Source organism: Bombina bombina, chromosome 6, assembly GCF_027579735.1.
Source record: "Bombina bombina isolate aBomBom1 chromosome 6, aBomBom1.pri, whole genome shotgun sequence".
NCBI lineage: Eukaryota > Metazoa > Chordata > Amphibia > Anura > Bombinatoridae > Bombina > Bombina bombina.
The window spans coordinates 890,733,534-891,310,249 of NC_069504.1; the positions used below are offsets into that span (position 1 = coordinate 890,733,534).

Consider the following 576,716-nt stretch of genomic DNA (forward strand, 5'->3'; position numbering starts at 1 on the left):
TTTCTCAGCAGGCTGAATCTGATGTGATTACATTTAAATTTAAATTGGAACATCTCCGCATTTTGCTTAAGGAGGTATTATCCACTCTGGATGATTGTGAAAATTTAGTCATCCCAGAGAAACTATGTAAAATGGACAAGTTCTTAGAGGTGCCGGGGCTCCCAGAAGCTTTTCCTATACCCAAGCGGGTGGCGGACATTGTTAATAAAGAATGGGAAAGGCCCGGTATTCCTTTCGTCCCTCCCCCCATATTTAAAAAATTGTTTCCTATGGTCGACCCTAGAAAGGACTTATGGCAGTCAGTCCCCAAGGTCGAGGGAGCGGTTTCTACTTTAAACAAACGCACCACTATTCCCATAGAGGATAGTTGTGCTTTCAAAGATCCTATGGATAAAAAATTAGAAGGTTTGCTTAAAAAGATGTTTGTTCAGCAGGGTTACCTTCTACAACCCATTTCATGCATTGTCCCTGTCACTACTGCCGCATATTTCTGGTTTGATGAACTGCTTAAGGTGCTCGATAGTGACTCTCCTCCTTATGAGGAGATTATGGACAGAATCAATGCTCTCAAATTGGCTAATTCTTTCACTCTAGACGCCTCTTTGCAATTGGCTAAGTTAGCGGCTAAGAACTCTGGGTTTGCTATTGTGGCGCGCAGAGCGCTTTGGTTGAAATCTTGGTCGGCTGATGCGTCTTCCAAGAACAAGCTACTAAACATTCCTTTCAAGGGGAAAACGTTGTTTGGTCCTGACTTGAAAGAGATTATCTCTGATATCACTGGGGGTAAGGGCCACGCCCTTCCTCAGGATCGGCCTTTCAAGGCAAAAAATAGACCTAATTTTCGTCCCTTTCGTAAAAACGGACCAGCCCAAGGTGCTACGTCCTCTAAGCAAGAGGGTAATTCTTCTCAGGCCAAGCCAGCTTGGAGACCAATGCAAGGCTGGAACAAGGGAAAGCAGGCCAAGAAACCTGCCACTGCTACCAAGACAGCATGAAATATTGGCCCCCGATCCGGGACCGGATCTGGTGGGGGGCAGACTCTCTCTCTTCGCTCAGGCTTGGGCAAGAGATGTTCTGGATCCTTGGGCGCTAGAAATAGTCTCCCAGGGTTATCTTCTGGAATTCAAGGGACTTCCCCCAAGGGGGAGGTTCCACAGGTCGCAGTTGTCTTCAGACCACATAAAAAGACAGGCGTTCTTACATTGTGTAGAAGACCTGTTAAAAATGGGAGTGATTCATCCTGTTCCATTAAGAGAACAAGGGATGGGGTTCTACTCCAATCTGTTCATAGTTCCCAAAAAAGAGGGAACGTTCAGACCAATCCTAGATCTCAAGATCTTAAACAAATTTCTCAAGGTCCCATCGTTCAAGATGGAAACCATTCGAACTATCCTTCCTTCCATCCAGGAAGGTCAATTCATGACCACGGTGGATTTAAAGGATGCGTATCTACATATTCCTATCCACAAGGAACATCATCGGTTCCTAAGGTTTGCATTCCTGGACAAACATTACCAGTTCGTGGCGCTTCCTTTCGGATTAGCCACTGCTCCAAGGATTTTCACAAAGGTACTAGGGTCCCTTCTAGCGGTGCTAAGACCAAGGGGCATTGCAGTAGTACCTTACCTGGACGACATTCTGATTCAAGCGTCGTCCCTTCCTCAAGCAAAGGCTCACACGGACATTGTCCTGGCCTTTCTCAGATCTCACGGCTGGAAAGTGAACGTGGAAAAGAGTTCTCTATCCCCGTCAACAAGGGTTCCCTTCTTGGGAACAATTATAGACTCCTTAGAAATGAGGATCTTTCTAACAGAGGCCAGAAAAACAAAGCTTCTGGACTCTTGTCGGATACTTCATTCCGTTCCTCTTCCTTCCATAGCTCAGTGCATGGAAGTGATCGGGTTGATGGTGGCGGCGATGGACATAGTTCCTTTTGCGCGCATTCATCTAAGACCATTACAACTGTGCATGCTCAGTCAGTGGAATGGGGACTATACAGACTTGTCTCCGAAGATACAAGTAAATCAGAGGACCAGAGACTCACTCCGTTGGTGGCTGTCCCTGGACAATCTGTCTCAAGGGATGATGTTCCACAGACCAGAGTGGGTCATTGTCACGACCGACGCCAGTCTGATAGGCTGGGGCGCGGTCTGGGGATCCCTGAAAGCTCAGGGTCTTTGGTCTCGGGAAGAATCTCTTCTACCGATAAATATTCTGGAACTGAGAGCGATATTCAATGCGCTCCAGGCCTGGCCCCAGCTTGCGAGGACCAGGTTCATTCGGTTTCAATCAGACAACATGACGACTGTTGCGTACATCAACCATCAGGGGGGAACAAGGAGTTCCCTAGCGATGGAAGAAGTAACCAAAATTATTCTTTGGGCGGAGTCTCACTCCTGCCACCTGTCTGCTATCCACATCCCAGGAGTGGAAAATTGGGAAGCGGATTTTCTGAGTCGTCAGACATTGCATCCGGGGGAGTGGGAACTCCATCCGGAAATCTTTGCCCAAGTCACTCACCTGTGGGGCATTCCAGACATGGATCTGATGGCCTCTCGTCAGAACTTCAAAGTTCCTTGCTACGGGGCCAGATCCAGGGATCCCAAGGCGGCTCTAGTGGATGCACTAGTAGCACCTTGGACCTTCAAACTAGCTTATGTGTTCCCGCCATTTCCTCTCATCCCCAGGCTGATAGCCAGGATCAAGCAGGAGAGGGCGTCGGTGATTTTGATAGCTCCTGCGTGGCCACGCAGGACTTGGTATGCAGATCTGGTGAATATGTCATCGGCTCCACCTTGGAAGCTACCTTTGAGACGAGACCTTCTTGTTCAGGGTCCGTTCGAACATCCGAATCTGGTTTCACTCCAGCTGACTGCGTGGAGATTGAACGCTTGATTTTATCGAAGCGAGGGTTCTCAGATTCTGTGATCGATACTCTTGTTCAGGCCAGAAAGCCTGTGACTAGAAAGATTTACCACAAAATTTGGAAAAAATATATCTGTTGGTGTGAATCTAAAGGATTCCCTTGGGACAAGGTTAAGATTCCTAGGATTCTATCCTTCCTTCAAGAAGGATTGGAAAAAGGATTATCGGCAAGTTCCCTGAAGGGACAGATTTCTGCCTTGTCGGTATTACTTCACAAAAAGCTGGCAGCTGTGCCAGATGTTCAAGCCTTTGTTCAGGCTCTGGTTAGAATCAAGCCTGTTTACAAACCTTTGACTCCTCCTTGGAGTCTCAATTTAGTTCTTTCAGTTCTTCAGGGGGTTCCGTTTGAACCCTTACATTCCGTTGATATTAAGTTATTATCTTGGAAAGTTTTGTTTTTAGTTGCGATTTCTTCTGCTAGAAGAGTCTCAGAATTATCTGCTCTGCAGTGTTCTCCTCCTTATCTGGTGTTCCATGCAGATAAGGTGGTTTTACGTACTAAACCTGGTTTTCTTCCAAAAGTTGTTTCTAACAAAAACATTAACCAGGAGATTATCGTACCTTCTCTGTGTCCAAAACCAGTTTCAAAGAAGGAACGTTTGTTGCACAATTTGGATGTTGTTCGCGCTCTAAAATTCTATTTAGATGCTACAAAGGATTTTAGACAAACATCTTCCTTGTTTGTTGTTTATTCAGGTAAAAGGAGAGGTCAAAAAGCAACTTCTACCTCTCTCTCTTTTTGGATTAAAAGCATCATCAGATTGGCTTACGAGACTGCCGGACGGCAGCCTCCCGAAAGAATCACAGCTCATTCCACTAGGGCTGTGGCTTCCACATGGGCCTTCAAGAACGAGGCTTCTGTTGATCAGATATGTAGGGCAGCGACTTGGTCTTCACTGCACACTTTTACCAAATTTTACAAGTTTGATACTTTTGCTTCTTCTGAGGCTATTTTTGGGAGAAAGGTTTTGCAAGCCGTGGTGCCTTCCATTTAGGTGACCTGATTTGCTCCCTCCCTTCATCCGTGTCCTAAAGCTTTGGTATTGGTTCCCACAAGTAAGGATGACGCCGTGGACCGGACACACCTATGTTGGAGAAAACAGAATTTATGTTTACCTGATAAATTTCTTTCTCCAACGGTGTGTCCGGTCCACGGCCCGCCCTGGTTTTTTTAATCAGGTCTGATATTTTATTTTCTTTAACTACAGTCACCACGGTACCATATGGTTTCTCCTATGCAAATATTCCTCCTTAACGTCGGTCGAATGACTGGGGTAGGCGGAGCCTAGGAGGGATCATGTGACCAGCTTTGCTGGGCTCTTTGCCATTTCCTGTTGGGGAAGAGAATATCCCGCAAGTAAGGATGACGCCGTGGACCGGACACACCGTTGGAGAAAGAAATTTATCAGGTAAACATAAATTCTGTTTTTGTGTCTCCGCCAGAGTGATTTATTGTATGGGGTATTTTCTCCAACATAGGTGTGTCCGGTCCACGGCGTCATCCTTACTTGTGGGATATTCTCTTCCCCAACAGGAAATGGCAAAGAGCCCAGCAAAGCTGGTCACATGATCCCTCCTAGGCTCCGCCTACCCCAGTCATTCTCTTTGCCGTTGTACAGGCAACATCTCCACGGAGATGGCTTAGAGTTTTTTAGTGTTTAACTGTAGTTTTTATTATTCAATCAAGAGTTTGTTATTTTAAAATAGTGCTGGTATGTACTATTTACTCTGAAACAGAAAAGAGATGAAGATTTCTGTTTGTATGAGGAAAATGATTTTAGCAACCGTTACTAAAATCCATGGCTGTTCCACACAGGACTGTTGAGAGGAATTAACTTCAGTTGGGGGAACAGTGTGCAGTCTTTTGCTGCTTGAGGTATGACACATTCTAACAAGACGATGTAATGCTGGAAGCTGTCATTTTCCCTATGGGATCCGGTAAGCCATTTTTATTCACACAGTAAATAAGGGCTTCACAAGGGCTTATTAAGACTGTAGACATTTTCTGGGCTAAATCGATCATATTTACACATATTTAGCCTTGAGGAATCATTTAATCTGGGTCTTTTTTGTAAAATAATATCGGCAGGCACTGTTTTAGACACTTTATTCTATTGGGGCTTTCCCTAATCATAGTCAGAGCCTCATTTTCGCGCCGGTATGGCGCACTTGTTTTTGAGAACAGCATGACATGCAGCTGCATGTGTGTGGAGCTCTGATACATAGAAAAGTCTTTCTGAAGGCATTATTTGGTATCGTATTCCCCTTTGGGCTTGGTTGGGTCTCAGCAAAGCAGATTCCAGGGACTGTAAAGGGGTTAAATATAAAAACGGCTCCGGTTCCGTTATTTTAAGGGTTAAAGCTTCCAAATTTGGTGTGCAATAATTTTAAGGCTTTAAGACACTGTGGTGAAATTTTGGTGAATTTTGAACAATTCCTTCATACTTTTTCGCAATTGCAGTAATAAAGTGTGTTCAGTTTAAAATTTAAAGTGACAGTAACGGTTTTATTTTAAAACGTTTTTTGTGCTTTGTTATCAAGTTTATGCCTGTTTAACATGTCTGAACTACCAGATAGATTGTGTTCTGACTGTGGGGAAGCCAAGGTTCCTTTTCATTTAAATAGATGTGATTTATGTCATAATAAATTTAGTAAAAATGATGCCCAAGATGATTCCTCAAGTGAGGGGAGTAAGCATGGTACTGCATCATCCCCTCCTTCGTCTACACCAGTTTTGCCCATACAGGAGGCCCCTAGTACATCTAGCGTGCCAATACTCCTTACTATGCAACAATTAACGGCTGTAATGGATAATTCTATCAAAAACATTTTAGCCAATATGCCCACTTGTCAGCGAAAGCGCGACTGCTCTGTTTTAGAAAATACTGAAGAGCATGAGGCCACTGATGATATTGTTTCTGAAGGGCCCCTACACCAGTCTGAGGGGGCCAGGGAGGTTTTGTCTGAGGGAGAAATTTCAGATTCAGGAAAAATTTCTCAACAAGCTGAACCTGATGTGATTACTTTTAAATTTAAGTTGGAACATCTCCGCGCTCTGCTTAAGGAGGTGTTATCCAATTTGGATGATTGTGATTATCTGGTCATTCCAGAAACACTATGTAAAATGGACAAGTTCCTAGAGGCCCCGGGGCCCCCCGAAGCTTTTCCTATACTCAAGCGGGTGGCGTACATTGTTAATAAAGAATGGGACAGGCCCGGTGTACCTTTCGTACCTCCCCCCATATTTAAAAAATTGTTTCCTATCGTCGACCCTAGAAAGGACTTATGGCAGACAGTCCCCAAGGTCGAGGGGGCGGTTTCTACTCTAAACAAGCGCACCACTATACCCATAGAAGATAGTTGTGCTTTCCAAGATCCTATGGATAAAAAATTAGAAGGTTTGCTAAAAAAGATGTTTGTTCAGCAAGGTTACCTTCTACAACCAATTGCATGCATTGTCCCTGTCACTACAGCCGCGTGTTTCTGGTGCGATGAGCTAGAAAAGGCGATTATTAGTAATTCTTCTTCTTATGAGGAGATTATGGACAGAATTCGTGCTCTTAATTTGGCTAATTCTTTCACCCTAGACGCCACCTTGCAATTGGCTAGATTAGCGGCGAAAAATTCTGGGTTTGCTATTGTGGCGCGCAGAGCGCTTTGGTTAAAATCTTGGTCAGCGGATGCGTCTTCCAAGAACAAATTGTTTGACATTCCTTTCAAGGGGAAAACACTGTTTGGCCCTGACTTGAAAGAGTTTATCTCTGATATCACTGGGGGCAAGGGCCACGCCCTTCCTCAGAATAGGTCTTTCAAGGCCAAAAATAAACCTAATTTTCGTCCCTTTCGCAGAAACGGACCAGCCCCAAGTGCTACGTCCTCTAAGCAGGAGGGTAATACTTCTCAAGCCAATCCAGCCTGGAGACCAAGGCAAGGCTGGAACAAAGGAAAGCAGGCCAAGAAAACTGCCACTGCTCCCAAGACAGCATGAGATGCGGGCCCCCGATCCGGGACCGGATTTGGTGGGGGGCAGACTCTCTCTCTTCACTCAGGCTTGGGCAAGAGATGTTCTGGATCCTTGGGCGCTAGAAATAGTCTTCCAAGGTTATCTTCTGGAAGTGATTCATCCTGTTCCATTAAAAGAACGAGGGATGGGGTTCTACTCCAATCTGTTCGTAGTTCCCAAAAAAGAGGGAACGTTCAGACCAATCTTAGATCTCAAGATCCTAAACAAGTTTCTCAAGGTTCCATCGTCCAAAATGGAAACCATTCGAACAATCCTTCCATCCAGGAAGGTCAATTCTTGACCACGGTGGATTTAAAGGATGCGTATCTACATATTCCTGTCCACAAGGAACATCATCGGTTCCTAAGGTTCGCATTCCTGGACAAGCATTACCAGTTCGTGGCGCTTCCTTTCGGATTAGCCACTGTTCCAAGGATTTTCACAAAGGTACTAGGGTCCCTTCTGGCGGTGCTAAGACCAAGGGGCATTGCTGTAGTACCTTACTTGGACGACATTCTGATTCAAGCGTCGTCCCTTCCTCAAGCAAAGGCTCACACGGACATAGTTCTGGCCTTTCTCAGATCTCACGGATGGTAAGTGAACGTGGAAAAGAGTTCTCTATCTCCGTCGACAAGAGTTCCCTTCTTGGGAACAATAATAGACTCCTTAGAAATGAGGATTTTTCTGACAGAGACCAGAAAAACAAAACTTCTAAACTCTTGTCGGATACTTCCTTCCGTTCCTCTTCCTTCCATAGCACAGTGCATGGAAGTGATAGGTTTGATGGTAGCGGCAATGGACATAGTTCCTTTTGCGCGCATTCATCTAAGACCATTTCAATTGTGTATGCTCAGTCAGTGGAATGGGGACTATACAGACTTGTCTCCGAAGATACAAGTAAATCAGAGGACCAGAGACTCACTCCGTTGGTGGCTGTCCCTGGACAACCTGTCGCAAGGGGTGACCTCCCGCAGACCAGAGTGGGTCATTGTCACGACCGACGCCAGTCTGATGGGCTGGGGCGCGGTCTGGGGATCCCTGAAAGCTCAGGGTCTTTGGTCTCGGGAAGAATCTCTTCTACCGATAAATATTCTGGAACTGAGAGCGATATTCAATGCTCTCAAGGCTTGGCCTCAGCTAGCGAGGGCCAAGTTCATACGGTTTCAATCAGACAACATGACGACTGTTGCGTACATCAACCATCAGGGGGGAACAAGGAGTTCCCTGGCGATGGAAGAAGTGACCAAAATCATTCAATGGGCGGAGACTCGCTCCTGCCACCTGTCTGCAATCCACATCCCAGGAGTGGAAACTTGGGAAGCGGATTTTCTGATTCGTCAGACATTGCATCCGGGGGTGTGGGAACTCCATCCGGAAATCTTTGCCCAAATCACTCAACTGTGGGGCATTCCAGACATGGATCTGATGGCCTCTCGTTAGAACTTCAAGGTTCCTTGCTACGGGTCCAGATCCTGGGATCCCAAGGCGACTCTAGTAGATGCACTAGTAGCACCTTGGACCTTCAACCTAGCTTATGTATTCCCGCCGTTTCCTCTCATCCCCAGGCTGGTAGCCAGGATCAATCAGGAGAGGGCGTAGGTGATCTTGATAGCTCCTGCGTAACCACGCAGGACTTGGTAGGCAGATCTGGTGAATATGTCATCGGCTTCACCATGGAAGCTACCTTTGAGACGAGACCTTTTTGTTCAAGGTCCGTTCGAACATCCAAATCTGGTCCTACTCCAGCTGACTGCTTGGAGATTGAACGCTTGATCTTATCAAAGCGAGGGTTCTCAGATTCTGTTATTGATACTCTTGTTCAGGCCAGAAAGCCTGTAACTAGAAAAATTTACCACAAAATATGGAAAAAATATATCTGTTGGTGTGAATCTAAAGGATTCCCTTGGGACAAGGTAAAGATTCCTAGGATTCTATCCTTTCTTCAAGAAGGATTGGAGAAAGGATTATCTGCAAGTTCCTTGAAGGGACAGATTTCTGCCTTGTCTGTGTTACTTCACAAAGAGCTGGCAGCTGTGCCAGATGTTCAAGCCTTTGTTCAGGCTCTGGTTAGAATCAAGCCTGTTTACAAACCTTTGACTCCTCCTTGGAGTCTCAACTTAGTTCTTTCAGTTCTTCAGGGGGTTCCGTTTGAACCCTTACATTCCGTTGATATTAAGTTATTATCTTGGAAAGTTTTGTTTTTGGCTGCAATTTCTTCCGCTAGAAGAGTTTCAGAATTATCTGCTCTGCAGTGTTCTCCTCCTTATCTGGTGTTCCATGCAGATAAGGTGGTTTTACGTACTAAACCTGGTTTTCTTCCAAAAGTTGTTTCTAACAAAAACATTAACCAGGAGATAGTCGTGCCTTCTTTGTGTCCGAAACCAGTTTCGAAGAAGGAACGTTTGTTGCACAATTTGGATGTTGTTCGCGCTCTAAAATTCTATTTAGATGCTACAAAGGATTTTAGACAAACATCTTCCTTGTTTGTTGTTTATTCTGGTAACAGGAGAGGTCAAAAAGCAACTTCTACCTCTCTCTCTTTTTGGATTAAAAGCATCATCAGATTGGCTTACGAGACTGCCGGACGGCAGCCTCCTGAAAGAATCACAGCTCATTCCACTAGGGCTGTGGCTTCCACATGGGCCTTCAAGAACGAGGCTTCTGTTGATCAGATATGTAGGGCAGCGACTTGGTCTTCACTGCACACTTTTACCAAATTTTACAAGTTTGATACTTTTGCTTCTTCTGAGGCTATTTTTTGGGAGAAAGGTTTTGCAAGCCGTGGTGCCTTCCATTTAGGTGACCTGATTTGCTCCCTCCCTTCATCCGTGTCCTAAAGCTTTGGTATTGGTTCCCACAAGTAAGGATGACGCCGTGGACCGGACACACCTATGTTGGAGAAAACAGAATTTATGTTTACCTGATAAATTACTTTCTCCAACGGTGTGTCCGGTCCACGGCCCGCCCTGGTTTTTTAATCAGGTCTGATGATTTATTTTCTTTAACTACAGTCACCACGGTATCATATGGTTTCTCCTATGCAAATATTCCTCCTTAACGTCGGTCGAATGACTGGGGTAGGCGGAGCCTAGGAGGGATCATGTGACCAGCTTTGCTGGGCTCTTTGCCATTTCCTGTTGGGGAAGAGAATATCCCACAAGTAAGGATGACGCCGTGGACCGGACACACCGTTGGAGAAAGTAATTTATCAGGTAAACATAAATTCTGTTTTTGTTTACCCCAATTTCCATCTTTTCAAAGAAAACTGTAGCCCTTGAAAAGATGTTACTTATTTATAAGATAAACTCTTCAGTATTTTGACTAGATGTTATAGAGTCCACAATGCTAATGTAACAGCAAACCTAATTATGGAGTCAGGGATTATATCAGCCATAGATTTTATATTGATTTGTAGGAGAGACAATCTCATACCATATGTTTGTACTATGCTAAAAAAACATTTGATCTACTCTGTGTATTTGAGATTGAAACCATTACACCCAAACTATTAAGTGAAGTTACTCATCAAATATTTAAAATGATAGTCAAGCTTTGAAATATCAGACTAGTTTCAATGGTTTTGTACAGATAACTCTAAACTTATTTATTTCATGTAATTGGCAAGAGTCCATGAGCTAGTGACGTATGGTATATACAATCCTACCAGGAGGGGCAAAGTTTCCCAAACCTCAAAATGCCTATAAATACACCTCCCACCACACCCACAACTCAGTTTTACAAACGTTGGCTCCTATGGAGGTGGGGAAGTAAGTTTGTGCTTAATTTTTTAGTTTTCTTCTATGATAAGCGCTTCTAAGCATTCTGAAGCCCAATTCCTCTCAGAGTACAGTGTTTGTCAGAGGGATGTGAAGAGAGTATCGCCTACTGATTTTTATGGTTTCTCTCACGGGAAATCTTTTCAAGGGTTCTCTGTTATGGGTCGTAGGGATTCATCTCCTACCTCCCTTTTCAGATCAACGATATACTCTTATACCATTACCTCTGCTGATAGTTTTCAGTACTGGTTTGGCTATCTGCTATATGTGGATGGGTGTCTTTCGATAAGTATGTATCATTATTTAAGACACTCTCAGCTATGGTTGGCGCTTTATGTATTTATATAAAGTTCTAAATATATGTATTTACTTATATTTGCCATGAGTCAGGTCTATGTATATTTCCCTTTGCAGTGTAGCAGTTTCAGTATGGGAATCATGTTTTAGGAAGTTTTTTTTTTTACCTGGGGTATAGTCTTCTCTTTTTCCAATTTGACTTGTTTTTCTTTTAATTTTGTGGGCAATTTATTACATCATTCTTGGTGCGTCTATGATGATGCAAGTTTGTCATTTCCTGCGTCTTATTTGACGTCAGATTGTTTGACGCAAAGTTGTGTCTGTTATGACCCGAGTTGTGTCATTTCCGGATGTTTGTTGGCGCCAACATTTTTTTTAGACTTTTTTGCGTTGTGTTTTGCGATGAAAGAAGTATCTCAAATACTTTCTTGGGCAGAATCCAACTCCTGTCTAATTTCTGCGATATATATCCCAGGTGCAGACAATTGGGAAGCGGATTATCTCAGCCGTCAGACTTTACATCCAGGGGAGTGGTCTCTCCATCCAAATGTATTTTCTCAGATTGTACAGATGTGGGGTCTTCCCAAAATAGATCTGATGGCTTCCCAGGTACCTTTCCAGGTCCAGGGATCCCCAGGCAGAGATGCTGGATGCATTAGCAGTTCCTTGGTTTTACCAACTTGTTTACATATTTCTGCCTCTAGTTCTTCTTCCAAGGGTGATCTCCAAGATCATAATGGAACAATCACATGTGTTTCTGATAGCACCAGCATGGCCTCACAGATTTTGGTTTGTGGATCTTGTCCGGATGTCAAGTTGCCAACCTTGGCCACTTTCGTTAAGACCAGACCTTCTGTCTCAAGGGCCATTTTTCCATCAGGATCTCAAATCGCTAAATTTGAAGGTATGGAAATTAAACGCTTAGTGCTTAGTCATAGAGGTTTCTCTGACTCAGTGATTAATACTTTGCTACAGGCTCGTAAGTCTGTTTCAAGGAAGATTTATTAACTGGTTTGGAAAACCTATATTTCATGGTGTTCTTCTCATAAATTCTCTTGGCATTCTTTTAGAATTCGTAGAATTTTTACAGTTTCTTCAGGATGGGTTGGATAAAGGTTTGTCTGCAAGTACTTTGAAGGGACACAACTCTGCTCTTTCTGTATTATTTCATAGAAAGATTGCTAATCTTCCTGACATTCACTGTTTTGTTCAGGCTTTAGTTCGTATCAAGCCTGCTATTGAATCAATCTCTGCTCCTTGGAGTCTTAATTTGTTTTTAAAGACTTTGCAGGCTCCTCCGTTTGAGCCTATGCATTTTTTGGATATTAAACTAAACTAAAGTATTGTTCCTTTTGGCTCAGCTAGAAGAGTTTCCGAATTGTCTGCTCTCTCTTGTGAGTCTCCTTTTCTGATTTTCCATCAGGATAAAGCTGTTTTACGGACTTCGTTTAAATTTCTTCCTAAGGTTGTGAATTCTAACAACATTAGTAGGGAAATTGTTGTTCCTTCTTTGTGTACTAATCCTAAGAATACTCTTGAAAGATCTTTACACTCTTTGGAAGTTGTAAGGGCTTTAAAATACTATGTAGAAGCTACTAAAGATTTCAGAAAGACTTCTAATCTATTTGTTGTTTTTTCTGGTCATAGGAAAGGTCAGAAAGCCTCTGCCATTTCGTTGGCATCTTGGATAAAGCTTTTGATTCACAAGGCTTATTTGGAGGCGGGACAGTCTTCACCTCAGAGAATTACAGCTCATTTTACTAGATCAGTCGCTACTTCTTGGGCTTTTAAGACTGAAGCTTCGGTTGATCAGATTTGCAAAGCAGCAACTTGGTCTTCTTTGCATACATTTACTACATTTTACCATTTTGATGTATTTGCTTCTTCTGAATTTTTCAACGGAAATAGCTGTTTTTATTTTATCCCTCCCTCTCTAGTAACTCTTGTGTGGACTTCCACATCTTGGGTATTTCTATCCCATACGTCACTAGCTCATGGACTCTTGCCAATTACATGAAAGAAAACATAATTTATGTAAGAACTTACCTGATTAATTAATTTCTTTCATATTGGCAAGAGAGTCCATGAGACCCACCCTTTTTATGGTGGTTATGTTTTTTTGTATAAAAGCACAATTATATTTCCAGTTCCTCTTTTTGTATGCTTTTTTACTCATTTTATCGCCTCACTACTTGGCTATTTGTTAAACTGAGTTGTAGGTGTGGTGGGAGGTGTATTTATAGGCATTTTGAGGTTTGGGAAACTTTGCCCCTCCTGGTAGGATTGTATATACCATACGTCACTAGCTCATGGACTCTTGCCAATATGAAAGAAATGAATTTATCAGGTCAGTTCTTACATAAATTATGTTTTTTCTTTTACAATAAGTTGTTATAAATTTGTCTTATTCCTGTTCACCAAAGTTTGTCAATTCACATTTTTAATACTGGCCAGATCATCATCCCTACAGTCTTTTGTGTATCTAGGCTATTTTCCTTGTTAGTATTCCTACCGAGAACCTGCTGAAGGATGGCTTGGAACAAATAAATAGCCAGTATAGTTCTCTTTGTAAAGCCCAGAGTCACTGGAAATTAAAGGGACAGTGTACACCAATTTTAAAATAACTGCATGTAATATACATTACTATAAAGGAGAATATATACAGATCTAAAAATCCAGTATAAATCCTTTTAAAAACATACTTAGAAGGGAGGGCAGAGCTAACTACTGAAGCAGACAGTCGCATCTCTGCAGAGCTCCCGGCTCCAGTTGTATTAATAAGGGGTTTTCTACCTTAATTTCTAGTTTTTATACTTTGAGGGGTGATTCCCTGTTATACACCCTATCCCTAGAACGAGTTTGGGAGCCTACAAAAGAGTTGCACTATTAGATCAAATGCTGCGACAGAAACAACCATACAGTGACTCAGCTATCCGCTATCTTCTTCTAAGTCAATGAAATAGTAGAGATAACAGCACAACAATTGAAGAGGGGTGCACATAGGATCTGAGGACACTGCCAAGGCCCCAAGCAATGTATAGAAACGGACAAAGAAATCCTCAGCACTCCAAAATTATTTTATGGCAATTTGATACAAAGTCGCGACGTTTCGGGGTCACAGCCCCTTATTCATGCTTAATACTTCAATTTTTACACAGTTACCTTTAAACCTTTTTCTTTGGCGCCAATGCGCCTAGAGTGGAGCTTTAGCTCCATCTGCTGGCAGCCTATCAATATTACACTCAATAGAAAACTATATTACATATATATATATATATATATATATATATATATATATATACACATATATTAAAAACCTTTAATCTAATGAAAAACCTAAAAATAGATGCTGATAGTTTTACTATATGGATCATTACATTTTATGTGACATGTCAGAACAGAAGAGACAGGTATTTAGAAATAGCAAGGCAGGTCATAATCTCTATTGAGGCCCCTAGGGGCCAGAGTCTCCAGTTTGTGGATCCACCACATTTCCTTTTGTTTAATTAAACGTTCCCTGTCTAGACCACTCCTATTGGGCTTAATGTGGTCTATGACCTGCCATCTGAGTTGGCTAATATTGTGCCCTTTTTTAAGGAAGTGTCTAGAGAGGGGAGCCTCTAGATTCTTACATCTGATGATAGAGCGATGTTGGCTCATTCTATCCCTGACCTTCCGGGTTGTCCCTAGGGGGCTTCGGATGAGCACTTGCCCTACCCTGCTAAATAACAAAAAAGTATATTGCGATAAGTTAGAGGCAATAGTAAATAAATGTTCATATGATCTCATAGTATGGACAGTTTAATCACTACAGAGGGAAATGGAAACCCAGGATGACAGCATTAAAAAGTACAGAGAAGAACTCCTTACCTCTTTGTCTATGGAGGATTTCGAAGCAATGGAGAAAAGGATTGAAACAAAAATCCAAGGGGAACAAAAGACCATCAAGGAGATCAAGAGGTTGAAATTCCAAAGAGACGAGGAGGATTACCGTCAAGGCAGGGTCTATCAATGGCGTTTCGGTAACTATGGCAACTGACAAGCACAGGGACCCAGAGGTAGACGCAGGTTCTATCCACGTAAAGAGAAACAGCAACGTCAGGGAGGTGCGATGAATGGATCCAGTGCTCCAGATACGTCATCGGAAGGATCCTCCCCTTTGGAGTTGAGCAGCGGCGAGGAGAATGCCGCCACCATAGGGGGGGCAGCAAACACCCCAGGAACAACAAGCGATGTGCGGAGTTCAGACCGCAAGATGAAGAAGAACTTGAAAGGGTAATAGGACATAATACTGACTGTAATCATAATGGTCAAGAGGGACATGACACTGTTATTAATGCTTGAAGTTATTCCCTCACCACTAAAGAATTAAATCTACTGAACAAAGGACTTTCATTTTATTGAGTGTAATATTGATAGGCTGCCAGCAGGTGGAGATAAAGCGCCACTCTAGGTGCATTGGCGCCAAAGAAAAAGGTTTAAAAGGTAACTGTATAATAATTGAAGTATTAAGCATGAATAAGGGGCTGTGACCCTGAAACGTTGCTACTTTGTATCAATAAATTGCCATAAAATAATTTTGGAGTGCTGAGGATTTCTTTACCTGTTTCTTCTAAGTCAAGACTGAGCTATTACTGTAAGCTTCGATAACACTGCTACCCAGAGCTCATCCTGTGTGCCTAGGGGGGAAACCCTGACATCGGGTACTATATACATACCAGTATTAGTCTGAGAGGCGTGAAACGCCATCTTGAATTACAAGCCTTCTTCTACAAGTGCATCTGTGTCAACTCCCTAGGTATGGAAGTTTGGGCAGCCGAACATCCCCCTCAGGGCAGCCCGGTTACTAAGCAGAGTAATATACCTGCTACTCTGGAACTAGTCTTCTTTCACACTTTGGAGTTCCATAGTATAATGGAGACAACCCAATCAACATTAGAGGCAATGCTACATAGAATTTTTGATGAACACTTCCGGAACCTCAATATGTTAAATGTAAGCTGTTTTGGAGCTAACCTAACCTCTACATCTACCAGTGAAAGTGAGACACCTCTCCTGCCACCCCAAGAGACTTACCCAAGTGACCAGGGAGGCAATCTGGATGTCACATTAGATGTGAGCGACTCAAGAGATGACCGTGAAGAGTCAACCATCCTCACACTCCCAAAGCACTCTGCCTATACGCTACAGAAGAGCAGCCAGCAAAATGAACCCCTCTTCAAGCACCCCTTAAAAAGCAGAACATCTATGAGATACAGAAGCTGGAGCTAACCACACTGCTGGGCTGGAGTGAGGTCAGAAACTGGCTATATCGATGTCTAACACGCTACTTTCTGAGATAGGTGAGCGTGAGAGACATAACAGTGGGACTGAACATGACTGGAAAATTCAATCCCAATATATTTCGGTCCCTAAAGACTTTGCTTTCTTCCAAAACATTTGGACAGTCTTGGAATCCAGGAGGGCCCCCATGTAACTGTCTAGCACGGTAGGGCAGCTAGCAAAGCAAGGCTACAGTGACTTTTTTATAAAAGGTGCTGTCTTCTGAGGGATCTTCACTTATGTGACTCAAGGCTTGTCCAGGTGTAGTTAACACTTGTGACTCTAGTCACGGACAACATGGGATCTAAAATTAAAGGGACAGTCTAGTCCAAAATAAACTTTCATGATTCAGATAGGGCATGTAATTTTAAACAATTTACTTTTATCACCAATTTTGCTTTGTTCTCTTGGTATTCTTAGTTGAAAGCTAAACCTAGGAGGTTCATATGCTAATTTCTAAGCCCTTGAAGGCCGCCTCTTCTCTCAGGGCATTTTGACAGTTTTTCACCACTAGAGGGTGTTAGTTTATGTGTGTCATATAGATAACACTGTGCTCATGCACGTGAAGTTCCCGGGAGCCAGCACTAATTGGCTAAAATGCATGTCTGTCAAAAGAACTGAAATAAGGGGGCAGTTTGCAGAGGCTTAGATACAAGATAATCACATAGATAAAAAGTGTATTTATATAACTGTGTTGGTTATGCAAAACTAGGGAATGGGTAATTATGGGATTATCTTTTAAAACAATAAAAATTCTGGTGTAGGCTGTCCCTTTAAGGTATCTGCATGTATATCCCAATATTGGTACTTAGTACATATGCTTTTAAGTTATTCATGTACTTTATCAACTCCTTAGGAGCTAGTTTTGAACAGTTTATCAATGTGTAGCTTACTATTCACCTATACTCCTCAAGCCTACAAGTTGCAGTTTTTAGAGCTTTTAATCTGATATAGCTGAATAAGCAGAGAGGTGTAGAGCCAACCCTACATATTTTTAAAGTCTTAATTCTCGGGCCACTTATTTGACACCTATCTTTAAAAGTGTAATTTTCAATCATGGCAGCAAGTTTACTCCCTATATATCCAGTTGCTTTATCTATTTTAGTTGGTGTGGGTCAATGGTTTATTCATACAACAAGACCCTGTTTTGATAACTTTGTATATAATAGATAAAAACTCTTTGTATGACATTATAAGAGAACTCCATTCATATTATTTGTATGGGCCCAAGAGAGGCCCTTTTGTTTTTTTATTAGAAGTTTCCCACCACTACTTAAGTTCTATTCTTGGTGGTCCATGAGAGTCCACTGTCCATCATAGTGGGTTTCACTTTCAATATTAGCATAATATCCTCCTAATTAATGAAGGTTTTTGAGTGTTAGGAGGAAGAAACATATATAAAAATTATAATTTTTCCACACAATACTATTAAAACACGCTGCTGAGTCAAACAAAATTGTACAAGCTTGTAATTACTGCTCTATACCTGAGATTGTCTTCTTTGAGAGAATGTTGCTTTTGTTAATATCATTGTCTGCATATGTAGTTTTACATTCCCTGCATATGAAAAGACAGATATTACAGACTCCTGCTTGCTTCTGTTTATGTAAACGCATGTATACATCTGATACTTTGGGGCTTGGTTAAGAGTCTGAATATCAGCACAATGTTATTAAAAAAATAAGCAAAATTATTGTTATAAAAACACTCCTAGATGGTCTTTATAAATGTATCATCTACAAAACATTTATGCAAAGAAAAATCTAGTGTACAATGTCCCTAAAAAAACTACTACATAAATAATTACCACCCGAACATTCATTTTTAGTGAGGCTCCCCAAATAGATACCAACAGATTTTAAATGGCAAGCCTGTGCCATCCTCATAGCCGAATCATCTTCCTGTAGTCCCAGTCTCCACTCAAAACTGGACTCCCAGTAACTAGTAACCCACATAAATAAATAATTCTGATGATCTCTAGAAAAAAATACCAGTATGATTGTGTTTCAAAAGTGGCAAATAACTGTGATACAGCTTAGTGAAGGTTTATGATTTAAAAAATGTTATAAATTAATGATTTTTTTTGTTATCTTTTAAAACTTAATTGATGATATAAAGTTGTTTCTTTTGTTCATACATTTTAACCAAATTAGGAAGTAAGCAGTAGATAACGAGTTCCAATTTATGTTTACTTTATTTAAACATTTTCACCAAACCAAACAAGGTAAGGAATAGAATGAGAGCTCAACTGAAAAATCCAGAGAGACATTATATATTAATTGCATTTTTTTTTATAGAAAACCAAGGTAATACCCATAGTGCTTGTTTATTGTCATAAAATTGAGGGTACTATTTGGACGAAACTGCCTGTAAACTCAGTTATTTCACTTAGTCTGACTTTGACCAAGCTATTAAATTACCCAAATCCTCATTTCCCCTGGTTCTTCACTTCAAACACCAGTATATTTATTCTTTGTACGTTCATTACTTTCCCTAAGTCACAAGATATTCACTCCAAAACACATTTCTCATCTCTGCACATTCAATACTCATTCACAACATGGACTGTCCAGATTGTTTGAAATACCATCACGTCTCTGATGTCTACACACAACCAGATTTTGCTCGAAGACCTCAGCTCTTTAGAGTCTGAAACTTGCAAATCATTGCTACGCAGACCTCACTTACCTCCCCAAAAAACTCAGCTAGTCATCTATGTACATCTCTCATTAAACAAGCATAATAACAACCATCTGATAAATAGAACATCACATCATATAAATACAGTATTGCCATTTTAAATGTATAACTGATTACAATCCAGTTTAGGCACTGGTACTCTACTAAATCTCTGATATTCCTCCAAATAGAAAAAAAAAAGGACATATAGTAGAATACTGTTAGGCAACATAATTCCCATTTTTCCCTTGGAAGCTCCTCATATGAGTTATCCAACCAAAACAATAGTTACTCTCTGGATATACTTATACTGCATACAATGATAACATCACATAACATCCATCTTCCCTAGAGGTTTGCATGAATACTACAGCCAGTTATGCACATGCAGAATATATGTACACTTACCAACTGAAACACAGTCTAGTTATGTGCTGCATCTTTTACTGCAGCTCTGTCGGGCTCTATCTAGACAGCCACACAACTGAATTTGTCAGAGGTTAATTTTTTTCAACTAGTGTCATATGTAAAGGGATGTTCTCAGTCCTATTGGTCCAGCAAAACTATAATTTTCTTCCAAACTACTTATGCTCAATTATTCAGTCATCCCATACATTTTCTAGAACTCTTCCAACACCAACACTCAAACATCACAAACAGACCAAAATTTGTATATATCTGTTTGAATCTAAGATGAGTTGATCTGACGGAACCTTCAAAGAAAGTTATCTATAACTCTATGCCAGTGTGTTTCCCCTGTTAATGGATTTGGCTTCTTGATCTTTATTTACCTTACAGTTTGCTCTTAGGGCGTCTAGACTCCAGTCATACTTTCATTCTCTTTACTTTAGGGACAGGGACTGATGTACGTAATCTGCACCCTGGTGCTCTCCTGTACCGTGCAGTGGAGCACCGTTACCTCCCAACTATGGCAGATGCCCTTGCACATGGAGCAGATGTGAACTGGGTGCGGACAGAAGAGGATGATCGTACGCCTTTGATTCGTGCTGTTCTTTCTGTGAGTGACACTTGCATATGTTGAAACCCAGGTGATCTGAGCAATGCTGTTTAATGTCTCAGTTTTCTATGTCCCCTCTCTTTAGGATTCTCTTGTTGCTTGTGAGTTCCTGTTGCAGAATGGGGCAAATGTTAACCTGACAGATAAAGAGGGAAGAGGACCTCTGCACCACGCAACGCTGCAGGGATACACTGGGTAGCCTTCCTACTGTCCTACTCATTCCATTGTAATCCTTCATCTTCATTTAGATTTGGAGATAATTCCATTTTGACACATTTGTTTTGTATATTTTGTTTAATGATACATTCTCAACTTTAACATATTTTGCCCCTTCTCTACACAGATTGGCCTGTCTCTTCTTAAAGAGAGGGGCAGATATTAATGCCTTGGATATCTATGGGAAAGATGTTCTCTCCATTGCTATAGAAACAGCCAATGCTGACATTGTAACCCTGTAAGTCAAATTATACAGATATAATGTTGCACCTGTCTATAACCTCAGTAACATTTAGCAAATCTGACAGGCCTTCTTACTGAAAACGGTGTTGTCTATAGGCTGCACAACTAATTTAAAAATGTACATAGGAACTCACAATCATTCTACAATTTACAGGATCATCTTGAATTGGGGGTCTGTCCTGTCCCTTCTTCCTTTATTTCTCTCTGTTATGTCATGGTTTCTCTTAAAGTACTCTGGAACCGCCTAAAATTTGCCTAGGAGTGCTCAAACCACCCAGAATTGAAAATCCCTGCCCCACACCACCCACATGGTGCCCCATGAAAGCTTGGTTCTGCCCTAAGATCACTCTGATCTATCCATGGATTGCATACATTTCTCTCATGGATAGTATAATCTTTGTCCACTTACATTTGGTCCTGGGTTATAATATTTGAATGTGGGTTAATGTTTTCCCTCATATAAGTTAATGGAACAAAAAAAGTGGAAAAAGAAAACCCTACTCGTGCATTTTTCTCCAGTGCGCTAACCCTAATGTTCTTCACATAGAAGAATATGTTCTATTTATTTATATATATATATATATATATGATGTTTTTTTGCACAAATATATATTTATACCTATATATACACATGGTTATATAAATATACAGTATAACACTTTATTAATAATGAATATTGCATAAATATGATTTTACATGTTTTCATCCACTTTACTATAAAGGGCCCCAATGCACACGCGCGCGCACACACACACATATATATATACATATGTATTTATGTGTTTAACCCTTTAATGACAGGGTTAACTTATCTACATCAGAACAATTGTTAAATGTTCTTTTGATTAGTTACAGAAGGTGCACTGATCAACTACATTATCTCATAATCGACTCTGTTTTTTCTTACTTTTTCCTTTCTTTCCAGGCTACGGTTAGTCAAGATGAGAGAGGCTGACATTGCCCTTGGCCAGTCAGGTGAGAGTGTGTTTCTTTGTATATTATTATAATAGATTACTGTGTGTAGCCATTTTGCTTTTATACAGATACATTCATGTCCACCACAAAACGTGGGTTTTCCTTGTACTAGAATTTTTTTAATTTCATTCTGATTTGCAACAATTCCTACATGTGCCAAGGGAAAGACTTCTGTTCTGTTTCCTTGTCAGCACTGTAAGATATATTTTACACTGCAATGGCTGCAAATGTTTATTCTCGATGACTATTCCAAAACCCTAGGGAATGCCCTAAACAAGCTTATGATTTTTCAGTGAGGTTTTATTCTTTATCAGTTCTGCAAAAGATCTCAGACGTGGTGAGTCAGAGTCTTTATGAATCTGGGCCCGTATCTCGCATATGTATTAATTAACTTTTATACAGTCCATTTCTCAACTCATACTGCTAACAGGCCAGGGTAGATTATTGACTTAATCATTTACTTACATATACAGGTAGCCCTCGGTTTACAACGGTTCAATTTACACCGTTTCAGAATAACAACCTTTTCTTTCATGTAATTAGCAAGAGTCCATGAGCTAGTGACGTATGGGATATACATTCCTACCAGGAGGTGCAAAGTTTCCCAAACCTCAAAATGCCTATAAATACACCCCTAACCACACCCACAATTCAGTTTCTTCTGTTAAGTGTGATCAGTCCACGGGTCATCATTACTTCTGGGATATTAACTGCTCCCCTACAGGAAGTGCAAGAGGATTCACCCAGCAGAGCTGCATATAGCTCCTCCCCTCTACGTCACTCCCAGTCATTCTCTTGCACCCAGCAACTAGATAGGTCGTGTGAGAGGACTATGGTGATTATACTTAGTTTTATATCTTCAATCAAAAGTTTGTTATTTTAAAATAGCACCGGAGTGTGTTATTACCTCTCTGGCAGAGTTTGAGGAAGAATCTACCAGAGTTTTGCTATGATTTTAGCCGGAGTAGTTAAGATCATATTGCTGTTCTCGGCCATCTGAGGAGTGAGGTAAACTTCAGATCAGGGGACAGCGGGCAGATGAATCTGCATAGAGGTATGTAGCAGTTTTTATTTTCTGACAATGGAATTGATGAGAAAATCCTGCCATACCGATATAATGTCATGTATGTATACTTTACACTTCAGTATTCTGGGAGAATGGTACTTCACTAGAATTACACTGTAAGAAAGACATAAAGCTGTTTAATAACTAGAGATTATGTTTAACGTTTTTGCTGGAATGTAAAATCGTTTTCATTTGCTGAGGTACTGAGTGAATAAATGTTTGGGCACCATTTTTCCACTTGGCAGTTGCTTAAATCTGTTTTTTCTGTCAGTTTCTGTTCTCCCTCACTGCTGTGTGTGTGGGGGAGGGGCGCTTTTACTATGCATCAAATATTTCAGTCAGCAACTCATTGTATTCCCTGCATGATCTGGTTCATCTCTACAGAGCTCAGGGGTCTTCAAAACTTATTTTGAGGGAGGTAATTTCTCTCAGCAGAGCTGTGAGAATTATAGTTTGACTGAAATAAAAACTTTTATTCTGTAATTTGTTTCCTGCTTTCAGAAATTGTTATCTTTGCTAATGGGATTAAACCTTTGCTAAAGTTGTGTTGTTTACAAGGATTGAGGCTATAACTGTTTCAATTTATTAATTTTTAACTGTCATAGATCTTCTGTGCTTCTTAAAGGCACAGTACGTTTTAATATTATTCTATTTGAATTGTATTTCCAAGTTGCAAGTTTATTTGCTAGTGTGTTAAACATGTCTGATTCAGAAGATGATACCTGTGTCATTTGTTGCAATGCCAAAGTGGAGCCCAATAGAAAATTATGTACTAACTGTATTGATGCTACTTTAAATAAAAATCAATCTGTACAAATTGAACAAATTTCACCAAACAACGAGGGGAGAGTTATGCCGACTAACTCGCCTCACGTGTCAGTACCTACATCTCCCGCTCAGAGGGAGGTGCGTGATATTGTAGCGCCGAGTACAGCTGGGCGGCCATTACAAATCACATTACAGGATATGGCTACTGTTATGACTGAAGTTTTGGCTAAATTACCAGAACTAAAAGGTAAGCGTGATCACTCTGGGGTGAGAACAGAGTGCGCTGATAATATTAGGGCCATGTCAGACACTGCGTCACAGGTGGCAGAACATGAGGACGGAGAACTTCATTCTGTGGGTGACGGTTCTGATCCAAACAGACTGGATTCAGATATTTCAAATTTTAAATTTAAACTGGAAAACCTCCGTGTATTACTAGGGGAGGTGTTAGCGGCTCTGAATGATTGTAACACAGTTGCAATACCAGAGAAAATGTGTAGGTTGGATAAATATTTTGCGGTACCGACGAGTACTGAGGTTTTTCCTATACCTAAGAGACTTACTGAAATTGTTACTAAGGAGTGGGATAGACCCGGTGTGCCGTTCTCACCCCCTCCGATATTTAGAAAAATGTTTCCAATAGACGCCACCACAAGGGACTTATGGCAAACGGTCCCTAAGGTGGAGGGAGCAGTTTCTACTTTAGCTAAGCGTACCACTATCCCGGTGGAGGATAGCTGTGCTTTTTCAGATCCAATGGATAAAAAGTTAGAGGGTTACCTTAAGAAAATGTTTGTTCAACAAGGTTTTATATTGCAACCCCTTGCATGCATTGCGCCGATCACGGCTGCAGCGGCATTCTGGATTGAGTCTCTGGAAGAGAACATTGGTTCAGCTACTCTGGACGACATTACGGACAGGCTTAGAGTCCTTAAACTAGCTAATTCATTCATTTCGGAGGCCGTAGTACATCTTACTAAACTTACGGCGAAGAATTCAGGATTCGCCATTCAGGCACGCAGGGCGCTGTGGCTAAAATCCTGGTCAGCTGATGTTACTTCTAAGTCTAAATTGCTTAATATACCTTTCAAAGGGCAGACCTTATTCGGGCCCGGGTTGAAAGAGATTATCGCTGACATTACAGGAGGTAAAGGCCATGCCCTGCCTCAGGACAAAGCCAAAGCCAAGACTAGACAGTCTAGTTTTCGTTCCTTTCGTAATTTCAAAGCAGGAGCAGCATCAACTTCCTCTGCACCAAAACAGGAAGGAGCTGTTGCTCGCTACAGACAAGGCTGGAAACCTAACCAGTCCTGGAACAAGGGCAAGCAGACTAGGAAACCTGCTGCTGCCCCTAAAACAGCATGAATTGAGGGCCCCCGATCCGGGATCGGATCTAGTGGGGGGCAGACTTTCTCTTTTCGCCCAGGCTTGGGCAAGAGATGTTCAGGATCCCTGGGCGCTAGAGATAATATCTCAGGGATACCTTCTGGACTTCAAATACTCTCCTCCAAGAGAGAGATTTCATCTGTCAAGATTGTCAACAATCCAGACAAAGAAAGAGGCTTTTCTACGCTGCGTACAAGAGCTCTTGTTAATGGGAGTAATCCATCCAGTTCCACGATCGGAACAGGGACAGGGGTTTTACTCAAATCTGTTTGTGGTTCCCAAAAAAGAGGGAACTTTCAGACCAATCCTGGACTTAAAGATCCTAAACAAATTCCTAAGAGTTCCATCGTTCAAGATGGAGACTATTCGGACAATTTTACCTATGATCCAAGAGGGTCAGTACATGACCACTGTAGATTTAAAAGATTCTTACCTGCACATACCGATTCACAAAGATCATTACCGGTACCTAAGGTTTGCCTTCCTAGACAGGCATTACCAGTTTGTGGCTCTTCCATTCGGATTGGCTACAGCGCCAAGAATCTTCACAAAGGTTCTGGGTGCTCTTCTGGCGGTACTAAGACCGCGGGGAATCTCGGTAGCTCCATACCTAGACGACATTCTGATACAAGCTTCAAGCTTTCAAACTGCCAAATCTCATACAGAGTTAGTGCTGGCATTTCTAAGGTCACATGGATGGAAGGTGAACGAAAAGAAAAGTTCACTCGTTCCACTCACAAGAGTTCCCTTCCTGGGGACTCTTATAGATTCTGTAGAAATGAAGATTTACCTGACAGAGGACAGGCTATCAAGACTTCAAAGTGCTTGCCGCACTCTTCATTCCATTCAACACCCGTCAGTGGCTCAATGTATGGAGGTAATCGGCTTAATAGTAGCGGCAATGGACATAGTACCCTTTGCACGCTTACACCTCAGACCACTGCAACTGTGCATGCTAGGTCAGTGGAATGGGGATTACTCAGACTTATCCCCTTCTCTGAATCTGGATCAAGAGACCAGAAATTCTCTTCTATGGTGGCTTTCTCGGCCACACCTGTCCAGGGGGATGCCATTCAGCAGACCAGACTGGACAATTGTAACAACAGACGCCAGCCTTCTAGGTTGGGGTGCCGTCTGGAATTCCCTGAAGGCTCAGGGACTATGGAGTCAGGAGGAGAGTCTCCTGCCAATAAACATTCTGGAATTGAGAGCAGTTCTCAATGCCCTCCTGGCTTGGCCCCAGTTGACAACTCGGGGGTTCATCAGGTTTCAGTCGGACAACATCACGACTGTAGCTTACATCAACCATCAGGGAGGGACAAGAAGCTCCCTAGCTATGATGGAAGTATCAAAGATAATTCGCTGGGCAGAGTCTCACTCTTGCCACCTGTCAGCAATCCACATCCCGGGAGTGGAGAACTGGGAGGCGGATTTCTTAAGTCGTCAGACTTTTCTTCCGGGGGAGTGGGAACTTCATCCGGAGGTCTTTGCCCAAATACTTCGACGTTGGGGCAAACCAGAGATAGATCTCATGGCGTCTCGACAGAACGCCAAGCTTCCTCGTTACGGGTCCAGATCCAGGGATCCAGGAGCAGTCCTGATAGATGCTCTGACAGCACCTTGGGACTTCAGGATGGCTTACGTGTTTCCACCCTTCCCGTTGCTTCCTCGATTGATAGCCAGAATCAAACAAGAGAGAGCATCAGTGATTCTAATAGCACCTGCGTGGCCACGCAGGACTTGGTATGCAGACCTGGTGGACATGTCATCCTGTCCGCCTTGGTCTCTACCTCTGAAACAGGACCTTCTGATACAGGGTCCCTTCAAACATCAAAATCTAACTTCTCTGAAGCTGACTGCTTGGAAATTGAACGCTTAATTTTATCAAGACGTGGGTTTTCTGAGTCAGTTATTAGTACCTTAATACAGACTAGGAAACCTGTTACCAGAAAGATTTACCATAAGATATGGCGTAAATACCTACATTGGTGTGAATCCAAAGGTTACTCTTGGAGTAAGGTTAGGATTCCTAGGATATTGTCTTTTCTACAAGAAGGTTTAGAAAAGGGTTTATCTGCTAGTTCATTAAAGGGACAGATCTCAGCTCTGTCCATTCTGTTACACAAACGTCTGTCAGAAGTTCCTGACGTCCAGGCTTTTTGTCAGGCTTTGGCCAGGATTAAGCCTGTGTTTAAAACTGTTGCTCCACCATGGAGTTTAAACCTTGTTCTTAATGTTTTACAGGGCGTTCCGTTTGAACCCCTTCATTCCATTGATATAAAGTTGTTATCTTGGAAAGTTCTATTTTTAATGGCTATTTCCTCGGCTCGAAGAGTCTCTGAATTATCAGCCTTACATTGTGATTCTCCTTATTTGATTTTTCATTCGGATAAGGTAGTCCTGCGTACTAAACCTGGGTTCTTACCTAAGGTAGTTACTAACAGGAATATCAATCAAGAGATTGTTGTTCCTTCTTTATGCCCAAATCCTTCTTCAAAGAAGGAACGTCTACTGCACAACCTGGATGTAGTCCGGGCTCTAAAATTTTACTTGCAGGCAACTAAGGAATTCCGACAAACGTCTTCTCTGTTTGTCATTTACTCTGGGCAGAGGAGAGGTCAAAAAGCTTCCGCTACCTCTCTTTCTTTTTGGCTTCGTAGCATAATTCGTTTAGCTTATGAGACTGCTGGACAGCAGCCCCCTGAAAGAATTACAGCTCATTCTACTAGAGCTGTGGCTTCCACTTGGGCCTTCAAGAATGAGGCCTCTGTTGAACAGATTTGCAAGGCTGCAACTTGGTCTTCGCTTCATACTTTTTCCAAATTTTACAAATTTGACACCTTTGCTTCATCGGAGGCTATTTTTGGGAGAAAGGTTCTTCAGGCAGTGGTTCCTTCTGTATAAAGAGTCTGCCTATCCCTCCCGTCATCCGTGTACTTTTGCTTTGGTATTGGTATCCCAGAAGTAATGATGACCCGTGGACTGATCACACTTAACAGAAGAAAACATAATTTATGCTTACCTGATAAATTCCTTTCTTCTGTAGTGTGATCAGTCCACGGCCCGCCCTGTTTTTAAGGCAGGTAAATATTTTTTAATTTATACTCCAGTCACCACTTCACCCTTGGCTTTTCCTTTCTCGTTGGTCCTTGGTCGAATGACTGGGAGTGACGTAGAGGGGAGGAGCTATATGCAGCTCTGCTGGGTGAATCCTCTTGCACTTCCTGTAGGGGAGCAGTTAATATCCCAGAAGTAATGATGACCCGTGGACTGATCACACTACAGAAGAAAGGAATTTATCAGGTAAGCATAAATTATGTTTTTACAAACTTTGCCTCCCATGGAGGTGGTGAAGTAAGTTTGTGCTAGATTCTACGTTGATATGCGCTTTGCAGCAGGCTGGAGCCCGGTTTTCCTCTCAGCGTGCAGTGAATGTCAGAGGGATGTGAAGAGAGCATTGCCTATTTGAATACAATGGTCTTCCTCTAGGGGATTTATTTCATAGGTTCTCTGTTATCGGTCGTAGAGATTTCTTCTCCTACCTCCCTTTTCAGATCGACGATATACTCTTATATATACCATTACCTCTACTGATTCTCGTTTCAGTACTGGTTTGGCTATCTACTATATGTAGATGAGTGTCTTAGGGTAAGTAAGTCTTATTTCTCCAACATTGGTGTGTCCGGTCCACGGCGTCATCCTTACTTGTGGGATATTCTCTTCCCCAACAGGAAATGGCAAAGAGTCCCAGCAAAGCTGGTCACATGATCCCTTCTAGGCTCCGCCCACCCCAGTCATTCTCTTTGCCGTTGCACAGGCAACATCTCCACGGATGATGGTTTTTGGTGTTTAAATGTAGTTTTTATTCTTCTATCAAGTGTTTGTTATTTTAAAATAGTGCTGGTATGTACTATTTACTCTGAAACAGAAAAGGATGAAGATTTCTGTTTGTAAGAGGAAGATGATTTTAGCAGACAGTAACTAAAATCGATTGCTGTTTCCACATAGGACTGTTGAGATGAAGTAACTTCAGTTGGGGGAAGCAGTTAGCAGACTCTTCTGCTTAAGGTATGACTAGCCATATTTCTAACAAGACTGTGTAATGCTGGAAGGCTGTCATTTCCCCTCATGGGGACCGGTAAGCCATTTTCTTAGTCAAAAACAAACAGAATAAAGGGCTTATTATGGGCTAAAAAACTGGTAGACATTTTTATGGGCTAAATCGATTGCTTTATTTGTGCATATTATTCAAATTTAGGCTAACAATTGACATTTATAATCTTGGGGAACGTTTATAAAACGGCAGGCACTGTATTGGACACCTTTTTCAGTCAGGGGGCCTTTCTAGTCATAGACTGAGCCTCATTTTCGCGCCATTAATGCGCAGTTTTTTGAGAGCAGGGCATGCAGATGCATGTGTGAGGATCTAAGAATCTCTGAAAAAGCTTTTAGAAGGCGTCATTTGGTATCGTATTCCCCTCAGGGCTTGGTTGGGTCTTAGCAAAGACTGTATCTGGGACTGTATAGGGGTTAAATTGAAAAACGGCTCCGGTTCCGTTATTTTAAGGGTTAAAGCTCGTTTTTTGTGCATTGTTGACAAGTTTAAGCCTGTTTAAAATGTCTGTACCTTCAGATAAGCTATGTTCTATATGTATGTAAGCAAATGTGTCTCCCCATTTAAATTTATGTGATAATTGTGCCATAGCGTCCAAACAAAGTAAGGACAGTACTGCCACAAATAATGATATTGCCCAAGATGATTCCTCAAATGAGGGGAGTAAACATGATACTACATCATCTCCTACTGTGTCTACACCAGTTTTGCCCATGCAGGAGGCCCCTAGTACATCTAGTGCGCCAATACTTATTACCATGCAACAATTAACGGCTGTAATGGATAACTCCATAGCAAATCTTTTATCCAAAATGCCTACTTATCAGAGAAAGCGCGATTGCTCTGTTTTAAACACTGAAGAGCAAGAGGACGCTGATGATAATTGTTCTGTCCCTGTACCCTCTCACCAATCTGAAGGGGCCATGAGGGAGGTTTTGTCTGAGGGAGAAATTTCAGATTCAGGAAAAATTTCTCATCAAGCTGAACCTGATGTTGTGACATTTAAATTTAAATTAGAACATCTCCGCGCACTGCTTAAGGAGGTGTTATCTACTCTGGATGATTGTGACAATTTGGTCATTCCAGAGAAATTATGCAAGATGGACAGGTTCCTAGAGGTTCCGGTGCCCCCCGACGCTTTTCCTATACCCAAGCGGGTGGCGGACATAGTAAATAAAGAGTGGGAAAAGCCCGGCATACCTTTTTGTTCCTCCCCCTATATTTAAGAAATTATTTCCTATGGTCGACCCCAGAAAGGACTTATGGCAGACAGTCCCCAAGGTCGAGGGGGCAATTTCTAATCTAAACAAACGCACTACTATTCCTATCGAAGATAGTTGTGCTTTCAAAGATCCTATGGATAAAAAATTGGAAGGTTTGCTTAAAAAGATTTTTGTACAGCAAGGCTACCTTCTACAACCAATTTCATGCATTGTTCCTGTCACTATGGCAGCGTGGTTCTGGTTCGAGGAACTAGAAAAGTCGCTCAGTAGAGAAACTCCATATGAGGAGGTTATGGACAGAGTTCACGCACTTAAATTGGCTAACTCTTTTATTTTAGATGCCGCTTTGCAATTGGCAAAATTAGCGGCGAAAAATTCAGGGTTTGCTATTGTGGCGCGCAGAGCGCTTTGGCTAAAGTCTTGGTCAGCGGATGTGTCATCCAAGACAAAATTACTTAACATTCCTTTCAAAGGTAAAACTTTATTTGGACCTGATTTGAAAGAGATTATTTCAGACATCACTGGGGGAAAGGGCCACGCCCTTCCACAGGATAGGTCTTTTAAGGCTAAAAATAAGCCTAATTTTCGTCCCTTTCGCAGAAATGGACCAGCCTCTAATTCTGCATCCTCTAAGCAAGAGGGTAATGCCTCACAACCCAAACCAGCCTGGAAACCAATGCAAGGCTGGGACAAGGGTAAGCAGGCCAAGAAGCCTGCCACTGCTAACAAGACAGCATGAAGGAGTAGCCCCCGATCCGGGACCGGATCTGGTGGGGGGCAGACTCTCTCTCTTTGCTCAGGCTTGGGCAAGAGATGTTCAGGATCCTTGGGCGCTAGAAATAGTTTCTCAAGGTTATCTCCTGGAATTCAAGGAACTACCCCCAAGGGGAAGGTTCCACAAGTCTCACTTATCCTCAAACCAAATAAAGAGACAGGCATTCTTACATTGTGTAGAAGACCTGTTAAAGATGGGAGTGATACACCCAGTTCCAATAAAGGAACAAGGAATGGGATTTTATTCCAATCTGTTCGTAGTTCCCAAAAAAGAGGGAATGTTCAGACCAATTTTGGATTTGAAGATCCTAAACAAATTTCTCAGGGTACCATCGTTCAAAATGGAAACTATTCGAACGATTCTACCCACCATCCAGGAAAGTCAATTTATGACTACCGTGGATCTAAAGGATGCATACCTACATATCCCTATCCACAAGGAACATCATCAGTTCCTAAGGTTCGCTTTTCTGGACAAACATTACCAGTTTGTGGCTCTTCCATTCGGATTAGCCACTGCTCCAAGGATTTTCACAAAGGTGCTAGGGTCCCTTCTAGCGGTTCTAAGACCAAGGGGCATTGCAGTAGTACCTTACTTGGACGACATTCTAATACAAGCGTCGTCCCTGTCAAAGGCAAAGGCTCATACGGACATCGTTTTAGCCTTTCTCACATCTCACGGATGGAAGGTGAACAAAGAAAAGAGTTCTCTGTCCCCGTCAACAAGAGTTCCCTTCTTGGGAACAATAATAGATTCCTTAGAAATGAGGATTTTTCTGACAGAGGTCAGAAAATCAAAACTTCTAAGCTCTTGTCAAGTGCTTCATTCTGTTCCTCGTCCTTCCATAGCGCAGTGCATGGAAGTAATAGGATTGATGGTTGCAACAATGGACATAGTTCCTTTTGCACGAATTCATCTAAGACCATTACAACTGTGCATGCTCAAACAGTGGAATGGGGATTATACAGACTTGTCTCCAATGATTCAAGTAGATCAAAAGACTAGAGATTCACTCCGTTGGTGGCTGACCCTGGACCATCTGTCCCAGGGAATGAGCTTCCGCAGGCCAGAGTGGGTCATTGTCACGACCGACGCCAGTCTAGTGGGCTGGGGTGCGGTCTGGGAATCCCTGAAAGCTCAGGGTCTATGGTCTCGGGAAGAGTCTCTTCTCCCGATAAACATTCTGGAACTGAGAGCGATATTCAATGCTCTCAGAGCTTGGCCTCAACTAGCAAAGGCCAAATTCATAAGGTTCCAATCAGACAACATGACGACTGTTGCGTATATCAATCATCAAGGGGGAACAAAGAGTTCCCTGGCGATGAAAGAAGTGACCAAAATAATTAAATGGGCGGAGGATCACTCCTGCCACTTGTCTGCGATCCACATCCCAGGAGTGGAAAATTGGGAAGCGGATTTTCTGAGTCGTCAGACATTTCATCCGGGGGAGTGGGAACTCCATCCGGAAATCTTTGCCCAAATAACTCAATTATGGGGCATTCCAGACATGGATCTGATGGCGTCTCGTCAGAACTTCAAGGTTCCTTGCTACGGGTCCAGATCCAGGGATCCCAAGGCGACTCTAGTAGATGCACTAGTAGTTCCTTGGACTTTCAACCTAGCTTACGTATTCCCACCGTTTCCTCTCATTCCCAGGCTGGTAGCCAGGATCAATCAGGAGAGTGCCTCGGTGATCTTGATAGCTCCTGCGTGGCCACGCAGGACTTGGTATGCAGACCTGGTGAATATGTCATCGGCTCCACCATGGAAGCTACCTTTGAGACAGGACCTTCTTGTTCAAGGTCCATTCGAACACCCAAATCTGGTATCCCTCCAACTGACGGCTTGGAGATTGAACGCTTGATTCTATCAAAGCGTGGGTTTTCAGATTCGGTGATAGATACTCTGGTTCAGGCCAGAAAACCTGTAACTAGAAAAATTTACCATAAAATATGGAAAAAATATATCTGTTGGTGTGAATCCAAAGGATTCCCATGGAATAAGATCAAAATTCCTAAGATTCTCTCCTTTCTTCAAGAAGGTTTGGAGAAAGGATTATCTGCAAGTTCTCTAAAGGGACAGATCTCTGCTTTATCTGTCTTACTACACAAGACTGGCAGCTGTGCCAGATGTTCAAGCATTTGTTCAGGCTCTGGTTAGGATCAAGCCTGTTTACAGACCTTTGACTCCTCCCTGGAGTCTAAATTTAGTTCTTTCAGTTCTTCAAGGGGTTCCGTTTGAACCCTTACATTCCATAGATATTAAGTTACTATCTTGGAAAGTTTTGTTTTTGGTTGCAATTTCTTCTGCTAGAAGAGTTTCAGAATTATCTGCTCTGCAGTGTTCTCCTCCTTATCTGGTGTTCCATGCAGATAAGGTGGTTTTGCGTACTAAGCCTGGTTTTCTTCCTAAAGTTGTTTCTAACAAAAATATTAACCAGGAGATAGTTGTACCTTCTTTGTGTCCGAATCCAGTTTCAAAGAAGGAACGTTTGTTACACAATTTAGACGTTGTCCGTGCTCTAAAGTTCTATTTAGAGGCTACTAAAGATTTCAGACAAACATCTTCCTTGTTTGTTGTTTATTCTGGTAAAAGGAGAGGTCAAAAGGCGACTTCTACCTCTCTTTCCTTTTGGCTTAAAAGCATCATCCGATTGGCTTATGAGACTGCCAGACGGCAGCCTCCTGAAAGAATCACAGCTCACTCCACTAGGGCTGTGGCTTCCACATGGGCCTTCAAGAACGAGGCTTCTGTTGACCAGATATGTAAGGCAGCGACTTGGTCTTCACTGCACACTTTTGCCAAATTTTACAAATTTGATACTTTTGCTTCTTCGGAGGCTATTTTTGGGAGAAAGGTTTTGCAAGCTGTGGTTCCTTCCGTTTAGGTGACCTGATTTGCTCCCTCCCTTCATCCGTGTCCTAAAGCTTTGGTATTGGTTCCCACAAGTAAGGATGACGCCGTGGACCGGACACACCAATGTTGGAGAAAACAGAATTTATGCTTACCTGATAAATTACTTTCTCCAACGGTGTGTCCGGTCCACGGCCCGCCCTGTTTTTTTAATCAGGTCTGATGAATTATTTTCTCTAACTACAGTCACCACGGTATCATATGGTTTCTCCTATATATATATTTCCTCCTGTCCGTCGGTCGAATGACTGGGGTGGGCGGAGCCTAGGAGGGATCATGTGACCAGCTTTGCTGGGACTCTTTGCCATTTCCTGTTGGGGAAGAGAATATCCCACAAGTAAGGATGACGCCGTGGACCGGACACACCGTTGGAGAAAGTAATTTATCAGGTAAGCATAAATTCTGTTTTTATTTATGACACTCTAAGCTATGGTTGGGCGCTTTATATGTAAAGTTCTAAATATATGTGTTTAAACTTATATTTGCCATGATTCAGGATAATCAGTATTCCTTCATTCAGACTGTCAGTTTCATTATTTGGGATAATGCATATGAATAAATATTTTTTCTTACCTTAAAATTTTTTTCAATTTACTTTTTTTTTTTTTCCCCTGCGGGCTGTTAGGCTCGCGGAGGGCTGAAATGCTTCAATTTATTGCGTCATTCTTGGCGCAAACTTTTTTGGCGCAAAATTTTGTCATTTCCGGCGCCCTAATTGACGCCGGAAGTTTGTTTGTGGTTGCGTCATTTTTGACGTATTTGTGTTCAGACGTTCTTTTGCGCCAAAAAATGTGGGCGTCGTTTTTTTCGGCGTCAGAGGATGTGGTGTCATACTTGGCGCCCAAAAATATGGGCGTTGTACTTGGCGCCAATAATGTGGGCGTCATACTTGGCGCCAAAAATGTGGGCGTCATTCTTGTCTCCACCTTTTTTCACATTATTTAAGTCTCACTTTTTCATTGCTTCTGGTTGCTAGAGGCTTGTTTATTTGGCATTTTTTCCCATTCCTGAAACTGTCATTTAAGGAATTTGATAATTTTGCTTTATATGTTGTTTTCTCTATTACATATTGCAAGATGTCTCAAGCTGACCCTGGATCAGAATCTACTTCTGGAAAGACGCTGCCTGATGCTGGTTCTACCAAAGTTAAGTGCATTTGTTGTAAACTTTTGGTATCTGTTCCTTCGGCTGTAGTTTGTGTTAGCTGTCATGATAAACTTTCTAACGCAGATAGTGTCTCCATTAGTAATAATCCTTTACCCGTTGTTTTTCCTTCAACATCTAATGTTCAGGATGTCCCTGTTAATGTAAAAGAATTTGTTTCTAATTCTATTAGGAAGGCTCTGTTTGTTATTCCTCCTTCCAGTAAACATAAAAGGTCTTTTAAAACTTCTCATATTTCAGATGAATTTTTAAGTGACCGCCATCATTCTGACTTATCTGTTTCTGATGAGGATCTATCTGGTTCAGAAGATTCTGCCTCAGATATTGACACTGATAAATCTTCATATTTATTTAAGATGGAATTTATTCGTTCTTTACTTAAAGAAGTGTTGATTGCATTAGATATGGAGGAGTCTAGTCCTCTTCATACTAAATCTACTAAGCGTTTAAATTCGGTTTTTAAACCTTATGTAGTTATTCCAGAAGTTTTTCCAGTTCCTGATGCTATTTCAGAAGTAATTTCTAGGGAATGGAATAGTCTGGGTACCTCATTTACTCCTTCTCCAAGGTTTAAGAAATTGTACCCTATGCCATCTGATAGATTAGAGTTTTGGGACAAAATCCCTAAAGTTGATGGGGCTATCTCTACTCTTGCTAAACGTACTACTATTCCTACGGCGGATAGTACTTCCTTTAAGGATCCTTTAGATAGGAAGCTTGAATCCTTTCTAAGGAGAGCTTATTTATGTTCAGGTAATCTTCTTAGACCTGCTATTTCTTTGGCTGATGTTGCTGCAGCTTCCACTTTTTGGTTGGAGGCTTTAGCGCAACAAGTGTCAGACCATAATGCTTATAGCATTGTTAAACTTCTTCAACATGCTAATAACTTTATTTGTGATGCCATTTTTGATATCATTAGAATTGATGTCAGGTATATGTCTTTAGCTATTTTAGCTAGAAGAGCTTTATGGCTTAAATGTTTGAATGCAGATATGACTTCTAAGTCAACTTTGCTTTCTCTTTGTTTCCAAGGTAATAAATTATTTGGTTCACAGTTGGATTCAATTATTTCAACTATTACTGGGGGGAAAGGAACCTTTTTGCCTCAGGACAAAAAATCTAAAGGTAAATACAGGGATGCTAATCGTTTTTGTTCCTTTCGTCAGAATAAGGAACAGAAGCCTGACCCTTCCCCTAAAGGAACGGTTTCCGTTTGGAAACCCTCTCCAGTCTGGAATAAATCCAAGCCTTTTAGAAAGTCAAAACCAGCTCCCAAGTCCACATGAAGGTGCGGCCCTCATTCCAGCACAGCTGGTAGGGGGCAGGTTATGATTTTTCAAAGATATTTGGATCAATTCGATTCACAGTCTTTGGATTCAGAACATTGTTTCACAAGGGTACAGAATAGGTTTCAAGGTAAGGCCACCTGTGAGAATATTTTTTTTCTCTCTCGCATTCCAGTAAACCCAGTGAAGGCTCAGGCATTTCTGAAATGTGTTTCAGACCTAGAGTTGGCTGGGGTAATTGTCCCAGTTCCAGTTCTGGAACAGGGTCTGGGGTTTTATTCAAATCTATTCATTGTACCAAAGAAGGAGAATTCCTTCAGACCAGTTCTGGATCTAAAAATATTGAATCGTTATGCAAGGATACCAACGTTCAAAATGGTGACTATAAGGACTATTCTGCCTTTTGTTCAGCAAGGGCATTATATTTCTACAATAGACTTACAGGATGCATATCTTCATATTCCAATTCATCCAGATCACTATCAGTTCCTGAGATTCTCTTTTCTAGACAAGCATTACCAGTTTGTTGCCCTTCCGTTTGGCCTAGCAACAGCTCCAAGGATCTTTTCAAAGGTTCTCGGTGCCCTTCTCTCTGTAATCAGAGAACAGGGTATTGCAGTATTTCCCTATTTGGACGATATCTTGGTACTTGCTCAGTCTTTACATTCTGCAGAATCTCATACGAATCAACTTGTGTTGTTTCTTCAAAGACATGGTTGGAGAATCAATTTACTAAAGAGTTCATTGATTCCTCAGACAAAGGTAACCTTTTTGGGCTTTCAAATAGATTCAGTGTCCATGACTTTGTCTCTAACAGAAAAGAGACGTCTGAAGTTGGTTTCAGCTTGTCGAAACCTTCAGTCTCAATCGTTCCCTTCGGTAGCTTTGTGCATGGAAATTCTAGGTCTCATGACTGCTGCATCGGACGCGATCCCCTTTGCTCGCTTTCACATGAGACCTCTTCAGCTTTGTATGCTGAACCAGTGGTGCAGGGATTATACAAAGATATCACAATTAATATCCTTAAATCCCAATGTTCGATCTTTTCTGACTTGGTGGTTGAATCGCCATTGTTTAATTCAAGGGGCCTCTTTTGTTCGTCCAACCTGGACTGTAATCTCAACAGATGCGAGTCTCTCAGGTTGGGGAGCTGTATGGGGATCTCTGACAGCGCAGGGGGTTTGGGAATTTCAGGAGGCGAAATTACCAATCAACATTTTGGAACTCCGTGCGATTTTCAGAGCTCTTCAGTTCTGGCCTCTTCTGAAGAGAGAATCGTTTATTTGTTTTCAGACAGACAATGTCACAACCATGGCGTATGTCAATCATCAAGGAGGGACTCACAGTCCTCAGGCTATTTTGTATGGGCGGAATCCAGCTCCTGTCTAATCTCTGCGGTTCATATCCCAGGTGTAGACAATTGGGAAGCGGATTATCTCAGTCGCCAGACGTTACATCCGGGCGAATGGTCTCTTCACCCAGAGGTATTTCTTCAGATTGTTCAAATCTGGGGACTTCCAGAAATAGATCTGATGGCCTCTCATCTAAACAAGAAACTTCCCAGGTATCTGTCCAGATCCAGGGATCCTCAGGCGGAAGCAGTGGACGCGCTGTCGCTTCCTTGGAATTATCAACCTGCTTATATCTTTCCGCCTCTGGTTCTTCTTCCAAAAGTGATTTCCAAAATTCTAATGGAACGTTCGTTTGTATTGCTGGTGGCTCCAGCATGGCCTCACAGGTTTTGGTATGCGGATCTCGTTCGGATGGCAAGTTGCCAACCTTGGACACTTCCGTTAAGGCCAGACCTTCTATCTCAAGGCCCTTTTTTCCATCAGGATCTCAAATCATTAAATTTGAAGGTATGGAGATTGAATGCTTGATTCTTAGTCATAGAGGTTTCTCTGACTCAGTGATTAATACTATGATACAGGCTCGTAAATCTGTGTCTAGAAAGATTTATTATCGAGTCTGGAAGACTTACATTTCTTGGTGTTCTTTTCATAAATTCTCTTGGCATTCTTTTAGAATTCCTAGAATTTTACAGTTTCTTCAGGATGGTTTGGATAAGGGTTTGTCTGCAAGCTCTTTGAAAGGTCAAATCTCTGCTCTTTCTGTTCTTTTTCACAGAAAGATTGCTAATCATCCTGATATTCATTGTTTTGTACAGGCTTTGTTCGTTTCAAGCCTGTCATTAAGTCAATCTCTCCTCCTTGGAGTCTTAATTTGGTTCTGAGGGCTTTACAGGCTCCTCCGTTTGAACCTATGCATTCTCTGGATATTAAATTACTTTCTTGGAAAGTGTTGTTCCTTTTAGCCATCTCTTCTGCTAGAAGAGTTTCTGAGTTATCTGCTCTTTCTTGTGAATCTCCTTTCCTGATATTTCATCAGGATAAGGCAGTGTTGCGGACTTCATTTAAATTTTTACCTAAGGTTGTGAATTCTAACAACATTAGTAGAGAGATTGTTGTCCCTTCATTGTGTCCTAATCCTAAGAATTCTCTGGAGAAATCTTTACATTCTTTGGATGTAGTTAGAGCTTTGAAATATTATGTTGAAGCTACTAAAGGTTTTAGAAAGACTTCTAGTCTATTTGTCATCTTTTCTGGTTCCAGGAAAGGTCAGAAGGTTTCTGCCATTTCTTTGGCATCTTGGTTAAAATCTTTGATTCATCATGCTTATGTAGAGTCGGGTAAGTCCCTGCCTCAAAGGATTACAGCTCATTCTACTAGGTCAGTTTCTACTTCCTGGGCTTTTAGGAATGAAGCTTCTGTTGATCAAATTTGCAAAGCAGCAACTTGGTCTTCTTTGCATACTTTTACTAAATTCTACCATTTTGATGTTTTCTCTTCTTCAGAAGCAGTTTTTGGTAGAAAAGTACTTCAGGCAGCTGTTTCAGTTTGATTCTGCTGCTTATTATTTCATTTTTTTTATTTGGGTTGTGGATTATTTTTTCAGCGGAATTGGCTGTCTTTATTTTATCCCTCCCTCTCTAGTGACTCTTGTGTGGAAGTTCCACATCTTGGGTATCTGCTATCCCATACGTCACTAGCTCATGGACTCTTGCTAATTACATGAAAGAAAACATAATTTATGTAAGACCTTACCTGATAAATTCATTTCTTTCATATTAGCAAGAGTCCATGAGGCCCACCCTTTTTGTGGTGGTTATGATTTTTTTGTATAAAGCACAATTATTCCAATTCCTTATTTTTGATGCTTTCGCTCCTTTCTTATCACCCCACTTCTTGGCTATTCGTTAAACTGAATTGTGGGTGTGGTGAGGGGTGTATTTATAGGCATTTTGAGGTTTGGGAAACTTTGCCCCTCCTGGTAGGAATGTATATCCCATACGTCACTAGCTCATGGACTCTTGCTAATATGAAAGAAATGAATTTATCAGGTAAGTTCTTACATAAATTATGTTTTTTTCCAGTCATGTGACTGCTGTCCGCTTGTGTTGCAGAAAAGCCAAACAAGCTGAAATTAATGACCTGAGCTATCGAGCAGAGTTCAAAGGAACAAGATCTTCCTGTCTATAAATCAGTCCAGATTGGAATGCATAGAATGAACTGTTTGCAGAAAAATGCAAGAGAAGTCTGTGTTGTGTGATTATTTTATTAGGTTTATAATGCTGTTTAGCAAATGTTTTTGTTCATTTAACTTAGTTTAATTATATATTCTGTGTTGTGTGATTATTTTATTAGGTTTATAATGCTGTTTAGCATTAAAGTCTTCATTTCAAAGCTTTAAAAATAATGTATGAGGTGTTACTTCTGACAATTTTGAGAGGGGCTTGGAACTTTCCATTGACTTACATTATAAACTGGGTTTCAATTTACAACGGTTTCGATTTACAACCATTCCTTCTGGAACCTAACCCCGGCGTAAACTGAGGGCTACCTGTACTCAGTTTTTGAGACACTTAAAATCTTGCCTATTAGGGGAAGAAGCAAGGTTGAGATGTCTACCTCTAATCAAGTCATTAAAGGGTCACTGAACCCAATTTTTTTATTTTGTGATTCAGATAGAGCATGCAATTTTAGGCAACTTTCTAATTTACTCATATTATCAAATGTTCTTCATTCTCTTGATATTTTTATTTGAAAAGCAAGAATGTAAGTTTAGATGCCGGCCCATTTGTGATGAACAACCTGGGTTGTTCTTGCTGATTGGTGGATAAATTCATGCTGTCCAGGGTTCTAGACTTTTGTTTTCAAATAAAGATAGCAAGAAAACGAAGAAAAATTGATAATAAGAGTAAATAAGAAAGTTTATTAAAATTGCATGCTCTATCTGAATCACAAAAGAAAAAATTTGGGTTCAGTGTCCCTTTAACAATCTGTCTCTCTTCACTGAAATAAGCCACTGTTAATCTGTCAGATCTCTATTTATATTACTCCCAGACCATCATTCCAAGACCACAGTTAAAGTGAATGTACATTTTCATGAATGAGTGCCTGGTTTTTAAAACCACTTTTAATACTGCATCAAATATATACAAGATACATTACAGGCATGTTAGACAAATCACCTTCTTACTGGCCTGTATATTACTATATATATCATTTTGTATTACCTTGTGTGCACTTTTTTCAACATATTTCTCTTCTGCAGGTGATGAAACATATTTGGATATATTCCGTGATTTCTCTCTCATGGCATCTGATGCTCCTGAAAAATTATCCAGGAAAAGTGACTTTAGACTGAACACCCTGTGAAAGTATTTGCTGCGGCACTGAGTTATACCAACTACCAGAAACTTCTTCTGGCAACTTATCCTGTACCTGATCCAAGACACACCATAAGAAACTGGTCATTTTCACCACAAAAAGATCCCATACTATTTAAAGACACTGCACAGCAATTAAGAGGAACTGCATCTTAGCACAGCCAATAAAAAAATGTATTCTGATGTTTCTTCTTAGTTTTTTTTATCATTCAGACCTAATTATAGAAAAGAGACAAAATAGCAAGATTCTCAAAAACGCACCATCCTGAAGAGGAAACCAACTTATTTTACTGAACATTATATTGTAAAGTAAGTGTCTCTCCTTAACATAAAGCATAAAGATACCATGTAATATTTGGCTTTAAAACAATCCCTGAGGTCTCTTAATACTGACGAGGCACTTTATAGAATCTTGGCAAACCAGAGGGCTTTAGAGAATCGACCCCTGCTGATAAATCATAGATTATAAAACCAGCCTCCAACCATTGTAGTTTTGTGCTTAGATAGTTTAGGTGACTTTTAGATTTTGAAGAAATTTGTTAAAACTTAATCTTACCAATAAAAGAACACCCAAAAACAAACAGACCATAAATTTAGGAGCCAGAAACTTTTGGCCTTCACTTTGATATAAATATATATATATTATATTCATAGACCCATATGTATCTGTATGTATACATTTTATATATATGCGTCTGGTGCTGGTCAGTGGGGGCACCCATGGGTGTCTTGGGGGCTCTAAGCCATGGCCTAATTTTAAGGTGCTAGTGCCTCCCTAGCTCCTGGGATTGTGGACCCTTGGATTAGATGATAATACTTGTAATATGTTCTGTAATCTTACATTCTGTGCTCTACTGGGCTGCCTAGTAGAGCTGATCTGAAGCTATAAAGGTTATGTATAGGCTTTTAACAGATATATCTTTAGGATATTAAGGGAACATTTAAAGGGACATTAAACCCAAAATTTTTCTTTCACAATTCAGATAGATAATGCAATTTTAAACAACATTCCAATTTACAATACTTCTATGATCTAATTTGCATCATTCTTTAGATATCCTTTGTTGAAGAAATAGCAATGCACAAAGGTGAGTCAATCACACGAGGCATCTATCTGAAGCCACCAATCAGCAGCGACTGAGCCTATCTAGATATGCTTTTCAGCAAAGGATATCAAGAGAATGAAGCAAATTAGATAATAGACGTAAATTAGAAAGTTGTTTAAAATTGCCTGCTCTTTCTAAATCATGAAAGGAAAAAAATTGGGTTTCATGTCCCTTTAAGTCATTTTTGAATATGCATATTATATATCCGTAATTAAGGAGACAAAACATTTACATTGTAATATAAAATGTTTTAATTATGTGTACTAAAAATATTGCAATATGCTTTTGTTATTTCTCCTGCATTTCCTTTTTTTTTTCTTCACCTTTTGAAATTCCGACTAAAAAAACCCAGTACTGATTGGAACAGAAACAAAACTAGGAGATAAATAACATGATTTGCAAAGTATAAATCCTTGCGATACATATAGAGAATCACAAAGTACTGATCAATCAGGTCTAGAAATAGCACTGGATGGTTTTGTCAAAGGGTAAGGCATGAGGATGAGGAATTTCCAGTAACTGCCCAAGTTAGTCCCAAGCTGTGTGTATCTGCCTGTCCTGTTTACTGTAGCAGTACAAAGGGGAAACTTTTATAACAAGTTTATATTAACATCAAAGAGACCATAAAGTGAAAAGGAGAAAATATCAGGCAGTTACATCATGTGTTCTAAAAGTTGTAACTACATTCATGGGTTTCTGCAGCTGGGGGGTGGCAATTAGATCTGTGGTAATGTGCAACAATAGTAGCACATGGTTTGCTTGTTTGTTATACTGTAGATAAAAACCCAGGATTTTCAATCAGATTTAGAAAGAAAAGGAGTGTTTGGGGCCATCAAAAAAAGTTTTTTGCGTATCCCCATTTCTCTTGTTAAGTGTATCCAGTCCACGGATCATTCATTACTTATGGGATATTCTCCTTCCCAACAGGAAGTTGCAAGAGATCACCCACAGCAGAGTTGCCACATAGCTCCTCCCCTAACTGCCATATCCAGTCATTCTCTTGCAACTCTCAACATAGAAGGAGGTCCGCAAGAGGAGTGGTGTTTTATACTTAATTTATTTCTTCAATCAAAAGTTTGTTATTTTTAAATGGCACCGGAGTGTGCTGTTTTTCTCTCAGGCAGTATTTGGAAGAAGAATCTGCCTGCGTTTTTCTATGATCTTAGCAGAAGTAACTAAGATCCACTGGCTGTTTTCTCACACATTCTGAGGAGTGAGGTAAACTTCAGATGGGGGACAGCGTGCGGGTTTTCCTGCAAATGAGGTATGTGCAGTAAAATATTTTTCTAAGGAATGGAATTGACTAAGAAAATGCTGCTGTTACCAAATTAATGTAAGTAAAGCCTTAATGCAGTGAAAGCGACTGTTAGCAGGCTTATTAATGTATGTGCAGTAAAACAATTTTCTAAGGAATGGAATTGACTAAGAAAATGCTGCTGTTATCAAATTAATATAAGTAAAGCCTTAATGCAGTGAAAGCGACTGTTAGCAGGCTTATTAATGTATGTGCAGTAAAGTAATTTTCTAAGGAATGGAATTGACTATGAAAATGCTGCTGATACTGAAATAATCTAATTTAAGCCTTAATGCAGGGAAAGCAATACAGGCTTATTAATAGAAATACATACTCTTTAAAAGAAGGTTGTTTTAAAAACGTTTGCTGGCATGTTTAATCGTTTTTTTTTTTTGAGGTACATTGGTGATAAGGTTTATTGGGGCATAATTTTTCAACATGGCTGGCTTAATTTCTGCATAGCAACAGTTAACTGAGGTTTCCCTCTGTTGTAATATGAGTGGGAGGGATCTAATTTAGAGCTTTTTTGCACAGTTAAATTTACAAAATGAATCATCCAGATTCCCTCAGCAGTCCTTTGAATACTACAGGACATCTCTAAAGGGCTAAAAAGACTTCCAAAATCGTTTATAGGGAAGGTAATCCACAGCTCAGCTGTGGCAGTTTTGTTGTACCTGTTAAAAAAGTCTATGTCGTTTTTTTTATCTGTTTTTTGCATTAAGGGGTTAATCATCCATTTGCAAGTGGGTGCAATGCTCTGTGAACTTATTACATATACTGTAAAAATTTCGTTTGATTTACTGCCTTTTTACAAAGGCACAGTAACGTTTTTTATATTTGCTTGTTCACTTGATTTAAAGTGTTTTCCAAGCTTACTAGTCTCATTATTAGTCTGTTGTAACATGTCTGACATAGAGGAAGCTCTGTGTTCATTATGTTTAAAAGCCATTTCATGTTAAACAATAAAGATCATTTTTTGTCTTTAAAAACATTATCACCAGAGGATTCTGTCGAGGGGGAAGTTATGCCGACTAACTCTCCCCACGTGTCAGACCCTTTGACTCCCGCTTTAGGGACTCACGCTCAAATGGCGCCAAGTGGTTCAAGGGCGCCCATAGCGTTTATTTTATCAGAGGTTTCTGTCGAGGGGGAAGTTATGCCGTCTAACTCTCCCCACGTGTCAGACTCTTCGACTCCCGCTCCAGGGATTCACGCTCAAATGGCGCCTAGTACATCAGGGGCTCTTATAGTGTTTATTTTACAAGACATGGCGAAAGTTATGAATAATACTCTGGAAGCGGTATTAGTCAGACTACCTGAAATTAAAGGAAAGCGAGATAGCTCTGGGGATAGATACAGAGCATACAGATGTGTCAAGAACCATGTCTGTTACTGCCTCACTATATGCAGTGGGTCATATTTGTGATTCAGGGGAGATGATTTAACCTGATTCCGATATTTCTATATTTAAAATTTATGCTTAAGATCCTCCACTTGTTGCTCAGGGAGGTTTTAGCAGCTCTGAATGACTGGTTTACAATTACAGTGCTAGAAATTGTGTAGACTGAATAGATACTATACAATGCCGGTGTGTACTGATGTTTCTTTCAATACCTAAAGAGGTTTACGGAAATTATTAATAAGGAATGGGATAGACCAGGTGTGCCGTTCTCTTCCCCTCCTATTTTTAGAAAACTGTTTCTAACAGATGCCACCACACGGGAACTTATGGCAGACGGTCCCTAAGGTGGAGAGAAGAGTTTCTACTCTAGCTAAGAGTATCACTAGCCCTGTCGAGGACAGTTGTGCTTTTTTAGAAAATGTTATTCAACAAGGTTTTATCCTGTAGCCCCTTGCATGCATTGCTTTTGTCACTGCTGCTGCGGCGTTCTGGTTTGAGTCTCTGGTTGAGGCTTTACAGGTAGCGACTCCATTGAATGAATACTTGACAAGCTTAGAGCACTTAAGCTAGCCAATTCCTTTTTTTCTGATGCCTTGTTTTCTTTTGACTAAACTAACGGCTAAGAATTCTGTTTTTACTATGCTGGCGCGCACAGCGCTAGAGCTTATATTATGGTCAGCTGTCGTGACTTTAATAAATAAGCTACTTAACTCCCTTTCAAGGGGCAGACCCTATTCGGGCCTGGTTTGAAGGAGATTATTACTAATATCACTGGAGGAAAAGGTAATGCCCTTCCTCAGGAACAAAAAAGTCTAATTTTCGAAACTCCAAGACGGTCTGGTGACAACCAGACCTGGAACAAAGATAAGCAGGCCAAGGAGCCTGCTGCTGCCTCTAAGACAGCGGGTAGAACGGCTCCCTATCCGGTAACGGACCCTGTAGGGGGCAGACTTTCATCTTTCGCCCAGGCGTGGACGTGAGAGAGAGGCCCAGGATCCCTGGGCATTGGAAATTATATTCCAGAGATATCTTCTGGATTTCAAAGCTTCCCCCAAAGAAGGGGAGATTTCACCTTTCACAATTATCTGCAAACCAGATAAAGAAAGAGGCATTCTTACACTGTGTACGAGACCCATCCAGTTCCAGGGGAGGAACAGGGATAGAGTTTTTACTCAAATCTGTTTGTGGTTCCCAAGGAGAGGGAAACTTTAAGATCTTTAAATCCAAAATAGATTTGAACAAATTCCTCAGAATTCCATCATTTAAGTTGGAAACTATTCGTACCATCTTAACTATGATCCAGGAGAGTCACTAGAGGGCTACAATGGATTTGAAGGATGCTTATCCTAACATTACGATGCAGAAAGATTACCATCGGTTTTTCAGGTTGCCTTTTTAAACAGGCATTACCAGTTTTGTAGTTCTTTCCTTTAGGGTTAACTACAGCCCCAAGAATCTTTATAGAGGTTCTGGGGTCGCTTTGGCGGTCTTTAGGCCGCGGGGCATAGAAGTGGCCCCTTATTTAGACGACATCCTGATACAGGCGTCAAACATCCAAGTTGCCAAGTCTCATACGGACGTAGTACTGGCATTTCTGAGATCGCATGGGTGGAAAAGTGAACAAGAAGAGTTCTCTATCCCCAATCTCAAGGGTTTCCCTCCTAGGGATTCTGATAGATTTTGTAGAAATGAAAATTTACCTGACGGAGTCCAGGTTGTCAAAGTTTCTAAATTTCTGTTGTGTTCTTCATTCCATCCGCTTCATTCCCTTTGGTGGCTCAGTATATGAATGTAATTGGCTTAATGGTAGCGGCAAGGGACATAGTACCGTTTGCACGCCTTCATTTCAGACTGCTGCAACTATGCAGACTCAGTCAGAGGAACGGGGATTACACAGATTTGTTCTCCTGTTAAATCTGGACCAAGAGACCAGAGATTTTCTTCTCTGGGGACTATCTCGGGTCCATCTGTCCAAGGGTATGACTTTCCGCAGGTCAGATGGGACAATTGTTACAACAGATGCCAGCCTTTTAGGTTGGGATACAGTCTGGAACTCCCTGAAGGCTCAGGGATAGTGGACTCAGGAGGAGACCCTCCTTCTAAGGTATATTCTGGAACTGGGAGCGGTATTCCATGCTCTTCAGACTTGGCCTCAGTTAGCAACTCTGAGGTACATCATTTTTCAGTCGGACAATATCACGACTGTGGCTTACATCATCCATCAAGGGGGAACATAGTTTCCTAGCGATGTTAGCAGTCTTAAAATAATTCACTGGACAGAGTCTCTCTCTTGTCTGTCAGCTATCCATATCCCAGGTGTTGAGAACTGGGAGGCGGATTTTCTAAGTCGTCAGACTTTTCATCTGGAGGAGTGGGATTCCCTCCGGAGGTGTTTACACAAGATCAAGCAGGAGAGTGCTTTGGTGTTTTTGGCAGCGCCTGCGTGGCCACGCAGGACTTGGTATACAGATCTGGTGGACATGTCATCCTTCCACCACGGTCTCTGTTTCTGAGACAGGACCCTCTGCCTCAGGGTCTTTTCAACCATCTAAATATAACTAATCTGAGATGGACTGTCTGGAGACTGAACGCTTGATGTTATCAAAGCATGACTTCTCCGAGTCAGTCATTGATACCTTAATACAGGCATGAAATCCTGTCTCTAGGAAAATTAACATAGATATGGTGTAAATATCTTATTGTTATGAATCCAAGGGTTACTCATGGAGTAAATTTGGGATTCCAAGGATATTATCTTTTCTCCACAATGATTTTGAGAAAAGGGTTGTCAGCTAGTTCCTTAAAAGGACAGATTTCTACTCTGTCTATTCTTTTGCACAAGCGTCTGGCAGGTATTCTAGATGTTCAGGCATTTGGTTAGGCTTTGGTTAGAACCAAGCCTGTGTTTAAAACTGTTGCTCCGCCATGGAGCTTAAACCTGGTTCTTAAGGTTCTTCAAGGAGTTCCGTTTGAACCTTTTTCATTCCATAGATATCAAACTTTTATCTTGGAAAGTTCCTTTTTGGTAGCTATTTCCTCGGCTCGTAGAGTCTCCGAGTTATCTGCGTTACAATGTAATTCTCCTTATCTGGTCCTCCGTACGGATAAGGTGGTCCTGTGTACCAACCTGGGTTTTTACCTAAGGTGGTATCTAACAAGAATATCACTCAAGAAATTGTTGTTCCATTCTTGTTCCCTTATCCTTCTTCAAAGAAGGAACGTCTATTACACAATTTGGACGTGGTTCGTCCTTTAAAGTTTTACTTACAAGCTACTACAGATCTTCATCAAACATTCACCTTGTTTGTTGTCTATTCTGGTCAGAGGAGAGGTCAAAGACTTCAGCAACCTCTCTGTCTTTTAGTTTAAAAAAAAAAAAAGCACAATTAATTTAGCTTAGGAGACTGCTGGACAGCAGCCTTCCTGAAGGGATTACAGCTCATTCTACTAGAGCTATGGTTTTCACTTGGGTCTTTTTAAAAATGAGGCTTCTGTTGAACAGATTTACAAGATGGAGTCTTGGTCTGCGTTTTATACTTTTTCAAATTTAACAAATTTGATTCTTTGCTTCTTCGGAGGCTATTTTTGGGAGAAAGGGTTTTTATAGGCAGTGGTAACTTCCGTTTAAGTACCTGCCTTGTCCCTCCCATCATCCGTGTACTTTAGCTTTGGTATTGGTATCCCATAAGTAATGGATGATCCGTGGACTGGATACACTTAACAAGAGAAAACATAATTTATACTTACCTGATAAATTTATTTCTCTTGTAGTGTATCCAGTCCACGGCCCGCCCTGTCCTTTTAAGGCAGGTAATTTTTTCATTTAAACTACAGTCACCACTGCACCCTATGGTTTTTCCTTTCTCTGCATGTTTTCGGTCGAATGACTGGATATGGCAGTTAGGGGAGGAGCTATGTGGCAACTCTGCTGTGGGTGATCTCTTGCAACTTCCTGTTGGGAAGGAGAATATCCCATAAGTAATGGATGATCCATGGACTGGATACACTACAAGAGAAATAAATTTATCAGGTAAGTATAAATTATGTTTTTTCTTTAAATCCTTGTTTTTGTACCTTCTGCTGGTTGATTATTCCATGTATCAACCACCATTTCTATAAAGAGATGATTGCAATTACTGTTAAAACTGATGTCTCAAAATTACAAATTAAAGCTGTATTGCCAAGAGAGATATTAGGCCAAATGCATGGTGCCTCCAGCCCACCCATACCAGTTACACAGACCACCTAGCTGTCCCACAGTCCCTGATACTGAGCTCTGTCCCTCTGAGACAACCATATGTCCCTCTTTACAGAATTTCCCTCAGCCCCACCCATGGAAAACCCACAATTACGCACCACTAACTATGATACCTCCCCTCCCAACATGGCTCCTGTGTCCCTCATTCTTAGTCACCAATGTTGGGAGGTATGCAAATTATATGCTCAAGTAAGACATTAAATCAGACACTTGGGCCCTGCATCTATCGCTTACACTCCTCCCTGACCTAATGGTTAGGCCTAGGGGGCACTGAGCTGAGGTGTAAATGTCTGATCATTCTTGATGTGCATTTATTTCGAAGGACAGCTTTCGAAATTCACACACACGTTTCGAGAAATATGTAAAGCGTGTGGTGCATTTATTTTTGCAGGGATAAACACAAAAGAGAACATTTTATTTCTACATTTGTCCCCTCAAAGCTTTAAATTCCCAGGAATAAAAAAAAAATAACATATTTTACCAAAGCAAACTAGGAATAGTTCCACCAAATGATTAAGCTAACAATTCTGTGCTGAGCAATCTGGCTTTTTTTTGTGCCCCCTACCACAAGGAGAATTGCCCACTCTTGCACCCCCGCCAGAGACCCATGAGTACATCATATTCAGTTAATTTGCTCTTACCCGTACATCACAGATGCCTCTCTGGGGTTTCCCTTGCTGTGCTACACATTTTGAGGCGTTATATTGTCTTGCTGTGCATGGAGGAAGAGGCAGCAATTGGTGGCGGTATGTTTTGTAGGTTTCCAATTCACATTTTTGAAATGTGTAAATGTATATTTGCGTTATGTTTGAGCAAACCGGTAAGCCTTCAAGGGCTTAAAGCTCTGACACCTTCAACCTCCACAGTGTTATAGAGGGTGCAACCTGACACATCCAATTTTTAGCAGTTTAAATGGTTAGACAAAATTAAACCGAATTTAATTCGGTTAGACAACATTTTAAATAAGACAAATGCAATGGATGTAGTATAAAAGTTTTATTATTTAGAAGCCATGCCACATGATCTCTGTTGATTTTAGGCTGAAATATTATTTCTGTTACCTAAATGACTGATTTCCAAAAAATTATAGATGCATGATCACCACATATGATACATAGTTCTCTCTGCTGATTTACATCTCCAACATTGATTACTTCTTTTCGGGTATAATTTATGAAGTTTCTGGAGTGTATAGTACCAGCAAAAGATGATCTTGCAGTTTATTTCTAGCAATTGGGAGGAAGACTTAATTGTATTGAAGTATATGTGTGGCCAGCGGTGGTGTGATTATATTTCCTGTTTACACCAATCAGGTAAGCATACATTTTGTTTTCTTTCATAAGGTTGTGAGAGTCCATCACTTATTACACAAATTAACTAATACACAAGCAATTCCAGACCCTGCTGCCTGGAGGAATTTCATACCAAAGGCCACTTTAGAAAAATCATCAAAGTGGTAGAATTAAGAAAAAGGATGACCATGTTGCTTCATTGCAAATTTGTTCAACAGAAGTCTCATTTAAGAAAGGCCAGGAAGTGGAAACTGATCTGTTAGAATGGGCTGCAAAGCGATTTGGGGGAGACTGTCCTGCTTCCAAGTAAGCCTTGAGAATCAAGAGTCTTAGCCAAGAAACTAAAGTAAGTGTTATGGCCTTTTCCTGGGCCCAAGAAAATAACAAATTAGAGGATTGTCTAAAATCCTTATTAGCTTGTAAATAGAATTTTAAAGCTCTCACTACGTCTAAATTATGTATAAGCTTTTCTATAGAATTATGAGAAATGGAGCAAACAGAAGGAACAACAATTTGCGATTGATGTTATCAGAAAAGAGACCTGGTGAAAAACACAGATAAGGAGGCTCACAAGACAAGAGCAGGCAAGTCAGAAAACTGCTGGCAGAAGATATTGCTAAAAGAAATAATAGCTTCTTGGACAGAAGCTGGAAGTCTCAACTATAAAGTATATCCTCAAAAACAGGGACCTGCAAAACTATGAGAACCAAATTTAGGTTCCAAGGAGGAGAAAATGGGTTTAAACACGTGTCTAATCCTGACTAAAGCTTGAACAAAGCTCGAAAAGTCAGGAAGATAGCAATTTTCTTTTGGTATAACACAGACAGAGCTGAAATTTGACCCTTTAAAGAGTTAGCAGATCAAACTTATATCTAGGCCCTCTTGTAAAGTTGAAGAATTCTAGGAATTCTGAAAGAATGCCAGCTAAAACCAGGAAAGAAAAAGTTCCAAATCTTGTAACAGGCTTTCAGGCCTGAAATAAAGTAAAAACTACAGCATCCTCCTTGCTTCAAAATTAAGCGTTCAATCTCCAAGCCTTCAATTTGAGAGGTTCAAGATCTTAATGAAATATGATAGAAATATGTGTAATGTGCGGGTTCGCAATTTAGGACTAATGCGGTCAGATCAGGGCATATGAAAAAGCCTCCATCTAGCAATGTTAACACGCAAGCGGGAGTGTTAATAGCTCTCCACAGATAATCTAGGCCTAAATGGGAATATGAAGTACACATATTCTGTGGTGTTTAAGAAGTGCCAGAGATAAACTGAAGCTTTCTCTCACAATATTCTAGTAGTTAAGTTATAAAGTGGGATATCAGCCAACACTCATCTCTGTTGGGTCTTTCATAAGTATCCCAAATATGCATTCACATTCAACTACTCTTCCATATGTCTGACTAGCAAAATGTAGGATTCACACAGTATAATTTTGAATATAAAACTTCAAAAATTTAAAGAAAGAGACTTGCGTACAAAAGAAGAAAAAGGCAGAAAAGTACAGGGTCACTTTGGAGAAAAAGGATCACACATCTGGTCAAGTGCTCTATCATTTAGAGGATTGCTGCATTCTGAGACATTTTGGTGGCCATGGATTGACTAGCAGGATATAGGGTTTCATTTGATCCTTTGGTGCTGGTGTTTGAGAATTTAGTTTCAGGTGTCTTTATGTAGGAAATGATGTCCTTTGTTGTGATTGGCAGATAAAAGAAACGTCCCGTTGCAACCTTGTAATTTACCTCTAGTAAGGCAGTCATATAATTGTTGTAACTCTCATAGAAACACAACCTTTCCATAGAGGCTTGAGGTCTCTGTTCAGTATTTATAAATGTTTCATGCTTATCAGATGTCTTACAAACACAAACTGTCAATCATGATACATCCATAACTATAAATTTTGAAGTTTTTAATTTTAATCTTTCCTGTGTATATTTAACCCTATCGCTGCTGAGCCATTTCCACACCCCTTTGCTAGATATGTTTTTAGTTGTCAAAGCATTTACACATAAATTTTAACTTTATTCTGCGTAAGTACCAACACAAACTTTTTAGCAGACCAAGCATTTTGGAAAATAACTTTAGTTTGCCGAAAAATCATATGAGAAACCTGCACAATATGAAAAGCCAAAAAATAAATAAAAATGTGTGTTTGTGTAATTTCTTAACAATGGCATGGAGAGTCCACAAATCCATTCAAATTACTAGTGGAAATTCAACTACTGGCCACCAGGAGGAGGCAAAGAACACTCCAGCAAAATCCCACTGAGGATTTTTTAAATCCTCAGTGGGGGCAGGCACTATTGGAAACTACTTAGAGGTATTTTGATTATGAAGCATTTAATGTTTAGCTTCCTGAATGCCGTCTCACTTACCACAGCTTACACATACATAAGTAGTAGGAGGTCACTGCTTGCTGTTCTGTGCACTCCTATATGGAGTTTTTTTCTTTTTAGAAAGCACCTCTGAGTAATGATGACAGAAGTATTTGCCACGGATACATATCTAAGGCGCCAGACTCAAGGATAGGAATGAAATCCTACTCACTCTGGGCATTATATAGTTTTTGTTAATATAGCCCTGATTCAGCCTTAGATTGTTTTTATACAGTGGTACTGACTGCTTATATATCGAGTTGCTTAGAGCGATCAATATGCGTACTTTTATTTCTAAGTCAGTGATGGCAGCGCCATTTTAGTCTCCGATGCACTGCGACTCTTCCCGCCACTGGCAGTGTCTTCGGCGAGCTTAACTGGATACCGTGGTGAGACTTTTTTTTTAGCATAAGTACTTATGCTTTGTAATCTTGGTTCCTACACGGTTTAGCTGGATCTGAAGACCCAAAGGTGCGTGAGTTTTCTAGATCTGACAGCGGAAGCGAGTTGACCGCAATCTAGCGATATGCTTTATTTATAGACATAGAGTATATGTTCTTTATTAATACAAGCATGTGCGGGGCACCAATTCTATTTGTGTGGTGCTCAGTTTCATAGTGGTGTTGACCGTTGTTTTTTATTTAAAGGGACAGTCTACACCAGAATTGTTATTGTTTAAAAAGATTGATAATCCCTTTATTACCCATTCCCCAATTTTGCATAACCAACACAGCTATATTAATATAGGTTTTACATCTGTGATTACCTTGTATCTAAGCCTCTGCAGACTGCCTCCTTATCTCTGTGCTTTTGACAGACATGTAGTTTAGCCTATCAGTGCAGACTCCTAAATAACTCCATGGGAGGGAGCACAATGTTATCTATATGACACACATGAACTAGTACTGTCTAACTGTGAAAAACTTTCAAAATGCTCTGAGCTAAGAGGCGGGTTTTAACGGTTTAGAAATCAGTTTAAGCCTAGCTAGGTTTAGCTTTTTTTTTCCCAAAGATTTTTTTATTGAGACAATTGTAAGCATTACAAGTGATGACCACATTAACAAGATACAGAATGAGATACATATGTAGCTTGACTAAGTACATTGTTAGTACATATAAACAGTTCATACATTGATATCAATACACTTACATCCTGCAGAGTTTAAACGTGTGGTTCTAAGGGGTAACCTTTGGTGTCTTTTTCCATAATATGAGGTAAGTATAGAAAATCAGTGAATAGCTATATCTGTTATGGGTATTGGTTAAGGGAGTCTTGTAATAAGACCGGTATTGTTCAGAAGTATAGTATTAAGTTCATCATATAAGGCGCGACCTAGGAGAGGGGAGAGAATAAAGCAGAAGAGTAGGGAAGGGGGAGACAAAAAAAAAGAGGGGGAAAAGTAAAGGAGCGTTCTAATTCTTGGGGGCAGATCTACGAGGTACATCCCAGCCCGGGAAATCAGTAAGCCAAGGGTCCAGGTCTCGTAGAAAAACTCCACCTTATCCAGAACCTTGTGAGAGTACTGTTCCATTTGACCTATATATTGGGTGAGAGAGGACCTGAGAGAAGGGCGGAGGTCTCTCATTTTTCCAGAATCTTGCAATGGCTAACTTAGTAGCGATAAAGAGGTAGATCGCAAGGGCTTCATTGGCTGGGTTAAGGTTTGACATCTTCATGTGAAGGAGGGAGAGCTCTGGGAGGAATGGGGGGGGGTGTGACATTGAGTTTATGTAGGGTAGCATAAACTTTCTTCCAAAGCGGTTGTATAGCCGGGCAAGACCACCAAATATGCAGAGCTGTGCCCGTACCCCTACATTTCCTCCAGTACTCGGGACAGTGTGTATTGTATATCTTATGTAATGTGATTGGCACCAAGTGCCATCTAACCAGTATTTGTTCCCATAGGGTGGCGCAGTGTAGCTAGGTTTAGCTTTTAAAAAATACCACCAAGGGAACAAAGCAATGTATTGATAAAAGTCAATTGGAAAGTTGTTTAAAATGACATGCCCTATCTGAATCATGAAAGTATAATTTTGACTGTCCCTTTAAAGTCCAAAAAAAACTTTCATGTTTCAAATAGGGCATGTCATTTTAAACAACTTTCCAATATACTTTTATCACCAATTTTGCTTTGTTCTCTTTGTATTCTTAGTTGAAAGCTAAACCTAGGAGGTTCATATGCTAATTTCTTAGACCTTGAAGGCCGCCTCTAATCTAAATTCATTTTGATAGTTTTTCACCACTAGAGGGCATTAGTTCACAGGTTTCATATAGATAACATTGAGCTCATGCACGTGAATTTATGCTCCAATTGGCTAAAATGCAAGTCTGTCAATAGAACTGAAATAAGGGAGCAGTCTGCTGAGGCTTAGATACAAGGTAATTACAGAGGTAAAATGTGTATAATTATAACTGTGTTGGTTATGCAAAACTGGGGTATTGGTAATTAAGGGATTATCTATCTTTTAAAACAACAAAAATTCTTGTGCTGACTGTCCCTTTAAGTAAAAGAACTGGGCCTCGATCCGATATGCAGCGTCGCCCGCTAGAAGTTACGCTCGTATATTTCTGCCTTTGGCCGTAGTTTTTTGGCCCATAGACAGGTATACCAAACCAGCGCAGTTTGGTATCCAATATACAGCGTAAGGACTTACGTGGCGAAAATGGAGAAATCTTACTCCATTTTTACCTCGCCACAAATTGCAGGCGTAGTAAGCCTTACGCTGTGTATTGGAGGCCCATAACTCCCTAAACTGCCTGCAAAATAAAACCTAACGCATGCGCAATGTCTATCTACCTGTCAACCGCGATCCCCCGCCGCGATCCCTAATAAAGTATTTAACCCCTAAACCACCGCTCCCGGACCCCGCTGCCAACTACATTAAATGTATAACCCCCTAATGTGAGCCTTTACCCCACCGCCATCTACATTACCTACCCCCTGTGAGCCCCTTACACCGCCGCCACCTACATTACCTACCCCCTAATGTGAGCCCCTTACACCACCGCCGGCACCTACATTACCTACCCCCTAATGTGAACTCCTACCCCGCCGACAGCTATATTAAAATTATTAACCCCTAATCTAATCCCCCTACCCCGCCGCCAGCTATATTAAAATTATTAACCCCTAATTTAATCCCCCTACACCGCCGCCAGCTATATTAAATACATTAACCCCTAATCTAATCCCCCTAAAGTAATCAGCTCTATTACCAGCCCTTAAAAGGGCCTTTTGTGTGGCATTGCCCCAAAGTAACAGCTCTATTGCCAGCCCTTAAAAGGGCTTTTTGCCGGGCATTGCCCCAAAGTAATCAGCTCTTTTACCAGCCCTTAAAAGGGCTTTTTGCGGGGCATTGTCACAAAGTAATCAGCTCTTTTGCCTCTAATCTAAATCCCCCTACACCGCCACCACCTATAATAAATGTATTACTCCCTAATCTAATCCCTCTATACTGCCGCCACCTATATTAAAGGGACAATCTAGGCCAAAATAAACTTTCATGATTCAGATAGAGCATGTAATTTTAAACAATTTTCCAATTTACTTTTATCACCAATTTTGCTTTGTTCTCTTGGTATTCTTAGTTGAAAGCTTAACCTAGGAGGTTCATATGCTAATTTCTTAGACCTTGAAGCCCACCTCTTTCAGATTGCATTTTAACAGTGTTTCACCTCTAGAGGGTGTTAGTTCACATATTTCATATAGATAACACTGTGCTTGTGCACGTGAAGTAATCTGGGAGCTGGCACTGATTGTCTAGACTGCAAGTCTGTCAAAAGAACTGAAAAAAGGGGCAGTTTGCAGAGGTTTAGATACAAGATAATCACAGAGGTTAAAAGTATATTATTATAACTGTGTTGGTTATGCAAAACTGGGAAATGGGTAATAAAGGGATTATCTATCTTTTAAAACAATAAAAATTCTGGTGTAGACTGTCCCTTTAACTATATTTGACCCTAATTATATTAGGGTTAATATAGTTAATATAGTTGTTATATTATATATATTAACTATATTAACCCTAATTATATTAGGGTTAATATAGTTATTATATTATATATATTAACTATATTAACCCTAATTATATTAGGGTTAATATAGTTAATATAGTTATTATATTATATATATTAAGCATAATAACCCTATCTAACTCTAACACCCCTAACTTAATTATTATTAAAATAAATCTAAATAATATTAATAATATTAACTAAATTATTCCTATTTAAATCTAAATACTTACCTATAAAATAAACCCTAAGATAGCTACAATATAATTAATAATTACATTGTAGCTATTTTAGGGTTTATATTTATTTTACAGGTAACTTGGTATTTATTTTAACTAGGTACAATAGCTATTAAATAGTTAACTATTTAATAGCTACCTTGTTAAAATAATTACCAATTTACCTGTAAAATAAATCCTAACCTAAGTTACAAATACACCTACACTATCAATAAATTAAATAAACTACAAATATCTAAACTAAAATACAATTAAATAGACTAAACTAAATTACAAAAAAAACAAACACTAAATTACAAAAAATAAAAAAATATTACAAGAATTTTAAGCTAATTACAACTATTCTAAGCCCCCTAATAAGATAACAAAGCCCCCCAAAATAAAAAATGTCCCTACCCTAATCTAAATTACAAAAGTTAACAGCTCTTTTACCAGCCCTTAAAAGGGCTTTTTGCGGGGCATGCCCCAAAGTTATCAGCTCTTTTGCCTGTAAAAAAACAACACAATACCACCCCCCAACATTACAACCCACATACCCCTACTCTAAACCCACCCAAACCCCCCTTAAAAAAAACTAACACTAAGCCGCAGAAGATCTCCCTACCTTGAGTCGTCTTCACCCAGCCAGGCCGAACTCTTCATCCAGATGTGGTCCTCCATCCCGGCGATGTCTTCATCCAAGCGGCAAAGAAGAGGTCCTCCATCCCGGCGATGTCTTCATCCAAGCGGCAAAGAAGAGGTCTTCCATCCCGGCGATGTCTTCAAGCGGCAAAGAAGAGGTCCTCCATCGGGGCGACCTCCGACGCGGAACATCCAGCTGGCCCGACGACTGAACAACGAATGAAGTTTCCGTTTGGAGGAAGACTTCGCCCCGATGGAGGACCTCTTCTTTGCCGCTTGGATGAAGACATCGCCGGGATGGAAGACCTCTTCTTTGCCGCTTGGATGAAGACATCGCCGGGATGGAGGACCTCTTCTTTGCCGCTTGGATGAAGACATCGCCGGGATGGAGGACCACACCTGGATGAAGAGTTCGGCCCGGCTGGGTGAAGACGACTCAAGGTAGGGAGATCTTCTGGGGCTTAGTGTTAGGTTTTTTTAAGGGGTTTGGGTGGGTTTAGAGTAGGGGTATGTGGGTGGTGGGTTGTAATGTTGGGGGGTGGTATTGTGTTTTTTTTACAGGCAAAAGAGCTGATTACTTTGGGGCATGCCGCAAAAAGCCCTTTTAAGGGCTGGTAAAAGAGCTGTTAACTTTTGTAATTTAGATTAGGGTAGGGAAATTTTTTTATTTTGGGGGGCTTTGTTATTTTATTAGGGGGCTTAGAATAGGTGTAATTAGCTTAAAATTCTTGTAATCTTTTTTTATTTTTTGTAATTTAGTGTTGTTTTTTTTTTGTAATTTAGTTTAGTGTATTTAATTGTATTTTAGTTTAGATATTTGTAGTTTATTTAATTTATTGATAGTGTAGGTGTATTTGTAACTTAGGTTAGGATTTATTTTACAGGAAAATTGGTAATTATTTTAACAAGGTAGCTATTAAATAGTTATTAACTATTTAATAGCTATTGTACCTATTTAAAATAAATACCAAGTTACCTGTAAAATAAATATAAACCCTAAAATAGCTACAATGTAATTATTAATTATATTGTAGCTATCTTAGGGTTTATTTTATAGGTAAGTATTTAGATTTAAATAGGAATAATTTAGTTAATATTATTTAGATTTATTTTAATAATAATTAAGTTAGGGGTGTTAGGGTTATTATACTTAATATATATATATAATATAATAACTATATTAACCCTAATATAATTAGGGTTAATATAGTTAATATAAGTGGCAGCGGTGTAGGGGGATTAGATTAGGGGGTAATACATTTATTTAACAATGCCCCGCAAAAAGCCCTTTTAAGGGCTGGCAATAGAGCTGTTACTTTGGGGCAATGCCACGCAAAAAGCCCTTTTAATGGCTGGTAATAGAGCTGATTACTTTAGGGGGATTAGATTAGGGGTTAATGTATTTAATATAGCTGTCGGCGGTGTAGGGGGATTAAATTAGGGGTTAATAATTTTAATATAGCTGGCGGCGGGGTAGGAGCTCAAATTAGGGGGTAGGTAATGTAGGTGGTGGCGGTGTAAGGGGCTCACATTAGGGGGTAGTTAATGTAGGTGGCGGCGGTGTAAGGGGCTCACATTAGGGGGTAGTTAATGTAGGTGGCGGCGGGGTCCAGGAGCGGCGGTTTAGGGGTTAATACATTTATTATTAGGAGAGTGAGGGGATAGCGGATAGAGGGGTATACGTGTCGGGCTATGTTTGGGAGGCGTGTTAGACAGTATGGGAGATTTAATAACTTAGTCAGGTTTTGTAGGCTCCGGCAGTTTCTAAAGTGCCGTAAGTCTCTGGCGACTCCAGAAATTTGTACTTACACAGATTTTTATCCGACTTACGGCACGTTAGCAATTGCCGGCGGGGTATATTGGATAGCTCGAGTTGCAAGCTGAAACTATGGGCGGTGGGGGTTCCCTCGCTTGCGCCGCAAACTACGATGTATATCGGATCGCGCCCCTGGTCTCTCAGTTTCACAGCTTTTCACTGATGTCTGCTGCCATCTAGTGGCTGTTTATTGGTACTACACCCTGTGAGGGATATTTATGTCATGAATGACAGATATCATGTTCTTGACTGTGTCCGGTGATTTTTAACATCTGAAATATTTTAATTTGTTTCTGATTGATAGATTAGCGTATATATAGTAGTCATATACTCTGTGCCTGTTATTCAAATTAGTGTTATTGCCTTTTAATTCGGGGCATTACTTTTTGTAAGGGTGTTTTTGTGCTGTACTGAGTTATTATTATTATTATTATTATTATTATTATCGGTTATTTGTAGAGCGCCAACAGATTCCGCAGCGCTGACTTAGAACGTTTTTCTTTTGTTTATTGAAAGAATTATCCCTTCTCTAGGGCTTTACATGTTTTTCTGTTGCAGCTTGTTTGAAGACATACTTATTTTTCTTTGTACCCTATGGGATTATCTTCATTTTTAGTTTTCTTTTAATGAGATTCACTCTGTCCAGGGTTTTATTATCTTTCAGTTGCAACATATATTGATAACTCATTGCGAATTGTTCTATTCAGCATGTATTGTCTAATGTATCTGATGTTTTTTGTATAGTACCACCGTAGCTTGGTTAGCCTTTATGCTTTGCATGCAGGAGGTCATGGGATTGAATCCACCTGGACCTGGAGGGTTGGATTTTCATGTTACAATATCTGCGAAACTGTGTACTATATATATGTTATTTTAATTTGTCTGTGACATGTATTCTCCTATATAATCTATAGGAGCTACTTATATTAATCTCTCTCATATTGAGGTGATTTTCCTAATGTCTATGACATGTATTTCCTATGTTTTCCGTAGGGGATCTATTTATTAATGTCTCTCATATTGAGGTGATTTTTTCTAAATGTCCTTGTCAGGTATTTCCCTATATTATCTATAGGGGTTCTATATATTAATCTCTCTTATTGAGATGATTTATCTAATGTCTGTGACATGTATTCTTCTTTATTATTTATAGAAGTTCTTAATTTTATTCTCTTTCATTTGGAGGTGATTTTTCTCTAAATGTCTGTGACATGTATTCTCCTATGTTATCTATAGGGGCTCTATATATTTATCTCTCTCATATTGAGATGATTTATTCTATTGTCGGTGACATGTATTGTGTTGTTTTTCTTTATCTAAGTGATCTTCAGACACTAATGAATTTTCTATATCTCTCGCATGTTGAGGTGCTATTACAAATGTAGGGAGTTGCTTGTGACCCTATTTTGACTATTTGAGTTTATAACTCAAATTTATAATCTCTTCATTAAAGTGCTTTTCCGTAATGTCTTGGACATTTAACATTTTTGACCATTGTTTTAAATATATCTTATATATTTCTTGGTGGTTTGGGGATCTTGAATATTTTCTCCTTTCTCTTGTTGGTGAGATTTTATTTTTATTCCTGTATTTCCTTGTATGGTCTGAATCATAATGTTTTCCTGGTGTTCTGAGATTTATCTTTTATTATCCTTAATGGGTAGTTTTCCTGCTCACAAGGATAGTGATACTGAGGTGTCCTAGTACTCCTCTTATGTAAAAGTTATGGGATTGGAGTCAGCAAGGTTGTCCTGGTTTCTCCTCTAACTTTTTATGCTTTTCCTTTTTATAATCTCCAGAGTTGCTTACTCTGCCTGTCTTTTTCTCAGGTCCCTGCCAGAGGGTGTTTGGATCTGGCAGACCTGTGATGCTGTGCCTGTTCCACAGCGGAGGCTTCAAAAGTTAGTGTTGGTTTCCTTCTAGGTAGAAGGGTATGCATGTCTGGTTTTATCCCCTCTTATCCTTTTAGGAAAGGAACCTAGAAAACTTAAAATAATTCTCTGTATTTTTTAGTTTTTCATATGAACAGTAGACTTAGGGCTCTGATGTGCATCAGATGTTTCTTTCCTTAAAATTTCCTTTTGTAGCCCTGCCTTTTGGACTACCTCAGTTTCCAGGATGATCCTTTGGAAGTTGCCAAACCGTAAGAAGTTGTGGTGTTTACTTTTCTGGACGCAGAGTATAGAAGTCATTGGTTCAGGGTGGAATTCGTGGATATTATTTCTTTTGCTCAATCTCATTTGAGATCATAACAGTTAGGCATGTTCTGACAGTGGAGTGGAGATCTTTAGGTTTTGTTTTCACTGGACAGTCCTAGTCCTCCTGACAAGTAATCTTCTGTCTTACTGACTCTTTAGCCCTCGGGTACAAAGGTACATGCTTCTTGAGACTAACTTGGTCAACATTTCCGACTGGGAAGCAGTTGCTGTTCCTCGAGAAATGGGTATCCAGATTTAGAAGGAGTCTGTCCTTCTTTTATCTTATAGTTGGGAGATATCTTCAGGTCTTTTTGATAGCCTGGACCATCAGATTTCGGTCCGATTTATCTCATTCCAATCGAGCTACTCCCTCTGGTGGTTTCTAGCAACCTTCAGGGAAGGTTATAGTAGCTCCTTGTCGATAAGGAAGTGTCTCGAATCCTTTGATAGGAGTCTCTCTTTTGTCTCTTGTTGCCTTTCACATCCTCAGGTATGGATGTCTGGGAGGTGAATTTTTGAGCAGGCAGACTTTTCTCCCAGGGGACTGGGTTTTTCTTCTGGGGATACTCCTCAGGGGGAAAGTTTTCGGAATTGGATGATGATTTCTCGTCTATTCTCCAAGCTTCCCAGATACAGTTAGAGATCAAGGGATCTGCAGTCAGCTCTGGGTAGTATTTGGGAATAGTAGCCCTCAGAAAATGAGTTTCCTGAAGATAAATAATATTGGCCCTCAACCGTCTGTAGTTTGACATGGCTGTCCTTCTCTTTATGTCGGTGTTTAAACCTCTCGCATTATGCGAGATTAAAACAATCTTAGGTAGTGTCATTGCAGTAAATATACCTACAGTGCATTCGAATCCTACCTTTGGCAGCAGGGACCCCTGATGGATGAGTTATTCCCAGGCAGGGTGACCATTTGTCGTCTCCTATAAGCATTAGTATGCCGTTCTCCTCCCCCTGCTCTAATAACCCTGATTTCATTCTCAGATTCCAGTATCTCTGTAACACAACTTTTTTTGATGAGCATAAAATTTTTGTACAGTGTTTCGTGCATCTATATAGTAAAAACATAAACAATAACAAAAACAACAACAATTGACAGTGACTTAACTTTTGAGTACACATGTATCAGAACCAACACAAGATACATTTAATATGCAATCCTAACATGAATTGCCAACATAATATAACTCCCAATGAGTGAAGAACTCAAATCGGACCCTTAGGCCCATTACCTGGTTAACCCCTTGGTCATCTTTTGGAGCCATCAGGGTTATGGAAATCACAGATTTTGCACTAGAGAGTGAAGATACTCTCACAAATGACAATTATCTACTGTCTGGGTGATCCAGGTCTTGGTTTTCTTCTTAGTTACTTTCTTCCATTTTGATCTTTGGGGTTTCGCCCTAGGTAGAGATAGCTCAGATGAGTGAGACGGTGTCTCTGCAGCCAAGACGTCAGGTGGTTCTAAATCCAGAAATTTACAGATGTCCGAAATCTCCTCGATGGTCTTGATAGTAGCCGTTCTGCCATTTCGCATCACATGAAGTGCAAAAGGAAAGCCCCATCTGTAGGCTATATTATTCTTCCTTAAGAGGAGAGTGAGAGGTCTCAGCGCATACCTTCTTTGTAATGTTTTAACGCAGAGGTCTTGGAAAAATTGGATTATATTTCCTTGGAATTTGAATTTGGGATTTTGTCGCGCAGCTAATAGTATATTTTCTCTGTCAGGGAACCGTAAAAGCTTGATAATGACGTCTCTCGGGGGTTGATCTGGTTTAGGTTTAACTCTGAGGGCTCTGTGAGCTCTTTCAATTGGATACTCAGAGTCTGTTGATCCTCCTAGAATGGCATGAAATAGCTGCTGAAGGTAGTTATGAAGATCTTCTGCTCCTATTGTCTCAGGAATTCCTTTAAGTCTAATATTAGACCGCCTGCTCCTATTCTCCAAATCTTCGATTTTCTCCTCTAATTCCATTATTGTTTGGTATTGGGAAGCTAGGGACTGCGAGACTGTCGTAACCTCTTCTCCTATTTCCTCTGTGGCTGTTTCCAGTGAGTCTACACGGTTCCCCAACTCCAAGATCTCGGTTTTAATTTCAGTAAGACTGCTATCCATTTTCTCCCACAATTTTTCATAATTGGAAGTTATATCTTGTTTAGACACTAGGGCTTGTAGATCTGCTTTAGTTGCAGGGGTTAAGTCTTCAGAGCTTTCTTCATTTTCAGATTCCATATCCTCCTCAGCTTCCGCCAAGATATGATCTTGAGATTTAGGGATTCTGGATGATTTGAAAAAGGTATCTACTGACAAGGACTTCAGCCCCTTGTCCCCCTTGGACACCTTCCTTGTGGCCATAATGACTGATGTGGCAGCGTAACAGCACTATATTAGTCCTGGATTAATAATTGTTCTGCTTAACAATATAGTTCCAATCTCCCCCACCTTTCACTCCAAAGGACCTGTAGCTGTCAAGACCTCTGCTAGGTAGTCAGGTATGTCTCACCACATCTAATGACCCGCTATCTCTCTTCACTCATTTGGAGTTTTCACTTTTTCTCAATACATTGCCCTTTTCAACTTCTGGGACATATTTGCAGGGTTATAGTTAGAGATGGAATTGAATAAAAGGTTTCTGTGTTGTGGCTAGTAAAGTAGTGGTTTGCGAGCTATATCAGGGCATCCATGTCAGGCTGCTTAGGCAAACATCTCTAGGCAGTTACTCCATTTTATAGGTCTGCACCTTTCTTCCCGCTGAATACACAAAGATAAATCTCATATAACTGTTATTGGATAGTTAGGCTGTATAAGCACTCTCTTCTCCCCAGGGCAGATGTCCCCACTGGACGAAGTCGGGTAGGGAAATTGGGGTATGACCTGCTGACACTTTGTTCAGCAGGAAATGAAGGGGAGAGAGAGCAGTTCAGCAATGGTTAAATGTCCCAATAATGTTTTTTGTTCAGCTGCCACCACCACAGTACCCTTTGTGCATCTACTTTAAATGTCCCTTGTGATTTCTAAGTGATTAAATCACTGCACGGCTAATATCTCACTATGTTTTGAGGATCAGTTTATCTTAGGTGTGTTAGTGCTTGTTGCGCACTTACATGACCCACGTGGTGGTTGTTAGGGAAGATGTCGGAGGATTCCTATAGTCGGCTCCACTGCCGCCGCTCTAGCAGACCTTTGCAGCTTCCTCCAGGGTATCCGGCAGCGGTCACAGCAGTCTCCCCAACTTTCTCCTGGATCTTAGCCGACTGAAGGTACTTTAGTGCTGTTAGGTTTTTGCCTCCGCCATTTATGACATCGCTTGCGGCGATTTCTGCTTCAGCTCCTCTGTCCTCTCGTTGTTAGCGTGTGAGCAAAGCGATATAGGTTCCCACTCCGGAGCGGAGCCCCGACCCTCCAGAGCGTCTGTCTGAGGTGCTTGCTCTAGACCGGTAACGACCCGGCCTCCACTCCAAGCCGTGCTTATGTCTTGCTATATTGAACTCTGACTTCAGTGACAGTCGTCAAATAAAAGTTGTATCGTCACTACTGGGTAACACTCGTTTTTCTGCAGTTTAATAATCAATTAAGGCTTTCTAATTAGATTATATTAATATCAGGCCTGGGAGCTATACAGAAACACGACTGTTCCTTATGGCTGCTAGCTCCGCCCCCCCTTATGTCATTTTTAGATGGCGAAGTTTGATTTATTTAATTTCTAAACTTCATTCACCTCTATACCCTTTGTGTCATCTTCTCTTCGATGTTCCTTCGGCTGAATGACTAGGGGATTGTGGGAAGTTAGGATACTTAAAGCTTTGCTGAGGTGTTTTTTGCCTCCTCCTGGTGGCCAGGAGTTGAATTCCCGTCTAGTAATTAGAATGGATTTGTGGACTCTCCATGCCAGGAAAGAAAATAATTTATCAGGTAAGCATACATTTTTTTTTCTATGGTGTACATAATAAATACCAGCATTATTTTCTAAATATTTTAAACACACATTTTGTTGTCCCACATATAGCATCAATTTACCTTCCCAAAAGGTAGGATTTTAATCTTCAATAAATCAGAAAAGAACATTTTTTTATTTTTGTCACTATGCCCCTTCCTTCAACTTATGCAGGAAATAAGTAGGTATAAGATATCTAGACCTTACATTGTAATAAAGGAGTCTCTTCTTCACATAAAAAACCCTGCATGGAGAGAGAAACATCTCTAAAGGTAATATTTGTGTTTCTAAATTGTTTCAAGGACCTCGTCATACTGACATTCTTAGATCATCTCATTTAAACAGAGAGCTTTAGATAAGCAGGCCCTACGTATTGGCCTTTGAGTAAACAGTAATAAAGAAGATAAGAAAGACGTTGTGTAAGTAATTAGATAGCTCAACACTTGTAATCTAGCTCTATATTGTCTTACTGTTGCATACGAGTGATATCCTTTTTTATGCGCAACGAAAATAGCGAAATAGCATGCATATGACAAGTTGAAAGTAAATGAGATTGTGAGAGCGCAATCAGATTTTATGCTCGTTAGCGCAGCTGAAACCCTGGTGTTATGGGTTAATGCGATTAAGAAATGTGGATAAATCCCAACATAAAAAAATACATTCAAAATTATAGTTACTCGTATAAACACTATCTGATAAGAATGATTCATATAAATATTCGTATGTGGTATATGACAATGTGCTTGACTGCTGCAAAGGGCTATATTGTGTGTGTGTGTATATATATATATATATATATAACATAATTTATGTAAGAACTTACCTGATAAATTCATTTCTTTCATATTAACAAGAGTCCATGAGCTAGTGACGTATGGGATATACATTCCTACCAGGAGGGGCAAAGTTTCCCAAACCTTAAAATGCCTATAAATACACCCCTCACCACACCCACAAATCAGTTTAACGAATAGCCAAGAAGTGGGGTGATAAGAAAAAAAGTGCGAAGCATATAAAATAAGGAATTGGAATAATTGTGCTTTATACAAAAAAATCATAACCACCACAAAAAAGGGTGGGCCTCATGGACTCTTGTTAATATGAAAGAAATGAATTTATCAGGTAAGTTCTTACATAAATTATGTTTTCTTTCATGTAATTAACAAGAGTCCATGAGCTAGTGACGTATGGGATAATGACTACCCAAGATGTGGATCTTTCCACACAAGAGTCACTAGAGAGGGAGGGATAAAATAAAGACAGCCAATTCCTGCTGAAAATAATCCACACCCAAAATAAAGTTTAACAAAAAACATAAGCAGAAGATTCAAACTGAAACCGCTGCCTGAAGAACTTTTCTACCAAAAACTGCTTCAGAAGAAGAAAATACATCAAAATGGTAGAATTTAGTAAAAGTATGCAAAGAGGACCAAGTTGCTGCTTTGCAGATCTGGTCAACCGAAGCTTCATTCCTAAACGCCCAGGAAGTAGAAACTGACCTAGTAGAATGAGCTGTAATTCTTTGAGGCGGAATTTTACCCGACTCAACATAGGCAAGATGAATTAAAGATTTCAACCAAGATGCCAAAGAAATGGCAGAAGCTTTCTGGCCTTTCCTAGAACCGGAAAAGATAACAAATAGACTAGAAGTCTTACGGAAAGATTTCGTAGCTTCAACATAATATTTCAAAGCTCTAACAACATCCAAAGAATGCAATGATTTCTCCTTAGAATTCTTAGGATTAGGACATAATGAAGGAACCACAATTTCTCTACTAATGTTGTTGGAATTCACAACTTTAGGTAAAAATTCAAAAGAAGTTCGCAACACCGCCTTATCCTGATGAAAAATCAGAAAAGGAGACTCACACGAAAGAGCAGATAATTCAGAAACTCTTCTAGCAGAAGAGATGGCCAAAAGGAACAAAACTTTCCAAGAAAGTAATTTAATGTCCAATGAATGCATAGGTTCAAACGGAGGAGCTTGAAGAGCTCCCAAAACCAAATTCAAACTCCATGGAGGAGAAATTGACTTAATGACAGGTTTTATACGAACCAAAGCTTGTACAAAACAATGAATATCAGGAAGAATAGCAATCTTTCTGTGAAAAAGAACAGAAAGAGCGGAGATTTGTCCTTTCAAAGAACTCGCGGACAAACCCTTATCTAAACCATCCTGAAGAAACTGTAAAATTCTCGGTATTCTAAAAGAATGCCAAGAAAAATGATGAGAAAGACACCAAGAAATATAAGTCTTCCAGACTCTATAATATATCTCTCGAGATACAGATTTACGAGCCTGTAACATAGTATTAATCACGGAGTCAGAGAAACCTCTATGACCAAGAATCAAGCGTTCAATCTCCATACCTTTAAATTTAAGGATTTCAGATCCGGATGGAAAAAAGGACCTTGAGACAGAAGGTCTGGTCTTAACGGAAGAGTCCATGGTTGGCAAGATGCCATCCGGACAAGATCCGCATACCAAAACCTGTGAGGCCATGCCGGAGCTATTAGCAGAACAAACGAGCATTCCCTCAGAATCTTGGAGATTACTCTTGGAAGAAGAACTAGAGGCGGAAAGATATAGGCAGGATGATACTTCCAAGGAAGTGATAATGCATCCACTGCCTCCGCCTGAGGATCCCGGGATCTGGACAGATACCTGGGAAGTTTCTTGTTTAGATGAGAGGCCATCAGATCTATCTCTGGGAGCCCCCACATTTGAACAATCTGAAGAAATACCTCTGGGTGAAGAGACCATTCGCCCGGATGCAACGTTTGGCGACTGAGATAATCCGCTTCCCAATTGTCTACACCTGGGATATGAACCGCAGAGATTAGACAGGAGCTGGATTCCGCCCAAACCAAAATTCGAGATACTTCTTTCATAGCCAGAGGACTGTGAGTCCCTCCTTGATGATTGATGTATGCCACAGTTGTGACATTGTCTGTCTGAAAACAAAAGAACGATTCTCTCTTCAGAAGAGGCCAAAACTGAAGAGCTCTGAAAACTGCACGGAGTTCCAAGATATTGATCGGTAATCTCACCTCCTGAGATTCCCAAACTCCTTGTGCCGTCAGAGATCCCCACACAGCTCCCCAACCTGTGAGACTTGCATCTGTTGAAATTACAGTCCAGGTCGGAAGAACAAAAGAAGCCCCCTGAATTAAACGATGGTGATCTGTCCACCACGTTAGAGAGTGCCGAACAATCGGTTTTAAAGATATTAATTGATATATCTTCGTGTAATCCCTGCACCATTGGTTCAGCATACAGAGCTGAAGAGGTCGCATGTGAAAACGAGCAAAGGGGATCGCGTCCGATGCAGCAGTCATAAGACCTAGAATTTCCATGCATAAGGCTACCGAAGGGAATGATTGAGACTGAAGGTTTCGACAGGCTGTAATCAATTTTAGACATCTCTTGTCTGTTAAAGACAAAGTCATGGACACTGAATCTATCTGGAAACCCAGAAAGGTTACCCTTGTTTGAGGAATCAAAGAACTTTTTGGTAAATTGATCCTCCAACCATGATCTTGAAGAAACAACACAAGTCGATTCGTATGAGACTCTGCTAAATGTAAAGACGGAGCAAGTACCAAGATATCGTCCAAATAAGGAAATACCACAATACCCTGTTCTCTGATTACAGACAGAAGGGCACCGAGAATCTTTGTGAAAATTCTTGGAGCTGTAGCAAGGCCAAACGGTAGAGCCACAAATTGGTAATGCTTGTCTAGAAAAGAGAATCTCAGGAACTGATAATGATCTGGATGAATCGGAATATGCAGATATGCATCCTGTAAATCTATTGTGGACATATAATTCCCTTGCTGAACAAAAGGCAATATAGTCCTTACAGTTACCATCTTGAACGTTGGTATCCTTACATAACGATTCAATAATTTTAGATCCAGAACTGGTCTGAAGGAATTCTCCTTCTTTGGTACAATGAAGAGATTTGAATAAAACCCCATCCCCTGTTCCGGAACTGGAACTGGCATAATTACTCCAGCCAACTCTAGATCTGAAACACAATTCAGAAATGCTTGAGCTTTCACTGGATTTACTGGGACATGGGAAAGAAAAAATCTCTTTGCAGGAGGTCTCATCTTGAAACCAATCCTGTACCCTTCTGAAACAATGTTCTGAATCCAAAGATTGTGAACAGAACTGATCCAAATTTCTTTGAAAAAACGTAACCTGCCCCCTACCAGCTGAACTGGAATGAGGGCCGTACCTTCATGTGAACTTAGAAGCAGGCTTTGCCTTTCTAGCAGGCTTGGATTTATTCCAGACTGGAGATGGTTTCCAAACTGAAACTGCTCCTGAGGACGAAGGATCAGGCTTTTGTTCTTTGTTGAAACGAAAGGAACGAAAACGATTGTTAGCCCTGTTTTTACCTTTAGACTTTTTATCCTGTGGTAAAAAAGTTCCTTTCCCACCAGTAACAGTTGAAATAATAGAATCCAACTGAGAACCAAATAATTTGTTTCCCTGGAAAGAAATGGAAAGTAGAGTTGATTTAGAAGCCATATCAGCATTCCAAGTCTTAAGCCATAAAGCTCTTCTGGCTAAGATAGCCAGAGACATAAATCTAACATCAACTCTAAAAAATGGCATCACAGATGAAATTATTAGCATGCTGGAGAAGAATAATAATATCATGAGAATCACGATTTGTTACTTGTTGCGCTAGAGTTTCCAACCAAAAAGTTGAAGCTGCAGCAACATCAGCCAATGATATAGCAGGTCTAAGAAGATTACCTGAACATAGATAAGCTTTTCTTAGAAAAGATTCAATTTTTCTATCTAAAGGATCCTTAAACGAGGTACCATCTGATGTAGGAATGGTAGTACGTTTAGCAAGGGTAGAAATAGCCCCATCAACTTTAGGGATTTTGTCCCAAAATTCTAATCTGTCAGGCGGAACAGGATATAATTGCTTAAAACGTTTAGAAGGAGTAAATGAATTACCCAATCTATCCCATTCCTTAGCAATTACTGCAGAAATAGCATTAGGAACAGGAAAGACTTCTGGAATAACCGCAGGAACTTTAAAAACCTTATCCAAACGTATAGAATTAGTATCAAGAGGACTAGAATCCTCTATTTCTAAAGCAATTAGTACTTCTTTAAGTAAAGAGCGAATAAATTCCATCTTAAATAAATATGAAGATTTATCAGCATCAATCTCTGAGACAGAATCCTCTGAACCAGAAGAGTCCAAAGAATCAGAATGATGGTGTTCATTTAAAAATTCATCTGTAGAGAGAGAAGATTTAAAAGACTTTTTACGTTTACTAGAAGGAGAAATAACAGACAAAGCCTTCTTTATGGATTCAGAAACAAAATCTCTTATGTTATCAGGAACATTCTGCACCTTAGATGTTGAGGGAACTGCAACAGGCAATGGTACATCACTAAAGGAAATATTATCTGCATTAACAAGTTTGTCATGACATTTAATACAAACAACAGCTGGAGGAATAGCTACCAAAAGTTTACAGCAGATACACTTAGCTTTGGTAGATCCAGCAGGCAGAGGTTTTCCTGTAGTATCTTCTGGCTCAGATGCAACGTGAGACATCTTGCAATATGTAAGAGAAAAAACAACATATAAAGCAAAATAGATCAAATTCCTTATAAGACAGTTTCAGGAATGGGAAAAAAATGCCAAACATCAAGCTTCTAGCAACCAGAAGCAAATGAAAAATGAGACTGAAATAATGTGGAGACAAAAACGACGCCCATATTTTTTGGCGCCAAATAAGACGCCCACATTATTTGGCGCCTAAATGCTTTTGGCGCCAAAAATGACGCCACATCCGGAACGCCGACATTTTTGGCGCAAAATAACGTCAAAAAAATGACGCAACTTCCGGCGACACGTATGACGCCGGAAACGAAATGAATTTTTGCGCCAAAAAAGTCCGCGCCAAGAATGACGCAATAAAATGAAGCATTTTCAGCCCCCGCGAGCCTAACAGCCCACAGGGAAAAAGTCAAATTTTTGAGGTAAGAAAAATATGATAATTAAAGCATAATCCCAAATATGAAACTGACTGTCTGGAAATAAGGAAAGTTGAACATTCTGAGTCAAGGCAAATAAATGTTTGAATACATATATTTAGAACTTTATAAATAAAGTGCCCAACCATAGCTTAGAGTGTCACAGAAAATAAGACTTACTTACCCCAGGACACTCATCTACATGTTTGTAGAAAGCCAAACCAGTACTGAAACGAGAATCAGTAGAGGAAATGGTAAATATAAGAGTATATCGTCGATCTGAAAAGGGAGGTAAGAGATGAATCTCTACGACCGATAACAGAGAACCTTATGAAATAGACCCCGTAGAAGGAGATCACTGCATTCAATAGGCAATACTCTCCTCACATCCCTCTGACATTCACTGCACGCTGAGAGGAAAACCGGGCTCCAACTTGCTGCGGAGCGCATATCAACGTAGAATCTAGCACAAACTTACTTCACCACCTCCCTTGGAGGCAAAGTTTGTAAAACTGATTTGTGGGTGTGGTGAGGGGTGTATTTATAGGCATTTTAAGGTTTGGGAAACTTTGCCCCTCCTGGTAGGAATGTATATCCCATACGTCACTAGCTCATGGACTCTTGTTAATTACATGAAAGAAATATATATATATATATTTATTAGGGCTGGGCGATATGGGCAAAAAAAATCGCAATTTTCTTATAAATGACTATAACACCTTTATTTTGCATTATAAAGTTTATTTAACACTACAGAATCTTAATGTACATGTTTCTCAATGTCCAATACACTCTTGGACCATAAAAATACAAACCACAAAATAGTTGAAATAAAATTTGCTGCCTGTGATGTGATTAAATAGTAGCCACTAGCCAGTTATTAGGTCTTATGACACACAACATTGTCATGTTTTTTTGGACAGTCATTATATATATATATATATATATATATATATATATGTGTGTGTGTGTGTATATATATATATTTGTACAATATACAAAGAAAATGTGCTTCAGGTATCAAACACTACACAGATCCCTAACTCCTTCTCTATTAGGGAAAAAGATAATATATAGAAGAGTATATAGTGAGTGCGCTCAAGGCTGAAGATACTAAACAAATGGTTTATTTCTGCCCGTGTGGGAGTATGTTAATAAATCACAGTAAAACACACAATTGTTAATAACATTAAAAATGGGACGTCTCCTGATGCATAAATATAAAGATAAAATAAAATATAGTAAAATATCCTAATGTTATCAGAGCATTTATAATAAAAGCAGTAACAGATAATAGCAACCCAAAGATATTGTATAAATAAAAGGCTTGAAGAGTCCAGGATGGAGTTAGGTATAGAACCAACAGCCGTTTTGCAAAAAACAGCTCAATAGAATCTAAAGTGCAAGTCCATGCTGATTATATTGATGCAATCTCAGCTTAGGACAAGACGGTCTATTAGACACACAACTGTTTATTGATCAATAAGGAGATCTTAGTCAATCCAAAAAGTTAGTGTTGTATGGGACGTAAAGTTTCTTGTTGGTTACCTCCATATGTCAGATTTTTTCTGGCGGGTCGGATCAGGGTTTGCCACAGCGTTTGGCCACTCTATGTGCGCTGTTCTCAAAAACTACCAGACGTCCTGGATCACAAATTTCAATCACATGTTCAGGTCTTGTTACCAGTGTTTGCGTGGCGTGATGGAGTAGCGTCTTGTGCTGTGTTCGAGGATGGCCAGCCCTTTGCGATGATTGGGCCAAAGTGCCCAGCCTCCTAGCTCTTCTTGATGTTGATTCTTTTTTTTTTTTTTAGCAACTTTTTTTTATATTTATTTGTCTTTATTGAAATTTCGTAAGATATAGAGACAATACAGATAAGGAGAAATAATAACAATATTACACTTCTTATAAATTCAGCTCTTGTTAAGTAAGAGTCCTTTTGGCAAAGATGTTGATTCTTTTTATGGTTTAATAAGTGTATTTTACACTTTCCTTATTACCGTTAAGTCCTCACATGGAATATGTGGGAGTGGAAGGTACCTGCTTTTAGTGTAAAATTGCACGCAGGAATGATGATGAAATCCAAAAGGGTACAAAAGAATGATAATAGTTTCCAAAAGTCCTTTCAAACTCAAGTATACTCAGGTAGTGGTGTTTAAGTTGAAAACTGTTATATTTCACAAAAAGCTATCCTCTCTTATCGACGCGTTTCACCCTTACAGGGCTTTTTCAAAATGAGTGATAGCAGTTATAAAAACCCTTATTTAAAGGTGTTGGAATAATTTAATTGGTTAGAAAGGTCTTTTGCCAATCTAATGATGTCAAACAACTGTTATTTCATTTGTCAGACTTCTTTTAAGGTCGTATTCTTTACCTTTCTCTTTTGGGAGTTTCTCTAATAGAAATACTTTTAGCACACACACACACACACATATATATATATATATATATATATATATATATATATATATATATATATATATATATATATATATATATATATATATATATATATATCTTTATACACAGACCTTCACCCTTCTATATAAAGAGCTACTTGTTTGTTATGCAGCATAATAGAAAATCAAAAACAGTAATTATTCATCTAAAATAATGTATATTAGTATAGGCTTAAGTCTTTACTTTATGCAGGATTAGAACGTTTAACTCATATCAGCATGTGTGAAAAGATGAATGAAGAATTTGAATGAAAAGGTGCCAGATCTAGTTCAGAATTCAGGCCTTCAGGGTACAGTGTATTAAATTTGTAAATTAGTTCAGCCTCTTTCATTAGAAGTTTATTATTCAGATTAACTCCTCTCCAATCCCCTTTTACTCTGCAAATACCCCAGTATTGCATATCTTTAGTTCTCCCTCTATAAACTTCCTTAAAATGTCTGCATAGGTGTGTGTTCTCATTTTCAAGCTCTATGCATAATAGATGCTCTCTTATGCGATCTCTAAGGCTCCTTTTTGTTTCCCCCAAGTAAATCAAATTGCAACTACATTTAAGGGAATATATTACCCCTTTAGTTGTAAATCCTATTAGATCTTTTATTTTAAATTCTTCCCCCGTATTTGGGATTAGGATATTTTTCTTCTTGACACTATAGCCTCCAGTTATCAAAGTCTGGCGGACCTGATCCGACAGTGCGGATCAGGTCCGCCAGACTTTACTGAATGCGGCGAGCAATACGCTCGCCGTATTCAGCATTGCACCAGCAGCTCACAAGAGCTGCTGGTGCAACGCCGCCCCCTGCTGACTCGCGGCCAATCGACCGCCAGCAGGGGGGTGTCAATCAACCCGATCGTACTAGATCGGGTTGTATTGTGGCGATGTCTGTCCGCCTGCTTTGCGACCGCTTCTTCATAACTGCTGTTTCTGGCGAGCCTGCAGGCACACGGGGCATCAAGCTCCATACGGAGCTTGATACATATGCCCCTATGTTGGCAAGCCTTGCAAGTGTAGCAGGGGAAAAAAAGCCAGAAACCCTTTTTCCCATTAGGTCTCTTACTTGACTGTGCTTGGTCTTTTTTTAAAAATTCACTTGGTTCCAGTATTACTTTAAAGTGTTTGGCCTTTCTAAACACAAATCTGGGGTCAGGCTATCTCCAATTATGGGGTCTGCTTTCAAAAGATGCCAGTGTTTCTTTATAATCTTTCTTATGACACCATGATCTGCACTATAATCAGTTATAAAAGGGACATTTAGGATTTGATTTTGTTCAGGTATTTTACATTTATAAGTTAGCAGTGACTTTCTATCAGTATTTCTTGATCTAGTAACTGCTGTTTCAAAGCTTTCAGACTCATAACCCCTTTCTTTGAATTTGTCTAGTAGGGTAGTTGCCTGTTCCTCAAAATCAGCAATTCTAAAAAAGTTTTTTCTGATACGTAGAGTGTGTCCTAAGGGAATATTCGTCTTCCAGCGTGTGAGGTGACAAATGTCAGTGTAGATATAGTTATTGGAAAACACTGGTTTAAAGTGTGTTTTAGTCTCTATCTTGTTTTCAATGGCCATGATCTCTAAATCTAAGAATATTATTTTATCTTTACTATAGTTATAGGTAAAGTTAAAACCTTTAGAGTTGTCATTCATGCTGTCAAATAAATTCCAGTTCTGTCCCCTTCCATACAATCAGTATGTCATCTATGTATCTTTTGTAGTGCACAACATTTGCACCATAGCTATTACTGCCAAAGAACTGGTCCTCCTAGTCTCCCATGAAAAGATTGGCATAGCTAGGTGCAAACCTCGTGCCCATGGCCGTCCCTTCTATTTGCAGAAAATATTTTCCATCAAAAGAAGAATAATTGTATTCCAGTATAAATTCAATGCTTTTAAGGATAAAATATTTTTGTTCTTGTTTTAGACATAAGTGCATAATGAGGCAACGTCACATGTGACAAGGAATAGATCCTCATGCAAGTCTAAGTTGTCAAGAATATTTAATACTTAAGTAGAATCTAAAAGTAGGAGTTCAGATTTCTGACATAATTTTTGTACAAAGGAGTCTACGTATTGGGAGAGGTTCGAACTAAGAGAATCTATACCCAATATTATGGATCAATCTGGTGGGTTAGTTAGATCTTTATGTATTTTCAGTAGAAAATAGAAGATTGGGATCTTAGGAAACTTGCAAGAAAGATATTCAAATTCTTTATCATTGACGACCCCAATCTCCTTTCCTTTATTCAGGATGTCATGTAGTTTCTTTCTGAAATTGTCAGTGGGGTTTAGCTCAAGTTTTTTTTATATGTCCTCTGATCAGAAAACAGTCTATATGCTTTTTTCATATACTTTTCTGTTTCCATGACAACTATCCCTTTGTTTGCTGGTTTAATCGTGACTTTTTGTTTTTTTAAGATTTTCAAGGGTTTGTTTGTCCTTTCTGATTAAATTATGTTTCGCATATTTAGTTGTGTTACTCATTGGTTAATCTACTTTCATTGGCATGTGTATTTCTTAATGGTGTGTATCTATTCTCCAAGGGGATCTGCCAGTTGTTTCTTTAATCCCTAGCATCATCCCACATTTTGTTTTTATGGGTTCTATCCATGTAATGATAATCGTTTCTTGATCTCCAATATGGTCTTTGGTATTCTCTAAATTGATTATTTTCAGGATTATATCACTGATTATTCCTGTAATTATCTTATCTAGGTCTAAAATTCATGGGTTTATGATTTGTTTCTTAAAAACTATAATAGTTGTGCCTGTTCTGATATTGATTATAGTTTCTATTGGTTTTTTTTGGGCGAGCTGCTGTCCAAGTGTCTTTTCTCTCCCCTTTATCTGTGTTACTGATCTGCAGATTAACTTTACTCCCTCTTTAGACTCTTTTTCGTCTGACATATCTCTTACCATGCTAAAAATGTGGACCTATAGCTCCTGTCTGGAGTGGGTCCCCAAATACCCACAATTGGAAAGATATACAGAATGTTAGTCAGAAAAGAGCGCCAATAAAGGCGAGGTCCGATAAGGTTGAGTGTGGATAATGTAACTAACGTTATAGTACTGAGATTCAGCTACAATTATGGTAATTGTGCTGTATCAATATATATACATAGATTGAAACATATGTGTGGCACAAGATTCTAAGGGTACATAAAAATATTTAATATTGAACATTAAAACATGAGCATCATTAAAACAAATGTATTATTGACCTGAACGGCAGGAAATATTATATAAAACCATATAAAACAGAAACACACGTGTGTAGCTTATTCACTAAGGGTTGATAGTGGTATATCATAAAATGGGTTGTCAAAGTGTGAACCTCATGCTAAGATAAGCACTATATGTTGGTGGTGCTAAGTGATATTGATGCTAAAACACCAGCAGTATTATATATAGAGTTGTGGCACATATATATACTGTCTCATGAACAATTAAAATACATAGACAAAAAAATAATAATAACAATTAACATAAAGGTGGTGATATCCAAGTATCACTTGCAAAAAGTGAGAAATAAAAAATTGTGACTGAGAATTCTCTTAATAAGTCCAAAAAAATGATAAAAATATATGTTAAACAATCCAATTTGTTGTGATGATACAAACAAAACCAAAAGGTTCAAGAAATTCGAAAATTCAAAAATTAATTAGTCCAAGTGTTCAAAAGTTTGAAAGTTCAAACCAAAGTGGTGATACACATAAGTCCAAAAAATAAAATCCACAAGTTAAATCCAAAAGTTAAATCAACTAGTGTGTACACAAACTAGTGAGAGTGATCACAGAAAAGTCATTGGTTAGCATCTGAAATGATTCTGGATGTGAAAAAAAAGGGGTATACGCAATTGTATATAAAAGTTGTAGTCCCAAGTGAAAAGATGAAAAACTGAAAAACATATATATATGAAAAATAAAATAGTAATAAAAAGAAGAATAAAAATAGCCAAAAATAGAAATAAAAATAATTCTGGGAAATCTTCAATACCTGTAAATGAAAAATAACAACATAGTATAATACTGTATTGTAATTCAATAATCAAGGAAAATAGCTCACCATAACTTTGTCAACGCGTTTCGGCCCACAGTAGAGGCCTTTATCAAGACTATGGTATGGTGAGGGTGAGCTAAGAACTTTATACCCTTCTCTAACCAATCGTATTAGACTTTGATGGCGCCAAATTTTTTGCGCCAACATCGTAATGCCGGAAATGGTAAACCGGAAGTGTTTGTCTGCAAATTTTGCGCCAAAATCGTAATACCGGAAATGGTAAACCGGATGTGTTTGTCCGTATGTTGAGAAATGGTACAGTTATATCTTAATATTACTCCTCTTTGTAAGTATGAAAAAAGAAACTCATGTAGGAACATTATTTTAGATGTTCTTTGTAAGTTACTTCTGGTGCCCTCTGTATTTGCGATATCAATTTCTAAGTCTAACATATTGGTTCTGTTTCCGGTTGGCAATTACGCTTTACCGGATGTTGCTAAACCGGATGTTGCTAGACCGGAAGTTGTGAGATACGTAAACATCCGGTGAAGCTTTACCCAATGTTGCGCTTTACTGGATGTTATTAGACCGGAAGTAGTGAAGAGGGTAAAAAGGTAAACATCCGGTGATTCATAGAGCAAATTCAATATCTATAGAATTTGATTCCATTTTTGAAATTTGGAAAATTAACAAATTGATTGGTTAGAGTTTCTGTCAGGTGTATAAAGTATATAAAGAATATAGAGAATATGCTTGCATCCATCTATATTAAGTGTGTAACATAAGTGAATGGGGTTGAATTATGTGAATCTAGTTTCAGTTTGTCAAATAGTTGCATTGTCCGCGATATAGTAAATTTATATGGGAATGAAATGTGAAATAGAGAGGAAACTTATCTTATATCTGAGTGTTTAGGTAATTGTTCTGAGGAAAATAGAGACTGTTGGAGAGAGAGTATAGGGATCTGTTTTTTATTCGTGAGTTTTACGGTTTATGTCAGGGCATACTATTAGTTTCAATATCCACATATATAGGTATACAGTCTAAATGCTCTATATCTTAACCTATGTATGTGTGTTAGATTGTCTATTAGCCTAGTTGACATATACTGAAAATCAGTTATAGGTTATACAGTCTGTCTGTTGCCTCCAGTGCTTCCTGGTTTTTCTTAATGTTGTAGGCTTTTGTAACTACTGTATTGGTATGGGAATATGTTTATATAGCGCCACACTACAGGTGGTATCTAGATTTATATCTAAATTTATATCTTTTTATAGAGGGTCAGCCTTTGGTTATCTTTAACCTGCTAGGTTAGATTTCCTAAATAACCAGGCTCCTGAAATATATGTCAGACTAATCTGGCTGATTATCTCTCCTATATTCAATACATTCTTGGTGTATTAGGGAATTATGTCTATCTATATTTTAGCATCTGAAAGGTCCCTTAGTTCAATTATAGGGTTATTTCTTCTATGCAGTGGGACTGGGTGAGACAAGGTTTGTCTGAAGTTACCTAATAGATCCTTATATAGATCTATATGGATCATTTCCATTGAGTATATTTTTGAAGGTATATACATCTTATTGTATCTCATGTTCATCACAGTGTATTTCCTTAAATAAATTCCCTCTGTATGGGGGCAATGATGTTTCAGATACGAGTTTGAGGCTTAGGATTATGTTTGCTTCAGACTTAGTAAGTGTGAGAGGTCCTCTTTGTTGTTCAGACCCTTCGGGTAAAGGCAGTCCATTTCAAAAATCCATCTGGACTCCGCAATCAGAAGCTTCTTTTCATAATTGCCTCCCCTCCAGTTGGGCTTTATTATCTGGATTCCGTAGAAGCTCAGATCCTTGATGTTACCTTTGTGTTCAATGGAAAAATGTCTGTACAGAGCGGTGTCGGTGCTGCCATGTTCAATCTGTAAGAGATGTTCCCGTATTCTATCCTTCAGACATCTTGAGGTCTGTCCGATGTATTGAAGTCCACAACTGCATTGTACTATGTAGATTACCCCCTTGCTACTACATCTTATCAAGTTCTTAATTTCATGTTTGATATTGGAGTTATGTGGGGAGAAGTTTCTTATCTTCAAGCCTCTCTTACACGCCTTGCAGCTCGGGCATGGAAAGAATCCTTTGATGGATTTCCCTGATATGTCTTTCACCTGTGTTGTTGTTGGGCGTGGAATACTGGGAGATATAATGCTCTTAAGGTTGTCTGACTTTCTATAGATGAATTTTGGTCTGTCGATGAGTGTTTCGCCAATTATATCATCATCCTTCAGTAAGTACCAATGCTTTTCTATTATTATTTCTATAGTACGCCTATTTTCGCTGTACTGCGTAATAAAAGCAACATCTATAGAGTTGGTGTTGTTGTCTCTCCCGATCTTCTTGTCTTTGTACTTAAGAAGTTCTTTACGATCCCTTTTTCTGACCTCTTCTATGTCCTTATTGAGTTTTTCCTCTTCATATCCTCTCTCTAGGAAGCGTGTTTTCAGTTCTTCCGCCTGGGTCTCCCATAGATTATGGTCCGAACAGTTCTTTTTCAATCTTAGTAGCTGTCCCTTAGGTATGTTCTCCTTCCATTTGGAGTGATGGCAACTTTCCATGTGGACATAGTTGTTGCAGTCCACAGGTTTGAAATATGTCGAGGTCTTGAGTTTCCCATTTTCAATAGTTATTTTTAGATCAAGGAATGTGATCTCACTGTGGCTAATCTCATAAGTGAATCTTAGGTTGTTGGTGTTGTTGTTCATGACACTTATAGTGTATTCTAAATCTTCTCTGGAGCCTTTCCATATCAGAAGGATGTCATCAATATATCTGTGGTAGGAGACCAGGTCCGCGCCGGCTGGGTAGGACTCCCAAAATATGTGTTCCAATTTGCCCATGTAGAGGTTCGCATAGCTCGGCGCGAACCTGGTCCCCATGGCGGTACCGCACAGCTGTCTAAAGAATTTTCCATCATGATGGAAATAATTGAATTTTCCATCATGATGGAAATAATTGTGCGTTAGAATGTAGCCGATCCCCTCTAAGATAAAAGTCTTTTGAAGTTCCGGCACTGTATGGTCCTTCTTTAGAAAGTACTCTACAGCTTCTTGACCTCCCTTGTGCGGTATGCTGGTATAAAGGGAGGTGACGTCACAGGTGGCAAGTAAATAGTTGTCTTTCCATTCTGTATTTTCCAGAATATTCAGAACTTGGGTTGAGTCTCTCACATACGATGGTAATTGTGTCACATACTTCTGCAAATTCTTGTCTAAATACTCAGACAAATTGCTGGTTAGGGACCCTATGCCGGATATAATAGGTCTTCCCGGAGGGTTGTGGAGAGTCTTGTGGATTTATGGGAGGTAGTAAAACACAGGAGTGATGGGATACTCCACGCTTATATATCTAAATTCTTTATGATTTAGTATATTTTTACTATGTGCCTCTCCTAGAATCCTATCTAGTTCTTTCTTGTAGCCACCTACGGGGTTGTTCCTCATAACCTCGTAGGTCTTTGTGTCCGACAGAATTCTCCTGCATTCTGTATGGTAGTCTTCTTTGTTTAAGACTACTATGCCGCCCCCTTTGTCGGCAGGTTTTATTACTAGGTCTCTGTTCTTTTCCAGTGTTTTGATGGTTTGCATTTGACTCTTAGATAGGTTGTGCTTATGTTTCGACAGCTGGTTCTGACTGATTTTTCTCAAGTCATTACATACCATCGTCTTGAAAGTTTCGATGGCGTTGCCCTTGCTGGATGTAGGGTAAAACGATGAACTAGGCTTCAAGTCGGTGTGTTGATATGAGTCCGTAAGTCTGTTGTCATATTCAAGAGGTGACTTCATAAAATGCCGTTTCAATGTCAACTTTCTTGTAAACTGTTTAATGTTGACAAATGTGTCAAATTTGTTAAGGCCCTTAGAGGGAGCAAAAGAGAGGCCATAGTTTAGGATTGAGTTTTCTTTGTCTGTTAGGGTAATAGAACTGAGGTTATATATCCCCTTAGCAGTGACGTTATTCTCTGGGCTATTTCTATGTACTTTCTCAGTCTTGCCATTTATTCTTCTTCCGCCCCTCTTTCCTCTGTGCTTATTCTTTTTTCCATGGGATGTTGGAATTCGTCTGTGTTGGAATTCTTCCTCTTTATGGAAGTTCTCTCTAGTTCTTTGGTCGTCAACTGGTGTTTCACTAAAAAACACTGTCCAGAGTTGGAGGCTGTAGAGATGTTGTTGGAGTTATCGTTAGAGGTTGCATTTGCAGATATAGAGTTCGACTGTCTCTGGTCATTTTGTCTGTTTACCCGGTTCTCTTTATTGTCACTGGGTCTCATCTTGTTGATGTTGGGTGTATTTCTATATCCCTGATGTTCCATTCTATTATTATGTTCCATCCTATTTTTGTAGGAATTATAAGAATGGTTGGCATGATTAGGCTCAAATTGGTGTTTATTGAAGTGGTTCGGTGTGTGTGAATCTTCTTCATACCCAAAGTAACGTTGCCTCCTATAATTGTGTTGAGCATAGTCCCTTCCATAGTATGGTCTATCATAGTTTCTCCATCTTGGGTACTGGTTTCTTCTATATGTGAATCTTTCATTGAAGTTCCACCTTGGAGAGTTGAAACCTTCCTTATACTGATGTTGTCTTTGGGAGTTGTGGTAATTCAACTCTTTGTTGAAATAGAGATCCTCCTTTCGGTTGTTCCTGTGGTTCATTGCTCCACTTGGACGATGATGGTATCCCCACTGTCCTTCATTATTATATGTTTGATTGTGTCTTTCCATGTTCCACCTCGGATAGTTGGTATGTTGTCTGTATTCGTATTCATTGTTTCTTTCTTTTGGGGTATTAGGTTCATGTTCATAAGTTTGTTCCCCTCTATTGTTGAATCTTGGTTTAGATCTGTTCTTTTTATAGGATACTGTTGTCCATTCTTCTTCGTCATCGGGTGATCTTCTAGTTGGATTTTCAGGGCATGGGGTTTCCATCTTGTTGTCCTCGGCGGTGTTATTTTCGTTGGTGTCATGTTCATAAGTTTGTTCATAAGTTTGTTTGGTGTCACATAATTCAACCCCATTCACTTATGTTACACACTTAATATAGATGGATGCAAGCATATTCTCTATATTCTTTATATACTTTATACACCTGACAGAAACTCTAACCAATCAATTTGTTAATTTTCCAAATTTCAAAAATGGAATCAAATTCTATAGATATTGAATTTGCTCTATGAATCACCGGATGTTTACCTTTTTACCCTCTTCACTACTTCCGGTCTAATAACATCCGGTAAAGCGCAACATTGGGTAAAGCTTCACCGGATGTTTACGTATCTCACAACTTCCGGTCTAGCAACATCCGGTTTAGCAACATCCGGTAAAGCGTAATTGCCAACCGGAAACAGAACCAATATGTTAGACTTAGAAATTGATATCGCAAATACAGAGGGCACCAGAAGTAACTTACAAAGAACATCTAAAATAATGTTCCTACATGAGTTTCTTTTTTCATACTTACAAAGAGGAGTAATATTAAGATATAACTGTACCATTTCTCAACATACGGACAAACACATCCGGTTTACCATTTCCGGTATTACGATTTTGGCGCAAAATTTGCGGACAAACACTTCCGGTTTACCATTTCCGGCATTACGATTTTGGCGCAAAAAATTTGGCGCCATCAAAGTCTAATACGATTGGTTAGAGAAGGGTATAAAGATCTTAGCTCACCCACACCATACCATAGTCTTGATAAAGGCCTCTACTGTGGGCCGAAACGCGTTGACAAAGTTATGGTGAGCTATTTTCCTTGATTATTGAATTACAATACAGTATTATACTATGTTGTTATTTTTCATTTACAGGTATTGAAGATTTCCCAGAATTATTTTTATTTCTATTTTTGGCTATTTTTATTCTTCTTTTTATTACTATTTTATTTTTCATATATATATGTTTTTCAGTTTTTCATCTTTTCACTTGGGACTACAACTTTTATATACAACTTTTATATACAATTGCGTATACCCCTTTTTTTCACATCCAGAATCGTTTCAGATGCTAACCAATGACTTTTCTGTGATCACTCTCACTAGTTTGTGTACACACTAGTTGATTTAACTTTTGGATTTAACTTGTGGATTTTATTTTTTGGACTTATGTGTATCACCACTTTGGTTTGAACTTTCGAACTTTTGAACACTTGGACTAATTAATTTTTGAATTTTCGAATTTCTTGAACCTTTTGGTTTTGTTTGTATCATCACAACAAATTGGATTGTTTAACATATATTTTTATCATTTTTTTGGACTTATTAAGAGAATTCTCAGTCACAATTTTTTATTTCTCACTTTTTGCAAGTGATACTTGGATATCACCACCTTTATGTTAATTGTTATTATTATTTTTTTGTCTATGTATTTTAATTGTTCATGAGACAGTATATATATGTGCCACAACTCTATATATAATACTGCTGGCGTTTTAGCATCAATATCACTTAGCACCACCAACATATAGTGCTTATCTTAGCATGAGGTTCACACTTTGACAACCCATTTTATGATATACCACTATCAACCCTTAGTGAATAAGCTACACACGTGTGTTTCTGTTTTATATGGTTTTATATAATATTTCCTGCCGTTCAGGTCAATAATACATTTGTTTTAATGATGCTCATGTTTTAATGTTCAATATTAAATATTTTTATGTACCCTTAGAATCTTGTGCCACACATATGTTTCAATCTATGTATATATATTGATACAGCACAATTACCATAATTGTAGCTGAATCTCAGTACTATAACGTTAGTTACATTATCCACACTCAACCTTATCGGACCTCGCCTTTATTGGCGCTCTTTTCTGACTAACATTCTGTATATCTCTTACCATCTTTTTCCATTTTGGTCTTAAGAAATCTTTATTTAGGACCTCTAATCTACCTATCATTACTTTTTGTTTTTCTTTATATTCATTTTCAGATTTTCTATCTCTAAGTTTTTCTTTTAATTCTAAAATTTCATCCACTAGTGTCTTAAGAGTCTCCTCTCTCGATTTTTTCAGGATGTTAATTAGACTATTGGAGGATTTTTTAAAAACTTCTTCCCATTCTAGTTGTAATATACTACTGAGGGGGAATGTACATTTTTTTGTGAATTTTAAACCTCTTGAGATTAGATCTTTGGTGGTATATCTATTTAGAAATACTACCTCAATTTTCTGCAAGATTATCTGAGTGTGACTCTAGATCAGGGTTCTGATATGTGTGTTCTTGGGAGAGTTCCCTAAAAATCTTGTCCCTAAAGTCAAAGATGTCTTCCATGATAAATATAAGGGAGCTAAAAGTAATTAGTAAGAAGCCAGCAGCAATATTCCTGAAGGATAGGGAGGTGTTTACAATATACAAAGAAAATGTGCTTAACTACTGGTATCAAACACTACACAGATCCCTAACTCCTTCTCTATTAGGGAAAAACAAAATTTATGCTTACCTGATAAATTATTTTCTTTCCGGACATGGAGAGTCCACAACATCATTCCAATTACTAGTGGGATATTCACTCCTGGCCAGCAGGAGGAGGCAAAGAGCACCACAGCAAAGTTGTTAAATGCCACTCCCCTACCCATAATCCCCAGTCATTCGACCGAAGGTTTAGTAAAAAATACTGTCTAATCTTAAGGGTGGGGTCGTGGAAAGAAAATAATTTATAAGGTAAGCATAAATTTTGTTTTCTTTCCTAAGATATGGAGAGTCCACAGCGTCATTCCAATTACTAATGGGAACCAATAACCAAGCTAGAGGACACAGAATGAATAGGGAGGGAGAACAAGACCTAAACAGAAGGCACCATCGCTTGAAGAACCTTTCTCCCAAAAGAAGACTCAGCCGAGGCAAAAGTATCACATTTGGAAAAAGTATGCAGAGAGGACCAAGTTACAGCCTTGCAAATCTGTTCCACAGAAGCTTCATTTTTGAAAGCCCAAAAAGACGAGACAGCCCTTGTGGAATGAGCTGTAATTCTCTTAGGAGGCTGCTGACCAGCAGTCTCATAGGCAAAATGAATCACACTTCTCAACCAGAGGGAAAGAGACGTAGAAGTAGCCTTCTGACCTTTACGCTTTCCTGAGAAACAAACAGGGCAGAAGACTAGCGAAAATCCTTAGTAGCCTGTAGGTAGAATTTTAGAGCGCGCACAACATCCAAGTTGTGCAACAGACTTCCTTATGAGAATGATTAGGACAGAGAGAAGGAACAACAATTTCCTGATTAATATTTTTATCTGAAACCATCTTAGGGAGAAACCCCAATTTAGTACGAAGGACCTCTTTATCCACGTGAAAAATAAGGTAAGGCAAATCACACTGCAAAGCCAAGAGTTCAGAAACTCTGAGCAGAATTAATAGCAACAAGAAACAAAACATTCCAAGATAACAGCTTAATATCTATGGAATGCATAGGCTCAAACGGAGCCTGCTGCAAAACTCTAAGAACTAAGCTAAGGCTCCAAGGCGGAGCAACAGGTTTAAACACAGGCCTGATTCTAACCAGGGCCTGAAAAAAAGATTTAACCCCTTAATGACGCATGTCGTACAGGGTACGTCACACACAAACTGGTCTTTAAAGACCAGCGACGTATCCCATATGTCGTTAAGGGTTTCAAGCGTCTGGAAGCGATCCTGATCACTTCCAGGCGCTTTCAAGGTATTGCCATGATGCCTCGATATTGAGGCATCACTGCAATACCTTTTCTGGCATACCGATGCAGAGAGGGCCACTCTGTGGCCCTCTCTGCATTGGCCAGCGATGGTGCCGATCGTTGGTGGATGGGAGCCATTTCAGGGAGGCGGGTAGGCGGCCCATCGCTGGGGAACTTCCTTCCTTGGTGTCGGGTACGCACGGGAGGTGAGGGGCGTGTGCGCGCACACCAGCAATCTAGCAGGCGCAACATAAAAAAATCAAAGTGCTGGGCAGTGGGAGAGAGTGCTGGGAGAGGGTGGTGGGTGGCAGAGGAGGAGGGGGTACTTTAAAAAAAGCGATCTGGGAGGGGGAGGGTATGGAGAGGGGCAACTACACTACAGAAAAAGTTAGTTTTTTTTTAAATAAAAAAAGATCTAAAAAAAAATGTATTACAAAGTGGGTACTGGCAGACAGCTGCCAGTACCAAAAATGGTGGGGAATAGTTAGTGGGGGGAGGGTTAGAGAGCTCTTGGGGGGGGGTCAGGGAGGTTGGGGGCTAAGGGGGATGCTACACAGCAGAATATGATTTTAAAAAAATAAAATAATAAATAAAATAAAAAACTTTTATTTTAGTACTGGAAGACTTTCTGCCAGTACTTAAAGTGAAGGTAAACTAAAACGGTATATAATGAATAAGTTCATTTATTACCCCAAAATAATATAACTTTCATTCATCAATTGTTCGAAATTGAATTATTAACTTACATATCTTATATCTGCAAATCAACCCGTTTTTTTTTTTTTTTTCTTATCCACGATCACGTTCTTTACTCAGCCAATTGATTCTCTGGCCGTTAGGCGGCCGTCAATTGACGTAATGATTTTGTGGCTCAATATGCGCATGCGTAACTTTTTGTAGTTCGTGCGTCCACGTTTTGCGCATGCGCATTATCAATTTGGAATTAGAAACTAACTGGGCAACAATAGTGCCATAAGGATGCGCATGCGCGGTTTGTAGATGAGGACGAGCTTGGTAGATACGTATAGAGCGTGTGGGACCGCTCTATACGTCACTGTATCCTAAAGCCGGAAATAAGGAATGGGAGGAGAATCGGAAGGCAAGGGTAATAAAAATCAATGTTTAAAAGGATAGAAATAACTAATCTTTATTAAAAAAAATATAGCGACAGTATTTAACAGGGTAACAGGATTGTAAATATGAATTATGAAGGCTAAAACTTTACCTTCACTTTAAGATGGCGGGGACAATTGTGGGGTGGGGGAGGGAATAGAGCTGTTTGGGAGGGATCAGGGGGTGTGATGTGTCAGGTGGGAGGCTGGTCTCTACACTAAAGCTAAAATTAACCCTTCAAGCTCCCTACAAGCTACCTAATTAACCCCGTCACTGCTGGGCATAATACAAGTGTGGTGCGCAGCGGCATTTAGCAGCCTTCTAATTACCAAAAAGCAACGCCACAGCCATATATATGTCTGCTATTTCTGAACAAAGGGGATCCCAGAGAAGCATTTACAATCATGTGTGCCATAATTGCACAAGCTGTTTGTAAATAATTTCAGTGAGAAATCCAAAGTTAGTGAAAAAGTTAAATATTTTTTATTTGATTGCATTTGGCGGTGAAATGGTGGCATGAAATATACCAAAATAGGGCTAGATCAAACTTTCGGTTGTCTACTAAAAAAAAAATATATACATGTCAAGGGATATTCAGGGATTCCTGACAGATATCAGTGATCAAATGTAACTATTGCTAATTTTGAAAAAAAAAAATGGTTTGGAAATAGCAAAGTGCTACTTGTATTTATTGCCCTATAACTTGCAAAAAATGCAAAAAACATGTAAATATTGGGTATTTCTAAACTCAGGACAAAAATTAAGAAACTATTTATTTTGGTTGTTTTTTGGTGGTTGTAGATGTGTAACAGATTTTGGGGGTCAAAGTTAGAAAAAGTGTGTTTTTTCCATTGTTTCCTCATATTTTATAATTTTGTTTATAGTAAATTGTTTATAGTAAATTATAAGATATGATGAAAATAATAGTATCTTTAGAAAGTCAATTTAATTGCGAGAAAAATGGTATATAATATGTGTGGATACAGTAAATGAGTAAGAGGAAAATTACAGCTAAACACAAACACCGCAGAAATGTAAAAAAAGGAAAGAAATTGAAAAATGGCCTTGTCCTTAAGGAGTTAACGTCTGGTACATCCGCCAGACGCTTATGTAAAAGAATAGATAATCTGACCTTTCAGAGAACTGACTGATAACCCTTTCTCCAGACCTTCCTGGAGAAAATACAAAATTCTAGGAATCCTAACCCTACTCCAAGAGTAGCCCTTTGATTCACACCAATAAAAGTATTTACGCCATAGCTTTTGGTAAATTTTACGAGTGACAGGCTTGCGAGCCTGGAGCATGGTCTCAATGACCCACATTTAGCTAGATCTAAGCATTCAATCTCCAAGCAGTCAGCTTCAGAGAAACAAGATTTTTTCATGCCATGTAGGCGCTATTAGAATTACAGATGCTCTCTCCTGTTTGATATGAGCAATGAGTCGTGGAAGGAGCACAAACGGAGGAAACAGGTATGCTAGACCGAAATCCCAAGGAACCACCAGAGAATCTATCAAGGTGGCCTGAGGATCTCTTGACCATGAACTGTACCTTGGAAGCTTGGCGTTCTGACGAGATGCCATCTGATCTAACTCTGTTACCTCCCACTTGAAGGTTAACTTGGAAAAGACTTCCGGATCAAGAGCCCACTCCCCGGGATGAAATGTCTGCTCAGGAAATCCGCCTCCCAGTTGTCCACTCCTGGAATGTGGATGGCAGATAGACAACAATTGTGAGCTTCCACCCACTGAATAATCCGAGCCACATCCTTCATGGATAAGGAACTCCGAGTTCCTCCCTGGTGGTTGATGTAAGTCACTGAGGTGATTTTGTCCGATTGGAACCTGATAAACAGGCCTAAGGACAATTGAGGCCACGCCATCAGCACATTGTAGATAACTCTCAACTCCAAGATGTTTATGGGGAGAGCAGACTCCTCCCGAGTCCATAGTCCCTGCGCCTTTAACAAGTCCCAGACTGCTCCCCAGCCTAGTAGGCTGGCGTCCGTGGTCACGATCACCCATGAGGGTCTCTGGAAGCATGTGCCTTGAGACAGATGGTTCTGAGACAGCCACCATGAGAGAGAGTATCTTGTCAACTGGTCTAGATCTATCTTCTGAGACAGATCTGAATGGTCTCTATTCCATTGTCTGAGCATGCATAATTGCAGAGTTCTCAAATGGAATCGAGCAAAGGGAATGATGTCCATGGAAGTGACCATCAGACCAATTACCTCCATATATTGAGCCAATGATGGCCAAACAGTAGACTGAAGAGAGAGGCAAGAGGAGAGAATTTTGGATTTTCTAACCTCTGTCAGAAAAGTTTTCATAGATAGATAAGAAAGTCACCCTTGTAGCTGGAACAAGGTAAATCTTTTCCAGATTCACTTTCCATCCGTGGGAACATAGAAAAGACAACAAGATCTCTGTATGAATCAAGATGTCATCCAGGTATGGCGCTACTGCAATTCCCTGAGACCTGACCACTGCCAAGAGAGCCCCCAGAACCGTTGAGAAAATTCTGGTAACTGTGGCAAGGCCAAACAGAAGAGCCACAAACTGAAAGTGTCCAGAAAGGCGAATCTCAGGAACTGGTGATGATCCCTGTGGATGGGAACATGAAGATACACGTCCTTCAGGTCTATAGTCATCATGAACTGACCCTCTTGGACCAAAGAAAGAATGGATCAAATGGTTTCCATTTTGAAGGTTGGTACACTGAGAAACTTGTTGAGACACTTTAGGTCTAAAATGGGTCGAAAAGTTTCCTCCTTTTTGGGAACCGCAAACAGATTTGAATAGAATCCTAGATCCAGGCTGTTCCCTTACTGGAACGAGAACAATCACTCCCAGGGAGGAAAGGTCCTGAACGCAGTTCAAGAATGCCTCTCTTTTTACCTGATCTGCAGATAATCTTGAGATGTGGAATCTCCCCCTGGGAGGGAAATATTTGAATTATATTTTGTAACCCTGAGATACTATGTCCACAGCCCAAGGATCTGGGACATCTCGTATCCATGCTTGACAAAACAGGGAAAGTCTGCCCCCCACTTGATCCGTTCCCGGACTGGGGGCAGACCCTTCATGCTGACTTAGACTCAGCTGCGGGTTTCTTTAATTGCTTCCCCTTGTTCCAAGACTGATTGGGTTTCTAAGAAGTCTTGGACTGTTCCTGATTGGAAGAGGGAGAGGAAGTCTTTCCTTTGAAGTTCTGAATGGAACGAAAATTACTCTGACGCCCTTTAGGTCTGTTCTCCTTGTCTTGAGGTAGAAAAGACCCTTTTCCACCCGGAATATCAGAAATCATTTTTGCCAGACTAGGTCCAAACAAGGTTTTACCCTTGTAAGGAAGCACCAGAAGTTTGGACTTGACGGTAACATCAGCTGTCCAAGATTTTAGCCACAAAGCCCTGCGGGCTAAGACAGTGAAGCCAGACATCTTGGCTCCCAGTCTAATAATTTGTATGTTAGCATCAGAAATAAAGGAATTGGCTAGTTTGAGAGCCGTAATCCTATTTTGAATCTCCTCCAACGGAGACTCTTCTAAAATTGATTTAGACAAGGCATTGCACCAATAAGATGTAGAACTTGTTACTGTGGCAATACAAACTGCAGGTTGCCATTGAAGACCCTGATGAACATACATCTTTTTCAAATAAGCCTCCAGCTTCTTGTCCATGGGATCCTTAAAGGAGCAGCTATCCTCTATAGGGATCATAGTTCTCTTAGACAGAGTAGAAATAGCCCCTTTTACTTTAGGCACCGTGCGCATGAATCATTAATGGAGTCAGCGACAGGAAACATCTTTTTTAAAGATGGGTAGAAGGGTATCCCTGGCTTCTCCCATTCCTGTGAAATAATCTCCGTCACACGGTCTGGAACAGGAAACACTTCCACAGGGGAAGGAACATCATAGTATCTATAAGGCTTACTAGATTTCTTAGGGTTGACAATGACAGAAGTATTGGAGTCTTCCAAAGCATCCAATACCTCCTTTAGCAGTACACGGAGGTGTTCAATCTTAAATCTGAAGTTTACTTCTTCCGCATCAGACAAAGGAATTATACTGTCCGAATTTGAGATTTCACCCTCAGAGGCTACCGAGGTACCCTCCTCATCAGACTTATGAGAAAGTGCAACTTGCATAGCTGCAGACGGAACAGACACATTGCTATCTGACAACTTTTTAAATTTCCTCTTGCGCTTCCTCAACATAGAAAAACAGATAAAGCCGCTGATACCACAGAGGATACTTGAGCAGCAAAATCTGAAGGCAAATAAACTCCTCCATGAGGCTGAGAGGAACTGCAGGGCACTGTATGTGACACCATTGAGGCTTGGGACGTTTGAGGAGAAAGCTGCAGCATAACCTGAACAGCATTATCATGGGAGACATTAGGCTCAGAGGGCAATAATTTATCTTTACACTCTATAGTTCTCGCTAAACATGCAGCACAGAATTGCATAGGTGAAACAATTTGTGCCTCCAGACATAGTAAACATCTGTCAAAAGCAACAGCTTCCTGATCCATGTCTTAACTGAAAAGTAAAAATTCCCAAAATAAAAGGAATGACAAAAAAATATAAAATGACTACTGTCACTCTAACAAAACATTTTTTATTCCCACAGAGCATTATACATGCTAAATTAAACTCTGAAATAAAATAAAAATGTTTTGAACCTCTACACTTCAGCTCTGAGGTGCCCTTCTGTACTTTGTAAAGAAACCAATGTTACATTGATAAAAAATCTCCTTCAGCGATCGTTCCGACATAGGAGAATCGGAGATTAAGTGATGCTGCTCTGCTCTGATATTTCAACAGAGAGCGGGAAGTCACATGACCAGCAGAGAAGGGAAACTGCATAGTAACTTAAAGCGCACATTCGCTAGCTCTGCCAGAAGACCAGAGTTTAAATTACAAACCGGATAATGAAACTAACTGAACAAACTAACACACGTTAGCGCAAAAAAGCCCAATCATAAGTCCCATCACATAACTAAGCCCCAATAAAGTTTTATGCTGACTTAGTCCACATTAAACATTTCAGAGCCACAGAGGAAAAAGATCTCATACGTAAAGGGAGGATTAATCCCTAGTCTCCCAAAATCAGTGCCTGCAACCTGCACAAGTAAATCCTGTATAATGGATTATCTTTAAAATGTCCCAATAATACTACAGCTATAATAACTTCTGAAGTGCAAGTCTCCAAACCTAGAAGATAAAAGCACTTACATGCAGTCTAGCTGTCTGGCAGGAAGACAGCTTACAAGGCGTGACAGGACACTCCTATCAGAGACCTGTATAAAAAAGAAAGAACAGAGTAACCAACTCTGGCTTTCTATAACAAGGGCAGCAAACATGTTAGAAAATCAAGGAAGGACTACCTCACAACTTTCTAACTGCTTAAAAGCCACCACTACTCTACTGAAGAGATTGACGTGGACACAGCTAAACCCCAAATCTTGCTGGAAGCGAAAGAATTCAAACTTCACCTCCTCCATTGACAGAGGTAAAGAGAATGACTGGGGATTATGGGTAGGGGAGTGACACTCTTTGCCTCCAGCTGCTGGCCAGGAGTGAATATCCCACTAGTAATTGGAATGATGTTGTGGACTCTCCATGTCTTAGTAAAGAAAAGATAATAAATATATAGAAGAGTAAGTGCAATTAGTTCGATAGCGCCATACTCAACATTAAAACTTTTACCTTGAGTTGCGGTTGCGCTCTGTGTGTTTTTTCTGTTTGCAATATAGAAGAGTATATAGTGAGTGCGCTCAAGGCTGAAGATACTAAAAAAGTGATTTATTTATGCCCATGTGGGAGTATGTTAATAAATCACAGTAAAAAACACAATTGTTAATAACATTAAAAATGGGACATCTCCCAATGCATAAATATAAAGATAAAATATGGTAAAGTATCCTAACGTTATCAGAGCATTTATAATAAAAGCATTAACAGATAATAGCCACCCAAAGATATTGTATAAACAAAAGGCTTAAAGAGTCCAGGATGGAGTTAGGTATAGAACAACCAGCTGTTTTGCAACAAACAGTTCAATAGAATCTAAAGTGCAAGTCCGTGCTGATTATATTGATGCGATCTTAACTTACGTCAAGACGGTCTATTAGACACACAACCGTTTATTGATCTATAGGGAGAGCTTAGTCAATCCAAAAAATTTGTGTTGTATGGGACTTACAGTTTCTCGTTGGTTACCTCCATATGCGAGAATTTTCCTGGTGGGTCGGATCAGTATTTGCCACAGCGTTTAGCCGCTCTGTGTGTGCCGTTCTCAAAAACTACCAGACGTCCTGGATCACAAGTTTCTTGTCACATGTGACGTTACCTTATTATACACAATAATAGATCACAAAAAAGGAATTGAGGCAGTTAATACATTGTTAACAAAGGACACAAGTCTAAAACAAGAACAAAAAGATTTTATCCTTAAAATTTATACTGGAATACAATTATTTTTCGTATGATGGAAAATATTTTCTGCAAATAGAAGGGACGTCCACGACACGAGGTTTGCACCTAGCTATGCCAATCTTTTCATGGGAGACTGGGAGGACCAGTTCTTTGGCAGAAAAAGCTATGGTGCAAATCTCGTGCTCTACAAAAGATACATAGATGATATACTGATAGTATGAAAGGGGACAGAACTGGAATTGACTAATTTATTTGACAGTATGAATGACAACTCTAAAGGTCTTAACTTTACCTATAACTATAGTAAAGATAAAATAATATTCTTAGATTTAGAGATCATGGCCATCGAAAACGAGATAGAGACTAAAACACACTTTAAACCAGTGGATTCCAACAACTATACCCGCGCTGATAGTTGTCACCTCACACGCTGGACGACGAATATTCCCTTAGGACTGACTCTACGTGTCAGAAAAAACTTTTCTAGAATTGCTGATTTTGAGGAACAGGCAACTACCCTACTAGACAAATTCAAAGAAAGGGGTTATAAGTCTGAAAGCCTTGAAACAGCAGTTACTAGAGCAAGAAATACTGATAGAAAGTCACTGCTAACTTATAAATGTAAAATACCTGAACAAAATCAAATCGTAAATGTCCTTTTTACAACTGATTATAGTGGAGATCATGGTGTCATAAAAAAGATTATTATTATTATTAACACTGGCATCTTTTGAAAGCAGACCCCATAATTGGAGATAGTCTGACCCCATATTTGTGTTTAGAAAGGCCAAAAAATTTTATTAAAGTAATACTGGCACCAAGTGAATTTTAAAAAAAGACCAAGCACAGTCAAGTAAGAGACCTAATAGGAAAAAGGTTTTCTGGCTTTTTTTCCCTGCTACACTTGCAAGGCTTGCCAACATAGTGTAAAAAAAGAATTTGAAATAAAAGATGTAATAAGATGCACAACTAAAGGGGTAATATATGGGGCGTGTCTCTGGGCAGCATCTTGAATGGATGCAATATTGGAAGCTGCGTGCAGGCTGCTGTTAAAATTCGCTATTTATCAGCAGTATTTCTTTACCATTATCCCTAAAACCTTAAGTTTGTTCCTCAGGAGACTGAGCACAACTGAGTGATATCAAGTTTATTGTGAAACTGCATCATCTTGCCGATCCGGAGGGTTGAGGCCTATAGCGGCCCTTTCTAGGAGAGGTCTTAACACCCCCCCCCCCGGTAAACGAGGTATAGCAGTGTTACACCACTGTCATTCTGCATGAATCAGTAAGAGGGAAACTACAGAGAAAAACATAAATAGGATGGAGTCTGAATATGCCATTCTCGAGCGGGACCTAATCCGCTTGCTCAATGAACACTTTTTGCTCCTTATCAGGAGTATCGATGCTGCTTGGAACGATACCAATGTCTGCTGCTCTGACACTATTGCTAAAGAAAACGAAGCAGCAAACTACAAGGAGGCTCAGTTTAAGCAGGAATTAAATTTAAACAGGAGCGCTGTAGCTAAAGGTGTCAACTAAGGTGAAGCAAGTGTAGCAAACTTTTAAAAATCAGTAGTAATGGGACACATAAATTTGTGTCAAATTATTATAATGTGCTAAAATATATCAATGGGGTGAAATACTTAGTGGTAAAGTGATTCGTGCATATTATGATTAACCAAAAATATTTTTTCTTAAGTATATATAATCAAATACAATAAACAGTGACAAGTTTGTGCTATTTAGCAGGCTCTGCCTAAAATTTAATGCAGCAAAAATGAATAACAATAAGAAAAACACAAAAAAATATATTGGTAATAAAAACGGAAGTTTCCGTATATAAAAAGGAATTTGCCAGTCCACCAAAAGTGTTGGAATGTTTATCCTTATGGCCAAATGGATTTGAACAGTCCAGGTATATAATATTTTGTGGATAAATGAAACAGGCTTACCCCCAAACACTGCGTCTCTTGATGAAAGGTAAAAAAAGAATTACCGCCGTAGCGGAAGTGACGTCACCTATATGGGCGCTGGCCAGACTGAGCCCTCCGATTGGTCCTTGTGCGATCGCTTCTCAGGTTTCAGCTGTTAGGTTCCACAGCCACAGAATATCCGCTCTTTATGTTCCCAAAGCACGCAGGATACTGTTGAAAAGTGCTGTATGTTAAGTGCAGCTGTTCGAGTAGGTATAAAGTTCAGCTTTTGTACCTTTAATGCAGCTTGTAGTTTCGGTGCATAAGTAAGCACCAGAATAGTACAAAGTTCAAGGTTTCAGAGTTTCACAGACGGCAAACAGGCATCAATCTGTGACAGCAACTTGTAGCTGTAAAATACTCTTTGAAGTTAAATAATGGCAACAAACATCAACGCGTTTCTCCCTCTACAGGGCTTTCTCAAGATGAGGAGTTGCAACAGGTGCACCTTTTTTTTTATCTGTTTTTACCTTTCATCAAGAGACGCAGTGTTTGGGGGTAAGCCTCTTTCATTTATCCACAAAATATTATATACCTGGACTGTTCAAATCCATTTGGCCATAAGGATAAACATTCCAACACTTTTGGTGGACTGGCAAATTCCTTTTTATATACGGAGACTTCCGTTTTTATTACCAATATATTTTTTTGTGTTTTTCTTATTGTTATTAATTTTTGCTGCATTAAATTTTAGGCAGAGCCTGCTAAATAGGACAAACTTGTCACTGTTTATTGTATTTGATTATATATACTTAAGAAAATGTTTTTTTGGTTAATCATAATATGCACGAATCACTTTACCACTAAGTATTTCACCCCATTGATATATTTTAGCACATTATAATAATTTGACACAAATTTATGTGTCCCATTACTACTGATTTTTAAAAGTTTGCTACACTTGCTTCACCTTAGTTGACACCTTTAGCTACAGCGCTCCTGTTTAAATTTAATTCCTGTCTATTCTATTTACCTATATTAGGGACTTTTTAGGTATACCAGGAGTTTGGTGTTTTTACCATGCACTTTTTAAACCACACTTCAGGCTCAGTTTAAGGCTCTGGCTACAGAGGTCCAGGGAAAAGCTCTCACTTGTGTGGAGAATGCTGCCCCTCAGGGACTTACTGAGAGTGTTACATGGGAACAAGCGGGCGCACTTGTGACACTGACAGGAGCGGCGCCGGCAATGGAGATTCTGGAGCAGGAGTCAGGTGCAAAGAAACAGCAGAATGCAAACCTGCCTGCAAAAATCAAACAAAGAGCTCTACAACTGCCTTGGCTACACAAGCTCGTGGGAGCAGAGAAATATCTGTCTCACACGTTGGTCGACTGGATGCTCATGAAGGTTCAGATTCCCCTTCACACAACGGTTTCAAGATGGCGACCGGAGATTGCCGCTGCTGGGTGCCTTTAGACCTACCACAAAGACTTACATTGCTGTTATCAGCCAGATCCTTCGGCAGAGCAGGAGTGGGCTAAACATATAGCTTCTAACCTACAGGTGTCGGGTGGCAGTTATGTCGACGCTGCGCTTGAACTGGAATCTCTGACGCCCCTGGCTCGACAAGGCGATTTATGCTTATGCTTAAACACTCATCCTGGGTTAACATATGGATGCTTCAGGTGACATGAAAATAGAACTCCCTTTTGTTTATTTAGACGTGCTATCACTTCCTAATATCTCAGACTATCACTGCACACAAAGAGATAGAGCTGATGCGGTTCTGACTATCTTAACTTGGTGGAGTACAATACTTCTCTGCTAATTACTTGTGGCAGGTTTCAACTGCTGGTGAAACTCTTAATATACTGTATGATCCTAGCTGTTAACCACTGATCTAGGCTCTAAATTTATGGAACTGTTTATGTGGACTGAATACCCTAATATACCTAGTTTTTGGATATGTACACTCTCATGCAATTATGTTTTGGTCAGTTTATGTAAACATTTGTACTTTTTCTTTTTAGTATCCCACTATCATGTGCCAGCTTACTTCACTTACATTGCAAGTGTAAATAGTTAAACTATCAAACATGGATTGATTTTCCAGGATACTGATCTGTTCACAATTCCTAATAACTTTAGCCTAGTTTAGTTAGATTTGTAATTCAGTCTCAAATATTATTGCATCAATTGTTACCAGGGCTCACTGAGACTTTTCTACACCTTTTGGGGAACACCACATCAGAGCTGTCTATGCGGATCAATTATTTTAAACAGTCTAATCTTGGGATAAGTATATAGACAAGCCAGTGCGTTCACATCTGCTTATGGCTATATTTTACTTTTTGGTTCACATGCAATGTGTCAGCTTTCCACACATATCCTATTGGTGACAATACCCGTGTCACTTATGCTGGCCTCACTTCTCCAGACATGAACCTGTACCCTAATAACATCCCACAAGCGACAACTATCTCACCTTGATATTTTGTAGATGGAGGGGTCAGTTTTTTTTTTTAACTTCAAAATAATTATTACGTATCCTCATGTCATACTGTGTCATTTCATATGAGCGGAGGGTGATATGAGCTGCTGATTTGTGTTTTCCATCCTTATTTTTTTTATTGTTCTAGTTTGGTCTATTGTATATGTCATTGATAAGTCTAGGTTAATTGTTTAAGTAGAGCTACACCCTCATAAGATTAAGCTGCCCTAGGGCATATACTCTACGTTGAAGCACATGGGTAATTAGTCTTAATACACATAGGCATTTTGCAGAAGTTTGTCTCAGAAGGTAATTAAGAATCGGACCATAGATGGTAATTCACCACATGCCCCCACACAGCTTACTATAGGTCTTGGTCCCTGCCACTTAGTCCAAGCTTTATATTTCTTAAGGTTTAGTTAGATTGAGAGAAGACACCTTTGTTTCCTATCTATGTTGATTTATTCCTTAGCTTTAATTCTCCTCCATTAGTACAATCCAATTCCCAACTGCCTAAAAATCCTAATTATTGGTTATGTGTACAAATGTTTAATCTTTACATTGAGGACACTGACCAATAGCCTTTGGGCTTGTATTTAAGTAGGCTTAGTTGGAAGCAAGTTGGTATTAGCAGTTTAGTTTGACTCCAATCTCCACAGTTCCTTAGTTCCCTTTTTCCTATCATTAATGTTATAAACTCACAAATTTCTTTCCTAGAGGGTCCAAAAGTGGCCATATACCATCAGATACCCACCTCCATTATTTATCACATAATAAGTTGAAAGTCCAAGAGTGACTTAGTGTGCCAAAGGAGGTGTAAGAACTAAATATATTTAATTAGAGGTTTGCATCCTTATGGGTCACTAATATTTATTTCATTTAGTTGTATATGTTTCAGATAAAGTCTAATCAAATTCTGGCTTATAGGAGCACTTTGTTATAGCTTAATGTATGTTACACAGCAGTTCGTGTTTCTAATATGTCTGTTTTACCATTAGTTTGTCCACATGCGATATGCAAGATTTATGTGATTTGGTCATTTATGTATCCTAACCCTGTTTATCATTTCACTGTAATGTTTGCTGAAACCTCAATAAAAACTATTATAAAAAAAAAGGGGTAATATATGCCCTTAAATGTAGTTGCAATTTGATGTATTTATGGGAAACAAAAAAGGAGCCTTAGAGATGGCATATGAGAGCATATATTATGCATAGAGCATGAAAATGAGAACACACACCTTTACAGATATTTTAAGGAAGTTCATGGAGGGAGAACTAAAGATGTGCAATACTGGGGTATTTGCAGAGTAAAAGGGAATTGGAGAGGAGGCAATCTGGATAATAAACTTCTAATGAAAGAGGCTGAACCAATTTACACTGTACCTTAAATGCCTGAATTCTGAACTAGATCTGGCACCTTTTCTTTCAAATTCAAAAATATAAAAAATATAGTATTGATGCTGGGACAAGTGTCTTTTTACACATGCTGATATGAGTTAAACATTCTAATCCTGCATAAAGTAAGGACTTAAACCTATACTAATATACATTATTTTAGATTACTAATTACTGTTTTTGATTTTCTATTATGCTGCATAACAAACAAGTAGCTCTTTATATAGAAGTGTGAAGATCTGTGTATAAAGTTGTATATATATGTATGCTAAAAGTATTTCTATTAGAGCAACTCCCAAAAGAGAAAGGTAAAGAATACCACCTTAAAAGAAGTCTGACAAATGAAATAACAGTTTGTTTGACATCATTAGATTGGTAAAAGACCTTTCTAACCAATTAAATTATTCCAACACCCTTAAATAAGGGACTTCTAACTGCTATCACTCATCTTGAAAAAGCCCTGTAAGGGTGAAACACATCGATAAGAGAGGATAGCTTTTTGTGAAATATAACAGTTTTCAACTTAAACACCACTACCCGGGTATATTTGAGTTTGAAAGGACTTTTGGAAACTATTATCATTCCTTTGTACACTTTTGTATTTCATCATCATTCCTGCGTGCAATTTTGCACTAAGAGCAGGTACCTTCCACTCCCACGTATTTCATGTGAGGACTTAACGGTAATAAGGAAAGTGTAAATTACACTTATTAAACCATAAAAAGAATTAACATGAATACGAGTTAGGAGGCTTGGCAATTTGGCCCAATCATCGCAACGGCCCGGCCATCCTCGAACACTCACAGCACAAGGCGCTACTCCATTACGCCACGCTAACGCTGGTAACAAGACCGGAACACGTGATTGAAACTTGTGATCCAGGACGTCTGGTAGTTTTTGAGAATGGCGCACACACAGTGGCAAAACGGCTGGTGGGTCTATACCTAACTCCATCCTGGACTCTAAGCCTTTTGTTTATACAATATCTTTGTGTTGCTATTATCTGTTAATGCTCTTATTATAAAAGCTCTGATAATGTTAGGATATTTTACCATATTTTATTTTATCTTTATGCATTGGGGGACGTCCCATTTTTAATGTTATTAACAATTGTGTTTTTTACTTTGATTTATTAACATATTCCCACACGGGCAGAAATAAACCACTTTTTTAGTATCTTCAGCCTTGAGCGCACTCACTATATACTGTATATATATATATATATATATATATATATTTATATATACATATACAGTATATGCACATATGTATTAATTTGTTTTACTGTATACATACTGTACATATTTCACATTCCAATGTTCTTCACATACATATTCTTATATATATATATATCTGTATATACCTATATATCTTTTCCTATAGATATATAGGTATAGATTTATATTTTAAATTAACATTATCACACATATATAGAATTATATACAGTTGTATGCAAAAGTTTAGGCACCACTGACAATTTCAATGATTTTCATTTATAAATAATTGGATGTTTGGATCAGCAATTTCATTTTGAGCTATCAAATAACTGAAGGAAACAGTAATATTTCAGTAGTGAAATTAGGTTTATTGGATTAACAGAAAATGTGCAATATGCATCAAAACGAAATTAGACTGGTGCATAAATTTGGGCACCCCAACAGAAATATTGCATCAATATTTAGTAGAGCCTCCTTTAGCAGAAATAACAGCCTCTAGACGCTTCCTATAGCCTGTAATGAGTGTTTGGATTCTGGATGAAGGTATTTTGGACCATTCCTCCTTGCAAAACATCTCCAGTTCAGTTAGGTTTGATGGTTGCCGAGCATGGACAGCCCGCTTCAAATCACCCCACAGATTTTCAATGATATTCAGGTCTGGGGACTGAGATGGCCATTCCAGAACATTGTACTTGTTCCTCTGCATAAATGCCAGAGTAGATTTTGAGCAGTGTTTTGGGTCGTTGTCTTGTTGAAATATCCAGCCCCGGCGTAACTTCAACTTTGTGACTGATTCCTCAACATTATTCTCAGGTATCTGCTATTGAGTGGAATCCATGCGACCCTCAACTTTAACAAGATTCCCAGTACCAACACTAGCCACACAGCATTATGGAACATCCACCAAATTTACTGTGGGTAGCAAGTGTTTGTGTTGGAATGCTGTGTTCTTTTGCCGCCATGCATAACGCCCCTTGTTATGACCAAATAACTCAATCTTTGTTTCATCAGACCACAGCACATTCTTCCAAAATGATTCTTCCAAGAGTCCTGAGTTAATCTATACATCAGTAGTCACTTTGCTATATTTTCACATTTAAACAGGTATATAAGCTGTCACTTAGTAACAGCAATAAATCTTATAATGTCTTTCTAATAGCTTATCGCAAGTTCCAGATGTTTTGCTGGTATCCTAGGCAACATAATGAGACAAGTGCATTAGAAGAAAGTAATGAGTCTCAGGCAGCTTGTGATGGCTGCAGTAATCTGTACCACAATACCTTTACTAAAACCTTGATTTGTGCTTCCACATTTCTGTGCTGTAGGATTATGGCTCCACTGTGGATTTTACTTATTCATACAAGTGTCCAACAGGGTTTTGCTATTCATGGTAGAATCTTGTATTATTACAGAAGGTGTGTCTCTTCTGGACAGCAGCTAGAGAATTGTGTAAAAACATAATTTATGCTTACCTGATAAATTTATTTCTCTTGTAGTGTATCCAGTCCACGGATCATCCATTACTTATGGGATATTCTCCTTCCCAACAGGAAGTTGCAAGAGGATCACCCACAGCAGAGCTGCTATATAGCTCCTCCCCTCACTGCCATATCCAGTCATTCGACCGAAACAAGACGAGAAAGGAGAAACCATAGGGTGCAGTGGTGACTGTAGTTTAATTAAAATTTAGACCTGCCTTAAAAGGACAGGGCGGGCCGTGGACTGGATACACTACAAGAGAAATAAATTTATCAGGTAAGCATAAATTATGTTTTCTCTTGTTAAGTGTATCCAGTCCACGGATCATCCATTACTTATGGGATACCAATACCAAAGCTAAAGTACATGGATGATGGGAGGGACAAGGCAGGATTAAACGGAAGGAACCACTGCCTGAAGAACCTTTCTCCAAAAAACAGCCTCCGAAGAAGCAAAAGTATCAAATTTGTAAAATTTTGAAAAGGTGTGAAGCGATGACCAAGTCACAGCCTTGCAAATCAGTTCAACAGAGGCCTCATTTTTAAAGGCCCAGGTGGAAGCCACAGCTCTAGTAGAATGAGCTGTAATCCTTTCAGGGGGCTGCTGTCCAGCAGTCTCATAGGCTAAGCGAATTATGCTCCGAAGCTAAAAGGAAAGAGAGGTTGCCGAAGCTTTTTGACCTCTCCTCTGTCCAGAGTAAACGACAAACAGGGAAGATGTTTGGCGAAAATCTTTAGTAGCTTGTAAGTAAAACTTCAAGGCACGGACTACGTCCAGATTATGTAAGAGACGTTCCTTCTTTGAAGAAGGATTAGGACACAATGATGGAACAACAATCTCTTGATTGATATTCTTGTTAGAAACCACCTTAGGTAAAAACCCAGGTTTGGTACACAGAACTACCTTGTCTGAATGAAAAATCAGATAAGGAGAATCACAATGTAAGGCAGATAACTCAGAGACTCTTCGAGCCGAGGAAATAGCCATCAAAAACAGAACTTTCCAAGATAAAAGTTTAATATCAATGGAATGAAGGGGTTCAAATGGAACTCCTTGAAGAACCAAGTATAAGCTCCACGGGGGAGCAACAGTTTTAAACACAGGCTTAATTTTAACCAAAGCCTGACAAAATGCCTGGACGTCTGGAACCTCTGCCAGACGCTTGTGCAAAAGAATAGACAGAGCAGAAATCTGTCCTTTTAAAGAACTAGCTGATAATCCTTTGTCCAAACCCTCTTGGAGAAAGGACAATATCCTAGGAATCCTAACCTTACTCCATGAGTAATTCTTGGATTCACACCAATAAAGATATTTATGCCATATCTTATGGTAGATTTTCCTGGTGACAGGCTTTCGTGCCTGTATTAAGGTATCAATGACTGACTCGGAGAAGCCACGCCTTGATAGAATCAAGCGTTCAATCTCCATGCAGTCAGTCTCAGAGAAATTAGATTTGGATGACTGAAAGGACCTTGTATTAGAAGGTCCTGCCTCAGAGGCAGAGTCCATGGTGGAAAGGATGACATGTCCACTAGGTCTGCATACCAGGTCCTGCATGGCCACGCAGGCGCTATCAGAATCACTGATGCTCTCTCCTGCTTGATTTTGGCAATCAGTCGAGGTAGAAGAGTAAACGGTGGAAACACATAAGCCAGGTTGAAGAACCAAGGAGCTGCTAGAGCATCTATCAGTGTCGCTCCCGGGTCCCTGGACCTGGATCCGTAACAAGGAAGCTTGGCGTTCTGGCGAGATGCCATGAGATCCAGTTCTGGTTTGCCCCAACGATGGATCAGTTGAGCAAACACCTCCAGATGGAGTTCCCACTCCCCTGGATGAAAAGTCTTACGACTTAGAAAATCCGCCTCCCAGTTCTCTACGCCTGGGATGTGGATCACTGACAGATGGCAAGAGTGAGACTCTGCCCAGCAAATTATCTTGGAGACTTCTAACATCGCTAGGGAACTCCTGGTTTCCCCTTGATGGTTGATGTAAGCCACAGTCGTGATGTTGTCCGACTGAAATCTGATGAACCTCAGGGTTGCTAACTGAGGCCAAGCTAGAAGAGCATTGAATATTGCTCTTAACTCCAGAATATTTATTGGGAGGAGTTTCACCTCCTGAATCCACGATCCCTGAGCCTTCAGGGAGTTCCAGACTGCGCCCCAACCTAGAAGGCTGGCATCTGTTGTTACAATCGTCCAATCTGGCCTGCGAAAAGTCATACCCTTGGACAGATGGACCCGAGATAGCCACCAGAGAAGAGAATCTCTGGTCTCTTGATCCAGATTTAGTAGAGGGGACAAATCTGAGTAATCCCCATTCCACTGACTTAGCATGCATAATTTCAGAGGTCTGAGATGCAGGCGCGCAAATGGCACTATGTCCATTGCCGCTACCATTAAGCCGATTACTTCCATGCACTGAGCCACTGACGGGCGTGGAATGGAATGAAGGACACGGCAAGCATTTAGAAGTTTTGATAACCTGGACTCCGTCAGGTAAATTTTCATCTCTACAGAATCTATAAGAGTCCCTAGGAAGGAGACTCTTGTGAGTGGTGATATAGAACTCCACGTTCACTTTCCACCCATGCGACCTCAGAAATGCCAGAACTATCTCTGTATGAGACTTGGCAATTTGAAAGCTTGACGCCTGTATCAGGATGTCGTCTAGATACGGAGCCACCGCTATGCCTCGCAGTCTTAGAACCGCCAGAAGTGAGCCCAGAACCTTTGTAAAAATTCTCGAGGCAGTGGCCAACCCGAAGGGAAGAGCTACAAATTGGTAATGCCTGTCTAGAAAGGCAAACCTTAGGAACCGATGATGATCTTTGTGAATCGGTATGTGAAGGTAGGCATCCTTTAAGTCCACTGTGGTCATGTATTGACCCTCTTGGATCATGGGTAGGATGGCCTGAATAGTTTCCATTTTGAATGATGGAACTCTGAGGAATTTGTTTAAGATCTTTAGATCCAAGATTGGTCTGAAGGTTACCTCTTTCTTGGGAACCACAAACAGATTTGAATAAAATCCCTGTCCTTGTTCCGTCCGCGGAACTGGATGGATCACTCCCATTACTAGGAGGTCTTGCACACAGCTTAGGAATGCCTCTTTCTTTATCTGGTTTGCTGATAACCTTGAAAGATGAAATCTCCCTTGTGGAGGAGAAGCTTTGAAGTCCAGAAGATATCCCTGAGATATGATCTCCAGCGCCCAGGGATCCTGAACATCTCTTGCCCATGCCTGGGCGAAGAGAGAAAGTCTGCCCCCCACTAGATCCGTTTCCGGATAGGGGCCGTTCCTTCATGCTGTCTTGGGGGCAGCAGCAGGCTTTCTGGCCTGCTTGCCCTTGTTCCAGGACTGGTTAGGTTTCCAGGCCTGTCTGGAATGAGCAACAGTTCCCTCTTTTTTTGAAGCGGAGGAAGTTGATGCTGCTCCTGCCTTGAAATTTCGAAAGGCACGAAAATTAGACTGTTTGGCCTTTGATTTGGCCCTGTCCTGAGGAAGGGTATGACCCTTTCCAGTAATGTCAGCAATAATTTCCTTCAAGCCAGGCCCGAATAAGGTCTGCCCCTTGAAAGGAATGTTGAGTAATTTAGACTTTGAAGTCACGTTAGCTGACCAGGATTTAAGCCATAGCGCCCTACGCGCTTGGATGGCGAATCCGGAATTCTTAGCCGTTAGTTTAGTCAAATGAACAATGGCATCAGAAACAAATGAGTTAGCTAGCTTAAGCGTTCTAAGCTTGTCAATAATTTCATTCAATGGAGCTGTCTGGATGGCCTCTTCCAGGGCCTCAAACCAGAATGCCACCGCAGCAGTGACAGGCGCAATGCATGCAAGGGGCTGTAAAATAAAACCTTGTTGAATAAACATTTTCTTAAGGTAACCCTCCAATTTTTTATCCATTGGATCTGAAAAAGCACAACTGTCCTCAACGGGATAGTGGTACGCTTTGCTAAAGTAGAAACTGCTCCCTCCACCTTAGGGACCGTCTGCCATAAGTCCCGTGTAGTGGCGTCTATTGGAAACATTTTTCTAAATATAGGAGGTGGGGAAAAGAGCACACCGGGTCTATCCCACTCCTTGCTAATAATTTCTGTAAGCCTTTTAGGTATAGGAAACGTCAGTACACACCGGCACCGCATAGTATCTATCCAGCCTACACAATTTCTCTGGAATTGCAACTGTGTTACAGTCATTCAGAGCAGCTAATACCTCCCCAAGCAATACACGGAGGTTCTCAAGCTTAAATTTAAAATGAGAAATCTCTGAATCAGGTTTCCCCGAGTCAGAGATGTCACCCACAGACTGAAGCTCTCCGTCCTCATGTTCTGCATACTGTGACGCAGTATTAGACATGGCTCTAACAGCATTTGCGCGCTCTGTATCTCTCCTAACCCCAGAGCTATCGCGCTTGCCTCTTAATTCAGACAATCTAGATAATACCTCTGACAGGGTATTATTCATGATTGCAGCCATGTCCTGCAAGGTAATCGCTATGGGCGTCCCTGATGTAATTGGCGCCATATTAGCGTGCGTCCCCTGAGCGGGAGGCGAAGGGTCTGACACGTGGGGAGAGTTAGTCGGCATAACTTCCCCCTCGACAGAACCCTCTGGTGATAATTCTTTTATAGATAAAGACTGATCTTAACTGTTTAAGGTGAAATCAATACATTTAGTACACATTCTCCTATGGGGCTCCACCATGGCTTTCAAACATAATGAACAAGTAGGTTCCTCTGTGTCAGACATGTTTAAATAAACTAGCAATGAGACTAGCAAGCTTGGAAAATACTTTAAAACAAGTTTACAAGCAATATAAAAAAACGTTACTGCGCCTTTAAGAAACACAAATTTTCTCAAATTTTGAAATAACAGTGAAAAAATGCAGTTACACTAACGAAATTTTTACAGTGTATGTAATAAGTTAGCAGAGCATTGCACTCACTTGCAAATGGATGATTAACCCCTTAATACCAAAAACGGAATAACAAATGACAAAAACGTTTTTTAAACAGTCTCTACTGTGGCTTTTTACCTCCCTCAATATGACTTTTGAAGCCTTTTGAGCCCTTCAGAGAAGTCCTGGATCATGCAGGAAGAAGCTGGATGTCTGTGTCTGTAATTTTTGCTGTGCAAAAAAACGCCAAAATAGGCCCCTCCCACTCATATTACAACAGTGGGAAGCCTCAGGGAACTGTTTCTAGGCAAAATTCAAGCCAGCCATGTGGAAAAAACTAGGCCCCAATAAGTTTTATCACCAAACATATGTAAAAAAACGATTAAACATGCCAGCAAATGTTTTAAAATACACTTTTATAAGAGTATGTATCTCTATTAATAAGCCTGATACCAGTCGCTATCACTGCATTTAAGGCTTTACTTACATTACTTCGGTATCAGCAGCATTTTCTAGCAAATTCCATCCCTAGAAAAATATTTTAACTGCACGCTATTCCCCCTCTGAAGTTACCTCACTCCTCAGAATATGTGAGAACAGCAAAGGATCTTAGTTACTTCTGCTAAGATCATAGAAAACGCAGGCAGATTCTTCTTCTAAATACTGCCTGAGATAAACAGTACACTCCGGTACCATTTAAAAATAACAAACTTTTGATTAAAGAAATAAACTAAGTATAAAACACCACAGTCCTCTTACGACCTCCATCTTAGTTGAGAGTTGCAAGAGAATGACTGGATATGGCAGTGAGGGGAGGAGCTATATAACAGCTCTGCTGTGGGTGATCCTCTTGCAACTTCCTGTTGGGAAGGAGAATATTCCATAAGTAATGGATGATCCGTGGACTGGATACACTTAACAAGAGAAATTAAACTTATTGACATATAACAAGGTTGCCCTGGGCTTAAATATCTGCTGCATTTGGGCTAGATTACAAGTGGCGTGCTATAGTAAGTGCGAGTTGAGATAAGCAATATCACGAACGCCCTAACTTGTGCACGTATTACAAGCTGAAAGTAAATGTGTAACTAAAGACCTCGCGGAAAGGCTAAGGTTAAAAAAAAAAAAACATCTGCACCGAGCACAACATAAAAACCTTAAAATAAAGTGTTACACTAATATATATATAAACAGTCTGATATAAATATTTTTTTTTCAAAGGTATATGGCATATGACAAGGTATTTGAATGAAAAGGTCTACGTTTTGTGTGTATGTATATATATTATATATATGTCTAAATATGTGTATGTGTCTATATATATATATGTGTGTGTGTGTGTAGACATGTATATACAGTACATACATATATACACATATAAACACACACGCACATATATATATATACATACACATACTCACACAAATATACCTTAAAACATAAAAAAAATAATTTGTATTCAATTTTAATATTTTAAAATGTGCTTTACTGTAAATATTTTACATTCCAATGTTCTTTACATAGTAGAAAATGTTCTTTGTATTTTTAAATAGATATATATATCTATACCTGTATATATTCATATAGATAAGAAAATTTTCTTCTACATGAAGAACACTGGAATGTAAAATATGCATAACTACCTTTTGGGTGCTGTAGGTCTAATGCGGTGTGGGGTTTGCGCGCAATATCAGTTTTTTTTTAAAGTGTGCTCCATTGAAGTCTATGGGGTGACTAGATATCCAAAGTCCTGAAGTTAGTGTCACTTTCAACTTGTAATATTTCCAGCGATGTTTGTGCAAGTGAAGTCACTAAATAAAATCACTAAATAGTGTGACACTTGTAATTTTGCTGTTTATCGTTAAACAGAATTCCTCGTTTCAAGTTTGTTTTAGTGCTACGAAACTTTGTGGCGCTATACAATATTATTATTATTATCAGGTATTTGTAGAGCGCCAACAGATTCTGCAGCACTGTAAACATAGTGGGTGTACAGGATAGCTTTTGTAGGGGTCAAGTGGGTAGAGGGCCTTGCCGAGAGTTTCACTGTTGTAGTCGGCTCTTATGAAGCGATATGTAAACAGCTGGGCCCATAGGCTTACATTCTAAGGGGTTCAAGGGGAAAGCAATGGAGTTAGGAAAGGTTAGTGTTGGTTGTATGCATCCCTGAATAGTAGAGTTTTTAGGGAGTGCTTGAAGCTGTTAAGACTAGGGGAGAGTCTTATGGAGCGAGGCAGGTAATTCCACAAGATGGGGGCCAGTCTGGAGAAGTCCTGTAAACTGGAATGTGAGGAAGTAACAAGAGAGTAGGAGATCCTGAGCTGATCGAAGGGGACGGGAGGGAGAGTATCTAGAGACAAGTTCTGAGATGTAGTGGGGAGCAGTGCAGTTCAGAGCTTTATATGTCAGAGTGAGAATTTTATGTTCAATCCTAGAGGCAAGAGGAAGCCAGTGAAGGGATTGGCAGAGAGGTCCAGCAGATGAAGAGCGACGAGTAAGGAAGATGAGCCTGGCAGAGGCATTCATAATGGACTGTAAAAGAGCTATGCAGCAGCTAGGTATACCAGAGAGGACGGAGTTGCGGTAGTCGAGGCGGGAAAGGATGAGAAAGTGGATTAAAATCTTGGTTGTATCTTGTGTAAGCAAATGTCTAATTTGAGCGATGTTTTTAAGGTGGAAGCGGCAGGCTTTAGCCAAGGACTGAATGTGAGGAGTGAAGGAAAGATCTGAGTCAAGTGTGACCCCAAGACATCGGGCGTGCGGGGTAGGGGTAATGATGGAATTATAAACAGTTATAGAAATTTTGGGGGTGGAGACATTGGAAGGGGGAAAAATAAGGAGTTCAGTTTTGGAGAGATTTAGCTTAAGGTAGTAAGAGGACATCCAAGATGAGATGTGAGAAAGACAGTTAGTGACACTGGTTAGTAAGGAAGGAGGTAGGTCTGGTGCAGAGAGGTAGATTTAGGTATCATCGGCATACAAATGGTATTGAAACCCATGGGACTTTATTAAGGAACCTAGTGATGACGTGTAGATTGAAAAGAGAAGGGGACCAAGGACAGAGTCTTGAGGTACCCCAACAAAACGGGGAAGAGGATGCTCCAGAGAAGGCTACACTAAATGTACGGTTAGTCAAGTAGGAAGAGAACCACAAGAGAGCTGTGTCACAGATGCCGAAGGATTGGAGGGTTTGGAGCAGAAGAGGGTGGTCAACAGTGTCAAAGGCTGCAGACAGGTCAAGGAGGATAAGCAGAGAGAAGTGGCCTTTGGATTTAGCTGTAAGTAGGTCATTGGTAACTTTGACAATTGCTGTCTCTGTAGAGTGATGGGAACGAAATCCAGATTGCAGCGGGTCAAGAAGAGAGTTTAGTGTAAGGAAATGGGATAGACGTCCATAAACTAGCTTTTCGAGGAGCTTTGAGGCAAGAGGGAGTAGGGAAATAGGGCGGTAGTTTGAAGGGGAGGTTGGATCGAGGGAAGGTTTTTTGAGGATAGGTGTGACCACAGCATGTTTTAGAGATGAGGGAAATATATCAGTGCAGAGGGAGAAGTTGAAAATGTGTGTGAGTATGGGGGTGAAGGTAGAAGAGAGGGAGGGAAGTAGCTGTGAGGGGATGGGGTCAAGGGGACAGGTAGTGAGGTGGGAGGACAGTATAAGGGCAGAAACTTCATCCTCGTTAACAGGGGCAAAAGAGCTGCATTTTTGGATATTTGGGTTATCGTGAGCTTTTGAGGGGGTGGGAGATTGGAAGTATGTTGAGAGCTGATTTCACTTCTGATGGAGTCAATTTTGTTTTGCTGGCAAAAATCTTGAGCTGAGAGAGAGGTTGTGTTAGGAGGTGGGGGTGGGCGGAGAAGAGTGTTGAACGTGGAGAACAGACGTTTAGGGTTAGAGGAAAGAGTAGAGATGAGATTGGAAAAAACAGAATTTATGCTTACCTGATAAATTACTTTCTCCAACGGTGTGTCCAGTCCACGGCGTCATCCATAACTTGGCAATATTCTCCTCCCCAACAGGAAATGGCAAAGAGCACAGCAAAAGCTGTCCATATAGTCCCTCCCAGGCTCCGCCCCCCAGTCATTCTACCGACGGACAGGAGAAAAAAAGGAGAAACTATAGGGTGCCGTGGTGACTGTAGTTAAAGAAAGAAATTTATCAAACCTGATTAAAAAACCAGGGCGGGCCGTGGACCGGACACACCGTTGGAGAAAGTAATTTATCAGGTAAGCATAAATTCTGTTTTCTCCAACATTGGTGTGTCCGGTCCACGGCGTCATCCATAACTTTTGGGAACCAATACCAAAGCTTTAGGACACGGATGAAGGGAGGGAGCCAATCAGGTTACCTAAACAGAAGGCACCACGGCTTGCAAAACCTTTCTCCCAAAAATAGCCTCCGAAGAAGCAAAAGTATCAAATTTGTAGAATTTGGCAAAAGTGTGCAGAGAAGACCAAGTCGCTGCCTTACATATCTGATCAACAGAAGCCTCGTTCTTGAAGGCCCATGAGGAAGCCACAGCCCTAGTAGAGTGAGCTGTGATACGTTCAGGAGGCTGCCGTCCGGCAGTCTCGTAAGCCAATCGGATGATGCTTTTCAGCCAAAAGGAAAGAGAGGTAGCAGTAGCTTTTTGACCTCTCCTCTTGCCAGAATAAACGACAAACAGAGAAGATGTTTGTCTGAAATCCTTTGTTGCTTCTAAATAGAACTTTAAAGCACAGACTACATCTAAATTGTGTAACAAACGTTCCTTCTTTGAAACTGGATTCGGGCACAAAGAAGGCACAACTATTTCCTGGTTAATATTCTTGTTGGAAACAACCTTTGGAAGGAAACCAGGTTTAGTACGTAAAACAACCTTATCTGAATGAAACACCAGATAGGGCGGATTACACTGCAGAGCAGATAATTCAGAAACTCTTCTCGCAGAAGAAATAGCAACCAAAAACAGAACTTTCCAAGATAACAACTTGATATCTATGGCGTGTAAGGGTTCAAACGGAACCCCTTGAAGAACTGAAAGAACTAAAATTAGACTCCAGGGAGGAGTCAAAGGTCTGTAAACAGGCTTGATCCTGACCAAAAGCTTGAACATCTGGCACAGCTGCCAGTCGTTTGTGTAACAAGACAGATAAAGCAGAAATCTGTCCTTTTAGAGAACTCGCTGATAATCCCTTATCCAAACCTTCTTGGAGAAAGGAAAGGATCCTAGGAATTTTAGTCTTACTCCATGAGAATCCCTTGTATTCACACCAACAGATATACGTTTTCCATATTTTATGGTAAATCTTTCTAGTCACAGGTTTTCTGGCTTGTACCAGAGTATCTATCACAGAATCCGAAAACCCACGCTTAGATAACTTCAAGCGTTCAATTTCCAAGCCGTCAGCTGGAGAGAAACTAGATTTGGATGTTCGAATGGACCTTGCACTAGAAGATCCTGTCTCAAAGGTAGCTTCCATGGTGGAGCCGATGACATATTCACCAGGTCTGCATACCAAGTCCTGCGTGGCAGGACTTATCAAAATCACAGAGGCCTTCTCCTGTTTGATCCTGGCTACCAGCCTGGGAATGAGAGGGAACGGTGGAAACGCATAAGCTAGGTTGAAGGTCCAAGGCGCCACTAATGCATCCACTAGAGTCGCCTTGGGATCCCTGGATCTGGACCCGTAGCAAGGAACCTTGAAGTTCTGACGAGACGCCATCAGATCCATGTCTGGAATGCCCCATAATTGGGTCAATACCTCCGGGTGGAGTTCCCACTCCCCCGGATGGAAGGTCTGACGACTCAGATAATCCGCCTCCCAGTTTTCCACTCCTGGGATGTGGATCACAGATAGGTGGCAGGAGTGATCCTCCGCCCATTTGATGATTTTGGTCACCTCTCTCATCGCCAGAGAACTCCTTGTTCCCCCCTGATGATTGATGTAAGCAACAGTCGTCATGTTGCCTGATTGGAATCTTAGGAATCTGGCCTTTGCTAGTTGAGGCCAAGCCCTGAGAGCATTGAATATCGCTCTCAGTTCCAGAATGTTTATCGGGAGAAGAGACTCTTCCCTGGACCATAGACCCTGAGCTTTCAGGGAATCCCAGACCGCGCCCCAGCCTAATAGACTGGCGTCGGTCGTGACGATGACCCACTCTGGTCTGCGGAAGCCCATTCCCTGGGACAGGTGATCCTGGGTCAGCCACCAACGGAGTGAGTCTCTGGTCTTCTGATCTACTTGAATCACTGGAGACAAGTCTGTATAGTCCCCATTCCACAGTTTGAGCATGCACAGTTGTAATGGTCTTAGATGAATTTGCGCAAAAGGAACTATGTCCATTGCTGCAACCATCAACCCTACTACTTCCATGCACTGAGCTATGGAAGGCCGTAGAACAGAGAGAAGAACTTGACAAGCGTTTAGAAGCTTTGACTTTCTGACATCTGTCAGGAAAATCTTCATTTCTAAAGAATCTATTATTGTCCCCAAGAAGGGAACTCTTGTTGACGGAGACAGGGAACTTTTTTCTATGTTCACCTTCCACCCGTGAGATCTGAGAAAGGCCAGAACGATGTCTGTGTGAGCCTTTGCCTTTGAAAGAGACAACGCTTGTATTAGAATGTCGTCCAAGTAAGGTGCCACTGCAATGCCCCTTGGTCTTAGAACCGCTAGAAGGGACCCGAGTGCCTTTGTGAAAATCCTTGGAGCAGTGGCTAGCCCGAATGGGAGAGCTACAAACTGGTAATGTTTGTCCAGAAAGGCGAACCTTAGGAACTGATGATGATCTTTGTGGATAGGAATATGTAGATACGCATCCTTTAGATCCACGGTAGTCATAAATTGACCCTCCTGGATTGTAGGTAGAATCGTTCAAATAGTTTCCATTTTGAACGATGGAACTCTGAGAAATTTGTTTAGAATCTTTAAATCCAGAATTGGTCTGAAGGTTCCCTCTTTTTTGGGAACTACAAACAGATTTGAGTAAAACCCCAGTCCTTGTTCCACAGTTGGAACTGGGTGTATCACTCCCATTTTTAACAGGTCCTCTACACAATGTAAGAATGCCTGTCTCTTTATTTGGTTTGAAGATAAACGAGAGATGTGGAACCTTCCCCTTGGGGGTAGTTCCTTGAATTCTAGAAGATAACCCTGAGAGACTATTTCTAGTGCCCAGGGATCTTGAACATCTCTTGCCCAGGCCTGAGCAAAGAGAGAGAGTCTGCTCCCTACTAGATCCGGTCCCGGATCGGGGGCTACCCCTTCATGCTGTCTTGGTAGCAGCAGCAGGTTTCTTGGCCTGTTTACCCTTGTTCCAGCCTTGCATCGGTTTCCAAGCTGGTTTGGTCTGGGAAGCATTACCCTCTTGTCTAGAGGCTGCAGAGTTGGAGGCCGGTCCGTTCCTGAAATTGCAAAAGGAACGAAAATTGGACCTATTCTTAGCCTTGAAAGGCCTATCTTGTGGGAGGGCATGGCCCTTACCCCCAGTGATATCTGAAATAATCTCTTTCAATTCTGGCCCAAAGAGGGTCTTACCTTTGAAAGGGATATTAAGCAATTTTGTCTTGGAAGATACATCCGCTGACCAAGACTTTAGCCAGAGCGCTCTGGGCGCCACAATTGCAAACCCTGAATTTTTCGCCGCTAATCTAGCTAACTGCAAAGCGGCATCTAAAATAAAGGAATTAGCTAACTTAAGTGTGTGAATTCTGTCCATAACCTCCTCATACGGAGTCTCTCTACTGAGCGACTTTTCTAGTTCTACACGCTGCTGTAGTGACAGGAATAATACACGAAATAGGTTGAAGGAGGTAACCTTGCTGTACAAAAATCTTTTTAAGCAAACCCTCCAATTTTTTATCCATAGGATCTTTGAAAGCACAATTGTCCTCAATAGGAATGGTCGTGCGTTTGGCTAGTGTAGAAACTGCCCCCTCGACCTTAGGGACTGTTTGCCATAAGTCCTTTCTGGGGTCGACCATAGGAAATAATTTCTTAAATATAGGAGGAGGGACAAAAGGTATGCCAGGCTTCTCCCACTCCTTATTCACTATGTCCGCCACCCGCTTGGGTATTGGAAAAGCGTCGGGGTGCACCGGGACCTCTAGGAACTTGTCCATCTTGCACAATTTTTCTGGGATGACCAAGTTGTCACAATCATCCAGAGTAGATAGCACCTCCTTAAGCAGTGCGCGGAGATGCTCTAATTTAAATTTAAATGTCACAACATCAGGCTCTGCCTGCTGAGAAATTCTTCCTGAATCAGAAATTTCCCCATCTGACAAAACCTCCCTCATAGCCACTTCAGATTGGTGTGAGGGTATGACAGAGCAATTATCATCAGCGCCCTCCTGCTCTACAGTGTTTAAAACAGAGCAATCGCGCTTTCTCTGAAATGCAGGCATTTTGGATAAAATATTTTCTATGGAGTTATCCATTACTGCTGTCAATTGTTGCATAGTAACAAGCATTGGCGCGCTAGAAGTACTAGGGGTCTCCTGCGTGGGCAAAACTGGTGTAGACACAGGAGATGATGTAGAACTATGTCTACTCCCTTCATCTGATGAATCATCTTGGGCAACTTTACTATCTGTGGCAGCACTGTCCTTACTTTGTTTGGACGCTATGGCACAATTATCACACATATTTGAAGGGGGAGACACTTTGGCTTCCATACACACAGAACATAGTCTATCTGAAGGCACAGACATGTTAAACAGGCTTAAACTTGTCAATAAAGTACAAAAACCGTTTTAAAACAAAACCGTTACTGTCTCTTTAAATTTTAAACAGGGCACACTTTATTACTGAATATGTGAAAAACTATGAAGGAATTGTTCAATTTTAACCAAATTTTCACCACAGTGTCTTAAAGCATTCAAAGCATTCAAATTTCAGGCTGTTAACCCTTAAAATGTGGAAACCGGAGCCTTTTACAGTTTTAACCCCCTTACAGTCCCAGCCCCAGCTGCGACTTCACCAAACCCAGGGGAGTATACGATACCAAATGAAGCCTTCTAGGAACCTTTTCAACTAATTCCAGACCCACACACATCTGCATGTATTGCTCTCAAAAGTAACTGCGCAGTAATGGCGCGAAAATGAGGCTCTGCCTACTACAGAGAACGCCCTTCCTGACTGAGGTGTCTAAACCAGTGCCTGACATAAAAAAACGTTCCCCAAAGTTATAAAGTGTGAATTTCAACATCAAACTGTATAAAATGCCTAAATAAAGCAATCGATCTAGCCCATAAAAGTGTCTACCAGTTTTATAGCCCATATTAAGCCCTTTATTCTGTTTGAGACTAAGAAAATGGCTTACCGATCCCCATGAGGGGAAAAATGACAGCCTTCCAGCATTACACAGTCTTGTTAAAAATATGTCTAGTCATACCTTAAGCAGAAAAGTCTGCCAACTGCTCCCCCCAACTGAAGTTATCTCATCTCAACAGTCCTGTGTGGAAACAGCAATCGATTTTAGTTACTGCTGCTAAAATCATACTCCTCTCACAAACAGAACTCTTTATCTTTTTCTGTTTCAGAGCAAATAGTACATACCAGCACTATTTTAAAATAACAAACTCTTGATAGTAGAATAAAAACTACAACTAAACACCACATACTCTTCACCATCTCCGTGGAGATGCTACTTGTTCAGAGCGGCAAAGAGAATGACTGGGGGGGGCGGAGCCTGGGAGGGACTATATGGACAGCTTTTGCTGTGCTCTTTGCCATTTCCTGTTGGGGAGGAGAATATTCCCACAAGTTATGGATGACGCCGTGGACCGGACACACCAATGTTGGAGAAATATTGTTGCTTATAAAGATTAAGGGCAGAATAGTAGGAGTTCAGAATGAACTTGTAGTGAAGAAAGTCAACTGAACTCCGAGATTTCCTCCAGTGTCGCTCAGCAATATGGGAGCATCTGCGTAGGTATCGTGTCAGAGGAGTATGCCAGGGCTGAGGATGAGAGTGTGGTTTCTGAGCTAAGGGTGGAGGGGCCAGAGTGTCAATGACCGATGTAAGGGTGGAATTATACTGGCAGATAGATTGGTCAGGGCAGGAAAAGGAGGTGACGGATGAGAGGAGAGGTTTGAGAGAGCTAGCGAGCTGATGCAGATCTAGTTACTTAGTGCTTCTGTGAAGTTTGGTGTGAGGGGTAGAGGGAGGGGGAGTTGTAGGTAGGGAAGTGATGTTGCAAGTTAGGAGATGATGGTCAGAGAGAGGAAAAGGAGAGTTTGTAAAATTTGAAAGAGTGCATCGATAGGTGAAAGTCAGATCAAGGGAATGACCATCATTGTGAGTGGGAGAGTCAGTTCATTGTGACAGGCCAAAAGAGGAAGTGAGTTGAAGAAGTTGTTTTGCAGAGGAGGCAGTGGGATTGTCGAGAGGGATGTTAAAGTTGCCAAGAATGAGGGCAGGGGTGTCTGAGGAAAGGAAATAAGGAAGCCAGGCAGCAAAGTGATCTAAAAATTTAGTTGGGGAGCGGTATATGACTGCAACACGTATAGAGAGGGGAGAGAATAACCGAATCATGTGTGCTTCAAATGAAGAAAATGTGAGTGAAGAGAAGGTGCAACGAGAGGAAAGTAAAATACCGACACCACCTCCTTGTCTATTGCCAGACCTAGGAGTGTGGCTGAAATGGAGACCCCCATGTGACAGTGCAGCAGTGGATGCTGTGTCTGAAGCAGAGAGCCAGGTTTCTGTAAGAGCCAGAAGGTTAAGAGAGTGGGAGATAAAGAGATCATGGATAGAAGTGAGCTTGTTGCAAACAGAGCGAGAGTTCCAGAGTGCACAAGTGAAAAGAGAGGTGGTTTTAGATGTAAGAGGAATGTGATTAAGGTTACCAGAGTTTAGTTTATGAAGTCTATTGAAAGGCACACAAGGATGTGAAAGGCTAGGAGGTTGTGAGGGACCAGGATTAGGGGAGATGTCGTCAGCAGCTAGTATGAGCAAGAGGAAGAGTAACATGAGATGAGAAGCAGATTTGCAGTAATAAGACTGTTGTTTAACTGAAGTGCAGGGGGGAGAGAGAGTATTTATGAATAAGTAGAGTTCATGAGTACAAAAGTAAGGTGAGTATAAGAGAGATGGGCTAATGAACAGTGCAGGTGGAGAGGGAGAAGGAATAATTGAGTAATGTAGTTTGTTATAGAGACAAGAGGTAGCAAAAAGGAATATGAAGATATTGAGCATTATTATGAAAGTGGGAACCAAGTAAACACATAAGACACAGTGTTACAGCAGCACTTGCAAAAGGATACAATGAGATACATAAAACACAGTATTACAAGAGAACTTGCCTTGTGTCTTGCCCCTTGCCCAATCCTTGTTTAATTCTTAAAAATTAGTGCTTCACTTCTAAAATGTTCACTTTGAAAGGGTGAACATATGCTATTGTTAAAAAGTACACTGCCCTGTAGGCATTGCACCCACCCCTGTGCAATGCACCTCCCAGACTAGTGTGGAATATATACAGGCAGGGCGTCAGCTGAGTCCACTAAATTTAGTTGATTGCTAATCAAAGACAGTTGGTAAGGCCAATTTGAATGTTAGATTCTGGTCAGAGTGAGATGAGTTAAGTAAACAGAAAATAAAATTTGGAGGGGGTTAAAACTGTGACATAAGACAACTATACATTTTAGAGTTATAGCAAGTATTGATAATGATTGAGCATCACATGGTAATTAACTGGACATTAGAATTGAGACATTGGGAAAAACCATTACAATAAATGCAGGACTTAATTTTAACAGCCTAAATTCATGTGCTCAATATACATATACACAGAGAGACTTGAAGTAAAATGACAGAAAAGCAGGGAAGAGCAGGATTTCAATGCAGGGCCTTAATTCACATACCAAAAAAAAAAGACTTGGAGTAAAATATATATATAAATTTCTACTATATGTACAATCTGTTCAAGTGAAAAAAAAAAATAGGGCCCCTAATTCAAAATAACATGCCACTTTATTAGTTATTATTTTTCTTTAAATGGAATTAAAAAAAAAATCCTACATTATTTTCTTCTTACAATGTAAGAATTTGTTCTATTTATTATTAAATACATACAAAATATAAAGGCTTTGCATAAATATATATTTATACCTATATATATATATATATATATATATACACATACATGATTATGATTATATATAGGTATAGATATATACATATATATAGCAATATCTATTTAGAAATAATTAGAACATATTCCCCTATGTGCAGAATACTGGCATGTGAAATATTTACAATAAATAATTAAAACCTTTATTAAATATGAATATTGTGCTGTGGAATCTGTTAGCGCTCTACAAATAACCGATAATAATAATAATAATGTTTTCATCTACTGCAAAGGGCTTCAAATGTCTGTAAATACATATATACCCACATATAGTCAATATATATATATATATATATATATATATATACATAGACACATATATATATATATACATATTTACACAGTATATATCTCAATGTTAAAGCCCTTTACTTGCTTTTTTTTTTCTTTAACACCTGAGACCTCAAATCTTTGAGACCTTATAACTTTTTTGTACAATGTTTTTTTTAATAATGTTTATTAGATAGTGTTGCTATGAGTGTAACTGTACTTTGTAATGTATTTTTGATGCGTTTTGTGACTTTTTTGTGAAAAGTTAACCAGAGCTCTGAGGTTGCGCTAACTTGACATGAGTTAAATTCAATTGCGCTCAAGTGATCGTGTTTACTTTCAACTTGTTATACAAGCGAAAAAACGTCAAGTGCAAACAGCCACAATAAACTGTGAAAGATAAATAGGAGCGCCTATGGCTTAGGTACATTCAGGGATTAAATAAGATACCCATCTAGACCGATTCCTAATAGATATCCCAATATAACAAATTCCCCTAAATACCATCATTATTATATTATAAAGAAACCCCCCATTATACATAGTTTGGGCAACAGCTACATAAATTATTAGGATGTCTGATGAATCCCCACGTTTGCTGTATAAACAAAACCGAATCCACAACTGTATTTAATAGGATGCGATATAATCGTAGTAATGATTCTCCAGCGATTCCATGAATTATTTAGTATTCATAATAGAATAGCAAGGGGTCATCCTGGTGTTAAGGACTCCGTGAATATGAAAATCTGTATTGTAATTCAATTGTCTATGGTCTTATCTTACGTTGACATCAACCATTCCCCTTATATTATAACAACCAAGATTGTATAGAATCAAGTGGATGTTAGGAATTAGAGGGAACCCCCAATGTTCCTAATTATATTGTTTTAGATGTTGCTTCAGATGCTGCTATATTGATCATTTAATTTTATGTATAAGTCCAAGTATACCAGTTGCGAATATGTTTATCCTGGTACTTATGAGCCTAAAATCTAATCCCACCGTCTATTTATTTCCCCTTTTGTATATTTTATATTTTTGTATTTTTATATATTTTTTTATATATATATTTTATATATATATTTTTTACAGCTTTTTATACAGTTACCAATAATCTCCCTTTTCCCTTAGCCGGCAAACTCATAATTATAACGCCAGCAAAATAAGAACAACTTCTCAACCACCGAAAATGCCCCCCATAACTTGCCCATATTTGCCCATAACAAAGATGGCATAGCGTCCGCCGGAAATATAAAAAACGGAAATTGACCGGGACAACCGGAAGTGACGCAACCGGAAGTATGGGGCGTAGCGGATATCCGGTTTAGTAGAATGATCACGAGGACAACTTTTTGGCGGTAAATTTTCCCGCCGGCAGCAATATTTGGCGCAATTTGACCAAGCCACTCCCCCATATTAGCTATATAAGTTCAGTTTATTTTAGCCTCATATTATCTTGAAAAAGGCCCCGCTGCAGGGCCGAAACGCGTAGAGGTTTGCGAGGCTACACCAGTACCAGGAATCTTGGCTTTGGGGGTAAGTTTGATACCATTTGGACTTCACCCTAAAGGCCCTTTATGTGAGGTATTTTTTCTGTTTTTGATTTCAGATACATCCAGCAAGTATTAGGACTCTGGATCAGGACACAATTCAAAGTTAATTGGGTTTTTTTTCTCCCTCCAGTCCCCCACCAGTGTGGACCAACAATATTGGACTATCAACTGGACAATATTTTAGGATTTTTAGGAATTGTCATTTGTTTCTTACATATGTTTTTATGATTATATTTTTATGTTTTTATGTATTAATATTGCATAAGCCAAATTGATAGGTCAACATTGGATTTGTCTATTGTTAGTAATCTATTTGAATCAGACACCATTGTTTATTAGGAGTCAAGCACAGGAGCACCTTTTTGCATAACATTATCACCTCAATGCACACTTTGATCATTTTATTTTTACATATCACCTTGTTACCTTATTAACATTTTTTGACAAACCGGTTTTGTCTCACTTTATTTTTGAATTTTTTTCAGAGTTTCTGATCTTTTTTAATGTGATTCATTTTTTAAACACCGTTTTTTACACGTTTTTTTTCACCACCTTTACATATTAGATCACCGCTTTTAATACTCTGACATATTAGATTATTGTATCTTAATATTCTGAATTATAGACTGTCATTGTCTCTTGTTCACGCACATATATAATATATGGTGTGAATTCGTATTGACACATACGGTGCTTATTAGCATCGACCAGTCGTTGTGACTAGTTGTTGTGAAGGTCTATAGTTTGGTATAATAACCTTGTTGCAATATAGGAAACAAACCCTGCCTTAGAATTTTGTATATTTTTGTATATAATTAACTCATAATAAGGAACTGACGTAACTAAGTAGTATCCTTTGTATTAGGCTATATGTTTTTATGAGGTTTTAATTCCATATCTCTGTTTTATGTTTATTGTTTGGATATTATAATAAATAATCTATTTTAGTACACTACCCACCCAGAGTGCGATCCCTGAATGTACCTAAGCCATAGGCGCTCCTATTTATCTTTCACAGTTATCTTCATCAGACCTAATAGGGGGTCTTCCTAATAGTGTAGCCGGTACATAGTCACAGGCGCTGTTCGCCCTCCAACTGTTTTACAGCCACAATAAACCCCTTTTTCGCTCGTGCACAACTGTTAGCGCGCCACTCGTAATCTATCCCTAAACACATTTCATGCACCTCCCTCTTATTATGGGTGCCACCATTTTGGAACCTTAATTACACTGCAGCTATCTGAAGTAGAGTTACAACATGTCAGCATTGGAATGCAGTGAAGGCTAATTTCAAAATGGCGGCCCCCATGACTAGGGTGAGGCGGAAAATAACCTCAATACTATACTTATAATATGTATTTAGTATCCTTTAATATAGATCGAATTATGCATGGGGGGGGGGGGGGGGCGCCAAAGAGTCCTCCAATCAAAGAGTCTATAGGCTGAAGAGTGGGATCAGAAGGTTAAAGAGGGAGTACTAGGCGGGGTATTAATTAAAATAGGAGATCAATGTGACCCTCATAAATCTCATAGAACCCTAAAAAATCCAATATAAATGTCTAATACAAAAAAGGGTATGTGGAATTAGAAATGTAAAAATACTTATACTTTAAAAGAATGTTCAAAAAAATAATAAATAATAGGTTATCCACATGTGTATAAAAGTACAGTATATAAGGCACTGGTAAAATTGGAATCAATAAAATAACTAAGAACCTTAAAAGTATACCTAATTTAATAAACACAAGTATATAAAAACAAATATATAAACAAATTAGACGGATGTCTAAAAAATGTCCCGGATAAAGTCTTTGAATTATAAATTAAGTCCAGATAGTTCCCATGTAATCCAGTATATCCTAATATATCCAATAGGGATAACTCCAAGGTGCGGTAGGGTGATAGAATAGGCGATGAAAAAAATAATGAGAAAAAATATATAAAAATATAAAAAATTTAAAATATAAAAAATATAAAAATATGAAAAATAATGTATTAGAAGTGAAAAAAGGTGGTGTGTGTTCGTGTGAAAAATTGTGTAATAAAATTGTGTAATAAAAAATTATGTGAAGAAAGTGTTAAAAAATATATGTGAAAAGTGTATAAAAAATGTGTAAAAATGTGAACGATGTGAAAAAAGAAAGAAAAAATGAAAAAAAAAAATGGCCAAAAAACAGGTGTACACCTGGTGTATAATGTGTTAAGGTTGCTCGGTAATTCGGTAATAACACCCCTGTAGTGGAGTTATTCACTAATAGTTGCTGAAAGTTATAGTCTATTTCCTATAAGAATGTATATCCAGAAATAAATAGATAATCCCTTTAGTGTTTATCCAAAGGATTGGAAAAGAGAGAGGTCCTAAGTCTTATTTCCAACTTGATAATCAGATGAAAACCTCTTCTTAGGGAGATTCTCAAGTGCAATCCGCAAATGTGTCCAAAGCCCTAAAATAGGATAAAAAATATATGGTGCAATAAAGCTAAAAACAAGTGAATAGATAGGTAATAGGCTTACCAATATGATCTGAGCCGTGATATCAGAAATTGTCTACGCGTTTCGGTCCTCTCCTCTGACCTTTTTCAAGACTGATATCGGCTTGTTGTGTTCACATACCTTTTATAGTAATAGCCAGCCAATGTTATTTGCTGGAATTTCGCGCCAAACATTTTACCTTTGGAGCCGTGTAGTGTCATGTGTAGCCCGGAAGTAGTAGTAGGAGATATTGTAATGGCGTTATTTGCTTCCGCCTTCAGAGACTTATCCTGGTTGGCAATACGTAAGCGGAAGTGACCGGGTTTCGTATCACATCCTTTACCGTCACTTCCGGATTTCCACCATACCAGAGCCCCTTCGGAAGATTATCAGTTTTATAGCCGGAAGTCTTGCAATGCTATATGTATTAACTTCCGGAATTGGGTAAACCTTTATTCCTAATAGCGTTACCATGGTTACTTCCGGTAAACGGGTAAAGAATGTTATAATCTTAACGATCATTTTGGTAATGTGTAAACTAAATCTCAATGTATTTGAGGATAAGAATAAAATACAAATAGAGGATACCAAGGCTCAGATCTTAGAAATCGAATTTTGAAAAACGAATTTTAAAAAACAAATTTAAAAAAAAAAAAAAACGAATCAAGTTCTAACTTCAACCTATTTTAAAACAGTCGACTGTAGCAACTATATTCACCAAACGAGTTGCCATCACCATAGATGGAAGTCAAATATACCAAAAGGACAACTCATGAGAATAAGGAAAAACTGTTCCGACCCTAGTAAATGGAAGGAGCAGTCACAAATTCTCAAAGAGAGGTTTATAGAAAGGGGCTACGAAGCAAACACTATTGATAAAACAATTTTGGAGGTTGAAAATATGGATAGAGAGTCCATGCTGATATATAAAGAGAAAAAACAAGATGGAGGTAACATGTTAACTGTACCTTTCATTACAGAATATAGTGAAAACAGATTTTTAATAGAAAAAATAATAAAAAAGCACTGGCACTTTCTTAAAGAGGATAGTATTATTGGGAAGGATTTAAGTGAAACACCCAAATTCATCTATCGAAAAACTAAGAACCTTAAAACAATTATCGCCCAGAGTGTACCCAATTTACCCAAAAACAAAACAAGAGATATCTTTGGTAAACAGTTGAAAGGTTTTTTCCCATGCCATTTATGCAAGGCTTGCAAGCATGGCAAAAAAACTAATACATTTAAATCTATGGTCACGAAGGAAAACTTTGTTATGAAAGATACCATTAGATGTCAGGATACAGGTGTAATATACCTAATCGAGTGTGGATGTGGACTCCAGTACATCGGCCAGACATCTAGGAAACTAAAAGATATTATACAGGAACATCTCCTCCAGATTAAATGGAAGAAAGATGATTTCCCTATATACAAACACTTTAAGGAAACCCATAATGGTAGCAGTACAAGTTTTAAATACATGGGTATATGTAAACCCATGAAGAATTGGAGAGGAGGGGACTTTGAAAAACAACTTTTAAAAATGGAATCCAAATGGATTTTTAATTTAGATTGTATATTCCCCAAGGGCCTTAATAGCAGTGTGGAAATTTTTCACTTATTATGATACTTCTCGCACGAAGTGTATAGAATCGAAAGATACAGAACACTTCACTACTAATAATAGGCCCACTTTTTGATCTGGAAGTCATCTACCCACTCACTTATCCTACAGTCACAGTCAACATAGAGGTACCTGGAATACCTCGAACACTCCTTACCTATACCACGTTTGGTTTCTTCTTTTTTAGATTATCATGGGAGATTCTTGAAATGAGTCTGTATTTTATCCCAAGTTGATTGTAGACTGGTTTATCTACCTTTATCATCTAAGGTGAACTTAAACGCTTAAAGTTTTTATATGCATTACGTAATTGTAGATATTTTTATAGTTATCCCCTAGATTTTTAATCTTTAGACTTTAGCAAAGCCTCATTGAAATCTTTTAACAAAACTATTCTTTTATGTACAATATTCGTAATAATGATCTGCATAATTATAATAGATGGTTGTAATCATACCATCTTTCACATCCTATTCCCTAACGGAGTTTTTATCAAGTTATAACATTTTATATATATATATCGATTTTATATCCATTATATGTTTATTTATTAATTCTTGACATCCATTTTCGTCTCTTGGCGATATAGCCATATGTAGGCTGCTGCTATTTAAAGATTCGTTTTTTTTTTAAAAAAATTTGTTTTTTAAAATTCGTTTTTCAAAATTCGATTTCTAAGATCTGAGCCTTGGTATCCACTATTTGTATTTTATTCTTATCCTCAAATATTTTATTCTTATTCTCAAATACATTGAGATTTATTTTACACATTACCAAAATGATCGTTAAGATTATAACATTCTTTACCCGTTTACCGGAAGTTAATACATATAGCATTGCAAGACTTCCGGCTATAAAACTGATAATCTTCCGAAGGGGCTCTGGTATGGTGGAAATCCGGAAGTGACGGTAAAGGATGTGATACGAAACCCGGTCACTTCCACTTACGTATTGCCAACTAGGATAAGTCTCTGAAGGCGGAAGCAAATAACGCCATTACAATATCTCCTACTACTACTTCCGGGCTACACATGACACTACACGGCTCCAAAGGTAAAATGTTTGGCGCGAAATTCCAGCAAATAACATTGGCTGGCTATTACTATAAAAGGTATGCGAACACAACAAGCCGATATCAGTCTTGAAAAAGGTCCGAGGAGAGGACCGAAACGCGTAGACAATTTCTGATATCACGGCTCAGATCATATTGGTAAGCCTATTAACTATCTATTCACTTGTTTTTAGCTTTATTGCACCATATATTTTTTATCCTATTTTAGGGCTTTGGACACATTTGCGGATTGCACTTGAGAATCTCCCTAAGAAGAGGTTTTCATCTGATTATCAAGTTGGAAATAAGACTTAGGACCTCTCTCTTTTCCAATCTTTTGGATAAACACTAAAGGGATTATCTATTTATTTCTGGATATACATTCTTATAGGAAATAGACTATAACTTTCAGCAACTATTAGTGAATAACTCCACTACAGGGGTGTAATTACCGAATTACCGAGCAACCTTATCACATTATTGTAAGGGTTACAAGTTGTTATGTTCACTTTAACTGTGCCTTTAAGGTGCTCCCTATAAAAGAGCACCTCCTACTACCACACCTTGCTGGTTAATTGAAGTTGATTCCTATCCATTTGACTTCATACTACTTGCTCCTCTCTGAAGTGGTGTTACAATTGAGCTTCTTCAGCTTGTTCCAGCCTTGCCTCTTCAGTGATTTTACTATTTTGGCACAAGTCACCGTTTATCAAACTAACCTTGCTATTCCCATCAGAATCCTGTGAGCAGCTATATCATCTAATCTGCCTTGGACGCACTCTCTAGCCGCAACCCAGCTGATCCCTGCACAAGTTCCTGAGCGCTTCTGCTTACTCGCTCTCAGAGTGTATATTGCGCTGACGTCATCAGCTACAGCCAGTCAGCTCTCCCTCACAGAGACGCAGCAGGTAGCAGCGTGTGTATGAGAAACGCTCCTCCAAACACAGGATTCAGGTCTGATTCACAGTTACTCTTAGCAAAGTACTTATTTACTCAATGCTTATATTATTATGCATATACAATACCGTTAGCTTTGTATTCTACTACTAAAGTAATAACTTACATCTGTTGATACTACAATTACCTACTTGGCTCCTTATGCATAATAACTGACTTGAAATTGCCTTTTAAGTGAATAGTAACTTAAGCCTCGTTATTTATTATTCACTAGGATTTGGCAGAGATTAACTTTACATCTGAGGAACTATCTGATATTCCTCCTTACTGTTCCTTAGATGTAACATTCATAACTTTTTATGTCATATCATTGCTGAACTATTACATAATTAACCAGCCACAAAGGAAGGATTTTGTGTTTGTGCACACAGTATAATCCTACATATATATATTATGGAACCTGATCAATTGTGTGATAAAGTTCAGGTTCTGTCAGACAGACTGGAAGCACTTTCAGGATCATTCCATGAACTCCAGGTAGAGAATCAGGCATTGAAAGCCTGTTTAAGGGAAACTCTCACTCCCAAGCCTCCTTCTGCAGAAACCACACCAGAACCCATGGTCTCTCCCCCTGAGAAATTCTTTGGAGACAGATCAAAATTCAGAGAGTTTAGGAATTCTTGTCTGTTATTATTTGAAATGAAGCCTCGCACCTATCCGACTGAAAGGTCTAGAGTGCTCACAGTCATATCCTACCTGAGGGGGGAGCCAAGGGCCTGGGCAGACACTTTTTTTGAGAATGAAGATTCCATATTGGGGTCATTAGCAGCTTTTCTCAACCAAATGTCCGTACTTTATGATGATCCGTTCAAGCAGGTCTCAGCAGAGAACACCCTCAGGTCCCTCAAACAGAGAAAAAATCCTGTGGAGACCTATATTACACAATTTAAGATTTCAGCTAGAGATTCAGAATGGAATGAGGTCTCCCTTAAGACCCAATACCGATTAGGGTTATCAGAGGAAATTAAAGACGAACTCTCTCGCACTGGTATACCTGATTCTTTAGAGGACTTATTCACCCTCACTATTAATATTGACAGACGTCTCAGGGAACGTCGTTCTGAGAAGGCTAGTAGTAGTAGGAGCTTACCCTCTGCAGTAACCTACTCTACTAAGGAAACACCCCAACCAATGGATATTGGGTTTATGAAGGGACCCCTAACCATGCAGGAAAAATCTAGAAGGAAACTGCACAGTCTATGTATGTACTGTGCCAGTCCCACGCATGAAGTGAGGGATTGCCCTGTTCTTGCAAAAAATAAGAAGGGTAGGTTATATGATTCTACTAAAGCTTTTCTGATGAAAGTTGTAAAACCCTCATACCTAACCATTCCTATTACTTTACAGTGGGATCAAGTACGGATAACCACTGAAGCCATTATCGATTCAGGATCCAGCAGGAATTTTGTTGATCAAGATTTTGTTAAACAAAATAAAATACCCCTTGTGTGTAAGCATCTACCGGTCTCTGTAAAGGTTATTGATGGCAGTATGCTTAAATCAGGTCCTGTTACACATCAGACAATTTCCCTACAGGTGACATCTTGCACTCACAACACAGAGGTTCTTACATTTGATGTTATTTCATCCCCTATGTTTGATATTATATTAGGTATAGACTGGTTAAGAAAACATAAACCATCTGTGAATTGGGGAGATCTCAGTTTAACATTTCCTCTTTCCACTGATGGTGAAACAAAATTTTCTGATTCAGTTATGTTGCAGGTAAGTGAAAATCAACTCCCCCAACAATATGCTAACTTTGCTGATGTATTTAATAAAAAGGATGCCAAAAAACTACCCCCCCCCCCATAGGGACTACGACTGTCCCATTGATTTACTCCCAGGGGTCTCAATTCCTTACGGACACATATACCCCCTTTCTAAACCTGAGTTAGAACACCTTAAAGTTTACATTGATGAGAACCTTAAGAAAGGCTTTATAAGACCTAGCACATCACCAGCAGGTGCAGGCATATTTTTCGTTACCAACAAAGATGGTACATTGAGACCCATTATTGACTACCGGGAGTTAAATAAGCGTACAAGGAAAAATCGGTATCCACTTCCACTAATACCTGAGTTAATAGAAAGATTAAGGGGGGCCTCGATTTTCACAAAATTGGATCTTCGAGGAGCCTACAATCTAATACGAATGAGAGCTGGCGACGAATGGCTCACTGCTTTTCGAACTAGATACGGGCTATTCGAATATACAGTGATGCCATTCGGTCTTTGCAATGCCCCAGCAACATTTCAATGTTTGATTAATGACCTTTTCAGGGATATATTAGATGTTTTCGTAGTTGTTTATCTTGACGATATCTTGATATATTCTCAGAATCTTGATCAACATAGAATTCATGTAAAGGAAGTACTAACCAGATTACGTAAAAACAACTTATATGCTAAGTTGGAGAAATGTATCTTTGATTTTTTTTTTTTTTTTTTAAATCTTTATTTAAGCTTAGCCATTTAAAACACAAAGGGAATTACCAAATTCTGAACATGGTTACTGACACACAGGACAGCCAAGATTTCAACAAATGACAAAATATTTCAAATGAAATGTAAATAATTCACTTATAATACTGAGTAAGACAAAGTTTTCGACCTATAATTTGGCCATATCCAGAACTCCACATCAGCTAACATCATAATGGCTAATATTTTATAAGCATGTGAACAACAATTAAGACACCATGAAACAGAAATAACCCTATAACACAAAAAACAATAAGAGAGAAAAAGAGAAAATAAAAAAAAAAAAGGAAAAAAAGGGGAGCCCCCCCCCCACTAAATCAAATACACTAGGATATATTGGTATCTTATAAAGTATCTATAAACCTCACTTAATCTATATCACGAGCATTCTTAAGCCACGTCTCAGGAAATACCTGCAGTATAACCAGCTCTGCAAAACTCACCGAGGACAGAAATGGCAATAAGATCTGCTTCTGGAGACTAGGAGTGTAGGTTTTAATTACCGGCGCCCAGCCTACCAAAAATTCTCTAATTCTTTTTTCAGATACCTGCTGCAAATGAAAGGATTCGAAAATGATATGAGCTTGGATATCTCTCAACACTGAAGGGAGAGAGGGGGGAGACTTTGACATCCATTTTTTGAAGATATTATATCTCACCGTCATTACAATAGTGTTTACGACCCGCCGAGTAAGACTAGTTCCCTCCTCTATAAATAGTAACACTACATCTTTAAAGGACAGGGAAATAGTACTTTCGAATACTCTGTTATACCAATATTGGACCTTCTGCCATAGTTGGAAAATTTTAGGACAGGTCCATAACATATGACAGATATCCGCCCGGACATACGAACAGTGTTCACATATAAATAGTTTTTGTATCTTTGAATCCAACAATATAACCTTTTTAGGTTATGATATAACCCCTGAGGGTATTAAGATGCAGGGTGATAAGGTCCAAGCAATTCTCGACTGGCCTGTGCCCACTTCTAAGAAGGATGTACAGCGGTTTTTGGGTTTTTCAAATTATTATAGGAAGTTCATTCCAGGGTTTGCATCCATCACCAAACCACTCACTGAAGTCACTAAGTTGCACGTAGCTTTTAAATGGACAAAGGAAACGCAAACGGTATTCGAATCTCTGAAACGTAGATTCACCTCGGCACCTATCCTGCAGTACCCAGATTTAGAGAAACAGTTCATTCTGGAAGTTGACACATCGGATTTCGCCATAGGCGCAGTTCTCTCCCAAAGGAAATCGTTTCAGGAACCTTTGCACCCAGTTGCTTTTTTCTCCAGACTTATGCAACCAGCGGAATTAAATTATCCTGTTGGTGAAAAGGAATTGTTAGCAGTAAAGTGTTCTTTCGACCATTGGAGACATCTGCTAGAGGGGGCTGCACAACCAACTGTCATATATACAGACCATAAGAACTTGCAATATCTGCAAACCAACCGGACTCTATCCTCCAGACAGTTACGCTGGAGTCTGTATTTCTCCTGTTTCCACTACATTATCACCTACAGACCTGGCTCAAGGAATGGCAAGGCTGACGCTCTCTCCAGGCGAGATACGAAACCGGAGACCCCCAATACTCCTGCGACTGTCATTCCAAGGCAATGCATTTTAGGAGTTATATCGGATTTCTCCTCTGAGTTGAAGGATGCTATCGCCATGGATTCCTCAGTACCACATTTAGATCTCATCCAAGATTCTAACGGATTCCCTTGCAAAAATGGGAAATTATACAGGGAGTGCAGAATTATTAGGCAAGTTGTATTTTTGAGGATTAATTTTATTATTGAACAACAACCATGTTCTCAATGAACCCAAAAAACTCATTAATATCAAAGCTGAATAGTTTTGGAAGTAGTTTTTAGTTTGTTTTTAGTTATAGCTATTTTAGGGGGATATCTGTGTGTGCAGGTGACTATTACTGTGCATAATTATTAGGCAACTTAACAAAAAACAAATATATACCCATTTCAATTATTTATTTTTACCAGTGAAACCAATATAACATCTCAACATTCACAAATATATATTTCTGACATTCAAAAATAAATCAGTGACCAATATAGCCACCTTTCTTTGCAAGGACACTCAAAAGCCTGCCATCCATGGATTCTGTCAGTGTTTTGATCTGTTCACCATCAACATTGCGTGCAGCAGCAACCACAGCCTCCCAGACACTGTTCAGAGAGGTGTACTGTTTTCCCTCCTTGTAAATCTCACATTTGATGATGGACCACAGGTTCTCAATGGGGTTCAGATCAGGTGAACAAGGAGGCCATGTCATTAGATTTTCTTCTTTTATACCCTTTCTTGCCAGCCACGCTGTGGAGTACTTGGACGCGTGTGATGGAGCATTGTCCTGCATGAAAATCATGTTTTTCTTGAAGGATGCAGACTTCTTCCTGTACCACTGCTTGAAGAAGGTGTCTTCCAGAAACTGGCAGTATGACTGGGAGTTGAGCTTGACTCCATCCTCAACCCGAAAAGGCCCAACAAGCTCATCTTTGATGATACCAGCCCAAACCAGTACTCCACCTCCACCTTGCTGGCGTCTGAGTCGGACTGGAGCTCTCTGCCCTTTACCAATCCAGCCACGGGCCCATCCATCTGGCCCATCAAGCCTCACTCTCATTTCATCAGTCCATAAAACCTTAGAAAAATCAGTCTTGAGATATTTCTTGGCCCAGTCTTGACGTTTCAGCTTGTGTGTCTTGTTCAGTGGTGGTCGTCTTAGAGCCTTTCTTACCTTGGCCATGTCTCTGAGTATTGCACACCTTGTGCTTTTGGGCACTCCAGTGATGTTGCAGCTCTGAAATATGGCCAAACTGGTGGCAAGTGGCATCTTTGCAGCTGCACGCTTGACTTTTCTCAGTTCATGGGCAGTTATTTTGCGACTTGGTTTTTCCACACGCTTCTTGCAACCCTGTTGACTATTTTGAATGAAACGCTTGATTGTTCGATGATCACGCTTCAGAAGCTTTGCAATTTTAAGAGTGCTGCATCCCTCTGCAAGATATCTCACTATTTTTGACTTTTCTGAGCCTGTCAAGTCCTTCTTTTGACCCATTTTGCCAAAGGAAAGGAAGTTGCTTAATATTATGCACACCTGATATAGGGTGTTGATGTCATTAGACCACACCCCTTCTCATTACAGAGATGCACATCACCTAATATGCTTAATTGGTAGTAGGCTTTCGAGCCTATACAGCTTGGAGTAAGACAACATGCATAAAGAGGATGATGTGGTCAAAATACTAATTTGCCTAATAATTCTGCACACAGTGTATATTCCTCCTTCCTTAAGACATTCAGTTCTTAAAACGGTCCATGAGTCTCCTCTTGCTGGACATATGGGTAGGCGTGGGGGTTACCAAAGCGCCAACAAAAGGCTGGGTCTGAGCCAGTAATAGTTAAAATCACAATTTACATAAAAAGTTCATTTATTCATACAAATTCACAGATAAAATACAACTAACAAACATTAAAAGAAATAAAACAGCACAAAGAGTCCAATTAAAAATACTAGCCTTGATTAGTGGCTAGTAAAAACACTAAAAATGCCCGGTTTCCCAGTACACAATATTCCAAATAATGTTGGAATAAATAAACACTAGGATTGTGGACTAGTGGAGGTGGGACATGTCAGTGTCCTAAGGTACGTCTATAGTGTATAGCAACCTATATGTGGAATTAATTCGGACTTAAGTAAGATAGATGAGTGAATCTGCTAGTTACCGCAGCATGTGTGAAATACAATGTGTGTCGTTAGAGATAGTGTAACAACCTGTGTGTGCAAATACTTGAAGGTTGAGTGAGTTAAACAACCTTTTTTGGGCAAGTACTTAAAGATTGAATAAGATAGATGATTTGGGTGCAAGTAAATTGAATCTGCTAGTTACAGCAGCGTGTATAAATTATAATGTGTGTCGTGTGAGATAGGTCCTCACAGTTTATCTAGCTTCTGTGTAGGTTAAACCTAAACTTAGTGCTGTTCAAATTGTGGGTAAATTTTATCCAAGGTGGTATTGCTGGATGATATTCGTGAGTGTGAAAACTAGTGCGTGACAGGTAAAAACTTCAAATGCAAATAATAATAATAATAACACACTGAATTGTTAGAAATAGCGTGAAATATCAAAGCAAAATTCTAAAACATCCAAATAAACACTGTGAGCAACGCTGATAAACCTTGATGTGATAGCGTGAAATATCAGAGCAAAAAAACACAAATGAGCACTGTGAGCACTGTAATACACCTTAACAGTGTTCAAAATTCAAAATCAATTCAAAAAGTCGTGGTTCATAAATTCAAAGCAAACCAATAGATTCAAAAAACAGTGGCCACTGTGAAAAAAAGAAACATGTAAGTGAACAGTCAATCCAACGAACAGAATAGTAATTCCTAAAACCCTCTGCTAATGTTAGCATTCCTGCAATGATCCTGCAGCCGAAGCAGGAATGAGGTTAAAAACCGGAAGTCCTAGTCTTCTCTCGTTTCGACGATACCTAAAAAAGTAAAAGACACAATAGTGCAGATAGTTTTCTTAATCATATAACAATTGGAATAGAACTCACCAGTTGACGCGTTTCGGTCTGTGCTAGACCTTTATCAAGACTGGTATTATGTATTTTCAGATAGCCTTTTATACCTGTATGTGGAATGTGAACCGGAAGTGATTGTTTAATACTTCCGTTTTTTTCGAGTTTATTTACATTCAATAAAATATTTACTTTTAATATAAGAGTATTCTCCTTTAGTTATCAAAGTGATTCCAATTGACTTCATACTGACTCATGATACCGATTGTTATGGCAAAAATTCTTATAACTGAAATCGGAGTGTCCGTGTCTAGATCACTTCCGGATTCTCAGTTCAGCCACTTCCGGTCTAGTTTATTCAGATGGAGGGACAATGTTAAATATATTCAGTACAAGTATACTATTCAGACCCCACCTTTTGTGCTATTTGCTTGGCCTTTTATAAACATCGTTCAAATTATATACTTTCATAAATCTGTTTAGTCATTACGATCTCAGTTCGCCCAATTCCTTAACGTGTATCAAATACTTTCAGTGTATACAGAGAGGAGTATGCTTTCAGTGTGTGAAGATAGGAATTTGTCTAATATTCTCGCTGTTTTGCGTGTCCAATGTCCTCATTGTATGTCCAGTATTCTCCTAATAAATGCAATATCATGCGTATATTAATTCATATTAACGTAGAGATAGTATAATATTATTTGTGCGGTTTTTGTTCAGACCATAGTGAAAAAAATGATATCATCTTTAATAACCACTAAGTTTTGTAACCACTGTTAATCTTTTCATTAATAAGCATATATCTTAATCGTCTATATTTATACCACTGTTAGTCCTTTTATTAATAAGCAAATATCTTAATCGTCTATATTTGTATAGCGGATATAAGGGAGAGAGGTATGCAGTGGAGTCTTTTCCTTATTAGTTTAAATTCTTTTAGTCAGGAGCTCGTGAGCATATATTTTAATAGCCCAACCGGTATAATGAATGAAGGGGTTTGTGTGAAAGTGTTCTTCTTATTGGTTCAGAGTCTTTTATTCAAAGGTTAGGGGTGTGTAGGGAGATATTCTTCTTATTGGTTCAGAGTCTTTTATTGAGAGGCTAGTTTTGATTGGAGGCTAGTTTTAATTAGCACAGAGAGGTAGATTTGCTTAAGAGCTGTCTGGTCGTCTTTGAAAAATGTTTAAAAATTACATCTATATTTGCAACCATATATATTGTTTTCATCTCTATTAATACTCAGTCGTCAGCCGGTAATAGTTACATTCTTTTAAAATTATATTTCTAGAATAGCTCAAAAAGATGATTTCTAAGGATATATTCCTATTAAGGAGTCTCTAAATACTACCATTAGCTTATGAGGAGGTCGGGACTAATTGATATTTACTTTCCTTAATGGTAAACATAATACTGTAAACTTGCTGATATATTCAGCCATTACTTAAATCAACATGTACATGCATAGAGATACTTGTTTAGATATTTATTAATCTTAATCGGCAGATTGGAAAAGGTTAAAAATTGCTTCATGTTGACTGTGTACAGACTATAATTATATGCAGTCTTTCAATAGTCCCTAATAGATTAAAGTTAGCTACTTGGGTATATGATATCTATAGAGTACAGAAAGAATGTATATTCTGTGTGTTCCTAGTATAAATTCAGAGGGTTTTTAATGGCTAAAAATGGAATAGGGGTACTGTATGGAAGGTCTAGATTAGCCTGGCTTAGGAGTCATAATTGTATGCAGTCTTTCAATAGTCCCTAATAGATTAAAGTTAGCTACTTGAGTATATGATATCTATAGAGTACAGAAAGATTGTGTATTCTGTGTGTTCCTAGTATAAATTCAGAGGGTTTTTAGTGGCTAAAAATGGAATAGGGGTAATGTATGGAAGGTCTTTATTAGCCTAGCTTGGGAGTCATAGGGAACAATTCTGTCAACTGGCTTTAACCAGAACTTTACTTGTCCCAACATGGCCATATATTCAGACATAATTTCCATTATGTTAAAACATCTTTCTGCATTGATTAGGGAGATTTAGCTAGCAAGGGATAGAATATAGGAAGTCGTATTTGACCTATCATAGGAGTCGTGGGGGACAACTTTTTAACTGACTTTACCAGGAGCTTTCCTGCCCTGACATAGTTATATGTTGGGACTCAATAAATAAAATATCATATAAAACTATATTCCACTAACTGGTTACAATAATCAAAGGGATTTTATACTATATCTAATTTTCTTGAGAGAATAGAGAGAGTTATTTTCTAGCTTTTAATATATAAACTAAATCTTAGATGTTTTTAGAGATTATTCTCGCTGGCTTTTAGTATATAGGGAGGATTTAGTTTTGGAAATTCAGAGATTACGACAGGGGGCAAAGCAAATAGTCTATATGTCTTTTATAGCATAAATTAATATAAGGTAACCGCAACACTTTAGGGTTTTTATACATAGGCCTCTGTTCTATTTAAACTATTCATCTTCTTGCCTAGGGATTCAGTAAGTGTGAGAGGTCTTTCAAGAGTTCTATATATATATATTACGTATAATTTTGAACACATTATTTGATTGTTACCATCATGGAAGGCTTACGCAATATAAGGGAAGATATTAACTTAAGAATAGTAAAAAATAAAACAAATCTTAATATTAGCACAGAAGAGGAGGATATCATTGACGTTCAGCTGATTTTTAGAGAATTGGAGAAATTACTAATCACGGAAGTGAAATACAAGGCAGAAATATCTTTTCTGCAGAAATGTCTAGAATTGGACATTATACCCAAAGGATTATTGGTGCACAAAGAATGCGCGTTCCCTCTTTCAGATAGTATTGCTGAAAAATGGAGACAGGTGCTAATTGAAACTTCCAAAAAACTAATAGAATTAATCATTGAATACAGATTATTGTTAACATCAAATATAGATCTAGAAATAAAGGAAGATGAAGAAATTATTCTCAACCTAGAGAATTCAGGGCCGGAATGTAAGGATATAATAGAAAGGAAGGAAAATTTAATTAAGAAAGTTAGCAAAATTAAGGAGGATGTGATACAAAAGAAAACTAAAAAATTAATGAAAGAGCTTAACAATAAAGAAGAAGAGAGTAATCAAATAATAGAGGATAAAAGTATAGTAATAGGGAGTATAAATCAAGAAGAAACTGACATTGAACAGACCACTGACCCCATTACAAATAGGAGCATTATAATTGATGAAGGCTCAGGCCAGAGAGAAGTTACCTTTGAAAGGTTTCAAAATAAAAGATATTTGAACAGAAATCCACATACAGATAATAGACATAGAGAATATGACTCACGGTACCCATACAAATACCATCCCCATACAAATGGATACAACACGTACGGGGACAAAGGGGGCTTCTATGGAAGGCAACATTTCAATCAGAGATGGGATAGGGGACAGCAATATTATGGGAGAAATAGAGATAAGTATTACAATAATTGGCATTCAGAAAGTAGAAATAGAGGAGACTACTCCAACTATTGGAACAGAGAGAGGAGATATGAAGATCACAGAGGAAGATCCGACTATCATGGGCCAGCTTATGACACAAGAAGAAGGCATGATGACTTCGGATATGGAGGTTATCGACAACAGCCAGAAAGAGGATATTACCAAGAAGAAAATAGACATCATTATGAATTGATTCCTAATAAAGGGAGAAACTTTCAGGATTCATCGAGGAATCAGAACAGAGTCTATGAAAACAACGGAGAAGGTATGAATCCATATGAAACTTCAGGAGAGTATAGGAGAAATACTAAACAAAAGGGTGGAAGGGAAGAAAGGAAGGAGAAAGAACCAAGAAAGATTGAAGAAGGAAAAGACTGTAAGAAAGGAAGAGAGATGGACATAAGAATGCCAAGCCCAGCTACACCAACGACAATGCAGTCAAGCACCTCTAGGGCTACGTCTGGACCTTTTTTAGAGTTGGGTCATCACCATCAGAAAGGAAGAGAGAAAATCCAACATGTATTAAAAACAAAAGGAAAACACATAGAGGTTGCAGAGGAGGTGTAAAGACAAAAAAAGCCAAAAAAATCGAGACGCATGCCGAGGAAAAAGAAATGACAAATGGCATATTCAACTTAAGTTCATATGAACTGAATAAGGATGAAAAAACAATTCTGAATTTTGGACTCTCATTTGCTCCATCTAGGAGTTTAGATAAATTTGATACTTTTGTGAATACGAAAGAATTTATTAGGAAGTTAACTCTGAAGAGATTCTTCCTTAAAGCGGACTTAGAGAATACTGGAGAGAATCCAAGAAGGAATGTAAATCCAGATCCAATAGAAGAGTACATACACACCGAACTAAAACCAAGATCACGCTTCTATCCTATAAGCAGTAAAGGAACAGCTATAGAAGCCTTTGAGACTGTGGTGTGTAAGGAGATTAAGGAGATACAATCGAATAAATTAAAAAATAAGAAACAAAACCTATCAAGAAATCAACGTGAGACCATCAAAAAGCTCGAAAATAATGCGAGCTTAACAATCAAGCCCGCGGACAAAGGAGGCGGGATCGTTGTGATGAACAGGGATAATTACGAGGCTGAAAACAAACGGATTCTGAGCGACATAAGTACATATGAAGAACTGAAAGAAAACCCAACGGATGCATACGCCAAAGAACTCATAGAGTTGTTGAAAGAAGCAAATAAAGAAGGCATACTCAATGACAAAGAATTCAACTACCTAAATGTAAAGTATCCAGTTATACCGATACTATATCACTTACCAAAGATCCATAAATCGTTGACCAAACCCCCCGGAAGACCAATCATCTCCGGAATAGGATCTCTGAGTAGCAATTTATCAGAGTACGTGGACAAACATCTACAAAAACTAGTCAGAGAACTACCCTCGTACCTGAGGGACTCGACACAGATTCTGAATCTTATAGAAGATCTACCCTGGAAGGAGGGCTATATACTGGCATCATGTGACGTGGTATCATTGTACACAAGTATCCCACATGAGGAGGGTATTGATGCAGTTAAGTTCTTTTTAGATAAGGAACCTGATATACGACCAAAACAAAGCGAGTTCATATTGGACAGTATCCAGTATATTCTGACGCATAATTTTTTTAACAATGGGGGAAAATTCTATTGTCAAACTTGTGGAACAGCCATGGGGACCAGGTTCGCGCCTAGTTACGCGAATCTCTATATGGGAAAATGGGAGAAAATATTCTGGGACTCCTGTCCAGCTAGCGCGGACCTGGTCCTCTATCGGCGTTATATAGATGATATAATCATAATATGGAAGGGTACTTTGGAAGATCTGATGTTCACGATTGACGTCATGAATCAGAATATAATGAATCTCAAGTTTACATTCGAATGGAGTTATACCGCGCTGACATTCTTAGATTTAAGAATCGAAGTGAAAAAAGGGAGATTGGAAACATCTACGCATTTTAAAAGCGTAGATAGTAACAATTACGTCCACAGAGAAAGCTGTCATCACATCAAATGGAAGAACAACATTCCAAAAGGACAATTGTTACGAATGAGAAAGAACTGTTCCAACCCCTCAAAATGGGAAGAGCAAGCCTCAATAATCAAAGGAAAATTTATAGAGAGAGGATATGACAAGGAAATGCTGGACCAGAAGCTAAATGAAGTCAGAAGAACAGAAAGAAAAGAATTGACCAAATATAAAGATAAAGTCAAAAAGAACTTTATGGAGGACAGCTATAACATAGCAATGATAACCGAATATAGTGACAATAAACAAATTATAGAAAACATCTTTCGGAAACATTGGTCACTGCTAAGGGATGATGACATAATAGGAGACAAACTGCCAGAATACCCAAGATTCATATACAAAAAAACTAAAAATCTGAAAACCAGACTGGCACCCAGCCTCCAAAAGAAAAAGAAGGGAGGAATACAGGATATACATGGGGAGATGGTGAAAGGGTTTTTTCCCTGCCACACATGCAAAGCGTGTAAATGCGGTACTAAAACAACTAAATTTATTTCCTACAATACTAAAGAGGAATTCAGAATAAAAGATATGATACGCTGTCAAGACAAGGGGGTAATCTACCTGCTACAATGTCCGTGCGGACTCCAGTACGTTGGACAAACGTCAAGGGTTCTCAGAGACAGAATTCGAGAACATCTGTTGATGATAGAAAAACTGAACATGGACACACCGCTTTATCAACACTTTACAACTAAACATCATGGAAACACCAAAGCATTGAAATACATAGGAATACAAAAAGTTATCAAAAACTGGAGGGGTGGTAACTTTGAGAAAATGCTCCTGACTAATGAATCCAAATGGATATTCCAAATCGACTGCTTATATCCAAGAGGGCTTAATAATAAAGAAGACCTCTCACACTTACTGAATCCCTAGGCAAGAAGATGAATAGTTTAAATAGAACAGAGGCCTATGTATAAAAACCCTAAAGTGTTGCGGTTACCTTATATTAATTTATGCTATAAAAGACATATAGACTATTTGCTTTGCCCCCTGTCGTAATCTCTGAATTTCCAAAACTAAATCCTCCCTATATACTAAAAGCCAGCGAGAATAATCTCTAAAAACATCTAAGATCTAGTTTATATATTAAAAGCTAGAAAATACCTCTCTCTATTCTCCCAAGAAAATTAGATATAGTATAAAATCCCTTTGATTATTGTAACCAGTTAGTGGAATATAGTTTTATATGATATTTTATTTATTAAGTCCCAACATATAACTATGTCAGGGCTGGAAAGCTCCTGGTAAAGTCAGTTAAAAAGTTGTCCCCCACGACTCCTATGATAGGTCAAATACGACTTCCTATATTCTATCCCTTGCTAGCTAAATCTCCCTAATCAATGCAGAAAGATGTTTTAACATAATGGAAATTATGTCTGAATATATGGCCATGTTGGGACAAGTAAAGTTCTGGTTAAAGCCAGTTGACAGAATTGTTCCCTATGACTCCCAAGCTAGGCTAATAAAGACCTTCCATACATTACCCCTATTCCATTTTTAGCCACTAAAAACCCTCTGAATTTATACTAGGAACACACAGAATACACAATCTTTTTGTACTCTATAGATATCATATACTCAAGTAGCTAACTTTAATCTATTAGGGACTATTGAAAGACTGCATACAATTATGACTCCTAAGCCAGGCTAATCTAGACCTTCCATACAGTACCCCTATTCCATTTTTAGCCATTAAAAACCCTCTGAATTTATACTAGGAACAAACAGAATATACATTCTTTCTGTACTCTATAGATATCATATACCCAAGTAGCTAACTTTAATCTATTAGGGACTATTGAAAGACTGCATATAATTATAGTCTGTACACAGTCAACATGAAGCAATTTTTAACCTTTTCCAATCTGCCGATTAAGATTAATAAATATCTAAACAAGTATCTCTATGCATGTACATGTTGATTTAAGTAATGGCTGAATATATCAGCAAGTTTACAGTATTATGTTTACCATTAAGGAAAGTAAATATCAATTAGTCCCGACCTCCTCATAAGCTAATGGTAGTATTTAGAGACTCCTTAATAGGAATATATCCTTAGAAATCATCTTTTTGAGCTATTCTAGAAATATAATTTTAAAAGAATGTAACTATTACCGGCTGACGACTGAGTATTAATAGAGATGAAAACAATATATATGGTTGCAAATATAGATGTAATTTTTAAACATTTTTCAAAGACGACCAGACAGCTCTTAAGCAAATCTACCTCTCTGTGCTAATTAAAACTAGCCTCCAATCAAAACTAGCCTCTAAATAAAAGACTCTGAACCAATAAGAAGAATATCTCCCTACACACCCCTAACCTTTGAATAAAAGACTCTGAACCAATAAGAAGAACACTTTCACACAAACCCCTTCATTCATTATACCGGTTGGGCTATTAAAATATATGCTCACGAGCTCCTGACTAAAAGAATTTAAACTAATAAGGAGAAGACTCCACTGCATACCTCTCTCCCTTATATCCGCTATACAAATATAGACGATTAAGATATTTGCTTATTAATAAAAGGACTAACAGTGGTATAAATATTGACGATTAAGATATATGCTTATTAATGAAAAGATTAACAGTGGTTACAAAACTTAGTGGTTATTAAAGATGATATCATTTTTTTCTCTATGGTCTGAACAAAAACCGCACAAATAATATTATACTATCTCTACGTTAATATGAATTAATATACGCATGATATTGCATTTATTAGGAGAATACTGGACATACAATGAGGACATTGGACACGCAAAACAGCGAGAATATTAGACAAATTCCTATCTTCACACACTGAAAGCATACTCCTCTCTGTATACACTGAAAGTATTTGATACACGTTAAGGAATTGGGCGAACTGAGATCGTAATGACTAAACAGATTTATGAAAGTATATAATTTGAACGATGTTTATAAAAGGCCAAGCAAATAGCACAAAAGGCGGGGTCTGAATAGTATACTTGTACTGAATATATTTAACATTGTCCCTCCATCTGAATAAACTAGACTGGAAGTGGCTGAACTGAGAATCCGGAAGTGATCTAGACACGGACACTCCGATTTCAGTTATAAGAATTTTTGCCATAACAATCGGTATCATGAGTCAGTATGAAGTCAATTGGAATCACTTTGATAACTAAAGGAGAATACTCTTATATTAAAAGTAAATATTTTATTGAATGTAAATAAACTAAAAAAAAACGGAAGTATTAAACAATCACTTCCGGTTCACATTCCACATACAGGTATAAAAGGCTATCTGAAAATACATAATACCAGTCTTGATAAAGGTCTAGCACAGACCGAAACGCGTCGACTGGTGAGTTCTATTCCAATTGTTATATGATTAAGAAAACTATCTGCACTATTGTGTCTTTTACTTTTTTAGGTATCGTCGAAACGAGAGAAGACTAGGACTTCCGGTTTTTAACCTCATTCCTGCTTCGGCTGCAGGATCATTGCAGGAACGCTAACATTAGCAGAGAGTTTTAGGAATTACTATTCTGTTCGTTGGATTGACTGTTCACTTACATGTTTCTTTTTTTCACAGTGGCCACTGTTTTTTGAATCTATTGGTTTGCTTTGAATTTATGAACCACGACTTTTTGAATTGATTTTGAATTTTGAACACTGTTAAGGTGTATTACAGTGCTCACAGTGCTCATTTGTGTTTTTTTGCTCTGATATTTCACGCTATCACATCAAGGTTTATCAGCGTTGCTCACAGTGTTTATTTGGATGTTTTAGAATTTTGCTTTGATATTTCACGCTATTTCTAACAATTCAGTGTGTTATTATTATTATTATTTGCATTTGAAGTTTTTACCTGTCACGCACTAGTTTTCACACTCACGAATATCATCCAGCAATACCACCTTGGACAAAATTTACCCACAATTTGAACAGCACTAAGTTTAGGTTTAACCTACACAGAAGCTAGATAAACTGTGAGGACCTATCTCACACGACACACATTATAATTTATACACGCTGCTGTAACTAGCAGATTCAATTTACTTGCACCCAAATCATCTATCTTATTCAATCTTTAAGTACTTGCCCAAAAAAGGTTGTTTAACTCACTCAACCTTCAAGTATTTGCACACACAGGTTGTTACACTATCTCTAACGACACACATTGTATTTCACACATGCTGCGGTAACTAGCAGATTCACTCATCTATCTTACTTAAGTCCGAATTAATTGCACATATAGGTTGCTATACACTATAGACGTACCTTAGGACACTGACATGTCCCACCTCCACTAGTCCACAATCCTAGTGTTTATTTATTCCAACATTATTTGGAATATTGTGTACTGGGAAACCGGGCATTTTTAGTGTTTTTACTAGCCACTGATCAAGGCTAGTATTTTTAATTGGACTCTTTGTGCTGTTTTATTTCTTTTAATGTTTGTTAGTTGTATTTTATCTGTGAATTTGTATGAATAAATGCACTTTTTATGTAAATTGTGATTTTAACTATTACTGGCTCAGACCCAGCCTTTTGTTGGCGCTTTGGTAACCCCCACCCTTATCCAAATTGTTTCTTGACTACTAGGAGTCAATTTTCCAAAGCTAGGGTCATATTTAGGCAGGCACTCAGTGTACTCCATTGCAAACTGGACATATGGGTAGGGACAAAACCACTGAATTGCTTAAAAGGTCTTATTGGTGGCCAACTTTACATCAAGATCTAAAGCAATATCTCTCACAATGTATTCTATGTGCTACAACCAAACCTTCTCGACAACTTCCAGTGGGATTACTACAACCTCTACCAGATCCACGAATACCTTGGGAAGCAGTTTCTATGGATTTTATCGTAGACTTACCAGTTTCATGCAATTATACAACCATACTAGTCGTAACAGACCTTTTTTCGAAGATGGCACGCTTCGTCCCTATCACCTCCTTACCTACTGCAAAGATAACCTGTGATCTTTTTATTAAGAACATTGTACGACTTCACGGGATACCCAAAACAGTCCTTAGCGATAGAGGATCCCAATTTACCTCTAGGTTCTGGAGGAATATGTGTTCCGCACTTCATATTGAACAAAAACTATCCACTGCCTACCATCTGCAAACGAACGGCCAGACGGAGAGGGTAAACTTGCGCTGTTTTTGCTCCCATCAACAAGATGCTTGGGCCACTTACCTACCCCTGGCCGAGTTTGCTTATAACAACACCCAAAGTTCTACTACTGGTACTTCACCATTTTACGTGAATTACGGATTGCACCCTAATTTCACTCTCTTACCCAAGGTTGAAACTCCTTGCCCACAGGTGAATGACTTAGTAAATGACATTGCAGCAAACTACTCTTCGATACGTGACCAGATCCAACTTGCGCAAACCTTGCAACGTAGGTACTACAATCTTCGGCACCGACCTTCTCCACAATACACTGTGGGACAGCGAGTCTGGCTATCTACTAAGCATCTTAGGTTATCGTATCCCTGTAGGAAATTGGGGAAGCTCTTCATAGGTCCTTACTCGGTAACCAGAGTTAATGGCCCAACAACAGTGACTCTACAACTACCATCCTCCTTCAAGATACATCCTACTTTCCATGTGTCCCTGGTCAAACCTTGTGACACTCCTGCCGCACTTGATGGAACAAGTGATTCCACCCTCTCAGTTAACCCTGACTTGGAATATGAAGTTCACAGTGTCCTGGATTCTAGACTTCGCTCTGGTGTTTTATTTTACCTAATCCACTGGAAGGGTTTTGGTCATGAGGAGGACTCCTGGGAGCCCGCTTCCAATGTTACCGCTCCAAGGCTTGTCTCCCTTTTTCACAGACGTAACCCAGATCGCCCCAGGCCTTGAACCTCGCTGTGGTTCTTTTGAAGGGGGGCTATGTAAGGGTTACAAGTTGTTATGTTAACTTTAACTGTGCCTTTAAGGTGCTCCCTATAAAAGAGATTAACTTTACATCTGAGGAACTATCTGATATTCCTCCTTACTGTTCCTTAGATTCATAACTTTTTATGTCATATCATTGCTGAACTATTACACATTATACACCAGGTGTACACCTGTTTTTTGGCCATTTTTTTCTTCTTTCTTTTTTCACATCGTTCACACACTTTTTTTTACATTTTTTATACACTTTTCACATATATTTTTTAACACTTTCTTCACATAATTTTTTATTACACAATTTTATTACACAATTTTTCACACGAACACACACCACCTTTTTTCACTTCTAATACATTATTTTTCATATTTTTAATTTTTTATATTTTTATATATTTTTTCTCATTATTTTTTTCATCGTCTATTCTTTCACCCTACCGCACCTTGGAGTTATCCCCATTGGATATATTAGGATATACTGGATTACATGGGAACTATCTGGACTTAATTTATAATTCAAAGACTTTATCCGGGACATTTTTTAGACATCCGTCTAATTAGTTTATATATGTTTTTATATACTTGTGTTTATTAAATTAGGTATACATTTAAGGTTCATAGTTATTTTATTGATTCCAATTTTACCAGTGCCTTATATACTGTACTTTTATACACATGTGGATAACCTATTATTTATTATTTTTTTGAACATTCTTTTAAAGTATAAGTATTATTAAATTGGATTTTTTAGGGTTCTATGAGATTTATGAGGGTCACATTGATCTCCTATTTTAATTAATACCCCGCCTAGTACTCCCTCTTTAACCTTCTCATCCCACTCTTCAGCCTATAGACTCTTTGATTGGAGGACTCTTTGGCGCCCCCCCCCCCCCCCTGCATAATTTGATCTACTTAAATTTGAGATCGGGTTGGGAGATCTCGCTTTTTTCGGAGGGGCTTGAGTGGATGGCTCTTTTTGGCGCTTGAGATACACATCAGTTATACTGTCCTTTAATATAGGCCATGCTCTTCACATCCCTTTTCACTATTATGAACAAAGGACCCTGGTGTACAGCTCATGGCATTGAAATCCATCCATTAGGACTACATTCTGTAATGCTAATTGTAGCTTTACCCTTTAGTAAAAATCAGCAATGCCAACATTATTTAGAATGAAATCAATGAAAGGACTTGTTACAGGAAATGTAGATTTCTCTATACTATTAATATTATTAGTTGCTAAAGGTTTTACTTCAATTGTCAAAAACACTTATGTTATTCAGTAAACGATAAATACTGATTCCACGACTAATAAATTGGTTTCATTTTAAATGTTTTTACAGTACGTATTTGTGCTATTAGGTTTTTTCTGGTTTACATTTTTCTGTTACCTTGGGATCATTATATTTTTTTATCAGAACCCAGCTGTATACAGGAACATGGACAGGTGATTATGATTAAAGTTAATTGAATTCATAAAAAATAGCAACTTTCACCCTTTAATCTGCTTCTGATACCTGAGAATATTTATTGTGTTTGACTGTTCATTTTGTGACATCACTAGTCATTGACTGCAGATTTATTTAATTTAGGCTGCTCTTTGATTGGTCAGTTCTTTCTCTTGGGGGTGATCCATTTCCTATGTTTAACTCTAATTGGTCAGTGCTATCACTTGAAAGCAGGACATTCTTTGTTCTGTTCTCTGATTGGGAAGTTCTGTCTATTAAAGGTAGATCACTGACAACCTGGATCATTAAAGGATCTTTAAGTATGGGCACTTGTCTATTCTGGTTTCCATTTGGTTGGTCCAAGCTCTCTGATTTTTGTCCACTGTAAGTCTTTCTTTCCAGATGCTCAGAAGAAATTTTTAAAGACTTATCAGGATCTGTGTTCTCTGAATCTGAAGACTTGTAACAGATTCCAGGTAACATGAGTATGATAAGGCCTCCAATAACAAGGAAGGTACCTGAGACTGCAAAGGACAGAGTGAAGTTGCCAGTTAAATCACATAGCCATCCTGAAACAGAAAAGAAGATAATTTATATCTACATATAATAATTACATATCAACAATTAGCTCTGTAAAAAAATAACTTCCAGTACATTGATTCAAATGGTGGTATTTTTTTATATCACACATACTGTAACATTGGCATCGAAGAGTAGAAAGTAATAATTTAATCTTTACGCAATATTTATAAATAGTTTATATAAGACATGCATTATATTTATGGGATGTGTCTTAACTTTCTGCAGTTTGCAGTGAACTAACAACTGGCATATATTAAAAGGGACAGTCTAGGCAAAATGAAACTTTCATGATTCCAATAGGGCGTGCAATTTTAAATAACTTTCCAATTTACTTTTATCATAGAATTTGCTTGGCTCTCTTGGTATTATTTGTGGAAAGCTTAACCTAGGTAGGCTCAAATGCTAATTTCTAAGCCATTGAGCTGCCTCTTATCTCAGTGCATTTTGACAGTTAGATACTGCTAGGTCATGTGTGTCATATAGATAACATTGTGCTCACTCTCGTGGAGTTATTTAAGTGTCAGCACTGATTGGCTTAAACAAATGTCTTTCAAAAGCACTAAGATAAGGGGGCAGTCTGCAGAGGCTTAGATACAAGGTAATAAGTATATTAATATAACAGTAGGTGTGTGATGAGGAGGAGGCAGGCAGCCCCCCCCCCCCATCTGGCCAAGATTATGGCTTTGTCAGATTATTATTTGTTGTCATTTGTATTCTCATAAATTAAATTTAGATTGTGGAGTGTATGTCATTTCATAATGAAAATATTTATTTTTGTGAGAACTACGCCTTCCAAGGCGCTACTTTCCTTTATCACGTATTTTTAGCATGCTTTGTTCCTTTCTTTTTGAAAATAAAGAAAAAGATAATTAAAAAAATAAATATATAACAGTGTTGGTTTCCACTGGGGAATAGGTAAGGAAAGGATTATCTATCTTTTTAAACAATAAAAATTCTGGAGTAGACTGTCCCTTTAAGCTTACGTCACAACTGTACAATCATAAAGATACAATGTACTTAAGATCATAAAAATAAATTGAGTTGAGTGTAGAGTGTTCTTGGTATAGAAGACAGAATGTAGGCTGCACATGTTCAAGAGAGACATTGCTTAGATTGAAGTGGACAAGGAGCACATATGGAGTTGAAATGTTTAGAAAAAGTGAATTTGAATCATGCATGGTCCAGAGTAAATGTGAAGAGCGCAGGAGAGAGGGAATTCAGAGGAGGCAGGAACTAGTGGATAATAATGCCATACATCTATTATGCTACTAGTTAGGGCTTAGGATAGTGCTCAAAATCTAGGAGCCAGACCATAAATCCAGGAGCCAGGTATCATTTGGCATGGTTTATGCCTCACCAAATTACCATGGTGCTCTGTGTTAAAGTTATCATTTCTAAATCATACAGAGTCTGAACTATTACTATATCATCAAGAATTTTTTATTTGTAGTGACATTTTGTACAGCATTGCACCCCTTCCTCACATGTATCTAAAAATCACTTCAAATAAAAAAATATTCATATCACAGTAATTGTATATATAGTATGATGCAGACATATGGCATATTTTTATTTTTTTCTATCACCTAAAGGGGAAGGATAAGACCACTTCAAGATGATGACTTTGAAATTCACACTCTTGTTTGAGCAATATTTGCATGGGTACAAAAGATACTTCACAGGCTCTCTTATTTGGTCAGTATAATTTCATAATACTTCACATGGAAAATGCATACACACCCACATGCATACATACAACAGCATACACACAGGCACCCATAGACATATACATGCACACATATGCAACCTCATACGTTTAAATAGAAGCATTGGAGTTAAACGTTTTAGTCGGATCATTATAATGCAAACAGCTGCTGAACCAGTAGAGTCAAATGAAAAATGGGTTAATATCTCTATTCTCAAAGAGGAATCCCCACCCACCCAGAAAAAACTTTTCCTGTGTGATTTATTTTCTGATGACCACTTGGCATCTTGGGCCCTTTGATAAAATCTTTGTAAGGCCATACGTGAGAAACCGCGTCAACACTAGCAGAAGCAGACCTCAAGGAATTATCTAAAAAAGGAGCTGTCCCTGTGAGTGGCAAGATGTCTCCCTCAGAATATAATGGAGCTCTATGGAAAGGGAAACATCTATAGAGAGAGGTTAGCAGGTGGCTCACTTTAAAAATTAAATCCTGCAGCAAACACAGATCAGATTGCTCTGCTTTCAGGGTTTAGTGCCTTACAATTCCCCTATATTTTTATATATGTGTTTGCGAGCACATCATCAACTAACCCTGTGTTACCCCGAATTGAAGGAACAAGTCTCGTCTTCTGGGATGATCCTCCTCCGGTCCACTCCACTTGCCATCTCTCTCGATCCTTGGAGATTCTCTCGCCAGCAGAAGGTCACGTGGGTCCCGACAGCTGCAAGCAGATTGGTAACAGACAATTTACATTTTTTTAACCTTTGTCCAACTATTTCCTGATGTGGCAGAAGTCTTTGATGGAGATGTTTTTTGGGTTAGGCTGTAAGGCCCTATTGACTCTTTCCCAGAAGGCTGATGTAAGTTGGAGATCAGGAGAGAGGAAGAGAAACAAATCGAGGTATTCATCCAATTCCGATTGTGTAATATCCTCTGGAATCCAGTGTACTCTCAAGTTATTCCTCCCCCTTTTCAAGTTATTGTCATGCTTGGCTGAGCAGGTTCAGGGTTATGGAGCATGTGCAAGGTGATGGCTGAGTTAATCTAAGAGGGTGTAAAGTGGTGAGTAGGACTCAGTATACCAGAATGGAAACACAGAACAAAGAAGGTTTTTTCTTGAAGAAACGTAATGCAAGGGAAACAAGAGGCAAAGCAAATTGAGCTTATATTTCAACCTGATAATAAACAAACAAAAGTCTTTGTAAAAGAACAGTTTAAGCAGAAGTCCTTCAACAGACACAGACTACCCTTACGGTACTTGATTTCAGGATCAAGCTGGGCACACACCGGTATCAGAGCTAGGGTACTTGGTTTCAGGAACAGGCTAAGCATACGCCAGTATCTTAGTAAGGGAACTTGGTTTCAAGAACAGGCTGAGCATACGCCAGTATCTCAGTAAGGGCACTTGGTTTCAGGAACAGGCTGAGCATACGCCAGTATCTCAGTAAGGGCACTTGGTTTCAGGAACAGGCTGAGCATATGCCAGTATCTCAGTAAGGGCACTTGGTTTCAGGAACAGGCTAAGCATACGCCAGTATCTCAGTAAGGGAACTTGGTTTCAGGAACGAGCAGAGCATACACCATTATGTCAGTAAGGGAACTTGGTTTCAGAAACAGGCAGAGCATACGCCAATATCTCAGTAATCGAACTTGGTTTCAGGAAAAAGCTGAGCATACGCCAGTATCTCAGTAAGGGAACTTGGTTTCAGGAACAAGCAGAGCATAAGCCAGTATCTCAGTAAGGGAAGTTGGTTTCAGGAACAAGCAGAGCATATGCCAGTATCTTAGTAAGGGAACTTGGTTTCAGGAACAGGATGAGCATACGCCAGTATCACAGTAGAGTTATTTAGACTCACAGCAGAGACGCTTGGCTTCAGGATACACAAATGTCACAGTAGAGTTGCTTAGACTCAGCAAGCAGATAAACATACAGTTCTTACAGCAGTGGAGTTTAGTACGAACATGTCAGGGTGCAAAAATAATCACACCTTTATTAATAACAAAAAATAATAAAAAGTCCACAAGTCAAACAACAAGCCAGGAGTCAAAGCTAGAGCTGGTAGTCAGACGAGCCGAGTCAGGAGCCAAAGCGAATATTCAGACGAGCCGAGTCAGGAGCCAAAGCGAGTAGTCAGACGAGCTGGAATCAGGAACAAGGAGAACAGCAGAGTCAGGAACATGCCAGGGATTAGGAACCAGGAGAGACGTCAGACAGCCAGGTAATACAGGAACTGGAACTCACAAACAGGTCTGAGACAACGCAAGGGCAAAGCATACTGAACAGAGGCCCTTTAAATAAGTGATGACATCACAATTCTGAGACTGCAACCTGTCTCACATGGATGATGTACACCAGTCTGGCCATAAGAGGGCGTGCAGGAAATGAGCAGCATCACACACTCTGCACCAGGCTCATCAAGAGAGGTGAGTAAAATAGCTGCCAGCAGCACATGGCAAACAAAGCAGGGAAAAAAAAACCTGACACAACAGCCAAGGAAATATACAGGTACTCACAGAAGAGGTGTTCAGTCTCACAGCAGAGATGCTTGGCTTAAGGATACATACATTTCACAGTAGAGTTGCTTAGACTCAGCAAGCAGATAAACATACAGTTCTCACAGCAAGGTAATAAGTCTCAGCAACAGGTAAGCATATAGTTCTCACAGCAAAGGTGTTAGACTCAGTAGCCAGGTAAGCTTACAGTTCTCACAGCAGAGGAGATTAGTCTCAGCAACAGGTAAGCATACAGTTCTCACAGCAGAGGTGCTAGACTCAGCAGCCAGATAAGCTTACAGTTCTCACAGCAGGGGTGTTTAGTCACAGTAGCCAGGTAAGCATAAAAGTACTCACAGAAGAAACATTTCTGTAACAGGCTGAAGACACGAGATACAAAAGAATTACCAGAATACAAGTCAAGGGTCTGTAACCAGGAAAACAGTCCAATCTTTCATAAAACATAAGGAGAATCCAGAAGAATGGTCAATCAGCAAGCCAAGTTCAGAAGCCAGGAATCCACCAACAAGACAGGAATTCAGGAAGCAGAACAGAGGCACAAACAAAGAAAATCAATCACAATGTCAAGGCAGGAAGTGAACAGAGCAGATTAGAAAACTACCTGCAGCTGACAAGCAGGTGGACCCAGAGAGTAATCCACTGCAGGTAACAGGTCTCTAAAAGGCTGCAAACATAAACAGATACCTCTGGTGGCGCAGAAAAGAGAAACAGGCTTAGAACCAGGAGTCCCAAATCCAGGCACGGCCGTGACAGTTATTCCTTCTCCCCCTATTATATAGATCCTCAATTTTTGTCTGCAAAGAGTTCATTTTAGAGTGGTGTCTTGAAATTTGATGTGAATTGTCACTTACAATACTATTAAGTATGTTTTGACCCTTTTCTAGGTATTCAAAGGGGGCGTTTATATCATTAGGAACTTTCTTAAACGGACAGTCTAGTACAAAATAAACTTTCATGATTCTGATAGGGCATGCAATTTTAAACAATTTTCCAATTTACTTTCATCACCAATTTTGCTTTATTCTCTTGGTATTCTTAGTTGAAAGCTAAACCTAGGAGGTTTATATGCTAATTTCTAAACCCTTGAAGGCTGCCTCTTCTCTCAGGACATTTTGACAGTTTTCACGACTAGAGGGTGTTAGTTCATGTGTTTCATATAGATAACACTGTGCTCACATATATGGAGTTCCTAGGAGCCAGCACTGATTGGCTGAAATGCATGTCTGTCAAAAGAACTCAAATAAGGGGGCAGTTTGCAGAGGCTTAGATACAAGATAATCACAGAGGTAAAAAACATAATTTATGCTTACCTGATAAATTTATTTCTCTTGTAGTGTATCCAGTCCACGGATCATCCATTACTTGTGGGATATTCTCCTTCCCAACAGGAAGTTGCAAGAGGATCACCCACAGCAGAGCTGCTATATAGCTCCTCCCCTCACTTCCATATCCAGTCATTCGACCGAAACAAGACGAGAAAGGAGAAACCATAGGGTGCAGTGGTGACTGTAGTTTAATTAAAATTTAGACCTGCCTTAAAAGGACAGGGCGGGCCGTGGACTGGATACACTACAAGAGAAATAAATTTATCAGGTAAGCATAAATTATGTTTTCTCTTGTTAAGTGTATCCAGTCCACGGATCATCCATTACTTATGGGATACCAATACCAAAGCTAAAGTACACGGATGATGGGAGGGACAAGGCAGGATTAAACGGAAGGAACCACTGCCTGTAGAACCTTTCTCCCAAAAACAGCCTCCGAAGAAGCAAAAGTATCAAATTTGTAAAATTTTGAAAAGGTGTGAAGCGAAGACCAAGTCGCAGCCTTGCAAATCTGTTCAACAGAGGCCTCATTTTTAAAGGCCCAGGTGGAAGCCACAGCTCTAGTTGAATGAGCTGTAATCCTTTCAGGGGGCTGCTGTCCAGCAGTCTCATAGGCTAAGCGTATTATGCTACGAAGCCAAAAGGAGAGAGAGGTTGTCGAAGCTTTTTGATCTCTCCTCTGTCCAGAGTAAACGACAAACAGGGCAGATGTTTGACGAAAATCTTTAGTAGCCTGTAAGTAAAACTTCAAGGCACGGACTACGTCCAGATTATGCAAAAGACGTTCCTTCTTTAAAGAAGGATTAGGACACAATGATGGAACAACAACAATCTCTTGATTGATATTCCTGTTAGAAACCACCTTAGGTAAAAACCAAGGTTTGGTATGCAGAACTACCATGTCTGAATGAAAAATCAGATAAGGAGAATCACAATGTAAGGCAGATAACTCAGAGACTCTTCGAGCCGAGGAAATAGCCATCAAAAACAGAACTTTCCAAGATAAAAGTTTAATATCAATGGAATGAAGGGGTTCAAACGGAACTCCCTGAAGAACTGTAAGAACCAAGTTTAAGCTCCAACGGGGGAGCAACAGTTTTAAACACAGGCTTAATCCTAACCAAAGCCTGACAAAATGCCTGGACGTCTGGAACTTCTGCCAGACGCTTGTGCAAAAGAATAGACAGAGCAGAGATCTGTCCTTTTAAAGAACTAGCTGATAAGCCTTTGTCCAAACCCTCTTGGAGAAAGGACAATATCCTAGGAATCCTAACCTTACTCCATGAGTAACTCTTGGATTCACACCAATAAAGATATTTACGCCATATCTTATGGTAGATTTTCCTGGTGACAGGCTTCCGAGCCTGTATTAAGGTATCAATGACTGACTCGGAGAAGCCACGCCTTGATAGAATCAAGCGTTCAATCTCCATGCAGTCAGTCTCAGAGAAATTCGATTTGGATGATTGAGAGGACCTTGTATTAGAAGGTCCTGCATCAGAGGCAGAGAGTCCATGGTGGAAGAGATGACATGTCCACTAGGTCTGCATACCAGGTCCTGCGTGGCCACGCAGGCGCTATCAGAATCACTGATGCTCTCTCCTGTTTGATTTTGGCAATCAGTCGAGGGAGCAGAGGAAACGGTGGAAACACATAGGCCAGGTTGAAGAACCAAGGAGCTGCTAGAGCATCTATCAGCGTTGCTCCCGGGTCCCTGGACCTGGATCCGTAACAAGGAAACTTGGCGTTCTGGCGAGACGCCATCAGATCCAGTTCTGGTTTGCCCCAACGATGGACCAGTTGAGCAAACACCTCCGGATGGAGTTCCCACTCCCCCGGATGAAAAGTCTGACGACTTAGAAAACCCGCCATCCAGTTCTCTACGCCTGGGATGTGGATCGCTGACAGGTGGCAAGAGTGAGACTCTGCCCAGCGAATTATCTTTGAGACTTCTAACATCGCTAGGGAACTCCTGGTTCCCCCTTGATGGTTGATGTAAGCCACAGTTGTGATGTTGTCCGACTAAAATCTGATGAACCTCAGTGTTGCTAACTGAGGCCAAGCTAGAAGAGCATTGAATATTGCTCTTAACTCTAGAATATTTATTGGGAGTAGTTTCTCCTCCTGAGTCCACGATCCCTGAGCCTTCAGGGAGTTCCAGACTGCGCCCCAACCTAGAAGGCTGGCATCTGTTGTTACAATCGTCCAATCTGGCCTGCGAAAGGTCATACCCTTGGACAGATGGACCAGAGAAAGCCACCAGAGAAGAGAATCTCTGGTCTCTTGATCCAGATTTAGTAGAGGGGACAAATCTGAGTAATCCCCATTCCACTGACTTAGCATGAATAATTGCAGCGGTCTGAGATGCAGGCGCGCAAATGGCACTATGTCCATTGCCGCTACCATTAAGCCGATTACTTCCATGCACTGAGCCACTGACGGGCGTGGAATGGAATGAAGCACATGGCAAGCATTTAGAAGTTTTGATTACCTGGACTCCGTCAGGTAAATTTTCATCTCTATAATCTATAAGAGTCCCTAGGAAGGAGACTCTTGTGAGTGGTGATAGAGAACTCCACGTTCACTTTCCACCCATGCAACCTCAGAAATGCCAGAACTATCTCTGTATGAGACTTGGCAATTTGAAAGCTTGACGCCTGTATCAGGATGTCGTCTAGATACGGAGCCACCACTATGCGTCGTGGTCTTAGAACCGCCTGAAGTGAGCCCAGAACCTTTGTAAAAATTCTCGGGGCAGTGGCCAACCCGAAGGGAAGAGCTACAAATTGGTAATGCCTGTCTAGAAAGGCAAACCTTAGGAACCGATTATGATCTTTGTGAATCGGTATGTGAAGGTAGGCATCCTTTAAGTCCACTGTGGTCATGTACTGACCCGCTTGGATCATGGGTAGGATGGTCCGAATAGTTTACATTTTGAATGATGAAACTCTGAGGAATTTGTTTAAGATCTTTAGATCCAAGATTGGTCTGAAGGTTCCCTCTTTCTTGGGAACCACAAACAGATTTGAATAAAATCCCTGTCCTTGTTCCGTCCGAGGAACTGGATGGATCACTCCCATTACTAGGAGGTCTTGCACACAGCTTAGGAATGCCTCTTTCTTTATCTGGTTTGCTGATAACCTTGAAAGATGAAATCTCCCTTGTGGAGGAGAAGCTTTGAAGTCCAGAAGATATCCCTGAGATATGATCTCCAACGCCCAGGGATCCTGAACATCTCTTGCCCACCCCTGGGCGAAGAAAGTCTGCCCCCCACTAGATCCGTTTCCGGATAGGGGGCCGTTCCTTCATGCTGTCTTGGGGGCAGCAGCAGGCTTTCTGGCCTGCTTGCCCTTGTTCCAGGACTGGTTAGGTTTCCAGGCCTGTCTGGAATGAGCAACAGTTCCCTCTTGTTTTGAAGCGGAGGAAGTTGATGCTGCTCCTGCCTTGAAATTTCGAAAGGCACGAAAATTAGACTGTTTGGCCTTTGATTTGGCCCTGTCCTGGGGAAGGGTATGACCCTTGCCTCCAGTAATGTCAGCAATAATTTCCTTCAAGCCAGGCCCGAATAAGGTCTGCCCCTTGAAAGGAATGTTGAGTAATTTAGACTTTGAAGTCACGTCAGCTGACCAGGATTTAAGCCATAGCGCCCTACGCACCTGGATGGCGAATCCGGAATTCTTAGCCGTTAGTTTAGTCAAATGAACAATGGCATCAGAAACAAATGAGTTAGCTAGCTTAAGCATTCTAAGCTTGTCAATAATTTCATTCAATGGAGCTGTCTGGATGGCCTCTTCCAGGGCCTCAAACCAGAATGCCGCCGCAGCAGTGACAGGCGCAATGCATGCAAGGGGCTGTAAAATAAAACCTTGTTGAATAAACATTTTCTTAAGGTAACCCTACAATTTTTTATCCATTGGATCTGAAAAAGCACAACTGTCCTCAACCGGGATAGTGGTAAGCTTTGCTAAAGTAGAAACTGCTCCCTCCACCTTAGGGACCGTCTGCGATAAGTCCTGTGTAGTGGCGTCTATTGGAAACATTTTTCTAAATATAGGAGGTGGGGAAAAGGGCACACCGGGTCTATCCCACTCCTTGCTAATAATTTCTGTAAGCCTTTTAGGTATAGGAAAAACGTCAGTACACACCGGCACCGCATAGTATCTATCCAGCCTACACAATTTCTCTGGAATTGCAACTGTGTTACAGTCACTCAGAGCAGCTAATACCTCCCCAAGCAATACACGGAGGTTCTCAAGCTTAAATTTAAAATTAGAAATCTCTGAATCAGGTTTCCCCGAGTCAGAGATGTCACCCACAGACTGAAGCTCTCCGTCCTCATGTTCTGCATACTGTGACGCAGTATCAGACATGGCTCTAACAGCATTTGCGCGCTCTGTATCTCTCCTAACCCCAGAGCTATTGCGCTTGCCTCTTAATTCAGGCAATCTAGATAATACCTCTGACAGAGTATTATTCATGATTGCAGCCATGTCCTGCAAGGTAATCTCTATGGGCGTCCCTGATGTAATTGGCGCCATATTAGCGTGCGTCCCCTGAGCGGGAGGCGAAGGGTCTGACACGTGGGGAAAGTTAGTCGGCATAACTTCCCACTCGACAGAACCCTCTGGTGATAATTCTTTTATAGATAAAGACTGATCTTTACTGTTAAGGTGAAATCAATACATTTAGTACACATTCTCCTATGGGGCTCCACCATGGCTTTCAAACATAATGAACAAGTAGGTTCCTCTGTGTCAGACATGTTTAAACAGACTAGCAATGAGACTAGCAAGCTTGGAAAACACTTTAAAACAAGTTTACAAGCAATATAAAAAACGTTACTGCGCCTTTAAGAAACACAAATTTTCCCAAATTTTGAAATAACAGTGAAAAAATGCAGTTACACTAACACATTTTTTACAGTGTATGTAATAAGTTAGCAGAGCATTGCACCCACTTGCAAATGGATGATTAACCCCTTAATACCAAAAACAGAATAAAAAATGACAAAAAAACGTTTTTTAAACAGTCACAACAACTGCCACAGCTCTACTGTGGCTTTTTACCTCCCTCAATACGACTTTTGAAGCCTTTTGAGCCCTTCAGAGAAGTCCTGGATCATACAGGAAGAAGCTGGATGTCTGTGTCTGTAATTTTTGCTGTGCAAAAAAATGCCAAAATAGGCCCCTCCCACTCATATTACAACAGTGGGAAGCCTCAGGGAACTGTTTCTAGGCAAAATTGAAGCCAGCCATGTGGAAAAAACTAGGCCCCAATAAGTTTTATCACCAAACATATGTAAAAAACGATTAAACATGCCAGCAAACGTTTTAAAATACACTTTTATAAGAGTATGTATCTCTATTAATAAGCCTGATACCAGTCGCTATCACTGCATTTAAGGCTTTACTTACATTACTTCGGTATCAGCAGCATTTTCTAGCAAATTCCATCCCTAGAAAAATATTTTAACTGCACATACCTTATTACAGGAAAACCTGCACGCTATTCCCCCTCTGAAGTTACCTCACTCCTCAGAATATGTGAGAACAGCAATGGATCTTAGTTACTTCTGCTAAGATCATAGAAAACGCAGGCAGATTCTTCTTCTAAATACTGCCTGAGATAAACAGTACACTCCGGTACCATTTAAAAATAACAAACTTTTGATTGAAGAAATAAACTAAGTATAAAACACCACAGTCCTCTTACGACCTCCATCTTAGTTGAGAGTTGCAAGAGAATGACTGTGTATGGCAGTGAGGGGAGGAGCTTTATAGCAGCTCTGCTGTGGGTGATCCTCTTGCAACTTCCTGTTGGGAAGCAGAATATCCCACAAGTAATGGATGATCCGTGGACTGGATACACTTAACAAGAGAAAGTGTATTTATATAACTGTGTTGGTTATGCAAATCTAGGGAATAGGTAATAAAGGGATTATCTATCTTTTAAAACAATAAACATTCTGGTGTAGACTGTCCCTTTTTAAGCTTGGATATCTTGCTTTTAATAATGTGTTTAAGTGACACACTATCAGCATTAGAGGGTAGACTTGTAATGGTCGTCTGTATTTGGAATAACAAGTCTTGTGTGGTATCAAGACTATGTTCTAGGACATATTTTATGTTGGGGTGACAGTTCTAGTTGAGAAGATACATGAATGTCAGCTGTGGCATCTGAGGGCTGAAAAAAAAGGAGCAAACAGTAAGAGTAGCCGGAGTGGAGATTTTAGTATTTTCATCTCCTTTGTTCACTTTTTTAGAGGCCATTGTTATTAATTGAAGTATCAACCCACTAAAAAATGTCTTTAAAAGAAATACTTGAAGTACAGTTAGGTCCAGGTGTATTGCAAATTTGTTAAATAGGTAGGGTAGAGTCCTCACGATATCCAAGAAACCAATGCGTAATTCCAGCCCAATATGAAACTTCTGGAGTTTATTAGAAGTACTCCCTGAGGAATAAGAGAAGATTGCAGAAGGAAAACACTTTCCACGTGTAGTAGTAGATTTATAGCAGGTGTCCCATATATAAAATGTCCTTATTTCTATTGACAGTTTGAAGAAGTATACCAAGCAAGGACTATCAATATGAGTATGCATGTATCATACCATTAAAGAGACCGTCTATAAAAAGTGCAAAACATTTTTTTATGAGGAGCCTTAGTGTAAAAGCTTTCAAAGCTTCATAGCACTACCAGGAAAAGAACATTTGGGGCCTAAAAGAGCACTGTTTGTTGGTGCCAATTCAGTTGATTGTAGTCAATGCATTTGGCCAGCACGTAAAGAAATAACTTGCTTTTAAACACTGTTCATTCAGTGGTGCAGTTAACATGTGCAGATCATTGAGGTAAGCGTAATGTGTATTTGTACTCACCACTACCTGGCCAGAATAACAACCACAGGCCTTATATTAAAGGTAGCCCCAGATGCACTTCACCGTTACTTATATTGTATGTTGATGTTAGGGAGCCATGCATCTCCTGACGTCGCAATTTTATGAGCAGATCCTCTTAAGCTGCTCTATTAAATTCACAGCCATACAATTAATGTTGGTCAGAGCTAAACTGTGAGCATCTAAGTAAGTTTTTTAAAGGTTTTATACTGGATTTTTATATCAGTACCTGTGCATATTTTTATTTATAGTAGTGTCTATTACATGCAGTTATATGAAAACTGGTGTATACTGTCCCTTTAAGTGTATTGTTAAAGGGATCTGATACCCATTTTTGTCTAATTTGCTTCATTTGCTTTTTACCCTTTGTTGAAAAGCATACATAGGTAGGCTCAGGAGCATCAATGCACTACTGTGAGCTAGCTGATGATTGGTGGCTGGACATACAGTATATACCTCTTGCCTTTTGTTCATCCAATGAGGCCTATTTATCTAGCCGTTAACTATGCTGCATTCGATGGCACCAATACGCTTGCCTAACATCGCGGCTGTGGACCTGAATACGCTATCCGTATTTATTAAAAAAAAAAGTCAAAAAGCCGTGCATCAAGTACGGGGTGACGAGCAGCGGACTGTTGTTACCTAACAGTCATCGATCTCGCTGCTATTCTGCTTTTTCCCAACTTTACCCTGTCACTAAACACCCCACTATACTAAAATGTTTAACCCCTATCCCGCCGCTCCCGGACCCCGCCGCAACTAAATAAAGTTATTAACCCCCATCCCGCCGCTCCCGGACCCCGCCGCAACTAAATAAAGTTATTAACCCAAATCCCGCCGCTCCCGGACCCCGCCGCAACTAAATAAAGTTATTAACCCAAATCCCGCCGCTCCCGGAGCCCACCGCAACTCTAATAAAGTTATTAACCCCTATCTCGCTGCTCCCGGACCCCTCCACAACTAAATGAATGTATTAACCCATAAACCCCTGGCCTCCTACATCACTACCACTTACTAAACCTATTAACCCCTAAACCTAACAACCCGCTAGCTTTACATTAAATATTAACTCATCCCTATCTTATAATACATTTAAACTTACCTTTAAAATTAAAATAAACTATATTAAACTATTAATTAATCTACCCTAAGTATTATTCTAAAATTACATGAAACTATTCATTAACTTACCCTATTATACTAAAATTACATTAAACTAACAATTAAATTAACTATATTACATATTTTTATTTATTTTTTTAAAATAATTTTTATTGAGGTTCAGTTCAAGTATTAAATGTCAAGACATAACAGGCAAAACAGAAATACATGGTTACATGACTTCCATCTGATACATATCAGGATAGAGATATATAACATGAATTTATGACTTTACAATCTGTATACCAACTACATGTCATATGAGGTCACTCTTGGACATCTCAACTATACACATAATGAGTCGTTACAGTTGGTAACAGTTGGTTACAGTCTGATTTGCCCCAACGGAGAACCAATTGAGCAAACACCTCCGGATGGAGTTCCCACTTCCCCGGATGAAAAGTCTGACGACTTAGAAAATCCGCCTCCCAGTTCTCTACCCCTGGGATATGAATCGCTGATAGGTGGCAAGAGTGAGTCTCTGCCCAGCGAATTATCTTGGAGACTTCTGACATCGCTAGGGAACTCCTGGTCCCCCCTTGATGGATGATGTAAGCCACAGTCGTGATGTTGTCCGACTGAAATCTGATGAACCTCAGTGTTGCTAACTGAGGCCAAGCTAGAAGAGCATTGAATATTGCTCTTAACTCCAGAATATTTATTGGGAGGAGTTTCTCCTCCTGAGTCCATGAACCCTGAGCCTTCAGGGAGTTCCAGACTGCACCCCAACCTAGAAGGCTGGCGTCTGTTGTTACAATGGTCCAATATGGCCTGCGAAAGGTCATACCTTTGGACAGATGGACCCGAGATAACCACCAGAGAAGAGTATCTCTGGTTTCCTGATCCAGATTTAGTAGAGGGGACAAATCTGTGTAATCCCCATTCCACTGACTGAGCATGCATAATTGCAGCGGTGTGAGATGCAGGCGCGCAAATGGCACTATGTCCATCGCCGCTACCATTAAGCCGATTACTTCCATGCACTGAGCCACCCTGGGGCGCGGAATGGAGTGAAGAACACGGCAAGCATTTAGAAGTTTTGATAACCTGGACTCTGTCAGGTAAATTTTCATTTCTATAGAATCTATCAGAGTCCCTAGGAAGGAAACCCTTGTGAGAGGAGATAGAGAACTCTTTTCTTCGTTCACTTTCCACCCATGCGACCTCAGAAATGCCAGAACTATCTCTGTATGAGACTTGGCAATTTGAAAGCTTGACGCCTGTATCAGGATGTCGTCTAGGTAAGGAGTCACCGCTATGCCTCGCGGTCTTAGAACCGCCAGAAGTGAGCCCAGAACCTTTGTAAAAATTCTTGGGGCTGTAGCCAACCCGAATGGAAGAGCTACAAACTGGTAATGCCTGTCTAGAAAGGCAAACCTCAGGAACCGATGATGATTCTTGTGGATCGGAATGTGAAGGTAGGCATCCTTTAAGTCCACTGTGGTCATGTACTGACCCTCTTGGATCATGGGTAAAATGGTTCGAATAGTTTCCATCTTGAATGATGGAACTCTGAGGAATTTGTTTAGGATCTTTAGATCCAAAATTGGTCTGAAGGTTCCCTCTTTTTTGGGAACCACAAACAGATTTGAATAAAACCCCTGTCCTTGTTCCGTCCGCGGAACTGGATGGATCACTCCCATTACAAGGAGGTCTTGCACGCAGCTTAGGAATGCCTCTTTCTTTATCTGGTTTGCAGATAATCTTGAAAGGTGAAATCTCCCTTGTGGGGGAGAAGCTTTGAAGTCCAGAAGATATCCCTGAGATATGATCTCCAACGCCCAGGGATCCTGAACATCTTTTGCCCACGCCTGGGCGAAGAGAGAGAGTCTGCCCCCTACTAGATCCGTTGTTGGATAGGGGGCCGCTCCTTCATGCTGTCTTGGAGGCAGCAGCAGGCTTTCGGCCTGCTTGCCCTTGTTCCAGGACTGGGTAGGTTTCCAGGCCTGCTTAGATTGAGGAAAAGTTCCCTCTTGTTTTGAAGTAGAGGGAGCTGATCCTGCACCTGCCTTGAAATTTCGAAAGGCACGAAAATTAGACTGTTTGGCCCTTGATTTGGTCCTGTCCTGAGGAAGGGTATGACCCTTACCTCCAGTAATGTCAGCAATAATTTCTTTCAAACCAGGCCCGAATAAGGTCTGCCCCTTGAAAGGAATGTTAAGTAATTTAGACTTTGAAGTCACATCAGCTGACCAGGAATTAAGCCATAGCGCCCTACGCGCCTGGATGGCGAATCCGGAATTCTTAGCCGTTAGTTTAGTCAAATGAACAATGGCATCAGAAACAAATGAGTTAGCTAGCTTAAGTGTTCTAAGCTTGTCAATAATTTCAGTCAATGGAGCTGTATGGATGGCCTCTTCCAGGGCCTCAAACCAGAATGCCGCCGCAGCAGTGACAGGCGCAATGCATGCAAGGGGCTGTAAAATAAAAACCTTGTTGAATAAACATTTTCTTAAGGTAACCCTCTAATTTTTTTATCCATTGGATCTGAAAAAGCACAACTGTCCTCAACCGGGATAGTGGTACGCTTTGCTAAAGTAGAAACTGCTCCCTCCACCTTAGGGACTGTCTGCCATAAGTCCTGTGTAGTGGCATCTATTGGAAACATTTTTCTAAATATAGGAGGTGGGGAAAAGGGCACACCGGGTCTATCCCACTCCTTACTAATAATTTCTGTAAGCCTTTTAGGTATTGGAAAAACATCAGTACTCACCGGCACTGCATAGTATTTATCCAGCCTACACAATTTCTCTGGCACTGCAATTGTGTCACAGTCATTCAGAGCAGCTAATACCTCCCCAAGTAACACACGGAGGTTCTCAAGCTTAAATTTAAAATTAGAAATCTCTGAATCAGGTCTCCCCAATTCAGAAACGTCACCCACAGACTGAAGCTCTCCGTCCTCAGGTTCTGCATATTGTGACGCAGTATCAGACATGGCTCTTACAGCATCTACGCGCTCTGTATCTCGTCTAACCCCAGAGCTATCGCGCTTGCCTCTCAATTCAGGCAATCTGGCTAATACCTGTGACAGGGTATTATTCATGATTGCAGCCATGTCCTGCAAAGTAATCGCTATGGGCATCCCTGATGTACTTGGCGCCATATTAGCGTGCGTCCCTCGAGCGGGAGGCGAAGGGTCCGACACGTGGGGAGAGTTAGTCGGCATAACTTCCCCCTCGACAGACCCCTCTGGTGACAATTCTTTTATAGATAAAGATTGATTTTTACTGTTTAAGGTGAAATCAATACATTTAGTACACATTCTCCTATGGGGCTCCACAATGGCTTTTAAACATAATGAACAAGTAGTTTCCTCTGTGTCAGACATGTTTGTACAGACTAGCAATGAGACTAGCAAGCTTGGAAAACACTTTAAACAAAGTTAACAAGCAATATAAAAAACGTTACTGTGCCTTTAAGAGAAACAAATTTTGGCAAAATTTGAAATAACAGTGAAAAAAGGCAGTTACACTAACAAAGTTTTTACAGTGTATGTAACAAGTTAGCAGAGCATTGCACCCACTTGCAAATGGATGATTAACCCCTTAATACAAAAAACAGATTAACAAAATGAAAAATATGTTTTTTAAACAGTCATAACAACTGCCACAGCTCCTACTTTTGAAGCCTTTTGAGCCCATCAGAGATGTCCTATAGCATGCAGGGGACTGCTGAGAGAAGCTGAATGTCACAGTTTGTAATTTTAAGTGCACCAACTGTAACTTTTATACTATAACAGTGGAAAGCCTCTGTTTCTAGGCAAAAATAAAGCCAGCCATGTGGAAAAAACTAGGCCCCAATAAGTTTTATCACCAAAGCATATATAAAAACGATTAAACATGCCAGCAAACGTTTTATATTACACTTTTATAAGAGTATGTATCTCTGTTAATAAGCCTGATACCAGTCGCTATTAAATCACTGCATTTAGGCTTAACTTACATTAATCCGGTATCAGCAGCATTTTTCTAGCAAGTTCCATCCCTAGAAATATGTTTACTGCACATACCTTATTGCAGGAAAACCTGCACGCCATTCCCTCTCTGAAGCTACCTCACTCCTCAGAATATGTGAGAACGGCAATGGATCTTAGTTACTTCTGCTAAGATCATAGAAATCACAGGCAGATTCTTCTTCTAATGCTGCCTTTGATAAAACAGTACACTCCGGTACCATTTAAAAATAACAAACTTTTGATTGAAGTTAAGAAACTAACTATAATACACCACTCTCCTCTTACTACGTCCATCTTTGTTGAGACTTGCAAGAGAATGACTGGATATGGCAGTTAGGGGAGGAGCTATATAGCAGCTCTGCTGTGGGTGATCCTCTTGCAACTTCCTGTTGGGAAGGAGAATATCCCACAAGTAATGGATGATCCGTGGACTGGATACACTTAACAAGAGAAATCTAAAGTCCAACATGAATTACAGTGTTATATTCTATATATGCTTGTTCAGGAGTTAAAGGGACATTAAACACTAAATAGACGCTAGATAGAATGATGCATTCAAAGAAAAGATTAGTCCATGACTAACATGTAGATGTATTTTTTAAAGTTTCATTAGTTGTTTAAATATTGACAAAATAAGTGTAAAGTTTTAATGTCTACAAAACACTGGGAGCTGCCATGTTGTAACTTGTGTTACCTTCTCTGCTGTGGCCAATTAGGGTCAGTTATAAATAGGTCACTAGAGTATGCAGCCAATGGTTGTGCTGGATTTAACAGTGTTCTGCACTTCCATTTCTAACAGGAACTGAAAAGCTCACAATTTCAGAATGGAATAACAGGCAAAGAGGACAAAATAAATAATGAAAGTATATTGCAGAGTTGTTTTATTATATACAACTTATCATTTTATATTACCATCTCAAAGTGTTTAATGTCCCTTTAAGCTTGGGCTGCTACGCATCCTCCCATAACCTCAAATATTTCAGATTAGGTATGAAATAGTGTAAGTATCTAGGAACTACTAGGCACTGTTACTAAATATAACTGAGAATGATGGATTTTCAGCTACTAAAGTATTACAGAGTTTTCTACAGGGCAAGCTGTGTTAATCCAACAGAGATAAACAGTTGTGAAAAACCTTACAAATAATACTATTATGCATTAAATAAGTGTTAGACTAATTTCAGCCCGGTATAGGAATACTCAGCGAAAGCTATCTGTGCATATGCTAATGTGCTTACGCCTAGATTTAGAGTTCTGCGTTAGCCGTCAAAACCAGCCGCCTAGATTTAGAGTTCTGCGTTAGCCGTCAAAACCAGCGTTAGGGGGTCCTAACGCTGGTTTTGGCCGCCCGCTGGTATTTAGAGTCAGTCAGGAAAGGGTCTAACGCTCACTTTACAGCCGCAACTTTTCCATACCGCAGATCCCCTTGCGCCATTTGCGTATCCTATCTTTTCAATGGGATCTTTCTAACGCCGGTATTTAGAGTCTTGGCTGAAGTGAGCGTTAGAAATCAAACGACAAGACTCCAGCCGCAGAGAAAAGCCAGGAGTTAAGAGCTTTCTGGGCTAACGCCGGTTCATAAAGCTCTTAACTACTGTGCTCTAAAGTACACTAACACCCATAAACTACCTATGTACCCCTAAACCGAGGTCCCCCCACATCGCCGCCACTCTAATAATTTTTTTAACCCCTAATCTGCCGACCGCACACCGCCGCCACCTACGTTATACTTATGTACCCCTAATCTGCTGCCCCTAACACCGCTGACCCCTACATAATATTTATTAACCCCTAATCTGCCCCCCCCCCCAACGTCGCCGCTACCTTACCTACAATTATTAACCCCTAATCTGCCGACTGGACCTCACCACTACTATAATAAAGTTATTAACCCCTAATCCGCCTCAATAACCCTATAATAAATAGTATTAATCCCTAATCTGCCCTCCCTAACATCACCAACACCTAACTTCAAGTATTAACCCCTAATCTGCCGACCGGACCTCACCGCTACTCTAATAAATGTATTAACCCCTAAAGCTAAGTCTAACCCTAACACTAACACCCCCTTAAATTAAATATAATTTTTATCTAACGAAATAAATTATTTCTTATTAAATAAATTATTCCTATTTAAAGCTAAATACTTACCTGTAAAATAAACCCTAATATAGCTACAATATAAATTATAATTATATTGTAGCTATTTTAGGATTAATATTTATTTTACAGGCAACTCTGTATTTATTTTAACCAGGTACAATAGCTATTAAATAGTTAATAACTATTTAATAGCTACCTAGTTAAAATAATTACAAAATTACCTGTAAAATAAATCCTAACCTAAGTTACAATTAAACCTAACACTACACCATCAATAAATTAATTACATAAACTACCTACAATTATCTACAATTAAACCTAACACTACACTATCAATAAATAAATTAAATACAAATAAATACACTAACTAAAGTACAAAAAATAAAAAAAGAACTAAGTTACAAAAAATAAAAAAATAATTTACAAACATTATAAATATATTACAATTTTAAGATAATTACACCTACTCTAAGCCCCCTAATAAAATAACAAAGCCCCCCAAAATAATAAAATGCTCTACCCTATTCTAAAATAAAAATTGAAAAGCTCTTTTACCTTACCAGCCCTTAAAAGGGCCTTTTGCGGGGCATGCCCCAAAGAATTCTGCTCTTTTGCCTGTAAAAAAAACATACAATACCACCCCCAACATTACAACCCACCACCCACATACCCCTAATCTAACCCAAACCCCCCTTAAATAATCCTAAAACTAAGCCCCTGAAGATCTTCCTACCTTATCTTCACCACGTCGGGTCGTTAGATAAAAATTATATTTAAGTTAGGGGGGTGTTAGTGTTAGGGTTAGACTTAACTTTAGGGGTTAATACATTTATTAGAGTAGCGGTGAGGTCCGGTCGGCAGATTAGGGGTTAATACTTGAAGTTAGGTGTCGGTGATGTTAGGGAGGGCAGATTAGGGGTTAATACTATTTATTATAGGGTTATTGAGGCGGATTAGGGGTTAATAACTTTATTATAGTAGCGGTGAGGTCCGGTCGGCAGATTAGGGGTTAATAAGTGTAGGTAAGGTAGTGGCGACGTTGGGGGGGGGGGCAGATTAGGGGTTAATAAATATAATATAGGAGTCGGCGGGGGTTAGGGGCAGCAGATTAGGGGTTCATAGGGATAACGTAGGTTGCGGCAGTGTACGGAGCGGCAGATTAGGGGTTAAAAATAATATGCAGGGGTATGCAATAGCGGGGTAGGCAGATTAGGGTTTAATAAGTGTAAGGTTAGAGGTGTTTAGACTCAGGGTACATGTTAGGGTGTTAGGTGCAGACTTAGGAAGTGTTTCCCCATAGGAAACAATGGGGCTGCGTTAGGAGCTGAACGCTGCTTTTTTTGCAGGTGTTTGGTTTTTTTTCATTGTTTCCTATGGGGGAATTGTGCACGAGCATGTTTTTGAAGCTGGCCGCGTCTGTAAGCACCGCTGGTATTTAGAGTTGCAGCGGCGGGAAATTATGCTCTACGCTCCTTTTTTGGAACCTAACGCAGCCCTTCTGTGAACTCTAAATACCAGCGGTATTTAAAAGGTGCGGGGGAAAAAAATCATGCGTAGCTAACGCACCCCTTTGGCCGCAGAACTCTAAATCTAGCCGAGCGTTAGGGGCTCCTAACGCTGGTTTTGGCTGCCCGCTGGTATTTAGAGTCAGTCATGAAAGGGTCTAACGCTCACTTTGCAGCCGCGACTTTTCCATACCGCAGATCCCCCTACGCCATTTGCGTATCCTATCTTTTCAATGGGATCATTCTAACACTGGTATTTAGAGACTTGGCTGAAGTGAGCGTTAGAAATCTAACGACAAGACTCCAGCCGCAGAGAAAAGCCAGGAGTTAAGAGCTTTCTGGGCTAACGCCGGTTCATAAAGCTCTTAACTACTGTGCTCTAAAGTACACTAACACCCATAAACTACCTATGTACCCCTAAACCGAGGCCCCCCCACACCGCAGCCACTCTAATCATTTTTTTTAACCCCTAATCTGCCGACCGCACACCGCTGCAACCTGCGTTATCCCTATGTACGCCTAATCTGCTGCCGCTAACACCGCCGACCCCTACATTATATTTGTTAACCCCTAATCTGCCCTCCCTAACATCACCGACACCTAACTTCAAGTATTAATCCCTAATCTGCCGACCGGACCTCACCGCTACTCTAATAAATTTATTAACCCCTAAAGCTAAGTCTAACCCTAACACTAACACCCCCCTAAGTTAAATATAATTTTTATCTAACAAAATAAATTAACTCTTTTTAAATAAATTATTCCTATTTAAAGCTAAATACTTACCTGTAAAATAAACCCTAATATAGCCACAATATAAATAATAATTATATTGTAGCTATTTTAGGATTAATATTTATTTTACAGGCAACTTTGTATTTATTTTAACCAGGTACAATAGCTATTAAATAGTTAATAACTATTTAATAGCTACCTAGTTAAAATAAGTACAAAATTACCTGTAAAATAAATCCTAACCTAAGTTACAATTAAACCTAACACTACACTATCAATAAATTAATTAAATAAAATACCTACAATTATCTACAATTAAACCTAACACTACACTATCAATAAATAAATGAAATACAAATAAATACACTAACTAAAGTACAAAAAATAAAAAAAGAACTAAGTTACAAAAAATAAAAAAATAATTTACAAACATTATAAAAATATTACAACAATTTTAAACTAATTACACCTACTCTAAGCCCCCTAATAAAATAACAAAGCCCCCCAAAATAAAAAAAATGCCCTACCCTATTCTAAAATAAAAATTGAAAAGCTCTTTTACCTTACCACCCCTTAAAAGGGCCTTTTGCGGGGCGTCATTCGTTGGGAAGTCGTCGGCCAGGATGGATGTTCCGCGTCGGCGGGATGAAGATGGATCCGGAAGAAAGAAGATTGAAGATGCCGCTTGATAGAAGACTTCAGCCAGATGATGGACCGCTTCAGCCCCCGCTTGGATGAAGACTTCAGCCGGATGACGTCATTTAAAGGGAAACTTCATTCTTCAGAAGACGTCGTAAGAGGAGGATGCTCCGCGCCGGATGTCTTGAAGATGGAGCCGCTCTGCGCGAGATGGATGAAGATAGAAGATGCCGTCTGGATGAAGACTTTGGCCCGCTTGGATGAAGACTTCTGCCGGCTTCGCTGATGACTTTTGCCGCTTTATTGAGGATGGATGTCGGGTCTTCAAAAACTGTAAGTGGATCTTCGGGAGTTAGTGTTAGGATTTTTTAAGGGTTTATTGGGTGTGTTTTAATTTTAGATTAGGGGTTTGGGCTGAAAAAGAGCTAAATGGCCTTTTAAAGGCAATGCCCATCCAAATGCCCTTTTCAGGGCAATGGGGAGGTTAGGTTTTTTAGATAGGTTTTATTTGAGGGGTTGGTTGTGTGGGTGGTGGGTTTTACTGTTGGGGGTATTTGTATTTTTATGTACAGGTAAAAGAGCTGATTTATTTGGGGCAATGCCCCGCAAAAGGCCCTTTTAAGGGCCATTGGTAGTTTAGTGTAGGCTAGGTTTTCTTTTTATTTTGTGGGGGCTTTTTTATTTTCATAGGGCTATTAGCTTAGGTGTAATTAGTTTAAATATTTGATAATTTATTTTTTATTTTGTGTAACTTAGTTGTTATTTTTTTGTAACTTAGTAATTTTTAATAATAGATTTAAATAATTGAAGTAGGGTTAGGTGTTTAAATATGTAATATAGTTAATTTAATTGTTAGTTTAATCTAATTTTAGTATAATAGGGTAGGTTAATGAATAGTTTAATATAGTTTAATGTAATTTAATGTAATTTTAGTATAATAGTTAGGGTAGATTAGTTAATAGTTTAATATAGTTTAATGTAATTTTAGTATAATAGTTAGGGTAGGTTAATTAGTAGTTTATTATAGTTTATTTTTAATTCTAAAGGTAAGTTTAAATTTATTATAAGATAGGGATGAGTTAATATTTAATGTAAAGTTAGCAGGTTGTTAGGTTTAGGGGTTAATAGCTTAATTTAGTTTATGGCGATGTGGGGGGCTGGCAGTTTAGGGGTTAATAGATTTAGTAAGTGGTAGTGATGTGGGAGGCCAGGGGTTTAGAGGTTAATACATTTATTTAGTTGCGGCGGGGTCCGGGAGCGGCGGAATAGGGGTTAATAACATTATGTAGGTGGCGGCAATGTCGGGCAGCAGATTAGGGGTGTTTAGACTCGGGGTTTATGTTAGGGTGTTAGGTGTAAACTTTACCATAGAAATCAATGGGATATCTGGCAGCATCGAACATGAGCTTTCGCTGCTTTCAGACTCCCATTGATTCCAATGGCATCCGCGGCCTCCAGGGTGGCGGATTGAAAACCAGGTACGCTGGGCCGGAATAGTGGCGAGCGTACCTGTTAGAAGTTTGATATATGGGAAAAAGTGTCAGATAGTGCCGAATTTGTATTCGGAACATCTGTAATGACGTAACCATCGATCTGTGTCGGAATGAGACATGCAGAACGTATGTTACGTCACAAATTTCATCTTTTACCGGTCTGTAGGCTTTGATAAAGAGGTTGAATCAGGCTCGCCACAATTACACTGCTAAATTCCAGCGTATTTGCGGTTGACGGCTTGATAAATAGGCCTCAATGTGTTCAGCTAACTTGCAGTAGTGCATTGCTGCATCTTCAACAAAAGATACAAATAGAATGAAGCAAATATGATAATACAAAGAATTATAAAGAAAATTAAAAAATTGTATGCATTCTGTGAATCATAGCTTTATTAAAGGGACAGTAAACACCAGAATTTTTGTTGCTTAAAAAGGTAGATAATCCCTTTATTACCCATTCCCCACATTAACTAATGCCCTCTAGTGGTGAAAAACTGTCAAAATGCATTCAGATTAGAGGTGGCCTTCAAGGTCTAAGATATTAGCATATATACCTCCTAGATTTAGCTTTCAACTAAGAATACCAAGAGAACAAAGCAAAATTGGCATGCACTATATGGCAGCAGTTTACAAAAATACTTTAACAATGTTATACATTTACAAAAGCATCAGATGGCAGCAGTATTTACAGAAACTGCCCCATATATTGCTCCAGACATGTGCACGCTGCTGTAAGTATGCTCTTCAGCAAAAGAACAAAGCAAGTTTTATAATAGAAGTAGTAACTGAAAACTGTATGCTCCACCTGAATCATGAAAAAAAAAATCTTGTGCTTCATGTCTCTTTTAAAGTACTTATTAATTTGCACAGAATAATGAATTCAGAGAATGCAGGGTAAAGGTGAGAGAAGATGACATAGGCAAAGTCCATGGGAGAGAATGGGAAGTGATTTGAGTTCAGGGATAAGACTGTGAAATGCACAGTGTCCAGGGAGCAAATACTGGCTCCCCATCAAAAAGAGAATCACCTTTAAGCTCCTTACCCACGCGTTCAAGGCCCTACACAACATCGGACCTGAATACCTCAACCTCCGCGTAAATTTCTACACTCCCACCAGACAACTCCGATCGGCCGAACAAGCACTCGCAGTCATCCCCCGCATGACATGGAACTAGAGCTGCGCATCTTCACTTGTCTCACGATTCGATTATCATCGTAACGATTTGATTCTACGATGCATCGCGATGCATCACGATTACTGCCCATGATTTTCATAAACTTGTTCTTTTCCATATTTTATATTTTATATATATATATATACACACAAACAATATATATATATATATATATACACACACACAAACTATATATATATATATATATATATATATATATATATATATATATATATATAGTACACACACACACAAATTTTGATAAATATATTAATTTTATTATAAAACCCCCAAAAAAGAGAGATACAATAAAATGCTTTAAAAAAAAAAAAACAGGCATTCCACGCTGCTGGCTTCCTTATCCTCCTTCCCCCGTTAATTTATTGTCTCTCTCTACTTTAGAAGACGCCCCTCTTATGCCGCATGGACAGAGACCTGTTAGCTTTAATGTCTCTGAAAGTGAGTAAACAGTAGTTGGTTCCCTATTAACCCCATGCACTCTTCCTGTCCTGAACAAAAGGTGGAAGAAATCAGATAAGCAGAATTGCAGAGCTAAAATAATTGTGCACGCATTAAAACTGTCAGGTTTTTTTTACTGAAAACAGCTGTAAGTTTTCTTACTGAAAAGGGACTGTCCGGTCAAATCCCTGAACTTGGCAACCCTTGACCCCTGTGTGCTGTGTCACTCATTTTTACTCACAAGCAACCCTGTCCTCAAGTGGAAAGCCCATGTAGCCTAGGAAGTTGCAGGAGGGACAGCTGCTGACTGAGCTGTGTCTTGAATCCTCCTGTGTGTGCGCACCTATCTTTCCTTGTGGAGGAGGGGGTCACGTGACATTGTGTGAATCGATTCGGCTCTTCACTGCATCGATGCAGCATCGTTAAAGGCTGCATCGTGATGCATCGTTGTGCCGATTATTTTTGACACCTCTACATGGAACACCCTCCCGCTGCACCTCAGACAATCCACCTCCCTTACAAAGTTCAGAAAGGACCTCAAAACCTGGCTCTTCAACTGAATGCCCATCCCCTCCCCTCCCCCCCTTCTCCTATCCCCTTTCCCTTAGCGCCTTGAGAACCTCACGGGTGATTAGTTTGCGCTCTATAAGTACCCAATAGATAGATAGATATGCTGTTTACAAGGTCCAATGCGGCAAATAAGTGGGAAAAGTTAAAGGGAACAGAGTGGAATGTGCACAGTTCAAGAGAATGAATGTAGAGTGTGCTAAATACAGGTGGGCAAAAACAGAGTTTACAAAATCCATGGAAAAGAAGGTGGAGTGTGCAGGGTTTAGATGTTTAGGGGGAAGAAATAAGTAATAGAAAAATAAGTTTGGGGAATTGTTAGAGTAATTGTGAAGAGGATCATATCCTAATAAATGCTAACTCCTTCTAACAAGAGGTTTTATAGGCTCCCACAAAAAAACAAAAATGATTAGCCAAAATAAAAGTAAAACACGGCAGCTTACTGGTATAATATTGATGATGAATTCTTTGTTTTATTACTGCAGGTTTCACTAAAGCATTTATAGCCATTCAAGCTATGCACAGTTAACATTTTTATAGAATTTGATTAATTTTATAATTAACATTTTGTAAAATGCGATCATAAATGAACAGTAAATTTCCATGAGCACAGAAGCCCAGGCCATAAGCAAAAAAAGGAGTGGTTGTAAAGGAAGTGGTCAGAAAAATCTGATCAGGTGTCCATATACAGAGAGAACGAGAGAGTCAGAAAGAAGGAAAGAGAGAGGAAGAGACAGAGAGAGAGAAAAAAAAGAGAGTAGCTGCACAGACATTCCTTCTTCATAAACAGTAAATCTTAAAGGGACAGGCAAGTCAAAATTAAACTTTCATGATTCAGTTAGGGCATGTGATTTTAAACAACTTTCCAGTATAATTGTATCATCAAATGTTCTTTGTTCTCTTGGTATTCTTAGTTGAAAGCTAAACCTAGGTAGGGTCATATGCTAATTTCTAAGCCCTTGAAGGCTGCCTCTTATCTGAATGCATTTGACAGTTTTTTTACAGCTAGAGGGCGTAAGTTTATGTTTACCATACAGATAACATTGAGCTCTTGCACATGGAGTTATTTAGAAGTCAGCACTGATTGGCTAAAACGCAAGTCTGTCAAAATAATTTAAATAAGGGGGCAGTCTTCAGATGCTCAGATACAAGATAATCACAGAGATAAAAAGTATATTAATATAACCGTCTTGGTTATGCAAAACTGGTGACTAGGTAATAAAGGGATTATCTATCTTTTTAAGCAATAAAAATTCTGCAATAGACTGTCCCTTTAAGCTGCAGACATCACTTTTAAAATTGCGTACGGCATGAAAACTACAATTACCATCAAGCCGTGTGCAAATTAAAGAGCGATGGCAGCTGCAGCAGTACCATTTAAAGCTATCTTGGTAACAAATTAAGGGGCCATGTTGCTTGAAGTTTATTTGTCAAACCTGTGGAGATTTATCAATTTTTCCTCCCCTCATGATTAAGTGTGGGATCAGTCCCCCCTTTTCCTATATCTATGTATGTTTCATATTTTAACTTGCTAAATCTGAGAAGATTCATTAAAGGGACACTCAGGTTTTATTACATTTTCATGATTCAGCATGTAATTTTTAACAACTTTCCAATTTTCTTCCATTAAAAGTCACCAGCTCCTACTGAGCATGTGCAAGAACTCAGACTATACGTATATGCATTTATGATTGGCTGTTTGCTATCACATGGTACAGGGGGAGTGGAAATATACATAACTTTGAAATGTGTTAGAAAAGAATCTACTACTCATTTGAAATTCAGAGTAAATGCTATTGCATTGTCTTGTTATCTTGCATTTGTTGATTATGCAAATCTGTTGTATTTACTGGTCCTTTAAAATAACCGTTTACATTTTGGCAAGATCTGTAAACAGGACTTCAACAACAGGTTTATATTGAAAGGTTTTATCTTCATATACCTGTACTGGATTTTAACATTATTTAAATTGTAAAGCATGAATCTTACTTATATATATATCTGTGCTGTTTCCAACTTCCTTAACTTCCCCTTTCCTCTCTCTGACCACCATCTACTAACTTTCTCTCTTACTCTAGCTACTACATCTTTGTAATCCCCCAAAAACCTGCTACCTTGCAGGAATTTAAATGACTTGGATCTCACAGACTTTTCCACTCAACTGAACCCTCTGCTCTCCAACATTTCATCCCTCTCTTGCCCAAACCTCGTGGCTTTACAGTATAATTCGGCACTAAAATCAACACTTGACAAAGCTGCACCCTCCACTCTTTGACGTACATCAATCACTCGACGGCAAACGTGACACACCAAACAGACCAGATATCTTCAGCGATGTTCTGGCATTATAAATTCATCCTTAAGTCCTACAACTCTGCACTCAGCCTGGCCAAACAAGTCTATTTCTCCTCCCTTGTATCATCTCACGCATCCAACCCCAGAAAGCTGTTCTCAACCTTTAACTCCCTTCTACGTCCGCCTGCACCCCCACCCACTACCAACCTCACTGCTCAGATTATTGCTGATCACTTCAAAAATAAAATTGACACCATTAGAAAAGATATCTGCACCTCACACCCCTCAAACCCAGCAATCCTACCCACCCCTTCTATTAAAAAAACTATGCTACTTCTCTCCTGTAACAGAGGAAGAAGTCTCTGTACTCCTATCCTTGGATCATCTCATAACCAGCCCGCTTGAACCTATTCCTTCACGACTTCTTTAACCAGTCTCTCACCGCTGGCACATTCCCTGATACCTTCAAGCATTCGTCAATCATACCAATCCTAAACTTCCCTTTGCTTCAAAATTATTGGAACGACTGGTCTATAATCGGCTAACTCAATTTCTCACAACTAACTCCTTACTTGATCCACTAAATATGGTTTCCGCCCTAAACACTCAACAGAAACCGCTCTTCCTAAAGTAACAAATGACCTGTTATCAGCTAAAGTAAAAGGCCACTACTCCCTACTAATTCTTCTTGACCAGTCCACTGCCTTTGACACAGTTGACCATCCTCTTCTCCTAAAAATACTACATTAATTTGGCATCCGAGAAACAGCCCTCTCCTGGTTTGCCTCATATCTCTCAAAACCCTAGTTTTCAGTTTCCTTTAACAACATATCTTGTGACCCTATCCCTCTCTCAGTTGGAGTACCGCAAGGCTCTGTCTTGGGTCCCTTGCTTTTCTCTCTCTATACATCCTCCCGTGGAAAACTTATAGCCTCCTTTGGATTCCAGTACCACTTATATGCTGATGATACCAAAATCTATCTTTCCTCTACTGATATCTCTCCCTCTTTACTCAACCAGATTTCCAACTGCCTATCTGCAATTTCCTCTTGCATGTCTTCACACTGTAATGCTCGTGGGATACTCCTCTATCAGACCGAACTCAGCAAGTAGTCTTGTTATCCCGGCGTCGAGCCGGAATGATAGGGAATATCCCAGAGCAGAGAGAGTTAGTAAGATGAGGAGGGCTGCACTCACCATTTGCAGGACAGTCCCCGGCAGCAACGGAAGAGCAGTCCAAGGGTACACCACTAGAATGGTCAGGCAGGCAGGAAGGGTCCAGCAACAGTAAAGCAGTCCAAGAGCACACCACTAGAATGGTCAGGCAGGCAGTGTTTGGCAACAGTATAACAGTCCAGAACAATAGGGGTTAATAAGCAGAGTAGTCAGACAGGCAGGGATCAGCAGCAGTATATCAGTCCAGCAATTTAGGGGTATAGCAGGCAGAGTAGTAAGACAGGCAGGTTCAGCAGCAGTATATCAGTCCAGCAATTTAGTGGTTAAACAGGCAGAGTAGTCAGACAGGCAGGGTTCAAACACATTAAGGCAGTACTGAAGTAACGATCTATCACACCCAGGAGCAGACAAAGTAACACCTATACTTGGGCAGTGATAGATCGTTATAGAGGGACTTACATAGGCGCAGGATTGGCACCACAGGAATCCGGAACCGGCATCTGAGAGAGAGGAGCGCGCGGCTATGACGTTAGTGACGCACGCATCTGGACCCAACACAGCCCCTGGCAACGAGCAGAGAAGGAGACGCCGCGCCCATAGCAACGGCTAGAGTGGCGCGGTGTGACATACACTACCTCCAACTCAATCTGTCTAAAACTGAGCTGCTTCTTATTCCCCCCTCTTTGAGACATCCAACACCTGATATTTCTCTAACGGTTGGAGACTCTATTCTCAACACCTCACTCCAGGTCAGCTGTCTTGGGGTTACACTTGACTCAGAACTCACATTCAACCCACATATACAAGCTCTTACCAAATCCTGCCGTTCACACCTACACAACATTTTCAGAATTCGTCCCTTCCTTACTCAAAAAAGTACAAAAATACTTACTCATTCTCTCATTTTGTCACACATTGATTATTGCAATCTACTTCTAAATGGCCTTCCAAAACATCGCCTCTCCTCCCTCCAATCTATTATGAATGCTTCTGCTAGACTCATCCACCTAAGTCGCCGATCTATATCAGCTGCTCCGCTCTGCCAGTCTCTACACTGACTCCCCATACACTCCAGAATACAATTTAAAGTATTAACCCTAACTTACAAAGCACTTAACAGTCTAACTCCCAACTATATTTCCTCTCTCATCATGAAATATCCCCCATTCCGTCCTCTTTGATCAACCTCTGACCACTGACAACCTCTCCACTCCTTTTATCTCTACTTCCCACTCTTGTCTCCAAGACTTTGCATGTGCAGCTCCTGTCCTCTGGAACTCTCTACCCCGCTCCATAAGACTGTCTCCAACCTTGTATAGCTTCAGACGCTCCTTGAAAACCCACCTATTCAGATCTGCTTACCATCTCTCTTCCATCTCTTATCCTAACCAAACTAATACATGAACTGCCTGACTCACTGCTGCAACTACAACCGATGTGACAAGCTACCCCCAACCTTATGTCTCTGCACCCTAAACCTGTAGACTGTGAACTCTCTGGAGCAAGGCCCTCTTCCTCCTGTACTAAATTTATTTAGTTTTGTTATGTTTTGTATTTTAACACAAATCCTTGTCATTGTATACCCTTATCACTGTACCCAGCGCTACAGAATTTGGCGGTGCTATAGAAATAAATGATAATAATAAATGATAATAATAAATATATATATATGCAGGAAAAACAAATCCTCCCTCCTAGTCCAGCCACCTGGGTGCAAATATAGCCAAATGTATACTTCCAATAAATAGTGCACTCTCAAGATTTTGTGAAAAAAAAAGGTCAACTTTATTAGATGACGTTTCAGGGAACTCAAGTCCCTTTCTTCAGATCTGAAGAAAGGGACTTGAGTTCCCTGAAACGTCATCTAATAAAGTTGACCTTTCTTTCACAAAATCCTGAGAATGCACTATTTATTGGAAGTAGATATATACCTGTATGTATATATATATATATATATATATATATATATAGTAATTCAACAAAAGATGCACTCACCGTGTTGTTTAATTAAAAAAGGTGAACGTTTTCGGGGAGTAACCCCTGTCCTCAGACCCCTGTACAAGCAAAAAATCTTGGAACTTGGTATTTTTAGGCACAGATAAAAGTCAATGGCTTCTCATACGTCAGAATCCCAGGGCTGAATAAACTACCACACCAGAATGCTTCTCGCTCAACGCCTCAACCAGTCTACTTACAAAAAGCTGTGTGGCGAAGCTTGCATATTCCTTGCAGATAAGCCTCAGTACCACTTGGATGAGGCACTTTGCCAATGAGGCCCATTTATCAAGCTCCGAATGGAGCTTGAGGGCCTGCGTTTCAGGCGAGCCTACAGGCTCGCCAGGAACAGCAGTTATGAAGCTGCTACATAATCCTGTCTGCCTGCTCTGATGAGGCGGACAGGAATCGCCGGAATTCAACCCGATAAAGTACGATCAAGTTGATTGACACCCCCATGCTGGCGGCCGAATGGCCACGAGTCTGCAGGGGGCGGTGTTGCACCAGCAGCTCACAAGAGCTGCTGGTGTAATGCTGAATACAGAGAGCGTATTGCTCTCCGCATTCAGCGATGTCTGTCGGACCTGATCCGCACTGTCGGATCAGGTCTGACAGACATTTCATAAATATTCCTCATTGTGTGTATCGCTCACTGCGCTCAGCTTGTACTCCATATCAATATGCCAATATTGCGTGCACACCTCAACCGTAAACCCGGAGCTCATGTGATACTTTACTGTGAGGAAGTAAACGGAAGGTGCTCAGGCTGTTTGACAAGTTTCCTCTTAAGTCCATTAACATATTAAAAAAACATATAGTCAAATACGGCAAAAAAAATCATGAGATCAAGACGGGAGTGCCAACACACCCTTAGTCTTCTTACAGTGACATCATTGTTAATATTCTATGCACGCACCACGTGCACCCATAAATAATGAGTATCACAGAGGTCTTTGAAACAATTTATTTAGAGATGTAAGAAAAATTATAATAGATTTATACTGAAGTTAAGTTTTAATTTAAATAACAAACTTTGCAATAATGCAATTAAAATTTTGAGTTTACGGTCTCTTTCAGAGTGTATTACACATGTGCAAGGTAATAGAACATTTGCAAATAGGTGTGAAATAGTTGTAAAGATGTCCAAAAGAACTGTTCAGGCCCATAGGAGAAATAGGGCTTTTATTGAGGATCCGAAAACCCCTTTGCAAGTGTGGGCATGACCTAAAAACACAATACTGTGACCACATTGAAACAAAAAGTAACGTTTTCGCCAGAAAAAGTGCTGAAATAGCTGAAGCCGATAGATTGTGATTGAGGCATTAACTGATACTCATTTAATTTAATAAAATTATATTAAATTTCTTGTTTAATAAAAACGGAGTAGCCATTTTAGTATCATCACTCAGAAGTTAATATTTGTTCTTTAAACAATGATGTTTTGAAGTTACAGGGAAAACTTTCAGCATGAATAATAATCATAATAATCTGGAGATTGGAGAAAAAATAATTAAAGCATTATCATCCAGGGTGTGTCTTAGAAACTGATATACAGGTTATCAGTTTTCTGGGTAAAAATTTGACCTTCTTTTTTGCAGGGTTATGTTGATACAAAGGAAGTGCTGCCAGCTGCCTGCCACTGTTGCCACCATTATCATAAATCTACTCACATCAACCCCCAACTACTATGTTACATGAATTGAGGGGAAGGCATTCCAACCCACAGCCATAACTAGGCAAACAGAAAATGTTAAAGGGACACTGAACCCAATTTTTTTCTTTTGTGATTCAGATAGAGCATGCAATTTTAAGCAACTTTCTAATTGACTCCTATTATCAAATTGTCTTCATTCTCTTGGTATCTTTATTTGAAATGCAAGAATGTAAGTTTAGATGCCGGACTATTTTTGGTGAACAAACTGGGTTGATCTTGCTGATTGGTGGATAAATTCACCCACCAATAAACAAGTTCTTTCCATGGTTCTGAACCAAAAAATAGCTTAGATGCCTTCTTTTTCAAATAAAGAAAGCAAGAGAACGAAGAAAAATTGATAATAGGTGTAAATTAGAAAGTTGATTAAAATTGCATGCTCTATCTGAATCACGAAAGAAAGAATTTGGGTTAAGTGTCCCTTTAAATTGCATAATAATAATAGTAATAATAATAAAAATAACAAAAAACATAAATTATGCTTACTTGATAATTTCATTCCCTTCTGTATGAGGAGAGTCCACAGCATCATTCCTTATTGTTGGGAAATACTGAACCCCAGCCAAAGGCTTAAATATTCCCCCTACTTCCCTTATACCCAGTCATTCTGCCAAGGGAACAAGGAACAGTAGGAGAAATATTAGGGTATAAATGGTGCCGGAAGAGAAAAAAATGTTTGGTCTGCCCATCAGAGTATACGGGTACGTAGGACAGCCTTATCAGTGTGGAACACCAGATAAGGAGGCTCACATTGCAAAGCAGCCATTTCAGAAACTCTGTGTGCTGACGCAATAGCCAATAGAAAAAGAACCTTCCAGGACAACAATTTAATGTCAATCGGATGCATAGGCTCACACGGAGCCTGTTGCAAAAAATTAAGAACAAGATTCAAACTTCAAGGTGGAGCGTTAGAACCACGCTCCTCACACCAGAATAAGTAACCTCTCCAAACCTTATGATATATGCGACGAGTAACAGGCTTATGAGCCTGAATGAGAGTGTCAATAACCCTCTCAGAGAAACCTCTCTTGGCTAAGACTAAGCATTCAATCTCCACGCAGTCAGCGTCAGAGAATCTAGATTTTGATGAACAAAAGGACCCTGTTCCAGCAGATCCCTGCGACAAGGTAACTTCCACGGAGGAGATGAGGACATCCCCACCAGGTCCGTGAACCACATCCTTTGCGGCCACGATGGAGCAATCAGTATCACTGATGCCTGCTCCTGCTTGATGCGCGCCACTACACGAGGAAGAAGTGGTAACAGCGGAAAAATGTAAATTAGATTGAACGTCCAAGGCACTGCTAATGCATCTATTAACTCAGCATGAGGATCCCTGGACCACGACCCATATCTGGGTAGCTTGGAATTGAACCAGGACGCCATGAAATCTATCTTCGGCGTTCCCTACATGTTGCAAATCTCCGCATCTCCGATGAAAGGATTGTCTGCTGAGGAAATCTGTTTCCCAGTTGTTCACACCGGAATGTGGATCGCTGACAGCGAGTAGTTGTGGGCCTCCTTCCACTCCAGAATTAGAGATACTTCCCTCATTGCTAGAGAGCTCCTTGCCCCCTCCCCCCCCCGGATGGTTGATGGAAGCCACCGAGGTCATGTTGTCTGATTGGAATCTGATAAACTAGGTTGAACCCAGAAGAGGCCAAGCCTTCAGAGCATTGAAGATTGCTCGAAGTTCCAAAATGTTGATCGGGAGGAGGGATTCCTCTTGAGTCCGTAGGCCCTGTGCCTTCCTGGCACCCCAAACAGCTTCCCATCCTGAGAGACTTGCGCCCATAGTTACAATCTCCCAGTATGGTCTCAAGAAGGACATCCCTTGGGACAGGTGATCTGGATAGAGCCACCAAGAGAGCGAGTCTCTTGACTGGTTGTCTAGAGAAATCTGTTGAGAAAGATCTGAATGATCGCCGTTCCACTGTCTCAGCATGCACAGCTGAAGTGGTCTGAGATGGAATCTGGCAAAAGGAATGATGTTCATGCTGGACACCATGAGACCAATCACCTTCATACACCGAGGGCCATAAGGAGGTCTGGAGGGCAAGAAAAGCTTAAGTTAGCTTGCAACGTCTCTGGTCTGTAAGAAATATCCTCATGGATATGGAATCTATTATAGTACCGAGGAATTCCACCCTAGTATTGGGAATAAGAGAACGCTTTTCTAAGTTTATCTTCCATCCATGAGATCGAAGAAGAAATAGAAGAGCTTTCGAATGGTCTGCTGCCAGGCGTCAGGATGGTGCTTAAACCAGAATATCGTCCAAGTATGGTGCTACTGCTATACCCTTGGTTCTGGCCACTGCAAGCAGAGCCCCTAGAACCTTCATAAAAACTCTTGGAGCAGTAGCTAGACCAAACCGAAGTGCAATAAACTGGAAGTGCTGGTCCAGGAACGCAAACCTTAGGTACTTGAAGTGTTCCTTGTGTATTGGAACGTGAAGGTAAGCATCCTATCGTATCGTAGTCATAAACTGTTCTTCCTGAACTAAGGGAAGGATGGACCTTATTGTCTCCATCTTGAACAAGGGGACAGATAGGAATTTGTTTAAGCGCTTTCCATCCAGAATCGGGCGGAAAGTTCCCTCCTTCTTTGGGACCACAAAAAGGTTTGAGTAGTATACCAGACCTCTTTCTGCAAGAGGTACCGGGACAATGACTCCCAGGGAGGAGAGATCCCTCATGCACCTTAGAAATGCCTCTCTCTTTTCTGGCCTTGAAGACAGGTTTGACAAGAGAAATCTGCCCCTGGGTGGATGAGACCTGAAACCTATACTGTATCCCTGAGCGATGACCTCCAGGACCCACGGGTCTTACACGTCCCCAAACCAAGCTTCCAAAAAGAGTGACAGTCTGCACCCTACAAGATCCAGAGCCGGATCGGGGGCTGCCCTTTCATGCCGACTTTGTCTTGGCAGGCTTCTTGTTCTGCTTGGATTTATTCCAGGACTGAGCCGGCTTCCAAGTCCCCTTGGATTGCTCAGGCTTTGCGGAGGGCTGCTGACGTTGGGATTTATCAGAACGAAAGGAACGAAAATTAGGACCTTGTCCTTTAGGTTTGTTCTTTTTATCCTGTGGTAAAAAGGCACCTTTGCCCCCAGTAACCGTGGAGAAAATTGAGTCCAGTCCTGGACCAAATAGAATATTTCCCTTAAATGGGAGGGAAAGAGTGCCCTACGGGCTTGAACAGAAAAACCTGAAGCCTTGGCATTCAGGTGAATAATTTGCATATTTGCATCCCAAATAAAAGAATTAGCCACCCTTAAGGCCTTAATTCTTTCTTGAATCACGTCAAGGGGACCCTCCACCTCTATCAACTCGCACCAGTAGGTAGCCACTCCAGCAACCGCAGCAACAGCCGCTGCCGGTTGAAACAAATATCCCGTATGTTGAAACATCTTTCTTAACAGCGGTATAGTAGAGCATTTAGCAAACGCGGAGATAGCGCCATTCACCCTGGGGATGGAACACCACAACTCCAATTGAGAGTCAGGAACTGGGAACAATTTTTTAAAGGAAGAAGGGGAAAATTAAGAATCAATTCTTTCCCATTCATTCTTAATAATGTTCACCATCTTTACGGGAACCGGGAAAGTCTGTGGTACAACCCTGTCGTCGTAGACCCTATCTAATTTAGGCAATTTAGGCTCTGGAACCTCAAAAGTAACCAAAACTTCCTTTAGCAAAAAGCGTAAATGTTCAATCCTAAATCTAAAGTCTGGTTCCTCCGCAGCTGGAGGCTTAGAGGCAGCAGATTCCGACCAAAAAGAGCCCCCTCTGAAGTAGCAGAGGCGACTTCATCATCGGATAATCTTGTATCAGATAAATCCAATAAGCTAGTAGATGACCCCTGGGAAGGATAGCAATATTTGACCTTTTGCTTGCACTTAACAGGGCGAGGTAAAGCAATAAAGGCCGCAGACATTACCGTTTGTAACTGCTCAGTAAAGTCTGGCGGTAAAAGGGCCCCTCCAGATGGAGGATTAGGAGTGCTACGGGAAGCTGCATGTGTATTGGGAGATGACTGTAGGGTGCGCACCTCACGGACAGAAACTCCTCAGAGGTGGGCGGCTCAGTGGTATCAAACATATTAACTTTCTTTGACATGATTACTTTATCAAGGCATGTGGAAAATAATTGAGCAGGCGGGTATACCGCGGCCTCTTCACAATATAGACAGGTATTAGACTTAGGTAATGAAGGAGTACCCTCTAACGCATCAGAATCCTTCATAGCTTGCACTTATAAAGCAGACAATTGAAAAATAAGATAAAACGGCACCTTTATACCCCCAATAACTGGGGCACTCACCACCTCCTATGACCCAGGCCAAACAGAGAAACTGCTTCTTCTCCAGTAAACCGCACGGTCAGGAAAGAGGAAATCAGTGTGACTACACTGCGCAGCTTCCAAAAACAAAAGTAAAACCTGTACGCTCCAACATCTGCCTGAGCGTCATCTTAAACATGTTGCAGCATAATCATAATAAAATAAAATTATGTGATTAATCCCCCCTGTTCAATAATCTCCCTCTGGAGATATTAACCCTTGATTCCATACAGATAAAAGGAGTCACACTTTGACCCTGTCTTCTTGCGTTATCATATGTGTATAAAAAAATGAAACTAGAATCTATGCCGTGGAACAAAAACACAGCCTCTCAAGTTTGACAGTCTTGTAGCATCGCTCCTAACATCGACTTGAGTGATGGAAGCAGGCAGTGAAACTCGTCAACACTGATTGCTTAGGAGCTGTTAATACGAGTCTGGATGGATTCTCAGAAAGACTCTACCTGCATCTCCAGACTCTAACATTCGTCAATGCTCTCACTGAGAGGATGACAAGACTACTTAAAACTCCAGTCCCATTTCGAAGGGTAGATACCCTCCATAAGGAACTACTCCGTATTGTCTGACACTTCTCTGCCAACCTCCTGTGACGAAAGGGAAAAAATGACTTGGATATGAGGGAAGTAGGGGGAGTATTTAAGCCTTTGGCTGGGGTGTCTTTGCCTCCTCCTGGTGGCCAGTTTCAGTATTTCCCAACAGTAAGGAATGATGCCGTGGACTCTCCTCATATTAAGAAGGAAATAACATATTCTAAACATTTTATACATTCCCCTCTATTACCCTGTTCTAATAATACCACAGTTGGTCTAATTCTTCATACTTCTTATAAAATTAATACATACAATCAAGCTGTACTTTCAAATTTAGTGAAGTGATAAATGTCATTCATAAAATCAGTATATGTAGTATGTTTCTGTTGACTTGGATTTATGGATACATAATTTGTCTCACCTGAGATTGGAGCACCCAGAAGTCCACCAACACTCTCAATCATTTGTAGTAGTCCAAGGGCAGGTAAAACTTTCTGATTGCCCACAACCCTAGGCAGGGCAGAGAATACTCCAGGGGTGAGAGCCCCAGCACAAAAGCCAAAGGCCACAACAGATAGTCCCATCTCTACTGAATTAATAGCTAAGGGAAGGAGTCCTAGGATCACACCAGTCACAACAGTCCAAAAACTGAGAAGCGGAAGGTTGTGCCGCGGAATGAAGTCAGACAGCCATCCAGCAAAAAGCCGTCCACCCACATCTGCCACCCCTACCAAAGACATCAGCAAGGCTGCATGCTGCTCACCAACTCCTTTTGCTCGCATGTGAGCCACTAGGTGGGCAAACGGCACAAAGTAGCCAGTGTTGATTAGTGTGATGGCCAGACAATACCGCATGAAGGCCCCTTCACACAGCAGTTCCCAACCCCATAGTAGTGATCGAGAATGGCCACGAGATTCTTCTGAATGAGGCCGCAGTAAAGCCCCACAGGGTACAGAATGAAGGGTAATTCCAGACAACAAGAGAAGGGCCCCCCGCCAGGAGTATATTTCAACCAGATATTGCAAAAGGGGTGTCAGTGCAAAGGACATAATACCTACACCTGTCAAAACAAAGCCCGTGGCCAAAGATCGCCGATGAGTAAAACTCTGAGTCACAGCAGCCATTGACGGAGAGAAGATCAAAGCCCAGCCAAGCCCTGTGAAGTGAAAGACACATAAAATGAAGATATCCATAAATAACAAAAAACATAAATTATGCTTACCTGATCATTTTTCTTCCGATGGAAAGAGTCCACAGCTGCATTTATTACTTTTGGGAATTCAGAACCTGGCCACCAGGAGGAAGCAAAGATACCCCAGCCAAAGGCTTAAATACTCCTCCCACTCCCCTATCCTCCAGTCATTCTGCCGAGGAACAAGGAAAAGTAGAAGAAATATCAGGGTGAAAAGGTGCCAGAAGAACAAAAAACACGTCCGCCCCACATAAAAACACGGTCAGGGAGCTGTGAACTCTTTCCATCTGAAGAAAAGAAAATTATAAGGTATTATGTTTTTCCTTATAAAAATGGAAAGAATCCACCGCTGGATTTATTACTTTTGGGAAAACAATAACCAAGCTATAGAGGACACTGAATGCAAAAACGGGAGTGTACAAGAGGCGGCCCATTCTGAGGGCACCAGGCCTGAAAACCCCTACCCAACAAAGTCCCGCTTCGTCCGAAGCCGAGAACAACTTTGAAAAAGATGAATAGACCCAAGGACACTGACCCGCAGATAGTCCACAAGCCTTGCTAGAGACCGCAGGAACTAGACTCGACTGAGTCAACAGCCTCCAGGAGACACCATCGCCCAGCAGTCGGTCTCCAAACAACACGCCCCATACTAAAGAAAGGGAACAAGCTACCGTAATCTTCCACAAAGAAGGAAAGACACAGAGAAAACATGAATGTACTTCATGAATGTAAAGCGCAGCTAATCCCCCTTAAGGGACTCAAGGCGCTGCTCATCATATCAACTTCGAAAGGAGGAAGGCTGAGTAGACCTCGCCGGGGATCGAATTGCAACCCTCGGTTTGCTAGAATGCAGAGTAGCCACAGTGCAATAGGATGCTGAGCTAGCTGTCCAGCTAGCATAAGGAACTCCAGACCAACAGAGACCCACCAGTCTCATAAAAACAAGGGGAGGCAACGCCCAGACCCCAGAAAAACAGAAACCACGGGATAAGGCCGGGAGTCTGAAACAGAGAGGGATCTTCCCCCAACACAGTACAACCACACTCTAAAAAGCAACTGAAGCAAAGGTCCCCAAGTCGCAAAAAGGTAGCTCAGAATACCAAAATATTCAGAAACGAAACCTTGGCAGCAAGCTCAGATAAGTCTGACAAACAACACTTGAAGCAAAAACACTGCACGCTGCAGTCATCTAAAAATGACTCTGAAACTTAAAAACTTGCAGGGCAAGCAGAAAGCAGCTGAAGATACGATCCTTCAGATTGCTAAGTATCCACTAACCAGCGGATAACGTTGCAGGCTATCTAAGAGCCGCCAGTCCTTCCCACAAATCCTGAACATGGAGAAAGGAGAAACCTCAAGAGGCTTACCATACCTCAAATGCTCCGAGGATGAATTTAGCAGAGCAACAGAACTCAGATGCTCCAACACCGGACCAGCCCAAGCGACAGACATGTCTGATAGACAGGGGGGACAGAAAAACCTCAACCACAAGCCCCCAGGGAATGGTCAACAGAGCTCGGGTGCCAACCCAATCCGCTTCTCCAAAATAAGGCACTCCCAAGGAGAACCTCCTGGCACCTGGAACAGAGAAAAGTGCAATAGATCCGTAGGATGACCTGTCACAGCTCTCTTCAGTCTCTACGTAGAGAGATCAAATTCCAACAAGTGGAACAGAGCCCATAGAGCAGCAGATGCTGGCCCTTACAGAGATAAGCCACCTGATCCAACCTCATACACACAGGGCAGGACAAAGACCCTCCAGAGTGAGGAACCACAGCTCATAAGAAAAAAACACTATCCCCTCAAAAAAGAAGGGCACAGATAAGAACAGCGTACATGTCCACAAGACATGAAGCCATAGTATGATCAAAATCATCCAGACACCACTGTCGACCCAACAGAGAAAAAACTCCCCATGAAGAGGAGCACACTCCGTCTGAAGGACAAGTTAGGCCTTAAAGCTGATAACCAGTACCCGAAGGTAGATGTGAACTCTGGCCTTCCTGCTTGCAAGCCCAATGAGCTAGTCCCTATGTCGCAACATAGGGTCCCTGAAAAAACTGGGTCGTCCCGAACCAGTCCACAGGATCATAAGTCTCCAGACATCCAAGAAGGATCCAAGACAAGAACCCTGGACCCTGAATCGTCCTAGAATGAACGACACCCCCAGGGAACATAAGATACCCTGTCTGAAGCAATCAGACCTCACAGGGGATGAGAACTGGGAAACCCGGAGAACGGGTACAGGACTCATGCGTAATTCCCAGCCCCAACAAGGTGCTAGGCCGCGACAAACGTACACAATTTCTCTAGAGCCCAAAGGCCCCAAGGGCAACACTAAGGGAAATGAGAACGAGAACAGAGTCACCCGAAAGAGAGTAGAAGAAAGGCTAGCCTCCATAATCCTTTCAGATTAACATTCCAGAGGACCATACCCAAGGGAAAAGAATGCAAAGCATCCCGAACCCAGGCAGAAAAAGCATCCCCTAAGCAAAAAGCTTGGAAAAAGAGACAACACCTCTTATTGCCCCTAATATGGAGATGACTAACTCCTGAAGGAAGACAGAGCCTTACAGCCTTCACTTCCTAATGAAGCGGCCAAAGCCGCCAGAAAAACCGGACGAAGTCTAGAAAGTCTCGACCCAAAGGAAGAAAACCTCTAAAAGGAATAAGTCCTAAAAGGATACTTCCAAAGAGACCATGAAAGGCAAAACCGTTCCTGGAAAAATCGGAAATGACTGAACATGTTGCCGCGGATCTCAATGGAGTCCCGGCCCACTAGATTGAAAGGTGAATGAGGACTGAACCAAAACCCCATGCCCGTAAGCAACCACGGACCCTCAAATCCTCTCAGAATGCTGAAGCTTGTAAAATAAAACAAGAAAACAACACAAATCATATTGTGATCACTCGGCGCCCTCACTGGACCAACCGGAAATAAAAAGGCACCACGTGTCTGAACTAGGCCTCAAAGACAGAAGGATTTGTACCCAGTCAGGACCAGCCTGAAACAAAGGGCCCCAGCACTGTCAAGGCCACATAGAGTCTCCCCCGAGATGGAGGGATAAAGAGCAGTCAGACAGACTTTTGTAAACAGTGCGACACAAAATTGCCAGTATCAATTCCAGAGAAGAAAGTTCCCGAAGGAAACATCACACCACAACCTGAGCTTTAGATCAAATAAAAATCATTCTCACCGGATGAAGATAAAAGATAAGGCAACCCATAGGTTATCGCCCAGGAACAGCCCCACAGGGGTCCGAGACTTCCAAGCTCAGAACTGGAACAGGATACACATATAACAAAGACTATAAGAAGATTACTTCATCCCCTTATGTCTATGCATGCAAGCCAGTCGAAGATTAAGACTGAGAATCCCCAGACCCATAAAGAGTGGGATCCAGCAGCGCCATAAACGTGCCTTAGTAGAACACGAAGGTGCCCAAGTCTATAACAAAAGGCGCAACATACCTCCACCGGGACAAAAGAAAAAAACGGCCCTGAAGGTTGACCCCCTGAGGCCTCAGGGGCAGTCGCTCCCCCGGAGGGCTGAACTGGACCAGGCGATCCCACACCTGACGAGCCCTGGAACACGGACAATATCGTAAGCACACTCCCGGGAGGTGAGGTGCAGATGCACCAGCGCCAAAGATATGGCCATGCGGAACCGTGTTGTAACCTCCGGTGGGAACAGACCATACTCCATAGAAGGATAAGTTGCGTTTGGGTTACCTGCATGCGTAGTAAGAGTTGGTGGTAGGGAACTTGTCTGGTGGAAAATAGAATCCCCAGAGGCGGAGGCTCAGTGGGCACCTGATTCCCCCCGAGGAACAGAGCACTCTAAAACGGCATTCGGAACATAACTGATGGGCATGTATCACCCGGGCCAATTCATATTCTTCGCAAGAAGTAGAGTCTGAATTAGAGACATCCGTCTCCAAAAAATCAGAATCCTCCAAAACTGGGACACTGAATAAAAAATGGACCAATAAGAAAAATCTAAATGGCACCTTACACCCCCAATGGCTGGGGCACTCACCACCTCCAGAGAATCAGACACCAGTGGACCAGGATAACTCCGTCGCCACACGGTCAGGAATGCGGAAATGGAGTCACAAGGTAAACCGTGCAGTCCATGCAAAAGCGCGCCCGACCGTAAAGGCCGCGTCACTAGACATAGGCCGTTATGTTCCAAAATAGCCATGAGCCGAAGCAACACTACACAGTAGCAGACAGAATCACATAACAAACATGATTATAAACCCCCCTGTTCAATAACCCCCCTCAGGAGATATTAACCCTTGATTCCTAGATACAAAAAGGAGCCTCACAGAGACCCTATGTTAAAGTTATCCCCGAAAGGTTGTAGCCCCTCTTGGATAAAAAGTTGTAATTACAATACATCCATGATGAAAGTAAAATGAAACGATCTTACCGGAATCTACGCCGTGGAACAGGAACACAGCTCTTCAAGTGTGACAGATAGTAGCGTCACTTCTGCCATGGACTTGAGAGAAAAAAGCAGGCAGCAAAACTTGTCAACGCTGATTGCTTGTGGAGCTGTTAATATGAGTCGGTATGGTTTCGCAGAAAGACTATCCCTGAATCTCCGGACTCTAACTTTCACCAATGCTCTCACTGAGAGGCTGACAGGACTACTTAAAACTCCAGTCCCATGCCGAAGAGTACTACCCTCCATAAGAGACTATCGAAAACTTCTGACACTTCTCTGCCAACCTCCTCGGACGAAAGGCAAAGAATGACTGGGGGATGGGGGGAGTGGGAGGAGTATTAAAGCCTTTGGCTGGGGTGTCTTTGCCTCCTCCTGGTGGCCAGGTTCTGAATTCCCAAAAGTAATGAACGCAGCTGTGGACTCTTTCCATTTATGAAGAAAAAACATTTACAGAAGGCTGATACTGTGTGTTATAAAGTCTTTTTCACACAGGGCAACACATTAATATGCAAAATGACACACTGACACATAAAAGTGTCTGTCTCTTTTAATACAGAATATAATGGGTATGTAATTATAGATCTGATATGAAGAATAACATAGAGATGGTTATATCTGCCACCTGATATTTAGGACTGTAACGGTAATTGTGAGATTAGAGAAAACTGTTACCTGATAGACCTCCAAGACTCAAGTAAAGATGGGGAAGACTGGTAGCAAAAGAAGCAAAAAACATCCCTAATGAGGCCAGAAGTCCTCCAAACATGACAACTGGGCGAGAACCATAACGGAGAGCAAGAGCACATCCAAGGGGGCCTATGCAAGATGAAAGTATACAGGAGAAAGACAGTTGAAAATGGTTATTAAATTGCTTGCATAGCTTTTTGCAGGATTTTTAAATTCTAATACATTTGAAACAATGCAACAATCTACTTTTAGCGAATTTTCACGCATCTGTGGCATAATTACACCTCCTATATCTTACAGTGGATGCTTCAGTCCATCTGAGTTTCCAGCAACTTTTTTGAAGTATTTTCGGAAATTCAACAAATTTGACCAGTAGCATATCTTGACTGTTTTTTTCAGTGCTTACATTTTTGTAAATTATTAAACTTGTATTTTAAATTAAATAAGATTAACAGAATATTCATTTAAGATTGAAGTAAAACGTTAACTATAAAATGACTCAAACTTGCATAATATTAATAATTGCACACTTCATGTATTCATATAAATGGTTAAGTAAAGATCATTAATTCATACATAGGCCTAGATTCTGAGAGGAGAGCAATTTATCGCTCCCTCGCTAACTGTGTTTGACTTTGACTGTTTACGTGCGTCCGGTACCAAGTGTATTACAAGTTGAAATTAAAATGTTTTTGCTCTCGCGCTAACCCTAAGTGCTCAAAAAGTCGGTTACAATATCGCAATCGCGTAACATATTTTTTCCATAGACTTCAATGGAGTGCAAAACTGGAGAAAAAAAACTAACAACCAACAAGTCGCACAAATCCGATCGTATTTTCTCAAGTGCTATGCTAACCCAACATAAAATATTACACATTTATAAATGCCTGCAGAAGCTTAGATACAAAGTAAGTACAGAGGTAAAAAGTATATTTCTATAACAGTGTTGGTTATGTAAACTGGAGAATGGTAAATAAAGTGATTATCTATCTTTTTAAACAATAAAAATGTTGGTGTTTACTATCCCTTTAATACACTTTTTACCTCTGTGATTACCTTGTATCTAAGCATTTGCAGATTGCCCCCTTATTTCAGTTCTTTTGACAGACTTACATTTTAGCTAATCGGTGCTAACATATACATGACTCCACGGGAGTGAGCCAAATGTTATCTATATGGCACACATGAACTAGTGCTGTCTAGCTGTAAAAAAACTGTCAACATCCATTGAGATAAGAGATGGCCTTCAAGGGCTTAGAAAACTTAAAATATGCTTACCTGATAATTTTCTTTTCTTCTGAAGGGAAGAGTCCACAGCTTCATTCATTACTTTTGGGTATTCAGAACCTGGCCACCAGGAGGAGCAAAGACACCCCAGCCAAAGGCTGAAATACCTCCCCCACTTCCCTCATCCCCCAGTCATTCTGCCAAGGGAACAAGGAACAGTAGGAGAAATATCAGGGTGAAAAAGGTGCCAGAAGAAGAAACTAAATTACAGCCGCCTCATCGATAAATGCGGGCGTGGAGCTGTGGACTCTTCCCGTCAGAAGAAAAGAAAATTATCAGGTAAGTATAATTTAAGTTTTTCTTCTTAAATGAGAAGAGTCCACAGCTGCATTCATTACTTTTGGGAAAACAATACCCAAGCTATAGAGGACACTGAATGCAAACATAGACGGGTACAGAAGGCCCCATTGAAGGGCACCACAGCCTGAAATCACCCATAAAAAACTGAAACAAAAGTAACTGCCCATCAGTTAAACAACCAGCATGCCATGCTGGAGACCGCTCAAAATCCTTAGATTCCACTGAGCACAATGCCTCAGAGGAGCCAATTCCCACAGGCTCCCAAATCGCACAAACTTACCCGAAGGAAAAGCACCTCCACCAACCCCCGAAGGGGAGAACGGAGTACCCAAAGGAGATCCAAAGGACCGTCAGAATAGGGTAAGAAACCCCAAAGACAAAGCGAAACGAACCACCCAGGGAAAAAGAGTCTCTAGAAAGTCCATCTCCCAAAGAGACACTGTCAACCTATGAGAAAGGGATCGCTAGGAAGAACAAAAATCCACCCTCAGATCCTCTGACACAACACCATATAACTTATTGTGCTCCAAGTAAGCCGCGAGCTCCCCACTGAACCATAGTCTAGCAGACACAACCGCTAGAACTAGCTACATATAGATAGGAAAACCATATCAGGACCGAAGGAAAAACACAGAGCCCACTGACAGGATGGAAAAACCAACTGTCCCAGCAGAAAAAAGAGGGCTCTATGTGAAACACAGAACCACAACTGATAGAACTCGCGACTTCCAGCTCCAGGGCAGCAAAGCTGAATATTAAGTCATCATGGGACCCTATCCCAAAGAGAGTGCCAAATTATCAACGGTAACTCCCGACCAGGAAAATCCGGACCCCAGAAGACATCCAACACCAGCAGCAATGCAACCATTGGAGGAAGGAACTGTCAGGGTGCCAGGAATCAGACTGAGACGAGAAGTGCAAAAAACTAAATTTATGCTTACCTGATAAATTTATTTCTCTTGTGGTGTATCCAGTCCACGGATTCATCCATTACTTGTGGGATATTCTCCTTCCCAACAGGAAGCTGCAAGAGGATCACCCACAGCAGAGCTGTCTATATAGCTCCTCCCCTAACTGCCACCTCCCAGTCATTCGACCGAAGACAAGAAAGAGAAAGGAGAAACTATAGGGTGCAGTGGTGACTGTAGTTTAAAAATGAAAAAACACCTGCCTTAAAATGACAGGGCGGGCCGTGGACTGGATATACCACAAGAGAAATAAATTTATCAGGTAAGCATAAATTTTGGTTTCTCTTGTAAGGTATATCCAGTCCACGGATTCATCCATTACTTGTGGGATACCAATACCAAAGCTATAGGACACGGATGAAGGGAGGGACAAGGCAGGCGCTTAAACGGAAGGCACCACTGCCTGTAAGACCTTTCTCCCAAAAATAGCCTCCGAAGAAGCAAAAGTATCAAATTTGTAGAATTTAGAAAAAGTATGAAGCAAAGACCAAGTCGCCCGCAAATCTGTTCAACAGAAGCCTCATTTTTAAAGGCCCATGTGGAAGCCACCGCTCTAGTGGAATGAGCTGTAATTCTTAAAGGAGGCTGCTGGCCAGCAGTCTCATAAGCTAAGTGGATTATACTTCTTAACCAAAAAGAAAGAGAAGTTGCTGAAGCCTTTTGGCCTTTGTCCAGAGTAGACAACAAACAATGCAGATGTTTGACGAAAATCTTTAGTAACTTGTAAATAAAACTTTAAAGCATGAACCACGTCAAGATTGTGTAATAGACGTTCCTTCTTTGAAGAAGGATTAGGACACAGTGATGGAACAACAATCTCTTGATTGATATTCTTATTGGATACCACCTTAGGAAGAAACCCTGGTTTGGTACGCAAAACTACCTTATCTCCATGGAAGATCAGATAAGGGGAATCACACTGCAAGGCAAATAACTCTGAAACTCTTCGAGCCGAAGAGATAGCTACCAAGAACAGAACTTTCCAAGATAAAAGCTTGATATCTATGGAATGCAGAGGTTCAAACGGAACCCCTTGAAGAACTTTAAGAACTAAATTTAAACTCCATGGCGGAGCAACAGGTTTAAACACAGGCTTGATTCTAACTAAAGCCTGACAAAACGCCTGAACGTCTGGAACATCCGCCAGACGCTTGTGCAAAAGAATAGACAGAGCAGAAATCTGTCCCTTTAAGGAACTAGCTGACAATCCCGTCTCCAATCCTTCTTGGAGAAAAGACAATATCCTGGGAATCCTGACTTTACTCCATGAGTAACCCTTGGATTCACACCAATGAAGATATTTACACCATATCTTATGATAGATTTTCCTGGTGACAGGCTTTCGAGCCTGAATTAAGGTATCAATGACCGACTCGGAAAAACCACGTTTTGACAAAATCAAGCGTTCAATCTCCAAGCAGTCAGGCGCAGAGAAATTAGATTTGGATGTTTGAAGGGACCTTGAAGTAGAAGGTCCTGCCTCAGCGGCAGAGTCCAAGGTGGAAAGGATGACATGTCTACCAGATCTGCGTACCAAGTCCTGCGTGGCCACGCAGGAGCTATCAAAATCACCGAAGCTCTCTCCTGCTTGATCTTGGCAATCAGACGAGGGAGCAGAGGAAACGGTGGAAACACATAAGCCAGGTTGAAAGACCAGGGCGCTGCTAGAGCATCTATCAGCGCTGCCTTGGGATCCCTGGACCTGAACCCGTAACAAGGAAGCTTGGCGTTCTAACGAGACGCCATGAGATCCAGTTCTGGTTTGCCCCAAAGTTGAATCAACTATGCAAACACCTCTGGATGGAGTTCCCACTTCCCGGATGAAAAGTCTGTCGACTTAGAAAATCCGCCTCCCAGTTCTCTACTCCTGGGATGTGGATAGCTGATAGATGGCAAGAGTGAACCTCTGCCCATAGAATTATTTTTGAAACCTCCAACATTGCTAGGGAACTCCTTGTTCCCCCTTGATGGTTGATGTAAGCTACAGTCGTGAGGTTGTCCGACTGAAATCTGATGAACCTGACCGCAGCTAGCTGAGGCCAAGCCTGAAGAGCATTGAATATCGCTCTTAGTTCCAGAATGTTTATCGGAAGGAGTGTCTCCTCCTGAGTCCACAAGCCCTGAGCTTTCAGGGAGTTCCAGACTGCACCCCAGCCCAGAAGGCTGGCATCTGTCGTTACTATTGTCCAATCTGGCCTGCGGAAGGTCATACCCTTGGACAGATGGACCCGAGATAACCACCAGAGAAGAGAATCCCTGGTCTCTTGATCCATATTTAGTAGAGGGGACAAATCTGTGTAATCCCCATTCCACTGACTGAGCATGCAGAGTTACAGCGGTCTGAGATGTAGGCGGGCAAACGGCACTATGTCCATTGCTGCTACCATTAAGCCGATTACTTCCATACACTGAGCCACTGAAGAGCGAGAAGTAGATTAAAGAACATGGCAGGAATTTATAAGTTTTGACAACCTGGCCTCTGTCAGGTAAATCTTCATTTCTACAGAATCTATCAGAGTTCCTAGGAAGGAAACTCTTGTGAGAGGGGATAGAGAACTTTTTTCTTTGTTCACTTTCCACCCATGCGACCTCAGAAATGCCAGAACAATGTTCGTGTGAGACCTGGAAACTTGAAAAGTCGACGCCTGTAGCAGAATGTCGTCTGAGCAAGGGGCTACTGCTATAGCCCGCGGCCTTAGGACCGCTAGAAGGGACCCTAGAACCTTTGTAAAGATTCTTGGTGCCGTGGCCAACCCGAAGGGAAGAGCCACAAACTGGTAGTGCCTGTATTGACCCTCCTGGATCATAGGAAGGATGGTTCGAATAGTCTCCACCTTGAAGGATGGGACTCTGAGAAATTTGTTTAAGATCTTGAGATCTAAGATTGGTCTGAATGTTAACTCTTTCTTGGAAACAACCAACAGATTTGAATAAAAGCCCTGTCCCTGTTCCTCCTGCGGAACTGGGTGGATCACTCCCATAACTAGGAGGTCTTGAACACAATGTAAGAATGCTTCTCTCTTTAACTGGTTTGCAGATAAAAGTGAGAGATGAAATCTCCCTTTTGGGGGAGAGTTTTTGAATTCCAGAAGATAACCCTTGGACACAATTTCCGATGCCCAGGGATCCTGGACATCTCTTGCCCAAGCCTGGGCAAAGAGAGAGAGTCTGCCCCCTACTAGATCTGTTTCCGGATCGGGGGCTGCTCCTTCATGCTGTCTTAGAGGCAGCAGCAGGCTTCTTGGCCTGTTTCCCCTTTTTCCAAGCCTGGTTAGGTCTCCAGACCGGCTTAGACTGGGCAAAAGTTCCCTCTTGTTTTGTGTTAGAGGAAGTTGAAGCTGCGCCACTCTTGAAGTTTCGAAAGGGCCGAAAACTAGACTGTTTGGTCCTTGATTTGTTGGACCTGTCTTGAGGAAGCGCGTGACCTTTTCCTCCAGTGATGTCAGAAATGATCTCCTTCAGTCCAGGCCCGAATAGGATCTGTCCTTTGAAGGGAATGTTGAGAAGTTTAGACTTTGAAGTCATGTCAGCTGACCAGGATTTAAGCCATAGCGCCCTACGCGCCTGAATAGCAAAACCTGAATTTTTAGCCGTTAGCTTGGTTAAATGAACAACAGCGTCAGAAACAAATGAATTGGCTAGCTTAAGGGCCCTAAGCTTGTCAGTAATATCTTCCAACGGGGTTTCAACCTGTAGAGCCTCCTCTAGGGACTCAAACCAGAAAGCTGCGGCAGCAGTGACTGGGGCAATGCACGCAAGAGGCTGGAGAATAAAACCTTGTTGAATAAAAATTTTCTTAAGGTAACCCTCTAATTTTTTATCCATTGGATCTAGAAAAGCACAACTGTCCTCGACAGGGATAGTGGTACGCTTAGCTAGAGTAGAAACTGCTCCCTCCACCTTAGGGACAGTCTGCCATAAGTCCCGTGTAGCGGCGTCTATAGGAAACATCTTTTTAAAAACAGGAGGGGGAGAGAACGGTACACCTGGTCTATCCCATACCTTAGTAATAATTTCAGAAAACCTTTTAGGGATTGGAAAAACATCAGTGTAAGTAGGTACTGCATAGTATTTATCCAATCTACATAATTTCTCTGGGACTACAATAGTGTCACAGTCGTCCAGAGTTGCTAAAACCTCCCTGAGCAATACGCGGAGGTGTTCAAGCTTAAATTTAAATGTAGACATATCAGAATCAGATTGAAGTATCTTCCCTGAATCAGAAAAATCACCCACAGATTGAAGCTCCCCTGCTTCAGCTTCATTATATTGTGAGGGTGTATCAGAGATAGCTACTAAAGCGTCAGAGCTCTGTATTTATTCTAGTCCCAGAGCTGTCTCGCTTTCCTTGCAATCCTGGCAGTTTAGATAATACCTCTGTAAGGGTATGATTCATAACTGCCGCCATGTCTTGCAAGGTATACGCAATGGGCGCGCTAGATGTACTTGGCGTCCCCTGAGCGGGATTTATAGGATCTGACACGTGGGGAGAGTTAGACGGCATAACTTCCTCCTTGTCAATTTCTTCTGGTGATAAATTTTTTAAAGCCAGAATATGGTCTTTGTAATCTATAGTAAAATCAGTGCATTTGGTACGCATTCTAAGAGGGGGTTCCACAATGGCTTCTAAACATAATGAACAATGAGTTTCCTTTATGTCAGACATGTTTAAACAGACTAGTAATGAGACCAGCAAGCTTGGAAAACACTTTAATAACTGTGAACAAGCAAAAAATAAAAACGGTACTGTGCCTTTAAGAGAAAAAAACAATCACAGAAACTGCTAAAACAGTGAAAAAAGCAGTAAATCTTACGAAATTTTTACAGTGTGTATAATAGGCTGAAAGAGCATTGCACCCACTTGCAAATGGATGATTAACCCCTTAGTTTCAAAACTGGATCAAAAAAACGATATAAACATTTTTAAACAGTCACAACAAACGGCCACAGCTCTACTGTGGCCCTACCTGCTCATACAACGACTTTGGAAGGCACAAAAACCCCTTAGAGAGGTCCTATATGTTCAGGGGACTCCTTCAGGGAAGCTGGATGTCTCAAGCTGCAAAAACTAATGGAAAATAGGCCCCTCCCAACCTGTACTCACAGTGAGAGGGCCTTAAAAAACTATCCCTAGGCAAAATCTAGTCAGCCATGTGGAAAAACTGGGCCCCAGAATAAAGTTTTATCACCAATATGAAATTAACGTTTATACACCTCAAGCAAACGTTATATCTATTCAGTAATGTGAGTAAATAATAAAAATATTACCCTTTACAGCAAGCATGATACCAGTCGTTATTAAATCACTGTAATCAGGCTTACCTTAAATAAATCCGGTATTGTCAGCATTTTCTAGCTTATCATTTCTCTAGAAAAATTTTAAAACTACACATACCTCAGAGCTGGAGACCTGGCACGCTATTCCCCCAGCTGAAGTTACCCATCTCTTCAGTTATGTGTGAGAACAGCAATGGATCTTAGTTACAACCTGCTAAGATCATCAAAGACCACAGGCAGACTCTTCTTCAACTTTCTGCCTGAGGCTAAAATAGTACAACTCCGGTACCATTTGAAAATAACAAACTTTTGATTGAAGATAAACTACATTAATGCACCACATCTCTCTAGCTGCTTCCCTTGTCGAGAGCTGCAAGAGAATGAATGGGAGGTGGCAGTTAGGGGAGGAGCTATATAGACAGCTCTGCTGTGGGTGATCCTCTTGCAGCTTCCTGTTGGGAAGGAGAATATCCCACAAGTAATGGATGAATCCGTGGACTGGATACACCTTACAAGAGAAATAATCACACCTTTATTAATAGCAAAAAATAATAAAAAGTCCACAAGTCAAATAACAAGCCAGGAGTCAAAACCAGACCTGGTAGTCAGACGAGCCGAGTCAGGAGCCAAAGCAAGTAGTCAGACGATCCGGAATCAGGAACAAGGAGAACAGCAGAGTCAGGAACAAGCCAGAGATCAGGAACCAGGAGGGACGTCAGACAGCCAGGTAATACACAGGAGCTCTCACAAACAAAGGCAAAGCATACTGAACAAAGGCCCTTTAAATAATAAGTGATGACATCACAATTCTGAGACTGCATCCTGTCTCACATGGATGATGTACACCTAGTCTGGCCATAATAGGAAGTGCAGGAAATGAGCAGCATTCCCCAGAATGCACCAAAGTCAGCAAGAGAGGTGAGTAAAATGGCTGCCAGCAGCACATGGCAAACAAAGCAGGAAATGCCCTGACAGGAACACCCTTGAACCCCCCACCAGGGAGGATAACAGGGCCAACAGAAATTACACGGTCAGACCCAACAGAGCAGACAGATCCCCGACCTCCCCTCCGAGGAACGGACCCAACCTAAAAATGGGCTGGCAACGTCTGCTTCAAGAGAGAGCGGAGGGCCGAAGAGAAAACTAACCCATTGGAGAACCACTCTGACCAATTACTAGCAGCTGGCATGCTACCACGAATCCATGACAGAAATAGAAAGCTTGCGAGCACACATACAAAGTGAAAGTAACTGCAGCTGGTTTCAAACTGCAAACCTTCCGCTTGTTAGGCAGCTAAGTTAACCATCAGGCTATTACAGATGGCTCTATGTGCTCGGGTTCCGAAACCCTTACACAGTTCACGTCTCTAAAAAAGGAACACTCCCAAAAGGGAAGATAGGGCACAGAGCTACAACAATACCCTAGTACCAGAGCCAGCCCTTCTGACATCCAACACGCAAGGAGGAAAGAAAAGAATCTTCAAATGAGAAGATAAGGACCCACAGGGTCTACATGGAAACTGTATACTTCCAAAATCCTCCCCAAAAGGACAAAAGCCAAGGTAGGTAAGGCGAAGAGACCAAAGAGAATGGTAAAACAATACCATTACCATTAAGTAATAACCCAACGGTCATTACTACCAGCTCAGTTGAGACAAACAACCTCGAGCCCACCTTAAATGCAAAAGTTGCCACTGGCAACAACCGTAAATCCACCTGAAAGGCAGCAAACTACCCTTCAGGCAGATACCAAATCTCCCATAAGAGATAAAAACCAACCCCCCGAAGGGACAAGCGGACGTTCTAAACCCTAAAGTTTGAAACTGAACCGCCCAGGATCGAGTGCAGCGACCCGGACCCCAAAATCTCAGACAATAGACATGGCCCTAAGCCAGACCCCCCGAAATCCGGAACAGGCCGTATGTCCTGAGGAACCACCAAGTTGCCTCATACGGAGAAGGGCACTCTAGGTAGTGCATTCCACACCCCAATGTCCTTGAACATTGGAAGCTCACAAGAGACTCAGATCAAGATCATAGAAAGACATCTAGACAGGCCTCAGAGATGGCAACCCGCACCCGTAGGTGGAGCTGAACCCTGGACCCTCCACTTACAACCCCAGAAACCAAGAGCTCCTAGAGGTTCGGGTGCAACACTCCAAGTCCAGGGACCCTGGAGTTTACCAGGTACGGGGCTCCATATAATGGAGAACATACCACAATAGCTAAATTCAACACGCAACCTTAGCCATGTTGGCAACTGGGCGACCCACTAGGCTACACCGCCAAGCATAACCAGCCCCTTAGTTGGAGAGCCAAAGATCCTCACAGGATCAGCCTCCCGGAAATCCCTGTACCAGGAATAACATACTCAGCCCCACAACTCACTCTGAGAAACGGACCAGAGGCGGTTACCGGGGGAAAAGAGGGGAGTAACCCAAACCCTGCGCTCCATCTTATGAGAGAGTGCAATATCCTGAAAAAGGGAGAACCGGACATATCTGAACTTACGAACTCAGATGACCAGACCACTCAAGAAGGGAAAAAAAACAGTCCCAGCAACCATGAGGGGTATCTGCGACTAGGTCACAATAAAAAGAAAATGTATGCTTACCTGATAAATGTATTTCTTTTGTGACACGATGAGTCCACGGATCATCATTAATTACTGTTGGAGGCGGCAAAGAGCACCACAGCAAAGCTGTTAAATATCACCTCCCTTCCCTCCCACCCCAGTCATTCGACCAAAGTAAAGGAGAGAAAGGAAGCAACAAGGTCCAGAGGTGTCTGAAGTTTATAACATATCAACAACCTGTCTCAAAAACAGTGCGGACCGTGGACTCATCGTGTCAAAAAAGGAATAAATTTATCAGGTAAGCATACATTTTATTTTATTTTTAATGACATGATGAGTCCACGGATCATCATTAATTACTGTTGGGAATCAATACCCAAGCTAGAGTACACAGATGATAAGGGAGGGATAAAGACAGGAACCTAAACTGAAGGCACCACTGCTTGAAGAACCTTTCTCCCAAAAGTGACCTCAGCTGAGGCCAAAAGTGCAATTTTATAGCATTTTGAAGAAGAGTGAGAAGAGAACCAAGATGCAGCCTTGCAAGTCTGTTCCATAGAAACTTCACTTCTGACTGCCCACGAGAAATCAACAGCCCTGATGGAAAGAGCCATAACTCTATCTGGAGGTTGCTATGCAGCAATCTCTTAGGCAAAATGTAAGATACTCTTCAGCCAGAAAAAAAAAAACCTGCCGTAGCTTTCGGTTCCTTACGTCTTACGGAGAAAACCACAGATAAGGAAGGAGACTTCCAAAATCCTTAGTCGTCTGCAAGTAAAATTTTTGTCTAAAGAGTGCCAAAACCCTTCCTTCCGAGAAGAAGGATTAGGACACAAGGAATTAACACCAGTCTCCTGATTAACTTTATAGACAAAAATAACATAATGGTACGTAAAACCACCTTATCTGAAGAAGACTAAGGTAAGGTGACTCATACTGTAATGCCGAGAGCTCTGACACTCTACGAGCAGAGTAAAGAGTAATACAAAACAAAACTTTCCCAGATAATGCCTAAGGAATGCATCGGCTCAAATAGAGCCCCCTGAATACTCCTAAGAACTAAATTAAGACTCTAAGGAGGAGCAACTGGTTATAATACAGGCCTAATCCTGTGCAAGGCCTGACAAAACTAATGTACGCCTGGGATTCCTCCAGACGTATATGTAACAAAATAGATAAGGCAGAAAATAGACCCTTTAGGGAACTTGCCGATAAATCCTTCTCCAAACCTTCTTGGAGAAGGACAGAATTCTAAGAATCCCAACTCTACTCCAAGAGTAGACTTTGAATATAGATATTTACTCCATATCTTATAGTAAATCCTTTTAGTTTTAGGTCTATTATCCTAAATGATAATCTCAATGACCAACTCCGAAAATCCACGCTTGGATAAAACTAAGCGTTCAATCTCCAAGCAGTCAGAGTTGGAGAAACTAGATTTGGATGAAGGAACGACTTTGAAAGAAAAGACCTTTCCTCAACGACAGTCTCCAAGATTGAAGAGATGCAAGACCATCAGGTCTGCATACCAATCCTGCGGAGCCACGCTGGTGCATTAAGGATCACCAACGTCCTCTCCTGCTTGACTCGAGCATGACTCAAGGAAGAAGAGCAAAAAGTAGGAAAAAGGTATGCAAGACTGAGGTACCGCCAGAGCGTCCATCGGAATAGTCTGAGGCTCCCTTGATCTCGACCGGTACTTTGAAAGACTAGCATTCTGCCGACATGCCATGAAGTCCAAATCCGTCTGGAAATCCACTCCTGGAATGTGTCAGTATATTTATAATATGTGAGTGTATGGCAGGGTTATAACTTAATATATTAAACAATCTTTCTTTAAACTAAACCCACAATCAAATATGCATATACTAAGACAATACAATTAATATAAATTCCTGAATTCTTTATTATTAGTTAATATCTATGAACACATTGAAATATATTTGTAGGAACCGGAATATGAATCAATATTATACGCGTTTAAAAACTATTAAAATATGCTATGCAGAGTTCATACAAGTTTACCTTATTCACAATAAAATTTAATTTAGTTAACACAATGAGACTTAAGATACAGCTACTAACATTCAAACAATACAATTTTAATAGTGTTCAGTTAAACAATAAGACAGAATATATATATATATATATATACTCAGCTATTTAGATACAATTGATTCGAATACAATTCTAATTAGGATACCAAAAATACATATATTATTACTGTAAACAGTTACTTTAAATGCCTATCTATTTAAACTGGAACAAATTCTTAGTTATTTATAATTAAATCAATTCTAAGATATATATATTCTATATTTTGCACAGATGAATTACTTAGCGTATAAAAAAATAACAACCCTATACAGGACTATGAATATAAACAAAAATACAAACTGCTCTTTAAATTTTTACTACAGCAATCTTTTAATACATTACCAAGATGAACACCAATCGATATCCAGTATTTCTTAACAGGAACAATCTCACCTCAGAATACAAAAAACATAATTTATGCTTACCGGATAAATGTATTTCTCTTGTGGTGTATCCAGTCCACGGATCATCCATTACTTGTGGGATATTCTCCTTCCCAACAGGAAGTTGCAAGAGGATCACCCACAGCAGAGCTGAAATATAGCTCCTCCCCTAACTGCCATATCTAGTCATTCGACCGAAACTAGCCGAGAAAGGAGAAACCATAGGGTGCAGTGGTGACTGTAGCTTAAAATTTAGACCTGCCTTAAAAGGACAGGGCGGGCCGTGGACTGGATACACCACAAGAGAAATAAATTTATCAGGTAAGCATAAATTATGTTTTCTCTTGTTAGGTGTATCCAGTCCACGGATCATCCATTACTTGTGGGATACCAATATCAAAGCTAAAGTACACGGATGAAGGGAGGGACAAGGCAGGTACTTAAACGGAAGGGACCACTGCCTGTAGAACCTTTCTCCCAAAAATAGCCTCCGAAGAAGCAAAAGTATCAAATTTGTAAAATTTTGAAAAGGTATGAAGCGAAGACCAAGTCGCCGCTTTGCAAATCTGTTCAACAGAAGCCTCATTTTTAAAGGCCCAGGTGGAAGCCACAGCTCTAGTAGAATGATCTGCAATCCTGGAATCGTGGAAGCCAAAAAGAAAGAGAGGTTGCCGAAGCCTTTTGACCTCTCCTCCGTCCAGAGTAAACAACAAACAGGGAAGATGTTTGACGAAAATCTTTAGTCGCTTGTAAGTAAAACTTTAAAGCACGGACTACGTCCAAATTATGTAAAAGACGTTCCTTCTTTGAAGAAGGATTAGGGCACAATGATGGAACAACAATCTCTTGATTGATATTCTTGTTGGAAACTACCTTAGGTAAAAACCCAGGTTTTGTACGCAGAACTACTTTATCTGTATGGAAAATCAGATAAGGAGAATCACATTGTAAAGCTGATAACTCAGAGACTCTACGAGCCGAGGAAATAGCCATCAAAAACAGAACTTTCCAAGATAAAAGTTTGATATCAATGGAATGAAGGGGTTCAAACGGAACTCCTTGAAGAACCTTAAGAACCAAGTTTAAGCTCCATGGAGGAGCAACCGGTTTAAACACAGGCTTAATTATAACCAAAGCCTGAAAAAATGCCTGGACGTCTGGAACCTCTGCCAGACACTTGTGCAAAAGGATAGACAGAGCAGAAATCTGTCCCTTTAAAGAACTAGCTGATAATCCTTTATCCAAACCCTCTTGGAGAAAGGACAATATCCTAGGAATCCTAACCTTACTCCATGAGTAATTCTTGGATTCACACTAATGAAGATATTTGCGCCATATCTTATGGTAGATTTTCCTGGTTACAGGCTTTCGTGCCTGTATTAAGGTATCAATGACTGACTCGGAGAAGCCACGCCTTGATAAAATCAAGCGTTCAATCTCCAGGCAGTCAGTCTCAGAGAAATTAGATTTGGATGATTGAAAGGACCTTGTAGTAGAAGGTCTTGTCTCAGAGGCAGAGGCCAAGGTGGAAAGGATGACATGTCCACCAGGTCTTCATACCAGGTCCTGCGTGGCCACGCAGGCGCGATCAAGATCACAGATGCTCTCTCCTGTTTGATTTTGGCAATCAGTCGAGGGAGCAGAGGAAACGGTGGAAACACATAAGCCAGGTTGAAGAACCACGGTGCTGCTAGAGCATCTATCAGCGTCACTTCTGGGTCCCTGGACCTGGATCCGTAACAAGGAAGCTTGGCGTTCTGGCGAGACGCCATGAGATCCAATTCTGGTGTGCCCCAACGATGAACCAATTGAGCAAACACCTCCGGATGGAGTTCCCACTCCCCCGGATGAAAAGTCTGACGACTTAGAAAATCCGCCTCCCAGTTCTCTACACCTGGGATATGGATCGCTGATAGATGGCAAGAGTGAGTCTCTGCCCAGCGAATTATCTTGGAGACTTCTAACATCGCTAGGGAGCTCCTGGTCCCCCCTTGATGGTTGATGTAAGCCACAGTCGTGATGTTGTCCGACTGAAATCTGATGAACCTCAGGGTTGCTAACTGAGGCCAAGCTAGAAGAGCAATGAATATTGCTCTTAACTCCAGAATATTTATTGGGAGGAGTTTCTCCTCCTGAGTCCACGATCCCTGAGCCTTCAGGGAATTCCAGACTGCACCCCAACCTAGAAGGCTGGCATCTGTTGTTACAATTGTCCAATCTGGCCTGCGAAAGGTCATACCTTTGGACAGATGGACCCGAGATAGCCACCAGAGAAGAGAATCTCTGGTCTCTTGATCCAGATTTAGCAGAGGGGACACATTTGTGTAATCCCCATTCCACTGACTGAGCATGCATAATTGCAGCGGTCTGAGATGTAGGCGCGCAAATGGCACTATGTCCATCGCCGCTACCATTAAGCCGATCACTTCCATGCACTGAGCCACCGAAGGGCGCGGAATGTAGTGAAGAACACGGCAGGAATTTAGAAGCTTTGATAACCTGGACTCCGTCAGGTAAATTTTCATTTCTACAGAATCTATCAGAGTTCCTAGGAAGGAAACCCTTGTGAGGGGTGATAGAGAACTCTTTCCCTCGTTCACTTTCCACCCATGCGACCTCAGAAATGCCAACACTATGTCCGTATGAGATTTGGCAATTTGGAAGTTTGACGCCTGTATCAGGATGTCGTCTAGATAAGGGGCCACTGCTATGCCCCTTGGTCTTAGGACCGCCAGAAGAGACCCCAGAACCTTTGTAAAAATTCTTGGGGCAACTGGTAATGCCTGTCTAGAAAGGCAAACCTTAGGAACCGATGATGATCTTTGTGAATCGGTATGTGAAGGTAAGCATCCTTCAAATCCACTGTGATCATGTACTGACCCTCCTGGATCATAGGTAGGATTGTCCGAATAGTTTCCATTTTGAACGATGGAACTCTGAGGAATTTGTTTAAGATCTTTAGATCCAAAATTGGTCTGAAGGTTCCCTCTTTTTTGGGAACCACAAACAGATTTGAATAAAATCCCTGTCCTTGTTCCATCTGTGGAACTGGATGGATCACTCCCATTATTAGGAGGTCTTGCACACAGCGTAAGAATGCCTCTTTCTTTATCTGGTTTACAGATAATCTCTAAAGGTGTATATCTCCCTTGTGGGGGGAAGCTTTGAAGTCCAGAAGATATCCCTGAGATATGATCTCCAACGCCCAGGGATCCTGAACATCTCTTGCCCACGCCTGGGCGAAGAGAGAAAGTCTGCCCCCTACTAGATCTGTTGCCGGATAGGGGGGCGTTCCTTCATGCTGTCTTAGAGGCAGCAGCAGGCTTTCTGGCCTGCTTGCCTTTGCTCCAGGCCTGGTTAGATTTCCAGGCCGGCTTGGATTCCGCAAAAGTTCCCTCTTGTTTTGTAGCAGAGGAAGTTGATGCTGCACCTGCCTTGAAGTTTCGAAAGGCACGAAAATTAGACTGTTTGGCCCTTGATTTGGCCCTGTCCTGAGGAAGGGTATGACCCTTACCTCCAGTAATGTCAGCAATAATTTCCTTCAAACCAGGCCCGAATAAGGTCTGCCCCTTGAAGGGAATGTTAAGTAATTTAGACTTTGAAGTCACGTCAGCTGACCAAGATTTAAGCCATAGCGCCCTACGCGCCTGGATGGCGAATCCAGAAATCTTAGCCGTTAGTTTAGTCAAATGAACAATGGCATCAAAAACAAAAGAATTAGCTAGCTTAAGTGTTCTAAGCTTGTCAAGTATTTCAGTAAATGGAGTAGCTGTCTGAAAGGCTTCTTCCAGAGACTCAAACCAGAACGCCGCAGCAGCAGTGACAGGAGCAATGCATGCAAGGGGCTGCAGGATAAAACCTTGTTGAATAAACATTTTCTTAAGGCAACCTTCTAATTTTTTATCCATTGGATCTGAAAAAGCACAACTGTCCTCGACAGGGATAGTGGTACGCTTTGCTAAAGTAGAAACTGCTCCCTCCACCTTAGGGACCGTCTGCCATAAGTCCCGTGTGGTGGCGTCTATTGGAAAAAAATTTCTAAAAAAAGGTTTACAGAAATTATTACTAAGGAGTGGGACAGACCCGGTGTGCCGTTTTCCCCCCCTCCTTAGTAATAATTTCTGTAAACCTTTTAGGTATTGGAAAAACGTCAGTACACACCGGCACCGCGTAGTATTTATCCAGTCTACACAATTTCTCTGGCACTGCAATTGTGTCACAGTCATTCAGAGCAGCTAAAACCTCTCCAAGCAACACCCGGAGGTTCTCAAGCTTAAATTTAAAAGTAGACATATCTGAATCAGGTTTCCCCGAGTCAGAGACGTCACCCACAGACTGAAGCTCTTCCTCAGCTTCTGCATATTGTGACGCAGTATCAGACATGGGCCTTAAAACATCTGCACGCTCTGTATTACGTCTAACCCCAGAGCTATCGCGCTTTCCTCTGAATTCAGGCAGTCTGGCTAATACCGCTGACAGGGTATTATCCATGATTGCCGCCATGTCCTGCAAAGTAAACGCTATGGGCGTCTTTGATGTACTTGGCGACATTTTAGCGTGAGTCCCTTGAGCGGAAGTCAAAGGGTCCGACACGTGGGGAGAGTTAGTCGGCATAACTTCCCCCTCGTCAGAATCCTCTGGTGATAATTCTTTTAAAGATAACAGCTGATCTTTATTGTTTAAAGTGAAATCAATACATTTAGTACACATTCTCCTATGGGGTTTCACCATGGCTTTTAAACATAATGAACAAGGAGTTTCATCTATGTCAGAAATGTTTATACAGACTAGCAATGAGACTAGCAAGCTTGGAAAACACTTTAAATCAAGTTAATAAGCAAAATAAAAAAAACGTTACTGTGCCTTTAAGAGAAACAAATTTTGCCAAAATTTGAAATAACAGTGAAAAAAGGCAGTTAAACTAACAAATTTTTTACAGTGTATGTAACAAGTTAGCAGAGCATTGCACCCACTTGCAAATGGATGATTAACCCCTTAATACAAAAAACAGATTAACAAAACGAAAAATATGTTTTTTAAACAGTCATAACAACTGCCACAGCTCCTACTTTTGAAGCCTTTTGAGCCCTTCAGAGATGTCCTATAGCATGCAGGGGACTGCTGAGGGAAGCTGAATGTCACAGTTTGTAATTTTAACTGCACCAACTGTAACTTTTATACTATAACAGTGGAAAGCCTCAGGAAACTGTTTCTAGGCAAAAATAAAGCCAGCCATGTGGAAAAAACTAGGCCCCAATAAGTTTTATCACCAAAGCATATATAAAAACGATTAAACATGCCAGCAAACGTTTTATATTGCACATTAATCAGAGTATATACCTCTAATAGCAAGCCTGATACTAGTCACTATTAAATCACTGTATTTAGGCTTTAACTTACATTAATCCGGTATCAGCAGCATTTTCTAGCAAATTCCATCCCTAGAAAAACTTAACTGCACAAACCTTATTGCAGGATACCCTGCACGCCATTCTCCCTCTGAAGTTACCTCACTCCTCAGACATATGTGAGAACGGCAGTGGATCTTAGTTACTTCTGCTAAGATCATAGAAAAACGCAGGCAGATTCTTCTTCTAAATGCTGCCTGAGATAAAATAGTACACTCCGGTACCATTTAAAAACAATAAACTTTTGTTTGAAGAAAAAACTAACTATATTTTACCACTTTCCTCTAACTACCTCCAGCTATGTTGAGAGCTTGCAAGAGAATGACTGGATATGGCAGTTAGGGGAGGAGCTATATAGCAGCTCTGCTGTGGGTGATCCTCTTGCAACTTCCTGTTGGGAAGGAGAATATCCCACAAGTAATGGATGATCCGTGGACTGGATACACCTAACAAGAAAAATTGGGGATGTCTGCATATGGAGCATAAAAGTAGCCGTTTGCTTTGTAATTACTGCAGCAGTTATTTTCCTTCAGGGATAGCCAGAGTTAGCCAGCAGCAGCCTTGTTTTCCCTCTATGCTTGGGGTTAAATCATCTGATCTTACCCCTCCCCTTTTTTTGATCAGTATCCATCATTGGTGAGATTGGAAACGCCCAAACTGAAGCTTGTCTCGGATTGGCCCTTTGAAACTGAACATGGATTGGTTCATCTGGGAATGCATGTTGCCAGGGAGATGCATCCTTGCAACAACCAATCGTCTCTTGGCTGTAATACCTGCATCGCAACACCGGATTTTATCCATCGGGGGCAGCATGACAACAACACAGCAATACATTTCACCATCCAACATTTTTAACAATTCAATATTTCTATGAAGTGGTTATTCATCAGACCATAACTTCCTGCATCAATCACTTACAATATTAATTATAGATGGGGTAGTATCATATAATTTTTCTGATTATTTTAATATGAAACATCATGTGTCTTTAACATTATATTATATTAAAGTAATTTATATTGCTAACTATTCAAGATTGATAGCATTTAAAATCTTGATATATATATTCATACAAATACAGTATGTTTCACATTCAGTGTATTTCTTCCTGAATATATGGATCAATGCCCATGTCCAATTGTCTGTAACCAAAGAATACAAAATTTATGCTTACCTGATAAATTTCTTTCTTTTGCGATGTACCGAGTCCACGGATTCATCCTTACTTGTGGGATACCAATACCAAAGCTTTAGGACACAGATGAAGGGAGGGACAAGACAGAAACCTAAACGGAAGGCACCACTGCTTGCAAAACCTTTCTCCCAAAAATAGCCTCCGAAGTAGCAAAAGTATCAAATTTGTAAAATTTTGAAAAGGTATGAAGCGAAGACCAAAAATAGCCTCCGAAGTAGCAAAAGTATCAAATTTGTAAAATTTTGAAAAGGTATGAAGCGAAGACCAATTCGCAGCCTTACAAATCTGTTCAACAGAAGCATCATTTTAAAAAGCCCATGTGGAAGCTACCGCTCTAGTATAATGAGCTGTAATCCTTTCAGGAGGCTGCTGTCCAGCAGTCTCATAAGCCAAACGGATGATGCTTTTCAGCCAAAAGGAAAGAGAGGTAGCCGTAGCCTTTTGACTCCTACACTTTCCAGAATAGACAACAAACAAAGAAGATGTTTTACGAAAATCTTTGGTTTCCTGCAAATAAAATTTCAAAGCACGAACCACGTCCAAGTTGTGCAACAGACATTCCTTCTTACAAGAAGGATTAGGACACCGAGAAGGAACAACAATTTCCTGATTGATATTCCAGTTAGTAACAACCTTAGGTAGGAACCCAGGCTTGGTACGCAAAACCACCTTATCAGCATGGAACACAAAATAAGGTGAGTCACATTGTAATGCAGATAGTTCAGAAACTCTTTGAGCTGAAGAGATAGCAACTAGGAACAAAACTTTCCAAGATAAAAGCTTAATATCTATGGAATGCATGGGTTCAAACGGAACCTCCTGAAGAACTCTAAGAACCAAATTTAGACTCCATGGCGGAGCAACAGGTTTAAACACAGGTTTAATTCTAGCTAAAGCCTGACAAAAAGCCAGAACGTCTGGAACATCTGTCAGACGCTTGTGCAACAAAATAGACAAAGCAGATATCTGTCCTTTCAGGGAACTAGCTGACAATCCTTTCTCCAATCCCTCTTGGAGAAAGGACAAAATCCTAGGAAACCTGATTTTACTCCAGGAGAAGCCTTTGGATTTGCACCAAAAAAGATATTTACGCCATATCTTATGATAGATTTTCCTGGTAACAGGCTTTCGAGCCTGAATCAAGGAATTTATGACCGACTCAGAGAAACCCCGCTTTGATAGAATCAAGCGTTCAATCTCCAAGCAGTCAGTTGCAGAGAAATTAGATTTGGATGCTTGAATGGACCTTGAATCAGAAGGTCCTGTCTCAGTGGCAGAGACCATGGTGGAAGAGATGACATGTTCACCAGGTCTGCATACCAAGTCCTGCGTGGCCGCTATCAAAATCACTGATGCTCTCTCCTGTTTGATTCTGGCAATCAGACGTGGAAGGAGAGGAAAAGGTGGAAACACATATGCCAGGTTGAATGACCAGGGTACTGCTAGAGCATCTATCAGTACAGCCTGAGGATCCCTTGACCTGGAGCCGTAACGAGGAAGTTTGGCGTTCTGACGAGACGCCATCAGATCCAATTCTGGTGTGCCCCATATCCGAACCAGTTGAGCAAACACCTCCGGATGGAGTTCCCACTCCCCCGGATGAAAAGTCTGACGACTTAGAAAATCTGCCTCCCAGTTCTCTACACCTGGGATATAGATCGCTGACAGATGGCAAGAGTGAGCCTCTGCCCATCAGATTATCCTTGAGACCTCTATCATCGCTAAGGAACTCCTTGTTCCGCCCTGATGATTGATATAAGCCACAGTCGTGATGTTGTCCGACTGAAACCTGATGAATCTGGCCGAAGCCAGCTGAGGCCATGCCTGGAGAGCATTGAATATTGCTCTTAATTCCAGAATATTTATCGGTAGGAGAGCCTCCTCCCGAGTCCACAAACCCTGTGCTTTCAGGGAATTCCAGAGTGCACCCCAGCCCTGAAGGCTGGAGTCTGTTGTCACTATAACCCATTCTGGCCTGCGGAAACACATTCCCTGGGACAGATGATCCTGTATCAACCACCAAAGAAGAGAGTCTCTGGTTTCTTGATCCAGATTTATCTGAGGAGATAAATCCGCATAATCCCCATTCCACTGATTGAGCATGCATAGTTGCAGTGGTCTGAGATGCAAGCAAGCAAATGGAACTATGTCCATTGCCGCTACCATTAGACCGATTACCTCCATACACTGAGCCACTGACGGCCGAGGAACGGAGTGAAGAGCTCGGCAGGTGGACAAAAACAGAATTTATGCTTACCTGATAAATTACTTTCTCCAACGGTGTGTCCGGTCCACGGCGTCATCCTTACTTGTGGGATATTCTCTTCCCCAACAGGAAATGGCAAAGAGTCCCAGCAAAGCTGGTCACATGATCCCTCCTAGGCTCCGCCCACCCCAGTCATTCGACCGACGGACAGGAGGAAATATATATAGGAGAAACCATATGATACCGTGGTGACTGTAGTTAGAGAAAATAATTCATCAGAGCTGATTAAAAAAACCAGGGCGGGCCGTGGACCGGACACACCGTTGGAGAAAGTAATTTATCAGGTAAGCATAAATTCTGTTTTCTCCAACATTGGTGTGTCCGGTCCACGGCGTCATCCTTACTTGTGGGAACCAATACCAAAGCTTTAGGACACGGATGAAGGGAGGGAGCAAATCAGGTCACCTAAACGGAAGGCACCACAGCTTGCAAAACTTTTCTCCCAAAAATAGCCTCCGAAGAAGCAAAAGTATCAAATTTGTAAAATTTGGCAAAAGTGTGCAGTGAAGACCAAGTCGCTGCCTTACATATCTGATCCAAGGAGGCTCCAGTAGCGGGTCACTTTATAAAGGCTGGCCATAGAATAAGTCAATTGCGCTTTCAAATCATTGAAAGGGTTAGTACACCTAGAAGAGGGGGAGATAAGGAGAATATACTAACTAGGAGAGAAACATTTTGGATCAATGAATTAGGCACTCTATGGCCAAGAGGTTTAAATAGAGAATGTAATTGGACTGCCTTTTGGTGACTAAATTAAATTAAATTAATTCATTTAAAAAATAAAAATTCATTCTAAGTGAAATATAATAAAGTTGAATAGAATGGGTTAAGCATAGGACTGTATTATACTATATAAATGAATGTGCATTCGAATATAATACGATATTAATATGAGATTTAATGTCTCTATAAATTTAATAGATATGCTATGTTGAATAGCCAATAATGACCAACTATATGAGTGTATACATATAACTATGGATTTAAAATCTAAATAAAGATGAAGTTAATCGTTTAAAAAACTATATCAAATATGATTGATCCATTTTGGGTACACTCAATATATATACATAATTTTTAATTTAATATTGTGATTATTAAAACATCAATGAAATTCTCAATGCATTTTATCATTTTTTAATAATATGTAATTTTGAAATGTTGTTTAGTTTATTAAGATTTTTACACATATGATATGAGAGATATAATTGTTTAACAATATGATGCTGTTTCACTAGGAGGCAGAATTTGGGCCATCAATAAGCACTTTGATATATATTTGTATATTTGTATATTGTATGATGGTTCTCCACTAGAGGGCAACATTTTATCACTTCCTAATCACAATGTTTGGCGCCATTAGGGCTATTTAAATGTTTGTTCACTAATGTTTGGTTAAGCTTGAGAAAAGGCCAAGTGTGGGCCTGAAACGTCGCTTTTTATCCCTGTTTGCACAATAAAGTCTTTTGTAGCACCAGCTGGAACGACTTCTGTGTCTATTTACATATCTGATCAACAGAAGCCTCGTTCTTGAAGGCCCATGTGGAAGCCACAGCCCTAGTGGAGTGAGCTGTGATTCTTTCAGGAGGCTGCCGTCCGGCAGTCTCATAAGCCAATCGGATAATGCTTTTAAGCCAAAAGGAAAGAGAGGTAGAAGTCGCTTTTTGACCTCTCCTTTTACCAGAATAAACAACAAACAAGGAAGATGTTTGTCTGAAATCTTTAGTAGCCTCTAAATAGAACTTTAGAGTACGGACAACGTCCAAATTGTGTAACAAACGTTCCTTCTTTGAAACTGGATTCGGACACAAAGAAGGTACAACTATCTCCTGGTTAATATTTTTGTTAGAAACAACTTTAGGAAGAAAACCAGGCTTAGTACGCAAAACCACCTTATCTGCATGGAACACCAGATAAGGAGGAGAACACTGCAGAGCAGATAACTCTGAAACTCTTCTAGCAGAAGAAATTGCAACCAAAAACAAAACTTTCCAAGATAGTAACTTAATATCTATGGAATGTAAGGGTTCAAACGGAACCCCTTGAAGAACTGAAAGAACTAGATTTAGACTCCAGGGAGGAGTCAAAGGTCTGTAAACAGGCTTGATCCTAACCAGAGCCTGAACAAATGCTTGAACATCTGGCACAGCTGCCAGTCTTTTGTGTAGTAAGACAGATAACGCAGAGATCTGTCCCTTTATAGAACTTGCAGATAATCCTTTCTCCAAACCTTCTTGAAGAAAGGAGAGAATCTTAGGAATTTTTATCTTATTCCATGGGAATCCTTTGGATTCACACCAACAGATATATTTTTCCATATTTTATGGTAAATTTTTCTAGTTACAGGTTTTCTGGCCTGAACCAGAGTATCTATCACCGAATCTGAAAACCCACACTTTGATAGAATCAAGCGTTCAATCTCCAAGCCGTCAGTTGGAGGGAGACCAGATTTGGGTGTTCGAATGGACCTTGAACAAGAAGGTTCTGTCTCAAAGGTAGCTTCAATGGTGGAGCCGATGACATATTCACCAGGTCTGCATACCAAGTCCTGCGTGGCCACGCAGGAGCTATCAAGATCACCGAGGCCCTCTCCTGATTGATCCTGGCTACCAGCCTGGGAATGAGAGGAAACGGTGGGAATACGTAAGCTAGGTTGAAAGTCCAAGGAGCTACTAGTGCATCTACTAGAGTCGCCTTGGGATCCCTGGATCTGGACCCGTAGCAAGGAACCTTGAAGTTCTGACGAGACGCCATCAGATCCATGTCTGGAATGCCCCATAATTGAGTTATTTGGGCAAAGATTTCCGGATGGAGTTCCCACTCCCCCGGATGAAATGTCTGACGACTCAGAAAATCCGCTTCCCAATTTTCCACTCCTGGGATGTGGATCGCAGACAAGTGGCAGGAGTGATCCTCCGCCCATTGAATTATTTTGGTCACTTCTTTCATCGCCAGGGAACGCTTTGTTCTCCCTTGATGATTGATATAAGCAACAGTCGTCATGATGTCTGATTGGAACCTTATGAATTTGGCCTTTGCTAGTTGAGGCCAAGCTCTGAGAGCATTGAATATCGCTCTTAGTTCCAGAATGTTTATCGGGAGAAGAGACTCTTCCCGAGACCATAGACCCTGAGATTTCAGGGATTCCCAGACCGCACCCCAGCCCACTAGACTGGCGTCGGTCGTGACAATGACCCACTCTGGCCTGCGGAAGCTCATTCCCTGGGACAGATGGTCCAGGGTCAGCCACCAACGGAGTGAATCTCTGGTCTTTTGATCTACTTGAATCATTGGAGACAAGTCTGTATAATCCCCATTCCACTGTTTGAGCATGCACAGTTGTAATGGTCTTAGATGAATTCGTGCAAAAGGAACTATGTCCATTGTTGCAACCATCAATCCTATTACTTCCATGCACTGCGCTATGGAAGGACGAGGAACAGAATGAAGCACTTGACAAGAGCTTAGAAGTTTTGATTTTCTGACCTCTGTCAGAAAAATCCTCATTTCTAAGGAATCTATTATTGTTCCCAAGAAGGGAACTCTTGTTGATGGGGACAGAGAACTCTTTTCTTTGTTCACCTTCCATCCGTGAGATGTGAGAAAGGCTAGAACGATGTCCGTATGAGCCTTTGCCTTTGACAGGGACGACGCTTGTATTAGAATGTCGTCCAAGTAAGGTACTACTGCAATGCCCCTTGGTCTTAGAACCGCTAGAAGGGACCCTAGCACCTTTGTGAAAATCCTTGGAGCAGTGGCTAATCCGAATGGAAGAGCCACAAACTGGTAATGTTTGTCCAGAAAAGCGAACCTTAGGAACTGATGATGTTCCTTGTGGATAGGGATATGTAGGTACGCATCCTTTAGATCCACGGTAGTCATAAATTGACTTTCCTGGATGGTGGGTAGAATCGTTCGAATAGTTTCCATTTTGAACGATGGTACCCTGAGAAATTTGTTTAGGATCTTCAAATCCAAAATTGGTCTGAACGTTCCCTCTTTTTTGGGAACTACGAACAGATTGGAATAAAATCCCATTCCTTGTTCCTTTATTGGAACTGGGTGTATCACTCCCATCTTTAACAGGTCTTCTACACAATGTAAGAATGCCTGTCTCTTTATTTGGTTTGAGGATAAGTGAGACTTGTGGAACCTTCCCCTTGGGGGTAGTTCCTTGAATTCCAGGAGATAACCTTGAGAAACTATTTCTAGCGCCCAAGGATCCTGAACATCTCTTGCCCAAGCCTGAGCAAAGAGAGAGAGTCTGCCCCCCACCAGATCCGGTCCCGGATCGGGGGCTACTCCTTCATGCTGTCTTGTTAGCAGTGGCAGGCTTCTTGGCCTGCTTACCCTTGTTCCAGCCTTGCATTGGTTTCCAGGCTGGTTTGGGTTGTGAGGCATTACCCTCTTGCTTAGAGGATGCAGAATTAGAGGCTGGTCCATTTCTGCGAAAAGGATGAAAATTAGGCTTATTTTTAGCCTTAAAAGACCTATCCTGTGGAAGGGCGTGGCCCTTTCCCCCAGTGATGTCTGAAATAATCTCTTTCAAATCAGGTCCAAATAAAGTTTTACCTTTGAAAGGAATGTTAAGTAATTTTGTCTTGGATGACACATCCGCTGACCAAGACTTTAGCCAAAGCGCTCTGCGCGCCACAATAGCAAACCCTGAATTTTTCGCCGCTAATTTTGCTAATTGCAAAGCGGCATCTAAAATAAAAGAGTTAGCCAATTTAAGTGCGTGAACTCTGTCCATAACCTCCTCATATGGAGTTTCTCTACTGAGCGACTTTTCTAGTTCCTCGAACCAGAACCACGCTGCCGTAGTGACAGGAACAATGCATGAAATTGGTTGTAGAAGGTAGCCTTGCTGTACAAAAATCTTTTTAAGCAAACCTTCCAATTTTTTATCCATAGGATCTTTGAAAGCACAACTATCTTCGATAGGAATAGTAGTGCGTTTGTTTAGAGTAGAAACTGCCCCCTTGACCTTGGGGACTGTCTGCCATAAGTCCTTTCTGGGGTCGACCATAGGAAATAATTTCTTAAATATAGGGGGAGGAACAAAAGGTATGCCGGGCTTTTCCCACTCTTTATTTACTATGTCCGCCACCCGCTTGGGTATAGGAAAAGCGTCGGGGGGCACCGGAACCTCTAGGAACCTGTCCATCTTGCATAATTTCTCTGGAATGACCAAATTGTCACAATCATCCAGAGTAGAAACACCTCCTTAAGCAGTGCGCGGAGATGTTCTAATTTAAATTTAAATGTCACAACATCAGGTTCAGCTTGATGAGAAATTTTTCCTGAATCTGAAATTTCTCCCTCAGACAAAACCTCCCTCATGGCCTCTTCAGATTGGTGTGAGGGTATGACAGAACAATTATCATCAGCGTCCTCTTGCTCTTCAGTGTTTAAAACAGAGCAATCGCGCTTTCTCTGATAAGTAGGCATTTTGGATAAAAGATTTGCTATGGAGTTATCCATTACAGCCGTTAATTGTTGCATGGTAATAAGTATTGGCGCACTAGATGTACTAGGGGCCTCCTGCATGGGCAAAACTGGTGTAGACACAGTAGGAGATGATGTAGTATCATGTTTACTCCCCTCATTTGAGGAATCATCTTGGGCAATATCATTATTTGTGGCAGTACTGTCCTTACTTTGTTTGGACGCTATGGCACAATTATCACATAAATTTAAATGGGGAGACACATTGGCTTTCATACATATAGAACATAGCTTATCTGAAGGTACAGACATGTTAAACAGGCTTAAACTTGTCAACAATGCACAAAAAACGTTTTAAAATAAAACCGTTACTGTCACTTTAAATTTCAAACAGAAACACTTTATTACTGAATATGTGAAAAAGTATGAAGGAATTGTTAAAAAATTACCAAATTTTCACCACAGTGTCTTAAAGCCTTAAAAGTATTGCACACCAAATTTCAGAGCTTTAACCCTTAAAATAACGGAACCGGAGCCGTTTTTCAATTTAACCCCTATACAGTCCCAGATACAGTCTTTGCTAAGACCCAACCAAGCCCTGAGGGGAATACGATACCAAATGATGCCTTCTAAAAGCTTTTTCAGAGATTCTTAGATCCTCACACATGCATCTGCATGCCCTGCTCTCAAAAAACAACTGCGCATTAGTGGCGCGAAAATGAGGCACAGTCTATGACTAGAAAGGCCCCCTGACTGAAAAAGGTGTCCAATACAGTGCCTGCCGTTTTATAAACGTTCCCCAAGATTATAAATGTCAATTGTTAGCCTAAATTTGAATAATATGCACAAATAAAGCAATCCATTAAGCCCATAAAAATGTCTACCAGTTTTTTAGCCCATAATAAGCCCTTTATTCTGTTTGTTTTTGACTAAGAAAATGGCTTACCGGTCCCCATGAGGGGAAATGACAGCCTTCCAGCATTACACAGTCTTGTTAGAAATATGGCTAGTCATACCTTAAGCAGAAAAGTCTGCTAACTGTTTCCCCCAACTGAAGTTACTTCATCTCAACAGTCCTATGTGGAAACAGCAATCGATTTTAGTTACTGTCTGCTAAAATCATCTTCCTCTTACAAACAGAAATCTTCATCCTTTTCTGTTTCAGAGTAAATAGTACATACCAGCACTATTTTAAAATAACAAACACTTGATAGAAGAATAAAAACAAAATTTATGCTTACCTGATAAATTCCTTTCTCCTGTAGTGTAGTCAGTCCACGGGTCATCCATTACTTATGGGATTATAACTCCTCCCTAACAGGAAGTGCAAGAGGATCACCCAAGCAGAGCTGCTATATAGCTCCTCCCCTCTACGTCATATCCAGTCATTCGACCGAAAACCAAACGAGAAAGGAGAAACTATAGGGTGTAGTGGTGACTGGAGTATAATTTAACATTTAGACCTGCCATAAAAAACAGGGCGGGCCGTGGACTGACTACACTACAGGAGAAAGGAATTTATCAGGTAAGCATAAATTTTGTTTTCTCCTGTTAAGTGTAGTCAGTCATTACTTATGGGATACCAATACCAAAGCTAAAAGTACACGGATGACGGGAGGGACAGGCAGGATCTTTATACGGAAGGAACCACTGCCTGAAGAACCTTTCTCCCAAAAACAGCCTCCGAAGAAGCAAAAGTGTCAAATTTGTAAAATTTGGAAAAAGTGTGAAGTGAAGACCAAGTCGCAGCCTTGCAAATCTGTTCAACAGAGGCCTCATTTTTAAAGGCCCAAGTGGAAGCCACAGCTCTGGTAGAATGAGCTGTAATTCTTTCAGGAGGCTGCTGTCCAGCAGTCTCATAGGCTAAACGTATTATACTACGAAGCCAGAAGGAGAGAGAGGTAGCCGAAGCCTTTTGACCTCTCCTCTGTCCAGAATAAACGACAAACAGGGAAGAAGTTTGTCGAAAATCTTTAGTTGCCTGCAAATAAAATTTCAGGGCACGGACAACGTCCAAATTGTGCAGAAGTTGTTCCTTCTTTGAGGAAGGATTAGGACACAATGAAGGAACAACAATCTCTTGATTGATATTCCTGTTAGTGACTACCTTAGGTAAGAACCCAGGTTTAGTACGCAGAACTACCTTGTCTGAATGGAAAATCAGATAAGGAGAATCACAATGTAAGGCAGATAACTCAGAGACTCTTCGAGCCGAGGAAATAGCCATTAAAAACAGAACTTTCCAAGATAACAGTTTGATATCAATGGAATGAAGGGGTTCAAACGGAACACCCTGTAAAACGTTAAGAACTAAGTTTAAGCTCCATGGCGGAGCAACAGTTTTAAATACAGGCTTAATTCTGGCCAAAGCCTGACAAAAAGCCTGAACGTCTGGAACTTCTGACAGACGTTTGTGTAAAAGGATGGACAAAGCTGAGATCTGTCCCATTAACGAACTAGCGGATAAACCCTTTTCTAAACCTTCTTGTAGAAAAGACAATATCCTAGGAATCCTAACCTTACTCCATGAGTAACTCTTGGATTCGCACCAATGCAAGTATTTACGCCATATTTTATGGTAAATTTTCCTGGTAACAGGCTTCCTAGCCTGTATTAAGGTATCAATCACTGACTCCGAGAATCCACGCTTTGATAGAATCAAGCGTTCAATCTCCATGCAGTCAGCCTCAGAGAAATTAGATTTGGATGTTTGAAAGGACCCTGCACCAGAAGGTCCTGTCTCAGAGGTAGAGACCATGGTGGACAGGACGACATGTCCACTAGGTCTGCATACCAGGTCCTGCGTGGCCACGCAGGCGCTATTAGAATCACCGATGCTCTCTCCTGTTTGATCCTGGCAATCAATCGAGGAAGCATCGGGAAGGGTGGAAACACATAAGCCATGTTGAAGACCCAAGGTGCTGTCAGAGCATCTATCAGAATCGCTCCCGGGTCTCTGGATCTGGATCCGTAACAAGGAAGTTTGGCGTTCTGGCGAGACGCCATGAGATCCAGATCTGGTTTGCCCCAACGCCGAAGTATTTGGGCAAAGATCTCCGGATGAAGTTCCCACTCCCCCGGATGAAAAGTCTGGCGACTTAGAAAATCCGCTTCCCAGTTCTCCACGCCTGGGATGTGGATCGCTGATAGGTGGCAAGAGTGAGACTCTGCCCAGTGAATTATCTTTGAGACTTCCATCATCGCTAGGGAACTCCTTGTCCCTCCCTGATGGTTGATGTAAGCCACAGTCGTGATGTTGTCCGACTGAAACCTGATGAACCTCAGAGTTGCTAACTGAGGCCAAGCCAGAAGGGCATTGAAAACTGCTCTTAATTCCAGAATATTTATGGGAAGGAGACTCTCCTCCTGAGTCCATAATCCCTGAATCTTCAGGGAATTCCAGACAGCGCCCCATCCTATCAGGCTGGCGTCTGTTGTTACAATCGTCCAATCTGGCCTGTTGAAGGGCATCCCCTTGGACAGATGTGGCCGATAGAGCCACCATAGAAGAGAATTTCTGGTCTCTTGATCCAGATTCAGCATAGGGGACAAATCTGAGTAATCCCCATTCCACTGACTTAGCATGCACAATTGCAGTGGTCTGAGATGCAGGCGTGCAAAGGGTACTATGTCCATTGCCGCTACCATTAAGCCTATTACCTCCATGCATTGAGCCACTGACGGGTGTGGAATGGAATGAAGGACACGGCAAGCATTTAGAAGTTTTGTTAACCTGTCCTCTGTCAGGTAAATTTTCATTTTTACAGAATCTATAAGAGTCCCTAAGAAGGGAACTCTTGTGAGTGGCAATAGAGAACTCTTTTCTTCGTTCACTTTCCACCCATGTGACCTTAGAAATGCCAGTACAAACTCTGTATGAGACTTGGCAGTTTGGAAACTTGACGCTTGTATCAGAATGTCGTCTAGGTACGGAGCTACTGATATTCCTCGCGGTCTTAGTACCGCCAGAAGAGAACCCAGAACCTTTGTAAAGATTCTTGGAGCAGTAGCTAACCCGAAGGGAAGAGCTACAAACTGGTAATGCCTGTCTAGGAAGGCAAACCTTAGGTACCGGTAATGATCTTTGTGAATCGGTATGTGAAGGTAGGCATCCTTTAAATCCACTGTGGTCATGTACTGACCCTTTTGGATCATGGGTAAGATTGTCCGAATAGTTTCCATTTTGAACGATGGAACTCTTAGGAATTTGTTTAGGATCTTTAAATCCAAGATTGGTCTGAAGGTTCCTTCTTTCTTGGGAACCACAAACAGATTTGAGTAAAACCCTTGTCCGTGCTCCGACCGCGGAACCGGGTGGATCACTCCCATTAGTAAAAGATCTTGTACACAAGAGGAGAAGCTTTGAAGTCCAGAAGATATCCCTGAGATATGATCTCTAACGCCCAGGGATCCTGGACATCTCTTGCCCAAGCCTGGGCGAAGAGAGAAAGTCTGCCCCCTACTAGATCCGTTTCCGGATTGGGGGCCCTCACTTCATGCTGTCTTAGGGGCAGCAGCAGGTTTTCTGGCCTGCTTGCCCTTGTTCCAGGTCTGGTTAGGTTTCCAGCCCTGTCTGTAGCGAGCAACAGATCCTTCCTGTTTTGGAGCGGAGGAAGTTGATGCTGCTCCTGCCTTGAAGTTACGAAAGGCACGAAAATTAGACTGTCTAGCCCTTGGTTTGGCTCTGTCTTGAGGCAGGGCATGGCCCTTACCTCCAGTAATGTCAGCGATAATTTCCTTCAAACCGGGCCCGAATAATGTCTGCCCTTTGAAAGGTATGTTAAGCAATTTAGATTTAGAAGTGACATCAGCTGACCAGGATTTTAGCCACAGCGCTCTGCGCGCCTGAATGGCGAATCCGGAATTCTTAGCCGTAAGCTTAGTTAGATGTACTACAGCATCAGAAATAAATGAATTAGCTAGCTTAAGGGTTTTAAGCTTGTTTATAATCTCATCCAATGGAGCTGTCTCAAGGGTCTCTTCCAGAGACTCAAACCAGAATGCCGCCGCAGCCGTGACAGGCGCAATGCATGCGAGGGGTTGTAATATAAAACCTTGTTGAGTAAACATTTTCTTAAGGTAACCCTCTAACTTTTTATCCATTGGATCTGAAAAAGCACAGCTATCCTCCACCGGGATAGTGGTACGCTTAGCCAGAGTAGAAACTGCTCCCTCCACCTTAGGGACCGTCTGCCATAAGTCCCGTGTGGTGGCGTCTATTGGAAACATTTTTCTAAATATAGGAGGGGGGGAAAAGGGTACACCGGGCCTATCCCACTCCTTGTTAATAATCTCTGTAAGCCTCTTAGGTATAGGAAAGACGTCAGTACACGCCGGTACCGCATAGTATCTATCCAGCCTACATAATTTCTCTGGGATTGCAACCGTGTTACAATCATTCAGAGCCGCTAATACCTCCCCTAATAGTACACGGAGGTTCTCGAGCTTAAATTTAAAATTTGAAATGTCTGAGTCCAGTCTATTTGGATCAGATTCGTCACCTACAGAATGAAGCTCTCCGTCTTCATGCTCTGCCACTTGTGACGCAGTATCAGACATGGCTCTAACATTATCAGCGTACTCTGTTCTCACCCCAGAGTAGTCGCGTTTACCTCTAAGTTCTGGCAATTTAGATAAAACTTCAGTCATAACATTAGCCATGTCTTGCAAAGTGATTTGTAATGGCCGCCCTGATGTACTTGGCGTCACAATATCACGCACCTCCTGAGCGGGAGATGCAGGTACTGACACGTGAGGAGAGTTAGTCGGCATAACTTTCCCCTCGTTGTCTGGTGAAATTTTCTTAACATGTACAGATTGGCTTTTATTTAAAGTAGCATCAATGCAATTAGTACACAAATTTCTATTGGGCTCCACATTGGCCTTTGAACATATTGCACAAAGAGATTCCTCTGTGTCAGACATGTTTAAACAAACTAGCAGTTAGACTAGCAAGCTTGGAAAATACTTTTCAAAACAATTTTCAAGCAATATAAAAAACGTTACTGTGCCTTTAAGAAGCACACAAAAAACTGTCACAGTTGCAATAACAATGAACCGGATTAGTTATAGAAACCAAATTTACAGTAAATGCATTAATTTAGCAAAGGAATGCACCCACTAGCAATGGATGATTAACCCCTTAATACCCAGAAAAACGGATAACAACTATTATATATACGTTTTTATCACAGTCAAAACACAGTCTAACAGGTCTGCTGTGAGTGATTACCTCCCTCAAAACTAGTTTTGGAGACCCCTGAGCTCTGCAGAGACGTCCTGGATCATGCAGGGAGAATAAGGAAGACTGTGACTGAATTTTTAATGCGTAGTAAAAGCGCCAAAATAGGCCCCTCCCACTCATAATGCAACAGTGGGGAAGCTCAGTAAACTGAATTTATTCAAAATAAACGACAGCCAAGTGGAAAATAATGCCCATAAATTTTTCACCAAGTACCTCAGAGAGAAAAACGATTAACCTGCCAGTAAACGTTTTAAATATAAATATATGAAATGATAATAAAAGCCTGTTGCTAGTCGCTATCACTGCAGAAAGGCTATAAGTTATATGTATACAGTATTTTCTTAGTGAAGTGCCATTCCCCAGAAATACTTCAGTGCCAACATACATACATAACAGCCTGATACCAGTTGCTACTACTGCATTAAAGGCTGTACTTACATTTTATCGGTATTAGCAGCAATTTCTCAGTCAATTCCATTCCTTAGAAAATAATATACTGCAACATACCTCTTTGCAGGTGAACCCTGCCCGCTGTCCCCTGTTCTGAAGTTACCTCGCTCCCCAGAATGGCCGAGAACAGCAAATGGATCTTAGTTACGTCCGCTAAGATCATACACAAACTCAGGTAGATTCTTCTTCTAATGCTGCCTGAGAAAAAAACAACACACTCCGGTGCCGTTTAAAATAACAAACTTTTGATTGAAGAAATAAAAACTAAGTTTTAATAACCACTGTCCTCTCACACATCCTATCTATTGGTTAGGTGCAAGAGAATGACTGGATATGATGTAGAGGGGAGGAGCTATATAGCAGCTCTGCTTGGGTGATCCTCTTGCACTTCCTGTTAGGGAGGAGTTATAATCCCATAAGTAATGGATGACCCGTGGACTGACTACACTTAACAGGAGAAAACTACATTTAAACACCAAAAACCTCTTAACCATCTCCGTGGAGATGTTGCCTGTGCAACGGCAAAGAGAATGACTGGGGTGGGCGGAGCCTAGGAGGGATCATGTGACCAGCTTTGCTGGGACTCTTTGCCATTTCCTGTTGGGGAAGAGTATATCCCACAAGTAAGGATGACGCCGTGGACCGGACACACCAATGTTGGAGAAATCTTTGATTTCCTGATCTCCGTCAGAAATATTTTCATGTCCACTGAGTCTATCAGAGTCCCTAGAAATGAAACTCTTGTGAGGGGGGAAAGAGAACTCTTTTTTACGTTCACCTTCCACCCGTGAGATCTTAGAAAGGCCAACACTAAGTCCGTGTGAGACTTGGCTAGTTGGAAAGTCGATGCATGAATTAGAATGTCGTCTAGATAAGGCGCCACTGCTATGCCCCACGGCCTTAGAACTGCCAGAAGGGACCCTAGCACCTTCGTGAAGATTTGTGGCGCCGTGGCCAACCCGAAAGGAAGAGCCACAAACTGATAATGCTTGTCCAGAAAGGCGAACCTGAGGAACTGGTGATGATTTTTGTGGATAGGAATGTGTAGATACGCATCCTTTAAGTCCACGGTGGTCATATATTGACCCTCCTGGATCAATGGTAAGATAGTCCGAATGGTCTCCATCTTGAAAGATGGGACTCTTTGGAATTTGTTTAGGATCTTGAGATCCAGAATTGGTCTGAAGGTTCCCTCTTTTTTGGGAACTACAAACAGATTTGAGTAGAACCCCTGCCCCTGCTCTTGGAACAGGGCAGATCACTCCCATGGTAAAAAGGTCTTCTACACAGCGTAAGAACGCCTCTCTTTTTGACGGGTTTACAGACAATTGAGAAAGATGGAACCTCCCCCTTGGAGGAGAATTCTTCAAATCTAGAAGGTATCCCTGGGTTACAATTTCTACTGTCCAGGAATCCTGAACGTCTCTTGCCCAGGCCTGAGCAAAGAGAGAGAGTCTGCCCATACTAGATCCGGTCCCGGATCGGGGGCTACCCCTTCATGCTGACTTAGTGGCAGCAGCAGGCTTTTTGGCCTGTTTACCCTTGTTCCAAGCCTGATTAGGTCTCCAGGTTGGCTTGGATTGAGCAAAGTTCCCCTCTTGCTTTGAAACAGAGGAGGAGGAAGTGGGACCACTCTTGAAGTTTCGAAAGGAGCAAAAATTATTTTGTTTGGTCCTTGTCTTATTTGACTTATCCTGAGGGAGGGTATGACCCTTCCCTCCAGTAATGTCTGAAATTATCTATTTCAGCGCAGGCCCGAATAAGGTCTTACCTTTGAAAGGGATTGACAAAAGCTTAGATTTAGATGACACATCAGCTGACCAGGACTTAAGTCATAACGCTCTACGCGCTAAAATGGCAAAACCTGAATTTTTCGCCGCTAACTTAGCAAGATGAAAAGCGGCGTCTGTAATAAAAGAATTAGCTAACTTGAGAGCCTTAATTCTGTCCAGAATATCATCTAGTGGGGTCTACAACTGAAGAGCCTCTTCTAGAGCCTCAAACCAAAAGGCAGCTGCAGTGGTTACAGGAACAATGCACGCTATAGGTTGAAGAAGAAAACCTTGATGAACAAAAATTTTTCTAATTTTTTATCCATAGGATCAATGAAAGCACAACTGTCCTCAATAGGTATAGTTGTACGCTTAGCCAGAGTAGAAATAGCTCCCTCCACCTTAGGGACTGTCTGCCATGAGTGCTTTATGGTGTCAGAAATGGGAAACATTTTCTTAAAAACAGGAGGGGGAGCGAACGAAATACCTGGTCTATCCCACTGCTTAGTAACAATGTCCGAAATCCTCTTAGGGACCGGAAAAACATCAGTGTAAACAGGAACCTCTAAATATTTGTCCATTTTACACAATTTCTCTGGAACTACAATAGGGTCACAATCATCCAGAGTAGCTAAAACCTCCCTAAGCAATAAGCGGAGGTGCTCTAGCTTAAATTTAAATGCTGTCATATCTGAATCTGTCTGAGGGAACATCTTTCCTAAAATCTAACAAACCTTGTCTGAAAACCATGAGGGTTATAACAACCCCAAATAAGCCAAATGAACCCTCAAGCAAATGTCCCATCAAAAATAAAAAACGTTACTCCCAGAACACACAAACGTTTGTCCCAATCTATCATAAACAAAATGAGTGCCCCAAAAAATTAACCCTTTATGCAAGCTAGTAAAGCCTCTTATAACACTAGGGGGTCGATCCGATATAAATCGTCGCCCGCAAAAGCCGGCGACGCCAATATTTGCGCGGATTTGGTATCACATATACGGCGTAACCTAGAAGTTACGCCCGTATATATTTCTGCCGTCGCCCGCAGTTTTTTGGGCCATAGGCAGGTATACCAAACCCGCGCAGTTTGGTATCCAATATGCAGCGTAAGGACTTACGTGGCGAAAATGGAGAAAACTTACTCCATTTTCACCTCGCCACAAAAAGCAGCCGTAAGAAGCCTTACGCTGACTATTGGAGCCCCGTAACTCCCTAAACTAACTAGAAAATAAACCTAACACCTAACGCATGCGCAATGTCTATCTCCCTGTCAACCGCGATCTGCTAAAATAAACCTAACACCTAACGCATGCGCAATGTCTATCTCCCTGTCAACCGCGATCCCCCCCCCCCCGAAATCCCTAATAAAGTTATTACCCCCTAAACCGCCGCTCCCGGACCCCGCCGCCATCTACATAAACTAACCCCCTACTGTGAGCCTCTAAAACCGCCGCCATCTACCTTATCTATCCCCTAATCTGACCCCTTACACCGCCGCCACCTATATAAAAATTATTAACCCCTAATGTAAGCCCCTTACACCGCCGCCATCTCTATTAAAATGATTAACCCCTAATTTAATCTACCTACCCCGCCGCCAGCTATATTATCTATATTAACCCTAAGTATATTATAGTTAATATAGGTATTACATTATATATATTAACTATATTAACCCTAATTATATTAGGGTTAATATAGTTAATATAGTTACTATAGTATTTATATTAACTATATTAACTCTATCTAACCCTAACTAAATTTATATTAAATTAATCTAATTCATTTATAAACTAAAATATTCCTATTTAAATCTAAATACTTACCTATAAAATAAACCCTAAGATAGCTACAATATAATTAATAATTACATTGTAGCTATGTTAGGGTTAATATTTATTTTACAGGTAAATTGTTAATTATTTTAACTAGGTATAATAGATATTAAATAGTTATTAACTATTTAATATCTACCTAGTTAAAATAATTACCCAATTACCTGTAAAATAAATCCTAACCTAAGTTACAAATACACCTACACTATCAATAAATTTAATAAACTACAAACATCTATCTAAAAATACAATTAAATTAACTAAACTAAATTACAAAAAAAAACAAACACTAAATTACAAAAAATAAAAAAAAGATTACAAGATATTTAAGCTAATTACACCTATTCTAAGCCCCCTAATAAAATAATAAACCCCCAAAATAAAAAAAATTCCCTGCCCTATTCTAAATTCAACAAATTTCAAAGCTCTTTACCTTACCAGCCCTTAAAAGGGCCTTTTGTGGGGCATGCCCCAAAGAATTCAGCTCTTTTGCATACAACAAATACAATACCCCCCCCCCATTACAACCCACCACCCACATACCCCTATTCTAAACCCACCCAAACCCCCCTTAAAAAAGCCTAACACTACCCCCCTGAAGATCTCCCTACCTTGTCTTCACCACACCGGGCCGAACTCCTGATCCGATCCGGGCGATGTCTTCCTCCAAGCGGCAAAGAAGAATTCTTCCTCCGGCGATGTCTTCCTCCAAGCGGCAAAGAAGAATTATTCCTCCGGCGACGTCTTCCTACAAGCGGCAGCAAAGTCTTCATTCTTCCGGCGGCATCTTCAATCTTCTTTCTTCGCTCCACCGCCGCGGAGCATCCATCTCGGCCGACTGCTGAACTTGGAATGAGGTACCTTTAAATGACGTCATCCAAGATGGCGTCCGCCGAATTCCGATTGGCTGATAGGATTCTATCAGCCAATCGGAATTAAGTTAAAAAAATCTGATTGGCTGATTGAATCAGCCAATCAGATTCAAGTTCAATCCGATTGGCTGATCCAATCAGCCAATCAGATTGAGCTCGCATTCTATTGGCTGTTCCGATCATGCCCCACAAAAGGCCCTTTTAAGGGCTGGTAAGGTAAAGAGCTTTGAAATTTGTTGAATTTAGAATAGGGCAGGGAATTTTTTTTATTTTGGGGGTTTATTATTTTATTAGGGGGCTTAGAATAGGTGTAATTAGCTTAAATATCTTGTAATCTTTTTTTTATTTTTTGTAATTTAGTGTTTGTTTGTTTTTGTAATTTAGTTTAGTTAATTTAATTGTATTTTTAGATAGATGTTTGTAGTTTATTAAATTTATTGATAGTGTAGGTGTATTTGTAACTTAGGTTAGGATTTATTTTACAGGTAATTGGGTAATTATTTTAACTAGGTAGATATTAAATAGTTAATAACTATTTAATATCTATTATACCTAGTTAAAATAATTAACAATTTACCTGTAAAATAAATATTAACCCTAACATAGCTACAATGTAATTATTAATTATATTGTAGCTATCTTAGGGTTTATTTTATAGGTAAGTATTTAGATTTAAATAGGAATATTTTTGTTTATAAATGAATTAGATTAATTTAATTTAAATTTAGTTAGGGGTGTTAGGGTTAGATAGAGTTAATATAGTTAATATAAATACTATAGTAACTATATTAACTATATTAACCCTAATATAATTAGGGTTAATATAGTTAATATATATAATGTAATACCTATATTAACTATAATATACTTAGGGTTAATATAGATAATATAGCTGGCGGCGGGGTAGGTAGATTAAATAAGGGGTTAATCATTTTAATAGAGATGGCGGCGGTGTAAGGGGCTTACATTAGGGGTTAATAATTTTAATATAGATGGCGGCGGTGTTAGGGGCTCACTTTAGGGGGTTATAGATATAATATAGCTGGCGGCGGGGTACGGGAGCGGCGGTTTAGGGGTTAATAACTTTATTAGGTTGCGGCGGGGTACGGCGGTTTAGGGGTTAATAGCTTTTTTATTGTTAGGATAGTGAGGGGGGATAGCGGATAGAGGGTTAGACAGTCCGGGCTATGTTAGGGAGGCGTGTTAGACAGTGCGGGCTATGTTAGGGAGGCGTGTTAGACAGTGCGGGTGTTTTAAACTTTAGTCAGGTTTTATAGGCGCCGGCAGTTTCTAACGTGCCGCAAGTCACTGGCGACGCCAGAAATTTGTACTTGCGCAGATTTCTGGACATCGCTGGTTTGTGAGACTTACGGCACGTTAGCATCTGACGGCAACCTATATGGGATGGCTCGAGTTGCGAGCTGAAACTGCGGGCGACGCCGGTTCCCTCGCTTGCGCCGCAAACTGCGATCGATATCGGATCTCGCCCCTGGATTACTGCTTCCCCTTCCCCTAATGGGGATACTGTAAGCCTTTCTGAGTTAACACAGTCTCTGCAGAAAATATGACTGAACATACCTCATTGCTGTATAGCAAGAAACCGTTACTCACAGTGAAGTTTTCCTGTACTCCTCAGCTTCTGTGGGAACAGCAGTGGACCTTAGTTACAAATGCTAAGATCATAATCCTCCAGGCAGAAATCTTCATCTATGTCCTGCCTGAGAGTAAATAGTACAACACCAGTACCATTTAAAAATAACAAACTCTTGATTGTAGATAAAATAAAACTAACAGCTTAACACCTCTTTCACTTTACCCTTCCTGCTTAGAGCCGGCAAAGGGAATGACTGGGGGGTGGAGTTAAGGGGGGAGCTATATAGACAGCTCTGATGTGGTGCTCTCTTTGCCACTTCCTGTTAGGAAGGATAATAACCCACAAGTAAGGATGAATCCGTGGACTCGGTACATCATGCAAAAGAAATAATTGTTAGAATGCTCATGTTAAATCCCAAGATATTCTATGCTTCCAAAAATATATATATATAGGTGAAAACATCTTGAAATGTTTGCTCTTAGGTCTCCATGTTTAATATGTGTCTGAATATACTGTACATATGTGTACCCCACACACACATGTCTATATATATATTCATACAAAATACAGCCATGAAACATTGTTATATATTAATTTTTTATTTTATTATCATGTAGGCTGTATCAAAAGTTGAATTTAAAATAGCTTAACTGTAACATGTGTCTATAGCTCACAGGGGGTCACTTAACAGGCAGCTGTCAAAAGCCATAATTTCCATCTTATTAGGCCTCAAAGACAAATCCCAGACACCCCGTCCCCACTCACTGTATGGGGAAAGGGATGTTTGGAAGTGGCTCAATTGTTTTATCCTATCTCAAGCTATAAAACTCTGTTCTTTCTCAAAATCACTTTTACCACATTCCTTTAAGTGATTGTTTAAATTAAATAGACCAAATGTTTTATTGTCCTCACTTGGATGTTTAAAACAACTTTGCATACTGAATGGGGGGAGAACTGAACAGGAGTTTCAAGTAAATTTTTCTGAATGAATTAATCATTTGGAATTGATTAGTCAAATATATAATAATATACATATATATGTATTAATCTTTACATATACCTTGACAAATGTGACCGCCGACCTACTGAAACTTCCATGTTCCCTGAGTCTTTATGGAGCCCCTGCTCCCCATACCAGAAATCTGGCGGCTGTAGTCACAATCACCCAAGAGGGTCTGCGAAAGCAGGTTCCCTGGAGGAGATGATCCTGAGACAACCACCAAGGTAGAGAATCCCTGTCTCCTGCTCCAGCTGTAATCAAGGAGACAGATCCACATAATCTCCGTTCCACTGCCCGAGTATGCCTAACTGCAGAGGACTGAGGTGGAAACGAGCAAACGGGATGATGTTCCTTGCCGCAACCATCAGCCCAATTACCTCCATGCACTGAGCCACTGACGGCCAAGGAGAGAACTGAAGTGCTAGGCAATAATCGAAATCTTTGATTTCCTGACTTCTGTCAAAATAACTCTCATTGATAAGGAGTCTATTATGGTTCACAAGGAAACTATCTTTGTAGATAGAACTAAAGAACTCTTTTCCAAATTCACCTTCCATCCTTGAAACCGCAGGAAGGATAACATTTCCGTGTGTGATCCTGCTTGTTGAAAAAAGGTGTTTGAACCAGAATGTCGTCCAGATAAATAACCACTCTTATGCAACGCGAACGGAGTACCACTAGTAGGGATCCCAGAACCTTTGAGAAAATTCTGGGAGCTGAGGCAAGCCGAATGGAAAAGCCACAAATTGGAAGTGTTTGTCTTAGAAACTTGTGATGGTCCCTGTGGATGGGAACATGCAAGTAAATGTCCCTTAAATCCACCTTGGTCGAAAATATACCCTCTTGGACCAAAGGAAAAATGAAACAAGTAGATTCCATCTTGAAAGACGGCACTGACAAACTTGTTTGGACTTTGAGATCTAAAGTTGGTCTGAAGGTTCTCTCCTTCTTGGGAACCCCAAACAGATTGGAATAGAAATGCAGACCTCGTTCCTGTATTGGAACAGGACTAATCCAAGTCGGAGAGGTCCCGCACACAATGTAAGAATACCTCTCCTTTGTCTGGTCTACAGATAATCTTGAAAACAGAAAACCTGCCCCTGGAAGGAAAGGTCCGAACTTTAGATTGAATCCAGAACATTTCGAACCTAAGCCCGAACAAAGAAGGAAGCCAGCCCCTACAAGATCCAATCCCAGATCGGAGGCATGCCCTTCATGCTGTCTCTGATTCAACATCAGGCTTCTTGGATTGCTTTCTCCTAGTCCAAGACTGAATGGGTCTCCAGGAAGGCCTGGACAGCTCACGCCTGGAAGAGGGAGAGGAAAGATTTTCCTAGAATTTTAGAAAGGAACTAAAATTACTCTGACGTCCCTTTTATTTATTTCTCTGTCTCTAACTCCCGTAATGTCAGAAATTATCTCCGTCAAACCAGGTCCCAACAAGGTCTTACCCTTGTAAAGGAGTCGTCAAAGGATTAGACTTAGATGAGACATCCGCAGACCAAGATTTTAATCATAACGCTCTGTGGCCCAATTGGCAAACCTAAAACCCTAGCTCCATGTTAACAAAATGAAGGGAAGCATCTGTAATAAAGGAGTTGGCTAACTGAAAGGCCTTTAACCTATCCTGTATTTTTTCGAGGGGAGTATTTGTCTGAATAGAATCAGACAACGCATAAAACTAGAATGCTGTCAAACTAGTGACGTTAGTACCGCAGGTTACCGTTGTAACCCAGATGTACATACATTCTATTGAGCAACCCCTCTAACTTCTTATCCATAGGGTCTTAAAAGGAACAACTATCCTCTAAGGGCATAGTAAGTCTCTGGTTAGCGTGGACATTGCCCTTTTTCCCCAGACTCCTTAATAGAGTCCGCTATAGGAAACATCCCATTAAAAATAGGGTATGGAGAAAAAAGAGATACCCGTTTCTCCCATTCCTAGCAATAATCTTTGTAGCCCTTACTGGTACAGAAAATACTTCCACCATGGGGGGCACATCAAATACTTGTTTAGTTTATTGGACTTTTTGGGATTGACTACGCAGTTAGCCTCAAAGTCGTCCAAAGTAGCTAAAACCTCCTTAATTAACAAACGGAGGTGTACAAGCCAAAACCTGAAGAAAACAACTTCAGAATCAGATAAAGGTATTACACTGTCTGAGTTTTCCCCCTCAGAACTACCGAAGTATCTTCCTCTTCAAGTTTCTGGAAGAAGACTTTCAGAATAGCCACTTCTGTATCAGAAACCTTTATGTGAATACATTTCCTCTTACGTTTTCCCTGCAGCATGGGAAAAGCAGACAATGTCTCAGATACTGCCAATGACATTAGAGAAGTGATGTCTTGTAAGGTAACTCCACATGGAGTTTGAGAGGAAGCGCAGGGCACTGCATGTGTGGGCGATACATTTTTTTTGGGACATTTAAGGAGAAAGATGCGGCATATATTGAACATTGTCAATAGACTCCTGAACAACATCCGCTTTACAAGAAGTTGGCTCAGAAAAATCTATCTTTTTCTTTTTAAGTACTCTTACAACATGAGAAAACAAAAGGGATTGGTGGTTCCATATAGTTATCAAAATATAAAGAACAAGAGACCCTATGCAGGGCTTCTTGATCCATACTGACTCACAATGGATGATAATCAAATAAAAGTCATACATTTTTTAATAAAAATGAACACAGAAAAAAACGGTACTGTCACTTTAAATGTTAAAACATAAGTTGTTATTTTTTGTGCAGAAAATAGTACTAAAATGGTACACAAATACTGTATGACCTTTCTAACCCTCAGCTAACTTTGCTGAGGTTCCCATTTAGCTGTCTGATACCAGATACATTCCCTCAGAAAAAAAGGACCGGAACTCCACTGCAGCGCTGTCCGGTCCTAATGTATGTTTAAATACTGAGGGCTCTATTGAAAAATTCAAACTCTCTGATCCTTCCGATCCTTCCGATAACAGGAAGCGTTAGGAAGCGTAAAGGAAAGTTGTGCGCAACCCAAATTGGCGCCACACATAATTCCGCCCATCGTGGGCATTTCCAAAGGCAATCTCCCGGTCGCCATTTTAATACTTAAAGTTAAGACACCGGGAGATATAAACTACAAAGCCTGGAAGTAAACTGAGTGTAGAGTCGCTGCTTAGCCCTGAGAACAGTAACACACCACCTCTAATGAGCCCATCTCCTCAGTCCCAGATATATAAACCCCTGTGAGCAGTGAAAAATCACTTAATCATGAAACTCTCTCCTTAGCCCCAGTGCCTGCTTAAACGATGCTGTCTATAAATCCCCTCCTTTGGTATATAGGAGGTTCTATATCCCTTGTAAATAAAGTGCTCCACTTCCTCTGGATCCTTCTATTCTTTCCCAGACCCAGAATAAAAAGTTGGCACTTACCTTTTAAATCTACCAGACAGCAAGGCAGCTCAGCAGGTTTGAGAGGTCCTCTCCCTCACATAGCCCTGTGGAGAAAAGATAAAGCCTGAGTAATCTTACTTAGGCTATCAGGATTAGGGCAGCATTAACTATATGGGAGGCGCAGTGAGAATTATATCCCACAAGTTCCCATTGCTCTAAAGCCATAACTGCTGTACTGAAGAGACTGATATGGACTACGGCTACACCCCAGAACAAAGCAGTACAATCTTGGGCTACTTAAAAAATACTCTTGATTGAAGAATCTTTTACTAACATCTACTTTACAACTTCCTTGCTCTAACGTCTAACTGACTCAAGCAATCCCACACCTTAAAAATACCTCACTAGGAAGATATAAATGTGCCAGTGCCATAGATATGGCCTCTGGAGGAAACAAGCCGCCTTTCGGAGGAGTAGCGGCCATAGGGACATCTGCTTGCATAGCAAAAGAAGGTTCTGGTGCACGTACCTCACGGGACATGGAATCCTCAGAGGCAGATGACTCAACGCACTCTAAATTCCCTGATTCGGGGGAAGAGAGTACTCTAGTACGACAAATAAATCGGAACATAACTGATGGCCATGGATAAATAACCCTGGCCATTTCATACTCTTCGCAAGACGTATACTCAGAATCTGAGATATCCGTCTCCAAAAAATCAGAATCCTATGAACAAACACACTCAGTCAAGGTGCGGAAATGGAATACAACGTGACCACACCCGGTCACGAGGTGGATCGTGTAAGCCAAAAAAAGCGCCAGTCCCTAGGACCGTGCAAACTGATGAAATAAGGCCGTTATGTCCAAATAGCCATGAGCCCAAGTATCACTACACAATAGCAGACAAAATCACATAACAAACATAACAAACTCACATAACAAACATGATTAAAGCCCCCACCCCCTGTTCAATAACCCCCTCAGTAGATATTAACCCTTGATTCCATAAGATAAAGGAGTCCCACTGGGACCCTGACTTCTTGCGTTAACATTACATTCACATATCGAAATAAAATGAAACGATCTTACCGGAATCTACGCCGTGGAACAGGAACACGGCCCTTCAAGTGTGACAGATAGTAGCTTCGCTTCTGACATGGACTTGAGTGAATAAAGGCAGGCAAAACTTGTCAACGCTGATTGCCCAGGAGCTGTTAATATGAGTCGGGATGGTTTCGCAGAAAGACTCTCCCTGCATCTCCAGACTCTAACTTTCACCCATGCGCTCACTGAGAGGCTGATAGGATTACTTAAAACTCCAGTCCCATTTCTAAGAGTACTACCCTCCATGAGAGACTATCTTCAATCTTCTGACACTTCTCTGCCAACCTCCTGAGACAAAGGCAAAGAATGACTGGGGAATGAGGGAAGTGGGGGAGGTATTTAAGCCTTTGGCTGAGGTGACTTTGCCTCCTCCTGGTGGCCAGGTTCTGAATTCCCAAAAGTAATGAATGGAGCTGTGGACTCTTCCCGTTTAAGAAGAAAATTAGCATTTGAGCCTACCTAGGTTTAGCTTTCAACAAAGACTACCAAGAGAACAAAGCAAATTTGATGATTAAAGTAAATTTAAAAGTTATTTAAAATTGCATTCTCTATCTGAATCATTAAAGTTTAATTTTGACTAGACTGTCCCTTTAACTATGATAAAATGCCTATGAATTTGTAAACGCTTCTCCTACTGTAAAGGTTATATTCCTATGAAATTAAATACATCAGTGTCTATTATTTTTTCTAAATAGTAATTTCAGCATAGATGAGATAGAGATGTTTCCTCTGATACATACAACTCCAGATCTTCTGAGTAAGCATAATCACTGATTCAGATACACTAGTCCCCTACATATCCCTGTCTATCCTGCCTTTTCTTCTCACAATCAGTTCCTAATAATTAATTGCAAACTGGTTTTAAACTTAAGTCTCTTAATCCCTATGAACCTAGAAACATGAAGTATAGCTCCTTGACCCCCTCTCCCATAATGCTTAAGAATTCCTTCCATAAGCTCTTGCAATCTTTGTACAAAACAGCATTCCATTAACCCCTCCCCTGCCATATATATCTACAGAATGAGTCATAAAGCATTACTATACCCAGTTTGTTGAATATGTAACTTACTCATCAACTGCTGCACAGCAACGCCACATGATGTCACCCACGAGACACTTCCAGCTGCAGAGCCAAAATATTCTACAAACTCTGGGAAAAAAACGCCAAAAGACCGGAGAGCCCCAAAAACCAAGCCAGCTTGTAGGAAACAGGAGATAAGAAGAACTCCATCCCAAACATCCTTATTTGGTGGCATTACAACTAACTGCAGAAAAAGGAGAAATATTACAAGTCTTTTTTAAACAGTGCATTTTACATTAGCTTTTCTTGATCTATGGGGAAAAAAAAAATCAAATAAAAAATGTTTACAAACGTTTATTATAATTTAGTAGCAGGTAGAAATCTGCTGTTATATAGTTTAGCCTTATTCTGATGTTGTATTATTTAGCAAGATATGCTTGGTTTTGTATCTTATGACAGCACCTTATGCAAGACTTTCAGGAAACAAAAAAATCAGCTTCTTGAATTAGCATGTAGTAATGCATATATTTTTTTGCCAATGTGCACACAAACAATAAACACAGACTTGTATGCACACATGATTTCCAAAAATTTCAGCAGGGTCAGATAAGTTGCCTCCTTCTTTGATCAGTGCGATTATTACACAATTTTATTATTTCTGATACTAACTAAAGATAAAAGAATCTTGCTTACCAACTGTGTCATGTACTACCCCACTGTGCAATGACCTAATGCCAAAACAGGTGATCACCAGAGAAAGCAATAGACTTGTTTTTTTTCTGCTTGCCTTTTCAAGCCTAGGTTGACATATTAACCAGGAATGTTGAAATCTAGACTCACAGAAAAAAAAGTAAAATGCCAGAATTGAGAATCAGAAAAAAAGAAAGAGGCTAAATTGATATATATAAATACACACACTTCAGAATAGCCAGCACACACATTCTATATATAACCATTTGGCAATGTACAGAGAAACAAGTGTGTTAGCCTTCTTTTTTATTAATTATACATGTACTGCTTCTACAACACACACATGTATGGGCTTGTTGTGTGTGTCTATATATATTTATATATAAATGTATATATATATATACACACACATACATACACATATATACTGTATATAGACACATATATATATATATATATATATACACATACACACATACTGTATATATATATATATATACACACACACACACATACATATATGTATATATATTTTTAAACAGAGACACAGAGAAATATATAGAAATATTTATTTATACAAATACTCAACAATACACCTGCTCTGAGCGTTTGTCACTTCCTTGTCATCTCCATTCCATGCAGCACAGCAACAGCCATGAGCTCCAGAGACATGTGCACCTCCCGGCCGGTAGTGAGAGGGGGAGTGGCAAGTGACTAAGAGGCATAACAGAACCAGTCAAAAGCGAGGAAGTGAACCTGAGAAAAATTAAAAGAGGCAGAGGATAATATATGTGAAGTAATTGTTACATAGTTATATATTAGTGTCAGGATTGCTTGCTTGGCATTCTCAGTACGGAAGATAGATTAGACAGGAAGTTACAGACAGGAGTATGCTGGTTGTGACTGCATGTATATATTAACACATTATATAAAAATATACACACACACATATATATATACACACATATATATATATATATATATATATATATATATATACACTGCTCAAAAAAATAAAGGGAACACTTAAACAACACAATGTATCTCCAAGTCAATCACACTTCTGTGAAATCAAACTGTCCACTTAGGAAGCAACACTGAGTGACAATCAATTTCACATGCTGTTGTGCAAATGGGATAGACAACAGGTGGAAATTATAGGCAATTAGCAAGACACCCCCAATAAAGGAGTGGTTCTGCAGGTGGTGACCATAGAACAATTCTCAGTTCCTATGCTTTCTGGCTGATGTTATGGTCACTTTTGAATGCTGGTGGTGCTTGCACTCTAGTGGTAGCATGAGACAGAGTCTACAACCCACACAAGTGGCTCAGGTAGTGCAGCTCATCCAGGATGGCACATCAGTGCGAGCTGTGGCAAGAAGGATTGCTGTGTCTGTCAGCGTAGTGTCCAGAGCATGGAGGCGCTACCAGGAGACAGGCCAGTACATCAGGAGATGTGGAGGAGGCCGTAGGAGGGCAACAACCCAGCAGCAGGACCGCTACCTCCGCCTTTGTGCAAGGAGGAACAGGAGGAGCACTGCCAGAGCCCTGCAAAATGACCTCCAGCAGGCCACAAATGTGCATGTGTCTGCTCAAAAGGTCAGAAACAGACTCCATGAGGGTGGTATGAGGACCCAACGTCAACAGGTGGGGGTTGTGCTTACAGTCCAACACCGTGCAGGACGTTTGAGATTTGCCAGAGAACACCAAGATTGGCAAATTCGCCACTGGCGCCCTGTGCTCTTCACAGATGAAAGCAGGGGCACACTGAGCACATTTGACAGACGTGACAGTCTGGAGACGCCGTGGAGAACGTTCTGCTGCCTGCAACATCCTCCAGCATGGCCAGTTTGGCAGTGGGTCAGTAATGGTGTGGGGTGGCATTTCTTTGAGGGGCCGAACAACCCTCCATGTGCTCGCCAGAGGTAGCCTGACTGCCATTAGGTATCAAGATGAGATCCTCAGACCCCTTGTGAGACCATATGCTGGTGCGGTTGGCCCTGGGTTCCTCCTAATGCAAGACAATGCTAGACCTCATGTGGCTGGAGTGTGTCAGCAGTTCCTGCAAGACGAAGGCATTGATGCTATGGACTGGCCCTCCCGTTCCCCAGACCTGAATCCAATTGAGCACATCTGGGACATCATGTCTCGCTCCATCCACCAACTTCACTTTGCACCACAGACTGTCCAGGAGTTGGTGGATGCTTTAGTCCAGGTCTGGGAGGAGATCCCTCAGGAGACCATCCGCCACCTCATCAGGAGCATGCACAGGCGTTGTAGGGAGGTCATACAGGCACGTGGAGGCCACACACACTACTGAGCCTCATTTTGACTTGTTTTAAGGACATTACATCAAAGTTGGATCTGCCTGTAGTGTGTTTTTCCACTTTAATTTTGAGTGTGACTCCAAATCCAGACCTCCATGGGTTGAAAATTTTGATTTCCATTTTTTAATTTTTGTGTGATTTTGTTGTCAGCACATTCAACTATGTAAAGAACAAAGTATTTAATTAGAATATTTTATTCATTCAGATCTAGGATGTGTTATTTTAGTGTTCCCTTTATTTTTTGAGCAGTGTATATATATTTATTTATTTTTATATATATTTAGATACGGACAGAAAATAAAAAAATATTGATCTATAACTAAAGTACTTTTTTTCAGCATTAATAAAGAAAAAGAAACACAATTTTATTGTATATAAAAAGGAAATTTATGCTTATCTGATAAATTTATTTCTTTTACGATATGACGAGTCCACGGATTTCATCCTTACTTGTGGGATTTATCCTCCTGTTGACAGGAAGTAGCAAAGAGCACCACAGCAGAGCTGTATATATAGCTCCTCCCTTCCCTCCACCTCCAGTCATTCGACCGAAGTTAGGAAGAGAAAGGAAAAGCCAAAGGTGCAGAGGTGACTGAAGTTTAATAAAAATAAGTATATACCTGTCTTAAAAATGACAGGGTTGGCCGTGGACTCGTCATATTGTAAAAGAAATAAATTTATCAGGTAAGGATAAATTTCCTTTTCTTTTACAAGATATGACGAGTCCACGGATTTCATCCTTACTTGTGGGATACAATACCAAAGCTATAGGACACGGATGAAAAGGGAGGGACAAGACAGGCACCTAAACGGAAGGCACCACTGCTTGAAGAACCTTTCTCCCAAAACCAGCCTCAGAAGAAGCAAAAGTATCAAATTTTGAAAAATTGGAAAAAGTGTGAAGAGACGACCAAGTTGCAGCCTTGAAAATCTGTTCAACAGAAGCATCGTTTTTAAATGCCCTTGAGGAAGTCACAGCCCTAGTGGAAGGAGCCGTAATTCTTTCAGGAGGCTGCTGTCCAGCAGTCTCATATGCCAGATGGATGATACTCTTCAGCCAAACGGAAAGAGAGGTAGCCGTAGCTATCTGGCCCCTATGCCTTCCAGAAAAAACAACAAATAAAGAAGAAGATTGACGAAATTCTTTAGTCGCCTGAAAGTAAAACTTCAGGGCACGGACCACGTCCAAGTTATGCAACAGACGCTCCTTCTTAGAAGAAGGATTAGGACATAATGAAGAAACCACAATTTCCTGATTAATATTCTTATTTGAGACAACCTTAGAAAGGAACACGTCTGGTACGTAGAAGCACCTTATCAGAATGAAAGATAAGATAAGGCGAGTCACATTGTAACGCTGACAGCTCAGAAACTCTATGAGCAGAAGAAATAGCAACCAAAAACAAAACTTTCCAAGATAATAACTTAATATCTATGGAATGCATGGGTTCAAACGGAACCCCTTGAAGAACATTAAGAACTAAATTCAAACTCTAGGGTGGAGCAATAGGTCTAAACACAGGCTTGATTCTGGTCAGAGCCTGACAAAAAGACTGAACATCTGGAACATCTGCAAAACGTTTGTGTAGTAAAACTGACAAAGCAGAGATTTGTCCCTTTAAGGAACTTGCTGATAACCCTTTCTCCAATCCTTCTTGGAGAAAAGACAGTATTCTGGGAATCCTAATTCTACTCCATGAGTAGCCCTTGGATTCACACCAATAAAGATATTTACGCCATATCTTATGGTAGATCTTCCTAGTAACAGGCTTACGTGCCTGAATCAAAGTATCAATGACCGAATCAGAGAACCCCCGTTTAGATAAAATCAAGCGTTCAATCTCCAAGCAGTCAGTTGCAGAGAAACTAGATTTGGGTGTTGAAAGGGTCCCTGAATGAGAAGGTCCTGCCTCAATGGAAGCCTCCACGGCGGTAGAGAGGACATGTCAACTAGATCGGCATACCAAGTCCTGCGAGGCCACGCAGGTGCGATTAGAATTACTGAAGCCTTCTCCTGCTTGATCCGAGCAATCACCCGGGGAAGGAGAGCAAACGGTGTCAACACATAAGCTAGGTTGAACGACCAAGGCACAGCCAAGGCGTCTATCAGTTCGGCCTGAGGATCCCTTGACCTGGATGTGTATCTCGGAAGCTTGGCATTCTGACGAGATGCCATCAGACCCAATTCTGGTCTGCCCCATTATTATTATTATTATTATCGGTTATTTATAGAGCGCCCACAGATTCCGCAGCGCTAACCCCATCTGAGAATCAGAGTGGCAAAGACCTCCGGATGGAGTTCCCACTCCCCCGGATGAAACGTCTGTCTGCTTAAGAAATCCGCTTCCCAGTTGTCCACTCCTGGGATGTAGATTGCTGACAGATAACAAGAGTGAGCCTCCGTCCATTGAATTATCCTTGATACTTCTGTCATCGCTAAGGGACTCCTTGTTCCCCCTTGATGATTGATGTAAGCCACAGTCGTGATGTTGTCCGACTGAAAGCGGATGAATTTGCCCGAAGCCAACTAAGGCCACGCCTGAAGCGCATTGAATATTGCTCTCAACTCAAGAATATTGATTGGAAGTAGAGACTCCGACTGAGTCCACACACCCTGAGCCTTCAGGGAATTCCAGACTGCACCCCAACCTAGTAGACTGGCGTCCGTTGTCACTATCACCCATGAGGGTCTGCGGAAGCACGTCCCCTGGGACAGATGATCCGACGACAACCACCAAAGAAGAGAGTCTCTTGTCTCCTGATCCAGGTCTATCTGAGGAGACAAATTTGCATAATGTCCATTCCACTGCCTTAGCATGCTCAATTGTAGTGGTATGAGATGAAAACAAGCAAACGGAACAATGTCCATTGCCGCCACCATCAATCCTATTGCCTCCATGCACTGAGCCACTGATGGCCGAGGATTGGACTGAAGGGTTCGGCATGTATTCCGAATCTTTAACTTTCTGACCTTCGTCAAGAAAATTTTCATGGATATGGAATCTATCAGAGTTCAAAAGAAGGGAACCCTTGTCTGTGGGATTAGTGAACTCTTTTCTAGATTCACCTTCCCCCCGTGAGTCCTCAGAAAGGACAGAACCATGTCTGTGTGAGACTTTGTCAGATGGTAAGACGACGCCTGAATCAGAATATCGTCCAGATAAGGCGCCACTGCAATACCCCGTGGCCTGAGAACCGCCAGAAGGGACCCTAGAACCTTCGTGAAAATCCTGGGTGCTGTGGCCAACCCGAAGGGAAGAGCCACGAACTGAAAGTGTTTGTCTAGAAAGGCAAACCTTAGGAACTGGTGATGATCCCTGTGGATAGGAATATGAAAATATGCATCCTTCAAGTCCATGGTAGTCATATATTGACCTTACTGGATCAATGGCAGAATTGTTTGAATAGTCTCCATCTTGAAGGATGGGACTCTGAGAAACTTGTTTAGACTTTTTAGATCTAAAATGGGTCGAAACGTGCCCTCTTTCTTGGGGACTACGAAAAGATTTGAGTAAAACCCCTGTCCCTGTTCCAGTCTTGGAATGGGACAAATTACTCCCATAGTAGAGAGGTCTTTTACACAACGTAAGAACGCCTCTCTTTTTATCTGGTTTGCAGACAATCGTGAAAGAAGAAACCTCCCCCTTGGGAAAGAATTTTTGAATTCCAGCTGATACCCTTGGGACACGATTTCCAGTGTCCAAGGATCCTGCACATCTCTTACCCAAGCCTGGGCAAAGAGAGACAGCCTGCCCCCTACTAGATCCGGTCCCGGATCATGGGGCCGCCCCTTCATGCTGTCTTGGTAGCAGCAGCAGGCTTCTTGGGTTGCTTACCCTTGTTCCAAGCCTGGTTGGGTCTCCAGACGGCCCTGGCCTGAGCAAAATTCCCTTCTTGCTTGGCGGAAGAAGAGGGGACTCCTCTAAAATTCCGAAAGGAACGAAAATTATTTTGTTTACCCCTCAGTTTAGAAGTCCTATCCTGAGGTAGGAGATGACCCTTACCTCCCCTAATGTCAGAAATGATTTCCTTCAAGTCAGGCCCGAATAGGGTTTTGCCTTTGAAAGGAATAGCCAAAAGCTTTGACTTAGATGACACATCAGCAGACCAAGATTTTAACCATAACGCTCTACGCGCTAAAATGGCAAATCCAGCATTCTTAGCCGCCAATTTGGCAATCTGAAAGGCGGCATCTGTAATAAAAGAATTAGCCAGCTTAAGAGCCTTAATTCTATCTAAAATATCCTCTAAAGGAGTCTCAACCTTAAGAGACTCTTCTAAGGCATCAAACCAGAAGGCCGCCGCAGTGGTAACTGGTACAATACAGGCCGTCGGTTGTAAAAGGAAGCCCTGATGAATAAATAGCTTCTTTAGCAGACCCTCCTATTTCTTATCCATAGGGTCTTTGAAAGCACAACTGTCCTCAATAGGAATAGTTGTACGCTTAGCCAGGGTAGATATAGCTCCCTCCACCCTAGGGACTGACTGCCAAGAGTCCCGAACAGTCAGCTATGGGGTACATAAAATTTAGGGGACGGTGAGAACGGCATTCCCTCTTAATAACCTCTGAAATTCTCTTAGGAACTGGGAAAACATCAGTGTAAACAGGTACCTCTAAGTATTTGTCCATCTTACACAATTTCTCTGGTGGTACCACAATAGAGTCACAATCATCCAGAGTCGCTAAAACCTCCTGAAGTAACAGACTGAGGTGTTCAAGCTTGAATCTAAAGGACATGACGTCCGAGTCCATCTGAGGCAGGGCACTTCCCGAATCGGAAAGTTCCCCCTCAGACAGAAGTTCCCTGACCAGCAAATCAGATCCCTGTGAGGGTACATCGGAAATAGCTAACAAAGCCTCAGAGGACTCAGTATTCACATTAACTGCTGTCCTGCTGTGTTTGCCCTGTAACACTGCCAACTTGGATAATACCTCTGTAAGGGTAGTTGACATAACTGCAGACATATCCTGCAGAGTAAATGAATTTGACGCGGTTGAAGAACCCGGCGTCGCTTGGGTGGGTGTTAAAGGTTGTGATGCTTGGGGAGAATTTTGCAGCATATCCTGATTCTCCTCAGACTGAGAATCATCCTTAGGCACACTTTCTTTACATAAAATATGCTCTTTACATTGTAAGGACCTATCAGTACATGAGGGACACAAAGTAAGAGGGGGTTCCACACTGGCATCTGAACACATAGAACAAGTAGTTTCCTCAATGTCAGACATGTTAAACAGACTAGCAATAGCAATAATAGTCGTTCTTAGCTTTAATTATTAACCTCTTAAGGCAAAAACATACTCAAAAGAAAATTACATAAAAAGTGTACTGCGCCTTTAAATATTAAAAGAGCAACAATTTTTCTGATGTCTCAAAAAACTATGTCTGCAGCAATATTCAATGTCCTAATATGGCAGGAAACAGCGTGGTTAGCGCTGAGAAACGCGTAGCGTGTTTTACTGATAGATTTGATCTATTTTTGTTTGTTAAATTGTTTTTATATTTTTAATATAAAACCCTTTTTATATACTGAAGTCTCCATTCCTTCATTGATTACCAAAAGAATTTGGAACAGCAAGTAACCCTGGTTATCATGTGCGCTGGGCCACTATAATATACCCAGCATGCTACAATTGCACTATAGTGTGCTTTACACTTTGTGAGTATCCATCTGTTGGGAACAGTCAGTGGGTTGTATATTACTAACTCACCTGCACTAGGAGTCACCCTCTGTATTTCTTTCACTTTCCAGACCCTTCCTTGTGATTCACATGTCTAAATATGTATATGTATGTATATATGTATGTTTATATGTGTGTACGCATGTATTTATATGAGTATAAATGTATTTACAGACATATATACACATAGAAATACATAAATACATATGTATACATATATATAAGTATACATATATATAAGTGCCTATTTAGCCACCAATCAGCAAGCGCTACCCAGGTACTGAACCAAAAATAGTCCGGCTCCTAAGCTTACATTACTGCTTTTTTAACAAGCTAGTGTACAGTTACACCAATCTTTTGTACTTTAGAGCAGTGATTTTCAGCCACTGTGCCGTGGCACACTAGTGTGCTGTGAGAGATCACCAGGTGTGCCGCCGTGAATTGGTCCCTTCTCCCAAGGCAGAACATGCTGTGATCGATTCACACACAATCAACATTTTGTGGAGCAAAGTAATAGATACTAACATCAAAGTGGGACTGATCTACATTGGGAATGACTGTTCTGAAGGAAATTAAATGGACATTCAAGTGCAAAAAAGTTGTAGTGACTGCCATGCTAATAAAGGTTAATTGAATTGAATAGAATTTACTAAATTGTTTATATATATATATATATATATATATATATATATATATATATATATATATATATATATATATATATATATATTTAAATACTGTATTTGGCTACAGTGTGTGAGTTTGTAAAATTTTGGGATGGTGGTGTGCCGCAGGATTTTTTAATGTAAAAAAATGTGCCTTGGCAAAAAAAAAAGGTTGAAAATCACTGCTTTAGAGGCTCCTGAGGTGTGACACTGAAAAGAAAATATCAGGCTTTCATAAAAGTGCTGTAAATTTGCCTGAACAAGCTTTTATTTCACTTAGCAATGGGTACACTTGTTTACAGCTAGTTTTAATTGGCCACAATTAAGGGAGATAAGATAAAGATCAGGGTTTTAAAGTAGTTTTTCAAATGCTTTTATGACTTTTATTTTGTATTTTTTTCTGCTTTTTAGTACTTCATGGCTGCTATATACTACATACACTATATGGTCAAAAGAATGTGGATACCTGACTATCACACCTTTATGAACTTGTTAGGACATCCCATTCCAAAACCATTGGCATTAAAGGGACACTAAACCCAACATTTTTCTTTCATGATTCAGGTAGAGAATACAATTTTAAATAACACTCCCATTTACTTCTATTCTCTAATTTGTTTCATTCTTTAGATATCGTTTGCTGAAGAAATAGCAATGCACATGGATGAGCCAATCACACAAAGAATCTATGTGCAGCAACCAATCAGCAGCTGCTGAGCATATCTAGATATGCTTTTCAGCAAAGGATATCAAGAGAATGAAGCAAATAAGATAATAGAAGTAAATTAGAAAGTTGTTTAAAATTGCATGCACTTTCTAAATCAAGAAAGAAAAAATGGAGGTTTCATGTCCCTTTAATATGGATTTGGCCCGCCCTTTCCGACTATAAAAGTCCTAACTCTTCTAGGAAAAGGCTTCCCACAGGATTTTGGAGTGTGTCTGTGGTAATGTATGCCCACTCAGCCAAAAGAGCACTTGTGAGTTCAAGCACTGATTTCGAAAGAGAAGGTCTGGCTCCCTTTCCAGTTCTTCCCAATGGTGTTCAGTGGGGTTGAGATCAGGAATCCGTGTAGGCAACTCAAATTCATCTACAACAAACTTCTCAAACAATGTCTTTATGGATCTCACATTTTGTACAGGGAACATGCTGGAACAGGAAAGGGCCTTACCCAAACTGTTGCCACAAAGCTAGAAGCATACAATTATCTAAAATGTATTTGTATCCTGTAGCATTAAGATGACCCTTTACTGGAACTAAGGAGACTAGTGCAAACCCTGAAAACAGCCCCAGACCATTATGCCTCCTCCACCAAACTTTACAATAGGCACTATGCATCACAGTAGGTAGCATTCTCCAGGCATTGCCACACCCAGATTCTTCCATCAGACTGCCAAATGGTGATGTGTGATTCATCACTCCAGAGAACCCATTTCCAATGTTCCAGAGTACAGTCTTGACATGCTTTACACCTCTCCCGCCAACATTTGGCATTACAACTGTTCATGTGCTGATGTTGCTTCCAGGGCAGTTTGAAACTCAGTAGTGGGTGATGCAACAGAAGTGATTTTTACTTTGTGCCTGGGTTATTGTTGCTCCTAGACTCTTCTACTTCACAATAATAGCACTTACAGTTGATTGGGGCAAATGTTGTAGGGCAGACAATTTCATGAATTGTTTTATGGCAACAATGGCGTCCTATGACAGTGCCACGTTTAAAATCACAGAGCTCTTCAGTATGACCCATTATAGTGCCAATGTTCGTCTATTAAAATGTCTATGTTCTGGATTTTAGGCACCTGTTAGCAATGGATGTGACGGAAACACCTAATTAGCATGTGTTTGGCCATATTGTATATATATATATATATATATATATATATATATATATATAAAATTTACTTTAATTACCCTTGAATGACTCCCAGGTGAAGTATAAAGTGAAATCTATGTAGAAAATATTCAATTATGAGAACAACTAGTCCTAAAGCCCATGTACACTGGTCATTTTTTGCAATACAGCAGTTCCACCCCTTGCTCTCTCTCTTTCCCCCTCTCTTTTGTTCTCTCTCTCCCCCTCTCTTCTGCTCTCTCCCCCTCTCTCTATTTTGCTCTCTCTCTCCCCCCTCTCTTTTGCTCTCTCTCTCTCCCCCTCTCTTTTTCTCCCTCTCTTTTGCGCTCTCTCTCCCCCTCTATTTTGCGCTCTCCTCCCTCTCTTTTGCGCTGTCTTTCTCTCTCTCTCTTTTCCTCTCTCTCTCTCCCTCTCTTTTGAGCTCTCCCCCTCTCTTTTGCTCTCTCTCCCCCCCTCTTTTGTTCTCTCTCCCCCCCTCTTTTGTTCTCTCTCCCCCCTCCCTTGCTCTCTCTCTCTCCCCCTCTTTTGCTCTCTCTCTCTCCCCCTCTTTTGCTCTCTCTCTCCCCCCTCTTTTGCTGTCTCTCTCCCTCTCTTTTGCTCTCTATCCCCCCTCTTTTGCTCTCTCTCTCTCCCCTACCTCTCTTTTGCTCTCTCTCTCCCCTCCTCTCTTTTGCTCTCTCTCTCCCCCCTCTCTTTCGCTCTCTTTCTCTCCTTCTCTCTTTTGCTCTCCCCCCCCCACTCTTTTGCGCTCTCTCTCTCTCACCTTTCTTTTGCTCTCTTTCACCCCTCTCTTTTGCTATCTCTCCCCCTCTCTCTCTTCCTCTCTTTTGCTCTCTCTCCCCCTCTCTTTTGCTCTCTCTCCCCTCTCTTTTGCTCTCTCTCTTACTCCCTCTCTCTTTTGCGCTCTCTCTCCCCCCTCTCTTTTGCTCTCTCTCTCCCCCTCTCTTTTGTGCTCTCTTTCTGTCTCTCACTCCCCTCTTTTGCGTTCTACCCTCTTTCTTTTGCCCTCTCTCCCCTCTCTTTTCCTCTCTCTCTCTCCCCTTTCTTCCCCCTCTCTTTGGCTGTCTCTCTCCCTCTATTTTGCTCTCTCTAGCTCCCCTCTTTTGCTCTCTCTCTCCCCTCTTTCTTTTGCTCTCCCTCCCCCTCTCTTTTGCTGTCTCTCTCCCTCTCTTTTGCTCTCTCTATCCCCCCTCTTTTGCTCTCTCTTTATCCCCCCTCTTTTGAGCTCTCTCACGTCCGGTCCGGCCTAGCCCCGCACGAGTCACGTCCAGCCCCGCCCGAGTCACGTCTAGCCCTGCCCATATCACGTCCGTCCCCGTCCAGCCCCATCCGCGTCACACATGGTCGATGCTAGGTCAGTCTAGACTCTGTTGAAGGCCAGGTGTGTTTGTCCTTGCGCAGTTTCTACTGCGCATGACAGCTTCGGACAAACACACTTGGCCTTTTATATTATAGGATGTGCCCAATTAAAGAAACATACGGCTAGATTACGAGTCTTGCGTTAGCCTTAAAAAGCCGCGTTGGCCGGTCCCAACGCTGCTTTTTAACGCCCGCTGGTATTATGAGCCTTGCAGGTACAGGTGTACCGCTCACTTTTTTGGCCAGACTCGGAAATACCGCAAATCCACTTACGTCAATTGCGTATCCTGTATTTTCAATGGGACTTGCATAGCGCCGGTATTACGAGTCTGACCAAATGTGAGCGCTACACCCTCTCCTGTCAAGACTGGTACCGCATTTAAAAGTCAGTAATTAAGAGTTTTACACTACAACGCCGTAGCATAAAACTCTTAACTAAAGTGCTAAAAAGTACAATAAACACTCATAAACTACCTTTTAACCCCTAAACCGAGGCCCTCCCACATCGCAAACACTATAATAAATATTTTAACCCCTAATCTGCAGAACCGGACATCGCCGCCACTATAATAAACATATTAACCCCTAAACCGCTGCACTCCCGCATCGCAAACATTAGTTAAACATTATTAACCCCTAATCTGCCGTCCCTAACATCGTCGCTTGCATCAGCCAATAGGATTTTTTCTACCTTAATTCCGATTGGCTGATAGAATTCTATCAGCTAATCGGAATTGAAGGGACGCCCTCTTGGATAACGTCATTTAAAGGAACCTTCATTCAGTCGTCGGCTGTGGAAAGAAGAGGATGCTTTGCGTCGGATGTCTTGAAGATGGACCCGCTCCGCGCCGGATGGATGAAGATAGAAGATGCCGTCTGGATGAAGATAGAAGATGCCGTCTGGATGAAGACTTCTGCCTGTCTGGAGGACCACTTCTGCCCGGTTGGATGAAGAATTCTGCCCGGTTGGGTGAAGACGTCTCCCGGTAAGGTGATCTTCAAGGGGTTAGTGTTAGGTTTTTTTAAGGAGGGATTGGGTGGGTTTTAGAGAAGGGTTGGTTGTGTGGGTGGTGGGTTTTAATGTTGGGGGGGGTTGTAATTTTTTTTCAGGTAAAAGAGCTGATTACTTTGGGGCAATGCCCCGCAAAAGGCCCTTTTAAGGGCTATTTGTAATTTAGTGTAGGGTAGGGCTTTTTTTTATTTTGGGGGGCTTTTTTATTTTGTTAGGGGGATTAGATTAGCTGTAATTAGTTTAATAATCTTGTAATTATTTTATTATTTTCTGTAATTTAGTGGGGGGTTTTTGTACTTTAAATAATTTAATTTGATTGTATTTAATTTATTTAATTATAGTGTAGTGTTAGGTGTAATTGTAACTTAGGTTAGGTTTTATTTTACAGGTCAATTTGTCTTTAGTAGTAGTTATTAAATAGTTAAAGCGCATGTAAAGTGAAGACTATCACTCTTCGTCATAGTATGCATCTACTAAAATAAATAGGACTTTAATTCATGATTTTTTTTATATCGCATCCTAATTCACAAAATCAATCTATTTACCAAATATTATAAGCCGTGATTCCTCCGCCCGCCATTTTGTCCCTCAATTCACAAGTGATTGACATTGCAGTCTTCTAATCCCCTGTTGCACCCCATGGCGTTCAGCCCATTAACTGCAACTTCACGCAATGCTTCTGCGCATTTGTTTTTAACTCCAAGAGCTATTCGGATCCAAAGCGCATCCACGACACACGCATGCGCTACACATATAATCACTAATTTTCAAGAATAATACCGTCTTCAATCTGTAACGCATGCGCATATCTACTAACGATGTAGACACGCATGCGCAAATTGAGTACAAAACGCTTTTAAGATACGTAATAGAGCGGGCGGGACCGCTCTTTATGTCAGGGACTAGAAAACAAGGGAGTAGAGGATGGGAGGAGTTGCTCGCAAAAACGGAGCTAAGTTATAATATAAAATATTACATAAACAAAAATATTTATAAAAAAATATATGGCGGTTTAACTAAAAAAGTGTTTGTGAATTAGTAGTGAATACCAACTATCAGAAAATTTACATTTACTTTAATAACTATTTAATAACTATTGTACCTAGTTAAAATAAATACAAAGTTGCCTGTAAAATAAAAATAAACCCTAAACTAGCTACAATGTAACTATTAGTTATATTGTAGCTATTATAGGGTTTATTTTATAGGTAAGCATTTAGTTTTAAATAGGAATTATTTGGTTAATGATATTTATTTAGATTTATTTAAATTATATTTAAGCTAGGGGGGTTAGGGTTAGACTTAGGTTTAGGGGTTAATAACTTTATTATAGTGGTGGCGACGTTGGGGGCGACAGATTAGGGGTTAATAAGTGTAGTTAGGTTGCGGCGACATTAGGGGCAGCAGATTAGGAGTTAATAAATATAATGTAGGGTTCGGCGATGTTGGGGGCAGCAGATTAGGGGTTCATAAGTATAATGTAGGTGGCGTCTGTGTCCGGAGCGGCAGATTAGGGGTTAATAATATAATGTAGGTGTCGGCGATGTCGGGGGCGGCAGATTAGGGGTTAATAAGTGTAAGATTAGGGGTGTTTAGACTCGGGTTCATGTTAGGGTGTTATGTGTAGACATAAAATGTATTTCCCCATAGGAATCAATGGGGCTGCATTAGGAGCTAAACGCTGCTTTTTTGCAGGTGTTAGGTTTCTTTTCAGCCGGCTCTCCCCGTTGATCCCTATGGGGAAATCGTGCATGAGCACGTTTAGCCAGCTCACCGCTAACGTAAGCAGCGCTGGTATTGAGTTGAGATGTGGAGCAAAATTTTGCTCTTCGCTCACTTTTTTTCGGTTAACGCCGGATTTGTAAAAACCCGTAATACCAGCGCTGTCTGTAAGTGAGCAGTGAGCATAAACGGCTCGTTAGCACTGCACAGCTCAAAATGAAAAACTCCTAATCTAGCCGATAGTCTTATGTGTTAAAGCATTTTATTATTGTACTTTTGCTTGCATATACATATATTTAACCCCTGCAAAGGACTTAAATGTATAGTTACAGTGAGTTTCAAAGAAGCAATTCACTACTGGGACCTAGCTGAACATATCTGGTGAGTCAATGACAAGAGTCATTAAAGGCCACCAATCGCCAGCTAGTTTCCAGTATTGCATTATTGCTACAGAGTCAAGCTAGGTATGCTTTCAACAAAGGATACAAATATAACTAAGTACATTTGATAACAAAAGTAAATTAAAGTCTCTTAAAAACAGAATTTATGCTTACCTGATAAATTACTTTCTCCAACGGTGTGTCCGGTCCACGGCGTCATCCTTACTTGTGGGATATTCTCTTCCCCAACAGGAAATGGCAAAGAGTCCCAGCAAAGCTGGTCACATGATCCCTCCTAGGCTCCGCCCACCCCAGTCATTCGACCGACGGACAGGAGGAAATATATATAGGAGAAACCATATGATACCGTGGTGACTGTAGTTAGAGAAAATAATTAATCAGACCTGATTAAAAAACCAGGGTGGGCCGTGGACCGGACACACCGTTGGAGAAATTAATTTATCAGGTAAGCATAAATTCTGTTTTCTCCAACATTGGTGTGTCCGGTCCACGGCGTCATCCTTACTTGTGGGAACCAATACCAAAGCTTTAGGACACGGATGAAGGGAGGGAGCAAATCAGGTCACCTAAATGGAAGGCACCACGGCTTGCAAAACCTTTCTCCCAAAAATAGCCTCCGAAGAAGCAAAAGTATCAAATTTGTAAAATTTGGCAAAAGTGTGCAGTGAAGACCAAGTCGCTGCCTTACATATCTGGTCAACAGAAGCCTCGTTCTTGAAGGCCCATGTGGAAGCCACAGCCCTAGTGGAGTGAGCTGTGATTCTTTCAGGAGGCTGCCGTCCGGCAGTCTCATAAGCCAATCGGATAATGCTTTTAAGCCAAAAGGAAAGAGAGGTAGAAGTCGCTTTTTGACCTCTCCTTTTACCAGAATAAACAACAAACAAGGAAGATGTTTGTCTGAAATCTTTAGTAGCCTCTAAATAGAATTTTAGAGCACGGACTACGTCCAAATTGTGTAACAAACGTTCCTTCTTTGAAACTGGATTCGGACACAAAGAAGGTACAACTATCTCCTGGTTAATATTTTTGTTGGAAACAACTTTCGGAAGAAAACCAGGCTTAGTACGCAAAACCACCTTATCTGCATGGAACACCAGATAGGGCGGAGAACACTGCAGAGCAGATAACTCTGAAACTCTTCTAGCAGAAGAAATTGCAACCAAAAACAAAACTTTCCAAGATAATAACTTAATATCTACGGAATGTAAGGGTTCAAACGTAACCCCTTGAAGAACTGAAAGAACTAGATTTAGACTCCAGGGAGGAGTCAAAGGTCTGTAAACAGGCTTGATCCTAACCAGAGCCTGAACAAATGCTTGAACATCTGGCACAGCTGCCAGTCTTTTGTGAAGTAAAACAGATAAAGCAGAGATCTGTCCCTTCAGAGAACTTGCAGATAATCCTTTCTCCAAACCTTCTTGTAGAAAGGATAGAATCTTAGGAATTTTTATCTTGTTCCATGGGAATCCTTTAGATTCACACCAACAGATATATTTTTTCCATATTTTATGGTAAATTTTTCTAGTTACAGGCTTTCTAGCCTGAATCAGAGTATCTATTACAGAATCTGAAAACCCACGCTTTGATAAAATCAAGCGTTCAATCTCCAAGCCGTCAGTTGGAGGGAAACCAGATTCGGATGTTCGAATGGACCCTGAACAAGAAGGTCCTGTCTCAAAGGTAGCTTCCATGGTGGAGCCGATGACATATTCACCAGGTCTGCATACCAAGTCCTGCGTGGCCACGCAGGAGCTATCAAGATCACAGAGGCCCTCTCCTGATTGATCCTGGCTACCAGCCTGGGGATGAGAGGAAACGGTGGGAATACATAAGCTAGGTTGAAGGTCCAAGGTGCTACTAGTGCATCTACTAGGGTCGCCTTGGGATCCCTGGATCTGGACCCGTAGCAAGGAACCTTGAAGTTCTGACGAGACGCCATCAGATCCATGTCTGGAATGCCCCATAATTGAGTTATTTGGGCAAAGATTTCCGGATGGAGTTCCCACTCCCCCGGATGGAATGTCTGACGACTCAGAAAATCCGCTTCCCAATTTTCCACTCCTGGGATGTGGATCGCAGACAAGTGGCAGGAGTGATCCTCCGCGCATTGAATTATCTTGGTCACTTCTTTCATCGCCAGGGAAGTCCTTGTTCCCCCCTGATGATTGATATATGCAACGGTCGTCATGTTGTCTGACTGAAACCTTATGAATTTGGCCTTTGCTAGTTGAGGCCAAGCTCTGAGAGCATTGAATATCGCTCTCAGTTCCAGAATGTTTATCGGGAGAAGAGACTCTTCCCGAGACCATAGACCCTGAGCTTTCAGGGATTCCCAGACCGCGCCCCAGCCCACTAGGCTGGCGTCGGTCGTGACAATGACCCACTCTGGTCTGCGGAAGCTCATTCCCTGTGACAGATTGTCCAGGGTCAGCCACCAACGGAGTGAATCTCTGGTCTTTTGATCTACTTGAATCGTCGGAGACAAGTCTGTATAATCCCCATTCCACTGTCTGAGCATGCACAGTTGTAATGGTCTTAGATGAATTTGTGCAAAAGGAACTATGTCCATTGTTGCAACCATCAATCCTATTACTTCCATGCACTGCGCTATGGAAGGACGAGGAACAGAATGAAGTACTTGACAAGAGCTTAGAAGTTTTGATTTTCTGACCTCTGTCAGAAAAATCCTCATTTCTAAGGAATCTATTATTGTTCCCAAGAAGGGAACTCTTGTTGACGGGGACAGAGAACTTTTTTCTTTGTTCACCTTCCATCCGTGAGATCTGAGAAAGGCTAGGACGATGTCCGTATGAGCCTTTGCTTTTGACAGGGACGACGCTTGAATCAGGATGTCGTCCAAGTAAGGTACTACTGCAATGCCCCTTGGTCTTAGAACCGCTAGAAGGGACCCTAGTACCTTTGTGAAAATCCTTGGAGCAGTGGCTAATCCAAATGGAAGTGCCATAAACTGGTAATGCTTGTCCAGAAAAGCAAACCTTAGGAACTGATGATGTTCCTTGTGGATAGGAATATGTAGGTACGCATCCTTTAAATCCACGGTAGTCATAAATTGATTTTCCTGGATAGTAGGTAGGATCGTTCGAATAGTTTCCATTTTGAACGATGGTACCCTGAGAAATTTGTTTAGGATCTTTAGATCCAAAATTGGTCTGAATGTTCCCTCTTTTTTGGGAACTATGAACAGATTGGAATAAAATCCCATTCCTTGTTCTCTTATTGGAATTGGATGTATCACTCCCATCTTTAACAGGTCTTCTACACAATGTAAGAATGCCTGTCTCTTTATTTGGTTTGAAGATAATTGAGACCTGTGGAACCTTCCCCTTGGGGGTAGTTCCTTGAATTCCAGGAGATAACCTTGAGAAACTATTTCTAGCACCCAAGGATCCTGAACATCTCTTGCCCAAGCCTGAGCAAAGAGAGAAAGTCTGCCCCCCACTAGATCCGGTCCCGGATCGGGGGCTATCCCTTCATGCTGTTTTGGTAGCAGTGGTAGGCTTCTTGGCCTGCTTACCCTTGTTCCAGCCTTGCATTGGTTTCCAGGCTGGTTTGGGTTGTGAAGTATTACCCTCTTGCTTAGAAGATACAGAATTAGAGACTGGTCCGTTTCTGCGAAAGGGACGAAAATTAGGCTTATTATTAGCCTTAAAAGACCTATCCTGTGGGAGGGCATGGCCCTTTCCCCCAGTGATGTCTGAAATAATCTCTTTCAAATCAGGTCCAAATAATGTTTTACCTTTGAAAGGAATGTTAAGCAATTTTGTCTTGGAAGACACATCCGCTGACCAAGACTTTAGCCAAAGCACTCTGCGCGCCACGACAGCAAACCCTGAATTTTTCGCCGCTAATCTAGCTAATTGCAAAGAGGCATCTAAAACAAAAGAGTTAGCCAATTTAAGTGCTTGAACTCTGTCCATAACCTCCTCATACGAAGATTCTTTACTGAGTGATTTTTCTAGTTCCTCGAACCAGAAACACGCTGCCGTAGTGACAGGAACAATGCATGAAATTGGTTGTAGAAGGTAACCTTGCTGTACAAAAATCTTTTTAAGCAAACCCTCTAATTTCTTATCCATAGGATCTTTGAAAGCACAACTATCTTCGATAGGAATAGTAGTGCGTTTGTTTAGAGTAGAAACCGCCCCCTCGACCTTGGGGACTGTCTGCCATAAGTCCTTTCTGGGGTCGACTATAGGAAATAATTTCTTAAATATAGGGGGGGGGGGACAAAAGGTATGCCGGGCCTTTCCCACTCTTTATTTACTATGTCCGCCACCCACTTGGGTATAGGAAAAGCGTCGGGGGGCACCGGAACCTCTAGGAACTTGTCCATCTTACATAATTTCTCTGGAATGACCAAATTGTCACAATCATCCAGAGTAGATAACACCTCCTTAAGCAGTGCGCGGAGATGTTCTAATTTAAATTTAAATGTCACAACATCAGGTTCAGCTTGATGAGAAATTTTTCCTGAATCTGAAATTTCTCCATCAGACAAAACCTCCCTCATGGCCCCTTGAGATTGGTGTGAGGGTATGTCAGAACAGTTATCATCAGCGTCCTCTTGCTCTTCAGTGTTTAAAACAGAGCAATCGCGCTTTCTCTGATAAGTAGGCATTTTGGATAAAAGATTTGCTATGGAGTTATCCATTACAGCCGTTAATTGTTGCATGGTAATAAGTATTGGCGCACTAGATGTACTAGGGGCCTCCTGTGTGGGCATAACTGGTGTAGACACAGTAGGGGATGATGTAGTATCATGTTTACTCCCCTCATTTGAGGAATCATCTTGGGCAATATCATTATCTGTTGCATTACTGTCCTTACTTTGTTTGGACACTATGGCACAATTATCACATAAATTTAAATGGGGAGACACATTGGCTTTCATACATATAGAACATAGCTTATCTGATGGTACAGACATGTTAAACAGGCTTAAACTTGTCAACAAAGCACAAAAAACTTTTAAAATAAAACCGTTACTGTCACTTTAAATTTCAAACTGAAAACACTTTATTACTGAATATGTGAAAAAGTATGAAGGAATTGTTCAAAATTCACCAAAATTTCACCACAGTGTCTTAAAGCATTAAAAGTATTGCACACCAAATTTCAGAGCTTTAACCCTTAAATTAACGGAACCGGAGCCGTTTTTACATTTAACCCCTATACAGTCCCAGAATGAGGCTCTGTCTATAACTAGAAAGGCCCCCATCTGAAAAAGGTGTCCAACACAGTGCCTGCCGTTTTTCTAAACGTTCCCCAAGATTATAATACCAATAATTAGTTAGAATCTGCATAATATGCCTAGTAAAGCAATTGTTTTAGCCCAGAAAAATGTCTACCAGTTTTTAAGCCCTTTTTGAAGCCCTTTATTCTTTTATGTTTAACTAAGAAAATGGCTTACCGGTCCCCATGAGGGGAAATGACAGCCTTCCAGCATTACATGGTCTTGTTAGAAATATGGCTAGTCATACCTTAAGCAGAAAAGACTGCTAACTGTTTCCCCCAACTGAAGTTACTTCATCTCAACAGTCCTGTGTGGAAACAGCAATCGATTTTAGTTACTGTCTGCTAAAAATCATCTTCCTCTTACAAACAGAAATCTTCATCCTTTTCTGTTTCAGAGTAAATAGTACATACCAGCACTATTTTAAAATAACAAACACTTGATAGAAGAATAAAACTACAAAAAACTCTTAACCATCTCCGTGGAGATGTTGCCTGTGCAACGGCAAAGAGAATGACTGGGGTGGGCGGAGCCTAGGAGGGATCATGTGACCAGCTTTGCTGGGACTCTTTGCCATTTCCTGTTGGGGAAGAGAAAATCCCACAAGTAAGGATGACGCCGTGGACCGGACACACCAATGTTGGAGAAATGGCATATTCAAGAATGTTTTGACTTTAATGTATCTTTAAAAACAGTGCAGTAAAAAAATCTCAAAATAGGCATCCCCTGATACAGCTAATACCAAACATATATAATTTGTTTTTATTATTTTAAGGTCTTAATCTACATCTGTATCTAAAATGATGCAATGAGGTAACTCTCATGTGGTATAGAAGAACTGCCCACATTCTCTAAATTGACCCCCAAAAATATATATACAGGGAGTGCAGAATTATTAGGCAAATGAGTATTTTGACCACATAATCCTCTTTATGCATGTTGTCTTACTCCAAGCTGTATAGGCTCGAAAGCCTACTACCAATTAAGCATATTAGGTGATGTGCATCTCTGTAATGAGAAGGGGTGTGGTCTAATGACATCAACACCCTATATCAGGTGTGCATAATTATTAGGCAACTTCCTTTCCTTTGGCAAAATGGGTCAAAAGAAGGACTTGACAGGCTCAGAAAAGTCAAAAATAGTGAGATATCTTGCAGAGGGATGCAGCACTCTTAAAATTGCAAAGCTTCTGAAGCGTGATCATCGAACAATCAAGCGTTTCATTCAAAATAGTCAACAGGGTCGCAAGAAGCGTGTGGAAAAACCAAGGCGCAAAATAACTGCCCATGAACTGAGAAAAGTCAAGCGTGCAGCTGCCAAGATGCCACTTGCCACCAGTTTGGCCATATTTCAGAGCTGCAACATCACTGAAGTGCCCAAAAGCACAAGGTGTGCAATACTCAGAGACATAGCCAAGGTAAGAAAGGCTGAAAGACGACCACCACTGAACAAGACACACAAGCTGAAACGTCAAGACTGGGCCAAGAAATATCTCAAGACTGATTTTTCTAAGGTTTTATGGACTGATGAAATGAGAGTGAGTCTTGATGGGCTAGATGGATGGGCCCGTGGCTGGATTGGTAAAGGGCAGAGAGCTCCAGTCCGACTTAGACGCCAGCAAGGTGGAGGTGGAGTACTGGTTTGGGCTGGTATCATCAAAGATGAGCTTGTGGGGCCTTTTTGGGTTGAGGATGGAGTCAAGCTCAACTCCCAGTCCTACTGCCAGTTTCTGGAAGACACCTTCTTCAAGCAGTGGTACAGGAAGAAGTCTGCATCCTTCAAGAAAAAACAGAATTTATGTTTACCTGATAAATTACTTTCTCCAACGGTGTGTCCGGTCCACGGCGTCATCCTTACTTGTGGGATATTCTCTTCCCCAACAGGAAATGGCAAAGAGCCCAGCAAAGCTGGTCACATGATCCCTCCTAGGCTCCGCCTTCCCCAGTCATTCGACCGACGTAAAGGAGGAATATTTGCATAGGAGAAACCATATGATACCGTGGTGACTGTAGTTAAAGAAAATAAAATATCAGACCTGATTAAAAAACCAGGGCGGGCCGTGGACCGGACACACCGTTGGAGAAAGTAATTTATCAGGTAAACATAAATTCTGTTTTCTCCAACATAGGTGTGTCCGGTCCACGGCGTCATCCTTACTTGTGGGAACCAATACCAAAGCTTTAGGACACGGATGAAGGGAGGGAGCAAATCAGGTCACCTAGATGGAAGGCACCACGGCTTGCAAAACCTTTCTCCCAAAAATAGCCTCAGAAGAAGCAAAAGTATCAAACTTGTAAAATTTAGTAAAAGTGTGCAGTGAAGACCAAGTCGCTGCCTTACATATCTGATCAACAGAAGCCTCGTTCTTGAAGGCCCATGTGGAAGCCACAGCCCTAGTGGAATGAGCTGTGATTCTTTCAGGAGGCTGCCGTCCGGCAGTCTCATAAGCCAATCTGATGATGCTTTTAATCCAAAAAGAGAGAGAGGTAGAAGTTGCTTTTTGACCTCTCCTTTTACCAGAATAAACAACAAACAAGGAAGATGTTTGTCTAAAATCCTTTGTAGCATCTAAATAGAATTTTAGAGCACGAACAACATCCAAATTGTGCAACAAACGTTCCTTCTTTGAAACTGGATTCGGACACAAAGAAGGCACGACTATCTCCTGGTTAATGTTTTTGTTAGAAACAACTTTCGGAAGAAAACCAGGTTTAGTACGTAAAACCACCTTATCTGCATGGAACACCAGATAAGGAGGAGAACACTGCAGAGCAGATAATTCTGAAACTCTTCTAGCAGAAGAAATTGCAACCAAAAACAAAACTTTCCAAGATAATAACTTAATATCAACGGAATGTAAGGGTTCAAACGGAACCCCCTGAAGAACTGAAAGAACTAAATTGAGACTCCAAGGAGGAGTCAAAGGTTTGTAAACAGGCTTGATTCTAACCAGAGCCTGAACAAAGGCTTGAACATCTGGCACAGCTGCCAGCTTTTTGTGAAGTAACACAGACAAGGCAGAAATCTGTCCCTTCAAGGAACTTGCAGATAATCCTTTCTCCAAACCTTCTTGAAGAAAGGATAGAATCTTAGGAATTTTTACCTTGTCCCAAGGGAATCCTTTAGATTCACACCAACAGATATATTTTTTCCATATTTTGTGGTAAATTTTTCTAGTTACAGGCTTTCTGGCCTGAACAAGAGTATCAATGACAGAATCTGAGAACCCTCGCTTTGATAAGATCAAGCGTTCAATCTCCAAGCAGTCAGTTGGAGTGAGACCAGATTCGGATGTTCGAACGGACCTTGAACAAGAAGGTCTCGTCTCAAAGGTAGCTTCCATGGTGGAGCCGATGACATATTCACCAGGTCTGCATACCAAGTCCTGCGTGGCCACGCAGGAGCTATCAAGATCACCGATGCCCTCTCCTGATTGATCCTGGCTACCAGCCTGGGGATGAGAGGAAACGGCGGGAATACATAAGCTAGTTTGAAGGTCCAAGGTGCTACTAGTGCATCTACTAGAGTCGCCTTGGGATCCCTGGATCTGGACCCGTAGCAAGGAACCTTGAAGTTCTGACGAGAGGCCATCAGATCCATGTCTGGAATGCCCCACAATTGAGTAATTTGGGCAAAGATTTCCGGATGGAGTTCCCACTCCCCCGGATGAAATGTCTGACGACTCAGAAAATCCGCTTCCCAATTTTCCACTCCTGGGATGTGGATTGCAGACAAGTGGCAGGAGTGAGTCTCCGCCCATTGAATGATTTTGGTCACTTCTTCCATCGCCAGGGAACTCCTTGTTCCCCCCTGATGGTTGATGTTAAACACTAAAAAACTCTAAGCCATCTCCGTGGAGATGTTGCCTGTACAACGGCAAAGAGAATGACTGGGGAAGGCGGAGCCTAGGAGGGATCATGTGACCAGCTTTGCTGGGCTCTTTGCCATTTCCTGTTGGGGAAGAGAATATCCCACAAGTAAGGATGACGCCGTGGACCGGACACACCTATGTTGGAGAAACATGATTTTCATGCAGGACAATGCTCCATCACACGCGTCCAAGTACTTCACAGCGTGGCTGGCAAGAAAGGGTATAAAAGAAGAAAATCTAATGACATGGCCTCCTTGTTCACCTGATCTGAACCCCATTGAGAACCTGTGGTCCATCATCAAATGTGAGATTTACAAGGAGGGAAAACAGTACACCTCTCTGAACAGTGTCTGGGAGGCTGTGGTTGCTGCTGCACGCAATGTTGATGGTGAACAGATCAAAACACTGACAGAATCCATGGATGGCAGGCTTTTGAGTGTCCTTGCAAAGAAAGGTGGCTATATTGGTCACTGATTTGTTTTTGTTTTGTTTTTGAATGTCAGAAATGTATATTTGTGAATGTTGAGATGTTATATTGGTTTCACTGGTAAAAATAAATAATTGAAATGGGTATATATTTGTTTTTTGTTAAGTTGCCTAATAATTATGCACAGTAATAGTCACCTGCACACACAGATATCCCCCTAAAATAGCTATAACTAAAAACAAACTAAAAACTACTTCCAAAATTATTCAGCTTTGATATTAATGAGTTTTTTGGGTTCATTCAGAACATGGTTGTTGTTCAATAATAAAATTAATCCTCAAAAATACAACTTGCCTAATAATTCTGCACTCCCTGTATTTTAAAACTAGACAACTGAAGGTATTGATCTAAGCCCATTTTGCTATAGTATATGCCATTACCCTAAGTTAAACAGCTCTTTTACCTCTAAAAAATACTAAGTCCCCCCTAACAGTAAAAACCCCCTACATACCAAACCCCTCAAAATAAAAAAAATGAACACTAAAAAAAACTTAACTACCCATTGCCCCAAAAGGGGCATTTGGATGGGCATTGCCCTTAAAAGGGCATTTAGCTATTTTACTGCCCTTAAAAGGGCAATCAGTTTTTTCAAGCCCAAAAAAACCCTAATCTAAAAAAAAACACCCCAAAAATTAAAATAAAAAAGCCTAAACCTAAGCCCCAAATAGGTACTCACTGTTCCTGAAGTACAGAGGAGAAGGTCTTCTTCCAAACGGATCCTTTATCTTCTATCTTCATTCGGAGTGAAGGCGGAGCGGAGGTGCAGAGCTTTGTTCCCAATGCCTGGATCCTCAGCGGCAGTTCTCAGCAGCAGTTCTCAACGGCGGCGGTCCTCGTTGGCATGGAGGCTCCTCTTCATCCGATGTCCATCGTAGACTGAAGATTGAATGCAAGGTACCGCAATCAATGTTGTTTAAATAAGCCAATAAGATTTCAGTAGCTCTCATCCTATTGGCTGATTTCAAAATTTGAGCCAATAGGGATGCAAGGTACCCCAATAAATATGGGGTACCTTGCATTCAATCTTCAGTGTGCTACGGACGATCACATGAAGAGGAGCCTCCATCCCGCCGCCGTTGTGGACCGCCACCGTTAAAGTCTGCCGCTGAGGATCCAGGCATTGGGAACACAGCTCCGCACCTCCGCTCCGCCTTCTCTCTATATGAAGATAGAAGATGATGGATCCGTCTGGAAGAAGACCTTCTTCACCGAACTTCAGGAACAGTGAGTACCTATTTGGGGCTTAGGTTTAGGCTTTTTTACTTACATTTTTGTGGTGTTTTTTTTTAGATTAGGGTTTTTTTGGGCTTGAAAAAGAGCTGATTACCCTTTACAGGGTAGTAAAAGAGCTGATTGCCCTTTTAAGGGTAATGCCCATACAAATGCCCCTTTAGGGGCAATGGGTAGTTTAGTTTTGTTTAGTGTTAGGTTTTTTATTTTGGGGGGTTAGGTGGGTGGGGTTTTTTTACTGTTAGGGGGGACTTAATATTTTTTAAGGGCTATTGGCAGTTTAGATTAAGCAGTGTTTTTATTTTTGTGGGGCTTTTTTATTTTCATAGGGATTAGGTATAAAAAAATATATTTTTGATAATTATGTTTATTTTTTTCTGTAATGTTAGACTTTTTTATTTTTTGTAATTTAATGTTATTTTTTTAAAATTTTAATTGTAATTTAGTAGTAATTAGGGTTAATTAAGGGGGTGTTAGGTTAGTGGGCTTAGTTATTAAATTAGTTATTTGCCTTGTGGGGAGGGGTTGGCGTTATAGGGGTTTATATATTAATTAGGGTTATTGCAATGTTGGGTTTGGCGGTTTAGGGGCTAATAGGTTAATTAGGTTTATTGCGATGTGGGGGGCTGGCGGTTTAAGAGTTAATAGGTTAAATAGTTTTTTGCGATGTGGGGTGTTGTGGTTTAGGGGTTAATAGGTTAATTAGGTTTATTGCGATGTGGGTGGTTGGCGGTTAAGGGGTTAATATTTAAATTACGTTTAATTACTTTATTAAGTAAGGGGTTAATTACTTTATTGTTTTGCGATGTGGGGGTTGACAGTTTAGGTGTTTGTTAATACTTCGTAGTGGAGGTTAGTTTTTTTTTTGTTATACTTCGTGCGGGTGGTTACGTGTTTTTATTTTTATTTCTTGCGGGCGGTTACATGTTTTTTGGTTTGTTTTTTTTTTAAGGCTTCGGGTTTGCCTACGCTGCATCAGGTAGATTCTTTTGGCTGCGCGTGCAGCCAATTCTTTTGGCTGCGCGTGCAGTCAATTCTTTTGGCTGCCTCGCGCAGCCAACATTCCTTTGAGGATGCATGCGCAACTGGCGACGGATGCGTTACAAACGCGATTATAGTATAGATATATAAAAAATACTCTGCAATATACTTTCATTATTTATTTTGTTCTCTTTTTCTGTAATTCCATCCTGACAATCATGTCAGTTCCTGTCTGAAATGGAAGTGCAGAACACTGTTATATTCAATACAGCCATTGGCTGCACACTCTAGTGACCTATTTATAACTGTCCTTAATTGGTCACAGCAGACCAACAACATGACAGACCACAGCAGAGTAACAACATGGCAGCGCCCATTGTTTTATAAACATTAAAACTTTACACTTATTTTGTCAATGTTTAAATACCTAATGAAACTTTAAAAAATACATCTACATGTTATTCTCAGACTATTTTTTTCTTTGAATGCATCATCCTATATAGTATTTATTTAGTGATTAATGACCCCTTAAAGCATTATATAACATTTAAACCATTTGAAATAACAGAAAAAACATTAACCAATCAGAAGACAGATAATATGGTCAGATCAGGACTGACCAATGAGATAACATGTGGTTCTATAAACTGTCCAATCTGTCTTTCTTTGATGATTGCTGCGAGCAGAAGAAAAAATGTTGGTATGAAAAGAAAACAAAAACCGGGCAAACTTGTAAAAATGCTGAAGAACAGAATTTATGTTTACCTGATAAATTTCTTTCTCCTACGGTGTGTCCGGTCCACGGCTTGATCCTTACTTCTGGGATATTCTCATTCCCTACAGGAAATGGCAAAGAGAGCACACAGCAAAGCTGTCCATATAGCCCCCCCTCTGGCTCCGCCCCCCAGTCATTCGACCGACGGTTAGGAGAAAAAGGAGAAACCATAAGGTGCCGTGGTGACTGTAGTGTACAAAAAACAAAAATTTTAAACCTGACTAAAAGCCAGGGCGGGCCGTGGACCGGACACACCGTAGGAGAAAGAAATTTATCAGGTAAACATAAATTCTGTTTTCTCCTACATTGGTGTGTCCGGTCCACGGCTTCATCCTTACTTGTGGGAACCAATACCAAAGCTTTAGAACACGGAAGAAGGGAGGGAACAAGTCAGGTAACCTAAACGGAAGGCACCACTGCTTGCAAAACCTTTCTCCCAAAAATAGCCTCCGAAGAAGCATAAGTATCGAATTTGTAAAATTTTGCAAATGTATGCAGAGAAGACCAAGTCGCTGCCTTACAGATCTGTTCAACAGAAGCCTCATTCTTGAAGGCCCATGTGGAAGCCACAGCTCTAGTAGAGTGAGCTGTAATTTGTTCAGGAGGCTGCCGTCCGGCAGTCTCATAAGCTAATCGGATGATGCTTTTTAGCCAAAAAGAAAGAGAGGTAGCAGTAGCTTTCTGACCTCTCCTCTTACCAGAATAGACGACAAACAAGGATGATGTCTGTCTGAAATCCTTGGTTGCTTCTAAATAGAATTTTAAAGCACGAACAACATCTAGGTTATGTAACAAACGTTCCTTCTTCAAAACTGGATTCGGACACAGAGAAGGAACAACTATTTCCTGGTTAATATTCCTGTTGGAAAACACCTTTGGAAGAAAACCAGGCTTGGTACGTAAAACTACCTTATCTGTATGGAAAACCAGATAGGGTGAAGTACACTGCAAAGCAGACAATTCAGAAACTCTTCTAGCAGAAGAAATAGCAACCAAAAACAGAACTTAATATCTATGGAATGTAAAGGTTCAAACGGAACCCCTTGAAGAACTGAAAGAACTATGTTTAGACTCCATGGAGGAGTCATAGGTCTGTAGACAGGCTTGATTCTGACTAACGCCTGTACAAACGCTTGTACAACTGGCAAGGCTGCCAGACGTTTGTGCAACAAGACAGACAGAGCAGATTTTCCTGGTCACAGGTTTTCTGGCCTGAACCAGAGTATCTATAACAGATTCCGAAAACCCACGCTTAGATAGAATCAAGCGTTCAATTTCCAAGCAGTCAGCTACAGAGAAACTAGATTTGGATGTTCGAATGGACCTTGTACTAGAAGGTCCTGTCTCAAAGGTAGCTTCCATGGTGGAGCCGATGACATATTCACCAGGTCTGCATACCAAGTCCTGCGTGGCCATGCAGGAGCTATTAGAATCACCGAAGCCTTCTCCTGTTTGATCCTGGCTACTAGCCTGGGAAGGAGAGGAAACGGTGGAAACACATAAGCTAGATTGAACGACCAAGGCGCCACTAATGCATCTACTAGTGTCGCCTTGGGATCCCTGGATCTGGACCCGTAGCGTGGAACCTTGGAGTTCTGTCGAGACGCCATCAGATCCATATCTGGAATGCCCCATAGTTGAGTTAACTGGGCAAAGACCTCCGGGTGAAGTTCCCACTCCCCCGGATGGAAAGTCTGACGACTCAAATAATCCGCCTCCCAGTTGTCTACTCCTGGGATGTGAATTGCAGATAGATGGCAGGAGTGATCCTCCGCCCATTTGATGATCTTGGATACCTCTCTCATCGCCAGGGAACTCTTTGTCCCTCCCTGATGATTGATGTACGCTACAGTCGTCATGTTGTCCGACTGAAATCTTATGAATTTGGCCTTCGCTAGTTGAGGCCAAGCCAGGAGCGCATTGAATATCGCTCTCAGTTCCAAAATGTTTATCGGGAGGAGAGACTCTTCCCGAGACCATAGACCCTGAGCTTTCAGGGAGTCCCAGACCGCGCCCCAGCCTAAGAGACTGGCGTCGGTTGTGACAATGATCCACTCTGGCCTGCGGAAACTCATTCCCTGAGACAGGTGATCCTGAGACAACCACCAGAGGAGAGAGTCTCTGGTCTTCTGGTCCATTTGAATCTGGGGAGACAAGTCTGCATAATCCCCATTCCACTGTTTGAGCATGCACAGTTGCAATGGTCTTAAATGAATTTGAGCAAAAGGAACCACGTCCATTGCCGCAACCATTAGTCCTATTACCTCCATGCACTGAGCTATGGTGGGTTGAGGAATGGATTGAAGAACTCGACAAGCGTTCAGGAGCTTTAACTTCCTGACCTCTGTCAGAAAGATCTTCATTTCTACGGAGTCTATTATTGTTCCCAGAAAGGGAACCCTTGTGGACGGGGACAGGGAACTTTTTTCTATGTTCACCTTCCACCCGTGAGATCTGAGAAAGGCTAAAACAATGTCTGTATGAGCCCTTGCTTTGGGAAGGGACGACGCTTGTATTAGAATGTCGTCTAGGTAAGGTGCTACTGCAATGCCCCTCGGCTTTAGTACCGCTAGAAGGGACCCTAGCACCTTTGTGAAAATTCTGGGAGCAGTGGCCAAACCGAACGGAAGAGCCACGAACTGGTAATGCTTGTCCAGAAAAGCGAACCTCAGGAACTGATGGTGATCCTTGTGGATAGGAATATGCAGATACGCATCCTTTAAGTCCACGGTAGTCATGTATTGACCCTCCTGGATCGTTGGTAAAATTGTCCGAATGGTTTCCATTTTTAATGATGGAACTCTGAGGAATTTGTTTAGAATTTTTAAGTCCAGAATTGGCCTGAAAGTTCCTTCTTTTTTGGGAACTACAAACAGGTTTGAGTAAAAACCCAGTCCTTGTTCCGCTGTTGGAACTGGGTGTATCACTCCCATCTTTAATAGGTCTTCTACGCAACGTAAGAATGCCTGTCTCTTTATCTGGTCTAAAGATAAGCGAGACATGTGGAACCTTCCCCTTGGAGGAAGTTCCTTGAACTCTAGAAGATACCCCTGAGAGACAATTTCTAGTGCCCAGGCGTCCGGAACATCTCTTGCCCAAGCCTGAGCAAAGAGAGAAAGTCTGCCCCCTACTAGATCTGGTCCCGGATCGGGGGCTACCCCTTCATGCTGTCTTGGTAGCAGCAGCAGGCTTTTTGGCCTGTTTTCCCTTGTTCCAGCCTTGCAATGGTTTCCATGCTGGTTTAGGCTGGGAAGTGTTACCCTCTTGTCTAGAGGCTGCAGAGTTAGAAGCCGGTCCGTTCCTGAAATTGCGAAAGGAACGAAAATTAGACTTGCTTTGAAAGGTCTATCCTGTGGAAGGGCATGGCCCTTTCCCCCAGTGATGTCTGAAATAATCTCCTTCAATTCTGGCCCGAAAAGGGTCTTACCTTTGAAAGGAATATTAAGCAATTTTGTTTTGGACGACACATCCGCCGACCAAGATTTTAGCCAAAGCGCCCTGCGCGCCACTATTGCAAAACCTGAATTTTTCGCCGCTAATTTAGCCAATTGAAAAGCGGCATCCAAAATAAAGGAATTAGCCAACTTTAGTGCGTGAATTCTGTCCATGACCTCATCATATGGAGTCTCCTTTTGGAGTGAATTTTCTAGTTCATCGAACCAAAAAGACGCCGCCGTGGTGACAGGAATAATGCACGAAATTGGTTGAAGGAAACCTTGCTGAACAAAAATCTTCTTAAGCAATCCTTCCAATTTTTTATCCATAGGATCTTTGAAAGCGCAACTGTCCTCTATAGGAATAGTTGTGCGCTTAGCTAACGTTGAAACTGCCCCCTCTACCTTAGGGACCGTTTGCCATGCATCCCTTCTGGGTTCGACAATGGGGAACATTTTCTTAAATATAGGAGGGGGAACAAAAGGTACACCAGGCTTCTCCCACTCCTTAGTCACTATATCCGCCACCCTCTTGGGTATCGGAAACGCATCAGCGTGCACTGGGACCTCTAAGAATTTGTCCATTTTGCATAACTTCTCTGGAATCACCAAAGTATCACAATCATCCAGTGTAGCTAGCACCTCCTTAAGCAGAGCGCGGAGATGTTCTAGCTTAAATTTAAATGCCACGATATCAGGTTCTGCCTGCTGAGACATTTTTCCTGAGTCAGAAATTTCTCCCTCAGACAGACCCTCCCTCACTGCCAACTCAGATTGATGTGAGGGCATAACAGATAAATTATCTTCTGCGCCTACTTGCTCATCCTCTGTATTTAAAACTGAGCAATCACGCTTTCTAGGAAATGCTGGCAGTTTGGATAAAAGAGCTGCTAGAGAATTATCCATTACTGCTGTTAATTGCTGCATAGTAACAAGCATTGGTGCGCTAGATGTACTAGGTATCGCCTGCGCGGGCAAAGCTGGTATTGACACAGAAGGAGAGGATGATGAACTATCCCCACTACCTTCATTTAAATAATCATCTTGGGCAACATTATTAAATGTGACAGTACTGTCCTTAATCTGTTTGGACGCCATGGTACAATTCGCACATACATTTAATGGGGGAACCACCTTGGCCTCCATACACACAGAACATAGGCTATCTGAAGGTACAGACATGTTAAACAGACTTAGGCAGACTTTTAATGCAATAAAAACAATTTTAAACAAAACCGTTACTGTCTCTTTAAATAGTAAAAAGGGCACACTTTATTTCTGAATGATAGAAAAACATCAAAGAAATATCCGATCTTTATGAAATTTATACCCCAGTGTCTTAATGCTTTGAAAGTATTGCACACTAATTTTCAAGTCACTTAACCCCTAAATGTCCAAACCGGAGCTATAAATACAATTAACCGGTTTAAACACACTACAGTCCCTGCCACAGTCTTTGCTGCAGCGTTTACCTTCCTTAGGGGTTATTCACAACAGTAATAAGCCTCTCTGAAGTCCTTTTCTAAGCCTCTGGACCTTCCACGTGAAGCTGCATGAACTGCCTAGTGAAAAGTAACTGCGCAACTGAGGCGCGAAAATGAGGCCTCCTCCCTCTGCATTCCAGAGTGAAGGGGCCTTTCTGACAAGATTAGGTGTCTAAACGGCTGCCAGGCGCAAATAAAGTTCCCCAAAAGTGTTTCAAAGTTTGCAAAACACTCCAAATGTCACATAAACATGATAAAAACCAAACGACTTAGCCCACAATAGTGTCAACCAGCATAGAGCCCAAGTTATAAGCCTTAATTCTGTTACTGAGTCTAAGAAAATGGCTTACCTCTCCCAGAAGGGAAAACTGACAGTCTTCTAGCATTACTAGGTCTTGTTAGAAAAGTGACTGATCATACCTGAAGCAGATAAGCCTGCAAACTGTTCCCCCCAACTGAAGTTCTCTGGTTTCAACAGTCCTGTGTGAGAACAGCAATGGATTTTAGTTACTGGTGCTAAAATCATACTCCTCTTTTAACAGAAATCTTCATCACTTTCTGTTGTAGAGTAAATAGTACAAACCGGCACTATTTTAAAATAACAAACTCTTGATAGAAGAAATAAAACTACAACTAACACCACATACTCTCTACCATCCCCGTGGAGATGCTACTTGTACAGAGCGGCAAAGAGAATGACTGGGGGGCGGAGCCAGAGGGGGGGCTATATGGACAGCTTTGCTGTGTGCTCTCTTTGCCATTTCCTGTAGGGAATGAGAATATCCCACAAGTAAGGATGAAGCCGTGGACCGGACACACCAATGTAGGAGAAATTATAATCAGAATGAAGGAAATTTAAGATTAACCCATTAGTGACCTGAGCACTTCCATTTTCTGACCGTTTGGCACAAAGGCTATTTTTACATTTCTGCTGTGTTTGTGTTAAGCTGTAATTTTCCTCTTACTCATTTACTGTACCCACACATATTATATACCGTTTTTCTCGCCATTAAATGGACTTTCTAAAGATACAATTATTTTCATCATATCTTATAATTTACTGTAATTTTGTTTATAAAATATGAGGAAAAAATTGAAAAAAACACACTTTTTCTAACTTTGACCCCCAAAATCTGTTATACATCTACAACCACCAAAAAACAACCATGCTAAATAGTTTCTAAATTTTGTTCTGAGTTTAGAAATACTTACGCCTAGATTTAGAGTTTGGCGTCAAAAGCAGCGTTAAGGGCTCCTAACGCTGCTTTTTACCACCCGCTGGTATTTAGAGTCAGTCAGAAAAGGGTCTAACGCTCACTTCCAAGCCGCGACTTTTCCATACCGCAGATCCCCTTACGCCAATTGCGTATCCTATCTTTTTAATGGGATCTTCCTAAGGTTGGTATTTAGAGTCTTGGCTGTAGTGAGCGGTAGAGCCTCTACCGACAAGACTCCATCCGTAGGAAAAAGTCAGTAGTTAAGAGCTTTCTGGGCTAACGCCGGTTTATAAAGCTCTTAACTACTGTGCTCTAAAGTACACTAACACCCATAAACTACCTATGTACCCCTAAACCGAGGCCCCCCCACATCGCCGCCACTATAATAAAAATTTTTAACCCCTAATCTACCGACCGCACATCGCCGCCACCTACATTATCCCTATGAACCCCTAATCTGCTGCCCCTAACATCGCCGACACTTACATAATATTTATTAACCCCTAATCTGCCCCCCCCTCAACGTCGCCGCTACCTACCTACACTTATTAACCCCTAATCTGCCAACCGGAGCTCGCCGCTACTCTAATAAATGTATTAACCCCTAAATCTAAGTCTAACCCTAACCCTAACACCCCCCTAAGTATAAATATAATTTTAATCTAATGAAATAAATTAAATATTATTAACTAAAGTATTCCTATTTAAAACGAAACACTTACCTGTAAAATAAACCCTAATATAGCTACAATATAACGAATAATTATATTGTAGCTATTTTAGGATTTATATTTATTTTACAGGCAACTATGTATTTATTTTAACTAGGTACAATAGCTATTAAATAGTTATTTACTATTTAATAGCTACCTACTTAAAATAATTACAAAATTACCTGTAAAATAAATCCTAACCTAAGTTACAATTAAACCTAACACTACACTATAAATCAATTAATTAAATAAATTAACTACAATTAAATAAACTAAACTAAATTACAAAAAACAAACAAACACTAAATTACAAAAAATAAAAAAAGATTACAAGAATTTTAAGCTAATTACACCTACTCTAAACCCCCTAATAAAATAACAAAGCCCCCCAAAATAAAAAAATTTCCCTACCCTAATCTAAATTAAAAAAGTTAACAGCTCTATTACCTTACCAGCCCTTAAAAGGGCTTTTTGCGGGGCATGCCCCAAAGAAATCAGCTCTTTTGCCTGTAAAAAAAAGCACAATACCACCCCCCAACATTACAACCCACCACCCACGGATGCCCTCTTTTGGTCCATCGGTGCCCGGTTGGGTGAAGACGACTCAAGGTAGGGAGATCTTCAGGGGGGTAGTGTTAGGTTTATTTAAGGGGGGTTTGGGTTAGAGTAGGGGTATGTGGGTGGTGGGTTGTAATGTTGGGGGGTGGTATTGTGTTTTTTTTTACAGGCAAAAGAGCTGATTTCTTTGGGGCATGCCCCGCAAAAAGCCCTTTTAAGGGCAGGTAAGGTAATAGAGCTGTTAACTTTTTTAATTTAGATTAGGGTAGGGAATTTTTTTTTTTTAATTTTTTTTTTATTTTATTAGGGGTAATTAGCTTAAAATTCTTATAATCTTTTTTTATTTTTTGTAATTTAGTGGGGGTTTTTAGTTTAGTTTATTTAATTGTAGGTAATTGTAGGTACTTGTAGTTAATTTATTTAATTAATTTATTGATAGTGTAGTGTTAGGTTTAATTGTAACTTAGGTTAGGATTTATTTTACAGGTAATTTTGTAATTATTTTAAATAGGTAGCTATTAAATAGTAAATAACTATTTAATAGCTATTGTACCTAGTTAAAATAAATACAAAGTTGCCTGTAAAATAAATATAAATTCTAAAATAGCTACAATGTAATAATTTGTTATATTGTAGCTATATAAGGGTTTATTTTACAGGTAAGTATTTAGTTTTAAATAGGAATACTTTAGTTAATAATATTTAATTTATTTCGTTAGATTAAAATTATATTTAACTTAGGGGGCTGCTAGGGTTAGGGCTAGACTTAGCTTTAGGGGTTAATACATTTATTATAGTAGCGGCGAGGTCCGGTCGGCAGATTAGGGGTTAATAAGTGTAGGTAAGGTAGCGGCAACGTTGGGGGGGCAGATTAGGGGTTAATAAATATAATATAGGTGTCGGCGATGTTAGGGGCAGCAGATTAGGGGTACATAGGTATAATGTAGGTTGCGGCCGTATACGGAGCGGCAGATTAGGGGTTAATAATATAATGCAGGTGTCAGCGATAGCGGGGGCGGCAGATTAGGGGTTAATAAGTGTAAGGTTAGGGGTGTTTAGACTCGGGGTACATGTTAGGGTGTTAGGTGCAGACTTAGAAACTGTTTCCCCATAGGAAACAATGGGGCTGCGTTAGGAGCTTAACGCTGCTTTTTTGCAGGTGTTAGGTTTTTTTTTCTGCCCAAACTGCCCCATTGTTTCCTATGGGGGAATTGTGCATGAGCACGTTTTTCCAGCTAGCCGCTACCGTAAGCAACGCTGGTATTAAGAGTTGAAGTGGCGGTAAATTCAGCTCTACGCTCCCTTTTTGGAGCCTAACGCAGCCCTTCAGACAACTCTAAATACCAGCGTTGTCTTAAGGGTGCGCTGGAAAAAAAGAGCAGCGTTAGCTACGCGGGTCTTTACCGACAAAACTCTAAATCTAGCCGTTAATGTTTACATGTTCTTTGCTTTTTTGCAAGTTATAGGTCAATAAATACAAGTAGCACTTTGCTATTTGCAAACAATTTTTTTTTCAAAATTAGCGATAGTTACATTGGAACCCTGATATCTTTCAGTAATCCCTGAATATCCCTTGACATGTATATATTTGTTTTTAGAAGACATCCCAAAGTATTAATCTAGTCCCATTTTGGTATATTTCATGCCACCATTTCACCGCCAAATGCGATCAAATAAAAAAAAATCGTTCACTTTTTCACAAACTTTAGGTTTCTCGCTGAAATTATTTACAAACAGCTTGTGCAATTATGGCACAAATGGTTGTAAATGCTTCTCTGGGATCCCCTTTGTTCAGAAATAGCAGACATATATGGCTTTGGCGTTACTTTTTGGTAATAAGAAGGCCGCTGCGCATCACACAATTGTCCCCGCCATCTTAAGTGCTGACAGAAAATGTTTTTTTAATTTTTTTATTATTCTGCTGTGTAGGATCCCCCCTTAGTCCCCAATCTCCCTGATCCCCCCCCCCCCAAACAGCTCTATAACCCTCCCCCTCTACCTTAACCTTATTGGGAGCCATCTTGGGTACTGGTAGCTGTCTGCCAGTACCCAGTTTACAATACAATTGTTTTTTTTTATATTTTTTTACTTTTTTTTCTGTAGTGTAGCTCCCCCCCAAAGACCAACCCCCCACCCCACCCAGATCCCTTAGATCTTTTAGATTCCCAATTCCCACCCCCTTTCTCCCACTTAATATAACAACATTTTCCATAGCTTAGTGGTTCCCACCCGCTCCCGCCCCGTGCACACACCCACCCGCCGCCCCCCATGCATGCACGGGCGAGGCCGTACATGCCCCCGGCGACTCCGCCCACGATCCTACAAGTAGCACTTTGCTATTTGCAAACAAATTTTTTTTCAAAATTAGCGATAGTTACATTGGAACCCTGATATCTTTCAGTAATCCCTGAATATCCCTTGACATGTATATATTTGTTTTTAGAAGACATCCCAAAGTATTAATCTAGTCCCATTTTGGTATATTTCATGCCACCATTTCACCGCCAAATGCGATCAAATAAAAAAAAATCGTTCACTTTTTCACAAACTTTAGGTTTCTCGCTGAAATTATTTACAAACAGCTTGTGCAATTATGGCACAAATGGTTGTAAATGCTTCTCTGGGATCCCCTTTGTTCAGAAATAGCAGACATATATGGCTTTGGCATTACTTTTTGGTAATAAGAAGGCCGCTGCGCATCACACAATTGTCCCCGCCATCTTAAGTGCTGACAGAAAATGTTTTTTTAATTTTTTTATTATTCTGCTGTGTAGGATCCCCCCTTAGTCCCCAATCTCCCTGACCCCCCCCCCAAACAGCTCTCTAACCCTCCCCCTCTACCTTAACCTTATTGGGAGCCATCTTGGGTACTGGTAGCTGTCTGCCAGTACCCAGTTTACAATACAATTGTTTTTTTTTATATTTTTTTACTTTTTTTTCTGTAGTGTAGCTCCCCCCCAAAGACCAACCCCCCACCCCACCCAGATCCCTTAGATCTTTTAGATTCCCAATTCCCACCCCCTTTCTCCCACTTAATATAACAACATTTTCCATAGCTTAGTGGTTCCCACCCGCTCCCGCCCCGTGCACACACCCACCCGCCGCCCCCCATGCATGTACGGGCGAGGCCGTACGTGCCCCTGGCGACTCCGCCCACGATCCCACTCCCCTCTTCATGCTAGATCCCATTGATGGCCACCCACCCGCCTCCCACATCGGCTCCCACCCACCAACAATCACGGCCATCAATGTCCGATGCAGAGAGGGGCACAGAGAGGCTTTCTCTGCATCGGATGGCTAAGTATTGTTATTGCAGGATGCCTCCATATCGAAGGCATCACTGCAATAACAGGAAAGTGGCTGGAAGCGATCACTGCTTTCAAAGACCTACGACGTATGGGGTACGTCCTCGGTCGTTAACTGTAATTTTTGGAGGACGTACCCCATACGTCGTCGGTCATTAAGGGGATAAACAAGCAGTCCAAGTTTGAAGAAGAAAAAAGTCCTTTAAATCTTGAACCTGAAGATCTAGTTGCTTGAGAATCGTTGAAAGAATTCACATGAGAAGATTGTTCTTTCTTAAAATCTCCTGTTGGAAGGAGCTGGAGCTGAAAAATATATAATAAACGTAAATAATATAAAGCAATATACTTATAAAATAGGGAGGGGTACAGAGAAAAGAGGTGGGGAAATATTTGTCTCTTTAATAAAATCTAGATTACTCCGTCACAAAGTTGGGATAATCAGAATTTTATTACAAGGACAGAGACAGAGACTCCGTAGATTTATGAAAATTCGAATGGACATGATTCGCTGTGGCGAACATGTCCTCTCGACATCGCTAAATGCAGACAGCATACGCTGTCGGCATTTATCATTGCACAACCATTTCTAGTAAAATGATTGTGCAATGCCGACCCCTGCACATTCGCGGCCAATCGGCCACTAGCAGGGGGTGTCAATCATCCCGATTGTATCTGATCGGGGTGATTGCTGGCCGCTACCTCAGAGCTGGGGGATGAGTTAAGGAGCAGTGGTCTTATGACCGCTGCTTCTTAACTTTTGTTTCTGGCGGAAACAGCTGCATCCGCAGCATAATAAATCTACCCCAAAGTGGTGTTGGATAGTAGAAACCGGTTTAAAATAGAACTAACAAAATAGTGTCAGAAGACCAATCTGCAGCATTTAAAATTTCTTGTAAAGAAGCAGATTTAGAAAAAGCTTTGGAAGCTGAAGAAGCACCTCTAATAGAATGGGCAGAAAAAAAATGTCTTCCACACCAGTCATAATCCACCTAACCCTCTTTCTGATAGCAGTAGAGATGACAACAAGTAAATGAGGAGGAACGAAAGACATTTAGCAGAGAAGTTTATGAAAATTAGAAGATATAAATGAAATAGTTCTAGACTCATAGGCCTAGATTACAAGTGGAGTGCTATATATTGCTTTCATGAAAGCGATATTAGCGCTCCACTTTGTAATACCAGAGCACCATAATGTGCCCTGGTATTACAAGTTAGCCGCAATTGGAAGCATTGCACTCACGAGAGAGCGCCTCCATAGGCTCCTATGGGAGCCTTGTTCTGATGCCGTCACAGACAAACACAAATTGCTAATCAGCCAATCACATGGCAGCAACTCAATGCATTTAAGCATCCAGACGTGGTGAAGAAGACTTGCTGAAGTTCAAACCAAGCATCAGAATGGGGAAGAAAGGGGATTTAAGTGGCTTTGAACTTGGCATGGTTGTTGGTGCCAGACGGGCTGGTCTGAGTATTTCAAAAACTTCGGATCTACTGGGATTTTCATGCACAACCATCTCTAGGGTTTACAGAGAATGGTCTGAAAAAGAGAAAATATCCAGTGAGCGGCAGTTGTGTTGATGAAAATGCCTTGTTGATGTTAGAGGTCAGAGGATAATGGGCAGACTGGTTTGAGATGATAGAAAGGCAACAATAACCCAAATAACCACTCGTTACAACCAAGGTATGCAGAATACCATCTCTGAATGCACAACACTTCGAACCTTGATGCAGATGGGCAACATCAACAGAAGACCACACTGGGTGCCACTCCTGTCAGCTAAGAACAGGAAACTGAGGTTACAATTTGCACAGGCTCACCAAAATTGGACAATAGAATATTGGAAAAACTTTGCCTGGGCTGATGAGTCTCGATTTCAGCTGCGACATTCAGATGGTAGGGTCAGAATTTGGCGTAAACAACATGAAAGCATGGATCCATCCTGCCTTGTATCAAAGGTTCAGGCTGGTGGTGGTGGTGTAATGATGTGGAGGATTTTTTCTAGGCACACTTTGGGCCGCTTAGTACAAACTGAGCATCGTTTAATTGTTGAATCTATGCCACAAAGAATTAAGGCAGTTCTGAAGGCAAAAGGGGGTCCAACTTGGTACTAGCAAGGTGTACCTAATAAAGTGGCCGGTGAGCGTATATTTATGTGTTAATATGTGTATATATACACATATTAACATAAATATATATGTATATAAGCATATACATATATATTTACAGGGAACACACAGTTCCCATTGAGTGCAAGGTATTGGCACTTTCCAGTGTCAGTTTTTTTCTAACACCCCACTCCCACAAACTTTACCCCCAAAATACTGCCAAGTGCAGTAAGTTTTCTAAAAAATAAAGATGCTACCATCTACATTTTTTTTAAAATAAACTACACTAGACAGTAATTTGGGTCAGATTTATAAAATTAACCAGAGATCCGATCTCTGGTTAATTTTATCAGCACTAATTGCTACTGCGAGACAGCCTGCGGTAGCAATAACCAGCCACTTGTAATGGCTGGTTAATTATTGCACTCCCACAGTGCTCCACTTGTAATCTAGCCCATATTTTCTTAAACAAGAGACAACACATCATTTAGATGGATCATAGAAATAGGGAGAGAAAATGGAAGAAGACAAAGTTTTAGTTCTTCTGGAAAGAGAGAAAATGACACCTTGAGAAGTAAACATCTTTAAAATTTATAGCTCTAAGATCAGATACTCTTCTGCAAGCTAATAAACAAAGTAAAGTAACTAATGCAGTTAGTTGTTTTAAGGACAAAAACTTATTATCAGGCCAATTAATGCAAATTTTTATTAAAATTTATTATTAGATCCACATCCCAGAAGTAATTATGTTTAGGTTGAGGAGGTTTTTTAATATAAAATGCTGTCATTAATCTACTGATAGTAGAATGCTGACCTATAGGAATGTTGGAAAGAAGAGAATGCCATGCAGAAATAGCTGACCATGTTACATTAATGGCTCTGTAAGCCATTCCAGCTTTAAACAACAAAGAGCAAGATTACAAGTAGAGCGTTATTACTTTTCAGTGCACAATATGGTCTTTTCGCAATCAATTTTCATAGCGCAGCTATTACGATCGCGATTGCACACGCTTTCGCCTTTTACGCAACAATCCTTTACAAAGTACAGTTATACTCATATTAACACTGTCTAATAAAAATTATTTTATAAAAATATTGCACACAAAAGTTATAAAGGTTTAAAGATAGGAGATCTCGGGTGTTAGAAAAAAAAGATATGTTTAACTATGGAGATAATGAAAAAAAAATTACATTACATTCTTATGCACATTAAACAATATCTCAGAGGGATTTTTAAAGAGATATTCACATATAGATCTCGAGATATCTAGACATATATATATTCATATACATATCTCGCTATAAATAGATATATCAGTCCAAAAATCATCACATATCAAGATAAATATTTCTTTATTTAGAAATAAATAGAACATATTCCGTTACGAAAACCTTTTTGCAATATGAAATATTCGCATTTTCATGTACACTTTTCGAGAAGAATATGTTGTGGGCTTTGCGCAACATATTAGTTTTTTTTCTATTTGTCTTCTTCATTGACTTCTATGGAGAATACGGAAACGCACACATGATTTCACTGTTTGGATTATGCGGCTTAAAGCGCTCAAAATACGTAATTTTGTAACTTATAATAGCTGCGCAACCCCAAAATGAGAAAAAGCCATAATGTGCGCAGTGTTTTTGCAACTGATTTGCCGTGTGACTTGTAATCTTGCCCAAAGGGAGATAATAAATAACTTAATTTGGAAGAGCTCAAATGGGATCCAGATTCCAGCTGCTGCACCAGCTAAACCACTTTGACCAGGAGGAAAAATAAAATTTCTTGGTTCCTGGGGCCCAAGAGTCTTGAAGGAGAAGTTTAGCTACTGACGAAAAACCATCGGAAGCCCATGATCCCCTGAAATCATCCAAGCAATGAGAGATATCATTGAAAAACAAGATTGTGAAACATTGTGCTTGGATTTAAAAGAAGGTCGCCCTGAAGAGGTAGAAGCACCGGAGAAAGGTATCATATCTCCTGAAGTGCTGGGAACCAAGACTGAGCTTGTCACAAAGTTATTAGTAAAACTGAGAGTTGATTCCTCCTGACAAAAGAAATGGTTTGAGGAATCATTGAAAATGGGGGAAATGCATCAGCTCCCAAAATTAGCCATTTTGATAGAAAAGCATCTGTGGCTGGTCTCCAACTTTAAAAGAGAAAAATCTGAAACTTCAGATGAGAGGCAGAAAGGTTGATCACAAAAGGACCCCTAAATATTTGAATCTGACTGAAAATAAATTTGTTCTGGCTTCTTTCGATAAAGGAATTTTTTGGAAATCAACCCTATTATGTGAGCAAGTGTTTGAATAGGAAAGAATTGCTTGCTGAGAACATAAAGAATTGCTTGCTGAGAACATAAAGAATTTCTTTCTTTATTTTGACAGCTGGAAGACTCAATGTAGAATTCCTTGTGTCTATGAGAAGACCCAAAAATATCAGACTTTGAGAAGGAGATAAAATGGATTTTTGAGGTTGATTATGAAACCAAATTCTCTAAAAGAGAAATTGAAAGATTCAAGTGTTGAAGAAGTGTAGAGTTATCTTGAAGCATAATCAAAATGTCATCTAAATAAATAATTATATGAATACCTCTTGTCCTGAGCCAAGCTACTACTGGTCTCAACATTTTTGTGAAAGCCCAAGGGGCGGCGGATAATCCAAAAAGAAGACAAGTAAATTACCAAAGATTGCCTTCCCAATTGTAACAAAGATAGTTCCTGAAACAATGAATTGGAATATTAAGATAAGCATCCTTTAAACCCAAATGGACTAAGCAATCTTTGTCTAAAAGTTAATCTCGGAGGAGATGAATACCCTCCATTTAAAAAAGATTGTATTCCAAATGAAAATTTTGATTTCTAAAGTTTGTTACAGGGCGGAAAGAACCCTCTTTCTTTTCTTACTATAAACATGCTGCTTATGAAAAAGTTTGTTTTTGCAAATTTCTAAATTAAAATGAAACAGGTCTGTCTAAGAAAACTTTATTGGAATGGCGAGAGTTAGTTGGATAGGTAGAGAAATAAAATTAAGATGAAGACCTGCAACAGATTGAAGCATCCATGGATCTTGTGTTATAAAATGCCAATTATAAATAAATAGAGACCATCTGCCTCTAATTATTTGAGTGGAAAAATGTATGGAAGGATAAATGAGAAAATGTACATGAGTATGGCCTTCTGAAAGCCTGTGAACGTGGATTTCCTCCTGTACATGGTCTCGCTCTTGATGTCGTGGGATATTGAAGGGATGGCATAATATTGGAAGTGGGACCTTGATATATAATTGGATCAGCTGAGAAAGCGGCCCCTGCCTCTCCTGGCCTTGTCAAAACTTTTATTAGGCTGATAAAAAAAAAATCTTTTTTAGTACTAGAATTTATTTTATTTAATAAATTAAAAGTGTTCACATATTTTTGTAATTGCTTCAGGCCAGCATCCCCAAATATCAGACTATTAGCCAGAGGCCCCATCTCTGTGGGAGCAAAATCTGCAATTTGTGTATCAATACATCTCAAAACAATATGGCATCTTTGAGTAAAAAGAGCCGTGTTAGCATATCCAAATAAGTAAATAACTCTTTGGATCCATTCGATCATAACAAATGGATCAAATGGCCTCCTCAGTTAACTCAAACAATTTGATTATTGGTCCCAAAGGGACTAAAAATGTATCATGCTTTTAGGTATCTGTCAGGGCCATTGCACACGATGAAATGCTTGCTACCAATACATTGTAATAGGTTCTGATCTATTTTTGTCACAGTAGCAGGTACTTTATTAGGACTGGATCGCAACTGCAGATCTTTAGTTATGATCTGGAGAGTAAGGCCTCTAGTTATCAACGTGTCTACTTACCTGCCTTGGACGGCCCCAGTACGCTCGCCTAAGCTCGCCTCACATCGCCGCCGCCGCAGACCTGAATACGTTCGCCAAAGTTATCAAAAAAAACGGTCAAAAACCCACGCACCAAGTACTGGGCGATGAGCAGCGGACTGTGATAGTTATCACTCATCCGATCTCTCTGCTCTTCGGCTTTTTCCCAGCTTTATTGATAAGCTGTCACTAAGCACCCACACTATACTATACTGTTCTCCCCCCTATACCGGTGCCCCCGGAGCCCCCCGCAACGAAATAAAGTTATTAACCCCTAAACCGCCGCACCTAGACCCCGCCACAACTATAATAAATGTATTAACCCCTAAACCGCCGCTCCTAGACCCCGCCGCAACTATAATAAATGTATTAACCCGTAAACCGCCGCTCCCGGACCCCGCCGCCACCTACATTATACCTATTAACCCCTATCCTATCCTGCCCCCCCTATACCGCCGCCACCTATAATAAATTTATTAACCCCTACCCTGCGGATCCCGTACCCCGCCGGAACTAAATAAATAGTTTAAGCCCTAAACCGCCGCTCCTGGACCCCGCCACCACCTATATTAAACTTATTAACCCCTAATCTGCCCCCCCTAAACCGTCGCCACCTATATTAAATTAATTAACCCCTATCCTGCCCCCCTATACCGCCGCAACCTATAATAAAATTATTAACCCCTAAACTTAAGTCTAACCCTAACACCCCCCTAACTTAAATATTAATTAAATAAATCTAAATAAAATTACTATTATTAAAGGAACATTAAACACTAAATACATGCTAGATAGAATGATGCATTCAAAGAAAAGATTAGTCCATGACTAACATGTAGATGTATTTTTTAAAGTTTCATTAGTTCTTTAAAAAGTGACAAAATAAGTGTAAAGTTTTAGGCCTAGATTTGGAGTTCGGCGGTAAAAGGGCTGTTAACGCTCCGCGGGCTTTTTTCTGGCCGCACCATAAATTTAACTCTGGTATCGAGAGTTCAAACAAATGCTGCGTTAGGCTCCAAAAAAGGAGCGTAGAGCATTTTTACCGCAAATACAACTCTCGATACCAGAGTTGCTTACGGACGCGGCCGGCCTCAAAAACGTGCTCGTGCACGATTCCCCCATAGGAAACAATGGGGCTGTTTGAGCTGAAAAAAAACCTAACACCTGCAAAAAAGCAGCGTTCAGCTCCTAACGCAGCCCCATTGTTTCCTATGGGGAAACACTTCCTACGTCTGCACCTAACACTCTAACATGTACCCCGAGTCTAAACACCCCTAAACTTACACTTATTAACCCCGAATCTGCCGCCCCCGCTATCGCTGACCCCTGCATATTTTTTTAAACCCCTAATCTGCCGCTCCGTAAACCGCCGCCACCTACGTTATCCCTATGTACCCCTAATCTGCAACCCATAACACCGCCGACCCCTATATTATATTTATTAACCCCTAACCTGCCCCCCACAACGTCGCCGACACCTGCCTACACTTATTAACCCCTAATCTGCCGAGCGGACCTGAGCGCTACTATAATAAAGTTATTAACCCCTAATCCGCCTCACTAACCCTATCATAAATAGTATTAACCCCTAATCTGCCCTCCCTAACATCGCCGACACCTAACTTCAATTATTAACCCCTAATCTTCCGATCGGAGCTCACCGCTATTCTAATAAATGGATTAACCCCTAAAGCTAAGTCTAACCCTAACACTAATACCCCCCTAAGTTAAATATAATTTAAATCTAACGAAATAAATTAACTCTTATTAAATAACTTATTCCTATTTAAAGCTAAATACTTACCTGTAAAATAAATCCTAATATAGCTACAATATAAATTATAATTATATTATAGCTATTTTAGGATTAATATTTATTTTACAGGTAACTCAAGCCAATCAGATTGAGCTCGCATTCTATTGGCTGATCGGAACAGCCAATAGAATGCGAGCTCAATCTGATTGGCTGATTGGATCAGCCAATCGGATTGAACTTGATTCTGATTGGCTGATTCCATCAGCCAATCAGAAAATTCCTACCTTAATTCCGATTGGCTGATAGAATCCTATCAGCCAATCGGAATTCGAGGGACGCCATCTTGGATGACGTCCCTTAAAGGAACAGTCATTCGTCGTTCAGTCGTCGGTCCGGATGGATGTTCCGCGCTGGATGTCTTCAGGATCCTGCCGCTTCGCTCCGGATGGAAGAAGATCGAAGATGCCGCTTGGAGAAGATGTTTGCCGGTCCGGATGTCCTCTTCTTGCCGGATAGGAGGAAGACTTTGGAGCCTCTTCTGGACCGGATTATGGATCGCCAACCCCCGCTTGGGTTGGATGAAGATCTTGGAGCCAGGACGGATCGGTGATACCTGGATGGTGAAGACAAGGTAGGAAGATCTTCAGGGGCTTAGTGTTAGGTTTATTTAAGGGGGGTTTGGGTTAGATTAGGGGTATGTGGGTGGTGGGTTGTAATGTTGGGGGGGGGTATTGTATGTTTTTTTTTACAGGCAAAAGAGCTGAAATTCTTGGGGCATGCCCCGCAAAGGGCCCTGTTCAAGGCTGGTAAGGTAAAAGAGCTTGTAACTTTTTTAATTTAGAATAGGGTAGGGAATTTTTTATTTTGGGGGGCTTTGTTATTTTATTAGGGGGCTTAGAGTAGGTGTAATTAGTTTAAAATTGTTGTAATATTTTTCTTATGTTTGTAAATATTTTTTTATTTTCTGTAACTTAGTTCTTTTTTATTTTTTGTACTTTAGCTAGTTTATTTAATTGTATTTATTTGTAGGAATTGTGTTTAATTAATTTATTGATAGTGTAGTGTTAGGTTAATTGTAGGTAATTGTAGGTAGTTTATTTAATTATTTTATTGATAGGGTAGTGTTAGGTTTAATTATATCTTAGGTTAGGATTTATTTTACAGGTAAATTTGTTATTATTTTAACTAGGTAACTATTAAATAGTTCTTAACTATTTAATAGCTATTGTACCTAGTTAAAATAAATACAAAGTTGCCTGTAAAATAAATATTAATCCTAAAATAGCTATAATATAATTATAATTTATATTGTAGCTATATTAGGATTTATTTTACAGGTAAGTATTTAGCTTTAAATAGGAATAATTTATTTAATAAGAGTTAATTTATTTCGTTAGATAAAAATTATATTTAACTTAGGGGGGTGTTAGTGTTAGGGTTAGACTTAGCTTTAGGGGTTAATACATTTATTAGAATAGCGGTGAGCTCCGGTCGGCAGATTAGGGGTTAATAATTGAAGTTAGGTGTCGGCGATGTTAGGGAGGGCAGATTAGGGGTTAATACTATTTATGATAGGGTTAGTGAGGCGGATTGGGGGTTAATACATTTATTATAGTAGCGCTCAGGTCCGCTCGGCAGATTAGGGGTTAATAAGTGTAGGCAGGTGTCGGCGACGTTGAGGGAGGCAGATTAGGGGTTAATAAATATAATATAGGGGTCGGCGATGTTAGGGGCAGCAGATTAGGGGTACATAGGGATAACGTAGGTGGCGGCGATTTGCGGTCGGAAGATTAGGGGTTAATTATTTTAAGTAGCTGGCGGCGACGTTGTGGGGGCAAGTTAGGGTTTAATAAATGTAATACAGGGGTCGGCGGGGTTAGGGGCAGCAGATTAGGGGTACATAAATATAACGTAGGTGGCGGTCGGCAGATTAGGGGTTAAAAATTTTAATCGAGTGGCGGCGGTGTGGGGGGACCTCGGTTTAGGGGTACATAGGTAGTTTATGGGTGTTAGTGTACTTTAGGGTACAGTAGTTAAGAGCTTTATGAACCGGCGTTAGCCAGAAAGCTCTTAACTCCTGCTATTTTCAGGCGGCTGGAGTTTTGTCGTTAGAGCTCTAACGCTCACTTCAGAAACGACTCTAAATACCAGCGTTAGAAAGATCCCATTGAAAATATAGGCTACGCAAATGGCGTAGGGGGATCTGCGGTATGGAAAAGTCGCGGCTGTAAAGTGAGCGTTAGACCCTTTAATCACTGACAAATACCAGCGGGCGGCCAAAACCAGCGTTAGGAGCCTCTAACGCTGGTTTTGACGGCTACCGCCGAACTCCAAATCTAGGCCAGAGTGTCTATAAAACACTGGGAGCTGCTATGTTGTAACTTGTGTTACCTTGTCTGCTGTGGACAATTAGGGTCAGTTATAAATAGGTCACTAGAGTGTGCAGCCAATGGTTGTGCTGGATTTAACAGTGTTCTGCACTTCCATTTCTAACAGGAACTGAAAAGCTCACAATTTCAGAATGGAATTACAGGCAAAGAGGACAAAATAAATAATGAAAGTATATTGCAGAGTTGTTTTATATATACAATTTATCATTTTATATTACCATCTCAAAGTGTTTAATGTCCCTTTAACTAAATTATTCCTAGTTAAAACTAAATACTTACCTATAAAATAAACCCTAAGATAGCTACAATATAATTAATAATTATATTGTAGCTATTTTAGGATTTATATTTATTTTACAGGTAAATTTGTATTTATTTTAACTAGGTAGAATAGTTATTAAATAGTTATTAACTATTTAATAACTGCCTAGCTAAAAGAAATACAAAATTACCTGTAAAATAAATCCTAACCTAAGTTACAATTAAACACTACACTATCATTAAATAAATGAAATTAATTAACTACAAATACCTACAATTAAATACAATTAAATAAACTAACTTAAGTACAAAAAATAAAAAAAACTAAGTTACAAAAAATAAAAAAACAGAATTTATGTTTACCTGATAAATTTCTTTCTCCTGCGGTGTATCCGGTCCACGGCTTCATCCTTAATTGTGGGATATTCTCAATCCCTACAGGAAGTGGCAAAGAGAGCACACAGCAGAGCTGTCCATATAGCTCCCCTCAGGCTCCGCCCCCCCAGTTATTCGACCGACGGTTAGGAGAAAAAGGAGAACCATAGGGTGCAGTGGTTACTGTAGTTTAGAAAAATAAATTTAAACCTGACTAAAATGCCAGGGTGGGCCGTGGACCGGATACACCGTAGGAGAAAGAAATTTATCAGGTAAACATAAATTCTGTTTTCTCCTACATTGGTGTATCCGGTCCACGGCTTCATCCTTACTTGTGGGAACCAATACCAAAGCTTTAGGACACGGATGAAGGGAGGGAACAAGTCAGGTAACCTAAACGGAAGGCACCACTGCTTGTAAAACCTTTCTCCCAAAAATAGCCTCCGAAGAAGCAAAAGTATCGAATTTGTAAAATTTGGCAAATGTATGCAGTGAAGACCAAGTCGCTGCCTTACAGATCTGTTCAACAGAAGCCTCATTCTTGAAAGCCCATGTGGAAGCCACAGCTCTAGTAGAATGAGCTGTAATTCGTTCAGGGGGCTGCCTTCCAGCAGTCTCATAAGCCAACAGGATGATGCTTTTCAGCCAGAAGGACAGAGAGGTCGCAGTCGCCTTTTGACCTCTCCTCTTGCCAGAATAGATGACAAACAAAGACGATGTTTGTCTGAAGTCTTTAGTTGCTTTTAGATAGAACTTTAAAGCACGAACCACATCAAGATTGTGCAACAGACGTTCCTTGTTAGAAACTGGATTAGGACACAGAGAAGGAACAACATTTCCTGGTTAATATTCTTATTGGAAACCACTTTTGGAAGAAAACCAGGTTTGGTACGTAAAACGACCTTATCTGTATGGAACACCAGGTAAGGTGAATTACACTGCAAAGCAGACAATTCAGAAACTCTTCTAGCAGAAGAAATAGCTACCAAAAACAAAACTTTCCAAGATAGTAACTTGATATCTATGGAATGTAGAGGTTCAAATGGAACCCCTTGAAGAACTGTGTGAGCAAACCTAATCTAATCCTTTCAGAGTGTTTAATTTTATTTCAGACTGATTCAGCCTTTCTGTCTCATCTATCCCTGAACCAGATGCCTGCAGTTTTCACAGACTTCCAGCTGCACTCAGCTAATCAGACTGCAGCCTGATCCACATTTTCACAGACTGATTTACCTAACTAAGGAGTGTAATATCCAATCTCATCAAAGGTAACTTTCAAACCTTGTTCCATAATTGTTTCAGCTTTAATATTGTCAGAAATCCTTCTGAGCTCCGGATAAGTGATTGTGGTGACATCACACGCCAAACACCGCGCCTCTCTCCCTCAACACAGGATCTCATCTCTGCATGTCAGCTGCAGCTTCAACTGAAAGGAGACAAGCATATCTGATCCGGTTAGTTAACTAAAGTATAAGATTTCTATGTCTAAAGACTGTATGACTACTACTTACATTTATTCCTAAACGGCAAAGTACCTTGCAAACTTACTAATTTCCTGTGCTGTTTGTATCTGACTGTTAGCTAAACAGTTCAGAATCCTACCAATATTAAAAGGCTTAATTTACACCAAATCAACCTGGTGTCACTTCACATAGTGTTCACTTTCTGATTTGGTGTCACAAAACACAATTTTATTCTCTTTAAAATTAACAGTTACTCAAGTTAATACTGTTAATGTTACAGAAAGATCTTCATTTCTACTGAGTTTATTATTGTTCCCAGGAAGGGAACCCTTGTGAACGGGGACAGAGAACTTTTTTCTATGTTCACCTTCCACCCGTGAGAAAGGCTAGAACAATGTCTGTATGAGCCTTTGCTTTGGGAAAGGACGACGCTTGTATTAAAATGTCGTCTAGGTAAGGTGCTACTGCAATGCCCCTTGGCCTTAGCACCGCTAGAAGGGACCCTAGCACCTTTGTGAAAATTCTGGGAGCAGTGGCCAATCCGAAGGGAAGAGCCACGAACTGGTAATGCTTGTCCAGAAAGGCGAACCTCAGGAACTGATGGTGATCTTTGTGGATAGGAATATGCAGGTACGCATCCTTTAAGTCCACGGTAGTCATATATTGACCCTCCTGGATCATTGGTAAAATTGTGCGAATGGTTTCCATTTTGAATGATGGAACTCTGAGGAATTTGTTTAGAATTTTTAAGTCCAGAATTGGTCTGAACGTTCCATCCTTTTTGGGAACTACAAACAGGTTTGAGTAAAAACCCAGTCCTTGTTCCGCTGTTGGAACTGGGTGTATCACTCCCATTTTTAAAAGGTCTTCTACGCAATGTAAGAATGCCTGTCTCTTTATCTGGCCTAAAGATAATCGAGACATGTGGAACCTTCCCCTTGGAGGAAGGTCCTTGAACTCTAGAAGATACCCCTGAGAGACAATTTCTAGTGCCCAGGGGTCCGGGACATCTCTTGCCGAAGCCTGAGCAGAGAGAGAAAGTCTGCCCCTACTAGATCCGGTCCCGGATCGGGGGCTACCCCTTCATGCTGTCTTGGTAGCAGCAGCAGGCTTCTTGGCCTGTTTACCCTTGTTCCAGCCTTGCAATGGCTTCCATGCTGGTTTGGGCTGGGGTGCGTTACCCTCTTGCCTAGTGGCTGTAGAGGTAGAAGCCGGTCCGTTCCTGAAATTGCGAAAGGAACGAAAATTAGACTTATTTTTAGCTTTGAAAGGTCTATCCTGTGGAAGGGCATGGCCCTTTCCCCCAGTGATATCTGAAATAATTTCTTTGAACTCTGGCCCGAATAGGGTCTTACCCTTGAAAGGAATATTAAGCAATTTTGTTTTGGACGACACATCCGCCGACCAAGACTTTAACCAAAGCGCTCTGCGCGCCACGATTGCAAAACCAGAATTTTTCGCCGCTAATTTAGCTAACTGGAAAGCGGCATCTGTAATGAAAGAATTAGCCAACTTCAGGGCGTGAATTCTGTCCATGACTTCATCATAAAAAGTCTCCTTGTGGAGCGAATTTTCTAGTTCCTCAAACCAAAAAGCCGCTGCAGTGGTTACAGGAATAATGCAAGAAATTGGTTGAAGAAGAAAACCCTGTTGAAGAAAAATTTTCTTAAGTAAACCTTCTAATTTTTTATCCATAGGGTCTTTGAAAGCGCAACTGTTTTCTATTGGTATAGTCGTGCGCTTAGCTAGCGTTGAAACTGCCCCCTCTACCTTAGGGACCGTCTGCCACGCGTCCCTTCTGGGGTCAACAATTGGGAACATTTTCTTAAATATAGGAGGGGGAACAAAAGGTACACCTGGCTTCTCCCACTCCTTAGTCACGATATCCGCCACCCTCTTAGGTATCGGAAACGCATCAGTGTGTACTGGGACCTCTAAGAATTTGTCCATTTTACACAATTTTTCTGGGATCACCAAAGGATCACAATCATCAAGTGTAGCTAGGACCTCCTTAAGTAGGGCGCGGAGGTGTTCTAGCTTAAATTTAAATGCTATGGTATCAGGCTCTGCCTGCTGAGAAACTTTTCCTGTGTCAGAAATTTCTCCCTCAGACAGGCCCTCCCTCACCGCCAAGTCAGATTGATGTGAGGGCACTACAGATAAATTATCCTCTGCGTCTGCTTGCTCATTTTCTGTATTTAAAACTGAGCAATCACGCTTCCTAGGAAAAGCTGGCAGTTTGGATAAAAATGCTGAGAGAGAATTATCCATTACTGCCGCTAACTGTTGCATAGTAATCGCAATTGGTGCGCTAGATGTACTGGGCATCGCTTGCGCGGGCATAGCTGGTGTTGACACAGAAGGAGAGGATAGCGAGCTATCTTCACTGCCTTCAGCTAAAGAATCCTCTTGGGCTATATCTTTAAGTGTGATTGTACGGTCCTTAAGCTGTTTGGACGCTATGGCACACTTCACACATAAATTTAATGGGGGAATCACCTTGGCCTTTGAACATACAGAACATAGGCTATCTGAAGATTCAGACATGTTTGACAGACTTAAAAAGAACTTCAATGCAATAAAATTTATTTTTTACAAAAACGCTACTGTCTCTTTAAATAATAAAAGTGCACACTTTATTACTGAAACATCAAAAAAACATCAGATTTTAATGAAATTTTCACCACAGTGTCTTAATGCTTTGAAAAGATTGCACACAAATCTTCAGACCAATTAACCCCTTAATGCCCAAACCGGAGCTAATAACAGCAGTTAACCTGTTAACACACTACAGTACTATGCCACAGCTTCCACTGTGGCCTTTACCTTCCTTAGGGATTATTTTAGTAGGAGTCTTTTCTGATGCCTCTGGACTCCCCACGTGAAGCTGCATGAACTGCCTAGTCAAAACAACTGCGCAATTGAGGCGCGAAAATGAGGCCTCCTCCCTCTGCATTCCAGAGTGAAGGGGCCTTTCTGACTAGATTAGGTGTCCAAATAAGTGCCAGGCGCAAATTAAACCCCAAAAGTGTTTTAAAGTCTGAAAAAACACCTTATTTATAGTGAAAAACATGCTAAAAAGCAATCTATAAAGCCCACAATAGTGTCAACCAGCATAGAGCCCTTAATATAAGCCCTCATTTTATACAGAGTCTAAGAAAAATGGCTTACCTATCCCAGAGGGAATTTCTGACAGTCTTCTAACATTACATGGTCTTGTTAGAAAAATGACTGATCATACCTGAAGCAGTTAAGCCTGCAAACTGTTCCCCCCAACTGATGTTCTCTGGTTTCAACAGTCCTGCGTGGGAACAGCAATGGATTTTAGTTACTGGTGCTAAAATCATATTCCTCTTAGCAGAAATCTTCATCACTTTCTGCTGCAGAGTAAATAGTACAAGCCGGCACTATTTTAAAATAACAAACTCTTGATAGAAGAAATAAAAAACTACAACTAACACCACATACTCTTTACCACCCCCGTGGAGATGCTACTAGTTAGAGCGGCAAAGAGAATGACTGGGGGGGCGGAGCCTGAGGGGAGCTATATGGACAGCTCTGCTGTGTGCTCTCTTTGCCACTTCCTGTAGGGATTGAGAATATCCCACAATTAAGGATGAAGCCATGGACCGGATACACCAATGTAGGAGAAAACTAAGTTACAAAAAAAAAAAAAAAATAATACAAGATTTTTAATCTAATTACACCTAATCTAAGCCCCCTAATAAAATAACAAAGCCCCCCAAAATAAAAAAATGTCCTACCCTATTCTAAATTACAAAAGTTAACAGCTCTATTACCAGCCCTTAAAAGGGCCTTTTGCGGGGCATGCCCCAAAGTAATCAGCTCTTTTGCATGTAAAAAAAATACAACCCCCAACATTAAAACCCCACTAACCCCATGAAGATCTCCCTACCTTGAGTCGTCTTCAACCAGCCGACCACCGATGGAACAGAAGAGGACATCCGCAGCAGCCGAAGTCATCAACCAAGGGGCGCTGAAGAGGTCTTCCATCTGATAGAAGTCTTCATCCATGCGGCGTCTTCAATCTTCATCCATCCGGAGCGGAGCCTTATTCAAACGAGCTGACGCAGAGCCATCCTCTTCCAACGACGCCTACCCGATGAATGGTCATCCAAGATGGCATCCCTCGAATTCCGATTGGCTGATAGGATTCTATCAGCCAATCGGAATTAAGGTAGGAAAAATTTGATTGGCTGATCCAATCAGCCAATCAGATTCAAGTTCAATCTGATTGGCTGATCCAATCAGCCAATCAGATTGAGCTTGCATTCTATTGGCTGTTCCGATCAGCCAATAGAATGCAAGTTCAATCTGATTGGCTGATTGCATCAGCCAATCAGATTTTTCCTACCTTAATTCCGATTGGCTGATAGAATCCTATCAGCCAATCGGAATTCGAGGGACGCCATCTTGGATGACGTCACTTAAAGGAATATCCATTCGTCGGGTAGGCGTCGTTGGAAGAGGATGGCTCCGCGTCGGCTCGTTTGAAGAAGGCTCCGCTCCGGATGGATGAAGATTAAAGATGCCGCATGGATGAAGACCTCTGCATGGATGGAAGACCTCTTCAGCGCCCCTTGGATGATGACTTCGGCTGCTGCGGATGTCCTCTTCTGTTCCATCGGTGGTCGGCTGGCTGAATACGACTCAAGCTAGGGAGATCTTCAGGGGGTTATTGTTAGGTTTTTTTAAGGGGGGTTTGGGTGGGTTAGAGTAGGGGTATGTGGGTGGTGGGTTTTAATGTTTGGGGGGTTGTATTTTTTTTTTACATGCAAAAGAGCTGATTACTTTGGGGCATGCCCAGCAAAAGGCCCTTTTAAGGGCTGGTAATAGAGCTGTTAACTTTTGTAATTTAGAATAGGGTAGGGACATTTTTTTAGTTTGGTGGGCTTTGGTATTTTATTAGGGGGCTTAGATTAGGTGTAATTAGCTTAAAAATCTTGTAATATTTTTTTATTTTTGTAACTTAGTTTTTTTTATTTTTTGTAACTTAGTTTTTTTTATTTTTTGTACTTTAGTTAGTTTATTTAATTGTATTTAATTGTAGGTATTTGTAGTTAATTAATTTAATTTATTTAATGATAGTGTAGTGTTAGGTTTAATTGTAACTTAGGTTAGGATTTATTTTACAGGTAAATTTGTATTTCTTTTAGCTAGGTAGTTATTAAATAGTTAATAACTATTTATAACTATTCTACCTAGTTAAAATAAATACAAAGTTACCTGTAAAATAAATATAAATCCTAAAATAGTTACATTTATTATTTATTATTAATTACATTGTAGCTATATTAGGGTTTATTTTACAGGTAAGTATTTAGTTTTAAATAGGAATAATTTAGTTAATGATAGTGTAGTGTTAGGTGTAATTGTAACTTTGGTTAGTTTTTATTTTACAGGTAAATTTGACTTTATTTTATCTAGGTAGCTATTAAATAGTTAATAACTATTTAATAGCTTTTGTACCTAGTTAAAATAAATTGAAATTTGCCTGTAAAATAAAAATAAATCCTAAAATAGCTACAATATAATTATTAGTTAGATTGTAGCTATATTAGGGTTTATTTTATAGGTAAGTATTTCGTTTTAAATAGGATTAATTTAGTTAATAAAATATTTATTTAGATGTATTTAATTAATATTTAGGTTAGGGGGGTGTTAGGGTTAGACTTAGGTTTAGGGGTTAATAATTTTATTATAGTGGCGGCGGTGTAGGGGGGCAGGATAGGGGTTAATAAATTTATTATAGGTGGCGGCGGTGTAGGGGGGCAGGATAGGGGTTAATAAATTTATTATGGGTGGCGGCAGTGTAGCGGGGGCAAGATACGGGTTAAGAGGTATTATGTAGGTGGCGACGGGGTCCTGGAGCGGTGGTTTAGGGGTTAACATATTTATTATAATTGCAGCGGGGTCCGGGAGCGGAGGTTTAGGGGTTAACATATTTATTATAGTTGCGGCGGGGTCTGGGAGCGGTGGTTTAGGGGTTAACATATTTATTATAGTTGCGGCGGTGTCTGGGAGCGGCGGTTTAGGGTTAATAAGTTTATTATAGTTGCGGCGGGGTCTGGGAGCGGCGGTTTAGGGGTTAATAAGTTTATTATAGTTGCGGCGGGGTCTGGGAGCAGCGGTTTAGGGGTTAACATGTTTAATATAGGTGGCGGCGGTGTAGGGGGGCAGATTAGAGGTGTTTAGACTCGGGGTACATGTTAGGGTGTTAGGTGTACACACTTCCCATAGGAATCAATGAGATGTCGGGGCAGCAGCGAACATGACCTTTCGCTATGGTCAGACTCCCATTGATTCCTATGGGATCCGCCACCTCCAGGGTGGCGGATTGAAAACCAGGTACGCTGGGCTGGAAAAGTGCCGAGCGTACCTGCTAGTTTTTTGATGACTCCCAAAAGTAGTCAGATTGTGCCGAACTTGCGTTCGGAACATCTGGAGTAATGTAAGAATCGATCTGTGTCGGACTGAGTCCGGCGGATCGAAGCTTACGTCACTATATTCTACTATAATCAGCCTCACCACAAATACGCTGCGGAATTCCAGCATATCCATCGTATTTGAGGTTGACGGCTTGATAACTAGAGGCCTAAGGTTGGTATTTTTATTACATAAGAGTAGTTTGTGAGCCTCAGTGGAGTGGATGTTTTACGGAGATTAATATGCCCCTCAGACTGGGAGATAACTGTTTACGTCAGTAATAGTCAATTACAGTTTGGTACGTTCAGCTCTTAATCCTGTGGCAGGGTTGTAACGTGGTATCTATAACTGAGTCCCTGTGGCAGTATAGGAGAGGAGGCGGAAGCGCCCGGAGGTATGTACAGCTGAGACTTCTAACAGCTGTGACAAAATCCCAGGGGAGGAGTTGACCAGCTGTGCGGTGAAGGTTTGTTCCGTCGTGGGCGGATAAGACTGTGAGCGCTCAGAGAGGAGTTATTCCAGCAGTGACGTTTGGTATGTGGGCGTTCCGAGCCCGGCTAGTTGTAAACAGTATAATATTCTCGGAATAAGAGATATATTTTCAGCGTGAGTTGTCAGCTGGCAGAATGGTTCCGAGGTGGTAGAGAACCGGAATCCTGCTAGCAAATCCCTCAAGAGATAAGGTGGAATGCAGTAATTAGAGCCAAATTTCTTTGTAGGAACAGGTAGTCGAGTCTTGCAGCAGAGCTACACAGGTTCAACAATAATTGGCAAGTTGGTTAGGGAATTCTGGGAATAAATAGGGAATGGCTTAAAAGGGTATACCACAAGTTTAAATCGTGACAATTTCAGGAGTTAAATGGGTGTTGTGGGGTAACTCAGGCCTTCCGCTTTAAAGGGACAGTCTACCATAGAATTGTTATTGTTTTAAAAGATAGATAATCTCTTTATTACCCATTCCCCAGTTTTGCATAACCAACACAGTTATATTAATATACTTTTTACCTCTGTGATTACCTTGTATCTAGGAACCTTCTTCCAGCCCCCTGATCACATGACTGTGACTGTTTATTATCTATTGTCTTAAATGTAGCATTGTTTTGTGCTAAATCTTAAATAACCCCCTGTGCCTGAACACAGTGTTATCTATATGGCCCACGTGTACTTTCTGTCTCTTTGTGTTGAAAAGGAATTTAAAAAGCCTGTGATAAGAGGCAGCCCTCAAGGGCTTAGAAATTAGCATATGAGCCTACCTATGTTTAGTTTAAACTAAGAATACCAAGAAAAAAAAGTAAATTTGATGATAAAAGTAAATTGGAAAGTTGATTAAAATGAAAAGTCCTATCTGAATAATGAAAGTTTAATTTATACTAGACTGTCCCTTTAAGGTTATACTTAGTTTTCCTAGTCAACAGCCTGTGATTATAACAGTAGAATTGTCAAATAATTTTGTTTTTTTATCATGATGAGATCCTCCTCCTTTTGTATTTTTTAGAATCCTCAGAAGGGGAAAAACTCTGAAAATAAATTTCTTTATTATTGAAATTATTGTCAGAAACCTCAAAGTTATCATTTTCAGAATCAGAGTCTAACTACTCAGTTGTAGAATATCTGTCAATGTCAGTTCTGCTTGTAAAACCTTTCTTAAAATAATTAATATGTTCAATTTCAGAATCTGAAGAATCAGAAGTATCTTGTTTAGGAATAGCAAAATCTGTTATGTCTGTACTGTGCAGATTTAATTTTTTTTACTTTATTTTTCTCAGGGGTTAATCTGTCACAGGATTTGGAAATGTGCTTTCTTTTTTGAGTTGCTTTTCTAGGCTTGTGAATAATTCACAGATGCTATGACAGATTGCATTTGTTGTTGAATTTGTTGCTGAAAATTTACCATAGAGGAAAATAAATGTTGCACTGTTCTGTCAGAATATGTATTAGGGGATTCTTGGGACATAATGAATAAATTATTTTAATAAATTAGGTCAAATAAGATTAAATAAGAAGAGATACTAAAATATTATAGTCTTATAAATAATCATTTACCACAGAGAATCAAAATGAAGCCTGTGATATTACTAAGAGGGAAGGGAATGGAGAAGGAAAGATGGTGAGTGACACAGAATAGCGTGACAAAGTGAAAAGAGGTTGATTAAAAACAGATTGGTTTACAGCACCACGTTATCTCAATGGTCATTCCTGATCTGACCATATTATCTGTGTTATTGGCTAATGTTTTTTTTATGTTATGCAACGATTTAAAGCGCTGTATCAGCAGTAAGGGAAAAATAATAGCAAAATGTGAGTCCTTGTAATGCAATAATTTACACAACTACTGTAGTCATAAGACAAATGGTTGCAAAAGTTTCTCTAGGATCCCCTTTGCTCGGAAATGGGTGACATGCATGGCTTTTCCATTGATTTTTGGTAATCAGAAGGCCGTTAATTGCAGCTGCGCACCACACCTCCAAAATTCCCAGCAATAAAGGAGTTAATCAGTTAGTTATTAAGGGTAAATGTATTGTAGTGGAGTGATTACCCTCCAACCTAATACCTATCACCTCCCGGACCCCTCCCAATCAGCTCTTTTCCCTCCCCCCTCTGGTCACCATCATCTTCCACCATCATAGGTACTGGCAGTCAGTCTGCACTTAGGTTTTTTTTTTTATGATTTATTTATATTCTGCAGTGTAGGGATTCCCCCCTCAACCTACATGATCTTTCAGAAATAACTCTCTTCCCTCTCCCCCCCTACTGCCCCTCCATATTTATTACTTGCAATATGCCAGTTTGCAGTCTGGTGGAAGGGGTTGTGATTTTTTAAATTTAATAATTTTTATATTTCTGTAGTGTATTGACACGTAACGCACATGAATCGCAATTTAGGACTAATGTCGGATTAGCACACATAAAGAATTGCTATCTTCATGGCTCGTTATTGAAAAATGTTATATAAACTATTACAACATATTAAAAGTATCTTAAATATTATTCATACCTCTTTTGGGGAGAATTTACTGAAGTTTTCTGCACTTCCCAGTGATTTAGGTTGTCTTTTATGTGTTTCTCTGTCCAGGTGATCCCATACAGCCTCTATAATATTCAGGTCTGTATTCTGTGGAGGCCAGTCTATGACTGTCAGTCTTTTATCAGCTGTTTTTCTCTCCAGATATGATTTCACTGCATTAGCAGTGTGCTTGGGATTATTATCATGCTAAAAAATAAAACCATTCTCAATCAGGCGCTTTCCAGAAGTAATGGCATGATGAATTAAAACCTGTCTGTACTTTTCAGCATTCATAATCCCATCAATTCGGACAATATTGCCAACACCACTGGCAGAAATTCAGCCCCAGACCATCCACCATGTTTCTCTAAGGCCGTAAGCACTCATTCTTCCATCTCTCTTCAACTCTTCTTCTCACATACTGTCACCAATTGGACTTAAACATTTCTAACTTGAATTTGTCACTCCAAATGTCCTTATTACCTAAACTCCTATACATATTCCAAACAGTACCCATGCCACTTCCAAACCACTTTATCCCCACTCTGCAATCTATCACTAACTCATACAGCTGGCGTAAAAGACCACCAAGGGTATCTAAAAACACATTATATTTACCTCCAGCAAGGGAAGGCCTGGGAGTACCAAATTTTCAAGCATATAAGGATGCTACCACTCTTCAAAGGGTGGTGGACTGGTGCTACCAGTCGGCCATTTCATCTAACGCTTGGGTTTCCCTAGAACATGATCTGACGTTGACACCCCAACTAGGGAGCTGTTGCTGGCTTCCCCCCGGGTGCCGACCCCCCCATGCCCAAAACTACCCTATCATAACGGAAACCTTTACTGGGTGGTCTAAAATGATAAAAAGACACACCTCGCTATCCAGTATACCCTCCCCTCTTACACTAATGAACCAAATGCAAAATATAGGGAATGGCTTCTTCACTACATGGCTGAGATATACACAGCTGGTTCATTTCACTAACACTCATAAAGACAAACAAGATCTACTACGTATTCATACTAGATTTGAACAGCTTTGTAGCGCACTGCATCAACCAGCTCGTACTATATCTCTCCTATATACCATACTCAACACACCCCCAAAAGATCACCTCCCTTCTTATACGCAAAAATAGCAGAGAGACCTTCTGGAACAAATCTCAGTAGAAGATTGGAATACAATCTTCAGAAATATTGCTAAATCCTCTCACTCAGCTTCTCTACTGGAGGTCAACTATAAATTCTTAATGAGATGGTATTTGACTCCACAACGTCTCCAGTACATTTTCCCTCTAACATCCAACAGATGTTGGAGAAAATGTAACCAGGAGGGAACCATGTACCATATCTGGTGGTCCTGCCCCAGTGTTTAACCATTCTGGAATTCCATAACCATAGAGACCAGCAAAATACTGGGACGTAACATTCCCCTAGACCCAGTAGTCCTACTATTCCACAATATCCCCAAAATGCAATCCAAAGCCCATACTAAACTACTATATATGGCATTAAACAGTGTTAAGCAAGTTATTCCCCGGAAATGGAAACAGGAGGCTGCCCCAACGGTAGATGAGTGGTTAGCCCAATTTTCACTAAATATAAGGTTGGAGAAATACCATTACCTTTCTATTAATCACTTGGATTTCTATTATGAGATCCTCTTTTTATGGGACTCAAGACCACAGAGTTAATCAATGACCATGGATAATTGCGCTATCCCTCTAAGGACATACCAAGGTCATACGTTAAATACTTGTAGTTAAATCCTACACCAACATATGAAGTAATTTGTCCACTTGGTTTCCTTTTTCCTGTGCTTTTCTTTCATTTTCACTCATTTATCTGACTATTTTTCCTTTTCTCTTCTCTATTAAACACTTGCAAGTATAAGGTTGGCAACTCTCCTTGAGTTAGTATGGACAGCCAATGTATTGCTGCTCCTTCAGCTGGCCTTATAGTAACTACCGACCTTAGGACCTCATATAAGTGTTCTCCACTGGTTTAGGCCTATTGACTTGTAAGAACTTAAATGTACATCAAAGGAGAAATATTGTGAATGTTTTTGACTCTCTGCTTGTAAGTGTTTGAATCTATTTCAATAAAGTCCTTAAAATAAAAAAAAAAAAAGAATTGTAAGTACCAAGACCTTAACTCTTTCTCGAAATTATCGAGGGAACCATCACCTCGAATCAAGACAGAGATGCTCCAATAGGAAAGTCTCCAGAAACTGCGACAACCTAAGTCGTCAGTAAATAAATATCCCTTGTGACAAAACATCTTCATAAAAAAAGAGTTTCCTCTTATAACCAAGAGCTAAAAATAAACTATACTTAATGGAATAGTAAAGATATAGGCAAGCGCACAAAAAGAGCTAGCCAAGTTAGGGTGGGAAACAACACAACCCCCTTATAGAGCCCGGAACTGGGATCTTAAAAAGGAAGTAGACGAAAGGGAAGAGGATCTCCATCCTTCACCAATCGTCTTTTCAAATTTGCCATCTGATTTAGTGTTCTGAGATTCGACAGGTAGATCAGTACTAGACATCTCTAATATCGACAAAACCTCTCTCAGAAGCCAGCGCAGGCGTGCAACTCTAAATCTAAAGGCGAAATCCTCCTCTTCCGGAGGAATAGAAGCAGCAGGCGCCGACCCAGAAGGTCCATACTCTGAAGCCTCAGAGAGAACCGCACCCTCAGATGACTGATCGGATACAACCGTCAATTTACATGATGCTCTCTGTACCAGAGTGCATGGATTACTTCTACGTTTGCGCGTGGCAGTACGAGGCAAAGCGGCTAAGGCTGCAGACATCGCCATACGGAGCCGCGCAGTAACGTCTGGTGGAAAAGGACCCCCTCCAGTTAGAACTATATTCTGTAGTGTTGGATCCCCCTTACCCCCCAACCTCCCTGATCCGCCCAAACAGCTCTCTAACCCTCCCCCCTCTACCTATTTGCCGCCATCTTAGGTACTGGCAGCTGTCTGCCAGTACCCAGTTTGCTGCAATTTAGGCAAATTTTTTTACAAAAAAATTAAAATAACCTTTTTTTTCTGTAGTGTAGCTGACCCCCTCAATACCACCCTCCCCTTCCAGATCCCGTTATGGCAATGGATCCCACATAGGATCCCCCTCATTGCCCCTACCTCACTCCTCCCTCCTCAATGACGTAGGTATTTATTTATTTTTACTACAACACAAATACAGTGGCACCACACCAGCAACCTTTTCTAAGTTTCAATTAGTTGACATGCAATATGTTCATGTCTTATTATTTATTATAATAGAAAAGTTGGTGCTGTGCAGTTTGTAATATATTGGACACAAGAGAGGAAAGAACCTCTCGAAAGACTGCACTTATAGCACTCTGTGCCTGGACTGATAGTGGAGAAAATTGGGAAATTAAAATATAACTTTTATTTGGTATATTAAAATAAAACACTCAATTTAAAAACAACCAAAGAATTGGTAGCCTTTCCTAAATATTAGATAAGCCTTTGACGTGTCAAATGTATAAGGAAGGAAATTGTATAGGATAGTAACTAATTGTTACCTTGTGGAACAATATGTGCTGGTTAGGGAGGATTAGTATAGCAGTATCAGATACAATGTATATGATGGTGATAGATTAAGTTAATTTATGGTGGGAGTCCTCCTAAATAGTGTTATGATACCACTTGATGTAACACCTTAATGATAGTAAAAACAAAACAGAGCAAGTTTGTTTAATCGTTTATTGGATTTTGAGAGTTGTTCTCTGTTTTATGTTAAAGGTCTTAGTTATACTTTTGTGTGTTTTACGTTTGTGTTATTTTGTTACATTAGTCATACTCAGAAAGTGTTCAGGAAATGATATACATAGTTCTGTGATATCACTTTATTACTCCATATAATAGCACGTACAAATTAGTGCTTACTTTGATCAATAAGTGATATGATTGTGGAACCTTGTATACTATCACTTCTTAGTTGCTCCCTATATATATAGTCATATGATATCCTAATTTTTCATAAGTATCTTGGTGACTACTACGTAGTATAGATTCCCATGTACTGTGATTTGATATCACACTCTTATCGGTTTTGAACAAGCCTGATACGGGCGAAACCGGTCAGGGGGTTGTAGAGCTTAGGGGAGCTCTATAGAATTTTTAAAACTTTACCTCAGATATGGTAGCCGGTATAGGAGATTATAGAATCTAAACAGCCTTAGTGATATTAAGAATTACTTTAATATTATCTTACGAAGCTTTCTACATTACTATTTACTTAGTTATCACTACATTACTACAAACGAAATGCTGTATACCTTTAGTAACTTATAGTGCTGTATAACAGCTATTTTAAAGCTGTATATTTATAACTAATTTTGTGAGGAGGAAATATTTGAGCCTCAGGTTCGTTGACTATTAGTGACTCATTATCAGAGAAAACGCCAGTGTGCTGTCAACGTGCTGGTAGCCATTAGAAATAAACCCTTTGATCATAACTATTATATACAAACAGAACAGATAACAATTGTGAATAAATACATGAAGACTAAACAAATTGGTATAATAAGCTAAAATATTTTACTGACTTCAAACTCAAACCGGATACATTCCGGCAACAGTCATTTGAACTGACTATCTGCACAGTATTAATACATGTATATTGGCATGTTCAAAACAGTATATCTAGTTGCATATGAGCTATCTATCCTGTCACATGCTGCACCTTGTATGTGAATTTAATAACTTACATATGCATTCTTATTAGATTTGAACAATTCAGTCCATCTATTTATGCAAATATATTTAAAGTGACATACATAGCCAATATAATACTTGAACAAATCAGTTCATCCACTGATGTTTATACATTTAAAGCGGTATACACAGTAAAGATACTAGACACTTGCTTACAATTAAGGATATTTCATGTCTACCAATTACATTATGGTCACAAAAAACATATGTTAACGACCTGTTTTACAATTTATACAATACAATATTTATTTAAAAACAACATCTAAGTAACTCGATATTCAGGTAAAGATACCCAATACCGATAAGAGTGTGATATCAAATCACAGTACATGGGAATCCATACTACGTAGTAGTCACCAAGATACTTATGAAAAATTGAGATATCATATGACTATATATATAGGGAGCAACTAAGAAGTGATAGTATACAAGGTTCCACAATCATATCACTTATTGATCAAAGTAAGCACTAATTTGTACGTGCTATTATATGGAGTAATAAAGTGATATCACAGAACTATGTATATCATTTCCTGAACACTTTCTGAGTATGACTAATGTAACAAAATAACACAAACGTAAAACACACAAAAGTATAACTAAGACCTTTAACATAAAACAGAGAACAACTCTCAAAATCCAATAAACGATTAAACAAACTTGCTCTGTTTTGTTTTTACTATCATTAAGGTGTTACATCAAGTGGTATCATAACACTATTTAGGAGGACTCCCACCATAAATTAACTTAATCTATCACCATCATATACATTGTATCTGATACTGCTATACTAATCCTCCCTAACCAGCACATATTGTTCCACAAGGTAACAATTAGTTACTATCCTATACAATTTCCTTCCTTATACTTTTGACACGTCAAAGGCTTATCTAATATTTAGGAAAGGCTACCAATTCTTTGGTTGTTTTTAAATTGAGTGTTTTATTTTAATATACCAAATAAAAGTTATATTTTAATTTCCCAATTTTCTCCACTATCAGTCCAGGCACAGAGTGCTATAAGTGCAGTCTTTCGAGAGGTTCTTTCCTCTCTTGTGTCCAATTTATTTATTTTTGTCTTTCCTGTAGCAAGGCGTACTGATCCCACCCGCTCCTGCCCTCCTTCCTCCTCCTACAGCGATGGGCCGCGCACTCGCCTCCCTCCTTAAACCAACAATCGGCACCACCGCTGTGGCCCCAAAGGGGCTATGCTGGCCTTTGTTTACCCTTGTCAACTCACTGAAAGGACTGTGAGCACTATGTCACCACTCTGTGGCCCTCTCTGCAAATTTATTCCTGCATCGCCCCACTCGTGGGGCATGCAGAAATAGCACAATCTCACAATTTTAAACGATATTGTGGCGCTGGTCATTAAGGGGTTAAAGGGATAGTCTAGTCAAAATTAAACTTTCATTGTTCAGATAGAACATGCAATTTTAAGCAACTTTCTATTTTACTCCTATTATCAAGTTTTCTTCATCCTCTTGGTATCCTTATTTAAAAAAGCAGGAATGTGAGGCTTCCGTTTTGTGGGCGGGTCTGACAGACGTGCTACGCAGCTCCATGGTGGCTATGAGTCGCTGAAGCAAGAGATCTTGCCCCACTGCTACTACCCGTGTACCCAGCCTGGTTCCGGGATTTTCGGGGATATTGGCCGTGTCTGTTGAGGCCAGGTGGTAAGGTACCACACTCCACACCAAAAGGAGAAGAGCGGTGGACAGTCCGGTCCAGAGGTTTGGCGCAAGAGCGCTTGAGATCCGGGAGTTGCTCCCCGAAGCCGCATCTGATATACCCGCTGGTAGGTCGGGGCTACTACACGGCGGAGGGATCCGTGTGTGGCGCCTCCTCCTCGCGGTAAAGAGCGATAATTTTCTAACTGCAGATGTCCTCTGGAAGCGGAAAAAGCACACTGATTGTCTTTGGTTCACATTTGTTATCTTTGTTTAAATAGATATATCACTTATTATTATTATAATTCACGGTATTTTGATAAGACTTATACACACATTAAAAGCCTATGGAAATGTTTATTACACAGGGGAAACAAAATTCTCCCATAATGCCTTCAAAAGTGAAAGACAGGAGGAATAAGAACTCAGATACTATTTTAGAAACTCCTATGGATATGGTTAACTCTTCTGTAGATACCCAATCCTTATTAGTCCAATTGACAGCTCTGTTTACTCCACAGTTTGACATCATTAAGAAAGAGCTAAATAATATATCATCTGAGCTTGTTACATTATCAAATGAGGTTAAACAATTTTCTTCTAGACTGAATGAGGCAGAATCCAGAATATCTGATTTAGAAGACTTACGCCTAGATTTAGAGTTTTGTCGGTAAAGACCCGCGTAGCTAACACAGCTTTTTTTCCCCAGCGCACCCTTAAAGGGACAGTCAACACCAGAATTTTTGTTGTTTAAAAAGATAGATAATCCCTTTATTACCCATTCCCCAGTTTTGCATAACCAACACAGTTATATTAATACACTTTTTACTGCTGTGACTATCTTGTATCTAAGCATCTCCTGACCGCCCCTAATCACATGACTTTTAGTTATTATCTATTGACTTGCATTTTAGCCAATTAGTGCAGTGTCTGCCACAACCCACGGGCGTGATCACAATGCTATCTATATGGTTTACCTGAACTACTCTCCCCTGTTGTGAAAAGCAAATACAAAAGCATGTGATTAGAGGCGGCCTTCAATAAAAGTAAATTGTTGATAAAAGTAAATTGGAAAGTTGTTTAAAATTACATGCCCTATTTGAAAAATAAAAGTTTTTTTTGGCCTTGACTGTCCCTTTAAGACAACGCTGGTATTTAGAGTTGTCTGAAGGGCTGCGTTAGGCTCCAAAAAGGGAGCATAAAGGCATATTTACAGCCACTTAAACTCTCAATACCAGCGTTACTTACGGTAGCGGCTAGCTGGAAAAACGTGGTCGTGCACGATTCCCCTATAGGAAACAATGGGGCAGTTTGGGCTGAAAAAAAACCTAACACCTGCAAAAAAGCAGCGTTAAGCTCCTAACGCAGCCCCATTGTTTCCTATGGGGAAACAGTTTCTAAGTCTGCACCTAACACCCTAACATGAACACTCTAACATAAACACCCCTAACCTTACACTTATTAACCCCTAATCTGCCGGCCTCGCTATCGCTGACACCTGCATTATATTATTAATCCCTAATCTTCCGCTCCGTACACCGCCGCAACCTACATTATACCTATGTACCCCTAATCTGCTGTCCCTAACATCGCCGACACCTATATTATATTTATTAACCCCTAATCTGCCCCCCCAACGTCGCCGCTACCTTACCTACACTTATTAACCCCTAATCTGCCGACCGGACCTCGCTGCTACTCTAATAAATGTATTAACCCCTAAAGCTAAGTCTAACCCTAACCCTAACACCCCCCTAAATTAAATATAATTTTAATCTAACGAAATAAATTAAATATTATTAACTAAAGTCTTCCTATTTAAAGCTAAATACTTACCTGTAAAATAAACCCTAATATAGCTACAATATAACGAATAATTATATTGTAGCTATTTTAGGATTTATATTTATTTTACAGGCAACTTTGTATTTATTTTAACTAGGTACAATAGCTATTAAATAGTTATTTACTATTTAATAGCTACCTAGTTCAAATAATTACAAAATTACCTGTAAAATAAATCCTAACCTAACTTACAATTAAACCTAACACTACACTATCAATAAATAAATTAAATCAATTAACTACAAGTACCTACAATTAAATAAACTAAACTAAATTACAAAAACAAACACTAAATTACAAAAAATAAAAAAACATTACAATAATTTTAAGCTAATTACACCTACTCTAAGCCCCCTAATAAAATAACAAAGCCCCCCAAAATAAAAAAAATTCCCTACCCTAATCTAAATTTAAAAAGTTAACAGCTCTATTACCTTACCAGCCTTTAAAAGGGCATTTTTCGGGGCATGCCCCAAAGAAATCAGCTCTTTTGCCTGTAAAAAAAAACACAATACCACCCCCCAACATTACAACCCACCACCCACATACCCCTACTCTAACCCAAACTCCCCTTAAATAAACCTAACACTACCCCCCTGAAGATCTCCCTACCTTGAGCCGTGTTCACCCAGCCGGGCACCGATGGACCAAAAGAGGGCATCCGGAGCGGCAGAAGTCTTCATCCTATCCGGGCAGAAGAGGACATCCGGACCGGTAGACATCTTTATCCAAGCGGCATCTTCTATCTTCATCCATCCGGAGCGGAGCCATCTTCTTCCAGCCGACGCGGATCCATCCTTCTTCCACGACACCTACTCGAAGAATGAAGGTTCCTTTAAATGACGTCATCCAAGATGGCGTCCCTCGAATTCCGATTGGCTGATAGAATTTTATCAGCCAATCGAAATTAAGGTCGGAAAAATCTGATTGGCTGATTGAATCAGCCAATCAGAGTCAAGTTCAATCGGATTGGCTGATCCAATCAGCCAATCAGATTGAGCTTGCATTCTATTGGTTGTTCCGATCAGCCAATAGAATGCAAGCTCAATCTGATTGGTTGATTGGATCAGCCAATCCGATTGAACTTGAATCTGATTGGCTGATTCATATAATTCTATCAGCCAATCGGAATTCGAGGGACACCATCTTGGATGACGTCATTTAAAGGAACCTTCATTCGGCGAGTAGGCGTCGTGGAAGAAGGATGGATCCGCGTCGGCTGGAAGAAGATGGCTCCGCTCCGGATGGATGAAGATAGAAGATGCCGCTTGGATGAAGATGTCTACCGGTCCGGATGTCTTCTTCTGCCCGGATAGGATGAAGACTTCTGCCGCTCCGGATGCCCTCTTTTGGTCCATCGGTGCCCGGCTGGGTGAACACGGCTCAAGGTAGGGAGATCTTCAGGGGGGTAGTGTTAGGTTTATTTAAGGGGGGTTTGGGTTAGAGTAGGGGTATGTGGGTGGTGGGTTGTAATGTTGGGGGGTGGTATTGTGCTTTTTTTTACAGGCAAAAGAGCTGATTTTTTGGGGGCATGCCCCGCAAAAAGCCCTTTTAAGGGCTGGTAAGGTAATAGAGCTGTTAACTTTTTTAATTTAGATTAGGGTAGGGAATTTTTTTTATTTTGGGGGGCTTTGTTATTTTATTAGGGGGCTAAGAGTAGGTGTAATTAGCTTAAAATTATTGTAATCTTTTTTTATTTTTTGTAATTTAGTGTTTTTTTTGTAATTTAGTTTAGTTTATTTAATTGTAGGTAATTGTAGGTACTTGTAGTTTATTTATTGATAGTGTAGTGTTAGGTTTAATTGTAATTTAGGTTAGGATTTATTTTACAGGTAATTTTGTAATTATTTGAACTAGGTAGCTATTAAATAGTAAATAACTATTTAATAGCTATTGTACCTAGTTAAAATAAATACAAAGTTGCCTGTAAAATAAATATAAATCCTAAAATAGCTACAATATAATTATTCATTATATTGTAGCTATATTAGGGTTTATTTTACAGGTAAGTATTTAGCTTTAAATAGGAAGACCTTAGTTAATAATATTTAATTTATTTTGTTAGATTAAAATTATATTTAACTTAGGGGGGTGTTAGGGTTAGACTTAGCTTTAGGGGTTAACACATTTATTAGAGTAGCGGCGAGGTCCGGTCGGAAGATTAGGGGTTAATAAGTGTAGGTAGGTAGCGGCGACGTTGGGGGGCAGATTAGGTAGGTGTCTGCGATGTTAGGGGCAGCAGATTAGGGGTTCATAGGGATAATGTAGGTGGTGGCGATGTGCGGTCGGCAGATAAGGGTTAAAAATATTTATTATAGTGGCGGCGATGTGGGGGGGGCCTCGGTTTAGGCGTACATAGGTAGTTTATGGGTGTAAGTGTACTTTAGAGCACAGTAGTTAAGAGTTTTATAAACCGCGTTAGCCCATAAAGCTCTTAACTACTGACGTTTTACTGCGGATGGAGTCTTGTCAGTAGAGGGTCTAATGCTCACTTCAGCCAAGACTCTAAATACCGGCGTTAGGAAGATCCCATTGAAAAGATAGGATATGCAATTGGCATAAGGGGATCTGAGGTATGGAAAAGTCGCGGCTTGGAAGTGAGCGTTAGACCCTTTCCTGGCTGACTCTAAATACCAGCGGGCGGTAAAAAGCAGCATTAGGAGCCCTTAACGCTGCTTTTGACGGCTAATGCCAAACTCTAAGTCTAGGCGTTAGTTAATAATCAAAAAAGTTTAGTTCAAAGTCAGGAGACTAAGATCTCGGATTTACAATTGCGCCTGGAGGATCTTGAGGATCGCTCCAGACGCAACAATATTAAAATCGTTGGCCTTCCGGAAACACCTCAATATGAGGACCTCCTGAAGTTTACCTCCTTCTTATTACCCCAAGCATTGGGCTTCCCGCCCCAGCAGCTGCCATTAGCAGTTGAGAGGGCACACAGGTTGGGTGCTAGAAAACCCAACGTAGATACTCTACACAGAAGTAGAATGTGCATCTTTAAATTACTGAGATATCAGGACAAAGTGGAACTCTTGAAACTCTACAGAAAGTCTGAGTCATTTATTTTTGACAATAATAAACTTTTATTGTTTCAAGACTTCTCACTTGAAACTTCTGCTAAGAGAAAACAAATGATACCGTATTGTTCAAAAATTGTGCAAAAAGGTGTGAAAGCATGATTAACTTACCCCGCTAAGATAATTGCAGAAGGCAAGGATAATAGACGGGCTTTAAACAACATGTTAGAAGCCCAGGAGTTTATTGATAAGATGTAGTATAAAAGGGTATTTCCTCGCTTAAATTTATTTTAAAGTCTATATGAGTAATGTTTTACCCTTGTTTTTCACAAGAGTTATGTCGAGAAGAATCATTTTTCTTATTAGAATGCAGCAGCTCGGGTTGTTTCTTTTTTATTGTGTAACAGTTTATAATATTTGTCATGTTTTTAAGTTATGTTTAATTACACAATACACAGGTATTATTCATTTTTATAGTGTGTTTTTTTTTGTCCTGCTCTCTCCCCCCCCTTCCTCCTCGCCTCTATTATTGTATCTCTTTTACAAGGTATTTTGCAGACTTGTATGCATATAGTCACAGCTAATATTAATATTCTGTCGTGGAATGTGAGAGGGAAACTTATAATCAAATACTTAGCAAAATTTAATCCCGATGTTGTTATGATTCAAGAAACGTATCTCAAGGAAATAGAACTCCCTAAACTAAAGTGTAAATGGGTAGGGGAACTAGTAGCGGCTCCTGCAGTTAAAAGGAGATCTGGGGTGGCAATTCTTTTCACAAGAATTTGGATTATAAAATTTTTAATGTCCAAGCCGATCCTGAAGGAAGATATATTATCGTTGGTGTACAGCTCAATGGTTGTAATAATACCCTTTGTAATGTATATGGTCCTAATAGTTTCTCGCCAGTCTTTTGGGACAAAATCAAATATAAGATATTCCCTTTTATTGGAGGGAATTTAATGTTAGGGGGATTTTAATATGTCTATCTGTCCTGAATTGGATAGATTATCATTAAAAAAACAGGGAATATCACAAAATTGCAAAAATGTTTAAAAATTTTTGTTATGAATTAAGTCTGGTAGATATCTGGAGATTAAAAAATCCCGACCAGCGAAGTTTTACGTGTGAATCAAAAGTTCATAAAACTTTCTCTAGAATAGATATCCTGTTTATTTCTAAACAATTGGCTATGTGCAGAACAGAGGCTAGTATTCATGATATTGTGATATCTGATTATTCACCAATTTCAGTTATGCTGTGTGCAACGGCTCTACTTCGGCTCCCTCGGTTTTTGGCAAATAACCCAAGATTTAACAATAATTTAAAAGAGAAGTGGAAGGACTATACGATATATAATATAAACCAATTTGAGAAAATTTAGACTTTTGGGAAGCTGCGAAAGCAGTTCTGAGGGGGGAAATTAAATCATATCTCTATAACTGGAGAAAAAAGGCGATGGCTTTTGAACTGCAGCTTGCTGCGCAAGTTAGAAATGCTTTTAGGAACTATTTTATATATAGATCTCCCGATAACTGGGATAAATATTGTAAAGCCAGAAGAGAAAGGGACATCTTTTTAAGACAAAGATGTCATGAAGAAGAACAAAAAATGTATCTCCAGTTTAGAGGAACTTATGGTAATTCCGCAAAATACTTGGCCAAATTAGCTAAAATCAGAAAGAATAAGAATCTTATTCTAACAGTTAAATGCAGAATCCGAGGTAGAGATGGATAATTTTACATATTTTTGGACTAAAATTAAGATTACTATGATTTCTGAGGAGGAACTTCAAGGTCTGAATCAACCAATAACAGAGGATGAGATATCAGAAGCTATTCAATCAGCTAGCAGTAATAAGGCGCCAGGCCCTGATGGCCTTCCAATAGAGTTTTATAAAATTCCATTTGAAGAAATAAAAATCCCCCTAGCTAGTTTATTCAACTTTTATTTTTATTATGGAAATGAAATGTCAAGCTATGTTACTGCAGCACGTATCTCGTTGATACTAAAAAAAGGTAAAGACCCCCTAGATCCAGGAGCTTATAGATCCATTTCGGTACTCAATGCAAATTACAAGATATTGACTTCTATTATATCTTCTAGACTAGCGGTACTTTTGGATAAAATCATTCACCCTGACCAGACAGGATTTATGAAAAATAGAAACTCATTTAGAAATATTTGACAAGTTACCTCATTGTTAGATTATGTATGGAATCTGGATCACAGTAAAGATGAGTTTAAAAAGTATAGGGAAGGTGCTATACTTACTGTTGATGCAGAAAAAAGCATGTAATGCAATTAATTGGAATTATCTATTTACAGGGGTGGAGAAATTTGGACTCAGAAATCAATTCCTTCAATTTGTTAGAAATCTTTATAAATCTCCTATATCTTATTTATGTATAAATGGTTCCCTATCTCCTAAAATCTATTTAAAGAGAGGGACCCGACAAGGTTGCCCTCTCTCTCCTTTACTTTTTAACCTGGCTTTGGAACCATTTGCTATTTGGTTGAGGGACAACCTTTTGGGTATACTTATGGGTGCCCATACATTAAAAATTCTCCTTTATGCAGATGACCTGCTTATTTCTTTCATGTAATTGGCAAGAGTCCATGAGCTAGTGACGTATGGGATATACAATCCTACCAGGAGGGGCAAAGTTTCCCAAATCTCAAAATGCCTATAAATACACCCCTCACCACACCCACAATTCAGTTTTACAAACTTTGCCTCCTATGGAGGTGGTGAAGTAAGATTTCTACGTTGATATGCGCTTCTCAGCATTGTTGAAGCCCGATTCCTCTCAGAGTACAGCGAATGTCAGAGGGACGTGAAGGGAGTATCACTTATGAATACAATGATTTCCCTAACGGGGGTCGATTTCATAGTTTCTCTGTTATCGGTCGTAGAGATTCATCTCCTACCTCCCTTTTCAGATCGACGATATACTCTCAATTTACCATTACCTCTACTGATAACTGTTTCAGTACTGGTTTGGCTATCTGCTATATGTGGATGGGTGTCTTTTGGTAAGTATGTTTTTTATTACTTAAGACACCTCAGCTATGGTTTGGCACTTTATGCATTTATATAAAGTTCTAAATATATGTATTGTACTTATATTTGCCATGAGTCAGGTTCATGTATTTCCTTCTGCAGACTGTCAGTTTCATATTTGGGGAATATAAACATTTTTTGAAGAAATTTATTTCTTACCTGGGGTTTAGTCTTTTTTTCAATTGACTACTTCTTGCAAATTGCGGGCGATTTTAGGCCCGCGGGTGCGTCAAATGCTAAACTTTATTGCGTCATTTTTGGCGCGAAAATATTTTTGGCACGAAAAAATACGTCTATGACGCAACTTTGTCATTTCCGGCGTCATACTTGACGCCGAGACCTTTCACATGGTTGCGTCATTAGTGACGCGAGTGTGTCATTTCCGGTTATTTTTGGCGCTAAAAAAGTTTAAGTTAGGTTGTGCATCATACCCCATTGATGTTTGCCTCTTGCCTTTTTCTCTATCAGAGGGCTATGCTATTTGCATTTTTTTTCCCCATTCCTGAAACTGTCATATAAGGAAATAGATAATTTTGCTTTATATGTTGTTTTTTCTCTTACATTTTGCAAGGTCTCAATCTGATCCTGCCTCAGAAGTTTCTGCTGGAACATTGCGGCCTGACATCGGTTCTACCAAAGCTAAGTGCATTTGTTGTAAAATTGTAGAAATTATTTCGCCGAATGTCATTTGTAAAAGTTGTCATGATAAACTTTTACATGCAGATAGTGTATCCATCAGTAATAGTACATTGCCAGTTGCAGTTCCTTCAACTTCTAATGTGCATGATATACCTGTAAATTTTAAAGAATTTGTTTCTTATTCTATCCTGAAGGCTTTGTCTGCATTTCCACCTTCTAATAAACGTAAAAGGTCTTTTAAAACTTCTCATTTAGTTGATGAGATTTCAAATGACCAACAACATAATAATTTATCCTCTTCTGATGAGGATCTATCTGATACAGAAGATCCTTCCTCAGATATTGACACTGACAAATCCACTTATTTATTTAAAATAGAGTATATGCGTTCTTTATTAAAAGAAGTGCTAATTACTTTGGATATTGAGGTATCCAGTCCTCTTGACGTTCAGTCTAATAAACGTTTAAATGCTGTTTTTAAACCTCCTGTGGTTTCCTATTCCTGAGGTTATTTCTGGTATGATTTCTAAGGAATGGAATAAGCCAGGTACTTCTTTTATTCCTTCTTCAAGGTTTAAAAAATTGTATCCTTTACCAGCAAAATCTATAGAGTTTTGGGAAAAAATCCCCAAAATTGATGGGGCTATTTCTACTCTTGCTAAACGAACCACTATTCGTATGGAAGATAGTACTTCCTTTAAGGATCCTTTAGATAGGAAGCTTGAATCTTATCTAAGGAAGGCCTATTTATATTCAGGTCATCTTCTCAGGCTGATGTTGCGGCTGCATCAACTTTCTGGTTGGAGAATTTAGCGCAACAGGAATTGGATTCTGACTTATCTAGCATTATTCGCTTACTGCAATATGCTAATCATTTTATTTGCGATGCCATTTTTGATATTATCAAAATTGATGTTAGATCCATGTCTTTAGCTATATTAGCTAGAAGAGCTTTGTGGCTTAAATCTTGGAATGCTGATATGACATCTAAATCTAGATTACTATCTCTTTCTTTCCAAGGTAATAATTTATTTGCTTCTCAGTTGGATTCTATTATTTCAACTGTCACTGGGGGGAAGGGAGTTTTTCTGCCTCAGGATAAAAAAACCTAAGGGTAAATCTAAGGCTTCTAACCGTTTTCGTTCCTTTCGTCAGAATAAGGAACAAAAACTCAATCCTCCCCCAAGGAATCTGCTTCCAATTGGAAGCCTTCCTCAAATTGGAATAAATCCAAGCCATTTAGGAAACCAAAGTTAGCCCCTAAGTTTGCATGAAGGTGCAGCCCTCATTCCAGCTCAGCTGGTAGGGGGCAGATTAAGGTTTTTCAAGGATATTTGGATAAATTCTGTCCAAAATCAATGGATTCAGAGCATTGTCTCTCAAGGGTATCGAATAGGATTCAGAGTAAGACCTCCTGTGAGAAGATTTTTTCTCTCACGTATCCCAGCAAATCCAGTAAAAGCTCAGGCTTTGCTTTAGTGTGTTTCAGACCTGGAGTCTTCAGGGGTAATCATGCCAGTTCCTCTTCAGGAACAAGGTTTGGGGTTTTATTCAAATCTATTCATTGTCCCAAAAAAGGAAAATTTATTCAGACCAGTTCTGGATCTGAAAATTTTAAATCGTTATGTAAGAGTACCAACTTTCAAGATGGTGACTATAAGGACTATTCTGCCTTTTGTTCAGCAAGGACATTATATGTCCACAATAGACTTGCAGGATGCATACCTTCATATTCCGATTCATCCAGAACATTATCAGTTTCTGAGATTCTCTTTTCTAAACAAGCATTACCAATTTGTTGCTCTTCCATTTGGCCTAGCAACAGCTCCAATAATCTTTTCAAAGGTTCTGGGTGCAATACTCTCTGTAATCAGAGAACAGGGTATTGCGGTGCTTCCTTATTTGGATGATATCTTGGTACTAGCTCAGTCTTTACGTACTGCAGAATCTCACACAAATCAACTAGTGTTGTTTCTTCGGAAACATGGTTGGAGGATCAATTTACCAAAAAGTTTCTTGATTCCTCAGACAAGGGTCACCTTTTTAGGCTTCCAGATAGATTCTGTGTCCATGACTCTGTCTCTAACAGACAAGAGACGTTTAAAATTGGTTGCAGCCTGCCGGTACCTTCAGTCTCAGTCATTCCCTTCAGTGGCTATGTGCATGGAAGTTTTAGGTCTCATGACTGCAGCATCCGACGCGATCCCCTTTGCTCGTTTTCACATGAGACCTCTACAGCTTTGTATGATGAACCAATGGTGCAGGGAAAATACAAAGATATCACAATTAATATCCTTAAATCCCAATGTACGACACTCTCTGACATGGTGGATAGATCACCATCGTTTAGTTCAAGGGGCTTCTTTTGTTCGGTCAACATGGACTGTGATCACAACAGATGCGAGTCTTTCAGGTTGGGGGGCTGTTTGGGGATCTCTGACAGCACAAGGGGTTTGGAAATCTTAAGAGGCGAGATTACCAATAAATATTTTAGAACTCCGTGGAATTCTCAGAGCTCTTCAGTTTTGGCCTCTGTTAAAGAGAGAATTGTTCATTTGTTTTCAGACAAACAATATCACAACAGTGACATATGTCAATCATCAGGGTGGGACTCACAGTCCCCAAACTATGAAAGAAGTATCTTGGATACTTGCTTGGGCAGAATCTAGCTCCTGTCTAATCTCTGCGGTACATATCCCAGGTGTAGACAATTGGGGGGCGGATTATCTTAGCCGCCAGATTTTACATTCAGGGGAGTGGTCTCTCCATCCAGATGTATTTTCTCAGATTGTTCAGATGTGAGGTCTTCCAGAGATAGATCTCATGGCCTCTCATCTAAACAAGAAACTTCCCAGATACCTGTCCAGGTCCAGGGATGTTCAGGCGGAAGCAGTGGATGCGCTGACATTTCCTAGGTGTTATCATCCTGCTTACATTTTCCCGCCTCTAGTTCTCCTTCCAAGAGTGATCTCCAAAATCATCATGGAACAATCATTTGTGTTGCTGGTGGCTCCAGCATGGCCACACAGGTTTTGGTATGCGGATCTGGTTTGGATGTCCAGTTGCCCGCCTTGGCCACTTCCTACGGCCAGACCTACTATCTCAAGGTCCGTTTTTCCATCAGGATCTCAAATCATTAAATTTGAAGGTATGGAAATTGAACACTTAGTACTAAGTCATAGAGTTCTCTCTGACTCAGTGATTAATACTATGTTACAAGCTCGTAAATTTGTCTCTAGAAAGATTTATTATAGAGTTTGGAAGACTTACATTTCATGGTGTTCTTCTCATAAATTCTCCTGGCATTCTTTTAGAATTCCTAGAATTTTACAGTTTCTTCAGGATGGTTTGGATAAGGGTTTGTCTGCAAGTTCCTTGAGAGGACAAATCTCCGCTCTTCCTGTTTTATTTCACAGAAAGATTGCTATACTTCCTGATATACACTGTTTTGTACAGGCTTTAGTTCATATTAAGCCTGTCATTAAATCAATTTCTCCTCCTTGGAGTCTTAATTTGGTTCTGAAGGCTTTACGGGCTCCTCCATTTGAACCTATGCTTTCTTTGGACATTAAACTACTTTCTTGGAAAGTGTTGTTCCTTTTGGCCATCTCTTCTGCTAGAAGAGTTTATGAGCTATCTGCTCTTTCTTGTGAGTCTCCTTTTCTGATTTTTCATCAGGATAAGGCAGTTTTGCGGACTTCTTTTACATTTTTACCTAAGGTTGTGAATTCTAACAACATTAATAGAGAAATTGTTGTCCCTTCCTTATGTCCTAATCCTAAGAATTCTTTGGAAAGATCCTTGCATTCTTTAGATGTGGTAAGAGCTTTGAAATATTATGTGGAAGCTACTAAAGATTTCAGGAAGACTTTCAGTCGATTTGTTATATTTTCTGGTCCTAGGAAAGGTCAGAAGGCTTCTGCTATTTCCTTGGCTTCTTGGTTGAAACTTTTGATTCATCAAGCTTATTTGGAGTCAGGTCAGGCCCCGCCTCAGAGAATTATAGCTCATTCTACTAGATCAGTCCCCACTTTGTGGGCTTTTAAGAATGAAGCTTCAGTTGATCAGATTTGCAAAGCAGCAACTTGGTCTTCTTTGCATACATTTACTAAATTCTACCGTTTTTATGTATTTGCTTCTTCGGAAGCAGTTTTTGGTAGAAAAGTTCTTCAGGCAGCTGTTTCAGTTTGATTCTTCTGCTTTTTTATTTAAGTTTTTTTCTTTCAATTATGAAAATAAACTTATTTTTTTGGGTTGTGGATTAATTTTTTCAGCGAAAAATGGCTGTTTTTATTTTATTCCCTCTTTCTCTAGTGACTCTTGAGTGGAGATCCACATCTTGGGTATTGTTATCCCATACGTCACTAGCTCATGGACTCTTGCCAATTACATGAAAGAAAACATAATTTATGTAAGAACTTACCTGATAAATTCTTTTCTTTCATATTGGCAAGAGTCCATGAGGCCCACCCTTTTTATGGTGGTTATGATTTTTTGTAAAAAGCACAATTAATTCCAAATTTCTTTTGTTGATGCTTTCTACTCCTTTCTTTATCACCCCACTGCTTGGCTATTCGTTAAACTGAATTGTGGGTGTGGTGAGGGGTGTATTTTTAGGCATTTTGAGGTTTGGGAAACTTTGCCCCTCATGGTAGGATTGTATATCCCATACGTCACTAGCTCATGGACTCTTGCCAATATGAAAGAAATGAATTTATCAGGTAAGTTCTTACATAAATTATGTTATTTCTTGATAATGTATACAAAGTTATTCCGCAGCTCCTACAACTTTTTCACTTTTTTTCATCTTTTTCTGGATACAAAATTAATTATAATAAAAGTGAACTTCTAATGCTTTCAGAAGGGAGACATAAGCCACGTTCTCACCCATTTAAAACAGTCGATTCTTTTCAAAATCTGGGTATAGTTTTGCATAGAAATCCAGAAAAATGGTATAGGATGAATTACGGTCCAATATTACAGAAATTAAATCGGATCTAGACTCTTGGGCCCCTAGTTATCAAGCCGTCAACCTCAAATACGCTGGAATTCCGCAGCGTATTTGTGGCGAAGATTCGCCTTAGTTATCAAGCCCTACACACCGGCAAAAGTAGAATTTTGTGACGTAAGCTTCGATCCGCAGGACTCAGTCCGACACAGATCAATTCTTACGTCACTCCAGATGTTCCGCACACAAGTTCGGCACAATCTGACTACTTTTGCTAGTTATAAAAAAACCAGCAGGTACGCTCGGCACTTTTCCGGCCCAGCGTACCTGGTTTTCAAACCGCCGCCCTGGAGGCGGCGGATCCCATAGGAATCAATGGGAGTCTGACCATAGCGAAAGTTCATGTTCGCTGCTGCCAGATATCCCATTGATTCCTATGGGAGCTGTCTGCAACTAACACCCTAACATTTACCCCGAGTCTAAACGCCCCTAATCTGCCACCCTACACCGCCACAACTAAATAACTGTATTACCCCCTATACCGGCGCCCCCGGAGCCCCCCGCAACTATAATAAAGTTATTAACCCCTAAACCGCCGCTCCCGGACACTGCCGCCACCTACATTATACCTAGTAACCTCTATCCTGCCCCCCTATACCGTCACCTATAATAAATTTATTAACCCCTATCCTGCCCCCCCTACACCGTCACCACCTATAATAAAGTTATTAACCCCTGTTCCAGCCAACAGAATGCAAGCTCAATCTGATTGGCTGATTGGATCAGCCAATCGGATTGAACTTCAATCTGATTGGCTGATTCAATCAGCCAATCAGATTTTTCCTACCTTAATTCCGATTGGCTGATAGAATCCTATCAGCCAATCGGAATTGAAGGGACGCCATCTTGGATGACGTCACTTAAAGGTACCGTCATTCGTCGTTAGTCGTCGGGAAGAAGAGGATGGCTCCGCGTCGGCTCGTCTGAAGATGGCTCCGCTCCGGATGGATGAAGATTGAAGACGCCGCTTGGATGAAGACTTCAATCGGATGGAAGACCTCTTCAGCGCCGCCTGGATGATGACTTCAATCGGATGGAAGACTTCTTCAGCGCCCCTTGGATGATGACTTCTGCCGCTGCGGATCTCCTCTTCGGTTCCATCGGTGGTCGGCTGGCTGAAGATGGCTCAAGGTAGGATGATCTTCAGGGGGGTAGTGTTAGGTTTATTTAAGGGGGGTTTGTGTTAGAGTAGGGGTATGTGGGTGGTGGGTTTTAATGTTGGGGGGGTTGTATTTTTATTTTACAGGCAAAAGAGCTGTTTTCTTTGGGGCATGCCCCGCAAAAGGCCATTTTAAGGGTTGGTAAGGTAATAGAGCTGGCAACTTTTTAATGTAGAATAGGGTAAGGAACTTTTTTATTTTGGGGGGCTTAGATTAGGTGTAAGTAGCTTAAAATTGTTGTAATATTTTTGAAATGTTTGTAACTTATTTTTTTATTTTTTGTAACTTTAGTTAGTTTATTTAATTGAATTTAATTGTAGTTATTTGTAGGTAATTTATTTAATTAATTTAATGATAGTGTAGTGATAGGTGTGATTGTAACTTAGGTTAGGATTTATTGTACAGGTAATTTTGTATTTCTTTTAGAAAGGTAGTTATTAAATAGTTAATAACTATTTAATAACTATTCTAACTAGCTAAAATAAATACAAAGTTACCTGTAAAATAAATATAAATCCTAAAATAGCTACAATGTAATTATTAATTACATTGTAGCTATCTTAGGGTTTATTTTACAGGTAAGTATTTAGTTTTAAATAGGAATAATTTATTAAAGTATAGTGTAGTGTTAGGTGTAATTGTAACTTAGGTTAGGATTTATTTTACAGGTAAATTTCTCTTTATTTTAACTAGATAGCTATTAAATAGTTAATAACTATTTAATAGCTATTGTACCTAGTTAAAATAAATACATAGTTGCCTGTAAAATAAAAATAAATCCTAAGATAGCTACAATATAATTATTATTTATATTGTAGCTATATTAGGGTTTATTTAAAAGGTAAGTATTTAGTTTTAAATAGGATTAATTTAGTTAATAAGAGAAATATTATTTAGATTTATTTAATTAATATTTAAGTTAGGGGGGTGTTAGGGTTAGTGTTAGACTTAGGTTTAGGGGTTAATAATTTTATTACAGTGGCGGCGGTGTAGGGGGGGCAGGATAGGGGTTAATAAATTTATTATAGGGGGCGATGGTGTAGGGGGGGCAGATTAGGGGTTAATAAATTTATTATAGGTGGCGACAGTATAGGGGGGGCAGATTAGGGGTTAATACGTTTAATATAGGTTGCGGCGGGGTCCGGGAGCGGTGGTTTAAGAGTTAAACTATTTATTTAGTTGCGGCGGGGCCCGGGAGCGGCGGTTTAGGGGTTAAACAATTTATTTAGTTGCGGCGGGGTCCAGGATCCGCAGGATAGGGGTTAATAACTTTATTATAGGTGGCGGCGGTATGGGGGGGCAGGATAGGGGTTACTAGGTATAATGAAGGTGGCGGCGGTCTCCGGGAGCGGCGGTTTAGGGGTTAATACATTTATAAGAGTTGCGGCGGGGTCTAGGAGCGGCGGTTTAGGGGTTAATAACTTTATTTAGTTGCGGGGGGCTCCGGTATAGGGGGTAGAACAGTGTAGTTAGTGTGGGTGCTTAGTGGCAACTTGTCAATAAAGCTGTCAAAAAGCCGAAGAGCAGCGAGATCCGATGAATGATAACTATCACAGTCCGCTGCTCATCGCCCCATACTTGGTGCGCGGCTTTTTGACAGATTTATTGATAACTTAGGCGAGATTTTTCAGGTCCGCGGCGGCGATGGTAGGCAAGCTTAGGCGGGGGTATTGGGCCGGCGAAGGCAGGTAAAGTAGACACGTTGATAACTAGAGGCCTTGGTCCTCTTTATTAATTTCTCTTACAGCTAGGATCAATTTGATAAAAACTATCGTTTTTCCTCGATTATTATATTTATTTCAAAATCTTCCCTTATTATCTAATAAAGATATCCTAGATTTACAGGCCTGGCAATCTAAGTTTATCTGGGGGGAAAATAAACCCCGGATTGCGCTCAAGAAACTAATGCTAAAGCGTCAGGTAGCTGGACTGGCCCTTCCAGATTTAAGATTATATAACTGGGCTTCTTTAGTTAAGGTTGCCCTGGAATGGATCACGGAATTAGAGTCTTTTCTGGTAACTCCATTTTCATTAAAGGCTGTTTTACACTGACCTTTAAAGAAACTTCCCTTGAAAATTTCTAAATTGATTTCTATTAAAAATATCATTATTGCCTGGCAGAAAATCTGTAATCTGCTTAAGGTGTCTCCATCATTTTCTGAGTTTCTTCCAATAATGGGTAACCCTGAATTTATCCCAGGTATAGCGCAGGAAGTATTCAGAAGATGGGCGGACCTTGGCTTAATATATATTTATCAAATTTTTAGCTCTAATCAAATAATGACATCTGAATCTTTGTTCCAAAAGTTTTGTCTTCCGAGATCGAATGTATATGCTTATTTTCAACTACGTCATTTTGTTGTTTCTAAGAAATGGAACACTGTAGTATTGGCTGAATGGTCTGATATCATGAAAATCATTTGTAGATTCTCCTTAGGAGGTACATCTATATCCCTGATATATGATATTATGTTGGCCAAGCAGGGAAAAAACAGGATTAAGCAAGTTTCTTGATGGGTGATAAATTATTGATATCAACATCTTGGAAAGAATAACATATGAAACTTATCAATAATTACTATTTATCACCAGATAGAATGTCAAGATTTTATCCTTCTCAAAGTTTCCTATGTTCTCGTTGTTCTCTCCCCAATGCGGATATTAAACATTTATTTTGGTCATGTTCGAAAATATTTCAGCTGTGGCAACAGATTTGGTTCTGGTATAGTAAACTGTATCAAGACCATAATGTCTATACTCCAGAAGATATATTATTTCTTATATGTTCTAATTCCAGATCTAAAAAAATTACCAAAGCTTTAAATACTATTATTCTCACTACTAGACATTTAATATTGAAAAGCTGGAAAGATCATGTTGCTCTGAGCTTCTCAATATTTATTAAAGAAATACAATATCAGATATTATTTGAATCTCATTATACAAACTTTTCAGCTGAACCTAGGATAAGATCCTTCCTTCTGGACTGGCTCCCACTTATTAAATTCTTCCCACTACATATCCAAAGATGCATATTATCTCCGTTTTTAAATTCTATTTCATTTGCTGAGCTAGTGATTGCCAACCTTTTTCCGTCATCATGGTTGACGTGATGTAGGGAAACTGATTCCTTAGTCCCAACAAGGTAGGATAAGTTCGAATGAAATTTGTAGGGATAGACCAGGAGTATGGTGGGTAAGGGTCAACTTTTCTCCATAAGGGGATTACTATGATCAGGGGTAGGGGGGGATGGGGAGCGAACTGAGAGAACATTCTTTTTGTTTTTTATTAGTTTTTTGGGCGTCTCTTTTTTTTTCTTTCTTTCTCTCTTCCCTTTCAGACCACCCAGCATTAGAATGTCTAGTTTGTTTATTTAAGAAAAAAGCTCTAAAAATCCCAGCAGGATTTACAATATAGTTTGGATATTATATATGGGCATCATTTTCTGTAATATTGATAATGTTCCAGTGTGCCTGTTTTCCTCTGTTTACGTTGTTATTTACAAATATGTGATATTGGGCCCTGCGTGGCGTAAGATGTCTAATCTGATTTCTCTTGTATTTTCTGCTGGTTATAAATAAAATATATAAAAAAAAAAACTTGTAATGTCTGGTTATTTATTGCGCGCCCGCAAACAGGCAATGAATAAGCGATACACTATGGCTAAAGTGATTTAGCTCTTAATTTTTTTTAAAAAAGACTACACCATTCTACAAGCAACCCCCCCCCCCCTCAAAAAAAGGCTATCTAAAGAAAAAAAATACTCTAAAAATTTCCCTTTCATTCCATTGGCTGATTTAAATTTGAAAAAAAAAAAACATAATTTATGCTTACCTGATAAATTCCTTTCTTCTGTAGTGTGATCAGTCCACGGGTCATCATTACTTGTGGGATATTAACTGCTCCCCTACAGGAAGTGCAAGAGGATTCACCCAGCAGAGTTGCTATATAGCTCCTCCCCTCTACGTCACCTCCAGTCATTCGACCAAGGACCAACGAGAAAGGAGAAGCCAAGGGTGTAGTGGTGACTGGAGTATAATTTAAAAAATATTTACCTGCCTTAAAAAACAGGGCGGGCCGTGGACTGATCACACTACAGAAGAAAGGAATTTATCAGGTAAGCATAAATTATGTTTTCTTCTGTTAAGTGTGATCAGTCCACGGGTCATCATTACTTGTGGGATACCAATACCAAAGCAAAAGTACACGGATGATGGGAGGGATAGGCAGGCTCTTTATACAGAAGGAACCACTGCCTGAAGAACCTTTCTCCCAAAAATAGCCTCCGAGGAAGCAAAAGTGTCAAATTTGTAAAATTTGGAAAAAGTATGAAGCGAAGACCAAGTTGCAGCCTTGCAAATCTGTTCAACAGAGGCCTCATTCTTAAAGGCCCAAGTGGAAGCCACAGCTCTAGTGGAATGAGCTGTAATTCTTTCAGGAGGCTGCTGTCCAGCAGTCTCATAAGCTAAACGAATTATGCTACGAAGCCAAAAAGAGAGAGAGGTAGCAGAAGCTTTTTGACCTCTCCTCTGACCAGAGTAAACGACAAACAGGGAAGACGTTTGTCGAAAATCTTTAGTTGCCTGTAAATAAAATTTAAGGGCACAAACTACATCCAGATTGTGCAAAAGACGTTCCTTCCTCGAAGAAGGATTTGGGCACAAGGATGGAACAACAATCTCCTGATTGATATTCCTGTTAGTGACTACCTTCGGTAAGAACCCAGGTTTAGTACGCAGAACTACCTTATCCGAGTGAAAAATCAAATAAGGAGAATCACAATGTAAGGCTGATAACTCAGAGACTCTTCGAGCCGAGGAAATAGCCCTTAAAAATAGAACTTTCCAAGATAACAACTTTATATCAATGGAATGAAGGGGTTCAAACGGAACACCCTGTAAAACGTTAAGAACAAGGTTTAAACTCCATGGTGGAGCCACAGCTTTAAACACAGGTTTAATCCTGGCCAAAGCCTGACAAAAAGCCTGAACGTCTGGAACTTCTGACAGACGCTTGTGTAACAGAATGGACAGAGCTGAGATCTGTCCCTTTAAGGAACTAGCGGATAACCCCTTTTCTAAACCTTCTTGTAGAAAAGACAATATCCTAGGAATCCTAACCTTACTCCAAGAGTAACCTTTGGATTCGCACCAATATAGGTATTTACGCCATATTTTATGGTAAATCTTTCTGGTAACAGGCTTCCTAGCCTGTATTAAGGTATCAATAACTGACTCAGAAAAACCACGCTTTGATAAGATCAAGCGTTCAATTTCCAAGCAGTCAGCTTCAGAGAAGTTAGATTTTGATGTTTGAAAGGACCCTGAATCAGAAGGTCCTGTTTCAGAGGTAACGACCAAGGTGGACAGAATGACATGTCCACCAGATCTGTATACCAAGTCCTGCGTGGCCATGCAGGCGCTATTAGAATCACTGATGCTTTCTCCTGTTTGATTCTGGCAATCAATCGAGGAAGCATCGGGAAAGGTGGAAACACATGAGCCATCCTGAAGGTCCATGGTGCTGTCAAGGCATCTATCAGGACCGCTCCCGGATCCCTGGATCTGGACCCGTAGCGCGGAAGCTTGGCGTTCTGTCGAGACGCCATGAGATCTATCTCTGGTTTGCCCCAACGTCGAAGTATTTGGGCAAAGACCTCTGGATGAAGTTCCCACTCCCCCGGATGAAAAGTCTGACGACTTAAGAAATCCGCCTCCCAGTTCTCCACTCCCGGGATGTGGATTGCAGACAGGTGGCAAGAGTGAGACTCTGCCCAGCGAATTATCTTCGATACTTCCATCATTGCTAGGGAGCTTCTTGTCCCTCCCTGATGGTTGATATAAGCTACAGTCGTGATGTTGTCCGACTGGAACCTGATGAACCCCCGAGTTGCTAACTGGGGCCAAGCCAGAAGAGCATTGAGGACTGCTCTCAATTCCAGAATGTTTATTGGAAGAAGACTCTCCTCCTGATTCCATAGTCCCTGAGCCTTCAGAGAATTCCAGACAGCGCCCCAACCTAGTAGGCTGGCGTCTGTTGTTACAATTGACCAGTCTGGCCTGCTGAATGGCATTCCCCTGGACAGATGTGGCCGATAAAGCCACCATAGAAGAGAATTTCTGGTCTCTTGAATGGAATGAAGGACACGGCATGCACTTTGAAGTTTTGTTAACCTGTCCTCTGTCAGGTAAATCTTCATTTCTACAGAATCTATCAGAGTCCCCAGGAAGGGAACTCTTGTGAGTGGAAAGAGAGAACTTTTCTCTTCGTTCACTTTCCATCCATGCGACCTTAGAAATGCCAGTACTATCTCTGTATGAGATTTGGCAGTTTGAAAGCTTGAAGCTTGTATCAGTATGTCGTCTAAGTACGGAGCTACTGAAATTCCTCGCGGTCTTAGTACCGCCAGAAGAGTGCCCAGAACCTTTGTGAAGATTCTTGGAGCCGTAGCCAGTCCGAATGGAAGAGCTACAAACTGGTAATGCCTGTCTAAAAAGGCAAACCTTAGATACCGGTAATGACTTCTGTGAATCGGTATGTGAAGGTAAGCATCCTTTAAATCCACTGTGGTCAAGTACTGACCCTCTTGGATCATGGGCAAAATTGTTCGAATAGTTTCCATCTTGAACGATGGAACTCTTAGGAATTTGTTTAGGATCTTTAAATCCAAGATTGGCCTGAAGGTTCCCTCTTTTTTGGGAACTACAAACAGATTTGAGTAAAACCCTTGTCCTTGTTCCAACCGCGGAACTGGATGGATCACTCCCATTAATAAAAGATCTTGTACGCAGCGTAGAAACGCTTCCTTCTTTGTTAGGTTTGTTGACAACCTTGACAGATGAAATCTCCCTCTTGGGGGAGAGGATTTGAAGTCCAGAAGGTATCCCTGAGATATGATCTCTAACGCCCAGGGATCCTGAACATCTCTTGCCCAAGCCTGGGCGAAGAGGGAAAGTCTGCCCCCCACTAGATCCGGTCCCGGATCGGGGGCCCTCAATTCATGCTGTCTTAGGGGCAGCAGCAGGTTTTCTGGCCTGTTTGCCCCTGTTCCAGGACTGGTTAGGTTTCCAGCCTTGTCTGTAGCGAGCAACAGCTCCTTCCTGTTTTGGTGCAGAGGAAGTTGATGCTGCTCCTGCTTTGAAATTACGAAAGGAACGAAAATTGGACTGTCTAGCCTTGGCTTTGGCCTTGTCCTGAGGCAGGGCATGACCTTTACCTCCTGTAATGTCATCAATAATCTCTTTCAAGCCGGGCCCGAATAAGGTCTGCCCTTTGAAAGGAATATTAAGCAATTTAGATTTAGACGTAACATCAGCTGACCAGGATTTTAGCCACAGAGCTCTGCGTGCCTGAATGGCGAATCCTGAATTTTTAGCCGCAAGTTTAGTTAAATGTACTACGGCATCTGAAATAAATGAATTAGCTAACTTAAGGAATTTAAGTTTGTGTGTGATGTCATCTAGTGTGGATGATTGAAGTGTCTCTTCCAGAGACTCAAACCAAAATGCTGCTGCAGCCGTGACAGGCGCAATACATGCAAGAGGTTGCAATATAAACCCTTGTTGAACAAACATTTTCTTAAGGTAACCCTCTAATTTTTTATCCATTGGATCTGAAAAAGCACAGCTATCCTCCACTGGGATAGTGGTACGCTTAGCTAAAGTAGAAACTGCTCCCTCCACCTTAGGGACCATTTGCCATAAGTCCCGTGTGGCGGCGTCTATTGGAAACATTTTTCTGAATATAGGAGGGGGTGAGAAAGGCACACCGGGTCTATCCCACTCCTTAGTAACAATGTCAGTAAGTCTCTTAGGTATAGGAAAAACGTCAGTACTCGTCGGTACCGCAAAATATTTATCCAACCTACACATTTTTTCTGGGATTGCAACTGTGTTACAATCATTCAGAGCCGCTAATACCTTCCCTAGTAACACACGGAGGTTCTCAAGCTTAAATTTAAAATTTGAAATGTCTGAGTCCAGTTTATTTGGATCAGAACCGTCACCCACAGAATGAAGCTCTCCGTCTTCATGTTCTGCAAACTGTGACGCAGTATCAGAGATGGCCCTTGCATTATCAGCGCACTCTGTTCTCATCCCAGAGTGATCACGTTTACCTCTTAGTTCTGGTAGTTTAGCCAAAACTTCAGTCATAACAGTAGCCATATCTTGTAATGTGATTTGTAATGGCCGCCCAGATGCACTCGGCGCTACAATATCACGCACCTCCTGAGCGGGAGATGCAGGTACTGACACGTGAGGCGAGTTAGTCGGCATAACTCTCCCCTCGTTGTTTGGTGAAATATGTTCAATTTGTACAGATTGACTATTTTTTAAAGTAGCATCAATACATTTAGTACATAAATTTCTATTGGGCTCCACTTTGGCATTAACACATATAGCACAGATATCTTCCTCTGAATCAGACATGTTTAACACACTAGCAAATAAACAGCAACTTGGAAATACTTTTCAAAGTAATTTACAAATAATATGAAAACGAACTGTGCCTTTAAGAAGCACAGAAAAATATTATAACAGATAAAATAATTAAGTTATAGCATCAATCTTTGTCAGAATATACAGTTTTAGCAAAGGATTGTTCCCCTCAGCAAATGATAACTAACCCAGGCAGCAGAAAAAAAATACACAAATAAACATTTTTTATATCACAGTCAATACAATCAGCACAGCTCTGCTGTATGATTACTTCCCTCAAAAAAGACTCTTGAGATCCCTGAACTCTGTAGAGATGAACCGGATCATGCAGGAAGAAAATGAACCTCTGACTGAGTTTTTCTGATGCATAGTGAAAGCACCAAAATGGCCCCTCCCCCACACACATAACAGTGAGAGAGATCAGTGAACTGCTCTAATTTAAATCAAAACTATTGCCAAGTGGAAAAAAAGTGCCCAAAACATTTTTTCACCCAGTACCTCAGAGAAAAAAACGTTTTTACATGCCAGCAAAAAAACATTTTACCTCAATAATTAATTGTCATTTAAAACCTATTGCAAGTCCCTGCAAAATAGGTTAAGACTATGTATACAGTTTAAAAGCCAGAGAAGTACCATTTCCCAGAAAACTGAAGTGTAAAATATACATACATGACAGCCTGATATCAGCTACATCTACTGCATTCAAGGCTGAGTTTACATTATAACGGTATGGCAGGATTTTCTCATCAATTCCATGTCAGAAAATAATAAACTGCTACATACCTCTTTGCAGATTAATCTGCCTGCTGTCCCCTGATCTGAAGTTTACCTCACTCCTCAGATGGCCGAGAAACAGCAATATGATCTTAACTACTCCGGCTAAAATCATAGAAAAACTCAGGTAGATTCTTCTTCAAATTCTACCAGAGAAGGAATAACACACTCCGGTGCTATTATAAAATAACAAACTTTTGATTGAAGATATAAAAACTAAATATATCACCATAGTCCTCTCACACATCCTATCTAGTCGTTGGGTGCAAGAGAATGACTGGAGGTGACGTAGAGGGGAGGAGCTATATAGCAACTCTGCTGGGTGAATCCTCTTGCACTTCCTGTAGGGGAGCAGTTAATATCCCACAAGTAATGATGACCCGTGGACTGATCACACTTAACAGAAGAAACAGCCAATTGGAATGCAAGGGTACCCCTATATAAAGGGGGTACCTCACATTAAAACTTCAGTGTGGCAAGGTAAACGTATGAAGAGGACGTCAGCAACAGAAGATCTGAAGTTAAGAAAATGGATGAAGATACAAGACTGCTGCTGAGATGAAGATAGAAGACCACCACTGGGATGAAGATGGAATGCCACCACTACATAGAAGCCAGATTCAACTTTGGTGAGTACCATCTTTGAGGTTTAGTGTTAGTGTTACTGCTTGCTAATGATCTGTCCCTTTAAGAGCCTCCTATATCAAGCACTTCCCCCCAGCATTCATTGCTGGTTAATTGAGAAAAGATTCACAGCACAAGCGTTACACTGAGAGTTTTCCTCACTCTCCAACAGCCTCATAAATTCTTATTTGAAGAGTTCTGATAACATCTCTTATTTTTCATTCCTACATCTAGCAGCTCTTCTACTCAATTCAACACCGGAAGATATTTCATACTACAAGGAAATCAAACTAACTCGACATCAAACCCTGAAGCATTTACAAGGTAACAGGATTCAAGCAGCTTCATACACAGCACAGCAAGTAGCGGTGACGTCATCAGCTGCAGCCGCAACCGCTCTCCCTCTGAGTACCACGCTGCTGTTCATAACAAACGGACAAGTAACAATTCCTGTGTTCTCAGGTCAGACCCAATTATTTTACTATTAATCGTTATCCTTACTTATTTTGATGAACTTTACCTGCCTAATTAAGGAATACTATATTTTATGTTACTGCTTAATTTGAACTGTTTGCATTATCAAATGCCCTGAAAGTAATACAGTTTATGAAGTTAATAAACTGTCACTTATTGGGCAGATAGTAATACATTATATGAAGCACTGACAACGAATTCATCAAGCTTCTTTTATGTTACAAACCTACTTTTGAGGAAATTGTTGGTTCTTATTTATAAAACAAAATTAAATGCTTGTTCAAATTGCTACAAATAAAGACTATTACAGAATTAACCAGCCATAAGGAAGAAAGGATTTAGTGTTTGTGTACACAGAATTATCCTATACTAAACATATACTTTCAACAGCAATTATGGAACAAGATCTTTTAAGTGATAAAGTTCAAGTCCTGTCAGACAGATTAGAAGCTTTATCAGGTTCTTTCCATGAATTACAAGTGGAAAATCAGGCTTTGAAGGCCTGCTTAAGAGAGACTCTGGCACCTAAACCTGCAAGTGCAGATTCTATCCCTGAACCTATGGTCTCCCCCCCAGAAAAATTCTCTGGTGACCGTTCAAGATTTAGAGAGTTTAAAAACTCCTGTTTGTTGCTTTTTCAATTAAAGCCACGTACTTATCCCACAGAAAGATCAAGAGTGCTCACTGTGATATCATATTTGAGGGGGGAACCTAGGGCTTGGGCTGACTCTTTTTTTGAAAATGATGATGCAATACTGGGATCTCTAGATGAATTCTTTGATCAAATGTCAGCATTATATGATGACCCTTTCAAACAGGTCACAGCTGAAAACTTACTTAGATCTTTAAAACAAAGAAAGAACCCAGTGGAGTCTTACATCACACAATTTAAAATTTCTGCCCGTGATTCGGGATGGAATGAGGTCTCCCTTAAAACTCAATATCGTTTAGGATTATCTGAGGATATAAAGGATGAGCTTTCACGCACAGGTATTCCAGATTCATTGGAAGATTTCTTTTCTCTCACTATTAACATAGATAGACGGCTTAGGGAACGCCGCTCTGAAAAGGTTAGCGGTACAAAAAGCTTTCTCTCCACACCTGTTTATCAAACTAAGGAATCACCACAACCTATGGACATAGGCTTCATAAAGGGTCCCCTCTCCTCTCAGGAAAAGACTAGGAGGAAGTTGCATAGTTTGTGCATGTATTGTGCCTGCCCTACACATGAAGTAAAGGACTGCCCAGTTCTGGCTAGGAATAAGAAGGGTAGGTTGCCTAACATCTCTGAATCCCTGTTAATGAAAACCATTAAACCATCATATTTAACTATCCCTATTATTTTACAGTGGGATCAAATCAGGATAACAACTGAAGCTATCCTGGACACCGGCTCATGTAGAAATTTTGTTGATTTTTCTTTTGTGAAACAGAATAAAATACCTCTGGTCTCTAAGAAAACTCCAGTCTCTGTGAAGGTCATTGATGGCTCTTTTTTAAAATCAGGTCCTGTCACACACCAAACTATACCATTACAGGTAATATCTTGCACACACATCACAGAAACACTCACTTTTGATGTCATATCTTCACCAATGTTTAATGTAATCCTTGGTATAAATTGGTTTTGTAAACACAAACCAACTATAAACTGGAATGACCTCAGTTTATCTTTTCCTCATCTCACTCAAAATAGTGAGACATCATCAGATTTAATTATGCTACAGGTTGAGGATAATATTTTACCCAAACAATATGTAGACTTCTCAGATGTTTTTAATAAAAAAGAAGCTGAATGTTTGCCCCCTCATAGGGATTACGATTGTCCTATTGATTTACTCCCAGGAGTTTCAATTCCCTATGGACATATCTACCCCCTTTCTAAACCAGAACTAGAACACCTTAAAAACTATATCGATGAGAACCTCCGAAAAGGTTTTATAAGACCTAGTACCTCTCCTGCAGGTGCAGGCATATTTTTTGTTACCAACAAAGATGGCACGTTAAGACCAATCATTGATTACAGGGAATTGAACAGGCGTACCAGAAAAAACAGGTACCCCCTACCTTTAATCCCTGAATTAATTGAAAGATTAAGGGGGGCCTCAATTTTCATTAAATTGGATCTTCGAGGTGCCTATAATCTTATACGAATGAGAGCTGGCGACGAATGGCTCACTGCTTTTCGGACTAGATATGGGCTATTCGAATATACAGTGATGCCATTCGGTCTGTGCAATGCCCCAGCAACATTCCAATGCTTAATCAATGATCTTTTCAGAGATATTTTGGATGTATATGTTGTTGTCTATTTGGACGATATTCTAGTTTACTCACAAAATTTAGATCAACATAGAATGCATGTTAGAGAGGTTCTCACTAGGTTACGAAAAAATAACCTATACGCTAAACTAGAAAAATGTATATTTGAATCAAATAATATCTCTTTTCTGGGGTATAACATCTCTCCTGAAGGAATCAAGATGCAAGATGACAAGGTTCAGGCCATTCATAATTGGCCGACTCCTCAATGTAAGAAAGATGTTCAACGTTTCCTTGGCTTCTCAAATTATTATAGGAAATTCATTCCTGGATTTGCTGCTATTACCAAACCTCTTACTGAACTCACCAAATTGAATCATCCTTTCAGGTGGACAAGCCATACTCAACAGGTATTTGACCTTTTAAAAAATAAATTCACTACAGCACCCATTCTCCAATACCCGGATTTAGAAAAGCAATTTATCCTGGAAGTTGACGCTTCTGAGTTCGCAATAGGGGCAATCCTCTCTCAAAGGAAATCATTCAAAGAACCCTTACATCCGGTCGCATTCTTCTCTAGATTGATGCAACCAGCAGAGTTAAATTATCCAGTTGGCGAGAAAGAATTACTTGCAATAAAGTGTTCCTTCGATCACTGGAGGCACTTGCTTGAGGGTGCAACACAACCAACTGTCATATATACTGACCATAAAAATCTGCAATATCTTCAGTCTAATCGAACTCTATCCTCCAGACAATTACGCTGGAGTCTTTACTTCTCTCGTTTCCATTACATCATTACCTACAGGCCTGGTACAAAAAATGGCAAGGCTGACGCCCTCTCTAGACAAGGTCCTAAACCTATAATACCATGCATTCCTACTACTATTGTTCCTAAGGACTCTATCATTGGAGTTATAACAAGTCTAACTACAGTGATAAAAGATGCTACTGCTATTGATCCATCAGTACCTCATACAGATCTTACTTACAATTCTGATGGCTTACTCTATAAGGATGGGAAGCTATACATACCTCCAAATCTTAGATCTTCAATCTTGAAAACAGTTCATGAATCTCCCCTTGCTGGACACATGGGAAGGGATAAAACTTTGGATTTACTTAAGAGATCTTTTTGGTGGCCTACTCTTAACCTCGATCTCAAAGAATATATTTCTAAATGTGTTATATGCGCAACCTCCAAACCTTCTAAACAACTCCCTGTGGGTCTTTTACAGCCTTTACCTGTACCTCAAGTACCTTGGGAGGCGGTATCCCTAGACTTTATCGTGGACTTACCTCTCTCTAACAAATATACCACTATAATGGTTGTCACCGATCTATTCTCAAAGATGGCACATTTCATACCGGTTACCTCCCTACCCACTTCCAAGTTCACCAGTGAATTGTTCATTCAAAACATTGTAAGACTGCATGGAATACCTAAAACCATCCTTAGTGACCGTGGAACCCAATTCACATCTAAGTTCTGGAGAAATTTGTGTGCTGCTCTGCATATAGAACAAAAACTCACCACTGCTTACCATCCTCAGACGAATGGGCAGACGGAGAGGGTGAACCAGTGGCTAGAGCAATACCTACGTTGTTTCTGCTCTCACCAACAAGATTCTTGGGCCACCTACTTGCCCCTAGCAGAATTTGCCTATAATAATAATAAGAGTTCTACAACTGGCACATCACCATTTTTTATAAATTATGGTTTACATCCAAATTTCACACTACTTCCGAAGATTGACACCCCATGTCCTCAGGTGAATGATCTGGTTAATGACATTTCTGCTAACTTTTCTTCAATTCGTGAACATATTCTTCAGGCACAGGCATCACAACGCAGGTACTACGATCTTCGCCACAGACCTAGTCCTCAATATTCCGTAGGACAACAAGTATGGCTCTCCACTAAGAACCTCAAGATACCTTATCCTTGTAGGAAACTAGGTAAACTCTTTTTGGGTCCTTACCCTATCGTCAGGGTAAATGGTCCAACAACAGTTACACTCCAACTACCATCAACTTTTAAGATACATCCAACTTTCCATGTGTCTCTTATCAAACCTTGCAACCTACCCATAACAAATATTACATCAGAAGACCCAATACCTTCTGCTAATCTTGATTGCCAGTATGAGGTTCATAGCATTCTGGATTCTAGACTACGTCGTGGGAATCTTTTCTATTTGGTTCATTGGAAAGGTTTTGGCCATGAGGATGATTCCTGGGAGCCTGCCTCGAACATATCTGCTCCACGTCTGATTTCCCTCTTCCATAGACGTAACCCTGATCGTCCTAGGCCTTGAACCTCGCTGTGGTTCTTTTTGTGGGGGGCTCTGTTAGGGTTACTGCTTGCTAATGATCTGTCCCTTTAAGAGCCTCCTATATCAAGCACTTCCCCCCAGCATTCATTGCTGGTTAATTGAGAAAAGATTCACAGCACAAGCGTTACACTGAGAGTTTTCCTCACTCTCCAACAGCCTCATAAATTCTTATTTGAAGAGTTCTGATAACATCTCTTATTTTTCATTCCTACATCTAGCAGCTCTTCTACTCAATTCAACACCGGAAGATATTTCATACTACAAGGAAATCAAACTAACTCGACATCAAACCCTGAAGCATTTACAAGGTAACAGGATTCAAGCAGCTTCATACACAGCACAGCAAGTAGCGGTGACGTCATCAGCTGCAGCCGCAACCGCTCTCCCTCTGAGTACCACGCTGCTGTTCATAACAAACGGACAAGTAACAATTCCTGTGTTCTCAGGTCAGACCCAATTATTTTACTATTAATCGTTATCCTTACTTATTTTGATGAACTTTACCTGCCTAATTAAGGAATACTATATTTTATGTTACTGCTTAATTTGAACTGTTTGCATTATCAAATGCCCTGAAAGTAATACAGTTTATGAAGTTAATAAACTGTCACTTATTGGGCAGATAGTAATACATTATATGAAGCACTGACAACGAATTCATCAAGCTTCTTTTATGTTACAAACCTACTTTTGAGGAAATTGTTGGTTCTTATTTATAAAACAAAATTAAATGCTTGTTCAAATTGCTACAAATAAAGACTATTACAGTTAGGATTATTTTTGCTGTTGTCTTTGGGCTGCAAAATAACTAAATTCCTTTATATGGACAATGCCCATCCAAATGCCCTTTTCAGGGCAATTTTTAGAATAGTTTTTTTTAAGATAGCCTTTTTTGGGGGGGATTACTTGTAGAATGGGGTAGTGTTTTTTTGGGGGGGTTTGTTTGAAAAAGAGCTAAATCACTTTATGGCAATGCTCTACAAAAGGCCATTTAGTTTAGTGTTAGTTTAGTGTTAGTATAGGTATAAGTGGGGCTTCAGTTTCAGAAAATGTTTAACTGTTTATTTTTTATTTTTGGTAATTTGGTTTTCTGTAATGGTAGGTATTTTTATTTTCTCTAATGGTAGCTTTTTTGTGTGTGATTTTTTTGGTTTTTATTTTATAAGGTATGGTTAGGTTGTTTCTTTTTCATGTAAGGTTAGTTTTTCTTTTTTCAGGTAAGGTGAGTTTTTTTGGGTAACTTAGGGGGTGTTAGCTGGTTAGGGGTTTAGATATAAGTGGGTATTTTGCAGTGGAGGTTGTGGCAGTTTAGGGGTTAAACAGAGAATTGGGGTAGTTTGTGATGTGGGGTGTGGCGGTTTAGGGGTTAATAGTGTAGACGGGTAGTTTGCAATGGGGTTGTGGCAGTTATGGTTTTCAAATAGTGTAGAGAGGTAGTTTGTGATAGGGGGGTCGACTGATAATTGGTCCCGCCGATTTTTTAGGCCGTTATCCCTAATTTCCACCGTTACTGATGTCACTACGCAGCACCATGTCTTACAAACTGCTCCTGTGGATAGCTTTCATGGAGGGAGGAGCCGCACCACGTCATGACATCACCACTACGAACCCTGCAGGCGGAGCTCACAGCGGTAGAGGTAAGACGTGTTGTACCTCTGCTGCACGCCCGGCCACAGCTAAATACTAAATGTACACTGATTATACGCAGTCCAGCATTATTTATTTGATCTCAATGTATATAATATAATATTTTGGTGTTTATCATGTTAGTATATTTAATTAATTGACTACTTAGTCTCTCCAAGTATTGTACATGACGATGGTTGTAGGCAGCTGAAACATAGTGTGGCGCAGAAATAGAGCCTCAGCACATACAATAATTACTAGACCTGGGTCTGCAACTAAAACCGATCTTGACATATAGAAATAGATGCAAGGTAATTAAAAGTTTTTAAAACTTTTCTGACCTGATACTTGATAATATCTGGGCACAGTTCAATCCATGTGATTTACGGTGATGAAATCTAAAAGTTGAGTTCAACACTGTTTGCAGCAACTTCAAAGAGGTCTCTTTTTCAGTGCAGTGCATTTGGTAAAATATCTCACTGCCTAGTTTGGGGCTCTCACACTCACTCCCTGTGGACCTGAGTATTAGGCTGTGATAGAGGCTTAAATAAAATACTTACGCCTAGATTACGAGTCTTGCGTTATGAGCTGTGCGGTACTAACGTGCAATTTTTTTCTCACCGCTCACCTACCTGCAGCGCTGGTATTACGAGTTTTTACAAACCCGGCATTAAAAGGCAAGAAGTGAGCGTAGAGCAAAATTGAGCTCCATACCACACTCCAATACCAGCGCTGCTTAAGTCTGCGGTGAGCTGGTCGTACGTGCTTGTTCACGATTTCCCCATAGACATCAATGGGGAGAGCCGGCTGAGAAAAAGTCTAACACCTGCAATAAAGCAGCGTAAAACTCAGTAACGCAGCCCCATTGATTCCTATGGGGAAACATATTTTATGTTTACACCTAACACCATAATATGAACCCCGCGTCTAAACACCCCATATCTTACGCTTATTAACTAGGGGTTAATAAGCGTAAGATATGGGGTGTTTAGATCTGCCGCCCCCGACATCGCCAACACCTACATTATATTTATTAACCCCTAATCTGCCGCTCTGGACATCGCCGCCATCTACATTATACTTATTAACCCTTAATTTGCCGTCCCCAACGTCGCCGCCACTATATTAAATGTATTAACCCCTAAATCTAAGTCTAACCCTAACACCCCCTAACTTAAATATAATTTAAATAAATCTAAATAAAATTACTATCATTAACTAAATTATTCCTATTTAAAACTAAATACTTACCTATAAAATAAACCTTAAGATAGCTACAATATAACTACCTAGCTAAAATAAATAAAAATTTACCTGTAAAATAAAACCTAACCTATGTTACAATAACACCTAACACTACACTACAATTAAATCAATTCCCTACATTAAATACAATTAAATAAATTAAATTAGCTAAATTACAACAAAACCCCCCCACTAAATTACAAAAAATAAAAACAAATTACAGATCTTTAAACTAATTACACCTAATCTAAGAGCCCTATCAAAATAAAAAAAGCCCACCGAAAAAAAAAAAACCTAGCCTAAACTCAACTACCAATAGCCCTTAAAAGGGCCTTTTGCGGGGCATTGCCCCAAAGAAATCACCTCTTTTACCTGTAAAAAAAATATATAAAACAACCCCCAACAGTAAAACCCACCACCCACACAACCAACCCCCCAAATAAAAGCCTAACTAAAAAAAACTAAGCTCCCCATTGCCCTGAAAAGGGCATTTGGATGGGCATTGCCCTTAAAAGTGCATTTAGCACTATTGCTGCCCAAAGCCCTAATCTAAAAAATAAACCCACCCAATACACCCTTAAAAAATCCTAACACTAACCCCCGAAGATTCACTTACCGGGAGAAGTCTTCATCCAAGCAGCAAGAGGTCCTCAATGAAGCCGGCAGAAGTGGTCCTCCAGACGGGCAGAAGTCTTCATCCAGACTGCATCTTCTATCTTCATCCTTCCAACGCGGAGCGGCTCCATCTTCAAGACATCCGGCGCGGAGCATCCTCTTCAAACGACGTCTTCTTCCGAATGAATATCTCTTTAATTGACGTCATCCAAGATAGTGTCCCTTAGATTCCGACTGGCTGATAGAATCAATAGAAAATAAGTAAATAGCCATGTAATATTTTTACTTTACTTTTACTTTAACCCTTATCCTCTGTACCCTCTCTTTCAATGTTGTAGATGGCTGCAGAAAGAAAAAGTAAAAGTGTGATCTTGGACTTTATCACTCAACCTTCCCCAGGAAAGGCAGTGTGCAACACATGCACAAACTATCAGCTAGATTACGAGTTCTGCGTTAGCCTTAAAAAGCAGCGTTGAGAGGTCCCAACGCTGCTTTTTAACGCCCACTGGTATTACAAGTTTGGCAGGTACAGGTGTACCGCTCACTTTTCTTCCGCGACTTTTGGCTACCGTAAATCCCCTTACGTCAATTGCGTATCCTATCTTTTTAATGGGATTTGCCTACGCGGTATTATGAGTCTTGGAAGAAGTGAGCGGTAGACCCTCTCCTGTCAAGACTTCTACCGCATTTAAAAGTCAGTAGTTAAGAGTTTTATGGGCTAACCCCGGAACATAAAACTCTTAACTAAAGTGCTACAAAGTACACTAAAACCCATAAACTACCTATGAACCCCTAAACCGAGCCCCCCCCACATCGCAAACACTATAATAAAAATTTTCTGCCGACCGGACATCTCCGCCACTATAATAAATGTATTAACCCCTAAACTGCCGCACTCCCGCCTCGCAAACAATAGAATAAATTTTATTAACCCTAATCTGCCATCCCTAACATCGTCGCCACCTACCTACAATTATTAACCCCGAATCTGCCGCGCACAATGTCGCCGCTACTATATTAAATGTATTAACCCCTAAACCTAAGTCTAACCCTAACACCCCCCTAACTTAAATCTATTTTTAATAAATATAAATTAAATTACTATAATTAAATAAATTAATCCTATTTAAAACTAAATACTTACCTATAAAATAAACCCTAATATAGCTACAATATAACTAATAGTTACATTATAGCTATTTTAGGATTTATTTTTATTTTACAGGCAACTTTGTATTTATTTTAACTAGGTAGAATAGTTATTAAATAGTTATTAACTATTTAATAACTACCTAGCTAAAATAAAGACAAAATTACCTGTAAAATAAACCCTAACCTAAGTTACAATTACACCTAACACTACTCTATAAACAAATAAATTAACTAATCTAAATTAAACTAATTACAATTAAATTAAATAAACTAAATTACGAAAAAACAACAACACTAAATTACAGAAAATAAAAAAGAAATTACAATTTTTTTTAACTAATTACACCTAATCTAATCCCCCTAATAAAATAAAAAAGCCCACCAAAATAATAAAATTCCCTACCCTATACTAAATTACAAATAGCCCTTAAAAGGGCCTTTTGAACGGCATTGCCCCAAAGTAATCAGCTCTTTTACCTGTAAAAAGAAAATACAATACCCCCCCACCATTACAACCCACCACCCACATACCCCTACTCTAAAACCCACCCAATCCCCCCTTAAAAAAACCTAACACTAACCCCCTGAAGATCACCCTACCTTGAGCCGTCTTCACCCAGCCGGGCCGAAGTCTTCATCCAATCCGGGCCGAAGTCTTCATCCAATCCGACTTCGGCCCGGCTGGGTGAAGAGGGCTCAAGGTAGGGTGATCTTCAGGGGGTTAGTGTTAATTTTTTTAAGGGGGGATTGGGTGGGTTTTAGAGTAGGGGTATGTGGGTGGTGAATTGTAATGTTGGGGGGTATTGTATTTTCTTTTTACAAGTAAAAGAGCTGATTACTTTGGGGCAATGACCCGCAAAAGGCCCTTTTAAGGGCTATTTGTAATTTAGTATAGGGTAGGGAATTTTATTATTTTGGGGGGCTTTTTAATTTTATTAGGGGGATTAGAATAGGTGTAATTAGTTTAAAAAATTGTAATTTCTTTTTTATTTTCTGTAATTTAGTGTTTGTTTGTTTTCGTAATTTAGTTTATTTAATTTAATTGTAATTAGTTTAAATTAATTTAGTTAATTTATTTATTTATAGAGTAGTGTTAGGTGTAATTGTAACTTAGGATAGGGTTTATTTTAAAGGTATATTTGTATTTATTTTAGCTAGGTAGTTATTAAATAGTTAATAACTATTTAATAACTATTCTACCTAGTTAAAATAAATACAAAGTTGCCTGTAAAATAAAAATAAATCCTAAAATAGCTATAATGTAACTCTTAGTTATATTGTAGCTATATTAGGGTTTATTTTATAGGTAAGTATTTAGTTTTAAATAGGATAAATTTATTTAATGATAGTAATTTTATTTATATTTATTTAAATTATATTTACGTTAGGGGGGTGTTAGGGTTGGAATTAGGTTTAGGGGTTAATACATTTAGTTATAGTGGCGGCGACATTGGCGGCGGCAGATTAGGGGTTAATAAATTTAATATAGTTGCGGCGATATTGGGGGTGGCGGATTAGGGGTTAATAAATCAAATGTAGGTGGCGGCGGTGTTAGGGGCAGCAGATTAGGGGTTCATAGGTATAATGTAGGTGGCGGCGGTGTCTGGAGCGGCAGATTAGGGGTTAATATTAGGGGTTAATAGTATAATACAGGTGGTGACGATGTCGGGGCGGCAGATTAGGGGTTAATAAGTATAATTTAGGTGTCGGCGATGTTAGGGGCAGCAGATTAGGGCTTCATAGTTATAATGTAGGTGGCGGCGGTGTCCAGAGCGGCAGATTAGAGGTTAATAAGATTATGCAGGTGGCGACGATGTCGGGGGCGGCAGATTAGGGGTTAATAAATGTAAGACTAGGGGTGTTTAGACTTGGGGTTCATGTTAGGGTGTTAGGTGCAGACATAACTTTAATTTTCCCATAGGAGACAATGGGACTGCGTTAGAAGCTGGACGCTGCTTTTTTGCAGGTGTTAGGTTTTTTTCAGCCCCATTGTTTCCTATGGAGAAACCGTGCACGAGCACTTTACACCAGCTTACCGCTACCGTAAGCAGCGCTGGTATTACAGTGAGAAGTGGAGCTAAATTTTCTCAACGCTCACTTTTCAGAGGCTAACGCAGCCATTCAGAAAACTTGTAATACCAGCGTTGTTTAACGTGAGCACTGGAAAAAAAAGGCTCGTTAACAACTCACCCTTGTTACCGCAAAACTCGTAATCTAGGCGCATGTGAGCATGGGATCAGCAACTGCAAAAAACAAAAATACGTCAAATCTTTGGGCCCATCTAAGAGTTCATCATGTTGAATTATATAATGTAGGACAGAGAAAACAAACTGAATCACAAAGTGAAACATCATCTCTATCCCAGACAACAATAAAAGATATGTATCAGAAAAAAGCTAAGTGGCAAAATTCGGATAAAAGATCTCAACTGCTGGATAGAGCAATCACTGAGATGATGGTTACTGATAACCAGTCACTTACAATGGCTTCTGACTCTAGATTTAAGCGGTTGGTGTCTATAGCTGAGCCAAGGTACAAAGTGAAGAGTGAAAAGTATTACTGAACTGAAATGCTGGTAAAGATTCACGAAAAGGTACTTGAGAAAGTAAAGACTATGGCCTCTATTTAACAAGCTCAGTATGGAGCTTGATGGCCCCTGTTTCTGGCGAGTCTTCAGACTCGCCAGAAATAGCAGTTATGAAGCAGCGGTCACAAAGACCGCTGCTCCATAACGCTGTCCACCTGCTCTGAGCAGGTGGACAGGAATCACCAAAAATCAACCTGATTGAGTACGATCAGGTTGATTGACACCTCCCTGCTGGCGGAATGCTGTGAGCTGCTGGTGCAATGCTGAATATGGAGAGCATATTGCTCTTCGCATTCAGCGAGGTCTTGCGGACCTGATCCGCAGTGTCGGATCAGGTCCACAAGACCTTTAGTAAATAGGGGCCTAAGATGCAACCAGAGAATGCTGGCAACTCATTCTCATTCACGACTGATTGCTGGTCAGGATCAACAAAGTCACTAATGAGTATTATATGCCATTTCATTGACAGCGGATGGACAAAAAGGAAATTGTTGTTGAATACAAAAGCTATGCAAGGATCCCACACTGGGGAGTACATTAAATAAATGTTTCTAGGCATGCTTGAAGATTGGGGAATAAACAAAGACCGAGTGATGCTTGTACTTCGAGACAGCGGAGCAAACATGGTGAAAGGCATGGCACACACCCTGCAACTTGTAGTAAATGATGGCCTGTCAAGCCAGAGAGCTTTGATTGATATAATTGCCATGCTAAAGAGGTGCGCAAGCCATTTCCACCATTCAATCCTTGCCAAGCAGCGACTTAGGTGCATTCAGGAAGACCTTGGCCTACCCAAAAACAACTTGATTCAGACTGTTCCAACACAATGGAACTCAACACTTCACATGCTGCAAAGAATGCTGGAACAGAAGCGAGCTCTTAGCATCTATTTAGGTGAACATGGAGGATATACTTGTCCTACTGCTGATCAGTGGGACATTGTAGCCAATGTCATTGAGACTATCATCCCCATAGAGGAAGTGACAATAGAGGTGAGTCATTATGACTCATCTGTGTCATCTGTAATTGTGTAAGAGTGCTGAAGATGCTTCTTCAAGATGAAGGACCAATACACGTGGCATTAAAACATGCAGGCAGGTCATCAGGGAGAGCCTCACCAAACGCTTTGAGAAGCATGAAGAGAATAAAAATGTTGTGCTGCCATGTCTTTTGGATCCTCGATACAAGAACCATGCTTTTTACTTCTGATGCCGTATTGGCCAAGGCAAAACAATGGCTGACAGAAGATATTCAATAGGAGGTGAAGGTCAAATCAGGAAGAGCAAGATGTTCCTAATCTGGAAGAGCAGGATGCTGCAAAAACAGACGAACGTCCAAAAAGGCCACGGACAGAAAATCTTCATTGTGGTCGAATTGATGCCATTTTCAGCGTTTTATTGGGGCCTCATGTGGAGGATTCTGAATCTGGAGCAATCAGTCTGGATGATGAACTTCATCTCTATTTGAAAGAACCAGTAATTGACAGAAAAAGTAATCATCTACAGTGGTGGAAAAAAAATGAGGCACGCTACAAAAGACTTGTCTCTCATGCTAGAAGATACCTCTGTTCTCCTCCTTCCTCTGTACCAAATGAGCGTGTTTTTAGTGAAGTGTCAGCAATATATGAAAAAAACAGAAGCCGTTTAACAGGAGAACATGCTGAAAGGTTATGCTCTCTGCACTATAATGTTGTTCTACTTAACTGGCTAGCTTTGTTGCAGTAGTTACTTCAATTTATTTATCAGACTGTGCACTTTAAAAGGTTATTTATGCAATTTTTCTGTTTTTTGAAGACATTTAATAATTTATTTTTCAAGCACTTTTTTTTCACAATTGTTTGCTTTTAAAGTTTTAATGTTTAAAATTGTAATAAACATGTTCAGTTTATACCATATTTGTGTAGAAATTGTGTTGACTTTTCAAAATATTAAAGGGATAGTAAACACTAAAAATGTTATTGTTTAAAAAGATTGATAATTTCTTTATTTACCATTCCTCAGATTTGCATAACCAACACTGTTACAGAAATATAATTTTTACCTCTATAATTACCTTGTATCTAAGCTTCTGCTGACTACCTCCTTATCTCAGATCTTTTGACAAACTTGCATTTTAGGCAATTAGTGCTGACTCTTAAATAACTTCATGTGCATGAGCACAATGTTATCTAATATGAAACACATGAACTAATGCCCTCTAGCTGTGAAAAACTGTCAAATGCATTCAGATGAGAGGCGGACTTCAAGGGCTTAGAAATTAGCATATGAGTCTACCTAGGTTTAGCTTTCAACTAAGAATAACAAGAGAACAAAGCAAATTTGATGATAAAAGTAAATTAGAAAGTTGTTTAAAATTACATGCCTTACCTGAATCATGCAAGTTTAATTTGGAGTTTACTATCCCTTTAAATGTACATTATATCGGCCCCTAATAACGGTTATTGGCCTGAAAGGCGGCTGATAATCGGTATCGGCCCTGAAAAAACTATATCGGTCTATCCCTAGTTTGTGATGTGGGGGTGTGGCAGTTTAAGGTTAATAGAGTAGTTTAGTGCAACTGTTTCAAAAGTAGGAAATTAGGCAGGCACAACTTCAAGACCGTTTAAAGTTGAAAACAAAAAGTGCTTTTATTGGTACTTTTCAGATTATAGACATAGCTAAAATACCCCCACGGGGTGGAAATAGAGATAAAATATTGGAGAAAAAGGAACTCTACTGGATCCTAAAATTGTGTACACGCTCACCATATGGAATGAATCGTGAATGCGATATAAATTATTTTATAGATAACTGAGTTTTTTGTAGACTACATATGGCCAGCGTATATTGAACCACTATTCACATTATTCATATATTCTTTATCATATTGAATTTAGTGTAGACTAACTTTTTCCCTTTTTCCCTCTTTCGTATCTGCATTTTGCATAAATATTTATGTATACACCATTTTTATTGTCTATTATGTCAATAGGTTTCTATACATTCTTTTTGTGTTTGACCATCATGAAGAGTTAATCTAAGTATACTACTACTTTGTAATATGGCAAATTTGTCTCAGTGTTACACCAGGTTGTTGTTGTTTTTACTCTTTGTTTATTTCCCTTTAGGGCATGAGGTGGTTAATTTTGGCTGCTTCCTGCCCTATAAAGGGTTGGAGTTCAGACACTGACTTTAGTCTATGAGTAAGCATCCCTGGTGGTGCGAAACATGTTAGACCTTTTGTCCACCTATGCCTGTCTGCATGTATTAACTTTTTTTATGTACCAATAAAAGCACTTTTTGTTTTCAACTTTAAACGGTCTTGAAGTTGTGCCTGCCTAATTTCCTACTTTTGTACCTTTTTGCGGTTTTGATCCGCCGCAATTGGCTACGGCACACCAGCATGTCAGGTTGAGTCCACTCTGTGTTTTGGACTTCCGGTTTCAACACTGCCTGTTCCAGTTGCAGCTTCCTCTCCTCTCACTAGTGCAACTGTTTCCTCTGGCCAAACTAAAGTTTGAGTATTAAATGCAATTGCGCTTCAGCGATCACATTTACTTTGAAAGGGACAGTAAAGTCCAATTAAACTTTCATGATTCAGATAGGGTATGTAATTTTAAACAACTTTCCAAATTACTTTTATTATCAAATGTGCTTTGTTCTCTTGGCATTCTTAGTTGAAAGGTAAACCTAGGTAGGCTTATATGCTAATTTCTAAGCCCTTAAGGGCCGCCTTTTATCTAAATGCATTTGACAGTTTTTCCCAGCTAGAGGGCATTAGTTCATGTTTTGCATATAGATAACATTGTGCTCACGCCCGTGGACTTATTTAAGAGTCAGCACTAATTGCCTGAAATGCAAGTGTTGAGATAAAAACTGAAAGTGCACATACAGTGTTGTAGCCTATATATTGTATGTTAACAGAAGTGGTAAATAAAGTTTATTTTATGTTGTTACCTCCGTCCTCCTGACACAGGAAGCAGAAGCAGTGTAGTATAATAAAGACATAGAAGCAACAAGTGCCTGTGCGATTTTTCCTCCATCTTTTTTTTTTTTTTTTTTTTTTTATAATAAATGTTTTTATTGAGTTTTCCATTTTCTTGTGTACAAAACAAATTATCTGAATACACATATACAAGCATCTTACAATAAACATAAACATATATATATTTGTGGAGCAACCAGTTCGCCCTAGAATGATAAAATATTGTAATTATTTAATGACCTCATATAAATGAAATATCTGCAAGTTCTATTATCCTACAGAAAGAGCAAGACCTTATTTATTTTCGTATTAATGACCTTAGTACAAGATTAAGTAACATTAGTAGGATCTAGCTCCCACAGGAATATGACCTCTAGTATAAAATCTTTTTTCCCTAAATAAGTATAATGCATTTTTTCTAACTTTAGGACCATGGTAACTTCATTAATCCATTGTGTTAAGGTTGGGGTTTCTTGTTTCTTCCATAGCCTAGGGATTAGCCTTTTCGCACAGCTCAACATACAAGACAATAGTTTTCTTCTATATGCACAGCCAAGGTTGGGTAATTGATTCAGTAGAACTATAGTGGAGTTTAGCGTGAGGTTGAGTTGTATTTTATTTTTTATATATGCAGTGATCTGGTCCCAGAACGGTTTCAGTTTGGGGCATGACCACCAAATATGGGTCATGTTCCCTATTTCTCCGCATTGCCTCCAGCATAGAGGGGACGCTGATGGAAAAATCTTGTTTAATCTATGTGGAGTGAGATACCACCTGGATAGTATCTTATAATTAAGTTCTACTAAAGTGGTTGAAATGGAGGATTTCCTAGTAGAGGAAAATGTGTAAGCCCATTGTGTTTCAGTAAATTCTAATTGCATCTCCCGTTCCCATTGCTTTATGTAGGACGGTGTTGTTTTGGGAATCCTTTTACACAATATGGCATAGATCAAAGAGACATGTGATCTTGCTATACTCGTAGTTGTGCACAGTTTTTCAAATGGCGTAAAGGGTCTTAAGAGTTCGTGTTTTTGTGTATCTGTCATGACTGCATGTTGAGCTTGTAGATATATATACCATTTGTCAAAAGGAGTCCCCATTTCCTCTTTTAATTCCTGTTGATTCCTGAACAAGCCCTCCCGTGTAAGTGTATGTATTGGGACACTTGCGTGAGTAGGGGTAGAGTACGCCCTCTAACTTATCTGGAAAGAAGTAAGGATTTTGAAATAGGGGGGATAAGGGAGAGACCGTAGTTGAAAGGTTATTCTGTTCTTTAAGTGTTTTGTCCCAGACATCTAATGTGGCTTTTATTAAGATATTAGTCCCTACCTGATTTGGTCTGTGTTTTTTCAATAGCCAGGGTAAATTGGATAAATTTAGTATTCCTGTTAATTGAGATTCCATCTGAACCCATGGTTTTGATGGGCTGTTGTGGCACCAAGCTACGATTCGTGCTAGTAGGGATGCTGTATAATAGTTTCTAAGGATTGGGACACTCAATCCCCCATCCTCTTTAGCCAGGTACAAGGTTTTTCTTGCCACTCTTGGCCTACTATGTGACCATATAAACGACTCTAGTAACTTTTGATGAGAATTAAAGAAGTGTTGGGGTAGACTAATGGGCAGCGTTTGAAACAAATAGAGGTATTTCGGTATGATAGACATTTTAATCGCATTTATACGGCCTATCCATGACAGGTGTCCCTGCTTGTGTCATGTGTTTAACAGTTGACTTATTTCTAAGTATATAGGTACAAAATTCTTTTCATATATCTCTGATGGCTTGTTTGGGATTATTGTCCCTAGGTATTTAACTGAGTGGACTACATCAAATTGTGTATGTGCAGTCAGATACTGGATAGATGGCTGGTTTAGATTAATGGGCATCAACATAGACTTATCCAAGTTAATTGAGAAATTTGAGACCTGCTTATATTCCTGGAAAGTTTGTAGTAATTGAGGTATTGAGGATTTAGGCTCTGTCAGTGTGAATATTATGTCGTCTGCGAAGAGTAAACATTTCTGGGTGTGTGGGCCATATGTGAAGCCTTTGATTTCAGGGTGTGTCCTGACCATAGTCGCAAGAATTTCTACTGTTAAAATGAATAGTAGGGGCGAGAGGGGGCATCCCTGCCTTGTACCATTCCTAATTGGAAAGGTGTGTGACTGGGTGCTGTTGACTATTACTTTAGCAGAGGGGGTTGAGTAGAGGGCTTTGATCCTATTTATGTATCTACAGGGAAAGTTAAATTTCGTCAATGTCGCCCACATGAAGTCCCAGTCGACCCTGTCAAATGCCTTCTCGGCGTCCGTGGAAAGGAAAGTCATTGGGGTATTGTTGTCCGTCGCGTATTGTAGTGTATGTAGTATTCTAGTGGTGTTGTCTTTTGCTTCTCGTCCTTGCACAAATCCTACTTGATCGGTATGGACAATTTGGGGTAATATATTATTTAGTCTGGTGGCTAGTAGTTTTGCATATATTTTCATGTCTATATTGATTAGGGAGATTGGGCGATAATTTTGGACTTTGTCGTCTGCTTTTCCTGGTTTTGGGATTACTGTAATGGATGCTTCTAATAGTGGTTGAGAGAATTTTGAGCCCTTATCTATATCTTGGTATAGTGTTAAGAGATGTTTACTTAATTGGAAATTGTATAGTTGATAAAACTTAGATGTAAGACCGTCTGGGCCCGGTGCTTTACCTATTGGCAAATGTTTGATTGTATCCAGGACCTCTTGTAGAGTAATAGGGGAGGCTATCTTTTCCCTATCTGTCTCGGTCATCGTTGGAACCTGGACTCTGGAGAGATATTGTTGTATTAGTTCTAGTTTATTAGAGGTGTTGTGTGTATTTAGGTTATATAGAGATCGATAATAGTCTGCAAAGCTGTCAGCTATACTTTCATTTTGGTTTTGAGGAGTACCATCTTGACCTCTGATCATACGAATATGGGTCCGTAATTTTTTCTTTTTTAACGATCTGGCTAACATTTTCCCTGCTTTATTATTCTCTATGAAGAATTTAGCTTTAGTGGTCAATGCTCTCATGTGTGCATTGTGAATTAAGTGCTCGTTTAGTGCTTTCCTGGCTGCGTTTAAAACCGTCAAGTACTGGGGTGATTTTGGGTCTGATTTATGGGATGTTTCTGCTTTCTTTAAGTCAGCTATAAGAGAGAGATATGCTGTGGCCCTCTGTTTACGTAGTCTGTGTGTATGTTGGATTATTTCTCCTCTAATGGTGCATTTAAATGCCTCCCAATTGTTAGTTGTCGATGTAATCAGTGGGTCATTATGTAGGAAAAATTCCTCTGTGCGTTTGCCAATTGTCTCTACTACCATAGGGTCAGTGAATATATTGTCGTTAAGTCTCCAGTTATTTTGAGGTTTGGGTTTAGAGGCCCATGTAAATGACGTGATAACCATACTGTGATCGGACCATTCGGTATGTGATATCTTTGAATATTTAAGATTTGTCAGCATATTTTGGGAACATAGAATATAGTCTATTCTAGAGTAACTACGCTGAGGGCTGGAGAAGAATGTGAAATCTTTGGTCTCTGGGTGAACCAGTCTCCAGGTATCGAATAATGTGGGGATTTGGAGTGTCTTATAGTTAGTTTTAATGTGTCTAATGGAGATGTAGGATTTCCCTGAAGAAAAATGGGGGTGTGGGCTTGTTGGGTGCATAAATATTCGCAATGGTGATAGGCCTATTGTACAATAATCCCACCAGAATCAGGATCCTACCTTCTTTGTCTCGGAAGTTGTCTAATAATTCAAAGGGAATTCCTTGTCTAATGGATATGCATACCCCATTTTTCCCATCTAGGCCTGAACTAAAATAATGTTTGGCGTAGTACCTGTTTGTGATAGTGGGTTCTTTGCTTCGTCTGAAATGTGTTTCTTGGGACAATATAATATCTATCTTTTTCTTGGAAAAATCGTGAAATGCTATAGATCATTTTTCTGCGGACAGAAAACCCTTAACATTTTGTGTTGCGATCTTAAACTCTCCTGAGGTGTTCGTAGTGGTCATTTTTATCTGTGCCATGAGTATAAATATTTATGCTCAAGTTGAGGACGTATAGCTTATCCTGTTTGGTGGTTGCGTCAGTACAAGATGCTGTTTATCAAATGGAAGTCAAACTATGAACGTGTATGTGTGGGTGTTTATGATATGAATGTGGTGGTGTTCGTGTGGTGTCTGAACGTTACTACTTGTAACTGTGTGTTAGTATAATAACTAAACAAACTAAAGTGAATAGAACAATAAATTAAAAAAAAAATGAGGAACAAATCACAGAATTAAGGCTGATATCCGTAATCAATACTAGTTAGGTCATATTTCTTACCTGTGATATATAGGAACATAAACTGGTAAACAAATTTAGGTTAACAATCAACAATATAATAACAGTGCAGAGTTTAAAGGCATCTCTAACTTATAGGTGAGATGATAAAACATATAAAGTCTATCAAGAAGTGATTACCTGTATAACTTAGGTATATCTATGTCCACAGGTTATCATTCGTTTAGCCCCCCCAATTAGTCATTTTACCTGTTGGCTTTCTACATGAAAGTTTCTGGGAGGTTAAGACTTAAAGTTTATATCTGGGGTCTACGGCTTTAATGCCGTTCATCAGTTGTTGGTGGAGAACTTCTATGTTCGCAGCTGACACGCTGTGGTACAGGAGCAGCAAGTCATTAATCAACTCATCGGTGTTTTCAGCGGATTTCATGATTGTCAGACGGGTCAGGTATCTGACGTTTTCGTGGAAGTCTTTTTGTGGAAGCTTGCCAATTTTTTCGTTGCCCTTTGGGAAGGTGCACATCTTCCTGATGGAGTTGTGGGGTCTCCGAACCACCCAGTGGTGGAGCGGTTATCCCCAGTTGTTTGCAGAATTGAGATGCGTTGAGTGGATCTTTGCATTCGTACCGACGTCCTTCTTTCTGAACTATTAGGGACACTGGGAACCCCCACCTGTAGGGGATCTTTAAGCTGCGGAGGTGTGAAGTCAGCTCATTATATGTTTTCCTCTGTTGAAGTGTGCGAAAGGAAAGATCTTGGAATATTTGGATCTTTGAGCCTTGATGTATTAGGTGAGCTTGTTTTCTAGCGAGAGATAGAATCGTCTCCTTGTCCTGGTAACTTAGGAAACACACTATAATGTCCCTGGGAGGTTGGTCGCCTTGCGGCTTTGGTCTCAGAGAACGGTGTGCCCTTTCTAGAGGGATGTGTCGGTCTTCTTCATGGTCTGATGAGAGTAGCTGTCAGGCTACAAATATGAAGTTAACGATGGAACACAATTCACAGATCTTAATTTATTAATAATTGTTTTGTTTCACTATTGTAAAGGAATATCACTATGGCTTAGTGATATTCTCACCTAATAGTGATAGTTTAGTGGTTTATTTTGCCACACCCCAGATTATGCAGTTAGGGTTAAGCAAACTTGAATAGGATTTGTAGAAATTGTTCTCAATATTAAGTTAGCTTTAGTTCTTAACTTGCAGGTGTAGTAATGGTTCTATTAACTCTCAGAGTCTTATGCAGTGTAACACATAAATATTTAACTAGTAACCAGGTTCTGTTAACAGTTATACATATGCTCATGCAGTATTGCTATTTTATTTGCAGAGATTACTTGTACCTTGTCTTGTGTTGCACTTGTAGTGTGGCAGAGCTGTAATGAATGCACAGCCTGTTCTGTGGAAGTTCCAGTTTCACTGTGGAAGCTGTGTTGTTTATTAATCTGCAGTCAGGATGTTTCAATAAGGGTTAAAGCCAGATTTTCAGTGACAAGTTCTGTGGTAACTCTCCTTTAAATACAAACTACACAGTGAAAGTTCTCCAAGTAACAAAGCATTAGAACACATAGAATAATACTTGCAGTTTGGTTCAGGCAGTTCATTCAATTGATTGCATGTCAGCTCCTAAGTTAATGAACACTGCAGTTGTTTGGATGAATTCCAGTTAAAGTTGAACAAAGTATGAAAAAGTTCCTGTGAGGAAAAAAGTTCAGAAAACAAGTTATTCAAAGTAGTTAGGCTCAGGTAAATAGGGTAGCCTTGTACTCCAAATTACTAAGCAAAGAGAATTGATTTGGGGTGGTTTTTAAAGGCAAGCTGCAAGTTTGTTGCTTGAAGGATTCCGCTGGGTCCTAGAAGGAGCTAGGTTCCTGACATGACCCCCCACTCAGGGCAACGGTCCCACAGTTGCCGGTCTGGGACGATTTGGATTTCTGCGATGGAAGAGAGTGACCAGCCGTTGAGCTCTAAGATTGGTTGCAGGTTCCCATGTGTCGTCATCAGCTGAATAATTTTTCCAGCGTACCAGATATTGTAATTCACCTCTATGGAACCTGGAATCCAGCAGGGAATGCACTTCATATTCGTCTGGATCCAGTGCCTGAGGAGGTGGTGGAAGAATGAGTTGAGAGTGACGAGTGGCTCTGTATGGTTTCAATAGTGACACATGAAATGTGGGGTGGACCTTAATACTATCAGGTAATTTAAGAGTCATTGCGTTTTCATTGACAATTCTAACTATAGGGAATGGTCCTATGAACAGACCCGAGAGTTTCTTACTCGGTATCTGTAATTTCATGTTTTTGGTGGATAGCCAAACGAGATCACCTATGGCGTATATAGGTGGTGGTCTTCTCTTGAGGTCGTAATAATGCTTTTGAGTGAGCTGAGCATTTTTTATGTTCTCCTCAATTAAGCGGAAATTGTCTTGTAAGGAATCATGTAGATCATCGATTAAGGGTGAATTTAAGGTGTCTGTTGCAATGAAAGATATTGTTGGATGGTAGGCATAATTTGCATAAAATGGTGTAGATTTTGTAGATGAGTTTACAGCATTGTTATATGCAAATTCAGCCATGGAGAGGAAGTTCATCCAATGTTCTTGATGGTAGGAACAATAGCACCGAAGATATTGTTCCAGCCATTGATTCAGTCTCTCTGATTGACCATTGGTCTGAGGGTGAAATGATGTCGAGAAACGATGATCGATCTGTGTTAAGTCACAAAGTTTTGTCCAGAAATGTGAGGTGAATTGTGTTCCTCTATCGGTGGTTATTATCTTTGGTAACCCATGTAGCTTGAGTATGTTATCTATGAATAAATGTGCTGTCTCAGAGGATGTGGGTACTTTGTGATACGGCACAAAATGGGCCATCTTAGTAAATATATCTATGACCACTAGGATTGTTGTCTGTTTATTTGATTCAGGTAAATCCACTATGAAATCCATCGATAGATGGTACCAGGGTCTCTTCGGTACTGGTAATGGAGTTAATAATCCATACGGAGCTCTTCTCTCAGATTTCGAAGTGGCACAAATGGCACAAGTTAAGATATAGTCTCGGATGGATTCTTTCATTTTTGGCCACCAACAATCCCGTGAAAGCTGTTCCAAGGTTCGGTAAATTCCTGGGTGTCCGGCTAATGGAGAGTCATGGTATAACTTGAGCAAATTTATTCGCAATGCTTTGGGAATGTATAATTTCCCTTCATGGTAGTACAGGTCATCAATCTTATGCACAGAAGAGTGAGGTAGCTCCGGCTCCTTGAGACAATGACGTTTGATTTCGGTTATCACATCGGTGGTTAGACCTACAAAACATTCGGTAGGTAAGATAGTGGTATTTTGGGTTGTTGTTTTAGGTTTCTCAGGTAGGCGAGACAGAGCATCTGCTTTACCATTCCTGGAGGCAGGTCTATATACAATATTGAAGTTGAAGCGCGAGAAGAATAAACTCCAACGGACCTGTCTTGCTGAAAGAGTTTTGTTGTTTTCTAAATAAAGTAGGTTCCTGTGATCTGTGAAAATGGTAATAGGAAACTTGGTACCTTCGAGAAGATGCCTCCAGTGTTCCAGTGATCTTTTTATTGCGAGGAGTTCTTTATCTCCTATGGAATAATTTCTTTCAGCTGTTGACATCATCTGTGAGAAGTAAGAAACTGGATGGATGGGATCGTTTGGTGTTTCCTGTTGAGAGAGAACTGAGCCTAAGGCAAAATCAGAGGAATCAACTTCCAACACATAGTGGTGTTCGGGGTTCGGAAATCTTAGAATGGGTGCTGATGTAAAACTATCCTTTAAATATTCAAAAGCTGAATTAGCGTCTGGATCCCAGTTATAAGATGAGTTAATGCTGGTTAATTTCGTCAGTGGTTTTGCTATCTTGGAAAAGTTTCTAATGAATTTCCTGTAGTAGTTTGCAAAACCTAGGAATTTTTGGAGTTCCTTTCTGGACTTGGGTATTAACCAATTTTTGACAGCGTCTACTTTTTGTTTTTGCATAGTGATACCTGTTGGTGAGATATCATATCCAAGGAATGACACATGCTTGGTATGGAATATGCATTTCTCCAACTTAGCATACAGTTTATGCTCTCGGAGCCTAGACAGTACCCATCGCACGTGTGTTTTGTGTTCTGTTTCATTTTTAGAATAAATCAAAATATCGTCTAGGTATATCACAAGACAGATGTCTAAGAGATCTCTGAACACATCGTTTATGAAGTGTTGAAAAGTGGCGGGTGCGTTGCACAGTCCAAACGGCATGACAAGGTACTCATAAAGGCCATACCTTGTCCTGAATGCGGTCAACCATTCGTGTCCTTCTTTTATCCTAACTAAGTTATAGGCTCCCCTTAAATCGAGTTTCGTGTATATAGTTGCCTCAGATAACCTTTCGATTAGTTCTGGGATTAATGGGAGTGGGTAACGATTTTTTATTGTGCGTTTGTTGAGTTCTCTGTAATCGATTATGGGACGTAATGATGAATCCTTATTCCGCACAAAAAAAATTCCGGCACCTGCTGGTGATGTTGATGCTCTGATAAATCCTTTCCGTAAATTTTCTTCGAGATACTCCTTTAAATGATCCAATTCTGGCTTGCAGAGAGGGTACAAGTGTCCATAAGGGATGGAAGAACCAGGTTGAAGTTCTATTGGACAATCGTATGCACGATGAGGAGGCAAGTTCTCAGCTTCTACTTTACTGAATACATCCTTGAAATCTGCATAAGGTGAAGGAATTTGCAACTCAGGTTTTTCTGTAGCTATTTCGGTCTGGAGTAGAACATGTTTGTGGAAACATGTTGTTTTACAATAGACTGAATCAAATTTTATGGAAGATAGTGACCAGTGGATAACTGGATTATGTAATTTGAGCCAACTAATACCCAAAACCACTGGGAAATGTGGTGACGAGACAACATCAAATGAGAGGTGTTCTGTGTGTCCTGCTGTAGTAACTGTTAACGGTGTGGTATGGTGTGTGATAGGGCCAGTTTTAGGTTCTGAACCGTCAATCATATGAAAAGAAAATGGAGTATGCTTTTTTATAAGGGGTATTTTATTTTGCTTTACAACATTATAATCAATAAAGCATCCATAAGCTCCCGAGTCTATGATGGCTTCAGTAGTCAGCTGATCTTGGTCCCACTGTATGGAGAGAGTTAACATGCAATAAGTTTTAGTTTTAGTGGTGTTTAATAAATAACTTGTAACTTTGAACTTACATTTCTTGTTTTTCTGTAAAATGGGACACTCCTGGACTGAATGTGTAGGATTGGCGCAATACATGCACAGATTATTACTCTTCCTGCGGTATCTTTCTTCTGTTGTTAAAGGACCACGGGCTATTCCGATATCCATGGGAACAGCTGTTTGTTTACTATGTTGGGTTGGTTGAGGTGGGGAATAGATAGAAGGTTTTGGTCGGACATCTGCAGAAAACCTTTCTGCCTTCCTTTCTCGCAGTCTGCGATCCAATTGTTTTGCAGCATTCATCATTCCTTCTAGGGTTTTTGGGAGTTCTATCCTGGCGATTTCATCTTTCAAGCTCTCCGAGAGGCCTAAACGGAACTGGTTTCGAAGTGCAATCTGACTCCATTCCGAATCAGCTGCGTATAATTTGAATTCCGTGATGTACTCCTCCACGGGTCTCTTGGCTTGCTTAAGGTTCCTCATGGAGGCTTCAGCGGACATTTGTACATCAGTGTCGTGAAAAAGATCATCCATACATGTGAAAAAATCAGAAAGGGATCCTAGCACTGGGTCATTATGTTCGCACAGATTGTCAGCCCAGATTCTTGGCTCACCCCTCAGGAATGAAATAGTACTGAATACCTTGATCCTCTCTGTGGGATAACTGTGAGGTCGTAGATTATAAAGTAAATGACATGAATTCTTAAACTGCCTATACTGCTTCCTGTTTCCAGAAAAGAGCTCTGGTAGTGAAACTGAAGGTTCAGGTGTTTGCTGAGGTGGTGCAGTATGAGTAGTAAGTGAGTCTCTTATAATTCCCCTTAAAGACTGATTTTCAATTTGTAAATCATGAACCGCCTGAGCAAGCTGATCAACCTTTTGGGAGAGGTTGTAAACTATCTGTGGTAGATCTGGTGGCTCCATTTTTAGGGCTTAGTAATATGTCAGGCTACAAATATGAAGTTAACGATGGAACACAATTCACAGATCTTAATTTATTAATAATTGTTTTGTTTCACTATTGTAAAGGAATATCACTATGGCTTAGTGATATTCTCACCTAATAGTGATAGTTTAGTGGTTTATTTTGCCACACCCCAGATTATGCAGTTAGGGTTAAGCAAACTTGAATAGGATTTGTAGAAATTGTTCTCAATATTAAGTTAGCTTTAGTTCTTAACTTGCAGGTGTAGTAATGGTTCTATTAACTCTCAGAGTCTTATGCAGTGTAACACATAAATATTTAACTAGTAACCAGGTTCTGTTAACAGTTATACATATGCTCATGCAGTATTGCTATTTTATTTGCAGAGATTACTTGTACCTTGTCTTGTGTTGCACTTGTAGTGTGGCAGAGCTGTAATGAATGCACAGCCTGTTCTGTGGAAGTTCCAGTTTCACTGTGGAAGCTGTGTTGTTTATTAATCTGCAGTCAGGATGTTTCAATAAGGGTTAAAGCCAGATTTTCAGTGACAAGTTCTGTGGTAACTCTCCTTTAAATACAAACTACACAGTGAAAGTTCTCCAAGTAACAAAGCATTAGAACACATAGAATAATACTTGCAGTTTGGTTCAGGCAGTTCATTCAATTGATTGCATGTCAGCTCCTAAGTTAATGAACACTGCAGTTGTTTGGATGAATTCCAGTTAAAGTTGAACAAAGTATGAAAAAGTTCCTGTGAGGAAAAAAGTTCAGAAAACAAGTTATTCAAAGTAGTTAGGCTCAGGTAAATAGGGTAGCCTTGTACTCCAAATTACTAAGCAAAGAGAATTGATTTGGGGTGGTTTTTAAAGGCAAGCTGCAAGTTTGTTGCTTGAAGGATTCCGCTGGGTCCTAGAAGGAGCTAGGTTCCTGACAGTAGCATACCTTGAAACAAACCCTGTAGGAAATCTTTTATCTCTGTACCTTGAACCTCTTCTGGGATGCCTCTGAATCTTAAATTACAACGTCTCGTTCTATTTTCGAGGTCATCCAGTTTATTTTCAAGGTCCTTTATGAGGGTGTCATGCTGGGTCACCGTGTGGTTCATTTCTGCCATGTTGTTGCAGATGTCTTCGTGATCTCCCTCTAGTGTTTCTACTCTGGCCCCCAAATCTGTGATGTCCTTTTTGAGGTCAGCACATTCTTGTTTGATACAGCATTTGACTTGATCTATCAGTGTGACTATCTCTTTAAGGATAGCTGGTTGATCTGCCTCTCTATCTTTGCCATATTGTGGTGAGTTTGGGGGACTGGACTGTGAATTGAAATGTTGCTCTGTGTCTTCTTCCTCCCCTAAAGAATGTTGTGGGGACTTTTTCTTTTCTGAGTTTTTAAAGAAGTTTGAAACTGTATTCTGAGAGGAGCTGTGCCCTTTTAGTTGTTTGTCTGGTTTTGACGGTTTGCGCAGAGCCATCTTGGATTCTGGCTTGAGGTATCTCTCTCTTTATATATATAGAAGAGGCCTGTATTACAGTAATAAGGCTTAAGTGAGGCCTTTCTACGTAGTCCTGTGACAACGTTGATATTTTCATATAATGAGGCTAGGAGACAGGTCTTCTGTGTCTATATTGGGTGTAGGGCTGAGATCAGTGTTTATATATACACTATTTGCCCCTCATGTGTGTGGGTATTGATATTGTTTAGTCGCCTCTTTGGATATGGGATACGCTCAGCGTGGAGCTTAATTAATGTCCTGTGTTGTAACTTGTGGATCGCTATATAGTCAGCGCATCGCGCTGTGACAGTCTGACATCTAATGTTCCGTACTCACGGTTTACTGATGGAGTCGTGCAGCGTCGACATCTGGGGTCTCTCAGTTGCACCTTGCAGGGGATAGGAACCCGATCGCCACACTGTGGATTCTGCGTGCAGTTAACGGTATGCTCGGCTTTTCTGCTTGTTAACTTTTGTCCGTTGTTGTTTGGCTGTAGTTTGGCGCCTCTATTTAGGCCTTACAATTTGCAGTATCGGGATTTGTATAGTCTGTTTCCCCATTTGCCAGGTCAAACTAGCACCATTAGTTCCTGGGGTCTTTAGGTATTCGATGCACTGTCGGATGAAAAACTTGCACGAATATGACCTTTGTTTCTAAAGAAAGCCCTTTCTCTGTGTAAGGAGCTCTAGCAACTCACAGCCATCATGGATGCCTGCAGGCTCCGCCCCTTTTCCTCCATCTTTATATAAAATTATTTATATATCTGGTTATCATACCCTAATAATAACAGAATGGCAACAGGTTATGGGCCCAGGAGGGATGCTGGAAACCGATGGAGCAGACTTTGCTTTGAAGGAGATGAAAATAATTATAAACTTTGGGAGACTAATTCTTGGGACATCTGAGATTGCTGAAGCTGAAAGAAACCATCCTGAGTGTGCCTACAGACACTGAAGAGGAGGATGAAGATCACAGTAAGAAGCCCATTTATCAAGCTCCGAATGGAGCTTGAGGGCCGGTGTTTCTGGCGAGTCTTCAAACTCACCAGAAACAGCAGTTATGAAGCAGTGGTCTAAAGACCGCTGCTCCATAACCCTGTCTGCCTGCTCTGAGCAGGCAGACAGAAATCGCCACAATTCAACCCGACCGATTACGATCGGGTTGATTGACACCTCCCTGCTCGCGGCTTATTGGCCGCGAGTCTGTAGGGGGCGGCGTTGCACCAGCAGCTCTTTTGAGCTGCTGGTGCAATGCTGAATACGGAGAGCGTACTGCTCTCCGTATTCAGCGATGGCTGTCAGACCTGATCCAGACTGTCGGATCAGGTCCGACAGACATTTGATAAATAGGCCTCTAAGAATGAGGAAGCTTATGCTGAATTAATTCAGTGTTTAGATGATAAAACTATGACTATGAGAGAAGCAGCTGATGATGGAAGAAAGGCTCTTCAAATATTGAGAGACTATTATGCAGGTAAAGGAAAGCCCTGCATAATTAGTTTATACACTGAACTGACACCTCTTCAGAAAACTGTAAATGAGAGTGTGACAGACTATATTATACGTGCAGACACAGCCATTACAGCACTGAGAAATGCTGGAGAAACATTAAGGGGCATATTTATCAAGCTCCGTACGGAGCTTGATGCCCCTTGTTTCCGGTGAGCCTTCAGGCTCACCGGAAACAGAAGTTATGAAGCAGTGGTCTAGAGACAGCTGCTCCATAACTTGTCCCCTGCTCTGAGGCCACGGACAGAAATTAACCCGATCAAATACGACCGGGTTGATTGACACCCCCTGCTAGCAGCCGATTGGCCTTGAATTTGCAGGGGGCGGCATTGCACAAGCAGTTCACAAGAACTGCTGGTGCAATGATAAATGCCAACAGCATATGCTGTCTGCATTTATCGATGTGCGGCGTACATGATACGCTACTTAGTATCATGTCCGCTCGACATTGATAAATATGCCCCTAAGTGAAGGATTGTTGATTGCAATGATTTTTAAAGGTTTGCCTGAATCATTTAAACCGTTTGCCATCCACATTACACAGGGTGATGGAAAAGTAACTTTTGCAGAGTTTAAAACACAGTTGAGAAGTTTTGAGGATACTGAAAAATACTGTGTACAAATGAAGATAATGTGTTAAAAGTGAGTTACACAACTTCAAGATTTAAAGTGAGAAGTGACTCTAACATTGTTTGTTACAATTGTGGCAAAACGGGACACAGGGCCAGAGAGTGTTCAAACAATACAAATAAAAGTCAATCAATGTGGTGTAGCTATTGCAAGAGCTCAACACACAAAGATGCAAATTGCAGGAGCAAAAAGAGAGACAATGTCAGACAAGCAACAGATGACGCAGAGGACAGACACTCATTTGCTTTCAAAAAAAAGATAACCAGCTAGATGGGATAATACCAAAATGACTAATGGTTGATACAGGAGCAACACCCCATATAATTACTGACATTGGAAAGTTTAAGAATTTTGACAAAACGTTTAAACCGGAGAAACATACAATGGAGCTCACAGATGGGAAAAAGACAACAGGCGTGGCACTGAGAATAGGCGATGCGGAGGTTTGTCTACTTGACAGCGAGGGGAACCGAATGATGATGACACTGAAGAATGCGTTGTACATACCTACATACCCTCAAGACATCTTTTCTGTAGAGACAGCAACGAACAGTGGCGCATCAGTTAACTTCCAGCAAGACAGGAATGAAATCATTCATAAGAACGGTACCAAATTCATAATCCAGAAATACAGTAGAGTTTACTATCTGAATACTTTTGTTGAAAATGATGACAGTTGTCATAGATGTTATGATATCCAAATGTGGCATGAAATTTTAGGTCACTGTAATTATGATGATATTGCAAAACTACATAATGTGGTAAAAAATCAAAACAGAGTGTATAATGAGCGCAGGGTGAGGCCACCAAACTCCTGAAGCACCTAGGAGTCGCTATCATAGGTTCAGACAGTAAATACAAAGTAAATTGACAGGAGCGCTACAGCTAAAGGTGGATGAAGCAATGACTAATCATATACATATATGTGGAAAATATAAATCAATATAAATGTCTAGAAATGTGTCTAGAACTGTATAAACAATGAAAAACTAGTGAGATAATAGATGCGTTAATAAATGTGTTAATAAGTGAGATAATAGATGTGTTAATAACAAGATATATAACGTGACAATAATGAATACTATTAAAGTCAGTAGAATTTTATCTAAACAGTGATAATGAAGTGATAGTGATAAATATAATGAATCAATACCAATCGTATGTGTGAATTAATATGGCTATGCCAAGGTTTAATAAAAGCAACATATAAAAACAAATAATAGAATCAATCTCAGTGTTAACTAAAAAACTGACTAAATTTACCAAACAATGTCAATATGAGGCACTTGCAAACCAATTAGCAATACGTCTGAGAGATGAGGATATAAGGAGAACATTATCCAGAAGGCAAGAAGTGAGGTAGGAGCCAGTAAAAGACAGGATTTACTAAGCAACAAATGTAAAAAATCTTTCTATGACAAGAAAGGAGCATACTTTGTTACCGACTACAGCGATCAGTATAATCAAATTTGTGGTATAGTGCAGAAGCATTTCAGCTTGTTAGCTGCAGACAATGCTTTAGCGGAACCATGCAAAAATGATGTAAATGCTCATTTAGGAGAGGTGCAACAATAGGGAATATTTTAGCACCCACACAGTTAAAGCCTAAGAAAAAGGAGGAAGGGAGCTTGTGGCTTAGATTTAAAGGCGTATACAGATATAGAAATTCTACATGCAAGGCATGTGATCACCTCCTATCTGGGGACGGTTTTAAAAGCACTGTTACTAATTGAACGTATAACCAAAGAACTTGTTTGAACTGCAGATCTGTATATGCCATATATCTAGCGGGTATATCTAGCGGGGTGTACAATCTGCCAATTACAGTATGTTGGTTTAATGACGAGAGAGGTACACTCAGGGAGCACCTCACTAATATAAAATCTGGCACTTTAACCACCCAACTGGTACAGCATTTTAATAGAATTCACAATAAGGATCCATCTAGTTTTGGATGGACCATAATTGAAACTGTAAATGTAGGGAAAAAAGTGGGTGATAGGGACCTGCTATTGGCCAAAAGGGAGGTATTCCAGCTACAGACCAGACAACCAAAAGGCCTCAATTCAGAATATGACCTGATCAATTTTTGGAATTAGAACTATGATAAGCATACTCTTTTATGTCTGGTTAAGGGCATGGCTCCTTCGAACTTACAATTTATAATTCATAGTGTATTGATAGTATAGTGGGGCACATTACTGAATAATGCATCATTCTTTAGAAATTTTCCTAGGGGACTTCTGTGCATTAACAGAGCTAATATAACAACTAGAAAATAGTATGCCACATAATATTATATCCAGAATTGAATAACACTGCAGCATAACTGTGCAGAAAATTGCACTTTTGGGTACTTCTTGCAATATAAGCCAAAGGGAATATAGTAAAACAAGTAAGAACTGTAGGGGGATGAATTTCTATATACTGAAGGTTTTTTATATACTGAAGGTTTATTCAATTTATAATAAATAGAATACCATATACCATTGGAGCACCAAAAATAGTATGTTAACTTCATGTAAAAGTGTTACAACAGTTAATTAAATGATCTTTATACAATACTAAAATGGGTTATTGCACTCTAACTATATACAGTTGTGCTCATAAGTTTACATACCCTGGCAGAATTTATGATTTCTTGGCCATTTTTCCGACAATATGAATGATAACACAAAAACTTTTCTTTCACTCATGGTTAGTGTTTGGCTGAAGCCATTTATTATCAATCAACTGTGTTTACTCTTTTTAAATCATAATGACAATAGAAACTACCCAAATGACCCTGATCAAAAGTTTACATACCCTGGTGATTTTGGCCTGATAACATGCCCACAAGTTGACACAAAGGGGTTTGAATGGCTATTAAAGGTAACCATCCTCACCTGTGATCTGTTTGCTTGTAATTAGTGTGTGTGTATAAAAGGTAAATGAGTTTCTGGACTCCTGACAGACCCTTGCATCTTTCATCCAGTGCTGCACTGACGTTTCTGGATTCTGAGTCATGGGGAAAGCAAAAGAATTGACAAAGGACCTGCGGGAAAAGGTAGTTGAACTGTATAAAACAGGAAAGGGATATAAAAAGATATCCAAGGAATTGAGAATGCAAATCAGCAGTGTTAAAACTCTAATCAAGAAGTGGAACATGAGGGGTTCTGTTTGATAACATACTGCATTCATCTTGCCATTAATTCTGACCAAATTTCCTGTGCATTTGTAGCTCACACATCCCCAAAACATCAGCGATCCCCCACCGTGTTTCACAGTAGGAATGGTGTACCTTTCATCATAGGCCTTGTTGACTCCTCCCCAAATGTAGCGTTTATGGTTGTGATCAAAAAGCTCAATTTTGGTCTCATCACTACAAATGACTTTGTGCCAGAAGGTTTGAGGCTTGTCTCTGTGCTGTTTGGCGTATTGTAAGCGGGATAGTTTGTGGCATTTGCACAGTAATGGCATTCTTCTGGCGACTCGACCATGCAGCCCATCTTTCTTCAAGTGCCTCCTTATTGTGCATCTTGAAACAGCCACACCACATGTTTTCAGAGAGTCCTGTATTTCACCTGAAGTTATTTGTGGGTTTGTCTTTGCATCTCGAACAATTTTCCTGGCAGTTGTGGCTGAAATTTTAGTTGGTCTACCTGACCGTGGTTTGGTTTCAACAGAACCCCTCATTTTTCACTTCTTGATTAGAGTTTGAACACTGCTGACTTGCATTCTCAATTCCTTGGATATCTTTTTATATCCTTTTCCTGTTTTATACAGTTCAACTACCTTTTCCCGCAGATCCTTTGACAATTCTTTTGCTTTCCCCGTGACTCAGAATCCAGAATCGTCAGTGTAGCACTGGATGAAAGATGCAAGGGTCTGTCAGGAGTCCAGAAACTCATTGACCTTTTATACACACACACGAATTACAAGCAAACAGGTCACAGGTGAGGATGGTTACCGTTAATAGCCATTCAAACCCCTTTGTGTCAACTTGTGTGCATGTTATGAGGCCAAAATCACCAGGGTATGTAAACTTTTGATCAGGGTCATTTGGGTAGTTTCTGTTGTCGTGGTTTGAAAAGAGTAAACACAGTTGATTGATAATAAATGGCTTCAGCCAAACACTAACCATGAGTGAAAGAAAAGTTTTTGTGTTATCATTCATATTGTCTGAAAAATGGCCAAGAAATCATAAATTCTGCCAGGGTATGTAAACTTATGAGCACAACTGTACATGATTAGGTAACAGAATTGGGTCACAAGTGAATATGTAGAATATACTGCAGCAGCAGTGTATGATGTATTTAATCATAGATCTAATATATGCAGGATTGTATCAAAATTGTACTGTGGCTTTAAAGTTAATTTTTAGGCATACCCATTTCAATGTAATTTGGCAAAGAACCAATAGGATGTAAACACTTATTTTAAATAGTAAGCATGTCTTGGGGAACACTAAGCCAGCTATGAGTATGGCGTAAAGCCGAAACGCATAAGCTGTGTTCCTGAGGACACAGGTTTTGTTTTTGCTGCACTACGCTTTTAATATACATGGAATAAAGACTAAGTTTTATTATACATTGCTCCTCCCGTCTTCTTTTCTTCTACCATTACCCTTGTCTAGCCACATCTGGTCCCCAGTTTGGACCAAACCAGGAAATCTGTTACAGTTCGTGTGGCTGGGGCTGTTCCGGATCACCACAGCAAGAGTCCACTTGGATTGGGGTGCCGGCTCCCGTGCTGTGGAAGTGGGAGTCATGGCCCACTTGCCAGCGGAAGTTCTGTTAGGGAATGACTTGGGACATCTTGCACCCTCTTCGTTATAGATGGCCCTACGGATGCTTGACCCGTAACCACCCACCAACAAGCCCGGGTCAATGCTGAAGCACTCGACGATGGGACCCAGGTAAGCCACCACCACCCGACCACTACTCTGACAGATTACCTCGTCTCCTGGGCTTCCCCCTCCGATTTTGCCCAGGAGACGTTAAGTGACCAGACGATAGCCCCCTACCATGCCCAGGCAGGGACTGACCCAGGTGGGTTAGGAGGGGACCACTTTAAATGGGACAGAGGACTTCTGCACTGGGTTACAGAGGGTGGCGGAAGCAGGCAGATGCCAAAGCGGCAGTTAGTGGTACCACAAAAGTATCAGTACGACCTTCTCCGCATAGCGCACGACATTCCACTTGTCGGACATCTAGGGATTACTAGGACCCGACACCAACTTACCCAGACTTACTTCTGGCCCGGGATAACGAGGGATGTTAGACAGTACTGCCGTACCTGTGACATCTGTCAGAGAGTAGGGAAGACCGGTGACCACTCTAAAGCTTCCCTGCATCCCCTCCCTATCATCGACAAACCGTTTAGCAGAATAGCTGTTGACATCGTCAGACCATTGCCCTGTCCCAGTCCCTCGGGGAAGAGATCCCCCTGGCCAACATCCAGGCAGAGACGGTAGCCGATGCCATGCTCAGTATCTTTGCCAGAGTTGGTTTCCCCTGAGAGATTATCTCGGACCAAGGGACTCAGTTTGATGAGCTCACCCAGCAGCTATGGAGGCTCTGCGAGATAAAACCCCTGCCGAGCTCCCCATCCCACCCCCAGACTAACGGGTTACGCGAGAGGTTTAATGGGACACTGAAGCAGCTGCTTCAGATGTTCTCTGTCTCTCACAAAGACTGGGAGAGATACCTGCCGCACCTCCTGTTCGCTTACCGGGGGGAGCCACAGGAATCCACCAGATTTTCCCCCTTTGAACTAGTATATGGCCGGAGGCTGAGGGGGCCCCTAGACCTGCTTAGAGCCCACTGGGACGGGTCACTTGGGGAGGAGGAACCCTCCATTGTAGGATATCTCCTAGAATTCAGGGACCGACTGAAGGACCTCACCGCCACCGTGCGGGAGAACCTTTAGATCGCCCAGGGTAGGCAGAAGAGGTGGTACGACCGTACCGCTCGCAACAGCACCCTGAAGGTAGGGAAGAAGGTTCTTGCCCTAAAATCCACCAAGACGGATAAGCTGTAGGCCGCTTGGCAGGGAACCTATTGAGTAGTTGAACAGCTCTGTGATAGTACCTACCTGGAAGCCAAATGTCCAGATGAACGAGTCCGCCGGACCTTTCATGTGAACATGCTGAAGGCTAATCAGGAGAGGCCAGAGGAGGTAGCCGCCATATGTGCTCAGGCTATGGAGGACTTGGAGAGTCTCAAATAAAAGTGTGGAGGGCGCTTAAAGCAGAAGGGCTTAAGCAGAGTGGAAAAATAATATAAAGTGGAAAAATAATATATTTTTGAAAAAATATATAATTATATATAAAAAATATATATTGACACAAAAAAATGTTTTATTAACTTCACCGTGAGGAAGTCTCAGCTTATACTTCACACTGTATAAAATAAGTTTGTTGCACAGTGATAAATAATATATCAAAATATAATGTGAAAATAGCGTGTTGGTTAAATATTTATATTATGTTTGCGAATGAAGTAATCTCAAACTTTCAGGAAGTTATAATATAAGATGTTTTAATAAACAGAATTAAATACACAATTTATAAAGACTCAGAATAACAGATGAATCCATATAATACTGGGATTTAGATATATCGCTGTTTAGTATTATCTCACTAATAACCAGCGTTAGCTAAGCGTAAAAATATACGGCTAGATTTAGAGTTGGGCGGTAGCCGTCAAAACCAGCGTTAGAGGCTCCTAACGTTGGTTTTTACCGCCCTCTGGTATTTGGAGTCAGTCAGGAAAGGGTCTAATGCTCACTTTGCAGCCGCGACTTTTCAATACCGCAGATCCCCCTACGCCATTTGCGTATCCTATCTTTTCAATGGGATCTTTCTAACGCTGGTATTTAGAGTCGTGGCTGAAGTGAGCGTTAGAAATCTAATGACAAAACTCCAGCCGCAGAAAAAAAACAGTAGTTAAGAGTTTTCTGGGCTAACGTCGGTTCATAAAGCTCTTAACTACTGTGCTCTAAAGTACACTAACACCCATAAACTACCTATGTACCCCTAAACCGAGGCCCCCCCACACCGCCGCCACTCTATTAAATTTTTTTAACCCCTAATCTGCCGCTCCGTACACCGCCGCCAGCTACATTATCCCTATGTACCCCTAATCTGCTGCCCCTAACATCGCGAACACCTACATAATATTTATTAACCCCTAATCTGCCCCCCCCAACGTCGACGCTACCTTACCTACACTTATTAACCCCTAATCTGCCGACCGAACCGCACCGCTACTATAATAAATGTATAAACCCCTAATCCGCCTCACTCCCGCCTCAATAACCCTATAATAAATAGTATTGACCACTAATCTGCCCTCCCTAACATCGCCGACACCTAACTTCAAACATTAACCCCTAATCTGCCGACTGGAGCTCACCGCTATTCTAATATATTTTTTAACCCCTAAAGCTAAGTCTAACCCTAACACTAACACCCCCCTAAGTTAAATATAATTTTTATCTAACGAAATAAATTAACTCTTATTAAATAAATTATTCCTATTTAAAGCTAACTACTTACCTGTAAAATAAACCCTAATATAGCTACAATATAAATTATAATTAAATTGTAGCTATTTTAGGATTAATATTTATTTTACAGGCAACTTTGTAATTATTTTAACCAGGTACAATAGCTATTAAATAGTTCATAACTATTTAATAGTTACCTAGTTAAAATAATTACAAAATTACCTGTAAAATAAATCCTAACCTAAGTTACAATTAAACCTAACACTACACTATCAATAAATTAATTAAATAAAATACCTACAATTATCTACAATTAAACCTAACACTACACTATCAATAAATTAATTAAATACAATACCTACAAATAAATACAATTAAATAAACTAACTAAAGTACAAAAAATAAATAAGAACTAAGTTACAAAAAAATAAAAAAATATTTACAAACATTAGAAAAATATTACAACAATTTTAAACTAATTACACCTACTCTAAGCCCCCTAATAAAATAACAAAGCCCCCCAAAATAAAAAAATGCCCTACCCTATTCTAAATTAAAAAAGTTTAAAGCTCTTTTACCTTACCAGCCCTGAAAAGGGCCCTTTGCGGGGCATGCCCCAAAGAATTCAGCTCTTTTGCCTGTAAAAATAAAACATACAATATCCCCCCCCCAACATTACAACCCACCACCCACATACCCCTAATCTAACCCAAAACCCCTTAAATAAACCTAACACTAAGCGCCTGAAGATCTCCCTACCTTGTCTTCACCTCACCGGGTTCAGCGATCGGTCCAGAAGAGGGTCCGAAGTCTTGATCCAAGCGGCGGCTGAAGAACTCCATCATCGGGATGAAGTAGGAAGTCCATCATCGGGATGAAGTCTTCTATCAAGCCGCATCTTCAATCTTCTTTCTTCCGGAGCGGAGCCATCTTCTTCCCAGCCGACGCGGATCCAACCTCTTCAAGCGACGCCTACTCGCCGAATGACGGTTCCTTTAAATTACGTCATCCAAGATGGCGTCCCTCGAATTCCGATTGGCTGATAGGATTCTATCAGCCAATCGGAATTAAGGTAGGAATATTCTGATTGGCTGATGGAATCAGCCAATCAGATTCAAGTTCAATCCGATTGGCTGATCCTATCAGCCAATCAGATTGAGCTCACATTCTATTAGCTGTTCCGATCAGCCAATAGAATGCGAGCTCAATCTGATTGGCTGATTCTATCAGCCAATCAGAATTTTCCTACCTTAATTCCGATTGGCTGATAGAATCCTATCAGCCAATCGGAATTCGACGGACGCCATCTTGGATGACGTCATTTAAAGGAAACGTCATTCGGCGAGAAGGCGTCGGTAGAAGAGGATGTTCCGCGTCGGCTGGAAGATGATGGCTCCGAAAGAAAGAAGATTGAAGATGCTGCTTCATAGAAGACTTCATCCCGATTATGGACTTCTTCAGCGCCCGCTTGGATCAAGACTTCAGCCCGATGATAGATTTCTTCAGCCGCCGCTTGGATCCAGACTTCAGCCCGAGGATGGACGTCACTCTTCAGCCCCCCGCTTGGGCTTGGATCAAGACATCGGAGGCTCTTCTGGACAGATTGGGACCCGGTGTGGTGAAGACAAGGTAGGGAGATCTTCAGGGGCTTAGTGTTAGGTTTATTTAAGGGGGGTTTGGGTTAGATTAGGGGTATGTGGGTGGTGGGTTGTAATGTTGGGGGGGGTATTGTATGTTTGTTTTTTTACAGGCAAAAGAGCTGAATTCTTTGGGGCATGCCCCGCAAACGGCCCTTTTCAGGGCTGGTAAGGTAAAAGAGCTTTTCTATTTTAATTTTAGAATAGGGTAGGGCATTTTTTTATTTTATTAGGGGGCTTAGAGTAGGTGTAATTAGTTTAAAATTGTTGTAATATTTTTCTAATGTTTGTAAATATTTTTTTATTTTTTGTAACTTAGTTCTTTTTTATTTTTTGTACTTTAGTTAGTTTATTTAATTGTATTTATTTGTAGGTATTGTATTTAATTAATTTATTGATAGTGTAGTGTTAGGTTTGATTATAGATAATTGTAGGTAGTTTATTTAATTTATTTATTGATAGTGTAGTGTTAGGTTTAATTGTAACTTAGGTTAGGATTTATTTGACAGGTAATTTTGTAATTATTTTAACTAGGTAACTATTAAATAGTTCTTAACTATTTAATAGCAATTGTACCTGATTAAAATAAATACAAAGTTGCCTGTAAAATAAATATTAATCCTAAAATAGCTACAATATAATTATAATTTATATTGTAGCTATATTAGGGTTTATTTTACAGGTAAGTATTTAGATTTAAATAGGAATAATTTATTTAATAAGAGTTAATTTATTTTGTTAGAATAAAATTATATTTAACTTAGGGGGGTGTTAGGGTTAGGGTTAGAATTAGCTTTAGGGGTTAAAAAATTTATTAGAGTAGCGGTGAGCTCCGATCGGCAGATTAGGGGTTAATACTTGAAATTAGGTGTCGGCGATGTTAGGGAGGGCAGATTAGGGGTTAATACTATTTCTTATAGGGTTATTGAGGCGGGAGTGAGGCGGATTAGGGGTTAATAACTTTATTATAATAGCGGTGCGGTCCGCTCAGCAGATTAGGGGTTAATAAGTGTAGGCAGGTGGAGGCGACATTGAGGGGGGCAGATTAGGGGTTAATAAATATAATATAGGGGTCGGCGGTTTTAGAGTGCAGCAGATTAGGGGTACATAGCTATAATGTAGCTTGCCGTGGTGTACGGAGCGGCAGATTAGGGGTTAATAATAATATGCAGGGGTCAGCGATAGCGGGGGCGGCAGATTAGGGGTTAATAAGTGTAAGGTTAGGGGTTTTTAGATTCAGGGTTCATGTTAGCGTGTTAGGTGCAGACTTAGGAAGTGTTTCCGCATAGCAAACAATCGGGCTGCGTTAGGAGCTGAACGCTGCTTTTTGTTTCAGCTCAAACAGCCCCATTGTTTTCTATGGGGGAATCGTGCACGAGCACGTTTTTGAAGCTGGCCGCGTCCGTAAGCACCGCTGGTATCGAGAGTTGCAGTGACGTTAAATTATGCTCTACGCTCCTTTTTTGGAGCCTAACGCAGCCATTCTGTGAACTCTAAATACCAGCGGTATTTAAAAGGTGCGGGGGGAAAAAAGCACACGTAGCTAACGCACCCCTTTGGCCGCAGAACTCTAAATCTAGCCGTTAGTGTTCTACATGCACAAATCATAAAAATCGATTATATGGGACGTCTCCCAATATTAGCTTAGCACATATACCACCTTTTATAAAATGTAAAAAAGTCGTGAAAAAATAAAAATAAAATTTAAAAATATCTAAAAAACATGTGTATATTGGAACTTGAAATATTTCCAGTCATTTGGCAAGGGAGTGAATTAGAACTGATAGAAATGTTTAACAACATGAATAAAAATAATAAGGGATTATCATTTACTTATCAGTATAGTAGAGAGACCATAACATTCTTGGATCTTGAAATCACAGTAAAGGAAAACAAATTTGAAACCAAAACGCTCTTTAAACTGGTTGATTCCAACAATTATATTCACGGAAAGAGTTGTCATTTGAAAAGATGGATTAATAACTTCTTAAGAGTAAGAAAGAACTGCACAAAATATAGCGATTATGAAACCTAAGTTTCCATTCTAGAAAGAAGATTTCAGGAGAGAGGATATGAACAGAGTAACATTATTAAAGCAAAAGAAAGAGCTAATAATTTAGATAGAGATACCCTAAACAGCCAAAAGAAAATTAGAGATAATACAAAGAATGATATAATAAAAGTTCCATTCATAACACAATACAGTAGTGAAAATCAGGTGATTAGAAAAATAATTAACAGACGTTGGCATCTTGTGAAATCTGACCCAGTTACTGGAGATAACATCACACCTACACCAACAATTATTTACAGAAGAGCTAAGAATTTTAAGTCAGATCTGGCCCCCAGTAAGTTCAAAAAGAAAATAAATATAATGAAAGATGTTGATCTTACAGGCAATTCTTTAAAAGGCTATTTTCCATGTTTTACGTGCAGAGCATGCAGGTATAGTTCCAAACTTAAACAATTTGTAATCCCCAATACTGGTAAAGATTTTATAATCAAAGAGACAATCAGGTGTACACGGAAAGCAGTAATATATATACTAAAATGTAGTTGCAATTTGATATATATATATAGGAGAAACGACCAGAAGTCTCCGAGATCGAATCAGTGAACACCTTTGGTGTATAGAAAAGGGGAATAAGGACACACACCTATACAACCATTTTAGAGAAGTCCATGGGAACAATCTAAAAGACCTACAATATTGGGGTATATGTACAGTCAGACAAGATTGGAGAGGGGGAAACTATGAACTGAAATTGCTTAGAAAAGAGGCAGAGCTCATATATTATATGGACACGCTGTTCCCGAATGAACTGAACTCAGAATTGGATCATTCTCCTTTTCTTCCAGTTTAAAACATTTGAGGAGCAGCATGTAGACCCATTAGATATGTGAGAGAGACATAGTTTCAGACCCTCAATGCTTGTATAATTCATCACCAACATAATAGGAATATCAGTATCTCATGAACATAAACTTCCCCAAAGACAATCCCATAAATGTGAAGTTTTTAAAAATAATTTTGAATGACTACAAGGTAAAAGGATGCATCTATGTGTAGTTGTGGCTTATATTCTGTATAAAGTGTTATGAATTATACCTAATACTTTCCCTGAACTAACATGATAGGGGATATAATGTAATAACACCCATTTGCTTATAACCTATGATAACATTCCAATTTTTTAATTTCCCTTTGCTTATAACCTATGATAACATTCCAATAATTTCCTACATTATTTTCTGCCATAAATAGACACCCCTATATATATCCATTTATATATGTATGAGCTATGTTAATTATACCTTACCATTATGATAGGGTCTATAAGATGTAGTATAATGGAACAAAATCTGTGTATAACTATCTGTATATTTGAGGAAGGAAGTTTAATGTATTGCATTCTGTTTTCTTAGGATATATCGCTTATATAATAGGTAGCAGATACCACCTTTAAATATACCACCTTTTAAAGAACAGTATATATTTTCAATATACTATATATATATATATACATATTTTTCATTTTCTACATATATATCATATATATTATATATTTCTATTTTTTTATAATTTACTATATATATCCTGGAATATTGCATACAGTAAATACTAATAAAAATGATTACTACTTTTAAGTTGTGAAATCAGCCGAATATTAAAGAAATACCATCTTAAAAGACTATCTCAAAATATCACCTTAAAAAATCGCAACTGAATTTGATCAATAAGAAACAGCACACAGGTATTTAAAAGTGAGCTATCACAGCGGGCAAATAATCTTGAAAAAGCCCCATTAAAGGGTGAAAAGCGTTGAAGAACTGCCAGCATTTACCTTTGACCCGTTCAAGCAACATTTACATCATCTTAAAGGAGAGTTTAGCCAAACTCGTGACAAGTTCTCTGCAAAACTCCATACAACCTGTAGTGCATCTGGAACACAGTGAAAAGCGATCTGAATCAGGTATTTGCCTCAGCCTGCGTGCATCACGCACTAAGTGCAGGGATCAACAACCTGGGAACCATACGCCACTAGAAGTTTTCAGAAAATCCCCAGAGTGGGACAAGTAAAGTGAAAACGGCCTTCGGGGTTCACAGCATTTAGTTCAAGGTACCCCTTATTATCTATACATTTATGAAAGGGTGAGCACCTTCTACTTATATGACTGTGGATTATTATAAAGAAACAAAATTACTAAAAAATATTGCTTCAAGGAACTGTGAGTCAATTTGCGGACACTAAAGTAACTAACAGCACACAAGTATCTATTTTGAACATCTACCTAAATGAAGGCATATATATATATATATATATATATATATATATATATATATATATATATATATTTGCTTTAGAAAGCACAAACACCTTATGCAGTAACCTAAAGAGACATTTTAGGACTGAAATATTTCAAGTTCAAATATACACATTTTTTTTAAGATACTTTTTTTAAAAAAAATATTTTTTCACAAGTAAAGTCAACTTTTTTACATTTTATAAAAGGTGGTATATGTGCTAAGATTGGGAGATGTCCCATATAATCGATTTTTATGATTTGTGCATGTAGTACACTATATTTTTACGCCTAGTTAACGCAGCTTATTAGTGAGATAATCCTAAACAGCGATAGATCTAAATCCCAGTATTATCTGGATTCATCTGTTATCATGAGTCTTTATAAATCGTGTATTTAATTCTGTTTATTAAAACATCTTATATTTTAACTTCCTGAAAGTTTGAGATTACTTCATTCGCAAACATAATATAAATATTTAACCAACACGCTATTTTCACATTATATTTTGATATAGTATTTATCACTGTGCAACAAACTTATTTTATACAGTGTGAAGTATAAGCTGAGACTTCCTCACGGTGAAGTTAATAAAACAATTTTTTGTGTCAATATATATTTTTTTATATATAATTAATGTATATATTTTTTCCCAAAATATATTATTTTTCCACTTTATATTATTTTAACACTCTGCTTAAGCCCTTCTGCTTTAAGCGCCCTCCACACTTTTATTTGACATTTTGTATTTATCCTGGTAACCTGGTGGAAGGTTGCTAAGGAGTGGCACTGAGTGACTTAGCGCAACAATTACACTTTTTCTTTAGGACTTGGAGAGTCTCCCCATGCCAGAGCTGCCCGGGTGGAGTAGGGCGCCAGCAGGCATAGGGGACATGCAGCAGGAGCAAGTCAGACAAGTACTAGAGAGCCGACAGGACATGTTCTCCACAGACCCTGGGTGCACCACAGTAGCAGTGCACCGGGTGGAGACCCCGGGACAGGCGCCCTTACGGCACCCAGCGTACCGGGTGCCTGAGTCAGTTATGGAAGACATGCGTAGTGAGATTAGGGAGATGCTTGATACGGGCGTTATCGAGCCCTCTAACAGTCCCTGCCAAGCAGAATGGCATGACTCGCTTCTGTGTAGACTACCATAGGCTTAACGACCGGACCACAACCAACACTTATCCTATGCCCCGGGTGGAGTAGCTTTTAGACCGCATCGCACCGGGTAACTTTCTGACAACGTTAGATCTCTGTAAAGGTTACTGTCAGATTCCTCTGAACCCAGAATCTATTCCGAAGTCGGCATTCATCACTCCATTCGGCCTGTACCAGTTCAAGGTCATGCCGTTTAGGATGAAGAATGCTCCGGCGACCTTCCAGGATTATGCCTGTGCATACCTGGACGACATTGTGATCTAGAGCAATGTCTAGAGTGGGAGGAACACTTGGTTCACCTGGGTACCGTCTTAGACCACATCAGGGATGCTGGTCTGACTCTGAAGCCAGACAAGTGCACAGTAGGGAGGTCGGAGGTCAAATACCTTGGTCACTGAGTGGGATGCGTGAAGCAGAGGCAGGAGCCGGCCAAGGTTGATGCAGTCGCTAACTAGCCGACCCCCAAAACCAAGACCCAAGTCTTAGCCTTTCTTGGCACAGAGGGGTACTACCGCAAGTTTGTCCCCAACTATAGCACCCTGGCCCTAAACCCCTGACCAACCTGACCAGGAAACACCCCGGCAAGTCCTGTGGTCCCCCGAGTGCGAGGCTGCCTTCCAGCAACTGAAAACAGCATTAGTTTCTGCCCCTATCCTGGCGGCTCCTAACCCATCCAAACACTTTTCTGTCCATACAGATGCCTCCATGTTTGGGTTGGGAGCAGTGCTAAACCAGGTGGATGAGGAGGGCCATGAGCCCCCCGTAGCTTAGATCAGTCGGAAACAACTGCCTCTGGAAGTGGGCTACGTGGCAGTGGAGGAGTGTTTGGCACTGGTGTGGGAAAATTGTAACTATACTTATATGGAAGGTCTTTTACAGTGCTCACAGACCACAACCCCCTGGTATGGCTTAATAGGGTTTCCAGGGACAAGGGACGCCTGTTGTGGTGGAGCTTAGCCTTACAGCCATTTATCTTCCCAAATCAGTATCGCCCGGGGTTTTGGACACCTTTCTACCTCATGCTGGCCCGGGGTGCCATTTGCCCGGCTGCCGCTCAGGCCCCCGGCGGCATTACATGGCGCTTTTTGGACTGGGACTTCTGGAGCCCCGAAGCTCTCCAACGGTGCCCGGGAGTGGCTGCTGCTCCCTCGGGATCGCTCCCTCAAGGCTGCAAAATAGCTGTTGTGGGGTTTCTATGTGACTGTGGCTCCTGTGGAGGCACCGGCCTGTGTGGAGGGGCGGGGATCTGTTGATCAGATAGGCTCTTGTCGAGGTGGCAGGTGTGTGTGTGGGCTGTGTGCTTGTTCCAGTGGGGTCTGTTCGTGTTTCACCTTAATACTGGTCTTGTCTGGTTATTAGGGTGGGCTACATGCTAAAATCACTTTTCCGCTCTAAAGCTACAGGTTCCAGGGTAAAGAAGGATCATTTTGGCGGAGATACCCAGTCGGAGTATCTGTAGTCCGTCACATCAACAATTTGATTAAATCAGTATCAAAGAGCCTACCTAAAGCACTGGAAATGCCTTCATTGAAATATCCAATAGCTATAGAGAGGACCCACAGAATACGTCTGCTAAATAAGAAAAGAAGAATAAAGAATAGGCCTAAGCCAATAATTGCCAAAATTTAAAATTTTCAAGATAAGATGACTTTATTTCAGTATTACAGAAAAATCAAACAATATATGTATGTGATAATAGAATATTCATGTTTCTAGATGTTTCCATAGAGAATAGAAACAAAAGATAATAAATTGCCCCTGTATGTACTTAGCTAATTAAAGAAGGACTTAAAGAAACTATGATGTATCCAGCCAAGCTCAAAGTATAGATGCGAACAGATTCAAAAAAACAATTTACTAGAGACAGAAGCCTCTCTATGGCAAATAAATGTTAAGAGTAGATGGATTAGGTGGAATTATTTTTTCTCTCTCACATATGTATTTGTCTGGGAGGAGCTAAATGTAATTATCAAAAAAAAATTATTGTCGCATACAAATATGTACATGATATGTAGACAGTGGATATGTTGGAAATACTTTTTTTGTTTGTTTTGTTTTCCATACCCTTTTCTCTTTACTTTTGTTTTTTGTTTTGTAATATTATACCCTTAAGGACCGGGAATTTCAGAGCAAAACTTGCCCAAAAGACCAGAGCATTTTTAGCATTTTTCCTATCATTCCATTTAAACAGAAATAAAGCCTTGTTTTTTTTATTTGCCTATCAAAATAATATTTTTTTTAGTAGACAACCCAAGGTATTGATCTAGCCCCATTTTGGTTTATTTCATGACATTGCAGCTAGGCACCACACTTCTGAAATTCCCAGCAGTGAAGGGGTTAATCAGGTAGCTTACAAGGTTAAGTTTAGCTATAGTGTAGAGATATCCCTCCTGACTGGCACTTCCCACCCCTTGATCCCTATCTGATCCTTTCCAAACAGCTCTCTTCCCTCCCTCATCCCCCAGTGGTCATCACAACCATCTTAGGTACTGGCAGATAGTCTGCCAATATGAAGTTTTAGGGCAATATTTTTTTTTCAATTAATTTAAAAAAATATATATTTTCTGTAGTGTACGATCCCCCCTTACCCTCCAACCTCCCTGATCCCTCCCAAAGAGCTCTCTAACACTCCCCCCTAACTAGTGTCCACCATCTTAGGTACTGGCAGCTGTCTGACATTATCCAGTTTTTATATATTTTAGCTACTTTTTTTTATTTATTTAAAAAAAAATTCTGTAATGTAACGGTCCCACTCAAACTCCCCACCTCCCCGATCCAAGAGATTGTTTAGTAGGACCCCCCTCTACCCTTTTCTGCAGTGTAGTGGTCCCTCTTGTATCTGTCCTCAATTATCCTCGGAAGTAGACGGTAGATAAGGGGAGACTACGTTTCAAGATAGGGGTGCACTTTAGAGAAACTAAAACTTTACAGTCATTTCTTTGACAAACAAAGAATATCATTTTTACATGCGTTACTCTTAAATGTATTAGAGCATGTAGTTTTATCACTAGCAATGTTAAAGGTACATGCCACACACAATTTTTCTTTTATGATTTAGAAAGAGAATGCAATTTTAAACATCTTTCTAATTTACTTATATTATCTCATTTGTTTTATTCTCTTGATATTCTTTGATGAAAAGCATATCTAGATATGCTCACTAGCTGCTGATTGGTTGCTGCACATAGAAGCATCATGTGATTGGCTCACCATGTGCATTGCTTTTTCTTCAAATAAGGATATTTAAAAAATGAAGCAAAATAAATTATGGAAGTAAATTGTAATGTTGTTTAAATTTCTATTCTCTATCTGAATTATGAAAGAAAGATGTTGGGTTTAGTGTCCCTTTAATAATTGGACTGGATAGGAAAAAAACTAAAACAACTGTGTGCGCCAAAAATGCTTCAAATAATTCAAAGACAAAAATAAGAATAAGTTCACAAGAACTATATACATGTGATACAAAGTCCCAAATAAGAGTAGGTGCCACTTCCTCTTCAAATGAAAGATCCCAAGCTGGGAAAGGAGTGATTTGTGAAATAGAAAGAGGGCGCTCCAATAGTGAAATACGTTGATGTAATGCAGCAATCCACAAAAGCCTCCAATATAGATATCCTTACAAATGAGAAGCACTCAAAAGTGCACTATTGAGTGCTTTTTGTTTGTGAGTATATCTCCATTGGGGGCTTTTGTGGATTGCTGCATTAACTATGGGTTAAATAGGGGGTTCCTTGGACATGTATGAAGTTACCTCAAAATTTATATTGGTATCATCTAACAGTGTTCTCTACGGAAAATGCCACCTATGGGGGGGGGGGGCAATGTACATCCCCAATTTCCCAAAAAAGTTGGGACAGTATGGAAAATGCAAAAAAAACTAACTAAAAGAGTCATTTGAAAATTCAATTCACCCTGTACTACATTGAAAACACATTATTAACACATTATTTGAAGTTTTACTTTGTGAATGTAATGTATTTTTGAAAATAAACACTCATTTCAAATCTGATGAATGCAACACACTCCAAAAAAGTTGGGACAGTCGACTGTTTATTGTTTACCACTGTGTAACATCAGTTTTTCTTTTACTAACATTTATTAAGCGTTTAGGCACTCAAGACACCAGTTGGTTAAAGGGCCATTATACACTCATTTTTTCTTTGCATAAATGTTTTGTAGATGATCTATTTATATAGCCCATAAAGTTTTTTTTTTTTTTTTAATGTATAATTTTGCTTATTTTTAAAGAACATTGCTCTGATTTTCAGACTCCTAACCAAGCCCCAAAGTTTTATGTGAATACCGTCAGCTATCTGCTCCAGCTTGCTCCTGTTTGTGTAAAGGGTCTTTTCATATGCAAAAGAAGGGGGAGGGGGGGGGGATCTTATTTGCCACTTGCAGTGGGCTTTCCAGCTACCTTTTCAACAGAGCTAAACTAAGAGGTTCTAAGTAAGTTTTTAAACCATTTTATACTGGATTTTTATAGCAGTATCTGTGCATCTTATTCTTTATAGTAGTCACACTTTCTCAATAGAAGACAGGTCAGAACTGCAGTCAGGCCATGCTAGCACCCACACTCTCTGCTTATGCAACCCAGCCAAACCCGCCCTCGCAGTCCCGCTCTCCCCGCTCCCCCCACCTGTTACCTTTTGGCTTCCAAGAGCAGCCATGAACAGATATGGTATGCTGCACACAAGGCTTGCTCTGTATCCTGGTTGGGAAGTTCCCTCAGCACCTCTGCCCAGGATGTGGCCCTGCAGTGCAGGTGGCCCACTGAGAAATCTCCCAGCATCCCGGTGGGCCAGTCCAACACTGAAAAAGAATAACAAAGCAAGTAGTTACCATGCTACTTTAGTTGTACCCAGCAGTTAACAACCCTTTAATTTTGACTTCAATGTGTCTTTAAAGGGACATTATGGTCAAAATTGGAATGCAGAATGATGAATAAAATCTTTGAATAGAAACACTTTTGAAATATACATGTATGGGCAAAAATTATTCTAGCAAATTTATTACTGTTTAAGTGTTATCATTTTTCTCTTTGCGTGCATGTGAAGCACAGCTAGATATTCTCTGTGCACCAGCATTGTAAATACTGCAGGAGCTCAGAACGCCAGTGGGGCTTGTATCATGTCAGCCATTAATAAACTGAGTCATTAGCAAATGGCATAAGCACCTTAGGCTCACTGAGTAAGTGCTGTGTTGAAAATGCTGGTGCACAGTGTATACTTAAAGGGATATTAACCCCACATTTTTTTATTTCAGGATTCAGATAGAGCATGCAATTTTAAGCAACTTTCTAATTTACTCCTATTATCAATTTTTGTTTGTTCTCATGTTATCTTGATTTAAAAAAAGCAGTAATAAAAGGTTAGGAGCCGGACCATTTTTAGTTCAGCACCTTGGTAGAGCTTGCTGATTGGTTTGCTACATTTAGTCACAAATCCGCAAGTGCTACCCAGGTACTGAACAAAAAATGATCCGGCTCTAAAGCTTACAGTACTGCTTTTTCAAATCAAGATAGCATGAGAACAAAGAAAAATTGATAATAGGAGTAAATTAGAAAGGTGCTTAAAATCGCATGATCTTTCTGAATAATGAAATTAAAAATTAGGTTTAGTATCCCTTTAAAGGGACATTATACTCGAGTCTAGATTTTTCTTTGCATAACTGTTTTGTAGATGATCCATTTGTATAGCCCATACAGGTTTTAATGTATAGTTTTGCTTATTTTAAAATAACATTGTGCTGATTTTCAGACTCCTAACCAAGTTTTAGGAGAATACTGATGTATACCTAGTCCAGCTTGCTCCTGTTTGTGTAAAGAGTATTTTCATATGCAGAGGAAGGGGGAGTGTCTGCTTTCACTGGGTGTTCCAGTCAACCTAATCAAAAGTGCTAAACTGGGAGCTTCTAAGTAAGTTTTTAAAAGGTTTTATACTGGATTTTTAGCTCAGCATAATATTAATTATAGTTGTATCTATTACATGCAGTTATATGAAAATTGGTGTATACTGTCCCTTTAAATATACTTTTGAAATAGCTATAGCTTTTATTAAAGGCATTTTGCTAATACATGTACATTACAAAAATACTTTTATTCAAAACTGAAAGGCATACATGTGGATAACAATTTTGGCTCGAATGTCCCTTTAACCTGTCAGAACCATGTATTATGATTTTGTCTCCCTCCCAATAAAGTCTATGGGCCTTTCATTCTGTCACTCTCAACTGTCATTTGTTTGTTTAGTCTGTTATGTTTTTGTATCTTATCACAAATCATTGTCATTGTATACCCTTATCTTTGTACCCAGCGCTATACAAATTATAATTATTATAATAATAATAGCTATAATAATAATAATGTTGTTTTCTAATTTCTACTTTGATGTATTCTATCTCCAAAACCCTGGTAATTTTCTCTCCCATCAATGTCTATGGCCATTACATTCTGACATAGTCTCTTGTCACTCTTGTTAGTATATCCCTATTATCAATGGCATTCCTTCTCTGATCATTTAAAATATATATTGGATTAGTATATGTGTTTTTTAAATGTTATTTCTCCCACAAAATCAAAATCTTTAGTTAATGTATTGCTTTTTAATATGGCGCAAATCTAATTGTAGATGTAGGCATACCATTAGAATTATATATTCTTTGATAAACTATCCTGTACCTGTACCAGATTAACATATACATATTAATGTGCGATAGCTAAAAATAAAATATATAGATACATAATAGATGTACAAGGGTTTTAACTAATGTACTGCATAGTATAAAATTGTTTGCATGTTGATGTTTTATGGAAAAATAAACCAAACACAAACACGATACTATTTACTTGTTAACACTTGTTATGTAATGATGATAATGGTGGTTTGGGTGAGGTAAAGGGAACGCATACATAATAATCCAGATATTTTGAACATATGTGGTAGAATAATATATAAATATGACAAACCTAAAGAATGGACTTTGAACAAGAGGTTCGTCGATGGACACTACCAATGAAACAGTTAAAAACTTCGTTCTCTGTCTGACAGAAGGAAACGGAAATTACATTAACAAGCCGAAGCCTGTCACTACCCAAAATGTATAGCGGCTAATAGGAACTTTATGCCCTCAATTAAGATGGCATCCGTGAACTGAGGGCAAAGGGGGTGGATTCAAGGCGCAGTGCTCGACGGGAGCCGGGGATTTCCCAGCACGAGGAGAGAGACAGAGTGTAACATTTTTATCAAGTGCAGGGGCTTAAATATTCTAGGAAAAAAAATAACAAAAACTTCCGTCACAACAAGGTGAGTAAGCACTGACTGAGTGCGTTACTAAGTGGGTTTGGTTACGCGTGTTTCCATGAGTGTTGTATGTTGTGCTATTGTAAAAGTCATGGCGATAATTTAGTACATGAACCGTACGTATATAGAGCGATCCGAGCTAGTGTTCAGGGTGTATAAGCGTGTGTGATTTAACAGACAGCATTGCAACTCATTGTTGTGTATGTACAGTACTATTTGTGGTCTATGTACAGTACTATTTGTGGTCTATGTACAGTACTATTTGTGGTCTATGTACAGTACTATTTGTGGTCTATGTACAGTACTATTTGTGGTCTATGTACAGTACTATTTGTGGTCTATGTACAGTACTATTTGTGGTCTATGTACAGTACTACTTGTGGTCTATGTACAGTACTATTTGTGGTCTATGTACAGTACTATTTGTGGTCTATGTACAGTACTATTTGTGGTCTATGTACAGTACTATTCGTGGTCTGCAGAACCTGTGTGAGCTGCTTCTGTTGCTGGACCCTTTGTTAATAACTAATAGTAGTCATGTATTCACATTTGTTATAGAATGGTCGTGTGTTTCAGTTTTAGCCCCATATAGGGTGTTTGACTAACTGATGGTGTAATTGTTTTCTGGGTCTGAAATAAGTTTATTTCGTGCAATTTGCTGCAATGGGTTTGCTTTCTCTATAATGGAATATTATCTCTTGCTTACTGACTATTGACTAATTGTAGTTCTAATAGTGTACTGTCTACTGATTATCTAGTAAGTTATGTTTCGGACATAGTTACGCTTTCTTTAAACGCAAATTTACGCGTTTGTTTGAATTTACAACCAAGTTGAAATCAGTTATGTATTGGTATGGTAGTGCAGTGAAGTGCACAGCTTATATTGTCACTGTACGAACATAATATACATAACATTGATGCAGTTGGTAAGAAGTTCTGAAATTTCTGAATGTTTATACTATTTGTGAGCCCCTCCCATCCGAAGACAAACTTCCATTAGTGAGTTTATGCCTTTAAGCGGACTGTTCCATTTTCCCAGGCTATGGGGGTGTTACTTGGTTTGCTACTGCGGATTTTCACTGTTCTCGGCGAGACTTGCTCATATCCCACACCCTCCTATTCGATGTTATTGTCTTCGTTTGTTTGTTTTGCTCTATGAACCCTTCCCATTCCATTATCGCGTCATCTGTGCCCCCTCCCCTTGTTTCCTGTTTTGAGATCTTCCAGCGTGGAGGGTTTTGTGCTTCCTTATTGTCGACAGGTGGACCCTCCCATTGACGTCACTTAAACGTCAGCTTTCCTTTTGGCTTTGCCAGGACAAGTCCATGCATTTGCTTTAGTGCATTGTAATGACCCTGATATTAGGGAGCCTGGGAAATGAGGCATTGGGTTACACAGGTCCCTTGAATCTGGGTACACAGCACTGCTACCCCATGCATAGAATAGGCATTATGGGGGGTATAATTAACTGTAAGAACTTGTTAATTGTTATTAAAGTGATATTTTTTTCAAGTTTGAGATTACTGAGTAAAGATTCCATAATGTTATTGAAACAACATAACAGCTTCTCCTTTATTTAAAAAGAAACTGATTAAACCTCCTGGATGATAGAGGCACCTACAACCATTGTATAGCAATGTGTTTCCTCTTTGGCAGTCAGAGGGTTAAGATTGAAATTCTTTTGTTGATTAGATAGTTACCAAGGGGTTAATATATAGGATAGTTTGCAAACCCCAAACATTGTTGAAAATTTCCATTATATTTCCTGTACCATATCTGCATGCTAGCTCTTCCATGTATCCACTACGTTTTAATGTAATACAGTGACAAATTCGGAATGAATAAACATGCAATCAAAAAAAACTATCTTTTTGTTTTAGAATTTCTTTGTATAATTGACATTATACAAATCATCCAACATCATTCTTCTTGTTTGTGTCTTTTTGTAGGTTCACCTTTGTTGATTTTATGATGGAACCAATGTCTGATACTGGCATGGAGCCGCCTATGAGCCAGGAGACCTTTGAGGAACTCTGGGGGCTGTGAGTATTAACATGCAGATGTGTGGACCAGCATTCACCACTTTGGGGAATTTATAGTAAAAAAAAATCTAATTGTTTATGACTTTTGGGAAAAAATCTTCATAGTTTCTTGAACATTCAAACCAGTCTGACTTCATTGCTATAAAGGGTCACTGTAACTCAAATCAAAACACAGTAGGGTTGATTAAACACATTAAAGTAAATTCAATATTTGTGTTCATGTGTCTACCCCTATGTGGTGTTCTTTTCCTGTGCCAGTCACATACTCATTGTGATAAAAAAAAAAATATATATATATATATATATATATATATATATATATATATATATATATATATATATATATATATATATATATATATATATATATATATATATATATTCAGATAATGCTTGTGTCTTCTTTATTTCGTTTTTTTTAATAGCTAACCTTAAGAAACAGTCTTTGACAGCCTGGATGGAGTAGCTAATCCCCACCCAGACTGAAACAGAAAAGCAGTTTGTAGGTGGAGAAACAGCATAGATCTTTCATTAGAAAACTAATGCAGGAATAACAAGTGCATGTTTTGCTGCCTGTAACCCTATTCACTCTGCTGACAGTTGCTTGTGATAATGTTGTTGTCTCTTTATCATAGCTTGCCTGACCCTCTGCAAGATGCAACTTGTGCTCAAGATAATATAGCGGTGAGTGTATGTGTATATATATGTATGTGTATGTGTATATATGTATGTATGTATATATATTTTATCGTTTGTCCTTTTTTTTGTTTTAAATAGCACATGTTGCTTGTCGCCATTCTCAGGTGTCTATATTCTATATATGGCTTTCCGGGGTGTGTCTTGGGCAGGGGGGTTATGGGGTCTTGTACTGCTAGTGGGTTTGTGCGTTTCATTCTTCTTTTGTCGTGTTTGCCGCCACCGCTCCTTTACTTTTTTTTTAGATTTGCGCTTTTATTTTATTTTTTTTAGTCCAAGCTTGTATTTTTCTTCACAATTTTTTTCATTTTTCCCCTTTTGTACATTTCCTTGTTCTACATTCTAATCTTTTGTACTTTCTTTTGCTTCTCACATACCCTTTATTTTCTTTTTATTTCCCACCAAGGATTTTGGGGAATACCCAATAGTTAATACCATGTATGCCCCACAAGAGGAGGGAGTCAGCAGTTCTGTTGTTTCAGTCACATCATCTGCTGTCCCGTCTACTGATGACTATCCTGGAGAATATGGGCTACAGCTGGAATTTCAACAGAATGGGACGGCAAAATCTGTCACCTGCACAGTGAGTGTCTGAGTAACTTTTTTTCTCTAATTACAATTTTAACCAGTGTTTAGACCACCCGAAGGGTTCAATGTTCTAACTGATTTAGTGTCATTTTGCATAATCACTCAGTGGTTGCCTGCATGTCCCGTGTTTCAGTCTCTGTAACATGTCCAGGCAAGTTGGTTGCTTGCAGTACTACTCTAATCCTGCCCATTTTTTCTATTGGATCTTTGTTTTTCCAAATGACTAATCTGTAGGAGGAGCATATTGTAAGTAGTGACTTAATAAAAGTTTTTGGCAGTGACACTGTAGGAGAGACCAGGAGTGGAGTGAAGAGTTCAAAACCATCTTGGGCATGGAGTTTAAAAGCATGTATTTTGAGGTCTTTTGCCGACGAAGGCCTGAGATGGATGATATGCAGATCTATATCTGGATCTAGATAGATTAATCTTGTCTTTACTGCAAAACTAGTAGAAGAAGGGTTAATAGAGTTGTAGTGTACAGGATGTCTACAGTAGAAGAGTAAGGTTCAAATCTGAGGGACTTTGGCGTTAAAACCCTGTTTGCACCCCTAGATTTCTCCTTGCCTTTGTGTTTCTGTGGAGCTTCCCATCTTCTGATCCCACTGCATATGTTTCCCCAGTACTCTAAGGATTTAAACAAGCTGTTCTGTCAGTCTGCAAAGACCTGTCCTGTTCTTATCCGTGTGCAAAATCTTCCACCATGTGGTGCAATGCTTCGTGCCACTGCAGTCTATAAGAAATCTGAGCATGTTGCCGAAGTGGTGAAAAGATGTCCACACCATGAAAGGAGTTTAGAGTCAGGCGATGGTAAGTTCATATGCTGGATTTTTCTCACTTTTGATTATTTTAAAACTTGTGAAGAAAAAAGGGTAGGATGCTGATACTTGTGTTTAGATATAGAGCCTTTAAGCAATAAAGCATCTAGGCAAGGTTGTTTTATATAAAGATGTTGATTGATCTGAAAAAGTTATCAGATTATTTTTTTTATTTTTTTATTCCCTGAATATCTAAAGGCTTACCTTGGTGGAAATAAGCTATTTTACATTGTGAAAAGTGTTCTATGCATCCTTAACTAAGGTTACTTTTGTTGCCCCTGAGTGACTCTTAAACAAAAAGTTTTAAAAAATTACAAAAATAAAAAGTACATTTGCTTTAATTTTTAAAGGGATATGAGACCCAAATTTGTTCTTTCATGATTCAGATAGAGCATGCAAAGTTTACTCCTATTATCAATTTTTCTTTTTGGTATCTTTATTTGATAAAGCAGGAATGTAAACTTAGGAGACGTCACATTTTTGGTTCAGCACTTGGGTAGTGATAGGTGGATATAGATATAATTATTCAGTCAAAATAAATATAAAAAAAATACAAAATATCAAATAATGTGTTATGCAAAATGGGGATAAAAACTTGCAGTATCAACATGATTATATTTTCCAGAAGAGTCATGCTATCACCTGTATGCAGGAAAATAGTAAACGGTGTACTGTAGTTTTTTTTCCCCCTTTTACAAAAAGCTCCTTTTACCTTCATTTTGTTATTTGAAATAACTGATTTTGGCTGTATCACCACCTATACTGATAATGTCAGTAACCAAATACTTGTCATAGAAAATCTATGTATACAAGAAGGTTGTGATGAAATTCTGATCCCAGTGTGTGTGGTGTAACAAAGAGGCCCTAAAATGTTCATTTTCCATTGTTGTGTCTAAGTATTGGCCTTTGAGTAAACCGTGAGAAATAAGATAAAGGTTATTTTGTGTAAATTATTAGACAAGATATAGAGGTCTGCTCTCCCTAAAAGTTCAGTCCAGTTGTTTTGAGTTGTGGTTTTAATTAGCAGAAGCAGCTATTTTCCTATATAAAAAAAATAAACCTATATGCATAATTTACCATACATTTTAAACTCTGCAGCTGGTATATTACATTGAAGTGAAACCTAGTTTTACAGTACATTGTCACTTTAAGATGGGTTAAGATAGATTTAAAAAGTAGACAAAATAAGAAAGTCCACTGCAATTTTATTTTCTGAATTAATGTGATCAGTGCTTTGTTTAACACACTTTTTTTTTTTTTTTTAAATAACTGCTTTTGAGTAATTTGTGCCCGGTTTTTAAAAATCCTATTAAAAACGGGGTCACTTTTATTCATCAAAGTTCACATTTTAGCAGTTTTGTTTAAATACCCTTTTCTTCTTGCAAAGCAGGAGCAGCGCTTTCCCTGCCCGTCTCTAGTCTCTTTATAGGTCAGCAATGACGAATCCGGCTTCCTCCAATCACGGCATGGCCTCAGGCAATGTTTGCTTTGAGGGGGAGCCGTGATTGGAGGAAGCCGGATTTGTCATTGCTGACGTAAGAAGAGACGAGCGGGGGAAGTGCTGCTCTGGCTTTGCAAGAAGAAAAGGTATTTTAACAAAACGGCTAAAATATAAACTTTGATGAATGATAATGCCCCTGTGATTAATAAGATTTTTTTAAAAACCAGGCACACATTCCTCAGTTTACCTTCACTTTTAAAGGGACTATCCACTGGAAAATGACTTTCCCCTTAAAGTCCAATAGGTCACCTATCACTTATGAAATGTTTTGGGTTTTAGAGAAGCCCATCAAAGCCAAATATCATGATTTAAGTTACCATGTGCGATTATATACGTGGTTTTTTTTTCTTCCCAGAATTAAAAAAAAAAAAAGTGTGAATTGCTACTTCTATTTGGCTGGTTCCCATGTTTCATATAAATTTATCAACCCTGACTTTTAAAACATTTTTCCCAAATGCTGCTCCAACTTACATTCTTCTCTTCTCAAATTCTTAAGCCTCAACTATATCTGCTCAGTGCCTTGTTTGTGTTTTAAAGGGACATTCTATTGTTTAAAAAGATAGATAATCCATTTATTACACATTCCCCAGTTTTGCATAACCAACACAGTTATATTATACTTTTTACCTCTGTGATTATCTTGAATCTAAGCCTCTGCAGACTGCCTTCTTATTTAAGTTCTTTTGACAGAATTTGATTTTTGTTATGCTGGATTTGTGCAATGTGTGGGGCAATATTTTAGGCGTGTGATTAACTTGAAACTCCCTCTTCCCCCTTCTTTTTTTATCATATGTATTGTATGTTATTGTTTAGTTATTATGCAATTTTTTTGCAATGCAGTTCTTTATTGATGATATACTATGCATATAAAAGATGCCCCTTTTTTAAAAATGTATTCATTATATAGTCTTACCCTTGTTAATAATTGTATTTATTAATTTAATAAGAGGACTCTATACCCCCTATAAGGATGGTTAAACATAGGACAAAGTGATGTTTTAATCCATGACCTTGGTTGATAAATCTTTTTTTTTTTTTTTTTTTTTTTTTTAATGTCCAACTGCGTACATGGCTTTTTTTGTTTTTTTTCCTCTCATTTGGTTATCTTTCTTAATATCTGATTCTTATTTCTTCATTTGCCACAGATAATGCACCACGCAGCCATCTGATACGTGTTGAAGGAAACATTCAGGCTATCTACGCTGAGGACATGAACACTGGCCGCCACAGCGTCTATGTCCCATATGAGGGGCCACAGGTAACCAGTTAGTTTTACACAAGATTAGGTGTGTTTTATATATTAATATTTTCATAATAAACTTATGAGGATATATTTTGTACAGGTGGGGGCTCAGTGCACTACAGTTCTGTACAATTACATGTGCAACAGTTCTTGTATGGGAGGCATGAACAGACGACCCATCTTAACCATCATTACCTTAGAAACAAGAGAGTGAGTATATTGGGCCCCTAATCCTGGTCACCCCGCCCTTAATTTTTCTTATGACTTCCTTTTGTCTCTTGAAAATCCATTTGTCCTTTACCATTACACCTCTCTAGAACACCTCTGATAAATCTCTTATCACTGCAGACAGTGATTTACCTCACTGACCTTTGACCTCTCTCAGGGGACTCCTTCTGGGGCGTCGTTGTTTTGAAGTTCGTGTCTGTGCCTGCCCTGGAAGAGATCGCAGGACTGAAGAGGAAAACTATTTGAAGAAGAAAGGGCTGAAGACCAATCTTAAAAGAGGTGGGTAAAGTACTGCAGAAAATATATACAGTACTGTGCAAAAGTCTTAGACCACCATTAGATTTGTTGTTTTAGCAATAGTATAATGACCATATATAATTATTTATAAATCTCTTTATTAAAATACAACCAGAAAATGCAGGATATTTGTATGCAGTGTTAAAAAAAAAAAAAAAAACAGAATAAAATCAGAAAAACAGCTTCTATAGGCTAAAGTGGCAAGTATTTAGTGTGACCTCCCCTTACACTTGAGCAATTGCAGGAACCTGGCTCTCGTAAACCCAAATGGAATGGAACCCTAATTATTGTCATTGCTAACACCTGTATTTGTCCTATTTCATGCCAAAATGACTGCTGTGAAAAAGGTCTATTACACCAGAATTGTGCAAGACATGCTTGAGCATTGCATACACATGAGTTTAATTCATTGGAAGCTTGCTAATAAGACCAACTTTTAGTCACATAATTCCATTCAAAATGCCAAAGATCACAGAATTTGACAGCCCTGAAATCAATAAGGCCAATCCACTGAAAATCAGCAAACTGGATACTCAAGAAGTGGTATTTAAAGCTGTTATAAAGAAATTGAAAGGATCAGGAGAGGTCAAGGACAAAAAAAGGACTGGAAGGCCAAGAAAACTTTCAAAATCTGATGAGAAGTTTAGAGTTTCTTCTTTGAGAGACCAAAAGAAGTTCAGCAAATGATCTGGCAGCTTCATAGGGATGCCAAGTTGACCATTCTACAGTCCAAAGAAGGTCTTTGTGGAAGGGGGTAGCAGCCAAGAAACCACTTTTTCTGAAGAGAAACTGGGTTAAAAGGCTATGATATGCTCACAAAGATTGGAATGAAGATCAGGAAAAGAGTATTATGGAGTGACAAATCCAAGTTTGAACTTTTTGGGTCCAATTGACTATATGAGAAGAATTGGAGAGAGATGTAAGAATGAGTGCTTGCGGCCTTCAGTGAAACATGGTGGTGGGTCTTTCCTGGTTTGGGGCTGCATTTCTGCTAGTGGTGTTGGCGATATTGTCCAAATTGATGGGATCATGAATCCTGAAAAGTACAGACAGGTTTTAATTTATCATGCCATTCCTTCTGGAAAGCATCTGATTGGGAATGGTTTTATTTTTCAGCATAACGATCCCAAGCACATCGCCAGTGAAATCCTATTTGGAGAGAAATGGCTGCTTAAACACTGTCAGTCATGACCTAGAATATTATGGCAGTATGGGATCACCTGGAGAGAGCGAAATAAGACAATCTAAAAGAGAACTCTGGGTAGTGCTGAAACAAGCCTGGTATAATATACCAGAAGATTACTTCAGGACAGTCTCTCCAAAAGAGTTCAAGATGCTCTTGGTGCCATGGAAGGTCACACTAAATTTTGTTTTTTTATATATATAATTTCCTGTATTTTCTTTTTGTATCTTTAATTAAGAAACCAAAAAATAAATATGGATGGCCATTAAAACTTTGCTGAAACAACAAATCTAATGGTGGCCTAAGACTTTTTGCACAGTAGTGTGCATATAGTTTGGGAGCGGAGCATAGTGGATTTGAAAAACTCTACAGAATGGAAACTGGTCAATTGTTCATCCTCAAGATTTCCACCAATTAAAAACCTTGGCTCATGCATGTCCTATGTATTGTTTGTATTTAATGGTCTAAGTTTATAATATTTTTACTAATTTCTTTGGCTTTTTACAGCTCTTCCAAATTTACCAGTCACTGATGCTGTTCTTCCCAAGAAACATGTTGTTGCAGAAGAGGAAAGATTCACTTTACAGGTATATTAAAATAAACATTGTTTACTATCTGTGTCTTATGTGCGCTCCTCCCAGTATGAGTGCTTCAGTGTTGGACCCTCCCTAGAATATTTCTGACCAATAATTCTGGATTTACCAAGATGTTACATCCATCAATATTTATCTATTTTACTGTCATTCAGATCAAAGGTCGTGAACGGTACGAGATGCTAAAGAAGATAAATGATGCACTGGAGCTTCAAGAGAGAACCGAACAGCAAAAAATGTAAGTGTATATGTTTGGGAGCTTAAAAGGACATGGAATCCCAAATTTTTCTTTCACGTTTCAGCTAGAGCAGGGCTATCAAACTCATTGTATCTGGGGGGCCACTGTCCAAGTGTTCTTCCCCTATGGGGGCCAGTTGAACAGAGTGAGTGCTTTTGAACTGGATATACTAGGAACTGGTAGTGATATTTACTCAAGTAGTAGTGCATGGCAGGATCTGTAGTCCACAATAGACATACACAGTGTGTTTATCTTCTGAGATCCAAGTGAAGTGATCATTCTGGAACTGAAAAAAAGTGACAAAGCAGTGCATAATGGGAGTCTACACTGGACAATGCAATGCTTTGTCTTTTATATTTATCTTCTGTTTGTCTATTTAGAACATCAGCTTGTTGCACCTCTTAGAACCCTAAAAAAAAGTATGGGGTCAAATTAATAATTTACCTAATAAGCAAGGGAGGGCCAGATAACACTATCTTGAGGCCCCATTTGGCCCCCGAGGCCTGTACTTTGAGACCACTGAGCTAGAGCATACAATTTACTTCTATTATAAAATTTGCTTCATTATTATGATATTCTTTGATGAAGGAGCAGCAATGCACATCGGTAAGCCAATGACAAAAGGCATATATGTTCAGTCACCATTCAGCAGCTAGCTTCTGGGCCTACCTAAGTATGCTTTTTAAAAAAAGACACCAAGAGAATGAAGCAAATTAGATAATGAAGTAAATCAGAAATTTGTTTTAAATTGCACGCTCTATCAAAATGGGCCTAGATCAATACCCTGGGTTGTCTAATAATAATAAAAAAATAGATCTATCTAGCATCTATCTATCCAGCCTTGTACCTGGGTGCTCAACAAATACTTGCATAGACCAAAAAGAAAGGAGGCACTCTCCGGATTTACTTTGGGGTAATCTTTTAATCCCTTGTGACGTTTCGGGGTGTAATCCCCGTCTTCAGACCAACAATGATACCTACACCGTACAACAAACTTAAATACAACTCACCTCATGTGCACATTACCCTTGAGTAAAACGGTGCGCACTTCATCAGGCGGTGCCCGTTGCCTAGCAACCTGCCGCAAACACTTACAACGACTAAGACATGTCAATCAATACGTGACTATTACCATAGTGCAAATTTAAAAACAACCGGTAAGGCTAAGTACAGACTTTACTGAAATACAGCCTATATGCATAGGATACATACAATGTTATTAAATGTGGTGGTTTCCAGGCTTTTGGAATGTTGTCATAGTTTATTTTACTATTTCAGACTGCATATGACTTTTATCCTTGTTAATTATGTACCAATTCTCAATTTCACTACGAGTTGTTGTTTTTTTTGCAGTCCACTAATTGTAATTGTCCAGTTTACCTTTTCAAATACTGTACTTAATTTCTAAGCTTCTTTCGTTTAACAAGGCATGCACAAATATCCTTCATACCAGAACTAAATGCTTCCAATAAATGTTATGTTAGAAGAAAACTTAAAAAAAATATATAACACACATTTTCAGATTTTTCAAAGCATATCATTTTTAAAGTTTACAATTTATTGAAATGTGCTTTGTTGAAGAGATACTTAGGTAGGTATCTGGAGCCCTACATGGCAGTAAATAGTGGTGCCATCTAGTGCTCTTGAAAATTATTAACATTCTTGCAAAACTGCTGCCAGTGCACCAGACATGGGCAGGCTATTGAGCTTACATCCATGCTTTTTAACAAAAGCTATCAAGAGAGCAAAGATAAAATTAATAGATGTAAAATAGAAAGTTGTTTAAAATTACATGCTTTATCTAAATCCCAAAATATATATATTTTGTGGTTTCATATACCTTTTTTAATTTCTTGTGGTTTTTTTTTTTTTTTTTGGTTTTTTTTTAAAGTTTCTTTTTGGGCCATCTTACCTCTTGGCCATTGGATAATCCCTACATTTCTTTTGAGAATTGCAAAATTGTTTTAAAAATAACGCACATAAAATAGTCTCACACTCTATATATCAGGAGAATATTCAAAGGTTATTAAAGGACCAGTAAATACAGTAGATTTGCATGATAAAAAGGCAATGCAATAGCCCTTAGTCATGCTAATCCGATCCTCCTGGGCACATTAACAGGATGGTTAGTGAGTTTTGGCTCCCAGGACCTGAACTAAACTTGGTGTAGGGCCTGGGTGTTGAGCACACTAAGCCAAGCCTCCTGTTAGCATGGCTGTGACCTGTAAAGAAGAGGATCGGGTTTGCGCATGCCCCAGAGTGCGTTAAAGGGACACTAAACCCACATTTTTTTTCTTTAATTGGTCAGAGCAGTGTTTCCCAAACGTAGTCCTCAGGACCCTTACTCAGGCCACATATTCGTTATATCTTAACTAGAGCACAGGTGAAATAATCAGCTGATGGGTGAGCTGATTGTTTCACCTGTGCTCTAATTAAGATATAATGAATATCTGGCCTGAGTAAGGGTCCTGAGGACTGCGTTTGGGAAACACTGAGCGCATGCAAATTTCTAATTTACGCCTATTTTTCTTCGTTCTCTTTCTATATTTATTTAAAAAGTAGCAATGTAAAGCTTAAGAACCGGCCCATTTTTGGTTCAGACTTGGGATATGCTTGCTTTATGGTTTGCTAAATGTAGCCACCAATAAGCAAGTGCTATCCAGGGTGATAAGCGTGTAAAATGGGCTGGCTCCTAAGCTTTACATTCCTAATTTTTAAAAAAAAGATAGCAAGAGAACAAAGAAAAATTTAATAGGAGTAAATTAGAACGTTGCTTAAAATTGCATGCTCTATCTGAATAATTAAAGAAAACATTTGGGTTTAGTATCCCTTTTTAAGGGAAGTATTTTACCCTTCAAAGTAATTTTAAAGGAATCTAATAAATACTGACACATTTTGTCAGTATTTTTATGTTTCCTTTAAAGTGAAGGTAAAGTTTGATGAATGAAAGCCTGTGTTTTAAAAATACTATTAAAAACGGGCACTTTCATTCATCAAAGTTTACAAAGCAGCCGTTTTGATTAAAAACTTACCTCTCTTTGCACAGCCAGAGCAGCTTCCCCCACCCGGAGATCCTCTCTTCACACGTCATCAATGACTAATACAGCTTCCTTCAATCACGGCTTTCCACCCAGGGTAGTCATTGCCTGAGGCCATGCCGTGATTGGAGGAAGCTGGATTAGTCATTGACGTGTAAAGAGAGGATCTCCGGGTGGGGGAAGCTGCTCTGGCAGTGAAAAAAACAAAGGTAAGTTTTTTTTTTTTTTGTTTGTTTTTTTTTTTATCAAAACGGCTGCCTTCTAAACTTTGATGAATGAAAGTGCCCCTGTTTTTTAGTATTTTAAAAAAACGGGCTTTCATTCATCAAAGTTTACCTTCACTTTAAATTTCGTTCGTGCATTCATTCGGGTATCTATTTTCGGTACGATTGCACATCCCTAATCTATAACCATACAAAGCTCCACCTACTATATACTGTATCATGCTAAACCTTAAAGGGACACTGAACCCAAATTTTTTTTCTTTCAGGATTCAGATAGAGCCTGCAATTTTAAGCAACTTTCTAATTTGCTCCTATTATCAAATTTTCTTCATTCTCTTTGTATCTTTATTTGAAATGCAAGAATGTAAGTTTAGATGCCGGCCCATTTTTGGGGAACAACCTGGGTTGTTCTTGCTGATTGGTGGATAAATGCATCCACCAATAAAAAAGTGCTGTCCAGAGTTTCTGAAACAAAAAAAAGCTTAGATGCCTTCTTTTTCAAATAAAGATAGCAAGAGAACTTATAAAAATTGATAATAGGAGTAAATTATAAAATTGCATGCTCTATCTGAATCACAAAAGAAAAAAATTGGGTTCAGTGTCCCATGTGTGCCATAATTGCACAAGCGGTTTGTAAATAATTTCAGTGAGAAACCTAAAATTGTGAAAAAATTAACTTTTTTTTTTTTATTATTTGATCGCATTTGGCGGTGAAATGTTTGCATGAAATATACCAAAATGGGTCTAGATCAATACTTTCGGTTGTCTACTAAAAAACATATATAGTTTTGATAGGTAAATATAAAAAAGGCTCTATTTCTGTTTAAATGTAGTGATGGCAAAAATGCTAAAAAATGCCCTGATCTTTTAGGGAAGTTTTTGTCTGAAATGCCTGGTCCTTAAGGGGTTAACATTTGGGAAGACCAAGTTCACCTGCGTTCAAAAAGAGCGAGGCAGGATCTGCAGTATCCCTGCTCTCGCACGATCTAATGCTTCCGTGAAAAGCTTTTCAGTCATCTCGGCCAGTTTCAGGCTCACTGTGCCTGCCTGCCTGCACCTCAATGGCTCCAAAACTTTATCTGCAGTGTCAGAAATTACATAGCTAATCGATTTAGAGAGGTGTTTCATTCATAGCATGTCTTTAAAAGCTTGATTCAGATAGAGCATACAATTTTAAACATTACAATTTATTCTTTATATAATTTTCTTCGTTCTCTTGGTATACTTTGTTGGAAAAAAGACACAGAAGAATTCTTATTGTGCAGACTCCTAGACCTCTGAAAAGCTAAAATTCCCCTAAAAAACCTGACTCCCCAGGGTTAGAAATCAAATACTTAAACACACAGGAGTAGCACTAAAAAGTCAGTCTTCCAATCAATAATAATAATATAAATATATATACACACCTGCCAAAATCGTTGTTTTCTGTGTGAATTGTACTCTTAAAGGGACAGTATACTATAAAATTGTTTTTCCCTTAATGTGTTAACAATTACATTTTATACTCTGGTGTATATATAGCTGGTATGAGATTTGCTTATTTGTGTATATGATTTAGCTGATTTTGTGTTTTGAAGCCACAACCTAATAAAATGGGTTGAGCTTGTAGGTATAATCAGATCTTATTACTTTATCACATTGTGTACATATACCTGCTTATATCTGTCCGTAAACCAATCACCAATACTTGGAGAGAACAATGGAAAATTAACATTTTATTACCTTATCTCTTCTATAACCCACAGGGAGTGTAATTTCTTCTACTGGCTGTGTTAACACAGCTTGGCCTTGAGGCCAAAAACTTTCAGGATGGGTGGGAAAAGCCCAGGCTAAATAAACTATTTCAAATGCCAATATAAGGGTAATGGAAATGTAAACAATTTAATACACTCCAGCAGGAAAAGTCGATCATTGGGAACAAATTAAAGAGGAAACATTTTTTTAGTAAACTGTCCCTTTAAGTCTCTCTTTTGTTATGTGTCTGTAGTATGTGCAATGTTATGTATTTACTCTGCTGATATATCTTGTCTTTATCTATGTGATGCTCAAACCTTGTCAATACTTGTGATACTTCTTTAATTTATAATTTCACTAATTGTATAACCCCAGCCTCCTCCAAATTCTATTGTCTGTTTTCTCAACTTTTCTCACCCTTAAAGGGGCACTGAACCCAAAAAAAATTATTTTGTGATTCAGATAGAGCATGAAATGTTAAGCAACTTTCTAATTTACTCATATTATCAAATTTTCTTTATTCTCTTTGTATCTTTATTTAAAATGCAAGAATGTAAGTTTAGATGCCAACCCATTTTTGGTGAACAACCTGGGTTGTCCTTGCTGATAGGTGGATAAATTCATCCACCAACAAAAAAGTGCTGTCCAGAGTACTGAACCAAGAAAAAAAGCTTAGATGCCTTCTTTTTCAAATAAAGATACCAAGAGAACGAAGAAAAATTGATAATAGGCGTAAATTAGAAAATTGCTTAAAATTGCATGCCCTATCTGAATCACAAAAGAAAAAAATTGGGTTCAGTGTCTCTTTAATCAATTTTTCCCAATTGGCCTTTTGACTCTTTGGTCATGTAATTATCTAATTTATTGCAATCAGCTGAATGCTCTGGCCTATAAATTTAACACTGCTGTGGGGAAAGCATTGCAGTATTGTAACATCATCTGTTCACATCTCTTAAGTGAACATCTATAAGTGAGACACTAAGAATTGGGCAACATAATTATACAAGGATTGGACAAGGCAAGTTCTGCTCAATCATTACCCCTACCCCACATGCTCGATGTCTTGGAGTCGCACTTGACTCAGATCTTTCTTTCACTCCTCACATTCAGTCCTTGGCTAAAGCCTGCCGCTGCCACTTTGAAAACATCTCTAAAATTAGACATTTCCTTTCACAAGACACAACTAAGATTCTAATCCACTTTCTCATCCTTTCCCGCCCCGATTACTACAACTCCATCCTCTGGTCTCCCTAGCTGCCACCTAGCTCCTTTACAATCCATAATGAATGCCTCTGCCAGGCTCATCTTCCTTACACCTTGCTCTTCATCTGCTGCACCTCTCTGCCAATCCCTTCACTGGCTTCCTCTTGCCTCCAGGCTTAAACACAAAATTCTCACTGACATACAAAGCCCTCAACTGCACTGCTCCCCCCCCATATCTCAGACCTTGTCTCCAGATACTCTCCCTCCCGACCCCTTCGCTCTGCACACAAAATCCTACTCTCCTCCTCACTTGTTACCTCCTCACATTCCTGTTTACAAGACTTCTCCAGACTGGCTCCCATCTTGTGGAACTCTCTGCCTCGCTCCACAAGACTCTCTCCTAGTTTTGAAAACTTCTAGCGCTCCCTAAAGATTGTACTGTTCAGGGATGAATTCCACCATACGCTAACCTTTCCTAACTCCACTACTATCTCCTTGAACCCCTTAGCATGTAAGCCTATGAGCCCAGCTGTTTGTAGATCACCCACATGAGAGCTGATTACAACAGTGCAACTCTCCGCAGAGACCTCTACTCATTTGACCCCCTATAAATGTTACCTTGTATACCGCCTATGTTTATAGCGCTGCGGAATCTGTTGGCGCTCTACAAATACATGCTGATGATGATGACTTCCTTGATGCTAATTAGTTAAATAATACTCTGTGTGTGTGGTATACCACAAATCAACTGAAATTCACAGGTGCCAATCCGTATGAATGTTCTGTCTTTAATATTTATTGTGTATTTTATTAAAATTATTGATTGGAAGACCTTGACTGCTTTTTTTAGCGCTACTCCTGTGTGTTTTAGTATACCTTGTTGAAAAGCATATCTAGGTAGGTTCAGGTGCTAGCTGCTGGTTGTTTGCTGCTTACATATGCCTCTTGTGATTTGCCTAGTATGAAACTTCCATTATAGTATAGTTCTGTTAATAACTCTCGTGACCCCAAATGGTACATTGTGAACCTTTTAAATATGTTTTTAAACCGTTTTTGTTTTATAAATAAAGACCAAGCATCCTGTAAATTACAAATACAAATGTTTCATGTGTGTTTATGGTTCTTCTCTCCTTTTTGCAGAACAATTAAATGCCGAAAGGATCGTGAAGAGTTAAAACCGAAGAAAGGGAAAAAATTGCTAGTGAAAGAGGAGCTAGGGGAATCGGAGTGAGTGAGCGGGTTCGAGTGTATGAATACAGGGAGTCATCTACCACCCTTCAGGATACATTAGTCGACTGCTGTGACTATGCAGGGCTGACACTGCCAATTTATGTGGAGAATTCCACAGTAACATCAGCTGGCTTGAGGCTGTGGTCTTCTTCTCTTAGGACCTAACTGGCTGGATGTTTCCTGTTCATTGTACAGTATAATGGTGATTCCCTGTGTTTTTTTTTGTTATGTATTTGTTCCAGCTTCTACTGCCCAGTGTTCCTGTAGTTAGTGGCCTCCCATTACTCTAACCCTAAATCCTTCTACCTACGCAATTGTTTAACATTTTCTGCATTTTTAAATAAAGTTACATTTATCGATTTGTAACTCAGTATTGCATTGTGTTTCTTTTGGAGAGCCAGGGAAATATTTGTTGCTTTTGGACTTTATATGTCAATCTTAAGGAAGACCGTAACATTCGGCTACCCAATGATACATGACACAGGTGATTCTCTTGGTTTTCAATTATTTATTAAATTTATTTTGAGATATTTGTCAACACATTAATTGACATCCAATAACAATCGGAGTAAACAAGAAAACTTTAGTGTACATATTGCATACAATGAACTTACAGGTATAAGCAGTAATTACTACAAGGCCCAATCACAGGAATAGTATATATAGACACAGCATTATGAGATCACACAGCTACCTCAATCATGTGCTTAGTTTCGTTAAAGTAAGGGTGTAATTCCATAAGGTTACTAAAAATATCAGACACCTGAACGTAGTCCCTGCTCTAACTATGTACTAAATATGACACGTCAATAATAAAATAAAAAAACAAGAAGATATATGAAACAAACACTGCTCGACGTAAAAAGAAAATTTCGGTGCACATATCGCCTGCAGTGAACTTACTAGTATAAGACAGAATTGATACATGGCACATTCATAGAAATAGTATGTAGGGACGCAGTAATATGGGAGCATACAACTACCTTAATAGGCTACTCGACTTCGGTTGGATGAAGGTATGACTCTATAATGCTGTTCAATATGCCAGACACAATTACAACCTGATCGTATTCACTGCTCTAATTAGGAACTGAATATATAATACATTGGTAAAAGAGTATATGGACATATAGTGATATCTCTATTTTCTTTATATCATGTAGTTATGCGGTAACTATTAAACCGGCCTCTCTTGGACTGAATGTGCCGCTGAAATTATATTTACTGATAGTTACATAAGGGCCACTCTTGGGCCACATGAAATAGTTGGTAACTTTATCATATGATGACACTTGAACTGTGGTTGCTTATGGGAGCATGTCTAAGCAACCATTGCTATATGTATAAAAGATAAAGGATTTGAGCTAGGGGAAGATATGCTAGTTTGCAGCATTTTGGATGGTTTAGACATATGACCCCTTCTTAGTCGCTCCCACCCTGTGGAAGCCAACATCTTATAGATTTTATTTTGAAAGTTTTGCTCAAAAGACCAAGGACAATATATTTAAATACAATACCCCATAACTCCCTTTAGCTGAAGTATGGCTCTTCTCCAAATTACTGAGAATGCTTTTAGAGAGGTTGCACTCCCTCATGTAGCTGGATGTTAATTATCATATTTGTATGCGCTATTATATTCTCTGTATGAGACTCCTAAACAGGGGAGCCTGCTGCATGAGAAACAATAAGAGCGCACATTGTTTACATGTTGTGTATACTGTTTACCCAAATTGAGCTATGTGATTGATGCCGAGATACAAGCCCTTTAACTAAACATCTGCCTAGGCAGACATCAATAAGTGGCGAGCTGAAAGGTAGAACAAAATGGTCCGCATATTTAGGGTATAATAAAAAAAATGTCCAGAATATTGTGGTTGTCTTTGGAAAGATCTAAGCGATAAGACCTGCATTAAGCAGGGTATGTCAATCTAGCAGCCCAGGCTCATATTTATATTTCCAACCAAAAAGTTATCATGTACAAATGAAGGGCTGTTAGGTACAACATAACTGGATATAACAAAGTAAAGTTACCCAATACCTTTTCGAGTTTTGCTTAAATTACTGCTGGAAAAATAAGAGTTCACAGCGGAGTAGATGGTACAAGGATGTCCTCGGGAATAACCCCCTAGGTGTATCGGGAAATCGGGTAAGTGCGTGAGGACGAGATCACATCGACCCCTGTCAGAGAGGGCCCCAAAGAAGGCTTTAAACTACCGGTCATCACCGGAGCTTTGGGAGGCTCTAAACATTGTGTCGGGTGGTCGGCCACATCCACCCGCGCAAGTATCTGCTTCCTCTCGGGTTCTACTGGTCCCAGTAGCAAAAGATATATGTGCATCATCCTAGTCTCCAATTCTTTGACATCGCATGAGAGCTTCCTGCTGCTTCATGTATGATGGCTCCCTTGAATCTGATATGCGCCAAGGGATCTCCGCTAAACTGAGAGGAGACTGCGAGCAGCAATGCTGCGTGTCTTGCTCATATGTGATCGTCGTTTGCTTCTCCGGGTATATTTGCTCTTGTGGGCGAGCTTTTGTGAGGGATAGAAGATGAGCAGAGTTATTGTCCATTTTCTGAGCTAGGGCAACCAAGAAGGCTTGAATTTCATCATGCATAGTTCCATCCATAATGACACGTAGTTTCACCCCCTAGCATTGGTATTGAAAGTTATCTGCATTACCCGGCAGACAGGGGGGGCAAGCTGATGTAAGAAAGGCCTCTGCCATGCCTGCCCAAACATCTTGAATAGTTGATCCGTAGATATTCTCTCCATATGATAGATATCGGTCTGTTCCACTGTACTTCATAAAGTCAGTTCCACTAAAATGGATTCGGGATTCTATGGTGGAGAAGAGATAATCAGTATATTACTATTATAAGGCCTGGAGCATTTGAGTTATGCGTCTGGACATGGCAGCTACTATTACACGTCCCCCGGTTTTCAATTTTTAATACATTCGAGAAACCATAAGCAGCGAATGTGTAAACCATTTCTGCATTTAAACATATTTCATACACTTAAAGGGATACTATACCCAAATTCTTTTTCTTATAAGATTGGGATAGAGCATGTAATTTTATGCAATTTTCAAATTTACTATTTTTTTTTTATTCAGCATCATGGACAGTGCTTGATTGGTGGCTACACATTAAGCCACCAATCAGAATGTGCTACCCAGGTGCTGAACGTAAACTGGGCCAGTAAATTAGAAAGTTGCTTAAAACTACATGCTCTATCCCAATCATTAAAAAGAAAATATTTGGATTTAGTATCCCTTTTAAAGTTTTATATACTAGGCGGAGCCTGACTGAGCTCAGAGATGGCAGCTTGATCTCTGAGCTCCTAGCTGCAAAAAGACAAAAAAACAGTTTTTAAAATCGATAAAAGGTTCACAAAACCTCGCCAACCAACAATGCACAAAGCCTGAACATAAGGAAGACAGATCGTGCCTTATGTGGGAGAGAGAAGCATTTAAATGCTAAGAGGTGCTGAAAAGGCGCCAAAGCAGCCGCCATTAAACATATGCTGTACCGGCACCCCTCATAGTTGCAGACAGCCTTAACGGAGAGTGGACAGATAGAGCAGTAGGGAAGATACCCAAATGCACATTACCTGAGTTCCGGAGCAAGCTAACTGACCGAGTGGACTCCGTGGGAGGAAAGGACACAAGAGATAAAAAGAAACGCCAAGGTGGCAGCAGCAGGTCGCATAGAAATGCGGTGCGGTACAGACCAGCAGTGATCCAAGTCAGAGGCCAGGCTACCTGAGACACGGCATTGAAGCCAGCTGGTAAGGAGCTCAATGTGGAGGGGAGATAGACCCGATAGGAAAACCGGCCGCCACAGATACAACCGCAAGGTAGGCCAAAGCACCAATCATGCAGTGCATGAAACTAGATCTAAACATTATACCCAGCAATAGAGCACAAGACTCTCAACATAGAGGACATAGAGATAAATATGGGTCATAATTAAACAGACACTACACGGACACACTTACTGAGGCAGGCCTATGACCAGAAAGTTTGCAGAATCACACAGCTGCAGCATGGCCCTTCGGTAGTGTGAATATGTAATTCCAAGCTCCCCCAAAAAATAGCAATAAAGAGAGATAGGGGGTTATCTCTGAACACGATAAAACTTCCTGACAGCATCTATACAGTAACTCACCCTTACCAAACAGACAGAAAAAATGTTATATCTTTTGTGCTCCCTGTGGGCCACGTGGGTGGTTTTCTAAAATGGGTACAGTCTACGAAGCCAAGATCGATAACCTAACCACCCAGAGATACCCATAAGCTATAAACAAAACCGATCTGGGAATATGTCAGCTAGAAGAAATAATAAAGGGGACAAGCCCAGCAAAAACACAACAGTGAGCACATTTTTCAAATCGGCTAAACACAATAAGAAATTGAGGCGGAGGGGGACTCTGAGTCAGACTCTCCATTACTTACACAGAAGGAAGAACTTATACCGGCTACTAAAGCAGATCTGCAGAAACTTGTCTATAAACAGGACATAACATCTAACTTTGAGAGACTATGAGAAAAGATGGACTCCATGCACTCAGCTGTAACCACGAGCCTCACAGAAATCGGGGCAGATATAGCTGACTTGGGTGGAAGGTTGGATGTGTTGGAGGAGCATAGAGAATATATCACAGAAGCGTTAACTTCTCTCTCAGTCGCTAAATGACCATAAACAATATTTAATGGATGTATAAGATAAGGTTAATGACCTTGAAAACAGGAGCCGGCGAAGTAACATTAGACTTAAGGGTGTCCCTGAAAGCATTAGCAACACAGACCTTATGCCGTACTTGCAACAACTCTTTAAGCATATTGTAGGAGACAAAGAGGAGATATAATATGAGATGGAGAGGGCTCACAGAGCCTTAAAGGGAAACCCTAATGGGGATTCACCTCCCAAGATGTCATCATCAAGTTTTTGTCGTCTATCAAGACAAGGAAAAAATATTACAAACATCACAAAACAATCCCACTTTCAAGTTTCAGGGGAATGTGATACAATTTTTTCAAGACCTTAGCGTCAGGACCCTTCAAAGAAGAGGTTCCCTATGCCCCCTGACTACACTCCTTCGAAAGCATCAGATCAAATACGAGTGGGGATTTCCCTTTGCTTTACTTATCATGAAGGATGGCAGATTCATCACACTGAAAGAAAAGGAAGAAATACTAGAAGTATGGAAGAAACTGGGACTGGACTCTACAATTATACCTACTAAGGGCTCATCTACACCAAGGTCTTACATCTCAAACACGGATAAATGGGAGAAAGTAAAAAGAAAGAGACCTAAGAAGTGAAAAATGAAGGCAAGAGACAGTCTTACCTGAAGGAGCGGAGGAAACCCCGACTTTTTCCTTAATATGTGTTCTTCACATATCTGAGATTCCTGTGCCGCTGATGGATACCCGAGGGGACCCGAACTTTAAGACACTATATGGAATCCATGAGATCTGTGCCCTTTAGGGGAAGCATAGTTCTCCAAACAATTAACGAGTTGGTTACGAGATTTTGTTTTATGTTACTGATTTACAATGTTCAATTTAAAAAATAATTTCTACACAAAAGTTCAGCTTGCGCTTCCAGGAAGCGGATGAAAGCAGTACTTCTACAGGTTTACGCCATGTTAGGGGTTTTTAGTTATCAATTTAGATTATGTTTGTTATTTAATGTTTAGTTTTTTAATTGTAGTTTTTCCAGAGATGCCGAGACAATACCTATGCACCTGAAGGTTCATTATGCCCACATGCTAAGGAAGGACCCCCTAAACAGGAAGAAGGTCAGTAATACCCAATAAGTCAACACACTTTATTATCCTCAAATGCTCTCATGACTTCTAGAATACATCTTATCTCACACAATGTGAGAGGTCTAAACACAGACGTAAAACTTCACACTACTATTAATCAATACCACAGTCTTGGTGCCAATATAGTCTTCCTCCAAGAGACGCACTTCACCAAAACAGTCATACCCAAATACTGGTCCGGATTTTACACACAACATTACCATGCAACTGCGAATAAAAAAAAGAGGGTTCTCCGTCCTAATCCATTCGGCACTAGCGTTCGAACACGAATCCACAATAGCTGATGAGGAAGGGAGATATTTGATACTTAAGGGTCGAATTGCAGGATCAGATATTATACTCTGTAACATATATGCCCCAACCGATAATCAGCATCTGTTCTTGCGTAATGTCTCTGATTTATTGACTAACTGGTCTCAGTATAAAAATCATACTAGCAGGTGACTTTAATGTTACGATGACAAGAAGATCAGATCCCCAAGGTAAACTTAACCACAAAGACCAGAGACACAATAATATAGTTCATAGTATACAGGATTTTTTTTCCCCCTCACACGCTCATTGACACATAGTTCACACTATATGGGAACACGACAGACACAACCTATTATTCGGCGGCCCACAAGAGTTACACCAGACTGGACTATATTTATGTAAGTCAGATTCTACAGCCACTGATTAAGTCATCATCCATCCACACCTGTGTATGGTCAGACCACTCCATATTAGACCTACATCTTGATGGGGTTATAGATGGCCAGAGTGCCAAGTCGTGGACGTATGATCCAGTTCAGTTGAAGGATTCACTAAAGAGGAACAGTTTGGTGAAAGCATTAGTTGAGTTTTGGTCAACAAATGTCGGGTCCACAGATAATCCAATCATACCATGGGCAGCACACAAAGTGTTCTTGAGAGGACTGCTTATTAAACACTAAACTAAGATCCTAGCTAACAGATTGAAACCCATAATTCTGTCCCTGATACACCCTGATCAAGTGGGTTTTATTAAGGATAGGGAAGCCCCGGTTAATGTAAGAAGACTGGTTAATAATATAGATTATTTGGGGGAGATGTGGATGCCTTCTCTGCTTCTATCATTTGATGCGGAGAAGGCATTCGATAGGATCGACTGGGACTATATGAAAGCAGTTATGGCCACCATGGGATTTGAGTGAGCTTTTGTAAAGGCATTGCGGATGATATATTCATCACCATCGGCACAGATAGTGGCATCAGGATACAAATCCAAACACTTCCCCATATTGAATGGGACAAGGCAGGGTTGCCCACTGTCACCCCTGATTTTTGCCCTATGCATTGAACCCTTGGCAGCCCAAATTAGAATCTCACATGATATCACAGGGCCAAGGATCATGGAACAAGGACATAAACTAACATTATTTGCTGATGACATATTACTTACTTTGACATGACCCCTTATATCACTACCAAATCTATATAAGCTGCTGGACCGGTTTTTGCAAATTTCAGGCTATAAGGTTATTCTGGACAAATCAGAGGCCTTACCATTGGGCTTACCAAAACAAACCAAGAAAATTATAGAAGTCAACTTTGACTTGAAGTGGGCCACACAATCTCTTAAATACTTGGGGATTCACCTGACAACTCAATTCAAGCAGTTATATAAACATAACTATATACCCATGTATAGAGAAATTAGAAGAAATATTAATAAATGGCGTGCATACACTTTTTTCTTGGATGGGCAGGTTGGCAGCGGTGAAAATTAACATTCTGCCCCGTTTGCTATATCTGTTTAGAACTTTACCCATAATGGTTCCAAAAGCAGACTTACTGAAATTACAGTAGGAAATAGTGAAATTCATTAGAGGGAAAAAACTGGCGAGAATCCCAACAGCAATCTTAACTAAAACACAGAAGCCTAGGAGGAGTGGGAGTCCCAGACCTATTAGAATACTACAAAGCTTCAAGGTTAGCACAGGCTACATTGTTGGGGGGGAACTTTAAAGATATGCATTGGACTCACTTGGAAGCTGGTTTGTATGGATCTAGTCACCCAGATGAGTTATTATGGAATAAATCTAACCAAGAGGATCGAGCAGGTAAATATAAACCGCCGACGATAGACAACACCAACGCTATGGGGGCCTTGGCGTCTAAATCAAAGATCTTATCTCCCACACATTCAATACTGGTACCTCTTAGATATTTAGTAGCTAAAGAAACACAGTGGATAAGTGGGCAAACAAAGGACTATATAGGGTTGCAGATTTCTTGGATAGGGGGAAGCTTAAAACCTTCACTCAAATTCAGGAGGTGTTGGTCCCGGTGCAATTACGTTGGTACCAATATCTACAAATCTCTTCAGCAATACATTGATATTGCAGAAATACATTACAACCAGAACCCACAATTATAGAAGACTTGTTAAAAACTACACATAGACCCAAACAGGCCATCTACAGATTATATTTGGCACTACAATGGGTAGATAATACTAAGTCTTCTACTACTCTGAAGTTGGAACATGACTTGGGTATATCAAGGGAGAGAAAGACGTGGGATAACATTTTTAACTCAGCATGCAAAGGACTCTGGAGTGCAGATTTAAGAGAAAACACAATCAAAACTATTTTCAGGTGGTACTTAACACCATTAAAAACTTCACATATGTCACCCACAGTCAACAGATTGTGCTATAGGGGATGTGGAAATGTGTGCTCTTACTGTCATATGTGGTGGGATTGTGAACAGGTTAAGCCAATATAGGATAATTTATCAACACTCCTAAGTCACACACTGGAAGAGAGAATCCAACTTTCTATAACTCAAGCCTTGTTACACGAATCAGACCAAAGGTTTTCTAAACACATCAATAGTTTTATAAGAATAGTGTGCACAGTAACTAGGACCTGCATAGCAAAATACTGAAAATCCCAAGTACCTACATGGGCAGAGATTAAGAACAAGATTACTTTAACATACCATATGTATGAATCTGCATCTAAGGTCCTGGATACACAAACACAGTTCGAACAAATATGGTTCTATTGGATACTGAGAGGAAATGCTGTTAGGGAAGAAGAGTACTCTAGACCACTAAAAATTGGGGGATCAATGAGGGGGTCTCGTGTCTCTGGAAAGGTAGGTTTTAGGTAAATGCAATTAGACATTAGAAATGTTTTGATGTCTCGATTTTTTGTTTTTTAATCTTATTATTATTGTTATGTTTTTCTCTGATTTTCATACCTCGGATGCAGACTTTTATGTTTTATATCAGGATGCAACATGAATGCATGAGGTCATAAGGAGAGTCCCATTAAATTTATTAGACAGTGTGCAGATGGTCAACTACCTTTCTAGTGAGAACGGATGGAAAGATACCTGCTCTAGAGAATCTATTATTCTCTAGACGCTATGGGGCCTATTTAACAAAGGTCTTGCGGACCTGATCCGACAATGCGGATCAGGTCCGCAAGACCTTGCTAAATGCGGAGAGCAATACGCTCTCCGTATTCAGCATTGCACCAGCAGCTCACAAGAGCTGCTGGTGCAACGCCACCCCCTGCAGATTCGCGGCCAATCAGCCGCCAGCAGGGGGGTGTCAATCAACTCAATCGGGTTGATTTCCGGCGATTCCTGTCCGCCTCATCAGAGCAGGCGGACAGGGTTATGGAGAGTCTGAAGACTCGCCAGAAACACGGGCCCACAAGCTCCGTTCGGAGCTTGATAAATGGGCCCCTATATGTTAATAAGGTGGTTATGTATTATAGAAAATGTTTAATGCTATACCTATGCATGCTGTTCTTGTCACTTTTTCAAAGAAATAACTCAATAAAAAATATTTAAACATAGTTTTATATACTAGACATAAAGACAAACACTTTGAGATTATAGTATAAAATGTTTTAATCCCTTAACTACAGAGGACGGGCCAGGCACGTCCTACAAAAAGCGGTCGTTAAGGACCAAGGATGTGCCTTCCAGCTGTTCAAACAGTATTGCAGCGAAGCCTTAATGTCGAGGCATCCAGCAATACTGTTCCTGACTGCCGAGCCCTGTTTTGATTGCTCCCTGGGAGCGATCACTTCCGGTTTTGCTCCACGTGGAGCCCAGCAGTCTAGCAGAGCATTGGAAGCCATCGGGCAGGCTTCTGATGCTCTGACTGTGTGCTGTGGGTCGAGGAACTCAGTAAGTTTTATATTTTTTAACAAATAAAAAAAAATATATTTTTTATTATAAAAAAAGCTTCATATAGCCCCCCCTCCCCCATGTGGCTTCAAAGATGGCGCTGCCCAGTGTATCATGGGGCTTCTGGGGGTGTCCCTAGCCTGCCTCATCATAGGGGCAGGCTAGGGTCATCCAATCTGAGCTTGCCCCTATAATTAGTTTTATAATAAAAATCCAAATTCTCTGATCATATCAATATTAGTAAATATTGACTCTGACAAGTGTGGATCTACCTCCTTCTCCTCACTTGTGTTTTAGTGAGAAAGAGAGAGATCTGTGTTTAGGGAGAGAGAATATTTGTTACAATTTTCAGAGCCATTAACCCCTAGCTTGCTAGTGATCACTAAATCACCGGCTCTTGCACAGCAACACTTTTTTGCTCTCTATTTTTTTGGGGTTATTTTGTTTTTTAGTAATTTGAGACCCAAAATAATTTGAGATCCCTAGCTTGCCAGTAATCACTATAAATCACTGGCTCTTGGACAGCAGCACTTTTTTGCCCTCTGTGAATTTTTTTTTTATGCGTTAATATTTTTTTTTAGTATTTTTTTTTGTGTGACAAATCACTAAATAAATCATAAATAAAAAAGAGAGAAGTGCTCAACCTGAGAACGAACAATAGCATAATAGCTTGTTCTATGGCTAGTTACCACCCAAGAAGCAGCCTTTTTTTGCTCAACATGTGCCTTTCACAGAGAAGAACTTTCCTGAAGCATATCAGTCTGATCCTGACTTCACAGTACAGTTCAGCCCCGAAATACCAGGCAATCCCTCTCTGAACAAGAGAAACAGCAAAACTCCAGATGTACGTTTCGGCCTATTGTGGGCCTCGTCAGTGAGGTGCAGCCATATCCCTCGTCTAGGCACACTGAGCAACGGGTCCACGTCTGGATTCTTGCATCACACTTAGGGAGACTTCCCTAAGTGTCATAATTTGCATAAATAAAAAAGAGAGAAGAGCAACGGGTCCACGTCTGGATTCCTGCATCAGTCTGTACCAAGAGGGGGCAGAGAAAGGACACCACCACTGTCCTGATTGCCCTGGATTCTGCATTGGGGACTGTTTCAAGCGGTATCACACAGTGGTTCAATTTTATTAATTTTTTTACATTTGCCGTTGTTTCTTTTTTTTGTTACGTTTATTGTTACTGAGTTTGTTTTGTTTTTTTACTTTAACTGTGCCAGATTTTTACATTTTACTGTTCTATTTTTTATAAGTTCTAAAATTGGTGCTGTATTTTACCAAAACCCCTGTCAAACCTATGCATGGGGGGCATGGGTGTACTTAGGGGGTCTTGCTGAAAACAACCTGGAGTGTTTTCTTGCAATAACTTACAACAGGCTCTCCTAAATCATAGTCAAAAAGCAATGTGTGTGTAAAAATGAAAATTGAAAAATTACCACCATACACTTTCTCCAATTTTTTGTGTGGCTAAAACGGTTGCATCTTGCCACCGTTATTGCAAGTATATCTATTTGTTATTATGACATACCGTTCTGGCTGTGAGGGGAATTGACATATCGTTCTGGCTGTGAGGGGATTTGACTGTGTGTAAAATTACAATATCTTATGGTACTGTGAACTCCAGGCCCTCTCCCCCCTATAAGGTATTCCAACGTGGACCTGTCAAGTTACAGCCAGAAGGCATCTATATCTAATGATAGATGTTCAAGAACTTTGTGTACTAGGTTGAGGAAAAATGGATTTTAGAAAATAACAGCTTTTCACATTGATTTATCCAAGTTATGTGTACTATGGTCTTTCTCCCTGATATCATTTAACTCCAGGAGCTGAGATTGTTGTTGTTTAATATTGAATAGCAGTGTGAGGATTTTTGATATCTAGCATAAGCAACTGTCTAGCATAAGACCTGCTGAATGTATATGTGAACAAAGACCCACAAAGGAGTTGCCACCTATCAATAAATGCTATGTAAGGGTTAAAAAAAAAATTTCTCTATAAGATGGGTGAAACAAAACAAAAGTGCGTTTTTTTTGCAGAAGTATAAGCAATCGAATTGTAAACAATTTAAGCACACTATACGCTTGTGGTTTTTATTATACCTGCTCCTACCTGGGTACTATCCCCTGCACGCTGTAGCAGAAAGTTATTGTGCTAGGGTTGTGCACCTAGCAAAGGTGTCCTGGATTCTCTCAAATTAAAATAGTTAAGAGTGGCATGCCACGGTGGACCAAGCTGCACTAAGTTTACTATTTTTGATACACGTTTGATACACGGTGCCAGAGCTGTTGGCCCTTTATTTGTTTTAGATAGATACACTAGACAACACAGATAGATTCCTAGTTGTCTTATACTTCACAATTTACACTATAAAGTTACACTAAGTTATTTTTTATTTTTTCATTTTTTTTTTCTTCTTCACGCTATTAGAGCTGCTCGCTCTGGTTTTTCCTTTTCCCTCTTTTTTATTTTTTGATAAATAAATTTGACAACGTAGATAGATTTCCAGTTGTCACATATTGCACAATATTCACTACAAGGGTTTTGTAAATTTTGTATAGATTCATCTAGAATTCACTTAAAAAGAAAGAAAGAAAAGAGAAAGAAAGAGAAAAGAAAAGAGAGGTGGAGGTAATATTCTATGCTACATGGATAGATATATCACTAATACTAAAGCTAGTTCCCCGGCCATGCCACCCAAACAGAAAGATAGGAAGGCACGTACATCCGAAACTCAATTAGAAAATCCCAATGAAGCACTAATGCACAAAATAGATACACAACCACTTATAACTCAGATTTCTGAAATTTTTCTTCCTCAATTTGAACTACTTAAGTCACAAATGTCTAACATAATGACAGAGTTTAAACAATTTTCAAGTAGGCTGACGGAACTTGAAAACAGAGTGTCAACAAATGAGGATTTAATATATAAACAAGAGCAAAACATGGAGGATAATAATAAAACATTAAAAAAACTGCAAGATAAAATCTTTGAACTAGAAGACCGTTCACGCCGAAATAACTTGAAAATTATTGGCCTCCCGGATAACGGTGAGTTCACGGATTTGATAATCTTTGCCAGTATCACACTTCCCACAGCGCTAGGTATACTACCAAACAATCCCCCAATCTTAGTGGAAAGGGCACATAGGCTGGGCAAAGGTAGCGATGACAAAAAAGACCAAAATTATAATAGACCAGTGATGGTCAAATACTTAAATTACCAAGATAAGATAAATATATTAAGATCTTATAGGAAAATGGGAAATCTCTATATAGGTCAAACCAAAATATTAATCTTTCAAGATTATTCTAGCGAAACCACTTACAGAAGGAAAGAGTTGGCCCCGTTTTGCACCAGATTAATTAATGCAGGTTTCAAAGCTAAATTATTATACCCAGCAAGAATTGTTGTTGAAGAAGCAGAGGGCAATGTGAATATAACCAATGAGACAGAGGCAAGAGAATATTGTAAAAAAGTAAGGGCACTCTAGTCTCCTATCGGGAGAACATATCTTTTACAAGTATTAATGCTTTATGGATCTGAATGTTTTTAGCTTGTTTTTTTTTCCATTTGTCTTCCACCGCACCTTCTTGTTTTTCTCTTTTTTTATGCATCAAGAGTTGGATCATGTTATATTAGAATTTTATGCAAAGGACAAATGTACGCTCATTATATCTACTACTGATGGGAGTGTAGACGAGAAATGTGTGTTGGTTTTTTTTTTTTTTTTTTTTTCTTCTTTTCTCCTCTCCCCTCCCCCTCTCCTCTCTCTCTCCCCCAACCTCCACTTTAGCGGCCGGTAGTTAACTATATATAGATTATGAAGAAAATTAAGATTATTTCTTGGAACATAGGGGGAATAACATCTCCAAAAAAAAGGAAACAGATTATTAAACACTTAGCAAAGTTACGTCCAGACATTGTATTATTACAAGAGACACATTTGAAAAAATCAGAAGCAGACAAGCTTAAGTGTAATTGGGTTGGCCAAGTCATTTCTTCAGACTGTTCTAAAAGGAAAAGAGGGGTTGCGTTTTTATTCAATAAAAGTTTTGAGTATAATATATTGGAATCTCGCATAGATATAAATGATAGATGGATAATTCTCTCAATTGAAGTAGCGAAGGTCAATTATACAATGTGTAATGTATATGGCCCCAACAAGATAGACCACATTTTTTGGGAAAATCTCACTGCTAAATTGTGTCTATGCACAAATCAGAACATAATATTAGCTGGCGATCTTAACCTTACACCAAATTCCATATTAGATAGATTTTCACCTAAACAGACTTGCCCGGCACCTCAGAAATCTAAGATTTTCTCACAAGTATGTAAAAATGTAAAACTTCATGATATATGGCGCATTCAACACCCGGATAGCAAGTTATATACATGCGAGTCCAGGGTATATAGATCCTTCTCAAGGATTGACCTTTTTCTAGTTTCGAACTCCTTCCTAAGAGATGATACTGAGTCAGATATACATGACATAGTACTTTCAGACCACTCCCCCATATCGTTAGTAATAAGCGCCCAGATAGGCCAAAGAGTCATGAATAATTTTTACTTCCCAAAACATATGATAAATAATATCCCGTTCCATAATTGGCTTAAAAATAAATGGAGAGAATACAGTATTAATAATAAAGACTATATAGATAGACTGGAGGTCTTCTGGGAGGCTGCAAAAGCATTTTTGAGAGGGGAGATAAAAGCCTACATGATACTGACCAAAAAGAAATTCAAGGCACGAGAATTACAGCTGGCCAATACAGTGACTAGGGCATATCAAAAATATATAAATACCCCACTTAGAAAATATTGGAATAAATACAAGGTAGCAAGACAAAATAGAGATCTGTTCCTCTCTACTAAAATAAATAAAGAGGAGATTAGAATGAATGCACGCTATGCGGGACACTATGGGAGGTCTGCCAAACACCTCGCAAGGTTAGACAGGGCAAGGAAAAAGAATAATATAATTGAAAAAATTGGTATGGGAGATCAATGCTATACACAACCTAGTGATATTCAAAAAAATTTTCTAGATTATTTTAAAAATATATATACTGCTAAAGTGATAGACCCTCATAGTAATACACTTTTTTGGGAGAATATTTCCTGTCCTAGGGTTACGATAGAACAGGTCGCCTTAATTAATGAGCCTATCTCCATGGATGAAGTTTTAAAAGCCATAGAGGAAGCTAAACTAGGGAAAGCCCCCGGTCCAGACCAATTACCCGCGGAATTCTACCGAATACTCAAATCAGAAATTGGACCTATGTTAACATGTCTGTTTAATGAATATTATATGGACGGAAGAACAATGTCACGGTTCTTCTCGGCGTCAATCATCACCCTTATCCTCAAAAAAGATAAGAACCCATTAGACCCAGGGTCATATAGACCAATTTCTTTGCTAAATATAGATTATAAATTGCTTACCTCTATAATTGCTAATCGTTTAAAAACATCTTTACAAGAAATTATACATCCAGATCAAGCAGGTTTTATGATAAACAGATCTTCCACAAAGAATATTAGGAAAACCTATATGATCCTGGAATATTTTTGGAATAGGCGCTTGCGGGATAAAATTATACCTAAATTTGACCTTGCGATGATGATGGTTGACGCCGAGAAGGCCTTTGACTCTATAATATGGGAACATTTATTTAATGCCTTAACTAACTTCGGCTTCAGTGGTAAGCTGATGAATTTTATCCGTCTGTTATATAACTACCCGATATCAGCAATCATGATCAATAACAGCCAATCTACCTTTTTTAGGTTAGAGAGAGGGACGCGGCAGGGATGCCCCCTCTCCCCTCTCCTTTTCAATATAGCCGTGGAGCCTTTAGCAATTTATCTGAGACAAGAATTGAAAGGCATAGAATTTGGGAAGCAAAAATGTGTGTTATCATTATATGCCGATGACTTACTACTATACTTTGAAAACACCAGTGTTAATATACCTATAGCTTTGAAGTCACTACACTTATTCGGGGCTATTTCAGGGTACAAGATTAATACCTCAAAAACTGAGATTTTATGGATCTATAAAAATAAAGATAGTCTGAAGCTGCACGAATTGAAGGAAGTAGAGAGTTTTAGATACTTAGGAATCATTCTACACAGAGACCCGAATATGTGGTATGAATTGAATTATACACCGTGTTTCTTTAAGATAATTGCGAAGTTGCGTCAATGGTCTTTCTTTCCGATTTCCCTCACTGCTAAAATAATGATGATTAAAACCATTGCTTTCCCTCAAATAATTTATATAATGAATAATCTCCCACTATATGTTAAAGATCGGGACGTTAGATCTTTTTATCAGGCTTGTGCTAGATTTTTCTGGAATACTTCAAGACACATGCTTTCAATAACTAAACTTTCAGTCCTGAAAGATTCTGGGGGTCTAGCATTTCCTGATATAAAGGCTTACAATCTTGCGATCCTCGCCAGATATGGAGTAGATTGGTTGTTATCAACTAATTACCTGACAAATTTAACAATAGAAGAGAACCTTATACAACCATTTTCCCTTAAAGCATTATTACATTATCCATACTTACAATTAGCGGATAATATTAAGAAAATATACAGCATTTATAATGTGATCAAGGCCTGGCAACAACTATGTGTGCATTTCCAGATTAACTTCCGAATCTCCTCTTTTCTGCCCATCAGGGGGAATCCTGATTTTATACCTGGCCGACAATATGTGATCTATAAACGCTGGGCAGAGAAAGGTATAACTAATGTAATACAACTACTCGATGAAAGTTCCCATATAAGAACATTTGACGAGATAGTTGCTAGATATAACATATCTAATAAAGACTTCTATGCATACTTGCAAGTCCGGCACTTTATTAATAAAAAATTAAAGTCTGGTACTTGGTCAGAGAATTTTGACAAAATTGGGGACTTTATAAACATATATAAGCAGGGGAAGCGGTCAATCTCCTTATTATATAAGATACTTCTGGCCAAGCAAGGCCAATTAAATATAGAACAACTAGCAGCACATTGGTCAAAATATCTTGAAGTAAGTAATTACGATAATATCAAGAAAGGTTTTTTGTGGATAACCATGGCTCCTATACGTTCCACATGGAAAGAATCGCATTTAAAGCTCCTCAATAACACTTATATTTCACCAAAGAGGCTGGCTAAATGGAATATAGGCCATTCAGGTTGTTGTTATAAATGCTCCGGGCCGGGGGCTGACTTACTGCACTGCTTTTGGTCCTGCCCTAAAATAGGTCAATTCTGGCAGAAAATTAATTATTGGTTAAATAAACATGTATTGAATTTTCCTTTTTTCACCCCAGTTAAAATTTTCTTGCTTCATACAGAGGATCGAAATCGGGATATCATTAATACGATAATTTTATTGGTACGCAACCTAATTTTGAGAAACTGGAAGAGTAAAAAGGCCCCCTCATTTCGAGCATTCATTGAAGCACTTAAATTACAAATTATTTTCGAACAACACAATATAATTAATCCACAGAACAGACAAATCCAAAGCTTTTTTAACAACTGGCTGAGGATTATTCAAACATTCCCCATTTCTATACAATACATGTTGACTAAAAAGTTCCATAAATCGGATTATTTTGAGGGCCTTATATTAAGAGGTCTTTTTCCAAGTTCTTGGTATTAAAGAGGGTACTACAGATTCAGAGCATAGACATGCACTGAGGGGCTACGGGAGAGAGGGGTGAGAGAGGGTAGAGGTCGGGGTTTTTTTTTTTTTTTTTTTTTTTTTCTCTCGTTTTCTGGTCCTTGAATAGGTACATTTAAGTATGTCCCGATCCTATGTTTGTTTTCCAAATTAGGTTATGTAAAGTCTGAGGGAAAAAAGGGAAGGGAAGAGGGTAAGGGGGATAAGATGGGAAAGGAAAAGGGAAAAGATTAGAGAAAATTCCCAGTAGTATATTCACAGAACCAAGAGAACCACTCCGGGCTAAACTTTAAGGTTGTATAAAGTCTACAATGTTATAATTATACCCGCTGATGTTATGCTCTCCTTTACTATCACCATTTTATGTTATATTGTATGTGGCCCTGCGTGGCGCACTAACTATAATGTGATTTACTTTTCTTTTTTTCTTGATGATGTGTATTGCTGGTTATAAATAAACTTATAAAAAAAAAAAAAAAAACGGTTGCATCAAAGGCATCAAAGCACTCCATATACAATACCTTGGAGTGTCAACGTTTTAAATATATACACTTTCATTGCAATAAATAAAACTGCGGTATGCGATAGGCCCCAAACTAAAGATAGGCCCATCAGAAAAAATACTCTCACTTTCAACTCAAATTACAAGTCATACAATTGTAACTGAACCTTCCCAAAATCCTGGCAACCCTATGCATGGGGGGCATGGGTGAATTCAGGAGGTCTTCCAGAAAACCTGGAGTGTTTTCAAGCAAATAAATTAGGGTATGTAAAAAGGCCCTCAAAAAGAAGATAGGCAAAGATATGTTTGCCTATAAAATCACACATCAGAAGTTTGGCATTGTACCTCCCAAACAAGCCAACAAACATATGCATACATATCACTGTACTCAGGAGATGTTGCTGAACACATATTGGGGTGTTGTTTGGCAGTAACACATAACAGGAACAAAAAATCCTTGCCTAAAGTACGTGTGAAAAATAACACAAAAAAATTACTGCCAAAAAGTTTGACAAAGACTGGTGGTTGAATTAGTGAATGGAAAGTGTTAATAAGCAGCATTTCAAACAGCCTAGGGTGTCTACTTTTCAAAAATATATGGTTTGATGGGGGTAAAATTCATTGGCCGGCTTCAAAAGTGTTCCAAATAGGACATGGGTGCATGATGACCAGATGACTAGATGTGAAAATTCCAAGTTTGAAAACTGGAATGCGCTCCCTAAAAATAAGGTCTTTTAGCCCCCTGAGAACCCAGCACACCTATACATGGGTGGTATCACTGTACTCAGGAGATGTTGTTGAACACATTGAGATGTTTTGGGATCTAGCACTCTGGTTGTGAAGAGAAGTGTTAATTTTTTTGGTGGGGCTTTTGTTCTCTTTGAACCGGATTCTTAGTGAACATCATATACGGAAGAGAACACTCTTGTTGGTTAGTTATATAGCCTAGATCGGTGCCTTTATTGAATAGTAGGCGCAGTTCTGACGTGGAGTGCTTTGGAGAAAAATACATGAGGAGTGTGTTTGTGTTTCTGAAATAGCGATCTGCATACGATCGCATTAACGGTCTCTCTAAGGAGTTTTAGTTTGAGCGGCTGGGAAGTGTGCGCTTTACATAATGGTGCCACTTCTCTCAGCCTGGTCTCCTCCCACTTCTTTTCCGGAGCGAAAGTGTCGGCTGGTTTTCTTGACACAGCATTTTGGTTGACAAAATTTATGTTGGGGATGTTTAGCTTGAACATTAAAGTTAAGTGCAAGTTGATACTTATGTGGTGCTGTCTTGTGGTCTAAGCAGTTAGCAAGAGCCCTCATACCTTGTGCAGTAACAAAGCCACCATCCTGGGCAGTGCTGTATTTCAGACTGTGTTATAACAGTTTTAAAATAATTAGTATGTCTAATTTAAAGGGACAGAACATTAAAGTTAGTAACTCAGTAGTAGTGACTAAAAATATTTAAAATATTTAGTAGTTCCGGCCTCCTGGTGTGTCACATACCCTGCAAGTATGTCATACAAGTGTAACAGGAATGCTATCCAATAAAGTGAAATCTTACTATGCTTTGTAGAAAAGCTATAAGATACCAGAGTGTATATTTCATAAATAAATAAATAAAGCTTTATACCACTGTAGTTTAGTGGTCAGCAATTTGTTAAATCCTTTTCTTTCCTAAGATACGGTGAGTCCACAGAATCATCAATTACTGTTGGGAATATCACTCCTGGCCAGCATGAGGAGACAAAGAGCACCACAGCAAAGCTGTTAAATGTCACTTCCCTTCCCACAATCCCCAGTCATTCTCTTTGCCTTCGATGCAAGGAGGAGGTGAAGTTTTGGTGTCTGAAGAAGATTGGATTTATTTCACTTCAATCAAGATTTTATTATTTTGAAAGCCAGAGTAGGTTTGCTCTGATCTTTCCTCTCAAGATTGGGTCTAGCCATACTCCATGTTAGTCTCTTCAGTAGGGCAGTGGTGGCTCTTAAGCAGTTAGGAACTTGTGAAGTGGGCTTCACTGCGTTTTCCTATCATGGTGCTGCCCTGGTATAGAAAGCCTGAGTAGGTTTACTCTGTTCTTTCTGGTTTGTAACAGGTCTCTGTAAGGAGTGGCTTCTTTTCATGCCGGGTGAGCTGTCCTCCTGCCGGACAGCTAGATGTGCAGGTAAGTGCCTTTTGTCTTCTGGGGCTTGGAGGCTGGCACTGAAGGGGTTAAGGGCTCCAATTTGCACTTTATGTGGGACTCAATATCCTTTATGAAGGACTTTTGATGGCAGTGGGCAGGCACTATTGGCTGTGAACATAGGAGACTTAAGGGTTAATCTCCTAGTCTTGGAAGGAGTTAATCTTTGTTGGGGCTCAGATTTTACTGTGTTATATTATATGAGATTTCCAGATTATTAGATAATGCCACCTTTATTAACAGGCTGGATTCTGTTAGGAGAGCGCGCTCACTTAGCGGCGTCACTCCTATGGGGCAGTTAAGTCTAAATCTGAAAATACTAAGACTCCGTTGGTAATGGACTTTCTCTGAGCAAATTGTTAGTTTATGGCCCGGTTTATTGCAGCTGCACCATTTTGTTTTTTTTCTGTACCAGGTTAACTCCGCCATGTTCTCAGAACAACACATTTGTGGCACACAGCAGGGCACTCATATATATGGTGCTTGTGTAAGAAGGGCTTGTGCACATGGCCGCATCAGCAGCTCTCAACTATGAGACCAGAGCAGATTTTCCTGTCACTGACTCCATTTAAGTGAATGCTGCCCTAAGTAGAAGGACATTTTTCTACTATGGCTCTGAGAACTTCAATCCCTTTGGAGGGTAGCTGCTCCTTTACATATCCATGGATATGAAGCTGGAGGTTTCTTTGTTCTTTCAGAGCAATGCCTTGACTTATTAGACTTGCTGTACTAGCCCGCCAGGCATTGTGGCTGGAATTTTGGTTAGCTGAGAAGCCTACCTGTGGCTTAGGGGTACAGCATAGGCTTTATAGTTCTGCAGTTGCAGGTTCAATATTTTATGTTTCCTCCATATTCACGCTTCTGGTGTTTCCCTTCAATTATGAGACCTTGTTTGGACTTGGTCTGGCAGGATTATCCTCTGACTTTTCAGGTGAAAAAAGGGTTTTTCTACCTCACGTCAAGAGAGGAAGACTATAGATAGTTTTCGTTCCTAAGATATGGTGAGTCCACGGAATCATCAATTACTAGTGGGAGGCAAAGAGCACCACAGCAAAGCTGCTATGTATGTCACTTCCCTTACCCATAATCCTCAGTCATTCTCTTTGCCTGCGGTGCAAGGAGGTGAAGTTTTGGTGTCTGATCTACAATCAAGATTTTTTTATTTTAAGAGCAGAGTAGGTTTGCTCTGATCTTTCCAAAGGGTCTAGCCTTAGCCCATGTCAGTCTCTTCAGTAGGACAGTGGTGGCTTTTAAGCAATTGGGAACTTGTGGGGTACAATCCTCACTGCGTTTTCCCAAGATATTTTGCTGCCCTATTTAGATTTAGTAAGTTTACTCAGTCTTTCTGTCTTTCCACAGGTCCATGTGAGGGAAGGCATCCTCTCAAACCAGGTGAGCTGTCCTGCTGCCGGACAGATGAATATTAAGTTAAGTGCCAATTTTATTTTTCTATATAACAGGGAAAAATTTGGCACTTATTCAGCTAGTTTTTTTTGATGGCTCAGTGTGTTCAGAATATATATATATATATATATATATATATATATATATATATATATATATATATATATATATATACTGTATATACAGTGGGGAAAAAAGTATTTAGTAAGCCACTAATTGTGCAAGTTCTCCCACTTAAGAAGATGAGAGAGGCATGTAATTTTCATCATATGTATACCTCAACTATGAGAGACAAAATGTGGAAACAAATCCAGACAATCACATTGTCTGATTTGGAAAGAATTTATTTGCAAATTATGGTGGAAAATAAGTATTTGGTCAATATCAAAAGTTCATCTCAATACTTTGTTATATATCCTTTGTTGGCAATGACAGATGTCAAACGTTTTCTGTAAGTCTTCACAAGGTTGTCGCACACTGTTGCTGGTATGTTGGCCCATTCCTGCATGCAGATTTCCTCTAGAGCAGTGATGTTTTGGGGCTGTCACTGGGCAACACAGACTTTCAACTCCCTCCAAAGGTTTTCTATGGGGTTAAGATCTGGAGACTGGCTAGGCCACTCCAGGACTTTGAAATGCTTCTTACGAAGCCACTCCTTTGTTGCCCGGGCGGTGTGTTTGGGATCATTGTCATGCTGAAAGACCCAGCCACGTTTCATCTTCAATGCCCTTGCTGATGGAAGGAGGTTTGCACTCAAAATCTCACGATACATGGCCCCATTCATTCTTTCATGTACACGGATCAGTCGTCCTGTTCCCTTTGCAGAGAAACAGTCCCAAAGCATGATGTTGCCACCCCCATGCTTCACAGTAGGTATGGTGTTCTTTGGTTGCAACTCAGCATTCTCTCTCCTACAAACACGACAAGTTGTGTTTCTACCAAACAGTTCTACTTTGGTTTCATCTGACCATATGAAATTCTCCCAATCCGCTTCTGGATCATCCAAATGCTCTCTAGCATACTTCAGACGGGCCTGGACATGTACTGGCTTAAGCAGGGGGACACGTCTGGCACTGCAGGATCTGAGTCCCTGGCGGCATAGTGTGTTACTGATGGTAGCCTTTGTTACATTGGTCCCAGCTCTCTGCAGGTCATTCACTAGGTCCCCCGTGTGGTTCTGGGATGTTTGCTCACCGTTCTTGTGATCATTTTGACTCCACAGGGGGAGATCTTGTGTGGAGCCCCAGATCGAGGGAGATTATCAGTGGTCTTGTATGTCTTCCATTTTCTAATTATTGCTCCCACAGTTGATTTCTTCACACCAAGCTGCTTGCCTATTGCAGATTCAGTCTTCCCAGCCTGGTGCGGGTCTACAATTTTGTTTCTGGTGTCCTTCGACAGCTCTTTGGTCTTCACCATAGTGGAGTTTGGAGTGTGACTGTTTGAGGTTGTGGACAGGTATCTTTTATACTGATAACAAGTTCAAACAGGTGCAATTAATACAGGTAATGAGTGGAGGACAGAGGAGCCTCTTAAAGAAGAATATACAGGTCTGTGAAAGCCAGAAATCTTGCTTGTTTGTAGGTGACCAAATACTTATTTTCCACCATAATTTGCAAATAAATTCTTTCCAAATCAGACAATGTGATTGTCTGGATTTGTTTCCAGATTTTGTCTCTCATAGTTGAGGTATACCTATGATGAAAATTACAGGCCTCTCTCATCTTCTTAATTGGGAGAACTTGCACAATTGGTGGCTGACTAAATACTTTTTTCCCCCACTGTATGTATATATATATATATATATATACAGGTATGTATATATATGTATATATATATATATATATATATATATATATATATATGTATGTATATATGTGTGTGCAGGGCCGGATTTACATCTCAGGTGCCTGTAGGCACAAAAACCTGAAGCGCCCCCCCCCACCCCCCCACCCCCCCTAGAAAAAAGTGGAAAAAATGAGGACTTTTTTTTATTATTATTTAGGACAACTAAAAATAAATATTAGATGTAAAATTACATTTTCCCTTTTATGGAGATACACAAATACACACACCAATTGCAATATTTGTTGTAATGGAAGCTACACCAAAAATCAATATTCACTTGACTCAAATGGCCATACAATTTCTATTATGTATAACAAAAACAAATCATGTTAAACTTTTAATGCAAAATATTCTAAAGAAAACCCTATTTAAAGGGACATCAAATGTGACAGTTTGCTGGGCATTTTATTATTGCACTAGTGCTTGCAGAGAAGTGTGTTAGCCTCTTGCAAAAGAGTTAAACACATAGTCAATGTCAGTTCTGAGACAGCAATACACATCTGTGCAGACCCAGATGGGCTCATAGGACATGTTTATTGACAAGCCATTAGTGTATTGCTTTTCTGGAGATGACTTTGACTATGTGCTTAACATTTTGTTGGAGTCAAACACAGTTTTGTGTAAACAATAGCAATATTAAAACTAGCAGCATGCAAGCTCATCACCATCAACAACCTGTGCAGCCAGTGGAAGAAAATATAAAATGTAGGGAAAAAAATCTTGTAAACTCTGATATTTTTGGTACAAACACACACAGATGTTACATTTATTTTGTTCTGAAATATAAATATCATATGATGTTGCTCTCAAAGGAAAACATGGAATGTTGTAGATTATATGTAATCCAGGGGTCAACAAATGTGTTTAAAATTAGAATTTAGAAATTCAATGGGAGGGGTTTAGTTTTAATCTTTGCCCCTCTCTCCTTCATGGCTCCCTCAACTGCTGTAACATATTCCCAATGAAACACTCGACTTTGTAGGCACCTGGCAGCACAATTCTTACTAAAATAAATGCCCTCATAAAAAAAAAAAAAAAAAAAAAAAAAAATTTTTTTTTTTTTTTTTTTTTTTTTTATTATTGACAGGCAGGCGCCCCTCACTGCAAGGCGCCTGTAGGCACATGCCTACTGTGCCTAATGGGAAATCCGGCCCTGTGTGTGTGTATATATATATATAAAGCCATGTATTGTACAGATAGGCAGAAAATACTGACATCACATACAAATTGAACCATGAAGAAATAAAAATGTTCCCTGTTCTGGAAAAGGTTTCCTGATGCTACTTTGTTTTAATAGATTGCACTAGACATGTGCAACGCTAAAAAACATGTTTAGTTTTGTTTTCATTAGTCAAATAAATAATTTTGTTTCGGCAAATTAGTTATGTTAAGTTAAATCGTTTTTTCGGATCCATTCTTTATTCATATACATTATTCTATTCTGAAGTTTAGAATAGAATAATGTATATGAATTAAAAATGGATCCAAAAAAGCGATTTAACTAAACATAACTAATATGCCGGCGATTGCCGAAACAAAATTATTTAAAACTGCTGCCGCCGCCGCCACCCGCATCGCTGACACTAAATAAAGCTATTAACCCCTAAACCACCGTCCCCCACATAATCGAGATTAACTAAACCTATTAACCCCTAAACTGCCGCACCCCACATCGTGAACACTAACTAAACCTATTAACCCCTAAACCGCAGTTCCCCGACATCGCCAACACTAAATTACTAAATAAAGCTATGAACCCCTAAACCGCAGTTCCTCGACATCGCCGACACTAACTGAAACACTAACTAAACCTATTAACCCCTAAACCGCCGTACACCCACAAGGCAAACACTAACTAAACCTATTAACCCCTAAACTGCCAGCCGGTGGTTTTCTTTAAATGTTTTTTTATATTTTAATGGCTGAAAAAGAGCCATGGGTGGATTATTTTTTTTTAATTTAGTTTTAGTTTGTGGGTTTGGGGGGTGGGGGTTTGTAATGTTAGGGCGTGTTTGTTTTTATTTTTTTGCAAAAGAGCTGTTAACGTTAGGGCAATGCTCTACAAATGGCCCTTTTAAGGGCCCTTGGTAGTTTATTATAGATTAGGGTTTTTTTATTTTGGGGTGTTTTTTCTTTTTTTAAAACGGGGTATTAGAATAGGAATAATTTTTATTATTTTGGATAATTTCGTTTGTTATTTTTTGTAATGGTAGTTTTATTTTATGCAATTTTAGTATTTATTATTTTTTGTAATTGTAGTTTTAATTTTTTTAGTAATCTTAGTTTTTTTTTTTTTTTAGTAATGTTAGTTTTTTTTAAGTTGAAGCTTAGGTTTTATTTTTATTTCACAGGTACGTTTGTATTTATTTTAACTAGGTAGTTAGTAAATAGTTATATTGTAGCTAGCTTAGGTTTTATTTTTATTTCACAGGTAAGTTTATATTTTTTTTTAAATAGGTAGTTAGTTAATAATTGTAACTTTAATTTAGGTCTATTTTAATTATGTTAAAGTTAGGGGTGTTAGGTTTAGTGGTTAATATAGTTTAATTTAGGTTGTTGCAATGTGGGGGCCTGCAGTTTAGGGGTTAATAGGTTTATTTAGTGTTTCAGTTAGTGTCGGTGATGTTGGGGAACTGCGGTTTAGGGGTTAATAGGTTTAGTTAGTGATTTAGTTAGTGTTGGGGTACAGCAGTTTGGGGGTTAATAGCTTTATTTAGTGATTTAGTTAGTGACAGCGATGTCGCGTCACTGCGGTTTAGATTAGAACAATGAAAAATTCTGAATATGAATAATGGATCCGAAAATTCAGAAACTGATTTATTAATTTTCTGAATTTTTCGGGATTTTTGTTATGGTGCCGATTCAGAGATTAGGCAAATATGACATAGCTAAACAAAATGTCTTTTTCTCCACTCTTCAGCTGAATGTGGGTGATCAATAAATTCATTGCACCTGGCAGTTATAGGTGCTAGGATTTTGAACAGCCCCGCTGTAAATTAAAAAGTGTTTTGTACCAGGCTTCTACATATGGGTATTATACTTTTCCAGAAGCCAGAAATTGGATTTTTACTGCACATAGCTATAGCCCTTGTGAAAAGTATTAGCAAATCCCTCATCTGCATGACATGGTTAGCAAAGTATTCAAACAAGAAAACTGACTTTGCTATCTGTAAGGGGTTATTGTTTGCACACTCCCTGATGATCCTGGACTTGGCCTTGGTAACACCTACGCTAGACAGTGCAGCTGCTCCGCCTGCTGCAGGACTTTTGTCTGAATTACATGTCTGCCTGCTAACTCAATGAATCTAAATTGCAGTTGGACATGTTGCCTTGTAACTAAGCTCATTTTTGCGACGTATGGTGTAGTTCAACAATGGTTAATTCAGCTTAAAGGGAAAACTTTCCAAGTTACTTCTATTATCTAATTTGCTCCATTCTCTTGGTATCTTTTGTTGAAGAAGCAGCAATGCTGAATGCACTGGGTGACCAATAATAAGGCATATGTGCAGCCACCAATCAGCAGTTCCTGAGCCTACCTAGATATCTTTTTCAACAAAGGATACCAAGAAAACAAAACAAATTAGGTAATAGAATTATATTGGAAAGTTGATTAAAATCACGTGCTCTTTCTGAACCACAAAATGAAAAATGTAGGTTCCATGTCACTTTAACCCTTTGAGTGCTAATGATGACTCTGAGCCGTCACAGAGTTTCCCACTCTGGTGCTAATGACGGCTCCGAGCCGTCACTAGCACTCTCCGACCTTGAGGGAGATCTGGGGGCTCCCACCCGCTACTATCCCGGCAATCATGCCTGTAGCGTGACAGGCATCACCGGAGCTTCCCGTTTTGCGTGGTGACGTCACGCGCAATAACGTGATGACGTCACCGCGCAACTTTATTTATACTTAACAATGTTAAGTATAGAAGCAGGAGGCATGCTGCTTAGAAGCCTGTATCTCAGGCATCTAAGCAGCTACAGATCCCCAAGACCCACTGTTGGAAAGGTAATCGCCTAAACTTTTAACAGTGGTCTGAAAAAAATAATAAAAAAGTTAAAAAAAAATTGTTCAAAAAATAAAAATAAATAAAAAAAACATTAAAAAATCTTAGCACCCAGGTGGGAAAGTGCTTAGCACTCAAAGGGTTAATAACCCCTTTGATGTGGTGCTATGACTGGAGGCTTTGCGACAGATTAGGGTCCGGTTTTAAAGGAACAGTTAACACTTTGTAATTACAAGATAATTCTGTTATGTTGCTGAAGGAAAACATCAGCCAAGTCTTAACATTTTTAAAACAAATGAACATTCTTTTTACTGCAATCATTTATGAATAGCTAAACTCCACCCACCATTTGCCTTATTTTGAGGAAGCCAATCTGGGCTTTAGTCCTGAGACAACAAGATTAGCCCCGGTCATAATATTAGTATAGAGTGCATTGTTTTGCACTTATCTTATAAAGCCAGTTAGGGACATATGTAGCCGAGTTAGCCTTAAGAAGTCAGCAGGGTGCATTTCCAGTTCTGAGAATTAGAAATTTCTCAATTTTCAGAGCTAAAATACATGAAAAGGGGGCATAAAATTATATTGCATAACTGCATTTTACATACAAATCTCAAGGCGTTTACTGTCCCTTTAATTACTTGATTGAAATGCTATTGCAAAAGCCATTGTGCAGCTCCCTTATTATTATAATGGCTGTTTCAAGCAACTGGGAGCTGTTGCAAGGTAATTAACAATAAGTTAATTGGCACTAAGATTTTATGGAAAAAGTCACACCTGTGTGTCCGGGATATAACCCATAATAGGCTGCTGTGCATATCATCTCTAGGAATGGGTAAGAATCAGAATTTTGACATTGAAATCGTAACAACCTTTGAATCTTATTTTGTCTTTTGAATGTTATGAATATGATAATGTAGCATTCAAACATTATATTTGAATATTTATTACTATAGATTTACTATGAGAATAGACATTCAAATATTAATATTCTAATACTCAAATATATTTTGTAAATTGAAAAATTATTTTTTTTCTGCAAAAAAAGATGTCCTGCAAGAGTTAGCCTTGCATTTAGAATGAATGAATGTTGACATTTATTTTGAACACCCATTCTAAAATAGCATCTGCATGATATACAGACGTGGCCGAAAGTATTGTTACCCTCCTCTTTCAGGAAACCGCACAATTTTCTATGAAATATTTAAACATTGACAAAAGTATTTGGTATCCACCATTATTTATTTCAAATGTAATAGAACAGAAACTACACTTTTGATTTATGACTTATTACTTTAAATAGCAAAACCAATGAGAATGGCACAGACAAATATTTTGGTACTCTTAACATAATATTTTGTAGCACAGCCTTTGCAGACAATAACTGCAATCAAGCGCTTTCTGTAGGTCTGAATAAGATTTCTACACTTTTCGACGGGTTTTGGCCCACTCTTCTTGAGCAAACTGCTCTAGTTTTCTCAGGTTTGATTGGTGCCTTTTCCCAACTGTGAGTTTCAGCTCTTTCCAGAGATGTGCAATGGGATTCAGATCTGGACTCATAGAAGGCCACTTTGGAAAGGTCTAGTGCTTACTTCACATCCATTCTTGTGTGCTTTTTGAAGTATGTTTTGGGTCATTATCCTGCTGGAGGACCTATGACCTGTGACTGAGAGACAGCTTTCTGACACTGGGCAGTATATTTCACTTCAGAATGCCTTGATGGTCTTCCAATTTCATTGTGTCCTGCACAGATTCTAGGCACCCAGAAGCAGCAAAGTAATCCCAAAACATCATTGAGCTTCCACCATGTTTCATGGTAGGGACGGTGTACTTTTCTGTGAAAGCTACTTTTTTTCCTTCTGTAAACATGGAGTTGTGATTTACCAAAAAGCTCTACTTTTGTTCTCCCATAAGGACTGTGGCTTGTCAACATGCATTAAAGCAAACTCCAGTCAGGTTTTTTTGTGCTTCTCTCTTAAAATGCATGGGTACTAATACTTTCGCCCACGTCTGTACCATGGGGCAGAGGAAGTACAATTTATAGTATTATATTCAGTAAACATTTTTAAGGGATTGTGAAAAAATACACATTTTAACATTAAACTGCTGTATTACTTTGGAGCATTTTATTTTATAACAACAAAACACGTTTCCTAGATTTAATGGGATAGTAAACACCAAAAATGTTATTTTTTTAAAAATAAAGATAATCCCTTTATTTACCATTCCCCAGTTTTGCATAACCAATACTGTGAAAGAAATATACTTGTTACCGTTGTAATAACCTTAGATCTAAGCTTCTTCTGACTGCCTCCTTATCTCAAATCTTTTGACAGATTTGCATTACAGGCAATTAGTGCTGACTCTTAAATAACTTCATGTGTATGAGCACAATCTTATCTATATGAAACACATGAACTAACGCCCTCTAGCTGTGAAAAATGTCAAATGCATTTAGATGAGAGGCGGCCTTCAAGGGCTTAGAAATTAGCATATGAGCCTACCTAGGTTTAGCTTTAAGCTAAGAATAACAAGAGAACAAAGCAAATTTGATGATAAAAGTAAATTAGAAAGTTGTTTAAAATGACATGCCCTATCTTAATCATGAAAGTTTAATTTGTACTTTACTATCCCTTTAAGGGCTTTTTTTTTTTTAAAGAAAACATTTTATGTTTTTTTTCTAATGATTGTTAATTTCACTAGGAAAGCCAGGATTGCAAAGCATTCCAAATTAAAAAATAAAAATAAAAATATATACTTTTAAATAGCAGCTAGTGCAAAGATGATGTATATAATCTACTTAAACCTACTAAAACCTGCCCTAGCTTTCCATCTCCCTTGACCCAATAATCCTCTCTCTCATACCAATATTAGGTTTAAACATACTGCGGGACCTTTTTAGGACTTGTGTTTCCCTTTTACTGCTTTGTTGGCATCTGCGGATCCTCAGTTATGTCCTATTCATGGCAACATAAGAAAACAGTACACATTTCAACCTTGTACTGGATATTTACTTATACATAAGGTATACAAACACAAGCAAAGTAAGGGAATCATATACCTCATCATCTATATGTGGCAAATGTGAATGAATGAACGTGTTTTATTACGAGGCGTGAAAGAAACTCTCTATTCAAGTCACTTAATGCTAATCTAGCGAGAGCTAGCCTTGTTGCAGTGTATAGATCGGAAGTACATAGTGCTTTGTACTAAATGAACTTATTTACTTAATGCTAATCTAACCGTGCTGCAGTGTATAGATTGTAAGTAAACAGCGCTTTTGAACTAAATGAATTTAAGGCAGCCAAACTACGGTTTAGGACTGTCACAATTTCTAACAGATGTGTGTTTGTGATATAACTTGGATCTGAATGCGGATATTTAATACATATGCAAATGTGGCTGTGACGTTGTAACACTTGAAACCAATAGGATCTGCTTGACTGATTTGCATACCCTAGTGCATAACGTCACTCAGCAGCTGCAAGTGAAACACAAACTATTCTTAATTGTACTCTCTATATGGCCTTTGAAGTAAGATATAATATTAAACTATATCCTGTTACTAGCTTGGATATATTAACAGCCATACTCGAGGAACAATACGTTTAGGTTACCAAGATAGCTAACACTCTATATACGGACATTTCAGAGGCATCTGATGCATTCCTATACCGCATTAAAGAGAGATTAATGTTACTGATAAAACACAACTCCAATGTGATGATACACTCTAATAAATATTAGTAGCTACGGACATGCATTCATAGCAAATAAATACTAGTGGTTTATCCAAACCGCATGAGTATTATATGGCCCCTACCAGGCTATAAGTAATGCTAGGAAACAAGCTATTCCCAGAAATTAATTATGTCATTTTCCGAATTAAAACCATTAGGAGTTAATGTGCGCAGCTTATTTATCCAATACACCTCTTGTCTAGCAAGAATAGACCATTTATCTCCTCCCCTAGGGGGTCTGTGTATGGTCTCTATTGCATTCCATTCAAAACTGCGCACATCACACTCATGTACAGTGATGAAATGTATAGCTAATTCTGAGCAATAAGTTTTGTTCTTGATATAGCCAGATGCTCACGAATTCTGGTACGGACATCACGGCTAGTCATATCTGTATACTGTAATTTGTGGCTATTACATCCAATCAGATAAAACACATAAGTGGTCGAACAATTTACACATCCTTTAGTGTTAAATACTTCTCCAGTAGAATAAGATGAAAAACTGGGTCCTACTTTAATAACATCACAAGCCTTACAGTTTTTTCCACACCAATAGGTACCATTATATCTAAGCCAAGAGCTCTGATTTTGAGGGGTACGAAGTTGGCTAGGGGACACCATATTGCCTATTGTGAGGTTCCTTTTGTACACAAATCTGCAACCATCACTAACAATATCTTTCAGAGAGTCATCACCATATAATATGGGGAGGTATTTTTTAATGATGTTGCAGATTTGGTAATATTGCATTGAGTATTTGGTTATAAACAATGGTTTTTTATCATTTTGCCTCTTAGAGTGTCTATTATGACTATTATACTTTAAGAGGTTAGAGCGCTCCATCTTATGGGTCTCCTTCATAGCATCTTCAATGACCTGAGCCGAATAACCTCTATTCTCAAGTCTCTTACGTAGAGACTGAGCTTCTGACTGAAAGGAAACATCACTTGAACTAATCCTCCTAGTTCTTAAGAACTGTCCCTTGGCAATCCCCCTAAACACATGTCTAGGATGAGAGCTCAGAGAGTGCAATATGGAATTTCCAGCAATAGATTTTCGATAGATATTAGTATCTATCCTCTTTGTACACATATTGAAACTCAGCTCAACATCCAAGAAGTGTATTGCATGGGGCTGCCATTCATAGGTGAACTGAATATCTGGAATACAAGAGTTAAGGTACCCCACAAAAGATTTAGCTTCAAATTCAGAAAATGTACCTATGAAAATCAAGTCATCGATAAATCTCTTGTAGTACAATATCTGTGCAGAGAAGGGGTTCATATGTCCTAACAAATATTTGTATTCCAGCCAGCCCATAAATAGGTTCGCATATGAGGGGGCGAATTTCGCCCCCATAGCTGTACCTTTTAGTTGGACATAATGAACCCCCTCAAAGCGAAAATAATTGTGCTCAAGCAGAAATCTTGTAGCCAAAAGAATAAATTCTTTAGTTTCATCAGAGTAATTAGTAAGTAAATCCAGAAAAAATCTCAAAGCCTCTAAGCCTAAAGAGTGTGGTATCGACGTGTACAAGGCTATAACGTCCACCGTTAGCCACGTCATACCTTCCACAACCTGCACAGGGGAGGAGATAAATGGTCTATTCTTGCTAGACAAGAGGTGTATTGGATAAATAAGCTGCGCACATTAACTCCTAATGGTTTTAATTCGGAAAATGACATCATTAATTTCTGGGAATAGTTTGTTTCCTAGCATTACTTATAGCCTAGTAGAGCCCTGTGATGTGCTCTTAATATATATACTCCTTGTTTCATTTTTGTATACACCTTATGGTAAAATACTGGAGTGAGTGCAAGAGGCTTTATCTTCTGTTTTATTCTCACTTTGCACTATTTGGACCAGTTTTTCTAGGTTGTAATAAACGAGTTTAAATAGTGTGTATATTTTTTGCTCATTGAAGAGTGAATTGATATTCAATGTATTTATACATATATGTATTTAGAAATAATATCAGGTATTTATTCATTTCTTGAGCATTAAATAATAGGGCACTACTAAGCATTTGTATCTTTATTTATTTATGAGTCAACTAACATTCGCTATGGTATTGTGTAAATACATCTATTTCTCTTAAAATCTCATTTGCAGCTCTAATGATACCATTCTTAAATTTAATCCAGGTGTTACAAGGTTGTCTCTTTTGATGAATCTTATTATAATTATGTATATTTTATAAATTGTCTTGATCATGTAAATTTGCTGTCCAGATTCTTATGTATTCTATTTTATGTAAATAATCTTTTTCTATTGTATTTGAGCCTGCATCATTTATTACTCTGTATTATGTCCTATACACATATATTTTTGTCGGCATTAAAGGGTTAATATTCTGTGTTCTTTAGTAAGGGAGGTAAGGGGTAGGGTGTGTTATGTTTTAACCAATGGGGAACATTGTACCTGTGTAAATAAGGGTGACACCTGTATGAATTTATGTCTATGATTACGGCTATACCTTGCCGAAACATGTAAGACTTATTAGTCTCTCCTATCATCCCTTGATGTTACCTCCATACTATTTTTAAATATACTGGACCTGGTTCCTGAATAAAGCTTGAATTTTATTTATTACAAGTGGCGACTTTTTGGACTTATTTTTTTAATTGCCTATAGGAGAGTAAGGAGCTCTCCTGTCTTCATTTTGCCCTGCAGCTATGGGTTGTTGTATTTTACCTGGGTATTCAACTGTGGAGAAAGGTAGTCTAGCGGAGTTTGCTGTGTTGAGCGGACGTCAGATCACGCCGACAGGAAGTGCCCATGCGCATAGCAGTGCAGCCTCGCAGAGGTGAAGGCACGGAACGCTGAAGAGGTTAACCGGCAATATCGGAACTGCACGTCTGTGTTCAGTTGGAGCAAGACCGGCTGTAATGCGGTTGATTGTTTTTCCCCGTCGAGCGGGTGAGTCTGCTGACCAGTGAGTTGTGAGTTCCATTTCCACATCCATTACCTTTTCAGCTTAATTATCTAGCTACCGCTAACTTAATCTCCACAGTTAAGAGACTGTTCACTCCCCAAGGTTTGCTTCAATTATATTGTCACAACGCTATTTGTTTATACCCGGCACTGTCACTTTATATACTGGAGTACCTGGTACGTTTGTATTATTTCTTCATATTATATGGCCCGTAATAGTTATTAAACAGCGGCATAATATACCAGTTACTTCAGGAGTATTGTTAACCCCACAGTAAGCTACCAAGCAGTTGTTAACCTTACTCCATTTAATAAGTGCTGCCACTTAGAGGGCTGGCCTGTTGAATTTGACTTCCTAATTATTTTACTTGCGCATAGGACCTACACTGCTTTAGTGGGCTCTATTAATATATACTAAACTCCATGATTTAATTGTTGGGGCATGTATAAGCCCGGGCGGCGTGTCATATATATATATATATATAGCACTTAGTTACTGCTAAGACTTCGCTCTTAGGTAACATAACACGGTTCTATATACAGTACTTAGTCATTCTTGAAACCCTGTCCACCAGGAGCTTAAACCTATTATTCAACTGTGGGGTTATTTATGAGCCCAGGTGGCAAGTAATAATAATACTACTTTTACTCCTTTACTACTCAGTTACTGCTAAGACTCCGCTCTTAGGGAATACAACACGGTACAACATATAGTACTTCGGTACTTTTGAGACTCTGCTTACTAGAAGCATAACACAGGATAATAATGCTCGATACTCGTAGCAGTGTAAAATAAGCATACTTATATATTCTCAGCACTATAGCAATTTACTAGTGTTTGAATCTGTTATTGACTAGGCTGCACGTTCTTATTTCACCTAGTAATTCGAGCATCTTCAATACTATTTATACCCTCTACTAGTAAGCACTATTATCCAGCTGGTGAAAACCCCAGTGGAGTACTAGTGAATATTCCCAAACGAGATATACATTTTGGGTCACACTTCAGATTATTTTCATTGTACTGAGATTCACTAAATGCACTAGGTCTGCATCTCAATTCCAACCTTCTTTCTATATTCAGTACCAAATTATAACTTAGCACATTGAACGTCTCAAATCACAGTGATATCACATTCACATCACTCTGCCACCAATACAGCTACTGGATACATAAAGTGGTTTAACTCTACATAATGTATTACTGTCGCACCCTGATTTAACCCTTACATATATCAGTGGCTAACTGAGATACCCTTGATTGATTTATCGTTGTGGCACATTATAATTGACTAGGAGATTATCACTCTACCTTATTATATTACATTCAGTACTTAAGTGTGTTTTTAATATTTTTCCTATTTTATTCTTTTTGACCCCAATAAAAGTTACATTTTAACTATAGCTAATTTTCTTGTCTCCCCAATTCCTTACCGGAATTATATTTCAAGTTTAATTCATGCAATTTATGCAATTGACCTGTGGAGTGCTTCCAACGTGTATTCTTTTCTTCCTTAAGCTAAATTAGAAAGTTGTTTAAAATTACATGCCCTATCTGAATCATGAAAGTTTAATTTGGACTTTACTATCCCTTTAAGGGCTTTTTTTTTTTTTTTAAAGAAAACATTTTATGTTTTTTCTAATGATTGTTAATTTCACTAGGAAAGCCAGGATTGCAAAGCATTCCAAATTAAAAAATAAAAATAAAAATATATACTTTTAAATAGCAGCTAGTGCAAAGATGATGTATATAATCTACTTAAACCTACTAAAACCTGCCCTCGCTTTCCATCTCCCTTGACCCAATAATCCTCTCTCTCATACCAATATTAGGTTTAAACATACTGCGGGACCTTTTTAGGACTTGTGTTTCCCTTTTACTGCTTTGTTGGCATCTGCGGATCCTCAGTTATGTCCTATTCATGGCAACATAAGAAAACAGTACACATTTCAACCTTGTACTGGATATTTACTTATATATAAGGTATACAAACACAAGCAAAGTAAGGGAATATACACTGGGATTTGTATTTGGTTATTAGGTAGCTTTATAATTTGCTATTCAAATCAAGCTCTTCAGGTGGTAATAGACAAAAACAACAGCGAGTCTTACAGTTTTCATTGCACTGGGCTCACACTGGCATCACTTATTTAACCTGGGAGATGTGTCTGAAAAGGGAATTGTGTATATTCTCCTGTCTAGGTGAGTACAGCATTCAGTACCCACATTCATTCCCTCTGCTTATCTTACATCATATTACATATTCATCTTGCAATGAACAATGTCACCCTATCTTTTCAGTCTTTGGAGTTTTCAGTTCATCAGATAATTCAAAGCATATAATTGTTTAGCAATTTGGTTCCTAGCTGATAAAGTTCTATATTTGAGTTGATTGTGGGTCACTTTCTCTGCAATTTTCCTGTTATTTAATCTTCATACAGAGACTTGTTTTTTTTCTCACTGTCTTGTGGTGCTGCCATTATGGAACCAAGGTTACACTGCAGGTTTTTTTAATCGATGGTAAACTCACCCCTTTTTAAAATCAGATCTGCAATGTTAGTGATATCAGTTGTAACAAAGATTTTCTAAAACTTAATAAAGCCATGAAACTCAAATTCCCCACACTCCACCTCCCACTTCAAAAGTAAAATTTTCTGTGAACGAACAGCTTGAATTGTTGTCCAATCAGCGCTCTCCCCATATGGCCCCTTGGTTGTAGATAGAGTGCTGATTGGAGAACAATTCAAACCATTAGCTCACAGAAAAATTTACTTTTGGAGTGGGCGGTGGAGCTCTAGGTATTTGAATTTTATATCTATATTAAAAAGTAAGTTATAGTGCAACTTCATTACAACTGATGAATTAAACTTCATCTAAAATATCCCTAACATTCTGGATTTGATTTTGGAAAAAAAGAGAGTTTACTATCAATTTAAAGGGATAGTCTACACCAGAATATTTATTGTTTTAAAAGATAGATAATCCCTTTATTTCCCATTCCCTAGTTTTGCATAACCAACACAGTTATATTAATAAACGTTTTACCTCTGTGATTATCTTGACTCTAAGCCTCTGCAGACTACCCCCTTATTTCAGTTCTTTTGACAGACTTGCATTTTAGCCAATCAGTGCTGGCTCCTAGGAAGTCCACGTATGTGAGAACAGTGTTATCTATATGAAACACTTGAACTAACACCGTCTAGTGGCGAAAAACTGTCAAAATGCCCTGAGCTAAGAGGCGGCCTTCAAGGGCTTAGAAATTAGCATTTGAACCTCCTAGATTTTGCTTTCAACTAAGAATACCAAGAGAACAAAGCAAAATTGGTGATAGAAGTAAATTGGAAAATTGTTTAAAATGACATGCCCTATCTGAATAATGAAAGTTTGTTTTGGACTAGACTGTCCCTTTAAGCCGCTGCTTGTGGGCAAACAGGTCAGCACTGGTATGTGGTGAAAGATGAATTTCAACATGGTGGCACCCATGACTAGAGGGAGGCAAGGAATAACCGCAATACTAAGTATTTAGTGTTTAAAGACGTTTCTTTTGTGTAAAAACTGTGCTTTGTCCCACATTCTCTAACCTGCAAATGCTGCAAATGGCTAGTTTAGGCAATCTGCAGCATTTTGAAAACCTGGGTTACAGATTTTACCCTTTGGTATCTCTAGGGACTGTGGTACAAAGCACAATTTTTACACAAAAGCAAGAAGTGTTTAATGTCCTTTTTTTAGGGTGGCCATATTGCCATTTAAAAACAGGACACTTATGAAAAATACATATGTCAGGGGATGGCTGTTTAAAGAAATGTTTTAAATAATGCTCCATTATAAGAACCCTGACATATGTATTTTTCATATGTGTCCTGTTTTAACAAGGCAATATGGTCAACCTATTTCAACTGCATGATGTCCACCTAAATTTGTAGTTACCTAGCTCTGTGCTTTCTCTCACACCTTATGTGATCTTTACTCTCCCCCTTTAAAAAACAAAACAAAAAAAAAAACATTCCCATCAAGTAGAGCACTTTCTCACCTACTTAACGAACTATATAACATGTTGAGATCTGTGCATATCCTAAAAGGGCTAATTAAGTAAAAATAGTTTGCATAAAAAATTGCTGTGAAGTATTTAAAAATATATTTTTTACATGAGCAAAATAAGTTACATAGCCATGCTGTCTGGAGTAGTCTGATCCCCACCCCCTTATAAGTGTTTAGTATCAGAAACACAGGCATTGTATTTCAACTGAGTTCACAGCAGTGTATTTGCTTCTAGGCATGCTCCAGCAGATAATAAGTCTTGCATTCTACTAAATAAAAGGTGGATATAGATACAGCCATAGAAGGAATTGTGTGGGGGGAGAGCTGTACAATTGGAAACTTAAAAGAAAGGGTTAATGGTGAGGCACTGCAGTATACATTTGCAGGTAAAGTAATTCAAGTACATATTATTATATTTTGTCTCTATCCTAACTTGTTTTATGTCCCTTTAAATATAGTGTCTCTCGGACATCACTGTGGGTATCTTTGTGCAAGTTTCTTAAAGTGACACTGTACTGTAATTGTTTGTCAGAGTGACTGCACAGTATCAGATGTATTCACAATAGATCCTATAGGTTTATTTTTGCAATTGAAATAGCTGTTTCCTCATTGAAACTACTACTCATAATGAAAATGGCGGTATCTAAGAAGTAGCCTAGTTTGTGTATAGAGATAAAGAGAAGATAAGCAGATCTGCTCTTCGTGCAAGCTCAACCCAATTTAATGGGAATGTTCTTGAGAACAATTGGTTGTGGTTTCAATGAGTGAATAGATATTTAAAATACAAAAATACACTTAAAGGTGCAGTCTCCAATAAATTTAATACCCTGCAGCTGGTATAAAAAAATAATTGAAAACACATTAAGGGGAAACTACAATGTCTGCTAATAACCTTGCTGATTTTAACTATTTCATTTGAGTCCTTTCAGTATTTCCATTCAATCTCTATAAAAAGGATCCTTTATGCTGCAAATGATTTCATTAAAATAAAAGTAAATTCTTTCTCTTTAATCTGATTTTGGCAATCTCTCACTTTCTATTTTTCCACCTGGCTAATGATGTCCTCTATTCTGAGATCACAGTTCATTTCCTGCATCAATATAATTATTTACAGAATAGAAAAAAAGGGCCGCAACAGGGCAACATTCAAAAGTAAAACAAAACTTTATTTGAAAAATTAAAACATGAACCAGGAGGTGAAGATTCCTTGACCTGTGGCAGCCCTTTTTTCCTATTTTGTTTGTTTTGCAGCACATCCGCCGCTTATGGCCGGTGTTCTGTTATATTTGCCTACTGTGTTACGTTATCCTACCTACGCAACATATTCGTCCAGATAGAGCACTTTCATATCCACCATTTTAGTTTGAAACGGAGGCTGATGTCGAAATATTGATTGGATGGTGATATTTGGTTGTTTGGAGTGCAGATCTTGCTCAAACATAAAGCATTAAAACATAAACACAAAATATTATATATGTTATTAGCTTGTGACGATAGCATTAATTTTACAACTGTATTTTTTTCAGGGTACAGATATGTTTCCATTCGGCTAGATTACGAGTTTTTTGTTTTGAGCTGTGCAGTGCTAACAAGCAGTTTTCTCTCACCGCTCACTTACCTGCAGCGCTGGTATTACGGGTTTTTACAAACCCGTCGTTAAAAGACAAGAAGTGAGCGTTGAGCAAAATTTTGCTCATTACCGCACTCCAATACCAGCGCTGCTTAAGTCAGCTGTGAGCTGGTCGTACGTGCTCGTGCACGATTTCCCCATAGGAATCAACAGGGAGAGCCGGCTGAAAAAAGTCTAACACCTGCAAAAAAGCAGCGTAAAACTCACTAACGCAGCCCCATTGATTCCTATGGGGAAATAAAATTTATGTTTACACCTAACACCCTAACATGATCCCCGAGTCTAAACACCCCTAATCTTACACTTATTAACCTCTAATCTGCCGCCCTGACATCGCCAATACCTGCATTATATATATTAACCCCTAAACCTAAGTCTAACCCTAACCCTAACACCCCCTAACAAATATAATTACAATAAATCTTAATAAAAATTAATATTATTACCTAAATTATTCTTATTTAAAACTAAATACTTACCTGTAAAATAAACCCTAAGATAGCTACAATATAAATAATAGTTACATTGTATCTAGCTTAGGGTTTATTTTTATTTTACAGGCAAGTTTGTATTTATTTTAACTAGGTACAATAGTTATTAAATAGTTATTAACTATTTAATAACTACCTAGCTAAAATAAATACAAAAGTACCTGTAAAATAAAACCTAACCTAAGTTACAATAACACCTAACACTACACTATAATTAAATAAATGAACTAAATTAAATACAATTACCTAAATTAAATTAAATTAGCTAAAGTACAAAAAAAACCACTACATTACAGAAAATAATAAACAAATTACAGATATTTCAACTAATTACACCTAATCTAATAGCCCTATCAAAATAAAAAAAGCCCCCCCAAAATAAAAAAAAACCCTAGCCTAAACTAAACTACCAATAGCCCTTAAAAGGACCTTTTACGGGGCATTGCCCCAAAGTAATCAGCTCTTTTACATGTAAAAAAATACAAATAACCCCCCAACAGTAAAACCCACCACCCACACAAACAACCCCCCAAATAAAATACTAGCTAAAAAAAACTAAGCTCCCCATTGCCCTGAAAAGGGCATTTGGATGGGCATTGCCCTTAAAAGGGCAGTTAGCTTATTTGTAGGCCCAAACCCTAACCTAAAAATAAAACCCACCCAATACACCCTTAAAAAAACCTAACACTAACCCCCTGAAGATCGACTTACAGTTCTGAAGACCGGACATCCATCCCCAAGGAAGCGGCAGAAGTCTTCATCCAACCGGGCCGAAGTCCTCAACGAAGCCAGGAGAAATCTTCATCCAAGCCGGGTGAAGTGGTCCTCCAGACGGGCAGAAGTCTTCATCCAGATGGCGTCTTCTATCTTCATCCATCCAACGCGGAGTGGGTCCATCTTCAAGACATCCGATGCGGAGCATCCTCTTCACCTGACGACTACCCGACGAATGAAGGTTCCTTTAAGTGACGTCATCCAAGATGGCATCCCTTAGATTCCGATTGGCTGATAGAATTCTATCAGCCAATCGGAATTAAGGTAGGAAAAATCCTATTGGCTGATCCAATCAGTTAATAGGATTGAGCTTGCATTCTATTGGCTGATTGGAACAGCCAATAGAATATGAGCTCAATCCTATTGGCTGATTGCATCAGCCAATAGGATTTTTTCTACCTTAATTCTGATTGGCTGATAGAATTCTATCAGCCAATCGGAATCTAAGGGACACCATCTTGGATGACGTCACTTAAAGGTACCTTCATTTGTCGGGTAGTCATTGGATGTAGAGGATGCTCCGCGTCGGATGTCTTGAAGATGGACCCGCTCCACGTCGAATGGATGAAGATAGAAGATGCCGTCTGGATGAAGACTTCTGCCCGTCTGGAGGACCACTTCGCCCGACTTGGATGAAGACTTCTCCCGGCTTCGTTGAGGACTTCGGCCCGGTTGGATGAAGACTTCTGCCGCTTCCTTGAGGATGTATGTCCGGTCTTCAGAACTGTAAGTAGATCTTCAGGGGGTTAGTGTTAGGTTTTTCTAAGGGTGTATTGGGTGGGTTTTATTTTTAGATTAGGGTTTGGGCCTGCAAAAGAGCTAAATGCCCTTTAAAAGGCAATGCCCATCCAAATGCCCTTTTCAGGGCAATGGGGAGCTTAGGTTTTTTTTTATAGTATTTTATTTGGGGGGTTGTTTGTGTGGGTGGTGGGTTTTACTGTTGGGGGGGTTGTTTGTATTTTTTTTACAGGTAAAAGAGCTGATTACTTTGGGGCAATGCCCCGCAAAAGGCCCTTTTAAGGGCTATTGGTATTTAGTTTAGGCTAGGGGTTTTTTAATTTTGGGGGGACTTTTTTTATTTTGATAGGGCTATTAGATTAGGTGTAATTAGTTTAAATATCTGTAATTTGTTTATTATTTTCTGTAATTTAGTGTTTTTTTTGTACTTTAGCTAATTTAATTTAATTTAGGTAATTGTATTTAATTTAGCAACAATTAAAATTATGGGGAGGCGAAAAGTGAGTTTAAAATCCTCCACTTGTTGTTGAATTTCCCCCAGAAATGAACTTTACCAAGCAGTGATTTAACCTACTCACAGCTGATGAGTGGCAAAACCACGAAACAGCTGTCCTGGGATTGGTCTAAATCACTGTACTAACCCTAGCTAAGCATCAAAGCTGTGTAATGCAGCAGTGCTATGGCATAAAGGGAAGTCTGTCTTTAAAAAGCAGGCTAAAAGTAAAAAAGTGAGTCATTGTGAACCTCATTTGCATATCTTACCCAGATTCCTTTGCTGCATTGGAAACAGTGTTGTCAGAGAGTTTCTGGTTTTAAAGCAAGTCTTCTGACTTGTTTAGATTTGTAAATGGTTTACACAATGAGTTATTTTCTCTATATTTAATTTAGTTAATTTATTTAATTATAGTGTAGTGTTAGGTGTTATTGTAACTTAGGTTAGGTTTTATTTTACAGGTACTTTTGTATTTATTTTAGCTAGGTAGTTATTAAATAGTTAATAACTATTTAATAACTATTGTACCTAGTTAAAATAAATACAAACTTGCCTGTAAAATAAAAATAAACCCTAAGCTAGCTACAATGTAACTATTAGTTATATTGTAGCTAGCTTAGGGTTTATTTTATAGGTAAATATTTAGTTTTAAATAGGAATAATTTAGGTAATGATAGGAATTTTTATTTAGATTTATTGTAATTATATTTAAGTTAGGGGGTGTTAGGGTTAGACTTAGGTTTAGGGGTTAATAAATTTAGTATAGTGGCGGTAACGTTGGAGGTGGCAGATTAGGGGTTAATATGTGTAGGTAGGTGGCGCGATGTTAGGGATGGCAGATTAGGGGTTAATAATATTTAACTAATGTTTGCAAGGTGGGAGTGTGGCGGTTTAGGGGTTAATATGTTTAATATAGTGGCGGCGACGTTGGGGCAGCAGATTAGGGGTTAATAAGTGTAGGTAGGTGGCGGCGACATTGGGGACAGCAGATTAGGGGTTAATAAATATAATGTAGGTGGCGGCGATGTTGGGGGCAGCAGATTAGGGGTTCATAAATATAATGTAGGTGGCGGCGGTGCCGGAGCAGCAGATTAGGGGTTAAAAATTTAATTTTAGTGTTTGTGATGCGGGAGGGCCTCGGTTTAGGGGTTAATAGGTAGTTTATGGGTGTTAGTGTACTTTTTAGCACTTTAGTTATGAGTTTTATGCTACGGCGTTGTACCATAAAACTCTTAACTACTGACTTTTAAATGCGTTAGGATTCTTGACAGGGTAGGGTGTACCGCTCACTTTTTGGCCTCCCAGGACAAACTCGTAATACCGGCGCTATGGAAGTCCCATAGAAAAAAGACTTTGCGAAGTTTACGTAAGTCGTTTTGCGGTAAGGCCAAAGAAGTATGCGGTACACCTATACCTTCAAGACTCGTAATAGCAGCGGTAGTGAAAAAGCAGCGTTAGGACCTCTTAACGCTGCTTTTTTACCTTAACGCACAACTCGTAATCTAGCCGATTGTTTTTTGAAAAATACATTTATAAAATGATCGCTATCATCACAAGCTAATACCATACAAATATTTGGTGTTTATGTTTTAATTATTTATGTTTGAGCGAGATCTGCACTAAAAACAGCAAAATATAAGGTGGTAGGAAAAGTATACAGAATACGATCACTATTTAAACATCAGCCTCCTTTTGAAACAAATATGGCAGATATGAAAGTTCTCTATTTACATGTAGGCTTGGCTGTACGTGTTACGTAAGTAGGACAAAGTGACAAGGTATTACAGAATACTGGCACCATGCCCCCACAGTACTACACAGAGGTTTTACCCTTTTGCTTATACTATCGAACCTACTAATGGAAGTCTGAGTGGCGTTCTCTCTCTTGCTTTACCAATATAATTATTATTTGTAATTTTACACAGGAGTTGATAAACTGTTCCATTTCAAAAATAGAAAACATGTCAGTCAATGGAATGTTACATAATAGCTGTCAGTATATACCAGGGTTATAAATATAATATATTTATATTATTCTTTAAAACAACCTCAAATTAAAATGTATATACAAAACAATTTAAATTAATATTTATTCCTAAATTCTTGAGATTAGTTAAATTTATAAACACATTGAAATATATTTATATTAAGTAGAGACTAGATTATGAATCAAAATATATATGCTTATTTCGTTACAATATTCTATACAACAGAGTAAATCAAAAATATATCTCTAAAATGGACCTTACTTATAATAGACACCACGCATGAGAATCCCAGCACCGTCTATAATTATCCAGCTTAGTTCACTCCAAATATCAGAATATGGACTATTAGCTTAACAATGCTTAATTAATAACTATCAGGGATTTGATATAACCAATTTTGAAATATCTCACAATAGCTGCAAATAACTTAATAAACACCAGAGAGATTTACTTACAATAATAAGCCTGACTTAAAGATATGAAATACAAAAACCAAGATTATCTAGCATTGAATATGAATGGATCTAATTTACACAAGACTATGGATATAACTTAAAATACAAAGTGCCCTTTTTAATCACCAGCTTTAATTAAACTATAGCTATAGAATACCTTTAATTTAAATATAAAAGTATGAAATAACCTTTTATACGTTACCAGATAAAATTGAAGTTCATTGAAGTTCACCTCATAAATTAAGAGAGATATTTTGCAATATGGATGGAAAGGTAGCCCAGATTTGCTTATAGTGACTGTGTCCCAAAAGGCAGAAAAGTTATCAGTCAAAATTTTTATCAAGCAAAAAAAAAAGACCTCTTTCCTTCCTCTTGATTGAGCTTATCAAGTGATAAATCCAACCCTTTTTTGTAATCATTGGTGAATGTTTGGATATGCACCACGGAAGCTTGTCTGATAGGCCCTTAACAAAGCTTGTCTGTGATAGGTCCTTCGAACTGAAAATTTGATTGGCTTACTGGGAACATATGGTTATTTGATACTATAATTCCCTTTGGTTGCAATTCTTGCATAAACCACTAGATGGCAGCAGACAACCAGAAAAAAACGTTTTACTATCAAATATTGCTACAGTTTATACAGTTTACTATGTATCTTTTAATTGTATATTTAATCTACTCATTATTTCCTGATATTAATAAACTTATCTGGTCAACATATATATCCCATCTGATATAATTTAACATGTATCTATAGAGACTAAACATTAGTATATCTCTAGTAATATTTTTAAATGCATTTTATAATGCATTTAAAATCACATTTTCTATGTGGAACTAGTGGTATAAATCAATAAATTATATATGTTCATCTGACTTATCTTGTATATCAGTTCATCTGATATACTGGTACATATTTCATTTCCTAGTCACATCTTATATCGTAGACATACATGAACATTATAGTTATTTATTAATACATGTCTCAACAGCGTTTAAGACATGGGGGCCTATCTATCAAGCTCCGAATGGAGCTTGAGGCCCCGTGTTTCACAAAGACCGCTGCTCCATAACCCTGTCCACCTGCTCTGAGCAGGCGGACAGACATCGCCGGAATTCAACCCGATCGAGTACGATCGGGTTGATTGACACCCCCTGCTGGTGGCTTCTGGTGCAATGCTGAATACGGAGAGTGTATTGCTCTCCGCATTTAGTGATGTCTGTCGGACCTGATCTGCACTGTTGGATCAGGTCCAACAGATATTTGATAAATTGGCCTCATGGGCTCAAAATCTATGATGCATTTATATATTAACTTATAGTATCTCATTTGGAAACCTTATCTTCCCACAGATTCTTCCCTGTAATGTTAACTAGATCTCTGGAAAACAAAGAAACATGTATTTATTTTGAAATAACTTAAACATTTATATATACCAATGCAGTTATTTATTTTTAATCCATTATATCCAACACAGCATGTAACATGTGATGTATCTCTTAGATCATTATCTATATTATTCAGGCAGTCTGTGGTATACATTAATTTATCTAAGAACTATGAAGAAAATTTGTTAGCAAAAGTACATAGGTTAAGACATGTTAAACTCTTAACTCTCAGGCTTTCAACTTCTCATATTACCCTTCCTAGGCATCGATAATCTCCCAGATTCATATGTTCATATTTAATATGTGTCTGAATATATATATTCATTTCAGTATCTTAAACTACATGAAAATTAGGCACAATTCCTTTATCTGAGATATAGTTTCCCATGTCATACAGAGACTTAAAATGTCAGCTTGTCTGGGAGATGCGTATGGGAGCTATGGGACAATTTACACCTAGATCATATGGGTTATTTTCTCTGAGTATGTTTGTGTATTTCATTATCAGTTCAGACTGAGCGACTGTTCTTTACAGGGGTTCCTGTGATCTAAGTAATGAGTTTCTTAGGTTAAAATAATTTAGAGATTTCAATCTGGGAAGGCTATCCAACAATAATTCATTAGAAGTCACCTCTCTTCTGAGACCTTGATCAAAGGCTCTTTAGATGTGACATTATCTCTTATAGTTTGGGACAAATGTTTTTTGTTTTTTTTAGAAGTCCTGTCTATTTCTTTTGTTCTACAAGTCTGTAGTTGAGAACAAAAGGGAGGGGTTGATATCACCCATTCCAGTGTTTGTTCGCAATGCAGCTTAATCAATTCATAATTCATAGTAGATATTAGCTAAATGAGATATTAAATTATGTAATATCCAATGCCACTCAGCCATACCCTGACATAGCTGACATTATGATTTTTATTTTGTTACAGACTATGCAGTCGAAAGATTTATTAGCATTTTTGTCCCTACAAAATAATCATCAAACGTATAAGGAATGTATACTGTTCTAAGCAAATTATTTAGAATCTATCGGCTAGATTACGAGTTGTGCGGTAAGATGAAAAAGCAGCGTTAACAGGTCCTAACGCTGCTTTTTTACACCCGCTGGTATTACGAGTCTTGCAGGTATAGGTGTACCGCACACTTTTTTGGCCTTACCGCAAATCAATTTATGTAAACTTCGTAAAGCCTTTTTTCTATGGGACTTGCATAGCGCTGGTATTACGAGTTTGTCCTGGGAGGCCAAAAAGTGAGCGGTACACCTTCTACCGCCAAGATCCGTAACGCATTTAGTCAGTAGTTATGAGTTTTACACTACAAAGCTGTAGCATAAAACTCATAACTAAAGTGCTAAAAAGTACACTAACACCCATAAACTACCTATTAACCCCTACACCGAGGCCCTCCTGCATCGCAAACACTATAATAAAATTTTTGACCCATAATCTGCAGCTCTGGACATCGCCGTCACTAGAATAAACATATTAACCCCTAAACCGCCGCACTCCCGCCTCGCACACACTAGTTAAATATTATTAACCCCTAATCTGCTGGCCCCAACATTGCCGCCACCTACATTATACTTATTAACCCCTAATCTTCTGCTCCGGACATCGCCGCCACCTACATTATATTTATTATTCCCTAATCTGCTGCCCCCAACATTGCTGCCACCTGCATACATTTATTAACACCTAATCTGCCGTTCCCAACGTCGCTGCCACTATTCTAAATTTATTAACCCTTTAAACCTAAGTCTAACCCTAACACCCCTAACAAATATAATTTAAATAAATCTAAATACAAATTACTATCATTAGCTAAATTATTCCTATTTAAAACTAAATACTTACCTATAAAATAAACCCTAAGCTAGCTACAATATAAAACTAATAGTTACATTGTAGCTAGCTTAGGGTTTATTTTTATTTTACAGGCAAGTTTGTATTTATTTTAACTAGGTAGAATAGTTACTAAATAGTTATTAACTATTTAATAACTACCTAGCTAAAATAAATACAAATTGACCTGTAAAATAAAACCTAACCTAAGTTACAATAACACCTAACACTACACTACAATTAAATAAATTCCCTACATTAAATACAATTAAATAAATTAAATTTAATTAGCTAAATCACAAAAAAACACTACATTACAGAAAATAAAAAACAAATGACAAGATCTTTAAACTAATTACACCTAATCTAATAGCCCTATCAAAATAAAAAAGCCCACCCAAAATAAAAAAAAACCCCTAGCCTAAACTAAACTACCAATATCCCTTAAAAGGGCCTTTTGCGGGGCATTGCCCCAAATAAATCAGTTCTTTTACCTGTAAAAAAAATACAAACAACCCCCCCAACAGTAAAACCCACCACCCACACAACCAACCCCCCAAATAAAAGCCTAACTAAAAAAAACTAAGCTCTCCATTGCCCTGAAAAGGGCTTTGGATGGGAATTGCCCTTAAAAGGGCATTTAGCTCTATTGCTGCCCAAAGCCCTAACCTAAAAAATAAACCCACCCAATACACCCTTAAAAAATCCTAACACTAACCCCCGAAGATTCACTTACCGGGAGAAGTCTTCATCCAAGCGGCAAGATGTCCTCAACCAAGCCGGCAGAAGTGGTCCTCCAGATGGGCAGAAGTCTTCATCCAGACGGCATCTTCTATCTTCATCCTTCCGATGCGGATCGGCTCCATCTTCAAGACATCCGGCGTGGAGCATCCTCTTCAATCGACGGCTTCTTCGGAATGAATGTACCTTTAAGTGACGTCATCCAAGATGGCGTCCCTTAGATTCCGATTGGCTGATAGAATTCTATCAGCCAATCGGAATTAAGGTAGAAAAAATCCAATTGGCTGATGCAATCAGCCAATAGGATTGAACTTCAATCCTATTGGCTGATCCAATCAGACAATAGGATTGAGCTTGCATTCTATTGGCTGATTGGAACAGCCAGTAGAATGCCATCTCAATCCTATTGGCTGATTGCATCAGCCAATAGGATTTTTTCTACCTTAATTCCGATTGGCTGATAGAATTCTATCAGCCAATCGGAATCTAAGGGACGCCATCTTGGATTACGTCACTTAAAGAAACATTCCTTCCGAAGAAGCTGTCGATTGAAGAGGATGCTCTGTGCTGGATGTCTTGAAGATGGAGCCGCTCCGCGTCGGAAGGATGAAGATAGAATATGCCGTCTGGATGAAGAAAATGTGTTTCCCCATAGGAATCAATGGGGCTGCGTTACGGAGCTTTACGCTGCTTTTTTGAAGGTGTTAGACTTTTTCTCAGCCGGCTCTCCCCATTGATGTCTATTGGGAAATCGTGCACGAGCACATACAACCAGCTCACTGCTGACTTAAGCAGCGCTGGTATTGGAGTGCGGTATGGAGCACAATTTTGCTCTATGCTCACTTCTTGCCTTTTAATGCCGGGTTTATAAAAACCTGTAATACCAGCGCTGTAGGTAAGTGAGCGGTGAGAAAAAAACTGCACGTTAGCACCGCACAGCTCATAACGCACAACTCGTAATCTAGCCAATATATGTTTTCAAAGTTTGGCTACTGTGTCTACTCACTATTAACTGTTGTTTGTATCATGTTGGTCCTGTCATTGTTAAACACTGGTAATACCTGCTAATGTGTTCGCTGATCATCACTTGACACTGATATATGGCTGCTATACCTGTGGGCTATTCCTGCTACTGTGTCTGTTTGACCTTCTCCTGTCACTTGTATACTGCTGATAATTTCCTACATATTTCTATACTTGCTGCTATGCCTGTTTCTGAGTACTGCTTGCTATTGTAATTTATCCTGCTGGGAACTGAGCCCTCCTGGTTTGTTTACTGTATTTTGGTCTCTCTCTCTGCAGTCACTGTGGTCACAGCTGCCTACCCTCAGTACTATTTTGTGAAGCAGTCGCTAACTTGGCTGGAAGCGGTCTCTTACTGTCGGTCTCAGTACACGGATCTGGTCAGCACTGCTTCAGATTTGGAGTTGTATGCAGTAGCAGGGATAGCACTTTATAATGAGGTCTGGATAGGACTATTCCTCTGCGATCCAGGCACTTGGCATTGGTCCAATGGAGTAACAAGTACTTACACAAAATGGAACATAGGAGAGCCAAATCAGATAGGGTCCGCCTGTGTTCGCATAGTAGGAAACAAGTGGAGCGATTCAGACTGTTCATCTCGTTACTACTTTGTATGCTATAAATGTGAGTACAGTCCCATTACATGAAAAATACATTCCTTTCCCAAAAGAGAAAGACATATACATTTTTTAAGTTATTGTATATCAGGGAATATTTTAATATGTGTCTAAAAATGTTTGCAGTCATAACTTACTAAAAGATAAAACTGACACGTACAAATGAAAACAATTCTAAAGAACTCAAATTCTGTAGTCTCTTTGACCCACAAATTCAGCATCACAAATCCAAATATCTACTTACTAAACAGCAAGGGATTGGCGGTGGCTATAAAACTGCCATTCCTGATTGGCTGACCAGCCATGTCTTTCTGCAGTTAGTAATGCAAACATTTCTTCTGTAATTAATGTTCATTTAAGCTGTGGGAAAATCAGTTAAAATAATGAAAAAAAACTTTGCAACTTTCTTTATGCCTTAAATACATGTTATGGGAAACTGTATTTTGAGTTACATCTCCCTTTATAAGTTATTGAGCTTAGTCTGACTGACGGCAATGAATAGGTCCTACTTGAGAAGTGAGATTCTTGGTGGAATAATTCTGAACATAGGGCAAGATTACATATGCTGCGTTACCCGCAAAAGCTGCCGCCGCCGGTTTTTACGCGGTTTTGGTATCACATATACAGCGCTGCATATAAATGCGGCACATATATTTCATCCCTCGCCCGCAATTTTTACTCCCATAAGCTAACATAGAACCGCGTCGTGAATCGGTATCACATATGATGTGAGGACCTTAACCCCCTGAAAATTGTAACTAACACCTAACACATGCACAATATCTATCTACCTCCTGAAAATAACTAACACCAAATGCATGCACAATATCTATCTACTTGTCAGCCGCCAACCCCCACCGCAATAACTAATAAACTATATTAACCCCCTAATCCACCAACCCCCACATTGCAAAACAACTAATTAACCTATTAACCAATAATCTGCCAACCCCCACAACGCTATATACCTAATAAAGTGATTAACCCCTAAACCGCCATCACCCCACAACGCAATATGCCTTAATAAACTATTAACCCCTAATCCACCATTCACCCATTTCACAAAGTACCTATTAAAACTATTAACCCCCATCCAACGCAATAAACGTAATTAAACCTATTAACCCCTAATCTGCCTTAAAGGGACAGTTCACCCAAAAACTTTCTCCCCTTTAAATTATTCCCAATGATCCTTTTTACCTGCCAGAGTGTATTAAATTGGTTGCAAGTAGCTCCTTTACTCATATTTCTGAATTTGAAATAGCCGATTTAGCCTGTGGTTTCCCAACCTATACTGAAACTTTTGATACTGGCGTATACGCTATTGACAAGCCTAAGTAAACACAATTAGCAGAAGGAATTAAACTCACAGTGGGGGGCAGGATAGTTAAGTAATAAAATGATAATTTTCCATTGTTCTCTCTATGTATTGAGCTTTGGTGTTCCAGACAAATATAAGATAAGGAAGCAAGTGTGTGTACACCAAGTGTTAACATAATGAGATCTGATATTACTTGAAGCTCAACCCATTGTAATAGGCTGTGGTTTCAAAGCACAAAACCAGCTATTTCAGATAAGTAAATAAACACGAAAATGCAATTTCTCAAATATTTTATATCCTGCAATTGGTATAACAATTAATTTAAAATACATTTATGGAAAAACAATTTTACACTGTACTGTCCCTTTAACCCACATCGTAACAAACCTAATAAATCTAATAACCCCTAATATGCCAAACCCCTACAACAAAAATAACTAAATTATTAAGCCTCCTAACCTAACACCCTTTAACCTAACACCCCTAAATTAACCCCAATGACCTAAATTAAAAAATACTAAGATAACATTATTTAAAAATAAAAAAAAGTTAAATTAATCTAAGATTGGTAGTTTAGCATTAGATTAGGGGGTGTTTTTATTTTGGGGGGGTGTTTTTATTTTGGGGGGGCTTTTTTTATTTTCATTGGGATTAGGTTTAATTTTTTATTTTTGATAATTTGGTTTATTATTTTATGTAATGTTAGACTTTTTTGTAATCTTAGATTAAATTAATCTTAGTTTTTTTTATTTTTAAGTAATGTTCGCTTTTTTATTTAATTAATTTTTGTGTTGTGGAGGTTTGGCGGTTAATAGTTTTATTAGGATTATTGCGTTGTGTGGGTTTGGCGGTTTAGGGGGTTAATAGATTTATAAGGTTTGTTGCAATGTGGGTTAATGGCGGATTAGCGGTTAATAGATTTAATAGGGACTTTGCGATGTGGGTGAATGGCGGATTTAGGGGTTAATTCTTTTATTAGTAAAAAAAAAAAAGTAGGCAGATTGCGATTTGGGACAATGGCGGATTAGGGGTTAATAGTTTAATTAGGCATATTGCGTTGTGGGGGGTTGTCGGTTTAGGGGTTAATACTTTTATTATTAGTTCCAATGTGGGTTTGATGAAGCATATAGTGGTTTTATGTGTCGTGTTTATTTTTGGGAGGCATGTTAGACTTTTACTGGAGATTTTACATTTTTTTTTTTTTTTCCCTTAGGCGCCGGCAGTTTCTAAGTCACTGGCGACTCCAGAAATGTGTATTTACGCTCATTTCTAGACATTGCTAGTTTATCCGACTTACAGCACTTTATGAACTGTCGGCGGGGTTTATGTGATACCCTGATGTGCGTGGTGAAATTACGGTCGGTGCAGGTTTCAGTAGTTGCACTGAAGCTTGCGCCGCATATGTAATCTCGCCCATAACATATAGGCTACTCTGAGTTAAATATCCACACCATGTAAGTTTATATATGTATGTTTTCACAAAAAAAAAGATAATGGTTGATTAAATTCATTATCAATTTATCAATGCTAACAACTGCTTCAGACATCCTTCAAAATGAAGTTTAGATTCTTATGGATATTTTCACTAATGTTCATTTTATTTTGTTAAAGAACTTTGCTCTCCATCTGCCTTAAAGGGACACTGAACCCAAATTTTTTCTTTCATGATTCAGATAGAGCATGAAATTTTAAGCAACTTACTAATTTACTTCTATTATCAAATTTTCTTTATTCTCTTGGTATCTTTATTTGAAATGCAAGAATGTAAGTTTAGATGCCGACCCATTTTTGGTGAACAACCTGGGTTGTCCTTGCTGATTGGTGGATAAATTGATCCACCAATAAAAAAGTGCTGTCCAGAGTATTGAAAAATAAAAAAGTTTAGATGCCTTCTTTTTCAAATAAAGATAGCAAGAGAACAAAGATAAATTGATAATAGGAGTAAATTAGAAAGTTTATTAAAATTGCATGCTCTATCTGAATCATGAAAGAAAAAAATTGGGTTTAGTGTCCCTTTAACTAAACATATATGAGTCCCAATGCTTTTTGACCCAAATATTGGAGTCCAGCTCCCATTCTCTCAAAGTATTTATCACTATCTATAAATATCTATTAACAATCGGAAATACACCAATAACTATAGCCTTTAAAAAAAAGGAGAGAAACTAAATAAAATTGATACTAATCCAACTATCTTTTTTTTTACACACAGGTATTTATTCTTCCTAAATTTTAAGCACAGCAATAAGTATAACAAATTCAATCCTTCAGAACATTTTTTTATACTTTTTTTTAATTGAGTTTTCAAATTCAATACAGTCTGTGTTCGGCAAGCGCTCCAAGCGAACTGGGACTCGCTTGTAGCGTTTTCTGAATACTTCTCAGTGAGACGCTTGGCGTCCTCTGAGTGCTCCGATGACGTAAGTCCCAGCGCTTCCTGCGTGCTGAAAAAGCTGGGACTTTTCAGAGCAAACTCAGACGCTAGACAACATGGCAGCCTCCACACGTGTTGCTCATGGAGGCTGCCATGTTTTTGTATATATAAAAGCATATCATAGGAGCAGCAGCAGCACCAGAGACTGAACAGCGGCCAGCAAGATGTGACATTCAACTACTGCATACATAGCATTATGCAATGGTTCACGCGTATATATTGGCATTGCAGACTACAATATATCACACATCTGTATGACACAAGCACAGAGCAATATGATCTGATACTGGAGACAGCAGTATGCGAGGATTTGCTGATCTGGGTGAACACAAAAATATACTCTCTAGCAAGTTGTGACACACACTGCACCAAAGCTATCACACACGCTTACACACAGCATCCCACATACAGTACATCACACACTGCACCAAAGCTATCACACACGCTTACACACAGCATCCCACATACAGTACATCACACACTGCACCAAGCAAAAAGTTACACTGCAAATACCCATACGCAGCACCTCGGCAATGACGAATGGGGAACAGTGAGTGCACCGGTCACAGACTGCTATATATATATATATATATATATATATATATATACACATATATATATATATTTCTTTCATGTAATTAGCAAGAGTCCATGAGCTAGTGACGTATGGGATATACATTCCTACCAGGAGGGGCAAAGTTTCCCAAACCTCAAAATGCCTATAAATACACCCCTCACCACACCCACAATTCAGTTTTACAAACTTTGCCTCCGATGGAGGTGGTGAAGTAAGTTTGTGCTAGATTCTACGTTGATATGCGCTCCGCAGCAAGTTGGAGCCCGGTTTTCCTCTCAGCGTGCAGTGAATGTCAGAGGGATGTGAAGAGAGTATTGCCTATTTGAATGCAGTGATCTCCTTCTATGGGGTCTATTTCATAGGTTCTCTGTTATCGGTCGTAGAGATTCATCTCTTACCTCCCTTTTCAGATCGACGATATACTCTTATATATACCATTACCTCTGCTGATTCTCGTTTCAGTACTGGTTTGGCTTTCTACAAACATGTAGATGAGTGTCCTGGGGTAAGTAAATCTTATTTTCTGTGACACTCTAAGCTATGGTTGGGCACTTTGTTTATAAAGTTCTAAATATATGTATTCAAACATTTATTTGCCTTGACTCAGAATGTTCAACTTTCCTTATTTTTCAGACAGTCAGTTTCATATTTGGGATAATGCATTTGAATTAATCATTTTTTTCTTACCTTCAAAAATTTGACACTTTTTTCCCTGTGGACTGTTAGGCTCGCGGGGGCTGAAAATGCTTCATTTTATTGCGTCATTCTTGGCGCTGACTTTTTGGCGCAAAAATTCTTTTCCGTTTCCGGCGTCATACGTGTCGCCGGAAGTTGCGTCATTTTTTTGACGTTATTTTGCGCCAAAGATGTCGGCGTTCCGGATGTGGCGTCATTTTGGCACCAAAAGCATTTAGGCGCCAAATAATGTGGGCGTCTGATTTGACGCTAAAAAATATGGGCGTCGCTTTTATCTCCACATTATTTGAGTCTCATTTTTTATTGCTTCTGGTTGCTAGAAGTTTGTTCTTGGCATTCTTTCCCATTCCTGAAACTGTCATTTAAGGAATTTGATCAATTTTGCTTTATATGTTGTTTTTTCTCTTACATATTGCAAGATGTCTCACGTTGCATCTGAGTCAGAAGATACTACAGGAAAATCGCTGTCTAGTGCTGGATCTACCAAAGCTAAGTGTATCTGCTGTAAATTTTTGGTAGCTATTCCTCCGGCTGTTGTTTGTATTAATTGTCATGACAAACTTGTTAATGCAGATAATATTTCCTTTAGTAATGTACCATTGCCTGTTGCAGTTCCTTCAACATCTAAGGTGCAGAATGTTCCTGATAACATAAGAGATTTTGTTTCTGAATCCATAAAGAAGGCTATGTCTGTTATTTCTCCTTCTAGTAAACGTAAAAAATCTTTTAAAACTTCTCTCCCTACAGATGAATTTTTAAATGAACATCATCATTCTGATTCTGATGACTCTTCTGGTCAGAGGATTCTGTCTCAGAGGTTGATGCTGATAAATCTTCATATTTATTTAAAATGGAATTTATTCGTTCTTTACTTAAAGAAGTACTAATTGCTTTAGAAATAGAGGATTCTGGTCCTCTTGATACTAATTCTAAACGTTTGGATAAGGTATTTAAAGCTCCTGTGGTTATTCCAGAAGTTTTTCCTGTTCCTAATGCTATTTCTGCAGTAATTTCCAAAGAATGGGATAAATTGGGTAATTCATTTACTCCTTCTAAACGTTTTTAAGCAATTATATCCTGTGCCGTCTGACAGATTAGAATTTTGGGACAAAATCCCTAAAGTTGATGGGGCTATTTCTACCCTTGCTAAACGTACTACTATTCCTACGTCAGATGGTACTTCGTTTAAGGATCCTTTAGATAGGAAAATTGAATCCTTTCTAAGAAAAGCTTATCTGTGTTCAGGTAATCTTCTTAGACCTGCTATATCTTTGGCTGATGTTGCTGCAGCTTCAACTTTTTGGTTGGAAACTTTAGCGCAACAAGTAACACATCATGATTCTCATGATATTATTATTCTTCTTCAGCATGCTAATAATTTTATCTGTGATGCCATTTTTGATATTATCAGAGTTGATGTCAGGTTTATGTCTCTAGCTATTTTAGCTAGAAGAGCTTTATGGCTTAAAACTTGGAATGCTGATATGGCTTCTAAATCAACTCTACTTTCTATTTCTTTCCAGGGTAACAAATTATTTGGTTCTCAGTTGGATTCTATTATTTCAACTGTTACTGGTGGGAAAGGAACTTTTTTACCACAGGATAAAAAATCTAAAGGTAAAAACAGGGCTAATAATCGTTTTCGTTCCTTTCGTTTCAACAAAGAACAAAAGCCTGATCCTTCATCCTCAGGAGCAGTTTCAGTTTGGAAACCATCTCCAGTCTGGAATAAATCCAAGCCAGCTAGAAAGGCAAAGCCTGCTTCTAAGTCCACATGAAGGTGCGGCCCTCATTCCAGCTCAGCTGGTAGGGGGCAGGTTACGTTTTTTCAAGGAAATTTGGATCAATTCTGTTCACAATCCTTGGATTCAGAACATTGTTTCAGAAGGGTACAGAATTGGTTTCAAGATGAGACCTCCTGCAAAGAGATTTTTTCTTTCCCGTGTCCCAGTAAATCCAGTAAAAGCTCAAGCATTTCTGAATTGTGTTTCAGATCTAGAGTTGACTGGAGTAATTATGCCAGTTCCAGTTCCGGAACAGGGGATGGGGTTTTATTCAAATCTCTTCATTGTACCAAAGAAGGAGAATTCCTTCAGACCAGTTCTGGATCTAAAAATATTGAATCGTTATGTAAGGATACCAACGTTCAAAATGGTAACTGTAAGGACTATCTTGCCTTTTATTCAGCAAGGGAATTATATGTCCACAATAGATTTACAGGATGCATATCTGCATATTCCGATTCATCCAGATCATTATCAGTTCCTGAGATTCTCTTTTCTGGACAAGCATTACCAGTTTGTGGCTCTGCCGTTTGGCCTAGCTACAGCTCCAAGAATTTTTACAAAGGTTCTCGGTGTCCTTCTGTCTGTAATCAGAGAACAGGGTATTGTGGTATTTCTTTATTTGGACGATATCTTGGTACTTGCTCAGTCTTTACATTTAGCAGAATCTCATACGAATCGACTTGTGTTGTTTCTTCAAGATCATGGTTGGAGGATCAATTTACCAAAAAGTTCATTGATTCCTCAGACAAGGGTAACCTTTCTGGGTTTCCAGATGGATTCAGTGTCCATGACTCTGTCTTTAACAGACAAGAGACGTCTAAAATTAATTACAGCTTGTCGAAACCTTCAGTCACAATCATTCCCTTTGGTAGCCTTATGCATGGAAATTCTAGGTCTTATGACTGCTGCATCGGACGCGATCCCCTTTGCTCGTTTTCACATGCGACCTCTTCAGCTCTGTATGTTGAATCAATGGTGCAAGGATTACACAAAGATATCTCAATTAATATCTTTAAAACCGATTGTTCGACACTCTCTAACGTGGTGGACAAATCACCATCGTTTAATTCAGGGGGCTTCTTTAGTGCTTCCGACCTGGACTGTAATTTCAACAGATGCAAGTCTCACAGGTTGGGGAGCTGTGTGGGGATCTCTGACGGCACAAGGAGTTTGGGAATCTCAGGAGGTGAGATTACCGATGAATATTTTGGAACTCCGTGCAATTTTCAGAGCTCTTCAGTTTTGGCCTCTTCTGAAGAGAGAATCGTTCATTTGTTTTCAGACAGACAATGTCACAACTGTGGCATACATCAATCATCAAGGAGGGACTCACAGTCCTCTAGCTATGAAAGAAGTATCTTGAATTTTGGTTTGGGCGGAATCCAGCTCCTGTCTACTCTCTGCGGTTCATATCCCAGGTATAGACAATTGGGAAGCGGATTATCTCAGTCGCCAAACGTTGCATCCGGGCGAATGGTCTCTTCACCCAGAGGTATTTCTTCAGATTGTTCAAATGTGGGAACTTCCAGAAATAGATCTGATGGCGTCTCATCTAAACAAGAAACTTCCCAGGTATCTGTCCAGATCCGGGATCCTCAGGCGGAGGCAGTGGACGCATTATCACTTCCTTGGAAGTATCATCCTGCCTATATCTTTCCGCCTCTAGTTCTTCTTCCAAGAGTAATCTCCAAGATTCTGAAGGAATGCTCGTTTGTTCTGCTGGTAGCTCCAGCATGGCCTCACAGGTTTTGATATGCGGATCTTGTCCGGATGGCCTCTTGCCAACCGTGGACTCTTCCGTTAAGACCAGACCTTCTGTCTCAAGGTCCTTTTTTCCATCAGGATCTGAAATCCTTAAATTTAAAGGTATGGAGATTGAACGCTTAATTCTTGGTCACAGAGGTTTCTCTGACTCTGTCATTAATACTATGTTACAGGCTCGTAAATCTGTATCTAGAGAGATATATTATAGAGTCTAGAAGACTTATATTTCCTGGTGTCTTTCTCATCATTTTTTGGCATTCTTTTAGAATACCGAGAGTATTACATTTTCTTCAGGATGGTTTAGATAAGGGTTTGTCTGCAAGTTCCTTGAAAGGACAAATCTCTGCTCTTTCTGTTCTTTTTCACAGAAAGATTGCTATTCTTCCTGATATTCATTGTTTTGTACAAGCTTTGGTTCGTATAAAGCCTGTCATTAAGTCAATTTCTCCTCCTTGGAGTTTGAATTTGGTTCTGGGGGTGCTTCAAGCTCCTCCATTTGAACCTATGCATTCATTGGACATTAAATTACTTTCTTGGAAAGTTTTGTTCCTTTTGGCCATCTCTTATGCCAGAAGAGTTTCTGAATTATCTGGTCTTTCTTGTGAGTCTCCTTTTCTGATTTTTCATCAGGATAAGGCGGTGTTGCGAACTTCTTTTGAATTTTTACCTAAAGTTGTGAATTCCAACAACATTAGTAGAGAAATTGTGGTTCCTTCATTATGTCCTAATCCTAAGAATTCTAAGGAGAAATCGTTGCATTCTTTGGATGTTGTTAGAGCTTTGAAATATTATGTTGAAGCTACTAAATCTTTCCGAAAGACTTCTAGTCTATTTGTTATCTTTTCCGGTTCTAGAAAAGGCCAGAAAGCTTCTGCCATTTCTTTGGCATCTTGGTTGAAATCTTTAATTCATCTTGCCTATGTTGAGTCGGGTAAAACTCCGCCTCAGAGAATTACAGCTCATTCTACTAGGTCAGTTTCTACTTCTTGGGCGTTTAGGAATGAAGCTTCGGTTGATCAGATTTGCAAAGCAGCAACTTGGTCCTCTTTGCATACTTTTACTAAATTCTACCATTTTGATGTATTTTCTTCTTCTGAAGCAGTTTTTGGTAGAAAAGTACTTCAGGCAGCGGTTTCAGTTTGAATCTTCTGCTTATGTTTTTCATTAAACTTTATTTTGGGTGTGGATTATTTTCAGCAGGAATTGGCTGTCTTTATTTTGTCCCTCCCTCTCTAGTGACTCTTGTGTGGAAAGATCCACATCTTGGGTAGTCATTATCCCATACGTCACTAGCTCATGGACTCTTGCTAATTACATGAAAGAAAACATAATTTATGTAAGAACTTACCTGATAAATTCATTTCTTTCATATTAGCAAGAGTCCATGAGGCCCGCCCTTTTTTTGTGGTGGTTATGATTTTGTATAAAGCACAATTATTCCAATTCCTTATTTTATATGCTTTCGCACTTTTTTATCACCCCACTTCTTGGCTATTCGTTAAACTGAATTGTGGGTGTGGTGAGGGGTGTATTTATAGGCATTTTGAGGTTTGGGAAACTTTGCCCCTCCTGGTAGGAATGTATATCCCATACGTCACTAGCTCATGGACTCTTGCTAATTATGAAAGAAATGAATTTATCAGGTAAGTTCTTACATAAATTATGTTATATAAACATATATATATATATATATATATATATATATATATATGTGTGTTAATTTCGTCGACTAAAACTTGACTAAAATGAGCACAAAACTAAAGAAATTCTGATGACTAAAATACGACTAAAACTAAAATGGCATTTTAGTCAAAAGACTATGACTAAAACTAAATCAAAATGGCATTTTAGTCAAAAGACTATGACTAAAACTAAATCAAAATTTGCTGTCAAAATTAACAGTTTCTTAATCTGTGTCTATTCTGCATGTTTAAACCTTAATACAAATAATAATAATAATAGGTGTTATGTTTACTCCTGGAGTATATAATGAGTTTGGAAATTATAGAGAAATGCTTAAATAATAATTACACTTTAACTAAACCCCTTAGATTTTAGTCAACTAAAATCTACTGGAGATTTAGTCGACTAATATCAACTGAAGAGTTAGTCGACTAAAACTAGACTAAAACTAAAACAATTCAGATGACTAAAATACGACTAAAACTAAAATGGCATTTTAGTCAAAAGACTAAAACTAAGACTAAATTGAAATTTGCAGTCAAAATTAACACTGATATATATATATATGTTGTAAACAAGCTACACGCATGCTCAATCCTCTGCAGCCCATTAGCTTTTTATTAGCCCTATTTATTATTACTTATTAGTTACTTATTACTGTTACCCATGACGTGTGCAAGGTGGGGGGCTGTGAGTGACGATGTTGTAAATGTAATAATACTACAAGGGAGCATATAATAAAGGTTTGAATGCGCAAAGTCCATTATTGTGCAGCAGATCCCTTTGCACATGCAAACGTTTTTTCTAAGCTCCCTTGCTTGTGACATCACCTAGCGCCATGTCATCGCTGGAGTAGAAGTGCCTCCACTAGCTCCAGAGCGCTTCCCGAACGTGGCCACAGTTGGGGAGCAAAGAAAGTGAAAAAGTAAAGACACAGTATACACCTCATAAAACATTACCTTATAATATGAAAGGTATACAAAGCATATAGAAATAACGTTATTCTATACTCCCAAATGCAAAAAACAAGGCCTCTCTTAGACCTCAAATACACCTAGAACATAAAAGAGGGCGTGGAATAACATAAGAGAAAAAAAGGCCTCTTTTGGGCCTGAATACTACTTGAGTTTACCAGCCATATATAGTAAATCACAAGGACGGTCCACAGCACCTTAAAAAATAATTCTTATTTTATTGGCAACAGAATTAAAAACAAAAGTGACGTTTTGCGGTCTCCCCCTTAATCATACATGACCCCGAAACGTCACTTTTGTTTTTAATTCTGTTGCCAATAAAATAAGAATTATTTTTTAAGGTGCTGTGGACCGTCCTTGTGATTTGCATTACCTCTGGGGGATTGGCAGATACCCTGGTTTTCACGTGCATCAGAGACACACACTTTTGTATCACATTTGGAATTGTACAGCCATATAAAGTGCAAACTTATGTTTTACATATGAAACAATATACTAAATGAGAAACTGTTACCTCCCAATCTCAAGCACATTCTATTTAAAAGTTTTGAACGAAGAAAACTGCAAACTAAATGGGACCAATGTATAATACCCTGCTTCATAAATAACCAATTATGAACCATATTAAATAGGATTTCTCACTGATTTTAGAAGTAAAGAGTTGAGGTATTTGCTTGCTTGAAAACCACTATAATAGTCTGCATGAACCCTCACTACAGTACTAGGGTCCATCATTGCTTAGAAGTGGATAGTGATCAGTAAATGTATATGTAGAGGCAGGGCAGTCTTTAATATTGATTGGACCCTGGGCAAAAATTTTCTTGCCCCCCCCCCCACCCCATGCAATTTTGATCTCCACCCCAACATCCCAAAAAACAACTAAATCAATTTTTTTTATTATTATTAGCCCAGCGGTGGATCATCCACTGCTGGGCTAATCATTTAAAAAAAAAAAATGCAATATGTGAAACTGGACCTAAGCAGTACTAATAAGTAAATAAATATATAAATTCCTCCACTGTGGATTCATTTAATATACTTTTGAATGTGATTCTGGTGTGAGGTTAGCTGGTTAAAGAGATTTAGGGCAGCCAACAGGAGCAAAGCAAGGTAAAGGAGGAAGCATGGAGGTGCAGACAAATATAAGTTTACTGACTGGAACAGCAGAACTACTATGGGAAGCTGTAAAATCTGAGACAGAGAGAAAATAAAAACTATAAAAATAAACCTTACATTAATGTGTGAAGTATAAGCATGACGCTATACATCAGCCACACCAGCACATGTCGCTTCTTTGCTAGGAACAAGTTCCCTCTCACCCTGAACTAGACAATGCTGCATGGGGAGGGGCGTGTGTGCACTCACTTATTCTTCCCACTGACACCTTTCTACAAAGCACTATTCTCCTAACAAACTTCAGTTAGTTGATCTTAGGGCCACAGCAGAAAGAGCAGGGCTAAGGGGACCAGTAGACTGGATGCTGTCTGTCCAAGGCTGCATGGATACAGTGTGAGATGAGTCACACAGCATCAAGACTGAAGAGAGCAGTGTATGCAGCTGCACAGATGCTCAAATCTTCATGTGCCTGCCGCTCCAGCTTTCTGCTGCATGCGCCTACAGTCAGCCCTACCCAGAAACAATCCCCACCACCAGAGCAGTTACCTGGTAACAGTGGTAACCCCAATATGACCTTTTCTGATGCAGTGGGAAATGGCTGGATGCCGAGTTAGGGCTTTGCATTCAGTGCTGCGCAGTGCACATCTAAAACAGCACATGGCACTAGCTTGGCATGTCACATGACACCGGCACGGTCTGGCACAGTTTTTTTTTTAAAATATAAGCAGAGTACTTTTGACTGTGACAGTATTAGGACTGAGTGTGTGTGTTCCCCATGTCACATCAGCAGTCTGGTATGAACAATAAAAATAAAAAAAAAAAAAAAAAAAAAAAAAAAAATTTTTTTTTTTTTTTTTTTAGGACTCTTGGGCCCCTCAACAGAGACTGGGCCCAGGGCAGCTGCCCCTTTTGCCCTGTGTTAAAGACGGTCCTGTGTAGAGGTGGGTTTCTTAAAGGGACAGTCTACTCAAAATTAAACTTTCATAATTCAGATAGGGCATGCAATTTTTTTTAAAATTTTCATCACTTTATTGAACATAAAATAAAGTTACAGGCATGTATACGTATGCTTGAGTTTACGTACATGTGTTGCAATACCTGTTAGGTTTAGGTGTGACAAATAAATAATTAAGAAGATAAAACATTAGAATGAAAAAATATACAAACTTGTATGTGCTCGCTCACCAATCTAAGGAAGTCTAATGATTTTTAAAGACCTTTAGATTTCTGTTTGGATAAATCATCTTTTCATCTTCTTCTTGTCTCGTTGGGGTCTCGAGTACCCTCCTTTGAGGTCATGCAAGGAAAGTCTCTCTGGTGGATACATCCTAGTTTTGACTAAACAGAATTAACTCCCTATCTCTGTCATTGTGAAAAAGAGTGTAGATTTAAGACAAGGTAAGATATAAAGGAGACATAAGCAAAGTTTGATAATATATATTTCTTTCATGTAATTGGCAAGAGTCCATGAGCTAGTGACGTATGGGATATACATTCCTACCAGGAGGGGCAAAGTTTGCCAAACCTCAAAATGCCTATAAATACGCCCCCCACCACACCCACAATTCAGTTTTACAAACTTTGCCTCCCATGGAGGTGGTGAAGTAAGTTTGTGCTAGATTTCTACGTTGATATGCACTTTGCAGCAGGCTGAAGCCCGGTTTTCCTCTCAGTGTGCAGTGAATGTCAGAGGGATGTGAAGGGAGTATTGCCTATTGAATACCATGGTCTTCCTCTAGGGGATCTATTTCATAGGTTCTCTGTTATCGGTCGTAGAGATTTCTTCTCCTACCTCCCTTTTCAGATTGACGATATACTCTTATATACCATTACCTCTACTGATTCTCGTTTCAGTACTGGTTTGGCTATCTACTTTATGTAGATGAGTGTCTTTGGGTAAGTAAGTCTTATCTTTATTTATGACACTCTCAGCTATGGTTTGGCATTTTATATGTAAAGTTCTAAATATATGTTTTATACTTATATTTGCCATGATTCAGGTCAATCAGTTTATTTTCCTTCTTTCAGACTGTCAGTTTAATTTTTTGGGAAAATGCATATGAATTAAAATATTTTTCTTACCTAAAATTTTCAATTTACTTTTTTCTCTAAATTGCGGGTTGTTAGGCTCGCGGGTGCAAAAAATGCTAGAATTTATTGCGTCATTTTTGGCGCAAGACTTTTTTGGCGCGAGATTGACGTTTGTCTGACGTCAATGACGTAATTCCCGGCGTCGTAGTTGACGCCGGAAGTTTTCACGTAGTTGCGTCATTTTTGACTCTCGTGTTTGTTGCAGACGTTTTTGGCGCCAAAAAATATGTGTGCGTCATTCTTGGCGCCAGATTTTTTATATTATTTAAGTCTCATTTTTTAGATGCTTCGGGTTTCTAGAGGTCTGTTCTGTTTGCACTTTTTCCCATTCCTGAAACTGTCATTTAAGGAATTTGATAATTTTGCTTTATGTGTTGTTTTTTTCTATTACATATTGCAAGATATCCCAAAAAACTGTTCCTGTATCAGAAAATACTGTTGGATTCCTGATGACTGATACCAGTCCTACCAAAGCTAAGTTCATTTATTTTAATGTTATGAATTTTTATCTTTAGCTATGGTTTGTAATAAGTTATCATGATAAACTTTTACATGCAGAGTCCATTAGTATTTATGCATTATCTATTGCTATTCTTTTTACATCTAATGTACAAGATATACTTAGGAATTTATAAGAATATTTTTCTGATTCTATTCTAAAGGCTTTGTCTGCCATCCCGCCTTCTAATAAAATTTATAGGTCTTTTTTAAACTTCTCATTTAGTTGATGAAGTTTCAAATGACCAATAACATACTGAATTATCCTTCTCTGATGATGTTTTTCCTCATTCAGAATATTCTTCATCAGATATTGACACTAACAAATCTACTTTTTTATTTTTAAATAGAGTACATTCGTTCTTTGTTGAAAAGGTGTTGATTATTTTGGATATTGAAGTGACTAGTTACTAGCTAACATTTAAATTCTGCTTATTAACCTTCTGTGGTTTCTTCAGAGTTTTTTTTCCAGTTCCTGATACTAGGGAATGGAATAGGCCGGGAATTTCTTTTATTCCTTCTTTAAGGTTTTTAAATTGTATCCTTTGCCGGCAGTTAGTTTAAAGTTTTGAGGAAAGATCCCCAAAGTTAATGGGGCTATCTCTACTCTTGCTAAACATACTACTATTCCTATAGCAAATAGTATTTATTTTTTTCCTTCAGATGGGAAACTTGTATCTTATTTAAGGAAAATTATTTATTCTCAGGTATTTTTCTTAGACCTGCAATTTATTTGGCTGATGTTGCAACTAGTGATGTCGCGAACCTAAAATTTTTGGTTCGCGAACGGCGGACTCGAACTTCCCGTATTGTTCGCGAATGCGTGAACCGCGCGAACCGCCATTGAATTCAATAGGCAGGCGAACTTTAAAACCTACAAGGACTCTTTCTGGCCACAATAGTGATGAAAAAGTTGTTTCAAGGGTACTAACACCTGGACTGTCGCATGCTAACTAATTAACTAACATTCCCAAAGTGGCTGTCTCAAAACATCCCGGACAGAAGATAGATTGATAGATAGGATAGATGGATATACATAGATTGATAGTTAGATAGAATCGATAGAAGAGAAATAGATAGATTTGTTAGATATATAATAACCCTAATAAAGTCTAATAATTAAACATGCGTTCTTGGACCCAACTAGCTTGTGTTAATTCGTACTTTTCTTAGCACTTTAATCCCTGTTCCCCCCCCCTATCGGGGGTGTTCTATATGGCCTGCCTGATTACCCTGAAAAAATATAATAATAAGACATGCGGTCTGGTATCTATTTTAACTAGGTTGTGTTTTAAGTACTACCATTCTTAGCACTTTAATCTCTGTAACTCCCCCTATTTGGTGAGGTCTATACGGCCTGGATGATTACCCATACAAAATATAATAATAAGACATCTGCTCTTGGTCTGCGATCCATGGTAACTATGTTGTGTTAATTAGTAATGTCCTTCGCATTTTAATAGCTGTTACTCATACTCACCCTATCGGTGTAGGTCTATATGGCCTGCATGATTACCCTTACAAAATATAATAACCAAACATATGCTCTGGGACCCATGGTAAGTAGGTTGTGTTAAGTAGTACTGTTCTTTGCAGTTTAATACCTGTTACAACACCAAATGGTGGCAGGTCTATCTGGCCTTCATGATTAGCTGCACCCAAACCCAAAAAAAGCAGAGTGGTCTTAGACTAACACCCATGGCTAACTCGGTTGTTTCAATTAGTACTATTCTTAGCACTTTCATCCCTGTTACGGGTGGTCTACATGGCCATCATGATTAGCCGAACAAAATACTACAATCCAACCTTTGCTCAGTCTTCATAGGCCCTTCATTGGCTGTATTTTGATAGTACAGTTCTTATTATTTTTATAGTGCTTCAAAAATTGAACAACATGATATTAACACCAAATTCGTTTATTGTTACAGCAGACGTTGAGTCACTGTATACGAATATAAAACATCACTTTGGAGAACAAGCTATCTCCCATTTTCTAGGGACAAACGTCACAGACAATCATGACCATAACCAATTCATAAAAGATCTATTACATTTCGTGCTACATCACAACTATTTCACATTCAAAGATCGATTTTACTTGGAAACACAGGGTACTGCCATGGGCACAGCATGTGCACCCACATATGCTAATTTGTTTTTGGGGTGGTGGGAGAACTTAACAGTTTTTACGTGTGACAATGACAAATATATGCAGCACATTCTATGTTGGATGCGCTACATAGATGACATCCTGTTCATCTGGGAAGGCCCAGAATGTGAATTGATGGAATTCATGAATATCTTGAATAACAATAAGCTGAATATAAAACTCACTTATGAGTACAGTCAACATATGGTAAACTTCCTAGATTTACAAATACTAGTAGATCCACAAGGAATAGTAAGCACAACCATATATAGGAAAAAAACTGCCACCAATACCTTACTACATCACACAAGTGCCCATGCACCCTGTACCCTGAAAGCCATTCCTAAAGGGGAATTTATTAGGTTGCGTAGGAACTGTTCTGACCTCAGTACATTCAAGCATGAAGCAACTAAATTATTAAATAGACTCCATGATCGTGGCTATAGTAAACGTTCCATTAAAAAAGCAAAAACGTTAGCTATGTGTACAGACCGCCAAGTACTATTACAACCAAGGCAAAAAAAGATTGACAACAAACCCAGATTGATAACATCATATAACCCACAGATCAAACAAATAACTAAAATTATGAATGAACATTGGCATATACTACAAAATGATCCTCTATTGTCAAGTCAGATTGGGGACAGAGTATCCATAGGTTATAAAAGACCTAGAAATCTGAAAGATACTCTAGTTTCAAGCCATTATACTCACATGCCAAAGAGAGCATGTCAATCTAAAGGCATGTTCCCATGCAGAACATGCAGTACATGTCCTAAAGTGTGGAAAATGAAGGAAATAACTGATAAATATGCAAACAAACACGTATTATCAGCCCATTTCTCCTGCACTACAGCAGGTGTTGTGTATGTCCTCCAGTGTCCATGTGAACTATTCTATGTTGGGATGACGACACGTCAGGTCAGAACTAGAATAATGGAACATAGCAGAAATATCAAAAATGCTCACAAAGACCTGGAAAAAAACAAACAGATAACCAGTGTGGCCAAACATTTTTATCACAAACACAACAGTAATGATTCCCTACTTAAATTTTCAGTGTTACAAAAGGCCACCCTAGGAATTAGAGGAGGCAACCTAGAGCAAACACTGTTGAAAATGGAGTGTAAATGGATACACTTATTAAATAGTGTAAAACCATATGGACTGAATGATCATAACAATTATCATGTATATCTGTAAATCAGCCCTAGTATCCTACACAACAAAATTATACCAACATAGTAGGTTAAAATATATAATAGGTAAACAACAACAATACAGACAAATTATTTTTTTAGTAGGGGATATACAATCTATTTCCCATAGTAAACATATCGCTTTTAATTATATATATGTACAAATTACTGTAAGCAACCTTGACTTTTACTAAGTCACCACAACACTAGATTGCAAATTAATTTTAAAACATTGTAAATTTTGATTTCTATCTCTTAGTTGAATAGACATCAACACAAGTTCTTTCACCATATTTTCACTTTAGATAATTCATGTTTAATCTTCACCTCATAGTATAAATTGCACTTTAGGTCACTGAACCCGGCACTAGAAATATATACTCAGGTAGCATCACATCTGGATTCATACAAGTCCAGAATTTTAAGTGTTAAGAATTCACTACCCTCACTAGGACACATAAGTATTTACTTATATTTATTAAAAGATATTTTTATAGAGTGATGACACTGGATTTAGATTTTTAATTTATTTTTATTTTAGTTTATTCACATTGAACTAATTAAGCTATATTTATAGCAAGCACATATAGTAGTTTTGCACTTTACAATACAACAATAATAACACAACATTAATGATTTTTTAAAATAATATATTCACATATCACTATACACATCACAGTTATTCAATTCTTTCAATCCAATTCATACAATATATATTTTTTTCATTTTTTTATTTTTTTATTTTTTTATTAAACCTCTTGGATTATTTATATTCCTTATAAAATTTATATTTTTCACCTTTGGTTTTCATGTTTAGTTTAGTACTCATCCGTTAATATACACAATTCTCCTTTTCTATCTCTTTTTTCCTTCTCCTCTTATTATTTCAAGTCAAGCCAGCATTTTAGTCAATAGTAATTTTTATCCAATCTGATAAACATTTATTATCTAAGTATGAGAGGTATTTCACATTAGTTTTACTTCTTTAAAGTATAAAAGCTGTATTTGCTGAATACAGAAAGTTACATTGCGTACCCAGCAATTGTAACACTGTTTCTATACCACAATTCATCTGACAATGATATTCCATCGCACTAAGGATGATTGACACGCACTCTAACCAATAGAAAATTCAACCCATAGCCCAATTAAGACTCAGAGTCAAGTACAACATACGGGTATATAACACCGGATGTTAGTTGGCCCGCGTAACCCCTCTGAGGAAGCGTTAGTGAAACGCCGCGTCAGGGGTCTCCTTACTTTTAATAAGCCTCACTTGTTGTTAAAACATAGAAATATCAGCATGCTTTACTGAAAATATTTTAAATATTAGCATGGGACTTAGCCGCTTTAGCTCTGGATAGGCGCTAATGCCAGAGATTCGAATTTCACGCTCAATAATCTAACTGAATCTAGCTAATCATAGAACAATCTAGCTTCGGTTTGGTGTTTGATCACTGAGAAATAGAGAGATAGGTTTCTTTCTCTCACGCTGATTTATGCTACAACCTTAGAAGTTATTATAATACTATCAGCAGTTAGCACTAGCTAACACAATCGTTTCAAAGAACTAGCCTGTAACTGTAGCTTAGACTTAATCTAGTTATACAACGTTCTATATATTTTACAAACAATATATTATCAGCAATAATTCACTAATACTCTATTTTGTGGAATAATATAATCTAGTGAACAGTAACAATTGTATGAGTTTGTAATACTATAGCTTACGATTTGTAACAAAAACTGATTAACCCATATATATTTGGGAAGGCTATTCTTTGCACACCCTGCAGTAATAAGAATATCACTCTAGGTATCACTCATCAAGCATTATGAGTAAACTGTGCCATTGATCACCATAACCATTGTTATTTAACAGAGAGATCAGCTATAAATAAAACATAGTATATCTTGTTATCACACTATTTTATGATTTATCCACCACATTGTGGTGTTAAAACCAATTATCTGAAATAGTAATTCAAGTCTCATTGGTTATTTATAGGCCGTCACCTCCAGAGGTACATAACAGATAGCTTGTACCTAGATATATCAGAAGTTTTAGATTGTTATATCACAAGCAGGTAATTTTTTGAGCTCAAGCATATATCTATCAATAGCATATAGATTTCTATATATATGAGCACAATAATTTGGATACCATTAAAGAGCTAATACATGCCAACAAGGATTCTGTGACATAGTATAACTCTTTGGTACACTGCTCATTTGAAATCTATTGCTAAAGTTATACTAAGTTCAGTTGCAATTTTCTAACATAAAGAGCATATGCTGTTGATTCACCTAACACAGTGAGAGTGTTTTTCATTTTCAAGGGCAGCACTATCATCCACATAAGCTGTCTTTTTAAAAGATACTAATAAAGGTTAATTTTTAAATATACAAAAATACTATTGTCTCTCAAGTCACAGTGACCTACAAATGATAATTTAAAATGATATTATCCCAGTGTATATAAGCATTTCTTTTTTTGGTGACTAGCCTGCTTACTCAGCAAGTGTAGTCACAAACTGAACTATATTGCAAAAAACAAGACCTCTCTTAGACCTCAAATACACCTAGAACATAAAAGAGGGCGTGGAATAACATAAGAGAAAAAAAGGCCTCTTTTGGGCCTGAATACTACTTGAGTTTACCAGCCATATATAGTAAATCACAAGGACGGTCCACAGCACCTTAAAAAATAATTCTTATTTTATTGGCAACAGAATTAAAAACAAAAGTGACGTTTTGCGGTCTCCCCCTTAATCATACATGACCCCGAAACGTCACTTTTGTTTTTAATTCTGTTGCCAATAAAATAAGAATTATTTTTTAAGGTGCTGTGGACCGTCCTTGTGATTTGCATTACCTCTGGGGGATTGGCAGATACCCTGGTTTTCACGTGCACCAGAGACACACACTTTTGTATCACATTTGGAATTGTACAGCCATATAAAGTGCAAACTTATGTTTTACATATGAAACAATATACTAAATGAGAAACTGTTACCTCCAAATCTCAAGCACATTCTATTTAAGAGTTTTGAACGAAGAAAACTGCAAACTAAATGGGACCAATGTATAATACCCTGCTTCATAAATAACCAATTATGAACCATATTAAATAGGATTTCTCACTGATTTTAGAAGTAAAGAGTTGAGGTATTTGCTTGCTTGAAAACCACTATAATAGTCTGCATGAACCCTCACTACAGTACTAGGGTCCATCATTGCTTAGAAGTGGATAGTGATCAGTAAATGTATATGTAGAGGTGGGTTTCTTAAAGGGACAGTCTACTCAAAATTAAACTTTCATAATTCAGATAGGGCATGCAATTTTTTTTTTAAATTTTCATCACTTTATTGAACATAAAATAAAGTTACAGGCATGTATACGTATGCTTGAGTTTACGTACATGTGTTGCAATACCTGTTAGGTTTAGGTGTGACAAATAAATAATTAAGAAGATAAAACATTAGAATGAAAAAATATACAAACTTGTATGTGCTCGCTCACCAATCTAAGGAAGTCTAATGATTTTTAAAGACCTTTAGATTTCTGTTTGGATAAATCATCTTTTCATCTTCTTCTTGTCTCGTTGGGGTCTCGAGTACCCTCCTTTGAGGTCATGCAAGGAAAGTCTCTCTGGTGGATACATCCTAGTTTTGACTAAACAGAATTAACTCCCTATCTCTGTCATTGTGAAAAAGAGTGTAGATTTAAGACAAGGTAAGATATAAAGGAGACATAAGCAAAGTTTGATAATATATATTTCTTTCATGTAATTGGCAAGAGTCCATGAGCTAGTGACGTATGGGATATACATTCCTACCAGGAGGGGCAAAGTTTGCCAAACCTCAAAATGCCTATAAATACGCCCCCCACCACACCCACAATTCAGTTTTACAAACTTTGCCTCCCATGGAGGTGGTGAAGTAAGTTTGTGCTAGATTTCTACGTTGATATGCACTTCGCAGCAGGCTGAAGCCCGGTTTTCCTCTCAGTGTGCAGTGAATGTCAGAGGGATGTGAAGGGAGTATTGCCTATTGAATACCATGGTCTTCCTCTAGGGGATCTATTTCATAGGTTCTCTGTTATCGGTCGTAGAGATTTCTTCTCCTACCTCCCTTTTCAGATTGACGATATACTCTTATATACCATTACCTCTACTGATTCTCGTTTCAGTACTGGTTTGGCTATCTACTTTATGTAGATGAGTGTCTTTGGGTAAGTAAGTCTTATCTTTATTTATGACACTCTCAGCTATGGTTTGGCATTTTATATGTAAAGTTCTAAATATATGTTTTATACTTATATTTGCCATGATTCAGGTCAATCAGTTTATTTTCCTTCTTTCAGACTGTCGGTTTAATTTTTTGGGAAAATGCATATGAATTAAAATATTTTTCTTACCTAAAATTTTTTTTTTTTTTTTTTTTTTTATAATAGTTTTTATTGAGGCAAATAAAATTGTGACATACAGACATAATAAGAAAAAAAAACTAAATAGCATCACAGAATAACTGAAACTGTAACATAAATGGTGCTGATTTCCAGTATAAAAATAGAAGATGCAAAAATAAACGGTTGTAAAGTCATAGTTAGAGTCCCAATCAAATGAAAGCCTCGTAATTTTTTGTTTTATAATGCGTTTCCAACAGTTATTGAACTGTTACCCATAAATTTAAACGTAGTCAGATAGGATTGCAAATTTAAACTGTCTATATATATATATAAAACTTGGTTAGCAATCATACATATAGTCAAAAAGATGTTTCATGAAAACTCAATCTAGGGCTTATTCTCTTTCACAAAATGTCACAAGTCTTATACATTCAATATGTTGTTACACATAAATCCAATTTTGTTTGCGGTATTTAACGAGAGAAACCGCGCAAACCACTGAGACTAATTACAAATCTCAGGGTATAGAGGTGGGCGGGGGGGGACATAACAATAGGACTTTGTCAGCGGACTCTATGAGTCTGTGAGTGGATGGCTTGTATGGGCAATTATAATGGGCATATGTGTTAATAAAACTCAAATATCTAGTAGGGAAATTATATGCAACATAACTATGGGGATAAAAGGCCTTAAAGATTGCAACCATTAATAATAAGGGATATAAGCAAATTGAAAAATAGGGGGATGCAGTGTAATGGTGGTAAACACCCAATAGATGGAAATTAAAAAGTAGTGAATATATACTAAATCTAAGCATTCCCATAATAATAAAATACTTAACCCCAAAGCAGCTAAAAATATTGTGGACTATATCGGTTCGGTAGAAACAGGCATATATCTATGTTGACAGTGGTAAACCATGCCAGCCGGGTGCGGGCCCTACACCCGGCAACAGACACATCACATACGGAGGAGTTATTAGTGTGTCACTCGCCTGAAAGAGTAGGTTAATAAGAGTCAAGCAACCTGTATCTATCTGAAATACATAAGCACATATCTTATAGCTGTAACATATCAAAGAACTGAACAATTAGCAGATTAAAATGACATTTTCATCCATGGACACAATAACATGCTAAGGTAAAGCAATCTTCAATAGGGATATAATATTAGAACTAAGTGAACTAAAGTACAATGTCACCCATAAATGGATTAAACATAGAAATAAGAATATTAGACGTATGACAGGAAACTATTGTCAGGAAAGAAATTATAGGGGTTAGATAGGTATATATACAAGCTTAGTATAGAGTAGAGTCTATATGCAGCACACAGGTAGTTAGTTACACAAGTAAAACAAATGACTTCAATGCCTGAAGAAATGCACTGCCAGTATCCCAGAGGCGACCGCAGAGGAGCGGTATGAAAAGAAGAGTTAGCACAAGGCAATGGAAACATTATAAGGTAGCAAGTGTTATGTTCTGTAAGTAAGGGAGAATAAAACAATTCCAATGTCATGCACAGGATTGTAGCAACGACTCATTGCGAGCAAATATAAGCATACTGTCATAGAGATAAAACGGAACCCCACATACCAGAACACTATATTATGAACAAAAACACATTAAACAAAATGATTTACGTCAAGTCTCTATATTTCTCTAATATCTCCAATATTTGATACAACAGATAGCCTAGCTATAATATAAAGATCAAGTGCACAAACAATGAAACCCAAACATAACTTGTAGATGCAATGGATATTGATTATGAAACATAACAGTTGTAATCCACTGGCAATCTGTAGTATAAAGTCTCTCAATTGATCGGCTATTAAGAGTGCTTTAAATCCGTGCAATCCACATATAACATTAGAAGTGGACCTAATACTCAGACAGGGAAGTGCCAGTCAAACTCCGACATTGCAATCTGGACAATAGGACAGAGACATTTTAGCCCACTCCGGTTTTAGACTTAACAGTAGCCCGTCTCTCAAGACTCCAGGGCTCCTCCAAATCAGCTAGGAGACGTAGGACACAAGACACAGACTGCAGTCTCAATTGGGGACTACCATCACCCACCAGATCCAAGGCCAAGTTGGCGATCGCAGCCACAGTGACGCAGACACTCATCGGGACCACATCATTACACAACTCCCAGACCGGGGAGAAAGCAGGCGGAAAGAGAAGATCATCACGCAGTAAACCTGAGCTGGGATCCGGCATCAGCACAAATCCGTCAGCGGTTGGGAGAGCTGCTGCACATATTCAGGCATGGTGAAGCCTAAAGTAGTGACTGTAGTAGCGGCCAATAGCTGGGTGTCTTGTACAGGGAGGGCCCCTTCATCATGTGTGAATTTATTGTGTGTAGATTCGGACACAGGTGTATTGGGGCAAATGCGGGTGTTATCTTCAAGCTGACTGCATAGCTTCCCTAAGTGATCTAAGTGTGCGGAAGCTGACGGAGCTTGCTCAAAAGCCTCTGCGAGTACCTGTATTAAGTTGCTGAAGTGGTTATTTGTTAGGGCTGCGACTTCTTTTTCCCACAAGTTCAGCGCCATCTTGAAGTTCACTGGAGACTAGCTTGCTCCGTACTTTATCTAGTAGACAGATGGTAACAAGCCTCAATAAGCTCCCGGGCTCATGCCTGAGAAGTATGTATAAGTGGGGATCGTCTTTAAGTAAACTTAGAGCCAAAAATAAAGTTTAAAAGACCCTTTAGTATATCCAGAGCCGGGAGCTCAAAAAAATGCGACCATCCGCTTCAGCAGCTAACTCCGCCCCCCTCCTTACCTAAAATTTTCAATTTACTTTTTTCTCTAAATTGTGGGTTGTTAGGCTCGCGGGTGCAAAAAATGCTAGAATTTATTGCGTCATTTTTGGCGCAAGACTTTTTTGGCGCGAGATTGACGTTTGTCTGACGTCAATGACGTAATTTCCGGCGTCGTAGTTGACGCCGGAAGTTTTCACGTAGTTGCGTCATTTTTGACTCTCGTGTTTGTTGCAGACGTTTTTGGCGCCAAAAAATATGTGTGCGTCATTCTTGGCGCCAGATTTTTTATATTATTTAAGTCTCATTTTTTAGTTGCTTCGGGTTTCTAGAGGTCTGTTCTGTTTGCACTTTTTCCCATTCCTGAAACTGTCATTTAAGGAATTTGATAATTTTGCTTTATGTGTTGTTTTTTTCTATTACATATTGCAAGATATCCCAAAAAACTGTTCCTGTATCAGAAAATACTGTTGGATTCCTGATGACTGATATCAGTCCTACCAAAGCTACGTTCATTTATTTTAATGTTATGAATTTTTATCTTTAGCTATGGTTTGTAATAAGTTATCATGATAAACTTTTACATGCAGAGTCCATTAGTATTTATGCATTATCTATTGCTATTCTTTTTACATCTAATGTACAAGATATACTTAGGAATTTATAAGAATATTTTTCTGATTCTATTCTAAAGGCTTTGTCTGCCATCCCGCCTTCTAATAAAATTTATAGGTCTTTTTTAAACTTCTCATTTAGTTGATGAAGGTTCAAATGACCAATAACATACTGAATTATCCTTCTCTGATGATGTTTTTCCTCATTCAGAATATTCTTCATCAGATATTGACACTAACAAATCTACTTTTTTATTTTTAAATAGAGTACATTCGTTCTTTGTTGAAAAGGTGTTGATTATTTTGGATATTGAAGTGACTAGTTACTAGCTAACATTTAAATTCTGCTTATTAACCTTCTGTGGTTTCTTCAGAGTTTTTTTTCCAGTTCCTGATACTAGGGAATGGAATAGGCCGGGAATTTCTTTTATTCCTTCTTTAAGGTTTTTAAATTGTATCCTTTGCCGGCAGTTAGTTTAAAGTTTTGAGGAAAGATCCCCAAAGTTAATGGGGCTATCTCTACTCTTGCTAAACATACTACTATTCCTATAGCAAATAGTATTTATTTTTTTCCTTCAGATGGGAAACTTGTATCTTATTTAAGGAAAATTATTTATTCTCAGGTATTTTTCTTAGACCTGCAATTTATTTGGCTGATGTTGCAACTAGTGATGTCGCGAACCTAAAATTTTTGGTTCGCGAACGGCGGACTCGAACTTCCGGTATTGTTCGCGAATGCGTGAACCGCGCGAACCGCCATTGAATTCAATAGGCAGGCGAACTTTAAAACCTACAAGGACTCTTTCTGGCCACAATAGTGATGAAAAAGTTGTTTCAAGGGTACTAACACCTGGACTGTCGCATGCTGGAGGGGGATCCCTGGCAAAACTCCCATGGAAAATTACATAGTTTATGCAGAGTCTGCTTTTAAGCCATAATGGGCCTAAATCAACTAACATTCCCAAAGTGGCTGTCTCAAAACATCCCGGACAGAAGATAGATTGATTGATAGGATAGATAGATATACATAGATTGATAGTTAGATAGAATCGATAGAAGAGAAATAGATAGATTTGTTAGATATATAATTACCCTAATAAAGTCTAATAATTAAACATGCGTTCTTGGACCCAACTAGCTTGTGTTAATTAGTACTTTTCTTAGCACTTTAATCCCTGTTCCCCCCCCCCTATCGGGGGTGTTCTATATGGCCTGCCTGATTACCCTGAAAAAATATAATAATAAGACATGCGGTCTGGTATCTATTTTAACTAGGTTGTGTTTTAAGTACTACCATTCTTAGCACTTTAATCTCTGTAACTCCCCCTATTTGGTGAGGTCTATACAGCCTGGATGATTACCCATACAAAATATAATAATAAGACATCTGCTCTTGGTCTGCGATCCATGGTAACTATGTTGTGTTAATTAGTAATGTCCTTCGCATTTTAATAGCTGTTACTCATACTCACCCTATCGGTGTAGGTCTATATGGCCTGCATGATTACCCTTACAAAATATAATAACCAAACATATGCTCTGGGACCCATGGTAAGTAGGTTGTGTTAAGTAGTACTGTTCTTTGCAGTTTAATACCTGTTACAGCACCAAATGGTGGCAGGTCTATCTGGCCTTCATGATTATCTGCACCCAAACCCAAAAAAAAGCAGAGTGGTCTTAGACTAACACCCATGGCTAACTCGGTTGTTTCAATTAGTACTATTCTTAGCACTTTCATCCCTGTTACGGGTGGTCTACATGGCCATCATGATTAGCCGAGCAAAATACTACAATCCAACCTTTGCTCAGTCTTCATAGGCCCTTCATTGGCTGTATTTTGATAGTACAGTTCTTATTATTTTTATAGCTGATACAACACCGAATGGTGGCAGCTCTATATGGCCTGCATGATTAGCCGCACCCAATACAAAAATAAATCCAAGCGGTCTTGGATTTAACACCCATGGCTAACTCTGTTGTTTCAAGTAGTACTATTCTTAGCACTTTCATCTCATCATCCCTGTTACTTCCAGGACTCTCGGTCGTGGTCTACATGGCCATCATGATTAGCCTAACCAAATACTACAATTCAACCTTGGCTCAGTCTTCCTAAGGCCCTTCATTGGCTGTATTTTGGTAGTACTGTTCTTATTAGTTTAATAGCTGATACGACACCGAATGGTGGCAGCTCTATATGGCCTGCATGAATAGCCGCACCCAAAGCCAAAAAAAAAGCCAAGCGGTTTTGCACTAACACCCATGGCTAACTCTGTTGTTTCAAGTTCTACTATCCTTAGCTCTTTCATCTCATCCCTGTTACTTCCAGGACTTTCAGTGGTGGTGGTCTACATGGCCATCATGATTACCCTCACCAAAATATAACAACAATACGTGCATGCAGGGAACCATGTTAAGCTTACTTCCTTTCGCAAAATCGAGTATAACAGTTGCAGGCAGAGGTTCTGACCCTGCATTATGGCTGCACCTCTCCCTAAAAGAGGCATGCGTTACAGAGTCTGTGGGCATGTATACAAAGAGCTAGCCTGCCTAAAAAGAGGAGCAAGGCTGTACAGGTTGTTCTCCTTCAGCCGTTTTATACGCTGTCCCACGGCCATGACCCTCAACAACCACAACAGAATGAAACACAACATATGCCATCCTTTTGAACAACAGAGTACAGGTATGGCATTGATTTTAGTTACATGGCGATATTTATTATGAACCGTGAAATTGCAAACAAAAACATGATTGGACACCAAGTACAGTACAGGTCGTTCTCCTTCGGCCTTTTTAGAATAGTTTTCCGGATCCCCAACAAAAACAACAGCAGGAAAGAGGACATATGGCATCCTTTTGAACAATAGATGACAGGTAAGGCATAGATTTTACAAAGCCATAGATAATGTTTTTGCAACTGTGAAATAAAAAAAAACATTGATTGGACACCCAGCACACTTAGGCCTTTTTATAAGAGGCTCCCGGAGCCTCAACTGAAACAACAGCATGAAAGAGGACATATGGCATCCTTGTGAACAATTGATTACAGTTAAGGCATTGATTTTAGAATCCCAGAGATCATTTATATGACCCGGGAAATAGAAAAAAACATTGATTGGACACCCAGTACACTTCTTTATCCTTAGGCCTTTTTATAAGAGGCTCCCGGAGCCTCAACAGAAAAAACATTATGAAAGAGGACATATGTCATCCTTTTGAATAATAGATTACAGGAAAGGCATTGATTTTAGAATCCCAGAGCTCATTTATATGACCCGGGAAATAGAAAAAATCATTGATTAGACACCCAGTACACTTATTTATTCTTAGGCCTTTTTAATAAGAGGGTCCCGGAGCCTCAACCGAAACAACAGCATGAAAGAGGACATATGTCATCCTTTTGAATAATAGATTACAGGAAAGGCATTGATTTTAGAATCCCAGAGATCATTTATATGACCCGTGAAATAGAAAAAAACATTGATTAGACACCCAGTACACTTATTTATCCTCAGGCCTTTTTTATAAGAGGGTCCCGGAGCCTCAACCGAAACAACAGCATGAAAGAGGACATATGTCATCCTTTTGAATAATAGATTACAGGAAAGGCATTGATTTTAGAATCACAGAGATCATTTATATGACCCGGGAAATAGAAAAAATCATTGATTAGACACTCAGTACACTTATTTATTCTCAGGCCTTTTTAATAAGAGGGTCCCGGAGCCTCAACCGAAACAACAGCATGAAAGAGGACATATGTCATCCTTTTGAATAACAGATTACAAGAAAGGCATTGATTTTAGAATCCCAGAGATCATTTATATTACCCGGGAAATAGAAAAAAACATTGATTAGACACCCAGTACACTTATTTATCCTCAGGCCTTTTTAATAAGAGGGTCCCGGAGCCTCAACCAAAACAACAGCATGAAAAAGGACATATGTCATCCTTTTGAATAATAGATTACAGGAAAGGCATTGATTTTAGAATCCCAGAGCTCATTTATATGACCCTTGAAATAGAAAAAAACATTGATTAGACACCCAGTACACTTATTTATTCTTAGGCCTTTTTAATAAGAGGGTCCCGGAGCCTCAACCGAAACAACAGCATGAAAGAGGAGATATGTCATCCTTTTGAATAATAGATTACAGGAAAGGCATTGATTTTAGAATCCCAGAGATCATTTATATGACCCGGGAAATAGAAAAAAACATTGATTAGACACCCAGTACACTTATTTATCCTCAGGCCTTTTTAATAAGAGGGTCCCGGAGCCTCAACCGAAACAACAGCATGAAAGAGGACATATGTCATCCTTTTGAATAATAGATTACAGGAAAGGCATTGATTTTAGAATCACAGAGATCATTTATATGACCCGGGAAATAGAAAAAATCATTGATTAGACACCCAGTACACTTATTTATTCTTAGGCCTTTTTAATAAGAGGGTCCCAGAGCCTCAAACGAAACAACAGCATGAAAGAGGACATATGTCATCCTTTTGAATAATAGATTACAGGAAAGGCATTGATTTTAGCATCCCAGAGATCATTTATATGACCCAGGAAATAGAAAAAAACATTGATTAGACACCCAGTACACTTATTTATTCTTAGGCCTTTTTAATAAGAGGGTCCCGGAGCCTCAACCGAAACAACAGCATGAAAGAGGAGATATGTCATCCTTTAGAATAATAGATTACAGGAAAGGCATTGATTTTAGAATCCCAGAGATCATTTATATGACCCGGGAAATAGAAAAAAACATTGATTAGACACCCAGTACACTTATTTTTCCTCAGGCCTTTTTATTAAGAGGGTCCCGGAGCCTCAACCGAAACAACAGCATGAAAGAGGAGATATGTCATCCTTTTGAATAATAGATTACAGGAAAGGCATTGATTTTATAATCCCAGAGATCATTTATATGACCCGGGAAATAGAAAAAAACATTGATTAGACACCCAGTACACTTATTTATCCTCAGGCCTTTTTTATAAGAGGGTCCCGGAGCCTCAACCGAAACAACAGCATGAAAGAGGACATATGTCATCCTTTTGAATAATAGATTACAGGAAAGGCATTGATTTTAGAATCACAGAGATCATTTATATGACCCGGGAAATAGAAAAAATCATTGATTAGACACTCAGTACACTTATTTATTCTCAGGCCTTTTTAATAAGAGGGTCCCGGAGCCTCAACCGAAACAACAGCATGAAAGAGGACATATGTCATCCTTTTGAATAACAGATTACAAGAAAGGCATTGATTTTAGAATCCCAGAGATCATTTATATTACCCGGGAAATAGAAAAAAACATTGATTAGACACCCAGTACACTTATTTATCCTCAGGCCTTTTTAATAAGAGGGTCCCGGAGCCTCAACCAAAACAACAGCATGAAAAAGGACATATGTCATCCTTTTGAATAATAGATTACAGGAAAGGCATTGATTTTAGAATCCCAGAGCTCATTTATATGACCCGTGAAATAGAAAAAAACATTGATTAGACACCCAGTACACTTATTTATTCTTAGGCCTTTTTAATAAGAGGGTCCCGGAGCCTCAACCGAAACAACAGCATGAAAGAGGAGATATGTCATCCTTTTGAATAATAGATTACAGGAAAGGCATTGATTTTAGAATCCCAGAGATCATTTATATGACCCGGGAAATAGAAAAAAACATTGATTAGACACCCAGTACACTTATTTATCCTCAGGCCTTTTTAATAAGAGGGTCCCGGAGCCTCAACCGAAACAACAGCATGAAAGAGGACATATGTCATCCTTTTGAATAATAGATTACAGGAAAGGCATTGATTTTAGAATCACAGAGATCATTTATATGACCCGGGAAATAGAAAAAATCATTGATTAGACACCCAGTACACTTATTTATTCTTAGGCCTTTTTAATAAGAGGGTCCCAGAGCCTCAAACGAAACAACAGCATGAAAGAGGACATATGTCATACTTTTGAATAATAGATTACAGGAAAGGCATTGATTTTAGCATCCCAGAGATCATTTATATGACCCAGGAAATAGAAAAAAACATTGATTAGACACCCAGTACACTTATTTATTCTTAGGCCTTTTTAATAAGAGGGTCCCGGAGCCTCAACCGAAACAACAGCATGAAAGAGGAGATATGTCATCCTTTAGAATAATAGATTACAGGAAAGGCATTGATTTTAGAATCCCAGAGATCATTTATATGACCCGGGAAATAGAAAAAAACATTGATTAGACACCCAGTACACTTATTTTTCCTCAGGCCTTTTTATTAAGAGGGTCCCGGAGCCTCAACCGAAACAACAGCATGAAAGAGGAGATATGTCATCCTTTTGAATAATAGATTACAGGAAAGGCATTGATTTTATAATCCCAGAGATCATTTATATGACCCGGGAAATAGAAAAAAACATTGATTAGACACCCAGTACACTTATTTATCCTCAGGCCTTTTTAATAAGAGGGTCCCGGAGCCTCAACCGAAACAACAGCATGAAAGAGGAGATATGTCATCCTTTTGAATAATAGATTACAGGAAAGGCATTGATTTTATAATCCCAGAGATCATTTATATGACCCGAGAAATAGAAAAAAACATTGATTAGACACCCAGTACACTTATTTATTCTTAGGCCTTTTTAATAAGAGGGTCCCGGAGCCTCAACCGAAACAACAGCATGAAAGAGGACATATGTCATCCTTTTGAATAATAGATTACAGGAAAGGCATTGATTTTAGAATCCCAGAGATCATTTATATGACCCGTGAAATAGAAAAAAACATTGATTAGACACCCAGTACACTTATTTATCCTCAGGCCTTTTTTATAAGAGGGTCCCGGAGCCTCAACCGAAACAACAGCATGAAAGAGGACATATGTCATCCTTTTGAATAATAGATTACAGGAAAGGCATTGATTTTAGAATCACAGAGATCATTTATATGACCCGGGAAATAGAAAAAATCATTGATTAGACACTCAGTACACTTATTTATTCTCAGGCCTTTTTAATAAGAGGGTCCCGGAGCCTCAACCGAAACAACAGCATGAAAGAGGACATATGTCATCCTTTTGAATAACAGATTACAAGAAAGGCATTGATTTTAGAATCCCAGAGATCATTTATATTACCCGGGAAATAGAAAAAAACATTGATTAGACACCCAGTACACTTATTTATCCTCAGGCCTTTTTAATAAGAGGGTCCCGGAGCCTCAACCAAAACAACAGCATGAAAAAGGACATATGTCATCCTTTTGAATAATAGATTACAGGAAAGGCATTGATTTTAGAATCCCAGAGCTCATTTATATGACCCTTGAAATAGAAAAATGCCAGGAAAGGCATTGATTTTATAATCCCAGAGATCATTTATATGACCCGAGAAATAGAAAAAAACATTGATTAGACACCCAGTACACTTATTTATTCTTAGGCCTTTTTAATAAGAGGGTCCCGGAGCCTCAACCAAAACAACAGCATGAAAGAGGACATATGTCATCCTTTTGAATAATAGATTACAGGAAAGGCATTGATTTTAGAATCCCAGAGATCATTTATATGACCTGGGAAATAGAAAAAAACATTGATTAGACACCCAGTACACTTATTTATTCTTAGGCCTTTTTAATAAGAGTGTCCCGGAGCCTAAACCGAAACAACAGCATGAAAGAAGACATATGTCATCCTTTTGAATAATAGATTACAGGAAAGGCATTGATTTTAGAATCCCAGAGATCATTTATATGACCCGGGAAATAGAAAAAAACATTGATTAGACACCCAGTACACTTATTTATCCTCAGGCCTTTTTAATAAGAGGGTCCCGGAGCCTCAACCGAAACAACAGCATGAAAGAGGAGATATGTCATCCTTTTGAATAATAGATTACAGGAAAGGCATTGATTTTAGAATCACAGAGATCATTTATATGACCCGGGAAATAGAAAAAAACATTGATTAGACACCCAGTACACTTATTTATCCTCAGGCCTTTTTAATAAGAGGGTCCCGGAGCCTCAACCGAAACAACAGCATGAAAGAGGAGATATGTCATCCTTTTGAATAATAGATTACAGGAAAGGCATTGATTTTATAATCCCAGAGATCATTTATATGACCCGAGAAATAGAAAAAAACATTGATTAGACACCCAGTACACTTATTTATTCTTAGGCCTTTTTAATAAGAGGGTCCCGGAGCCTCAACCAAAACAACAGCATGAAAGAGGACATATGTCATCCTTTTGAATAATAGATTACAGGAAAGGCATTGATTTTAGAATCCCAGAGATCATTTATATGACCTGGGAAATAGAAAAAAACATTGATTAGACACCCAGTACACTTATTTATTCTTAGGCCTTTTTAATAAGAGTGTCCCGGAGCCTAAACCGAAACAACAGCATGAAAGAAGACATATGTCATCCTTTTGAATAATAGATTACAGGAAAGGCATTGATTTTAGAATCCCAGAGATCATTTATATGACCCGGGAAATAGAAAAAAACATTGATTAGACACCCAGTACACTTATTTATCCTCAGGCCTTTTTAATAAGAGGGTCCCGGAGCCTCAACCGAAACAACAGCATGAAAGAGGAGATATGTCATCCTTTTGAATAATAGATTACAGGAAAGGCATTGATTTTAGAATCACAGAGATCATTTATATGACCCGGGAAATAGAAAAAAACATTGATTAGACACCCAGTACACTTATTTATCCTCAGGCCTTTTTAATAAGAGGGTCCCGGAGCCTCAACCGAAACAACAGCATGAAAGAGGAGATATGTCATCCTTTTGAATAATAGATTACAGGAAAGGCATTGATTTTAGAATCCCAGAGATCATTTATATGACCCGGGAAATAGAAAAAAACATTGATTAGACACCCAGTACACTTATTTTTCCTCAGGCCTTTTTAATAAGAGGGTCCCGGAGCCTCAACCGAAACAACAGCATGAAAGAGGACATATGTCATCCTTTTGAATAATAGATTACAGGAAAGGCATTGATTTTAGAAACCCACAGATCATTATTTGCAACCGTGAAATAGAAAAAAACATTGATTAGACACCCAGTACACTTATTTTTCCTCAGGCCTTTTTAATTAGAGGCTCCCGGAGCCTCAATCAAAACAACAGCATGAAAGAGGACATATGTCATCCTTTTGAATAATAGATTACAGGAAAGGCATTGATTTTAGAATCCCACAGATCATTATTTGCAACCGGGAAACAGAAAAAAACATTGATTCGACACCCAGTACACTTATTTATCCTCAGGCCTTTTTAATAAGAGGGTCCTGGAGCCTCAACCGAAACAACAGCATGAAAAAGGACATATGTCATCCTTTTGAATAATAGATTACAGGAAAGGCATTGATTTTAGAATCCCAGAGATCATTTATATGACCCGGGAAATAGAAAAAAACATTGATTAGACACCCAGTACACTTATTTATCCATAGGCCTTTTTAGCAGAGGCTCCAGGACCCTCAACAAAAACAAGAGCAGGGAGGTGGGCATAGGAGTACAATGTAGTGTGACAATAATAATGTGAAGGGGAAGATTGCGGAGTTGTGGCATTTTAATTTTATTATCGTGGGAAGTACTTGCAATGACCTTGCTCTGGTGAATCCATATTGCAAATGTGTTTTTTAAGGCAGTGATTTTTTAACCTTTTTTTGCCGTGGCACACTTTTTTACATTAAAAAATCCTGTGGCACACCACCATCCCAAAATTTTAAATAAAATCACACATTGTAGCCTAATACAGCATATATTTATACACATACACACAAACACACACATACTGTATGTATTGTGCTGTTATGTCATGCCTCCTACAAACTACCCCTGCACTGGGAGTAAAAAACAAGCAAAGTTTAAAAAATATGTCACACTGTTGTCAGTCTGCCGTGGCACACCTTAGGATCTCTCACGGCACACTAGTGTGCCATGGCACACTGGTTGAAAAACACTGTTTTAAGGCACTGTTTGTCTATTTTTTGAATATCAGCATTTGGTAATTGAAGTTCAACTTAAGGCTGGTGAGAACCGACCTTTCTTCTGGCTGTTTGCAAATGTTGTGGCTCTGGACAAACATGTGAATAAGGGGCCATCAGCCATTTTCTGCACGCAACCCCTTTGATGATTGACGATAAACATGTGTCACCTGCAATCAGAGCCCGTTACTTCTGTCTAAATCATCTTCCTGGTATGGACAGGCCACTGTTTCCCACAGCAAGTCCAAAGCTTGAACTACAAGATTGTCTTGAGTATGGTAGGAAACCAAAGTTTATTTAATTCTGTACTATCACCACAAAAGCTGAACTTCTTGAACCAAGGAAAATGCAAGCAATTTCATGTGCTTATGGATGACAAGGACGTCCTGTCCTGTGGTGCACAGAGATGGAGAGGATTTTGGGCCTCCCTGTACACTACCCAGATGTCTCCAACATCACCAGAAACACAAGACAGCGACTCTTGGGAAGTTCCTGGAGTGTTCCGGTAGCCATCTCTTTGCGCCCCGAAAGGAATACTTTATCAGTGTTTTTGTTCACATCCGACAACAGCTTCGGAGACTGTGGTGACGCACATGTTATTTACTGTTGTTCCAGCTGTGGCAATATCAATTGGCATTAAAAAGGTAAGATTGGGGGGGCCGAGCCTATAGCTGTTGCGGTAGGACGTGTGTTTGAAGAGCTCCAGGTCTTACAAGTTACTTTGGAGTTAGTTTTCAACCTTAATTTAATTTTCTTTTTGGGATTCATAGTCACACTTTCTGGGGCTATCCAAGAGGATCCTGGTAAAAGCACTAGTCACCCCTTATATCAACGGGTACGGAGACCTGTTTTTTGCCTTTCCAATATGGCGCCGGACACCCCTGAATGAAAAAAAAAGGTAAGATTTGGACTAGTGACGCACATTTTTTGCACGCTGTGGCAATTGCAATTTGCATTAAAAAGAATCTGCTAACAACCACTACCTACGACCACACCTGACTCCTGAAGTCATGCTTCAGTTATTAACTCAAGTTAAATTAATTTTTTTTATTTTTTTATTATGCTCAGCAGATTCAAAACATACCATTCTTCTAGTCATATCACACGACATGTCAAAATGCTGCATGGAAAATGGCAGTGTGCAAAGTCATAATCTTAGTGAACCTATAAGTGCATTACATTTTCTAAAATAAACAAAAATACAGAGAAAAAAAAAAAAGGAAAGAGGACATATGGCATCCTTTTGAACAATAGATTACATTTAAGGCATTGATTTGAGAAACCCAGAGATAATTTGTGCAACCGGGATATCTAAAAAAAATGGATTAGACACCCAGTACACTTATTTATCCTTAGGCCTTATTAGCAGAGGCTCCAGGACCCTCAACAAAACCAGCAGCAGGAAAGAGGACATATGGCATCCTTTAGAAAAATAGATTTCTGGAAAGGCATTAATTTTAGAAACACAGAGATCATTAGTTGCAACCGTGAAATCTAAAAAAACTTAGATTATACACCCAGTACACTTCTTTATCCTTAGGCCTTTTTAGCAGAGGCTCCAGGACCCTTCACAAAACCAGCAGCATGAAAGAGGACATATGGCATCCTTTTGAAAATTAGATTACACTAAAGGCATTGATTTTAGAAACACAGAGATCATTAGTTGCAACCGTGAAATCTCAAAAAACATAGATTATACACCCAGTACACTTCTTTATCCTTAGGCCTTTTTATAAGAGGCTCCCGGAGCCTCAACAAAAACAACAGCATGAAAGAGGACATATGGCATCCTTGTGACTAATAGATTACAGGAAAGGCATTGATTTTAGAAACCCTGGGATAATTTGTTGCAACCGTGAAATCTAAAAAAAGATTGATTAGACACCCAGTACACTTATTTATCCTTAGGTCTTTTTTTAGCAGAAGCTCCAGGACCCTCCACAAAACCAGCAGCAGGAAAGAGGACATATGTCATCCTTTTGAAAATTAGATTACAGGAAAGGCATTGATTTTAGAAACACAGAGATCATTAGTTGCAACCGTGAAATCTAAGAAAACATAGATTATACACCCAGTACACTTCTTTATCCTTAGGCCTTTTTATAAGAGGCTCCCGGAGCCTCAACAGAAACACCAGCATGAAAGAGGACATATGGCATCCTTGTGACTAATAGATTACAGGAAAGGCATTGATTTTAGAAACCCTGGGATAATTTGTTGCAATCGTGAAATCTAAAAAAAGATTGATTAGACACCCAGCACACTTATTTATCCTTAGGTCTTTTTTTTTAGCAGAGGCTCCAGGACCTTCCACAAAACCAGCAGCAGGAAAGAGGACATATGTCATCCTTTTGAAAATTAGATTACAGGAAAGGCATTGATTTTAGAAACACAGAGATCATTAGTTGCAACCGTGAAATCTCAAAAAACATAGATTATACACCCAGTAAACTTCTTTATCCTTAGGCCTTTTTATCAGAGGCTCCCGGAGCCTCAACAAAAACAACAGCATGAAAGAGGACATATGGCATCCTTGTGACTAATAGATTACAGGAAAGGCATTGATTTTAGAAACCCTGGGATAATTTGTTGCAACCGTGAAATCTAAAAAAAGATTGATTAAACACCCAGTACACTTATTTATCCTTAGGTCTTTTTTTAGCAGAGGCTCCAGGACCCTCCACAAAACCAGCAGCAGGAAAGAGGACATATGTCATCCTTTTGAAAATTAGATTACAGGAAAGGCATTGATTTTAGAAACACAGAGATCATTAGTTGCAACCGTGAAATATAAGAAAACATAGATTATACACCCAGTACACTTCTTTATCCTTAGGCCTTTTTAGCAGAGGCTCCAGGACCCTCCACAAAACCAGCAGCATGAAAGAGGACATATGGCATCCTTTTGAAAATTAGATTACATGAAAGGCATTGATTTTAGAAACACAGAGATCATTAGTTGCAACCATGAAATCTAAAAAAACATAGATTATACACCCAGTACACTTCTTTATCCTTAGGCCTTTTTATCAGAGGCTCCCGGAGTCTCAACAGCATGAAAGAGGAGATATGGCATCCTTGTGACTAATAGATTACAGGAAAGGCATTGATTTTAGAAACCCTGGGATAATTTGTTGCAATCATGAAATCTAAAAAAAGATTGATTAGACACCCAGTACACTTATTTATTCTTAGGCCTCTTTTTTAGCAGAGGCTACAGGACCCTCCACAAAACCAGCAGCAGGAAAGAGGACATATGGCATCCTTTTGAAAATTAGATTACAGGAAAGTCATTGATTTTAGAAACCAGGAGATAATTTGCTGAAACCGAGAATTTGAATCAAACAAATGATTAGATGGACACCCAGTACACTTCTTTCTCCTTCGGCCTTTTTATAAGAGGGTACAGGACCCTCAAAAAAAAAAGACCAGCAGGAAAGAGGACGTATGGCATCCTTTTGAACAATAGAGTACAGGTACAGCATTGATTTTACAAACCCAGAGATAATTTTGGGCAAATGTGAAATAGAAAAAAAAAGTGAGTGGACACCCAGTACACCTCTTTCTCCTTAGGCCTTTTTATAAGAGGGTCCAGGACCCTCAAACAAAATACCAGCAGGAAAGAGAACATATGGCATCCTTTTGAACAATAGAGTACTGGTACAGAAACCCACAGATAATTTTTTTGAAAAGTGAAATAGCCCCAAAAACCATGCTTGGACTCCCACTCCAGGTCATTCTCCTTCAGCTTTTTTATAAGAGGGTCCAGCACCCTCAACAGAAACTACTGCAGGAAACACCACCACATATGCCATCCTTTTGCACAAGCGAGTACAGGTATGGCATCCATTTTAGAAACCCAGAGAAAATTGAGAGGAACCAGGAACATTTTTCTAAAAATTTGATGGGCCACCCATTACAGGTCGTTCTCCTTCAGCCTTTTTATACCATGGGCCACGACCCGCAATAGGCACAACAGCATGAAACACCACATATGCCACGCTTTTGCACAATAGAGTACAGGTATGGCATAGATGGAACACGGAGATAATTTAGAGCAACCAAGAGACGGATAAAGATGGTTGGTCGGTCCTCCTCCTTCAAATTTGTGGCATTTTGCGTTCAATTTAATGGTCCACCAGATATGAGTGGTTTGCTAATGCTAAGTTGTACAATTCGTAACAGTTTAATCACTATTGTTATGTGCCTTATTTTTTTTATTGGAGTTTTGTACCCACTGAGCTGCAGCAGAGGCCAGAAAAATTAGGAATGTACAAATGACTGAAAAAATTGGGTATTGTTGTAGCAACTGCTGTAGCAGCGGCCAGAAAAATTGATGTTTGTAAAAAATTTAAAAAGTGCCCTAAAAGCTTGTGGCTTGAACACTAGTTGTTGGCGGATAAGTCAAGCAAGTCCTCCGGCTTTATAACCAAAAAAAAAGGCCAGCCTGTGTACCAGTTGTAGCCCAAGCCAGCTCATCTCATCATCAGGCCTTTTTTATTCAAATGTATCGCCCAATGTCAGTCCCTTCGGGATCCAGCCCTCATTCATTTTTATAAAAGTGAGATAGTCAAGGCTTTTTTGACCTAGGCGACTTCTCTTCTCATTGACAAAACCTCCTGCTGCACTGAAAGTCCTTTCGGACAGGACACTTGAAGCGGGGCAGGCCAGAAGTTCCATTGCAAATTGGGATAGCTCAGGCCACAAGTCCAGCCTGCACACCCAGTAGTCAAGGGGTCCATCGCTCCTGAGAGTATTCGAGATCCGTAGTTAAAGCTAGGTAGTCTGCTACCTGTCGGTTGAGTCTTTCTCTAAGGCTGGATCCCGAAAGGCTCTGATGGTGCATGGGAGTTAAAAAGGTACGCATGTCCTCCATCAACAAGACGTCAGAAAAGCGTCCTGTCCTTGCCGCCGTGGTCGTGGGAGGAGGAGGAGGAGGATTAATTTCATCTCTTCCCCTGTTACATTCCCGTGGTGCTGTGACATCACCATTATACACTGTGTAAAGCATAGTTTTTAATTTATTATGAAAATGCTCCATCCTTTCCGACTTGCGGGAATTTGGTAACATTTCAGGCACTTTATGCTTATACCGGGGGTCGAGGAGCATGGACACCCAGTACAGGTCATTCTCCTTCAGCTTTTTTATACGAGGGTCCCTCAACAGGCACGACAGCATGAAAGAACCCATTTGAACAAGGTTGGATGCCGAGCTAATCATGTCCCGTTCCTCCTCCTCACTGATCTCACTGATGGTATCTTCTTCCCCCCAGCCACGTACAACACCACGGGTACCAGAGAGGTGACAACAACGAGCACCCTGGGATGCCTGTTGTGCTTGGTCTTCCTCCTCCTCCTCCTCAAAGCCACATTCCTCCTCTGACTCCTCTTCCTCACAATCCTCTTCCTGCGTTGCCGCAGGTCCAGCAAGCGATGCTGATTCGGGTGTTTGTGGGGGTGATGGACACCACAACTCTCCCACTTCCTCTTCACGCTCATCTACTGCCTGATCCAGCACTCTTCGCAGGGCACGCTCCAGGAAGAAAACAAATGGTATGATGTCGCTGATGGTGCCTTCGGTGCGTCTGACAAGGTTTGTCACCTCCTCAAAAGGACGCATGAGCCTACAGGCATTGCGCATGAGCGTCCAGTAATTTGGAAAAAATATCCCCAGCTCCCCAGAGGCTGGCCTAGCACCCCGGTCATACAAATACTCATTAACAGCTTTTTCTTGTTGGAGCAGGCGGTCAAACATTAGGAGTGTTGAATTCCACCGTGTCGGGCTGTCGCAAATCAAGCACCTCACTGGCAGGTTGTTTTGACGCTGGATATCGGACAAGTGCGCCATGGCCGTGTAGGAACGCCTGAAATGGCCACACACCTTCCTGGCCTGCTTCAGGACGTCCTGTAAGCCTGGGTACTTATGGACAAATCGTTGTACAATTAGATTACACACATGTGCCATGCACGGCACATGTGTCAACTTGCCCAATTTCAATGCCGCCACCAAAATACTTCCATTGTCAGAAACAACCTTGCCAATCTCCAGTTGGTGCGGAGTCAGACACTGATCCACCTGTGCGTTCAGGGCGGTCAGGAGTGCTGGTGCGGTGTGACTCTCCGCTTTCAGCCAAGTCAACCCCAAGACGGCGTGACACTGCCGTACCCGGGATGTAGCATAGTACCTGGGGAGCTGGGGGGGGTGCCATAGATGTGGAGCAAGACGCAGAAGTTGAAGAGGACTCAGCCGAGGAAGAGGTTATGGAAGAGGACGGAGTAGCAGGAGTAGAGGAGGTAGCAGCAGGCCTGCCTGCAAGTCGTGGCGGTGTCATCAACTCTTCTGCAGAGCCACGCATTCCATGCTTGTCAGAAGTCAGCAGGTTTACCCAATGCACAGTGTAGGTGATATACCTGCCCTGAGCATGCTTTGCAGACCAGCTATCCGTGGTCATATAGACCCTTGCCCCAACGCTGTGTGCCAGACATGCCATAACTTCCTTTCTCACAACAGAGTACAGGTTTGGGATTGCCTTTTGTGAAAAGAAATTTCTGCCAGGTACCTTCCACTGCGGTGTCCCAATAGATACAAATTTTTGAAAGCATCAGACTCCACCAGCTTGTATGGTAAAAGCTGGCGGGCTAAGAGTTCAGACAAGCCAGCTGTCAGACGCCGGGCAAGGGGGTGACTTTGAGAAATTGGCTTCTTACGCTCAAACATGTCCTTGACAGACACCTGACTGTGGGAAGATGCCCAGGAACTGCTACGTAAGAGAGACTGAGTGGAGGATGGTTGAGAGGGGGCAAGGAGGACAGCACTAGTTGACGTGGCTGAAGATGCTGGAGCAGGAGGAGGAGGGCGGCTTTCACTTTGTGTGCTGCTTCTACTCATGTGTTCTTCCCATCGGCCTTTGTGATGGGAGACCATGTGCCTTCGCAAAGCAGTTGTACCTAGGTGGCTGTTGGACTTCCCACGACTCAGTTTCTTTTGGCACAGGTTGCAAATGGCATCGCTGTTGTCAGAGGCAGACACACAAAAAAAATGCCACACTGCTGAGCTCTGCGATGACGGCATTCTGGTGGTGGCAACAGCATGCGTTGATGGGCGTTGGCGTGCTGTCTGGCTGACCCCTGGTGACGATGCATGCTGTCTGACTGTGCCACTAGCTCCTTGAGACGACCTCCCCGTGCTTCCAAATCGTCTCCTCCTCCTCTCTGTCTCCCCATCTGAACTTTCCCCCTCTTCTTCTTCTCTTCTAGCAGGCACCCACGTGACATCCACCGACACATCATCATCAACCGCTTCACTTGTATCTGAAACATCAAGAAAGGAAGCAGCAGCGGGTACAACATCATCATCATCATCACACCGTACCTCCATGTTGGTAATGCTGCCTGACTGAGACTGGTCACTATTATCTACATCCTCTGTCAATGATGGTTGCGCATCACTCATTTCTTCCAAATGATGTGTCAATAACTCCTGTGACAGATCAAGTGAAGCGGCTGTGGTGCTAGTGTTGGTGGTGGCGACAGGCGGGGGAGTGGCACTGGTCACTTGAGACCTGCCCAAAGTACAGCTGGACTTAGATGGTGCGTCAAGGTTAGGAGGACTAGCAGCGGAAGCTGAAGAAGAATGGGTGTCCTGTGTTAGCCATTCAACTAGGTCCTCCTCAGAAGTTTTTGCGTCCCCCCTGGCACCCGGCGTCTGAACAATGTGCATATTTGTAGGGTCTAAAGGAATCACAGCACCACGACCATGACCACGGAACCTGCGGGGTGGCCTGCCTCTGCCTGTCATTTTTTTTAAAATGGACACTAACAATACTATTACACCAATTGAGTGGTGGCACTGTGAAAGTGGGCACAGTATACGCTGTGAGACTGACAACAACAAAAAAGACAGATGTTTTAAAAATCACAAATTGTTAATTTTTTAAAATATTACAAGTACTGTGGCAACAAATATGATTGTTTGGCACTAGTTGGCAAATTGGCCTGTCTGGCACACATGCTGGGAGAAAGGAAACTGCAATTCAATGGCACTAGGAGACTGAAGAATCACAGTCAAAACAGTTATGATTAACAAAAATTCCAATCCTGTTACAATAAATATGAGTGGTGGCACTAATTGGCTAGTTGGGACTGGCACACAGGCAGGCAGGCAGGCAGGCAGAAGGAAAATGCAATTCAAGGGCACTAGTAGACTGCAGATTGACGGTCAAAACAGTGATGATTGACAAATTTTGCAATACTGTTAAAAGAAATATGATTGCTGGCACTAATTGGATAGTTGGGCCTGGCACACAGGCTGGCAGGCAGTAGAAAAGTGCAATTCAATGGCACAAGCAAACTGAGGATTAAGATCAACAATAAAAAAGTTTTTAATTTTAATTAGTAACTATACTGTGACAACAATTATGATTGGTGTAAATAGTTGGCAAGACGGCCTGGCACAAAAGGCTGGCAGGCAGGAGGTAGATGCAATTCAAGGACACTAGGAGACTGATTACTGACAGTCAAAACAGTGATGATTGACAATTTTTGCAATACTGTTAAAAGAAATATGATTGCTGGCAATAATTGGCTAGGTGGGCCTAGCACACAGCAGTCTGCAAGGCAGGAGGAAAGTGCAATTCAATGGCACCAGCAAACTGAGGATTCACAACAACTATTACCAAAAATTTTAATTTTTTTTTTTGAAAATAATTTTTTTATTGAAGTTTAACATATAGATTAACAAACAAGCCTCGCCTTGAGGCCAAAATTACATCAGAGTAAATAATACATTTGTCTATAAGTTGACATTATTAGAAAGAGAAAAGCAAGATATATCTGTAACAATAGAATTACATATCAAATCGTAAGCTGAAGATAGACAATAAGCTTAGGCGAGGTGGAATATAACTTCATTTTATGTTATATAATTAGTGATTAATCTCCACAGTACTATAAAAAAGAATCAGTAGAGTATCAGAGTTAGAGATAACAGGCTGTGGAGAATAAGCTTATGCGTCAGCCACTTTTGGGCTGAGATATACAGGGGGGGGGGGGGATATTCAGCGGGTAAGCACCGCTATACATATAGGAGAAGGGGGGGGGGGAGCCTTATATTAGTATGCGAAGTTTAAAGTATATGCTGGGAGCTCAGAAATGGCCTAATAGAAGGGTCCCAGGACTATCTAGGGAATATTATATCTAATAAATAGCGGATTAGGGTATTCCCAGTCGTTAAGCTTCCCCTCTATTGTTATGAATGTACCTAAAGGATTAAAGAGAAGTTAGATAGTAGAGGGACATTATCAGGGCGTAGGATGGTTTAACACTATCATCACAGCAAATCTTATAAACTACGGGTCAGGAGCTAATGGGAATAGGTTGGTTAAGACCATAGTAAAGTTCTGCACGAGCGGGGAAGCTAGAAAGTGTGGGTCAGGGCTAAAAGACTTCTGGGTGAGCTCCTCTCTTGGGGAAGTACTAGCTATAAGCGATGTGGGAAAAAGGAGAAGGGATATGACCCGCAGACCACATGAACCGGCGGGAAAGGAAAGAGAGGAGCTCATCAAGGGCACACAACTCATGCAATCTAGTAATTCTACATAAGGGGTGTACCACCATCTAACAGGGAACATGAGTGGGTTAAGTAGAGAGAGCTCCCCTATATATTGGGGAGATAAAAACATAATTTAAAACATCTAGATCATAGAAAACAAACATAGGGCAAGCATATATACCAACACTCAGCATCAACGCTATAAGATACCTACGTGAACTCAAAATATTGCTAATTACACATACCTATTGTAACCATTGCCATTTAGTAAATATGGAATATAGTAGTGTCATTTATCAGTAGAAGAAATCTACTATGAGCCGTATGCTATCTGATGCAAACAATCAGAGAGAGGTATACCTAACATGCTATTACGTAGAAGATATATTATCCTATAAAAATGGACAAAAACCCAAGCTGAATAGTTTAGGCATGTAAATTACAAACAAATGAGGCAGGCATGTACTAAATAACCACAATGTTATCCTAATGAGCCTTCCTGTGAAGGTGTTAGCCGATGAACATAATAATGTAGCTATAGCATAAACAGGTTGGTGTTGGTAAGATGTTGGCCATAAGTAAGGGGGTTTACAGTCTAGGTGAGCCAACATGTATTATTAGGGCTATAGCTCAAATCTAGGTATTAACCTTAGTCAATAGAACATTCTGAATGTCTACAGAATTAAAAACTGTTAGGGAAAATATAGACTCTTTTGAGAGCAAAACACTGCACACTATGTAATATCAAGTACTCCACCTAACCATCTCATAGAGAAGACAATAGAGATAGTACTTATCTGTATTAGGGCGTAGAGCACCACATTGAGTTAACAAGCTTGGGTATGTCAGAGGGCTCAGAAAAAGCCTGCATAATTGGCAATGTCAGCATTCCCACTTGGATGTAAAGGGCTAGTGTAACATTTAAAGAAACTGTTATTAAACTTTCAACAGCCAGTATCACGATTGCAGTTACCCAAGTGGTGTCTATTAGGTCTAGAGCAGCTATCTAATACACCTTTCTATTCTTAGTGCGTCTTTCCTGTAGGAGGGGAAATATATAGTCATTAGGGAAGTAGTTATCCAATTTTTACAGGCGTATCAATTGCTCAGTTAATATCCAGCAAGAAGGTACATAGTATTTGGTTAGGGCATCTGCCTCCTCAAGTAATCTGTCAGTAGTGGTCTACCCCTAGTTCCTTGTCTACATAATCTATGTATAGTAAAGCATTTACCTAGATATATTTTTACATATGGATATATACAACATTTGATAGACAGGGGAATTATATCAAATTTAAACGCATCTAAATATGACTTTCAGCGTTCATCAGTCTCTGTGTAGGTTCAGACTATAGAGTGAGACTAATAGATCTGGGGGTTCTTTCCATATGTAGAGAATAGCGATATGTCTCTTCTAAAACGTATACATAAATACCAATTTAAACTGCATTAAAAGTCTGTTAGTGTGCATATATTGAGATTGAGTGCACATATTGTCCCAAGGCAGCTAGTGCCATCGTCTATACAACCTGAGCTTTCCAGACGCAGAAGACGAACTGAGCTGCCAGAGACTCACAGGAAGGCCATCCTCTAGCCTACTCCGGTGGCTGCTGTGACTCTAGGCTCCGAGTTCCACACTGGGAAATGCTGTGTTTGGTGAGATGCATAGTGTAAGAGGGTATGTAAAACATCAGGGTCTGAGATCATTACCCTCAGACAGAAGGAGAGGTGAAAAGTCACAATAATGTCCCAAAACTGACAAGGTAGGCCCTCCACTCCGGTGCGGGCCATTGTGCCTAGTACACTGGAATTTATCAAAAGGCCAGGCTGCAGTGTAAGTTCAACCGGGGCTAACACCGCCAAAGGGTACAGCAGGCCAGAAACCGCCACCGGCTGGGCAAACTGTAGAAGCAGAGTGAACACATGAGTAGCGGTGGGCAGATCCTTCTGTGTACTCTTAGAAGCACACAAATCCGGTTTTGGGGCCATATGTTTCCCTTCAAGTTTCCACACTGGTAAGGAAGAGCGCGGCTCTGCCTCTATCTGTCCCAGCCCCGGCAAGCTGCTCCGTTCATGTGCCGCATTATGTTGGGAAGTTTCTACTTCCTTTTCAGGAGAGTGCATGGTATGCTCGCGCTGTGTCGCCACGCAGGGTTCGAGACTTAATGCTTCTGCCCCCTGTATCTTCCCGGCTCCCTGAGGCACCTTCATTTTCAGTTGCGGCAGATCGGATGTACTACAGTTGGACCAATCTGCAGTCCCGCATGGGGACAGCCGATCCGGCTGCGCTCCAACAGCTCTTCTGAGTTCGTTGATGAGGGTATGTTGCTGTAGGTCTAGCGTGTTCAGTAAACCCTGCAACCTAGTTGAAAGTGACTCTTCCATGACTGAGCTAGAGGGTCAAATAGTTTGCATAGATTATGTCCCTTGTAGTAAGAAAGGCGCGCAGGTGTTCTATGTAATGGCGGCTTACTTTGTGCTGTCTGCAACTCAGGCCCAAAAGCTTTATGCCGTTAAGTGCTCCCCTTCTTTTGCTTCGATGTCCCACAAAGGGGTCCACTACATTTCCCAGTGTGTTTCGTAAGCTGAATTTAAAGTTTAAAAGTCCTTAGTTAGCATAAAACCACAGTATATTTAATCAGATGATAGGAGCTATAGAGAGAAGCGTCTAGCTGCTTCGGCTGTTGGCTCCGCCCCCCAAAAATTTTAATTTTTAATTATTAAGAATACTGTCACAACAAATATGATTGGTGTAAATATTTTTCAAGTAGGCCTGGCACACAGGCTTGGAAGGCAGTAGAAAAGTATAATTCTAGGGCACAAACAAACTGAGGATTAAGATCAACAATCAATAATTTTTTAATTTTAATTAGTAACTGTACTGTGACAACAATTATGATTGGTGTAAATAGTTGGCAAGACAGCCTGGCACAAAAGGCTGGCAGGCAGGAGGTAGATGCAATTCAAGGACACTAGGAGACTGATTACTGACAGTCAAAACAGTGATGATTGACAATTTTTGCAATACTGTTACAAGAAATATGATTGCTGGCAACAATTGGCTAGGTGGGCCTGGCTCAAAGCAGGCTGTAAGGCAGGAGGAAAGTGCTATTCAATGGCACCAGCAAACTGAGGATTCACAAAAACTATTACCAAAAATTTTAATTTTTAATTATTAAGAATACTGTCACAACAAATATGATTGGTGTAAATATTTTTCAAGTAGGCCTGGCACACAGGCTTGGAAGGCTGTAGAAAAGTGCAATTCTAGGGCACGAGCAAACTGAGGATTAAGATCATCAACAATCAAGAATTTTTTTATTTTAATTAGTAACTATACTGTGACAAAAATTATTATTGGTGTAAATAGTTGGCAAGATGGCCTGGCACAAAAGGCTGGCAGGCAGGAGGTAGATGCAATTCAAGGACATTAGGAGACTGATTACTGACAGTCAAAACAGTGATGATTGACAATTTTTGCAATACTGTTAAAAGAAATATGATTGCTGGCAACAAATGGCTAGGTGGGCCTGGCTCACAGCAGGCTGCAAGGCAGGAGGAAAGTGCTATTCAATGGCACCAGCAAACTGATGATTCACAACAACTATTACCAAAAATTTTAATTTTTAATTATTAAGAATACTGTCACAACAAATATGATTGGTGTAAATATTTTTCAAGTAGGCCTGGCACACAGTCATGCAAGGAAGTAAAAAAGTGCAATTCTAGGGCACGAGCAAACTGAGGATTAAGATCATCAACAATCAAGAATTTTTTAATTTTAATTAGTAACTATACTGTGACAAAAAATTATGATTGGTGTAAATAGTTGGCAAGACGGCCTGGCACAAAAGGCTGGCAGGCAGGAGGTAAATGCAATTCAAGGACACTAGGAGACTGATTACTGACAGTCAAAACAGTGATGATTGACAATTTTTGCAATACTGTTAAAAGAAATATGATTGCTGGCAATAATTGGCTAGGTGGGCCGGGCACACAGCAGGCTGCAAGGCAGGAGGAAAGTGCAATTCACTGGCACCAGCAAACTGAGGATTCACAACAACTATTAACAAAAATTTTAATTTTTAATTACTAAGAATACTGTGACAACAAATATGATTGGTGTAAATATTTTTCAAGTAGGCCTGGCACACAGGCTTGGAAGGCTGTAGAAAAGTGCAATTCTAGGGCACGAGCAAACTGAGGATTAAGATCATCAACAATCAAGAATTTTTTAATTTTAATTAGTAACTATACTGTGACAAAAAATTATGATTGGTGTAAATAGTTGGCAAGACGGCCTGGCACAAAAGGCTGGCAGGCAGGAGGTAGATGCAATTCAAGGACACTAGGAGACTGATTACTGACAGTCAAAACAGTGATGATTGACAATTTTTGCAATACTGTTACAAGAAATATGATTGCTGGCAACAATTGGCTAGGTGGGCCTGGCTCAAAGCAGGCTGCAAGGCAGGAGGAAAGTGCTATTCAATGGCACCAGCAAACTGAGGATTCAAAACAACTATTACCAAAAATTTTAATTTTTAATTATTAAGAATACTGTCACAACAAATATGATTGGTGTAAATATTTTTCAAGTAGGCCTGGCACACAGGCTTGGAAGGCTGTAGAAAAGTGCAATTCTAGGGCACGAGCAAACTGAGGATTAAGATCATCAACAATCAAGAATTTGTTAATTTTAATTAGTAACTATACTGTGACAAAAAATTATGATTGGTGTAAATAGTTGGCAAGACGGCCTGGCACAAAAGGCTGGCAGGCAGGAGGTAGATGCAATTCAAGGACACTAGGAGACTGATTACTGACAGTCAAAACAGTGATGATTGACAATTTTTGCAATACTGTTACAAGAAATATGATTGCTGGCAACAATTGGCTAGGTGGGCCTGGCTCAAAGCAGGCTGTAAGGCAGGAGGAAAGTGCTATTCAATGGCACCAGCAAACTGAGGATTCACAACAACTATTACCAAAAATTTTAATTTTTAATTATTAAGAATACTGTCACAACAAATATGATTGGTGTAAATATTTTTCAAGTAGGCCTGGCACACAGGCTTGGAAGGCTGTAGAAAAGTGCAATTCTAGGGCACGAGCAAACTGAGGATTAAGATCATCAACAATCAAGAATTTTTTTATTTTAATTAGTAACTATACTGTGACAAAAATTATTATTGGTGTAAATAGTTGGCAAGATGGCCTGGCACAAAAGGCTGGCAGGCAGGAGGTAGATGCAATTCAAGGACATTAGGAGACTGATTACTGACAGTCAAAACAGTGATGATTGACAATTTTTGCAATACTGTTAAAAGAAATATGATTGCTGGCAACAAATGGCTAGGTGGGCCTGGCTCACAGCAGGCTGCAAGGCAGGAGGAAAGTGCTATTCAATGGCACCAGCAAACTGAGGATTCACAACAACTATTACCAAAAATTTTAATTTTTAATTATTAAGAATACTGTCACAACAAATATGATTGGTGTAAATATTTTTCAAGTAGGCCTGGCACACAGTCATGCAAGGAAGTAAAAAAGTGCAATTCTAGGGCACGAGCAAACTGAGGATTAAGATCATCAACAATCAAGAATTTTTTAATTTTAATTAGTAACTATACTGTGACAAAAAATTATGATTGGTGTAAATAGTTGGCAAGACGGCCTGGCACAAAAGGCTGGCAGGCAGGAGGTAAATGCAATTCAAGGACACTAGGAGACTGATTACTGACAGTCAAAACAGTGATGATTGACAATTTTTGCAATACTGTTAAAAGAAATATGATTGCTGGCAATAATTGGCTAGGTGGGCCGGGCACACAGCAGGCTGCAAGGCAGGAGGAAAGTGCTATTCACTGGCACCAGCAAACTGAGGATTCACAACAACTATTAACAAAAATTTTAATTTTTAATTACTAAGAATACTGTGACAACAGATATGATTGGTGTAAATATTTTTCAAGTAGGCCTGGCACACAGGCTTGGAAGGCAGTAGAAAAGTGCAATTCTAGGGCACGAGCAAACTGAGGATTAAGATAATCAACAATCAAGAATTTTTTAATTTTAATTAGTAACTATACTGTGACAAAAAATTATGATTGGTGTAAATAGTTGGCAAGACGGCCTGGCACAAAAGGCTGGCAGGCAGGAGGTAGATGCAATTCAAGGACACTAGGAGACTGATTACTGACAGTCAAAACAGTGATGATTGACAATTTTTGCAATACTGTTAAAAGAAATATGATTGCTGGCAACAATTGGCTAGGTGGGCCTGGCTCACAGCAGGCTGCAAGGCAGCAGGAAAGTGCTATTCAATGGCACCAGAAAACTGAGGATTCTCAACAACTATTACCAACAATTTTAATTTTTAATTATTAAGAATATTGTCACAACAAATATGATTGGTGTAAATAGGCTTGGATGGCAGTAGAAAAGTGCAATTCTAGGGCACGAGCAAACTGAGGATTAAGATCAACAATCAAATTTTTTTTAATTTTAATTAGTAACTATACTGTCTGTGACAACAATTATGATTGGTGTAAATAGTTGGCTAGACAGCCTGGCACAAAAGGCTGGCAGTGGCAGGCAGCAGGTAAATGCAATTCAATGGCACTAGGAGACTGAATATTTGCAGTCCAAAAAATTATGATTTTTATTTTTTTATATACTGTTACAAGAATTGTGATTGGTGCCACTAATTGGCTAGTTGGGCCTGGCACACAGGCTGGCAGATATGAGTCGTGGATGGTAGGTAGGGCAGCAATTTAACACAGTATGCTGTGTAAGTGACAAAAACACAGGCCTGATAGAAAATTAAGTTAGATTACACTAGCAAAATATTTTAAAATTTTAGATTTTAATATTAAAATTATGTTAAGAAGTGCAATGCACATATGACTCTATGAGTGGTCGCACTGGCTGGCTGCTACGTAGGGCAGCAATTAACAACAGTATGCTGTGTAAGTCAGATAGACAGTTAGACACAGGCCTGATAGAAAATACAATTAGATTACACTAGCATAATGATTTAAAGACTTTTTTTTTGGCAATTTAAAGAAAAAAGTTAAGCACATACATATGAGTCGTGGCTGATAGCCTTGGAAGGGCAGCTATTAAAAACAGTAGGCTCTGTAAGTCAGATACACACACGCCTGATAGAAAATACTATTAGATTACACTAGAAAAATGATTGAAATTATTTTTTGGGGGGGGGAATCAAAAAAAGGTTAAACACATATGAGTCGTTGCTCATAGACTAGGGAGGGCAGCAAGTAAACACAGTAGGCTCTGTATGTCAGCAAAACACACAGGCCGGATAGAAAATTATATTAGATTACACTAGCAAACAAATTTAAACTTTTTTTTTTATATTAAAATTAAGGTGAAGAAGAATAGATATGAGTGCTGGGTGGCTGCCTGGCACAGACCAATTAACCAAAAGACTGAAAAAAAATGAGGTATATTGATGCTGAGTGAGCCTGACAGACACAGGCCTGATAGTAAATGTAATTAGATTACACTACCAAAATTTTTTATTTTTTTTAAATTTAAAATAATGTTATAAACGGATATTAACACTGGGGGCTGCTGGCTGGCACAGAACAATGAACCAGAGTATATGCTGTGTGACACTGTCCTTATAGAAAATGAAAAAAAATTACACTAGAAAAATAATTAAATTTTTTGGTTTGTTAAATTTAAACTAATGTTGTTAGGGAGATATCAGTGGTGGCAGTAGTCACAGCATATGCTGTGAGCCTTAAACACACAGCCTGAAAGCCAGGCAAATGCTAATAATAAAAAAAAAAAAAAAAAACGGCACGAAATATAGCCCTAAACAGGGCTTTTTGGGGTGCTGTGCTTGCAGCAGAGATGAGTGGAGTCCTTCTGGACTGTAAATACACTAGCCTAGCTATGTTTTTACTATTAATGTCAGGAGCAAAAACACAACACGTCCTCTCATTAAGAAAGTAAGGTCGTTATGAGTCTAAAATGGCGGATTCCGAGTAGCTGGGAGGGTCTGTGAGGGAGTGTCTGATGTTGATTGGCTCTAATGTGTCAGGCGGCTGTGACATAAAGGGTCAAAGTTTCCACAATGATGACACATAGGGGCGGATCGAACATCGCAATGTGTTCGCCCACAAACGCGAACGCGAACAAGCTATGTACACAGGGAACCGTTCGCGGGCGAACAGTTCGGGACATCACTAGTTGCAACTGCTTCAACTTTCTGGTTTGATACTTTAGTGCAACATGTATCGGATTATGATTTGTTTAGCATTGTTAAGTTGATCAACATGCTAATAATTTCATTTGTGTCGTCATTTTTTTGATATTTTCGCAAATGAGGTTTAATCTATGTCTTTAGCTATTTTAGCTAGAAGAACTTTGTGACTTAAATCTTGGAATGCTAATTTGATTTCTAAATTCCATATTTCTTTTTTTCCAAGGTAATCAATTATTTGGTTCACAATTGGATTCAATTCTTCAACTGTTACTCTGGGGAAGGGTGTTTTTTTCCTTCAAGATTGAGTTCTAAGAGTAAATCTTAAGCTTATATTAGTTTTTGTTCTTACTAAGGAACGGAATCCTAATTCTTCCCCAAGTAACATGTTTATAATTGGAAGTTTTCTTCATTCAATTTAAGCCATTTAAAAGATCAAAGTCAGCTCCCCAAATTTGCATGTAGGTGCGGTTCTTATTCCAGCTTAGCTGGTAAGGGGCAGGTTAAGACTTTTTTTTAAAATTTTGGTTCAATTCGGTCCAAACTTCTTAGATTGGGGTACAGAATAGGATTCAGAGTAAAACCGCCTGTGAGAAGTCTTTTTTTCTCTAACATATTCCAGCTATTAAAGTAAAGGCTCACACTTTCCTGAAGTGTGTTTCAGACCTGTATGTATTGGGTACTTGTGAAGCGCGGCTGGTCACCCGTTGGGGCTCAAGGCGCTGCTCAGACCTGGAGTTTTCTGGGGTATTTATACCAGTTCCATTTTAGGAACAGGGTTTGGGGGTTTTGTTCAAAACTATTCATTGTCCCAAAGATAGAAAATCTTTTTGAATTGTCATATAAGAGTACCATCTTTTAGAATGGTGTTTATATGGTCTATTCTGCCTTTTGGTCAGCGAGGGCATTATTTGTTTACAATAGATACAATAGATACAATAGATGCATATCTTCATTTTCAATTTGTTGCTTTTCCTTCTGGTCTAGCAACAGCTCTAAGAATCTTTTCAAGGTTCTCAGTGTTTCCTTATTTGGACGGTCTCGTGGTACTGGCTCAGTCTTTTCGTTCTGCGGAATCTCATACGATTCAAATTTTGTTGTTTCTTCAAAGAAATGGTTGGAGGATCTTTTTATCAAAAGCTCCTTGATTCCTCAGACAAGGTCACCTTTTTTTAGGTTTCCATATAGATTGTGTTAATGTCTTTGTCTCTAACAGACAAGTGACAATTTTATTGGGTTCTGTTTGTCGGAACCTTCAGTCTCTATTATTTCCTTCAATTGCTATATGCATGGAAGTTTTAGGTCTCATGGCTGCAGCATTGGATTCGATTCCCTTTTCTCATTTTCATATGAAACCTTTCCAGTTTTTTATGCTGAATTAATGGTACAGGGATTCTAGGATATCACTTTTTATATCTTTGAATCCCAATGTTCAACTATCTTTGACTTGGTGGTTAGATCACCATCATATAGTTCTACGGGTCTCTTCGGTTCATCCAACCTGGACCATGATCACTACAGATGCAAGTATTTTAGGTTGGGAGGCTGTCTGGGGATCTCTGTCAGCACAAGGGGTTTGGAAATCTCAGGGGGCGAGATTACCATTCAATATTTTGGAACTCCGTGCATTTCTCAGAGTTCTTCAGTTTTGGCTTCTTTTTGAAGAGAGAGACGTTTATTGTTTTTCAGACAGACAATGTCACAACTGTGGCGTATGTCAATCATCAGGGTGAGACTCTCAGTCCTTAGGCTGTGAAAGAAGTATCTCGGATACTTGCTTGGGCTAAATCCAGCTCCTGTCTAATTTCTGCGGTCCATTTCCCAGGTATAGACAATTGGGAAGCGGATTATCTCTGTCAATCAAGCTTTACATCCGGGAGAATGGTCTCTTTACCCAGATGTGTTTTTTCAAATTGTTCAGATGTGAGGGCTTCCAGAAATAGATCTGATGGCATCTCATCTAAACAAGGAACTTCCCAGGTGCCTATTCAGGTCCGGGAATCCTCAGGCGGAAGCAGTGTATGCATTGACACTTCCTTGGAGTTATCAACCTGCCTATATTTTTCCGCCTCTGTTTCTTCTTTTAAGAGTGATTTTCAGGGCGCAAATTTTTGTGCTGCTGGTGGCTCCAGCATGGCCGCACAGGTTTTGGTATATGGTTCTTGTTCGGATGTCTAGTTGCCAATCTTGGTCACTTCCATTAAGGCCAGACCTTATATCTTAACATTTTTTTTTCCGTCAGGAACTCAAATTATTAATTTGATGGTATGGAAATTTAACGCTTAGTACTTAGTCATGATTAATACTATGTTGCAGGCTTGTAAATCTGTGTCTAGAAAGATTTATTATCGAGTTTGGAAGACTTACATCTCATGATGCTCTTCTCATAAATTCTCTTGGCATTCTTTTAGAATTCCTAGGATTTTATAGTTTCTTCAGGATGGGTTGCATAAGGGTTTTTGTCTGCAAGTTCCTTGAAAGGACAAATCTCTGCTCTTTCTGTGCTGTTTTCACAGAAAAATTTGCTAATCTTTCTGATATTCATTGTTTTGTTCAGGCTTTGGTTCGTATCAAGCCTGTCATTAAGCCAATTTCTCCTCCTTGGAGTCTTAATTTGGTTCTGAGGGCTTTACAGGCTCTTCCATTTGAGCATATGCATTTTTTGGACATTAAATTTCTTTCATGGAAAGTATTGTTCCTTTTGGCAATCTCTTTTTTTGAATTATCTGCTCTTTCTTGTGAGTCTCCTTTTTCTGATTTTTCATCAGGATAACGTGGTTTTGCTGTCTTCATTTAAATTTTTACCTAAAGTTGTGAATTCTAACAACATTAGTAGAGGAATTATTGTCCCTTCCTTGTGTCCTAATCCTAAGAATTCTTTGGAAAGATCCTTACATTCTTTGGATGTGGTAAGAGTTTTGAAATATTATGTTGAAGCTACTAAGATTTCAGAAAGACTTCTAGTCTATTTGTTATCTTTTCTGGTTTTAGGAAAGGTCAGAAGGCTTCTGCCATTTCTTTGGCATCTTGGTTAAAGCTTTTGATTCATCATGCTTATTTGGAGTCGGGTTAATCCCCGCCTCAGAGGATTACGGCTCATTCTACTAGGTCAGTTTCTACTTCCTGGGCTTTTAAGAATGAAGCTTCTGTTGATCAGATTTGCAAAGCAACGACTTGGTCTTCTTTGCATACTTTTACTAAATTCTACCATTTTTATGTTTTCTCTTCTTCAGAAGCAGTTTTTGGTAGACTAGTACTTCAGGCAGCTGTTTCAGTTTGATTCTTCTGCTTATAATTTCAGTTTTTTTCATTATAAAGATTGAAACTTTTGATTTGGGTTGTGGATTAATTTTTCAGCGGAATTGGCTGTCTTTATTTTATCCCTCCCTCTCTAGTGACTCTTGCGTGGAAGTTCCACATCTTGGGTATTTGCTATCCCATACGTCACTAGCCCATGGACTCTTGCCAATTACATGAAAGAAAACATAATTTATGTAAGAACTTACCTGATAAATTCATTTCTTTCATATTGGCAAGAGTCCATGAGGCCCACCCTTTTCTTGTGGTGGTTATGATTTTTTTTGTATAAAGCACAATTATTCCAATTCCTCGTTGATGCTTTCGCTCCTTTCTTATCACCCCAATTCTTAGCTATTCTTTAAACTGAATTGTGGGTGTGGTGGGGGGTGTATTTATAGGCATTTTGAGGTTTGGGAAACTTTGCCCCTCCTGGTAGGAATATATATCCCATACGTCACTAGCTCATGGACTCTTGCCAATATGAAAGAAATGAATTTATCAGGTAAGTTCTTACATAAATTATGTTATTTGGACCTCTCCAGACTGTACCATGCCAGGAGTTTCGTACAGACCATTTTATAAAAAGGATAATCATCATTCTGTCTGCCCTTCCCTCGGTGTAGGTGTCTTTAGTAGTATCTGTATAAAATCCTCCCATAAAAAAATTACGTCCAGAAATGTGTCTAGTTTTCTTTGTTTGAGAAACCCGTATTCATCTAAGGTCAGTAGATCAGTGACTTTATCGACCCACATTTCATTCTTCTGGATAATTTGTAAATTTCCAATTATGTGCTACTAGTGAATTTGCACTGTTTAGCCATACTTGTAGTAAGTTAAGTCTTAGTTTACATGGGAACTTTGGTAGGTCATTGAGTAAGGCTATTCTGGAGGTTAATTTGAAATCTGCTGTTAGGATGGTTAGGAAGTGAGTTTCTATTGCTTGCTCTAATGGTCTCAGCTTTCCACATTCCCACCACATGTGTATATAATTTCCCTTTTTGTCACAGCCTCTCCAACATTTGTCACTAGCTTCTGTGTCAATTGAATGTAGTCGCGTTGGGGTGAGGTACCATCGCATCAGGAGCTTATAATTGAATTCTAATAGCTGTGGGGACATGGAAGAGCTATTGGTGTGATGTAATATCCTCCTCCAGTCATCATTGTGAAAAGAGGGCATGCAATTTTAAACATCTTTCCAATTTACTTTTATCATCAAATTTGCTTTGACCTCTTGGTATTCTTTGTTGAAAGTTAAACCTAGGCTCCTATGCTAATTTCTAAGACCTTGAAAGCCGCCTCTTATCTCATTGGATTTTGCCAGTTTTTCACAGTTAAACAGTGCTAGTTCATGTCTGCCATATAGATAACATAGTGCTTGCTCCTGTGAAGTTATTTATGAGTCAGCACTGATTGGCTAGAATGCAAGTCTGTCAGTAGCACTGAGGTAAGGGGGCAGTTTGCAGAGGCTTAGATACAAGGTAATCACAGAGGTAAAAAGTGTATTAATATAACAGTGTTAGTTTTGCAAAACTGGGGAATTTGTAATAAAAGGATTATCTATCGTTTTAAACAATAAAAATTCTGGGGTAGACTGTCCCTTTAATCTATACAAACTTTATGACTCATATACTAAGGGACAAAGCCACATAATGATTTGGAATGAAGCCCACTACTGTTCCCATTGCATTCTCTGATGTGTCACATTGAGTAATTAAAACCAAGCCCATTATAATGGTACTCATTGCAAAGAGAGGGTCAGAATTAAATATTGGACTGTAAGTAAATAACACCTATCATTACATCAATAACTAAATAAGTATCAGACTGGTTATAGGATTTTAACTGAACATCATAGATAAAAGGCAATGTTAAAAGTTGAATATTGACAAAGGCTTCTAATCACATTACTGTACAAACATGCATAAATATTACTATAACTCCCCCCCCCCTGAAAATGGTAATTCCCACAGCACTTGTCATAGATTAAATATATTTTGTTAAATTGCATGGATTATTGACTACCGTAATCCTTAAAAAAGGATTACACAAACCATATCTTCATCACCATACTGGCCTATATTTCTGTTTGGTAATAACACGGCAGCTCAATGTAAATGTAGAGCACATTTACTGAAGGTAATGCAGAATATACACATATCACAAACTTCCTATTCACTGGCAAATTGGGAAATATTCACCTGTCTCAAAAATTGTGACATAATAGGATGCCGCTCAATGTCCCACAACTAAAGTTCAATGTCTATACTTGAATCTACAAGAAAGTCTTACCATTCTTTCAAAGGCACAAGATGTCCCATATCAAGAAGTGGAAATCTGAGGTTCCTCAAGACCAAATATGATACTAAACCTCACATCTGATCTTCCATGGAAAATTAAGCTCCATAGAGCCCACACATTAAAGAGACAGTAAAGTCAAAATTCAAATCAAATAGATTGGATAGAGTGTGCTTAGTTGCTTAGATATCCTTAGTATCCTTAGTATCGTTTATTAAAGAATAATCCTAGGTTAACTCATGAGCATGCACATGTCTTTAGCCATCTGGAATATATATATATATATATATATATATATATATATATATATATTATACATTGTAACAAAGACTGCCAAAGACACATGTTGAAGATGTTGAAGGTTAACTTGTTAAGCCTTCAACAAAGTTTGCCAAGAGAACAAAACACATTTGATAATAGAAATAAATTGGAAAGTTGTTAAAAATTCATGCTCTATCTGAATTTTGAATGTTTAATTATGACTGCCCCATTAAGGTTCTATTATTTAAGAGCAAGAGGAAAGGTGTTAGGAAACAGCTCCTCATAATATCCTGGTTCAAGGGAGCTCCAGATTGTTCATGCTCCAGTGTAGCCTGAAGGGGAACGATTACAACAGGTAAATTAGGCTTCCATAAAACATTCAGTAGCAGTATCCCAGAAGCTCCCAAGCAGCTATGTGGGCTACACTTTGTCTGTAGATCCTAAAAGAGTGCATCAAGGTCAGTAGATCATTGAGACAGGAAGAGATGTAATCCATATGCATTTCTATATTCAATGACGGGCCATGCACCAGTATATTTCAGTCCCAATTATGCCACTGCAAGCCACTGCCTTAGATTCTCATCCACTGTTAGGTCCCCCACAGTAGATATAAAGGCATCAAACCTCTCTGTTTGGTTTCCTAAAGACAATATCAACATCCAAGATCATGGGTCATGTCTTAAAATTGTGATATGAACCAGATTGCAGGAGTCCATATAAGAGCCAGCCATTATTGGCTGATAAGATGGCCACCTGAGGTCCCCTTAAAAGCATTTTTAACATACTAAGACAACAAAATCTCTACTAAAACAGCAATATATATTATTCATAAAAAACATACTTACAAAAATAATGGCACTAAAAATTCATAGAATATATGCATACTGTATACCTGACTTTGATTAGCCAGGTTGAGCAAACACTTACAATTTTGGATTGTGCTCTTCCTCAGTTTTTTTAGTAAAAGTATTTTTTATATATATTTTTCATAAACAATGTATTAGAAATATTTGAAGCCCTTAAATTGATTATATTTATAATTGCTTTTACAACAATAAATGTTGATTAGTTTTTAAACACAAGCATGTTAATCTCTTTACACTGTTTCTAAATAAAGTTTGTTCTTGTTCATTCTTTTTTTCTTTTTATGTTGTTTTGTTTTTACTTGTTATAGGTTAAACCCTAGCTTATGTTTATTATTTCCTTCCATGCAGTGACTGGAGCTACAGTTCCTGATCTGCCTAGCAGCTGCCAATGGCCAATTGCAATCACAACGCCTCAACCCCCAATGACAAGTACTACTGAAGTCAACAATGGTTTCAACATGAACCAATGGGCAAACACTCCCAATATGCATCAGTCCCAGATGCCAAGTACTATTAAAGTTAACAATGGTTTCAACATGAACCAATGGGCAAACACTCCCACTATGAATCAGTCCCAGATGCCAAGTACTACTGAAGTCAACAATGGTTTCATCATGAACCAATGGGCAAACACTCCCACTATGAATCAGTCCCAGATGCCAAGTACTACTGAAGTCAACAATGGTTTCAACATGAACCGATGGGCAAACACTCCCACTATGAATCAGTCCCAGATGCCAAGTACTACTGAAGTCAACAATGGTTTCAACATGAACCAATGGGCAAACACTCCCACTATGCATCAGTCTCAGATGACAAGTGCTCCTGAAATCAACAATGTCTTCAACACAAGTCAATGGCCAAACCTACCCTCTACATACCAACCTCTGCTTACAAGTGTTACTGAAGTCAACAGTGTCTTCAACATGGGACAAACCTTCACTAACAACGGGCCAAATATCCCCACTCAGGGGACAAATTTACAAACAGATTACAATCTGATAGGCACCCAAAAAAGCACAAATTTAGGAGGAACAAATCTGCATATGAGTACTTCTTCAGAACCCTTTGAATCCATATCTACAGTGTCTACAGATCTTGTCAGTTCTGTGGCCCATTTTACTACTGTGGTGGATCCATTTACATCTGAGATTCCTAGTTTATCTAAAGCCCCTGTAACTACTGTAACACCTAGCAGCGTTGAAATAACAGAAAGCCAAGGAACTGTATCAACAGGGGGAACTGATTTCATCTCGTCTGTGTCTATTGAGTCCACATCTGAAAATCAAAATGACTCATATGCTACAGGCAAGGTCTTCTCTTGACTTACAAAACAATAGTTCTTAAGTACATGCAGTCTTTCATAAATTTAGAATTTCCTCCTACCAAGGGGAAGTTTGGGTGTGTCAGCTGCAGCCAACCAAATGTGTATGGAGTTCTATGAATAAATCTATTCTTCTAAAGAAATGAGTTGGAGTAAAGGTGGTCTGCACAGTTTACCTGAGCAAGCTGACACATCCAAACTGGAGAAAGTTCAAAACTATATTGTTACAGCAGCTTTCTTAAAACATTTTTTTTTAAACCTAAAAAGATAATTTAACTCGAAAAAAAGTACAGCTGAAATGATACAAGTCTAATGCTGGGGAGCAGCAGTGAAAATTAAATTTCCCTTTGGCTCTTTCCAGAAGTGCAAGAGATCTTTTATGTCCCTTTAGTCAAATGAGTACCCTTAATATGTTAAAAAAAAGTGCTTCTATGTAAAGAGAACAATTATTTTAAAATATTTGCTGCATTTGTTAAGTATGGCCCATTTTTCATTGCTATTGTAAACTGGTTGTAACATAAAAAAACATCTACACAGACTTTAATGGAGATGCTTGCTACTAGCAGTTTACACAGTTTACAACAACAATGGAAACAAGACATCTGGAAACTTCATTATTTATTGATAACACACTCTTTCAATCATCTGATACATTTGTTATATGCCAGTATAATATAACCCCTTTGTTTGGCATGTTTCTTTTATCCAAAGCCCCTTTAAAGGGAGAAGTACAGTCAAAATTAAACTTTCATGATTCGGATAGAGCATGCAATTTTAAACAACTTTCCAATTTTCTTCTGTTATCAAATTTGCTTTGTTCTCCTGCTATCTTTTATTGAATATTAAAACTAGGTAGGTTCATAAGAGCTCAGGAGTGTGCACGTATCTTTAGTATTCTATGGCAGCAGGGTTTTGCAACATTATTTGTAGCTTTGTTATACAATGTTGCAATACACTGCTGCCATAGAACACTAAGGACACGTGCACACTCCTGAGCTCTTATTAACCTTCCTCTTCAATAGAAGATAGCAAGAGAAAGAAGCAAATTTGATAACAGAAGTAAATTGGAAAGTTATTTAAAATTGCATGCTCTATTCAAATCACGAAAGTTTAATTTTGACTTTACTATCCCTTTAAAGGGATATCAAAGAAACAGATTGTGTTACAAAAAATAGTAACTTGTATTCTTGCAAAATTAGCATTTAGAAATTGTAAGTGCAGCCACTGTCTGCAGCCAGATAAGGGAGCTGGAATTAAAAAAACTTCAGAAATTCTACTATTAGATTGTTTAGCAGAAAAAGTCCTCTACTGAGCATGGACAAGGAACTGACTGGAGCTATTGTGTCTCCTATCAACCACTTGAAAGGTTAAGCTACTACTCTGCCTGCCTGTAGAGACTACAGCTTCCATTGTGGGGCTGTGATAGGAAGTAATGGACCCTGCATAAATGAAGTTAGTAAAAAAAAAAAAAAGAAATAAAATGTTAAATCCTTTAAAAAAGATTAACACATATTGCAATGATCTCTATTAAGTACAGGGAGTGCAGAATTATTAGGCAAGTTGTATTTTTGAGGATTAATTTTTTTATTGAACAACAACCATGTTCTCAATGAACCCAAAAAACTCATTAATATCAAAGCTGAATAGTTTTGGAAGTAGTTTTTAGTTTGTTTTTAGTTATAGCTATTTTAGGGGGATATCTGTGTGTGCAGGTGACTATTACTGTGCATAATTATTAGGCAACTTAACAAAAAACAAATATATACCCATTTCAATTATTTATTTTTACCAGTGAAACCAATATAACACCTCAACATTCACAAATATACATTTCTGACATTCAAAAACAAAACAAAAACAAATCAGTGACCAATATAGTCACCTTTCTTTGCAAGGACACTCAAAAGCCTGCCATCCATGGATTCTGTCAGTGTTTTGATCTGTTCACCATCAACATTGCGTGCAGCAGCAACCACAGCCTCCCAGACACTGTTCAGAGAGGTGTACTGTTTTCCCTCCTTGTAAATCTCACATTTGATGATGGACCACAGGTTCTCAATGGGGTTCAGATCAGGTGAACAAGGAGGCCATGTCATTAGATTTTCTTCTTTTATAACTTTTCTTGCCAGCCACGCTGTGGAGTACTTGGACGCGTGTGATGGAGCATTGTCCTGCATGAAAATCATGTTTTTCTTGAAGGATGCAGACTTCTTCCTGTACCACTGCTTGAAGAAGGTGTCTTCCAGAAACTGGCAGTAGGACTGGGAGTTGAGCTTGACTCCATCCTCAACCCGAAAAGGCCCCACAAGCTCATCTTTGATGATACCAGCCCAAACCAGTACTCCACCTCCACCTTGCTGGCGTCTGAGTCGGACTGGAGCTCTCTGCCCTTTACCAATACAGCCATGGGCCCATCCATCTGGCCCATCAAGACTCACTCTCATTTCATCAGTCCATAAAACCTTAGAAAAATCAGTCTTGAGATATTTCTTGGCCCAGTCTTGACGTTTCAGCTTGTGTGTCTTGTTCAGTGGTGGTCGTCTTTCAGCCTTTCTTACCTTGGCCATGTCTCTGAGTATTGCACACCTTGTGCTTTTGGGCACTCCAGTGATGTTGCAGCTCTGAAATATGGCCAAACTGGTGGCAAGTGGCATCTTGGCAGCTGCACGCTTGACTTTTCTCAGTTCATGGGCAGTTATTTTGCGCCTTGGTTTTTCCACACGCTTCTTGCGACCCTGTTGACTATTTTGAATGAAACGCTTGATTGTTCGATGATCACGCTTCAGAAGCTTTGCAATTTTAAGAGTGCTGCATCCCTCTGCAAGATATCTCACTATTTTTGACTTTTCTGAGCCTGTCAAGTCCTTCTTTTGACCCATTTTGCCAAAGGAAAGGAAGTTGCCTAATAATTAGGCACACCTGATATAGGGTGTTGATGTCATTAGACCACACCCCTTCTCATTACAGAGATGCACATCACCTAATATGCTTAATTGGTAGTAGGCTTTCGAGCCTATACAGCTTGGAGTAAGACAACATGCATAAAGAGGATGATGTGGTCAAAATACTCATTTGCCTAATAATTCTGCACTCCCTGTATAACCCACTGTATTATTTCCCTTTAACTTTGTATTAGCGTTTCTTTGCCACCCTGAAGCATTTAGTATAAAACTGTTTATCCTCTTGACTCCTTATGCTACTCCTAAATAGAATGATCACTATTACTGCTAAACACTTTTAATTGTTTTAATTATTTCTAATCCTAGGCTCAATACATGTGATATTAATCCCTATGACATGGACACAGGCTCGCTTTAATTGTCGTCAAAATTTTACTGACCTGGCTTCAATCACCACACCCGAGGAGCATACTAAGATGACATTGCTACTGTCACACTACATACCCTCTAATGGATTCTGGTTTGGGCTGCGTCAAAACCGGTTCTGGGGTCACTGGTACTGGAGTGGTGGAGAGCAGTGGGGAGAGTTTAATAACTGGGGACAGGGAGAACCCCAAGATCCATTATCTCGACGCTGTGGTTTTATCTCAGGGGATCCAACTAGAAACATGAGTTGGATTTCTGAGTGTTGTGGAGTAAAACTACCATCTGTATGCTATATGGGTGAGTATTGAATGTACCACAGTATTATATACAAATTTAAATAGACAGTAAAGTCATTTATGATTCAGTTAGAACATGCAGTTTTAAACTGCTTTCCAATGTACCTCTATTATCAAATTTGCTTTGATCTGTTGGTTTTCTTTGTTGAAGAGTAAAACTAGGTCGGAGCTTAGAAGCGTGCATGTGTCTTTAGCTCTATGGCAGCTGTGTTTGCAACAATGCATAAGAATTGCCGGATACCTAAAGGCACGTGCATGCTCCTGAGCTCACCTAGGATTACTCTTTAAGAAAGGATGCCAAGAGAACTTAGCAAAATTGGTAATAGAAATACATTTGAAAGTTTTTTTTAAATGTTATACTCTATCCAATCCATTTAATTTTGTCTTTAATATCCCTTGTACCTTTAAAGGATTATTAGACTTAAAGTGATGGTTAACTCTCCCCTTTATTAAAACAGATCCACAATGTTAGCTATATTTTAATTGTTGTAATGAAGTTGCACTATAACGTAATTTTTAATATAGATATGAAATTCAAATACCCAGCGCTCCACCGCCTACTTCAAAAGTCAATTTTCCTGTGAGCTAACGGTTTGAACTGTTCTGCAGTCAGCGCTTTCGCTTAAGGCACTTTTGTTGTAGCTAAAGCGCTGATTGGAGAACAATTCAGACTGTTAGTTCACAGAACAATTGACTTTTGAAGTCGGCAGCGGAGCACAGGGTGTTCTTCATTACAGCTGATGAATTTAAATCCATATAATGGCCTCCATTACATATAGAGCGTCGCCCGCAAAAGCCGGCGACGCCAGATTTTACACAATTTTGGTATTACATATACGGCGTAGCATACAAGTTACGCCCGTATATTTCACCCGTCGCTCGCAATTTTTACTCCCATAGGCTAACATAGGACCGCGTCGTAAAGCGGTATCCAATATCCAGCACAAGGCCTTACGTGGCGAAAATGGAGAAATCTTACTCCATTTTTACCTCGCTATAAAAGGCAGCCATAGCAGGCCTTGCTCTGAGTATGGGAGCACCGTAACTCCATAAAATGCCTGCAAAAATAAACTAACACCTAACGCATGCGCAATGTCTATCTACCTGTCAACCACAATCCCCCACCGCAATAACTAATAAACTCTATTAACCCCTAAACCGCCATAGCCCACACCGCAAGTAATAACTAAATTATTAACCCCTAAACCGCCATAGCCCACAACGCAATGAACCTATTCAAGTATTAACCCCTAAACCGCCATAGCCCACATAGTCTATTAAATGTATTAACCCCTAATTTGCTGCCGCCGCCGCCACTATAATAAAGTTATTAACCCCTAAACCTAAGTCTAACCCTAACCCTAACACCCCCCTAACTTAAATATTATTTAAATAAATATAAATAATATTACTATTATTAACTAAATTATTCCTATTTAAAACTAAATACTTACCTAGAAAATAAACCCTAAGATAGCTACAATATAATTAATAATTACATTGTAGCTATTTTAGGATTTATTTTTATTTTACAGGCAACTTTGTATTTTCTAGGTACAATAGCTATTAAATAGTTAACTATTTTTTTTTTCTGTAAGAAAAGTGAGTATATTTATGGTTTGCTTTATAAAAGTTACTATAATACAGCGATACAGAGTATTTCATTCACAAAAATATGAACAAATATATACAGGCAAAACACACCCACAACAAAACAATTTCTTCAAAACAAGATATGGATCGAAGGCAGGTTTTTATGCACACAAAACAAAATCCCTCAAATGAAGTATTTTTTTTTTTTTTAAATAATCTTATAGAACCTGCAAAATCTCATGAACAGAGACTTCAAAACAAAAGCTTAATGGAGCTAATGAAAAAATATTAATAATGTTCTTTTATTGCAAAGATCTGTCACTTGGCTTCAGGTTAAGTTTTTATATTTGCTTTTCTCCACTTTTCCGAATTAAAAATATCCTTATATACAAAATTATCTCACGAAGATTTCAGCAGTTTGCTGATTTTTTTTTTTTTTTAAAAATCCCTTTCTTTAGAAAAAATGATAGTGTTTTAATGCAATACTACTATGGCATTTTATTAGCGAAAAAGAATTATGTGATGCAGTTTCAGTATATTGGAGAAACCTTACTGCAGATGCACTGGGCAGTTGAAGTGTTCATGTATGCCACACTACCAAATTCCTTACATTGTAGGTAAGGGATTTAAAACTGTGTGTACAAAAAGCCACAATGCATTATGATGCTTAATTTGTTAAGCTAACCTAGCAGTAAATGGTTAAGCACAGTTTAGGGTTTCTTCATCCAATTATGTGTTTTTTTTTTTACTTTTAATAAATATGTTTGCACACACAGATTCATCTGGGGGGGGGGGTCTCTGCCAGGCCCTCCTCCCCTTCAATTTGTTAATGCTTCTAAATTTAATTTTACTTGACAAAATATATTTATACAAAATTTACAAAGTATAAAGCTTGACACAAGCTAAAATCTGCTATTTACTCACTCCAATACACAGTTCCTTATCATACAGATTTCTATTCAATAGGGTAGAAAAGTGCCTTTTAATTCAAGAAAAAAAATTGTGTCCCTAAATAATTTTCATTTGGGTTGAAGTTTCCCAGCAAGGCAACTTCACAATATATTGAACAGAAATCTTGACAACTGAGCTGCAACTTAAAATTAAATTTCAAATTACAATATTTACTTTAATAAATTATTTACATACATTTCAAATTCAAAGAAACCATTAAAAAAGACAAAAAAAAAAATTCATCTTGTTTCTACAAGAAACAAATGTTTAGAGATTTAAGAGTCTTTGTACAGAAGATACAGTTTTGAAGTACTCCAAAACTATTTTCTTCATATATATATATTTTATATATATATTTGCCGTTTTTGTTTTACACAAATGCACTGAAATGATCCCTGAAAACATTACAAACTATATGAACTTATCAAAATTTCTTATCAAATTTTCAGTTTAAAACCCATTTTCATAGATTGGTTAAATTCTCAGTGACAACTTTATGGTTGCCCCAAAGTAATCAGCTCTTTTACCTGTAAAAAAAGAAATACAACCCCCCCAACATTAAAACCCACTACCCACACACCCAACCTTACTCTAAAACCCACCCAATCCCCCCTTAAAAAAACCTAACACTAACCCCTTGAAGACCACCCTACCTCGAGCCGTCTTTACCCAGCCGGGCAGAAGTCTTCATCCGATCCGGGCAGAAGAGGTCCTCCAGCCGGGCAGAAGTCGTTATCCGATCCGGGCAGAAGAGGTCCTCCAGCCGGGCAGAAGTCTTCATCCAAGCGGCATCTTCTATCTTCTTCCATCCGACGAGGAGCGGCTCCATCTTAAAGAAATCCAACGCGCAGCATCCTTCCTGGCCGACGACTACCCGACGAATGAAGGTTCCTTTAAATGATGTCATCCAAGATGGTGTCCCTTCATTTCTGATTGGCTGATATCAGAATTAAGGTAGGACAAATCCTATTGGCTGATGCAATCAGCCAATAGGATTGAGCTTGCATTCTATTGGCTGATTGGAACAGCCAATAGAATGCAAGCTCAATCCTATTGGCTAATTGGATCAGCCAATCGGATTGAACTTCAATCCGATTGACTGATTGCATCAGCCAATAGGATTTTTCCTACCTTAATTCTGATTGGCTGATAGAATTCTATCAGCCAATCGCAATTGAAGGGACGCCATCTTGGATGATGTCATTTAAAGGAACCTTCATTCGTCGGGTAGTCGTCGGCCAGGAAGGATGCTCCCCCTCGGATGTGTTCAAGATGGAGCCACTCCTCGTCGGATGGAAGAAGATAGAAGATGCCGCTTGGATGAAGACTTCTGCCCGGCTGGAGGACCTCTTCTGCCTGGATCGGATGAAGACTTCTGCCCGGCTGGAGGACCTCTTCTGCCCGGATCGGATGAAGACTTCTACCCGGCTGGGTGAAGACGGCTCAAGGTAGGGTGGTCTTCAAGGGGTTAGTGTTAGGTTTTTTTTAAGGGGGGATTGGCTGGGTTTTAGAGTAAGGTTGGGTGTGTGGGTGGTGGGTTTTAATGTTGGGGGGTTGTATTTCTTTTTTTACAGGTAAAAGAGCTGATTACTTTGGGGCAATGCCCCGCAAAAAGCCCTTTTAAGGGCTATTTGTAATTTAGTATCTGGTAGGGAATTTTATTATTTTGTGGGGCTTTTTTATTTTATTAGGGGGCTTAGATTAGGTGTAATTAGTTTAAACTTCTTGTAATTTTTTTTATTTTCTGTAATTTAGTGGGGTTTTTTGTACTATAGTTTATTTTATTTAATTGTATTTAATTTGAGGTAATTGTAGTTAATTAATTTAATTTATTTAATGATAGTGTAGTGTTAGGTGTAATTGTAACTTAGGTTAGGATTTATTTTACAAGTAAATTTGTAGTTATTTTAACTAGGTAGCTATTAAATAGTTATTAACTATTTAATAGCTATTGTACCTAGTTAAAATAAATACAAAGTTGCCTGTAAAATAAAAATAAATCCTAAAATAGCTACAATGTAATTATTAAGTATATTGTAGCTATCTTAGGGTTTATTTTCTAGGTAAGTATTTAGTTTTAAATAGGAATAATTTAGTTAATAATAGTAATATTATTTATATTTATTTAAATAATATTTAAGTTAGGGGGGTGTTAGGGTTAGACTTAGGTTTAGGGGTTAATAACTTTATTATAGTGGCGGCGACGTTGGCGCCGGCAGATTAGGTGTTAATACATTTAATAGGCTATGTGGGCTATGGCGGTTTAGGGTTTAATACCTGAATAGGTTAATTGCGTTGTGGGCTATGGCGGTTTAGGGGTTAATAATTTAGTTATTACTTGTGGTGTGGGTTTGATGGCGGATATAGGGGTTAATAGTTTAAATAGGCATATTGCGTTGTGGGGGGTTGTCGGTCTAGGGGTTAATACATTTAATATTAGTAATGAGAGGGGGGATTGCAGATATAGGGGTTTTATGTGTCAGGCTTATTTTTGGGAGGCAGGTTAGACTTTTACGGGAGATTTGTTATTTTATTTACTTTTCTTAGGCGCCGGCAGTTTCTAAAGTGCCATAAGTCACTGGCGACTCCAGAAATTTGTATTTACGCTCATTTCTGGACATCGCTAGTTTATCCGACTTAGGAAATGCCGGCGCCATATATGTAATACCCCGATGTGCGAAGTGAAATTACGGGCGGCGCAGGTTTCCACGCTTGCGCCGAAATCTGCGCCGTATATTTGATCGTGCCCAAAATATCACATAACATTCCAGATCTATTTTTAGAAAGGGGAGAGTTTACCATCACTTAAAAAATGTTCTGTCATCCATAGTAAAGAACACTATTTAACCATATTGATTTAATTTAATTATAAATTATAAATTAAAGGTTGTTTAAATGTAATTTTAGATTGAAATAATACAGCAGTATCAATTCTGTACCTTCCACTAATGCTTGTTGGTGGATAAATACCTCCTACTAATATAATTCTTTCATGTAATTGGCAAGAGTCCATGAGCTAGTGACGTATGGGATATACAATCCTACCAGGAGAGGAAAAGTTTCCCAAACCTCAAAATGCCTACAAATACACCCCTCACCACACCCACAATTCAGTTTTACAAACTTTGCCTTCTATGGAGGTGGTGAAGTAAGTTTGTGCTTGATTTTCTTCTGTGATATGCGCTTCTCAGCATTTTGAAGCCCATTGCCTCTCAGAGTACAGTGAATGTCAGAGGGATGTGAAGGGAGTATCACCTATTGATTTTATGGTTTTCCTCACGGGAAATCTTTTCAAAGGTTCTCTTTAATCGGTCGTAGAGATTAATCTTCTACCTCCCTTTTCAGATCGACGATATACTCTCATATTCCATTACCTCTACTGTTACTTTTTCAGTACTGGTTTGGCTATCTGCTATATGTGGATGGGTGTCTTTTGGTAAGTATGTTTTTCTTTAATTAAGACACTCTCAGCTATGGTTTGGCACTTTATGTATTAATATAAAGTTTTAAATATATGTATTGTACTTATATTTGCCATGAGTCAAATTTATGTATATTTCCTTTTGCAGACTATCAGTTTCAAAATTAGGAAACATATTTAGGAAGTTATTTTTTCTTACCTGGGGTATAGTCTGTCTTCAAATTGACTGCTTTTTCATTAATTTGCGTGGGCAAAATTAGGCTCGCGAGGTCGCAAAATGCTGATGTTTATTGCGTCATTCTTGGCGCAAGAATTTTTTGGCGTAAAGGTACGTTTGGTAACGCAAATTCGTCATTTGCAGGATCTTAGTTGATGCCGGGGTTAGCGCCAATAAAATTTCATTTTGCGTTGTGCATCATACTTGGCACCAAATAATTTAATTATTTAAACCCCACTTCCTATATGCCTCTTGCCTTTTTCTATGTTTGCATTTTTCTCCCATTCCTGAAACTGCCATATAAGGAAATTGATCATTTTGCTTTATATGTTGTTTTTTCTTTTACATTTGCAAGATGTCTCAATCTGATCCTGTCTCAGAAACAACTGTTGGATCCCTGCTGCCTGATAACAGTTCTACCAAAGCTAAGTGTATCTGTTGTAAGTTAGCAGAGGATATATCTCCAGCTGTAGTATGTAATAGTTGTCATGATAAGCTTTAACATGCAGAGAATGTATCCATCAGTACTAGTACAATGCCTGTTGTTCCTTCAACATCTAATGTACATCATATCCCTGTGAATATAAAAGATTTTATTGCTGATGCCATTCAGAAGGCTTTGTCTGCTATTCCACCTTCTAATAAACGTAAAAGGTCTTTTAAAACTTCTCATAAGGTTGATGAAATTTCTATTGACCGACAACATTCTGAATTATCCTGCTCTGATGAGGATTTATCTGATTCAGAAGATCCTACCTCAGATATTGACACTGACAATCTACTTATCTATTTAAGATGTAGTATATTAGTTCCTTGTTAAAAGAGGTGTTGATTACTTTGGATATTGAGGAAACTAGTCCTCTTGATACTAAAGCTAGTAAACGTTTAAATTCTGTTTATAAACCTCCTGTGGTTACTCCAGAGGTTTTTCCAGTTCCTGATGCTATTTCTGATATGATTTCAAAGGAATGGAATAGGCCTGGTACTTCTTTTATTCCTTCTGCTAGGTTTAAAAAATTGTATCCTTTGCCAGCAATTAGATTGGAGTTTTGGGAAAAAATCCCCAAAGTTGATGGGGCTATTTCCCCTCTTGCCAAACGTACTACTATCCCTATGGAAGATAGTACTTCCTTTAAGGACCCTTTAGATAGGAAACTTGAATCTTTTCTAAGGAAAGCTTATTTATATACTGGCTATCTTCTCAGGCCTGCCATTTGTATGGCTGATGTTTCAGCTGCATCAACTTTTTGGTTGGAAAGCTTAGCGCAACAGGAAACAGATCCTGATTTGGCTAGCATTGTTCTCTTGCTTCAACATGCTAATCATTTTATCTGTGATGCTATTTTTGATATCATCAAAATTGATGTTAAATCTATGTCTTTAGCTATTTTAGCTAGAAGAGCTTTGTGGCTCAAAGATTGGAATGCTGACATGGTATCTAAGTCTAGATTACTATCTCTTTCTTTCCAAGGTAACAATTTATTTGGTTCTTAGTTGGATTCAATTATTTCAACTGTTACTGGGGGGAATGGAGTTTTTTTACCTCAGGATAAAAGATCTAAGGGTAAATCTAAAGCTTCTAATCATTTTCGTTCTTTTCGACAGAATAAGGAACAGAAAGCAAATCCTTCCCCCAAAGAATCTGGTTCCAATTGGAAACCTTCTTCAAGTTGGAATAAATCCAAGCCTTTTAATAAACCAAAGCCAGCCCCCAAGTCTGCAGGAAGGTGCGACCCTCATTCCAGCTCAGCTGGTGGGGGGCAGATTAAACATTTTCCAAAACATTTGGGCAGATTCTGTCCAAAATCAATGGATTCAGAGCATTGTATCTCAAGGGTATCGAATAGGATTCAGAGTAAGACCTCCTGTGAGAATATTTATTCTCTCACGCGTTCCAGCAAATCCAGTGAATGTTCAGGCTTTTCTGAAGTGTGTTTCAGATCTAGAGCTTTCAGGGGTAATTATACCTGTTCCGTTTCAGGAACAGGGTCTGGGGTTTTATTCAAATCTATTCATTGTCCCAAAGAAAGAAAATTTATTCAGGCCAGTTCTGGATCTGAAAATTTTGAACCGTTTTGTAAGAGTGCCAACTTTCAAAATGGTGACTATAAGGACTATTCTGCCTTTTGTTCAGCAAGGTCATTATATGTCCACGATAGACTTACAGGATGCATATCTTCATATTCCAATTCATCCAGACCACTATCAGTATCTGAGATTCTCTTTTCTAGACAAGCATTACCAATTTGTCGCTCATCCATTTGGCCTAGCGACAGCTCCAAGAATTTTTTCAAAGGTTCTCGGTGCCCTACTCTCTGTAATCAGAGAACAGGGTATTGCTGTGTTTCCTTATGTGGACGATATCTTGGTACTAGCTCAGTCTTTACATTCTTCCGAATCTCACACGAATCAACTAGTGTTGTTTCTTCAAAGACATGGTTGGAGGATCAATTTACCAAAAAGTTCCTTGATTCCTCAGACAAGGGTCATCTATTTAGGTTTCCAGATAGATTCAGTATCCATGACTCTGTCTCTAACAGACAAGAGACGAATAAAATTGGTTTCAGCTTGTCGGAACCTTCAGTCTCAATCATTCCCTTCAGTGGCTATGTGCATGGAAGTTTTAGGTCTCATGACTGCAGCGTCGGACGCGATCCCCTTTGCTCGTTTTCATATGAGACATCTCCAGCTTTGTATGCTGAATCAATGGTGCAGGGATTATATAAAGATATCACAATTAATATCCTTAAATCCCAATGTTCAACTTTCTCTGACTTGGTGGTTAGATCACCATCTTATAATTCAAGGGGCCTCTTTTGTTCATCCAACCTGGACTGTAATCACAACAGATGCAAGTCTTTCAGGTTGGGGAGCTGTCTGGGGATCTCTGACCACACAAGGGGTTTGGAAATCTCAAGAGGCGAGGTTACCAATCAACATTTTAGAACTCTGTGCTATTTTCAGGTCAATCATCAGGGTGGGACTCACAGTCCCCTAGCGAATTATCTCGGAGACTTTTTTGGGCAGAATCCAGCTCTTGTCTAATTTATGCGGTACATATCCCAGGTGTAGACAATTGGGTAGCGGATTATCTCAGTCGTCAGACTTTACATCCGGGGGAGTGGTCGCTCCATCCAGATGTGTTTTTTCAGATTGTTCAGATGTGGGGTCTTCCAGAAATAGATTTGAAGGCTTCCCATCTAAACAAGAAACTTCCCAGGTTCCTATCCAGGTCCAGGGATCGTCAGGCGGAGTCAGTGAATGCGTTAGCAGTTCCTTGGTTTTACCAACCTGCTTATATCTTCCAGCCTCTAGTTGTTCTTCCAAGAGTGAGATCATCATGGAACATTTGTTTTTGTTTCTAATAGCACCAGCATGGCCTCACAGGTTCTGGTATGCGGATCTTGTCTGGATGTCCAGTTGTCAACCTTGGCCACTTCCTTTAAGACCAGACCTTCTGTCTCAAGGTCAGTTTTTCCATCAGGATCTCAAATCATTAAATTTGAAGGTATTGAAATTGAACGCTTAGTGCTTAGTCATAGAGGTTTCTCTGACTCAGTGATTGATACTATGTTACAGGCTCATAAATCTGTTTCTAGGAAGATTTATTATCGAGTTTGGAAGACTTATATTCCATGGTGTTCTTCTCATAAATTATTCTGGCATTCTTTTAGAATTCCTAGAATTTTACAGTTTCTTCAGGATGGTTTGGATAAAGGTTTGTCTGCAAGTTCCTTGAAGGGACAAATCTCTGCTCTTTCTGTTTTATTTCACAGAAAGATTGCTAAGCTTCCTGATATTCACTGTTTTGTACAGGCTTTGGTCCATATCAAGCCTGTCATTAAATCAATCTCTCCTCCTTGGAGTCTTAATTTTGTTTTGAACGCTTTACAGGCTCCTCCTTTTGAGCCTATGCATTTTTTGGATATCAAACTACTTTCTTGGAAAGTGTTGTTCCTTTTGGCTATCTCTTCTGCTAGAAAAGTTTCTGAATTATCTGCTCTTTCTTGTGAGACACCTTTTCTGATTTTCCATCAAGATAAGGCAGTTTTGTGGACTTCATTTAAATTTTTACCTAAAGTTGTGAATTCTAACAACATTAATAGGGAAATTGTTGTCCCCTCTTTGTGTCCTAATCCTAAAAATTCTTTGGAGAGATCCTTACATTCTCTGGATGTTGTAAGAGCTTTGAAATATTATGTTGAAGCTTCTAAAGATTTCAGGAAGACTTCTAGTCTATTTGTTGTCTTTTCTGGTTCTAGGAAAGGTCAGAAAGCTTCTGCCATTTCCTTGGCATCTTGGTTAAAGCTTTTGATTCATCAGGTTTATTTGGAGTCGGGTCAGGCCCCGCCTCAGAGAATCACAGCTCATTCTACTAGATCAGTCTCCACTTCGTGGGCTTTTAAGAATGAAGCTTCAGTTGATCAGATTTGCAAAGCAGCGAATTGGTCTTCTTAGCATACATTTACTAAATTCTACCGTTTTGATGTATTTGCCTCTTCGGAAGCAGTTTTTGGTAGAAAAGTTCTTCAGGCAGCTGTTTCAGTTTGATTCTTCTGCTTATGTTTTAAGTTTTCTCTTTTCAATTATGAGAAAAACTTATTTTTTTGGATGTGGATTTCATTTTTTCAGCAGAAAATGGCTGTTTTTATTTTTATCCCTCCCTCTCTAGTGACTCTTCTGTGGAGTTCCACATCTTGGGTATTACTATCCCATACGTCACTAGCTCATGGACTATTACCAATTACATGAAAGAAAACATAATTTATGTAAGAACCTGATAAATTCATTTCTTTCATATTGGCAAGAGTCCATGAGACATACCCTTTTTATGGTGGTTATGTTTTTTTGTATAAAGCACAATTATATTTCCAGTTCCTTTTTTGATGCTTTTTACTCCTTTTTCTATCACCCCACTACTTGGCTATTCATTAAACTGAATTGTGGGTGTGGTGAGAGGTGTATTTGTAGGCATTTTGAGGTTTGGGAAACTGGTAGGATTGTATATCCCATATGTCACTAGCTCATGGGCTCTTGCCAATATGAAAGAAATTAATTTATCAGGTAAGTTCTTACATAAATTATGTTTTTCTGTTAGTATGTCTTACTAATGCTCCTTGGCTGACTGATATAAATGTGCCATTGGGTATCTCCACTGATGTAAATGGTCATTAGCAGAAAGTACACAGCTGATACAGCTGTATTTGTTTCATTTTACATATAAATATCATATATGCAAAATTTTGGATAGCAATCAAAAACAATCAGCAGGTTTAAAAACTTCTCTTTCACATAGATGATAGAAAAATATTTTTTACAAGGTCCATTTAAAAGATTAAGGAGAACAAGAGGGCACTATTGATATATTGGTTATTTGTAGAGCGCCAACAGGTTCTAGTGCTGCGGAACCTGTTGGTGCTCTACAAATAACTGATAATAATAATATTGATGTTGAATAACATGCCTTGTAGGTTTATATAGCCTATATTGTCTTAGGAGGGAGATTTTTGTCCAACCCTCTATAAATTTTCATACCTCAGAACCTCCTTGAGGCTTTACAAGACAGGGAGGCGGGGAAGTCCATTAGTGCATTTTTGGTCTACAGGCAGCTGACATTGATATATGTTTTACCTATTTACAGGGGTTAAACACAGAATTATATGCAAGCATATTGTGTAATAATAAAATGCCCCTAACACATTACAGCATTTTGCACTTTTATTTCCCTTTCAGGTTTGAATATATAATAAACGCAAGAGAAACAAATAACATTGTAGTGTGTACAACCTGCTCGATGTTTGTAGCCTCATGCTTTTCAAAATACATTATATTTAATCATTTATTCAATAAAACTGCATCTGAGCTGCTAGATCAGGGTTTTTCAAACTTTTTTTCCCAAGACCCAGTGCCATCGAACTACATACGACCCTATTTTTATGCTTGGTCTAAAAAAATTCTGAAGCAATATGCAACAAGATAGCTAGCTGCAATTTCGTAGTTAATCTTGAAAGTGTTGTAAAAGGTAATAACACACACACACACTCACATACAACGTACAGACACTCTCATACAACACACACACACTCTCATACAATACACACAACACATACACACTCTCATACAACACACCCTCTCATACAATACACACAACGTGCACACACACTTTCATACAACACACACACTTTCATACCACACACACTCTCTCATACAACACACACACTCTCATACAACACACATACTCTCATACAACACACTTACACTCTCATATAATATAATGAGTACCATTAAATTGGGTAATAATAACAACTATTACTATTCAGCTGCCGATTTGGTGAATTCCGAGAGCGAGCGCTGAAAAAGCGATTTTAGTCCCACTGGGAGAAAGGCGCTATATAAATACTAGTTATTATTATATTATTATATAAGACACACACTCTCATACAACACACACACCCTCTCATACAATACACACAACGCACACACACACTCTCGTACAACACACACCACATACTCTCATACAATACACACTCATTCTCATACAACACACCTACACTCTGATATAAGACACACACTCTCATAATATAGACACACACCACACATGCTCTCCTACAACACACACACACACACCACACACTCTCATATGCCACACACACTCTCATATGCCACACAACCACAGAAACTCTCCTACAGCACACACATCACACACACACTCCTACAACATACACACAAGTTGCTGCCTAGTAAACATGGTTTTGCAACCCAGTAATGGGTCCCGACCTGTGGTTTGAAGATTCCTGTGCTAGATCAACATGCAGTTGTCATCTTATACTCCAAGATTTTTTTTTATGTTCAATATAATTAATGCATATGTGTCTCAAAAAAGCATATAAGCACAGCATGCCAAAAAACAAACAAACCATAAAACAATTATATACTTTTTTTTTTTTAAAAATGCACTCTTTATTTATAAAAAGGATATGGCTGTATAAGGTGTGTGGACAGAATGGCTCAGAGTCTGGGCTGCTTGTGGGCAGGGCAAAGTGGTAATTATATAATTTTTTAAAAAAGCACTTTTTATTTATTAAAAGGATGTGGCTGTATAAGGTGTGTGGACAGTGTGGACAGAATGGCTCAGAGTCTGGGCTGCTTGTGGGCAGGGCAAAGTGGTAAGGAGGTGGAGTCTGCATTATTTATTGGCACGCCCTAGTGCTTCCAGCTGGATTTTGTATATTCCAAGTCAAAGATTAGGTGTTCCTGAGTAAGGCTGTGGGGGTCCCAGGTTTCTGAGAGAAAAAAAAGGACATAAGTAGTGATCACATGGAAATAGGAGGGACATAAATTGTGGGAGAACATAGATGAAAGACAAGTTTACTTTTAATAATTGTTTTTTGCCATTTAATGTAAAATTATATATAATTGTTTTTCCTTTCAGAACTATAAGGATTATCACATGCTGTTATCTCCATTGCTGAGTGAGCTGCAGGACACATTCAAGTGTGGCTCTGTTTGAGGACTAAGGGTGTGCTACTAAAATGATGATATGTTTAGATAAAAAATATATATACTATTGCACAAGCACATCAGTATCTGCCTGGAAATTTCTACTTCAGACTTTAGTTTGACTAAAAATGTTCTTATGTATCGCTATGTGGCTGTGCATGTACACAAAGAAAAATAAAACAAATACCAATGATACATGTGCAAAGAACAGCAAAGAATGAAGCATCTATAGAGTCTCTTCTCAAAAGAAGGACATTAAATAGTATACATCAGCAAATGAGTAAAGAACTGCAAAAGATCTGTATATAAAATAAAATCTACAATATACAAACACACATATATATATATACTGTACACACATATACACACAAACACACACACACATTTATATATATATATATATATATATATATATATATATATATATACACATATATACACAAACACACACACATGTTTATATATATATATATATATATATATATATATATATATATATATACACAAACACACACACATATTTATATATATATATATATATATATATATATATATATATATATATACACATATATACACAAACACACACACATATTTATATATATATATATACACAAACACACACACACACATATATATATATATATATATATATATATATACACACAAACACACACACACACATATATATACATATATACACAAACACACATATTTATATATATATATATATATATATATATATATATACACATATATACACAAACACACACACATATTTATATATATATATATATACACAAACACACACACACATATATATATATACACAAACACACACACACATATATACACATATATACACAAACACACACACATATTTAAATATATATATATACACATATATACACAAACACACACACATATTTATATATATATATACACAAACACACACACACATATATATATATATATATATATATATATATACATACACAAACACACACACACACACACATATATACACATATATACACAAACACACACACATATTTATATATATATATATATATATATATATATATACACATATATACACAAACACACACACATATTTATATATATATATATATATATATATATATATATATATACACAAACACACACACACATATATATATATATATATATATATATATACACAAACACACACACACATATATATATATATATATATATACACAAACACACACACACACATATATATACATATATACACAAACACACACACATATTTATATATATATATACACAAACACACACACACACATATATATATATACACAAACACACACACATATATACACAAACACACACAAACACACACACATATTTATATATATATATACATATATACATACACACACATACACACACACATATATATATATATATATACACAAACACACACACATATATATATATATATATATATATATATATATATATACACAAACACACACACATATTTACAAGCACACAATTGCCCTGTTACCGACCCACTGGATCCAACACTGCTGATAGAGAGGCAACAGTGGGACAGATGGAACCTGATGTAATAATGTGGCAGCACTAGAGAGGATGGCAATGGCAGAGTGGCAGCAGTAGGCCAGATGGAACTAAACTGGCTGTAATATAGTGACAGCAATACTCAGTAGGGCCATCACTAGACATTTTGGGGCCCCTTACTAAACCATTGGTCAGGCCCCCCCACACACAGACACTAACACAGATACACACTAATACATGCACACATACACACACACAGATACAGAGAGACACTAACAGACACACACACAGACACCTCTTTCCCCTCTCTCCTTGCTTTGTGTAGAGCACTGGGCATGTAAAGAAGGCACTAACTTGCAAATTCAGTTCCACTTACACCTTTGCGATTTGAGATTGTTACTTTAATAAAAGAGAGTACATACAGCTCCAAGCCCCCCTTTCCCAGCTCAACCTAGAACCAGTACCCGAGCAACCATACCAAATATATAGACATACAGAACATTAGCTCATTAAACTGACAAGTTACCCAAAAACTTTTGCTCCTTTCATTTGTTCCCAATGATCTATTTGACCTGCTGTAGTGTATTAAATTGTTTACAAATAGCTCCTTAACTTTTATATTGGCATTTGAAATAGCTGATTTAGCCTGTAGTATCCCTACCTATACTGGAAGTTTCTATACCTAGGTATAGGCTATTGAGAAACTATGTAAACACAACCAACAGAAGAAATTACACCCACAATGGGAGGTGGAAGCGATAAAGCTCTAAAATGTTAATTTTCAGTTGTTCTTTCTAAGTATTGTACAAAGACAGAGATACAAAAGGGAAGCATTTGAGTTATAAGATAACGAGATCTGATCACACTACAAGCTTAGCCTATTTTGATGTTTCAAAAAGCAAATACAGCTATTTATTTTGCAAAAAGATACATAAATGAACATTTTCTCTTACATTCTATATGCTGCAGCTGGTATAACAAGTCATGGGGAAAACATTTAGTGAAAAACTATTTTACAGTGAACTGTCCCTTTAATGTAAAGTAAAATTATGTAACACAATGTGGCACATTATTTTGATGGGTATATGTTTATATAGGTGCAAGGTGGCACCAAATAGAAAATAAGCAAAATGCACCCATTCGCCCATTTGTCCCATTCTGTCAAGCAATGTGATTCTATTGTGACTGTAAACAGCAATTCTTCTAATGACCAGAAGTCAGTTACTGCACAACTCTATGTAAAACATGCTGTGACACCAGCTATTGGTGTCTGCATATGTGAGCACAGCACTGGAACTACAGGTATACCCCGCTCATACAGCGGGTTAGGGACCGGAGCACCGCTGTAAAGTGAAAACCGCCTTAAAGTGAAACAAGGCAGTTTTAGTTTTCTTTTCACTTGCCAGTGTGTTTAAAAACTTGAAAACATGTTTGAACTAACATATATTAGGTGTACAATAGTGCTACATTTAGTTTAACACTCGCACAGCACAGTATTCAATTATTGTTCAATAAATACAGGTGGCCCTCGTTTTACAACGGTTCAATTTACACCGTTTCAGAATAACAATCTTTTTTTCCAGTCATGTGATTGTTATTGAAAAGCATTGAGAAGCAGTGCATTTATTAAAATAGCCAGTAGGTGGAGCTGTCCGCTTGTGTTGCAGCAAAGCCAAGCAAGCTGAAATTAATCAGTTTAACCAGACCTGAGCTATTGAGCAGATTTCAAAGGAACAAGATCTTCCTGTCTATAAATCAGTCCAGATTGGAATGCATAGAAAGAACTGTTTGCAGAAAAATTCAAGTGAAGTCTGTGTTGTGTGATTATTTTTTTTTTTATTATTTTTTTTTAAATATATTTTTATTGAGGTTGTAAAGCACATTACAGTAAATATTCATCCATTGACAATAAGGATATATCAGTAATTATATACCCCAAAACATATCAGAGAGATGAAGACAAAACCATTCTGGGCATGAAATTTGTACATCTCTGGAAGAAAATCAGAACCATATCTATATGATAAAGAACAGTGTCAGGTATTCGTTTCACTGGCAATATAAACAACGAAATTTACAACCAGAATCCAGCAAACCAAAGTACAATTATTAGACAAGTATAACCTGAGTGGAGATAGATGGTAATGGAAATGGAACCTCTTTTTTATATATGATGGAAATGGTCCCCAAATTGCTGTTTATACAATTATTTAACCTGGAAAAGGGACAACGTTTGAGGCAATTGGGGGTTAGATTTTATTTGGCCACTTTTGGACCAAGTTAGCGGGGAGAGGGAAAGGAAATTCAGCGGGCGAGAGCCGCTCACAGTGGAATAAGGGGGGGGGAATGAGGGGCGGAGTCCTGTAAAATGTCAAGTTCGGAAAGCGGAGGGAGTAAACAAAGGTCACCTTCTATAAACAGAGGGGCATACATCAAAGAAACAATTTGTTGTATATTCAGTCAAAAGGCAGGGACAGGGTTCACTCAGAGTATAGTGATGAACAACATAAGGTATACCCATAGGGCACAGCATTTCCATAGAATCCAGTTTATATATCAGTATATTAGGTTCTATTTGAGAGTTATAAATAATGTTCCATATGATATATGGCAGTCAGGTTCTTTCTCTGTTGAGGCTATCTAGTATGCTTCCACATGGATTAGGAGATTATGCTCTAGGGACTTGGCCATTAATCTACTAGTGAATATGATCTCGGTGGCCTGAACATCTGATCTAGAGCATATGCTCTAACAGAGCTTCTTAGTTGATATAAATATACTGGTGAAAGAGGACAATAAAGGGCAAATATCGTTAGGGGAAAGATGAACTAGGCCCTCTATGGAGAAAAGTTGTGGTGAAGCTAAAGAGGGTGCAATAAGGTACATAATATTACATAAACAATGTCTGTATCGGGCCTGTATACATTAAACCTGGAGTTTTCTTTAGCACTAAACCGAGGCTAAATGCAGTAACTTAATAGCATAAACCAAAAAAAAGTAAATAACATTTCTGATATTCAACAACACATGAATAAACTTGTGATCTATAAGTTTGTCACAGTAAACTTTTATCTTAATAATATAGGAAAGTAGGAAGCCGTGAGCCAAAAATAGAGTAAGGTGTGTACCCGTATGTGGGCTCTGGGCTTACCTGTCCGTTGGATATTCAGAACAAGGATCCTACTGAGAGGATCAGGGATGAGGGAGTGAGAGAAGAGTAAGATGTGTACCCGTGTGTGCACTCCCCTCTCTGAAAAATCCTCAGAAGAGTAGACTAGATGGGTTTCCGGAAGAAATGTTCTCGCAAAGAACCAGGCGAAGGGCAATCAGTGTAGGGGATAACTCTGAAGAGAATCTCAGGGGAGATCTGAGTTTTGGGGTGGTGGAGTGGGAACCCTGGAGTGCCACTCTGAGGCTGAGGGGTTCAGATCACCCTTTTTTCCCTTTTTCCTGGGAGGCAGACCAGAAGAGCCAGTGAGTTCCCAAGTGGTGAGGAGCTTCATACCTTGTTCCATAGAAGAGACTGTATGGGAGGAATCTTTATACTGTACGTGCAACTTAACAGGAAATCCCCATCTGTATTTAATCTTGTTTTGTCTGAGGGCTAGGGTGAACTGATGGAAAGTCCTCCTCTTGTTCAGTGTGTATGGGGATAAATCCGGGAAGATATGCAATTTGTTGTATGGTTCCTTGAGGGGTTTATTGGTGAAGGAGGCTCTCATGATCCTTTCCTTAGTGGTGTAGTAATGTAGACGTACAATGACGTCTCTGGGAGTGTCATATACGGAATTACGGGGGCGTGTGGACCTGTGTGCTCTGTTCATCAGGAGATCCTGATCTGTGGAAGAGTTCAGAATAACCTTAAACAGTGTGGTCAAATATTGTTGGAGGTCTGATGCAGGGACATCTTCCGGGATGCCACGGATCCTGAGATTGTTGCGACGGGATCTATCTTCGTTGTCTGCGAGTTTAGATTCGAGATCAGACATTTGCTCTGCCAATGACTGAGAGTAGGCCAAAAGGTTGGCGTGGTCAGTTGCGAGATCCTCATGCTTTCTCTCAAGAATTTCAGTTCTCTCACACAGGGAAGAGATCTCTCTTTTCAATTTGCCGACAGATTGGCGGAGTTCTTGCCTTAGGGATGAGTAGTGAGTATCCATCTTATCAGTTAAGATTCTAATAGATTCTAAGAAGGTTGACTGAGATAGTGTTGTTTTATCTTTGCGAGATACCTCAGATCTGGGATTATCTGCAGCTGGAGTCGCAGAATCTCTAGAGTCTTCCCCTGAGAGGTCAGGGTCCGAGAGGTTTTTACTGTGAAAATGATGAGTAAGAGTCCTCTTAGGGTTTTCTTGGTGCTTTGGTTTTCTTTTGATAGAATGAGCCATATTATAGGTGAGCGTTTCCTAGGTTAACTAGGAAGTTGTATTTAATGATATGAGCTTGAGGTCGCTGAACCAGATATAGATGAAGTTTGGGGAGACGCCACCCCCACTCCTCCCAAGCAAGGCGCCCTAGCCCATAATTTTCTTATGCCAATGTATAGATGGGAAAGTCCAGTAATCCACTGCCAGTCTGCAGTATAGATGAGTGACTCCCCCTCTCCTGGGGCTAAGCCACCTCCGGGCGAGACCGGCAAAAGGAGTGAGGATATGACCCGCGTCCTGGGGGTGGACGCGGGAAAGGGGGGAGAGGGGGACGTCTAAGAGGGCAAGGGCGCAGTCTGTGTATAGTTTATGTAGGGTTACTGTAAGGACACTTTATTAAGATGAGAAATCCTCACATATACAGCAAGTGGCTAGAGTGGTACACAGTCTCTTGAGATTATGACAGGTGTAGAGATAATTAGGTGGTTGCAGAAACTCCAAAGGGAACTGTGGCTTCAGATGGTATTCCCTGTCAAGGGTAACTGGTTATTTCCCTCTAGGGTCTCCGCCTCTTCTAAGTTAGAAGCTAAGAGTTGGTAAGCAGAGAGCAATTGCTGCACAGTATGTCTGTTGGCAAGTGCACAGGGAAAAGTTCCAAGTGGTTAGTCTCTAATGATTGAGTAATTGGCAGATTAATAGCAGTTACCCCTGCCTTGATAGATAAGGACCCACACTTAAACAAAGCCCTTCATTTAATCTGAGCTGCAATCTTTACTGTCTCAGGCCGTGAGAAACTATGGGGAGAGCCGATCTAATACAGAGCAACACTGTGCTATATGGGAACTAAAGATGGCGTTTTCGCGCCACTATACAGATAAAGAATCTTTTCAAATGGCACCAATAGGGTATGGCTATCCAATGTTTCCCCCAAATAAGTATGCTCACATTTAGTGCAAGTAAGATGTGTATGTCCCCAGCAGACTATGCTGCGGTTACTTACAAGGAGATGGTCTGCGGTGAGCTAAGGGTGACCGGTCACTGAGTTGTGAGCCTAGCCGCGTCTGAAGCGGCTTCTTGAGGTGGTGTAAGAGCGGGTGAAAATCCTCCAGGGTTAGCGTTACAATCCGCTGCCGGGATGCAAAGGGCAGATCAGGCGGTCTTGTGTGATTATTTTATTAGGTTTATAATGCTGTTTAGCAAATGTTTTTGTTCATTTAACTTAGTTTAATTATATATTCTGTGATGTGTGATTATTTTATTAGGTTTATAATGCTGTTTAGCATTTAAAGTCTTCATTTTAAAGCTTTAAAAATAATGTATTAGGTGTTACTTATGACAATTTTGAGAGGGGCCTGGAACCTAACTCCCCCACTTCCCATTGACTTACATTATAAACTGGGTTTCAATTTACAACGGTTTCGATTTACAACCATTCCTTCTGGAACCTAACCCCGGCGTAAACTGAGGGCTACCTGTACTGTACCAATAAAATAGTGACAATTACTGTAGTAAAATTTGCCAGACTATAGCACTGAGACACAGATTGCACTGTAATGCTGTAGACAGAGTGAACTAAGCATAATACAATGGTGCCAGTCACTTTTCTCACAATTTACCGATGATTATAGCACTGTTTTAAAATCCTTGGAGGCTGAACTTCAGCTCCACAAAGCGCTGTATTAGCGAAGCGCTGTAAAGTGAGGTATACCTGTACTGATAAATGGACGCTTCCTAGATTTTAACATCTGAATGCAAGCAAGAGTTAAGTCTTTGGCCTTTATCAACCTGTTTTAGCTCTGTCTCATTGGAGTTGCCATTTTACTCTCAAAGTCCTACATACAATCACCTTTGCAGTCTGATTTCCTCCTTTTGCCCTTTTTGTGAAATCCGGCTAGTGGTCATGAAGTTAAGGTCACATATTCTGGCCATTCATCTAGCGGCACTCAGACAAGATCTACTCCGCTTCCCAATTTCCCACTCTCTGTATTCATATTGGAAACTTGGGAGAACATAGAAAGCCACCATAAAATATATGTGTGTGTATATATGTATATTCTGGGTGCTTTTTGATGTGTGCTTTGGGTCATTGTCCTGCTGTAAGACCCATGACCTCTGACGGAGACCCAACTTTCTGACACTGGGCCCTACATTGCACCACAGAATTCTTTGGTAGTCTTCAGATTTCATAATGCCATGCACACAGTCAAGATATACAGTGCCTAAAGCAGCAAAGCAACCCCAAAACATCAGTGAACCTTCACCATGTTTGAATGTAGGGACTGTATTCTTTTCTTTAAAAGCCTTGTTTCTTTTTCTGAAAACAGTAGAATAATGGGTTTTACCAAAAAGCTGTATTTTTTTCCGTCAACAGCACATTCTCCCAAAAGGATTTTGGCTTCCTCAGGTAAGTTTTGGCAAACTCCAATCTGGCTTTTTTATGTTTCTGTGTCAGCAGTGGGGTCCTCCTGGGTCACCTACCATAGCATCCCTTTTCATTCAGATGGCGCCGTATAGTGCGAGCTGACACATTTGTACCCTGTGTCGGAATGTCAGCTTGAATTGTCTGGACGTTGATTCAGGTTCTTTATCCACCATTCGAACAATCCTTTGTTGCAATCTTTGATCAATTTTTCTCTTTCGTCCAAATCCAGGGAAATTAGCTACAGTGCCATGGGCTGTAAACTTCTTGACAATGTTGTGCACAGGAACATTAAGATCTCTGGAGATGGACTTGTAACCTTGAGATTGTCCATGCTTTTCCACAATTTTTGTTCTCAAATCCTCAGACAATTGTTTGCTGCTCTTTCTCTTCTCCATGCTCAGTGTGGCACACAGGGACACACAACAGAAAGGTTGAGTCAATTTTCACCATTTTAACTGTTTGCCAGTGTGATTTCTATATTGTCAGCATCTGTTAATTGATACAGGTGAGTTTAATAACAAATCACAGGAGCATCACAAACTTGGAATGCAATTATTTCTTACAATACTAGGTGCCAATAATTTTGTCCAGTCTATTTTTGGAGTTTTGCGTTAAAGGGACACTAAACTCAAAAATTGTCTTTCATTATTCAGGTAGAGAATACAATTTTAAACAAAATTCCAATTTACTTCTATTATCTAATTTGCTTCATTCTTCAGATATCCTTTGTTGAAGAAATATCATGCACATGGATGAGCCAATCACATAAGGCATCTATGTGCAGCCACCAATCAGCAGCTACTGAGCCTATCTAGATATGCTTTTCAACAAAATATATCAAGAGAATGAAGCAAATGAGATAATAGAAGTTAATTAGAAAGCTGTTTAAAATTGTATGTTCTTTCTAAAACATGAAATAAAAAAATTGGGTTTCATGTCCCTTTAAATGTGTCAGATTTGGCTTTTTTTCTCTCCACTTTTTTAGTGCCATACCAATTCAAACATAGAATACCTAAACATTTATAATTGCAACAATTTGGCGAAGTGATGCATTATCTGACAGAAATGTAGGGCTGCCAATATTTGTCGCCGAGACTGTATTTATATATGTATAAATATATAAACTGCGGTTTTGTAAATAGCGCAGTCTCACTGCCACAATTGAAAAAACATAATTTATGCTTACCTGATAAATTTATTTCTCTTGTAGTGTGTTCAGTCCACGGGTCATCCATTACTTATGGGATATATTCTCCTTCCCAACAGGAAGTTGCAAGAGGATCACCCAAGCAGAACTACTATATAGCTCCTCCCCTCACATGTCATATCCAGTCATTCGACCGAAACAAGACGAGAAAGGAGAAACTATAAGGTGCAGTGGTGACTGGAGTTATAATTTTAAAATTTAGAACCTGCCTTAAAAAGACAGGGCGGGCCGTGGACTGAACACACTACAAGAGAAATAAATTTATCAGGTAAGCATAAATTATGTTTTCTCTTGTTAAGTGTGTTCAGTCCACGGGTCATCCATTACTTATGGGATACCCATACCAAAGCTAAGTACACGGATGAAGGGAGGGACAAGGCAGGAACATTAAACAGAAGGAACCACTGCCTGTAGAACCTTTCTCCCAAAACCAGCCTCCGAAGAAGCGAAAGTGTCAAATTTGTAAAATTTGGAAAAAGTATGAAGTGAAGACCAAGTTGCAGCCTTGCAAATCTGTTCAACAGAGGCCTCATTCTTAAAGGCCCAGGTGGAAGCCACAGCTCTAGCGGAATGAGCTGTAATTCTTTCAGGAGGCTGCTGTCCAGCAGTCTCATAGGCTAAACGTATTATGCTACGAAGCCAAAAAGAGAGAGAGGTAGCCGAAGCCTTTTGACCTCTCCTCTGTCCAGAGTAAACGACAAACAGAGAAGAAGTTTGTCTAAAATCTTTAGTTGCCTGTAAGTAGAACTTCAGAGCACAGACCACGTCTAGATTATGCAAAAGAAGTTCCTTCTTTGAAGAAGGATTAGGACATAATGATGGAACAACAATCTCTTGATTGATATTCCTGTTAGAAACAACCTTAGGTAAAAACCCAGGTTTAGTACGCAGTACTACCTTGTCTGAATGAAAGATCAGATAAGGAGAATCACAATGTAAGGCAGATAACTCAGAGACTCTTCGAGCCGAGGAAATAGCCATCAAAAACAAAACTTTCCAAGATAAAAGCTTAATATCAATGGAATGAAGGGGTTCAAACGGAACACCCTGAAGAACCTTAAGAACCAAGTTTAAGCTCCACGGAGGAGCAACAGCTTTAAACACAGGCTTAATTCTAGCCAAAGCCTGACAAAAGGCCTGGACGTCTGGATTCTCTGCCAGACGTTTGTGTAAAAGAATAGACAGAGCTGAAATCTGTCCCTTTAGCGAACTAGCGGACAAACCTTTTTCTAAACCCTCTTGTAGAAAAGCCAATATCCTAGGAATCCTAACCTTACTCCATGAGTAACTCTTGGATTCGCACCAATATAAATATTTACGCCATATCTTATGGTACATTTTTCTGGTCACAGGTTTCCGAGCCTGTATTAATGTATCAATAACCAAATCCGAAAACCCCCGCTTAGATAGAATCAAGCGTTCAATTTCCAGGCAGTCAGCCTCAGAGAAATTAGGTTTGGATGGTTGAAAGGACCCTGAATTAGAAGGTCCTGCCTCAGAGGAAGAGACCATGGTGGACAGGACGACATGTCCACTAGGTCTGCATACCAGGTCCTGCGTGGCCACGCAGGCGCTATCAGAATTACCGATGCCCTCTCCTATTTGATCCTGGCAATCAGTCGAGGTAGCAACGGAAATGGTGGAAACACATAAGCTATGTTGAAAACCCAAGGGGCTGCTAATGCATCTACCAGCACCGCTCCCGGGTCCCTGGACCTGGATCCGTAACAAGGAAGCTTCGCGTTCTGGCGAGATGCCATGAGATCCAGATCCGGTTTGCCCCAACGACGAATCAGTTGAGCAAATACCTCCGGGTGAAGTTCCCACTCTCCCGGATGAAAAGTCTGGCGACTTAGGAAATCCGCCTCCCAGTTCTCTACGCCTGGGATGTAAATCGCTGACAGGTGGCAAGAGTGAGACTCTGCCCAGCGAATTATCTTCGAGACTTCCAACATCGCTAGGGAACTCCTGGTTCCCCCTTGATGATTGATGTAAGCCACAGTCGTGATATTGTCCGACTGAAATCTGATGAACCTCAGTCTTGCTAACTGAGGCCAAGCTAGAAGAGCATTGAATATTGCTCTTAATTCTAGAATGTTTATTGGAAGGAGTTTCTCCTCCTGAGTCCACGAACCCTGAGCCTTCAGGGAATTCCAGACTGCTCCCCAGCCTAGAAGGCTGGCATCCATTGTTACAATCGTCCAATCTGGTCTGCGAAAGGTCATTCCTTTGGACAGATGAACCGGTGACAACCACCAGAGAAGAGAATCTCTGGTCTCCTGGTCCAGATTTAGCAAAGGGGACAGATCTGAGTAATCCCCGTTCCATTGACTGAGCATGCATAGTTGCAGCGGTCTGAGATGCAGGCGCGCAAATGGCACTATGTCCATTGCCGCAACCATTAATCCGATTACCTCCATGCACTGAGCTACTGATGGGCTTGGAATGGAATGAAGGACACGGCAAGCATTGAGAATCTTTGATAACCTGGACTCCGTCAGGTAAATCTTCATCTCTACAGAATCTATAAGAGTCCCTAGAAAAGGAACCCTTGTGAGTGGTAACAGAGAACTCTTTCCCACGTTCACTTTCCACCCATGCGACCTCAGAAATGCAAGAACTATCTCTGTATGAGACTTTGCATTCTGAAAACTTGACGCTTGTATCAGAATGTCGTCTAGGTACGGAGCCACCGCTATGCCTCGTGGTCTTAGTACCGCCAGAAGCGAGCCCAGAACCTTCGTAAAAATTCTCGGGCCGTGGCTAACCCGAAGGGAAGAGCCACAAACTGGTAATGCCTGTCTAGAAAGGCAAACCTTAGGTACCGATAATGATCTTTGTGAAACGGTATGTGAAGGTAAGCATCCTTTAAGTCCACTGTGGTCATATATTGACCCTCTTGGATCATGGGTAGGATGGTTCGAATGGTTTCCATCTTGAACGATGGTACCCTTAGGAATTTGTTTAAGATCTTTAAGTCCAAGATTGGTCTGAAGGTTCCCTCTTTTTTGGGAACCACAAATAGATTTGAGTAAAATCCTTGTCCCTGTTCCGATCGCGGAACTGAGTGGATCACTCCCATGATTAAGAGGTCTTGTACACATTGTAGAAATGCCTCTCTCTTTACTAGGTTTGTTGATAACCTCGAAAGATGGAACCTCCCTTGTGGAGGAGAGGTTTTGAAATCCAGAAGGTATCCCTGAGATATAATCTTCAACGTCCAGGGATCCTGCACATCTCTTGCCCAAGCCTGGGCGAAGAGAGAAAGTCTGCCCCCCACTAAATCCGTCTCCGGATAGGGGGCCCTGTCTTCATGTTGTCTTAGGGGCGGAAGTAGGCTTTCTGGCCTGCTTGCCCTTGTTCCATGACTGGTTGCCTTTCCAACCCTGTCTGTAACGAGAAGTAGTTCCTTCCTGTTTTGGAGCGGAGGAAGTTGATGCTGCTCCTGCCTTGTTACGAAAGGCACGAAAATTAGACTGTTTGGCCTTTGGTTTGGCCCTGTCCTGAGGAAGGGCGTGGCCCTTACCTCCCGTAATGTCAGCAATAATTTCCTTCAAGCCGGGCCCGAATAAGGTTGTGATAATTTTGTCTCACCAACTTCAGAGTATAATAATAAAAAATAAAATAAATGGAATGTAGCTCTATTCTTGTTAACAGCAAGTAAATATAACTTATTCTACTAGCATGTACAAGGTGAGCATTTACTTTTAGTAATTGAAATGAAAAGTATGGTATATTCCCCAATGTATGATAATAATAAATGTAATGAGAGAAACTTGTTTAGCCTCTATAATATAAACAATAATTCTTTAATATTATCGATAAAGAAAAAATGAGAAAAAATTCCTTTATATTCAGGATAAGAAATGTAGTGGCGGAGTTTAACTTCAGATAAAGTAATGTTCAAGTATCTTTCCATAAGCTTCACGCACTCACACAAACACTCTAAAATATATGTACAATTCCAACACACACGCAATATTGACCAGCAAGGAGGAGGTTAATTCAGTGTAATACACCTCAGGTAAGTAATGACACTTAGCGTTATATTTGGAAACCTTATGCTTTGTATACAATACGATACCCAAACCAGCGTGGTGACAAATCCAGATTTCCTCTGAAGCGATGGTGCAGCGTGGAGAGCGGTAATAACAGCAGAGTAAGTGCTAAACCGAAGAAAAGTAGAGAGCTGCGTCCCGGTAGCAGCTTGTGTGAGTGCGGCTTCAGCCGCGAGTGGAATGAGTTCCGGTAGCGCAGGGATACGATTAGGAGTATCAGACCAAAAGTATCAGGAAAGAAGTGCAGCAACTATGAGACACAAACAGCCATCAAAAATATAATAGTAAAGACCTGAAAGGAAAAATACACTGCTTGGTATAAGCAGAAACACAGGATGAGAGAATCCACTTTAATTTTCAGGCACTGAGTAATGGAAAAGCACTTCCTTAAATAGGGGGAAGTGCTGATAGTCAGAAAGTCTTAAAGGGATATCACATGCCCCCCTTCTCAGGGAATCACCCCCGGGGATTCCAGACCAGGTTTAAGGGGGTAACGGTGAGGAAATGACTTCACCAAACGAGGGGCATGAACCTCTGAATGAAGATGCCAGGAATCATCCTCTGGACCATAACCCTTCCATCTGATGAGGTATTCTAATCTGTTTCGTCGAATCCTAGAATCCAGTATCGATTCAACTTCAAATTCCTCTTGAAGATCCACCGAGATAGGAGGCGGAAGATCAACTGACGTGCGTGTCATTGAATGAAAAGGTTTCAATAATGAAATATGGAAGGTGGGATGAAACTTGTAATCCTTGGGTAATGTGAGCTTGACCACATTGGGATTGATTATCTGCTCTACAGGATAGAGTCCCAGGAACTGGTTAGCCAATTTCTTGCTGGGGACCTGAAGTTTAAGATTCTTAGTAGAGAGTAACACCAAGTCACCTATTTTATATTCCGGTCCAATTGAATGTTTCCGATCATAGTATTTCTTTTGGTATTCCTTAGCCTCAGCTAGATGTGTTTTCAATACATTCAATCTATCTTGAAGTTTGGAAGAAAAATCTAAAGCTGATGGGGAATTCACTGTTTTGTGGGATAAGGTTATAGTGTTGGGATGATACCCATAAGTTGCGAAAAAGGGGGATGTTTTGGTTGAGGAACACAATGAATTGTTATGAGTAAATTCTGCCATAGGAAGGTACATTAGCCAGTCATCTTGTAAATGTGAAATATAACAACGTAAAAAGTGTTCAATGGTCTGGTTCAGTCTTTCTGTCAACCCATTTGTCTGTGGATGGAAAGCAGTGGTGTAGCGATGATCAATTTTCAGTAGCTTACACAAAGATCTCCAGAAGGAAGAGGTGAATTGGGTACCCCTATCAGTAATAATATCAGAGGGTAAACCGTGTAGTCTCACAATCTGATCAAGAAATACTTTGGCTGTAGTCATGGCAGTTGGCAATCCCTTGAGTGGAATAAAATGTGCCAGTCTTGTTAAATGGTTGACTACTACCATGATAGTGTTATATTGTTGTGATGCAGGTAACTCCACTATAAAATCCATGGCAATAGTACTCCATGGTTTATCTGGAATGGGCAGAGGTCTAAGTAACCCTATGGGTTTTTTATGTTCAATTTTATTTCTTGCACAATTCTCACACCTAGAGACGTAATCATACATGTCTTTATTCATCCCTGGCCACCAAAACTTACGACGGGTAAGTTCAATGGTTTTCTGTATACCTGGGTGACCAGATATGGTGTCATCATGGGTGTGTGTGAGAATGGATGACCTTATTTTCTCAGGTATGTATAACTTTTCCTCATGATAAAAAAGACCTGTAGTAGGATCTTTAGAACAATTCTGTAGTGGTATTGAATCATGTTTTAGAGCAGTGTAAATCTCTTCTTCTAAGGGTGTTAAGGTACCTATTATCTTTTCTGGTGGGATAGTGAAGTTAGGTTGTTCATGAGGAAGTAACTCATGAATACGAGAAAGTGCATCTGCTTTTGTGTTTTGACTCCCAGGTTTATAGGTTATTAAAAAGTTAAAGCGATCTAAGAAAATTGACCACCTTGCTTGTCTAGCTGTTAAAGTCTTATTCTTTTTTAAGTATTCTAGATTTTTATGATCAGTATAAATAAGAAATGGAATTACTGATCCTTCTAGTAGGTGTCTCCATTGTTCTAGTGAACACTTAATAGCAAGGAGTTCTTTGTCTCCAACACTATAGTTAGCTTCAGCACAAGTCAAAGTTCTTGAATAAAACGCAATGGGGTGAACTTCACCATTTTGTTGCGAAAAAATAGCTCCAATGCCTGTGTTCGATGCATCAACTTCCAACAGGAATTGTTGATCAAAATTAGGCAGTGTTAATATTGGAGCTGTTGTGAACATTTCCTTAAGTCTATCAAAAGTCTTCTGAGCTTGTTCAGACCACTTAAAGCGCTGTTTTATACTAGTTAATTGTGTTAGTGGTTTTATCACTGAGGAGAAATTTTTAATAAATTTACGGTAATAATTTGCGAAACCAATAAATCGCTGTAATGCTTTTACTGTAGTGGGTATAGGCCAGTCTTTAATTGCGGCTACTTTTTCAGGATCCATTTCTATTTTGTTTGGGGTTATTATATAACCCAAAAACTTTATCTTAGAGACATGGAAAACACATTTTTCCAGCTTTGCGTATAACTTATGCTCCTTGAGACGAGTAAGGACCCACCTAACATGTTTTTCATGTTCTATGGAAGATTTTGAATAAATCAGAATATCATCTAGATATATGATGACACAGATATCCATTAGATCATGAAAAATCTCGTTAATAAAATGTTGGAAGGTTGCGGGAGCATTGCTTAGACCAAAGGGCATTACGTTATACTGGAAAAGACCATAACGGGTTCTGAACGCAGTTTTCCATTCGTGTCCTTCCTTTATGCAAATAAGATTATAAGCGCCCTTTAGATCTAATTTTGAGTATATCGTGGCCTCATTTAATCTTTCGAGTAACTCTGGTATGAGAGGTAGAGGATACCTATTTTTGATTGTTATTTCATTCAATGCCCTGTAGTCAATAATCGGTCTTATTGTTCCATCTTTATTGCGTACTAAAAACAGTCCTGCAGCAGCAGGGGATGTTGAGTGTGAGATGAACCCTTTTCGCAGGTTTTCATCTAAATATGATCTTAGATATACCAATTCTTCTTGTGAAAGAGGGTAAATCTTTCCATGTGGTATTTGAGATCCCGGTATTAAATCAATGGGACAGTCAAATTCCCTATGTGGTGGGAGGTTTTCTGCCTCCTTGAGGTCAAACACCTCTGCCAGGTCCTGATAAATTTGAGGTAGCTCATGTTCTATAGTAGAGATTACCTGATAGGGAAAACAAGTCTTTATACAATAGTCAGAGTCAAAGATTACTTGTGGTGATGACCAGTCAATATGGGGATTATGTATTTGTAACCAACTAAAACCTAAGATGATAGTATGCATATAGATAGGTATGAGGTCAAAAGTTATATATTCGGAATGTCCTTGGTCAGTTGTTATGAGTAAAGGGATTGTCTGATGGGTAATGGGGCCCTGTTGTATGATAGAACCATCAATAAGTTTAACTGAAACAGGTTGTGTTTTGACAACAATTGGAATTTTATTAAGCTTAACATATGCTATGTCTATATGATTTCCTGACGCCCCAGAATCAATCAAAGCGTTAGATCGCACGTTTTTCTGATCCCACTGTAAAGAAAAGGTGAGAGTGAGATGTGGGTTTTGGGTAATGTGAATAATATTGTGATTGAAACTACCCTTACCCTTTTTCTGTCTTAGTAGAGATGGACAATTTGTGACGGAGTGGTCCTTTTGTCCACAATAAAGACAGAGATTTTCTAATCTGCGTCTGGCTTTTTCTTCTGGGGTTAGAGGACCCCTTATAGTTCCAATTTCCATAGGAATCTGGTTTGAAACAGCTTTTTCCATGGTTGTAGAACAGGGATAGTAACGTCTGGGCACAACTTCGTAGGAAGCTCTTTCAGCCTTTCTTTCACGTAACCTTCGATCCAGAGTGGTGCTTAATTTCATCAAACCATTCAGCGTGTCAGGCATCTCTAATCGTGACAATTCATCTTTAAGGGATTCAGAGAGGCCCAATCTGAATTGGTTCTTCAAGCTGATCTCGTTCCATTGAGAGTCATCTATCCACATTTGGAATTCAGTGATATATTCTTCAATGTTTCTTTTCCCCTGTCTCATAGATCTTAATTTATTTTCAGCTGTTATTTGAGTATGGGAATCCTCATACAAGGCAGTCATGGCTAGAAAAAATTCCTCAAGTGATTCTAATATTGGATGTTCACTTTCGAAGAATCTATTGGCCCAGGAGCGTGGTTCCCCCTGGAGGAAGGAAATAGTGGTACAGACCTTTATCCTTTCACTATGGTATGTTTTAGGTCTAAGTGAAAAGAGAAGTTTGCATGCACTTTTAAAATCCCTGAATTCGCTGCGCTTGCCAGAGAAGGGTTGTGGGTATTGTATGTGAGGTTCAGCAACTCCTGCTTCTTTCCCTGACATACAATCTTTTATTAGGGTTTTGAGAGCTTTATTTTCAGTTTGTACCTCTGTTAAGGCTCTAGCAAGATATTCTAGTTTTTGATGAATATTAGAAAATTCATTTTTAATTTCATTGGGATCCATCTTCCCAATAAAAAAAAACTTTTTTAGGCCTGAAAATTCTGTGATAATTTTGTCTCACCAACTTCAGAGTATAATAATAAAAAATAAAATAAATGGAATGTAGCTCTATTCTTGTTAACAGCAAGTAAATATAACTTATTCTACTAGCATGTACAAGGTGAGCATTTACTTTTAGTAATTGAAATGAAAAGTATGGTATATTCCACAATGTATGATAATAAATGTAATGAGAGAAACTTGTTTAGCCTCTATAATATAAACAATAATTCTTTAATATTATCGATAAAGAAAAAATGAGAAAAAATTCCTTTATATTCAGAATAAGAAATGTAGTGGCGGAGTTTAACTTCAGAAAAAGTAATGTTCAAGTATCTTTCCATAAGCTTCACGCACTCACACAAACACTCTAAAATATATGTACAATTCCAACACACACGCAATATTGACCAGCAAGGAGGAGGTTAATTCAGTGTAATACACCTCAGGTAAGTAATGACACTTAGCGTTATATTTGGAAACCTTATGCTTTGTATACAATACGATACCCAAACCAGCGTGGTGACAAATCCAGATTTCCTCTGAAGCAATGGTGCAGCGTGGAGAGCGGTAATAACAGCAGAGTAAGTGCTAAACCGGAGAAAAGTAGAGAGCGGCGTCCCGGCAGCAGCTTGTGGGAGTGCGGCTTCAGCCGCGAGTGGAATGAGTTCCGTTAGCGTAGGGATACGATTAGGAGTATCAGACCAAAAGTATCAGGAAAGAAGTGCAGCAACTATGAGACACAAACAGCCATCAAAAATATAATAGTAAAGACCTGAAAGGAAAAATACACTGCTTGGTATAAGCAGAAACACAGGATGAGAGAATCCACTTTAATTTTCAGGCACTGAGTAATGGAAAAGCACTTCCTTAAATAGGGGGAAGTGCTGATAGTCAGAAAGTCTTAAAGGGATATCACAAAGGTCTGCCCTTTGAAAGGAATGTTAAGTAGCTTAGACTTGGAAGTTACATCCGCTGACCAGGATTTAAGCCAGAGCGCTCTGCGCGCCTGTATGGCGAATCCGGAATTTTTAGCCGTAAGTTTGGTTAGATGTACTACGGCATCTGAAACAAACGCATTAGCTTGCTTAAGGGTTCTAACTTTGCTCAAAGTCTCATCCAATGGCTCTGTGCGAATCGCCTCTTCCAGAGACTCAAACCAGAATGCTGCTGCAGCCGTGACAGGCGCAATGCATGCAAGAGGCTGCAAAATAAAACCCTGTTGAACAAACATTTTCTTAAAGGGACACTGTACCCAAAAAAATTTCTTTCGTGATTCAGATTGAGCATGAAATTTTAAGCAACTTTCTAATTTACTCCTATTATCAAATTTTCTTCTTTCTCTTGGTATCTTTATTTGAAATGCAAGAATGTAAGTTTAGATGCCGGCCCATTTTTGGTGAACAACCTGGGTTGTCCTTGCTGATTGGTGGATAAATTCATCCACCAATAAAAAAGTGCTGTCCAGAGTAGTGAAACCAAAAAAATTTTTAGATGCCTTCTTTTTCAAATAATGATAGCAAGAGAACGAAGAAAAATTGATAATAGGAGTAAATTAGAAAGTTGCTTAAAATTGCATGCTCTTTCTGAATTACAAAAGAAAAATTTTGGGTACAGTGTCCCTTTAAGATAACCCTCTAATTTTTTATCCATTGGATCTGAGAAAGCACAGCTATCCTCCACCGGGATAGTGGTACGCTTGGCTAAAGTAGAAACTGCTCCCTCCACCTTAGGGACCGTCTGCCATAAGTCTCGTGTGGTGGCGTCTATAGGAAACATTTTTCTGAATATCGGGGGAGGGGAAAAAGGCACACCAGGTCTATCCCACTCCTTACTAATAATTTCTGTAAGTCTTTTTGGTATAGGAAAGACGTCAGTACACACCGGTACCGCATAGTATCTATCCAACCTACACAATTTCTCTGGGATTGCCACCGTGTCGCAATCATTCAGAGCCGCTAATACCTCCCCTAGTAACACACGGAGGTTCTCAAGCTTAAATTTAAAATTTGAAATTTCTGAATCCGGTCTCCCCGGATCAGAACCGTCACCGACAGAATGAAGCTCACCGTCCTCATGTTCTGCAAATTGTGACGCAGTATCAGACATGGCTCTCGTGTCATCAGCGCGCTCTGTCCTTAACCCAGAGCTATCGCGCTTGCCCCTTAATTCGGGTATATTATATAACACTTCTTTCATAACATTAGCCATATCATGTAATGTGATTTGTAAGGGCCTAGATGTACTTGGCGTCTCAATCCTACGCATCTCCCGAGCGGGAGACGCAGGTACTGACACGTGAGGAGAGTTAGGCGGCATAACTTCCCCCTCGTTGTCTGGTGATAGTTTCTCTATCGGTACAGATTGACTTTTATTCAAAGCAATATCAATACAATTGGTACACATCGTTCTATTGGGCTCCACATTGGCTTTTGAACATGATGAACAAACAGTTTCCTCTGAATCAGACATGTTTAAACAGACTTAGCAATGAAACTAGCAAGCTTGGAAATCACTTTCAATAAGTTTACAAGCAATATAAAAAACGCTGCAGCGCTTCAAAATACAGATATAATTAAACAATTCTTAACAAGAAGTGTAATATTAGCAGAGGATTGCACCCATTAGCAAAAGGATGATTAACCTCTCAATACCCAAAACGGATAAAACGGATATCAATTAAGATTTAACGCTTTTAATCACAGTCAAGCACACTGTCACAGATCTGCTGTGACTGATTACCTCCCTCAAAAATGAATTTTGCAGACCCCTGAGCTCTCTAGAGACGTCCTGGATCAAGGAGGAAGAAGCAGGAAGACTGTGCTAGAATTATAACTGCGCAACAAGGCGCTAAAACAAGGTCCCTCCCACTCCTATCACAACAGTGGGAGCCCTGATATAACGGTTTCCATGCAGAAAATATATGTCAGCCATGCGGAAAAAAATCATGCCCAAAGAGATTTATCACCAAAGTACCTCACAAAAACGAATAACATGCTAGTAAACGTTTTATTAAAAAATAACATTTTCCAATGTCATGCAAAGTTATCACTAAGCCTGCTACCAGTCGCTACCACTGCAGATAAGGCTTAAGTATTATTTCAGTTTTAACAGTATTTTCTCAGTCAAATTCTAGTCCCTAGAAAATAACTTGACTGCGCATACATTTATCAGCCTGATACCAGTTGCCACTACTGCATTTAAGGCTGTACTTACATCATACGGTAACAGCAGTATTTTCTTAGTCAATTCCATTCCCAGAAAATAATGTACTGCACATACCTCATTTGCGGAGGACCCCGCATGCTATTCCCAGTTTCTGAAGTTACCCCACTCCTCAGAATGTCGAGAACAGCCAGTGGATCTTAGTTACGCCTGCTAAGATCATAGAAAAAAAACGCAGGCAGTTTCTTCTTCCAAATACTGCCTGAGATAGAAAAACAGCACACTCCGGTGCCATTTAAAATAACAAACTTTTGATTGAAGAATAGTTAAGTAAAAACTCCAGCTCCTCTCGCGACCTCCTTCTTTGTTGAGGGTTGCAAGAGAATGACTGGATATGACATGTGAGGGGAGGAGCTATATAGCAGCTCTGCTTGGGTGATCCTCTTGCAACTTCCTGTTGGGAAGGAGAATATATCCCATAAGTAATGGATGACCCGTGGACTGAACACACTTAACAAGAGAAAAATAAAACATTGGAGGTTAACATGTATCTGCTTTAGCACAGCCCACCCCTTAAAAAAGGGTCCCATGTCCCTGGCACATTAAGGAAAAGCACTTGTATCAGTGCGGCTCTGGGGATTGGGCCCCTGTAATAGCGTACTCTCTCTCTGCTACAAATAAAATAAAAATATATGTCCCAGACTCTTAACATGTTAAATAAAATGGGGGCTGCAATGGGAACCCTGATCCACCGGGCTCCTAATGGCAGTCCACCCTTTTACCCCCTGATGGTGACCCTGTATGCAGGATGGGACTGGCAGAGTTTCAGTATTAGGCCAGATTGAACTGGCTGAAATAATGGGGCAGCACTAAACTGGATGGAACTGGCAGAGTGGCAAAATGACACTGGCAGCTGTAGACACTAGATATGATGGAATGGGCAGAGTGGAAATATGACACTGTCACTAGTAGGCACGATGGAACTAGCAGTATGACACTGAGAGCAGTAGGCCGGATGGAACTGGCTGTAAGACAATGGCAGTAGTAGGCAGTTTTGGGATACTCAATTAATACAATATATACCCTGTACACCATTTGCAAGGCTAAACCAAAATACAGAGATAGGCCTCTATTTATCAAGCTGTCTACTTTCTAGCATTCGCCGGCACCAATATGCTCGCCTAAGCTCGCCTAACATCGCCGCGGACCTGAATACGTTCGACAAATTTATCAATCAATCTGTCAAAAAGCCACGCACCAAATACGGTGCGATGAGCAGCGGACTGTTGTTAACTGACAGTCATCGATCTCACTGCTCATCGGCTTATTCGCAGCTTTCTTGCTAGCCTGTCACTAAGCACCCACACTATACTATACTGTTTTACCCCCTATACCGCCACTCACGGAGCCCCCCGCAACTATAATAAATATATTAAACCCTAAACCGCCACTCCCGGACCCCGCCGCAACTATAATAAATATATTAACCCCTAAACCGCCGCTCCCGGACCCCGCCGCCATCTACATTATACCTATTAACCTCTAATCTGCCGCCCCCTATACCGCCCCCACCTACATAAAGTTATTAACCCCTATCCTGCCGATCCAGGACCCCGCCGCAACTAAATAAATTGTTTAACCCCCTAAACCGCCGCTCCCGGAGCCCACCGCCACCTACATTATACATATTAACCCCTATCCTGCCCCCCCTACACCGCCGCCACTATAATAAAGTAATTAACCCCTAAACCTAAGTCTAACCCTAACCCTAACACCCCCTAACTTAAATATAATTAAAATAAATCTAAATAAATATTACTATTATTAACTTACGGCTAGATTTAGAGTTTTGCGGCCAAAGGGGTGCGTTAGCTACGCGTGTTTTTTTCCCCCCGCACCTTTTAAATAACGCTGGTATTTAGAGTTCTCTGAAGGGCTGCGTTAGGCTCCAAAAAGGGAGCGTAGAGCATAATTTACCGCCACTTCAACTCTAAATATCAGCGTTGCTTATGGTAGCTGCCAGCTGAAAAAACGTGCTTGTGCACGATTCCCCCGTAGGAAACAATGGGGCAGTTTGAGCTGAAAAAAAACCTAACACCTGCAAAAAAGCAGCGTTCAGCTCCTAACGCAGCCCCATTGTTTCCTATGGGGAAACAGTTTCTAAGTCTGCACCTAACACCCTAACATGTACCCCAAGTCTAAACACCCCTAACCTAACACTTATTAACCCCTAATCTGCCGCCCCACTATCGCTGACCCCTGCATTTTATTATTAACCCCTAATCTGCCCCTCCGTACACCGCCGCAACCTACATTAACCCTATGAACCCCTAATCTGCTGCCCCCAACGTCGGCGACACCTATATTATATTTATTAACCCCTAATCTGCCCCCCCCCCCAACGTCGCCGCTACCTTACCTACACTTATTAACCCCTAATCTTCCGACCGGACCTCGCCGCCACTATAATAAATGTATTAACCCCTAAACCGCCTCACTCCCGCCTCGCAAACCCTATAATAAATTTTATTAACCCCTAATCTGCCCTCACTAACATCGCCGACACCTAACTTCAAGTATTAACCCCTAATCTGCCGACTGGACCTCACCGCTACTATAATAAATGTATTAACCCCTAAAGCTAAGTCTAACCCTAACCCTAACACCCCCTAAGTTATTTAATCTAACGAAATAAATTATTTCTTATTAAATAAATTAATCCTATTTAAAGCTAAATACTTACCTATAAAATAAACCCTAAGATAGCTACAATATAATTAATAATTACATTGTAGCTATTTTAGGATTTATATTTATTTTACAGGCAACTTTGTATTTATTTTAACGAGGTACAATAGTTATTAAATAGTTATTAACTATTTAATAACTACCTAGCTAAAATAAATACAAAATTACCTGTAAAATAAAACCTAACCTAAGTTACAATTACACCTAACACTACACTATCATTAAATTAATTACATAAATTAACTACAATTAAATAAAACTAATTACAATTAAATAAAATTAACTAACGTACAAACCCCCCCCCACTAAATTACAGAAAATAAAAAAAATTACAAGAATTTTAAACTAATTACACCTAATCTAAGCCCCCTAATAAAATAAAAAAGCCCCCCAAAATAATAAAATTCCCTACCCTATATTAAATTACAAATAGCCCTTAAAAGAGCTTTTTGCGGGACAAAGTAATCAGCTCTTTTACCTGTAAAAAAAGAAATACAACCCACCCCCCAACATTAAAATCCACCACCCACACACCAAACCCTACTCTAAAACCCACCCAAACCCGCCTTAAAAAAACCTAACACTAACCCCCTGAAGATCACCCTACCTTGAGCCGTCTTCACCCAGCCGGGCACAAATGGACCTCCAGACCGGCAGAAGTCTTCATCCTATCTGGGCAGAAAAGGACATCCAGACCGGCAGAAGTCTTCATCCAGGCGGCATCTTCTATCTTCATCCATCTGGAGCGGAGCGGGTCCATCTTCAATTCATCCGACGCGGAGCATCCTCTTCCATCGACTTCCTAACACTGAATGAAGGTTCCTTTAAATGACGTCATCCAAGATGGCGTCTCTTGAATTCCGATTGGCTGAAAGGATTCTATCAGCCAATCGGAATTAAGGTAGGAAAAATCCTATTGGCTGATGCAATCAGCCAATAGGATTGAAGTTCAATCCGATTGGCTGATCCAATCAGCCAATAGGATTGAGCTTGCATTCTATTGGCTGTTCCAATTAGCCAATAGAATGCGAGCTCAATCCTATTTTGGGGGGCTTTTTTATTTTATTAGGGGGATTAGATTAGGTGTAATTAGTTTAAAATTCTTGTATTTTTTTTTATTTTCTGTAATTTTTTGTACTTTAGTTAATTTTATTTAATTGTAATTAGTTTTATTTATTTGTAGTTAATTTATGTAATTATTTTAATGATAGTGTAGTGTTAGGTGTAATTGTAACTTAGGTTAGGTTTTATTTTACAGGCAATTTTGTATTTATTTTGCTAGGTAGTTATTAAATAGTTAATAACTATTTAATAACTATTGTACCTAGTTAAACCAAATACAAACTTGCCTGTAAAATGAAAATAAATCCTAAAATAGCTACAATGTAACTATTAGTTATATTGTAGCTATCTTAGGGTTTATTTTATAGGTAAGTATTTTGTTTTAAATAGGAATAATTTAGTAAATAATAGTAATATTTATTTAGATTTATTTAAATTGTATTTAAGTTAGGGGGTGTTAGGGTTAGACTTAGGTTTAGGGTTTAATTACTTTATTATAGTGGCGGTGGTGTAGGGGGGGCAGATTAGGGGTTAATAAATATAATGTAAGTGGCGGTGGGCTCCGTGAGGGGCGGTTTAGGGGTTAAACAATTTATTTAGTTGCGGCGGGGTCCTGGATCGGCAAGATAGGGGTTAATAACTTTATGTAGGTGGCGGCGGTATAGGGGGCGGCAAATTAGGGGTTAATAGGTATAATGTAGGTGGCGGCGGGGTCCGGGAGCGGCGGTTTAGCGGTTAATATATTTATTATAGTTGCGGCGGGGTCCGGGAGCGGCGGTTTAGAGGTTAATAAGTATAATGTAGGTGGCGGTGGTGTAGGGGGGGCAGATTAGGGGTGTTTAGACTCGGGGTACATGGTAGGGTGTTAGGTGTAGACTTTTTCCATAGAAATCAATGGGATATCGGGCAGCAGCGAACATGAGCTTTCGCTGCTGTCAGACTCCCATTGATTCCTATGGCATCCGCCGCCTCCAGGGGGGCGGATTGAAAACCAGGTACGCTGGGCCGGAAAAGTGGCGAGCGTACCTGGTAGGATCTTGATAACTTCCAAAAGTGGTCAGATTGTGCCGAACTTGCGTTCGGAACATCTGGAGTGACGTAACCATCGATCTGTGTCGAACTGAGTCTGGCGGATCGTATGCTACGTCATTAAATTCTACTTTTGCCGGTCTCTAGCCTTTGATAACTAAGGCGAATCAGGCTCGCCACAAATACGCTGCGGAATTCCAGCGTATTTGCGGTTGACAGCTTGATAAATAGAGGCCATAGAATCTATTCTGTATAAACCACCAGCTAGAATATTGAATGAAAAAATAAACAATATCAATAACCTGATTTATATACTGGGTCAATATGCAATGAAAAAATATGCAATGAAAATGTAAGTATTAAGTACAAATATTAAAAATATCGTAATGGGTTCAGCATATCCCACAATCTGGCATATTTTGGTGGGCACTATCAGAGAAACTGTAAAGGAACTAAGTGACTATAGGGATCTAAATAGATAAATTAATTATAATCATTAATTGATAATGAACTATTTACCCTCAAATGTTCTTAAAACTTACATAAAGACAAAGTAAGAATATAAAAAACAATATTTCAATACAAAACTAAAAAGTTTCAATATTATTAAAGTAGCCAAAGTACTTGGAAAAACATATATATTGTATTGAATTAGATTTAGGACAAAGTAATTATTTTAAATGCTAAATCTTATAAAAAAATGATTAAATATTTGAATGTTAATTAACAGTGTCAACATATTGGAAGCCTTTAAAATTATTATTACTGGGTAGACTATAACTATATAGTAAAATGAATACAAATGTGGAAATTCACATTGTTTTATAAGTGTTTTTTTTTTTTTTTTATTTCACTGAGATCCATAAAGATCCAAAAGGTTTCCTAGTTTTGAAAGAAATCATCTAAAACACTTCTCATTTTTTTTTTTTTTTTAAAGAATGACAACGCTCTCTACCCTGGAATGTAAACTGTTTTAATGTCTCTGGAGGTGTTTTCCTTCTGATGCTTTTGTATGCTCATCCTTAATGGACATCAAATGCTCTTACTCTGTCCTTGATGGGATATGTAGTTCTACATACATACTGTAGGTGACACTGTTGACAATAAAATCACTTTAACAGGTTGGATGATCTCTGTAATGATTATTGCTTGATATGGAGCACTTGAAAGGATCATTAATGGGGGGGGGGGAATGGGGGAACAGTTTGAAAAGTATTTTGGATAGATTTTCTACAAAAGCTTACTAGTAAGTTACCTATTATGGGCCAGATTACATTCTCTTGCGTGTGTTGGGTAGCGCTCGTATTACAAGTTAAAAGTAAAGCATTTAGTTCACGGGCTAACCCGATGCACGTAAACATTTTAGTCAACTGAGCAAAAAATGTGCAACCCCGATCGCATAGTCTCAAGTGGCTAAACCGGCATGAAAATATAAATATTTCAAATTCCAATGTTCTTCATATAGCAAAATATGTTCTATTTATTCATAAATACATATTTCTACATATATCTGATGGTATTTTAGTACAATATATATTTATATATACATGATTATTTATAGATATATACAGATATATATAGGAATATCTATTTATAAATAATTTGACCATATTCCCCTATGTGAAAAACATTGGAATGTGAAACATTTACAGTGCATTTTCAGTATAACATTTTTTTTAAAATGAATATTGCATAAATATGCTTTCACCTGGTTAACTGCAATGGGCTCTAATGCACTTATGTGTGCACATATGTATTTATGTGTTTATACGTGTATAAATGTTATACACATATAAATACATATGTACACATACATACATAGATACATATATATATATATATATATATATATATATATATATATATATATATATATATATAGATATCCAAAATTCCAGATCTTGCCCACAAGTGGAAAACTGCCTGGGTGCAACTTTAAACAACAAATAGCAGCCAAAAAGAAGTGCACTCTCAGGTCTTTCACAGCAAAAGTTACTTTATTGATGTAACGTTTTCGGAGGACTTGCTTCCTTCATCAGCATAGTAAAATAAACACAAAACACAAAATAAATAGTGTCATACTTACAATTAACATTCAAAACCATGCCCTTTTCCCTTGGCGCCAAACTGCCGATGTTGGAACGCATACTGCGTTCCACCGGCGATAAGAACCGGAAGTGGTGTTACATCACTTCCGGAAGACAAATATTACTAGTGAATAGCCCCCTATATGAGGGACCGCCTATTGAATTCTTACTGGCATTGATCGATTTTTGTCTCAGTAAGAATTATTTCAGATTTGAGGACAAATTTTTTCTGCAAATAGCAGGTACAGCCATGGGGTCATCCATGGCCCCCTCATATGCGAATCTATTCATGTCCCACTTTGAGAATCTGTACCTATGGGGTAAATGTGACTCTTCTATCATTTTCTACCGTAGGTTCATAGATGATATCTTTTTGATCTGGAGAGGGGGCATGGATGAACTCCATGGCTGGTTTGATCTGTTTAACCAGAGTTCGGTTTAAAATGTCTGCTGATTTACACTCCATCAATTTTCTTGATCTTAAGGTGTATAAAACGGCACAGGGACTGGGGTGCACACTATTTAGCAAACCTACAGACAGGAATTCCCTGTTGAGATCAGATAGTTGTCATCCCCCAGCACTCCTGAAGGGCATATTAAAATCACAATTAATCAGGACAGTGAGGAACAACTCTGACCCTATGAAGGGAGCCTCCTAGTTGTTGGAAATGGGTGCAAAATTTGCTGAGAGAGGGTATAAGTCACAAGACATCAAACAGATGATGGAAGAAGTATCACAATACACACAAACACAACTGTTAACAAAGAAACAAAGACAAACCACAGATGAAAAGCTCATAATGGCTACCACATTCTCTCCCAGTACTAGAAAAGTGGGATCGATTCTAAGAACACATTGGCCGATTGTGTCATCTGACCCAAAGCTACGCTTTAGTAACCACCTCACACCTATGGTGGGATACAGGAGGGGCACAAACCTGCAGGACCTACTGGTCAAAACGGACCCAAGGGCAAGCTACAGATCCATGACATATACTAACATCAAGGGATCGTATAGATGTCTGGGGTGCACCACCTGTAATGGTCTTATGAACACGAAGATATTCCATCACCCACACACCAATCGACAATTTAGTATTCGTCACTCTATCACCTGTACAACAACATTTGTCATATATCTGTTGGTGTGTCCGTGTTCTCGCTTTTATGTGGGCAAGACGACGGGCACCCTCAGAGAAAGAATGGCAAATCATTGTCATGCTATCCGGGTAACTCTGAAGTCTGGAGATTCAGACCAACCTGTGGCCAGGCATTGTGCACAACATAAACATCCGGTGGCATCAATAAGATACACACTCATTGATCATGTCCCCCCTTTGGATAGGGGTGGGGACAGGGGCAAGATACTCCTACAGCGGGAAGCACAGTGGATGTACCGATTGGGCACGGTACACCCAGGTGGACTTAACACAACTCCCGATTTCAAAGCATTAATGTAATGTGGCACTAAGGTGTGATACATTCTAAGGGTACGGTACCTAGACTACCATGACTCTGTGAGTTCTGGGCTCGACAGATCCCGTTAAGGGGGGTGGATGTGCCCAGATATACTCACAGCACCAGGTATGGGGGACTTTGGTACTTCCAGTTCCTGAGTGGAAGTCAGGTAGTGGTGCCTTGGAGTTACCATGCACTGCTTAACACACATAGCCATTCCATCATTACAAGGCTCACTGAATTGGTTAAACATCCATGTAGCTTACAACGAATGCCTTATAAAACCATATGGGTATGATGGTCCAAAATTCTAGCATCTAAGGACAACCCATATAGGTCAACCTAGGTGGATAAAATACCTTTATTTTCTACAATCGACAGAGTGTATCAAATTCAACAAAGATGTAAAGATACGATGATGCTCCTAGAACAGCTAGAAGATACAGTAGAGTGATATAATATGTGAAAAAATATGTGAAATAATATCCTGAAGAAACATGGGAGTAATATAAAACTACAGTCGGTTCTGTGACAAGAAGGACATGATACATCCTGGGAATTATAGAGTCATACCATCACCCAGTGGGACTTTTGCATTGAATGCAGGAACCATAATTTATGTTTATTTTAATTTTTAATTTTTATTTTCCTTTTTTTTGTGATCCTTATTGAAGCAGAAATATTCAATAAGGGGTTAAGCATGGAATGTGTGGTAACATTGTTTTTAGCAAAAACTAAGGTTCATGGAGAGAATGACTTAGTCATAGCTAGCCAGTTAATTATAACTGGGGGGATTTTATTAGTGGATTGCCTATTGAAATAACTAGGAGCTCACAAAGCATAGGGTTCCTACATATCATTTATATTATGTTATTAGGGATATCCTACCCTAAATATAGGCAATATACATTATCACCCTGGAAAGTGTGTATACATTGCAATCCTGAGGGATGTGTCCGCATTATTTAGATGTAATCTAACAATCTTTAAAGGTATTCCTTACCCAAAAGAAGTAGGGATGACATTTTAATGCAGCAGTGTATAACTTTAAATCTTCAGTATAATACAAAATTACACGCTACCAAAGTAGGCAATGTATTTCCCTATCTTTTTTTTTTTTTTTTTTTAAACACATATGCGTATGATTAAGCATTGCACAGTTTAAAGTCCATAAGTTACTACACAAATTCAGTGTGCACATTGTTTGAAAAAGTTTTTTCAGTATGCGAGTGGGACACGATTAGTGTATATAGGTTGCCATGGCAACGGGCAAGCCGTTGTGGAATAACACTTATTTCCTGCACATGTTTTTCAGATTACAGTATCTGTCATTAAGATACACCGAGTGGACATGCTTTGAAATTTTTGATTCACTGTACACGATTTATTGTATTCAATATCGTCAATATTGTTAGTAATATTTGTCTTCCGGAAGTGATGTTGCACACCACTTCCGGTTCTTATCGCCGGTGGAACGCAGTATGCGTTCCAACATTGGCAGTTTGGCGCCAAGGGAAAAGGGCATGGTTTTGAATGTTAATTGTAAGTATGACACTATTTATTTTGTGTTTTGTGTTTATTTTACTATGCTGATGAAGGAGGCAAGCCCTCTGAAAACGTTACATCAATAAAGTAACTTTTGCTGTGAAAGACCTGAGAGTGCACTTCTTTTTGGCTGCTATATATATATATATATATATATATATATATATATATAATATATAAATATATATATATATATATATATATATATATATACAGTGGATATAAAAAGTCTACACACCCCTGTTAAAATGTCAGGTTTCTGTGATGTAAAAAAATGAGACTAATATGGTTGCATAAGTGTGCACACCCTTAAACTAATACTTTGTTGAAGCACCTTTTGATTTTATTACAGCACTCAGTCTTTTTGGGTATGAGTCTATCAGCATGGCACATTTTGACTTGGCAAGATTTGCCCACTCTTCTTTGCAAAAACACTCCAAATCTGTCAGATTGCGAGGGCATCTCCTGTGCACAGCCCTCTTCAGATCACCCCACAGATTTTCAATCGGATTCAGGTCTGGGTTCTTGCTGGGCCATTCCAAAACTTTAATCTTCTTCTGGTTAAACCATTCCTTTGTTGATTTGGATGTATGCTTTTGGTCGTTGTTATGCTGAAAGATGAAGTTCCTCTTCATGTTCAGCTTTCTAGCAGAAGCCTGAAGGTTTTGTGCCAATATTGACTGGTATTTGGAACTGTTCATAATTCCCTCTAGCTTAACTAAGGCCCCAGTTCCAGCTGAAGAAAAACAGCCCCAAAGCATGATGCTGCCACCACCATGCTTCACTGTGGGTATGGTGTTATTTTGATGCTGTAGTTGTTTTTGCACCATACATATCTTTTGGAATTATGGGCAAAAAGTTCAACCTTGGTTTCATCAGACCATAACACCTTTTCCCACATGCTTTTGGGAGACATCAGATGTGTTTTTGCAAAATGTAGCCTGTCTTGGATGTTTTTCTTCGTAAGAAAAGGTTTTCATCTTGCCACTCTACCCCATAGACCAGACATATGAAGAATATGTGAGAATGATGTCACATGTACCACACAGTCAGGACCTGCCAGATATTCCTGTAGCTCCTTTAATGTTGCTGTAGGCCTCTTGGTAGCCTCCCAGACCAGTTTTCTTCTCGTCTTTTCATCAATTTTGGAGGGACGTCCAGTTCTTGGTAATGCCACTGTTGTGCCATATTTTCTCCACTTGATGTGTCCATGGTATATCTAATACCTTTGAACAATGAGATCCCTCTGATGCTCTGGAAGCTCTCTGTTGACCATGGCTTTTGCTGTGGGATGCGACTAAGAAAATTTCAGGAAAGACCAACTAGAGCAGCTGAACTTTATTTGGGGTTAATCAGAGGCACTTTAAATGATGGCAGGTGTATGCTGACTCCTATTTAGCATGATTTTGAATGTGATTGCTTAATTCTGAACACAGCTACATCCCCAGTTATAAGAGGGTGTGCACACTTATGCAACCACATTATTTTAGGTTTTTTTTGTTTTCTTCCCTCCACCTAAAAGATTTCAGTTTGTTTTTCAATTGAGTTGTACAGTTTTATAGGTCACATTAAAGGTGGAAAAAGTTCTGAAATGATTTATCTTTGTCTCATTTTTTTACATCACAGAAACCTGACATTTTAACAGGGGTGTGTAGACTTTTTATATCCACTGTATATATATGTTCAGCCCGCTCTATGACCAATCATAAAGCCAGATACAAATGTATTAATGAAGACACTTTTTGAAAATGCACAATACACAACTGACGCGCGACCTATACGTCATCAGCGAGCGTGCATTCACCTGAGCACGCTTCATTGACTTTTGACAAAGTTGATAGCCAACGGTGAATGGAAGCAATAGTCTCACAGTCAATGTCTGTGCAGCAAGCTGAAGCCCCAATGATCTTCGTTTTTGCTTATGGCCAGCTTGTTATTAAAAGATTTAAATAAAAAGCTTTTCATTCCACAACAGCCTCCTTATCTCATGACACCTTAAAGATTTTATTTGGTTCAGTTACTGGGAGATAACATACTGTTCCAATAAAATAAATCAATTGAAGAACCCTTTTGTAAGTTTTTACTGAATGTTAGTTATATTCTGGGACAGTAACACGTCTCTGTGCCTCACCGCTGAACTTAGACGAGCTTTTATTTAGCGCACGTCTGTGTTCGCACTTGCGGTGACATCACCATAGGGGCTGGAGCATGTGCCCTGCATAAAAGGGAGTGCGACCAAGTGGCCGCACATCTAGAAAATATGGAAATGGATATAGGTAAGAATAACCAAAAGCGGGTATTTCAAAAAACCTTTTAGAAACTTTGAAAACGCTTTATAACAAATGCTCCACAGTAATTGGTTTGCTTTTGCCTGCTACTTACATTAAAAGTAATTTACATTTTGGATAAACTGTCCCTTTAAAGTCCTTTGCCTGCCTTTTTTTCTAACACCTGAGACCTCAAATCTTTGAGCCCTTATAACTTTTTTTGTGCAATATTTTATTTTAATGAATTTTATTAGATAGTGTTATTATAAGTGTAACCATACTTTGTAATTTATGTTTGATGTGTTTAGTGACACTTTTTTGTTTCGTGAAACAGTTAACCAGAGCTCGGAGGATGTGGTAATCATTCTAGAGTAAATCAGGATTTCGCATTTACTTTCAACTTGTAATATTAGCAGTAAACCCAAAATGCTCAAACAGCCGCAATAAATCCCTTTCCGCTTGCCCGTAACTGTTAATGTGCTACTCATAATCTGGCCCGATATTTGCACTGCACACTACCTATCCACAGCCTTCTTTAAAGTGAATGTAAAGTTGTGAGATTTTTTTTTATTATAAATTAGGCCCATCCGTCGATAAGCATAGTTGCTAAGTTTTTTAATGTTATATTTTAATCTAAATAGGATTTACAAATATTATTAACATTTTCGGTTACCGTGCCTCGCTCTTCCCATGCCCGACTTCCTGCTCTAAGATATCATTATAGTAGAGAGCGGTTCCACCCACTCCCTACGTCAACACTTTAGGCTCGCTCCTGGGACACAAGCTTTGTGCATACCCAAGTCGGATGTATATGTCACAATGTAAACAATGAATAACGAGATTCATAGTTTAATATTGTTAATGAAAGATACATATTGCTTCACTGTGATCGTGATCCCATAGACTGAATGAACATTTTAAATACAAGTTAGTATTAGTTTATTTTCAAGAAGGATAACAATGAATTCCATTCTAAAATATATTTTTCATAAATGTTTATTTTTAATAAATCAGCTGTGACAGTATGTTCTTTCATTCATGTGTAATAGTTTCAAATGGATTGCTATATTAGATTTATATTAAAAAGTATTATTATGTTTATAGATATCTTATTTTAGTGATAGTTGCTGTTCAATATTCATCTGAATTTCCTATATGTATATGCAAAAAAATATATATACTTGTGTAAAAATAGATTAAATTATATATCGGAATACATATATTATATATACAAAACACGGAAGGGGACTGCACTCTCAGACTGGACTGGGTACATATCCCATGACTCTGCAACATGCTCAGCCCTGGGTGCTCAATGGCACTCACAGGAACCTGTGCTGTCCCCAGAGTCATAGGCAGTTAACCCCAGACAGGTCTGGGTGCAAGGCCCATAGGGAAAATTACAAAACAAATTAATACAACACACAGAGAGAGTCCAGCGCTCACTTACAAGCTCTCAGCTAAGATTAAAAGAAAAAATAGAAGGGTTAGTTACAGCATTTGGCCAAATGGGACAAGCCCAGGTACCACATCAAGGTCCCTTCCAAAACCTGAATCCCTAAAACAGCCACACAATGCAAGCTCTCAATAAAACCAACTGGGAACAAGTGAAGGGTGCACCGGCTTATGTAATCACAATAGACCTATACAAAACACAGAAGGGAACTTCACTTTAAGACTGGACTGAGTACACATCCCATGACCCTGCAACATGCTCAGCCCTGGGTGCTCAATGGCACTCACAGGAAGCTGTTTGTTTGATTGAGAGCATGCATTGAAGTGATTCCCTAGTGTGACAAACACACATGCGTCACACGGGAGTGCACATTTAGTTTGGAAGAAAGGAAAATCAATTGCGCATGCGATATAGATTAAGGGGGCAGATTAGATAGAGTTCTGGTTGCCTACAGCCTGGATTTCAACTGGCTAAGAAAAAAAACGTCATAAGAAAAAAAATAAAAAATACACAGAGCCGGGTGGAATACGTGATGATAGTAATCCAAATTATAAAGGTAATAACTTTGATCGCATTCAAAAAACAGCGGATTTACAGTAGCACAACTTTTACAATCACTTTAAAGGGACACTAAAATAAAAATTAAAATTTCACGATTCGGATAGAGCATGCAATTTTAAAGAACTTTCCAATTTAGTTCTGTTATCAAATAAATACATAAATACATATATACACATTTATAAACATATGTATACAGTATATACATATATGTATACATATACATATTTAGGGATATATATGTATGTCTATATTAAAGCCCCTTGCAGCCTTTTTTTTTAAAACCTGAGATCTCATATCTATGAGCTCTTATAACTTTTTTTTGCAATAATATTTTTTATTTTTTTATTACAATGTGTTATTATGAGTGTAACTGTACTGTGTAATGTATTTTTTATGTGTTTTGTGAAACTTGTTTTGCTAAACAGTAAACCCAGTGGAACTACTGAACAGAGGGCCCTAGTGCCCTGGGCCCTCCAAAGATACTTCAGTAGTATGTAATAGTAAACACTATTAATGCTGCTCTGTATGATTATGAGGATAGATAGATGGACCTGCAACCTATACTTATAAAAGGCTCCCCTGCATTAGAATTGTACATATTCTGAACATGCCATATGTATAGACTGGCTGCTATGGGCCCGCTCAGCACCTGGGCCCTGGTGCCTCCGCACCTGCTGCACCAATGAAAGTTCTGCCCCTGAGTTAACCAGAGCTCTGAGGACGAAGTAATCATTCTAGCGTAAATCTCGATTGCGCTTAAGTGCTCGCATTTACTTTCAACTTTTAATATGAGAGGAAAACCCGACACGCGCGTTACTGTTAGCGCTCCACTTGTAATCTGGCCCATCATTCTCTGTTTGTAAAGCCTACACTCCTGCTTTTTACCCTAATGATCACACATTTCTAGTGAGGTATAAGGAAGAATAAAGGAAGAAGTATGAGCCAGTCCCCCTGCCCACTTAGCACTTCTACCATTAGTTTAACTTGCTGCATGGACTAACTAATAAATCAGGAGCTGCAGACACACCAGTAGCTGAAATGTACACTCTCACTCACTACTCAATAAGCTTAACCCTATCAGCTCTGCACATAGTTCATAGTTATGTATGGAGCTCACATTCACGTCTCTTCAAATTTGCTTTATTCTTTTGGTATCCTTTGTTGAAAATCATGTATACATATATTCAGCAGCAGTAATGCAATACTGGGAGCTAGCTGGTCATTAGTGGCTGAACACATTTGTCTCTTGTCATTGACTCGCCAGATGTGTTTAGCTAGCTCCCAGTAGTGTATTGTTGATTTCGAACTGACTTAAGCTATTTATTTTATCCCTTAGCAAGTAACAGTGCAATAATACAATGCAGTAACCCACTTTGCACTTTTATATAATTTTAACTAATACTAGTCTAGTTGTTCCCCTATAGAAAATTATCCACTAGGGGCCAACTTTGGTAGTGATGTGATCGTCTTAATAAAGCTTCTCAATTAAGTGGTCTGTTTGACAGGGACAGTAAATTACTCCCTATTCACCTCCACAACTCCGGTTGTATTCCAAAGTGAAAAAACTATCATCAATGCCAATTCCGATAAAAATCAGCTTTTCATATTCCTTTGAGCCAGTGGTTATGCCTCCCCTAACTTCTATCTATCTACAGCTACTCTGTGCTTAAATAAATACCTTCAGGCTAGTCTCACATTTTATTGTATGTAAATAAAGGTATTTGTTTTTAAAGGGACATTGTACACTAGATTTGTCTTTGCACAAATGTTTTGTAGATTATACATTTATATAGCCCATCTGGGAGTGTTTATGCAACAATGTATAGTTTTTCTTATTTTTTTAATAACATTGTGCTGATTATCAGACTCCTAACCAAGTCCCAAAGTATCAGATGTAGACTGAAGTCTACAGATTCCTGCTTGCTCCTGTTTGTGGAATGGGTCTTTTCAGAACAGCAAAGAGTCTGCTCTTCCTGCTTTCTCAGCTCCTTTCAATGGGTGTCCCAGTCTAACCTCATCAACAGTTCTAAACCTGGATGAAGTACATTTTTAAAAGGTTTTATACTGGATTTTTATATCAGTATCTGTGCATATTCTTCTTTATAATAGTGTCTATTACATGCAGTTATATGACAATTGGTGTATACTGTCCCTTTGACCAATCAGTCTAAAGTGCAGTTGTCACTAGAGGATGCACCCAGCTGCTGCTTTCTTTCTGTTCTCTTCTTTTGTCTGCTGCAGCATTCACGTTCCATACTACTGGGGTTTCTTTATATTATCCCTCTAGCATAAATACAGAAAAGTTATGCCCTGTATGTACTAATGTACTATTAAAAAATAGATGCAGGTACCTTGGATCTTGTATATAAGAAATGGTTTATAATGGAACTGCTGAAGTGTCCGTTTTTAAAATTTCATAGTAATTCTTTGCTTGTAATACATTAGAGGCCATTTATATTCAAGTCTGCCTCTGCCATTGTCTGTCTGTGTTGGCATGTTGTCCAGACATATTATTTAATGAATAAAGCAAGATCTGAGCACTGATACTGCTTAGTTTATGAGTTTGAGGAAGCAGTATGGTGCAGTGCTGAGTGTAAAGTGTAAGCAAATGAATAGCGTAGTGATTTGTAATGATTAGACAAAATTAAAGACATTTTAACTGGTAGTTATCTACTGGATAAGTTAAATATGCATCTTCTAGATCTAATCAAATTAATCAGTATACGTTTAAATACGTCTTACAATGGAATTGTGATATATCACAAAGTAATGGAAACTGGAACATAATCTATTCAATTGGTCCTGTACCAACCATTTTTTGACTATCTGTTCTGTTTTGTTTTTATGTAAGAACTAGTCCAGACTTTGATGAGATTATTGAATTGGTTCAAAATAGACACCGATTTACTATTTGTGTTATATATAAATCTGTCCTCATCAGCAAAATCTGAGGGGAAAAAAGGGACTGTGAATGCAGGTTTTAAAGAAAAATAAATAAATAGTAAGAGCTGAACTTACCTTCTAAACAAGGTGACAAAAATCTAGTGTAACACATAGGAGGTGCAGAAGTTAGTCCTAAACAAGAAAGAAAAGAGGCATAACTAGAAAATAACTGGCCTAATATGTATAAACCCACCATAATGTGTTCATTATGTCATCAATATACCTACATGCTTCTCTGAGTAAACAATTATCCCATAAAGGAATACATATTTTTACAGGATCACAAAGCTTCTCTTTAGATTCTCCATTTTCATTGGCCTTGCCAGTTCTTGCTTCATTGTCTTACCAGTCTCAACAGTTTCTATTTTATGCAGGCAATGTAATAAAGATTGAAGTGATAAGTAAAATATAGTTAATCTACTCCATAGAATAGTATAGGAACTGGCAAATCTGGAAGATGATAGAGAGGCTGGATAGTTTGTCTAGTTTTATGTTTGCCTGTAGAGTATGAAGTTTTATGTAAGAAATCTTACAAAGACAATTCATCTTCAATGTGTAATATGATCTGATGTGTATTCTATGCAGCGCTACCTGTTAACTTTGTAAAATCTGCATAGCGTGTTGCTTCTTTTTATCTGTTGTATCTGCCCTGATAACTGAGTTCAAAATGCTTTTTTAAACTGTTTACTGACACCTGCAGCCTCAGGCAAGAAAGAACTTGCTTGTTTTGCCAGAAAAAGCCACTTCCAACCAAACTGCTTTTATCTTCTGCTGTTCTACTTGTGTTAAATGCTCTACAGTAGTTCAACTACTTAAAAGGACAGTGTACTGTGACATTATTTTTCCCGTTAATGTGTTTCCAATGACTTGATATACCAGCAGCATAAAATGTATGAGAAATTGCTTCTTTAGTTTTAATTTTGTATATGAAATAAATGATTTTGTTTTTTGACACCACAACCCATCAAAATGGGTTGAGCTTGAAGGGAAATTAGATTCCCTAATATTAACACTTTCTGTACACCCAAATGCTTCCTTATCTTATCGCTGTTTGTATACCAAATCCCAGTACATAGAGAGAACAACTGGAAATTAACATTTTATTACGTATCTTGCCTACCTCCCATGGGGAGTGTAATTTCTTCTGCTAATTTACTCATATTTTTGGTAGCCTATACTTAAGTATATAAACTTTTAGTATAAGTGGCAGTACCACCGAAAAAAATCAACTATTTAAAATGTTGCTATAAAGGCAAAGCAACTATTTGTAAACAATTTAATACCCTCCAGCAGGTCAAATGTATCATTGTGAAAAATTAAAGGGGAGAACAATTTAGGTTACACTGTCCCTTTAAATGGACAGGCATCTCTCAATATTGTTAATGTTATCATGTATATGAAAACTCCTTTTTAAGCCCTTTACGCCATAAGATGTATATATACGTCAAAGCTTATTGTACCGCATAACATATATATATATGTTGAAGCTGCAGGAAGCTCCAGCAGTCTCAGCTTTCAAGTTACAGCCGAGAGCTGGAGTTCCTGAGCTCCAGGCAACCTCCGGTTCCATATGAAGGCAGATTCCAGACCGTTACAGACAGTGACACTATGTGTGTCACCATCTGTAATGTAACAATCATCTGCTGGTGCCGGCGGGAGTTATGGGAGGGGAAGCAGGCTCTATTTCTGTTTAAATGGAGTGATAGCAAAAATGCTAAACATTCTCTGGTATTTTGGGCAAGTACCTGGTAGCGAAGGGGTTAAACATAAAATATGTTTTTTTTTGCATAGAAAAAGTTAAACTGTTTGTTTTAATCTTGAAGCTAACTGAAAAATGAAGTTGTCCTTTAAAAACTGATACCTTACTGAGAGCTCACACTTACCTCAAAATCATACAAATAGAACATGTTTTCTCTTTTTTCAGTATAGGAATATGCATTTTACAACAAACCAAAAATTGTAAAACATTTTAAAATTATTTCTTTACATGCATCAAAGTTAAACAATGACCTTTGTGAATCTTTCAAGGTTCTTGGCTGTATCTTACATACTATTTATTTATAAGTATCATACCTGAATTTAAATGTTAATTCTATTTTAAGGATTTAAAGGGACAGTCTACACCTTAGTCATCTTAAAATCGTACCTTAGATTAAGCTGCAAATATCCTTCTGCACCCTTTCTATATCATGCAGCAGGAACAGTAAAAAAAGTTATTTTACAATGAATATTGTTTCTGGTCATTTTGAAATGGCTGTCAAGCTCTGCCCACTGATGACATCACAATCTGGGCTGCATCTAGGCACTCTGCTGAATAGCATTGACACTCTGTTTAATCTAATTAGTGAGTCTTTTGTAACTAGTGAAGTCTTTAATGCAGCCCAGATTTGGATGTCCGGAGGTGGAACTACCATTGGTGCAGCAGGTGCAGTGGAACCAGAGCCCAAGGGGTGGGGAGCCCATAGCAGCCAGTATACACATAGGCATCTGCAGAATGTGTACAATACTAATGCTGGGGAGCCTTTTACTAGTGCATGTCCAATCTATCTATCTATCTATCTATCTATCTATCTATCTATCTATCTATCATCTATCTATCTATCTATCTATCTATCTATCTATCTATATCTATCTTCAAAATCATTATACAGAGAAGCATGTATATTATTACTATTGCTTACAACTGAGTTACCTTTGGGGGGCCCCAAATTTTATTTGCACCAGGGCCCTCTGTTGAGAAGCTCTGCTACTGGTGATGTCATCAGTGGGCAGAGCTTGGCAGCCATTTCAAAGTGACCAAAACCAATAGTAATTTTAAAATAACTTTTTTTTACTGTTACTACTGCTTGATACCAAAAGGGTGCAGGAGGATGTTTGCAGCTTAATCTAAAGTAAGACTTTAAGATGACTAAGGTGTAGACTGTCCCTTTAATACCTAAGGTCCTATTATCTTCTGGCTATTCAAGTGTAATTTACCACACGTTCTTTGGTTTATCTGTTATTCATATGTAGATATTGGTGGCCTAGTTAGACTTTATTGTGGTGGGGGAAGTCATTGGTTTACTGGGCACTAAGGGCTCGTTTCCATTGAGCTGTAATTAGGTTTGCGTGCGCTCGCAAAATGATAAATATGCTGTCGGAAGCAATTTCGTTCATCGACTGCTTCCAATGGTATGTTATACCTTCATTTTGGCAACCGAACTCTGACTGCCGAAAACATTTTCACATCCCATAGAAAGTATTAGAAGCCGCTAATCTATAAACTATACCAGGTTTCCAATGACACTGTCGGAGGCTGTCGATAAATTAACAAAAATTACACCCAGTTAAACTAGGTGTTAAAGAGGAAAAAGGTGCTTTTTGATGCTTAGTTCCTATTGAAATATACCCCGCCTCCCCAAATTAAACCCGGCACATCAAAACCCCTATATCCGCCATCCTCCCTCATCGCAACTAATAATAAAATGTATTAACCTCTAAACCGCCATCCCCCACAATGCAATTTACCTATTTAAACTATTAACCCCTAATCCGCCAACCCCCACATCACAAAGTACCTAATAAATGTATTAATCCTTAATCTGGCAAACCACATATCGCAAAGTATCTAATAAAGTTATTAACCCACTAGACGATAAACCTGCCTAGAGGGCAGTCTATGTTTAAAAAATTACAAACCCCAAAGGTGATATTACAAAAAAAAAAGTTAAATTACAGAAAAAAATAAACAAAGCTATCCAAGATAAAAAATTTAAACCTAAACTAATACCCCTATAAAAATAAAAAATCCACACCAGAATAAAAATACCCCTTAATCTAATACTAAACTACCAAATTAAACAGTTCCTTTTCCTAAAAAAAAATCCAATTACCACTAACAGTAAAACCCCTACCCAACCAACCCCCAAAATAAAAAAACTAAGTCTAAAAAAACCTAAACTACCCATTGCCCCTAAAGGGGCATTTGTATGGGCATTGCCCTTAAAAAGGCCTACAGCTCTTTTACTGCCCTTAAAAGGGCAATCAACTCTTTTACAGCACAAAAAGAAACCTAATCTAAAAAAAAAGCCTAAGACTAAGCCCCAAACAGGTACTCACCGTTCCTGAAGTCTGGCGGAGAATGTCTTCTTCCAGGCGGCTCCATCATCTTCTATCTTCATACGGAGTGAACGGGGCGCAGAGCGGAGGTGCAGAGCTGGCTTCCACGATGCGCGGATCTGGAGCGGCGGTCCTCAGCAGCGGCGGTCCAATGCGGCGTGGAGGCTCCTCTTCTTCTGATCTCCGTCATACACTAAAAATTTAATGCAAGGTACCGCATTCAATTTGGGGTACCTTGCATTCATATTGGCTGACATTTTGAAATCAGCCAATAGGATTAGAGCTACTGAAATCCTATTGGCTGTTCAAATCAGCCAATAAGATGTCAGTAGCTCTCATCCTATTGGCTGATTTCAAAATTATAGCCAATAGGATTTCAAGGTACCCCAATAAATATGGGGCACCTTGCATTTAATCTTCAGTGTGCAACCGACGATCACATGAAGAGGAGCCTCCACGCCGCTTTGGACCACCGCCGCTGAAGACCGCCGCTGAGGATCCGTGCATTGGGGAAGCCAGCTCTGCACCTCCGCTCCGTGCTGCCTTCGCTCCGGATGAAGACAGAAGATAATGGAGCCGCCTGGAAGAAGACCTTCTCCGCTGGACTTCATGAACAGTGAGTACCTATTTAAGGGTTAGATTTAGATGTTTTTGTTTTTTTTGTTTGTTTTTTAAGATTAGGGATTTAATGGGCTTGTAAAAGAGCTGAAGTAAAAGAGCTAAATGCCCTTTTAAGGGAAATGTCCATACAAATGCCCTAATGAGTAGTTTAGTTTTTTTTAGTGTTAGTTTTTTTTATTTTGGGGGTTTGGTGTGTGTGTGGGGGGGCTTTACTGTTAGGAGGGGACTTAGTATTTTTTAAATGTAAAAGAGCTGTTTAACTTAGGGCATTGCCCTACAAGAGGCCATTTTAAGGGCTGTTGGTAGTTTAGAATAGGGGGGTTTATATTTTGGTGGGGCTTTTTTATTTTCATAGGGATTAGGTTTAGTGTTTTTTTTATTTTTGATAATTTTGTTTATTTTTTTCTGTAATTTTAGACTTTTTTTAATTTTGCAATTTTATATTATTTTTTTTGTAATTTAATGTTAGGTTTTATTTTAATTGTAATTTAGTTTATGTTATTGGGGTTATTTTAGGAGGTGTTAGGTTAGGGGGCTTAATAATTAAATTTGTTTTTTACGTTGTGGGGGGTTGGCGGTTTAGGAATTAATAGGTTAATTAGGTTTATTACGATGTGGGGGTTTGGCAGTTTAGGGGTTAATAGGTTAATTAGGTTTATTGCGATGTGGGGGTTGCGGTTTAGGGGTTAATAGGTTAATTTGGTTTATTGTGATGTGGGGGGTTGGCGGTTTAGGGGTTAATAGGTTTATTAGGTTTATTGCAATGTGGGGGGTTGATGGTTTAGGGGTTAATATTTGAATTATGTTATTTGCGTTGTTTAATTTGCGGCTTAGGGGTTAATTACTTTATTATTTTGCAATGTGGTGGTTGGCGGTTTAGGTGTTTGTTAATACTTCATGCGAGAGGTTATTTTTATTTATTATACTTCGTGCGGGTGGTTAGGTTTTTTATTTCTCGCGGGTGGTTACGTGTTTTTTCGTAATTTTGTGCGGGCGCATGTTTTTTTTTTTTAAAGACTTCGTTTGCCTACGCTGCATCCAGGTGGATTCCGAAAATGGCAAGGTGGTGAAAGAATCCACCGAATGTGGATTCTTGTTTCACCACCCTGCCACTTTTGAAGCTTCGCTGCATCCAGGTGGATTCCTTTGGCTGCGCTCAAAGCCAACATTCCTTTGAGGATGCGTGCACAACTGGCGACACTGACGGACGCGTTACAAACGCGATTATAGTATAGATAATCTGCCATCCCCCTTTAACGCAAAGTATCTAATTACACTATTAACCCCTAAACCGCCATCCCCCACAAAACAAAGTACCTATTTAACCTATTAACCCCTAAACCACCATCCCTTCATAACGCAAAGTATTAATCTAATCACTAAGCCCCCTAATCTAACACTACCTAAATTAACCCCAATTACATAAAATAAAAAAGACTATTTTACTAATAAATTAATAAAAAATACCAAAATCAAAAATCCTAAATAAAAAATTAAAATAAAAATCCTAACATTACATAAAAAATAAAACCTAAGAGTAAATTTAAATGAAAAAAAAATCTAAGATTACAAAAATAAAAAAATCTAAGATTACATAAACAAATAAATTAAATTATCCAAAATAAAAATGGTAAACATAATCTAATACCCCTATAAAAACAAAAAAGCAAATAAAAACACCCCCTAAAAAGGGCTTTTTGTAGGACATTGCCCTGAAACAATTAGCTTTTACCTAAAAAAAAACTACAAATTAACCCCTAACAGTAAACCCCCCACCCACCTAACCCCCCAAAATAAGAAAAGACCTAACTCTATAAAAATCTAATTTACCCATTGCCCCTAAAGGGGCATTTGTATGGGCATACTAAAACAAATGGCAGGTTATTTATGATACAATAAACAGTTAAAGATACAGTAAGCCTTTTTACCACAACAAAAACAAAATGTAACATCTTTTACCATAAACATCAAAACCTCTTTATTTTAACACAACACACCATAAACAACACCGTTTACAAGCTATTTCTACAGAGCAAACACTAAAACAGAAAGGAAACTGTTTTACCACACCAAAACACCATTAAACAGATTGCAGACTATTAACGTGCTTTTAAAGTCATCTCAGGTGACAAGTCCTTGTTTATATATAGACATTCTAGTTTATATATACAGGTATTATATACAATCTTGCTCAAGCCCACAGGTATTTATATTCTCGGGTCAGGTGTATACAATCCTTCCCAAATACTATTCACATTACAAGAAAAAATGTCTATGGTGTTAATCTTAGCTTGTATCACTAGTTTAAAGTACTCCCAGAGGAAAGCTTCAATAATATACAGTTTGGGCCAGATTTCATGAAAGCCATGTTAGCGCTCCACTGTGTAATACCAGCGCACACTAATGTGCGCTTGTATTACAAGTCCACAGCAATGCGAACACAAGCTCGTGTTCTCATTGCTGGGAAGCATCACGAGACTGTGCCCAATAGGCTCCAGAGACAGCATCAGAACCTTGCACAGGGAAGGGGTAAGTAGCGCAGCGATAGCAGCATATTTTTAAATATATATGACTATATACATATATATTTATGTGTTAATATGTGTATATACATGTATTAACACAAAAATATATATGTATATAATCATATTCATATATATTTACTGGGAACACACAGTTCCCATAGACTGCAATGTGCCGTTTTTTTCTAACACCCCTCTCCCACCAACTTTAGACCCCCCAAAACTGCCTAGTGCAGTTGTTTTTAATTTAAAAAAATTCAACTTTTTTTTTAATTAAAAACTATAATGCCCTCTATTTAGGGCTGCAGAATCTGTTGGCGCTCTACAAATAACCGATAATAATAATAATAATAATTTTAATGGCATTTGGGGCACTTTTAGAAAATTAACCAGTGATCGGATCTCTGATTAATATTCGGAGTGCTAATTGCTATTGCAAGCTCGTGGCAGCAATAACCAGAAACTTGTAATGACTGATAGATGCCATTGGCTGTGATGCACATAACATTTATGTAATTTTGTTTTGTAGTTCAAGAAATACATTAATAAACACAAAAATTAAAACACATGGGGCAACATTACATATACGGCGCAGGCTTCAGCGCAAGCACTGCAACCCGCGCCGCACGTAATTTTACCTTGCACATCGTGGTATCCAATAAACCCTGCCGGCAGTTCATAAAGTGGAGTAAGTCGGAATAAACTAGCGGTCCAGAAATGAGCGTAAATAAAAAAATTTGGAGTCACCAGTGACTTACGGCACTTTAGAAACTGCCGGCGCCTAAGAAAAGTAAATAAAAATATTAAATCTCCCGTAAAAGTCTAACATGCCTCCCAAAAATGAGCCCGACACGTAAAAAACCTATATCCGCCATCAGACCCACATCAGAATTAATAAAAGTATTAACCCCTAAACCGACCCCCCCACATCGCAATTAAACTATTTAAACTTAATTAAACTTTTAACCCCTATATCCGCCATCAAACCCACACCGCAAGTAATAACTAGACTATTAACCCCTAAATCCGCCAACCCCAACATCACAAACTACCTATTAAAGTATTAACCCCTAAACCACCAAAGCCCACAACGCAATTAACCTATCAAAATATTAACCCCTAAACCG

The 576,716-nt window shown here is 39.5% G+C and overlaps 3 protein-coding genes and 1 long non-coding RNA gene across 10 annotated transcripts in view; 2 read left to right on the plus strand and 2 right to left on the minus strand.

Annotated features, from left to right (window-relative positions):
- Positions 1-41,061, plus strand: part of ACAP1 (ArfGAP with coiled-coil, ankyrin repeat and PH domains 1) — a 229,932-nt gene extending 188,871 nt beyond the window's left edge. For both annotated transcript variants that reach the window (XM_053718448.1, XM_053718449.1), the window contains 5 exons: positions 19,854-20,020; positions 20,106-20,215; positions 20,364-20,474; positions 21,405-21,454; positions 40,764-41,061. In XM_053718448.1, the coding sequence (XP_053574423.1) occupies positions 19,854-20,020; positions 20,106-20,215; positions 20,364-20,474; positions 21,405-21,454; positions 40,764-40,867 (542 nt within the window). In that variant the 3' untranslated portion in view covers positions 40,868-41,061. The remainder of the gene's footprint in view (positions 1-19,853; positions 20,021-20,105; positions 20,216-20,363; positions 20,475-21,404; positions 21,455-40,763) is intronic.
- Positions 41,062-146,331: 105,270 nt separating this feature from the next.
- On the minus strand, positions 146,332-382,852 carry LOC128663889 (monocarboxylate transporter 13). Of its 4 annotated transcripts, XM_053718450.1 has the most exons (9): positions 382,747-382,852; positions 380,426-380,591; positions 299,866-300,081; positions 240,469-240,628; positions 239,876-240,012; positions 239,231-239,426; positions 192,705-192,848; positions 186,809-187,543; positions 146,332-148,075 (listed from the first exon to the last, which is right to left on the minus strand). In XM_053718450.1, exons 5-9 carry the CDS (start codon positions 239,885-239,887, stop codon positions 147,642-147,644), a joined length of 1,521 nt encoding a protein of 506 aa, XP_053574425.1. In that variant the 5' UTR covers positions 239,888-240,012; positions 240,469-240,628; positions 299,866-300,081; positions 380,426-380,591; positions 382,747-382,852; the 3' UTR covers positions 146,332-147,641. The 4 variants fall into 4 exon arrangements, with proteins under 4 accessions (XP_053574425.1, XP_053574426.1, XP_053574427.1 ...); XM_053718451.1 differs by lacking the exon at positions 299,866-300,081; XM_053718452.1 differs by lacking the exon at positions 239,876-240,012.
- Positions 382,853-382,935: 83 nt separating this feature from the next.
- On the plus strand, positions 382,936-400,299 carry TP53 (tumor protein p53). 3 transcript variants are annotated; one of them, XM_053718454.1, is made up of 11 exons: positions 382,936-383,083; positions 385,030-385,122; positions 385,758-385,806; positions 386,225-386,401; positions 387,027-387,213; positions 389,868-389,980; positions 390,066-390,175; positions 390,351-390,472; positions 392,181-392,260; positions 392,422-392,504; positions 399,844-400,299. In XM_053718454.1, exons 2-11 carry the CDS (start codon positions 385,049-385,051, stop codon positions 399,932-399,934), a joined length of 1,086 nt encoding a protein of 361 aa, XP_053574429.1. In that variant the 5' UTR covers positions 382,936-383,083; positions 385,030-385,048; the 3' UTR covers positions 399,935-400,299. The 3 variants fall into 3 exon arrangements, with proteins under 3 accessions (XP_053574429.1, XP_053574431.1, XP_053574430.1); XM_053718456.1 differs by lacking the exon at positions 382,936-383,083 and adding an exon at positions 384,369-384,493; XM_053718455.1 differs by lacking the exon at positions 382,936-383,083 and adding an exon at positions 384,402-384,550.
- Positions 400,300-529,173: 128,874 nt separating this feature from the next.
- Positions 529,174-568,810, minus strand: LOC128662360 (uncharacterized). The gene is made up of 3 exons (XR_008402765.1): positions 568,576-568,810; positions 568,424-568,480; positions 529,174-529,512 (listed from the first exon to the last, which is right to left on the minus strand). It is a non-coding gene; the product is annotated as an uncharacterized LOC128662360 (long non-coding RNA).
- Between the last annotated feature and the right edge of the window lie 7,906 nt (positions 568,811-576,716).

What these genes read in the sequence shown, in the direction of transcription:
- LOC128663889 (XM_053718451.1), bottom strand. An exon ending in TGCTGTGCAGCAGTTGATGA is followed by an intron (nt 192,849 to 239,230) that starts GTAAGTTACATA and finishes CATCTTGCATAG; the next exon opens with GCCCCCTTGGATGTGCTCTT. An exon ending in TCTGGGTGCTCCAATCTCAG is followed by an intron (nt 148,076 to 186,808) that starts GTGAGACAAATT and finishes TTTCTGTTTCAG; the next exon opens with GATGGCTATGTGATTTAACT.
- TP53 (XM_053718454.1), top strand. Translation starts at nt 385,049, where the DNA reads ATGATGGAACCAATGTCTGATACTGGCATGGAGCCGCCTATGAGCCAG. An exon ending in TTTGAGGAACTCTGGGGGCT is followed by an intron (nt 385,123 to 385,757) that starts GTGAGTATTAAC and finishes TCTTTATCATAG; the next exon opens with CTTGCCTGACCCTCTGCAAG. An exon ending in GAAGACCAATCTTAAAAGAG is followed by an intron (nt 390,473 to 392,180) that starts GTGGGTAAAGTA and finishes GGCTTTTTACAG; the next exon opens with CTCTTCCAAATTTACCAGTC.